Source organism: Macrotis lagotis, chromosome 4 (genome assembly GCF_037893015.1).
Source record: "Macrotis lagotis isolate mMagLag1 chromosome 4, bilby.v1.9.chrom.fasta, whole genome shotgun sequence".
Classification (NCBI taxonomy): Eukaryota; Metazoa; Chordata; class Mammalia; order Peramelemorphia; family Peramelidae; genus Macrotis; species Macrotis lagotis.
Window position 1 is genome coordinate 60,661,087 of NC_133661.1, and position 559,968 is coordinate 61,221,054.

The 559,968-nt window shown below is 41.7% G+C and overlaps 2 protein-coding genes, 1 long non-coding RNA gene and 1 pseudogene across 17 annotated transcripts; 2 read left to right on the forward strand and 2 right to left on the reverse strand.

The window, feature by feature from the left end:
* Positions 1–18,249: 18,249 nt before the first annotated feature.
* Positions 18,250–50,592, reverse strand: LOC141522655 (uncharacterized; annotated as a pseudogene).
* Positions 50,593–50,752: 160 nt separating this feature from the next.
* On the forward strand, positions 50,753–487,306 carry ZMIZ1 (zinc finger MIZ-type containing 1). 14 transcript variants are annotated; one of them, XM_074232937.1, is made up of 26 exons: positions 50,753–50,884; positions 128,446–128,573; positions 168,458–168,565; positions 174,134–174,208; positions 210,383–210,466; positions 293,130–293,240; positions 309,906–310,019; positions 324,578–324,683; positions 419,947–420,091; positions 442,199–442,313; positions 443,575–443,792; positions 447,733–447,931; positions 448,914–449,204; positions 453,970–454,152; positions 455,409–455,486; positions 455,868–456,042; positions 458,350–458,491; positions 461,260–461,470; positions 463,895–464,000; positions 466,065–466,225; positions 468,581–468,648; positions 469,202–469,270; positions 471,872–472,116; positions 474,089–474,255; positions 479,135–479,419; positions 482,359–487,306. In XM_074232937.1, the coding sequence occupies exons 6-26, from the start codon at positions 293,181–293,183 to the stop codon at positions 482,464–482,466; spliced, it is 3,246 nt and encodes a 1,081-aa protein (XP_074089038.1). In that variant the 5' UTR covers positions 50,753–50,884; positions 128,446–128,573; positions 168,458–168,565; positions 174,134–174,208; positions 210,383–210,466; positions 293,130–293,180; the 3' UTR covers positions 482,467–487,306. The 14 variants fall into 14 exon arrangements, with proteins under 14 accessions (XP_074089038.1, XP_074089036.1, XP_074089035.1 ...); XM_074232935.1 differs by lacking the exon at positions 50,753–50,884 and adding an exon at positions 53,477–53,526; XM_074232934.1 differs by lacking the exon at positions 50,753–50,884 and adding an exon at positions 53,481–53,530.
* Positions 468,828–479,223, reverse strand: LOC141520954 (uncharacterized). 2 transcript variants are annotated; one of them, XR_012477810.1, is made up of 4 exons: positions 478,603–479,223; positions 474,333–474,455; positions 472,921–473,167; positions 468,828–469,329 (listed from the first exon to the last, which is right to left on the reverse strand). It is a non-coding gene; the product is annotated as an uncharacterized LOC141520954 (long non-coding RNA). The 2 variants fall into 2 exon arrangements; XR_012477809.1 differs by lacking the exon at positions 468,828–469,329 and adding an exon at positions 472,373–472,730.
* Positions 487,307–517,152: 29,846 nt separating the features above from the next.
* Positions 517,153–528,875, forward strand: PPIF (peptidylprolyl isomerase F). Its single transcript, XM_074232948.1, has 6 exons — positions 517,153–517,350; positions 519,143–519,173; positions 521,449–521,537; positions 524,233–524,329; positions 525,006–525,081; positions 527,275–528,875. Exons 1-6 carry the CDS (start codon positions 517,168–517,170, stop codon positions 527,408–527,410), a joined length of 612 nt encoding a protein of 203 aa, XP_074089049.1. The 5' UTR covers positions 517,153–517,167; the 3' UTR covers positions 527,411–528,875.
* The last annotated feature ends 31,093 nt before the right edge of the window (positions 528,876–559,968 follow it).

The following is a 559,968-nucleotide window of genomic DNA, read 5'->3' on the forward strand; positions in this document are numbered from 1 at the left end:
CAACAGAGGTTGGCTGTCCATTCTGAATATATTTCAGGCCTCTAGCTTCTCATCCCACCATGCCTGAATTCTAATTTCTCTTCCACTTAGACCTAGTCTCTCCATTGCTGTGAGGCCTCTCCATGTGCAGATGACCCTTAATAAATCGACAGGACTCGTTTTGACAATGATATCCACACTCCTGGTTAAAAAAGCCAAAATTTCAATGTCTACTCTATTTTGTTATCTAAGAGCCTTCCAACACTAAGATCCTATGATCTTCTGAGGTCATTTTGTCAAATCTCTCTCCCAAGGCAGGAGGTCCCTCTACAATGCCTTTGACAAAATGCCATCAAACTTCTGCTTCAACCTCTCCAGTGAATGGGAACTCAGTGCTTCAGGAAGAAGTCCAATCAATTATTGGATAGTTCTAAATATTACAAAATTCTTTCTTCTAATCCTATAAATTCAAGTAAAGTGGGAAACTGAAAAGGAAAAAGTTTGTAACAGGATTCAAATGAACTATGTACTAGCAATTATTCTTGCTCTATCTGTCCCTCATTACCAAAAAGTAATGGCAAGATAATAATCCAGCATTACTGGTCTAAACTGAGTTCACTTTGGGACAGTGAAAGAGGCAGATGGCAATTCTTATAACCTGGATAAATACAGAGTGAAAGAAAATATGCCATGATCTCTTTGGAGGGATACAGAGATTGGAACAGTCCCCACTCAAGGATGATGGACATGGCTCCAGCTCAAGGATAATAGGCAAACTTATGAAATGTTCCATATTTTTTTAGAAATATGAGGAATTCAGAGAAAAATAGGGAGGATTTGTAGGAAGCAGTGCAGAATAGGAAGAAAGCAGAACCAAGATAATAATACATTTCATGATTACAATAATATATATAGTCACACCACTAAAAAACAGTCAAACTCTGATGGATTCTAATTAACAAATTCAGTTATGGAAGAATGATGAGGAAATATGCCATATTTCTGTCAGGAGAGAAATAGGACCTGTGATTGTGGAATAAAATAAACACTGTCAGATAATTTTTTTTTTCTTTGTTACAAGGAAGCATTTGATGGGGAGGTCATTTTGGATATGGGGAAAGAATTGTGATTTAAATATAATCAGCAGCTAGTCAACAAGGTTTATTAAATCTTTACATTGAACTAGGCACCATGATAAGCACTCTTAATACAAAGAAAGAAATAAACATTGTCCTTGCCCTCATAAAAATCATATTCTAAATACAAAAGAAAAGAAAGACAGAGAGAGAAAGAGAGAGAGAGAGAGAGAGAGAGAGAGAGAGAGAGAGAGAGAGAGAGAGAAAGGAAGAAAGGAAGGAAGGAAGGGAGGAAGGAAAGAGAAGAAAAAGGAAAGAAAAAAGAAAGAAATACTTAAAAGGCAACATATTTGGTTTGGATTAGATGCAGAGAACTTTCAGACCACAAGATCTCTGAAGCAGAGTGATTTTTTTTTAAACCATCAGTATAGTTGTTTGTGTTGCTGCTTCAACAAAGAACTTTTCTCTGTTAAATGACCTTGACATGGGATTGGCATCGATTATTATCCCTACTTATAAGATTTAGAGTTCAAAGAGCTTCAGAGATCATGGTGTCCAGAGCCTTCATTTTATATGTAATCTGTAATCCAGAACAAAAGCTGCTAAATTTCCACAGCCTGAATTCCAGGCTGGGCTTCTCCATAATCTCTGGGCTTCAGTTTGTGCCAAAGATTCTTTTTGGAATGTCAGGATTCAGATTGTCTTCTGGATATCCATAACAAGAGGAAAACTCCCTCCCTTCCTATGAAAACATGGAGAATAAGCAGCTGCCTCCAAGAAAAAAGGATTTTCAATTAATAGAGGCTGATTCTCCTTCCTGATCTGGCAAGGAGCCAGTGCAAGACAAAGCCAGAGTCAGCTCCATCTCATTGTTGCTCTGTCCTTATAATTTGTATCTCCTTCCATCTTGGTCCAGGACTTTGGCACGGGCCAGGAATGCCTCATTTGTCTCAATATTCAACATGGTTGGGGAACTTCTCCTCCAGGCCTAAGAGGTTTGGTCCTGAAATGTCTTCATTGACCTTTGACTACCAATATACTGCTATTGACTCACATTCCTGTAGCTCCTGGCTTGGTCCATTAACTCTTCCATAATCCACTGCTGCCTTCATCTCTTGCTCTCCCTGATGTCCATTTGCTGGCCTAGAGGGCCTCTCCTAGGAAACCATGTCACATAAAATCACAGGTCTCTAAGGAAGTGATCTACACACATTTTTGATAACCCCCCCTCTGCCTGTTTTTACTGTTCTTTTTTTTTTATAAAACACTAAATCACAGTGTAGCTCAGGCATTAGATCTAGCAGTGAATCATCGTCATCACCACGATAAAAACAGGGCAACAAGTACCCAGGGTCTGATGTGGAGAAGTTAACAGAACAAAATGAGAAAAACAATAAGGACCTTGATGCCTTTTCTCAGATTTTTTTATCTTTTTAGGTTTTTGCAAGGCAAATGGGGTTAAGTGGCTTGCCCAAGGCCACACAGCTAGGTAATTATTAAGTGTCTGAGACCGGATTTGAACCCAGGCACTCCAGACTCCAAGGCCGGTGCTTTATCCACTACGCCACCTAGCCACCCCTTCTCAGATATTTTAAACCAGTAACAAAAAGTCTATGTCAATAGTGCCACAAATACTTAGGATGATGCTTAGGCATACAGCCCCCTACAAGAGGAGAAATTGAGTCCCAGAAGATTCGCCCAATAATCACCCAGGCTAGTAGCAAAACTAGGATGCAAACCCACGTCCTCGAACTCAGTTGCTATTTCCTTGCTATACTACTGACTTTCTAGTGTTCAGTATCATCATCCTTCTATCACAGCCTCACCCTAGAACTTTCCTAACAGCCTGGGCCTCCTCCCCTGTTATATTCCTCCACCATGCCAGTCCCCTTCTCCCACCAGTGAGTTCCCCCCTAATTCTCCATTTTGGAGAGAGCTCCAAGGCTTCATCTCCTCCAAGCTGAACTTCTGACTTCCAATGCCCTATATCCTCACAGGTGCCATCACCCCTTTCCACCCTTGCTTTTTAGTTCCCTTTCCTCTGTTTTCTTCTTTTCTTAGAATACCAGCTCCTTGAGGTCAGGGACTGTCTTTTGTTTTTTTGCTGTTCTTATCACTGAGCAGTGTGATTGGCAGATATTGTCATTGTTGTCATACTTGTTGTTTAGTTGTTTCAGTCATGTCTGATTCTTCATAACCTATTGTGGAATTTTCTTGATAAAGAGATCAGAGTGGTTTATCATTTCCTTCTCCAGCTTACTTTACAGATGAAGAAACTGAGACAAAGAAAGTTAAGTGACTTACCCAGGATCATACAGCTAGTACATCTGAGGCTAGATTTGAATTCATGAAGATAGGACTTCCTGATTTCCCCCTCTTCCTCCCAGTACTCTTATCTACTGCACCATCTAGTTACCCACATTGGAATTGCTTAATAAAAACTGGACATTAAAGCACAAAGGGATTCAATGATTTGCTCACACATAAACATCAGGTCCAGGACAGAATTAGAATTAAGACTTGGATGTCCTGACTAATCCCAGCTTTTTCTCATCATATTGTTTCCAAATCAAAATAATGAAATATGTACTAGCAACTCAAATTGAATGAATACGGTTTAGTACAGTTCTAGTACTGCCATTTTTTTCTGCCAGTTAACGACAGTTGCAGGACTTCAATCAAGTCACTTCCTCCCTCTGAACTTCAAATATAAAGTGGGAATAATATTGACAAAGTACTTCACATTCATCACCTCCCTTGATCCTCATAGAAATTCTGTGAGGTAGGTAATATAAAACCTTACAAAGCAAAAGCCAGAGTAAACCCTTTAATTTGTTGAATTCCAAATGTATCCAAATCCAAATATTGACTTAAAAATATATTTGACGTAGTAAAGTTTAATGAAGTGAATCTACATTTTTTTCTTTGGGAAAAAAATTCATTGAACTGAGATAAAATCAGATCACTCAAATATCCTCCAAATTGACATTCAAGTCTCTGATACCTTGTGAATACAAGGTAAGAAATAAAAGAAAGATGGTGGGAGAAGAAAAAGAACATTCTTATTCACATTTGCAAATGGTTTGATTTCAGTTCAATGATGGGATGGCTATGTGACCATTGGAGTCATTTCCTTTACCCTCAGTTACTTCATCTCTATAATAAGAACATTGGACTGGATGATTATGAAGAGTTCTTGCAGCTTGGATTCAGGACTGGGTTCCCAGGAATCAAGAAGAAGCCTACATAGCTAGAAAGTCACTGAAGCTTAGAATATTAGAAAGGTCTTTACTGTTCATTTCCCTAATCCAACCTCTTTGCTTTATACATGAGGGAACAGATTCTGAAAGGTGAAGACTTATGTCAACTATCTCACTGAGGAGGTATCAGAGAAGTCAGAATTAAAAGAAACTGAGTCTGCAGCTCCACAGCTCTTTCCACAGTGTCACAACTCTCAGACCCAGAGCAAGAAAGATAACCCAATCATCCTCATCAGGTCATTCTTCATTTGTGGAGTGCTTTTCAAAATATTTTCACATCCATTATCTTATGCAGTTCTTAGAATAATCCAGTGAAAGGAAAAGCCAATTATTATCCCTTTGTTGAAAAGACACAGGATACTTTAAGCAAAAGACTGGTTTAATGAAAAGATCCCAACACTGACCAAGAGAAGATTTTGGTTTCAGGGTCTGACTTGACCAAGTGACCCTGAGCAAATCATTTCCTCTCTCTAAGGCTTAGTGTCCCTTTTGTGACTGACAAAATGGGGATAGATACCTTTCAGAAGACACAGATGATCAGAAATTGGAAAGAATCAGAAAGCTGCAGGGCAGCTTGGTGGCGCAGTGCCCTTAGAGCACCAGCCCTGAAGTCAGGATGACCTGAGTTCAAATATTCCTCAGACATTTAATAATGGCCTAGCTGTGTGACTTTGGGCAAGTCACTTAACCCCATTGCCTTAAATAATTTTTAAAAAAAGAAAAGAAAAGAAAAAGAATCAATTGCTGCTATCTAGGCTCCCCACTAACCAAGAGAAAGTGAATTCTTTGTTATCCCATTGAAAACCAAATCACAATTACTGTGATCCTTGCTCCTTCCTGGTGGGTACATGTGCCTAGGTGTGATGAACAGGGAGAGGAAAGAGAGGGATTGACCTAGGGTTGACATATATATTTTTGTAAATTGTTAGGTGGCCAGTTGTTCTCTTCATAGTTGGACTGTTGGACTAGCTGCTTTCTATTGATTTTCCAGGAGACCATTAAGCTATTAAAGGGTGAATAAGGAAGATGACTTCCATCATCATTATGATTATGATGGCGTCTGTTTGGAAAAAACATCTAGGCAGTACAGTGGGAATGGATTCCAAACAAGTTTCATGAGCAGCCCATCATCAAGCTAGCTTCTCAATAATGCTAGCATGCATATTTATTTACACGGCTCTATATATTTGTATGTATGTTTATATACAGGGCAGTTGCTATCCCTTTGCTGAGAAAATATTTATAAATATTATCATTCATAAATAATGTAGTCATATATATTAGAAATATGCAAATGCATATATTTAAAATGCATATATTTAGATGTGTATATAAACATGGACATATATATGCATATATTTATGTGTATGTGCATTTTATATATATTATATGTGTAATATATATATTATATATGTATATATATGTATATATGTATATTATATATATATGTGTGTGTGTATATATATATACATATATATATATATATATATATATATATATGGCAAGCTTTTGAAAGCTCACACTCATCTAGTTACTCAGCAACTAAGTACCATGGTTGAGATTTAAGCCAGTTCTCTTTCCCTCTGCCTCTCTGGAAGTCACAAGCATACATTCAATTCCCATTCAATCAAAATATTCTCAGCCTATAGGCAAGTGTTGGGGGGCAGGGAGGGGGGAGGAGAGGCAGGATTACAAAGATGAAAACAGACACTCTTTTCTCCAAGAAGTTACAACTAAATAGAAGAGATTCAATACATACAAAAATAGTTTTGCAGCTCTGGGATGGTGGGAAAGGAGAGAGGATTTCATTCTTAGAGGCTGCCAGCTTATGCCTCTCCCCTCTCATGTTTCTAATGACTTTTGAGGCCTATCAAAACTTCAAGATACTAAGCATGGCATTCTGTTTTTTTTTAATTGAACAACTATCTTAAAAATAGAAATAGTCATTTACATTGTTGAATGCAGTATTAACTCATTTTGATGACTATAAAAGACACTTTCATCTCAAAAAACAAAAGACAATATGCATGGTTATACATTAATTCCCAGAGAGAGTGGGGAACTTGTTGGTAGTTGAAAGGGGAAATAAAAGAAGGGCCACATATTTATTTCCAGGCCCTGAAAGACTCATCAGGAAAGGCCAATCATAAAGGGTAGGGCACACTGCCGATGCCCTAAGGCAGGGAAGAGGTAGAAGGAATTACCCTGGCACAACTCAATTACCAGTAAGAGTTAGGGACCTTCCACTGAGGCAAAGAGAAAAGGTTTAAAAAAAAAGTTCTCAAATTTTGAGATTAGTTTGAGAGGCTCTTTTGCACCAGAAGACAAAACCAGGAGGCAGTTTAGAAGAATGAAAAATGTGTTAACTAGCCCCAAGGCATGTGGTCTAGGTAATCCCAATCTAAGGAAGCAATAATACCTCTACAATACAGCAGAACTTCAAAGGATAGAAACTAAGAAACTGGATGGCCCCAACTTCATGAATGAGAAGTAAAAACTCAAGCAACATCAGAGGCAGACAAAGAAGTAATAGAGGGTGGAACCTTATTACATTAAAGCTGAGGAGGACAGGGAGTTCTGACAGGGAGTTCTGAAAGCGAGCCAGAGGGATATGGGAGGCAAAGCCAAGAGTCAGCAGAAAGGCACAAGATACTTTCTGGGAGGTGGAACTGTTGGAATTTAGATAGACATAAGGCAGAAAACATTTCTTCATCTTGGAATAGACTTCCAGAGATTGGTTCCTCCTCCCCCTAGTCTAAAAGAGAACACTCATATTGTGTTTGGAGAGATCCTACTGTGTGATTTATTTTGCTATTCTGTCTCAAGTACTTTTTCATTTAATTTATAGTACCAAAGACCTCTCCAGATAGGCGTGGAGATGAAGCTAAGAAATAGAAGAGAAACAGAAAAGGTCCCAGAGAAAAGTTCTGCCTTAATTATGTATATTTAATCATCAGTGTAAAAAAAGTATAATTTTATACTGTATTCTGTTCGGCACAATGTCTCTCTGCCTCCCTAGAGCTGCACACAGAAAAGACTGCAGGATTTCAGAATCAGGGAGTATTTTGGACTAGACTATCTCAATTTATCAATCAATATTTATTAAGTGCTTATCATAAATCTATTATGCCAAACACAAATAGACAAAAGACAAAGAGAGGCAAAAAATAGCCCATACTTTCTATAAGTATTTTTCAGCTACTAAGTATTCCTGAGGTCACAAAATTCATAAGTATGTCTTTTAAAAAATAGCAGAGTAGCAACTTGTCTTAGGACTACTAATGATATATATATATCTAATGGTTTAAAGTTTGTAAGTAATTTATGGAAATTTTCACCTTTGAGTCTCAAAGCAATCCTATCAGGTATTTTCATTATCCCAATTTGACATATGAGGAAACTGAGAGACTTATCCATGGTCGCAGAGTTAGTAAGTATTGGAGGAGGGATAGCAGTCTGACTCTTGCAAGAGAACAAGGGATCTATAATCAGGAAAACCAGAGCTCAAATCTGGCCTCAGACACTAGCTGTCCCTGGGCTAGTCACTTTACCCTGCTTGCTTCAATTTCCTCATCTGTAAAATGAGTTAGAGAAGGAAATGCAAAACTCTTCAATAACTTTGCCAAGAAAACCACAAATAGGATCATAAAGAGTCAGACATGACTAGATTGCTCTTATCCCCTTCTGGCATCTGATTAAGTTCCATTTATACATGGTGATGACCCAGTCTTTGGTAGTAGAGTTTAAGTTCTGGTCAGTCCCACCAGACCTGGAAGGGTTTTGTAAGGGTCTATTATCCTACTTAGCTATATTAAAAGATGCTCATCACCAGAGTATTAGCCTTCAAGTAATAAATTTTTGACAGAAGCTAATGAAGACTAGCTGTGAGAATATAGAATAGTTGAAATCTGTGTTAGAAGAAAGAACATCTATACCAGTGAAATGAAGGTTTTTTGAAGAACTATCATAGTTAATTATGTAGGTTTCTCATCTCTCATACTAGATAGTAAATTCTTGGAAAGCAAAAGTTAGATCTTGTTTCACCTGTGTCCCCAGAGGCTTGAACATACTGAGCACTTAATAAATATTTGTTGAATTGAGTTGAAGGTTTCTTTTCAATTTTACACTGAAGTTTCCATTTCTCTCACATTCTGAAATTGGCACTTCATGCTGGAGTGCCTCTCCTAGCATTGTCCCCCTGCCTCCATTCAGCTTATTCACAGAATCAAATAACTTTAGAGTAAGAAGAAAGAGACCTTAAAAGTCATCAAGACTAGAGTTGTCAAATTCCTACTGCATCCTGAACCACGGTAACATGTAATTGGAAAATGTTTAGCAAGACAAATAAAAATACAAAATGATATAGACGATGTTAATTTGTGTTTCTCTTAAGTTAACATGCAGCCTACAGGAATCTGTTTTTATTCAAATTTGACATCAGACCCATCTGACCCTCCCAGGAAATCATATCCCAGACAAGTGTTCACTCGGCCTTCTGTGGAAGACCTCCTGTGAGAGGTAACTCACCACCTCCAAGGCTGCCCATTCTCCCTCCAATTGTTGGGAAGCTTTTCTTCGTATTACTGAGTGATGATATTAAAGATCTCTAATTTGATTAAGGTGAATTGAGTCTTTGAGAGTTATTGCTGTACAGTTGTGTTTCAGTCTTCCAGACTCCATTGGGGATTTTTCTGGCAGAGATACTAGAGTAGTTTACCATTTCTTTCTCCAACTCATTTTACAGATGAGGAAACTGAAGAAAACATAATTAAGTGACTTGCCTATGTACACATAGGTAATAACTGTCTGAGGTCAGATTTGAAATCAGGAAAAGGAGTCTTCCTAATTCTAGGTCTGGCACTCTATCCACTGTTTCACCTAATAATTTCACCTAATTCAACCTAATGGTTGAAAAATTCCTCACCCAGTGACCAACTTAAAGATATCTCCACAAGTTAGCTAGATGGTTAGTTACTTTGGCTGTACTCCTGCTATCCATCACTAGGTCCATACTCTAAGCTTTTCATTCTTCTGATGTCATCTTAGGAATTCACTGATAAGCAGAATGCTTTCATGTAAAAAAGGTTTTTGGAAGTATCTACTTGGAGAACTGCAGTTGGCTTTCCCCCCAGTTTCAAAAATACCAAATACTCATTCTGGATTGGGCAGAAGATGGAGGATGGAAAAAAGAGAGGTCAATTAGAACTTTTCTTAATTTTCTTTTTATTGAGAAGGGGGAGGTAAAATTTCATACACTACTTCACATAGAGCAGGGTTAGACATTTTTTCAGTATATGAAAGAGGATTAGGATGGAGGTCTGGGTAGACTAGAAAAGTATACTTTACAATGGTGGTATCAAACATAAATCAAAATGGATCCCTATAGTTGCCTATTGATTTAGAAAAACCACAAAATAACACTATCTACATTATGTCTTATTTTTATTTATTTTGTTAAACATTTCTCAATTACATTTTAATCTGTTTAGGTAGCGATGAGTTTGATATCTCTGCATTGGAAGACTGTCAGAGAGAAAGCTCTAGAAAGACTCAAAGTAAAGACAGTATTGTTTCACTGGAACCAAATCATGTAAATAATTCTCTCAAAGTTGATTAGCATCATAAATGATTTCACTTGGTTGCCCAATCTTCCTGATGTTTCTTCCCCTTTTAATCCCATTCCTATTCCCAACTAAATATATAATTTTGAGTAGAGGGAAGGTGACCTACTCAAAGATAAGCATATCATCTCCTCCTAGTCCTAGCCTCAATAATTGTTAAATACAAACAAGTTCCTTCTATGAAGAAATAAATGCCCATGGAACGATTTGGAATCCCTACAATGAACCCTAAAGTCCCTTTCCAAAAGAAGGTCTTTTGTCTCCCTTGAAGCCCTCAGTTGACTTTGATGGTTAGAAATTTCAATCTATACTCTCACCCTTTAGATCATGTCTCTTCTTCCCTTAGATCAAACAAGTTGGGGTCAATTAAAGTTCCTCAAAAAAGTTACTCTGCAATTCTCCAGGAAAATCTGACAAAGTAAAGGAGAACCACAGTTAAAGAACACTGAACACTGGAAAAAGAATTGAGGGCAGAGTCAGAAGAGAAAGCATTAGAGGAAAAAAGAGAAAGGAAAACAGAAGTCAATGGAGAAGTACTTATTAAGCAACTACTGAATTCCAGATGCTGTTTTAGTTACTGGGGAAAAAAATACAGGCATACCTCAGAGATTTTGCAGGTTCAGTTCCAGACCACTGCAATAAAGCAAATATTGCAATAAAGTAAGTCACATGAATTTTTTGGTTTCCCAGTGCATATAAAAATTATGTTTACACTATAGTATAATGTATTAAGTGTGCAATAGTATCATGTCTAAAAAAGAATACACGCCTACATTTAAAAATATTATTTTATATTTTTATTCAAAAATTTATTTTAAAATTTTATTGCTTAAAAAATGCTAACCTTCAGCAAGTTGGGATCTCTCTGCTCTTGGAAGAGTCTTGCCTTGATGCTGATGACTGCTGCCTGATCAGACTGGTGGTTGCTGAAGTTTGGAGTGGCTGAGACAAATTCTTAAGTAAGACAGTAATGAAATTTTCCATATTGATTGATTCTTCCTTTTACTCAAATACTTAGAGGCCATTGTAAGATTATTAACTGGCCTAATTTCAATATTGTTGTGTCTCCAGGAATTGGGAAGCCGGAAGAGAGGTAGAGACTAGAAATAGCCAGTTGGTGGAATAGTCAAAAACATACATTTATCGATTAAGTTCACTGTCATAAAGTGTGGTTTGTGGTGCTCCCAAACAAGTACCATAGTGACATCAAAGATCACTGATCACAGATTACCATAATAGATATCATAGTAATGAAAAAGTTTGAAATATGATGAGAATGATTGAAATGTGACACAGAGAAATAAAATGGGTACATATTGTTGGGAAAATGATGCTGATAGACTTACTCCACGTTGGGTTGCCACAAGTCCTAAAACTTAAATAAAAAAAAGAACCACAACATTTTATCTGCAAAGAGCAAATCAGTGAGGAGTAATAAAATGAGGTATAAAAGTGAAACAACCCCTGACCTCGACTAATAGAACTTATATACTCTATCAGGGCAGACAACATGTATATAAATGTATGTATGTAGGCATGTATGGCATCCCAAAAAAGGTTTATTGTAGCTTTAATAGCTTACATGTGTATGTATAAAATATACACATAACATATAAATATATACATGCACAAATATACATTTAAAATATATCAAATCAACATATGAAATTAAAATAATTGGAGAGAGGGATGCAATAGTAGCAAAAGGGGATAAGGAAACATCTTGTGTAAAAGGTAACATTTACAGGCTTAGTAACCCATAACCTATTATCCCCACTACTGGGAAGGTTGAGGTTAATGGGCCTCCTGAGGTTAGGACATCTGGACTACAGTGAGCTAAGTCAGTCAGCTTTAAAATGGTGCCCACCAAACTGGCCCCCCTTGGAAAAAGAGCAAGCCAAAGCTCCCATTCAGATTGCTGGTATAATTGGCCCATGAGTATCCCCTACATACTTCCAACCCAAGTGACATAGAGACCCAGTCTTTAAATTAAAAAATAATAAAAATTAGAGGAAGGTGACATTTGAGCCAAGCCTTGAAGGCAACTAAGGATTCCAAGAGTCAGAAATGAATGGAAAGTGCTTATGATTCTAGGAATTGGAAACGGCCTGGAATGAGCCTGGAGAAGAAAGCTAAGGGGTCACATGAGGAACATGCCTCTATCACAAGCCACAGGAGCGGTCATTCAGCCTTTGTTGGAGGTAAGAGAGAACCCCCTCCCTCCCAAGAAGGCTCATTAATTTTTGTTAGCTTTAATTGGTAGAATGTTGTTGTGGTGGTGGTTGTTGGTTTTTCCCCTTACTTCAAGTCAAAACCTGCCTCTTTATAACTTATCCCCTCAGCTCCAGCTCTGCCCTGTGGGGCCACGCAGAACAAATCTAATCTCTCTTCCAGGTAACAGCCCTTCAGATGCTTGAAGGCAGCTATTGAATCACTCCTAAGTCTTCACTTCTGTAGAGTAAACATTCTCATTTCCTTCAATAACACAAACAGGATAGATCTCAAGGCTCTTGGCCATCCCCGTTGCCTGAGAGTCTCTGGACACTCTCCCGCTTATCAATGCCCTTCCTGAAATGGAGCACCCCAGAAACGAATACGGCATACTAGATGGAGAAGGCCCGGGGACAAAGGCATCAAGATGTGGCAGAGGGAGCTCAGAGGTGGGCTTGTCTCTCAGGAGGCAGTCAAAGATTGTACTAGCCCAGGTGTCCCTATCAGCCTGCTAATACATACATTGTTTGCAGTCCTCCAAAACACCCAGTTTATTTTTCTTTACAGGTGAAATGCTCTATAGTCATAACCTCCTCATATTGTGTTTGTAAAGTTAGCTTTTTCATTTGTGCTAAATTTTATAATGAATATTATAATGAATAATTTAAAGTTTACAAAATATTTTCCTTACAGCAAACTGTGAAGTGTGTGTTCTATTATTTGTTCTCATTTCAAAGTGGCCCACAGTTATCCAGGTCCATCAGAAAATCCTGAGTTTAAATTTGATTACAAACACATACTATGTAGGCCTGGATCAGTTTTCTCATCTGTAAAATGGAAATAATAATCACACCTATTTCCTAGAGTTGTTCTAAGAATAAAATGAAATTAATTGTAAAGCATTCTGAAAACCTTGAAATTTGCAATAAATGGTAGCCATGGTCATTATTATCAGGCAAGGCTATATAAACAACAATAAATAATAACAGCTGGGGTTCACAAAGTATGATGTGAAGCTCTGAACTTAGAACTTAGGTTCTAATTTAAATTTTTTCATTAACTTGTGTTGTGACTTTGGACAAGTCATTAGCCTCTCTGTTTTCTCTAGTGTAAGTTGACCCCATTGAAATACAGTGCTCCTTTTTTGGTCTGGTGCTGTGTTTTGGTTTGGTTTCAACCATTACCATCTCTTTTTTAATTGCTTATTGAGAGTTTCTACCATGGTCAATTTTCAGGTTGCTTCCTGGAGAAGTCAAATATAACTGTTTCTTAGGCAGAAGTGGAGTCATCTTAGAAATCCTTGACCTCATTCAAGGAATAGCTTGGAGACCATCTCTAAGATGAAATGGTTCATGATAACCCTGCTGTTTGTACTCCTTTTTCATGAAATTATTTTATCTTCTACAATTCTGTATTATTTTTTAGTTTTGTGCATTTAAAAGGATTATTCTGAGAAGGGATCTAAAGGGTCCCTGACATAAAAGAAGGTCTAGGTACAAGAAGGCATAGTTGAAGTTGATGATGTACAGTCTAAATGTCTTGAGAATCAACGATCCAAAGGGTTGAATTCCAAGTGAACAACCTCAAAGCAGCCAGTTAGAAGAAATTTTCGAAGTAATTTAAACCTCAGTTTTAATGCATGTTTTTTTTATTGTATGCCCCCTTCCAGGAGAACCTGCATTCAAAACCTGACCTTCACCAAAATTTTCATTTCACTAGGGCCTCAGTGGATGGGACCAGAGCCAGGACCAGGAAGTTCAGGAAGAGAGTTGGCTAAAGGGATCCCCTATCCCTAGCATCACATCACAATCAGCTTCCTTGTCCTTCTACCCAGTGATGAAGGATGTCTTTCTAAAGAGAACCCCTTGGTCCTGGGGACAGAAGAACAGTACAAACTTCCTATTGGTAAAGGATCTCAGACTACATTTAAATGTCTGCTACTAGTTGGAAATTTTTGTTTTCCTCCTGGAAGGACCCTGACGATAGCAGAGAGCCACCATTATAGAAGACCATTTTTTCCCTAATGACTTAAAGGAAATAGAAGACAGAGATTTGCCACTGAGGTTTGGTGCAGAAGTTCATTTTTCTCCCAATTTACCTTAAAAGTAAAGGACAGGGTTGTTTTGCATGAGAGTTTTGGTGACATGCCTTTGGAATATATTTTCTCTCATTTACCAAAAAGTAACCAGAGGGCCCTTGGAACCTTTACTATCCTCTATAGAATATTCCCTCATCCTGTGGTCCTCCAGAGTCCTGGATGCTATTACTAGAATGATTCCAGAAGGGAAAGCTCTGGGTGAGTATACAATTGCACATTGACTCAGAAAACCCCAAAATACATTCTATTATATTTTTAGTTATGTTGATTGATATTTCCCAGTAATATTTGAATTTGATTTATCTGCACTGGGGAATATTGTGGTCTGTGGGCTGTATGTTTTACACCTGTGATTTAAAACATAACCTTGTACTCAGACAGGTTCATCCCTGGGCAAAAGTATGGAGCAGAAGTTGGCCTCTAGAGTCTCCCACCTCTCCTTTTGCCCTACTCTCTTTGGGTCCTTATTCTCTGTTCTCTCCCTGTCTTCCCCTTTTCCCTTTCCCTTCTCTACACTAAATCCAATTGTAGACTGCCAATCATAATGCAAAGCATTATGGAGGAACCCATTTGAACTATGGCTTAAGCCAGGCTAAACAGATTACTCTGACCTGGGATAATTTCAGTGTAATAAGGGATAGTGTTTCCAACGGTAGAATGTTAGGCAATGTATCAAGAGAATAGAGATATTTTAATAATGGTCTTTTCACCAAGCTCCTGAAATGCAACTTGGAGGCAGAAACTTTATGTGTATTGATCTAGGTGTGGCCCTATTCTAGAGTTCTTCCTAATAGGAGGACCCAAGAAGATTGGGTAGAAGCAGGTGACTATGTATTCCTGTAAAAACCTAAGTCCAATCTGTTTGCTTACACTCAATTTTCAGTTTCAAACTGGGCCCAGAGCTTACTACAGCCATCAAAGTAATTCCAAGCAGCAGGGAGGAAATTTTAAACCAATATAGCCAACCTGGCTTTTCTCTGCCTTCTCACACCTTCCTCAGGGAACTTTCACCACACACAGCAAAAGAATAAAAAAAAGAAAAGTAAATGTCTGAGCTCTGGTCAAAGACCCCATGTCAAATCATATGATGGGCTCCCTTAAAGTAGGGCTCCTGGGGCTGCACTTTGGTAAGGCATAGACAGAAATGGAAAGGGTTGTTTTGCTGGAGACCTCATGAGGATGCAGTTTCCTATTTTGGGATTTTTGAGAAATAACAGGAAAGAAAACTGCCAGAGGTCAAGGGCCATGTTCCCTATTTCCTCTACATCCTTCTAATGGTATTTAGTTCTATATACTGTGAGTGTTTGGGTACATGGTGGTCCTACCCTTTCAACCCAGCTTAAGTTCCCCCTCAACCAGGAAAACATCCTTGACACAAGTCAATGATGGTCTTTCCCTTCTAGCAGGAACCACATCATCCACCAGTGATCTGTGCACTATTTCAGATTGCTTGCTAGGTTGAATAATCCTCCAGAGCAGAGACTGCACCTCCTTTTGCATCTTCTACAGCACCAAACACAGGGCTGGTTAAATGTTTCCCTCATAGGAGAGAATCCTCATTTTACAGATGAGGAAACTGAAGCTCAGAGAGACAAGTGATTGACCTAAAATCACTTGGTAGAGTGGGTTTTCAAATCTATGTCTTTTGATTGACTTTTTTAATTTAAGGTAATGGGGTTGAGTGACTTGCCTAAGGTCACACAACTAGGCAATTATTAAGTGTCTATGGTCAGATTTGAACTCAGGTCCTCCTGACTCCAGGGCCGGTGCTCTATCCACTGTGCTACCTAGTTGCCCCTCAAATCTATGTCTTTTGACTACAAGACCCAGGTTCTTTCATCCATCTTGAGACTGATGGCAAATAGCCAGACAGTTTTCTAAATCCAAATCTCATATATTATTAGCATATTGCACTGAACTTGGAATCAAAGAGATTTGAGTTCAAAATAGGCCATAGACACTTAAGAGCAATGTGACCCTGGGAAAGTCACTGTCTGCCTCTGTTTCCTTATTTGCAAAATGGGAATTATATTGGCACCTAGATGCCAGGGGTGTTGTTGAACTTTGCAAGCCTTTAAACTCTGAATAAAAGCTAGATATTGTTATTATTATCATCATCTGAGGATGACTTTTTCAATATCTACAGCTCTTAAACTTGTACTAAAGAATTCCTCTGGTTCATAGCATGCAGGTGACTCTAGGTTCTTGAAGAAGACACAATCTGTGGTAGATCCTACTGAGATAGGAAAGCTTGATGAGGGGTCTTCCTCATTAGGGACCACACATCTCAGCTGAAAATTCACTGGGATGAGATCAAAGACCCATCATCAATTTGGCAACAAAATCTGGTCACATAAGGAGCGGCTAGGTGGCGTAGTGGATAAAGCACCGGCCTTGGAGTCAGGAGTACCTGGGTTCAAATCCGGACTCAGACACTTAAGAATTACCTAGCTGTGTGGCCTTGGGCAAGCCACTTAACCCCATTTGCCTTGCAAAAAAAAAAAAACTAAAAAAAAAAAATCTGGTCACAGGAATTTTCAAAGACCAAATACTAAGTTATAGAGAAGTCATGATCTGGGATGGTGGAAGGAATGCTCATACCATCCAAAGCATGACATCTTAGGGACAGAGCAGGATTATTGACTCAACAAGTTTTAGTGACTTGACCAGGGTCATACAACAGGAACAGACTTGAATCCAGTTCTTCTGACTCCTACAAATCTAATATCCCTTGCATTCTGTTGAGTTGATTGTTTCAGTGCAGGGATTCCCTGTCAATGAACAAGGGTGAAAGTAATCTCTGGAACTTCTCTTAGCACCAGTGAAAATGTCTCAAATATAAAACACCAAAGGAAAATTGGGACCCCAAATTTGTGGTGGTCTGAGGTACAAAAGCTCCAGTCACCCCCCCCCAAAAAAAAACTTGATCCAGAAAGAATAGTCAGGAAAGAGGCTCTAACCAAGAGACCAGTCAGTTGACTCTGAGGACCAAAGGCTTCCTCTGCTTTGGGGAAGCATGGCACCTCTAATATGACGTTATTACCTTGCTGATTTAAATATGTTTAATTATGTCAGATGCTTACTCCTTAGCAGCAGCCGTCCAGACTGCTGAGAGCTAATGAAAAGCATTGGTAATTGTCCTCACTGGACACACTATTGAAATGTTCACACCTGGTGAAAGCCACTGAGTCTCCCACTCTTAGGAAGGAAGTGAGTACCTTCCCCACTAGTCACTAGTTCTTGTATTACAGGGTACAGAGGATGAAAGATGGGTTGGGGATTGGAGACTTCCATGAAGACCAGAAGGAGTGATTCTTCAGTGTTAATAATCTCAGGGAATTCAATCTAGTCACAAAAGAGAAACTGTTCTTTCCAAAGCATCTTGGAGAATAAACAACAATCACCAAAAAATCTGTTTGAGGGAATCCTGGGTAGGTAAGGAGATAGAACAGGATGTGTTCCATCATCTATCACTTAACCCTTCCTTCACTGGCTAAAAGTAGGGGCAGGGAGAAGAAATAGGTTCAAAACCCAAGAGGCAGAGAATTGGAAATCTGGCCTTCAGACCCCCAGCAAAGTCCAGATCTCTCAACTCTGAAAAGAGTAAATAATTCCAAAGGTACCTGGGACCTCTAGCTGTCCTTGAAATGGAGTTAAACTGTAAAGGTGATTATCATCTATTAGAGAGGATAATGAAATGTAATATTTTTTTATCATCTAAAAGATTTTACTTTATTTCCAAATAGCTCAAATACCAAATGGACTCTAGTGTATTTATCTCCCAGATCTAAGAATTCTGGAGAGAAAAATCAGATCAAACAAAGAAGGTGAATATACCCTATTAAATAAACAGCAGACAAGAATAATGGTCTGATCCAGGCCAAAGCCTAAAGCTCTAAAAACATAGGAGTACTCATGCAAATGGGGAGTAGTCATCACTTTCACAGTTGACGTTTCCTTTAGACATTGCGCTTTCTGGCAGGGAGATCTTGGGGGTTCTAGAGTTATGCCGACTCTGGAACTGATCCAGTGACCTTCTTTTTCTTCTTGCTAGATTTCTTGAGCTTCTTGGGCCTCTTTTTCCTTGTCTTTTCAGTGGACTTTTCTTGTTCCTCACTGTTTTTCCTTTTCTTTGCTTGCTCCTCTTCTGTGATAAAGATTCAGATGATACAGGTTTATGTTCAGAATGTCTCTTCTTTCATTTCTTGCTCAGGTTTTTGAGATCCTTTTCTCTCTCGTGTTCATTTTTCTACTGTTTTTCCTTAATGCTGTCTTATTCAGATACTGACATGGAACATTCCGAAGAGCTATATGGACAATCTTTCTTTTTCTCCTTTTTTCCTGTGTTTTTTTATCTTCATCTTACAAACCTAGAAGGATCAAGCTCGATGAAGAAGAAGATGAAGATCTACCAGACTTCTTTTTTCCCCTTTTCCTTTCTCTCTCTTTTCTTGGATGAACTTTTGCTTCCACCCAACATCTTCTCCTTCTATTCTTCCAGTTCTCATTCATTTTTCTTCAAATTCAGCTAATGACTTGGAGTCTTCATCTTTTCTAGCTGTCCTTTCACTTCTTCCCATGTGAGCCATGGACAAGTCAGATAATCCTGTATTGTTGACCCTCCTAACTGAGCAGTCTCTCCCGATCTGACCATGGCTAGAGGATTCAGATAAGCCACCTGGTTGTCCCTTCCTGCCCCTGGTGTCCGGTGACTGCTCACATTGCTGCTTAGCAGAGAGGACTGAGGGACCACTGGTGGTGAGGAGTGGGCAGCCCTGATGACCACTGGAATTTTTTTATGATGAATTTCTCTTCCCTCTATAGAAGCCTAGGTTTAGAGTCAAACTTGGATATAAATACTGTTTCCACCTTCTACCGGAGTGACTTTGAGAATGTCATTTCCCTTATCTGACCTCACTTATGTTCAAGAAATGGTTGGTCTCCAGATGGCCTTAAAGGTTCCTTACAATTTGAAATACTAGGACTGGGCCCTCTATGCTTGGTATAGCAACTAACTCACATTGTTATTGCTGTTCAGTGATGTCTAACTTTTTGTGACCTCAGTTGGGGTTTGCTTGGCAAAAATGTTGAAGTGCTTCACCTTTTTTGTTACCAAGCTCATTTTACAAATGTGGGAATTGAGGCAAACAAAGTTAAGTGGCTTGCCCAGGGTCATACATCTAGTAAGTGTCTGAGGCCAGATTTGAATTCAGGGAGATGAGACTTCTTGACTTCAGGTCTAGCACTCTATCTGCTGAACTACCTGGCTGCCTGACAATTGGTCTGCTGTGTGATAAGTATAAAAATCAAAGAAACTCAGAGATGAAGAAAACCTCAGAGGTCATTGAATTCAACTCATACCTGAACGGGAATCCCCTCAACCATACTTCCAACAAGTGGCCAAACATCCTTGTTTAAAGACATCTAATGGGGGAACCCATTGCCACTTGAAGCACCCTTTACACTAATAGCTCCAATTGTTAAAAAAAAAAAAGTTCAGACTCCTGCTGAAGGGGGACAAAAACAATTGACTTGACACAGAGACCTTTTATTTTCTAAGCACTTTATATTTGCTATCTCACTTAAACGTCAGAACAACCTCCAACATTTACTGAGCATGTGACCTTGACCAAGTTGCCTAACTTCTGTCAGTCTAAGCTTCCTCAACTACAAAGTGAGAATAATAATAGCTTCTCATGGTTGATGTGAAAATCAAATGAAATAATATTTTTAAAGCATTTAAGCAAAAAAAATTTTCAGAAAAAACTTAAATTAATTGATTAAAAATAAATATTTTTTAAAAGCATTTTAGCATAGTGCTGGTTCATAGTAGGTGCTAAAGAAATGCTTATTTCTTCCTTTTTTCTTTCCTTCCTCCCTCCCTTCTTTTCCTTCCTCCCTCCCTCCCTTCTTCCTTCTTTTCCACTATTTCTTCTTTCTTTCCATTCCTTATTTCTTTCTTTCCTTCTTTCCTCCCTTCTTTTCTATTCTTCTTTCTTTCCTTGCTTCCTTCTTTCCTTCCTCCCTCCCATCCTTCCTCCCTTCTTCCTTCCTTCCTTCCTTTCTTCCTTCTTTTCTTTCTCTCTACCTTCTTTCCTTCCTTCTATTACAGCTAATTTCATTCCCATTTTATGGATGATTCTTGGAGGGGTCCAATGACTTCCCCATTGTGACATATCAGAGAAAAGATTTGAACCTAGGCCTTTCCTGACCCTAAGTATAGCACTTCTTCTTTAATGCATCAATCAATCATCCACATGACAGAACCTCAAATACTTGGAAAAGGACAGCAACTTAACCCCCCTCCATAGTAAGCTTGAAGGGCAAAGATTGAGATAGCACTAGTCTTTGAAGAAACCTTCATAATCATCCCCTCCAAAACTTTTCTCTTTAAAACAAAATTCTATCAGATTTACACAAGTGAGTGTCTGGTCTCATAGTTAAAATTAGAACTAATGTGAAAATTATTCTGTGTCCACAGCTGATCACATGGCCAGTTTGCTCCTTCCCTCTACTATTAGAATTCTAGTCACAAATAGGAGACTCTTCTCTTTTCTGTAGTCTCTCTGAGCTTCCTGGTAGGGAGAGAGGAAAGGAGAATAGGAAAGAGATAATCCACATAGAATAAGGATCATGTCTTATCTAAACACCCCTAGTCTATAGACATATGGACGGCATAAGTAAACAAAAGAGGTCAGCTTTGTGAATGTATATTCTAGAAAATATGAAGAAGATGGTTCAAATATCTCATTTTGTAGCAGGGTTCCTCTTTTATTTGCCCCCCTCTGAGAAAGAAGAAAGTTGAAACCATGTGAAAATTAAAGGAAACTCAACAAATTAATGGTCAGTCAACAAGTCTTTTAAATATCTAGGAAAAAATGTCTAGAAAAATGTGTTAGGTTTCTGGAACTGCAAGAAACCAAAAAGTTCTGCAGTCTTGACTAAAGTCTACCACAGAAGATAACACATACATTTATAATCATATAAAAATAAATAGAAGATGATTTGCTTCAAAAAGACATTGGGAGGAGCAGTTAAATAGTGCAGTGGAGAGAGCATCAGCCCTGGAGTTAGAAGGACCTGAGTTCAAATCCAGCCTTAGGCATTTAATACTTACTTAGCTGTGTGACCCTGGGACCTCCTGTTACCAGGTCCAGCACTCTAACTATTGCACCACCAAGCTGGCAAAAATTACTCTGGTTTTGTTCCAACTTTTATTACTTTATCATCTTAGTAAATATCATTGCTAAAAGCTAAATGAAATTACTCTGATAATCAAGGGTAGGTAGGGCTTGTAAGCAACAGGACTAGAAAATCGGACCCTTGGGCTTACATCCAGAACTGTGAAATTGTCCTTTAGAGACCTAATCAGCCACTGGTAGTGGGAATTGAGGAGTGGCCTTGGAGAGGATGCCATAATCAAGGACTGTAAGGTACCCCCTATACTTGATTTTGTTTTTGGTGGAAGTGAGTATAGGCAGGGCAGAGATGTACAGGTGATACATAATGCAGATTTTGTTACATTATCTTTTCCTCTTCATAGCTTTCCTGTTTCCACTAAGAACCTCACCATCCTTTGGGTCTTTCATGTTCTTGTTACACTTGTTATCCTTGACTTCTCACTCAACTGAAACTGTTCCCAAACTGTTCCCAATGATCCCTTATTTGCCCATGCAATGGCCTTCAATGAGTCCTCACGCTCCTTGACCTCTTTGCAACAGTTAATATTCATCCTGTCCTCCAGAACACTTACTTTCCCCTCTTGGTTGCTGAAAAATCCAAATCTCCCCACTTTTAAAAAAAAAAAAGAACCACCTAGAAACAGAATTTCCTGTCATCTAAAAGTCTTCCAAAGTAAGATTGTCAATGGAATTTTAACATATCTGTTAAAAAGATATTAAAAGCCAACACCTTCTGATATGTTTGTAAGAACAATTGTTAGACATCAGAGAAAATCAAAATTTTCTGGTCCGTTTTAACAAAAACTTTTGTTAGTTGGTAGATGGGATTGAAGAAAGAGTATCAGGATTTAATAAATGTAGCCAAAGTGTAGCTAATGAGGCATTTCTTCCATTTGGTTCTACATATCTTTGTGGGTATATTCTTTTTATCTATGCCAGCTATTAAAACCAAGTCTTGAAATAAACTGAATTAAAAGCAGATCTTTGAAACACTAAATCACAAAATGTTTAACCAGGATTTTAAAAAATAATGAAGACTATTCAATCACATTGGTCTCACTAAAAATATCATTCTAATAATATTTTAGTAAGAGCAAAGGCTTTTTGGTCCATCCATAAATAAAATATTTTCAAAATGTTATTCTATCTCTTAATTTTCATTTTGAGTTTTATAATGTGAATAATTATTAGTGCAGATGTACATATACTAATATAAATATGAAATTATTAAATGTAGGCTATTTTTAAAATAAACTTTATTCCATTAATTGAGAGTTGTGGGATATTGGAATCTGAAGGTGCAATGGAAGTAATTAGTACAGCTTTTCCTTTTTCAGATGGGGAAACTGAGACCCAGAGAGGGAAAGGTAACCCAGGAGATAAAGTTACTTCCAGTTCATAAAGTCATGGATTGTTAGAAGTGGAAGAAAATTTAGAAATTTTATAGTCTAGCTCCTTTATTCTAGAGATAAAGATGCAGAAGTCTAGACTTGCTTGATGACATAGATATACATCCACACATAAATGAATGAACCTCAATTCAAGTTTCAAAGTTACCAATGATCTCTTTAAAAGCAAATCTAATGGCTCCTTCTCTGTCCTGATCCTTCTTCATCTTTCTGAAGTCTTTGACATGGTTAATCATCATTAGTTTCTCCTCTCCTAGTTCCCCTCTTATCCATCTGAAAACCTCCTTAGCCATGAATGTCCCCTAAGACTTTGTTCTGGTTCTCTTCTTTTCATTCTGAGCTATCTCAGTGATCTCATCTGTTCCCATGACTTATCATATCCATGTAATTGATTCCAGGTTCATAAATTCATCCAAGAATTCATTGGTTATACCCCATGCCTAGAATACTCTGTCCCCTTAACTCCACTTGTGTCCTGGCTTTTTTCAAGACTCACCTCCAATCTCACCTTTGGGAGAGGTCTTTCCCAGTCACCCCAACTTTTTCAGAGAACTTCATCTACTCCATATAGTTTATATGCACTTAATTATTTACATATTGTCTCTCCTGTTAGAATGTATGATCCTAGAGAGCAAGGAATTTTTTTTTGCTTTTCCAGTGATTGAGAGTTGTGGAATATTGGAATGTGAAGGTGCAATGGAAATAATTTAGTCCAACTCTTCCTTTTTCAGATGGGGATTCAAATGTTTAATGACTGGCACTATGTGAAAACTTTCCAAGTGAAGAAAAGGACTCTTGGGGTTTGGAGTCAAAAGGTACCCTACATCCTAAGAGATTCCTACATTTGTGCTAGACTGCTTTAGTAATTTAAATTTCAACCTAGTCTCTCCAGGGCCTTTGTGTGCATGCAATGGGGGAACAGACTACCACAATTCCCTTCCCCCCCCCCACCCCGGGTTGGGAGGGACTATTTTATAGCTACTGTTCTTGTTACACTTTCTCAGCAAATGCTCTATAAAAGTTCATTGATATCAAGTGACTAAATTAATATTATGGAGCATATTGAATGGAGGCTCATAAATGACAGTAGGAGAAGTAGGAACCCATTCTGCCAGTGCAGATGGGAGTCAGGGCAGTAAGCCCAGAGAGGGTGCTATATCTGTCTGTTTGGTAGACAACTACCATAGTGTCTATCAGTAGAAGATTCTTATTAAATAATTGCTGCTAGGTAATAATGAATGGGAAAAATACTTTGAAGTGTTCTGTAAGTGGAAAAGAGACTTATGATGTGATGGAGAAGAATCGTGGACTAGTATTCAAGAGAACAGGTTTCTGGTTATATCTGTGTCTCTGCCTTACTAGGTGGCCTTGAATAAGTCATAAATCATCTAGTCTAGTGCTCCATGAGGAAAATAAAGTTCCTTCCAGCTTTGGAAATGAATGAATCTTTGCAAACTCCTTGGAGATAGGGTGCAGGGATTGTCCCTATTTGACAAGATGAGACAATTGAGGTCTAGAAAAATAAAGTGACTTGCATATTGGTTAGAGAGACAAAATGATTCAATATGCACACATAGCGAGCCTTCTGTTGGGACCAATGAGTGTTTAGATGGGAGAAGATATATTCTTTGTCCTCTTACCTCAACAAGAGATATAAGTAGTGACTTCAGAACTATATGAAGACAAAGAAGAGTCCAAGATATAAAATAAGGCAAGATGAGATAGAATAGTGTTATGAAAAGAGTGTTGAGACTTGAAATCAGAAGACCTGGGTTGGAGTCCCAGCTCTTCCATTTACTAGCTAGATGACCTTGACCAAGGCCCTATTACTAAACCTCAATTCCTCATTTGTAAAATGAGGGAGATAGATTAGATCATTTCTAAGACTCCTTCTAGGACTAAATTTCTATGGCACCTGCTTTCTTTCAGCAGTGACATGCTATGAAAGCACTAAAAACAAAAACCTTTTAAACCACCATCCTCTTACCCCTCAAAATACATCAATTTATCTGTCTGGAAATAATAACTCAATTTCAAAATGTAAAAGGCCATCTAATGAAGAGGTTTAACTATCTGATAACACACTGCTTATTTGTTTTGGGTTGGAGGCAGAGAGGAGAGAGTAGCAATGGAAACTAGTTGAGGGAGGGCTAGCATCATTGAACACCAGAACTAAAAGAGATCTTAGAATCATGTTTAAAATGATGGGGTTTTACTAGATGACCTTAGAAACCCTCAAAGATCAAATGACTTGACCAAGATAATATAAAAGATAGTAACAGTTGGAATTTTTTAGATGTTACCAATTCAGCTACTTTCTAGATTAATGTATTAAAAACTTTTATTGACTCATAGAACATTTGAGCCAAATGGATCAGAGCAGAGATTCTTTACTTGCAGATCCACAGACCAGCCCAAAGTGTCTCTGGATAGATTTCAGAGGGTCAGTGAATTTGGATGGAGAAAAAAAATACCTTTATTTTCTTTTTTTGGCTAAACAATGGGGTTAAGTGGCCTGCCCAAGGTCACATAGGTAATTATTAAATGTCTGAGGTCACATTTGAACTCAGACCCTCCCAACTCTAGGGCCAATGCTCCATACACTGGTGCTACCTAACTGCCCCAAAACCTTTATTTTCACTAAACTTAGGTTACCTTTGTAATCCTGTATATTTTCTTTTCTGTGTGTAGAGGGAAGAGAATACCTATTTATATAGCACTAGGGATTGTTCTGATCACTTTGTAATGATCTCATATGAGTCTCACAATAACCCTTCAAGGAAAATGCTGTTATTATCCTCATTTTACAGATGAGGAACTTGAAGCAGAGATTAAGTGACTTTCTTGGGGTCACTTATTAGTAAATGTGTGAGACCAAATTTGAGTTTAGGTCTTCCTGACTCTAGACTCAGCATTCTGTCCACTATACCACCTGACTTCCCAATACTATTTTAAAACATTATCCTGAAAAGGGGACTATAGGCTTCTCTAGATTATTGGAGGGGACAGGAGATGGAGATTTCATGACTTAGTTCATCTCTGATTTTCTAGAGAAGAAACCCAAAAACCCTAGAGATAAAATTATTCCCCCAGTGTCACATAGGTGATAACTGGAAAAGTCAAGAATCAAGTCTAGGTTTTCTGACTCTAGATTCAATGGTCTTCTTACTAATTTTTCTAAATTCCTTTCATTGTATCTCCCCAGATCCCCTACAACCTCATAACTTGGTCTCCCTATTTCTATTCTTTTCATCATTCCAATATCCTTCCAACTCTCAAGTTGCCTCTGTGACTCCTTGTTTTATTGCCTCTAGGAAAAAATATAAACTTCTCAACTCCTTCCATCTTCTGGCCCTCAGAGAGACCTGGCTCCTCCATCCCCAAGTCCAACAAACTAGTTGATCTGGGGGAAAATGAGAAATGAGGGAGACTGTAAAATGGATCTACTCCTTCTGCCTCAAAGACCACCAGAAACCCAAAGTTCCATTAGGGAGAACACACTCAGTCATCTAGCAATAGCTGTATATATACCATACATTCTTAAATGAACCTCCTTGGGTTTTTCTAAGTAGGAGTGCAAGATCTATAGTGGAAAGGACTTTGAATGTAGGGTTGAAGAACCTGGACTCAATTGCCAACTTTGTAAACTTAGTTGTTCAAGTGTCATCAATGAAGAGGTTGGACTGGCTGATCTCTAAGTCTCCTCCTAGCGCTCTATGTTCCTATGATTTCTAGTACATTCAGTCCATTGATGAATGGTTATCAACAATAAAGAAGTCTTGAGTTGGTATTATGTATAGAACACACAGTTTCTGTTTTACCAATTGGTAAACTTACTGTTGGTAATACCTCTCTCAGTCTCAATTTCCATAAGCATCAAATATGAAAACTAGAACTAAGTGATTTCAACACTTTCTTCCAATGCTAAAAATTTCTATGATGGTAATATATCTCTCTAAGACAGAGGATGAAGTCTCTGAACTATATGATCTCATGAGGACAACAGACAGTCCTTGTCGTAATTGTCTATTTGACACTTAGCCAATAAATCGGAGTCAAAGCTAGGAATAGACAATTAATTACCAAACATTTATTAAGTTCCAGGCACCATATTATCAACTCAGGATTCAAAGACAAAAGTGAAACAGTTTCAATCTTCAGGAAACTTTTATTAGAGGGGGTGGGGAATGTTATATGGGGTGTTCAGGGAAGACTAGCATTTCTAAGGGGAGGGGGTCGGTGAAAAGGGTATGAACCTTTTTCAAATCTGCTAATCCACCTATGGTGTCCAGTGCTGCCCACCTCTCACCTGTGACTCCAAGAAGCTGTAGCATGGATAGCAGCCAAACCTTGGTAAAACTGTGTTGTTTGAAAAGTTAAAAGAGGTTGGAGACAACCAGCAGGTTTCACACCTATTGGTGATTTAGTAGGTATCTACATCATACTGTGATACTTCACCCCGTGGAAGATGCAGATAAGAACAATTTGTTCCAACAACCATGAAGGCAGTGGACAAAGGCACTGTGGAGTGCTTAGAGCTTGGTCATACATCAAAGACTTCTAGGTCATCCACCACATCCCGAGCCATCCACAATCATCTTGACTTTTCTCTTGCCACTACACTGCTATGACTGTGGAAGAGAGAATACAGATGATGACTTGATACAATTTTGCCTCATTTAAATCTAGCTCATACTCAAGACAGGAAATCACTCCATGATGTCATTGGTCCTCTTCAAAAAAGGATTAACAACAGCAACAGCAATGACAACAACCAAGAAGAAAGAATATGGTAGAAAGTTTGGAACAATAGAGGAGATCTTATAATAACATAAAATAAGTACCTATGATCCATGGAAAGAGGAATTTTTCAGCATTACATGTGATTTGATGTTAAAAATATTCATTAAAATAAAAAGTAATATAGTAAAATCTCAAGTATAACATTGAAAGCTTAAAAACTATATTAGATAGTAACCACAATAGGTACAATTTTCAAATTTTGAGTAGGTCACAAGTGTAGTCTTGAGTGAGCATATAAACATGCACATATCTGGATATGGATATGGACAGGTGTATATTGCATATACACCTACAATATGCACCTATATATGTCTTTAGTATTATTTACATTTATATTGCTATATACAGGCATGTGAATGTGTATTTATATATATAAAAGTCTTATAGATGTATATGTATATAACAATATATAATGATATCTATATTGTAAGTATATGTATACATATGTATATACATATATACATATATATATATATATATAATATGTATATATAGTATCTACTATAGGTTAGTCTCCATTGGAAATTTTAGTCCTTCCACATAATCCAAAGTATTCAATTCCATGGTATTTAAGTCTTTGCTATATATAACTCATAGGATTTTCTATTACTTTTTATTTGAACATTTTAATATGTTATCATTACATGTGTGAATTGCATATAAGACTAAAGGGATAGAAATCAAGATGGTAGTTGGAAGAGGCTGAACTTGGGCTAGGGCTTGAAGAATTCCAATCAATAAAGCATTCAGGGAAGGGAACTAAGACAGGAGAAACAGCAGGAGTCAAGGTGTAGCTGTGGATTGGTTCAGAGTAGGTCCAGGAAACCAATATCACTCTACCATGTCTGGCATTAGACACTTGAATACACAAATATGTTCCCTACCCTCAAGGGACTTACAGCCTAATTATTTACTCTTCCCTTGCTGAAATCCTCACATTATTTTTGCCTTCAAATAATTTACATTAAAATAAAACACACACATATAAAACTAAACTAGTATCGCCTAAGGCCATTTTTAATTTTTATCTGGAAAAAATAGAAAAGAGGTAACTTTTCATAGAAATATAAAAGTCATCCCAAGAGAAATTGGAATTGGCAAATAGTTTCTTCCTTTCATGCTACCCCCCAGGGACTCCTACATTCACTCTCTCCCATCTCCATCTCCTAAATCTAGTCATAAATTCCATTTTAGTTTCTAGAAATTATATTCCACTACAAAAGGACTAAGTATTTGTTTGCAAAACAGAATAGCATATCTCCACCCCACAGGCTGTCAACCTCACCCCAGAGTTGTTGAACATCAGAGCTGTAAGGTAGTTTATTCTTTTTTAGTCCAATAGTTTTATGGATGAGGAAAATGAGTCTTAAGGAAATGGGATGTCCATTCCAGATTCCACTCCACAGTTCTCAAATTTATACCAAGGCTTCTTAACACAAGAAAAAAAAGGATAGTTCTTGCCCTCAAGGAACTTCCACTCTAATGGAGAAAAATCCATAAAAGGGAGCTGACAGGGAGATAGGGTCAGAGTCCAAAGCAGTTTCTGAAAGGCTTATTTTTCTTGCTTGATTAATTGATCAATTGGAGTCCCAATACCTTGTTAGGATCAAGTTTATTAGGTTCTAAAAAACCATATAAGAGATCCCCTTATTCCCAGGGCAGAGTAAGAGCTCTGGGCTCTTAGGAAGAGAGTTGGGAGTAAAAGGGATGTAAAGAAGAGGGCAGAAATGCAATCCTGGGAACAGTTAGGATAAACTTACCTTAGTTCCCATTCTTGCTAGAGGTGTTCTAGAGTTCTTTTCTCTGTACAGCTTCTGTTCCCATGAAAATTCTCCATTTTAGGATTGCTCAAAGGTGTTCCACCAGGTATTGCTTATCTAAAATAAAAAGGATCTCCAGATCAATAAGCATTTATTGAATACCAACCAACATTAAAATGTAAACTCTTTGGAAATGGGGATTGTATCAAGCTTCGTATTGCAACCTTAGTTCCGAGCTCATAACTGAGAATTGCTTATTTATGGATGGATTAAAATATAGGGCTGTGGGGACACAAAGAAATATAAGACTTGGTCCTTCTAAGAATCTGTTGAATGGAAGGAAGGGAGAAGAGAAGAAAGAGAACAGAATGTAATCACATTCCTTTGAGAGTATGGAAGCAAATCACACCTCAAGGCAGTTTTGAAAGTGAAAATTCCAATGGTTGGTGTTGCCATGATAAAAATTGGTATAACCTGTTCCTAATTTGTCAGCTTCACTCTTTCTAGAACCAAATCCTTGATGTAGCAACAGATTACCTTCCTAAAAGAAAATTTCCCAATATCAGATTGATGAATGATATAATAAAGACGGCAATCATATTATCCTTGAATGTATTTTGATAAAAAATAAAATAAAACAATGTGAACTTTCAAGAGGATGCCCCCCATTTCACCCCAGCTCCTGTTCTCCCTGAGGTGGGAAGTGCAATAAATCTAGGAAGTGATTAAAATCAGAAACTTGAACTGCATAGAAGTAGCAAGGAGGGGGTCAGCTCTGGGTGCCCCAAGACAAACAGAGAAATTTCTTCTTCTCCTCCAAACTATTTGAACAGAAATTCCTCCAATAGGATAATTAAAAAGGCATTAAGAGTCAACTACCTATGGAATGAGGCTGGTTTCCATTCCTGAACTCCAAAATTCCAAGCCACTTCCTGTATTGAAGGGTCTACTTTCCTGGGGTGAGCAGGGAAACAGAAGTTCTGAGCAAATATCTCTCTGCCTCCTGGAAGGGGAAGCAGCAACCTCCTAGGGTCAGTTGAGATTTCTGCCTGAAGTGAGGGATGGAAATCTGCACCAGAAGGCACAGCCCAGAGTACCCAGGACAAAGCCATGCCCTACCCTACAGACCTTCTTTGGAATAGCCATTAGATTACCTTCTCCCCATTCTCCCTTCTCCCCTTGCATATATCTGAAAAAATATATCTCAAGGGTATAAAGGGGAGAGGATGCATCAAATAACAGATGATAACTGGGTAAATAATTCTAAGAAACCTGTTTCACTTGACCTGTGTCAAGTCTAATGGGGGGTAAACGGATGAACCTCTTGATTAGTGGAATTGGCTCAATGCTGAAGGACTTGGCACTTCGGAATAAATAGCATTCCCTTGGTCCCTAGTAACCAAAAGCAGAGAAAGGGGACTGCTCTTTGGATCAAGCAGCATGGAACGACTGAAAACTTCCCATGAGGTAGAGAGAAAGGAACTTCTCTTCCTGGACACCTACAAAAACTGAACAAATATGGTGGCTACAGCATGTTTTTCCCATGCATGCCTGGATGCCTCTTTTCTTTTGTGATTCTTTCCCTAAGTACAAATGACCAACAGTGATCATAGAAGATGGACTTTTGGGAGTGCAGGAGTTCCTGGGTCCCTTAACTGATACCAGCTACATAAAAGAAACCTGGGGCCACTATAATGCCTCTTTGAGGATAATATGACCAAAGAATGAGCCCAAGTTCTAAACTGGTTTTCCAAAAGACTTGGATCTTGAGGGAGCTGTTCAAACAGTACAGATCCAAGGTAAAGGAACAAAGCAAATCAACGTGTCCCACTAAGTGTCTAAAAGTATACCACCTGGTCTGGTCCTTCGCTGTTCAATAAATATTTATTAATTGATTGAGTTGAAATATTCATCTAACCTCTCAGGATATATGATAGGAATTTCAGATTGTTGTTTCATGTGTTAAATTTTTAGTAAAGTTTATGAGTCTTTTAAATTTTAATCATTTATTTTTGAAAAAAGAAAATAACTGTTCTGTACCTGAGTTACACTGTACATTGAGTGCCTTTCTACTCTTTGGAGGAGAATTTCGATGAAGGCACACCTGAGCTTTAAATTATTTTCTCCCAGGCTTCCTGGGAAGAGACTATGAGAGAAAAGGATCTAAACTAACCCTTCCTTTAAAGGAGAGGCTACCCTAGGTCTGAAATCTAGCCTTTTAGGCAAAGGGTTGAGTTAGGTGACTCGGTTGATAGAATAACTGCTCTTAAGTCACTTAATCCTGGTTGCTTCCATTTTCCCATCTTAAAATGAGTTAGAGAAGGAAATGGCAGACCACTTTAGTAATGTTGCCAAGAAAACCCCAAATGGGATCATGGAGAGTCAGACCTGACTAAATAGCAAGGTCAAATGAACCTTTACCACTGGGGACACTCCTTAGAGAGTAGGAAGAATGATCATAGGACCAGAGGATCAACAATGAAGGAATCATAGGGGTAAAGAAATCTAGCCCCCTCTTTTTTTTAACCTCCTGATGCCTAGAGAGATTACGTGCTTTGTCTAGATATCTCACAGCTAGTAAATGCCAGAGCCAGGATTCAAATTCAGAGGAGTATCATTAAAAGTCAGGAGCCTGGCAAATAGAGCCCTCAATCCTGTCTGTGGCTCCTGGGAGACTAGAATCTTTCACAATAACAGGAAGCAGCCCTGAGTCCTCCCTGCCCTGTCTACCCTACCTCTTACACATGCTAGCACACCCACAGGAGGGTGAATGCAGCAGGCAAGGGGAGGGGGGGGCACTAAGAGATTAAATCAGTCTAGCAATCTGATAAAAAAAATCACACCAACTCGAAATGGGGCCATAAACTGCTCCTCCCCATCCCAACCACACCTTTCCACCCTGACTCTTCTCTCTGGATTCCAAAGCACTGTTAATTCCTGCCAGAAATAGCCCTCCACAATCCCAGCAATTCAGGAAAATCTTCCCTGTAGGAAATAGAGAGAAGTAGGACCCATTAAGCATTTTCTTCAGAATAATCCCAGTTCCTTCAAGACTCAAGGCAAAAGGGCCACCAGGTTTCTTTATAGTTCTAAGCAAAGAAAAGGTTTCTCTGCAAAAGCTTTTCAAGATTTTTTTTGCAAAGCAAATGGGGTTAAGTGACTTGCCCAAGGCCACACAGCTAGGTAATTATCAAGTGTTTATTAAGTGTTTATTAAGTGTTTGAGACCTGATTTGAATGTACTCCTGACTCCAGGGCCTGTGCTTTATCCACTGCGCCACCTAGCCACCCCTTGCTTTCCAGGATTTAAGGTTGATTATAAACACAACTAAAACAGTGCAAATAAAAAAAAACAACAGACATAAAATTAAAAAAGAAATGTTGCAAAATTACAAGAAAATTAGTTTGACCTCAGAGAAGATATCTGAGAAGACTATTCCCCTTTTGCTGAGAGAGGAAGGACCCAAGGGTGCCGAACATTCAACAGATTTTTTTAACTCCTTTTTTCTTTAAAAAAAAATTCTTGTTATGGAAGCTAGCTCTCTGTAAGGGACGAGAGAGGAAATTTGGATGATATCAATAAAAATTTATTTTTAAAAATAATTGGGGACTGCTAGGTGGTACAGTGGATAGAACACAGGCCCTAGAGTCAGGAAGACCTGATTTCAAATCCAGCCTCAGACTCTTAATAATTACCTAGCTGTGTGGCCTTGGGCAAGTCACCTAACCCCTTACAAAAACCTAAAAAAAAAAATAATGAATGTTCCTTGTGCATTTTAAATACCATCAGACTTATCAAAATTCTATATATAGAAAATGAAAATATTTGAATACTGGTTCTCCTCCCGGAGTGACTTTTGGTGAATCATTTTCATGTCTCTGTGACTCAGTTTTATCATTTGATTCTAAAATTTAGGCAACATATATTAAGCACCTACAATGGACCAGGCACTAAGTCTTGGGGGTACCAAGACAAAAATCACAACTGTATCTACCCTAAATTAAGGAGACTGATCTAAAGAATTTTAGATTTGAAGACCTGCTACTTAGACTTATTTAGACTTAGTATGGTTGTTTTTTGTCTGCTACCAAAGAAGACCAAAACAACATCACTATATTTGAGACAATACAGTGTGTCCAACTGTGGCTGATCAGACCAATATGATGTCGGAATGCTCTACCACAGATCAGGCACAAATAGTCCATGTGAGCACCTGGGGTGGGCACTCTAAACTTATGGATGTCACTTATGGATGAGCTATTTCCATTCTGCCTTCCTTATAGAGCGCAGCCCTCTCACTGATGAGGGCACACCATGCTGGGCGGTCCTGTGCCAGTGTCTCTCAAATTGTCCAATCAATTCTAGAGTTCTTGAATGAGACTTTCAGGGTATTTAGGTATTGCTTCTTCTAATCCTTGTAAGACGGAAAATAAGCTCTCTCTTTGTAAAATCACCATAAAATCACCATAATAGGTTCCCTTCCACAATCCCACTTTCTTCTCTCCTGCTTGGGATTACTCTCTGAAGCTACCTCTCTTTTCTCCTTTTCCAACTCCTTCTGGAGTAAATCTCTCTACTTCCCAATGGATTTGGTGTCTATAACTTATCCAATAATTCTCATGCAAAGCATCTTGGCCTATAAGTGGGAAAAGGGGAATAAGGACAGTAGGAATGAGAGAGAAATCCCCTCCTTTCCTCCTGCAGGGATTTCATCCACAGACAGCTCCCAGTTTGAAAATCTGAGAACTCTCTAAACTGACTCTTCCTTTGCTGACTACCTTGGTTTGGTTTGGTTTGGTTTTTAATATAGGCCCAAAGGGCATGATTGAGTGTCTCCCACAATCACTAGATATTTCCTGTGTGATGTCAGTTGCCTTCATTCATTGGCTAATAATAATAATAGCTAGCATTTATATGGTACCTATTATGGGCTAGACACTTTAAAATGATTTTCTCATTGCTCTTCACAATAACCTTGGGAGGTAGGTGGTATCATTATCTTGTGGAAACTGGGATAAACAGAGGCTAAGTGACTTGCACACATAGTACATATCTAAGCCCTGATCAGAACTCGGGTCTTCCTGACTCTATATCCACTGTGCCACTCAGTTGCCTACGGGAGTCAAGGTTCTATTATTTCTTTTTTTTTTTTTTAGGTTTTTACAAGGCAAACAGGGTTAAGTGGCTTGCCCAAGGCCACACAGCTAGGTAATTATTAAGTGTCTGAGACCGGATTTGAACCCAGGTACTCCTGACTCCAGGGCCGGTGCTTTATCCACTACACCACCTAGCTGCCCCCTATTATTTCTTAAGTCGATTAACTTCATACAATTTTGTGGGGTTGTTAAAAAAAATTCCTTAATACCTCTTTTCCACCCTGAGATTACATTCTGTGCTTTTTGTGGCTGCATTGGGGATGGGAGAAAATCACATCCCTCTTCCCTTATAATTAGATACCCTCTGATGTCCTTTCCAGTTGTACATCTTGGAGCCTGTGATAAGAGTTTTCCCAAGGTCCCTGTCAGTCTCAATTCTATGACCCCATGAATTTAGCTGTGTCGATTGAGATGTCCATATACATGTGAGTTCCCATCCATCTCTTCTCTCTCAAAGAAGCAAAAAAGGAAATGTCCTCCTGGCTAAACAGAACTTGCTTCTATCCAAGGCACAGACCCAAATGACCAGGCAAGTACTGGGAAGAGCCAGGAAAGAGTCAGGAACTTGGGCCAAGAAAGAGAGTTGAAGGGAGGGGAAGAATTCTCATCCCAATAGCTTACCAGGAAAAAGAGAGAGAGAGAGAGAGAGAGAGAGAGAGAGAGAGAGAGAGAAGCCTGGCAGAACAGGAGGGAGATTAATCCTGACTCCAAGTTCCAAATTCTTTCCTCTAGTGATCCAGCCTGACAAGTACTGATTCCATAGGCTCATGGCATGGGGCAAGCATTGGAACTCATGATGTAATAGCCCATAGTCACAGAAATATTTAGGGAAAGACTTCTAGGACCTATTCTATGTATGTATATATGTATATATGTGTATATATATATATAAATGTATAAAATGTACATTTATATGTGTGTGTATATGGAAAGACAAGTCTCATGGTTTTTCTAGGACCTATTCAAATATATATATGAATATGTATAAATGTTTGTATGTATATGTATAGTATATCTCTGTGTCACCCAGGCATTGTGCCTGTCAGCTTCAGTATAGCAATTAATTAACAGCCCTGATCCAAGAAGAAATTCCAGTGTGGTTGGTGAAAAAACATAACACTAATGAGATAAAACTGTAACCTACAGAGGGTTTATTTTTCAGGCATTTAAAACACACATAGACTATGCAGGAGAATTAAATTTAAATTATGAATTGAGATTTGCCTGAGTACTTTTAAAAGAGACAAGCACAGAAGGGAATGTTCAAACAGAAAGTCATGTCTTGGGTTTTGATGTTTACAACCTAGAAAGGAAGATAGAAAGTGGCTTGTGGCGGATTCTATTTGAAAATACTAATTAGGGTGTCATATTTCCTCCAGAATGGATTTGAAGTTAGAGGACCTGGGTTCAAAACCTGACTCTATTACTTATTACCTGTATAGCCTAATACAAGTCACTTGATGTGGCTCTACTCTATCTTTAATATAGGGAGAGAGGTACCCATTCTTTAAGACTAAGAAAAGGCATTAGTGTAAGATCTCTGAGGTCCTTTCTTGGCTTCCATGGATTATGGACAGCTCACTTAGGTTTAATTGAATTTCAGTGGTTCTTTGTTCTCATACATATGAATGAATGAATGGATGGATAGATGGATGGATGGATGGATGAATGGATGGTGCATGTTGGATGGATGGATGTTGGATGGATGAATAGATGCAGAAAGCACAAGCACTATGAGTTTGGGATACAAATAGAAAAAATAATTGGTGTTCGTGAGGAGTTCACACTCTAATTTAAGGAGACACATAAAATAAAACCCCACTGTTGGTCAGATAGAAACGTTCTCAAGTCCCAAGGGTATAGTGGAAAGGGAATGAATGGTAAGATCCAGGAATCTATAGGTGACACAGCAGTAGGTTATAAGATGGTGCCAGAGGTCTAGAGAGGGTGGAGGCAGTAAACATTGATTAAGCACTTATTGGATCCCAGACACGGTGCTAAGCCCTGAGGCTACAAAGAAAAGCATAAAACATCCTATCTTCAAAGAATTCATAGTCTGGTGAAGAAGAGACAGCATGCAAAAATCTATATACCAACAAACTACATACAAGATAAGTAGAAAATACTTAACAGAGGGGTAGCGCTAGATATAAGAGGAATTGGAAAAGACTTCTTATAGAAAACAGGGTTTTAGTTGGGACTTTAAAGACACCAGGGGGTGGAGATGAGAAAGGCATTAGGGACAGTCAGTGAAAATGTGAGGAATCAGAGATGGTGCATCTTGTTTAAAGACCAACAAGAAAGTCCCCATTACTGGATTGAGGAGTACAGGGGGCAGGGGCAGGGTGTAAGGTGTGAAAACTGGAGAGTGAGAAGGGAGGCAGTTTATTAGAGGGCTTTGAACACTAAATAGAATTTTCTATTTCATCCTGGGGACACTATATGGGACTGGAATGAATCCAGAAAGGGAGTGATGTGGTCAGACCTATGCTTTAGGAAGATCACAAGCAGCTGAGTATGAAGGGACTTGTGCCAGGCAGACCCACCAGCAGTCCATAGCAAAAGTCCAGAAAGGAAGAGAGAAGAGCCTCCACCAGGGTGGTAGTAGTATCACCACAAGCAGTTATCAATGGAAGATAGTAAGGTCTGATGGTCTTCCATCTCTCACTTGAAGGAATACAGATAGTGATTCCCATCTTGTCCAATCTATTTGAGTATTCTAATTGGAATCTGGGCTACCTGGACTGGGGACAAGAAGAAATGAGGAGGAAGCTCTGAAGCTCCCTCTGAAGTAAATCATCTCTGAAGTCATTTCTAGCTTCATAAGCTGATGATTCCAGAACATCTCATGCCTCATTTTCCCCAGCTATTAATAAGGGCACACAGATCGTTTGGATACAGTCCTATGCAGAGACAGTGGAGTGAAAGGGATGATACCTGGGGGGAAGAGAGAGCACTTAATTCAAGATCTAAGCCTAGGATACTAAGACCTCCCTTCCTATTGTGGGGGGAAACTAAGTGAAGGTGTAAAGGCAGAATGATATGGGGTAGTCAGTGAAGAAACCCAAAAGAAAATATAAAATAGTAGAATCTATAAAAGGGAAAAAAGAAAACCAAAAGAATATACATGCACACAATACCCAGCCTGCACCCCACAGGGTTGGTCCATAAGCTAAATCACCCAGCCCTGCTAAACCTCTCAGCCCCTGAGAAGTTCAAGGAGTGAAATTGTTTTTAAAACAACACATCAGTAGAGCCCTTGGCAGAGAAGTAGAGAATGGAACACTTGGGAAATAACTAGATTGAGCAAAAACTTGGCAGGTCAAACCCAGTTAGTCAATCACTGTTCTCCAGCTACAACCATATACACCCTACCTTCACCTCTGGCATCATCACCCCCAACCTCTACCCTCTCGCTTCCCCAACACCCACCTTCTCCCTCCCACCAGCAACCCCCCCAACCTCTGTCCTCTCCCTCCCACTAGCACTACCTCCCAAACCCCACCCTCTCCCTTCTATTAGCACCCCCTCAACTTACACCCTTTTCTCCTCCCTTCCCCACCCCCACTCCAGTATCTGCTGAACAAGCCTTTAATAGAAGTTACCTCAAATGTTCCAGGGATTCTTCCTTCCACCCACCTGGTTGTTTTTGTTTGTCCTTGGTTCTCAAAGAGAACCATCAGGAACATCAGGAAGCGGATGCCATGACTTGCAAATGAATTGGGTTTAAGAGAGGAAGGGCTGTGTAAAGTCTCAAGTCTCACTCTCTCCTTAGGAGCATCTGGGTCCAGTGGCAAGATATAGATCAGGATGACTGGAGATGGAACATCTAGGTGGTGCAATGGATAGAATGCCAGGCCTAGAGTCAGAAAGACTTATCTTTCTGAATTCAGATCTGTCTCAGACACTTACAAACTGTGTAACCCTAGGCAAGTTAGTTAATTCACCAAGACAGAAAAACCTGAAGGCAAGAGAAGATTAGATCTCCAAATAGGGCATGGACTTGGGCAATGTACATGGATGTGGTGTGTGTGTGTGTGTGTCTGAGAGAAGGAAAAGGGGGATTTCTTTTTTGTGGGGGGAGGTAGGTTTTTACAAGGCAAATGGAGTTAAGTGGCTTGCCCAAGGCCACACAGCTAGGTAATTATTAAGTGTCTGAGACTGGATTTGAACCCAAGTACTCCTGACTCCAGGGCCGGTGCTCTGTCCACTGCGCCACCTAGCTGCCCAAAAGGGGGATTTCTAAGGTAAATTGTACAATTGTGTGATTTATGTAGGTCCAGGATGCCCTTAGGATGATAACTTCTTTTAAAGGAGCTATTGAGGTTGGAAGGTAATTTGTGGCATTAAGCTATTGTTGTAATGGAAAAAAAAAATCACTGAATAAAAAAATATAATCAACACCTTGACATCATAACTCATTTTTAATTATTGGTTTGCCTTTCTAGCAGTCCCAAGTTCACTCCCCTTTCAAAAAGAATCCAAGCTACAAGGTGTGGTTCCAGGTTTTTGAAACCTAAGGTCCAAGGCCCTCAAGTTCTGGCCTCATATAATCCGAATCCTATCTTGGAAGCTATCTCCAAAATATTGTAAACTCTGACTAGTTAGACATCATCCCCAGAAATTTATCTCATGTCCACATATATGGATAAAAATGATCCTAACCTTTCATGTACCAATAAAAATGACAATGATTATATCAGATAGAAAAGACCCTCCCAAGTATAAAAGAAACCACAAAATTCTCCCAGAAGCTCCTAAGCCATGAAGAAAACTGGCTCATAAAGGTCCAATAGGAGCTAATAAACAATCAGTCCAGCTCTCCTCCCTCCCTTGAGATTCTTACTTTTCTAGAGGTTCCTAAAGTCCTTATTATTGTCCTGTTACTGTTTTGACATTCTATCAAGACCCCCTCCTTATGTTACAGAGACTCACTGTGACCTTGAACTGTCCTGGAAGGGAAACATAAAAGTTTACTAGAGAGGAGATCCCCTTTCCCACCAGACTGACCCTATTCCAATAGCTCACTCTCACAGGGGAGTTCAAAGTCTACTACTTGAGCTTTGAATGTCTTTAGTCCCAGGCTACCTTCAGCTCCTCCCTACTATGGAAGCTAAGTATTAGATTCTCTTATCTCTCCAAGATACTTACTGATCAGGAAATTCTACTTAACTTGCTTGATGACTGGATTCTCAAAGTTTCTAACTTGGGGTTACCTGAGAAGCTTAGCCCTTATGAGGAAATCCCTCCCTTTCACCTCTAAGAGGCTGGAGTCCAGGAAAGACATTTTCCAGGAACTCCCCTCCCAGGCTACATGAGTAAGTACATTTCTCTCTCTACCATGTTCCTGTACAAGGATGAAGGAGAAAAAAGAAGAAAAAAGTGGGCAGATTATTCAGTTCCCTTTTTTCCTAGGCCAGCAAAAAGTCCATCCACTCAAGAGTCCAAACCATCTAATTTACCTTATTATTCATCTAGTGTAGTGAGGAAACAACATTAAAAACAACAGCAAAAGTGTTTGGTCTGAAATCTGATTCTCATTATTTACTTGGACAAATCATCTCTTTGAAAATCATTCATGAATCAAAGAACTTTTTTTTTTTAGTTTTTGCAAGGCAATGGGATTAAGTGGCTTGCCCAAGGCCACATGGCTAGGTAATTATAAGTGTCTGAGGCTGGATTTGAACTCAGGTACTCCTGACTCCAGGACGGGTGCTCTATCCACTGTGCCACCTAGCCGCCCCACATCAAAGAACTTTAGAAGTGAAAGGGACCTTACTTAGAGATCATAACAGTCATGGAAGACATGTTAGAGTCAAAGTCAGTTTGTATCCCAGTGCCATTCTTTAGCCCTTGTGTGACCAAGCCATCATACCTGTCTAAACATCAGTTTCCTTATCTGTAAAAATGAGCATGACAGCAATTATTGTGGAGATCAAGTGAGATAATGTATGTAAAGTGCTTCCCGAAATCTTATACTGCTTTAACAATGTGAACCTTCTCATTTTAGTGTCTTCCTTTATAAGTATGAATAATTCCCATCTTGCCTCTTTCATAAGGTTGTTGTAAAGCTCCCATGAAACAGCATATGGGAAAATCTTGGGTCAAGTGCTATTACAAATGTTATTCTTACCTATCATTTTAAAGCAAGGGGTTTGAAAGCTCCAAGGAAGTCAGAGTATTTTTGACTGGCTTAAAGAAATTCTTCTCTTTGAAATTTTTTTAATGCCTCTTGCCATTGTCTAAGCCAAACTCTTGCATTCTACCCAAGGAGAAGCAGTGGGGATGAAGAAAGTGATGATGAAGATGAAGAAGCAGATGCTAATGGTACATTTCTATTGCTAGATCAATAAGTGGCAAACACTAGACTGTTGACATGAAGATGGTAATGAAGCAACCCAGAGAATAGTCTGAAGGGATAGTAGCCCAGCAGCACAGAGAATAATCAATGGAAATTCAGATGCAGTAACAAAGGGAGAGAGGACTACGAAGGAGGTCCTCTGGTCCTGTTGTGTCCGAGCATAGTTGTGTGACCTTGGGAAAAATCACTTACTCTCTGCCTCAGTTTCCTCATTTGGAAAATGAAAGGAATAGACTCAATGATCTCTAGGATCTTTTGTAGGTTTATATCTATGATCCAATAATCCTCCTGAGGACCATGAGGTAAGGTTGTAGGTCTGCAGTTGCCTTGGGGCCCAGTGTGGAAAGGGACCCTTCAAGGGAAGAAGAGCATTCTTTACCATATTTCAGTGCCCTAAGGCAAAATTCAGTGTCCCCCATGTTAATCACAACTCCGTCTGTACTATAACCTTTTAAGATTTCCAAAGCACTCTTCCTTCCCAAAGAGCTTGAAAGGGAGTGAAATAGTTGTTCTGAATTCTGCCTTAAAAGACCTAAACTCTTTATTTTATGATCCTAGATGAAGACATTGAAACGGGAGAAGAAAAGAAGAAAAGAAGGAAAAAACCATCCTGCATGATGATTCTCTTACATCTTCCCCTCCTGCCTCCCACCCCTATAAAAGTTGCAGTCAAAGAAAGGGGAAAGGAAATCAGAAATTCCTCAACTAATTCTTGCAATTTCTTTTCATTTTTTTCTCTCTGAAGAGTTGTTTACTTTCTCCTCTAGATGTTCAGTTTATACAACTGCAAATTTCCTTAATTTGTGTTGAGTGCCATGCCACCCAGCAATTTCTGTGGGAACTAGACATTCCAAATAAACCCTTCATTCTTCCCCATCAAAAAACAACATCAACAACAAAAACTAAGTATGAAACTAAACATCTATAAGGATTTTCTACAAATTCAAAAAATATAGAAAGTCTAAACATCACCCTCAGAGACTGGATAGAGTTACCTATGAAAAGAGGATATTATATATTTGGGCAGGAGTGAGTAGTGGTTGGGGATTGAGATGAATTACTGCCCTCCCTTCTCCACCTGAAATGATATTTATATTTGGTAAAAGAGTATTGGGGACTCCAAGGGAACAGCTGTATAATCTTTAGACCCATGAGCCATTTTCCCATGACTAGATCCTTGGAATAAAAGATGAACCTGGAATTTAGAGTTGAATGGAACTTTAGAAATCACTGTGTCCATCTATAGTTAAGAAAACTGAGGCTGGGAAAGGAAGTCAAAGTTATAAAGGAAGACAATGTTAGAATTGGCATTGTACTTCAAATCTTCTCACTCCAAACCCAGTAGCCTCCACACTTCATCACAATGAAATCTCATAGATTAGGGCAAAGGGGAGAAGTGATAGGAAAGCATTACAAAATGATTACTTGAAGGACCAGCTAGGTGGTGGGGTGGATAGAGCACTGGTCCTAGAGTCAGAAGGACCTGAGTTCAAAATGATTACTTGATTAAAAAACTGAAAACTGTGGCAGTTTTTCTTCTGGCTTAGTTTTTAGCTGGTGTCAGTTACAAATTGTTTGCTATAGTTTTTCTCTTCCTTCTTTCTTAGCTTCTTTCCTATTTTTCTTTCCTTCCTCCTTTCTTCCTTTTTTTTTTTGAGGGATGGGTAATAGAGTTTTAGCATCACCAATAGCTGCATTAGGATAAGGAGAGGAAGTGGTGTTCCACCCTTTCCAGATGCTTAGACTTGCCCAGGATATGGTGCAAGATCCCTCCCACTATTCATAATGAAGATTTGATACAGTGACTTGTCATCAAAATCAGAATCAGTCTCAAAGTTGGAAGACCTCAGAAACCAGTCTCACAATCCTGTTCACTAAGTAAGACAACAAGAGTCATTCAGCCTTCGCTTGAGGCAATTCATTCCAATTTTGGATGACTCTAATTGTTGGGGGATTTCCCATGCTTCTTTGTTCCTAGTACAACCCTATGGAGGACTCTTTTCCCTATGACAGGTCTTTAAATATTTGAAGGCAGGTAATATGTTCACCTCAAAATTTTTTTTTCTTCTCCAGGCTAAACATCCTGAAATTCTTCAAAGGTCTTTTTTCATTCTGTTTGTCCTTTTCTGAATACTTGTTTGTTTTTCAATGGCTTTTCTAAAATGTGGTACCCAGGAGTGGACAAAATTCGAAGGCATGTGGTCTGACTAGGTCAGGATGCAGAAAAATTAGTAGCTCTTTATTCCTAGAATATATGTCTTACTTAACGTAACTTATGTTTGCATTCACTTTCTTACTTGCCATATCACATAGCTTGAGCTTGTCGTCCATTAGAATCCCAGCCCTTTCTCAGATGAACCAGTTTGACTGCCAAAACTCCTTCATCTTGTTTTTTATGAAATTGATTTTTGAACTCAGTGTAAGACTTTAAATGTATCCTTGTAAAATCTCATCTTATTAGATTTAGTCCAACTTTCTCACCTCCCAAGATATTTTTGAATACCAACTGTCATGCAGAATATCAACTATCTTCCCTCCCCCAACAAATTTGAGAAATATGCCATTGGTACCTCACTCAAAGCCATTAGTCAACTATCATCCTCCTTTCCCTACTTTTATCATAATCCTCTCTTTTAATTCTCCCAATATTGTATTAAATGGTCTCTCTTTTGTTATGTGGTTTTATCCTTGAAATTTATTGTCAATCTTAGTTCATTTTGAGCATTAGGCTTCCTGATGCTTTGCTTACAGGGCCATGGCACTCCCTTGTGTTCATCTTCACCCTAGCTGGCCTTGCTTCCTATAAGTTGTTTTGAAAAATCTGATTTGGTCAATGAGTTTCCTGTGTATCCACATGGGATACTTGGTGTCTGTCCTTTATTCTTGAAGAGAACTTTGGCATCAGTGAAGTGTTACTATGGCATGCAATTGAATTGGATTTAAGTGAAAGAGGCCTATGCAAAGTCACCAGCCTGACTTTTCACTCTGGAACATTTGGGTTCAGTGGCCAGATATGGATCAGAAAAACTGGAGATGGCCCTGGATGCAGTGGGGAACCTTGGCTTTATTAAGTTAAGGTCTTTAACTGGTCTGAGGTGATGCCCATTCAGTGATTATGTTTAGGTAAGAAATGAAGCAAAGAATGACTCTTTCACCTAGTCAAAAAAAAAATCAGTCTGAAACCAAAACATTGGACACTTAGAGAAGCTGAGAGGGTAGATAGATGGATAGATGGGTGAATAGATGGATAGAGAGAGCGTACATTAAGCATTTACTATATTAAACAAGTACCATGCTATGCACTGGAGATGCAAAAACAAGCAAATAAGACAGCCTCTGGTTTCAAGAAGCTTATATTCTAATAGGAAAAGACAAAGTAGAGAGAGAAGTTGGAAGCAAGGTCAAGGGAACTCTCGAGGAGATGAAGAATCTGGAGAATGAAACTGAGAGGGAAGGAGGCATGATTGGGTTGCCTAATGAAATGGTGGTTCTGATCAGAGACTCACCAGTCAAAAGAGTAACACCCAGGACAGATATGAGAATTCACAGAAAAATGGAAAATCCTTAAGATTAGAAGCTGATCCATTTAGGTATCTGTTTCCCCAGAGACTTATTGAATGATTTCTACTTGGTGTAGGCTGCTGACCTTTGTTTCTAAAACTAAATCTTTATATCTAAAACATCCCTGAGTATTTCAACCTGTCTTTCTTACCTTAAACTTGTTGCTATGAATATCTGATACTCATACAACTTAGACCTTTGTTCAATTTTCCTGCTTCCAGTAGATTTAGCTCCTTAAAACAGGGATTATTTTTCTCTTTGTATGTTCAATGACTAAGCTCAATATCATTTTCATCATCATCATCATCATCATCATTGTCGTGGTTATGATAGTCATCATCATACTTTAAGGTTAACTGACTTGTAGGTTAAACAAACTTTAAGGTTTACAAAACACTTTCTATATAGTGGATCATTTGATCAACAGTTTCATAGAGAATTAATCAAAAAGTTGAAATGAATAGGTAGCTGGTAGCCATCTTGTCCTCTTGCCTCTGGTCTGGTTCTGGTTCTGCCTGATTTGGGCTCTTCTGATCCACTTTAGCACTTAATGGGGTAGTTTGTTTGGTTTTTTCTCCTACCATTCTGAAGTACTTCTCTTTTCATGCCAAATCTACCCAGATCCACTTGAGCTCAGTATTCTTTGGCTGCCTTACCCAAACCCCCATCACTATCCTTGAAAAGGATCCATGATAAACCAACATACAATTATTAAGTGCTTATGGTATGCTGAGTACTGGGGATAAAAAGGCAAAAAATTTAAACAATTCATGTCCTTGAGGAGGATGATTTCCAAAAAACATAGAAAGGCTTCTATGAACTGATGCAGAATAAAGACAACAGAACAAATGTACATAAACAACAAAATAAATTCTCCCAATGATTGAATACAGATATATGTATTATCTATGAGTATTATCTGTTTGCATGTGTATATATAAGCATGTATATGCATATATCCATATATCCACACATGTATATATACACATATATACATACATGTATATACATACACAGTTCTCATCCTGCTCCTTAAATTGATTTCCTTCCTGTAATTGATTGTATGTGTCATGTTTATGTCTGGAATCATAAATGCTAATTTATCCTCCTTGGTTTGCAAAATGCTCAAATTTTTTTTGATATCATTAATTGTAATGTTAGTTTGCACAGAATCACACAGGTAGTAAGTTTCTGAGGTTGGATTTAAACTCAGGTCTTCCTAACTCCAGGCCTAGGGCTCTATCTATTAGTCTCCCTAGTTGGAATAAAGTTATTTTTGGCTGGTCAATGTAAGAAGGGAAATAACAGATAATAATGCTGAAAAAGTAGCTTGAAGTCAGACCAGGATCCATGCTAAGCATTGGGAATACAAAGAGAAAGAAAAACTCAGTTCTTGCCCTCAGGCAGCTCACATTCTACCAGAAGAGACTCAACATGCAAATATCCTTGAACATTCAAAAAATATGCATAATAAATGTAAGGGAATGTTCCAGGGAAGGGGCTGGGATGGAGTGGAGTAGTCTCCTACTAAGGCTTGAAGGAAGTCAGGGAAGCCAGAAGTTGAAAGTGAGAAGAGTATTTCAGGCAGGGGGAAAAATCACTTTCCCCCAAACATGGAGGCTGAAGATGGACTGTCACCGCCAAGGAGAGTTCATGGAGGGAGTGAATTGTAAAAAAGCCTGGTGAAAATAAAGATGGGGGAGTGGGGTATGACAGGTTTTAGATGTTAAACAGAACATTTTCTATTTGATCCTGGCAATAATAAGGAGTTACTGGAATTCACTGAATTGGGGAGAGAGTCTGGGTGAGTAAGACTGGGGTGGGGAGGGGAGGGAATTGAGATGGTCAGATTTGAACTTTTACAAAATTACCATTGGCAGATAAATGGAGAATAAATTTGTGCTGGGGAGATTTAAAAAGTGATGATTGGACAGAAGGAAATAGAAAAGATGCTGCAAAATTCAAAACAATAAAATTTGCCAACAGTCTGGATAGGTGAGGGTAAATTAAAGTGAGGCACTGAGGGCAACATAAGGTGGCAAACCTGACTGAATGAGAGGATGAAGAGCTCCCCTCATCTCTAAAAGCAAAATTGGGATATGAAGTAATCTGGAGGGGAAAATAACCAGTACATGTTGGGTGGGACATCCAGTTCAAGATACCCAGAAGGCAGTTAGTTGGTGACACAGGACCACAACTTAGGGGAGAGATTAATGCTGAATCTATGGGAATCATCTGCATAGAGGTGATAAGTGGTGAATTAATTCATGGGAGCTAGTGAGATCACCAAGCAAGTTAACATGGAAAGAAAAAAGAACCAGACATAATTTTGGGGAATATCCTTGGTTAGAGGGAGTCTCCGTGGATGAAGATCTAATAAAGTAGGTTGAGTTACAAAGCTACGAAAGGCTTTAAATGTTAAACAGAGAAATTTGTATTTTGTTCTAGTGTTATAGAGAGTCACCAGAGTTTATTGAGAAGGGGAATGACAGGGTCAGACCTGTAATTTAGAAAAATCACTTTGGTCATTGAATACAGAATGGATTGGATAGGGGAGAGATTTGAGGAAGCAATGGCAATTAAGGGGCTATTGTAATAGTCCAGCTCAGAGTTGATGAAGACCTGAACGTAAGTCAAGCCTTTATCTGAGGCTTTGATCTTATTATTTCCCTGCCTGGCATATTTGTTCATACTTTTTGCCTCCCTTTATATCCTTTTTGTGCCTTTCCCTGATCTCCATTCCAGTTCAGTGTTGCCTTTGGGAGCCCAGAATTCTGCTACGGGTAAGGCTATCTTTCATATACCTTCCTTCAAGTTTCTTCCCTTCATCCAGAGAAATTGTTGCCTTTTCTACATTTCTATTTTCACACGCTAGTTGGCATCATGTTTACAGCTTCTGTCTTTTTTCTCCTGCATGTGGATCACCATTATTCTTCATTGATCACAGTGATTCTTTGCCTGTCTTTGAGACTCAGATCACATTCAACTGGGTGGGAAAGGGCAGTAGAATAACCCTTTTCTAGATCAATGAGAATTGACTATATTGGGGTACCGGTACCAGGAGGGCTCTGGAAAAGGCAGAGGATTGGCTGCCACTCTTACTATGCCACCATCTATTAGTACTGTGGATTAGATAAATACAAATCCCAATTCTAATTTGTCTGAGTGTCCTACTGACATTGAAAGGAGTTGAACCATTAGAAAAGATTGGCTAGCCTTTCTGATATCCCTTTCAGATTTAGGTATTCTTAATTCAGTATGAAGTCTTTGTTCTTTATTTTCAGAATAGGGGGAGGACAAGGGGGTCTGGGGATTGAATTTTAAGAAGCATAAACAGTCCAAGAAATGCTGCCTGGAAGAGGTGAGCTGCAATAGCCTGTCTAGATTAAAATTCTACTTATTTCGATACATCTAACCTCTCTTCTCCTCTGAACTCAGCCAAATCCAAAGACCAAATCCATCCTCATCACATCCAGAAAGAGCCCTGCTTTCTCTTTAGGGAATCAATCAATCAACTAGAATTTGGTGGCACCAGCCCTAGAGTCAGGAGAACCTGAGTTCAAATCAGACCTCAGACACCTAATAATTACCTAGCTGTGTGACTTTGGGCAAGTCACTTAACCCCATTGCTTTGCAAAAAACAAACAAACAAAAAAGAATTAATTAAGAACCTACTATGTCCAGGAACCATGGAAACTATTGCCTTCCTTGCCATCATTTCCATATTTCGGTCAGAAATATGTTCACACAATTCTTTCCCCTCCTTTTTTCCACAGGAGTTAGGTGGACCCCATTACTTCCTTCCTTCTGAAGCAGTCACTGCCTGGTATGCCCCTGGGAGTCACCCCTTTTGTACAGCTACCTCTTTCCTTGAGATGATAGCTTCTGAGAAAGGGGAAATTAATTGCAAATAAATCTGCTATTAAGGTATGATGCTAATGACATGGAATCTGGGTTCTGGCAGTGAAAGGACCGCCCGGCATCCGTGTCAGCATCAGTTACTTGGAAGGCTGGGCTTATTCAACCCACGTTTTCATAATGGGCACTGAAGGCAGGCTCTGGAGTGGGGTGATTTATGGTGCTGCATTGACTGAACAGAATCTATCTTCTACCTCTGTGGCTGGGGAAAATGAAAGAAGTTTCACAAGCCCAGCTCTTCCAGAGCACAGATGCCTCAAGTCTGAATACAGCTGATAGATTTGGGGTAAGGAAATAGGCTCAGACAGAGGATATCACAAATGTAGACTGTGACACAGGTTAGGGGCCTGGGTGAGGATGTAGTGGAAGGATTAATGTGACTAACCAGCTTCTATTGTGCACAATAGACTTGGGGCACAGGCTGAAAGATTCCAGCTCTGCTGAAAAATACAACTTGATGCCCCAAATAAATTTGATGAGGATTTAAGGGAAGGCTAAAAGAGGCAGTGAATGGTCCCCATACAGAGTGTAGGGATATGAATTAGGATTCCTGTTTATTGTACAATTTGATCTTAAGCAACTCACTTGCAAGGGTGGGGTGAAATGCAACACAGGCAGGTCATTGGAGACTTTGAAACTGTTTTTTTAGGTTTTTTGCAAGGCAAATGGGATTAAGTGGCTTGCCCAAGGCCACACAGCTAGTTCATTATTAAGTGTCTGAGGTCAGATTTGAACTCAGGTACTCCTGACTCCAGGGCCGGTGCTCTATCCATTGTGCCACCTAGCCGCCCCTATTTGAGACTTTGAGACTCAGTTTCCTCAACTGCAAAATGAGTCTACTACTTGTACTATTGAAACTACCCAAGGTTTTTGTGAGGATTAAATGAAAAGTGAGAAAGGGAAAGTGAAGTAGTTTGGAAATTGTAAGACCCTAAAGAAATACTCCCTTGTGTTGCCCTAGAAGAGGAATTATAATAATTGCTAATATTTATGTAGCTTTTACTATATGACAGACACACCATCCATTCTGCTACCCAGCTAGCCTTTGGACTCATCATAGGGAGCTGGAAGAGAGTTCAGAGGTCATTGGTTCCAACTTCCTCATTGTACGGATGAGAAAATTCATTGAATAACTTTCCCAAGGTCACAATCATTTTCCAAAGTGAGATTTGAATTCAAAGCTTCTGTGCCCATAGTCACTACATCATGCTTCATGTCGACACAGTCTGAGGCATTGGCAACGTCCAGGACCTGACTTAAATTTAGAACTGAGAAAATGACTAGGATCTAGACTCCTCTTCTAGTTTTGGAAGTTCTTGTCATGGAATGTCATGTACCTTGAGGTGAGGACAGATGATCCCTTTTTATAAAAGAGGCATTCTGAAAAAGCTCCATGTCAGCTGAATTTCTGTAGGTGTAACCCTGTTTCTCTAACAACATAGACAATTCCAGAAATATTTTGACTTTGTTTCTGATTGATATTCCGTGGGTAATGGCTTCTCTCACTCCCCCCCCCCCCCAGTGTAGGGAGAAGCAAATGTGATCTTAAAAGTAAAGTGCTTTTTAAAAGTAAAAGTGCGATAGAAATGTGAGAATGTGAGGTATTATTATTATTATTATAGCAGGCTTCCTTTTAAAAGGAAATCTTCTGGTGAACATCCTGGGGATATTCAGTAATGCTAATGAGGAAGAACTTGGGCCCTATAACCATTCCCCAGAATAGGAGGGACAATAACCAGCTCCTCCCTACCTTCTGAGATGCAGGACTCACCTCCATCTACTTAAAAAAAAATCATTCTCTGAATGAGAATCCCCAGGCTGCTTCAGTATGGTAAATGGAGCGAATTTATATCAGACTGAGGAATGCTTCTTTCTGCCCTTCCCCACTGCCTCAGTTTCCCCACCTCAAAAGATCACCTATCTCCTGATGAGATACGATATAGTAATGCCTTATATTCTGTACAATAATTTCATCACTTTAGCTTCTACCACATCTCGTGTCGTAGGAAAGCCAGGAATTATTCCTATTAGGCAGGTGACAAACATAGTAAAAGGGGGTGAAGTGGCTCACCCAGGGTCCCGCCCGGCTCTTCGGCAAAGCTGGGACTGGAACCCAGATCTAGCTGACTTCCTGGGCCCAGACTCTTTTCATTGCACCACACCGCCTCCCGATGTTGGCCAGCCTCAATAGCAACCATTGGCCAACGTCCATCTGTTCAGGAATCTAGCATTTTCATGGGACCACGGTAGGGTTAAAGTTTAGGTTACGGTTGCCTTCAGGTTTAATTTCGAGATCCGAACCCATCTGTTCCAAGGATCATTTGGGTTCTTAAGCCACTAGCTCGGATCATCGTCCGGGGCGACACTGGCCAGAAAGAGAGCGAGCGCGGATCTCGGGGCTCATTTGGCTACCTCCGTGGACGTGCGCCCACACCTACTGGCGGTCTGCCACCAGTGAACTTGTGTCTCCAATCTGGAGACCTCCCTCAAGTAGGTGCCCATCATGCCAGCCCCTGGGCAGTTTTCTAAGGGGTTCCACCCTCACCCCCCCCTTTGGACGCCTTCCCGGGGGAGATTCGGCCCCGAGGCGCTTTGGTCCCCGGCGCATTTCTGGGGTCGGGGCTCCCTCCCCCGGGCCCGGATCGCTGCCCCCCCGGGAGGGGCATTGTTCCCCGCCGGGCCTCCTCCCCCTCCTCCGCCCCTCCCCGCCCGCGGTGCCCAGGCCGGCCGGCCGGGGTCTCCGCCTCCTCCCTGCCCGGAGCGGGGCTGCGCCGGGCTCCCCAGGGCCGCGCTCCCGCTCCCTCTCTCCCCAGCTCGTCTTTGTTATTCTGGGCTCCCCTCCTCTCCTTGCCTTCTGACACAGCGGCGGCGGCGGCCGCCCGCAAAACCCGGAACGCGGACTCGGCCTGTCTCACCTGGACCGGGCTCGCCCACAGCCCCCGCCCTGCACGAGCCGCTCCCCCTCCCCGGCCCGGCTTCTCCCCTCCCCCCTCCCGGCCCAGGAGCCGGCTTCGGGACTGGAAAGCGCCGGCTGTGCTGGGCGAAGGGTCTGGCTGGAAATGCCCGAGGGGGGGAGAAACTGGGGGAAGGTGCGCGGTGTGTACGTGTGCAGGGACCGGCGGGGCAAAGTTTGGTGGGGGGGGGGGGGCACGGGGAAGGAACACAGGTGTGCGTGTCCGCAAATGGGGGTGGGGGGGCTCCACTGGCTCCTCCCCACTCTGCCGTCTGGAACGAAGGAGCAAAGCGGGGCTCCCCCCGAGGGCCCCCCCCCACAGCGCCGCCGTGACCCCGGAGTCCGGGAAGCCGCGAGGACGAGATTCGGGGTCCGGCTCGCCCGCGGAGCCTGAGCCCGCCCCCATCCCCAGAGGCTCCGCCCCGTCCCCCTCCCCAGCCCGGGCCGGCTCTGGGGGAGGGCGCTGCCGTCCCCGGGGCCCTCTTCATTGTCCAATCGCGGGAGCCGAGTTGGAAGCGGAATGAATATATTAGTCTTATTAACCACTTATAAAATCGAGATGATTAGCCCCGGGAGGGGCGGAGCCGAGCCCGGCCTAGTGGGGTGTCCCTGAGCGGTGGCTGGGTGGGTGTGTTTGGGGCTCTACCCGCCCAGTCCTCGGGAGCACAAGTTCTCCAGTTCGCGGCCCCGCTACGGTCTCCCCTCCCGCTGCTCCCGCGGAAACATGGGGGGGGGAGGCCGGGGAGGGGGAGACTCCTGGGGGCCCCCCGAACTCTTCACCAATTTTAGGGTACGGGCCACTGAGCCGAGGCAGCAGTCGCTCCCGTCCCTTCCTCTGCGTCTTCTGCTCAGCCCAAGGGGAACGGGGTGGGAAGAAATAGCAGAAAGGGGGGAAATGGGGGGCGGAATTCCCCCAAACTGTTTGCAACGTCTCAGTCCTAGCTCCAGCCTCCCCTAGAACCCCCCCCCCAGACTCCGCACTCCCGGTCTCAGATCCCACCCTCTTTGTCCATTCGGAGCCTGGGGACCGGGGAGGGGGTGCCGCGGGGGGCCCGTGGGGAAGAGGGGACCCCGGCGAGAAGCGAGCTTTGGGCACTCCCTCCCTTCCCTCGCGACGATTCCAAAGGTCGCCACTTCCCATTCTCAGTTTTCCTCCTGGAGGATTCGGGGTCTGTATACAGTCATCTATAAGGCTGTGTGTGTACACACACACACACACACACACACACACACACACACACACACACACACACAGCCCCCCGAGGGGCGGGAGCCGCTAGTATTCCGGGTGCTGCCTATTGGGGGGGGGAGGAAAGGGGAGGGTGGCGTCTGTGTCTTCCGCTTTTTTTAAGTCTTTCTCTATCTCCCACTCCAATCTGCACGATTTTTCTCTTCCTCTCCCCCTAAACTTGCAGAGTTCAAAGAAAAGCAGGTCCGGGGGGTTTGGGGGAGAAGGGCTCTGTGTGTGATTGTGTGTGTGTGTGTGTGTGTGTGTGTGTGTGTGCGCGCGCGCGCGCGCGGGGGGGGGTCCATCAGGGTGTATGTATGTATGTATGTATGTTTTCTTCTTAAGGGGGGGAGAAAAAGAAAAAGAGGGAGGGAAGAGGAGAAGTGGCCTCCCTGGCTGAGGGGGGAGGAGGAGGCGGCGGCGGCGCGCTCCCTTTCCGATAGAAATCTAGGACGGCTTTTGCCGGCAGCCGGCGGGGAGCGGGGCCCTTTGGAAATAGAATAGCCAATGTAATTTGACACTTCAACTTGCTCTGCTCCAGGCTAGTTGATTCACTTACTCACCCACTAACGCCGAGTTCCTTTTCACTGTCTGTGGACATTAAAAAAGGGGGGGGGGGGAGCGAGAGAGCAAAGGAGAGGCGAGCGAGCGAGCGAGCGAGCGGGGAAATAAAGCTCGAATCCAGTCGTAATTCTGATTTCTCTCCCCCCCTTTTTCCCCTCCCGCTCTCCCTCCCCCCTCTCCACCACCCACCGCACGGATCTCCCCCGCCCTCCCCCTCCCCAAAATCCATCGGGGGAGAAAAGGAAAGGAGAAAAAGAGAGCGAGAGAGAGCGAACAGGATTTTGCCCGAGTGTCCTCCTTTCCTGGTTTCTCCTGCCGCCGCCGCCGGTGCCGCCGCCGCCGCCGCCGCCGCCGCCGCTGCGTGCGGCCCCGGCTCCTTGCTAAGCGGTGGGTAAGTTTGTCCGTCCTTCTGCCGGGGCCGGGGCCGGAGGGAGGGAGCCCGGGGGCGGACACAATGGCTCAGGGCCCCCCACTCCCCGAGCCCGACCTCCCCCCCGTTTAGGAGCCGCGCGGCATCGCGGAGGAGGCTGACTCGTGCGAGTCCCCGGAATTGTGATTGTTTTCGTCCGATCGCACGTTGCCTTGTTCCCCTCTCCTAAAAGACTTAGGGCTGGAAACGTGTGGAGCTGGAGGGTCTGTGTTGTGCTGTGAGTCTGGGTGAGTGTGAGTGTGAGTGTGTGTGTGTGTGTGTGTGTGTGTGTGCGCTTTCACTCCCCCGCCTTGCTTAAAGAGCTGGCGACAGAGGTGGGCAGGGGGGTCAGGCAGTTCTGGAGGCTGAAGGGAGCCAGCCTTGGCGTGGAGGCTCGGGGGAGCGGGGAGCCGAAGGGAGCCGGGGTTCCCGGCTGCGCTTCCCGTGGGGCGGCTCTCTATCCAGCCGTGTGGACGGACACCGTGCCTTTCTCCTAGCGTGGCTGTCCGCGCTCCCTCCGGGGGCTGTGGAGGGGCCAAGGGGAGCGCAGGCAGGATCCCGGAGCTGGAGAATGGGGGGAGATCGCCGTAAGCCTTCTTTCCGGTGGGCGTTAAGTTTGTGTGTGAGGGTATGTGTGTGTATGTGTAATTATTGTTGCCACTCACTGTGTTTGTGACTTCTGGAAGGGTCGGCCAGGAAGGGACAGTGTTGCAATGCTGAAGGTTTGTGACTATATGAGTGTGTGTGTGTGTGTGTGTGTGTGTGTGAATTGTTGCTACTTAGTGTATTTGTGGCTTGTGGAAGGGGGTAGGTCAGGGAGATGCACTATTGCAAAGCTAAAGGTGTGAGTATGAGTGTGTGTGTGTGTGTGAGGATATTAATTGTTGCTACTTAGTGTGTTTGTGGTTTGTGGAAGGGGGTAGGTCAGGGAGATGCACTATTGCAAAGCTAAAGGTGTGTAAGTATGAGTGTGTGTGAGGATATTAATTGTTACTATTTAGTGTGTGGTTTGTGGAAGGGGGTAGGTCAGGGAGATGCACTATTGCAAAGCTGAAGGTGTGTGTTTGTGAAGGTGTTAATTGTTGTTGCTACTTAGTGTGTCTGTGGCTTGTGGAAGGGTTGGTCGGCAAGATACAGTGTTGCAACACTGAAGGTGTATGCATGTGTTGTGTTTGTCAGGGCTTAATTATTGTTGCTACTTAAGAGTGTGGCTTGTGGAAGGGTCAGTCGGGAAGATACAATGTTGCCATGCTGAAGGGATGTGTATGTGTATGTGTGTTTGTGAGGGTGCTCATTGTTGTTACTACTTAGTGTATTTGTGGCTTGTGGAAGGGTCAGCCTGCGGATACAGTGGAGCACTGCTGAAAGTGTGTGTGTGGGGGGGGGTTAGTTGTTATTACTTGTGTGGTTGTGACTTGTGGAAGGGTCTGCCGGGAAGATACACTGTTGCAGTGCAGAAAGGCTGTGTGGGTCGGTTTGTGAGGGTGTTAATTATCCTCGCTACTTAGTGTGGTTGTGACTTGTGGAAGGGTCGGCCAGGGCGATACATTGTTGCAATGTTGAAGGTGTGTGTTTGAGTGTGTGTGTGTGTGCGCGCGCGCGCGCGCGCGCGCCGTGACGGGGAGCTGGGAACTCCTTAAAAACAAAAGGAGGTTTAAAGCGGGGCTGGGGGCCGCGGCGGGCCGCCTGCGGGGCTGCCCCAGCCGGGAGAGAAGTCTCGGCGCTGGGGAAGGAGCAGGAGCATATTGCGTGTGTGTGTGTGTGTGTGTGTGTGTGTGTGTGTGTGTGTGTGTGTGTGTCCGGCCAGAAGCTGAAGTGATCTGTCGCCTCCAGTTCCTTTCTCTCGTCTCTGGCTGTCCCTGGTGGGTGGGTGGGCGGCCGAGATTGGAGGGGCTGCGCGGGGGGGGCCTCTCCGAAGGAAGCCGGGGGCGGCCTTTGAGAAGGTTGTTTCGTGTTCCTTGTGTCTGGGGCTGGAGAGGGAACGCTAGAAAGTGGGGTTGCTCTTCCTCCTTCGCCTCCCCCCTCCCCTCCCCAGCTGGAGAAAGGAGCAGGCTCCGCCAGCGCGCTCTCCCCCTCCCCGGTGTACATCTGTCCAGGAAGCCAGGGGAGGGGTAAGGAGGGGGGCTATGATGGAGGGAAAATAAAACCACCGAGAAACAAGCGGCAGAAGAGGGATCCAGGAGAGTGTGTGCGTGCGTGTGTTTGTGTGTGTGTGTGTGTGTGTGTAGGGGGGTGCTAGATGGTGGCATTGTGAAGGCGGGGTGGGGGGGCCGTTTCCCCCCCGGAGCCTAAGCCGCAGCCTCCTAAAGGGGCGAGAGCCTCAACCCCCGGGTGTAAAAGACACTCTAAGAATGTAAACAACCGGAGAAAAGAGTGCGCTCTTAGGGGCCGCGGGCTCCTCTCCGGCCCCCTCCTTCCCTCGGGGAGAGACCCCCGAGAGCTAGAGAGCGCGGGGGCCCGGCCAGTTCGATTTGGGCACCGCGCGCCGGGAGCTTCCAACTTTCCCCTTGCGCCCCCACCCGAGCGCTCCCCAAGTGGATGGCACGAAGCCCCCCGGGAGGGCGCGCCTCGGAGGCGGAGGGGGCCTAAGCCGGCGGGGTGGCCTCAGAGGTCAGACCCGTTGAACCCCGAAGTAGGAATTGAGGGCGGGGAGTGGAGGGGAGAGGAGGGGAGAGCCGGGACAGGGCCCGGGACGCCCGGCTCTGGGGCCGGGAGCAACTTCTCGTGGTGTCCCTCCGGGGAGGCAAGCGCCCTTCGGGCAGCCGGGGACCAACGCTGGGAAGGCTCGCAGTGCCCCAAGAGTGCCTTTTGCGGGAGCGAAGTCTGGGTGCAGGCTGACCTCTCTCTCCTCCCCTCCCCCCCTCCCTCCTTCCCTCCTGCTCCTTCTCTTCCCCCTCCTCCCTCTCCTTCCTCCTCCTCCTCCTCCTCCCCCTCCCCTTTCTTTCCTTTCCTCCGACTGCTTTCGCCATACCCTGTGACGAGAGGGAGGAAGATGTAAGTTGGCAACCTAAACAAATGTTGTCTCAAAGGTTCCTTGAGAGCGAGTTGGAAAGGGGTGGGGGGCAGGGGTGGGGGCGGGGTGGGGGGAGATCGGGCCAGAATGGAAGGACCCCGAGGAGTTCAGATAAGAAAGCCATTTCAGAGACCACCAATCCCTCCCCCCCCTCCCCAACCGTGTGCATCCGAAGGAATGGTGCCTTATAAAATTTAAAAGGGCAGCAGCCCATTAAGGCGATGGCCTGGCGCCGGGCTCCAGGAGCTTCGTTCGAGCTGCCTGCCTTTCACTGCCAAGAGCTTTTTAAGGGATTTTCTTGAGCAACAGTTTCTGTCCTGGCTGCAATCTGGGAACCTGGCCTTGTAAACTGCAGGGTTAAAGGATGCCGGCTCTTCCTCCTCCTCCTCCTCCTCCTCTGGGCGTGGGGAGTCACCCCGGGCTGGAAGGGAGTCCAGAGCAGCCTTCAGAGTTTATTTAAAAAAAAGTTAGTGTTTTAAGGTATAGATCCAATGTCCTGGAGCAGGGAGGAATTCTCAGTTAGTTTTACAGGTCGTGAATGAGAACTTTTGCTCCCCCTTGGAAAGTTCGAAACTTGCCCTAATCCATTCGAAGAAGTGGGGAAAGTTGGGAGGAAGGATCCAAACCTTAGAGCCTTATTAGCCTTTTCTGGATTCTAGGCTGCCTTTTTTTTTTTTTGGCTGGGGAGGAGAAAAGCATTTATTTAACTGATACAGAGAGTAAGATTCACAAGGGCTCCCCCTACCCCACCCCAACCCACTCCCGGGGCTTTTGATTGAGAGAAATTGACTGTGCCATCAATCTCTCCATAGTGAGGCCTGAATCAGGTTTATGAATGCCAGAAGACTTGCACTGACCTTTTTCTCTTTAACTTGAGGATGTTGAAACACCAGCATCAAACAAAAGACACATTGAAATCGAGGTCTGCAACGGAGCACGTGTGACTTTGAGGCTGCTGGAAGGCACTGGAAGATAGGCTTTGCTTCTGACTACTTTGGGCTTCCCCCCACCCCCCCACCCCCGCCCCCAAGGAAGGGCTTCAGCCTTTAACTCGGGAAGTCACAAGGCTTAGAGAAAGTGGTTGCAAGAGCAAATCTCAAAGTTAAGATTCCTGCAATTCAATTGGGCTCAGTGTTGGGAAGACTTCATTCTTTCTCCCCTCCTTTCCTTTTCTCTCTTTCTTCCTCTTCCTTCTTTACTATCTTTCTAATTTCTTTTTCTTTCTTCCCATCCTTCCTTTCTTCCTTCTTTCCTTCCTTTCTTCCTTTTCTCCCATCCTTTTCTTCCTTTCTTTTATCCTTCCTTCTTCCTCCTTCCCTCCTTTTCTTCCTCTCTCTTTCTTCCTTTCTCCCATCCTTCCTTTCTTTCCTTCTTTCCTTCTTTCTTTCTTTCTTTCTTTCTTTCTTTCTTTCTTTCTTTCTTTCTTTCTTTCTTTCTTTCTTTCTTTCTTTCTTTCTTTCTTTCTTTCCTTTTAAAGTGTCCAAACATTTTAAGATAGACTATTGCTGCTGGTGGATACACCTCATTTCAGTGAGAAAAATAATTAAGCAGAGCAAATTCATTCAGATTTAGGCAGAGCCCCTCAAAAGAGAAGTGGTAGTTTGTAAGTTTTTTTTTTTTAAATCAGAGTTTATGGTTTTATTTGTTGTGCCACATATTCCAAAGGGTTCTTCCAGGTGACAAAACCTGAATGCATTTTATTTTTTAAACCAAACACAGCCATGATCTCCAGTAACATCTCCTTCCCATGCCTGGCCCAGGAAAGAAACATTAGGGTGGAGAGATTATGCTCTGTTGACACTGCTGGTGACCCGTGGATCCTTTACTTATTTAGGATAATAACGGGGAAGAAAATCAACACAATTCACAGTTGAGAAGAACTGAAAACTTCAATTTTTCTCCCCAAGGTGGCAGGGAAAAGAATGGAAATTTGAGACACATTATTCTCCCCTCCTATCATGCATGAGATGAATATGCCATTGTAAATCCTAAATCCTTAAGCCTTGGTGACCAGACTGAAAGACAGTGGACATGGCCCCATTTAACAACTTAGTAAAATGTCGGTTCCTGAAGCAACTCAGGGAGGCCACCCGATAAGTTTATCACAGGAAACTCCTTTTAAAAAAGTTCAACAAAAAACAAAACCCTTTTGAGAATTACAAAGATGGGCCTCCCAGAGAGGGACTGTGTCATCTATGTTTCCATTCATAACTTTTAAAAAAATTTTTGTGTAGTCCCTCCCCCTTCCTTCTATCCACTCCCCAGTCTTTATGAGGTTCTCAGGGTTGCAAAGCCACAGCAAAACCTGTGTGTGTTAATTACCACCATGATGCTGCGGCCTTGCCTACTAGGTTTGACCTCTTGGCAAGATGGGTTTGCTTCTGTGTACCTTCTGTTCCTGGTTACCCTTTGTCTGCCAGGGGAAGCCACTGGGAATCTGCCCTTTTCAGCTAGGGGGAAGGGGAAAGACTTAGCATTGGAGTAGTGCTTAATTATCACCATTGACCTATTGTGCATAGGATCCAGAATCTAGTACTCTCCCTCTAGGGGATATCAAAAGGTCTGGGCTCTTCCCTCAGGGGATTTACCATTGAATTGGAGAAGAGAACTTTCATAAGGCTTACAAAATTTTTACAATCCTTTAAGAGAGTTAAGAACCAGGAATTTAGAGCTAGAACAGATCTTGGAGGTGGTAGCTTGCCTAGACTCCTCATTTTACAGGTGAGAAAACTGAGACAGAGAGATTTGCCCAAGTCAATTTAGTAAGTGTAGAGAAGCTAGCATTTGAACCCAGATTAGTCGTTGTTGTTGAGTTGTGTCTGACTCTTTATGTCCCCATTTGGGGTTTTCTTGGGAGAAATACACTATTTCCTTCTCTAGCTCGTTTTTATAGGTGAGGAAATCAAGATGAATAGGGTTGTGATTTGCCCAGGGTTACCTAGCTAGAGTCTGAGGCAGGATTTGAATTCAGGTCTTCATGACTCCAGATCCACCCAGCTGCCCAGGTTGTCTTACTTTCAAATCCATTACTTTTCCCATTATAATCTACTACTGCCCCCAGTGTCAGATGTCAACACATGCCACAGGCTACGGGAAGATGAGATTGAGGCAGGAATCTTGGACTAGGAATCAGGAAACCTAGATCTTAAGGGGTAGGGCCAGTCATTTAACACAGTGAATCTTTTTCTTATCTGTTAAATGAGGCTAATACCACAAAGATTTCACGAGAATCAACTGAAATAATGTTTGCCAATGTTTCACAAGTAGGAAAAGCTATCTTTTTTGGAGTATAGGAGTAGGTCTTTAGGACTGGTCCGTAGCTCAGATGAGTAGCTCAAGAGAAGAGGTTTTTCCAGCTGGCTGCTATGATAAACATGTCCAGAGAGTGTCCCTACGGTGTGAAGGATGTGTAAGGGATCTGGAAGGCCTTCCCCACCCCGACACACCAACATGATACCAAAGGGTCTGCAAGTCACTTCATCTAGCTAGACTAGTTTGAGTCTGCTCCTTGGCAGGAAAGACTGGAGTTTAAAGGTTGGTCTTGTGTCGTGTGTCATGCCCCCCACCCCCACCCCAGCCAGTAGTCAGAGGAAACAGAGTGATGCCACTGATCCATTGTGGAAGCTCCCTTGCCCCCATTTAGGAGGAATTGGACTGTTTCTTACTGCCATAGAGGACCTGTCCCCTCTCTTTGCACTTAAGGTCTTACTTAGGGGATGGTAGCTGGCCTTGGCTCCACTGACTTTCCATAGGACTTTATGATTTCATCTGTGGTTTTAGAAGAGAGGGAGGGAATGCTTTCTCACCCAGCGCTCCCTAGGAGCACAAGAAGGCTAAAATCATCCTTATCCTCAAGGAGTTTAAGAAGGATATTTCTGTGTGTGTATGTCTCTCTCTCTCTCTCTCTCTCTCTCTCTCTCTCTCTCTCCATATATATGTATATATATATATATATATATATATATACAATTCACATCAATATAATATATGCACATTCATATATATATATACTTAATGTATACACATTTAAATCCATATACACATGTATAGATGCATTTACATGTCCATTTTCTTATTGTTTTTCAATTGTGTCTGACTCTTTGTGACTCCATTTGGGGTTTCTTGACAAAGATACTATAATGATTTTTGCCATTTCCTTCTCCAGTTCATTTTCTAGATGAGGAAACTGAGGCAAACAGGGTGAAGTGACTTGTATAGGGTCACACAGCTAGTAAGTATCTGAGACTGGATTTGAGCTCAGAAAGATGAGCCTTCCAGACTCCAGCCTGGCATTCTATATATGCATACATACATACGTATATGTGTTTTATATATATGTAGGAAGTTAAATATATAAAACAACATGAAATATGGTAGTGAGGCAATAGGATGTAATCAAGATAAGACCAGATTTGAGATCTGAGGGCTTGGATTTCAATACCAGCTCTAGAGTTTATTAGCTATGTGTTGTTAAAATGGGGCACTTCCATATTAACTCTCTACTACTCCAGGTTACCACCTTCTCTACAACTTAGGTTAAATGATTTTGTTAGAGGGGAAGATTTGAAACCAGGTCTTTCTGATGTAAAGGCTGACTCTCACTAGTTGTGCAACTATGGACAAATTGCTTTGTGTCAGTGGACCTCGGTTTTCTCATCTGTAAAATGAGGGTGTTGGACTAAATGGTCTCTAAGGAATCTGCTAACTCTAAATCTGACAATCCCATATAAGGGGCAAATGAAGGGTATAGTGTGTGGTTGATGATATTAATGAAGTTGAAGAGGGAGAGGCCCTAGAGGCCAGTGTGGTCAGGGGAGGATGATAGGATCATGAGAGAGGCTTTGGAGAGTAGCTCGGACTTAGCTAAACATCCTGTAGCATGAGGAAGGTTAGGAGAGGAAGGAGGAAAGCAGGGGGCTCGAAGGCTAAGTACCTCTCATGGGTCTCTGGTGGGGGGCATCATATTTTAATGGAACTGAGCTAGCTCTCTCATGGTAGGATTTCAGAGCCCTTCTGTACTACTCAGCTGTGGTCCCCGGCAGCTGCCCATCCTCTTGGTTCTAATAGTCTGCCGAGTTGTCTTGCACTCTAATAAAACTCCCAATTGTGCTTTTCAATTCTTGGGAGCATGAATCTGTGCAAGGGAGTTCTTGTAGTGGTGGGGAAAGAAACAGATATGTTTGTAGCCTATCTCTGGTCCCCTCAGAGAAGAGAAGAAAGTCCATGGAGCCAGACTGGTTGCCACAGTTCAGAAGGGTGCTATAGTGACTCAGTGACTTCTCCTGCTCTCTCATAGCAAACCATCCAAGGGGACAAGAAACTGATCTAAGAAGCCCCCCCCCCCCCCGTTTATTGACATACCTTGTGAAAAACACAGCCCTTTGGGTTCTGGCATTCTCAGGCCCCCTATTGGGTGGGATTCCTCAGAGATCACCCAACTTATTACCTTTTCATTTTATGTTTGAGAAAACTGAGGCCTAATAGGAATCTGTAAGAATATGATGGGATCAGGGTGGGGAGGGGGCAGCCGTACTCAGTTTTTAAATCAGGAAGGACCATTGCTGCTATAACTTGGGAATGTGATTGGACCTGAGGGAAGATCGAGGTTATCTGGGATAATTAGATTTCTTAGATTTCACTACTCCCGAGCTAGTCTGGTGGCCTAACCCTTTTATTCTTTGCCTGGATTTGTAACCATTAAGAGAACTCTGGTGGGTAGGGAAGCCCACCTTCCCTCAGTGGGGATTCAACTCTTGAAGGTAAGGAAGGGTGGGGGAGAGGCTAGAGTCCAGCCAGAATCTAGACCTTTTATTCTGAGCCAGGGGATCCAAAGGTTTGGGGGGTGCCACGACAACATATCTGCATTGCTTGGCCATTTTTCAAAGAGCTTGATGGCTGACTTTCAGGATGTTGTTCCCATATTACTTAGGTAATATGGAACGACCTGCTAAAGGTTGGACTTCTGTTGTTATAGGGCCAAGGATCCTTTTTCGGATCAGTGGGCATATAAGGTGGGGATGTTGGGCAGCCCGGGTGAGCAAGTTTTGGGGGCTGGTTCTATCCTGTTGGGATGCAAAGAGCTGCTCAATTTGATCCTTCTTCATTCGAAGTTGTTTTTACCATGTCATTGCCTCCCTGGCTGCAAGTTTCTGACTTAGTGCTCAACTGTGAGATTGGGGAGATTTTTGCCCTCCTCTAAGGAAAAACCCCAGTTTGGGGTGCCACTGAAGGAGGGGCAGTGTTCGTCCTAAATGTCCTCCAGGAGCCTTGTCTTGAACCCTCTTTCTTAAGGGCCAGTAGCCTTCCTGGGAAAGCCCAGGGTCTGGTGTGGGCAGAGCTGGGAAGTGAAGGGATCTAGATTCCTGGAAATTAGCATGAGAATAGAGGCCCAGACAAGAAGCCTCTTGTGTCTGACTCTGGGTCCTTGGGGTAATGATGTGCCGATCTTACCCTAGCCGGCCTTTCCTGCCTGGGCAGCTATGTGTCTCTGCTTCAGTGGGTAGGGCATCCCAGCTGGGCGGGTCTGGGTTGACTCCAGCTGTCACTGGGAGCCACGAGTACATTAATTGGAGGATCCTTACCTAGGGCAGCCGGCGTGATTTTTTTCCCTCCCTCTATACTTCAGGCCCCAGTTTCATTGCCTTTTGTGTTTTGAGAAGGCTTGTAACATGAGCAGCCTCTATTTCTCCAAGAGGCTTTTGTTTGACCGATTAAAACATTAATTGTGGAAAGACTTGACGAGCACTACTTGGTCCAGACTAGTTCTTAGGAGGCAGGAGGCCACCATCACCTAATGCTTGGCTCACCCCCATCAGGTGAGCCTGATAGTTAAGGGGTTACCAGAATCAGTTTCTAACTATTCAGAGGTGTTTATTTATTAGAATCCCAGCACTACAAAATAAGCAAAGACTGGCTTCAGTTGGCCACTTAGTGGCAAAACAATATAAATAGCTGCTTGTCCCTTGGCTCTTGTTCATTTACTTTCCAAAAAATGTAGTTCTTTCAGGGCATTTCTCCATCTCTCTCTTTTTTTTAAATGATAATATATATATACATATATATATATATATATGTATATATATATATGTTAGGTTTTTGCAAGGTAAATGAGGTTAAGTGGCTTGCCCAAGGCCACACAGCTAGGTAATTATTAATTGTCTGAGACCGAATTTTAACTCCTGACTCCAAGGCCAGTGCTTTATCCACTACGCCACCTAGCCGCCCCTAAATGATAATATATTAGAGATGGAAGAGATTTTAGAGAATATTACTGTAACTCCTTCAGTTTACAGATGGTTATGGAGTTCTTGATTGGTGAATCAGTTTACCTAAAGTATCTAGAGGAGCCATAGTGGATGGAGAGCTGATATCACAGGAAGAAAGACCCGCCTCTTGCATGGATAGGCTGGGTGACCCTGGACATGTTGTACAGCCTCTCTGAAAATCAATTTACTCATCTCTATGATGAGAAATTTGTACTTCATGGCCTCTATGATACCTTCCTGCTCTAAATCTAAGATCTTATTTTCAGAGAGTTAGATTCCAAGCCTGAAACCCCTTCCCCTCCACTATTACTGTTCTGAAACCCCTTCCCATCTACTATTACTGTTCTCTCCAGGACAATACAACAAGAAAGACCACAGCAGAAACCCATCCCATTTGTCTTTGACTACTGAAGGAAAGAATGAAATAAACAAGGAAAATTGTATTAAATCTCTGATTTTCAATGCCAAGGAAGGCTTCCTGACTTAGAAATGACGGCTCAAAGGGTGAACTTTTTAGTAGTGGATCTGGAATCTTGTCTGTGTGAGAAGCTTGCCCTCTTCCAAGAACAAAGACCACTGGAATCATTGCAGAATTCCTATGTGACATTACATTCTCAATGGGGGGGGTGCAGCTTAAAATTATTGCAATAAGGGATTATGTTGCAAATTTTTAGGAAGGTGAAAAAAACTCATAATTGAGATGCAAAGTTTTTGTTTTGTTTTGTTGGGGGGGAGATTTCTTTTTTGACAGACCTCTCCAGAATTGGTGAATTTGACCATGCCCTGCCCTCTTAATTCTTCCCACACAGAATTCTAGAAGTTAAACTTCTTTTTTTTCTTCTTTTTGCAAGAATTGTTTGTCTTTTCTCTTCTTCCAATCAAAACCTCTGTGAGTCTGATTTTTGCCCTTTTTTCTTTTTATGACATGTAAATTTCTTCTGGTTTTAATTTCAGCAAATTCTTGTTAACTAATAAACTGGATGCCACTCCATGTATTTAGGCTTCTCTTGTTATGAAGAGAAGATTCCTTGAAGTACTAGTTGTGTTCATCAAGAAATCCTTTAAATTAGATATGGAAACAAACTCTTACCCTGATGGGCTAACAAAGGGGATGCTTATATCATTAGGTCATCGATTCAGACTTGGAAGGGTCCATCTAATTTTTTTAAGCAAATTTTTATAGTTGAAGAACCTGAAATCAAGAGAGGAGAAAGACTTGTCTAGGGTCACACAACTAATAAGTGATTGTAACAGATTTCCATTTCAGGTCTCTAGAGTCACCACACTTTATTCTGTTGTTGCTGTTGTCCAGTCTTGTCTAACTCTTTGTGACCCCACTTGAGATTTTCTTGGCAGTGATACTAGAGAGGTTTGCTATTTCCTTCTCCAACTTATTTTACAGATGAAGAAACTGAGGCAAACAGGGCTGTGTTGCCAGGGTTACCCAGCTAGCAAGTATCTGAGACTGGATTTGAACTCAGCTCTCCAGAATTGGTACTCTATCCACTTTGCTATCCAGATGCCCTATTTCGTTTTGTACCAGGCTCCAGATGTTACCTTAGAGATATCTGCTTTAAGGTGCTGCCCCTAACGTTTTATGATTCTATTAAAAAAAGAGAGAGATTTTTTAAAAGTTAAATTCAGGACTTGTTTTATATCAGACATTTAATTGTAATGATAATGCCAGGCTGGGAAGGCTAAAAGTACAGTTCTGGTGACAGACTGAGTCTGCTCTCTAAGAACTGGGCTAGTTTTTTTTTTTTTTTTTTTTAGGATTTTGCAAGGCAAATGGGGTTAAGTGGCTTGCCCAAGGCCACACAGCTAGGTAATTATTAAGTGTCTGAGGCCGGATTTGAACCCAGGTACTCCTGACTCCAGGGCAGGTGCTTTATCCACTGTGCCACCTAGCCACCCCCGAACTAGGCTAGTTTTGTAGGAGGTTCCTCACCCTTTGTACAGGTGAGGAAATGGAAGCTGAGATAGGTCCAGATCTGCCTATGGTCTCATACAACCTTGTAGTGGGAAAGTGTTGAATAGAACTTCATTTTCCCAACTCTTTCTTTCCATTCCTCTTTGTACAATCCCCAGGGGCGGGGAAAACAGCAAAACTAACCAATATAATGAAAAAGTCTGACATCCTCTGCCTTTTAAAGCTCCTCATGACCTGTCCCTTCCAATATTTCCAATCTTTATTCCCTTTTATGGACTATACAATCCAGTGATTCCATCCACTTTGCCTTCTCTCTAATGTGACGGCCTGACACCATTCACCTTGCTCTCCCTTCAGTGTGGCAGCCTGGTGCTCCATAAGGACTCCTTACCTTTTAATTGACTGTTGTCCTTCACTGGCATGTTCTCCCTGCTTGACCCCATGTCCTGCCTTCCCTGACCTCCTTTAAGACTAAATTCAACCTCCACCTTCTGCAAGAGGTCTTTCCCAATGACTATGCATTAGAATATATGCTCTTTGAAGCCAGGGACTGTTTGTTTTTCTCTTTATCCTTAATTCTTGGTACAATATGGGATTTGATAAATATTTATTGATTTGCTGACATTCTATGCAATGTTCATGATTTTGGGGGAGGGGAGAGGGACATATTGGGAAATGAAGGTGATATGAAAATGGGAATATCTCAGTTATGAAAAGCGAATGAGAAAACATGGACACTGATATTCAAATCTTGAAGCTTGATATTAACGCCAGTTATTATTCCTAGGAGTTTTTAATAATAAATATAAACTATATGAACATTTTTTAAAAAGCAAGATAACTTGTTAATATCATCCACATAGAGTTGGAAGAAAGCTCTGTTCAACTTCCTTCTTTTACAAATGAGGAACCTGAGACTGAGAGAGGTTCGTGGTGCCTCTCCCAAGGCCACATAGGAATAGTAAGTGGCAGAGCCAGGATTCTTTTTTGTTGTTCTCTGAAGCCGGTAGTCTTCAGACTTCCTGATAGCTAAAAAGACAGGAAACTGACTGACAGATTGTGGAGGGTCTTTCAGGATGAACTGACAGTGACATTGTCCCTTTTGCCCTAAGTGGTGGAAGAATCCTGGGTTAGGCTGGGAGTGCTATTTGAGAAACTTTATAAGCAGCTTCCCCAGAGTAGCTGACATTCCAACCCACCTATCCACACTGGCTTCCCCTAAATGGTAGGCATGGCAAGAATGTGGCCAGGGAGGCAGAAGAGGTATGCATCCTTCAAGTCTTAGCCACAGGAGTTCCCTCAGAAACCTAAGGCTTAGAATCCTCCTCCAACAACGGAAGGAATAACCAGTTTCAAATCACCAGACAATCTATTGGCATAAAGATGTGCATCCCCCTGGGAGAGATTCTCAGCTATAGTGTAAAGTTTTTGTACTAAAAATCAGAAGACTTAGGGCAGGGGGGCCTCTGCCACTGATTTGATGTGGCATTTTTGTGAAAATCTCTTGAGTTCCTTGGGTCCCAGTTTCTTCATCTCTGCAATGAGGAAGAGCAGTCTAGATGAAATTTTTGAGCTGTGTGATTTCCCCTAGTGACTTAAATGTCCCTTAGTGTTTTCTTAGACTAGTAGAATTGAGAACTAGAAGAGATTTAGGAACCATCACTAGACAGAAATGAAAACTGAGGCTCAGAGAGGTGGTCACTTGCCCAGAGAAACATTTGATATATTGGAAAGAACATTCAGCTTGGAGCTGGAGAGTCCCAGATTCAAATCCTCCCTCAGATAGTAGTTAGCTGTGTAATTATGACTTAGTGTCTTTTCAACTTTTAAAATTCTTTATATTTTGGTCTGTATCTGAATTCTCTGTGTAGGAAATTCCTGGAATAAAAGCTTCTTTGCTGCAACTTTTTTCTGTCATAGATCCCCTTTTTCAATCTGGTTAAAACTATGGGCCCCTCTCAAAATAGTGGTTTCTTAGATGCATTAAATAAAATACATAGATTTATTTTTTATGTGCCAAATGTGATGAATTTCTTTTACTCTAATGTAAAATCAAAGCTTCTATAGAAATAAATTTGATCATAAGATCATGAAAAATTTCAAAAGAAACAAATTAAAGTGAAATCTATTTACAAAAATATTAACACAGAAGGGTTAAGAACTCCTGCTACCTGAGGATACTGAGAGGTTAAGTGAATTTTTTTTTGCAAGGTAAATGGGGTTAAGTGGTTTGCCCAAGGCCACACAGGGTTAAGTGAATTTTGAAGGGTTATATAACTAGTTTGTGGAAGACTTGAACCCACGGCTTCCAGATTCCAAGACTGCCTCTCTTTGTCATTGTTTTTGTTTTTGCTTGAGGTCATATAGTCAGAATTGGACCCTGTCTTCAAGTTTCAATTCCAATGCTTTTTCCACTTCTGGGGCACAATGTGTATGGTAGAGTGGTATGTTATAATGGAAAGAAGCCAGGATTAGGAGTGAGTGAGAGGACTAGCCAACACCACAGCTTAGTGTCTGTGTGACCTTGGGTAAGTCACAAACTCTCTGGTCTCACTTTATTTGTCTGTAGAATGAAGGGGTTAAAAAAAACACAAGACTTCTAATATCTCTCCCTTCTTTAAATTTATGGTCTTTTTCCTAACAGGGAGACCTTAATGAATATTCCCATGGTTGTGGGGATGAAGAGAAGGAAATTTGACTGAGAGTAAAAATTTTCTCCCTACCAAAACTTCTTGAAGGGTCTAACTTCATTCAGTCTCAGGGGCTTATAGACCTGTGTTTATTTGCATGATATTTTTCTTTTTTTTTTCTTTTTTGGTAATATGACCACAAATTCGTTTGTGGCTAGGTATACAAGCCATTTGAAAGGCATACTTAGCAGGAGGTTGAATCTTACATCCGGATTCAGGAGACTGGACTTAAATTGTAGGTACTTATAGAAATGGAGAACTGGAAGGGTCCTGAAAGGTCATCTTACTCAACCTTGCTCTTTGATGAAGAAACAAAGCAATGGGACCATCTTTTACCAAACCACCAAAGTAGTCAGACTTTGGAGTTTCTGGCTCTTGTGTTCAGGAAGGATGAACCCTGGATTTTTAAATTCTCTTGATTTGAATGTTCACTTATATCATTTAAAATAAGCTTTTGGTGGTCACTTATGACATGGATGACATTTTGCCCTAACTCTCTGCTGACAATGTTATCAATTTCCCAGGACAATTATTAGTTATTCTTTTTTACCAGTTAACAGGCTTTACACCTCCCCCTTCTTTCTTAACTGGGTTTGGGTTTGGTGTGGCCAACCATAGTTCATCTCTTGAAGTTATTTTCTGCCTCCTATCATAACAGAGGCCTAAATTCCTCTCATTTTCCTCTTGATAAAGGGGAACAAACATGGATAATATGATTTCTAGTTTGGTGCCTTTGCAATATTGCTGCAATTAGATTAGGAAATGATTAAGCATCGCTTGGTCTGCAGTATTGTACATGGGCATTTTCTTTTAACGGAGCTTGTGTGTGTGTGTGTGTGTGTGTGTGTGTGTGTGTGTGTGTGTGTGTTTTCATTCTTGTATGTGTATGTATGTGTGCATATACATTCTACTCCCCTTAGGCTATTCCTGGCTTTGGATTTCCCCTTTCCTTTGTGTTGTTAACTTGAATATAAGGACTTGATATGCTAACCTTCATTGAGCAGATGCTGCAATAATCAGAAAAGCTCACATTCAAATAAATGTTGCCAAAATGTTTTTCTTTAGTTTAGTAATTGATTTGCATATCATCATTCCCATTTTAGAGATGACAAAAGTGAGTCTCAGGGAGGGGAAGGAACTTGTCCATGGTCGTCTAGGAAGAAAATAAGCTAGTTCTTCTGATGTGTGCTCTCTCACTCTTTTTGTCTCTTTTCTCTCTTTCTCTCTCCTCTTTTTTCTCTCTTCTCTCATGCTTTTCTCTCTGACTTTCTCCTCATTCTCTTTTCTTTCTCTCTTCTGTCTCTTGGTCTATGTGTCTCTAGCTTGTCCTTTAAACTAGCTCACAAGTAAACTTCAAGAGTTGAGGGATTTCAGAGGCCGTCTCCAACCAGTACAACAAGAATCCTTTCTTTGACAAGTGATCATCCAACTTTTTCTTGAAGACCTTCATCATCATCATCATCATCATCACATTTATGTAGCAATAGCACTTTATGTGTATCATCTCAGTTGAACCTCACCACAACCTTGTGAAGTAGGAGTTATTATTCTTATTTGACAGATGAGGAAACTGATTCTGTGCTTTGCCCAGAGTCACACAGTTAGAAAATGTCTAAGGCAGATCTGAACTCAGATTCAAGTCCAGAACTCCTCCATACTTTATCACCAACTGCCATTGAGGGTGCCCACCCCACTTCCAGAGGCATGCCCCCTTCTGGAATACAGTACAGCCAATTGATTCCCCAACTTGGGAGTCAGAAGATCCAGAATCAGATTTGACTTCTGATAGCTTCCTACGTTTGTGATCCAGAGCAGGTTCCTTTGTTTTCCTTTGGCCTCAGTTTTCCCTCTGTAACAAGAGAGTTGCCTCAACTTTTAACCTGTGATTCCAAAATCATTGTTGCGAAGTTTTTCCTGCTATCAGGTCTAGGCTTGCCCTTTGAGGCTGCTCCCTGTTCTGCCCTTTGGGGGGAAAGCAGTACAAATTGACCCTTCTTCAATAACCCTCTTCAGTACCTGACTATGACTCTTAATGCCCACTTTCTTAGCACCATATCCTTTTAGGATCATTAGCTTGTTTTTCTTAGTTCCTGATTCAGTCATATTAGTCCCCCTTCACCCCTAGTAACCCTAGCAGAGAAGAAAACATTTGACATGTGATATGTTTACAAAACTTAATTCTTAAAAAACAAAGTCTAGACAAAAGCAAAGAACTGTTTCCAGTTCCCCAGATCCCATACTCCAAGGAATAACACATATTACACAGAATTAAAAGAGTTAAGTAGGTCCTTGGTGACTATAAAAGGGTGTCATTCTAGCAATTAAGATAATATAAGGAGATTGTGTTTTAAATAGCTGGTTCAAATGTGCCTTCAAGAGAACTAGGCTGAAATCTTGGGCAGCTTTTGTCAAAGGAAGGGAGCCTTTGAAGAAGGAAGGAAGGGACTTGACTGACAGCAGCTCAGGATCTAGGGAGAGGGCTCCGGATAGGTGGAGTCCCCTTCCCCCTGTACCTTTGCAGCCAGTGAATTCTCCACTCTGATCTGGTTCCAGCGTTGTCAAGGGGAAGGTCCTTTTTGTCACTGGACAGGAACCATCATCTACTGGCGGTGGAAAATCTAAAATGAGGATGATGAAGGAAATGTGAAACCTTCCTTTGACTTATAATGATAGCCAACATTTACATATGTTATCTCATTTGGTAAGCTCAAAAACCTTGGTGTAAGTAAGTGGTGGGCACTTTTACATTGAGGGGTAAGTAGAGAGCAGGAGCATGGTGGAAGAGTAGTTTCAGACCGTAGGTACTTAGAATCAGAAAGGACTTTAGGGACCATCAAGTCCAACTCACCCCCATTTTTCAGATGGGAAAAGTGAGACCCAGAGGAATCAAGTGATTTTTCAAAGGAGTGAATTCTTTTAAATCAAGAACTCTTTCAATTGAATCCCATTGCTTTCCTAATGATTGATAGATGTAGGACCTCAGACAAACCACTGCCATTTTCTCCTAGGAATGGAATTAGAAGGTTGGACTCACTGACCTCCTCAAGTTGTCATTGCCTTTATCATCTAAGTGACTTGCTGAAACCCTCCAAGGAGTCAGAGTTAGAGTCAGGAAAAGAGTTTGAGGCTTCTGACTCTCAAGTCAGGTACATTTTCTGATGCATCACAATGAAAGCTCCTGTTTTCTTCTATTTATGTTTTAGTTTAGTTTAGGTGTTTTTTTTAAATTCAAAATATAGTCCCCACAAACCTTCTAGAAGTAAACTTGCCAGGTTGTAAGACTAGTTTCAAAGGCCCCACTTTGGGTATTACTCTGTCATTTTCTTTTAGAGGAGAAAACTTAAGGTGTAGTTCATTAGAGGAAAGGATAGACAGGGAAAGTTTGGTCTTGCTAGCACTAAACCTTGTCTTCAGTGGAGGAACAGAGCTTTGGGCAGGCAGGGATTCCAGAGAAACAGAAGGATATGAACGCCCCTCCCCTAAAGGGGTTCTCAAACAAATTGGGGAGAAAGTATAGGCCTTTAAAGTCAAGGCATTTTAGGTGATCCTTTTACAGATGGAGAAACTGAGGCCCCGAGAAATTGAATGACTAACCTTTTCACACAGCAAAACAGTGGCAGATCCAGGATAAGGGTGTGGCTGCCCTTGACTCCTACTTCCCCTTCTTGAAAAGGCAAAGGAACTTCTACAAAGTGGGAATGGACATGAAATAAAAGTATGTCCAGTGTCTGACACAAAGGGGAAGGTACTTTATAAATATTTGTTGTTTGGCTGATTGTTGAGACTGAAGGTAAAGACATAGAGCCAGTGAAGCCCTTAGAAATCATCTAATACTATTTTTACAGGTGGGTAAACTGAGGCCCAAAGGGGCAAAATGATCCCTCCAAGACATTTGCTCTGCTAGTCTGGTCTTTAAGAACTCAGGATCATCTCCACATAAACTGGAAAGCTTTAGTGAAAGGTTTGCCACACAACTAGCCTCTGATTCTATGATTTATCTTGAAATAAAAACCAATGCCAACCAGTCTCCTGTAACAGAGCTGTTTCAGAAGCTCAGCCCTGCCCAACACTAAAGTCCCCGAACTAGATAAAACATTGTTTGTTTTCTGTGGCCTTCAGGATTCCTGATCCAAGAGCCCCAGTTTAGTGGGTGAGGGGTCTTGGCTTCCTTCTGTCCTTGTCCTCAGGCAGCTGGGCTTCTGGGTACAGCAGGGACGCCCACTCTGGCACTTCTCTCCTGGAAGCAGAGGCGGGTTTGGGCACTTGCTTTCTGAGCCCTGTCTGCCTGCTGGCTAGGGAGACAGTTCCCTTGATTTCCTGGTTTGCCCAGCAAAGGCTCACGCACTTTGCCCACTTGCAGGGTGCCCTGTTGGCTCCCTTTGTTTTTTTTTTCAAAGTGTGGGTGTGGAGAGCCTGAGGCACAGTTGGACAAGAGGCTGCTGAGGTACAGAAAGCCAGCCTGGTCTACCCACCATGCTTTCAAAAACTCACTCTCTCTCTCTCTCTCTCTCTCTCTCTCTCTCTCTCTCTCTCTCTCTCTCTCTCCTTTCTTCTCATTCTGATTACAAGGACATCCAACCTTTGCTTCTAGTGTACCATCAAGTCCTTGGCTCTATTTTCAAGCTGATGTTGGTTGGAGAGTTTTACTCTCCAGAACCCATTCCCTTTTTTGACCCATTCTCCCATCTGCACCCCTGCGAGCCACTATTAAGTGGGCAGGGCAGTTTTAAGATCTCTGTTTTATGAATCCAGAGGAAAACTCTGAAAGGGAGTTAAAGAAACTTGCTGCAGGTTCCGCCTTGAGTTAGTGGAAGAGTCAGGAAAATATCAATGCTACAGCTTCTTCTGGGGCTCAAGGTTTGACCCAGGCTCCCTTGCATAGGTTGTCATTTAAAAACACCCATTATTACCCACTGACTCACACTAGACATAACCATAGCTAGGATGGAGATAGAGTGATTTAGAAGGAGCTGGTTACTGTTTAACAAAAATCTCAAAATCTGATGCAGATGGTCAACCTGTTGTGGAAAGAATGTCAATTTAATCTGCAAGAGTCCTGAGTTCAGATCTCAGCTCTGTGTGATCATGGGGATAATTATTTAATCTCCCATTTGCCCAACTGTAAAATGGAGAGTGGTTGGTTTGTGTCCTTCATCAAAGAAGACCAAAATGACATAATTATGTTTGAGACAAATGATAGTGTGTCTGACTGTGGCTGATCAGACCAATATGAGGTCGGGATGCTCTTCATCACGTCCAGGTGAACACTTGGGATGGGTATACTAAACTTATGGGTGTCACATTTCATTTGAGCTATTTCAATTCTGCCCTCCTTGTAGAGTGTGACCCCTCACTGATGAGGGCATGCTATGCTGGGTGGTCCTGTGTCAGTATCTCCCAAACTGTACAATCAATTCTAAAATGGAGATAATAATATTTGGGCTGCCCACCTCACACATATCAAAAACAAAGCACTTTTTAAACATATCCTGAGTACTGTTTTGAGACAAAGTGAACATATAAACAAAACAGAAAGTCTGATAATCTTCCTCCTCTCCCTGATTGTATTTTCTAAATTAACTAGCTTGTGTTAAAGTACTGGAGGATGATAGAAGCAGAAGGGATCTCAGAAATTATCTAATTAAACCCCCTTATTTTGCAGATAAAAAAGGAGATTCAGAGATCTACCTTAAGTCACACAGCTAGCTAGAATTCCAAGGTCTCACTTTTAATTCCATTCTGGGTTTCTGGTTGGTGTACCATTCCATGCATCAAAGGTGGAAAGAGAAGTGAAGTTGCCTTCATAAAGCTCTTTGAATTTTAAAGCCCCATGTCAAGTCCTCTTTTCTTTATTGTTGCTATCCAGAATATTTTCTTTCCTTATATTGCCAGTTGAAGTCAATGATCCAGATGTTTAGGGCTAACGAAAACCACGGAGTGTGTCTTTTCTTCTTGTTTTGGGCAGAACCAGAACAGCTGAACATTAATAATACCCTTGGGAGAGAAGCATTTTGCTCCTCCTGGATGGCAGACTGGTCAGTTCTCTATCTCTCTCTCTCACCCTCACCTAATATCTAACATCATGTTGAAATGCCTGTTCCTAGAATGGATGTAGTTTATCCTGACTGGCTTTCTGGGCTCAGGAGTCCAGAGTCCCTTTTGTGAACATCTCTGCCTTCCTCCAACTACAGCAGAGCAGAGCAAAACTGGGTTGGGAGCAGATGTGCCCTCTAAATGGGAACCTTTTAATTGCACTGATTAATGAGGTTTCTTGGCTCAACTACAGCTCCTAAGGTTCATTGCCTGGATTAGAAAATAACCAAAAAGCCACATGACCCAACAAACTGAATACCAACTGAAAGGGGAACACATGGACTAGGATTTGGTACCCCCCTTTAGCCATCGTGAATAACCTCCCCTCTTTAGCCATCATGAATTACTTACTCCCCTCCAAAAAAGAAAGAAAGAGGAAAAAACCTCAGATACTTCTATTTCTGCTCTAAAGGAAGATTAAAATATGCAGAATAGCTTTGCTGGGAGGAGCCTAGATTTTAATGTTTTGTTTTCAATATAAGCAGGCTGTTGGGGGATGGGGGTAGGGAAGGGGCACAATATTTGGAGGGCTATCACTATTTTATAATATTATATACCTTGTATTTCTATAATGCCTTTTCTCTTCAGTGCATTTTCATGTCCATTATCTTCTTTGATCCTTATAGCATCCCTGGGATGTAGGCTAGAGAGGCATTCTTTCTGGAGAGGCTGTCTTTGACTTTTGACGAATTGCTCCCATGAATGATGATAATCCCTGCACTGGTCAGTCGGTCAAGAAATATTTCTTTAGAGATTTCTATGGGCCAGCTGCTCTATAAAGCACTGAGGTTGCAAAGAAAAGCAAAAGGCAAAACCTGCCTTCAAGGATCATACAGTCTAATGGGAGAGGCAAGATGTAACTAACTAGGTACATGCAAACCAAGGGGGTGAGGGTTGTGTGCAAGATCAGTAGTCATAGGAGCTGAACCAGTAGGAAAAGCCTTTTATTAAAATAGACTAGAAAACCAAGAGGTGGGGGTGAGGTTGCAAGAGCATTCTAGGAAAAAGAGACTGATTTCTCAAGGAGCTAAGCCAACAGGGGGAAGTAGGATATAGGACTGGCACTCTTAAGAATGACTGGGGCAAGGGGCAGCTAGGTGGCGCAGTGGATAAAGCACCAGCCCTGGAGTCAGGAGTACCTGAGTTCAAATCCGAACCAGACACAATAATTACCTAGCTGTGTGGCCTTGGGCAAGCTATTTAACCCCATTGCCTTGCCAAAACCTAAAAAAAAAAAAAAAAAATGACTGGGGCAAGTGAGGGTTTTTTAAGGATGGGAAGATGCAGCATCGAAATAAATTATGGGTCATCCGTGGGTACTCATTCTGTGTGATGCTTTCCATGAATTTCCCATTCAGGAAGACCTTCTTCCAGTTCTTGTCATTAGAGTTTCTACTATTATATTACTTAGATGCTCAGTCTGAGCATCTATCTCTTTTGGTCAACACAACTGACCTATCTCCCTTTTTGACCTGATGTTGTCTTCTTAGTCATTTCTTCTTGATGTAATTTATTTACGATCCCTGTAAGTCTTTCCACGGTCTTTTGGGTCATTGCAAATGCAATTTTTTGGTTACTGGGTGTTCTGTGGTTCATAGTCATGGAGAAAGACTGGGATAATACTCTACTACTCCTAAATGCACGATAAATCTCATCTACATGATTTCCCCTTCAATAATGCATAATTCCAACTCATTGTGCTTTATCAAACGAGGCAATCTTTTAAAAATATTTTGCAAACCTTAAAGCATTATAGAAATGCTAGCTATTGTTACTATTATTACCCATCTTGTGTGACTCTCATCCAAGAATTTGGTACATTTATGTATACAACAAGAAGTTTGTAATATTCTGGAGGCCTTCCTTAATTTCTCTTGAACAATTACAGAATTACAGTTGGGGTACACAGTTATCCATTATCCATCCTTCTTGGTTCATGACAAGTCCATCTCTTTTTTTGTTATACTTTCCTTAGATGATGTTCTTTTAATTTTTTTCTCCTTCACAATCCCTTCTTTGTGCTGTGTTAGTCTGCAGTTCTTTGGAGATTGTCTTCATCTGTGCATCTGCATCACATACCACTTGAAGGAAATTGAGATGAAAAAGGGTGGGATCTTCCTTTCAAGGAGAAGTTCAGGATGATTTTTAAAAATGAAATTTTTCAAAGGCCCATTATCTTTCTCTTATATAATTCTGAACCTCCTACTCAATTTTCTCTATTCTTTTTCAGTGCCTATCCATCAGCATGTATATGTGAATGTCCACATTTACACACATAGTATGTTGTTCAGTCATTTTCATGACCCCCTTTGGAGTTTTCTTGTTAAAGATACTGGAATAGTTTGCCATTTCCTTCTTCAGTGTGTCCCCACTTTCCCAATAAGGAACCTAGGCAAATGGAGGTTAATTGACTTACCCAGGATCGCACAGCTAGTAAGTGTCTGAGGCTGGATTTGAACATAGGTCTTCCTAATTTCAGAAGTAGTACTTTATCCTCTCTGCCCCAAATACACAAATACATATCTAGCTATCTCATCATATCTCTATCTATACATACACACGCCATATACATAAACATATAAAAATAAACACCATATACACATAAACATACCTAAGCATGTGTTTACACACATTCATACATCTATCCCATAGCATATTTATATACTATGTAAATCATAATTGTTATTTGTCCTTCATTCTTGAAGAAGACCATGACAATTGATACCATGACATGCATATAAACTAAATTTGAATGAGGGGGGTTTTGTGCAAAGTCACCAGCCTCACTTTCTCCTCTGGAACTGAGTCCAATGGCCAGATATGGATCAGGATGACTGGAAATGGCTCTGCAATGGAAGACCTTGGCCTTTCATCTTTAACAAATCTCAGTGACTATATTATAGTGTGTGTGTGTGTGTGTGTGTGTGTGTGTGTGTGTGTGTGTGTGTGTGTGTCGCATACTGAGTATAGTTACCATATATAGGACATAGACAGCAGATAGCATATGGTGTGCTGGTGACTTAGCAAAGCACTCCCTCACTTAAATTCAATTCACTTGCTCATGATGACATCACCTCCCTGATGCCATGGTCTTCTTCAAGAATGAAGAATAAGCAACAACGATACGTAGTATATTTGCTATTCATAGTAAGCATAGTATATTTATTCTATACAGAGTACTATATACAATATATAGGAACTTTATATAATATATAGCAACATAATTATGCATGCATATAAGCACAGGTGGGCCAGCTTTATCATCTAGACTATAGGTAGCTTCCATTTCTTGTTTTTGTCTGTTTTGATCCTTAGACCAAGTTCTCTTAAATGATTCTGTTTCTCATTTGGTAAGATTCATTCATTGTCATTTACAAATAGCATTGGGAAGAGAATCTCCCCAAGTAGACTTTGTGCTGAATTTTCTTCCCATGAACAATCCATGACTTTTGGTGGGCATCCATCTCTTACTTTCAACTTTGCTTGACAGTCAGGATTGCACAGAGGATGGTCATTCATGATCTGTTAGACATTTCAAAAATTCTGGGATATTTTTGACTTAGGAAAAAGAAAGACAGTATTAGAGGAGGACCTTTAAGGTGATATTTTACTCTACTGAATCAGATACTGAACAAAAAAGTGTTATTGCCATCTTTTGTTTTTATATTACCTTTATTTCTGAAGCTGTCCCTCCTCCCTCCCCTTCCCAAGAAGCCCTGTGTTGTAACAAAGAATAAGAACCCAGTGCTTTTTGCAAGCAAAAACAAAAAATAAAAAACAAAAAAAAATGCCATGAGAACTGGTATTTTTGACATTTTTCCATCAGTCATGTGATGGCAAAGATGTCATATGCTGTGGAACATCACTTGTGAAAGCCTATTTGTTCCCTTCTAATACCCTCATCAAGGATGCCCTTGATGCATGTGTAGATTATTCTCATAAAAATTTTATAAATATAGGAAAGTAGGCATATGGGTCGATAGTGATTGATGTTCCCTGGGTTGCCTTTTTTTAAAGTTTAAAGTCTGAGGGTTTTTCCAGCCTTTTGTTATCTTTTCCTTCTTTGGTTACTTTGAAATTCATTCCCTTGGTGCTTTAAAAATTATATCTCCAGAATGTATTTGTGTGTGTGTGTGTGTGTGTGTGTGTGTGTGCGCACTTCGTTCAGCTATGTTTCTCATTTTTTGTTTTCTTCCGTATCTTTTACATTTAACTCAATATGAAAGGATATTGGTATTAAAAGGTAGGCTTTTGCACCAGGGAATAGCCTAATATCATTGAAAACAATGTACAATTTTCCAATTGCCACCTATTGAATTTTTGTTCTAGCTCATTATCTGTCTGCAGTGTGTGTCCAGCATATGATGAAGTAGGTTGCCCATTCAACTTATTGTCATAATATTATCATATTGTCATAATATAGGCACTAGATTTTATTCCAGTGTGAATTGTTAAGGCAAATTTTTTTGAGTTACCATTGAGAAGACTTAGTTGGGTTCCATAACTGAATGTGATCATCTGCAAACTGGACTGTCTTGCAAGTCTCATCCTCTAAAGCAATGGTCTCTAGCCTTGTGGAATATAAGGGCCCCATTTTCATATCATATTTTGTAGACCCTCTGAATGATAGTTCTTGTACTATTAGCTTCTATGGATTGATAAAACTATATGATCACAGAAGCCTACTATGAATTTAGTAATGTGTTTAAATGAATTTTGTATTTTATTAATCATAACAGCATCTATGTATATTGGGAAAATAGTAATACATATGTGTGAGACATGATTCAGGGAACAGAAGTTGTGTTTGCTTATTTATTATACTGAGTCATGCTGCATATTTTGATGGAACTAAATTTGGAACTAAGGAAAGACCAAAATGATGATACATAGTGTACATATGTCTTTGTGGATCCCTTACTTTCAGTAATTCCACTGCTTCTTGGATGTCCATAGAGCACAGGTTGAGACTTGGCTTTTTTTTTTTTTTGGTTTGGTTGTTTTAGTTGTGTCTGACTCTTTAGGACCCCATTTGGGTTTTTTTTGGGCAAAGATACTGGAGTGGTTTGCCCTTTCCTTCTCCAGTTCATTTTACAGATGAGAAAACTCTGGCAAACAGGATAAAGTGACTTGCCCAGGGTCCTCCAGCTAGTAAGTGTCTGAAGCTGGAGTTGAACTTAGGTCTTCCTAACTCCAAGCCCGGTTCTCTTTCTACTGCATCACCTTGTTGCTCCAAACAGGTTGAGAACCACTGAATAATAGGGAATTTCACATCTGTTTGGCCTTTTGGAGCACATTCACTATGGCACTGATGAACAGTTTGGGGAGAGTATGTTATTTGATATCAATGCTCAGAAGATCATTAAAGTTGTCTCTTTGCATTTGTCATGAGAACTTGGATCTTAAAATATGTATGTGTGTGTGTGTATTTGACAGCTTGTTTGCTGAGAACCTTTAAAACTATTAGACTTTGCTAAGTCAAATGTTTTTTAGTAAGCAATAAACATAGAGGGATTATGTATTCATAATGTCTTTCAGTCAATTGTATGATCACAAAGGTGTGATTTGCTCTAGAAAATCACTGTAAAAAGTCTGTCTGTCCCTTGTTCATATTTTCATCAAGGATACCCCTTATGCATGGATGGACCGTTACCATAAAGATTTTCTATTGATGAGCACGAGATGAGTTAATTGCTGATGTTCAGTGACTTTTTTTTTAAATTAATATCTTCTCTGGGTTTTTTCTTTTTCTATTGGATTCTGAGATCTCTCAAAAATTCACCCCGTAAGTGTTTTCCAAAGCATTTTACCTCCATGGATTTGTTCCGTATGTATTTGGTCAGAGACAGGAATGCTTCTTGACTTGAATCTTTTTGAGTACCATGGACTATTTATTTACATTATTTGTCAAATATTGAGGTGGTAGAATCCAAATGTAGTAGCTCTGCTATCTCAGCTAGGAGAATAGATGGTCATAGAACTGCTGGGATATCTCTTCCATTTCATACCAATTTGTGGGTGGTCATCCATTGTCATTTATTTGTACTTTTCAGCTAATCTGGCTTAGTTGAGTCTCATGTTAAGCTATCTGGACTTTTGACATTTCCCCCTTCACTACTTTTCTGAGCTCTTTGAGGTGATACTAGTTGGGCTCTTTTGTCATTTCCCCTGTATAATTTTGCAAATAAATATTTACTCTAAATTAGATGCCATATTTTGCCTCTTGGCAAGCAAATCAAATATTTGTTGGATGAGGTGGTTTCTGGGGTCTTGACTTCCTCATTGTGGTGATTGTTTAGATCAATTAAACTTCTCTGTGAAATAATGATAAACTCAGTGTCTTTACTTTAATCCATCTCCACCAGTTTGTCAACATCTTGTTTAAATAGTTTGGGCTGGTGCTATTATAATTGCTTCCAGTGTTGTCTTCTTAACTTTTACCCTTTCTTTTAATATGGTATTGATTTTTGACCTTTGCTCCAACCAGTCCATGATCTAACTACACGCAGACAGCTGATTTAGAAATGATTCCCACAATGGTAACCAGTCATTTCCTGTCTGTTAAGATAGAAACAATTTAATTTTTTGTGATATCATTTGATGCCTGCCACTTCCAGTGCCTTCTGCCTCTCTTATGAATACTTCATTCAACATATACAGGTGTTAAGGTTTCTGAGTATTCTGGCATTCTCTGCATTCAAACATGAACCACATGTTCCAGGATTTGGGGGAATGATTTCCCTGGTCTTCATTTTTTAAGTCACCAACTATCAAAGGTCTGTGTTGACTTCATTTAGCACCCTAAAGTGTTTGGTATCATGAACCTCTTTTGGCTGCTTGATAAACCCCAGATTCCCTTCCCAGAAAAGTGTTTTGAGATATCTAAAATAAAATACAACAAAGTACAAACGAAAGGTGTTATATTAAAATGTACTTATCCAAGTTTTTTTAACAGTATTTTAAAAAACAAATTTCACAGATCCCACTTAAGAGCATTTGATAGAAGATTCTGCATAAAATTCCTTTACCTTGTCCTTGGATATCTATAACAGATGTCCATGCCACAGGCTGAAGTTATCTTTACGGTAGACTGTTCAGGCTCACCAAGAACGTTGCAAGGTGAGATGATGCTTCATTCAAAGATGCTTCCTAAGAACCACGTATGACAGAGTATACTTATGGCTCCTGCTTTTTAGTTATGGTGGGAATTTGGGGAGGGGGGTTAATTCTTCTGATAGGATATCAGCTTTGATCATTGGACAAAGATCTCACAGAATTAAATTAATGTTTGCAGATGTTCTAAAAACTGAGTGTTAGCACCTATTAAATCCCCCCTCCTTACCCCTATCATTTTAGCTGCTTTGTCACTGATATTAAGAAAAAGGAAAGGGGCACACCAGTCTGAAGATCATTTTGCTTGTCTATCTCTTTTGTGTATCACTTTGACCGAGTTATGGATTTTAACTACTCTTCCATCTCACAATGTTGTCTTTCTGCACTTGGCTAGGCTAGTCCATGGGTAAGAGACACACTGCTGGAAATCTCTTCACAAACTTTTCAACTTGTTGGCTTTTTTTTTTTTAGGTTTTTGCAAGGTAATGGGGTTAAGTGGCTTGCCCAAGGCTAGGTAACTATTAAGTGTCTGAGACCAGATTTGAACCCAGGTACTCATGACTCCAAGGCTGATGCTCTATCCACTGCACCACCTAACCACCCCTATTGTTGGTTTTTGTTAAAGGACTTGGTTGCACCCAACAGAACTCCCTTTTCACTTAAGTATACTTTCAAAGATGCAGCTCCACTTCTAAGAAGAATCTTGTAGACCATATGACAGGTATCACCTCCAATCTACAGGTGGAGAAATTGAGATACTCCACAGTACATTAACTTAGCCAGAGTCTCACAGCTAACCAACAGCAGAGTTAGACTAAGGAAATCTTGAGTTCTAGTTTAATGGCTCTTTTTAACAACATTGTCAGTCTAGAGGGATTGTGGAAGAGGAGAAAAATTTAGACACACTAAAATTGTTTGGCTTTTCTTTTTTTCTTGTCTTTTTCTTGAGAAAATGAAGAGAAAAGTAGCTCTTTCCCCATATCTACAGTAGTAAGAAGCAACAGGCAAATCAATTTTTAAAAAAAATTATAATTAACAAATTATAGATCTGTAAAAATATTTTAAAGGAAAACTAGGAATGATTGGGGCTTATCCAATCATTGAAGCTAATGTCAGGAAGGAAACCCCAAAAGTGTTTGATTGGATGAACTATGGTATCAAATCTGATATTCTTACTGATTTAGATCGATTGAAATTTATAAATTCCACCGGATAGGGCATCAAGAAAGGACTGAGTTCAAACCTCATTTCTGACACTTAGTAATTGCATGACCCTAGATAAATCAATAACCTCTCAGAGCCTCAATTTCCTCATCTGGAAAATGAATAATAATGGCATTTCACTCAATGGCTTATTGGGAGATGTTTGTACAAGACTTTCCAGACAGGAAAATGTTATGTGAATTTGAAGTGATGATGATTATTTGAGAAGAGTATTTCCCTCCCCTTCCTGGGTTCTGTAGAACAGCTGGAGCGTTCACTCAGTCTTCCTAGAGCCTATTCCTGACTTTTTCTCTAGCTTAAATGAGACTGTACCAATAATGCAAATGTATTGGCCCTTATTGGTACCCGTCTGATTCTTGTAAACATAAGGATTTTTGTTTTGCTTCCAGACAGGCAGATGTGGAAATAAAATATCTCCAGGCCAATTGGAAGAGAGAGAAGATTGGGGGGGGGGGGGGAGTCTAGAACATGGTGGGGTAGGGTGTGGACCAAGCACTAATGTCTTATTCCAGGACTAAGTCTGGCTTACTCTGGTCTGTTTTTGCCCAGAGACCTGGGTTTAGTTTAACCTCTTTTGATTTTAGACAGTGGGCTGCTGGTAGGATTTTTTTTTCTTTTTTTTAATTGAGGGTGGGGAGTGACCATAGACAGAAAGAAACTTTCCCATCTAAGCTTAGAGCCTAAAACCATACCACCTCTGATCATCCCATCAGATCCCTGAAATGATTGGCCTCTGAACTGGACTTAAAACAGAGTGGTCTGGGTGGGAGGGTTGGGAGTAGCCGCAGGGGGCAGTATTGTGGGTGGTCAGATGGTCCTCTCCTGTCTCTATGTTCATTGTTAGAGGGCCAGGCTTCTCCTGAAGACTGAAACCACAGCGTGCCTGCCATGGTGGTCTTCTCAAAGAGTAACCCTGTTCTTGCTCTTAGCCCTAAGTGCATAGCTATTCGATAAATACTTGTTGAACTGAACAAACATTTACTGAACTCTTAATGTGGGTCCAACGCTGTGTTTGGCCCAGTTAAAGACACTAAAGAAACACCTTTGAAAAGGTCTTGCTGTGGGATTGTGGCATATTAAAAATTAAGGTGTGATGATAGGCCGGAAAGATTCTCACCTCTGAACCCATTCCAGCCCAACTGTGTCTATTCCAGTCATCCTCCTTACTTAAGACCTTTAAAAGGTAGCTTGGTACAGAGAGAGAAAAGAACTAGATTTGGAAATGGAGGAATTCATTCCTGTGTGGCCTTGGCTGAGTCACTTAACCTCTGTGGACCCCAGTCCCCCCATTTTACAAATTAGAAAGTGGGACTGGATAACCTCTAAGAGTTTTCCCTCCTAGAAATCTTAATCTAGTGATGATCTGGCCTATTAGTAGCTTTTTATCCTTAAAGAATGGCCTTGTTTGGACAGCTAGCTGGCTAGTCACCTCCTATCAATCTGCTTTCTCAATCCCTTCCTCCATGTATGTGATACACACACACACACACACACACACACACACACACCCCTTAGAAACTCAATCTCTCCATTTTTTCAGATGGGAAGCTAAAGCACAGTTTAAATGACTTGGTCCAGGGTCACATAGCTAGCTAGTGAATGAGACTGAATTTGAACCCAGGTCTTCCTGACTCCAGGTCCAAGTGCTCTATTCATAATACCTTTTAATGGCCTTTGTGTTTTCACACAAGCACATCCATGATATGGGAGCATATGAATTTGAAGCCTTTGGAGATCTGGAACAAGTTTCTTTAAAGACTTTCTCATTTTAGTGGTCTGCATACAACAGGTTCTTAATGAGTGTTTATTATAATGACTGGAGGAGAAAGAAGTCATGTTGCACAATAGGACCTAGGGTGCAAGCCCAGACTCCTTATCTCTGAAGTACTCGGCTTCCTGGATCTGGGAGGTATGATTCCAGAAATCAATCATTCATCTCCTCTAAGTGTTTGGGCAGGAGGTCCTCCAATACTTGAGACCCTTAGAATCACAATCAACTCCATGGTGTTTCTTTCTTAGAATTGCTGAGAATAGAGGCCATTATTAGACTTACTCATTTTCAAAATTGTGCTCCCTTGTTTCCATTCTCCCATGATGTCTTCCAAGTACCTGTGTGCTATAGTGGCCAGAGAACTGGTCTTAGAACAAGGGAGACATGAGTTCAAATCCTGTGTGATCTGAGGCAAATCTCTTTAACTTTTCAGTATTTCAGGTAATTCAGTTGTTAGAAAGAAGATACCCACATGCATTGGTGAAGGGATTTCCTCTTGTGAATTCCCCTTATAAATGAAACCACTGATCTAACCCTTATCTCTATTCTTCCCCCACTTAGAACCTTTCTGATTTTCATTCTGAGTCTGGATGGTGCAAAACCTGAGCCCAATTCCAATGGAATTAGGAATATTTAACAAATGAAATAAATACACTAGAACATAGATAATGTTCATTTGTAGTTTTCTAAGTCAATAGGCCACAGTCAGGGATCCTTATGTAAAATTTAATTATCTCCCTTTTTGAATTTGAATTTGACCCCCCCCTTCACAGTTGTAGCACTTTTGAGAAGCTTATATTAAATCAGCATAATTAACTACCTTTTATTTGGCCCATTAAAGCACAAATTCACTATATAGTGACACCTTGCCTATTGTGAACACAGCTGAGAATGAGGAAATCAACAATAAAAAAGTCTTTAGACTGCCTGGATATCACAAGGTCCAGGCAGTTAAGCTCTAACATTATTGGTAGGAAAACAGCTCCACCTTCACCCTGACCTCCCAGCCCTTGCTCAGAGCAGGACTACTTTTGTTTTACACATAATGCAAACTTGCCTTTTCATCTGGTTGCCAAATCCATCCTAGTTTATAGGAAGCAGATTGGAAAGAGGAGGAGCTCTAGCTGACGAAATCTTTCATGAACTTTATCTGGAGATTTGGGCTTGTTTTCTGTTGGGCCATTTACTGGGTGAGTGAATTGGGGCCTGTTCTGCCAGTCTGTGGGAGCCTCAGTTTCCTCAAATAAGGAAGTTAGCTGATGCCCATCTCTAATAATCTGTGAGACTCTGAATCCAAGTTATTACAGGCCTATATGTTGGCAACAGCAAAAAATGAGTAGAAGCATGTTAGGAGGCAGAGACTATTAAAAAAACAGGCTTAGCCTAAGGTAGAGAAAAGAAGAAAACAACCATTTATTAAGCTCCTGCTGCATGCTTTACAAAAGTTATTTCATTTGATCATCATTGCAACTGTGGAAAGTAGATACTATTAACTCTATTCTACAATAGAGGAAAATGAGGTTCTGTGCTAGTATTTGAGATCAAATCTGAACTCAGATCTTGATTCTAATCCCAGGTAGCTATTTACTTGCACCATCCCCAGCTATCCCAGGGTACTAGATTTAAATTAGAGAGCTGTGGTTTGGATCCTAGTCTGTTTGTTTATTATATGCGAGTGACCTTAGGTAAGCTACTTCTCTACCCCTCTCAACATCTCCATGCCTCGGTTTTCTCAGGTGTAAAAATGAAGGGGTTGGATTTGATAGTAACTTCCAGTTCCTTTCAGATCCATATCCTACAAACATCATATTCCCAAGTCTGGGGCTGTTTATTGCAGGTGCAAACCTTTCTCCACACCTAAATGGTCTCTGGGGACATTCCTTTATCAGAGCACAGTGCAATAATGACTCATAACTGTGCCCGTGATTCCTCAAGGAAGGGAGAAATTATGTTCTGCCAACCCTGTTTAAGGCGTCAGGGAATTATGAAATCCATTTGAGAAAGATTTCTAGTCAGTTTTTTTTAAAGAAAATTCAAGGACTATATATCTGCATGAAGTCATTTCTAACCCCCCCCCCAATCCTAGTACCTCCCCCACCCCCAAAAGATTACCTTGTAATACTTTTCTATTTACCTGGATGTATGCTTGTGTCTTTGTAACATTAGTATTTGACCCAGTGCTCAGCAGACATTAGGAGCTTAATAAATGCTTGCTGATTGAATGATTAATTTAAAAAAATAACCTAGCATTGGTGAATAAAGAAGTAAATCATTAGCTAACTAACACTCTTAACTGTCTAGAACACCTCATATCCCTGAGAATAGTGTTGGCTTTACTGGACTTCCATGATTTTTTCTTGTTCAAAGTTTCTGTTACAGTGTGTCCGTATATGTATACAAGTTGGTTAAGCATATTTACACCAGCAGACCTTTTCGGTCTTCTTATACCTTACTCAAGCTGCTGTTGGCACAGTGGTTAGAGTATCAGCCCTGGCTCAGACACTTAGTAACTATGAGACCCTGAGCAAGTCACTTGACCCTGATTACCCTCACTTCCAGGGCCATCTCTAGGTGTCTTGATTCATATCTGGCCACTGGATTCAGTGATTCTGGAGGAGAAAGTGAAGCTAGGTGACTTAGTACAGCACTCCTTCATTCAAATCCCATTCATGCGCTTGTCATGACATCGCTTTCTATGATGTCTTGGTCTTCTTCGAAAACAAAGGACAACATCACACTGTATTCACTCCCACATTGGGTTACCCTATCCTAGTCTCCTCTCTGTTCCTCCAAAAGAAATTCCATTTCCAACCGTAGGCATTTTCAGTAATTGCCTTCATATACCTGGAATTCACTTCTCCCCTAATCTTTATTTTCTAATCTCTCTTTCATGGCCTCCCCAGTTTCTTTTAGACTCTCTGAGATGCCTTTCTTGATTCCCCTTTAATGGTAATGCCTTCCCCCCTTTGATTATCTCCAATTTTTCCTGTATGTATCTTACTGGTACATGTCTTTTCCTCCACTAGATTGTATGTTCCTTGAGGGCAGGGACAATCTGTGATCTTTCTTTGAATCCCTAGTGCTTACACAGGGCCTGGCAAACAGTAAACACTTAATAATAAAGACTTATTGATTGACTTAACATATATCTATATATATGCATATAATGCTCTCTACAACAAGTTATGCTAATGAAGAACCTAGAACCAGGCTAGAACCTGGGGATACAACAACAATAATAATACCACCCCATGCTTGTGATTGGGGTTTTCAAAACTCTTTGTTCATTTTGTGAGGTAATACAGACTTCCTTAGGCCCATTTCACAGATAAGCAAACTTAGGTGAACTGATTTTCCTGCAGTCCCATAACTGATAGGTAATCTAAATAGGACTTGAAGTCAGTTCTTGGAAATCCCAAGATCATGGCTTTTGCTTCTAAAAAAATAATAAATAAAAGGAAAAAAATCCCAAGATCCCACCTACCCCCAAACTGTTTGATTCCTTCTCATAAAGGTCAGTCAGGGTCTTGGCATCAGGACTCATTCTTTCTAAATACACTTCATGTTGTCTTCTTTCACTCAACTGAGAGGATGAAGCAATCTCAGTTTTCCTGCTTTCTACTAAAATAGCTCAAAGTTTCCTTTTCTGTAGCTTTCTTATGTGAATATAATAAGAACGATTAAAATTAAAAGCAAATGGGGAAAAACCCTAATGCTCCCCCCCACACACACACATACATATACACAAACACACCACCCCCAGTTGCCACCATTTTGGGGAAATGTTTATACCTGGATTTTATTTTCTCAGACTGTTTGCAGAGCAGCAGCTAGACCATGCTGTCCCCAAACTTTAATGGCCTGGCCCTTTAATACCCCATTCCTTGTGGTTTGGTTGTTCAAAAAGAAAATAATAATTGACGTAATAGGATTGCAACTCCCGGGCTCATGGACTGGTCTAGGGAGGGAATTTAAAGGTCTCTGGGACAAGAGCCTCAAATTCCTTTTGGTCCCCCTCCAAACCTCCCTGGTCTGTTCTGTCTTTTCCATCTTAATCCTTTGGTCTGTTCTCCTGGTTGGAGAACAGGTAGGCATTGGAAGGTTGCCCCAGCCCCCGCCAGTGGGCTGAGTTGTTTTGGAGAAAGCTGCTAGCATCTGAGAACATGTGTGAGTCAGCTATGTGCCCATGTTGGGCTGATTCTGTTTATGCTTCCCTGGAGAATTGGCAGGAGGAAGATGGCATCAACCAAGAGAGCTCACAGGGGGGAATGGGTGCCGGGAGGCTGGGCAGCCTTTGGAAGCTGGCAGCTGCTCCCAGGGGGCAATGGGGTACAGGGGCAGGCAGGACTGGGGAGCTGGATCAGCAGCTCATTAGGCCTTGCTTATGTACTTTACAAGTCCTTGGACAAATGGTGGTTAAGGCTCAGATGGAGAGATAATAATCTAATATGCAGCAGAGGGAAGGCAAGAATCCTGTTGAGTAAACATGGGCGTTCCCAATCTTTGGAGACTCATCCCACACAATATAATTTAAGGAGGGAGTATTACGTTGGTGCTCAACTGGTGTATGAGTTTCAAGATGTCAGTCTGAGGGCTGTTCCTTGGGTCTTCTTGGATGGAAAAGGCTTTTCCCTGCCTCGCCTTGCATTTTGAAAGTGTGCTTTTAAAAATATAAACAAAGGCCAAAGGCAGCAGGGAAGGAGGGCCAGGGCTGCCATTCAGCAGAGCTGCTTGGCTTCTGGCTCAAGAGCAGACTTCTTACTAGGTTTCTTGAGGTCTCAGTTTTCTTCATCTGCCAGGATGGAGCTTTTCCTGCCCCTGTGTGACCTTGGTCAAATAACCTCTCTGGCCCTTAATTTCCTTCTCATTAAATGAGAGGGTGGTACAAGGTAACCTTACAGCCCTAGATTTGTGAGAGGTGATAGGAGGTGGGAGATTTGGGAAGACAGATAGAGAAAGACATAGAGAAAGAGAGTCAGAGAAACAGACTTGGGAAGACAGACACAGAGAAAGAGAGAAAGAACACTTCCTTTGTCTCTTTCCCTACCACAAAGGACTCCAAAGCTACCTTAATTAGGGGAAGCTGGAGGCTGAGGAATCATTTCATTTTGATATTAATGTATAACAGATTTTACAGTTTACCAAGTATTTTATGCAGATCTTATTTGATTCTCACAGCTTGGTGAGGAAGGCTTCTGGGGTAGGACTTATTATTTCTATTTTTCATATCATAGAATCCAGAAGAAAAAGAAACCCCTGCAGGTCAAACATTCCCATTCTCTAATTTTACATATGAGGATACTGAGGCACAGAGACATAGTCAAGGTTACATGGCAGGAACTGGAACCAGAGTCTACTTTTCTTAATTAAGCCTCAATTTCTGTTACCTCATACTCTCAACAATTTAAAAAATAGTAATAAAAGATTTTAAATCATGGAGACCTACTTGTTTGTTCATTCACTTAAGAGAATCACAGGCTAACGGACCTGGAACTGAGATGGAATTCCAGATAGATCTCACCATCTCAACCCACTTGGTTTATAACTGGGGAAACTGAGGCCAAGAGAGTTCAATGTCTTACCCAAGGTCCCAGGTAACAAGAAATAGAAGATGGGATGTAAGCCAAGGAGTGTTTGCCATTTGGGAGAGAGGAGGGCGTGTAAGCTTGTAACCTTTTAGAGTTAACCCCGATTAGCTTTGTTGAACCTGTCTCAGAGAGATGGTTTTCATGGGTATTCTTGCTGTACTGGCAAGCAACAGGTTTTATGTCATTTCTTGTTAAGTTGGGTGGGAGGGCATATAGGAAAGGGGGTGTTGAAAAGGATCTTGAGGGCTTTGACATGAGAGGGAAAGGTAAACAGCTTTCATTTTCATGAAATCTGATTCTAAAACAGAATTCGGCAGAGAGATCCTTTCCAATTTTTCCACAATCATCACTGCCCCCCCCCATACACACCAAAAAAAAAAAAAGAAGTAGTAGAAAGAAGAAGTCTGCTTCCGGCTGACTAGCTGTGGTTTGTTGGTTGGTGGTAGTATGGCAGCATGGGGTGGCAGGAGAAGGGAATGGGGAGGCTCAATTGGGTTGGATGAATGAAGGAGCCAGTTTGGGGAGGTGGGTGGGGAGAAGACAGAGACGTAGAGAGATGGAAGGATTAGGATTCCTGATGGAAACCTCATTAGCATGCTCTGATTTCCTGCTTTGGTGGTGGTGGGGGGGCTGTAAAGTGGGAGCATAGGAAGGAAGGGGAAAAGGGAGTGGGTGGCTTTAGTTGAGAGAGGACTGTTTCGAAGAGCTTGGAAAGGGTGAAGAGAATGCATCCATTGTTGGTAGCAGGGAAGAAAGGGCCCTGTGAGGTCAGAGGGTAGCCAAGAGCCCCCATTTTGTGGGCTGAGGGATTTAGGAGGCAGGGGTTTAACTGGATTATGGTTGGGCAGGAGGGCGTAAAGCACAGGACAGATGATAGAAATTCATTGCAAGCTGGGCAGAGCAGCTGGTCTCTTCCCATTGCCTCTAAATGTTTGGTGAGTGTTGGTTTTTTCTTGGGGTCACAGCTGGATTCTGGGTGAGCCTGGTTCAATGAAAGAAAACCTACCCTTTGACAGGTCAGGTCAGCAAGCAAGGTGAGGACAGAATAAGAAAAGGATTAATTTGAGTATCACATGCTGCATTCTAGAAATACTGGTGATAGTTTATCATAGTTTATTTTTTCAAATAAAATCAGTTCATGTTCTCTTTCTTTTCTTATTAGTTTCCTTTGTTCATTTATATTTTCTTTTTCCTCTTGCCTTGAGTTATAATGAATCTCCATGACAAATCCTGGGGCTAGGAGAAGATGCCAGAAGCCTCTCTGGGTTCTCTTCTAGTTTTTTACATTTGGAGCTCTTCTGTCTCAGAAGGGAGGGACATCTTAGGTTCCATGGGCAGACTAGATGCCAAGGCCTGGACTCCTTCTCTGCTTTACCGCACAAGAGGTGATCCAACCTGAGTGGAGAACTTTGACTGTTGAACCGCATCACTGCTTTCAGGGCCTAGCTGATGGCTGAAGAATGGCCAGCCAGTTCTCTACCTCTGAGCAGTCAACCTCCACATTCCCTATGTAGCCAAAGTATTGGCTCTTTCCTTTGCTCTCTCTGGCCCTGTAAATCTTAGCTATAGAAAAAGGGAAGGGGGGCTGGGAAACTGGGGGAAAGGGGTAAAACAAAACAACTTTTGTTGGTCTCCTTTCAAACTATCATAATAAATCAATTTTACTTGTCATTTTATAAAGCATTAAGATGTCTGTAATAATTTTTACCAGGACCCCCTTCCCCTTTCTCCTCTTCCTACTTCTAGTCCCCTAATTGTTTCCTTTCCTTCTTTACTTTCAGACAACTTTGTATGTAGTTTAGTCAAAAGGAAAGAGTTTCTTTCAGTTTTCCTGAAGCTACTTTCTAAAGGGGATGTAATAGAGAAGGCCTCGGTCTCTTTTAAACTGCTGAGACTTTAAAAGTTAAATAACATGGAGTGTTGGAGTTTGAGTGTTTTTCCTATTGTCATGGGAGTCCTGGAAGGGCTCCCAGCACTGCGGTTAGATTGGCCAACACTCCCAGGGCCTTATGTGTATTCCTACTGGAGAAAGCCATCCAGGTTGGAAACAGTTTCCTCTCCTTGTCTCTAAGAGAAGAATGAAGCAGCCCTCTCCTAACAACAGCTACAGACAGGGTCTTCATGTCTAAAAGAGACGGTGTTGGTGGTGAGCAAATGGTGGTGAAGAGGAACTTGGCTTGGGGAATATCCCTTATTCCTTGGCCTGCCTTCAACATCCTTCGTGGAGACATGGAGGAACTTTGAGGGGGAAAGCTAAGTGTCATTTGGCCCCCAAATATTTACACATGTATGCATGTTTCCATTTACTTAGGACAATTTAAAATCCCAGAAAGAGGCCTTAGGATGCGAGCAGAGTGAAATCATTCCCTAAAATATTTAAATCAATGGATGGAGGCAATGAACACACAAATAAAAGCTAGCAGAATGAAATGCACCATTTCCCATTCCTGCTCCATCTGGATAGGCCCATTAAAAGAACTGTGGCTAGGATTTCATTGTTCCCTCAGATATGATGGGAGAAAATTCATACCTGCCCTGAACTTTATAGGATCAGAGGTTCAGAACAGGGAAGAATCTTAGAAGTTATTGAGTTCAACCCTTTCATTTTACAAATGAAGACACTGAGGCCCAGGGAGTTAGTGCCTGAGATAGGATTCAATCTTAGCTCTTTCTGTCTCTTCAGACAGTACTCTATCCATTAAACTTCATAGGCTGGATAGTCACTTGTTGAGATTGTGGTAGAAGGGATTTTTTTGTTCCATGGTTAGACTAGAAAATTCTGAGGTAAATAATAGTAACAACAGCAACTAACATTTATATGGTGCTTACACGATCAACAGGCAGTTTGCTAAGCTTGATTGATTCTCAAAACAATCTTAGAAGGTAGGAGCAATACTATCTCCATTTTTCAGATGAGAAAACTGTGGCAAGTCACAGAACTAGTAAGTGTCTGAGGCCAGATTTGAACTCTGTTCTGCTGACTCCAGGCCAGATAGTCTATCTGCTCTTTTCCCAGTTCTCCAGTCTCCCAGCTGTCTTAGTGAGTTCAAATATTTCCAGCCTCTTCATTTTCAGGAGAGAGAAGGTGCTGATAGCTGGAGGACCAGAGGAAAGACTTCATGAGGATTTTAAGTCAGGTCATTCTGATTCTAGGTACCATACTTTCTTAGTTTGTACCAGTTTTTGGTTCTAGTTTTGCATAGTGTTACAGGGAAGAACATCTACACCCATTAAATGACAGACCCTTGAAGTATTCAGAAAACATTTGATCCATGACACAAAGGAAAACTTTGATGTTGTCATCTCTCTCTCTCTCTCTCTCTCTCTCTCTCTCTCTCTCTTATTATATTCTTTTTTGTTGTTTTTTTGTTAGATATCTTGTTCTTCCTCCTTTGTACCATTTTGTACATGTAACCTAGGATATGAACAGTGTGAGAATTTGTTTTTCTTGCCTTTCAATATATGATGTATGTGTTAGCAGTGGGTTTTTCTTTAAACTGGGAAGTAGATAAGAGGGAAAGAAAATGAATGCTTTCTAAATGGACTGTGGTTCGATTATATTTCATATTAAATTAAATTAAATTTCATTTAAAAAAAATACCACCCAAGAAAGGGAGGCAGCTGGTGTTCTTTTTGGTACTTCATATGGTATAAGCCAAATTTGCACATGGACTGGCTTTAAGGGAATCTTAGCATCCTGTACTCCCTGAGAGTGAGCTCAGACCCTGGAAGTCATCTATTAGCCTACTTCCAGTCCCCTCAGTATTAAGCACAAATCCCTTCTTTCCACATCCTTGACAAGGTAGTCCTTGAACAGTCCCAGCATGAGGAGCTCTCCAGACCTGTGACCTACTCATGATTCATACTTCTATAGGACTTGATGTATTTTAAATCCCTTTCTATTGAAAAGTGTTATCTGTACTACAAGGGTATCATATGTAGTTTGGTCACTCCAGTGGGCCGCTCCATAACACTCTTGTTCCTCTGAGTTCTCATCTATTACAAAGAAAGGTGACAGGATCTTGGCCAGAGGTCTCAAATACATGCTTTCTCTGTGACATTCACTGAGTGAGATTTAAACCAGATTAAAGAATAACTGTAAAATAATTAATAAAATACATAAAAATACAATTAAACATAGTGTTAATTTGTGCCTTTCGGAATCAGTATTGGGACCAACAGGGATTTTTATGTATACATAAATGGCCGTTATTTTCATTTGAGTTTGACATCACTGTCCTAGCGGATGGCAGGCTAGGCTTGGGAGTTCAGATCTGGGTTTAAATCCAGTCTGTCCCCCCACACTAGCTAAATCGCTAAACCTAGTTTCCTCATCTATAAAATGAGCATAATTGTGGTGCCTATCCTCGGGGGTTTGTGGTGAAGCCATGGCAGATGCCAATTATTAATATTAATAAAGAACATTCATCTATATAGCCAAAAGGAATTAGCCTGGAGTGCTTAGTTTTTTTCCAATAGAGTAGACTTGACACCTGAAAGGCACTTTAGAGATCATTTTAACCATTCTATTCATTTTACAGAGGGGGAAACTGAAACTCACCTAGGGGAAAGTGGCTTGTCTAGCCCATAGCTAGTAAATAGTAGAAATGGGATTTGAACCTAGCTCCTCTGATTGCAAATCTACTACCCTTTCCTAGACGCTAGCAGTTTGCTAATGACAACAATATACCTGTTTAAATGAATCATTTGTGTAAAATGACGGTAATGGGAACCAGTGCTTTCTGATTCATAAACTATAATTTAACCATCAAAGTAAAGATGTGTCTTAAGCATAGTTTGCCATAGCTTCCCGTAGCCCAGAAACCTCTCTAATGCTATATACAGAACTTGAAGAGGCTGCATCTTTTGTTTCTCCAGAATCAGTGGTCATTTTAGGAACTCACCAAGACCTGAGGTTTTCCAAATAGGTCTAGCCTTTCTGAAACAGGAAGGATTGGACTCTTGTTACTTGGTGAAAGGAGGACAAATCCATGCAGGAACACTCAGGGACAAACCAATTAATTTAAATAAGTGCTAATTGTTTGACCTACCAAGGTAATATGGGGAGACAGTGAGATCAGGGCTCACCACTGGGAGGTGAACCCTGAAAAGAAATGGCAACTTAAGCAATTCTAAGGAAAGCTAACTTTGCTTTTACCTCAATTTACCTCAATTTTCCTCATCTTTAAAATGGGGGAGCCGAATCCCTACCTGCTTCAGAAGGACTTAGACATTTTCCTGACTCATAGACTTTTGGGCCCACCAGAAAGGATGCTGAGAAAGTGATGGTGATGCCATTGTTGTTGTCATCACCATCATCGTGCTCCTTATTCTCTGTCTCTTTGCTTGCCAGCTGCTTCTTTGCTGTGTGGTGTCTAGAGGTGGGAGGGATGACGACATCACTTACATTGTGGTCCAAACTTGGTTGCCATGACAGCATCTGAACACCTACTTATAACTTTCAGGATGTGAGCCAGTAGTCTACAGCTCCTTGGTTTATAGTGTCTCTTAGGGCTCATTTTGCATTCATATACTTCCTGTCCAATCCCAGAAGGCTCATTATTATTCTAATCTGTAATAAAGCCTTATCAGATTCCTATTCTCCCCATGTAAACTTTCCTAAACGTATATTAGTTTTGAGTGATGTTCTATGGTTTATTTAGATATTCAAATGCATGTTTTTGCATGGTTGGCAAGGGGATCGTGCCTGGTATTTTTTAACCCTCTTTTTAAATGAATGGTTGATTGCCTAAGATGAGGAACTCTTCCTAGAGCATACTGCCATTGAAGACTCTCTGATCATTCTTTTGACATGACTCCCCAAATGAAATATGTGGCACTGTTGCCATTGTACCTTTTGGTAGAGTGGTAATTCTGTTTTGTCTTCCTTTTGCCCACTTGAAAAGTGATCAGGTTCACTGTGAGAGGCAACATGGTACAGAAGAAAAGATCCCAGATTTGGAGTCAGAGAGTTTAAATCTTGTCTTTGCCATTTAGTAGTGATATGACCTTGGGCCTTGTTCCATTACTCTCTTTAGCCCTCAGTTTCCTCATCTGTAAAATGGATGGGTTGGATGATCTCTTAGATCCCCTCCTGATGTAAATTCATGCTCTTATGTCATTGGAAAAACTATCACAAAAAGTTCCTTCATGATTGAAGTGGCTGTACAGTTAGAGGAGCTCATAGTGGAGGAAAAAATCTTGGAAGATAATGAAGCATCTCTGTATTAGGTGAGGGTAGAACTCAGCCTTCGGATTCTGAGAGGTAGAGGGTGGGATTGCTGTTTCCAACATCAGCACAGCTGTATTGGGAAGATAAAGGAACCAGTTTAGGGTGATTTCTATCAGCTTATGCAAGCCAGGTTTGACCTACAGGAAGAAGCCAATTTGCATTTTGGAAAGCAGCTGAGTCTAAATACCACTCTTAAAAGTTGAGTGGATTCATAAATAAATAGTGTACGTAGGGTATCATTGTATTTTCCCAGTCACACAATGTTGGACTAATATTGACACTTGGTGCTAGGGCTGTGCCCTCATCAAAGCTGCCCTTTTGGCATAAAGGGTCCAATTGAATAAGAGATCTTTATAATTGAAATGCCACACTCCTTGTCCTTGTGGTCTGTCTTCCTGGACCCTAAAGGAGAGCTTGGTTATTCCAGATCTAGCCAGTGACAGGTTTACCTGGTAACCCATTAACCACTGGCGCCCAGAGTTATCAAGGGCTTCTGAGTATGGGTGACTCTTGCTGCTCCCCTGGACACAGAGGCTGTTCATTGACACCTGGCTATTTTCCATTTGCTTCAGAAAGCCACTGGGGATTTTATAACCTTTTTTCTTCAGACTAGAGGATCATCCATGTTGAGAAAAAATAGTTTCCATCCAGGCAAAGAAGGGCTGCTCAAGAAACTTTAGCTGTCTTTGCCTATCTCCCTTCCATGCCTGGAATGTACCCCTCTTCACCTCCATTCTTAGCATGCCTATTTTTCTTCAGAGCTGAGTGGAAATCCCTTGACTGCCCCCGGCCCTCCCCCATTACCCTCAAATTATTTAATTATCAAATGAGGTAGTATTTGTAAAGCATTCTTCAAACCTTAAAGCATTGATTAATTCTATTATTGTTTTGTGTATATTTTTGTGTGTACATACATGTGAATATTTATGTGTGTATATTTATATATATATGTATATATGTATATTTTCTCCCAGAGAAACTCTAAATTCCTTGAGGGCAGGGAATATTTCATTTTTATCTTTGTAACCACAGTACTTTAGACAGTGTCTTGTTGGTTGCTACATAGTAATAATATTTCATGACGCCTCACATTTAGGTAACATTTTGCATCTTTTTCTTATTGCTTCTAATATTACCTCTTTTGGTCTCCATAATAACCCTGTGAAATGTGGTTAGGGCAAATATCTTCCTGTTTCACAGGTGAGACTAAAAGACCAAAGACATTATGACCTAGCCACAGTCACATAGTTATGGAGTGATAGATGGAAGTAGGACTGCAATTCAGGTCCTTGATGGCAAGAGCCATATGTATTCCAATCTATTATACAAGCATTTGGCCATGTATTCCTTTTGCTCATTGGAACTTCTTCCATATGTCTTATCTGTCTTTCCTTAATATGCTTAATAGATCACCTCATGGGAAGTGCCCGACAGGAAAGAACAGCAGCCCTCAGTTTTGCCTACATTGGTTAGTGGGCATTTTGTCTAGATTTTAAGTATTTATTCATCATCTTTCAGGATTCTTAGAATTTTGAATCGTAGTCATAGAATTAGAGAGCTGAGATCTTAGAGATCATTTAGTCCAACCTCCTTCATTTACTAAGATAATATGGTTTGTCTAAACTCTCATGACTAACCAATAGCAAAACCTATACTAGTTCCCAAATATCCTGACTCCTAAGTGGTCCAGTAGTAAAAGAGCTATATTTTGATGAATCCAAAAAGATCCAGATTAAAGTCCTGCATCTTCCGCTTACTGCATGTGTGCTTAGGGCAATTCATTAAAGTCCTCCTGACCTTGGTTTCCATATGACTAAGATGAAAAGTTTGGGTGGTTTCCTTTAAATCTATGATCCTAAGAGGAGAGTCTTTAAGAGAGGCTTTTGGGAAGAGAACTGGACCGAAGTTTGACCCTGAAGGATGGATAAAATTTGAGGGTAGAATTTGGATGGTAGAAAGAGGCTAGGTCAATTTTTGAGGTGTGGTGGTAGGATAAACAGTATTTTCTTGACTCAAAGCTATCCCTAATAGAAAACAAATCTACTTCCCCTCCTGTCTTCCTATATTTATTCCAGTGGTCCCTAAGCAATGTAATCCCCTTTTCCTTTTTACTGTTTTGCTTTCTCCGCCCCCCCCCCCTTTAACTTTGTAGGAAGATTATAGGAAGGTAGAATTTTGTCCCTGGAAGATGAAATCATGACCAGAGTAAAGAGATTATTTCCTTGCCTCAGTTTTCCCAGCTTGCTCAGTCCAGATTCAAGACCAGTAGCTCCATTTTTGCTCATTTAACCCTTCTTTTTACAGTCCTTTAGAATGATTCATTCAAAACTATGAGAAACTTCGAAAGTGTGAGTAATAAGAGCCGCCCCTGCCCACTCCTGCCTACTGGGTTTGTTCCTTGTTCCAAATTTCTATTTGTGCAGCTGGTTCTTGGCATTTGCTAGCCTGATTTCAGCTCTACAACATCTCTTGAATCCGTCACCTTCTCTACGTTCATATTGCTCACTCCTCTGATTCAGGTCCCCATCTTCTTTTGTCTGGACCCTTAAAATAGTATCCTAATTTCTTCCACCTCTGGTCTGTCTCCTCTCTAATATGGCACTCATACACCTGCCAAAATGATGTAAGGACCCTTGATGGGTTGCTATCACCTTTATGACAAACCACAAACTTCTCTTGTTTCTAGCCTCTTTTCTCTAAGAGACTTTTACATTGTTCTCCCGAATGCACTCTATGTCCTAGCTGAATTGCTATTCCTTATATAGGATAATCCTATCTTTCTTAGAATCCCTAACTCTTCTGAAACTCACTCAAGTGCCATTTCCTTTATAAGGTCTTTTCCGATCTCCCTTGTGCTTAGCAGTGGGTGGCACAAAGTAGGTGCTTATTTAATGTTTACTATTGATGGTTTTTAGAGCTTTCTCTTAATAAATTGTACAGGGTGTCCCAAAAGTCTTTAAAGAGTTTTTAACTGCACCAAGACTTTTGGGACACCCTGTTATTAACTTTCTATAAAATATGCATTTCCTTATGTGGGCATTCATTTTAATTTTACATACCAAGGTTTTGTTTTCTTTCTTAGATCATATAAACTTCTGAGGCTTGAGGAGAGGGATTATGTCCTCTCTTTCAATTCTTCGCTATGTCTAGCTCATATCCACTCAGTAAGAGTTTTGTTTGAAAATACCATCCTGTTGGATAGCTCACTTCCTGGTAGACTAGCACCATGATGTTTTTAATCCTTTGTATAGATCCAGAGGTAATGAGAGAGTGACTTTAGAAGTGAGCATATTTCCTCTAAGTGGGTCTGACTATTTCATTTGTAATCTGCAGGAAGGAGAACTAGAAGAGACTCCATGAACCCTCCTCCACCCCATCCAATTCTTGTCTTCCACTCAAGGGCTTTTTAATATCTGACCCCATTGTGATAGATAGAAATCTCTTCTTAAAAGAGGACTTTCTTCAGGGATAGAGACTCCACAGACCCCTTCTGTTAACCATTCCAGTGTTCGATACCCTCTGTCTTAGGGAGTTCTTCATTAGGTATGACTCTGATCTCTGTTTCCATCTCATTTTTCTCTTATTTTCTCCCTTACTATCATAGAGGATGCCTGCACCTCTCTCAAAACGGCATCTCATGTGCTGAAAGACAGTAACCAAGTCGCTTCTTGTCCCTGCCTAGGAAATGGCTCCCATCTTCTTAACCTTTCCATGTTTGCAGCTCTTTCTGTCTTGTGGTTTGACACTCACTTGTCACCTCCACTTTATTGGATTTCATCCTGTGTATTTTTCCCGTCATGGATGGTGGTATTTAAGTTCTGGGTTGTGGTTGTTGCTTTTTCTTTTTTTCCCTAACTCTGACATAGATCTGGTATTATCAGTCAGGGTTGGCATTTGCTAGTTATATTTTCTTGTGTTCTGTCCTCCCACAAAGCATTAGATCCTTGAGAATAAGAAGAAAGTGTGTTGTTTCTCTCATGTCTCTTACGGGTTCTACCAAAAGTCTGGTCCCCATGGGACACACTACATTAGTTTGATTCCCAATTCATTCTATAGTTTCAAAATTGAAATGGGTCATATGAGCATGGGGATCTTGGAGGTTATCTAGTCCAGTCCTTCATTTTACCAATGATAAAATAGAGACCCCGAGAGAGTAATAGTAATAAATAATTATAGCTAGCTTTTATGTAGCATCTTAAGGTTTACAATGTGATTTTCACAACATTCCTGTGATGTATGTTCTGGGTTTAACAGATGGGGAAATTGAGGATGAAAAAGGTTAAATAACTTGCCAAGGTCATAGAACTAATAAGTATTTGAGCCTAGATTTTAACTGAGACTTTCTGCCTTCTAGTCTCATGTGTGGAGAAAAAAGAAACCTGCTCTGGCCTCTCTTTCTCCACAACAGTGGTCTTCAACTGCCCCCTCTCCTGAACTGGGAAAGACATTGCTTATTACCTATAATGGAGTTGCATTATGGGTCATTGTCAAGTTAGATGTTCACCTTGAGACTCTAATGCCAAATGGGTGATCCTTTCTTCCTACTGAAGATAGCTGGGTGTGGGTATGGACCTGCCCTGAATTTCCTGAAAGGTTTGCTTTCCTTCTACCTTCCAAGGGCCAGAGAGCAAATGATGTTATCTCCTCTTCTCCTTCCCTAGCCTTTAAGCCAATGGGGTCTGCATCTTTGCTGGGAGAATAAAAGTATGGGGCAAGGGCTATCTTTCACTGCACAATAGACAAACAGTAAAATGGTCATGGAAGAGTAGTTTGTCCAATAGTATTTAGAGGTTCTCATGTTGCCCTGGAGGAACAGTGGAGAAGAGAGGTTTGCCTGGGTGATGATGGTCCAGAAGGGTCGTCAGGATAACCCTTTAATTTTACTGCCAGGTCTTGGCTTTGTAGCCCATCACCATTTGTTTGTTTGTTTGTTTTGATTACTTTTTTATTATTTATTTTTAGTTATTGCTGTGAACGGTGGGTAGGAAGCTGCCCAAAAAAATGAAATGTGAAGAACTCAGTATAATAATAAAATCAATTGGACTGTTTCCCCAGTAATCCTCGAGACTGATGCATCATTAATGTTGGTAATACAGTGCCTGTCAGATCACAAACTTCTCAATAAATGTGCAGCTGGCAGGCTTTGATAGAAATTGGAGGCAAGCAGAGAATGAGATTTAGGGCTTTGATATATGGGGTGTCAGCCGTGTGATGAAGTTTTTATCAATTTCTGTCACTTCTATCTTTTGTGCTCACTCCATATGTGGTCTTCAAGGCAAATCTCTGTGGGTTGCTGAAATGCTAACTGTTCCTCCTTGCCATCTCCCCCCACCCTAGTTCCCTTCCTCTCCCCAATAATAAAATATCTTTTGAGGAGGATCAGTCCTTCTTAGAGTCAACCCATCTCTATTATATCTGAAAATTTTCCTGTATTAATTTAATGCTCCCTCTCCCTGAATTAGCAAAGCATCAATTATAACATCAAGTAGGAAGTTGGGAGCAAACTGATCTGAGTTTTAGTTCTAACTTTGCAGCTGTCTGATCTTGGGAAAATATTTTTTTCCTTTGAGGTTTAGTTTTTTTCATCTGCAAAATGGGGAGATTGGACTAGACCATTTGGTCAAAAAGATTTTATTACAGGTCTATAAAAGTTCTAGCCACTGCACTGGAGTAAAATTAAACAATTCCTGCTTTTAGGGAGTTTTCATTCCATTGGATTCTGATTTATAAGGTTTGATGGTGGCATTTTTACAGATGAAGAAACTGAGGCACAAAAAGGGACGTCCCGCCTTTGGTTTACATAGCCAGGAAATTGGAGTTGGAATTTGAGCTGAGACCCTTTTTTCTCCTGTCTTTTCCAGATCCCTTTAGAAACTAGTATCTTCCATCATAGACATTATCTTGTTTTAATGTATTTATTTTATGCAAATTTACAGTTTGGCAACTAGGTGGTACAGCAGATAGAGCACTGGACCTGGAGTCAGGAAGATAGATCCAAATTCAAATCCAACCCCAGACACTAGTTGGGCAAGTCACTTAACCTCTGTTTGCCTTACCTGTATAATGAGGATAGCAACAGTCCCTCTCTCCCAGAGTTGTGAAGATCTAATGAAATAATCATTTTAAAGTGCTGAGTTAGCACAGTTCCTGGATGCTTGTTGATGGCTCAGTTTTTTACTATATTGTCAGTAAACCTCAAGGTATTACATTATGGCAGTGGGAAGCTTTGGGGTTGAGGGTCATCCAAGGTCTGGGCTTTGGCTGGAAGCATCTCTTCGGTTCCCTGGAGTCTGGGGCCATTCTTTCTGATAAAGCAGATCATTCTATATCTTTGCAAATGAAGTTGCACGGTCTGAAGCTTGTTAGCTGGTGCTCAGAGCGGCACAGGCTGGAGCCAGGAACTCCAAGGCAGAGCCAACAGACGCAATTTGCTCCCTGAGAAGCAGGCTCTGGCCCCGAGTGCTCCTGGAGATTGATTCCACCAGAGAGGGCAGGAGGAGAGGAGGGGGAAGGAGTGGCCTATGTGGGTCTGTACCCTTCCAGGTGACCCTGAGAGCCCGGGCCACTTTGTCATTGACTCCTGCCTCAGCCCTCCCCAGAGGCTGCCTAACAAATAACTCTCTCCATAAACAAAAGCGGGAGGTCTGCCATGGTGGTGGCAACTCCTGGAACTGTTTGCTTATTATAGTGGTGGTGGCTGCCAGCCAAGCCAGGCTGGAGTTTGTACACCCGAGTTGCTGGGTTTCAGGCCAGGCTGGTGCTGAGATGTAGAGTCCCTGGAGAGGTCTCTCCTCATCTTTGCTCCCAGGCCATAGGAGAAGGTGGGGAAGCCTCCTTTGTCTTTGGCCTTGTATAGGCTAACAGGAGCATTCAGTCTCTCAGATGAGGGGGATGAAGACCGGACTCATATCCTGGGTCCCCGGTCAGATCAGAGCAGACTAGGTAGTCCTGGGAATAGACCCACATGTCCCAAAAAGTTAGCTTTGCTTCTCCTGTTTATACTTCCACTGGTGAGCTTTTGGAAGTTTGCTCTGAATTTGTTATTATTATTATTAATAATAATAACATATGATTCTATATATATATCACATATGATAGCTTAATAATAAGAAGCAATTGATATTTATTTAACATTTTAAAGCTTGCAGTACACTTTTTATGCATTCACAATTGAGGTGGGGATTGCACAATTCTCAATATCACCCTCATTTCACAGATGAGGAAAGAGAGACTCTGAGGTTGAGCTACTTACTCAAGGTCACACAGCTAATAAGTGTTTGGAAGTAGGATTTGTGCCCAATTCTAGGGTCCAGCATGGCATCCACCTCATCATGAAGCTATTGGTTTTTAAATAAAATACATAATTTAAATTTACATAAAATATAATATATTAAACACATTAAAAATACATTTAAATTTTTAAATAAAATACATAACCATCAAATTTATAATATATTTACTAATCCTAATAGATACATAAATATATATTTTAGATACATAAATATCATTACACATTTTAGATAATACAGGATTTATATTTAAAATTTTAATTTCTAAATAAATGAAATTTAAAATAAATATCTTTAAATTTAAAAATAAATAAAAATTCTGGAATTGACATTTATTGTCAATGTTGTAAGGATACTCTGAGCAGAAAGTGAGCCCACCTTGTTGGGCTAAGATTTTCAATAGACCGCTCTTCATATTTTCATACCAGCTTTGGAAATATAGAGACCTAAGCTTTTGATCCTAGCTCAAAGCTTCACCATGTGACCTTGGACAAGACTTGGACAAGTCTCTTTAACTCTCTGGGCCTCAGTTTCTTCATCTTTCAAGTGCCTTTTGATCATGGAATCATAGATTTAGAGATGGAAGGGATTTTAGAGGCAATTGAGTCCAGTTGCCTCATTTTTTACAACTCAGGAAATAGGGGTTCAGCAAGGTTAAGAGACTTGTTCAAGGTCACAGTTTTTAGAGCCTCAGTGAGGGACTTGGTCAAGGTAACAGACTGTCTAATATCCTTCCTGAAGCTAATATTCAAGGAATCTTGACTTTAAGTATTTGAGAGCTTTGCAAAGTGAGCAGTAATATTATTGTATTTCAGGGGACAGTGTCTCTGCCCTTAGAGGATGCTGTCCTTCAGAGAAAACAGTCATAGACATAGTATCGAGGTGGGTTTGGTTTCTGAAATGCTGCTGGGAACAGATCCCTGTGGTGTGTGCAATCACCTATGACTCACTAGCTGGCGAGGAGGCAGAGGCAGGCCAGGAACCCACTGGTCCTTCGGGGGCGTGTTTATTTAACTCTGAGCCTGCAGAGGTACCTGGTAGGTAGCCAGCAGGAGAGGCTTCGGAAGAGGTGGTGGTGACTGTTTGAATGGACCAAAAACATATGAAATTATGTAGCATTGTCTAATCTGCTACCCGAGCTTTGCCTGTTCTGGGTGACAAACTAATATGCCAGTACATTTGACAGCTCTCTTAGTTTTCCCATGTAGTTTTAAGAGAAATGGCTCAAACCATTCCCCGGGGAGTGATGGTTCACAGATAATTGTGAGGAAGGAGAGAAAGGATAGGTGCCTCCCTGGGTTTTGGGGTCTGAGTCTGAGCAAGCTCCTATTTGCCTCCAGTGGGCAGGGCTGCCAGCCAGCCAGGTGACTGGTACCTTCCTTCTCTCGCTCCCTTCTCCACCCCAAGGGACAAGTGTTAAAGTCCAGTTTAGGATTGCTGCTGTGTGTGACTGGCTCCAGAGAGGCAGGTGTGTGGCTCCAGGTGCTCCTGGCAGGAAGAAGGTAGACACCGAGGCCACAGCTGCTGGGAGAGAAAATCCAACTCAGAATTTCTCAGGCCAAGGCCCTTCCTCCTCCACTCCCTCACTGTTACTGCCCCTTGTTCACACTTACAACAGGGTAAGCATCCAGCCCCATCCCCTTTAATTTCCCCAGCACTGGAGCATCTGAGGGGAGACAAAGTGGGGGCTTCATTTGTCTTTGAATGCATTCAAGGACAGAGCATAGTGCTTGGAAATAGTAGATGATATTGTTCATTTGTTTCAGTCATGTCTGACTCTTTGAGACCCCATTTGGGGTTTTCTTGGCATAGATACTACAGTGGTTTGCCATTTCCTTCTCCAGTCCATTTTATAGATGAAGGAACTGAGGCAAACAGAGTTGGGTCACACAGCTAGTAATTGTCTGAAGCTGGATTTGAACTATTGAAGATGAGGCTTCCTGACTATAGACCTGGAATTCTAACCACTGTGTTACCTAGCTCTTATATAATAAGTATTCAGCAATTTGTTGAATGAATGTTTGTTGAATGAATTAATGAATGAAAATAGTGGACAATGCACTGAGCTGTGAGACAGAGGGCCTAATTGAACTCATATTTCTGACTCTCACCAACCATGTGACTATGGAACAAGCTAAGAAACCTGTGGGCCTCAGTTTCTTCATCTGTAAAGTGAAGGAATTGTTATGAAGAACATAAGGATTGTTTGTAAACTTTAGGAGCTTTAAATGTGAATATCCAAGTATCCCCCCCCAATCCATGGTAATACTAACTCCATTTGTCTAGTGTGTGATATTTTTCCAGGTATTTTTTTAATCCATTATTTGAGTCTTAAAACAGTCTTGTGGGAAAGTAGGGGGTGCTTATCTTCACTTGACAGGTAGAGAAATTAAAGCACAGTTTGGTTAAAAGATTTGTCCAGGATCCATCAGAAAAACACAGGCACAGCTGGGTGTTGAATCTGGGTTTTTGGAATAGGTTCTTGTTAGTGATTTTTTTCCATGATTCCATACTATTTGAACACCTCATCCCCCATTCCTATCAATTTGAGGTCAATAATAGTCTTTCCTTTTGTCTTTCCAGTCATCTTGACTTTTTCTTTGTTTGATGCTAATTCCCATGGGACTTCCGAAGCCAGTGAATCTGGTTCATGCCTCATAGTTAAGTCCTTCTACAACTGATCCAACAAGTGGTCACATAGCCTTTAATTTTTTTTTAAATTATTTTCTTTTATTTAAGGCAATGAGGTTAAGAGTGACTTGCCCAAGGTCACACAGCTAGGCAATTATTAAGTGTCTGAGGCCGGAGTTGAAACCACCTAGCTGTTCCCAACATAGCCTTTTCTTAAAGACCTTGGCGGGGGGGGGGGGGGGGGGGGGGGGGAGCGCAGCTAGATGGCACAGTGAATACAGCATTGGCCCTGGAGTCAGGAGTACCTGAGTTCAACTCGGGCCTCAGACACTTAATAATTACCTAGTTGTGTGACGACTACGGGCAAGTCATTTAACCCCACTGCCTTGCCAAAAAAAATAAAATAAAATAAGACCTTAGAGCGATGAAGAACCCATCCCCTCATGAGTCTTTTCTACTTTAGAACAATTTAGTTAGTAGAAAACTTTTCTTTATATTAAACCTAATTTCTCCTTCCTGTACCTTCCATACACTGTTTTTAGTTCTTCCCTCTGGGAACAAGAATTTTTCCCTCCTTCCATTTGACAACCCCTGCAAGACTTGAAGGCCACTCTCACATTCCCCCTAAGTCTTATAACTTCTCCAGGCTAAACATCGCTATTTATTTCAACAGAAGTTCAGATGCCATGATTTTTGAAGTCTTTTATCATCTTGTTTGAAATCTAGTCAACCTTCCCCAGGTTCTTAATGTCTTTCCTAATTTATGAAATTGATTTCTTGAACCCATATTCTAAACTTTACATTTATTTTTGCATTTTTATCACCTATTAACTCAGTATCCTAGTAGGTTAAGATACTGACTCTGCCATCTGTGGTACTGACTAACCCTTCCACCTTTGAATCATCTTTGATAACCATATCATTAATACACTTTATCTTAGGCACCAGTTAAAAAGTTATGCCATAAGCCAAAAACAGATCCCCAAAACCCTCCACTGGAGACCTTCTATTAAGCTCAAACCATAAATGACTTTTTTTTTGCATCCATCTATTCAACCTATTCCAAATTTACCTAAAAGTAGTTATTTTATTTCATATCTTTTCATGTTGTCCACAGAAATAACCTGAGATATTTTGTCAATAGCTTTGCTAATATCCAGATGAACTATATCTACAGCATCCCCCTTGGTCATTTATTAAATCCCTATTATTTCCCAAATATTATACTAAACATTTATCTGCAGCCTCATGACAGTCTGAAAGAGGGAAATGTAGTTAGTCTGGCATGAGTTGTTCCTCATGAAGCCATGCTGGCTCCTTGTGATCGCTGCTTCCTATTCTAGATATCCACTAGGCATCCTTTGAATAGTATGTTCTGGAATTTATCCAAGAATAAAATTTCCCAGATCTAGAGGCTGCAGCCCTCATTCACTCTCTTCCTTCTCTGATAATCAGACTTAAAGGAAATAGGAAAGGGAGAGTGTGTGCACTACTTCCTTTGGATCTATTGTCTGATTTTGGTCAGGGCTAAATGAATTGCTTGACTTGTTTTAAACCTTTGTAGGGGTCTGTGTTTCTGAATGTGAGTGTGAATGCATGTGTGTCGAGGCAGAAATCATGGCTATGGTGATTTGAGCAAAGAGGGAGAGATAGGATTTATGCTCCTCTCCTTTTGGAGGGCTTTTGCCTCTGATGCCCACTCTTCAAGAGAGGTCTGACCCCTGTAGTTGGATTGTTCTTAACTTTAGTTGATGGTGCTAGTTTGTGGAGAGTACAGTCTGGGGCAGGATCTTTCCTCCTTTCTCATCTGAAACAATATGGAATGGCCTAATTTAATTCAAAAAATTTTGATCAAAACCTTCTAAGGAATGGTGGTGTGTGTATATATATATATATATATATATATATATATATATATATATATATACACATATATATATTATATATATATGTTTTCTGTTTTTGGCTGATGCTTGAAGTTGCCTTGGAGTCTCTCTTCTACCCATTCGTCCTCTGTAACTTTATGGAAGAGTGAAAAGGGTTTGGGGAGGAGAGACTGTTGATGGCCTTAAATGGAGCAAAGCATTAGACCTGATGCTTTAAAGATTAGCAGTCTAATAGAAATGTTAGTGGTCCAGCAGAGAGACCTTGAGCTGGCAGGGCAATACAGAATGACCTTGGATGAGGTATGTAAGCTCTGTGGGCTTCATATGTAGCCCTGATAATATTATATCCTATAAACTCCCCAGTTGGAATTTAAAGCCTTCAAATCTGATGCCACCGGAACTCTCCAGACTGATTTCACCTTTCTCCCCTCTCACACATTCAACCTTAGAACCAGACTGCTTCATTTGCAGTTCCCATAATTTACCCTTTCATCTCCAGCCACTGCACCTATGAATGACTGGTCCAGCATGCCCTTCTGTCATTTTTTAGTTTCTTATAATTCTTAATTTACCTCAAGCCAGAGGCTTAATTTGGCTATCACTTCTTGTCCTCTCTCAACACCCGTTAGCTGGTTAGCTGGGAGTGTTCTTCTTTCTCTAATGATATTGGTTTTATTTATTTATTTAGTCTTAGTTTATCTCAATGTCTGACATAGAGTGTCCCCCCTAATAAAATGTTTGTTGAATTTAACCCTTCTCCTTCTCTGGCTTCCAGGATAGCAGACTCTCCATGGGATTTTTGACCCTTTTTTGTGTGTTTTAGACCCCCTTAGGTGGAGTGGTGAATTCTGTTGAGTCCTTCTCCAAATTATGTTTTTAAGTACATAAAATATATGGGCTTTCAAAGGAAACCAGTTAGGTTGAAATAGTTATGAAAGTAGTTTTTTTTCTTAAAAAAATAAATTCCAGGTTAAGAACCCCTATTCTATTGGATCCAAAAGCTTTTAAGGCTGTTGGTAGAGAGAGGCACTATGGCAGTACCAGGTGGTCCTGTATTACTGAATTGGGTATATTAGAGGCTGGCTTGCTTGGGATAGGATAATGCAGGGTAGGGTGGGGAAGAGGGCTGGCTTGGTGAAATGATTTCCCATGATACCACTTCACTCCTTCCTAGAAAACCTCTTCCACAATTTCCCTTTTTGGGGTTTTTTTTTTTTAAAGGCAGTTTCTCTTTTGCTTTTTTGGTAATTAACAGTCAAAGCTCGACCCTTCCTTTGGGTTTTTTCCATGTCTTTTATGAAAGGAATGGTTTTTAAAAACCTCAAAAAACAGATCAGGGCGAGATCTGTTACATAGACCAGCATGTGTCTTGGACCATCCATCCCTATGCTGTACATAAGGAACTTAGATTCTCTCACCTGCAGTTGATCAGACTTTCACCCAATACAGAGCAAGAGGTTTGGAGGGGCAAATTGAGTCTATAGTTAAGCATAAAAATCTCTTTTTTAGGAGGAGGCAGAAATCATAGCTGTGGAGATGTGTAAACACTGTTATTTTTAGCCACATAGAGTGCCGGGGTGAGTCGGTCTGACACTCACTTGGCATAACTCCCCTATTTATATTCTTCTCCAGGAAAAGACAGTTCATTTACCTCGTCCTTGCTTCTTCCATCCCCATGGTTAGTTGGAGGGGATTGGGGCCATTAAGGTCTCCGACTAATTAAGAGATGGAATTAGCTTCTCCGTGTCTTGCATTCCACGTTTGTATTTGGCCTGGTCTGGCAGCAAACAGTGGGGTTTGGGGTGAGAGTGGGGGAAGTGGGCTGAGAGTTTCTATGGGATGGGGAAGCTTAGAGTTAAAACAACACAGAAGGGGAAGGATGTGGTTTTCAGAGATCTGACTTTATGAGTAGTAGAAAAGAAAGATTGGTAGCCTAGAATTTTAGAATTCTTGCTCTGTACTTGGCATGTGTTAGTTTTGTTCTTCCCCAAATGGACATTGAGTCCCCTCTTGAAAGAGTCACTGTGCCCATGGCCCCCCTCATCCTCTCATCCACCATCATTTCACTTTGGGTGTCAGCAATATTTATTTCTCATAGTTCTTCAGTGTAGACATATATGTTATATTCTTGGGGGAGGGGGTGTTAGAGATGGGATGGGGGAGAGACTGTGGCTGCAGAAGGGAGATGATGGCTGGAACTCAATCCATTTGTTTCATATCCAGCCATCCACAAATGTATAGGTCTGGCGTTCTCTACTTCCTTATTTGTGGTTCCTGGTTAATTAATATTTCCCCATACAGGGGAACAAAGATAAAGGGGCTGGAGAAAGCCCAGGTTAAGTAAAAGCTACAGATAATCCCCTACATCTCAATTTTCACTTACCAGGCCTTTTCTCAGGGGGGGTCACTAGTGACAGAATTCAGGTCTTTCCTCTTTCCCACTCTCTGCTAAAGTTATCAGTGAGCACAGAACTGTTTTCATGGTAGTAGGGAGAAGGAAGAAGGAGAAACAAAAAAAGCAAGGCTATTTCATGGGATATTGGACAGAGATCAGAGCTCAGAGAGATCAGAGCTGCTCCCTTTTAAAGGCCGAGCCCAAGGGTGTGGCTTCGAGCTCTACCAGTCATCCCAAAGTTGGATGACTCAGTCGTTCTCAATGTGGAGTTAGTGGGTTCACATAGTCTCAAAGAGACATCATCAGAATCCCCAAATCATGTCAGCAGGGATGTCCTGTACTCTGTATAGAGACATATCTTTGGTATAGGCTTCTTCCTGCCATCTTATCAATGGTGTAACCTGGACCCTCCCCATCACACTCCCTCCAGGAAGCTTACTGTTGGGTTGGCAGAGCATTCAGTCCACGTATACAGTCAAGGTGGGTAATCTAAGACTTTAATTATAGCCCTGAATGATCCTCTTCGGCTGTCTACACTAATCAAATTCACCAAATAATTGCTCAGGTCTCCAGTTCTCTTGGACATCAGTCTGCCATTGTTGAGTGGTCGGACTTTCTTCTTGGCTTGTGCATTCTCAGAGGAAGCCAAATATTCTTTGATTTGGGAATTCCTAATTCCCCAACTTTGAAAATTTAATTGAGCTTAGAAAATTTGTAGTTGGGAGATTATGTTTATGTATGCTTCTCACATAGAATCATCTAGTCCAGGGCTCAATAAACTATAGCCAATGGGTAAAATCTAGCCCTCTACTTGTTTTGGGCCTAGAGAGCTATGAATAATTTTTATATTTTAAAATGAAGTTCAGGGGCAGCTGGGTGGTGCAGTGGATAGAGCACTGGCCCTGGATTCAGGAGGACCCGAGTTCAAATCCAGCCTCAGACACTTAATAATTGTCTACCTGTATGACCTTGGGCACGTCACTTAACCCCATTGCCTTTAAAACATAAAGTTTTATTGCATTTTAAAATGTCAGAACCACTCTAACTGCATTGGCCCTACAAAAACAGTTGACCTTAGTCCAATCAATCCCCTTTTTGGAAGAGCAAACTTTTTTTGGTACTTTCATAAAGGTGTGCCACACACTTTGGATAGATTATCTCATTTGATCTTCACAACAACACTTTGAGGTTTAAGTGTTCTAGTTATTCCCCATTTTACAGATGGGAAAACTTGAATTTTTGTTAGGAAACGACGGTCCTCAAGTGACTTACCCAGCTCAAGCACCAGTAAGCGTCAAAAGATAATATTCTAATCCAAGATTTTCCCAAGTCCATAACCAACTTTCTTTCTATGCTGCTTCCAATACAGAGTATTGGAAATTTAAGCTGGAAGATATCTAAGCCATTATATAGGGCAATCACTTCATTGGTGGTAAACATCAGCTATGGAATTTGAACCCATGTCCTTTTGACTCTTGGTCCAGTGTGGATCTAACCACATCATCTAACCACAGTCTTAGGCATTTCACATATAGTGACAAAAATGAAAAAGCCCACGTCCTCAAAAGCTTCCATTCTATCAACCTATAAACAAAAGGCAAACAAGTTTCCTATTCATTTATGCTCAAATGAAATGAGGGATTTGATGGAGTTTTTGCTGTTGCTGTTTGGGCGGGGGGAGTGATTGAGGCGGTGGATGGAAACCCAGGAGACCTCCAGCATGCTTCCCAAGTCATAATTCAGATTTCGGCAGGAGGCAAGTTCCTCAGGGTACATCCCTGAAGCAGGTTTCAACTGGAATAGTGACACCCAGTGAGCTGTCTGAAAACATATTTTGGAGGTCAAATTTGAAGGTCAAAGTCCCTCTGAGAAACTGCCAACTACTGTTGTTTGCACATTGGAAATCAACCAATAAGCAGTGAGTTTTGTTAACCCAAACTTTTGGTATTGATAGTAAATACTTATTGGGATTTAAAATAGAAAACAGTTTAATGAGCTTTCTGAAATTATCAAGCTGTCAAAGTCAGCCCTGCATTTTATTTCTCAAAGAAGCTATAGGCTCTGTATTTCATGTCAAAATTGATGGGTTTATTTTTTTTAACTGTTTTTGGGTTTCAGAACTGTTGTGGAAAGCAAGAAAAAAAGCAGATGCTGTATCCAATTGCTACCAAACTGTCTTGAAAAGCTATAAATATTTTCTAAAAGACTAGCTCCAAGGGCAGGATATGTTTGTTATCTCTTCACTAAGAAAGTTTATTCTGAAAATTAAGACAAGACAACCTTTTGTGGTGCTATTGTTGAGCTCAGGTAAAGAAATGGCTGTCTCAGGTCAACAGTGGTTTTTCTTCTCTCTTTAGAAAGGGATCCATATACTATTTTGCTGTTCCAAGTTTCACCCCAAGTAGGGTCAGTTTTCCTAAATTTCAAATGATTTTAGTCTCTTAAAAGAGGAAAGGATGGAGGTGGATGGAGGTTCTGGGAAGAAGAACATACCCAATTAGAAATTTTGGTTTGACTTGTCCATGCCAATGAAATCCCCAGCAGAGTAGAGCCAGTGAAATCTTGGTTCCAAACAGTGAGTATCCTCCTGCCTCTGTCCCTCCCCCACCCAAAACCCTCAGTCACAGAGAAAGGAAGGACAGGGGTACCCTATAGTTGTTGAGAATGGCTGTCAAATGTAGACACATGAGTCTGGGACTCACCAGAATCTTAGTTACTAGATAAATAGCCCTGCAAGATATCAACCACTTAACTCCATGATGGAAGACCTTCTGGTAAGACCAGATACAGAACAAACAGGCTCTGTCCCTTTTCTGAACAGTCCTGAGGAGGAGGAGGAGGATATCAGATTGGATTAAAGCAGATCTGTAGGCTCTCCAGTGAGCAGTGATGACTGGCCTAGCCATCTCTCCCAGAGGTTTCTAGAACAAAGAGATGTTACAGGGGTGGAGTGGGCAGAACCAAAGGAGAAACCAAGGATTGGTTGAGGCTTTTTTCTTCTTAGGAGTGTGTAAGGTTCTTTTTTGTTGTTGTTTGTCTTGTTTTTGTTTTTGTTTTTAATTGGGGAATGAGGGCTCTCCCTTCCTTTCCACCAACCTGAATCCTACAGGTTTCCCTAGTTTCAGTATTATTCCTTTGATGCTTTGCCAGGGTGATCTTTTTTCCCCTGCTCTGAACTCTTGCCTCATTTTAGATGGGTCCTGTTGATTTGACCCTGCTCTAGTACGACATTCTTTTCATATAGGAGCTGCTGATCTTGGACATGGACTTTGTGTTGCGCAGGTGTCGCTCAGTTTTGTGTTTCCATTTACATCATATTTTTTATAAGGACTTGTTGTTTCCTTCATTAAGATGTAAACTCTTTGGGACTAAAGATTATTTTGTCTTTTGTGCTTGAATCTCTAGCCACTGACACACACAGTAGGAAATGGTTTGATGAATTGGTTGGTAACATCCCACACATAGTAGGCTTACATTCAGTAAATGTGTATTGATTGATGGCTTGGATTTCTCCAGCTCCCAGGTCTCTGCTGTCTACTTCAATTATAGCACAGGAACCACAGGATTTCATGGGTGGGGAGTTTGATCCTCCAGTGTATTTTAAAATTCCTTTCTCTACGGCCTGGCCTGAGCAGGATTTCATCTTAGACCATTCTGGGATTCCTCTGTCTTCCTTTGTTTGTCCACCCCCCCCCCCCTTCCCAGTTTAATTTCCCTGAAAGGGGGAGAAAGAATATTTGTTTCTTCTACCTCCCTACACTTGTTCTAAGGTGTCCCCCCCATTCACCTCCCTCCCCGCCTCCCCCCACCCCAGCCCTGGAATGGTGGCAGCAGAGTAAGTGGAAGTCTGTTTTCTAGCAGGCCTCTTTGTCAGAGTGCATTTAAATTCTTCAGGAGTTGTGTTTGATGATATTTTGGGTAATTGCCTATTGTTCATCAATCCCTAATCTGTTCTGCGGTGTGTAGCTTTGCTTCCTCTCCCCTTCTGTTGAGGTAAACAGTCTTTCCCCCAGGGGAGTGTATTTCTGCAGTGATTCCCAACCCTGGATGTTTCCACTGGCTGGGTTGGCTGGCCCTCCCTAGCAGCCGGCCTGGGGCAGAACAGACCTGGCCCAGGCTGGCCAGATACATTTAGAAAATCCTGCAGACTTTAGGGAGGGGGATTGGTGCTGGGAGGAAAAGGGAGGGTGGGGGAACCAGCCACAAGGCAGGGATGCTTCCTGCCCCGTTGAACAACTGGAGCAGAGAGGCAGAGGCTTGGAGGAGGACACATTGGTGGTCACATCAAAGGCAGCACATTGGGGGACATTGGGGGAACATTGGACTCGAGTCAGAAGAACCAGATTCAAATCCTAGTTTGGCCAGTTACTGCCTGGGTCACCTTGGGCAAGTCATCCAGTGGACTGATTCTCAGTGTCCTCATCTGTTAAGTGATAGGGTCAGCCTGGATGACCTCTGTGGTCCTTTATGATGCTATGATCATCTGCTTAAGGGTAAGAGAGATAGACCTATTTGCTCTTAACTTCCCTCCATGTGTCCTCCACTAACTCCTTGGTGAGAGAATCTCTACGTTTTCCTTGCTTTAGCTGGGGGGGGGGGGGGGTCCTGACTATGAACTTGAGGAGAGGAGATCTTAAATTGAACAGTTGTAGAAGATAAGAAAACATTAAGGGATACCATTTCTAAAGACTTTGGGTTGGATGATTTGTTCTTTTTGCCTAAGATGTTCATATTTCTCTCTTGAGGGTGATTCTTCTGCCCTTCCCCTTTACTCATTATTCTTTAGAACTTCAGGATATTGAAGCTAAAAGGAATCTTTGTGATAGACTTGATGTCTAGGGGAATCTTAACTCCTTGGGTGCCATTTTTAGGAGATCTGTGAATGTACAAGGAAAAAAAAAATAATATTTTACTAGTTTCTAATTGAAATTTAGCATTACCTTCAATCATGAATGTAAGCATCAAATGCGATTTTGAAGAGTCTGAAGGCTTTGCCCAAGGGACCTGCCTGGACATACACATAAACAGACACACACACACACACACACACACACACACACACACACACACGGAAACCTTGCTCCAGTCTGATCTTCTTATTTAATGGATGGGGAAACTGAGGCCCAGAGTGACTGAATGATTTGTCTACGATGACAGAGATGGGTATTAACTCCTATTAATGTTCAATCCACTGCACCAATTACTCTTATCTGGTCTGGAAAAATGGGGGAAATGCAAGGAGTTGAGGTAAGGGGGTGGGGGGAGAAGGAAAAAAAATTTTGGTGAGTTTCTACATGTTAGAAGCCATTGAGTAAGGTTGGGTCAAGGGAGTTCAGCTGACTGGCTAAGGCATACTGGGGTGGGGGAAATAAATGATACCAGGTTTCTCAGCCTGGGTAACGAGCCCAGCCTGCTTGGTGATTCTCGTATTTTAGTGCAAAATGCCTGTCGACTTTAGGACAGTGATTTAAACGTTTGCGGCAAGCGCCTACTGATTTATTGGGTTGTTTTGGAAGGGCCTGACTACATTAGCGGGCTCCTCAGAGCTGAGGGTTCTGCAGATGGCAAGCCCTGCTTCTCAATATCATTTGTGACTCTGTGTGTGTGTGTGTGTGTGTGTGTGTGTGTGTGTGTGTGTGTGTGTATTTCATTTGAATCAGACTGATGTGTATATATGCCAATACCCAGAGAGTATGTAGCCTATAAGGGCACCTCAGCTCCTGAACCATTTAGAGGGGTAATATTATTCATCGTGATAATATAAATTAATATTTATTGAGCTCCCACAGCAGACTCGTATATGTATAAGCCCTTTTGGTTGCACAGAAAGCATATCCATTTCACGCATGCTAACAAAAGACCCTATGTGGCTAAGAACACACAGAGCCTTCTTGCATGTGAAATTCCTGCATGAGTTTTGTCATGATAATTACCATTTGCAATTCTGCCCTTCTAGATCACAGCTCTTAGTTTATTTTTTATCCCTCTGTGGTCCCCGAGAGGTGATGGTCATGATTATAACTCCCATTTATGTTGATGACACTTGATGGGGTTCAAAAGGATGCCCTCACTCAGATGGAATTCAAGTATAATCTCCATATTTTACAATGGAAGAAACTGAGATTTGGAGAGATGAAATAAATATTCTCTCTCTGCTAGATTTTATACACATATATGTGCATGTGTGTGAAACCTACATAATAACAATATCCTTTTTAATATATCCATGGCTAAAAACCCCTGTAAGCCTTCCTTTTCTTACAATTCTTTTATGATCAGGAAGATTTCTTTTAAAGGGAGACTTGGCCTGTGTTTTCTTAGCATAGGGAGTATTGTTTTTGTGGTCATTCAGTCTTTTCAGTCTTATCTGACTATGACTCTATTTGGGCTTTCCATAACAAAGATATGGAAATGGAATGGTTTGCCATTTCCTTCTCCAGTTTATTTGACAAATGAGGAAACTGAGGCAAACAGGATGAAGTGGCTTGCCTTTGAGGATGAATTTGAATTCATGTCCTCTTGACTCCAAACCTAGCACCCTATCCACTGTACTAAAAGCTTGTGTGTGTGTGTGTGTGTGTGTGTGTGTGTGTGTGTGTGTTAGAGCACAAACTCCTTAAGGGCAAGAGTAATTTTGTTTTGGTGTCCCTAGAGCTTTGCATATGGTAGATGCTTTATGGAAGCTTGTAGAATTGACTTGAATTCCCATCTTACAGAGGAGGAAATAGGGGCTGGCTCAGACATAATGACTGACTTCCCTTTGGTCACTCAGTAAAAATCAGGGCCACTAAGAGAAGCAGAGAGGGGTGGAGATTATTCTTTCTTTATATTTGGGGAAACTGAGGGTATGGGACAGTAAGTATTTTTTGCCATGGTCTCCTCTCTAGCTAGCAGCGGAAACAAGCTGAAATATATAGACCATCAGACTTACTGCTTTATATGGAGAGAGAAGGAGAGAGAGAAGTGGAAGAAATGATAGTTTCCCCCCCCCCTTTTCTTTAAAGGGAAAATTTAAAAAACTTTGTTAACTCACTAGCAGTTTGAAGTCTTCCCTGTTCATCCCTATAGAGCTCTGTCCCACAGGGAGGGAGGACTTATTATTATAATTCAGTTATAGCTCTGGTCACCCAGACTGTGCCCCTACAGTCATTCATTCATTCATTCATTCATTCATTCATTCAATCATTCACTCATTCATTCACTATCTCACTCACTCATTCATTCATTCACAAATATCATAAATATAAAAACCACTTTCCTGGGGTGGAGGGGCAGGTGAGATAGATGCAAAGGACACTGTGATGTAGTGGGGGAAAAAAGAGAATTGAACATGGAGTCAGATGACATGAGTACAAATCTTGACTCTGTCCCTGAATGATCCTTGGCAAATCACTGTACTCTGACTCTTGCATTTCTTAGTTAAACAACAGGAATAATCAAACAGCCCAACCTTCATCACAGGATCTCTTTGAAGGAAATGCTTTACGTCAAAGATGTAGACCAATGTGAGTTGTTACTATAAATAAAACTCAATCTTTGCTATAGAGGAGGAGACCTTTTCTTACTAGGGTCCTCAGATGAACTTTCTGGGGCTGATACAACTTCCTTCCCTCTCTCCCCCAAATTCTATCAGTTCTTAGAAATTATCTGTGAGATCTGGCAGCTTGTCTCCCTGTGCTGTTTATTGATATCCATTGCTATTGACTCAGGGATCAATCTGCCATTTGGACTCTGATGATCCAATCAAGTCAGACCAGTCACCTCTTCCTAGGTACCTTGATCCAGAGAATTGGTCCATCAAGTTGTGAAAAATGTCACTCTCTTTTTCACTCCTCTTTAATAAAGACTCATTAGTGAGTGGTTAGAATTAGGCCAGAGTGAGGGTTCTGACACCTCATTAGAAGAAAACTGAGTTCTGGGCTGATGGGGAGACCTGTTTGCCCTTAACCTATAGATTTTTTCCAATGCCGTTCCATCTTCCCAGGACTCTGTGATAAGGGAATTTGTAGGTTACCATTGAAGATTCGTTTTGCTTAGCAAACCTTGAGTTCTTGGGACATAGTATTAGAGGTATTCCCCTTAATATATCCACTGTAGATATTCTCTGTGAGAAAGAGCCCCTGACTAAAAGGAAAGAGATCTTTGCTACTTTATATTTGAGTGATCTTAAGTATTTTATCTCTTAATGAATATTTTCTTCATCTGTAATAATAATAATAATTTTATATATTTATTCATATTATAATTATTATTACAGCTCACATTTAAGTTTTAAGGGCAGCTAGGTGGATAGAACACTGGGACTAGAATGAAGATCTGAATTCAAATCTGACCTCAGACAGTAAATACTAGCTGTGGGACCCTGTATAAGACACTTAACTCTGTTTGCCTCAGCTTCCTTAACTGTAAAATGAGCTGGAGAAGAATATGGTAAGCCACTCCAGTATCTTTGCCAAGAAAATCCCAAATGGGTCATGAAGAGTCGGAAACAACTGTGCAATAAAAATGGCTTAAAATCTTTAGGCGTTTATAAAGAATAACCCGATAAGAGAGCTAATATAAGCATTAATATCCCCACTTCACAGATGGGAAACTGAATCTCAGAGAGGTTAAATAGACTTGTTGAAAGGCTTATGATAGCAGAACTGGGGACTCTATTCTGGGACCTTCTGTCTTTGACCTGGAAGGTCTGGGGAGGAATATTGCATCGGACTGTAGTCATTAGCAGTGTGACCTTGGGCAAGTCACTTGACCCCTTTGCCAGACTCAATTTCTTCATCTATAAAATAGGGCTGATTAAATGTGATAATATTTGTGCAAAACTTAGCACTGTGTCTGACCCATAATGGGTGTTGAATCATTGCTTGTTTCCTCTCTTTTTCTCATTATATCTGCAAAGAAACAATGTAATAGTTACATGCTAAAATTTCTGAATTACAGTAAAAACCCTAAATATAATTGGAAGGCAGAAAGAAAGGGAATGCTGGTATGGCTACACTATGCAAGGGAAGATTTTATGGAAGTGGTAGATGGTAGAGAGTTAACATTGAATGTTGCCTAGGGTTTGTTTATATTGGATATTAAGGTATTTGTAGGGAGGGGACATTCATTCCAAAAGAAGAAATGGGCATGGGGAAGGGAATCAACTGGAATGGAAGCCCATGACCCATCCTGAAGAGTTCCAAGGGATGAGACTGGAAACATATGAGAGAACAGGAGGATCATTGAGTTAGATTTTAGAGGTCATTGAGTTCAAATCCCTTGTTTTATATGTGAGAAAACTGAAGCAGACAAAGTTAAATGACTTGCTCAGGGTCACACTGGTAGTGCATATCTGAGGTAGAATTTGAACCCAGTTCTTTGTCATTCTCACTCCAGAGCTATATAAAAGAGAGAAGCCAAACTCACAGATGGCTTAAACCCAAAATTTTGGCATCATTAACACTGTGGTCTGAAAATCTAAATGATAATGATTCTTTTGTGGCCAACTTCTTCTGGCCTTTGGCTAGAAATTCCTAATAGCCCCAGAAATATATTCTCATTTATTTTTGGCTGAGAAAAATCTTTTTGATTTTAAATTCGGTCAATAATGACTTTAGTTAGTTATTAGAAAGAACTCATAAATAAGTGTTGGATGTTGGTTTTACTAGAGAATGGGGTATCATTCTGGGTTGGTTTTGAATCTTGCTTCCAACTGCCCATGGTGGTAACACCTACATTTTATCCCAATACTATAAACTCAACATGTTCCAGATAGAACATAGCTTCCTCTCCTCCCAAAACCCTTCTCTTCTCCTCCTGAATATTTTCTATTTTGTCTTCCCAAATTATTCAGACTCACAAGTTGAGTTCATTTTGATCCCTCCCTTTCCTTCACCTCTACTCATCCAAAATATCAGGTAAATAACAAAGATTTTTTAAAAATCTCCATAATATCTCACATTCTAATGTACTGAGCATTCTGATCACATCCTTCTATTCAGAAATCTACCATGGTTCTCCATTTGAGCTTGTTCTTTCATTTGAACTCCTTCGCAAACATGCCCCCCATGTTTTTCCCATCCCAGTCTTTATCCATTGAATTCTGGCCTTCCTTAATAGTCTAACTGATCCCCTGGGGTGATCTCCCAGAGATCTCCTTAGACTTCTCCTTCCTCCTAACTCTAGGTGAAAGTGATATCCCCTCAAATGTCTCAGATGAGCACTTTCCCTAGTCCTCTCCTGTGATTTGTGGATTTCTGCCCCTTCCCCCATTGCCTTGCAAACTCCTTGAGGGCAGGGAATGGGCCATCCATAGCTTTGTATTTCAGACATGGAGACTTCCAGCATCCTCTGACTTAGTGTTTGTGATGGACTGGATGAGTTCTTCAGTAGCTTGTCCAAAAGGAGCTTTGAACTTTTCCTGCAAGACCATTTTTTTAAGGGGAATGTGGTGTGGACAGGGTTTTTTTTTCAATTCCTCCTGACTTAGCCTGTGAAAGAAATTTTTACCAATTATAGAGAATCCTAGAATCTTTAAGCTAGAAGGGAGGAGATCACCAATGAGGCGGCTGAAGCCAATAGATATTAAGTGACTTGCCCAAGGTCACCCATCTAGTTCAGAAGATGAATAGGACTCCCCCCTGCCCCTTTTCCCTTCTCCTCATCTTAAACAGATGTAAGAGGGAGCTTTTCTAAAAAGTCTAGCTTGTCCAATCCTGGATTCAAGTTAAAGTTTATTTAATAATAATAATAATTATTATTATTATTATTATTTTAGAAAACAGGTTTTGATTGTAAACAAACACTCTTCAAAATGTTTTCCTATGACAGCAGCTTTTCCTGGCTAGGGCGCTATCAACATTTGGCACGCCTCCTCTCTGACTCTAGCTTTTTGAAAGGGATTCAAGAATGCAGAGCAGACTGGCTTAGGGAGGAGAGAGGGGCCTTGAACCTCTTTGTTTCCAGCTGCAATGAATGCTCTCTTCCCCTGGGTTGGCTTCCCAGCCTCTATTGGCCTGGCTGGTTGGGGGGAGCCTTCCCCTTTAAAATCCATTGGAAGAGTGGGGGGTGGAGGAGCCTGGAAGAGCCTCAGCCCAGGAGCAGATGGATCAGGTGTCCTGGGGAGAGAGAGTTCAATGGGGCCCTAGGGGCTGAGGGGAAGAGGTGAAGAGAAGCCCAGTTTTGCTTCTTTGTCTATGAAGTCTCTACCCTGGGATTCTGGTGCAAGGTGATAGGGAATTGGTATTTGTGTAAGTTGTGCTGGCACCTGAGGAAAGAGGTTGAAGTTACAAGTTAGCTGGGCTTGTGATAGGCATGGAATATGAGATTCAGCCATGAAGGCTCAGGTTGGTACAGGGACTGAGTTTTCAAGAAAGAGGCAACATAGAATGGGGAGAAATAGTGGTGGCCTAGGACACAATAACAGGAATACAAATAATAATCATTGACATCTATGTCTATATACTTTAAAGGGTGTGGAGTGCTCTGAATACATCATTTAATTGGGGAGAGTCGGAAGTCAGAAATTCCGGTGTACCATTTGACTAGAGGTCAGGAGCCTGGTACTTGGTACTTGGTCTTGGTACTTCCAGGAAGGGGCATTTAGATACCACAGTGGATAGAGCCCTGGCCTTGGAAGCAGGAGGATGGGAGTTTGAATCCAGCCTCAGACACTAGCTGTGTGATCTTGGACAAGTCACCTAACTGTGATTGCCTCACATCCAGGGCCATCTCCAGTCTTTTTGATCCATATCTGGTCATTGTACCCAGGTGCTCTGGAGGAGAAAATGAGACTGGTGACTTAGCACAGCCCCTCCTCACTCAAATCCAATTCATGTGCTTGTCATCAGCCCTGATGTCTTGGTCTTCAAGAATGAAGGATAAACATTATTAATAGTACTTCCAGGAATGATGTGACCCTGGGTAAATCAGGTACCCAATGATTGTACAAGTCAGTTATCCACCAATTCTCAGCTTCCCCCTCTCTCCAATAAAAGAGCTCTGAGATGATTTCTAAGGTCTTTACCAGTATGGGTTGTGTTCTCCTAGCCACAGGGTTTGGTTGCTTGGTAGGCAGGTACCACCTATTCCTGGTTTATTAGACTTGAGCTGGATTTGAGTAATGGACTTTAACCCATACCCTTAAGATGGATCCTTAATCCATCTAACTGGCAATCCCCTCCTAACACCCTCCTCAATTTTCCCTTGGAGCATGAGGCATTTAGGTAATCCATTAAGAAGGACTTCCAATTTGGTTTGTTAGAACCAGAAATGGATAGCTGAATTTGTAATCTGAATGATAGGGAATCGTTAAGAACAGGACATAGGGAACTTCTTATATGGAGAAAGCTGGGGTGGGGAAGATGTGGATCTGGGGGATTTTCTGGTTGGTGAATGGATATGGACTCCAGTAACTCTAGGTTCCCCTCCTAGCCTTTGATTCCTTGCTCCTTCTCTTGATGCTATCTTAATTGCTGGGGGATGAAATCCCACCCCTTTTCCATCCATAGCAAATGAATTCATGCCTGTAGGACCTGGACTCTTTGCACTCTGCTATGTGACATCTGCCCAGGAAAACACCCCAGTGGAAACTGCATGAATGATTGATAAAAGCTGAGGGCTGTTTAATTTTTTTTCCTCCCTGTTTAATGGCTATCAATAATTTAATACAACTTCGTATATTTTTAAGAAATAGCCTTCTTTTGCAGTCTTCAGTTTAGCAGGCTAAATGATTGAATATCTAAACTACATCCTCAAAGAAACATATTCCACACTTCAAAGAAATTGAGGATGCAAGGAAAGGCATTTTTCCACTAAACCAACATCTTGATAGTTTTTCCCCTCCTCCTCCCCCCCCCCCAACTGCTATTTTTGTGGGGGATGGGGAGGGAGGGATGGTTCAGGGAAGTATGTCAAGGAGGGGGTTGCTTGAAGTCAGTTCAGCTCAGAGAAGGTAATTGCTTTTTGGGGGTCTCATAGAGCAGTTGCTGAGCAGCAAAGGAATGGACCTCTGCTGTCAGCTTAGCCCACCCAGAGCCAGTGATGCAAAACATTCCAGGGTGGCACAAGGGAGCCTCAATTACATGCTTGGGAGGGGTGGAGAAGGGCTTTGGGGAGGAGGGGCAGGGTGGTGAGTTGGAGGTACCTGAACATGTTACCCATCTCCAAAGGTTTTTCTTCTTTTTCTCTCTTTATTTTTTTTCCTTTTCCTTATGTTTCTTCTCCTCTTCCCTTCCTTCTTCTCCTCTCCCTCTCCCCTTTCCCCCTTTCCCTTCTTCCTCCCTCTTCCTTCTTCCATTTCTCCCTCTCCTCTCTTCTCCCTCTCCTTCCTTCCTTTTTTCTCCTCCCTTCTCTTTCTTCCTCTCTCTTCTCCTTTTTCCTGCCCTTCTCTCCCCTCTCCATTCTCTTTTCTCCCCCTCCCTTCTCTTTCCTTTTCCCTCTCCCTTCTTTTTCCTCCTTCCATCTCCCCCTTCTCTCTTACTCTTTCCTGCCTCTCCTTTCTCTCTTTCCTTCTCCCTCTCCATTCTTTTCCCTCCTCCCTCCTCTCTTTTTCTTTCCCTCCTTTCCCTTCTCTCTTTCCTTCTCAGATCTCATCAATCCTGGGTAGGTGGGAATCTGCCTTGTTTCTATGCTTTTACTCCCTTTTATTTAATTGTTTGTTTCCTCTGCTCTTTAGTTCCCTCTTGGATGATAGGTAAGGCTCAAGGGTCCTCTGTTGGTGAACCCTGGTGAGAAGTAACAATAACAGGAAACTACTGTGCATTTTGAAGGCCATTTTATTTTTCTTTCAGATTCAGTAGCAATGACTGTTGTTGACCTTGGGGTCTAGCTGAGTGTCCACATTGTGGATACTGTCCTGAAAGGAGAGAGAGGAAGGGAAAAGATACATCACTATTCTTAAGATGCTGTTAGCTTGATTGGGATTTGCAGGATCCCTCATGTGAAAATAATAAAAGAACATTTGCCAAGAATCATAAAAATCAATAGCAAATGAATACTATATTGGGGTCTGAAACTCACCTAGAATGGAATCTGAGAATTTAACCATAGGCTACTAGTATTACTAGGGGACTTAAAAGAAAATCTCAGCTGCAGGCAAAGAGATTGAGGCCCAGAGATGGAAAGATAGCACAATGGTTAGTTGTGGCTGAAAAGTAGGTCTTAAACTTGGGTTTATGGCAGCCTATGTCATTATCATTTGTCAGGCCCCATGTCACTGATGCAGTAACTATGTTTGGGAGGACTTCCTAATCTAGATCTGGGAGGGGGGGCATGGGGTCATGGGCATCCTAGGACCAAGGTCTGCTTTTGGGTGTATGAGTATTAATAGCTCTGGAATCCTGTTCCTTGGTGTTCCTCACACTTGACTCTCCACTCCCCATCTCCATGCCTGTGAATGTTCTGCCTCTTTCCATCTTCCTCTTAGCATCACTAATATATCCTTCATGACTCTGCTCAAGCACCATCTTTTAGATGAGGTCTCTGTTGATCCCTAGCCCATCTCATCCCTGGAGTTAGTGTAGCCAATCCTGATCCCTTTGTCTGTCTTGTTCTTTTTGTATATACCTATACACACATGGGTTTACCTACTCTAGTAAGATTGCCATCTTGAGAGGGTAAGGATGGATTTCACTTCTGCTTTTGTATCCCCCTTCCCAAGAACAATCTTAAGTACACAGTAGATGCCTAATAAATTCTTATTGACTTCACATTTCCCTGGTTCCCTAAGCCCAGGCACCTGAGGACATCTGGCCTCATAAAGCCAAGGACTGCCTCCTCCCCTCTCTGTTCAGCCTTAGCACAGTCAATACATTGAAGGATTTTTAGCAGATCAAATGCATTCATCTGTCTGGCATTACAATTCTTAATTTGCTCCGGCTGGCAGTTTGGTTTGTTTCGGGAGAGACTTTCCATTGTAAGACTGTCAGGCGCCCTTGATATTATATTTTAATAGATAATTAAGAAGGAAGGAGCAGTACACATTTCACTGATGTCGTTGCCCCTGCTGAAAAATGAGTTCTTTCCCCCAACTCCTTTGCTCAAAACATCCTCTTCTTCCTTCCCTAGTCCTGAGTCCTTCCTTCCCTAGACCTAACATTTCTAGTCAATGTTAGGCATGTTGAGAGTATGGCTCAGTGCCTTTGGGGGGGATGAGCATCCCAAAGTTTCATCAGCACATGATGGCTTTGGAGAGTCATCACTGCTCTCCTTTTTCCCTTCCCTTCCTTTACAGGACTCTTCATTGGTTGTTACTTGGCCAAACAGCAGATCTTTGAAGGCAGGATTCCCAGTTCATTCCAGCCCATGGGGTATCCTTCTCCTCTGAATTCTTCTAACACTTTATTTGTAGTCTTCATTGGGCACATCTCTCGACCTAGACTGAAAGCTTCTTAATTAAGGTCTGGGATTTGGTCTTATGTTTCGTATTTCCCCAACAAGACTAACAGAGGATAGGATTTAGTAGACATTTATCTGTAGACCTGATAATCAATTACTTTGAAAAGTGTTTCATGTATGCATTTTAGTATTCCTTCTAATGCTAATTAATTGTATCAACATGGATAAATAACTCTACCTTCTTTGAGTCTGTTTCCTCATCTGCAAAATAGGGGTGGTGATAATTTCAGGATCTACTGCTAAAAGTGTTATGAGTCTCAAATAACGTAATATTTATACGGGGCGTTGCAAACTTTAAAGCAATATACTAATGCCAGTTATTATCTGTTTGGGTTCCTAGACCCAATAAAAAAATGAGCTTGTGAAATAGTACCTTCATATTTATTATCTCCTTTAATTCTCATAACCGATTTATCTATTTCACATCATTGTTATTAAGCTCCCCATTTGACAAAAGAGGAAACTGAGGTAGAGAGAGAGATGAAGTGATTTGCTCATTTGCACATCAGTATTCAAGTCAGTAATAGAAGCTGAGGATTTTGCCTCCATCTATTGCCTTCTCTTATAGAGTAATCCTGTTTATAAGTGTTGAGGTGTTTTTAGGGGACTCTGGGGGGGTATATACACATGTATGTTCTTTTAAAAAAAATCACCTTGTTTTTTCAGTTAACAGGTCTTTATTTTTCCTCCCTCTCCCCAAAAAACAATGAAAAAGGAAGAATCCAAAATCCTTGTGACTGATATGCATAGCCAAGCAAAACAAATTCCTACATTGGTCATGCCCCCAAATGCATGTCTTATTCTACATCTTGAGTCTATCACTTCTCTGTCAGGAGGCAGGTTAGTACACTTCACCATGGAACCTCTGGAATCCTGTTTAGAGTTACTAGAATTCTCATGTCCAAAACTGTTCTTCTTTAAAATGTTGTATTAGATGTTCTAGTTTCATTCTCTTCACTCTGCTTCAGTTCACACAAGTCTTCCCAGGTTTTTCTGAAACCATCCCTTTCATTTTTTTTAAAGCACATTAGTATTCCAATTCATCCATATACTTTTTTTAATTTAACCATTTCCCAACTGATGAGTACCCCCTTAGTTTCTAGTATGTGTTCTTTTGATGTAAGCAAAGAGGGGGAGAGGTAAGCAAGCAGGACAGCCAGGGAGCTGACTTGAAGCAATGATAATGAACTTCTTCTTGGCATGTGAGAATATATATATTTTATTTTGCCTTCTTGGGGATTGCTAGGTGAATTTAGAGTGTTGAAGGGTGGCCATCTTCTCCAGTCATCCCCTGGATAGAGCATGGGATAATGTGACTTAAAGTTAGAAGATGTCATGGACTCTGGGTGGTTACTCTTCATTGTGGTGGCTTCTGGTGTGGTTTTCTAGTTGCTTCTGTTGTATCTTCCCATCCCTCCATCCCTGGTTCTTTCTGTTACTTGGGAAAAAGGGAAAACCACATTGAACCTTTCTCTTAGGTGAGAGGAAAAAAAAGAGTAGTTAAATAGCAGCAACCCAATGACTTGGGAATTATAAGAGTTGGCTTGTTTCTTGCTACAGGTGTGCTCTATTCAAGTACTAGGTGAGTAGGGCAAGTGCCAAGCAGGTACTTGACACCTCTGGCCTAGGCTACCTAAACATTATATGACTTACCCAAGGTCATTCAACCTACAAAATACATAGTTCATTTTAATCAACTGATAAATGTTTATTGACTGACTGTGTGAGAGGCTAGGATTGACCTACAGTCTTGCTGGCTCTGGGATCAGCCCTGTATCATCTCTGCCAGATTACCTCTCAGAATGTCTCTGTGTCTTGCCTCTCTTTACCAAGGATGGATAAGCTCTTGAAGAATGGGAACCATGTTTTAGTCTCCTTTCTGTTCCTCATAGTCTTGCAAGAGGCATTGATTCAGTAAATATATATTGGATGAATGAGGGAGGTAATGCACATTCAGAAAGTGTCCCATTAACCTTTCTAGGTCTTTGTACTATCTCTCCTTAATCATTCATTTGCCTATATCCCACCATCCAGCAATAGAGATGAGGGGATGAAGGCAGAAGGAGAGAGAAAAGCACATAATCTCATTGGGGTCAAGAATGGCTTGAAGAATGCACGTTTCAAGGTCATGTTCTTACATAGACCTATGCCAATCGCAACACAGCCTTCTGCCTAGCATGACCCAAGCACCCAATTCCTTCTTCCCTCCTTGACTATGGAGGTCCTTTTTCACTCACAATTGCCCGGCTCACTTCTCCTGTCCGGCTGTAACTAGATGCAAGCGGGTGTCCAGTGTGGGTACAGACGTGCCCAAGAAGGTGGAGTTATACCAGATTTAGCTATGCCTGGCTGGTCTAGAGGACTCTCGAGCTCATTTGCCTCTTTTCTCTTTCTCCTAGGAATTCCAAGGTTTTTGAACATAACAGACTGTACAGCTCCCTTTCTCCAGCACTTCCTATACCTGTCTCCATTTCTCTCCTGACACAGAAGTTCTAGGAACATATTAATTGGCGGCGGCCTTGGGCAGGTAAGAAGGCACATTTGCCCTCCAACTAATTTCTTAAAGTTCTCTTAAAGAAGCTATGTGCTTTTAAAAAATCTTTTTTTTGGCTTATGATCTATGAATCTATAAAGGACAATTACACCTTAATATCACTTGGGAATTTCAGAACGGTTTTAAGAGATAATATAATAGGGCAACCGGAATGAATCAAAATTCCTGGGTCAATGATAAATAGGGATGTCTTCCCAGGGGAATAAAACAAAAGAATTGAGTTTGTTTTCTTCCAGTTTTTCTTCTTTTGCTCATTTTCTACTCTGGTTTCTTCTATTCCCTATCTCCTCATTGTCCAAAAAACAGCTTCTTCCTGGACCCACTAGAATTATTACTTGGCGGGGTAGGAGTGGGTTGATAAGTGTTGATGAGGAAGAAAGGTGCAGTGTGGGGTTAAGCAATCTGCAGTGGGTGGGACCCATAGAATCTTTAATCAAGTCCTGACCTTTTGGTCACCTGACTCGGGCATCAGGTCTCAACTGGACTGGCCTGCTCAGGCCCCATATTATGGGAAGGCAGGCTTAAATCAGTTAACCACTATGCTGAGTCCTATGGAGGATGTGGAATAAAGAGAAAATGTGATACTTGTCTTCTAATTTAGAAACCTAGAATAATATCCATAAAATGAAAAGTATATGATATAAAGGATGCCAGTTGACGATGATGAGTTAGATCAACTGGATTCTAATCACTGGATTCTAGTCCCAATTTCTCCATCCCTATTTGACCTTGGACTAGCCCACTCCACCTGTGTAGGCCTTGGTTTCCACATCAAATGGGAATAATACTCCCTTCCCTACCTACCTCACATAGTTATTGTGAAGTTTAAGCCCACAAAGGGCAGGGTCTGGATATTTTTTTTTTTACTTTGTATTTCTAGTATGTAGCAAAATACCTCACAAATAGTGAGTATTTAAAAAACACTGAGGGAGTGGGGCGGCTAGGTGGCACAGTGGATAAAGCACCTGCCCTGGAATCAGAAGTACCTGGGTTCAAATCCGGTCTCAGACACTTAATAATTACCTAGCTGTGTGGCCCTGGGCAAGCCCCTTAACCCCATTTGCCTTGCAAAAACCTAAAAAACAAACAAACAAAACACTTAGGGAGTGATTGATCAAAAGCCACAGTGGATTTGAACAACAGGAATAACACACACACACACACACACACACACACACACACCAAGGATGTGTGAGTTTTATCAGCATGGGTAGCCCTCTGGGAATTGGAATTGTAGCTATAATTTAGAGTTATCTGAGGTTTAGGGCTGCCCAGGATCAAACAATTCCGATTTCTTAGAGATTGGATTTACACCCAGGTATCTTCTGATTTTACTGTCACTGCTGTCTCCCTACACATGCAAAAACGTCTCTGAAAACATTAGGTATTAGACAAATATGTGCTCCTGATGGCATTACATTGAGACAATGTCCATTCTGGTTTTGGATAGTTCACAGAAGATTTAATGGATCCCAACCATCCTCCTTTACTGATTTCTTATAAACAAAAATCACTCTTTTCCCATTTATTCTAGTGAGGGTTATTGGATGGAAGGTCCTTGTCTACTTCCACATCCCAAAAGGAACTCTTGTGACCAGAGACTCTTTAGTGGGAGGTGTTACATCAGTCTATACACACATTCAGTTCAGCTGATTCTGATGTGCTCTTGCTACATCCAAGAGGAGAAGATGATTGAATAAAAGACTGAAATCTGAAGCTGATGGGGAAGTCCTTTGGAAAGTAGGGCTGGCGAATATACATTTAGGGGACCAGTCAATGGTTTCTGACTGCTAAAAGAATGAGAATTAGGAAGGTGTTACCAAAGTGTGTGTAAGGTGTTGATAGGGGACAGACCATGATAAATTAGAAAGTAAATCACTGGTCTTTTTCTCTCTGTGGCTCCACATACTCTGTACTATGACACTTTCTTCCTTCCATCCAAAATGGTTCTACAGGAAGACTACTATCTGTTGCTATAGATTTAAGCCATTGTATTCCTTTTTTCAGAAGGAATTAGCACTTTGAACTAGCTTTCTTTAAAAATGTGTGATAAAAATTTCTCTATTCTATTTTTGGGAATTTCTGGTCCTAACCAATAGGTGGGGGAAGATTGGGAGTGGGTAGATATGTGGGGCTTTTGGCCTCTAAGATCATACAGCTTAGATAAATGCCTCACTTTACTTACTGTGCTGTTGCCTGAGGTATCTGAAAACTGGCTCTGGGCTATCACACTGACTCCTTATTTGGGAGAGGGTAAGGGTCTCTTCCTGGAGCATTGTGGGTTGGTTTCCTTCAGAAATGGGGGTTTGGGGGCAAATTCAGAAATCTCACTATGGCACATAAACCTTTAAAGTGGAAAATCACACACACACACACACACACACACACACACACACACACTCACACTCACACTCAGAAACAAAGAATGCTTTCAAGATGAGAAGGGAGTTTTCTGTAGTGTTTGTACCATATCCCATTCTGATGGATTTTCAAGGGAAAGGTGAGACTGCTTCTAGCAAAGATGTTTCAGAGGGTGACATTGTGGTTTGTTAAGTAGTGTCTGTAATAACTTATCTGTCATTGGTAAAGCCTGGGCTGTTTGTATTTCGCTTTTCATACATAAATCAAGTTCACAACACCCAAGACTGGAGCAGCATTTCAACAAGTGATTTGGCTAATGCTGAATCTCTCCCCCAACCCCACCTCCCTTATTGTTTCCCAGAGGCCTCTGTGAAAGATTTTCAGTCTTGAGCTTTCTAATGCAGGAGCATATACAGAGCCCACAAAAGCAGGTCTGAGCTAACCAGTTTTGCTAGGCAGTCCTGGGAAGAAGCCAGGTTATTAGTAACTTACATTTACTAAAAAATGATGGGAAGGGAGAGGGAGACAGTTTTACTGGGAAGCCAGTGGAGAGGTATTGGGTAGACTAGAGAAGGTGGGGGACGGGCATTTTTGGCTTACCAGCACATCCTAGTGGTCAATTGGTTGGGGGGGTTTTGTATGATGGAGTTGCAACCTTCAGAGGGGAAGAAAGAACTTATAAAGACCAAGCACTGAATTGGGGACCTGAAAACTCAGTTTGGAATCTGGGTTTTGTCTCTTTCACCCTTTGAGGATCTTCAGCAAGTTGCTCTATCTCTGTTGTCTCACCTCTAAAATTAAAGGGTGGCTTAAATGGCATGTAAGATCCCTTCCAGGGCTAACACTATTTGATTCTGTAGCCCTGGTTTTATTTGTATCTGTGACTTTGGCCTTGTAACTGGACCCCTCTAGAGCCAAGATACCTTTTTGGACAACAGCAACCACAATAGCATTACTACGGTTTATGAAGTACTTTTCAATAGTCTCTCACTGAACCCTCACTAAAACCCAGTGGGAGAGATGTTATTATTTTCATTCCCATTTTACAGATGAGATAACTGCGGTTCAGTGAGGTGTAGTTCCATGACCCAAGTCACAGATCCAACAAGTATCCAGGGCAGGATTTGAACTCACATCTTCTGAATCCATTCAGGATTCTCCCTGATAGAGATACTACCTCTTAACAGATGGCTTTTCAAAGCTGTACCCCGTAACCACCCAAACAATTTCGGCCTCTCTAAATGTAATTAGGTTGGGGTCACATAAGTTGTACTCAAAACTTTTCCATCTTGGCAAAACCTTTGAGAGTTCTCTCTCTCTGAAGACATAGTCTTCTAGAACTCAGTGTTACTTCTATACTACAATGAGGCATCAAAGGAAGAGTTTAGTAGAGATTGAAATTATTTAGTGGAGAAGAAGTAGATAGAGCTCTGGATTTAGTATCAGAAAGACCCGAGTTCAAATCCTATTTCAGACATTTACTAGCTGTATGTTATTGGGCAAGTCAATTAGCCTCTATCTGACTCAGTTTTTCCTCTTTGAAAAATGTGAAAAATAACATTTACTTTACAGAGTTGTGAAATGAAATATGTATATATATATATATATATATTCATATATACATGTATATTGATATAAAAAGCACTTTGCAAATGGTAATGTGCCATATCAGTGTGAACCATCATCATTATTAGTATTGCTATTGAATTGAACTATTTTTGGAATATTTGACAGAGTTCACTTGTAAATCAATCCAATATTGGTTCCCCTACCCCCCACTTTGAGGGCTCTTTTATAGCTTATTAAATTTCATTTTATTAAATTAGGTTATTTAATTTTTCTTTCCTTTTTTTAGAAATGCTATTTGAGTTATTTTGCTCAAATGTAACAATAAATTAGAAAGTACTTTAATATGGGGCCATATTTCCCCAGGATACAAATAGGTGCCAGGAAAGAGAATGAGGAATCATATGCGTGGCCAGAGTCAGTAAGAAGAGCTTTGTATTGGAGGATCCTGAGGTGTGTTTAAATCCTTTAAACTCTCCGTGCCTCCTAACATCCATCTGCAAAATAGAGATGACCACATATTTAGGTGGCACAGTAGACAGAGTTGGGTCTGGAATCAGGAAGACCTGAATTCAGACTTTGCCTCAGACACTTCCTAGCTGTAGGCAGATCTCAACCCTTTTTGTCTCAGTTTCTTCATTTGTAAAATGAGCTGGAGAAGGATATAGCAAATAGTAAATCAGTCCAGTATCCACCAAGAAAACTCCAAATGGGGTCATGAAGAGTTGGACATGACTTGAAACGTGGACAACAATACCCTGTGCTTGTCTTCCCAGGGTAGGTGGGCCCAGTCATGAAATCCCAGTGCTTCAGACTTCCTGAAAATGATGCTTTATGTAGATTGAGAAGAGTGATGATGTTAATAGCATGCGACCTCTTGGGGACAAAACAAGACAAGAACAAGTCTGTACCATTTTGATCTCCTGTCCAACAAAAATGTGCTTTTATAAAGACACTCAATTGGGTTATATAGTGTATAGCTGCTTTTACCTTCCTCAAAAACCAGAGTTTGTTTCGTATAATATATTCTTACCTCTCTGAGCCGCAGTTTCCTCACTTGTCAAAAAGCAGGTTTGGCTAGATGATCTCTTTAAGTCTCTTCCAGAACCAGTGCATTATGAATCTATGTGCAATAAATTGTATGTAGGTTTTCCTTAACTGAGATTGAAAGTGAGGGCCAGATCAGATGTAGCTTAAACTGGGTTGCTTTATATTTGAGGGGAAATGCTAGAGACAAGTTCCTCCCCTCCCTCCTCCATCCTGTTTTTGCCTTATTCCCCATCCCCCAGCCAGATGAGCTCTGATGTTCTTGCAAAGAATAGAAAACAGTTTTCCTTTCTGAAGGAAGAAAAAAACTTGAAGTTATTCTACAGTGTATCCTGCTGTTAATCCATATAATCCAGTTATTTCCTCCCTATCCCTTTTTCAAAACACCATTCAGATGGTTATTCAAAATCAAATGATAACAAAGAAGCCTTGGAGTCTCTCTTATTATTTTTTTTTTCATTGAAAACTGAAACTCTGACAGGGCCTGCTCCCTTAAGTGTATATGATCAAGGAGGATCTGGGCCAGATGCGACCTGTCTTGGCCTCCCTTCTCTTGTTCTTTACTCCCTAAGCATTGCTTCTTTCCTTCCCATCCCTCTAGAATGGCCTCTAGAGGAACTTGGATTGGGCTGGTGGAGGAGTTACAATTGGTTTGCCTCTTGCCTGCTGGCTTTCTCCATCATTCCCCATGGGAAGCCACCTCTGGGACTTACTAGCCCATTTTGGAAAACCTCCTGGGAACTACAAGAATCATCAGCCAATGAGAAGGAGCTCATATCCAGAATGGAGACCGACTTATTTTTCTATTTATATATCTCCTGCCTTTAGCACAGTACATATTGCTTAATAAATGCTTTTTTTATCCTTTCATCTACTCCAGTCCCTTCATTTAATAGATGAAGAAACTAAGACTTATGAAGGTGAAGATCTTTCTTGAAGTACCATCTTCCCAATAACCCAGTGAGACAGAAAAGGAAGGTCTTGTAAGATATATATGTTTCAGAGATTCAAAAGAGATGAATTGCCTATGCTCACAGCCCACATTCAAATCCAATTTTCCTGATTACTGGTCTAGCATTGGCAAACAAACTATACAGAACGGGTTGGAAATTATCAATGCTAGAATTAAAGAGAGGACTGTAGAACTCCTTTCTATAGAAGGTGGGATTTTAGCTGATACTTGAAAGAAGGCTAAAGGGAAAGATGAAGAGGGAGAATTTAACAGTCTTAGTGGACACCCATTGAAAAGGCTTGAAGTTGGGAGATTGGAGGGTCTTTTCTAGGAACAGCCACTAGACCAATGACATTGGATCAATGACTATGTAGAAGGACTTGGAACAGGAGTGACATAAGGTAGAAGAAGACTAGAAAGGTGAGATTCCCAGATGATAACATCTCAGCACTTAGCCAGTGGGTTGAGAAATGAAATAGCTCCCATCTAAAACAAAGGTTTTCACCTTTTTTGGTTGATATGGATCCTTTTGGCAGTCTGGTGAAGTTTATGGGCTCCTCAGAATAATGTTTTAGAATGTATAAAATAAAATCCATTGGATTCTAAAGGAAACCAATTATATTGAAATATAGTTATTAGAAATATTTTTAAAGAAACATGAACCTCACATTAAAATCCCTACAGTGAGGAGGCTCTATAAAGGTGGTGGTAGGGCTGGTAGTAAAAATGAAACCAATAACTATTTCCCCAATCTTACTCAAGGTTGTCCTCAGATGTCAACAGGTTGTCTGCAGTCATGGCTCCTGTATTAGTATATCTAATGTTCTTTCTATTCTGATTCATAATTATAATCTCTTTACAATTGGGGTATCATCAAAAGCAATGCTATTCTTCCTACTTGTTCTTTTTTTTTTTTTTTGCAAGGCTATGGGGTTAAGTGGCTTGCCCAAGGCCACACAGCTAGGTAATTATTAAGTGCCTGAGGTCAGATTTGAACTCAGGTACTCCTGACTCCAGTGCTGGTGCTGTATCTACTGTGCCACCTAGCCACCTCAAACCCCTTTTTTCTCAAATGGGACTTTAGTGTGATTTTTTTTTATTGAAATTGTTCCCCAGACTAGAAAAGTTTTCCATCTGCTCTTAAGAGTTTTCCATGTTTATGTATCAGATTTGAAGATCAGGTTTCCTCTCCCAATACCTCTCCCATTATTTGTAAGTTTGTAGAGGTTGGCATACATATATTACTCAATTAGTCATGATTGTTAATTGAGTATCAACTGTGTAGCAGGCATGTTGGGGAGACCAGGAGGTGGATGAGCTCTAGCCCTGGAGGAACTTCTAACTGACCTGGGGAAATGGAACACAAATATTCAAAATAAAGCCAATGAAACTAGGCAGTACATGATTAGTGCCCAAGAACAGGCACAGTTGGCAGGCAGCGCTGCCAAGTTTGGAGGTAAACAGTTACTTGGGGCTGTGAGTGGTCAGCGAACTCTTTCCACAGAAGGTGAGGTGTTAGTTGGACCTTCAAAGATGGTTTAGGGGTTTCAATGGGCAGAAAAGAAGCCAGTTTCAGGTTGAGGAATGGAAGGAAACTTAATGGTGGTAAGTGAGACAACAGGTTCAAAGAGCATTGAAGAGATTAATCTGGGGGGAGGGGAACCTCCTTCTCAAGTATCAGATAAGGCTGGAAAGGTTAGGGTGGGGCCAGATTGCTGAGGGCTACCTTGCTGTTTTCAGCTCCTTTTGAAGAAAGTAGTAGGAAGGAAAATTTCTTTTTCACAAATTTCTTGTTCTCATTTCTAAAATATGAGAATGCAATATACCTGTGATTGAAACAACTGAGCTGGGGAGAGATCTACTCCTCCCCCTCACTTCTACTGATCCGGTTAAAAATGCTAAATTTACATTTTTGAAAAATGAACTGTACAAAAAATAAAAGCATGAGAATTGCAGAGATCAAATGACCCTTTGAAGTCACCTCTTCCAACCCCTTCATTTTGCAGAGATGTGTAATAATTCACTCAAAGTCACATAGATGATAGGTTGAAAGGACAGGGATTTGAACTGGGGACTTATTATTCCCAAGACTAGCTTTTTTCCTACTCTATCTCTCTTTACTCTAGGTCAAGATCTAACTACATAAATGGACAAAGCTGGGACTGGAATCCAACTTTCAGGGTCTACAAAGGTCCAACACTTTGATATAGGGTCTTGGGTTTTTTAAAAAAATCAGACTTACTTAGTAGTCCAGAACCAAGGGCAGGAGGTTTGCCCAGTGTCTGAAATAGAGTTAGTGGTATGGGAATATCAGTGTCCAGAGGATAAAGAAGGAAAACATGACCTTTTTGGCAATACATCAGCAATGGAATCCAAGGGCAAAGCAGACAGACTCAGTCTAAGATCAGGGAAGAGTGCAATGAATGGTGTATCTAAGCACGTTTGAGCTCCTATTTCACAATTCAGCTCAGTGGACATGCTGGCATCTTTTTAATCCCACCTTGTAGGACAGAGACCACGACCCAATATTTGGCACATGCTTCAGCTGTGGACAGCTCCCCACTGCTGCTGATTTCCCAGAGCAGGAAACCACTGAGTTGGTGTGGTATATATGGAATGTCAGTAATAGAAACAATTCACATTGATAGCTAATTAAGGCTTACCAAGTATCATCTTCCCACCAACCCAGTCAGATCGTGAGGGCAGGTCACAGGAGACATAGTGCCATTCCATTGATGAGGAAACTAGAGATTCAGTTAGGGATTAGAGATTCAGTTAGTGACTTGCCCAGGGTCACATAGCCTGTATACAAGCCCAATTCTCCTGATTCGACACCTGACACTCTTTCTACTCATTTTAGTCTCTTCAAACCACAATTTTAGAACCATAAATAAATTTTTCCTTAAGGAAAATCACTTTAGGAGATATATATATATATATATATATATATATATATATATATATATATACACATATATATGTGTATATACATATTTATATATATATGAAGAATAGATTGGAGTGTGGAGTGGGGTAAGTCTTGCAGCAAATAGACTAATTAGAAGTCTTTTGAGTAGTCTGGGGGAGAGGGGTTGGGGGCCTGAACTGACATGTTGGCTTTATGAATAGAGAGAAGGGGATGAAGAGGAAGAAAATTGCAAAAAGTAGAAACAAATTTTTTGACAACTGATCAAGGGGCAGCTGGGTGGCACAGTGGATAAAGCACTGGCCCTGGAGTCAGAAGGACCTGAGTTCAAATGCGGCCTCAGACACTTAATAATTACCTAGCTGTGTGGCCTTGGGCAAGCCACTTAATGCCATTGCTTTGCAAAAAAACTAAAAACAAAAACAAAACAAAAACAACTGGTCAGGCATGTAGAGTGAAAGCAAATGAGAGGCCAAGATAATGCAGAAGTTGAAAACTTTTGTGCCTGGAAGGAGGATGTTGCTAGTGATAGAAATATGGGAATTTAGAAGAGGAGGATAGGTCTGGGAAAAAAGACAGAATAAGTTAAGAGAGAAGCATTTGAAGGCAAGAGGAAGAGTGAGCCAGGTCCATTCAATTTGGTTGGCTTCTTCCTTTGCCTAATCATAGCTCTTACATACCCCAGTGGGTCATAATAATTGATTGGTTTTTTAAAAAATTATTAATGAATTGAATATGATTTTAAAATAACCATGGAGGTGTTAGCCCCATAACTTTCTATTAGTGATATACAGACATCTCTCATGTGACTCATCCAGGATAATTTTAGTAAGAGATTTTTTTTTTAACTAAAATTTAATTCTTTGGGGGTTTGTGTTGGGGATTTTTTTGTTGGTTTGTTTTTGGTCAAAGACTGTGATTTCATTATTGTGGGGAAATCCTAAGAGAAAATGTAAATCCCAATGAAGATCATAGATCCAGAGCTGAAAAGGACTCAGAGGTCATATAAAGACAACCCCCCCCATTTTGCAGATAAATAAAATGATGTTAGGCAGATTGCTCCTGACCCAGAGTCACACAGGTGTTGGGATTTGAAGTCAAGTTCTTAGATTCCAGAGTCATTAATCTTTCCACTGCACCATCCTGTCTCCCTAGATCAACAACAGTTTTTTAAGATTTTTAAAGTACTTTTATTGTATTAGAATGAGCAAGGCCTCCTTTGGGGAGGCTTAGCATAAGCTCTTTGTTGAGGAATAGTGAGAAATAAAGGTTAATAGGTAGTTAGTTGTGGATCAGATTAAAGAGGATTATGTAGACCCAAGCTGAGGAACTAGGAATTTATCATGGAATCTCGGGGGAGTTATTGAAAGTTCTGGGGCAAGTGAGTTTACAAACCCACTGGAAGCCTCAATGTTTCCTAAGGATGCTTCTCTAAATAGGTTTCTAGGTACCTTGAATCTTTAGAAATTGGTGCACAAAGTCCTCTGCAAAAGTTGTGCATTGGGTTAGAAGAATGGACCTCTCAGCCCTACAGAAGATAATGTGCTGAGCTGCAAATGGTGTGTGATGGAGATACTATTATCATCCAGGTTAGCCCAAGTGCTAACAGGTCAATGAACTCAGCTCGAGGAGTATGTTCCTAGTGGTTTGAAGGCATGGAGAGCAAGACACATCTTTTTGGTTATGATGGATAGGTCCTGGAACAAACCAGAGGTAAACTTGCCTTCCACTTGGCACTGCACTGGTTGTATAGCATCTGTCCTTATTGCTCCTGGGGAAGTATTCATGTGGAACAAGACCTTCTAGCTTTGCCTCTTACTATCTGTGTAACCCCAGACAAAACAGAAATTCTCTGGGTCTCACTCAAAATTAGGGGGCCATTCCAGATGATCTCAGAAAATTCAGCTTTTAATCCTTAATTCTATAATTTTGATAAGGTAAAGACCAGTTCACAAGGGAGAAAGCCTTGCTCATGTGCTTTATTGCCATGGCCAAAAGGTTGGAATATTTATATTTCTCCAATGAGAGGAACTGGGCATCCTACTGGGCCAAGATGTCTGGGGTAGAAGGGAAGAGACCTTAATAGTTAAATGAATTGGCAGCTAACCCAGACCTTTGGTGAACTTTCAATGGTTGAGGAAATATGGCACTAGTTTTCAAGGTTCATTGAACACCAGAGGCTATGTATGGGCCAAGAAGACCAAAGGGATGACTCTTGTGTACATGTGTGTATCATTCTACTGAAATGGTTTTATTTCTAGACTAAAGCCATTACTACCCTGGGGGTATGGAGTGGTAACAGCTACATGGGAGAAGGATAATCACATCTGGGCATGGCTAGCCAGCTCTTGATTGCCCATGCATAGATTATCTACTTTGTGGTCAACTTAAAATTCCAGCCTGGCTTTCCCCCAAACCACCGAATGCCTCTGGGCTTCTCTTCTGTCACTCTGTGCCTTGCTTGGGGAACCCAGGATCATTTTGATATCACCTGAAGCATAATTAGGAAGGAAAATCTGAAAGGGAAAAAAAATTAAAATAAATTCTAGAGCCAAAAACAAGTGAACAAGATGCTATCTCCAACCTCATCTCCATTAAACTTTATGACCTAGAGCAACCTGCATTGCTTAGATTTACCTTGGGGGCAGGGAATCCTAATTCAGGATTTGTGAATAGATTTGGGGGAGTATTATTATGGGAAGGGATCCCTGGACTGCCAAAAAAAAAAAAAACCTCATGTCACAAAATAGAGAGGAATAAAATATTTAAACTGCAAAAAGACCTTAGAGGTCATCTTATCTAACTTCTCATGGTACATATAGATGAGGGAACTGGGGTGCATTGATTTATTCAGAAGGACAGTATAATATAGTAGAAAGAGAACTGGATTTGGAGTCAGAGGTCCTGGGTTTGAATCCTGTCCTTTGGTTCAGATTCCTCATCTGTAAAACACGAAGGACAGATTCGATGATCTCTGGGGTCTCTTTCATTCTAAGTCAATGCTACTTTCACAATGAAAGTCCATGATGTAACTGGGCTGAGAAAGCAAGTTGACACTGGTCCAGGGCTCTTTGTGCCATTCCATTTAATTTCAATCAACAAAAATAAACACAGTAGCTATAGTATCTCCAGGTGCTGAAGACACAGAGGAAAGCTGAAAGCAGACCCTGCTCCATCAGGACCAAAGGCTTGTTACCAAAGTCATCAGAAGGTTTAGGATAGGAGGATACATTTTTCAGACAAAGTGACTAGGAAACAACAAATCTGTGGATAATAGATAGAGGCCGGATGGCTTTTTTTTTTTTAAATCATTTTCAGTCACTTTCAGTGACCTTGGAAAGAGAAACAGAGAGACAGAGTGACCACTGACCTGAGTGTGTCTACTATGGGTCACCCCAAGGTTGCGGCTTTGATTTGCTTTAATGAGTTCATCTAAAATTACTCACTCATTGGACTTGAGCCTGGTCCTGTATGATTTTTCCTTTCTCTGGGTTTGGTTTTGAAGATGACCAGAAATGACTTGATTTTGATTCTCCCTTGGTCAGTCCCAAGGCCTCAGTTGGCCCTGGGCAGCCCCAGAGGGAGGCAGCGGTGGTGGCGGCAGCTCCCCGCAGCCCTGGCTCCTTTGTTAGCCACGTCTGTCTGTCAGCTGGGGAGCAGTGAAGTCAGGATCCATGCCTGTTAGTCTGCTTCTCAGAGAGGAGGGGAAGGAGGAGCTGGGGGCAGGTGGCAGCAATGCCAAGAATGAGCAGAGCCAAAATAGCACAGTGAAATCGAGAGCTCCTCCGGTACCTGCCGAGGGCAGAGTTTAATAAACAGGGAAGAACAGGAGGAAGCTCTTGGGTGTGTTTTGGAGATAGGTCGTTATCTGGGAAGTCTCCTATCTAGACTGAACGATGCAAAAGGTTTCTAGCAGACCTCAGACCTCTGCCATTGTGCAGGCAGATTAAGATTCATTTGCATTATTCTGCCTATAATAATTGCCTAGCAAGGAGGGCCTGCTACCATTAGCGCAGTCCTGTTTGCCGGTGATAATGCTGTCAGCAATCTGTTCACCAGTGGATTATGGGCGCCATGGAAGAAGGATGCTGAGCAAGAGAGGGCTCAGCCTTGGTGGGAGGGAGAGCAGGAGGAAAGAAAATATTTAGAAAGGGGAAAATGTTTGAAAGCTGACAGATTGATGTTCAGGAAAGACTTGGAATAGGTGTTAAATAGATTCAGATGAATCTGCTGCCTAGAACAATGAAAAACAACTTGATTCCAGCTCATTGTTTTGTCAATTCTTCCTGTAAACATTTATTGATAGCCTACATGTTTGGAACTTGGGTGGGGGGAAGCAGGAGATCTGTAAGACATGGTACATCCCTCCAGGATCCTCTCTTTCAGGATAGCCTCTTGGGATCATTCATCTAGAGCTTAGAAGGCCACCTCATCTATCCTTTCATTTTACAGATGAGGGAACTGGGACCCAGGGAGGTTATAAGATAGAAACACTCAAATTCTCGCATGCATCCTAAGAATCCTCATTCCATGTGAGTCTTCCCTCTAGTGAGGCTGTTTGCAACCCCCACCCATCCACACCCAAAGGGGTCTATCCAACATGCTGAAAGCCTTCCATGATTTCACTGGGAGACCAGTGAAGCATATGAGCTGCCCTTCCTTTCTTCTTTCTACTTAACTAACCCATCCTCTTGTTCCATTATCTGTTTCTTTGAGGCCATTTGGATGGTGTTTCTTTTTTATTGTTCCTTGTTTATACTGGATTGCAGCCTTCTCCCACTTACCATGCACCTCTCCATTACCATCTGAGTAATGGTCATTTTTAATTCTTAGGAGATTGTGATGTTCCATGTGTAGCTATGCAATAAAACTCATAGAATATTGGCATTAAAGAGATGAGACTTTGTAAATCTAATTAGAAGATTGTATATCACATTTGCCATTTGAGTGCTAACTAGAATAAGTACTATGATCACAGAGGAAAGAGGATTCATTGTAGATTTTGGTCCCCAGGAAGGGCTTTACAGAGAAGATGAAACTTTGAGGTGGGCATCATTAAGGATTCAGCTAATATTTATTAAGTTTAAGCTGTATCTATATTATTGAACTGGACCCTAGGGATGATACAAAGAAAGACAAAATCTAGTCCCTTTCTTCCAGTAGCTAACCATTGAGTCCAGAAGCCCAGATGCATACAGAGGATACAGAATAAAATAGAAGCACATCAAGGAGATGTACCAGTAAGTGTTGTGAGGGTCCAGAGGAAAGAAAAAGAATTTCTATATAGGGGAGAGGAGTGGAGAGGAAAAAGAAAGCTTTCTTGGAAAGATGCCATTTTAGCTGGCAGGATGTGTAGGGGTGACTTGAAGTGAAAGTGAGTATCCTCCATTAGGGGAAATTGTATGAGCCAAAGGTACTTGGATGGTAGAGCATGAGAAAATAGGTAAGTCATTCTGTTCAAATATGTGTAGGGGAAAAAGATTACAATGATGGATCACCAAGAATACTTGAAATTCAAAACTTGGAGATCACCTGGTCCAGGAATTGTTAGCTTTTCAGTATCTGTCATAGACTCCTTTGGCAATGTGGGGAAGCCTAGGAATTCTTTCTGAGAATCATGTTTTTTTAAATAATTGAAGGAAGTGCTAAATTTCCCTTGGAAGTTAGTGAAAACAAAGATGTGATTTTTTTTCCATTAGAATTCCTGGGCTCCTGAAAATCTATTCATGAGGTTCCTTAGACCCCAGTTCAAGAAACCCCTGGTGTAATTTGTTCCAAGGTCCTTTTGATTCTCAAGTTTTTCAAGATAATGAAGGTTAGAAAGCTGTTTGATGCAGGAAATGTGGCTGAAGTTCTGTGCTGTGATCTCCCTTTTTCTATATACTATAGACTCTTCAAGCTCATGTAACATGGCTTCTTTTGTATCACCCACAATGCCTCGCATACAACGTGCTACGTAAGTAGCTGTCAAACAAGTGAATGAATGATTAGCCAAGAGGATCAAAATTGGAGTATGTCGTTGCTGTGTGGGTGGATGTACTGTGATCCCTTTGGAGTTCAGCCAGAGAATGACCAGAAGAATATTCCACTCCCTTTTCTTGTTGAAAATTAGCTGAGGAAATAGGAGGTTTACTCAACCAAACCCTTAAGAACTCCGGGATCTTGATGCATTTGTCCATGGCTTAGTCTTGTAGCTGGCTGCCTGCTATTGATTGGCCACCCAGAATTTCATAGGTTGTAGAAAGGGATAGGATACCTGGTGATGATGTGAAATCTATTGATGTGGTTTAGGGGGAAAAAAAGTATAGCTAAGCCCCAAGTCAGTGACTACTAAAAATACTACACCTAGGAACACCTGAACTTTGGCAGGTTATTGTTATGTGACTCTTTCTCTCTAGGTAATTGCCTAAGGATGGAAATCAGAACCTGTCCTGCCCTTCCTTCCCCAAAGACCAGTGGATAGAAATAACTATTTAAAAAAAATTTTTTCCTATAAAAAAAGTACATTACATTGATTTCCTATTGTGTTCCTTCAACACCCTTTCCCAGTGAACCATCTCTTGGAATCACGATTTAAAATTTTTTTAAAAAAATAAGAAATAAAAAAAATAAAAAATAAGAAATAAGTGCCGGTTCATAAAAACCAGTCAACATAATCTAACAGTATATGCAATATTCTATACAGAGAGAGGGAAATGTATTTATATATGCTTTAAAATTCACAAAGCCCTTTATTTCATTTGAACCTTGTAACAACACTATCAGATGCTACTTTTATTAGCATTTTCCCAATTTTACATTTCAGGAAACTGAAGTTGAGATAGAATGAGTGACTTGCTCTGGGTTACTCAGCTAGCCAGTGTTTGAGGCTAGATTTGAATTCAGATCTTCCTGACTAGGCCCAGAACCCTAACCTGACCATGGTTTCTGTGCTTTCCTCTGGGGCCAAACTTGACCATCATAGTTAACCAATATTCAAATCATTGTTTCCCCTGAAATTCCATTTACATAGTTGTGGTCATTGTATATATATTTTTTCCAAATTCAGTAAGTCTTCCCATACTTCTCTGAATTCATTCTATTCATTTTTTCTTATGGCACACAGATCTTCCATTATATTCATGTAGCCCACTTTGTTCAGCTTAATAGGCATCAGCTTTGTTCCTGGGGTGATTTGGGGTTTTTTTGCAGGAGGAGGGGAAAGTTGCATTTTTATTGTTTTTTCTCCTTGTGAGCCATTTCTAAACTTTGGGTAAAATATTTGAAAAGCACGAATGATATTGTTCCCTTTGTTATCAATCCACAGAAACCAGAGCTAGAAATAAACCTCAGAGATGATTTTGTCCACCCTTGTTATTGAAATGACAGGTTAAATAATTTGCCCAAGATCATAAAAGTAATGGGTGGCAGAACCAGGATTCAAGTCCAGGTCCTCAGTCACTCAGATCCAATCATCTTTCTGCTGTATAATGACCTTATCTCCTCCAGAATCAAGGATCTGAGTTTCAACACTCAAGAATTAGACAAGTCTTGCTTAGTTAACTCCTTACCCAATAAAAATCCTTCTTCCTGGTTTAGGTATTTTTGGTATTTTGGTCTTCTCTATTATTTTCGATTTTAAAAATATTGATCAATTTGCCTATTAGGTTCAAAGCACACATATATGCTAGGTGCTCAAAAGTTGTCATTGGTTGGGATACTTGTATTTGATGATCCTGTTATTAGAAAAAACTTTTAATTTCCCCTTGGAATGGTGTTGGTACACCATTTTGTTCCTTGGTTATCGTGGAATATCCCAATTTTGGTGTCCAGATTCTCCTGAGGTAAAGGTGAGGTGGGGCTTCAAAGGGTGGCAGAAGGAGGAAGTTGGAGTGTGAGCTTTTAGACCCAGCTTAAGTACATATTTGTTGAAAGTTCACCTTTCAGTATGTTCTCTAGCCTATCAGCATAGCTCAGGTCCTGTACTTTGTGTACTGGGGATTAAGTAAATACTTCCCCCCCCCCCCTTATATTTGCAAAGGCAGGGAGCTCCTGGTTCTGTTATATTTCTCTGAGACAAAGCTTCCCAGGAATACCTTGCTGGGAGGACAGAGTAAAGTCTTGTGATGAGGGGCCTTTGGGTCAGTAGACAGGGTGTTGGTCTTAGAATCAGGAAGACTCTGGTTCAAATGTTGCCTTAGTCATTTCAAATCCAATCCAGTTCTATTAACATTTTGATCTAGATTCTGTGCTGGAGATATACTTAATAAAATAAACAACAGTTCTTGCCTTCAAGGAGGTAATAATCCAGTATAGGGAGAAAACAGAGCTGTGTGACCTTAGGCAATTCACTTACCTATAGAAGTGTTTGTCCTTTGTTTTCTTTCTTTTTTTTTTTTAATATATTTTTAGGTAATGGCGTTAAATGACTTGCCCAAGTTCACAGCTAGGCAATTATTAAGTATCTGAGGCCAAATATGAACTCAAGTCCTCCTGACTCCAGGGCCAGTACTCTATTCACTGTACTACTTAGCTGCCCCTTTTCCTTTATTTTTGAAGGAGATCACCACATCAGGGAGGTGATGCCATGACAAGCATGTGAATTGGATTTGAGTGAGGGGCTGCTGCACTACATCATCAGGGTCACTTTCTCCTCCAGGAAATCTGGCCAGGTATAAATCAGGATGACTGGAGATGGCCCTGGATGTGGGACAATCAGGGTTAAATGACTTGCCCAAGGTCACACAGCTAATAAGTGGCAATGATTTGAGGCTGGATTCGAACTTGCATCCTGATTCCGATGCCAGTGCCCTATCCACTGTACCACCTAGCTGTCCTAAAATGAGGACCATAGCACATACTTCTTGGTTTTGTTGGAAAGATCAAATAGGATAATGATTGGGACATATTTTGCAAACCTTAAAGCATTCTATACTTATTGGTTCTTCCCAGAATTAGGAAGGAAAGGATGAGGAAAAGGAATATAAAGGAGACAACTTTGGGAAAAAGAATAATGAAAAACTGAGTGAAATGAGGAATCATTTTCTTTCCTTGCTGTGCTCTAGCAGCATTTTTTAATTGGCCAATGTTTACTGATGGCTGCTGACATTTACCTGGTTGGAATTAATGCCTCTTCTCCTTTGAAATAAGATGCTAAAAATAACCCCCAGCCCAGCTTCCTGTAAGCCTATGGCCCCAGCTCTGTCTGAATGACCTTCTGCTTGGGTGCCTGGAAGTTAATTGCTTGGTAAATGCTTGGATACCTTGGAGTTATAGGGAAAGGAAGAGGTTTCCTCAATTCCCAGACCCACAAGCAACTATCAGACTAGTGGGGTGGGAGGGAGTAGTGGCTAGAGACAAGGACTTGTAATGGTCCGATGTCACCATCTTGATCTTTACTCCCCAACCTCCAATGTTGTTCTTAATCTGAAAGCCCAACTCTGGGGCTTGGGGTGGGTTGGAGAGTGGGAAAGTAGATAGCAAAGAAACAGAAGCCACGTTTGACAAGACCTCAGATCCAGAGATCATCTAATCCAATACTGACTCAAAAAGCCCCTCTGCATCATATAAGACCATCTCCATCATCCACCCTTTGCTTGAAGATTCCTAATGATGGAGCAGCCCGTTACCTCCCCACGGTAGCCCGTTCTGCTTTTGTATTGCTTACTCTGATAACTTAAATTGGATTTGTCTTTACATCAAGTTCTTGGAAATTCCATCTATTCCTCCTACTTCTACTAACCAAGATCAAGCAAATGAAATCCATTATCTTGAACCTGGCAGCCCAGATGTATGTCCTGTCATTCTGATTGTAAACTCTCTGAGGGCAGGACCCAATACCTCATTCTCACATCTCCCATACTACTTGGTTCAATCAGTTAGCAAGTGTTTATTATACTATTAGCCAAGCACCTTGAAAGATCTCCAAAATACATGTTTCATGTGACTGAAAAAAAAGAAAGGGGGAGATAAACATCTCAAATCTTTTCTCTCTCTAGTCTAAAGACATTCCAGTTCCTGTCAAGTATCCAGTTAGAAACAGTCAGATGATAAATGCCCTGAAAAAAGAGGCCAAGGGATTTGGATTTAACCTTCTAGTAAGAAGGAGCCACTGAGCTTCCTTAAGCTGTGGAACCATCCATTCAAGTTGAACATTGAGAAAATCAACCAGTATGATGGGAGAGTGTTTGAAAGAAGGCAGACTGATTGGTATGCCATTTAGGGATGGATGATAGGCAAGATATGGCAGCAAGTATTTATTAAGTGCTTACTATATGTGAGTCACGTGATAAGTGCTGATGCAAGAAAACAAAAGAAGGTTCCTTCCCTCAAAGAGCTTACATTCCAGTGAGACAAGACAACACACAAAGGAAGCTAAAAAACGAGGGAGGGAGGGAGGACCCTCAATGGAGGAATGATGTCAAAGTCCAGAAAGTCAGAATCATAGCTAAGAAAGGAATGAAGGATGATCAACCTTTTCAAAATAGAGGCAATGAGAAGAACTCCCTGATGGGAGAAAGGAGATGGCATTTCAGCAGAGAATATCCCAAAGTTCTAAAACCCAAAGTGTTGTGTGTATGTGTGTGTGTGTGTGTGTGTGTGTGTGTGTGCCTAAAAATCCCAGATTTAGAGTTGGAATTTACATAACAGTCCCCCCGTACTCATTTTACAAATGAGAAAATAAGAGGGGTTCTGACTTGCCCAAGGTCACACAAGCAGTAAATGAATAAAATTTAAGCCCAAACCTTTCAGACTCCTAAGCCAGTGCTGTTTCCACTGTATTAGATTTTTAGTGGGATATAAGAGATAAAAGATTAGTGAACGTAAAGCAATTAAATCCTTTTAGGCTATTTGCTTATTTGATTATTTCCTCCTCCCAAATTCCAACTTGTTTTTATAAGGAAAGAACACTGATCTTGAAGTCAAAAGACTTGGGTTCTCTTGCCATTTTTCTTCCTTATGCAAGTTGGGGAAGTCTCTTAAATCCTTCTGAATCTCAGTTTTCTAATATGTAAGATGGGGTTATAGTGCTTGTTCCTCTACAAGTTTTCTGGGAAGAGCACATGAGATAACAGATATAAAAGCAGTTTAGAAATTGTCAAGGGGCAATATGGATGAATAAAAACTGATTAAAAATCCTTTATTTTTAAAATAAATTTAGATATTTACACTATTTCAGATCGTCTCTTTTTAAAATGTCTACTTCTCCTTTTCTGCCCAACACAAAACAAAAGCCAGTTGGGTGTCAGGAACTTCACTGGGAAAGAAGGGAATTCTCAACAGAGCAGGTACTGCTAGCTTTCTGCAGTTAGTTCTCGTCACATGAAGTAGTGACATTTTTCCTTCACTACTTTTGGCCTTAGCATATTGATATCCCAAAGGAGATGTTTCTTCTTATTTACTTCTGATGATTAATGATCAACTGGAGGGTTCTAGGGTAGGGAGTATGTTAAGGGTCCATTCCTTCTGTCCCTCCTGTCTCCAAACCCTGAGCAATCTCAGGGTTTATGTGGACCTGCCCTTACCACAGGTGAACTGCTTGCCTCAAAGATAACATCCTTCCATCTTTGATGGTATGACACCAGAAATGGCAGTCATTATCTTAGGAACACATCACCCTGATTCCTATAGAATCAGATCTGGCTATAAAACAAGACATGTCATTGATGATTCTCAATCATATCAGTTCTCGATTATCCGTGCTAACCTGTCACAGCATAGATAATCAAAGAAAACAGATAATAAAAGACATCCACCCTTGGCCTTGGAATGAACTGATTATTTTGCCAAGCTGAAAATTGAGCTTTCTAATACCATTCAGTGACACCACCCTCCTGGCTGTTCCATAAGCAAGTTGTTCTGTCTCCTGACTCTGCTTTTCCCTACCTGTCCCTCCCCCTGGAGCACCCCTCTCTTCTCTCTGACTATTGATCTGCATGGATTCCTTTAAGTCACCATTAAAATCTCATCTTCTACAAGAACCCTGAATTCCCAAACCCTCTTAATCTAGTGCCAGCCTTTTCCTATTATTTCCTATTTACTTTGTATATAGTTTGTACCTATTCATTTGATTGCTGGCACTCCCTCAGATTGTAAGCTCCTTGAGGACAAGGACTGTTTTTTACCTCTTTTTTTGCATCCCTGGGCCCTTAGGACAGTGCTTTGATATATTGTAAGGAAAACGTTTATTGACTGATTGTTTTCTTTAGGCTAGTCATGCAAATTAATGTGAATACCCTGCCTGTTAGCAATCCATGAAGAAAAGAAGTCTATAAACTGTAACTACAACATCATCCGTAATGATGATGATAATCATAACTAGCTTTATTATTGTCCTTTAAACTTTGCAAAGGGCTTTACATGTTGTTCTGCTTGGTCCTCACTAGAAACCTGCCAGGTAAATATTATCATTATACCCACTGTACAGAAGAGGAACATGAAATTTAGAGACCATGTGATTTGCCCAGTCACATAGCCTGCAAATTCTGAAGCTGTGTAATCATCCCTTGTACAACTCAGATGTGCTAAATGTTGGGCGTACACTGGCCTCAGATTAAAGCCAGGTCCTTGGCTGTTTCCCATATCCCATATCCCATAAAGGATATGTTTCAAAGATTTTTCTGACTTTACCCTGGGACTTTAAGGGCACATTTACTCCATTTTCAGTAATTTAAATATTTTTCCAACTGATACTTTCCTCACTATATTCTCTTTTCATCTAGCCCATTTCTCCTCTTTTGGGTTACTAGGTTAAAGGTGGACTGATTTAGCAGAAACATTGCCAGATTGGCTCATTACTAATATTTTTGGAAATGGTACATTTGGGACCTTGGGTTCTTAGGTGAAATATCAATTTAGGTTGTAAACCAAAGGCACAGGATATAAAGTGAGGTCCCTCAACTCTTAAAAGGTTAGAGGCTTCTCGTAACCCCAAGATTGGAGAAACCTCCTGGGCAAGCAGATGAATGACTATCTCTCACCAACAGGGATGGTTTTTCACTCACATCAAATCTCAGTTGGTCCTTCAAGGCTATAGAAGTGACCAGAAGTGTGTGGAGTCAGCCTTCTCACTACACTGTGTCAACACCCTGAGGTCATCTCACTCTCCCTTGTGTTGTTCCTCTGGACTTGCCCATTCCAAATTCCACTGAACTTTCAAGGCTCAGTTCAAGGCCTCTTTGTTCTCAGAAGCTTTCTCTGACTATTCCAGCTCTTAGTAAGCCTCCTTTTGGCTGACCCTGGACCATATAATCTAATCACATATAGGCTTGTAGTATTCAATTGTCCTAAGCAATTCATCATAGTGTGTAGAGTAGAAGTTTTAGGTTCAGATCCTTCCTTGACACCCTACTAGAAGTGTATTCATAAACTTTTTAATTAATATTTCTAAGTCTTAGTAGCCTACCTGATTATTTCTTGTAGTATCTACATCATTAGTAGTCATGAGGTTCAAATAGAAGAATGTTTGCAAAATAGAATGATTGCTTGGCAGACTTTAAAATGCAATATATAATTATCAGTTATTATTGAGAATGGGGGGCTATGAGGTTATTTTCTCCCCTGCTTCCCCCAAAGATTTGTGTAGCTGACCTGATATAGCAGACCTAAGTCCATGGCAATTCATTTCTCTCTGGAACTCAGTTTTCCAATCTGTAAAATGAGGGTATGTGTTAACTTGATGACCTCTAAGGTCCCTTCCAGTTTTAAACAAATCTCTGTCATGATACTAGAAATTGGCAGTAATTTATTCAAGAAAGGTCACAGTGGACACAGCACCATTCCATCCTTACTGGGGGTGGCGGTGGGTGGGGGGGATAACTTGGTTTTCTTTCCTGCCTCATTGATTTTGGTGGTGGCTGACAAAATCGAAGGGGTCACTAAGGGACAGAATTGAATTAATGTCTCTGCTGGTGACCTCTCCCAGGTCAGCTTCCATTTCCCCTAGGAGACATGTAGCAAGCCAGCAAACAGGCCTTGGATAGAGGCTTCCGGCTGGATAATGCCTGGCTAGGGCTTTTGAATCATCATTAGTGTTCCTTATCAGTTAATATTGATTAAGAGCTGAGGAGACATCAATGCAGCCTCAAGTGCAGATTCCCAGAGGCCTGGGTAAGAAGGAGAAAAGGAGCTAGCACTGGAGGAAAATGGCCTCAGGTTTGAAGAGAACAGGATTGGGATCTTCTCTATGTTTACCTGGAATGGAAATAAATGACCTTTAGGCCACTTCATTTGGAGAGCTACCCAGGCTAGTTAGGCTGGTTTATTCCATCAAGTCTAGAGTTTTCAGCTTCCGCATCAGACTTACTTTAGTTATCAATTGCATTGTACCTGGAGAAGGAAATGGCAAACCACTCCAGTATCTTTGCCAAGAAAACCCCTAATGGGGTCAGAGAGCCAGACACAACTAAAATGGCTGAATAACAATTGCTTTTTACCAATGTCTTATAGTTTCAGATGTGTTTGGAGTTAGAGAATAAGTTAAGAATTTTGCATAAACTGCCCATCTCCCCACTGAGGCTCTCCCTCCTCACCTCTCCCATGTATGTATGTATGTATGTATGTATGTGTATCTATCTATCTATCTAGATATACACATATATCTATCTATGTGTGTATGTATATATGTATTTTGTATTTGTGTTAACCAGGTGGAGCCATGAGAAAATCCATGAACTTGGTGAGAAAGACCTTAATTCAAAATCCTTCCTTAAATATTTATCAGCTTTGGTGACCCTTAAGAAGCCAGAGTTTCCTCATCTATAAAGTAGAAATAATATTAGTATTTATCTTACAGAGCAGTATGAGACTGAAATGACCTGGCCTATGTAAACAATTGGAGCATCTTAAAGTGTTCTAGAAAAGTACATGCTATTTTTGTGTTTTATTTTTGTCTGTTGTTTGTTATTTACTTATATGTCTGATCATCCCTTCCATGAAAGCACCTGGAGATTGTTTGGTTTTTGCTTTTCTTTCACCAGTGGCAACATTACAGGCACTAAACAAATGGTTGTGGCTGCTGTTAGGGTGCTGAGTGGAGGGTGGAAAGAATACAGGGTTAGAAATCAGAAAGCCAGGGTTGGAATCTTGATTCTGTCTCTTAGGACCTGTGTAACCTTGGGCAAATCAATTCCCTTTTCTGGGCCTCAGGTTTCTGCAAGATGAGGTAGTGCAGACAAGATGACCTCTGAGGTCCCTTGTAGATCTTTGATGAGATGCTTTATCTGGAATCTTGGGTGGTGTAATTCAGTAGGTTAGAATTAAGCCAGGCCAAAGAATCTTAAATCCTATCTACCTCATTTGAAAATTCCATAGAGACTTCTATCTCCCACAAGAGGCCTCCTCCCTCCCCCCCAGCATGTAGAACCCAAGCACGTACTACCTAAATCACACACCTTTGAAAGCAGCCACACAGTATCTCTTTCTTCTCATAATAATGCTAATTATCAAACTTTTACCTTTGGACTTCTCTTTGACATTTTTATGGATGAACTTTTAACATACATTTTCATTTCCCTGTGAGGTGAGGGCAGCATGAATTTCTAGATGCTGTTTGTAACCACCTTATGAGAGGTGGATAGCATATTATCCCCATTTTACAGGTGAGGAAACCAGATCTCTGATTTGCCCCCACAGGCACACACACACCAGTGTCCAAAGTGGAGCAGCTGGGATCTGAAATTGGGACTTCTGACTCTGAATCTATATGATGATGATAAGCAGAATATTCCTCTAATCTTGGCACTTCTTCCTAGACCCTGGTGGTGAAGGGGGGAGTTGGTGGTAGTAACCGAGAAAACAATGATATGTTCACGTAGCCATGTCTGGGATGGGAGATTATTGGATTTAGACTGAGGTTTTTAATTTGGAAAACAGGCATCATGCCTGCCCAGCTAGTGAGGAGGGTGGAAATCTCCCGGTGGGCAATGCTGGGGTCTGGAAGTGAGAAGAACAGGCAGCCTAGTGTATGAGTCACGTGAATTAGTGCAGAGCTTCCTGAAGCCAGATGCCAGAAAGGGCATTGATCAGAGCCAGGTGTTGCGAGGAACACCCGATTGGAGATTTTATACTTCAACCTGGAATGAGTCAGTCAACAACACCATTGGCTGCTGTATGCAGAACCATGAGCGAGAAGCTAGGAGCTAAAGAGGAAAAACAGAGGAAGTAGGCAAAAGAGCAAAAACAGAGGGAGGAGGCAAAAGAGTCCACATTCTTAAAATGTCCCTGGCCTGGGTGGGGGGGTTGTAGGGTGCAGGAGAGGCTGTGATTATAACTAGGACCTGATGTGAAGGGTAAGGCACCCTTCACTCCCAAAATACTGGTGTGTGAAAAGGATACAAAGACAAGCCCAATGTAAGGAAATAATGGATCGTATGTGTGTGTGTGTGTGTGTGTGTGTGTGTGTGTGTGTGTGTGTGTGTGTGCTTGCTTGTCTGAATAGGATGGATGCCTTGGGGAGAAGAAAGGGAAAGCTGATAGAGATCTAAATAGTATCTCTAACTCTACTTCACCCTTGCCAATCCATCTTGAACACTATAGAGAACCTCACCTTCCCAAGATGCTTTTCAATATGTCACTACAGAGCTCAAAAGTTTTTTATGCCTGCAGGATTGGGGCCTCATCTAGTAGAAGAGTCCAAGTCCTTCATAGGCTGAATCAACGCCTTTTCCCAGTTTCTTCTCCTGCTACTTTCCTGGTACACAATCAGTCTGATCTCTTCACCCTCTTCCCAATACAGACTAAGTTCAGGTTAGTCAAGTGGATGAATGAGGTGAGGTCCTTTCCAAATCTAAAATTCTGTCATTCTATGATTTTATTTTACTTGTCTCTGCTACAGATCTTGTGACATCATATTTATTCATTAAATGTCTAATGCATACATGACCAAGTTCTGGGACATAGAATATATAGTACATTAACATGCACTGATTGTCTTTGTATTGTTAGCTTCTCTCTATTTTCATGGTCTGTATCCCTAGTCAGACCGTTAGTCCTTCTTTCTTTCTTTCTTTCTTTCTTTCTTTCTTTCTTTCTTTCTTTCTTTCTTTTTTTGTAAGCTATTAGTCCTTAAGGGAAGAGAACATTTTTTTAAGTGGTGTAGAGAAAGAGAGCAATCTAGAGTCAGAGGGCATGGGCTAGATTCTGATTCTGCCATTGACACCACTTTGATATTGGGTAAGTTAATGTAAATGTTCTAGGCCTCGGTTTTCTCATCTGTAAAATGGGGATAATAATATATGTCATTGGGAGAGTCAGAAGGAGATTATATTTATAAGTCACTTTGTAAACCTTAAAGCTCTAGATAAATGCTAGTTATTACTATTATTGTTATTATTATGCGTAATTCATTCCTCATACCTTTCTCCCATATCTCCTACCAGCACCTGACATAAAAGCAACCCCAGTTAAAAGAACTTGCTAGTGGCTAGTGCTCTGACATTGTTTGACTGGGGCAATCATCTGTTCCCTGCTCTATACCTGGGAATGATAATACTACCTACCTTGTCAGACAGAGAGTTTATTTATAAACCTCAAAAGAACTATAGAAATAAGAGTTAAGATCATCACTTGGGTTGATTGACTAATCTGGCACAAAGACATATGTGGACCCCAGCATCTGTGGATTTTGGTTTAAAACATGGCTCAGACTGAAATACCAGGCTCTTTTCCTCCAGCATTGAGTAGTCCCAGCTTCCCTCCTCCCAATAACCTGGCAATGGGGGTTAGGAGTTGGAACCCAGCTTTTATCCTTTCACCAACTTACTGCATTTAAACCCCAATTCATGCCAATGCATCTGCCCACGTTGTTTGGCAGCATGGAAAAATTGGCCCCTTCACGGGTCTCCTGACTAGGAAAGAGGCAGAAACAGAGAGACAAGAGAAACAGTGAGAACATATTGGATCTCCAGGACCCAGCGGCTCAGTTGATCCCCAGAACTATTTCAAAGACAAACCAAACCCCAAGACCAAATAAGATAGCTAGGCCATGGTATGTCCTTTCTCAAATCTATTCTCAGACCCAGTAATTTGCAGTCTCTTCCTTCAACGTCTGCTCTTTCCCCATTCTGACAGCATGTTCCTACCCAGAGGAACTTCCTCAGAGGCATGGGGTCATTGTGTGTGTGTGTGTGTGTGTGTGTGTGTTGCACATATATGTTTGTATATTTTAAAACCATTAAAAAATTACCAGTAGTACAGAGGCAAAAAGCAATGACTTTCATCTCATGTTGAGCTGAGATCTCTAAGTTGGTTTTTTTTTGTTTGTTGGTTTTTTCCTTTCCTTTTCTCCCCACCCCCATGACTTGTCATTAAATTGTGTTATTATATTTAAACAAATCAATTCCATTGCAGAGTTTTTCCTGTCCTAATGATGAGTTTGCAGCTCAAATCTCATTGATTTTTCACAGCCCTGAAAAACAGTTGATGAATAACATAGGGCTGTCTCTGGAGAGAGTCATTTTGAAACAGCTAGAAACCCTCCTTGTTTTCCCCTCTGGGTCCCTCCTAAACCCCCCACTCTCACCCCATCCAAGCCCTACAGCCAGATCTAGACTGTTAGGCTGGAGGGAACCTCAACTTCTGCTCCAGATAAAATAGCATTTCCAGGGAAGGGAAGGAGGACCTGAAGGAGATGGCTTGTTTGAATAATAACAATAGGTCAGATTTTATTGCTTTTGGCCAAAGACCAAAAACCCAGCAAATTGTAGGTAGGTACAGTGTGATCTTCTGAATGTTACAGTTATAGGAGTGGGTTTCTGAGCACTAACATAGTTAATGTTTCAGATCTGGTTTCATGTTCTTACTTGAATGTCCATATAAACAGTAGCGTTGGCTCTAAAAATGACTTTACTTTTTCTAAGACCCAAAATTATATGTGTAGCCTTATAGTATAGTAAGTAACCTATTCTGGATTTCTTTAGATTAGATGAGAGCTGGAACAATACAAAGAAGAATAAAGAAATAAGTACTAGATTTAGAGCAGCTAGGTACTTCAGCGGATAACGTACTGGACTGGGAACCAGAAAGACTCATCTCCATGAATTCAAATCCAGCCTCAGGTACTTACTAGCTTTGTGATCCTGGCTAAGTCACTTCACCAGGTTTACCTCCATTTTCTCATCTATAAAATGAGGCTGATAGAAATGCCCACCTCCCAAGGATTGTTGTGAGGATCAAAAATCAGATAATAATTACAAAGCAGTTAGTACAGGGCCTGGCTCATAGTATACTCTATAGGAACGTTAACTATTATTATAAGCATTATTATTTCTATAGAACTTACTGTGTTAATATTGCTATTGTTAATATTATTATACCACATTGTATTATAAAGAACAATAAATTATATTGCTCACAGGTATACTTTTTTTTCTTTAGGTTTTTGCAAGGCAAATGGGGTTAAGTGGCTTGCCCAAGGCTACACAGCTAGGTAATTATTAAGTGTCTGAGGTCAGATTTGAACTCAGGTACTCCTGACTCCAGGGCCAATGCTTTATCCACTGTGCCACTGCGCCACCTAGCCACCCTAGCACAGGTATACTTTAAAAAAAAATATTGGTTCACAGATGCCAGGTTAAAAACCCCTATTCTAGTCCAGCTTCTTAATAGGAAGGATGAGTAAACTGAGGTCTAGAAAGCAAAATGTCTTACCCATAATGTTCGAGGTTTAGGAACTCCCCCCCCCCAAAGTCCCATAGCTAGCCAATAGCAGATCAGCTATCTTGACAGTCAGTCAAATGGTCTCTATTTCACTGTCATTCCTCTTCTCTCAATATTGTGTTTAAAAAATACTTGTTGAATATGCTTTGGGTAGTGGTTGGGGAAGGGAAGAAAGTTGGAAGAGAGAGAACTTGAGGGTGGCGTGACATGGTAGGAAAAGGAATGGGTTTGGATTAAGACCTGGTTCTCTTCTTGGTTCTGCTAATTACTATTTACTTCCATGAGACCTTGACCAACTTCCTTAACCTCTATAAAATGGGTGGATCCTGACTTCTTCATTTTTTGTCAGTGATTTTGGACAAGTTGCTGTTTTCTCTGGATCTTAATTCCTGAATTTACCAAATTAGAGGAAAGAAGGAAATGGTTGGATTAGATCATTCCTGAAATCCTTTCACATGATTCTATGATCTAGTGACTGAACGTGGGAACAGATCAAGTATCATGGGGCCATTGCTAGCTGGCAAAAGTCTGACCAGAGAACCACAAGGTAGACAAGGTCAGAGTTTAGGGACAAATGGGGTGGCAGGTTAAGTCCAAAAATCCAGGCCTTACGAATGAGAGAGCCAGTGCACAGCTTCTGAATGTAAAATGTTGTAGAGTGAACTTGACACTGAGGTAGGGTTCTGGGTCAGCCAAGGCAGGAACTAATTTTAGGGTGTGGATCTAACTGAGCCATTTAAGGGAGGACAAGAAAGGGAAGGCTGCAATTAAAGAGAGCTCTTCCTTGTAAGAAGGGAGAAAATACTTGGTCCATTTACGCTCCCTATAGGCTCAGATGTCATTTGCCAGTGCAGAGAGCCAGGGCATAGATGATGAAGGCCATGGAACAGCAATAGGTATTTCAGTGACCTCCTCAAGGTCACAGATGGGGTCTGAGCTCTATTAAAGTGTCCTGTGCTTCTTAGGATGAACATTTTAGGTAGACTATGTACATGTTTATTGAACACACAAACGAGAAGACTCACCAACACTTCTGTCATCAACCGGATGATTATTTATTTAAATGATGGCTACTGACTCCCATTAAGAGCCATTAGTACATCAAAACCATTTTTGTTGAGCTTGGCGAAAAAGATAAATTGTGTTTTTGTCTACCCCTTTGTATCCAAGTCAGGTTGTCGGGTTTCTTTATCACCCTTTTAATTCTGAACTTTAGACATTACACCACTGATTCACAAAATAAATAAATAAATAATAACATTCATGTTTAGCAAGCCCAGGACGCTTTCATGCATCCAACACCTTTGTAAAGCAGGGGCACTGTTGCAAGGGGAAGAACTTTGCATATAGGTCTTGATGATCTGGGTTTGAATTTTTCCTCTTTCCACCTTTGCAGCCACTTTCTGAGCCTCTGTTTCTTTATCTGCAAAAAAGGGGTTGGACTAGATAATCCTACTATCAAATTAAAGAATGAGAAGGAAAGGGAATAAGCATTTATTGCGGATAGGACACTAGGCACTGGATTAGATGGCAAGCCTCCTGCTTGTCCCCCAGATGATTTTATCTACTGCAGTGAATCTCAGATTGCTCTCCTATTACAGCCAGAGAGATCATCTCCAACCCTCATTTTACAGCTGAGGAAACTGAGGCCCATTGACCAGGAGTGACTCACAGCTAATTAGTAGCAGAGCTTGATTGAGAATCCCGTGGGTATATACATCATTGACCCTTTGCTGGGGTGTTTATCCTCCACCACTTCCTTTAATGATCAGCTCACACCATACGGGGCTTTCTGGGTCCTTCTCCCGTCTTGGTCTAATCTACTGCAGACCAAGCATGACTGTCATCCTCTTCATTCTGGACATCATGCCTGTTTTAATATAGCCTATTGGTATTTTACAGACAGAGAAACTGAGGTCTGGAGAGGAGGAGAGGAGGAAAGGGAGAAGAAAGAGGGGCTGGGGGGAGGAGAGGGAGGGAAAGTGCTCTATATCCAATGAATACAAATGGTGCACTGAATTGAATGCTTTTGATTGGTTCCAGGAAAACCCATTGGGTACAGTGACATTCAGGGGCAGTTAGCTCCAAAGAAACAATGTTATTGAACAGGTGATTGGCCAAATGACAAAGCAGGGCTTTGTAACCTTGTGTCACAGTTTGTTTTGAATGTTTAAGTGACTTTAGCTCCTTGGGGCAACATTATATGGGCTAGGCCTGTCCGGTCTCCTTAGTCAAGTCCTAAGTCCTGAGGGGAGCAGAGCAAATAATTGATCAAAATCCAGTTGTGTCGGTGAGAAGGCTGGAGGGAATCTTGGCTATGTCTGGGAGGAAGGAAGGGAGAAGGGCTGTCCAGGAGGAGGAAGGGAACTGCTCAGGCCCAGACTCAGCCGAATCCCTGAGCTGCCTCGCTGGCCCAGGAAGCGGCAGATGGATAGTGCCGAAGCCGAACGACTGGGCCTGTCCTGTCCATTCTGTCATAATGGTGGCCTTCCCGCCAAGCCCCATCCCAGAGGGTGGAGGGGGCTGGGAGCTGTTTTGTCTTAAGCAAAAGGAGGAGTTCCAGAGAGTGAGACATCACCGTATGCTCTCCTCCAAGGCTGTAGCTCTGGGTTGTACCCTTTGTTTTCGGCCTTCTTGAGATCTGGCCTCCTGACAGCCCCCACTTGGCCTTCTTCGTTTCCTCTGATTGTGTGCTTAGTGATAAAAGCTTCTGGCGGGTGAATGAGCAGAGGATATCTGAGAGAGAGAGAGAGAGAGAGAGAGAGAGAGAGAGAGAGAGAGAGAGAGAGAGAGAGAGAGAGAGAGAGAACGAGAACAGAGCAAGTCTGGGGTGGGAGGAATGGACTGAATGAAAAGCAGCTTTTTCTCTCCATCTGCTGCAAATTGTGCTCTTCAAAAATTAGGCTTGGCAGCAAGGCCCCCATGCCTTGGCTGGGGGTATAAATTATTGATATGGGGAGGGGGGCACGTTCAGGTCACAAAGGAAAAAGGGCTCCGAAGGCTCTGGCTATACAATAGAAAACTCTCCTGTCCTTTTAGCAGCATAACTCATTGACAAGCAGAAGGACCAGTATGTCCTGGCCTTCTGGCCTGTGCTGTCTTTACTGCAACCCTGCTTCTGTTGGCTGTCTGTTCTGTGTATTCATGTTTATTCCAATCCAGAGGCAGGAACCATCTCTGGGAGAGTCCATGAACACCAAGATGCTTTCAAAGAAATCATGTCATGCTTAAGTTGGTCCAAAAATCAATTTTATTCTTACTGATCATATACTATGAGCCAGGTACCTATGGTAGGGGTGAAGGAGGGACAAAGAGATGTGTGAGTCTGAGCCCAAAGCCTTTGAGGCTGTCTCAGTCTAAAAGAAGCCCGGTGAATTCTGCCATTTGGGGACATTAAGATGTAGTTGGGAAGGCAAGTGTCATGAAATTAATAGATAAAAGTACAATTTATAGTCCTAGTAAATTATGTGATGAGAATGGAGTTGTAGGAAATTACTTTAGAGAGGTCAGACTCAGAACAGCAAAACTTCCTGTGTGTAGCAGAACTGAATTAAAATGTTATTGCAAACAATAGGGCCTGTCCTGTCTAAAATTTATTTTTAACAAAATAGATGATGTGAATTTGTGATTTTCTGAGTCAACATTCAGCTTTCAGGGATTCATTTCTGAGTTTGACCCCATTAATTTAGGGGGGCCTTGGGTCTTGAAGGCAATGATAATAACCACTCATTTTTGTTTTTGTTGTTTATCATTTTCAGTCTTTGCCCTACTCTTTGTGATCACATTTTGAGGTTTTCTTAGCAAAGCGACTGGAGTGATTTGCTATTTCCTTCTCCAGCTCATTTTACAGATGAGACTACATTTGAACTCAGGAAGATGAATCTCTCTTTTTCCAGACCAAGTACTCTATCCACTGTGCCACCTAGCTGCCCTATCCATGTCCTATCTGCTTGCCTTTACCTAGCTCTTTAAGGTTTTATCAGGAATAACCATGCTGTGATATGGGTGGTATAAATATTTTCACCCTTCCCTTTTTTCAAAAAAGAGAAATGGATCTCACAGAGGTTGAATAACATGCCCTGTCAAAGCTAGAACCCAAGCACAATAGAATCACAGATTCAAAAGGGACATTAGAAGCCATCTAATCCCATTCCCTCATTTTTGCAGTTGAGTAAACTGAGGTCCAGAGAGAAGCGACATGGTAGGAGGAGTTAGTTGAAGCATTTGGCTCTGGAGTCAGAGGATCGGGTGTTCAAATCCTACTTTTGTCACTTAGAAGGACCTGTATGACCTCAAAAAAGTCTCCTAATCTCCTTGGACTTCAGTTTCCTAATCTGTAAAATGTGAAGTTTGAATTTAGTGACACTTGTGATTATTTTTTTTTTCAGCATAATGTCTGTGATCCTCTGGAGTCAGTCCTCTTTCTAATTTTAAAGTAGTATTTTTCCCATTGTATTTTTTTCTTTTTTTTTTTTTTAAGGCTTTTGCAAGGCAGTGGGGTTAAGTGGTTTGCCTAAGGCCACACAGCTAGATAATTATTAAGTGTCTGAGACTGAATTTGAACTCAGGTATTTCTGACTCCAGGGCTGGTGCTCTATCCACTGCAACACCTAGCCCCCCCCATTGTATTTTGAATGGATGTGCTGATTCTATTGTTTGACACCCAGTACGTAGGATGGGCTTAATAAATGCTTATTAAATGATTGATTGATCAGTCTTCCTTCTACACTCACTAGCTTGGATTTGGATAGGTGGAGAAGATGGTGTCCTGGGGAGGGATGAGAAGAGAAAGGCTGATGGTAAACATCTCTTTCAAACCCTGGTAGGGAGAGGTGTTCGAGGGTAGGCAAGACCATTGGCTTGGTCTGATGTGTTCATCCAAATGGTCCCATGAGCATGAGCATATCTTAATGTTCCGGACACTTCCTCCGACCCCATGAGTCATTGCATACACCCTCCCAGCTGTCTGAGTCCAAGGGTGAATGTTCTCTATGGCATGAGTTGACTTCATTGGTTTTCTCTCTATATCTTTAACATGATCTGTGTGTGTGTCTGTCTGCATGATTGCCTGTGCCCCTGTGTTTGTGTGTGTGTGTGTGTGTTCGTGTACGTGTGTGTCTGTGTGATACCAAAGGAGCTGGTGATGGCCTCGCTCTCACACTGCATGCCTCTAGTTAGCTGTAGGATACTGGCCTCAGCAGCATGACAGAGATAAAATTAGATAATCGGCTAATCACCAGCAAATTAGCATCACATCTTTACATAGAACAAATATAGTATTTATGTAAAAGTTGTTAGGAGTTTCTCTCTTTTTAATTAGCAGAAATAAATGCAAAATGAATGATAATTAGGCAGCTGATGAATTCAGTAGTACAATTATGCCTACAGCAATGCCCCAGTCCTTAAATGTTGGATGCTCTGCGTAATCAAAGGAGCCTATTTATATAATTTATTTATAAAACAAAGTTACCACTAAAATAGGGGAGAGACACATGTACTTCCAGTATTGGTGCCTCAGCTGTGGCAGAAACCTTCTGAAGATGTAATATGTTTGGTGAGGAGCAAATTTGGGCATTTCTTGATATTTTTTGAGGCGTTGGAAGGGAGACCTAAGTCAATATATTTATCTTTGTGTGAAAGAGAATGATAACTTTTTGAGACTGATCATCACAGTGAGTTCGGAGCAGTAGCTTGAGAGTCCAAAAAGTTAGCAAAGAGAAAATGGAAGTGAGTCAAGATTTCCTGGATTTACCAAGTGTGACAATGAACATCTCCCCCCCCACTTCCTTTTTCCCCTTCTCCATCATTTTGATTCCCCCCCTTCTCTACTTATAATCCTCTTTCCCCTAATTCTCTCTGCCTTTTCCCTTATTCCATCCCTGCTTGCCCTCCCCCTTTTCCCCTTTATCTTCTTTGTTCCTCCTTTCCCTTCTGCTTCCCTTCTTCCTTTTCCTGGATTCTCCCACAAACTGGAGCCAGGAAAGATGAAGAAACCACTGAGCCTGATCTTTGAGGGAAGCTTCCAGAAAAGACCCCATTCAAGGCAGCTGCTGCCAACTTAGCCAAGTTAGGAAGGAAGGCAGAAGCTGACTAGCCTGTGTCTGTCTGTAGTGGTGTAAGGGGGGACGGTCCGACTGGGGGGGGCAGTGTGACAGTCATCAGATTGGGGCTGATTTCAGGCTATTGTCTAAGTGATGGATCTCGTCCTAAAGGGGCAGCTTGAGGCTTTAGAAGAGGTATAATCTAAAACCAGAGAGATGGAACTCTCTTCCTGGAAACAGCTTTTTATGCCACCAATCATGGGCTTTTCCTGGACAAGGCTGTTATTTTCTTTTAGTCAGCTGAGCATCACAGTAGAGAAAAAGCCAAACTAGAGAAAGCTGATAAGTAACTCCACCCCACTGGCCCCTCCCAAGAAAGACCCAAGCAGCAGGTTGAATTTAGACTCAACTTTATCAGGAACAGTGGAATTTTTCTCTGGTATCTCCCTAGCTAGCCCCTAGAATGGAGATTGGATGGCTTAGAGATCCTGCCAGTGTCACTCCAAATTCTCCAAATTCAGTGATCTGTCCTGTGGTCATCTTGCTTTCTCTTCCTATGACCTCTGCCTTTTTTCTTCTGGCATGGAATGGTAGATAGATGATGGGGAGAATCTCTGTGCGTTCATTGGCTGGGCAAATTCCAGAGTATGAAACTCTCAGAACTGGGAAAGGAGGTTTGTGGGCCACTTTAATTAGAATCACTACCTCTAATTTGGAATGTGCCCCAAATCAATCATACCACCAGGGCCCCCATGTCTACCCCTATGTGGAGCATTAGAGAGGAGAAGCTTGAGACTGTCTCTACCCTTTAGGAATCTAAAGTTTACTTGGAATCATAACAGTAATATGCAAAACTAGCTATTACCAGAGGTAGCCTGGCATCAGAGATCCTGGTGACAGGAAGATATGGGTTCAAGGTCAGCCTTTGATACCTACTAATTCTATGATCCTGGACAAGTCATTCATTCAACGCCTCAGTTTCCTTAGACAGTTTTCTAGTAGTTGTACAATTGCACAGGTAATGTGAGTGTCTTCACATCAATGAAATCACAGGCACTGGGAGGGAGACATGGCAGAGGGGCAAATACCAAATTGAGTAGTAAGGATAATCACTGCCTTAGGAGTTCAGAGGAAATTCAAATTAGTATGGCCACCTAGCTGTTCTCTCCCTGCCTCCAGTCTCTCCATTTCCAGTCTGTTTTTCACACAGCCACCAAGTTGATATTTCTAAAACAGACACAACCATATTTCCTCCCCACCATCCCCACCCTCCCCACATACACATACATGTCAAAAATCTTCAAGGACTCCCTAGAATAAAATAAAATTCTCAGCTTGGTATCTGAAACCTACTTCAAACTGTTTCTTATCTATTTTGCCAAATTTATTTATTCTTTCCCTCATTTATGTGCTCTTCAATCCAGTCCAACTGACCTCCCAGCTCCTCCCCTGAACCCCTAGGTTTTCTAGAATGCCCTGCCTCTTCCCCTCTGGTTGGTGGAAGCTCTAGCCCTTTGCAGGGCAAAGTGGAGAGTCACTGGGTCTCCAGCATGAGAACCTTCCCCATCTTACCCAGGACCTTGAACTTAATGGATGCTTAGGAAACGTTGAGTTGCAATCTCATTGAATATCAGGCTAGGTGTCCTGGCGAGGGTAGCTAGCACAAGATGTGGGGCTTCAATAATTGCAAAGATTAGAGGAAGTAGAGCTTCAGTGCTTATCCAAAGTCCTGCTTCTTTCCATGCTTCCTTTTCTCTCACCTCCTTTTTCCCCCCTCTCCTTTCTTCTCCCCGTCTTTCCTGTCTTCCTATTCTCTTTCCCTCCCTTTCTCTCCTCTCTTTCCCTTTCCTTCCCTTTTCTCCTTCCCTTCTTCTCTTCTCTCCTCCCTTTCTTTTATCCTCTCCATCTCTCCTCTGCTGCTCTGTCCAACCCCCTCTCCTTCCCTCCCCCTCTCTGCTTCCCTTCCCTTCTCCCCTTCTTTCTCCCACCTCATTCTCCCTTTCCCTTCTCTTCCCCCTTCTTCCTCTTCTTCCCTCCCCCATCTCCTCCTCATCTCCCCCCCCCTTCCCTTCAGAATTCCTACAACACTCATGTCTGGACTACTCCTTTGTCAGTTTTCCTACACTTGGGCCACACTTCTTCTCTCAAGTATGTGGAGTATTTAAAAACCACACTGTTTGGGACTTCCCAGTGCTGTGACTGGAGCAGTTAAAAGCAGAGTGTTTGTAACTTAGGAGACCTGTATGTGACACCTGATTGATATTGGGGTAGAAGGTTTTTCGAGAAGATAGAGAGGAGCCATGGAGTCCTGGAATCTTGGCCAAATGAAAGGATCTCATGTGTGTTTTGTGTGTGTTGTATGTATATATGTGTGTCTGTGTGTGTGTGTTGGGACATTTATAACTCGCAGCTGTGCGGTCCTGGGCTCAACTGAATGTGGTAAACCGATCTGTCTTAAGGAAGTAGTGTCCCTTGAACCACTCCCCACCCATTTGTCCCTCGACCCCCACACTCTCCTTCACCTCCAGATACCCACATCCTGTTCACAGTACAAGGGAGCACATGGACTGGACCAGGGCTACCCCGGATTCCTTTTAACTGTGAGATCTCAGTTAAAAAAAGATAAGGAGATTGGGGGTTGACTGGGGGGAGCACAGGGATGAAGAGATAGTGAATGGCTTCCCTTCTCCTGCTCTTTTCTGGAGGCTTTGCTGCAGCCACATCAGTATGGGGCCAGTTGAAGACTAGGGGTCTCCCCAGCTGTGTCTGGAAGGGCACTTGCTATGATCACAAGGTCATCCACCTATGACCCGGCTGGAGGCCCAGAGCAGGCCCTGAATCCTAGCTTCTTGGGCTCTGCTTGCGGGCCTCTTGCTTCCTTTCCCCCTCCCCCTCCCCCTCCCCCTGCCTCATCCCCACCCCCTGCCCCTAAATTCACTTGTGGTGTCACCTCCTTTCTATTCACCATCTCACATTCCAGGCCGTGTTTCTGCTCTGGAGAATCATGAAGGCATTCCTGTTCCCCTCCCCCCTTGCCCTTTGCTCCCAACACACACAAAGCTGGGGTCTCTGCCAGCCCACTCCTCCTTTCTCAGGCCCCCTCCTTCACTCCTCCTCCACCCCCATTCCTCTCTCTCTCTCTCTCTCTCTCTCTCTCTCTCTCTGTCTGTCTGTCTGTCTCTCTCTCTCTCTCTCTCTCTCTCTCTCTCTGCCTCCTCCTCCCTCTCCAGCTCTATCAGTGAGCAAATTCCAGTGTCTTAAAGAGCTGACCAGTCTAGGTAGTAGGTTTTAAACAATCAACCCTTACTTTTTGAAATTGCTGTGCCTGTCCCAGACAGCCCACCCCATTCCTTCGGACTTTGGCTGTGAAGTTAGGAAGCCTTTAATTGGTTCAAACAATTGGCTTTTTTTTTTCAGATTTTAGGTGATCCTGGGAATCCCATCCACCCCCCATCCCACCCCTTTAGTTTCTTTGTTGTTGGGGTTTTTTTATGACTCATGCTTTACAAAGCATGAAGAGAGAATTTTTTTCTTTTTGTCCAGGGCTTTTTGGGGGGAGTTGGAGAAAAGAGAGGGGGTTTATGCTTCATCAAAAGTCACCCAAATATCCCCCTTTATTAGACAGGCCTGGTTTTATTAACTAGAGCCTTGTGAATGCTGACTAACAGGCAATAAGTGATGTGTGAGATCCCCAAGGAGCAAGAATTTCACAGTATTTCGATTGAGCCAGACAAGGAGGGTCATTCCTACTCAGCCACCTATCTAAGTGGATGGCCTAGAGAAAGGAAGGAGGAACATGGAGGGGAGGGAGGCTCAAGGTGAGAAGACAAAAGAGAGATGCAGACAACAGATATCCTGGTTGTCTTGCTAATGAGACAGGCCAATTGGGCTCTGGGTAAATTGATTAGTTTCAAGATCTCAGAAGAATCAAATGATAAGAACAATTTTATTTTATCATAATTTTTTTTAGGTTGCCTAGTCCATTGATATGTATATAGGCATCGGTTGAGTGGTGGTAATTGTAGCATCATATTTTCTCAGGGAGAGGACACTGCCATCTCCCAGAGTCCTACCAGCCAAGGGCAGCTGGGGCACTCACTTAGCCTGTGCCAATCAATCAATCACTCGATCAATAAGCATTTATGTGTTAGGCCTTGTCTCTAGTATAATGATGTCATTTTGGTCTTCTTCGCTAATGGAGGATAAGAACCAACCAACCAGCTAGGTACTAAGGATATAGACCCTGTTCTCAGGAAGCTTCCATTCTGATTGGAGGAGGCCACAGTAAGGTACATAGGAATGTTCAAAACTCAGCAGAGGATGAGCCACAGGTACTGTGATGGGGGGGGGGATGGGGGGAGACATCAGGAAAGACCACTTTTGTTCCCTCTTTCATGCTTTTACTTCTTGATTGTCCACTTTTTAGGTCTAGACCATGGCTCTTCTTCCTTGTAACCCCTACAGCTTGAAGGTCATTTGCCTTGACTTGATGCCTCCTGAATTCACTAGGGCCAGCAAAGGTTGGCCAGTTGGAAAGGGGTGGGGGTTAGGTCTTCTTACAGAGAGAGGTAGAGGCCTACCTAAATCCAAGGAGATAAAATGACAATTGTTTGGCCTGCAATCTGGTAACTAATTCATAATGAGGAAAGAATGCCACTGAGGAATGGGGGTGGGTCGGGGGTTAAAGTGCAGCTCTGGAAGTGGCTGCTGGGGCCACGGCTGTGTGAGATAATTCCCAGAAGGCGGATAGGGCGCTACTGAGCAAGATGAGGTACACAGCAAGGGCTTTGTACATGAGGCTAAAAATACCCCGGGACAGCCTCTCCCTTTCACACTGGCTATCCGCTTCACAGGGAGGAGATTACTTTTGGCTTTTTCTCACCCCCTCCCCTTCCCACAACAACAAAAAAAAAAACCCAGTGTAAGCCCCCCCCCCCCCATTCCCCTTCCAAGAAATAGCTCCGTAAACCCAAGAAAAGGGCCAACAACCCTGAGCCAAGGGGCCTGGGGGTGGTAGAGAGCAGACAGACCAGCTCTGATCATTCCTCCTGGTTTGGGACCAGCAGGGAGAGCTTGGGGAATCCAGGAAACTGGAGTCCTTAAGTGGAAAGCCAAGATTAGCTGTGCCCAGGGACAGCAGGGAGTTGAGGGGAGTGACCTCCTGCTGCTCCCTGTCTGCCCGAGCTGAGGAGGGAGGCTACCGGAGCTTGGCCTGGAGTCTGGACCACAGGCCCGCCCGCTTGCTTGCGTGCAGATCCCAGCTTGCCCTTCTGTGCCCGATGCTCCAACCTCCCTCATGGCATGTGTTCCCCCCCCCCTTTCTCCACAGAGAAGGAGGAGACTCAATCGCAGGGTGAGATCGGCGGCTTGCCAATGGTGTCTGGAGAGTGACTCAGAAGACAGGGAGCCCGTTTATAAACACCAAGGCCCTGGAAAGGTAAAAGCACACACACAAGAAACTGGGAGTGGGGAGAGAGACAGACAGACAGACAGACAGACAGACAGAGAAAAGAGTCAGAGACAGAGACACAGAGAGACAGCAAGAGGACCAGCTCCTGCTTGTCTCACTCTAGATATCCCCAAAGCACCAAGATCACTTTGAGCCCCAGAGCACAGATGTATCTGCCTCTTATTATTGACCTGTACATGGATAGGGCTGGTGGGGAGGGGGAGGAGGAAGGAAGGAGGTGCCACCAAGGCAGGGCGCACTGTTGCCAGGCTGGCAGTACCATCATTCACTCTGCCACGGTTTAGGAGGAAGAAAAGTGTTTTTAAATGATCTCCATTGCTTTGTTCAACAAGACCTGAACTGGGTGTTTTCAGGTGGAGGGAGGTGCCTCATCTGTATAAACCAGGAACTAGGTGGGGGAGGTGGCCAGTGCTCCAAGGGAAGGAGCTGGGATGACCAAGTTCATTTCTTTCTTCTCATTCCTTTCCTCTGCTACTAAGTTTCTAACTCTTCTGATTTGTTTTGGGGACTTGGGCCCTTTGGAATCATATTAGTGAAGCCTACAGACCTCTTTCAAAGTAATATTTTTAAATACATAAAATAAACTACAAGGGGCAGCTAGGTGGTATAGTAGATAAAGCACCCGCCCTGGATAAAGCACTGGCCCTGGAGTCAGGAGTACTTGGGTTCAAATTCTGTCTCAGACACTTAATAATTACCTAGCTTTGTGGCCTTGGGCAAGCCACTTAACCCCCTTTGCCTTGCAAAAACCTAAAAAATAAAATAATATAAAATAAACTACAGAGGAAACAAGAAAAACCAATTATATTAAAATAAAGTTATCAAAATTAATTAAAACATGAGCAACAATCGGCCTCAGACTGTTCCAGAACAGACACCTCCATTCTAAGGATCTGGCAGTTTCTCTGTCCCTGTAAAATCTCATTGGGGTTTTCAGATCAGTAATCTTTGGCAGTTTCTGCAATGGCCTAATAACCACTTGTAGCTCCAACTGGTAGAGAGTTCGAATTTCTCGGCAGTTGATTTAGTTTACTTACCCTGGTGCTATTTCTTGGGCATGCATGCTGCATGCTTCACCAGTGTTGCAGAATCTCAGGCTGTCGCATCATTGGGACTAAAGAGAAGTTACCTCCCCAGTGTCTATGCTCCCCCCCCCCCCCCCCAGGGAGATTACCCTGCCAATTTGGACAGCTCTCAGTTTATTCAAAAATCCTTCGCACGCATGCACACTCACACTCTCACACACACACAATTCTTGTTTGATCTTAATAGTGTAATGTATATCATGTGAATATAAACATGATACATATGTGTATATATGTATCATATATATATATGTATCATATATCATGCACATAAAATGAACATTATAGTCCTGTAGTAGATGAACAAAGGAGTGGTGGGCTGAGGCTAGAATCCAGGCCTCCTGACTCCAGCCCCTGGTCCTTCTCACCCTGAATGCTTACCCTGTGAAAACTGTTATCTTTACTGCTCTCCAGAAGCCCACCCCAGTATAATTCTGTCCTCAGGCTGTGTGGGGAAAATGGAGGGGGTGGGAATGAGAAAGAGTACTGGCCCAAAGCTGCTGGATCCTGGACAAGAATTTGGAGACTTTATGTTAGAGAGGGGGAAGGGGTCTACAGAGGAGGTCTCCCACAGAGCATAGTCTCGGGTTTGTTTTCTACTCAATTAAAACCTCTTTTTGGAGACTCTCCTGCTGACCACTCTGCTGGGCTTTGTGGGAGCCATAAGAAAAGGTAAGACAGATTGTTCGGCCCCTGCTCTCAAAGGGCTTACAGTCTGGGGGATATGAGACCCCTGGAAGAGGGTTTTTAGCCTCTTTCCTCTTGGATCCTGAAGACCTCACTAGAAGCCATTGCTCGAAGTTAGAGAAACAAATGACTGGATTGTCAAAAAACAAACCCAAACCCTTCCTCAGAATGAATATTCTCCCAGAGTGCTCAGGGCTGCCTCGAAAGGTCGGGATTTCTCCTTCAGGGAAGAACTGGACTAGGAGGCCTTGGGTTTTCATTCCCTATACCCTCACAAGTTCTGGAGTTCTGATTTTGTGAGAATAATGTATAACTAAGGAATAAATTAGATGGGCGTTGCAGAGTTGGATCGACTAGCCAGGAATCCTTGTGGTGTTATACAGGGGAGTCAGGAAGAACTGGATTCAAGTCTTTCCAAAGTTACTTATTAGCTGTCACTAATCTGTGGCGTGTTGCTTGGTGTGCCTTGTCCCCAAGGTCCCTGCTAGGGCAGATCCATGATTCTGGAATTCTTTGGTCTGAAGCTGGAGTAGGGAAGTGGTGGGAGTCGGAGAGATGGATTTACATCTTTCACAGGGTGTGGGGGGTGAGTTCTGATGAGGTCTTGGCTCCTTCTGGGTGGTCTTCCCCCTGGTCTTACCACATGTGGTTGGTTACTACTCCCGACAGATCCTCTGATTTGGGGGGAAGGAGCCCAGTCTGATGGGGGGAGTTGTGTTTGATTCAGTGTAGGGAGTTTATCCTGGGAGACACTGTTTTGAACTGACCTTGCTTTGCTTGCCCTTTCAAGGGGTGGTATTTTCCCTGAAGGACTCAGCTGCAGCCACCTCTGCTGGTTCTTACACTCCTCCCTCCCCTGACTACCACCTCCTGAGTCCAATAAACCTGCATCAGCTTGGGGCCTGGATTATATGGCTGTTTGTCCAACAGATCTCATGGCCTGTGTTTGGCTTGGCCAGGCCAGAGATGATCATGGTGGGGGGAGGAGTTCTCTCAGCAATAGGAAGAGAGGGAATGGGATGGGAGGGGTAGGGGGACTATGGAATTTGAGAGCCAGAGTGGAGGACAACTCCTTCAAACCTTTGAAATCACAATTTGTATGATTAGGGTAAGAGTTGATGTATATTTTTCCTGGCTTCAAGCTCTCCACAATCTCTACCTCCACCCTGTTTGCACATCCAACCCATTTTTAACAGTGACGGGATTCCTCCAAGCCTTCTCTGTTCTTCAGCTTTCAGCTTTGCTGACTCAGGGTGACCAACAAGGGGATTCTGTCTCATTGCTACACAGATCTTCAACACTGCTTCATGGCCCTGAGATTTTTCATACAACCGGCCATGGGAGGGTTGAGATGTTGATCTTTGTAGAAGTTTGTCCCCTCTCTTCTTAGGGCAACTAACATCTAGCTCTGAGATAATATCTGAGGTTGAGGGTCCTTCCATCTTAGAACTTTTTTTTTTTAGGTTTTTGCAAGGCAATGGGGCTAAGTGGCTTGCCCAAGGCCACACAGCTAGGTAATTATTAAGTGTCTGAGACCAGATTTGAACCCAGGTACTCCTGACTCGAGGGCTGGTGCTCTACCCACTCCCCCACCTAGCTGCCCCTTAAAACTGTCTTAATCTGTCAAAAAGTAAGCACATTGGCTCCTAATTCTGCTTTCCCTTTCTTAATTGATCAGTAGGTACCCATTGACTGCCTCCAGTGGGTCCAGTCCCATGCTAGAGATTGTGAGGATCCTAAAGAAAAGGGGAAGAGGGAGCAGCTAGGTGGTAGCTGTATGACCTTGGGCAAGTCACATAACCCTACTGCCTTGCAAAAAAAAAAGAAAGGGGGAAGAGCTTTCAGCCCATCTAATTTGGAAACGGGATAGTAAGAGACAATGATCTTCATGTGCTCCCTTGCATAGATCTGAGTCGTTACTGTACACATTCAGAACAGAGATCAGCATGGGATGGGGTGGTCATAGAAGATAAGCTTGGCCTCTGGTGAAATGATGTTGGAGTATCCATAGGTATGAGGGCTTCCATTAAGAGGATAGGATTGCCTGGGGGGGAGCACACTTTATCTCTCTGGTTTGATACTCTCAACATCCTTACAAAGCTGACCTATAAGTATGATAGAGATGGGGATAAAGACTGATTTTACCAGTGTAAGGCATTTCCCAAGGAGGGAATTTCCATAAGCAGCCCCCTACCAGATTGATTTCCTTAAATTCTCAGAGGTGGGTGCCACAACTTCTGATCGTACTATAATATATATACATACGTGTATGTGTGTGTATATATATATATATATATATATATATATATATATATATATATATATATATATATATATATAGAGAGAGAGAGAGAGAGAGAGAGAGAGAGAGAGAGAGAGAGAGTGCTGTCTGACTCCAAAGGAAAAGTATAGGAGAAAGAGAGGAATGTTGGAGCTCTTGACATCTCAATTCCCCTGGCTTTTCATTACAAGGAAAAGGTAAAAACCTTTTTGGGTTGTTAAGTAAAAGTCAAAACTGTCTGTCAATTTGGACCAAATGAGATCTTTGGGTTTCTGGGTCAAATCTCTCTCTTTCCTGCTTTTTTCTGTTACTTTCTTTACTAAATGACTCTATTTGCAAATCCATAGAGATGCAGTTGTCCTATTGCTTCTTCTGTTTTCACTGCCTGTGATTAGAGCTGAGCTCTGGGAAGGGCTTCCCAGGTGTCTTTAGTGACTGACCCACTGGGAAAGAGCAAAATCAGCTAATACCATAGGGACAATTTAAAAAAAAAAAAGGCAAAATGCGGTGTTCTTTCTCTATCTCTTTTATTCTTGGGAGAAAATAATCATCGTTATCATGAAGCACGGTTTGGGGGTTTTTATTTTGGGGATGTTTTAGGGTTTTTTTCTTTTGGAGACCTGGACCTTGTCGATTTTGAAACTTGATAATATTTGGCCTTGCATAGTGTAGGGCTGGCCAGATTTCTTGTACTCAATGTATGCTGGATGAAGCAAAGGAGTGACTACTGCTAATAGTAGGAAGAAGACTAGATTATTCCCTGGAAGGCGGCCTACTCCTTCTCCTTTGGTTCCCTCTCATTTTACCTACCATTGGGGCCCCAGGATATGAGATTATGAATGAATGAATGAATGAATGAATGAATGAATGAACTAACTCAGGCTGGGATCTGTAGACCTGTCCTTATGGGACCTCTTAGACAATCAATATCTGTGGGACCCTTTGGATTCCTTTTCCGAATAATATTTTTAAATGCATAGCGTAAGGTATATATTATTACGAAGGAAATACATTATATTGAAATAGCAAAAAAAAATTTTTAATTGAGATTCACTATTGTATCAATCAACTTGTAGATTTGAAGTAGGATGAGCATTCAAAGCGTCAACGATAATGTGATATGAAAATTTCTTGGTGACCAAGTCACATGTATGTTGTTGTTACTGTTTTTGTTGCATGTATATGTATACATGTGAATATGTATATGCATATGTGAATGCATATACACACAGTTTTTGTCGACTGTCTATCACTTTCCCCTCCAATGTCTGATCTGGTGCATCATGAGTCCTTATATCATATCTGGCCCCGATATTGAATGGATACTTATTGCTGAATTGCCATATCTCTTCTTATTAATTGAAGGAATATTAATTGAAATACATTTCAGTTAGAGGTTCATGAAAACAAATACAATTTTTTATATTCCAACCTCAAGTGAAACTCCTTTGATCTAGTCTTACCTCTCATTTTATCCCTAAGGATGCTGAGAAAATATTAAGTGATTTCCTAAGATGGATGGAGAGGTAGCCTACAGTGAAGGAGATACGGTCCTTGGTGAGTTTCAATTCCAACCAACAGAGACCTGCACCCTGGCTTTATCTGGACTTTTCCTATGCATATGCTTGGACTTAGAGAGAGGAGAACTCCCTCAGAGAGCCTTGCTGCCACTGGCTTGACAGACCAGACTCAGGTCGGGTGAGGGGGCAAAGGTGGGAGAGGCAGGTGGCAGTTCTTCTGCCCTTTTTTACCTGGGCTCAGTTCTCCTTGTCTCAGAACTATTGCAATTGACTGTACTGTTTGTTTTTGGTTTGGGGTTTTGAGCATCCCTGCAGGGTGGAGTGAGAAGCCTTTTAGACATTGTGTGACCTCGGAGGGGTGGGTTGGTGCCAGGAAATAAGCTATCCCATGCTGTGGGCAATCTAATTAGATCACTAGGCCTATAATAACAGTAATCCATGGAATTTATACTTAGACTTTTCATAAATGGCTTTCCATCCATTATCTCATTTAAATCCTTAAGTGACCCCTGTGAGCTAGGGAAGGTGAGGGATATTATCCTCTTGTGTTCTTATTAACTGAAAGAAGAAGAAGAAACTGGAGCCCAGAAGTCAAGAGCAGCCAATCTCTGTTCACAGAAGGAACTGGAACCCAGATCTTCTGGCTGTTGGACCAGATCTCTTTCCACTATCCTGGACTGCTTTTCTTCTGCAGCACAAACACATGTGAGCATACACAATGCTCATGCAGATATGCAATACATACAATTATATATGTAACCACAGATAAATGCATCTTTACAAAAATATGTATATAATATGCATGGATATGCAGGTATATGTATGTATATACATGTGACAATGTATGTGTATGTATGAATACACACACAGCCAGTTCTGTCAGTTGTCTGCCACCTTCCCCTCTGATGTCTGACCTGGACAGGTGCATCATATTTTCTTATATCATATCTGTCCCCGATATTGAATTGCCACTTATTAACGAACAGCAATTGCCTCGATCAGGATGGCTGCTAGGAGCCATTGGCAATTGCTGTTATTAAAAACACTAAGTTTCTCATTAGAACAACTCTATTGTAAGTATTGTTTAAATATAGATTACTAATGAAATGCCTCTTCATTGCTTTCCCAGTGAATACTTTGAGTGTAAAGTTAATTTGCAGTGTTATGTAAATTCTGTTTAACTTCAATCAAGTTTTTAATTATGTTTTTACCGCAGTAATTCCCATTTGATTTGTCATCTCCTGTTAGGTATTTAACGTTTTGTAGGCGGGTTTCTCTCTCTCTCTCTCTCTTTTGGTCTTTCTCTCTTTTCAAGTCTCTCCCCATTTCTTTATCCATCTCTTTCTCTTTTAACTTTCATCCTGTAGATCTGTATATATGTCTCTTTTCTTTCCTTCCTTCTCCCTCTTTTCCTTCCCTTTCTCCCTCTTTCCTTCCTTCCTTCTTCTTTTTTCCCCCTCTTTCCTTCCTATCTTTATTTCTTCCTTCCCTTGTTTCTTCCCTTTCTTCTTTTTTTCCTCCTTCCCTTCCTCTCTTCCATCCTCAGTTTCCTCTCTCCTCCTCCACACTTTGCCCCTTCTTTTTCCTGCCCTTGGGACCCCCTCAAAGTGAAGCTCTTAGAGAGAAGACACTTTGAATTTCCTTTCTTTTTCTCCAGGAGAGAGGAAGGACCCAGTAGAAAGGCAGTTCAGTGAAGGAAACCTCCTAGAAGCTGAGCCTCAACCAAAAGAACTGGTTTGTGAGCTCTGGTTGGTGAATGCTCCCTTCTAAGGACTGGAGGGAGTTCTTAGGAAACAGCAATGTATGGTGGAGACCAAAAGGGGCAAAGAGAATTCCTGGAGTTGTGGAGGACACATATGAGAGAAAGTTAGAAGTGGTTAAAGTTGCTGAACTTGGGGTCAAAATACCCAGGGTCAAATCCTAGCTCTGACATTAATTACTTGTAATTAGATGACTTCTCAGGTCCCTTCCAGCTCTAAATCTATGGTCCTAGTAATGACTTGTGGACCTCTCTTTTCTTTTCTTTTCTTTTCTTTTCTTTTCTTTTCTTTTCTTTTTTCTTTTCTCTTTTCTCTCTCTCTTTTTTTTTGAAAGCAATCAGGGCTAAGTGACTTGCCTAGGGTCACACAGTGAAGTTGGATTTGAACTTAAATCCTGATTCCAGGGTCAGTAGTCTATCCATTATAACACCTCTCTCCTTCCTTACCTCCCCCCTTCTTTCTTTAGAACCTTCTTCCTTTTTTTATTGGAAATCTCTGCTCCCATGGTCAAAACAGTGAATGAAAAGGGAACAACATTTGAGTGGGGGTGGGGGTGAGGGTGGAAGAAAAGGAGGAGGGAATATTTTTGGCTTTTGTCAAAATGGTGACCTGCCCAGTTTTGATTCAGTGCCTGTTTGTTACAGCTGGACTATTGTCCTCTGGGTTGGCTTCCTGGGGAGCCTGTCTTCAAGCCAGAGTGAAAGTAGATCCTCATGTGTCAGAAGCACCAAGTAGTAGAACTCTTGTTCAGAAGCCTTGTGTCCTGTCTTTCCCTTCCAGGCCTCTTATCCACCTGGCCAGACCTAGAGGGGAAGGAAAGGGAGAGAGCCTGTCTGTCATTCCCTGTAGGGATTCTTAGAATTGGAGAATTTTAGGGCTAGAAGATCATCTAATCTACTTGTATCATTTTGACAAGTGGGGAAACAGAGAAATGAATTGATTTGCCCAATCTATCTTGCTTAGGTAGACCCAGGGTTTTGGGCTCTGTGGACCAGTGCTTTCTATGATGCCCCTCACTGGCATCAGAGCCTCATAAGCTTGGGGGAGGGGTGGGAGAAAGGGTGGTCTCCCTGCTTTTCTTTGTCTTGCCAATCATTTCACTTAATTCCGTTCTGTCTTCCCTCCCACCACTCTGAATCTGGGTTGAGGAGACCATATGATAGGGTTGAATCCAAGGCTACAGCATGAGACTATTCCACCAAATCCATCTGACTTGCCCATTTCTTCTTCCTTTTTCCATGGGTTAGAATAAGAACCCTATCCTGAACATCAAGAAGCTAAAAATGTGTTAAGTCTGGATCTACCACTCACTCACTTACTGTGTGATCTTTGACTCATCACTTCCATTTTCTGGCTTTCTTTTTTCCTCTTCTGTCAAATGAGAAGAGTGGACTAGATATAGTTAAAGCTCCTTTCTGCTCTGATGTCCTAATACCCCCCCCCCCCCAATTTGATAACTACAAGAATGAGGGAGCAGCTATGTCCAGATGTCTTGGGCATTTCCAGAAGTCATCTGCCTTCCCTCAGAAGGAGGGAAAGAAGAAGAAAACCAATCCCTGGAACCTCTCTCTCTCTCTCTCTCTCTCTCTCTGTGTGTGTGTGTGTGTGTGTATGTGTGTGTGTACTTTTATGTCTCTCTCATATTTATTTTTTCACTTGATTGTCCTCTATGTCCATCTTACTCAGGAAGTGGGAAACAAGTGTTTGGAGAAGACATTTTTCTGGGTGAGGAAGGCAGCCCCTTTCAGTCATCCTTCAAAGCCGCAGAAATCTGATTCCTCCCTGCCATATGACCTCTGTGTGTGTGTGTGTGTGTGTGTGTGTGTGTGTGTGTGTGTTTGAACTGAATGAAACCTTAGCTAATCACATGGGTCTTTTTTCTATTTGTCAAATAAGCAGTTTAGCCCAGTTAGAGTTGGAAAACAGACTTCTTTACTCTGATATGAAAAAAGGAGGACAGTGTGGGAGTAATGAAGAGTAAATGCTGCCTTGGATAGATTTGAGGAACTTGGACAGTTTGGGGGGAGGAGAAGGGGCCTTCAGATAATTGAGATCTGAGCAGGCCGCCATTTTGTCATTTTTCTTACTGGCCAAAAGAGCTTTAATTTCCCCCTCCTTCCCAAACTTTGTGATTAGGAATGAAATCATAAGAAAGTGAGTAGGCTACCCAAGTGAGTGAATTATAATTGAAGAGATTGATACATTTTTAGGGATTATCTTGCCTACCACTCTCAACTTACAGATGGGGAAATTGAGACCCAGAAGGAAGAAACCCAATGTTAACACAGGTCTTGATGGTGATTAGGTAAAAAGTAAATGTGAAGATATGAAAAGGGCTTTAATTTATAGGAAAAGCTTATTGTATTAAATAGGCCATGCTCTTGTGATTCATTCTATTGATACTGAGCTGTTGTTTTCTAAAAAGTCTCTTACCCAAGCCCAAGACAGAATTAAGTGTTCAGTGCTAGACCAATCCCATTCTACCATCTGTGTCCCAGACAGTAAACCCCTGACATCTGAAGACTGGATGGACCTTGCCAAGCAAGGATAAGGGGACATTACAGGTCCCTCCCTATCTCTACAGATATATTATCTTTCCTGTGAAACCTTGTCTAATGCTCTCCTTCCTCAAATATTCCTCAAGCATTCTGTCTGGATTTCTCCATTGTTCCATCATCTCATCCAGGTTTGCGTTATATTTATTTGAGCTCATGTTTTAGCCACTCCAATAAAATATAAGCTTGATGGCAAGCACCAAATATTTTTCCTCTCTATCTCCAGAATGTGGTAGTAATATTCAACAATTTTTTAAAAGTGAATTTTTATATAATGCATTTTATCAGTATTGCCACTTAAAGAGTATTTATATGGAAGTAAATTTTTTTTAAAAAGCCAACTTAGATTTTAAATCCTTTAAAAAATATTTAGCTCAACTCAATCATCTACTTCTAAGCTAAAGGAATCTAAGGCCAAAGAGGGAAAGTTATTCAAACCAAGGTGACATGGATATCCAGATCATTCCCAGAAAGCATCTGCCTTTCTTCAGAAGGAAGGGAGAAAAAAGAAAACCCCAGACCTGGGGTTAGCTTCCCCGCCCCCCCCTCCGGAGTTAGGCTCTGTATTCCCACATGTTTTACAAGTACATATATGTGTAAAATTCTACTTTCTCCAGAGCATGATGGTTTCCCCCCTTCCCAAATTCCCCTTGTAGGTTGACGTGGGATGTCGCAATTTAACATTTCATCATTCTGAAGCTATTTCCTCAGGAGAGGGTTCTTTTCTCTCTACCTAGTATTCAGACATCGAGTCATCTTTGTATTCCCACAAGGCTGAGTAAGAAGAAGGAGTTCGGTAAATTATTTCATTTTGATCTACAATTATTAACTGCCAGGAAGTCCCACGAGAGCTGTGTCTTAGCTAAATTTTTCTGTTTCACCCATTTCCTTTTCTAGCCTCAGTATAGGATGGGAGCTTAATGTGTGCTGTTTTCTTTCCTGTATGACCTTGGGCAGGTCCCTTCCTCTTTCTGAGTTTCAGTTTCCTCATCTGTAAAAGGATGCTTTTCCCTTCCAAATTTAAGTAATGTGAACCTATGAAGTGTGTCATTGTCTTGAGTGTCTAGCTAATATGATCGAGATTGCCTGGTATAAAGAATGGAATGCTGAGCTTAGGAAGACCAAGGTCCAGTGTGTGACTGTGAATAAGTCACTAAAATTTTCTGAGCCTTGGTTTAGTCATCAATGAAATTGGAATAATATCTCTAGCACCTAAGGAACTCATTTTAAAGAGTTGTTGTGAAGCTGAAATGAGATACAGACTTTGCAAACTTTACTGGATGTCTCTACTGGATGTCCTGAAAGTCTTCTAAGAAGACTGTAGAAACCTCATTAAGACTGTATAAATGTTAAAATTATCTGTATTAGGGATAGGGACTGAACACATGGTTTTCTGGATGAGGAAGCTCCTGCTCCTGATGCAGGTCAAATCTTCTTTGCAACTTTGTACTCTAGTTACCTAAAGTGTAGGAGATCCATTAGTCAAATATTTATTAAGCAACTATCGGGCACTGTGCAAAGAGATGGGGGATACAAAAAGAGGCAAATACCTTCCTTGTCCTCAAGGAACTTACAGTCTAATTAGGGAGATAACAATCAAACAAGTTAAAGAAAGGATAAATGGGAAATATAAAGAGAGGGAAGAGAGAGATTAAGTGACCTATTCAGAGTCACACAGGCAGAAGGAATCAAAGGCAAGATTTGGACCTAGGTCTTCAACCACTCTGCCACACTATCTCTTGCCATTGTTGTTATGATGATTCTGGGACACCACACAGACACACACACACACACACACACACACACACACACACACACACACACACACACATATACACATTAGGGTGTATGCTTTGAATAGACAATATGCATCAGAGTTTGAATGCAGGAGGATCTGGGTTCAGATGCCTACTCTTGTGTGACCCTGAGCTAATCACTAAGCTTTAGTTTCCTTTTCTGTAAAAATAGAGATAATAATAACATATACCCCACAGGATTATAGAGAAGATGAAATGAAATAGATTGAAATACTTGGCAAATTTTAAAGCTTTCTCTTAATGGGAGCTGGTATGTAAGCCCAAGCCCATGAAGGTGATATTTTCAATCAATCTCTATTTAACCTGTAGTGTCCCAGGAGTTTGCTGCTGTAAGCCCTTCTTCTATCTGGGTTTGATCCCTTGCTCAACCCCTTTCTTTTCCTCAGGAGGTGCCAAGGAATGCCCTGCCTACATCTTACTTTCACATTCCACCTGTGGCTTCTGACCCGGGAATCTCTTGTCTGTCCTTCCTGCAGAACAAAATCCAGTCTCTCTCCTGGGTTCCTATCCCTGAAGCAGGAACACAAATATTTGAGGTTTTCTAAGAGTTTTTCACTAAGAGACAACAATGATTTGGGGGAAAAAGACTTCCTCCTCACCCCTCTCTCCCTCCTCTTGCATAGAATTTTCTTTTGTTCCTTAGACCCTGGCAACACAAAGCCTCTTGGGGTGAACAGAAGACAGTTGTAAAAATTCATCTGTATTTCAAAGAAGTTAGGCTCAGAACATGGGGTTCTGGAATGTGGAACAGGACAGGGATGGGGGTCACAGGGTAGGAACCTGGGGATGCCTATGAGTATAGGGACAGCCTTAAGATAAGACTTGGAAAGGGTACAGGCTGGTCTGAGATGTCATGGGTGTCTTTGTAAAGAAAGGAAGGAAATCCCCAGGAGAAGCAGCTTAAGGGAGAAGATAAGTTCCCGCAGCCACCATCTAGAAGTAATGTGGTGGATGGCTTAAGTCTGCTTCTTTTATATAACCACCCTATTTTGTTATCAGGTAACAGGTAACTCAATATCAGTATGTAATATATGTTGTTCTCTTGTTTCATTCATGACCAATTTTTCATGACCCCATTTGGGATGTTCTTGGCAAAGATATGGGAGGGTTTAGCATTTCCTTCTCTAGTTCATTTTATGGATGAGGATATTGAGGCAAGCAGGGTTAAGTGACTTGCCCAAGGTCACACAGCTAGTAAGTATTTGAGAATGGTCTCCCTGACTTCAGATCCAGAGCTCTTATCCATTGCACCACCCAACTGGTTGACCCCATGACTGCTAAGCTCAACCAATTCATAACTGAAGATCATCAGCCTTCCCTTTCTGGACTGCATTAGGGATGGAACTGATTCTGGTGTAAATGCTGTCCCTGGCCAGGGAGGCTAGGTTGTCTTGCTCCTCAGTGGAGAAGGTGCTCTCTCATGTGGTATGATTTTGAGGGTTCTTAGAAAAGCCTAATACCCCCAAACCATTCTTTACTCTCCTGCTTACAGATGCCTTCAGTGGGGACAAAGGGATAGTGTAGGAAAAGGATTCAGCTGGCAGTTCAAAGCCCCAGGTTCAAATCCAACTCTGCTCTGTATTTTCTGTGTGACTTAGGATAAATTTCATAGCCTCTCTGGATCTCTTCACATCACTTATCTGTCAAACCCTCTAAGGTACTGAGAGAGGTGATTTAAAGGGTCATTTTCAGCTCTAAATCATGTATAATTGTATATAATCTCATTCCACTGGGAGAAATCTCCCTTGGGAGAAAGCTATTCTCTGTGACCCTGGGCAAGTCATCTCATTTCCTTGAGCCTCAGTTTCCTCATCTAAGAAATGAGAGGATTGGACTGGATGGGGATTTAGATCTTAATTTGGTTTTTTTAGGGGTTTTTTGAAAATGATGATGGAGCTCTTTGCATGCTCCTCCAGATGGAGAGGAGAGGGGAAGAATTGGTGGGTCAGTTGATGAGCATATATCATAGTCCTATGATGAGCTTGAAACTAGGCTGAGAAGTCATTGGATGCTTGCAGGGAGGGTCTTTGCAGAGTGGGAAAAGTTAGGGGAAGCTGGGACCCAAAAGAAAAACCAACTGTTTCCCAGTTCTCTGGGTAGCTGGAACTCATCTGTTCCAAGGCTGATGGAAATATGCAGTTCGGGCCCCCGGAGAAGCCCCTTCTTTTGTCTGCTTCTCTTGAAGTAATAGAAAGGTCAGAAGTCAGAGAGCAGGGTGGGGACAGCAGGCAGAAGCTCGCTTTGCAGACTAATGGGCTCCTTGGCCCTGCTCTCCCAGGTCAAGCAGGGACTTCTCTGCTGTGGTCTCAGGAACCAGATGGAGGTTTCCCCCTCCCACCATCTCAATCCTTGTTTAAAATTTTAGGGCTGTAGGAGAGGTGGCAACTGGAAGACTCTTACAACCCTCTCCCAATTCTCCTTAATTGGCTGGGGTCAGGTCCCACGCTGGGCAGGAAGCCACAAATAGCACATCATAGGCATCAGATTGGAAAAGGGAGGAAAAAATTAACAAGGAAGAGGGAGGTGGGGTGGCTGGGGGAGGGGAGAGGAGCAAGAGCCAAGGACTAGGCTGGGCCAGGGAGTGGACATCCTAGGCCAAGATGAGGCAGAAACCTGATCCGGTCCCGGAATCGTGGAAGAGGCCCAGCAGGTCATCTAGGCTGGCTCAGGCCAGGGCAGGAAGCCCTGCCCAGCTCTCTCCAAAGGCTTTGTCTCACTCCGGTTTAATGTTTCCCAAGGGCCGAAGCTTCCACGACTTCCCATGGGACACAGGGCCAGGAATCTCGCCTGTCTTGGGACAGGAAGTCTGACCTCTGGGTCTTGGCTTGTTTCTCTTCCCCTTTCTTCATAGAACTATGTTCCTCCCTCAGTCCCTTCACCACCACCCCTCATACCCAGATGAACTCTCTCAGTAGCTCAGGACAAAGGCCAGATTGGCGGGGTAAAGAGATAACTATCCAGTAGTGAAAAAATAAAGCAAAGCGAGACTCTGGGGATTCACTGTCCTGGGTTCTAGTGTGAGTGGACCTCAGTTTCTTCATCTGAAAATAGGAATAATTAGACTGATCACACTAGATTATTATCACAGATATGCTAGTGGGTATAGAAAAAGTGTTAAATAAAGTGAGAAATGATTATTCACCAAGCATTTATCAAAATACCAGCTCCAGGTGAAGTGTACCATGCTGATTCAAACAGACTTGAACCAGACCCTACCTTCAAGAAACTTACATTCTACTAGGGGGGTTTAGTTTACACACAAGGAAAGAAAGTAAATAAAAAATTGATTTCTGTTTCTTCCTTCGTCCTCTTGATTAGGCCTTTGGTGGTTTACTTTTCATGGCTCGCTATGTGGCGAACTAAAGTCTCCTGTAGATGAAAGACTGAAGCCGTGCAGTGACCTAGGAGCAGGTACGGGAGATGGAAAAAGCAAGCAAAATACTCTTAGATTCCCCTAGCTTGGGCCCCTCCCTCTTTGGAGAAAGCCTTTCATTTTATTCTGAAATGTCCATTCTGCAATCTGAAGCTTGCCCAGTGACCCAGAAGGAAGTAGGCAAATTCCTATTAGGGAAAATGCCAAAGTGATTTTTCTAAAGTGAAACTCTGACCGTGTCACTCCCTTACTCAATAAATGACAGTGGCTCCTTGTTTTCTCTAGGATTAAATAGGCACCTCTGTTTATCTTTTAAAGGTCTTCACATCCCAGCCCCAACTTTATTATGTTTCTTACAGTTTTGGGAAATCTTGGCTGTCCCATTCATTTTTATATTGACTGACCCTCATGCTTGGAAAGCACACCTACCTCACCTAGACATCTGTTTGCAATCCCTCATTTTTATCAAAAATGTTCTTCAAGTGATACCTTCTATATGAAAACTTTCCCTATTCTGTATTCCACCCACTCCCTAAATTTTTTAGCCTTGAATTTATATGGTAAATATTAATGTGTATGTCTCCTATAATAGAATATAAGCTTCTTGAGGCCAGGAACAATTTTTTTTTTATTTTGGGTCTTTATAGCCCAAACAGGTATCTGGTATATTGGTGTTTAATAAATTATTATTTGTTGATTTATTGATTGATTGCCACGTGAACCCAATAAATGGGCAACATCAGTTTTAGGGTTGGGAAGGGAAAATATGGGGTTCCTTGGCAAAGGCACTTTAGACTTTAGACTTGAATGGCCTTGAGCTGCTTCAGGAACATAAGCCCCAAATTAAGTTTTTGAACCCCATTTTCCCCCTTCTTATATAGCTGACTAAGCACTCCTTACCCACAAGGTATTAACTTCCTCCTTTGTTGAGTCATTGAAGTGATTCTCTAGAATTCAGTCTATTGTTACCTGATTCCCCAAATAGGACTAGAAATAAAAATCTGAGTTCTTTTCCTTTCTCCTCATTTCCTCATCTGAGTAAAGTGGACACCTTATGATTCTGTGGGATTCTAAAACCTGTTTATAGTGAGTGTACGCAGTCCTACAACTAACTACCTTGTTTGAGATGGTGAACTTTCTGAGTCTCTGTTTCTTTAACTGTAAAATGGAGGGATTGGATGAGAAGACCTCAAAGATCTCTTCCATCTCTTTGTCAATGATCCTTAGAGAACCTGTGATCTTGGGGTGATTGGGTAAAGATTACAGAGTGCTATGAAGAGGTTTCTTACATTTTGATTGTTTACTATTAGTCATATGACCTTAGATCAATCTCATCATCTCAACCTTAGTTTTCCATGTCTGTAAAATCAAATGAGGGATTAGTCAAATGAGGTTTTTTCCAGTTTTAGCAGTGAGCCAATGAGAGTGTTTATGTTAGGGGATCCATGACCTTTCTAGCCTGAAGAACCCACTGGTAAGATAATATTTGTAAAGTATTTTCCTAACCTTAAAACATTATGTGCTAGCTTTGTGATGATGATTATAATAATAAGTAGTGGTAGTGGTAGAAGTGGTAGTGTTACATGTCTGCCCAGGGATGTAATCTGTGGGTTTGCATGAAGGGGTCAGGGTCCCCATTCCTTAAGAAATGAATAAGTAGCCAGAAGAGATAAGACACAAGTTGAAAGCTTTCCATTCCTCAATTCTTTGCCGAATATTCCATATGGGTCAAAGGCTACAGGGTGCATTGGAGGATGAAGCCGTCTAGGAGAGTCAAATTTCTCCCCCTTCCCCCATCTTCTTTGGTGGCCCCATGATGTATCTCTCAATCTTCCCAGAGTGCTTTGTTCTTAGGTTTTTGGGAGGGGGTAGGAAGATGGGGGGGGGTAATCTAAGGCACAAGTTGCAGGAACCAGATGGACAGACCCCCCCCCTTCTAACTCTCTACCTGGTTCAACTTCAGTGGCCTCTGTAACTTAACCTCAACAGGGCCCCCAAGGCCACACTGAAGTGCAAGGGGAGGGGTGGAGGTGGTGGTGAGTGATTAGAAGGGAGCTGATTGTCCAAAGGAGCTAAAATATAGCTGAAGAGATGGCCAAAGCTTTTAGCTGGGGGGGGGGTCAGCAGAAGGGATCTCAAACAAGGCACCTTGGGGAGCCAGACACAACAAAGCTTGAATTCTAGCTCTATGGGGTTGTAGGCACAAACTGGGAAGAGCATAGAGTAGACAGAGGGTGTGGGAAAGGAAGCATTTCAGCAGGGAGAAAAAATGGAAAATATTGAGCTTTTAGAGGGTATCTATTGATTCAGTGAGTCTAAAGCAACTCTTGAAAATCCAGAGGTTAGTTAACGTGTGATCCCTACCCTTATGGAGCTTCTAGTCTTATGGGACAGGTGGGTTTAGATTGCTAACTCCACAAAGAGCTGCAATGTAGAATATTCCATCACTAAACCAAAGACCTCCAAGTTTGGGGCGGCTAGGTGGCTCAGTGGATAGAGCACCTAGAGTCAGAAGTACCTGAATTCAAATCCAGTCTCAGACACTTAATAATGACCTAGCTGTATGGCCTTGAGCAAGCCACTTAACTCCATTGCCTTACAAAAAAAAAAAAAACCCTAAAAAAAAAGACCTCCAAATTTCTAATAATGACTCCAGGCCTCTAAACAATATGAGGCAGAGATTATGTCTTATTTCACTTCTGACCCCACCAATTTAGATTCCTCTTCATTCTTAGATGAAGGGGGAAAAAGGACTAAATATTTCTATAGGACTTAGTATGCAGAACCTATTATAGTTTCTTACTAGGGTAAGAACTTTTGTTGTGTTTTTTTTTACAAATATTGTTTCATTTCATCCTCACAATAATCTTGAGAGTTAAGTTGCTATTATAATAGGGAGGGAGGGAGCTAAGAGGAAGGAAGGGAAGGAGAGAGGGAGGGAGGAGAGTTGAACTAAATTCCATTCTTGCCTCATTTTGCAAGGTACCTTCTCCGCTCCCTCAATCCCCAGAACAATATGGGAATCTCTCCTATCCCAGGAAAGCAAGTCCTTAACTATCCTTAACCATTCTTGCTGGTCTGTATGTTGTCCTACCTAACTCCATCATCAGATCAAAGTTTTAGAGGTGGAAGACACCACAGAAGTCATCTAGTCCATCTCTCTCATTTCACAGAATAGGAAATGAGTTCCAGGGATGTTATCTCTTTCCCAGGCAGGACTTGAACTTGGGTCCTCCTTCAACTCTGCGGCATCTTTCTGTGACTCTTCTTAAGCTTGTGTTCTAAACATTTTGGATGGAAGTGCAGGAAGACTAACTGGGTCCACAATAAGTATTTCATCCCTACTGGTAAACTGCAGAAAAATTTGAAATTTGAAGACAGCTAATAGCCTTAAAAAAATGAGTGTTTAGTTAGAACTATGGGAATTATCTTTCCTTAGGCTGTGTATGAGAGGCAGCTATAAAGGAGCACATGTAGAGCCTAGAACCAAGTAGATCTGGTGCAAATCTTGCCTCTGACCCTTGTTAGGAGGAAAGAGGAATAAGCATTTATTAGGCACCAACTAGGTGCAAAATATTTTCCAAAGATAATTTCATTTGATCTCCTTATCAGCTGTGTGACTCTGGGCAAGTCACTTAACTGCTTGGAAACAATGTATGTAATAAGGTGGTTGTGAGAATCAGTTAAGGATATATGTATATGTATGTTTATCTTTATACACACATGGTACATTGCTATAAACATATATAGATGAGTATGTGCATATATGTAGGATGTTTGCTTGTATATATTTATGTATATTTGTAAACCTTAAAGTATTATATAAATATGATCTATTATTAGCATTATTATTATTATTATTATGTTCTCTGCTCCCTCCTATATTCTAAAAATTCCTAGTAACCAGAGGAAAAGTATTTCACTCTTGCACCCTCCTCCTTTTCCCCCATATTATTTTATTAATTTATGACTAATAATAATTAATTGATTTATATTTTATTAATATTAACAATGAATGGTATATCTGTTTTTTGCTAGTTAACTTTTAAAGTTAATGTGCCATTTGGTGGTTGTGAGAAAAGTGTTTATATATTCCACAAAGGAATATATGTGTTAATATTCTGGAGCTTCTTCTAACCAACAGGGAAAGGACCCCAGGGCTGTTCTGCCATAGGGCTAATTCAACATCTCAGTCTGGATGGGGGCAGGCATTGAGTAGAAACCACCAGCAGGCATATCGGGTAGGCTAAGCTTGGGGACGGTGGTTCCTTCTATGGTCTCAATTTGAAGATTCAATTTGTTCTTTTCCTCATTCTTTCAGTAATCATTTCCTAAACAAGAACATCATTCTTTGCAGTTTGATAAATAAATAAATGTCTCTACATGATAAATAAAGTCTCTCTACCCACAAAAGCTTACAATCTAGGAGGGGAGATCATGGAGGCCATCTAGTCCGAACTCCCTCATTTTACAAATGAGGAAACTCAATTTAACAAGGGTCCCATGGGGCATAAGTAGCAGAGCTGGTATTTTAGCTCAGGTCTTTTGAGCTCAGATTTAACCTATAGTACCCACAGATTTTATTTATATATACATTTGTTTATGCACACACACACACACATATATATGGCAAAAATGTGATGTGTAACATGAAAATGGCACACGGAAATAAGAGAGGTGACTTTTCTTCTAACTGGCCAGTTTCTTGGATGAATTGACATTTGAGTTGAGCCTTGAAGGATTTCAGCAGGCAGAGGGAGCTGCCTAAGTAAGACTTGGAGGTAGGAAGTAGACGGATGTTCTAGGAATCCATTTGATTGGAGTTTTAGGTAAATGTATCTGAGTAGTGCAAGATGAAGGAGGATGTGCCCTGGGACTAAATTTCCTCTTCTATAAAGTGGACTAGAGCTGTTTCAATTCCTAAATGGGGGCCAGGTTATGGAAGACCTTGAATGCTGGGCCAAGGAATTTGAAAGGGAGTATTTGGTAGGGAGTAGAAAGCTATTTTTGATTTCTCAGTGATGTGAATGAAGACATGTCTTAGAAAGATGAATCTAGTGATGATGGGCAAGATGAATAAGAAGAAGGAAGAACCCAGAGGCCAAAAAGAGAGCTAGAACCACTTTGGGAATAATCCAGATTTATGATGCTAATTGTCCAATTTGTTAAGTATCTACTACTACATTAGGTTTTAATGGGACTGTGTTATGTTATGAACTTGTTGCTTTTCAGCACATGATATGGAAGACTATGGCCCCTGCCCTTAAGAAGCTTCCACAGTGATTAGGGAGACTAGGTCAGTGGTTCCCCAAATGTTGACCAGGACTCCTAGGAGGACCTGAGACCCTTTCAGAGGGTCTGAGAGAACAGAACTATTTTTCATGATACTCAAATGTTTTAATGTCAAATCTCATAAAAAGTGGTAAATATAACCCACATAAATGAAAGCTTTTTTGTTAGGGGTTGGTGGTGAAGAGGTCTTCAGTGATTTTTAAGAATGTAAAGAGGGTCTTAAGACCAAAAAGTCTGGATTAATTGAGTTCCAGGTTCCCCCTCTAGCTTCACCAAATTGTTCATCTTCACTCTACAGCCACCATGATGGTTTCTAAGACTTGGGCCTAGAATACAGATACTTGGTTGTCCATCAAGTGGGGAGTGGTTGTTATTAGGGGAGGGGGAGCAAGAACCCTCTAGCTTGGAAGAAATAGAACAGAGTTCAGCATTGATGGTGGCATTCTCCTGGCCTCTTCCTCTCTGGGGTTTCCTGCCCTGGCCTGGGTGTGGCCCCAATTGTCCTTCCTCCCTCCCTGGCCTTCCGGTCCTGGGTGGGGAACCTTGGAAGCTTGGAAGGGGGTCCAGGGTGATCAGGGCAGAGGGAGGGGTGGGGCCCTGGATCAGTATCTTGTGTATGTGATGAAAGAGTGACTTTTTTTTCCTTTTAACCTATGAATTCTACTGAACATTTCTAGCCAATCCAGTTGGGAAATTGTAGGAATGAGGGGAGACAAATTGCTGATTATCTTCTCTGTGCTGGGGTGGGAACATTAATTTGGGGGGTTATTTTTAATGTGCAGAATGAAGAGCCCTAAATACTGTTTTGGCTTCATTTAATGGCCATGTTGCCTGTCAAGGCCTTTATTCTATTGTTTGTCTCTGAGGTCTTTGTGGTATTGTGAGTCTTTAAAGATTTAAAAGCTCAGGACCCTGAGTCAGAAGACCCAGTTTCTAAAGGTAGCCTTGCCATTCATTTAACTGTAAAAGTCCCTCCTCCTCGGGTTTCCCTATCACTTCTTAATTTCCTCATCTGCAGGACTGGGGAATTGGAGTCTGTGAGTCCTGAGAGGGTTTCCAGATCCCAAATGATTTAGAGCTTCAAATCTGGTAGATTCTGGGGCAAATTTAAGAAAAAAGAGACTAGTAATCCATGATTTTGCACAAGCCAAACTAAAGCAGAGGGGGCTTCCTGGGGGTAGGGGGAGAGACTCTTGATTGACAGTCCTAGACCAGAGCTACTCTGGATAATCTGGCCTAGGGATTGGCTGGAAGTCCTTTGCCTCCTCTCTGAGACTTGAGGTTAAGGAAGGAAAGGATCAGAGGCCTGAAGAAGGAGAATAGCCTGCCTCTGCCTCTGACCCAAGGTCCTTGGTCTGGAGACAGAGTCCCTTTGAGCTACACCCTAGGGATGACCTTTGGAGCTAAAGAGCAGCTCATCCTGAAGGGGACCGTTAGTAATATTCAGGACTTTGCATTTGCCTAGTAATCCACCTAAGAGGGAACAGCAAAGGCAGGATCATCTGTTTCCTCTGCCCCCTTTGCCATTGACTTGTTGCTTTTCAATACATAATTTCAATACATAATTTAATTTCTCTGGTCTTCTTTTGCCTAATTTTTTTAAAATACAAAGGGGATTGACTGAGGATGGTCACCTCTAGCTCTGAAATTCTTTGATTTTATTCACCCCCTTGTTAGTGTTACAGTGGGATTCTGAGGCCAAATGCTATTTGTGGAAAATACAGTTTTCTTCCTCATGTTGTGGGCACTAGAGAAAGCAGCTAGGCTTTGGTGAACCCGGACAAACAAGGGTGGTGTCCTGCCCAGTGGTGCCCTTGGAAGGGGCGTGGGGGAAGATAAAGATACATGGAAGGGGTGAGGGGTTGTTATTTTTAACCACTCTGGAGACAGATGTAGCATCAGCATTTTCTAATCTGAATTGCATAGTTGCCAGACAGCGGCTCCTATTCTCACTGTCCTCCCCCCACCCCTTCCCCTGAGAGAAGGCCAGCTTTGGTCTTTGTTATTTAGAACTTAAGGGGGAAATAATAAAAAGGTGTATTTGGTCCACCCTTGCCTTATATCCCTTCTCAAACCCTGTCTCTCCCCCCCAAAAAATCAAAACTCAGCTTGGTCTGTCTAGGGCTGGCAGTCCTATCCAATTCTACCCTCTAGGTATGGGCAAGCTGGCAAGTCAGGCTTGGAATGTGATTCCCATTCTTTCCTTAGAGAAGTGACCTAGAATCCCATCTCTAACCCCAGAAAGACCTTTACAATGCCACCCAGGTAAGAAGTCTGTAATTATTAAAGTCAGATGTGGAGAAGGGTGGCTAAGTTAATCATTCATTCCTTCTGCCATTTTCTATACCCCTTTTTTAAGTTGAAATCATTAATTAGGAAATATCTGGGCAAAGAGATCCCTTTCTGGCTTCACTTGACTAACTTCTGTTTAGAAAACTCTATTGTTCTCTGACAGTCAAGACAGTTTTCCTGAGCTGGGGATGAAGAGATTTGGGGAAATGGGGGTGTTGGTGAGAACGAATGGTTTTTGGTTTAGAGAAGAGGTTATTTTTCCCCCCCTTTAATTTTCTTTTTTTATTCTGAACTTTACAATTATCAACAGATATGAGCAAAGTTGCTTTGAGGGCCTTAAAGCATTACATAAATTCTAGTTATTTTACTATTATTATTATTATTATTAGAATTAGAGAAGAGGTTTTTAACATATTTTGTGTGATAGATTCCCTTTGGCAGCCTGGTCAGATCTATTAGACCCTTCCTTAGAATAATGCTTCCAAATGCATTAAATAAGTAGAATAATCAAATACATTGAAAGAATTTTACATATATATATATATATATATATATATATATATATATATATATGTATCTTAAAAATTCATAGGCCCTTTGGAATTCATTGACCCCAAGTTAAAGGTTCCCAATTTGGAGGAAGATTAGTGGTGATTTGGGACATCAGATGAGTGAATAGTGAATGAGTGAATATATAAACTTGCAAACTTTAAAATGCTCTATAAATATTAACTATTATTTTTATTGTTGTTGTTGCTATTAATATCTGCCTTCTTCTCTAGTCCCTTTGCATTTGTCCCTAGGGTGATCCATGTCCGCAAGTATTTCTTAACCACTGACACAAAGGCTAGACACCGGCCTAGGAAATGCCTGCTCTCAAGGAGTTTATCTTCTCTCTAGAGTAGGAAGGAGAACGGTGCAAACTTTACCCAGAGAAATGCCTGGTAGTTAGCTTGAGGACTGAGAGATTGCTAATAATTTCAGAGATTAGCTAAGCCTTGAAGGAAGCTCTAGGCAGACACAAGGAGGGGAGCTAGGGAGTGGTTTGTGCAAATCTCCGAGAAGAAAAACTCCCACACTGGTTAGGGAAGAAAAGGTCAGCTTAGGGAGGGAAGCTAGCTACAAGGCTTTGTTACTCAGATCCCAACCAACCCTCCTTTCCACATGTACTTTTTGTTCTATGAGGTAACCGAGGTCCCTCCCTGTCCCTGCACATACTAGCCCAATGGCACAAAGTCACTCCTTTCTTAGGAGATTGGCAGAGCCACTGGCATAGGCCTGAGGGTTGGCAAGGGACAGGACTAGTGGTCAGCATGTCTGAGTGAGCCCAGAAATAAAGGGACTTTGTGTACCTGGACAGCAACTTGGAAACCACAGGCTACAAGGAGAAGGGAGGGCCCACCTCTCCCCTTTCTCAGTCGGGGTGAGATGGTATAGACCAGGGGGACACACACAATGGGCATTGTATCACCAAAGTGTTTCTTGAGCCCCTCTTCAGTGTGTAGCACTGTGGAGGATCCTGAAGAAATTGAATGTATGGAAATTTAGAACTGCCTTTCTGGCATTACCCAGGCTGGATCCTTTTTATAGATGAGGAAACTGAATTCAGTCCACAAAGATGAGTGACCTGCCCAACATCACAAAGCAAATTAATGGCAGATCAAGACAGGCCTCAGTCCTCTTAAACAGGACTTCTATTGTCACACACACAAATATGCTCTCTGTCTCTGTCTCTCCTTCCTCTCTCTTTCTCTCTGTGTCTCCATATCTCTCTGTCCTTGAGGAGTTTACAGTTTGGATATACATATATACATATTATATATATATATATACAGAGAGAGAGAGAGAGAGAGAGAGAGAACACAATAGCAAGTCCCCTAAATACACAGAGCCACAGCTTGCAAAGCCCTTTCCCCATGGCAACCTGCTGAGGTAGGTGGGGCAAATATTGTGTCCATTTTCTTGATGAGGAAACTGAGATACCAAGCTAAAGGGATTTATGAAGTAGGATTTATCTGAACCAGTACGGTATAGCAGAAAAACTGCTGACTTTGAAGTAAGAGAACTTATTACCTGTGAAACGGTTGTCACTTAACCTCTCTGGGCTTTGTTTTCTCCAAGTGTTAAAGGAGGGTGTTGGCCTCTGATCATCTGAATCCATGTTCTATGATTGCAGACCCTCATTCTTTCCACTGTGTTCTGCTGCCCCCCTTAACCCAGAAATTTGAAAGGGAACTTTGAAGGAGGCACCCATAGGGTAATCCATGAAGTAAAAGGCATAGCTTGTTGAATCTGGCCTCCTTGGGAAAGAAACCACAGGAACAGGACAGGTAATTTTGGAGCGCCTTTCCAGAGCATTCTGTGATCTTTTATCTCTTTGCTCAGCTGGGAGAGGATGACCTGTATTGCCATGGGTGTTAATCACTTACAGAGTCCAAAAGGCACTACCTGGGAGCCCCGCCCTATTTAAGGGCTTCCCTCTGGTCTACCTTTTTTTCTCAGAGATTTCAAATCTGAGCTGGTAAGGAGCCCTGGAATGAGTTGATAAATTGAGAGAGTCTAGCTAAAGACCTCCAAAACTGGAGAGAGGTCCTGGCTATAGTTTGGAGAGACCCGGCCTACCCCCTGGAAAGGGGATAGCCTAGTCTTTTTTTATTTCATTACTTCATTTAAAGAAATAACTAGCATTTAAATTTTTAGGTCTGCAAAGAGCTTTATAAATATAGTCTCCTTTATTCTTCACAATAACCTAGGGAGAGATTCTCATTTCAAAATGATTCCTATTTTAAAGACAAGAACACTAAGGCAGACAGAGGTTACGTGACTCACCAGAGTCATTATTTTCATTAGCTGAGTCTGGATTTGAACTCGTCTTCCCAAATCCAGATCTAGTACTTGAAAGTGTCCAGGGTTGTTCCTCTGGTCATGGATTTAGGATATGAAGGGATCTAGTCCAGGTTTCTCATTTTACTGATTTACTTCTCATTTCTCTGAGACCATTTGAACCCCAGATTCTCTGTTGTCTACCCTTAGACTATGTTCCACATAGGCAGGTGAAACTGGAAATCTCAATTTTCTCTTCCTCAAATCTATCTTTAAACCTGGAGTTTGTTCATTTGTTTTTGTTTTGGGTTCTAATGCGTGTCTATTTAAGGATATATTTAGTGGAAACTCTCTGTGTTAACATCTGTGTATTAGAAATTGTAAGTAATCAGAAAAAAGTATTATGTCTTCAGAAGCTCAGAGTTTGAGTGCTGGGGGGGTAGGGAGAGACAATTTAAAAAATAGAGAGCAATTAAATGCTAAGTTGTTGAGAAGTACTGATCTAAAGAAGGGAAAGGTCAGCGTGGACTGGAGTGATCAGAGAGCACCCCTGGAGGAGGTGAGAGAGCTTAGCCTTGAAGATGAGGTTAAATTTGCAGAGGTGAAAGAGAGGCCTTCCAGAAAGAGAATAACATTCATGAAGGTATGGATTTAAGGAATGAGCAGGGTGTAACTACTGGATAGGGGAGATGTGTTGGTTGGGGGTGGCAGGAACATTTATGTTGAGTAGTTATGAGGAAAATTTGGGATGGTTAGGGTACTAGACTGAGTGTAGACCCACAAGCCAGGAGTCTGAATGTATAGGTTCATAGAATGATATCTAATGACTTCTAAATCAGCACAACCTAACTTCTTTGATGTATAATTTAAGTGTTTTTAAGTTATTGATAAAAGATTTATTCTCCAGTAGATCATGAGCTGTCTATGCCCATTTTTATTACTCCCTTTCCCCTGCCTCTCCTATGCTGGGAAGGGGAACCGCTTTGTAGTTGCTATTTGGAAGGGCTCTATCTCCCCCCCTCCCCCATCTAAATTTCTAGGTCACTTATCACTCATCTTTATATGCTCTATCTTCCCCACTAGAATGGAAGCTCACTGAAGGCAGAAACTATCATTTTTGGCTTTGTAGTCTTAGAGTCTGACATAGTAACTGATACAAATTAGGTGCTCAGGAAATGTTTGTTGATTAATTGACTGGCTGACTGCTGAAATAGTCTTTTAATTGGTCTCCCTACCCCTTCTCTGATTCCTCAGTTGCCAAGTTGATACTCCCAAAACACTGGTCACACCATGCCTTGTTTAAGAAGCTCCAGTGATTTATTGCCTCTAGGTGTTATTGGGTAACAAGGTGGCAGAGGGTTGGCGTGTGAGATCTCAAGTCAGGAAGACTCATTTTTGTGAGTTTGAATATGATCTCAGATATCAGCTTAGGTAGGTGATTCTAAGCAAATCACTTAACCCTGTTGGCCTCAGTTTCTCTATCTGAAAAAATAAACTGGAGCCAGGAAGACTGATCTTCCTGAGGTTCAAATCCAGCCTCAGATACTTACTAGTTTAGTGACCCTGGGCAAATTTTGTTTGCCTCAGTTGGCTCATCTGTAAAATGAGCTGGAGAAGGAAATGACAACCATTCTAGTATCTTCATCAAATGGGATCACCAAGAGTCAGACACAATTGAAATGACTGAACAACAACTTGCCTCCAGCCTACCTTCCCGGGAGTTTCACACATTAATCTCAGCATGTTCTATGGGTAGAAGTGATCAGTTTGTCCTTTCCTTTATGTAATCTTCATCTTCAGCCACCATGCCTGGAATGAATACCCTTCTCTCACCTCCAATTCTAAGACGCCCTGCCCCGCCCCCCCCAAGGCTTCTCTCAAATCCTTCCTCCTCTGCCACCATTAAAAAGCCTGAATAGTTTGGTGTTTTCTTTATACCTCTTGTTTCTCTAGATAGAATGTAAGCCCTTTTAAGGGCAGGGACTATTATCATTTGTCTTTCTCGTTTTACTGATTTACTTCTCATTTTTCTGAGGGCAGAGCCTAGACCATAGTAGATATTTGGTCTGCTTATTGAATTCAGTAGACTCCGGCCTTCCACCGACTTTTCCACATTTATTATATATTCCTATGTTATCTGTTCCCAAGTCATAGAGTATTATTAAGGCCCTTTCAGCATCAGCCAATCCAGTTGCTCCAGAGGGGCAAAGTAACTTTTCCAAAAGCACATGGCATGTTCTTTATTGCTAGCACAAGAACTCATCTCCTGACTTGGTCCATTTTTCTCCTCTCTTTGTCTCTAACTCCTTTAGCTTATATCCCATGAAGATACTTTTGAGTTGTTTTCTTCTAGTTCAGTCCTTATGAATGTTATAGAATATTATAGTCAGTGCATTGTATCTCCTCAAGCTATCCGGTCCATGTTCCCAATCCTCTTTGCTTCAATCACAAACTGTTTGTAGCAGCCCTGTATCATACCCTCTCCTGTATTGATCCCTCACCCAAACTGTCCGGTCTGTCCATGACTCAAGTGCATATCCTAGCCAGCAGCCCTCTCCCTGTGAGCCAGACAGGAATGCCATTGATCTTCCTTGCCGAAGCTTTCTTTTCACAGTCTGCCAGCAAAACCACGCTGTTAGCCCTCGTCAGGGCTAATTAGCTAATAATTTAATGGAATGGAGACAACGGTTTCATTCAATGGTGGAGGAAAGAGTGAAGAACTTGGAGGGAGTCACTAAGCAAACGACACCTTGTAGAGGCATTCTGGGTGGGCTTCCTCTCCCCAGGGCCATGGGAGTTGACCTCAAGGAGCCATACTCTTGTTTGGGGAGCTAATATGGTTGACAGTTCTGTAGGTTTGGGGGTTGTTGTCTTTTTGGGAGTGGCAAATGAGAGACAGATGGAGTTGTTGCCTGGAGTATACCTTACAGTCCCCATGCTGAAAAGCTCCAGACCCTGTAGTGGGAAGCATCCAATAACATGTAAAAAATTACTATGCTGATTATATCATTATATCTGTTCATTAAAGTAGATCCCCTAAGGACTACTACCAGGCTAATTCCACTTATAAGCTTGTTCTGGAAAGTGTTAAACACTTCATACTTATCACTAATTTAGCCTGGCCTTCCACCTAAGTAGTTTAAATTTGGGAGGTGTAACCTCATCAAAGTAACGTTGACTCACTTTGGACCATTAGTCAACCAGTTTAGACTAACCAGTTCAACATTTAAGACACTATGCTAAACCCCAGGGATACAAAGAAAGGTAAAAAACAGTCCCTGTTCTCAAGGAATATGAGAGTTAGGTTTGCTGGTCTCCTGGTAGCTGTTAATATGATAAAAATTTGTGAGAGGATATAACTTGTGTTTCTTGAGGAATTGAAGTTTTGTAAAGACTTTTCTCCCAACAACCTCATGGTTGTTATCTGTTTATCTGACCATGCTGGGATGTCAGTTCCTCCTTTTTCTTATGCCTTATTAAGAGAAAAAGAATCAAGAAGGCTATGTTCAAGTTTGTTGTATCAGGTAAGGTCCTGGTAAGAAAGACTCCCATTTTCTAGGATTCTATAGGCTGAAAAGGCATTATAGAAAGGCAGTGCACTTGGGCCATTGAGGAGAAAAAGGCCCATTGTGTGGAAACAGGACCATATCAGATATCAGAGCATCGGGAGGATGAAGAAGATATTCTATCCAGTAAGTAAGGGGTCTAGGGGCTCGTAGCTATGATCTAGTACCTTTTATTTTCTTCCAAGTTTTGTGATTTCAAGTTTCTCCTTGATTTTTCTCCTGAAATGCCAGTTTAGATCTGGCTATTCCCCCCTCAGGATTATGCCTCTGTTTGTTCTACCTCATTGTTAAGGAGGCAAGATTTCAGAGAGAGCAAGATGGGGCATATGTCTTTTTCCATCCATCCCCCTCAAACTTTCCTATGGAGTAGAGCCAAGGGAGGGAAGGATACCTGAAAGTGTGAAGAAACTTGAGGCTAACATTGGACTGGAGGACTGAAATAAGAATGAGGATGGAAAGCTAAATTGAGGTATAGCCAAGAAATTGGGATGGGGGACCATTTCAGAACCTACCCTAGGAGCATCCAAAGACTGCCTATGCCTAACTGTGAATACCAGTGTTATCTTCCTTGCCCATCCTCCCCCTGTACCCAGTATGTCTGGTAGACTTTCCATGTAGGTGAGACTTTCCATTGCTATGGAAGTGACAAAGCTGTTTGAATGAAAAGCTGATTGATACAAGTCATACTTTGGATTTAGTAGAGTCCATCTAGGAGATTAATGTTGTTCTATCAAGAACCCTGGAGTCAGGAGGACCTGAGTTCAAATTTGACTGCAAGCACTTAATTACCTAGTTGTGTGACTTTGGGCAAGTCACTTAACCCCACTGCCTTGCAAAAACAAAACAAAACAAAACAAAAGGAATCTTTTTAAGGTATCTGAGACCACACTTGGATTTAGGAGCACAAAAAATATTAGAGCTATCATGCTTCTATAAAGATTGATTTTCCTTTTGCTTAAAGGGTTGGGATGATATGATTATTGAATTCCTAACCTTTGGATAATATTGATGGGAAGCCCCAGGTAAAGAGTATTGTATCCATAGGGGAGAACCAAAATGGAATCATAGAGAATATTCTTAGTTATTGCTTTGTTTCCTAGTACTGGACTATGGGATTCATTCCCATTTTTATGGATGAAGAAACTGAGGATCATGAAAGTTTTAAGTATCCTATCCATGGAAATATATCTAATGAACATCAGTCTTATGACTTAAGGTTGTTCAACTCCAAATCCAGTGATCTTTTTGTTAGACCATTCTTTTTTCCACACTGGGGAATGTGAGTAATGTTACCATCCAAAATGGTGCTTGCAAAAACCTAAAAATAAATAAATAATTGGGGTGGCTAGGTGGCACAGTGGATAGAGCACCGGTCCTGGAGTCAGGAGTACCTGAGTTCAAATCCAAAGTGTGAGAACCTTCATCTCCCACCCATAAGTGGGACCACAAGAAGCCAGGATGATCACAGCTCAGAGTCTAGAATAGCCATACTTGAAGAGTAACAAAGGCCTTGCTTCTAAAACTACATCAGACTCGGTGATCCTGGATTAAAGTCACCTAATCTTTCTGAGCTTCGGGTTCCTGATCTGTAAAATGGGTCCAAGGATAATATCTACCCACAGAGTCATTTGTGAATAACAAATGATCTAATTTATGTAAGACTTCCTGAAAATGTTAAAGTTTTATTTAAGTATCAACCATCATTATTGTTGTCGTTGTCTTGGAATAAAGTAACAGCCCGCCGGCCCAGATGTATCCTCCCACCCTTTTTCTAACCTAAACTTTTTTCCCTCTTCCCATCTGAGTTAGGGTGAGTCCCAAACCCATACCCTCACTGAGTCAGAGGGAATTATATTCCAGGAATTCTGGGAGATTTGGGGTTGTGCTGTCAGGACAGACCTGAATAACTATCCTCATAAATATTTGTATTCATTCTTTTAACCAGGCTGTGGAAGAAGTTCCAAGCTAAGAATTCGAGGTTTGTTCTCAGGGTCATTTAAGGAGATAGGCTTGTGTGTCTCCAAAGCAGGAATTTCTCTTTCTCAGATCACTCCAGAAGGGCTGTGGTGTGGTTTGGGGGATCTGCGGATTTAAGGGAAGCCATGTAGAATCAGGAAACTGTTTCTCTGGGGCCACATTTACTGTTGGGCATAAGGGGCCTGCCGTGGCTCCAGGCAGTTTGTTTTCCATCTCAGCCAGAATCCACACTGTTGTATGGTCTCTTCCAGATGCTGCTGGCTGAATGCATGTACCCAGACAGAGACATAAAGACTTCCAAGGGGGGAATTTCCAGGCAAGTAGGCAAAGAGATGTTTGGAAATAGGTGGGTGGTTAGGACAGGGACAACAGCAAAAGTACATGTTTGTGGGACTTGCAAGAATATAATCTGTGGTACCATTATTGTTATTATTATTATTATTACTTTCAGATTGGGAGGTAAGTTAGAGATAGAATGAGATGTAAAAGTCAACTCATCTTTTAGAGAATCAGTGGACCATAAAATGTTAGATAAAACTAGAAGGCACCTTAGAGTGCAACCTTCTTATTATAAGTGAGGTAACTGAAGATCTAGAAAATGGGCTGCTGTTCTCAGTTGGCCTATTTTTCTTACCTTACTTTGAATGGTGGTTCTTAGATCTAGAGGTCCCACAAATTTATCCTATGGGATTTCTTAGATGGCATTTCTTCATAACATGTTTTTTTGGAATCTTCTTTCATCATCATCATCAAGTACTGTCTTTAGGGTTAAAGGGCCTGAGTTTAAATTTTAGTTTTATTCCTTAATATTCAAGTAACCTTGAACAAGTCACTTCATGCTAGGGTTTTCTCTCTTTCAATTATTTCCTTTTTATCTTTTATGTATTTCTCTTTATGTGTCCCTCTATAAGTGTGTATATACATATCACACACACACACACACACACACACACAAAATTTGTTTGCTTGTTGTCTCCTTTATTAGATTGTAAGCTCCTTGAGGGCATGAACTATCTTTTGCCTCTTTTTGTATCCTCAGTGCTTAGCAGAGGATGACCTAAATGACCATCCTCATAAATATTTGTGCTCATTCCTTTAATCAGACGCATTGTATTCACTTAATAAATGTTTATTGAGCTGAAATTCAGTGCTCAGGACCCCCTTTCCTTATCTGTAAAGTAATGAGATTAGACAAAATGACCACCAAGATCCCTTTGGCTCCAAATCTATGATCCCTTCAATGCCAGGCATTTTCCTGCAAGGAATTTGAGACACCTTGTCCCTCAACAGAAATATTCAGTGTCAAGACAGCCTTCTGTCTCCCCAAATGGAAGAAAAGCTCCATTAACAATGTCCACACATGAGCAGTTTCTTAGTTCATTTGGTGGATGCTGTACAGAAATCCCAGGCTGATTTAAAATATTCATACATAATTACTGTTGCCTCGCTATTCAAAGTGCTACAAATCTTGAGCTTTGATGGAGAAATTTCAAGAAAATAGCTGCCAATTACATCTGTTTATAATTAATGCAACATTTTATTCTTATGTAAATGTTTACATAAGAATAAAATTTGCCAGGGGGTTGAGGCTATGCTTCTGTCCATAAGATGCTACCTTTATTTACAGACACAGACCCCTGGATCCCCTGGTTCATGAGAGTAGAGAACAATATCTCCTTAGTATCTGATTACCTGACTTATGTCCCCAGAATGCCCTTTTGGATAGGGAGGAAAGGAAGGAAGGTGAGGGTGGTTGTTCTTTTCAAGGTTGACTGCTTCTCGGCCGCATCCTCCCCACATTCCTCCTAGCTCCATCAAAATATCAGAGGAAATAAGTCAGGAAGAGCTGATGGGGAAAACTGACAAGACTAAGGACAGAATACATTTCAAATCTTGGTTTAGAATGGTCATTATTCTTCTGCTTCTCCTCATTGACTTTTCTTAATTAAGTCAGTTTTCATTGGTCCCATCAATTATGGGTGAATCATTATCATTTTTGTGACTACCATCTTTTTTCCCCACCTCTGCCAGCTCAATACCTTCCACCCTCAACCTTGTCACATCAACCCTATCATAATATCCAGTTGGAGGGACAAACTGTGACCTGTCCAGAGCTGAAGAATATGGATCGAGTTTGAGTTAGAATGAGAAAGAAAGGGGTCTTCCCTTCTCCTCCTCTTCCTCCTCCTCCTCCTCCTCCTCCTCCTCCTCCTCCCAGGCTTATGGTCTCCTAGTTTGAAACCACCTCCCTGAAACCTTGCCCAGCTTGCTGTCTTTGATTTTTTTTTTTTAGTGGCCTGGTGGGGGTGGAATCCCAAGTGTTTGGGAAGGATGTGCTTCGAGGAAAGGTCTCACTTGTAACATTTCTTGGCTAAGCTGCCAAAGAGTCAGGCTGAGGAACTCCCTGATAGAAGAGCTCACTAAAGAGTAACACTAGGGCACTGTCTTTTTCATTGAGAGTAATTGGTTTAATGGAAAGAACACTAATTCTAGTCCTTAATTTGCCATTGACTCAACTGTTCGACCTTGGCCAAGTCTGGGACTTAGAGATAATGTTATCCAATCCCTTCATTTTACAGATGATATAACCAAGGACTCTTTCTACACCGAGATAACACATTTTGTGATAGTTGAGAGGAAATAGCCCTTTTTTTCTCCTGGAACATAGCTTTCTCTTTAGGCTCTGCCCCTGTTAGGGGGTGGAAATGCATTTTTCTGAGTACTCAGATTATCTCTTTCTATGTCATCCCCATCATTTCTGTAGACCAAGATTCTGATGAAGGATACCCAGAGATGTCTTGGAAGGGGTGGGATTGGCCTCCATCATATCTCTAGCCCTTTATTTTTTTTTAAACTGGTTATGGATCTGTCATACAGGAATTTCTCTAAACCCTTCTTTGACCCTTCAGCCTCTACCACCTCTTGGGGCTTAACAAGTTCCAGATGTTTACACCCCATTGTGAAAAGTAAATTTACTTCTTTCAAGCTCAAGGAGGAGTCCTTCTTTCTGACAGCAACAATTGGGTGAACAAGATTGCATTTTCCGTTGGCTCCCTTTCTTGGTTTGATGGAGTTGGATCACAGACTTCTCCCATCTTCATCAGTCCAAATGGAGGGCATGCCTTGTCTTACTGATTCTCAATAAGCCTAGTTCCATAACCTTATCAATCAATGAGATGCTGGTTATGTGATTCGGCAGTAGCTAGTGGTTAGACTCAGGAGTGAATGAAAAAGCATTTTTCTTAAGTTTTAGGCATTGTGCTAAATGTTAGCAATGGTGGTACAAAAACAAGATAGCACTTGATCCTAGGGGGTTTGCATTCAAATGGAGGAGAACAACACATATAGTGGAATGGTAGCCAGGAAGGAATGTTTTGGATGTTGAGTCAGATGGGAATAGCCATTGGATTCCACAGGACATTTGATTGATTTGTCTTTTCCCAAAATGGCAGTGGCAATTTGATTCCTGTTCTCAGAGGAAGACCTGGATTCATATCCCACCTCTGATGTGTAGGGGCTGTGTGACCCTAGATAAGTCACTTAAATTCTCAGTTATCCAAGCAACTGTGCAGCTGATAGTTGCTGATCTACATTAATAGAATATAAGTTCAAAATCATAGACTCAGTTTTATTTTATATGGGTGTGGGTGTGTGTATAGATGGTCCTTAACCTGTGATTGATTTCAGCATTAGGTGTGTGAACTCCCTTAGCCAATGCAAGGCAATAATTTTCCTGTAATTTATAGTTTTAGATGTTTGCCTGGAAGCACCAAGAGATTAAATATTTTGCCCAAGATCACAAAATCAGTAGATGTCAAGAGACAGAGCTTTCCTGATGTTTTAATCATTTCTCTAACCATTATGCTGCACTGTCCCCTGTTTGTGGATGACTGTGGACGGGATGAATGAATAAAGGACCTATTAGCCTAGTGATGCATTATCTCTCTGGACTACCAAGAGCATCCCTATCCCAACTCCAGGAATCTCCATTTGTGGTTATCTTACATTTGGACCACAGAGATATGTTTGACTCAATGCAAAGGAAAGAGTGTGAAGCTGATGGAGCCAGATGGTAGGGTGAGTGGAGGGTGGAGGGTTTTGGTTTTTTTGGTTTGTTTATTTTATTTTGTTTTACATTTTCTTAGGACAGCAGTATAATTCCCATTTAGACAGCCTTGTAATTTTGACAAAGCCCTTTCTTCATAATAATTCTGTGAGGAATATTATTTCCATTTTACATATGAGGAAACTGAGAATTCAAGTGGATTATCAGACTTGCCTGAAGTCACAGAGACAGTCGGTATCAGAAAATGCTTCACTTTTGAGGAAACTGAGTCTCTGCCCCATCCATTGTGCCAAAGGGATGCCTTAAAAGGGATGCCACACAGCAGATTCACTAGAGAAGTAGGCAGAGGGATAGAGATAGACCAGAGTTAAGGGCTTTGAGAAATATGCCTTTCTTCCTTATCACTTTGCCCTTGACTTTGATGAGAACCAGCTCTCCCAAGTTTGTGAAAGTTTGTCTTGAGCTTTTACCATTTTTCTAGGCTATGTTGTCTTCCTACTTCCCTTTGTTTCCCAATCCCATCTTCCTGGGTACCAATCTCCTAAAGGAGAATCAAGCCTTCCTGGACTTAATTATCCTGTCATGTTTTAGAATCAAAGATGGATAGCTGAATGAGACCTTAGAGGTCATCCTACTCTTCATTTTACAGAGGGGGAAACTGAGGCCCGTGGAAGTGACTTGCCTATGATCCCACACAAGTAGTAAGTATCAGATGAGATCACATTACCTCCTAGGGAGATTTTATTTTAGGTGGACCCAGGAAAAGGCAGAAGAATAAATCAAAGATGATCATGGTATTTAGAGATCATCTTTGAGATCATCTAGTCAAATCTTTCTTGCTCAGAGAGGTTATGTAATTTTCCTAAGATCACAGAGGGAGTTCCTGCTTCCTGGGCAGAGTTGGGACTTGAACATTTGCTCTTTCTATGTTGTTACTTGTAGGAGGAGAATTCTGGCACGAGGAAGGTTCATATTGTTGGTCTTTGGGGGTGGGTGGGTGGGTGGAATGTCTTCCTGTATAGTTTCCTTTACCTCCTTCACATTCTGCTATATGTAAAGGCTGTCAGTTCTGATATTTGTATGCAGAAATGAAGAGAATGAGCTTGAGAGCTTCAACTTGATTTTCTGTTGCTGGATTATGCGGGAAGAAGCAGGTTAACAACAGGGCAAGGGCAAATTGTTGACATTTTCTCAAGGAAACAGTTCAAGGAAGGCTGCTAAGCCCTGCCTTTTCATTTCCAGATGCCTTTCCAAAAGCTGTAGTCCATTAATGTCTTCTGCTCTTCTGGGACCGGACAGAGAGAAATTGCTTGGATTTTCCTAAGTAGGGAATGGAAAGAGAGGAGGCAGGTCTTAGTGGAAAAGAGCAAGGAGAGGAAGAGGTTGAGACCTCCCCATCTCTGATTGGTATTGGTTAGTGTATCCTCATCTGTGTTGTCTCCGTCTTTTTGTCGGGGGGGGGGAGTGGGGGGAGTAATGGCATTTCAGATTTATGTTGTACCTTAGACTTTCCCGAACCATTTTCAAATTCCATTTGATTCTCATAATAACCCTATGAGGTGGGCAGGCATGGATCATTAACCTAATTTTACAGATGAGAAAATAAGTTTGGTGAGCCAAAAGTGATTTGTCCAATATCATACACCAAAGGTAGGATCCAGGTCCTTTGACTCCTATCTGGTTCCTGTCCTTTCTGATGAGGTGAGTGGTCACAGGGGATGATCCTGTACTTTCAACCATCCTAAGATCTTTTCTGTAAGGACACACATGAGGAGGAGGAGAAGGAGTGAGCATTTAATGTGGTAGGCACTTCACTGAGTGGTTTACAAATTTAGCTCATGATACTGTGAAATAAATAAAATTCATCTTGAGCCCCCTTTTATTTGCCCATACTGAGGAAAGCCTGGAATTAGGACAAGCCAGAGTTAGGGCAGAAAGATGCAATCATACCTTTCTCAGTTACCACCATCTCTACAAGAGTGATTGGGTACACCAAGGTATCATGCCTGGTGTGGGCAGCCAAGCTACCTCTATCTGGAACAAAGAGGTGACTGTGAGCTTCTTCTTGTCTGCCCACATCTCAACTCCATTTCCTCCTTTCCTTCCCATTTCTGCCAAAATACTGTATGTCCTTCTTTCCTTTGGATGATACTTAAATGGATATGGATTTTTTTTTTTGGTGTGGCTATTCCCTCTTCTGTGTGGATGCATAATGAGCCTCTTGACTGCCATCTTATTCTATACAATTCTCATCTATGCCACCCTATAAATACTCTTCCCAAAGCTCTCCTGACATCTTAGAGACCTTACTTTTGCTATTTTATTTCCTGAGGGATACCAGTGTCACACTTGGTCAGTCAGTCTATTTGCTAAATAAATAAACAGGCCACCTTCTTTTTTTAGTTATATGTATCACTGATGTCTTTTCCACTGCAGCTTAGTGGTAGCTCATCACCCAATGTGCTGCAACCTGCATACTCCCACCATGTGGCTTTTCATTGCCCTATGATTCTCAGCCATATAGTATCACTGGCAGAAAAACCAATGAGTTTTTGAGGTGCAAAGCAGTTTGGAAACTTTAAAAGCATTAAAAAATTTCTCAAATGCATCTCTAATTTCTTGTTTAATTAAAGGTTCAATTTCATTGTCTGTACTTGCCCAAGATTTATATATGTTGACAAACCAACTCTGTGGGCTGTCCATTTGATTGACTATCCTAGTCTGGGAAATCCATGTTTTCATCCACTTTGTTTTTTTAATGTGAATGATTAAGAATCATATAATAATGATAATTATTCTACCTAAACTTAATTCAATCCTAAACTTGTACATTCTGTAAACTATGAAGTATTTTTTCAGGCATTTCCTTAGACTTCCCAATAGTTTCATAAATAGGGAAGGCATTTTTGTCCTCATTTGAAGATTAAAACAAGTTATTAAGTAATGACCAAAATCACAGACACTAAAAAAATCATTGGAGAAATTGGAATTAGAACCCAGGCTTCCTGACTCATATGATGCCCAGATTCAGGAAGAATAAGTTTATGAAGACAATGTGTCATCTCTCTTGATGGGAAGGGTTTCAGAAGAATATTTTTAAAAGAAGATAAGAATAAAAATCCTTTAACCCCTCTGTGTTCTGTCATGATTAAACTTGAGCTAAAATCAGGTGAAAGAGATACCATCTTCCCTGTGAGTAATGAGGGGAGATAACCCCCCCCCATCTATAAATTTGGTGGCAGTTTTTTCCCTCCCCAGTGAATCAAGTCAGGTTAGTTTGACTTGATGAGGTCCAGAGTGAGATGAGGTAGAAAGAGATAGAGGGGGAGAGACATGATGAAGTATAGATGTGTTTACCAAAAATAAATAAATAAATAACTGAAAAGACTACTAAAAATCAAGAAAACTATGCAATGATTGAGTCCTCTGATGGCAGGAATTTTTCCTGGATATCTTTTATCCACCAGGGTCCTAGCATGCTGATGGGTTCCATCAGGACCTGTTGAATGAATGGATTCTTAATGTCTTTTAGGTCACAAAGCAGGAAAAGTCATTCAAACAAAATATGTAATTTAAAAAAAAAATTGGCTGAATTATAGATTGCCCTTAAGAAAGAAAGTTGAATTCTAACAGTGAGAGCTGAAGAGAAGCCTTTTCTAGAGAGTCTGGTAGAAGAGAACCCTGGCTCCAGAGGTGAATGAGACCTCAGATGGGGAAAGTGAGACCTAGGTCACACTGATTAAATCCTGATTCTCCGACTCCAGATCCAGAAAGATTTCCATTGTACCGTGGTACATTTTCATCTTCTGATCTCCTTGTCTACTTGTCTTTGTAAAACTATTCAAGGATCAGAGGTTCTCCCCGAGTCTTAGGCTTTCCTTCTTCTGAGCGTTCTTTCTTGGCTTCTGGTTTAATGTCTGTGGCAGGGTTAATAAGGGTGATGTCCATCTGACCTCTCAGGCTAGCCTGGTCAGTACTTTGCCTTTGCCTCCCGGTTACTAGTATCTTCTTTGCAAACTTTGTTTTTGTACCTCCTCCTGGTACCGTCCCCAAGGTCAAGGGGACAGGGGTAGAAACGTGTCAGCCACACATCCATAAACATGCCTTTGTATTTATATATTTATTATGTTACATTGTAAAATGTCCTGGGTATTTAATGACTCCAGAGCCTGGGGAAATAACTTGGTCCCAGCTGAGGAAATGACAGAGTTCATACAGTGATCAAAACTACTGAGAAAATAAACACCTTCCCTGCCCAGCAGTGGTGGCTGAGGAGGGTCAGCCTAGCTGAGGCTGACTGGCACAGGATTTGCCCCAGGCTCTTGAAGAACTTCAGGCTGCTGCCCTTCAACAAGGATTTGGAAACTTGTCCCCAGCAAAATACTGGACTCCGGGCCTGAAAAAATACAAAAGCCAAGGTGGCTTCCCTCCAGAAGCTTAGACTATAGATAGGGTGAGAGCTTTGGGCAACCTTGTAATATGTTCTTGTCTCTCATACAGTCTCTGGCATCTCCCTCACAATAGGCATACTAAAACTTGGGATTTCTGAGCCAAGTGTCCAGAAGGGTTTCTGGCACTGGCCATCATTCCTTCCAGATCTCTGTGGGATTTTGGATCTAGAGAGCACCTGAGTCACTGAAATGTCTGAACCCCACCTCCTCATCTCCCAGCCTCCCCAGATACAGCTCATCTTCTTGCTAATGGGCGAGTGAAACTAAGGTTGTGTCTCTCTCTTGCTTGGACACACATGCACACACTTTCTCTCCCCCACACACATGCACTCTTGGCTCTTGGCTCGCTCTCTCTCTCTCTCTCTCTCTCTCTCTCACACACACACACACACACACACACACATTCTCTCTCCCTCCCTTTTCTCTCTGTCTTTTCCTCTCTCTCTCTCTCTCTCTCTCACACACACACACACACACATACACATTCTCTCTCCCTCCCTTTTCTCTCTGTCTTTTCCTCTCTCTCTCTCTCTCTCTCTCACACACACACACACACACACACACACACACACATTCTCTCTCCCTCCCTTTTCTCTCTGTATTTTCCTCTCTCTCTCTCTCTCTCTCTCTCTCTCTCTCACACACACACACACACACACACACACACATACACACACATTCTCTCTCCCTCCCTTTTCTCTCTCTGTCTTTTCCTCTCTCTCTCTCTCTCTCTCTCTCTCTCTCTCTCTCTCTCTCTCTCTCTCTCTCTTTCTCTCTCTCACTCATTCTCTCGCACCTGCCCCCCCCCCCCCCCCGCCCTGTTCTCCGTGGGAGCCCGGAAGAAAGTCTCTCTTTTGTTCCCCAGTCAACTGTCCAGATGGCTCCTCAGCTGGGCAGCCAGTTGCCTTGTCTAACCTGAAGCAGCCCTCCTGCTCTTTTGAATTCTCTCCTCCCACACTGGAAACCCTGCTGAGTCTTCCTTACTCTTGGATCCTCGGTGCCACCCGTTCCCCGTGGAGCTCCCCACCACCTGCCACCCTCTGGGGTCCTGACTTTGAGGGCTCAGAATCCCCCAGGGCTGTAGGGCAGGGGAGAGAGCAGCTCCATGAATATGGGAGAGGTTTGAAGACTTCTTGGAGCCCTCAATCTGAGCCCTCCATTTCTCCCCCATTACCTTCTAAGCAGCTGGCAATTGGAAAGTCCCATTTAATCCCAAATCCTCTCCAAGGTTCTCAGACATCGAGTTGCCCAGCTCCCAAAGGGAACATAAACTAAGATGGGTTGGTGAACCAGGTAAAATTTAACAAAACTAAAACAAAACTAACTAAACCTATAGAAGATTTGGTCAACCACTTTTTAATGCTGGCTGCCTAATGAAGCTCCAGGGCTCCTGGGGGGAAATGGCCTTCACTTCCGGCTCTTCCCTCCACCCCACCCCACCCCCACCCCTTTTTACCTGTGAGTAGTGTGAGGCAATGTGATATGATGGGTGGGGGTTCTTCTGAGGACCGAATTAAAGCCGACTTTGACTTGATCAATTTTAAATGTTTGCTATTTATGATAACTGTGCCTTGCCAAAGGTTTTACTCCTGTCCTTGCATTTCCAATATTTGGTATATAGTGGTTACTTAATAAATGCTTTGCCAAAGCTTATTGAATGGCTATGTGTTCAATATTTTCCTTGGGACCTCCACTAGTATGATCTCCAGGGATACTGGCAAATGTTCTGAGGTCTGGCTTAGCCCGGTCTCTGGGAAAGAGGGCTGTGCATGGGCCCAAGAGTTTAGTGGTTATCACTCCCACTTAATCCCTGGAGTTTAGTGAACAGAAGAGACAGAATGGAGAGAGAGAGAGAGAGAGAGAGAGAGAGAGAGAGAGAGAGAGAGAGAGTGCTGAACTTGGAATCTGCAGGCCATCTGACCAGCTTAATATTTCTACTTCCAGGGTTGTTGGGAAGATCAGATGATATAACAAAAAACTGATATATAAATGAGAGTTATCATTATAATAATAATTATTATTATTATTACTTTTAACAGGGTAGTTGTGCAGATCAAATGAGATAGCACGTAATAGGTTTATAAACCATAATGTTATCTATACATTTATATTCATATATGCATACATATATGTGTGTAAGGCTATTATAATGATTCACAGGGTTGTCGATTATCATTAGAAGTAACTGGGCAGTGGGCATTAGTGAAATGATGTCGACCCTCTCTTCTTCTTGCTCTAGGATGATGGAGCTCCTGTGAGTGTCCCAGGACCAGAGCTACCGATTGGCTGCCGTTGGGATACCAGCGATTTGGGAATCACTGAGGTAGGAGGAGGGCAATGCTGTGAACCTTAGCTTTAGTCAGTGGGGGGTTAAAGGGTGCTACTTTAATCCAATCACACCAGCCTCAAGGAAATGCCCCTTCGTAACATGAGAGAGAGAGAGAAAGACAGACAGACAGACAAACAGAAAGAGCACATCAGAATACTCCTTTGAGGGAAATAGCATCACTGTAGTGGGATGTGATGGGCAAAGACCTTGCATGAACCCCTGTTGCCTCTGACTATGTTCCTAACTCTGGGTCCCTGTCATTATAATGTCCCAGACATTAGAATATTTGGCCTCCTCTGCTCCCTTCAGATGTCCACTTAGTTATATTCACTGCACTGAGTTTCAGTGTCAGATTTTAGAAGCAGGTGGCATTTTTCTCACCCCCGCTTCTCTCTCTCTCTCTCTCTCTCTTCAGGTGATCCCTGAGATCCTCTAGGATTGGGTTGGAGGTAGGGAGGAAGAAGAAGAGAGAGAAAAGCAGTGAATGCTCCCAATTAGAACTGGTCCATTTTATTTTTGTCTCTGCTACACTTATGACCTCTGCTAAAGGGGACATAAGATGAGACAGACCAACCAATTAAAAAGGCAAACCCTTGTTTATCATATTTCTGGTCCTGCTGGGGAGAACAGGCAGGCCTGGCTTTGCCTGGCTGAGAGAAATGATAACCTCTCAACTCAAGGCTTGGGGGGGCGGGGGGAACCTCTGTGTACAACTCAGAAATAATGCATACTGGGAGAGAAGCAAAAACAGTCAGCTTCTTGGAAAAACCAGGAATAGTTTGGCCTTTTAAAAAAAATTCAAAATAAAAAGTCAGGAGTACAAGCTGTCTTCCTCATGTTCTTCTTTCCCTTCCTCCATCCTTGAGCTTTGGCCTGTATTTTACCTGACAGGGCCACTGGAGCAAGTGAGTGGAGGATGTCTGCCTGCCTGGCCCTACTCAGTTTGATTGGCCTTCTTTAATTATTTCAGTCACATAGACCCCTCTATTTTCAATGGGTGACTTGGAACCGGTATTCTCCGGAGAGGGAGAATTACCAGCTCTCACAACTGGATTCAGCAGTGATGTGGCCGGATGGTGTGATCAGTCCACCATAAGGCTACAATAACGTCTGCCGAGACAGACACCCCTAACTTAGAGAAATGGGAATCCGCTGTGGTCAATGGGACCCTGGATCCCATAAGTATTGGAAGGTGTTTGGGTAGTAGAGAAACAGGGGATGGAACAGGATGCATTGTGTGGGCAAAGCTCTGAATAATCCAATTGGATGCTTCTCTCTGGGGTATAGATGTGAATACATAAAAGAAGCCTTCGCGCCCACCAATAAATCCAGAAACCTGTATTTTAGGGAGTATGAAATCTCAACTTCTGAGTTCAAACAGTCCTGGTTTATGTCTAGGACTGGTCAGGAGGGAACATGTGTTCTTTTAGGGTTTGTGCTGACACTGGAGCCTGAGCTCTCCAGCTAGGGGCAGATTTTGGGAAGACAAGCCAAGGGGAATTAGGGAACAGGAGAGTGATGTGGTGGATTGGTTCCTGCAGACTTCATAAGGATGTCAGAGGCAGAGCTGGCTCATGTCAGCTTGTCTTCTGTCCTCCTGGTCTTCTTGCTGTTTCCTCCTTCCATATCCTTTCTTTTTTTTTTTCTTCCATATCCTTTCTTTTTTTTTTTCTTCCATATCCTTTCTTTATTTTTTTCTTCCATATCCTTTCCATGAGCCTACCTTCCATAGATACTTGGTGTTCTCCCCTTGGCCCTCTGTCTCTGAGCAGGTAGCTTGGGGATTGGACGAATTTGTTCACACAGAAGTATCAAGGACTTCCTTTGTTGTTTGGGCTTCAGAAGAGAGAGATAAGGGGGGATGAGGGGGGCCCATTTAAAAAGAGGAACTTGGAGAAGGCAGTGAGTGCCTTTTACCTCTTCAGCCTTGGTAGGGAGATAGCCAATTGGAGTGCAATTGAGAATGTAGACAGCTAGCCTGGCAGTGGGAGCCTTGCTGCCTGTGGTGTGTCTGTCTGTGTGTATCTGTGTGTATTGGTGTGGGTCATTCTGTAAGTGGAGGGAGGGCCTGGGGCTGAGAACAATCTCTAGATTTGCACAGTCTATATAAAATTGAAAGCTGGCCCTGCCCCCTGGTGCTTAACTTTGACTGTCACTAAAAATCTTATTTTCTTTCCTGAAATAGAACAGGGTTGGGACTAAGGGAAGGAATCCAGAGAGGAGAATGGAGGCAGGGCTAGTGTTCTTCTGGCTCCATTTCATTTCAATTTGATATGTATTTATTAAGAATTATCCTACTCCTTTGGGGATACCGAGACAAACCCAAAAGGCAATCCCTGCCCTAAAGAAACTTCTATTTTATTAAGGAATGCAATGTATAAAAAAAAATATGAAGTCATTTGAGATAGGTAAAAGTTTGACAACTGGGACATCCTGAAATGTTATGTATGAGAGATATAAAATTGAGCTTTGAAGGAAGCTAAGGAAGCTGAGGGGATGCCCATACAAAATTAGGGAGGTGGGATAGGGAATGTCGAGGCCAGAGAACAGAGAGGAAGCCAGTCGGACAGGAACATCAAGTGAGTGAGAAGGACTAGAATGAAGTAAGTCTGGGAAGGGCCTTAAATAGCAAGTTGATTAGTTGTTATTTTATCCTATAAGTAAAGGGGCAGAGGGATACCATGTTACACCCAAGGCTGTCAAAGAGAAAAGTCTGGGTGTGGTTTGGTCAAATGGTCTTGCCTTTTCAAGATCCCTGGTGGGTCCAGATGCACATACATACATGGACACAGTTGTCTACACATGCACACACATACACAAACACACCCCCTGGTTGCCAGGTATCAAGTGGGGACCTTGCCTTGGCCTGAGGAGAGATCCCACAGGATGGTCCTGTATCCCAGATCTCCAGGATCTGAAGGCTTCAAGCTGGTACTCAGGATAGAGAGAAGGGGGAAATCACTCCGTTTAAATGATCTTTGCAATGCATCTTTGGCATGCATCCCCCTAAGCAGTCTGAAGTAATCTGACTTGATAGCTGTCATCTTGCAAAATAGCATCATACAAACAAAAGATGATCTGTCAAACGAGGTGACGCTGGCAGAGCCCCATTTGAAGTCTTGCTGTCATTTCTTAGCAAGTCAAACTCACTGGGCGGCCCGACTCCTGGGAGCAGCGTGAGATCTGCAGTATTACTACCGAAGTCTTTCTTGGTCCTTGCAAAAACAGAGTCCCCGTCTGCTTTGGCGCCCTGCTGAGGTCCTCTCCCCTTTGGCCACCACTGAGATGGGCTCTCTTTGGGCCCTGTCAGTCTACTGTATCCTAGAATCAGTGATCTAGAGCTGAAAGGGACATCGTGGCCCACTGAGGCCAAACTCTTCGTTTTACAGATGAAGAATTAATGACCTAGGGTCAGAGAAATGAAATGGCTGCTCAGGGTCAGTGAGGTGGTAAGGAACAGGACTAACATTCAGGTTCAGACCACCTCTCCCTCTTTTCCCCTGATTCCACTGAATTTCCAGTGTACCTTTAGTTAGTTAGTCTCCAGATTGTTGCTAGTTCCAGGACCATTCATTTGTACTTGATGGGGCTAAACATTCTGTGGGAGATAAGGGAGAAGCTGGAAATTTTCCACAAACCATAACTCAGAACCTGGACTGGGAGTTAAAAATAGGAAAAATATAGAAAACCCCTGCTAGCACCTGTATGTTGTTGTATGTGTGTTGTGTGTGGGTGTGTGTTCACATATTTACATTTTGTCTCCCCTGGTGGAATTTAAATTCATTAGAGACAGAGGCTTTGCAAAGCATGCTAAGCAGCACCTGCCACATATTAGGCTTTTTAATACTTGTTTTTGGCAAGGCAGTGGGGTTAAGTGACTTGCCCAAGGTCACACAACCAAGTAAGTATTAAATGTTTGATGTGAACTCAGGTCCTCCTGACTCCAGGGTCAGTGCTCTATCCACTGTGCTACCTAGCTGCCCCCTGTTTGTTGACTGATTGATCGAATAATTCTTTCCTCAATCAGTCAACCAAAAATATGTCCCAAATACTTATAATGGATCTGCCCCCTATATAAGGTGCTAAAGGAGATGAGAATTTAGCTAAGAGAGTAGATGACTGATGGGGTGGGGTCATTTGTCACTTTGTGACTCCATTTAGGGGTTTTCTTGGTAAACATGCTGCAGTACTTTTCCATTTCCTTCTCCAACTTATCATACAGATGAGGAAACTGAGGCAAAGCATGGTGAAATGACTTGCCTAGGTCACACAGCCACTAAGTAACTGAGACCAGATTTGAACTCAGGAAGAGACTCCAGACCCAGTACTCTACCCACTGAGCTAACTACCCTAAGAAAATACAACCTGAATTCAAATTCAAGTTTCCTGATCCTTATTTCTAGACTTTTTCTATCATCCCTTGTTTTGCCTATCAAGGATATAAGAAAAAAATTTTCACCCTGTGAAACTTGCAGTCTGGCACCACAATGTCCACACAAGAAACAATCAAAACAATAATGCAAGAGAACATAAAATTAAAGGATCAAAGATCAATAGCCTAGCATTTTCTCCCTGAACATCAGGAAGGACTTCAGAGAAGGAGATGGGAATATTGACTAAAAAGAGGCAAAGAAGAGGTTAGATGGGTCTCCAACTGAACCTTGAAGGTGGGAGAGCTTTTTGGGTCCTGAAACTGTCAGTGACTACCCCAACAGGAGACCTTATTGTTTCTTTAACAATTGCCTTAGAGTGTTTTTACCTCCCTCTTTGGTAATGGGATCTATGAGAAGGAGGGAATATTTCCCCCACCTTCCTTTGGTTGGCTTTGCCTTTAAAATGAACCAAGAACACAGTTTCTCCTGCTCCTGTATCAATTTTGAAGAGTAATAACATAACATGAATGTTGAACATGCTCTTCCATATTTGAAAAGATCTAAATGACTTTTGATGTCTGAGTTTTAAAAGATTCCCATCTTCTCTTTGTCGGCTAGGAAAGGCTTCCCCCAAAGAAGTGGGTTGTGGCTTTTGCAGTATTTTCTTTTGAGGATGGGGGTTGATTTTTTCAAAACAGAATTAGTGGTAACGGGGTAATATGTTTTTTCCTTCTTGCTCAGCTATCTGAAGTATTCATTTTATTGCTCTGAAACATGTTATTGCTGTCTCCTCTGTGAAGTGTTTGGATCTGGGTTGAAAAACCTATCCCAGGGACTAGAAGCAGACCAGATTTCTGCCAAACAGCACAGCATCAGAGAGGGGTGTGTGCAGTGGGACAGTCCTCAGTATTTTTATAGCCTCTGTCATCAGAGTTTGTAATCATTTGATTTATTCAGATATCTCTTAACTAGGGAATCAGGGAGAAGAGTATCTACTTACACTTACCAGCTGGAGAAATGGAGGTCAGAAAGGGTAGGAAGAAGTCTAAATCACATCTGGAAAATTAAACCCAGGAGTTTGTGCCTGAATGCTATGATATAGGAAAGGAGAGCTTCATGTTAGGCAAGATGAGGAAACTGGGAAAAGCAGGGACTTTAAGATCAACTCATTATAGGAACTGAGTGCCTCTAATTTAAATAATCATTATTTGTAATAATAATAACAGCTTATCCCTTTGAAATTCATCAGTCTGTCAGAATTGCCTATCCAATGTCCAGCTGAGAACCATAGAAGGAAGCCCTAAAGGTCTTTGAATGGCCTTGGTCAAGGTCAATGCTAATGCACGAAAATATTTTTACTTTAGTTATGAGAGCATCCATCAGAACTACTTGACTTAAGGAGAGGGCAGGTTACAGGAGTCAGTGGTCAGAAGCAAAACAAACTTTTAAGGAGAGATTGGATTAAAAAAACAGAAAGAAGGGTAAATAGAAGAAAATAGGATGGAGGAAATATACAGTTAGCAATCATAAGTGTGAATGTGAATAGGACAAGTTCACCCATAAATTAGAAGCAGACGGCAGAATGGATTAGAAACCAGAATCCAGCAATATGTTGTGTACAAGAGACACACTTGAAACAGAAAGACACACACAGAGTAAAAATAAAGGACTGGAACAGAATCTATTATGTTTCAGCTGAAGTAAAAAAGGAAGGGGTGACAATCATGATCTCAGACAAATCAAAAGCAAAAATGAGACCTAATTAAAAGAGATAATCTGAAAGCTACATTTTGCTAAAAGGTACCATAGATAATGAAGAAATATTTTTAAATTTTATAGTAAGTTTCTCGATACAGACTTAATTTCTCAAATATATTGGGAACTGAGTCAACTTGGTAAAAAATAAAAGACATTCTCCAATTGATAAATGGTCAAAGAATTTCAGAAGAAAAAAAATCAAAACTATCTACAGTCTTGAAAAAATGCTCTAAGTCACTATTGACTAGAGAAAGGTAAATTAAAACCACTTTGAGGTACCACCTCATGCCTATCAGAAATGACAAATGGTGAAGGGGATGAGGGAAAATAGGTACTACTAAATTGTTGATGGAGTGGTGAACTGGTCCAGCCAATCTGGAGTACAATTTGGAATGACCAAAGGAGTATGAAACTGTATATACCCTTTGATTCAGCAATACCACTGCTAGTCCTGAATTTTAAAAAGATTAAAAAAATTATATGTACAAAAATATTTATAGCAACTCTTTTGGTAGTGACAAAGAATTAAAAATTGAGGGATGCATATTAATTGTGGAATTTCTAAATAAATTATGGCTTATGATTGTGATGGACTCCTACGGTGCTATAAGAAATAATAAAGAGGAGGGGTGGTTTCAGAAAAACAAGGCAAGACCTATTTGACCTGATGCAACGTGAAGTGAGAAGTGGGAAATCACTATACACATTAACAGTAATGTGGTAATGATGATCAACTGTGAAAGACTTGGCTATTCTGATTAATACAATGATCCAAGACAATTCCACAGGATTTGATGAAAAAATGATATCCAGAAACAGAACTGATCAAGTCTAAGGGCAAATTGAATTTTTTTTTTGCTTTTTCTTGTGATATGGCTAATATTTTCCACATATAATTGATATATTATTTGCCTTCTTAAATGGGTGAGGGAGGGGTTAGAGGGAATTAGAAAGTCTGGAACTCAAAATTTGAAAAGAAAAGAAAAGAATGTTTAAATAAATAATAAATCTAAATAAAACCCCACAATTGACTTTCATCTTATCCACACAGTTCCACCAAGGCTGTTGACCTCTTTTTCTGGCCCAAAACTGGGTGAAAGTAGCAGCTGAAAAAGGAGAACAGTGAGAAGGGCAGCCTGGGCTGACAGCCAGGGGAAAGGACAGGAAAAAAAAATTCAGGCACAAAGACTTAAAAACATAAATCTGGAACCATCTAGGGTAGAGACAAATAACCCTGTAGACCTCAGAAGCCCCTGAGGTACCCCCTGAGGGCATCACTGTAGCATACTGTAAGAGATGATCCTAATGATAGCCCCTCATCATTAAGACAGGATTAAATTCTCTTCTGGTTAAGAGGGCAAGAAAGTTTGATATATTTTAGACAGATTTCTATCCCACATAGTTAAAATAAAAATTAAAAGTTGTTAGTTTTGTAAAGGAGTGTATCCTCACGTAGTTGGAAAGCTCAACAATCATAGTAATAATGATGCAATTTACATTTGTATAGGATTTTACAATTTTCTGTGATCTTTTTGGAACCTCATTAGGAGGTAGGCATGCTGGGTATTATTATTATTTCTGTTTGACAGCTAAGGAAACTGAGGCTCAGTATAAGGGCTGGAAAACAGACCCCTGTCTTCTACTTTCCAGCTCAATGTTTTCTTCCTTACTTCAGGGGTATAGTCAGACCAGAATTTTTATTATATTTATTATATTGGGGTCTGTGTTATTAAGACATTTCTACTTTCCTCTAATGCTTTCATCCTGAACTTGCCAGGGATAAAATAGTTATCATGGGATCTGAAAATGGAAAGGACCCTCCACTTGATCTGGTTCAATTTCTTCATTGTTTACAGTTAGGAAACCAAGACTCAACTTTAAGTGGATTCAAGGTCCCATAGTAAGTGGCCAAACTTAGGAACTTGAACCTAGACCTTCTGACTCCATGTCCATCACAGTCTCCAGCCTGTAACTATTCCAGGATCTCTCCTTTCTTCAGGGAAAGTTTGGGCAGACTTTCAGCTCTCTGAAAGCTATGAGTATCCCTGAGCTCAGGATTAAAGCAGAGGCCAAAGTGGAAAACCAGACTTTTGGAAAAGAGTATATTAAAGAATGTATTTTTTAAAAAAATAATATATTAGGGATGGAACACCCTGGACTTCCTGACACCCAGACAGTATATAACAAAGTGGGAATTTTTTTTTAAATTGTTGTTCTTTAGCTCCCATGAGAAATAGAGGAGTCAGAGAGCTATCTGGGTTCAAATCCTGTCCTGGGCATTTTTATGTTTTCATTTGCCAGACACTATGCTCAGCACACAAAGGTGAAAACAGACCCTGACTTCAAGAAGGCTTCATTTTAATGGGGGAAGGAACATGTGAATAAACAGAGTACATAAGAAATTTATTTATGTATATATCTGAGAGGGCATCTCTAGCACCTGGGGGGACCAGCAAGCATCTCCTACAAAGGGGGGGGGGGTCCTTTGAGCTGAGTCTGGAAGGAAGTCAATGAACTACACTGTGGCCATAAGGTAAGTAACTAAACCCCTGTATGTCAAACTACTCTCCAAGACTGAATAAGCTGCAGAAGCAGTAGGTGCTTAATTAATGTTGATTGATGGAAGGATTTCAGATCGATATCTTCAAACAGGTTCCACAGTCCCCTGTATAAATGAAAACCACAGATCTGGATATGTCCTCTCTTATGTGAGAAAGAGAGAAAAAGAGGAAAAAGAGAAGAGAGAAAGAAAAGAGAAAGAGAAGGAAGACAGAGAGGAGAAGAAAAAGGAGGGAGGAAAAAGAAAAAAGAGAGAAAGGGGAAGAAAAAGAGAAGGAGGAGAAAAAAGAGTAGACAGGAAAGACAAAGGAGAAGAGAAAATGAAAGGAAAGAAAAAAGGAGAAAGGAGAAAGGGAAAGGAGAGAGAAGAAAAGAGGGAAGAAAAGGAAGAAGAGAGGGAGAGAGAAGAGAAAATTTTAGTAAAAACCAGTTCAACTCTGATTGTCTTTTCTGAAACTGAAAATTAAGTGGGTAGTCAGGGTCTCCTGACTTGTTATTCTTAGGGTCTTCCTCCCCTCCCAAGACCCCGCCAAGCTTGCCCTCCAGTTCTCCAAGGGATTCCTCAGACTCCAGAAGATGCTCTCCCCTCTTCCCCACATTCCACCCAACTGGAGCCTGGGCCTTGGCCAGGAGTGGGAGTGAGCAGCGGGCTCCTGAAATGCCTCTGGAATCCCTCCTTGGGGCTGGGGAGGAGGAAACCCAGAGCCAGCAGCCCCTGCAGAGTGGCCCACGTGGCCCGGAGGGGAGGGGCCCCCGAGACTGTAACACTACCATCACTGTTGCAGTCGGCTCATTAAGAAGCATTTTATAGGATTGAGGTTACTTGGCACCCTGTCAAAGGGTGAATTGTCTAATCTGTGTTTACTTTGCTGTTCCAAATGCAGAGATTAGAGGTTTTTAAACCCCCCCCCCCCCAAAAAAAAAGATTATACTTTGGGTAGTAGCATTTATTTTTCCTCCCCAGGAAATCAGAATGATGTAGCTGGAGCTGAGGAGCTGAGGAGCATGGGAGGACTCCAGTCTCTGTTTATCTAAGCATTCCTTCTAAGGTGTCATTCACCTGGGATGTGGAGGTTGCAACAAGTCAGACTGTCTTGTGTGCTGTCAGTTGATTACTGAGTCATGGATAGGATGGGATTCTGGGATGTAGATGGTTGGGGACAGGGTTCCTTAGAAGAACTGGAATTAGTGCTCTCATTGTTGGGGAGAAATAGGCTCTCTATCTCTCTCTGTCTCTCCCTCTCCCTCTCCCAGGTGGTTACTGGTTATTTTCAAGAGGGAATGGGAGAAGCCCAAAGTGTTTCTAAAGTCTGCCCCCCCCCATATTCAGAGTTTGCCAAATTCAATAACTCACAGGAAACCTGCTGTTAATTGTGAAATGTAACCTCTGAAATTCTCCTTCACGGTTTCTTCTCTTTTCGGATGTTTTCAAGTTAATACATTCCCTTTCCATAAATTGCCAGTGGCAGAGAATTAGGCAGCCGGTAATTAATCATTCGGGTGGCTTAGAGTTTATTACTTTTAAAAAACTGGTGAGGAGCAGAAAGCGTTGGTTAAAAAAGCAGTTCCAGGCAGATACTGCTAATAGAAACCTCACTGCCCCAGAAATGTAGGTGAGAGAACTAACATCGTTTCTCTTACCTTTCTACTACCTGGTTAGTGAATGTGGCTGTACCATGCACACAGTAGGTTTGTGATAAATGTCAGGTGAATTCAGTTTAATGGAATTAGTGAAGCCCATCCTGGCAATGACCAGAGGACGTGGTGTTTTGTGACTAGCCAGATCCTGTAGATCTATCTTCCTGAGACAGCTGGAAAGGACCTTAGTCTAATCCCCTTCATTTGACCAAAGAGAAAAACTGAGGCATAAGTCTCAGAGTTGGTTAAGTGCCATGTCTAGAATTCAAACTCAAGTCCTACTCTTCCAAGTGTAGGATGGTTCCCAATTATGCCTAGACCTGCACATTATAGATTCGTTATCCCAGAATGCATCAAAAATTTCTCTGGAGTGCTCACCATTTTCAGATTGAATTAAATTCCATATCATAAGAGGCAATGGAGTACAGAGAGTTAGAACCAGAAAGCCTTGGATTCTAGTGCTACCTTAGACCCATGCTTCCATGATCCAAGGGTGCCTTTAAATTTTCATGTTTCAGGCGACCAAAATTGGAAGTCCAAGAAAAGTTTGTGGCATTGTAACCTGGATTAGTAAAGAGCATTGGCTCATTTAGAAGTTCCCTGCCTGCATGAAGTCACAGGTCTAATCTCTATTCCTTTTCCTCTCTCACCTAGCACAGTTCTAGGGAACACAGCATCACTCAATCAAAACTCTTCAGTTCGATATATAATTATTGTGCTATCTGTTTATTTATGAGGGGAATGAAAAGAGCTCTGGACGAGGGTTTAGGGAACCCAGCCCTAGCATCTATGCAATCTTAGGTAAAACTTCACTTCCATGGACCTTAGTTTCTTCATCTATCTAATGGGGGTGGGGTTGAATTACTTGGTGCCTACAATTCCTTCGCCTTTAGTGATTCTGCATCTTTAGAGTTTCAAAGCCGATTTCTTTTTTAATTATCCTATACTTAACAGACTCCAAATAAAAAGACCATTTCCATAGAGCTAGAACAGAAATAGACTCTTGTGTAAGAAACTGTGGGCCTCTATTATATACAACTCACTTTTTCCTTTGGAATGCATCATAAATTCAATTTGGAACTTTGAAAACTGTCCTGCTTATGGAGAACACTTCCTGGTCTTCCCTCTCTTCTCTTGAATGCATTATTTCAAAAAGCAAAGCCCATTTCATATGGTGGTGTAGTTGGTGGAATTCTCATCCCAACCCAAGAGAATGGGGCTCTATTCCTGGCCGGAGTTCTGTCTTTGAGAGGCAGCATGGGGTAGGAGATATAGAGAGCTCTGGCCTTGGGGTCAGGAAGAGAAGGGTATAAGATGTGTGACCTTTTACCTTCTCTGTTTGATTTGGGGGGGGGGCAGAAAGATTGTATTTGTAGTCACTTATAAAGTCTCATCACCTCAAAAATCTCTGTTCTAATGTGAATTGTTTGACATAATATTTTATCTGAGAACTTACTAGATATTTGGATCCTCTTGGTCAATTTAACATAATGAATGAGACCTTCCAACATCTACTCTGTCTTATTAACCTCTTAAAATAGGATGCAGGGCCTCTGCACCTTCTTCATTGAGCCCCCCTGGATGTGAAACACTAAACACACAGTTCATTCAGAGGAAGTGTTGTTTGGTTTTGCTGAACTATTTTTTTTTTTTTGTTATTGTTGTAAGGAGTCACTTGTGTAGGGAAAAAAGAGAGGGCTATCCAGGGTGTCCCAAAAGTCTGAGGGCAGCTTTAAGCTTTTATTGACAAAGAGCTTAAAGCTGCCCACAGACTTTTGGGACATCCCATATTAAGAAATGAAGCTGATTGAAGCCATTAAACTGAAGGGGGAAAAATAGTGAGGTACAAAAGATAATATCTCCCTGAGACTGACCAGGCTTCTGTGCTCAGCACAAATAGATAGCATCACAAGTAGTCAGCCCCATGGCCAACTGCAGAGCCGACATAATGAAGCTGTCTGGTTGGATCTGTCTGTCTGGCTCTCTCTCTCTTTTTGTCTCCCTCCCTCCCTGCCCCCCCCAACTCCTAGCTTACTTGCCCCTCCCCCACCCCTTCCCAATTTCCCTCTCTTGTTTCTCTGCCCTGTGGTTAGCATGTCACTGTCCTGGCATCTCAACCATCCCTGAAGTCTTATCTCTTCGTGCCATCTGGGCAAGCCAAGGATCCAGTTTTGGAGGTGGGGGGGAGTTGTGAATGGTTGAAGGATTTTCAACTGACTAACTTATGTAATGAAACCTTCATCCCAGGCTGAGGGGCTTGTACAAAACCACAGGGGATTATGCTGGAATCCAGGATTTTCAGATCTACCCCCAATCGAACGCAATGACAGCGGAACCCTTATAGTTTCCCCCACACTGTGAGGCAGCAAGTGTGTTGGCTAGCAAGAATAGCATTAGAGTGGAAGAGAGAAAAATGTGGTTTCCCAAGTCTTATGTCACTTGATAGCTATAGGAATGGATCGTTGCCTCAGTTTCCTCATCTGCAAAATTTGCATCACCTATCTGACAGTATCATGATGATCAGATGGGATAATTCATGATAAGGGTATTACAAATTGGAAGGTACTTTACAAATGGGACCTATGATCTTTACTGTTTTTCAAATATTTTATTGGTGTTTTTCTTTTACATTGCTTTTGCTTCCTAATGACTACTCCTCCCTACCCACAGAAAAACACATTCCCCTGTCACAAAGCTCTACAGTTAAGCCAAAACAAATCAGCACATTGACCCAGCTCTGACAGCTTACACCTCAGTCCACAGCTCTGGTCCACCTCCTCTCTGACAAGAGCCAGATGATGATTTGGCATCAGTCTCCAGGAGTTCTAATTGGTCGAAGCATTGATCGGTGTTCTTTTGATATTTATGGCCATTGGGTTGATGGATTTCCTGGCTTTGTTGATTCACTCTGCATCAGTTCTTACAAATCTCCCCAAGGGTCTCTGAATTCTTCCTATTTATCACTTCTTACAAGATTATTATATGCCATTATGATGAGAGATGAAGGTTAATTCAGCCATTCCCTGAAGAGTGTGGACCTCTTTTCCTTCCAGATTCTTGGCTGTAATACTAAACAATGATATAAATATTTACATATGTGGCCCTAACCTCTATTTGTTAACCTTCTCCCGGAGTATAACCAGTAATTCACAGAGCAAATACAGTTCAGTGATTTCTGGTGTTGGCTATTACTGATACCAGTGTCTGAGGTAGAATTTGAACTCAGGTCTTCCTGACTCCAAAGCTGGTTCTTCTATCCATCGCACCACCTAACTGTCCCCTCTTGTCCACTTCATGTAAATAGACCACAGAGATTGGACAAGACAGTCTCTTAGGCCCTTCTGGCTACTTCTGTAAGCTTGTGAAATCTTCTAGGAAGCTGCCCAGAGGCAGCAGAGGATCAACCACCCATTGCAGGCTCATTTGCCAGATTCTAGCTGCCGAGCCCAGAGTTCCCTTGACAAAAGAATGACTAAGAAGGAATAATTACAGACACTGAGTTGGGTTACAGGAGGGCAGAAGGCAAAGAGACTCCTGTTGCAGCTGGGCGCTCTGCATCCTTGACCACATCTCATTACCTTTGATCTCTCTGGTAATTGAATCGCAGTTACACAGGGTGGCATCATTTGTATGGGTATTTTTTTTTGGTAGCTTACAAGCTTTTGTCAACCCCAGAAAGGGAGATACACACACACACACACACACACACACACACACACACAGCTCTGTACTTGAGATGAGGGATGAAGGACTCAGGGAAAGGGTATGGAAAAGCTGGGTTGGCAGCAACAGCCTCTGGATATCGGCAAAACAGAAGCTAAAGCTAAGAGTTTCTGAAGAGCATATCTGGCTATGAAGTAAAGGAGTCTAGTTCGAATCTTAACTTGGAGATTTAGGACAATCTCTAAAGCTCATTCTCCTCATTTATAAAGACTACATCACCCCCGAGCCTCCTTTCCAGCTCCAAATCAATGATCACAAACACGTCCCAGCCTCCTCCTCTTGTTGCCTCTTCGGTTTCTGCTCTCTCCTGGCAAATACAAATTCAAGAGGAAGGACAAAGCATAGTATCGGTCTTTAATTGTCTTCCCTACCTCTGGGTTTGGCATTTCTGAGAGATTTCCATTCCTGGGAGGTGCTGGTAGCAGGCTAATGAGAGAACATTTTACAAAAAGCAATTAGCCGACCAGATGTTGGGCAGAGGGACCAGCCGTAGTTATTCCTTTGACTTGGACAGAAACAATGAACTTGAACCAAGTAAACCAGGAAAAGGGGATGGGACTGTGGGTATGTGTCTCTTTCCCCCCAGCAAAGCAGATCCCAAAAGTCTTAGTACAGTCTCAAGCTTCTGGGACACTGTAGAAGGGATGAATCCCAATATTTGAGAGATTGTTGGGTTGGGAGGGAACAAAATGACTTCAGAAGGGATAGAAGTACTTCAACCAAGAGTATTCAAATCAAAGGAGATAGGTACAATCTAGGAAAGGAAGGCCTCCCCTCCCCCCCCCCCACACACAGCCCAAGTGTTTGATAAACATTTCCATTCATCAGAAAACTGATGAGCTTTTCTGTAGCAGGAGTTCTCAAAAGGTGGATGCTGATACCTGGGCACAACATGAGCTTGTCACTGTTTTTTTTTTTGCTAATGATGACATGAAATCTTTCTTTGATGTTATGTTATTAAAAATGAAAGCAAATTTATAAGGAATTTTCTTTAATATAAATTGTACTTATCCAGAATACAGAGTATTCCAAGTGTATTAGTTGCAAAGTTAAAAGACCTTGCCTTTTACATGTATGTAACACGTCATATCGCAAACTCAGAAACAATGCAGCCAAAATAACTCCCAATTTTTTTTTTAGGTTTTTGCAAGGCAAATGGGGTTAAGTGGCTTGCCCAAAGCCACACAGCTAGGTAATTATTAAGTGTCTGAGACTGGATTTGAACTCAGGTACTCCTGACTCCAGGGCCAGTGCTCTATCCACTGCACCACCTAGCCACCCCATAGCTCCCCATTTTAAAGGGAAATGGAACATGCACAAATCTCCTAAATCTTCCACTGTTACCAATTTAAACATTGAGTGCATCATAGTTCTTCTCCACAAAGAATTCTGTATCATGTGAAAAAAACTAGATTGAGAATTACTGCTGTAAGAAAGGCCCCCATGCTACCAATCCCTGAAGTGAACTGGCACAAAAGAGGTCAAAGGAGTCTAAAGCCCTTGGCACTGATAGGACATTAGTCTGGGAGGAAATGCTGATACTCAATGAACTTTATCCAGATGTTCTCCCCTTTCCCTACCACACCACCCTCCACATCACAGATTTGCAAATATCACTTCTTCAAACAGTGACCAATGTAACTGGCCATACCTGGTCACCTTTTTATATTTCCAGTTTTTATGCCTTGGAATGACAATGTGTCGGTCATTCTAGATCACTGCCTCTACCATCTCAGCAATTCAAGTCAGCACACAATTTTCAAGGCACAGTGTGAGGTCCTGGAGAAAAGATAAGAACAGAAACCAGTCTCTAACCTCAAGGAGCTTTGCAAGGAACCATTGTGGGGTACAATTTAGAATCAGATAAGAGATTTTCTTTTCCTGTAGGGAGAAAGCACCAACAGCTAGAGGAAACAAGAAAAGGTGAGGAAAATGAACATTCCAGACATTCCAAGAGTCAGTTGAGCCAAAGGGCGCCAGGGTGGCAGATGGAATGCCAAGTTGGGGAACAGGAATTACCTTCCCCTAAACTCTCAGGTAGCTAGTTTGACTGAAATGTAGAGTGTGTGAAAGAGAATGATGGGAACTAAATCTGGAAAGGTAGGTGGGAAGGTGATTGGGAAAGTCTTTATGAGTCAAACTACAGATTTGGCCTTTAATCCTAGAAGTAATATGGAGCCACTGACAACCCTTGAACAGGAGAGAACTGTCAGCTCTCTCTTTTTGTTTTTGAGGAAGATTATTTTGGCTACTGGAGGATTGATTAGAGAATGTAAACCAAAGGAGAGGCTATTGAAAAGAAAGGAGTCTGAATTAAGGTAGTTAATTTATGTGAATGGAGCGTGGAAAAAGGATAGAACAGGCAAGGAGCTTTATAAATATTACATCCTGATCTTTGTATATACACAAGAGGTGATTGGACATCAACTTTAGCAAATGATTGGGCATGGGTTGGGGAGGGAATGAAGGAGAGAGAGAAGTCAAGGATAATTCCCAAGAATGATGGTTCCCACAGCAGTCATTTTTTTTTTTATGCTTTTGTCTTTGAGGGTTTTTTTTTTTTTTGAGGTAATTGGGGTTAAATGATTTGTTTCCAGGTAATAAGTTTCTGAGGTCCCATTTGAACTTAGGTCCTCCTGACTCCAGGTTCTAAGTGCTCTATCTACCATACCACCTAGCCTTTCTCATTTGTTTAAATTTACAGTTTCTTTATTAAAATGGCAGCTTAATAATTCCTTTTTTCAATTCCAAAAGAGACCAGGCCTATACAGTAGAACCAAAAACTTTTGACATAATTATACATACACCCTTCAATAATGAAGCTTCAAAGATTGCTATCATTTCTATATAGTTTAAGTAAGTTATAAAATTAAATGTTCATCTTCCAACCCTGCAGTCAGATAGTAGAATTTGGCAAGAAGCACAGCAGGTGGAAGGAAGTCCATAGTTTCATGTAACAAAGCCTAGCTTCATTCATCTCTTCATCTTGGCTATCATCTCTTTGAAGGAGAGAAAGTATAGGGGAGAAATCATTGGCATCTTGGACATATTTCCAGGTGCGACTGCCTTCAGGATTGAGGGGATTCTTCAAGGCCATAAAGGCATGTCACCCCCATCTTAGCCATCCAGAGTCCTCTTAACCCAATCTAAGGATTCTACTATGTGGAAGGCTGGAAGAAGGACCTCTGAACTGAACTACTAACTCCAGTCCCTTCTATATCTGAGCTCTCACTTTAGGGTTTGAGACCCTTCTCTATGATGGAAAGCTCAGAGACCTTGGGATCTTGACAAAGAGATATCTAAGGGGTCTCAGTCAGAGGGGTTTGGGTGTGGATGTGAGTTTGGCTCACAGGAGAACAGGGCTCTCCTTAGATTTCACCATTACATTTTCTTAGTCTTCTTAAAAATAGTTAAGATATCTATAGAAATGTAATATACATACACTTTCTTATTGGATCTTCCCAGCAACCCTGTGAAGTAGGTGCTATTATCTTCATTTTATATATGAGGAAAATGAGGCAGACAGAGGTTAAGTGTCAGGGGCATGTTTCGAATATAGGTCTTCCTGGCTCCAAAAGGGTCTTCACAGTAGTTCCAGATCAGATAGTCAATTAGCAAATGTATTTAATTCATTGAGCAGTAGCTTAAATTTATGTAAACTTTAAGGGGGCTACAGAGCACTTAACATACATTCTCATTTGATCTCCATAACCCATACGGCAAACTTTATCTTCCACATTTTACAGATGGGAAAACTGAAACTCCAGAGAGGTTACCCCATTTTCCCAAACCCACAACATTGGGGCTAAAACCTTCACCTTTTCCAAATCAAATCTACAATTCTCTGTCACCATTAAGGCACTCTACAATATTAATTATTATTACTGTTGTTCCATCCCAAGGTTCTGCTATATCATGCTGCCCTTTTTATCAAACATGTAACTGTCCCGAGGCAACCGGTAGTGCAGTGGAAAGATCCCTGGGCTTGATGTCAGAAAGACCAAAGTTCAAATTCAGTCTTAAAAACTTACTACTAGCTTTCTGACAGTGGGCAAATCATTTAGCCTCTTTAACTCAGTTGCCTCAACTACAAAATGGGGATAAGAACAGAAGGATGGTGGTACTCTTTTTATATTCCCTTTCACATATAATTTTATTTTATACCCACATAATATATCATATATTTATATTATATAAGGATGATCCTTACAGAGTTGGAAGGATTAAATGAGATATGTGCACAGTGTCTGGCCCATAGTGGTGTTTAATAACTGCTTATCCCCTTCCTCTATGTCCTTAAGGAGTGATGTGATTCCTCCCACCAAAAGCTCTTTCCATCATTCTCTATTTTCAAATATTGGCTGATTTAAGCCTTAAGCTCCACTGGGCAGAGCATTAAGGCTGAAAGGGAGCCCCCATCCCCCCCACCTGCCCATAAAAGGGATAGAGGCTGCTGGGGACCAACCTTGGCTTGCCCTACTGGGTCACTGGCGGAGAAAACCAGGTTGAATGGGACCACATGGCACAGATGGTTATGCCCCCCACGTGCATCCCCCAGGCACCCTGCAGACCCCATCTCTGCCCAGACCTTGAAGCTAACAGTATTGGGAGAAACCGGGGCTGGTGGAAGAAGTGAGGCCATTCCTCCTGGCTCCTTTGTGAGCCTTCCCAATTGCCCCCCCTCCCCTTTTTCGTGTTCCTTTTTTTAAAATATCCCCCCACGTCATTCTCCTCCTCCTCCTCCCCCCAGCACCACTTCATAGGGACTCTGGCTGATGCTTATGGGGAGGCAAGAGCAGCAGCTGCTGCCTCTGGCCTGTCATTCTTGCGTCTGGTCACAGGGGACGGGGAGGGAGAAAGACAGTGTGTCTCAGCACTGGCCTACCAGCTGCCGCCCTGATGTCTCATGCGTAAATTTGCAAAATGTAGCTCTGGATTTTGCTTTGCAGTCAAAACGAGGGGCCACTGCTGACAGCGGATTAAAACCTCGTGGGGACTCATGCCGAGCAGACCCCAGTGGAGCATGAGCAGATAGCCCTGCAAAGAAGGAGAAGCCTAAGGGAAAGAGAGGGTCAGTGAAAAAGGGAACACAGAGGAGAGGGCAGCTCAGTGACCCTGGGCAGCTGTGGCTGGCAGTAATCCTCCAGGGAGCATGGCAAGACTCCGAAGGAGCTGCCGCCCCAGTACACTGGCAGAATGTCTCCCTATCTCCGAAAACCTTTCGCTCATTAGCTCAGAAACTCTAAAGCCTATTCTGACCCTCTCCCTTCCTGAGCCTTAGGTCTGACTCATTCAATGCAGCAAGCATTTATTAGAAGTCTATCAGAAACCATTTATTCATCATCTACTTTGCAATAGACATTGAACTTACAGAGATGGTTTAAAGGGAGAGGGTCCTTTTGCTCAAAGATTTTCATTGTTCTAGTGAAGGGAAAGAGCAAAAAAATATAGAAATTTTCATAGGAAATGAATATACAATAGCATTGATGGAGGATATCAATCTTTTCTTCTCTGTGACTTTTATCCTATCTCTCAGGAAGACCTAGGTCTAGGAGGACCCTGGCAAAGTCATTAACCTCTCAGTGGTCTAGGCATCTCTGCAAGACTTGATGTTCTGGTATCTGGAATTTCTTTCTTCACCCAGGAGTGAAGTGGCAAGTCCAACCCTCATGCCTAACCCTAGCTCACCTAGCACCAGAGATGCAAATAACTTAACAACCACTTGGCCAAACTCAACATAAAATTAGGTATCAGTTCTGCCGAACCCACTGAATCCCACCACGACCTAGAAGATATTGCAATCTTTTCTCTCTTCTGATTCTGATTCACTTGTGTCTTCCAGCAGAGGTCTGGGCATCCATCCCATCAGTTCACGCATCTGCACAGTGGCTGTTTGTTTGCTTCCTTCTCTTTTCCCCCACGTTCCCCAACTGTCTACTTTTTGGTGGGTCCTTGCTTCTCTCCATGTCTCTGTCTCTTGTCCCGTCTCCTTCTTTCTCTGATGACTTGATTCTTCTCTGCCCCTCCCCATGCATGCATGGAGCTGCCAAACCATCCCCAAGATACGGCCTGGCCTCTCAGCCAATCCCCCCATGCGAAGGGCGTTACCGCCTTGGCTGGAGCTCAGCAGGACAGATCCTTCCCCCTGCTCTCTGACACCACCAGCCCCATGGCTTGTTTATCCAGCTTGCTCTGCTGCTGCTGCTCCCTCTGAGAAAACATTGCTGCAATACTTCTGGGAGGTGGCTAAGGCATGTCCCTAGATTCCACAGCTCTTGGGAAGCCGCCGGCCATGTGCGCTCTGGTTGGCCGGTGGGGGGTGGGGGTGGATGTCTCCACAGCTGCTGTGTGCCGGAGTGTCTCCAAGATTCTCATCTCTTCCACTGGTCTCCTATCTCCTCCACCCAACCCCCAAAGTATCATGGTGTGTCCCTTAGAGTCATAGAATGGTAGGCTCAGTTCCTATCCCAAACCCTGGACTGAAAATAAACAGAGTCAGTGGGTTAGTTTCCACTGGTTGGAAAGACAAGGACCTGGATGACCCTGAAGTGCCTATATATACTGGATTCAGAAAGGTTGGCAGGTCACAGGTAGAACTCTATCCTGCAGAACAGCCTGGTCCAGTTAAGTCCAGGGGAAATGGTCTGTGTGTGTGTGTGTGTGTGTGTGTGTGTGTATGCGCGTGTACACAAGAATTAGGAAAAGAGGCACAGGGGAGGGGGACTCGAAGGTCTGGAGTTTTCCGCCACATTAATGAAATTACCGCTATAATTAGAAGTGAGATGTTCACGGAGGCTGCATGTGTATATGCATGAATAAATAAATAACAATATCCCTGAGGTGAGTGAGAGCCCTGTGTGTGGTGGTGGTTAGTAATGAACCATGGGGCTACTTGAAAAATGGGTTCAGTCTTTTGTGATGAGAAGAGCTACCGTAAGAAAGAGTATGAACTTTCTTAAACGATTGGCTATCCAGAAGCCTCTTCTGTCTTGTAAAGATATTCCCCTGTGGTACCCCTACTCTAGGTACCCCTAGAATGTTGGAGCAGAATGGAAATCTAGAGGTGCCTTTGGTGGGGCAGGAAACTTGAGAGGTGAAGCCAAAATTTGTCCAAGTGAATTAGTTGGTGGCTGAGCTAGAAAGAGCATTCCCAACTCAGTGTTTTTGTCCCACCGTAGCCTCCCTAATATATGCAAGGTTCTATGTAGGTAGCTCACAAGAACATAAGAGAGCTAACTCTGGAATGCTGTGTCCTTTCTATTTTTATATACACTTTGGCATATGGAGTTTTTCTTTTTCTCCTCTTCTTCCTCTTTTCTCTCTTCCTCCTACTCTTTACACATTTTCTCCCTTTCTTCATCCTCTTCCTTCTCTTGTTCTCCTTTTCCTCCTTTTTTCTGCCTCCTCTTCCTCCTTTTCCTTTCTCCTCTTTCTCTTCCTCCTTCTGCTTTTTTCTCCTCTTCTTCCTCCTTTTCTTCTTTCCTTTGTCCTCATCTTTCTCCTCCTCCTTTCCTTCTACTTTTCCTCTCTCTCTCCCTCCTATTCTTTTCTCCTCATCTTCCTCCTTCTCTTCCTCCTTCTGCTCTTTCTCCTCTTCTTTTCTTCTTCCTCTTCCTTGTCTTTTTCTTCATCTTATTTCTCTTCCTCCTCTTATTCTCTGCCTTTCCCTCTTCTTCCTCCTCAGTCATAGATGACAAGAGTTGAGAAGGCTTAGGGAGTTGGAGTTGCAGCAAGCCTCTCTCCGGACTGCTGGATTTGACAGATGTCTGTTTCTCTTCTGCTTACCCAAATAGGACACAGCAGTTCATGGGCAGAGGATGGGGCTGGGGAGGAGGTCAGAGGTATGCCAGTTTAGGAGCCTGAGGGACAGCATGCTTTCATTTCTGCATGAGTCTTCGATTAAGCTTCTACCCATCTGCCAATAAGGGTTTGGTGACTCGATTGTGACCACAGAGGTAGGAGGGCAGAGCCCTGGGCTCTTGGAGTTAGAAAGAACTCAGTCCAGCCTCCCCTCCCAATGCAGGCATCTCCTCTCCTGTATCCCTGACAGATGATCAGCCAGCCCCTGCTTGAAAATAGCCCTCTTTGGGGGAGGGCCCCCGCCCCCTTTCCAGCTGTGCCCTGTTGGGAGCAGCAGCCGGAGACAAGCCCGCCTGGGATTGGGGAAGTCAATGATGCAGGAGAGGAGTGGGTGGAGGAAGAGAGTTCTTTCTGAACAGATGGGTCAGATGAGCTGCCGAGCTGAGATTTGGGGTTGCCAACAGCACCAGGTGCTGGAGGCTTAGCTTTTTTTCTCAGGGTTCTAGCTTCACTCCACAGGTATTTATTGGCTCAGTACTGGGGGGGGGGGCAGGGAATATAAGAAACAGGAGGGATACTTCCTGGCTTACAGGGGTTTGCAGTCTAGTCAAGAAAACAAGACTGAGGGGAAGGTCAGGAAAAAAGGATATAGGGAGCTCTTGGGTCACTTTTCTTTAGCATCAAAATGGTAAATGCCTAATAAATGATTACTGATTGATTGACCCTACTTTCTGGACCTGAGTAAAATAAGGGGGTTGGATCTAAGATCCCTTCCAACCCTGATATTTGGTGATGCCAAATTGTGTGATTTAAATGTTAAATTGGCCCTCAGAGCTCTGATAGAGGAAGTGGTCAGGGAAGGACTTGTGGGGATGTTGCAGAAGGGGTCGTTAGGAGGAGGATATTCCAGGAAAAGGTGGTGTAAAGACTTAGAGATTGGTCAGGACTGAGAGAATGGTGACCCCAAAGAACCTGGCAGTTCTGTGTTCTAGAATTCTGGATTGGGAGTCAGAAGATCTGTCACTCGCTATGTATGACCTTGGGCAAGTCACTTAATCTCTCTGTTAGCCTTCCTCTGAAAACTGGAAATAACAATACTTGATCCTTTTTTACAGTGACGGGCCCTTTATAAAAACTTTCTAAGGCTACAGAACTGTACATTGTTGCTTTTCTTGTTGTTAATATAATCCACCCTTCCCCCCAAGAAAAAAGAGAGGCAGCTGGATAGAGGTGTCTACATAAATCAGGTAATCTCATTGGTTCCTCTTTCTTATAATCTTGGGGAGAGGAAGGTGATAAAACCAGATGAGCATACTCTGAGGAAGGCCAGACTTGGGTCTTTCAAAGAATATGATTTTCCTTTGTGTGTAAAATCTATTGTTTCTATGAACTTTCATAGTGGAAATGTATATATGCTAGCAACAGTACTAAGTTAATGATAACAATAATATTAACAGTCCACATTTTTATAGCCCTTTACAGTTTGTAAAATGCTTTCTTCTCAACAGCCCTATGAGGTAAGTAGTGTAGGTAATGGCAACAATTATAAAATATTAATAATGATGATGATGATGACAACCAGCTATTATATAGTGCCTTAAGTCTTGCAATGCATTTTTCAAATATTACCTCATTTATCTTCACAATAGCTCTGGGAAGTAGGGGGTTCCTATTATCCCTATTTTACAAATGAGGAAACTAAGGCAGATAAGTATCAAGTGATTTTTTTTTCCTGGAATCACACAGTGGTGTGAGGAAAAATCTGGAAGCAGGTCTTCCAGACTCCAAAACCAGTTTTCTATCGACTGTATCACCTAGTTGTTTGTACCTGTCAGATGAATCTACCGTTGTTCCCATTCTGTATCAAAGGAAATTGCGGCTAGGAGAAGGTGCCGTGACTCTCGAGAACCCGAACCCAAACCTAGGTGTCATAGCGCCCAACCCTGGACTTTTTTTTTAAAGCCATGTTCAACTGCCCTCATATAAGTCCCCTATGCTTCTGCCTGTAGATATATTAGCAGTGTGTGTGTGTGTGTGTGTGTGTGTGTGTGTGTGTGTGTGTAATATTCCTTTTTCTCAATGAAGAGAAAGGGGAGATGATATTTTTAACTAGGAAAACAAGGCTAAGAATGTCTAAGTACGCCACTTCCTCAGATGTTATCTATCACAAAGCCTCTCCTCAGTAACTATCACCTCCAGGCTAAGATAGTAATGTTCCAAAAAGCTTCTGAACTAGATTTATAGAGATCTGAGAGAAAAGCACAGAGGAAACAGAGCAGGTAACTCCCAATGGTTGCATCTAGGATATGGGCACATAGATTGAGGACATTTTCTGATACCGAGATGCTGGTTGGTTTCTCTCACCTGTGGGGAGAAGTCCTCCTTAGAGGGAGCAAGGTTAATTTAAGATGATTCAAGAGCTCCTTTTTAGCAGAATGGCAGGAAATCTGTGATGACCCTATTTCACAGGTAAGGAAGACACATCAAAGGAGGTTTGAGTCTTGACAAACTGGACAAGGAAAACTTTTGCTATGTTGCATCTGCTATGCACAGTCTAACTTCCATAAGAGAGTTTTAGGTCCATATGAAGAAGGCAGCTTATGGCAAGTGCTTGAATGGGTAGTCCATTGAGTTAGTCGACCAGTGTATATGCTCTGAACAAACACTTCAGATGGACGTTATTAGGTTGGATTGGATTTGGAAAATTGTGTTTGTGCTTTATTTGCCATCTTTTGAATACCAGTATTCTCCCAGAGATGCTTTGTGTTTACACATTAGATGCTACATGTCTACAAATTCTGTCAGAAAAATTAAATTTTCAGGTCACTTAAGTAGTGATGAATGAAAAGGGGTGTACATGGTGAGCATGTGTGGGTGAGAGTGTATTGCCAATGATGACTTGCACACTTTTATAGGAGACTCTTGTTGAGGACAGATTCAATCAGAAAAGGACATGGGCTGTTATTATAGGGAAAGTGAGGGATAAAACAACACAGTCCCACGCTGTATCCAGGACATTAAAAGAGTCAGGAGCAGGTCTCTAGTGCTAGAGAGTAAATCAGCACGAACAAGAAGGCCATTGTGAACTACACCCACATTCATAAAATTACCAACCATCAAAGTAAATACAGATAAACCACAAAGAGATGTGGTGTGATTTTTCCCAAGGTCACTTACTAAGTTAGTGGAAAGACAGAGACTTCAATCTAGGTTTTGTAACTCCTGGTTCCATATTCTTTTGAATCCATCACCCTTTCAGGGAAAAAAAAAAAAAAAAAACATTTTCAATAAGAAAAAAAGAAACCTTTCCTGGTTGTGAATAAGCCACCAGAGTAGGCTACTAGGTAAAGCTATAATCTATTTCTGGAGATGGTTGAGAAAAGAATTGGGATTACTCTATGCTCTATTGGGGTCAAACACTTTCCTGTCCAAAGATAGGGGATTAGACCTGATGACTTTTAGCTGTAGGTATATAACCCCCACCAATCAAACAGTGTATTCATAGCTAACAGGTGAGCTTTGAGGACCTGGGAGAAGTTTGTCAGAAATCTGGAAAGAAATCTCTTACAAGAGGTAAGGGATGAACCTTGTGGGAGATGGTCCAGATTCCGACTGACACAGGAGTGAGTGTGTGTGTGTGTGTGTGTGTGTGTGTGTGTGTGTGTGTGATAAAAAATGGCTCACTGTGAAATCAAGTCATTTCTATGCATGGTGGGTGCTGCCAGCCCCCAGTCCATTAGCTTGGGATTAGCTCAGTCGTGCTTATCACAGACCTCCCCTTTCTAGCCCTCCCCTTCCCGTTAGCCTCAGATAAATGTGTGGAATTTAAAGAAATCACATCACAGCCCTGACCTTAGTCTTGGGAACCAAGAATGGGAGTCTGGTTAGGGGTTTGAGATTGGGAGAATATTATAGTCTCCATTGCCCAAACTAACAAGGTGAGAGGGAGGCTCCCATCTTTAGCCCTGTAGAGGGGGAGAGTCTCAGAGCCCCTGTTTTTCCCTTCTTTGGAGTCAGCTATTCCTCTGGGTAGCTCTGGATGACTGGCTTGGGTCAGAACTCAAATCTTATCTAGTTTCCCCACCCCCTCCACCCCACAGACATATTTTAAACATACTTTCGTTCATTTGAAGAGATCATATTGTCAGTTCCCACCTCCAAATATCCTATTCCTTGGGGGGGGGGGGGCGGGGAATACCTGTCCTCTGTCATTGCAGAAGGAAATTTGACAACTGTTTGACTCATTGACTTTTGTAGATCTGGATTGCTGATGATGCCCACAAAGGAGACTAAAGGTACCCCCCATGGTTTTCTTGTGAAATCGAGTACTGGACTAGGGATTCAAAGCTCTGCATTTGACTCCCAGCTCTGCCCACTTGGTTGTATATAACTATGAGCAAAGCAGCCTCTTTAAGATTCAATCCTAACATAAAAATGAAACAAATAATATTTACCCTAGCTACTTCAAAGGATTTTTTCCCCTTAACTGTAAACTATTGTATAAAAGTGATCCATTATTATCATCACCATTCAAGGCAGGCTTTGATGTTTACATCCATCCATTGTAGGGAAGGAGGGTACAAGAAGGAAAAAGTCAGTGCCTTCTAGGAACCTATGGTCAAGTTGGAAGAAAAAAGGTCTATACGTATTCACTAAATATCAGACTGAGAATGATTATGATGTTTCATAAAGTGCAATTAAATATTATCAGACAATTAAAACTCTGGAGGGAGTTATGTAAAGAATCTGAATCTCATTCTCTTCCATCCTGACTGAGCTCAGCTAACATTAGTTTCCATCTGATGGATTTTAACATGAAGTAGGCCTGGCTCCATGATTACTTTGACCATTAGGAAATCATAACATTTTAGTGTGGAAAAGGACTTTATTGGGTGGGAGATTGGATTAGATGGAAGGGCTGTGAGTGGCATGGGAAGATGAAGAACATGGGCCCCTATGCCTTTTGCTCCTCTTTAGCCAGTGGTCTGTTGAAAAGAGATGGTCTACAGAATAAAATTAAATCATAAATGTTCTAGTATTGAAATGCTAATTACATTGCTGATAGATATCAAAATCATATATTTGGACCTCTTATAGGCCTCCTTAGGAGAGCCTCCAATTGAGGTAGTCCAACCTGTTTTCCACAAGTGGTATTTGTAAAATCCAAAACCAGAGGTTCTTAACATTTCAAACAAAATCACCAGATTTCATCTGTTTCTTGTTTCTTCCAAAGTTGGTAAGTAAACAAAAAGCATCTGCCTTGAAATGATCGTAACTGTGGGTGAGTCATTGATGTTTTTGATGTTTTCTAAGCCTCATAAATTTATCATTGTGGAAGCAATTGGGGACCTGCTAGCCAGAAATGCCATTTAGTAATCAGTAAATTTGGATATTATCCATCTAATCTTTTCTTCTCTCTTGTCCTCTTTCTATGCTGCCCTGGCCCTTTCCTTCTTCCTCTCAGAAGATTTCAGTCCTTTGGGGACCTCACTTTCAAGTTGCTTGGCTTTATAAGTGACCCTTTCCTTCCTGGATCTCTTTTTCTTCCTCTAGTCATTCACTTCAAACTGGCTTGGGTTTTCTTTTTCTTCCTCAACCTCTCTCTTTTCATGAGCCTAGATATCCTCAGACACACTGGTCCCTCTGTCTAGGGACTGTCTCTTTTCCATCCATTGCAGAGAGATGAATTCCACCTCATGTAGTCCAAACTGAGTAGTTCCCAGCACCTAATCGACCCATGCCTTGACTAAGACTTTAAACACCCTCTTTTTTAGCATCTAATTGGGAGGAGAACTCTACAGAGTGACTCTATCTGCTCTGATTTGTTGCTCTCTCCAGGTGTCCAAACAAGGTATTTATATTTTTCTAGTATTAATTGTCTCAGAGAAGAGAGAACCCATGGCATAAGGAGAGAACACAGGGAATTTGAGCTTTGCTGCTATGTGACCTTAGATGTGTCATTTCAATTCTAGAATCTTCAGTTTCCTCCCCTATAAAATGAGGGGATCAACAAGAATTTATTAAGTCAAATCATTAAGCATTTCTTAACTGATTAATGTGTGCCAGACAGTGTACCATATGCTTGGGATGCAAATACAAATAGAAAGAAATGCTCTTCCTGTCCTCAAGGATTTTATACTCTTTCTATATATGACAAAATACTATTGAGACCCAGGAGTATATCTTGGAGACAAATGAAGACATAGTTGGCCCTCAGCCTCCTCCTTAAAATGGAGCTTCTGGAAGGAACTAGTCAAAGGGAAAAGAAAGCACTTCTGATAGGAGTAGCAATTCCAAGGGTGGAGTGACAATGTCCTGTGGAGAGTCAGAAGGGCAACCTAAAGGTGAACTGGATCCAGAGCCCTTTTTTTTTTTTGCAAGGCAATGGGGTTAAGTGGCTTGCCCAAGGCCACACCGCTAGCAAGTAAATATCAAAGGTCTAAGGTCAGATTTGAACTCATGTCCTCCTGACTCCAGGACCAGTACTCTAACCACTGCATTGCACCACCTAGCTGCCTTGTAATATGTATTTTAAACAAGTTCATAGACTCCAGATTTAGAACTCTTATATTAGACCTAAGTGGCCACATGGTCCAGAGAGAGAAAATTCTTTGATCCAGATCACACAAGAAATGGTTCTTCTCTCTTTGACTACCATTCTACCCCTTTGCCTACTCTCGCATTTAAGCTTCAGTCAGCTCTCAGCCTGTACGTAGCAGTGCCATGACATGAAATGTTTGGAATTATCTTCAGATGCAGACTATTTGTAGAGACTGACACTTTTTGGCTTTGATAGCCTTTCTGGAGTATACCTGGGCAGAGGACAGGCAATGATCTTGAGCATGTCCTAAGTACTGATTGGTCTCCCAGTAGCCACTATGATTCCTGGCATCCCTCCACCCATCTTTTCCTGACTACTCCTAGAACTGCTAGTACTACTACTACTACTACTACTACTGCTACTACTACTACTACTACTAATAATAATAATAATAATAATAGCATTTATATAACACTTCAAAGTTTGCAAAAGTGGTTTTTTAAATTTTATCTCATTTTATCCTTGGGATATGGGTATTATTATTATTCCCATTTTGTAGACAAGGAAAGTAAAGCTGAGAAAAGTTATAGGAACTTGTCCAGATCACCCCAGTCCAAGGCAGGATTAAGAATTCAGATCTTTTTGATTCCAGGCCTCAATGCTGTATCCATTTTACTACCTAGCTGACCAAATAATGATGCATTCCTCCTATCCTATTTCCTGTCATACTACCCAGTGGGCATACCTGGTTAAACTCACTTTTCCCTTGTATCTGAGCCTCTTTCAGCCTGAGATATGATTGGTTGGCAGAAGAAGGAAGGATTCAGACAAGTAGAGGTAGTGGATTGTCCTCTTATCAGCCACTGTTGACCTGTTCCCTAGAGGCTTGAGTTGTTTCTGGAGGAGTCAGAATAGACTGGAGGAACAACCATTGCCTCCCCTTAGAAACTCATTTTTCCTCTTTGTTACCCAGCAAACTCCCTCCGGCCTCACTTTGTTGCATGCCCCATTTAAAATAATACTGTCTTGTTTTTCTATGTTCAGTCTCTGTGTCGGGAAGTCAGAGGGAATGGTTTTAGAATGATCCTGCTCCTTTATTCTCCTCCCCCATCTTCCTCTCTCCATTAGTAGCAAATCCATTCTTGGCGTTTGTCAGTCTCACCTCATTCCCACTGGATTCCCTCAGCCAGTGGACAGCCCAGATTCGGCTGTCATTGCCCTGTTTCCTTGCTTTCCATGTTGGTTTAGGAGCTTCAGTTGCTTCCCATTAGGGTAAGGGAAATATACCCTTGGTTTCCAATCAAATGACCTGGGATCCAACTCCAGTTGAAACATTTGGTACCAGTATGAGTTTGGGCAAAACATTTACAACCCTGGGCTTCAGTTTCCTCACCTATAAAATAAGGGGATTCACTTAAATAGCCTGTTAAGTCTATTCCCAGTTCTGATCCTAGGATTATTTCTGACAACTCCCCCAAGCATCCCTCCCACTCCTGGGCTTCTTCTGTCTGAGCTCTACCCACTCATTTATATTTCCTGATTTTCCTTCCCATTTTTCTAGACTAGGATGGCCTTTGGGTCTCATTCTTAGATCCCAATGATAGAAGCGCTCTCCCATGGACTCACCCATCCTCATTTCTGACCCCCCACCCTGCTTCATTTCCTCAATTTCAGAAATATTTTGAGCATCTACTTTCTGCTTGCTCTGTGATATGATTTTTTTAACTCCAAAGTTAAAGAACCCAGTGTCCTTGCTCTTAAAGAGCTTGTAATCTAATTAAGGAGACAGGAGTCAGACACATACACACAACAATTGGAGAACTATGATGGAGAAAATAAATCAGATGCAGAATCAAATATGTTCAAAATCCAAATGTATGGCAGAGAGAATTAGTCCCGAGATCAGCACCAACTGGTAAAGGAGGGCTTGATGGGCAGGCAGAATGTTCCAATGAAATAGCATCGACCTGGCAGTAAGGATGTTCAGATCCTGGCTCTTCCATCTTCATTGGATGACCATACATGAGCCAGGTCATTCTTCCCTCAGCCCTTTTAATTTTTTTTTCATCTGTAAAATGAAGATATTAGAGGGGCAGCTAGGTGGCGTAGTGGGTAAAGCACCGGCCCTGGAGTCAGGAGTACCTGGGTTCAAATCCGGTCTCAGACACTTAATAATTACCCAGCTGTGTGGCCTTGGGCAAGCCACTTAACCCCGTTTGCCTTGCAAAAATCTAAAAAAAAAAAAAAAAAGGAAGATATTAGACTAGAGGAGCTCTGAGATCCTTCCAAGCTCTAGGAGTCTTTCTCAGTTCTGTCTCCCCCTCATCATTTTTCTCTTCCCTTCCCCATCTTAAATCAATCAATTCACAAGGAGTTATAAATGCCTTTTGGAGCTAGATTAATGTACCAAGCACAAGGAGAAAAGATGAAACGTTTCCTGACCTAAAGAAGCTTCCTTAGAATCTAGAGGGGTGGGATACTATGTATATGTATGTACAGGACTAGAATAGTTCTTGCTTTTCATTCTTTTCTCCACCCTTCTTTCCTGTCATCTTGGAATTTTTGCTGTTCAGTCTTTTCAGTCGTGTCTGAGTCCTCGTGACCCCTTTTGGGATTTTCTTTGCAAAGATACTTTGCCATTTGTTCTCCATCTCATTTTACAGATGAAGAAACTGAGACAGACAGGGTTAAGTGACTTGCTCAAGAGTCAGACAGCTAGTAAGTGTCAGAGGACAGGTTTGAACTCAGGTCTATCTGACTCCTGACTCAGTGTAGTTTCCACTGCACCACCAGGTTACTCAGCATGAAATATCCCCCCCACACACATCCCCAATCCTCACCATCCTCCTCCCATTAGTGACTTCCCCTGAAGCCTCAGCTTTGTGGAAGGGGGGGGGTAGACATTGGCTGATCTACCTTCATTGTCCTCCAGACCCCAGTCTTTGGAGATAAAAACCATGACCCTTCTATTGCTGTTCTGTCCTGCTTCCCTCAGTCCCTGGGACCTTCTCACCCCGAAACAACCTCCCATCCACTGACCATTTCATGTGTTGTCTTCTCTCATTAGAATGGAAGCTACTGGAAGGCAGGTACTGTCTTGCTGCTTATATTTTTAATCCAGGGCTTGCTATAGTATGTACTAGCAGACAGCAAATAATTAATACATCTCTCCTTCCTTTCCTATTTTTCTCTTCCCTTTCTTTTCCTTTCTCCCTTTCCTTTTATGTTAACCTTTCATTTCTTCTTCCTCCCTCTCCTATATCCTCCTTTCCCCTGTCTCTCCTCTATCTCTTTGTCTCCTTCCTTTTTTCCTCCTCCTTTTTTCTGTCTCTCCTTTTCTATCTTTCTGTTTCTCTCTCCCTCCTTCTTGATTTCTCTCTTCTTTCCTCTCTCTCTCTCTCTCTCTCTCTCTCTCACACACACACACACACACACACACACACACACACACACACACACACACACAAACAAAACTGGTCTGATTCCTGCCTGTTGTGAGTAAGCTCCATGAACTCCTTCCTCCTTGCCAGACTCCTGGGGGAGCCACCACTTCCAGAGCCTGGGGCCTCTGGCTCTTTCTTTACCATCTGCTTCTTGGGTTTCCAAGGTTAGCAGTCGTATCGACCCCTGAGTGTCAGACCCTGGCTGAGAAGAGACAAACTATCACCCCATGCAGACCAAAATGATATTTTCTTATCATACCCTTTTCTGGTTGTGAGGCAAAAAAAAAAAGTCTCAGATTTTTTTTTTTATTCTCTTACCTTACCAAGTCTCTCCTCCCTGCTCTAGATTTTACATTTATATGACACTTTTAATCCAAATGAATCCCAAACTGGGTTTTATTGGTTTTTGTGCATGTGTACACTTGTGTCTATAGTGCACCATTTGTCATTTGGCCCATATTTGTGATACAGGGACTTTCCCAGTATTTGAAGAGGAATGCAATGACCTCAGGGAGGTGGCATGATCAAGTTGGTGTCCTATTAGGGATTCCCTAAGCTCTCTGCCACCAACTGGTTTTACGACTTTGAGTAGGCCATCCAAGCTCTCCCTTTACCATTAAAATGAAGAGATCCTTAGTCCTGGAATAGCTATAAGGAATAATCAACTAATTAATTGTTATGGTTAAGCTTAACCAGTGCTCATCCATCTCATTCTTGCCCTTCTCCGAAGTCAAGCAACTTCCTTGTGTATACCTCCCATTAGGCATTTGAGGATGTTCTACCTTATAGAATCTTTTGTGGTTGTAATGAATGCAGCACATACAATGTTATCACCAGAGGGTAACAAAGGGATCATCCAATTTTATCACCTTTTCATAGAACTGTGAAAATGAGGCTCAGCTTTGTTAAGTTGCCCAAGGAATTATAATGTCTAGTGGTAGTATTAGGACTGGATTGCAAATCTTTTGACTCCTTCCATTATACCAATTTGTCCCTTTTTTCTTCAAATTCCCACTAATTTTGGACAGAATCTGATACTACTTAGGAATCCCAATATCCTTTGTATATGATAGGTATTGAATAATTGCTTATTGAGTAAAGTAGTTGCATCTAAGATGCAGACCTTGCTATTTCAGTTTATGTTCTGATTTTCAACCAGAAAGATATTAGCAATCACCAGGCATTTATTAAGGGCCAACTGTGTATGGACACCATTTTAAGCAATGGGGATATAAAGGCAAAATAACACCTCAAGAAGCTAACATTCTAACAGGGATTCACAAGGTAACATATATAGATATATACAAAACACATAAAAAAGTTTGCACAAAACATACATACAGATTGACCTAGAAAGAGAAGGTATTAATAGCAGAAAGTGGGTAGGATGGGGAATCTTGAGGGAAAACAATGATGCCAGGAAGCAGTGGTGAAAAGGGAGAACATTTCAGGCATAGCCCAGTTTTAGTTTTTAGAGAGTTGGAATCTGGAGTATATATTGCCCGTGGGAAATGTGGTGGTGGTCAGCTGGGTTTTAGCCATACCGGTGTTGAGTCTTTCAGGGAGGAAGCACTCAGCTGGGAAGTGCAATGGTGATCAACCCAAGTGGGCTGAGTGCTTGTGAATGAATGTGATCATGCTCTAACTTTGAAAGATTTAGGTATTATCCATCTTGTTATATTATCTAGGCCCTTGTCCCTCTTGGAACATAGGATTGAGAGTTCAAGCCATTTCTTTTCCCTGAAGTGTCAAATCTTCCATCCTTTGGGGAGCCACTTCATTCCATCTGTCTGTCTTACCAGGGGTTTTCTTATTCTTTCTCAGGTCCTAGTGCACTTTGTTGTTCATCTGTTTGAGTCTCTTTCTTGCTTTCCCATTAGGAACTTAAGGAATTGAACTAGATATCCCACCAGAATTTCTAACTCATAAGCCCACTGGAATGATCTGTGCTTCATGCAATAGCATCATTTTCTCAAGGTGCCATCACCTCTCCCTTGGCATCTTATGGTGGCAGATGGCAGGGATTTGAAAATGAAGCCCATGGCTAGACCTGAGAGGCTTTCTCCTTTCTCTGAAGCAGATTCACTTTGCATAGCTTTCAGCTCCTCCAAGCTCTTTGACCCATTCACCATAATTGATTCTTTTCCCTACTCCTCATAAGAGTAACTGGTGCTAAAGTTGGTGGGGGTCATTCTTCCTGATCCATACAATTTATTATTTTTTTTTAGGTTTTTGAAAGGCAAACAGGGTTAAGTGGCTTGCCCAAGGTCACACAGCTAGGTAATTATTAAATGTCTGAGACCAGATTTGAACCCAGGTACTCCTGACTCCAGGGCCGGTGCTTTATCCACTACGCTACCTAGCCACCCCCATACAATTTATTTCTAGAGGCAACAGGATACGGTAGACAGAACTTGAATCCTGCATGGCTTTATCTATATAAACCTGGGCAAAGAATTTATTAATTTTTTTGTTATCCATATCTCTAAAGGAAGAGGCCTATTGCAGGTCAGAAGGGTCAAGTCTCAAGACTCCCCAGCTGCATTCAGCCAAATTTAAATGTCATTGGGAAATGAAAATACAATACAACATAGATAATGTTAGTTTGTGATTTTCCAAGGTCTCCAAAAATCGCATATTTTCTGAAAACTCTGGTTAATTGAGGCTTGACTAAGCCTGGACAGATGTCTGTGATTTTCCAAGATCGCCAATATGAGATCTATGAGGATCCTTTCCTATTTGAGTTTGACACCACTGGATTAGACTTGGGTCCTTTTCAGATCGGAAATGTATACTTCTAAAATATACTGTCCCTGTTATGGTAAACAGAATAGCTGCAACATTCCCTTCAAAACCTTCGATGAACCCTGATTATTTCCCACTTCTTCACAAAATGGATTAAAATTAAGTTGTCAGAAAACAAAATTCTAACAGGGATTTAGTAAGATAATTTCTATAAATAGAAATAGAGCATGATAGAATGGATAGAAAGCTAGCCTCTATAACAAAAAGATGTGGGTTCAGGTCTTGCCTTTGAGATATCCTGATTGTGAAACCCTAGACCAGACCACTTCATTTAACCCTTTAACCCCATAGGGAACTTGGTAAATTTATAAACTACAGAATTGTTGATCTTTATTCTTCGTGGAGAAATTCCCTATACCAATGAAATCACAGTTCTGGGACTTCTTCACCCCTCAGAAAATAACAACAGCCAACATCCCATAAATAATTTCTAGTCTATGTCCTGGAATCTGCATACATTCCACCCAATCATTTACTTCTCCCCAGGTAAATATAAGGAAATTCTTTGTCCTCCCTTTGTAAAACAAGGGAATTTGACTAGATAGACTTTTAGGGCCCTTTCCAATTCTAACTTTTAGGCCTGTGGATGGATCCCTATGGCATTCCTGTACATAGAACACACAACTGAACACAAGCCACCTTCCCACCCCCTCTCCCTCGCCCGTTAAGCAAGACCTTTTAATGATCAGGGTTTGGATTTAGAGGCCTGAGTCCTAAGGCTCTCATCCTTGTGCTCCCACTAGCTTGCTTTGTGACTTTGGGGGAGTTATTACCCTTCTCAGGGCCTCTGCTGGATTCCACTAAATTCTTTCCCGCTCTCACATTCCATGATCAGATATGCAGGCCTGTTCACCATGCCGAACGTTCAGATTCAGGCACGTACAATCACATTTTAGAAACCTCCTAACAACAGCAGGAGGTTCAGGCCAACCCTCAGCCCAAAAATCACATATTTTCTGAGAGCTCTGGTTAATTGAGGCTTGACTAAGCCTGGACAGATGCCTGTAGGTAGTTAACAAAGGGATCTGGAATCAGTAGTTTTTTACTATAGGGAGCAGAAAGTGGGGCTGAGCTTGACCCTCCCCTGGGTAGAGATTGAAGTATTGGGGGCCATTAAGTTCTGAGAGCAGAATGGAGGAGAGTATGCTATCAGGTCAAAGGACCCCTTTGTGGAGGACCATGTTTGGGGGATGATGGAATTGCCAGGATTTCCTGCCTACTCTTCAGGGTATTTTAGACACCCTAAAGGTGTTATATATAAAGTATCAGGTTCTTCTCCTAGTGTGGTCTTTTAGTTGTGGCAAGGATTAAGATGTGGACTAATCGCCACAGCAACTCAGAAAAGACATGAGCCATTCCAGGTTGAGAGCTGGGAGCCCTCCTCCCTCCTTTGGGTCTTGCTTTTCCAGACCAGCCTTCCTCTAAGTCAACAAATCTACTTCTACCTCCCAGGCTCTCCTGTCTGTGAACCCCTGGTGGGATGGGAAGGACCTGCCTCCCTTCCAGTCTCTTAGTGGAAGTTTCCCAGGAATGCCTCCAAGAAAGGGCAAGAGTCTCAGGAAATGAATAGACACTCACTTGCTCCCTCTCTCACAGTTTCCATGGACCTGGGGTCCATGTGGGCTTTCCATGAAGTTAATAAGCGGAGGGCAAGACTTCTACAGAGCTGTCCTAATGAGACCTCTTGCAAGAAGGCGGGACACCTGGCCCTGGGACAAAGAAGGAATTATTCAGCTCCCACCCCCCATCTGGGATGATGTCAACAGAACCTTGCATGGGCCCCTAGGTCAGACCTGAGCTGCCACTCACCAGGCAAAGACCAAGACAGTTAAGTGGGGGATAGGGTGAGGAAAAGAAGGATAAAAACAATGGGTTTGAAGTCAGGATACCTGTAGGAGTCCCAAAGGATGGAGAGCTCTAAATATTTAACCCCTTTTTAACTAGGCTGGTCTCATAGATCCCAAAATATTTTCCTTACCTAAAATAGATTCTTTTTCACCTCAAGTGGTATTATAAAAAGAGCTTGGAATCAGAAGACTTAGTCTGTCTCTGCAACTTTTTACCTGTGTTACCTTGGATTAATCTTTCTGGATCTAAGTTTCTTCCTCTGTAACATAAAAGAACTGGCCTAAATGAGGATCCTTCCAGCTCTGTAAGCTGTGACCTTTTGCTTCCTCCCAATACTGGCTTGGGACAGATAGACTTTGGTCATGAGCATCAATAGATCTTTAATGAGTATATACTGAGGGTCAGATACTATGCGAGGTGTTACAAGGAATATAAAGATACTAATGACATAATTAATATTCTTAAGGACCTGACAGACATGAAATGTTAACTTGTGATGCAGTGCTTTAAAAATGACTAGAATTCAAGTAGAAAGGGTGTGGAGAGAGCATTCTAGACAGGGAGCCCCAAATCAGGAAGGATTTGGAAGAGGGGGGGAAAAGCATAAAATATTCAGGGAGAAACAGCTAGGACATCCACGGAGCTAGAATGAATAGAGTGTCTGTGTGTGTGCATTTTGTGTGTGTGTGTGTGTGTGTGTGTGCGCACATACACACCGTGCTGGAGAGTGGAAGGAATAAGTTTGAAAAGTTGAGTAGGACTAGGTTATGGAAAACCTTAAATGCCAATTTATGAATGTGAAACTTTATTCTCTAAGAGAGGGGGTGGGGGGAAGGGTCAGACTATCTCATTCCTCAAGAATTCAGGCTACTCAAGGTTTCATTGTACTGATTTCAAAAAGAGAAAGGCAGCTTGTCATTATAGGAAGCCAGACTCGAAGCCAGGAAGACCTGGCTTCAAGTCTAGTATCTGATACGTTCTGGTGATGTTACACTCTAGAACTCTGAGCATACATTGAAGAGACGATGCCAACCTGCATTGATAGAGGGAGTTTCTTCATTCAGGGACTCTCTAGATCAGTAGTGTCAAACCCAAATAGAAATGGATCCTTGCAGGCTGCATATTAATGTAGAAAACTACGAGTGAACATTTATTTGTGCTTTATTGTATTTTAAAATGTATTTTGTTAATTATTTCCTAATTACATTTTAATCTCACTTCAACTGCCCTTGGAACTTTTGCAAGGCTACATGGGGACCCATGAGTTTAATACCTCTTCTCTAGAGCAGTGACACCGCATGACCATGACAAGATGGTAACTGAAGTCCCTTCCGCAAGTTTCACATGTGTGTCACTTGGATGTAATTCTTCCTATATAGGTTCCCTATCTGATTTTTGACACAAAGGAAATAAAGAATTCTTATTGATAATCTTTGGGATTTCTTTCCAGGTAGAGGAGACCTCTGATCCCCTAAAGTTATGTGACTAGTGTATGGCCTCTGCCAAGTCATATCAAGTTCATTGAACACAGACCCAGAATTGCATTGAGAACCAATTTAGCTAAGTTTGGAGAATCTATTGTCTCCCAGGTGACCAGCAAGTGGTGATTTTGTGGCTCTACCACTGGTGACTCAGAAAAACAGTTAACTAAAGTAGAAAAGAGATCACCATCATGTTGGTGAATGGAGCACCTAGATTTTGAAGTACCAAAATCCTATTGTGGTTGTCACTTGGGAACAGACCAATTATAGAAGGTTCATAGAATTCCATTTCCCTTGGGACTTCTGGACTTTTTTCCTGGGTTACCTTAGGAAAAGGAAGAACCTACCTGAATTACATGTAAGAACAGTTTAAAGACCATTTTAATATTTTCCTATCATTCTTTTAACAAGTCCTTCCCATGCACTCCCAGCTTTGTGGAGAAGATAAACGACGCAACAGTTAGAGATACGTACAGCCTTCCACCGAATTAGTCTTTTGTAACGTAAGTAAATTATCTGGTGGCCACTCATGCACAACAGTTTGATAATACAGGTGTTTAAATGGTAATAGCTATTGGGGCTGAGATGGGAGTGGAGCAATAAAGTCTTTAGGGTATTACAACATGAAATTAAACTCTCACTATTACCAAGCAATATTATTTTTCCAAAGTCTGCAACTCCATGGTGAACAAGGGGAAAGAGAATACTACTCCTTCAAGCTGGAGTTTTTATTAGGATTTGGTACACCTGGCTGTTTTCTGGGACTGTAATAGGTCTATTAGATAGTGTTTCAGAGCAGGACCACAGAACTCTTCTGTGGTGAAAGTAATATAGAAGTGCAGGGTGATTTAACAAAGTATATAATGAACATTGCTCTGGAGAGAGAGCACAGATGTGGAAGAGGGAATAAGGCCCTGGTCTCCAAAGAATCACCCAAGAGTGCTAAGAAAGTCTGTTGTGGAGTAGCTAGGTAGCATAGTGGATAGAGCACTGGCCCCAGAGTCAGAAGGACCTGAGTTCAAATTTGACCTCAGACACTTAATACTTACTTAGCTATGTGACTTTGGGCAAGTCACTTAATCCCATTGAGCAAAAAGAAAAAAAAAGTCAGTTTCTCTTTGAGTCCACACTAATGACAAAGAATAATCAACATTGAGATCAATAATCAACATTGAAATCAAAATTATCTTATCTAAGTTCCCTCATCTGACTGAGAATAGAGATTGAGTTCCCAAGGCATTACTTATATTTGGTTAGCTGGTTTAGAAGGATGCTATTTTTTTGAAGGGTCTGTCCATCAAGGAGGGTATGTTTATTTTAAGCTTTCAAGTCTGTGCTTTGCATTTTATCCTTGTTACACGCCCAGCTGGTTGCAGTTTAGGAGGGAAGGGGCTGGTGGGGAGGGTGGGAAGGCTGGAAGGGCGTTACAGAGCTCATAAATGAAAATATGAAGTGATTATTCATTGCACTGTCCTAGCAATGATTCTGTTGACTGACCAAGACAGGGGCCTGGGGTGTGTGTGTGACCCATATCTTGTTGGTTTTCTTCCTCTGCTTGAGTCATTGTGCTGCCACCTTTTAAAGCTCCCAGCTTGTTTTGTCCTGCTATCTGTTCCCTCTGACTGCCTCTGTGGCGTTTCTTCTATAGGCCTGGCCCTCATTACTGAATTAAAGGGGAGGGAAGGAAGGAGGAAGAGCCTCTAACCAACCAAGGGGGAGGTGGCCAGGCAGGTCCCAATGCCGACTTTATTAGTGGTGGCACCCATGCATGGTGTAATCAGCATCTTAGCCCACCACATGGCAGATGCTCTTTTATTAAAGTTTGTAGGCAGTGCACGCTACTGGACTGTGTGTTTGTGTGTGTGTGTGTGTGTGTGTGTTCCTCTGATTTTTTTTTCCTTCTCTCTGTTTCTTTCTTTAACCATCCCTTCACCTCCATCTATCTCTTCTTATGATGGACTTATGTTACCTACTGCTTCTATAAGTCATTTTAACTAGATGGACCATCATGTGGGGTCCTGGCCAGGCTGCTGAAGACACAGAGAGGCTGAGTCTCAAGGTCTGGAATGACAATGAGTCGGGGTTCCCATGCACTGAGGTTGTTTGGATTTCTATTGCTTGCCTGCTGGCCAAGATCATGGCAGAGAAGTGGTTACCTCTTTAGAAGCTGAAGGGCCAGGTTGGAGTGTGTGGGGTTGGGGGCTGGTGAGGGAGGAGGGAGACATATCATGAAAAAACAAACAAATGTACAATTGTGATCCTTTTCAAATTCGCCCTTTGTCTGGAGCTAGAGCTCAGTGAGCATCTAACTACTGAGCCCCTTTGATCTGAGCACAAAAAAGTGAGAAATAGAAGGAGGGGGGGAGTGACTGGAGGGTGAGGGATGAGGCTTGCCAGGGGATGCAGCTGCAGGCCGGGAGCTTTGCTGAGGCTGGAGCCCGGCTCCAGGCCAGAAGCACAAATGAAGATTTGACAGCCACAGACATGACTGTTTTCATCTGCAGAAATGCAGGCAGACCAACCCAGACCTTGACATGCATCTTCCGTCTTCCTTGGACAGTGTTCCCAAGTCATTGGCTAGTTTTAGGGCATTGCAGACTTTTCAAAGCTGCCTTCCTCGAAGGAGACAGCAAGGGAACAGGACCTACTGCAAATCCTCCCATTGGAGGACTAATTAGATACAGCAGGCATTTCACAGACAGACCCTCCCAGGGGACCATGGTCACTGCCATTCTCACTGAGGGGGTGGGCTTTCAATCATCAGGAGACAAATTTCATATTGTAAAACCCAGGATCTCACCTCCATTGCTGCGAGGACTTCATAGAGAATAACTGCTGGAGAAGTAGATTCTCTACCTGGATGGATGACCTTAGGCAAATCATTTCCCTTCACCTCCCTTTCAGGGATCTCTCAAGGCCCTTCCAGTTCCAACATCCCCTGAGTTGAAGCTAGTACAAAACAAACTGTTAGGGAAGGGGGGAAAAGTTGTAAGAAGCTGTCGGTTTATTTTGGGGTTTACACCTGATGAATTGGGCAGAAAGGAGAGGATGAGTGAAGGTTCTGCACACAGTAGGTGCTTACTAAATATTGATTGATTGGTTGTAATGGTTTTCAGCACAACTAAAGAGCATTGTTTGTTTTCTTCCAAAAGGTGGGGCTCTTATCCTCTCCCCAACACAGACTCAGACACCAAATTAACTCAAACATGTCAAATAGAAGGACTAGCTTGACCAAGTGGTAGAGACCTGTAAATTAAAAACACGATGTTTCCTGTTGGAAGGATTGTGCAGCATTGGACTCGGTGTGGCCTTGGAAAGCTGGCTCCCCTCTCAGGAAGTGTTGCTCCCCACAGCTCTGCAAAAACAGTGGAAAAGCTCAATCTTTTCAAGTCACTGTTTCCACTGTAAACAGGAGAAGAGAGTCATTCCCCTGCCCTTGCTTGCCTATGGTCCCTCGTTGTTTTGCCGGGGCTCTCCTTTCTTTTCCCTTCCCTTCCTGTTGTTTCCATCTCTCCAGGAGTGCCCGGCAGGGTTGGAGAAGTGATTTGTTCCTTAACCATAGTGCTGCATATTTGCACACTTCTTAGAGTCCCATCTATGCATTTTATCCTTGATCCCTTCCTATGAGAGATGCAGGGCAGGTGGTCAGATTTATCTCTCCTCCAGAGATCAGCAGGCAGAGACTTGGATTTAACCCTGGTTTCCCCAGCTATTATTAAATAGCCTATTTGGGACTAGAATCCAGGTCTTCTCACTCCCACAGTAGGGTTCTTTCTAATAAAACATCTTCCTATGTTACCTAATGCTTCTACCAGTCATTTTATCTAATGGGTACTTCTGAATGGAGGTTGCTAGACATAGAGGGATTGAGTCTCAAGGCCTTCCTCTTCTCCCTGCAGAAGGAAGAGATTCCAACCAAGAGGTCAAAGAGTAGGACAGGCCTTCTTCCCAACATGGGAGCATTTGGTTAGTGGAAATAATTGATTCTTTCATAGATGTGGAGAGTCCAGTAGAACTTCGTTGGAACTCTGTCTTAGAGAAGGGGGATAGATGGGATAGAGTTTGGGATTTATAGGCAGGAAGACTTCTGTTCAAATCTGAGGTTCATCTGAGGTCCTGAATGCCTTAACCAATCTGAACCTCAGTTTCTTTATCTGTAAATGAGGATAATAACATTTGTCACAGGGTTGTTGCGCAGATCAAATAAGATAATGCATGTAAAATATTCTGCCAACCTTCAAAGATTGATAAATGTGAAATGTTATTACTAATATCATCATCATCATCATCATCTCTGAGGGTCCATTTGGAAGTTTGTGGTCAGATGTTATGTGACAACCAACAGCCTCAATTGCCTGTTATTCCTTCAGTCAAAGAATTTGTTAGGTGGTACCAAACCAGCATCCACAGTCAAACACCATCCCTGGCATAAAGATTTGGCTCTTTTTTTTTCTGATTTTGGTACCCATCACAGTCTGTACCACCCTTTCCCTCCTGAGGCAGGGAATTATACAAGGTCATACTTTGTAGCTTCTTTTCCCCATCCTTCACTAGGTGTCCAGAGATCATGACAATGTCTGCTGTTCCTCCTAGAAATAATCCCTCTTTCCTCCCCAAATCTTCTTTGGTGGGCCTCCGGATGGGTTTCTGGAGGAAGGGTTGAACTCAGTCTCTTTTTCTGGTACATTTTTAAAAATGAATCTAGCTTTTGAATGATTTTCTTCTTCCTTTCCTTCTCTCCCTATAATCTTTCAGCCCAGTCAGCAGAGAATGGCAAGGGCCAGATTGACTGATTTAATAAAGTCAAGGGAGGCTATGGTTTTTAGTAGGTGAGTCTCTTCCTGCCCTTCTTTGTTGACAGAGGGAGAGGTGTGAGGAGGAAGCAGAGAAGAATGATTAAGTGTATATAATAAGCCAGGGTTGCCTTTGAAAAATAAAATGATAATCGTGGACTCCTCTCTTCCCACTTAAACTCCACCAGCCCCTCATCTATTTGCACCTACCCTCTAAGCTCCTTAGCTTTGGGCTGCCCCTCTACATCTCCAGGAAATTAGAGCCCTCATGTCCAAGCTCCTGAAGAAGGGGACTTCATCACTCCCATTCAGGGGCCATAGTGGACAATGGATTTGAGGTCCAATACCGAACCACTGAGTACTCTCTCCTATTTATCTTGGAGTCCAGAGACCAGGGTTCAACTACTGCTTCTGTCACAACCCCAAAGACCCCAAAGAGCATGACCTTAAGCAAGTTGCTTAAACTCTCTGGGTTGTGGTCCCTCAACTATAAAAGGGGGGGGGGTTGGACCAGCTAGCCCTCATCTCACTCTAAATCTGTGATCCTCTATCCACCCTCCACTTCCACTTCTCCCCCCCAACTTTGGCATGGAGTCAAGCTCAGAACTCTGAAGGATGAGTACATTTTTAGTCCCTCCCAACTGCCCCCCCCAATTTGTCTGATGCCATATTTGCTAAACGCCAGTGTAACTTTCTCTCTCTTAGTCACACATCACGCTTTAACTGGTACTACAGAAAAGCTGATTATATTTCCCCAAGCCTTCCTTTCTGGGGGGGGGGGGTGCTGTTAAGCGGGAAGCCTCCTCTCTTTTGCTCTAAAACTCATCTAAATGGAAAACACATTGTCTTCATTATATGCCAGTATTGAATGAACAGGGTTGCCATGGCAACAGCCATCTGAGGCCTTGCTGATTTGGGGGCAGTGAATGGAGGAGACAAACAAAGTCCCTTCAAAACCAGAAGGGAACAATTGCTATTCATTCAAGCCAGGTTTAAGATCAGCAAATGTCTTTAGCAGAGAAATGTAGATAAGAAGGTATCAGACACGGGGCCCCAGAATAAAAAAAAAAAACCCAGAAAATTATCATAATCTTAAAACTTCCCCATGAGGTGGGAGAGCATGAAAGATGATTTCTCCCCCCCTTCTTTCTTTCTCCCTTTTCTTCCCCATCCCCCACCCCAAGCCCCCTCCCCCCCCTTTCTGGAAGGGGAGAAAAAAAGGTAACATTTTAAAAGGGAGCTTAAGGAGACAATCGAGAGTGGTTGTCTGGGCTGTCTGGGGCCACCGGGAGCCACAGAGCTCTGCTGGTCTCGTCTGCCCCCTCTCTCTCACCCCGGCCTAGGCCTCGGAGCGTGTGAAAGAGGCCCTGTGATAACCAGGCCAATTAGAATGGGATTGGAAGGCAGCTGAGAGCCAGAGGGAGGGCAGGAAAGGGGGAGAGGCAGGTGAGGGGAGGCTAATAGGGAGGGTGGGGGGGAATAAGGAGGAAAGAGGGGAGAGGCTGGAGAGGATATGGGAGGCTGCGCTAGGGAGGAAGGTAAGAGAAGGCTAATGAGAAAGGAGGTATAAACTGGCAGGGTAGTGTGGGAAGAAGGTAGAGGCTGGAAGGAGAGGTCGAGGCAGAGAGAATCTAGAGGGTAAGGAGCTGGAGCTGAGGGAGGTGAAAGTGAAGCTGAACTGGGAGGGCAATGAAGGCTGAGGAGGTGTTAAGACAGGAGAAAAGGAGGTTGATGGGATCAAGGAAGATGAAGCCAAAGAGAAGTGGGGAAAAGAAAGAATGAACCAGTCAGTCCTCCAAGGGGTACAAGCCTAAGGGAGGCAGAGAAGTAAGGACGTTCTTGTGGGATGTCCTTTGCAAATATGATGATTGAGCACATCCTTTTTTTTTATTATCTTCTGCTTTACTGAGGTGACCCCAAAGAGGATTCTATCACCGGATCCATGGGTTGGGTTTTAGAATCCCCCAAACCAGAGAGTGCATAAGGAAAGAACCAGGAGTCAAGGTTTGAATCCCAGCTCTGCCACTCCATTTCCTTTTGACTTTGGGCAAGGCCTTTGATCTCTCTGAGTCCCATGAGAGGCAATGGCAGGATGCTGCTACTTTGGGACCTGTGTTTGGACCCTGATTCTGCTCCATAATACTTGTTGTATGTCACTTCGCTTCTTTAAGGACTTGTTTTCTTCATTTGTAAATGAGGTTGGATTTACTGATCCAGGAGAGCTTCACTGTTCTAAATCCCTATCTCATGACCCAGGAAGAGTTGGAGTACCTACTTTGAGATTGTTGGGAGGAAAGTTGTCTCCTATCTTTCCAGCTCTATGTAAGAGGGAGCTACAATTATTGGATGTAAGTTTTGACCAAGAAAAGTGGGTGATGGTGGATTGGAGATATTCTTTAAGCAGGCTCACTCACTGGTGAACTGACTTTGATCAACTGGACTAGAAATTGAATGTTCAGTGAGGGGCGCCTAGGTGGCGCAGTGGATAAAGCACCAGTCCTGGAATCAGGAGTACTTGGGTTCAAATCCGGTCTCAGACACTTAATAATTACCTGGCTGTGTGGCCTTGGGCAAGCCACTTAACCCCATTTGCCTTGCAAAAAAAAAAAAACCTAAAAAAAAAGAAATTGGTTCAGTGAGTGATAGAAGAATTCATTGCTGGGGTTGTGGAACTGGTTCAGAAAGGGCATTGAATGGATGGAGAAAGAGAAGGAGGCAGGGATGGATGGCAAGGAAGAAAGAATTTGTGAGGGTTTCTCTCGAGAGTAAGTGGCAGAAACATTTAGTAAATTGAATAAGGATTCAAGAAGTAATATAGACTTTGTATTGTTGGCATCTGGGATGTGGTTTAGAGACAACTGATTATAGAGAAAGAAGTAACTTCTTCCCTGTGGTCTACTCCTAGTTCCATCCCCAGGCAAAGGAGGCAGGGTGGGCCCCCTCCCACCCCTTTATGATCATTCTTACCTGTTTCTATATGTTAGGGTAAGAATACATTTCTTACTCTGGGTTGTATCCTCTTCCTCTCCTTTCCTCCCCTCCCAGAACTCCTGAGAGAGGGCCTCAGGTACCATACCCCCAGGGATACGGTAATAGGAAGCCTTTGAGAAGGAGGGTCAGGGCCAGGACTTGAAGCCCCAGTGTCCAGACTTATCTAAGGTGAGTCATTTTCCAAGAGGTTATCTCAAGAGAGAAACCAGACTCCCAACTCCACCCCCCCCCCCCCAGCCTCCTCTGGAAAGCCTCTGAGCAAAGAGCAAATATTTTTCCCCCCTTTCCAAATGCTCCTTGGATTTCAGAAGCAAGTGAGGAGGAGGAACGGGGGCAGGACAGGTCTCTGCTTGGTACGGCCTCGATAAATCAGTCCCTGCAATAACATAAAACACTTTCTCTGACATTTGGGGAGCAGGAGACAAGGAGCCTTTGTTAAGGAGATCTCAACTTCCTCACTAATAATAGGAAAATTGTTATCCAGGGAAGCTTGTCTTGAAGATAGAATCTGTCCAATTTTAATTAGTCAGCTCTACCACATTGGTAGGCTCTTATAATTAGTGGTCATCACCACATCAGGTGGGGGCCTTGATGGGGTGAGCAATTCCTGGAGACCAATAGCTATACTTGGAAGGACAGAGGTCTACCAGGACTCAATTCTCCATTCCTGACCAGTTTGAACATAGTGAAAAGGTTTTTTGTTTGTTTATTTGTTTTGGGGGGGGTGTAAGTTTGGAAGCAGAGTAGAAGAAACATCATAGAGTCATGGGTTCAGAGGGGTAAAGGCCCAGCAGTCCTGGTGGCCAATTTTTTTTTGCAAGGCAAATGGGGTTAAGGGGCATGCCCAAGGCCACACAGGTGTCTGAGGCCGGATTTGAACTTAGGTATTCCTGACTCCAGAGCCGGTGCTCCATCCACTGCTCCACCTAGATGCCCACTGGTGGCCAACTTTTACAGCCAATGTGCTCTATCCTGCCCTCTGCCCCCAGGAGAAATCTTATATTGTCTTCTATCGGCCTAGGAAAGAAGGAATGTGGCTGGAGTCTGACAAAGAATGAGGGGTGAGAGAATACAGCTGACCTGACTCTTTGAGAGGTGAATTATCTCAAAACACCTCCTTTGCACAGGCTGTATTCAGCAAAGTAGTGAAATGGCCCCAGTGAAATTCCCCACTTTTTTGTGCCTCTTTCTGATCTTCTTTCTTCCCTATATATTCCCTCCCAGTGTATCCATGTGTTCTAGAAAAGTTCTAAAGGTCTAACTTTAACATTCCTTTCTCAAAAACATTGAATAACTCTCTGTTGTCTTTTTTTTCTTGGCCTTCCATAGCTTGGCTTCACCTTACCATTACAGTTTTTTTTTTTTTCCAAATTGTCCTCTTTAGGGGCAGCTAGGTGATACAGTGGATAGAGCACTGGCCCCGGAGTCAGGAGTGCCTGAGTAATCTGGCCTCAGACACTTAATAATTACCTAGCTGTGTGGCCCTGGGCAAGCCACTTAACCCCACTGCCTTGCAAAAAAAAAAAAAGACAAATTTTCCCCTTTAATATATTGTATATGCCATCTGATGATTCCACCTCACAAGCCATCCTACCCTGCTCACCCACTCCCATGCTTTTTCCTCTAACCTCATCTCTACCTTTTCAGAATCCTCTTATTTGAAAACTCAACTTCAGTGCCACATAGTCCATGAAACTCTCCCAGATCCTTTTATCTGAAAATGTCATATCCCTTACCCTAAACCAAATAAAAGCTTCTTGAGGGCAGGACCTGAGTCATTTTTCTAAATCTTTAGTCCCAATTCCTAGGAATATGCCTTCTACATCTTTTTTTTTTTTTGGTTCCAACCTGTGATTTCATCAGTGTGATGTATCTTTATGGATGGATAGAGCCCATAAAATGTTAGTTACCAAAAGGAGAAATGATATAATAATTTTATATATTTACCTTAACTCAGCATACACTAAATGGAGGGAGTATGATAGTTAATAATAATGATGGATTAAGTGATGGGTAAAGCACAGAACTGAAAACTGAAAAGAGAGCTTCTGTCTGGGTTATTTAAACCAAGGTCACCACTGGCCCCTTTCTTCTAGTGAATAAATAGTACAGGCAAAAGAGTGCTTTCCAATATAACCTCTTTCTGGTTCCTGAACAGTCTTATAGTCTTAGAATCACAAATGAAAACATGAAAGGAACATCTCCTATGTTTTTGTTTTTGTACATAAGCAACCGAGTCAAGGGGAGTGTGGAATGTCAGTGAGTAGGGAGAAGGAAGCTGAAGCAAGACTCTAGATTTTAGTCTTCTTGCACTTGACTCCCCTCCATGCATTCTACAGAGCCAGCTACACCAAAGGGTACAAACCCTCCAGCTCAAGAGCCTAATTATTTACTCATTGTCCCCCAATTAGAATGTAAATTTCTCAAAGACAGGACTGTTTTTGCCAACACTTAGTAGACAGTAGATACTTAATAAATTCTTGTCCATTGACTGCCTTAGTCCAGAGCTTTTTCTATTGTCTCAAACCTGTTCTGGACAGACTTAGCCTCTCCCCCATCCTAAAGGGCAGCTGTGCCACCCACCTCTCTATCTTTCACACACCGATTGCCTTTTTTGTTATGGGTTCTGATACATTTAAGCTCCATGATTCCTGAGTCCTCTATTTTTCCATTCTCCCAGACCTTGAGTAGCGCCCCCCCCCCCGACCTTCCCATACTGAATTCTCTATGGAAACACGGTCACAACCACACACACACACACACACACACACATACACACACATAGAGAGAGCACAAGAGAGCGAGCGAGGGCCTATCTGACATTTCCTGTGGTGAAATTGACAGAGCAGCCACAGGGAATACCAGGTGACAAATAGGCTGGAATGAGGACCCCCAGAAGAGACAGGCACCAGGAGGCCCTACAGACAAACTTTGCAGAATTCACCATTTTTTCCCAATATTGACTGAGACTTCAATGATAAGTCTGTATTTTTTTTTGTCATATTATTTCTGATCCCTAGGTAGACAGAATATTTATAGGATTAAGCTGGGAAAAGTCCAAAATCCATTTCTACCTACCCCTTGGTCATAGACTCCTTTAGGGCAGGGAAACGCATTTCAGATCTTATAGTCCATCATTCAGCCTTCTACCCATCAGATGGAGTCTGAATCAGAAGGGGGAAGACAGGGATTTAAGTCCACAGTTTGTACCAAGGCACTGGGCTGAGAGATTTATAAATATTCTCTCATTTGTTGCTCACAGCAACTCAGGGAGGTAGGTGCTGTTAGCCCCAGTTTTTATAGTTGAACTTTGAAATCAACTAGTCCAAGTCCCTAATTATTACTAATAAGAAACTGAGGGTCAGAGCTCTGTGTTTCAAGGAGATAGGGAGCTATCATATGGAATATGGCATATTCCCTTTTGTCAGTTGATTTTGCTGAACTGGTTTCTTGTGCTAAGGGAGGAATGAAAAATTGAAAGGGAGATGTAGTTGTCCTCCCTCTGGGACAGTGATTTTAGATAAATACATGGATGGATGGATGGATGGATGGATGGATGGATGGATGGATGGATGGATAGAGATGGTCAGAGGAATATAATCAGTATTCCTTCAGAGAATAGAACTAGGATTGTAAGTAGATGTTATTGGAAAGCAAAAGAAAGAACTTAGCAATTAAGTGATTTGCCCAGGATCATATAACTAATGTGTCTAAATCCAGATTTGAACACAGGTTTTCCTGACTCCAAACGTAGCACTCTATTTACTATACCACTCAACTGCCTTCAGTTTTTTATTTTATTTTATGCATTGAAAAGTGTTATTCTGAGAGAGGTCCATAGATTTCACTGGACTGTGCTGAAATAGATTGTGTACACGGTGACTTGTGATGTACCATCTCTTCCCACTGCTTTGGAAAACTAGGTATTCCACGCAGATGTTTTTTTCTTTCTCAATATCTGATTGTCAGCTCTGTCCCAACAGTGGCTCACCTGTCCTGCCTTGGAACTGTGGAACCCTTCTCAGCCAGATTTGACCACAATAGGAATAAGCAGCCTGACAGCCTTCAACTGCTTACCTTCTTTTGCTCCTTTCCCAACTCTCCAACCTCCACCTGCAGCATCCAAGATTTTACAGAAGATGAAAACCCACAGCCTTCCTTGAATCCATTCCCTGCTGCTTCCTGTGACCTCCTCTGACTCTGGTTATTGGTTTATCCTCTCATCCTTCCAGTCACTTCACTCCTCCCTCCCTTCCTCACTCATCGCCACTGCCCGCCAGTTTGCCTGATGATGGGATCCTTTTCTGAAAGCTTGTCATTTTTCCCCAAAGTGAATTATAGGCTTTAAGCCCTGAGGAGAAAGCAGAATGAAAGGAGAGGCCCATGGCTGTCTCTGTAGAGGAAATCCTGGAGTCTTACTCAAGAGTGGCAGCAGGAGAAAGAAACAGAGACAGAGAAAAACAGGACAAAGACAGAGAAACAGAGAGACAGAGACAGACATACATTGAGAACTCTTTTCTTTTGTAAATTAAATTTTAACCTTGAACCCTAGCATAGGACTGAGTTCTACTGATTGAAGGGAACCTGATTGCTATATTCATATATTTGATGGACTGTTATATGAAAGAGGGATTAGAATAGCAGAGAGTGTTAGAACGGGAAGAGACTTTTGAAATCACCTAGTCCAAATCCCTAATTGTTACAGATAAGAAACTGAGGGTCAGAGCTCCATGAGATTGGGAGATATGGTTGTGGAATATGGCATTCCTTGTCATAGTCCCTCAGTCAGTTGGTTTTGCTGGACTGGTTTCTTGGTATGTGTGTGTGTGTGTGTGTGTGTGTGTGTGTGTGTGTGTGTGTGTGATAAGGGAGGAATGAAAAATGAAAGGGAGATGTTAGCCTTCCTCTGGAATAATAAGTTTAGACTATTTGCCATAGTTAAGTGGATGGATGGATGGATGGATGGATGGATGGATGGATGGATGGATGGATGGATAAATAGTTGGATGCATGAATGGATAGATGAATGAGCATAATCTGTGTTCCTTCAGACAGTAGAACTAGAATTGTGAGTAGAAGTTATTGGAGGGTAGATTCTGAGTTTAGAAGGAAGGGTTTAGCAGCTCATTAGATTTATCCAATAGTGGACTGTGCTGTGTTATGAAATGGTCTACTTTCTAATGCTTTAGGCTGGGTGATATCTTGTGAAAGATGCTTCAGAGGGGATTCCATCATTGAGAAAAAGATCAATTTGATACTCTTAGACCTATCAGTGGAGATCAATTGATCCTGAAAGGCAAGAGGAAAACTCCCATGTTCTGTTAAATTCAACAGTCCTATTGTATGTAAAGCTCCATCCTTAATTCAATTCAGTAAATATTAGGTGATACTCTGCCAGGTATGGAGGTATATACTTTAAAAAAAAAGTCTTCTCCAAGCACTCCTTTCATTGGGATTTTTAACATGCCATTAGCCAACTTAAAAATTCTGGAATGATGATGTTGTTATTCAGTCCTTTCAATCATGTCTGACTCTTCATGACCCTGTAGGGTCATGTTGGCAAAGATCCTGAAGAGATTTGCCTTTTCCTTCTCCAGCTCATTTTGTGGTTGACAAAACATATGATGGTTAAGTGACTAGTGTAGGGTCACACAACTAAGAAAGTATCTGAGGCTGGGCTTGAGCTCATTTTTCCCGACTCCTGGTCCTGAGCTCTATTCACCATACCACTTAGCTGTCTCTTCTAGGATGATACTCCAAGGGAAATAAAACTTGTACCCCATACTCTCTCTCTCTCTCTCTCTCTCTCCATCACCCATCACTAGCCCCCTTAGCACTAGCAGATCTCATATGTCAACTCTGTTTGCTCAGATTTGAGGTTGTTTTTATTAGCAGTCCACATTTCTATAGCACTTATAGATTTAAAAATCAGTTAACTTACAATCAAGTACCCTAGGAGGTAAGGTCTATAAATATTTTTATCCCCATATTACAGATGAAGTAACTGAGGCTTCTAGAGATGAAATCATTCATGATCATACAGTTAGTAAATAACACAGATAGAGTGAAATTCTGGAAGGGAATGTAGAGATCATTTTGACCAGGCCCCTTATTTTATAAATAAGGAAACTGAGGGCCAGAGATTAAATGATTTGCCCAAGGTCATTTAGGTAGGAAGTCAAAGAGTCAAAATTTAAACTCACATCTTCTGATACTAGATCTCTTATTCTTTTCCCTCTCCTAGGGACCCTCCTAAACTTTCTAATTCTCCTGGGATACTCCTAACATTCTTTTTACTCTCACATATTTTGTCTGTGTTCTTAGGCTAAGTTAACTTATTGGTGACGGAGAAACACATAGAAATAAGGATTTTAATTTTTTTTCTCACTGAGCTCAACATTCTAAAATTCTCCCCATCTCTCTATAGATTCTCTTTCTTTTTCCTTCCTTTCAAATTTTTCTTCCCTGCCTTAACACAGGCACATGGATGTGACTGTTTTATCTCTCAAATTCTAAATGGGTCCCTGTTGTCAATGCCTCTGAGTGCATTTACAAAGTTTAATGTGGCATTAAAGATATACCACTTTGGTTATAATAATGTAACGCTTTGCAATATTATCTCTTTTGATGCTGATAGCACTTCTATGAGGTAGATGCTATTCTTGTTCCCATTGTCCAGTTAAGGAAACTGAGACTGAGCAACATTAATTGACTTGCCCAGGGTCATGCAGCTTGAAAGTGTTTTTGGTAGGATTTGAACTCTAATTTTATTAGTTTTCTCCTCTCCTAAAGCTGTGATCCTGTGTCGTTGTTGGTGTCAGCAGCTCCCACAGTCAGAACTAAAGGAATCCTCCATTGATTTGATAATCCTAGGTTTATCAGAGGTTGTTTTGGGTGTATTCTTAATGATTTGTATGTTTTCCAGCACCTTTCCCCCAAAGAGTTCAAAACATTTGTTATCTCTTTCATAGGTCTCTGTAATTTGTCATTATAAATGATTATTAAACACTATTAAATGACATCTGACACTTACTTTTCATGGTCTGTAAATTGCTTTCATGTACACTGTTTCATTTCATTATCTCAACAAGTCTAAGAGGCAGGTGGGGCAGTTGTTAACCGTATTTGACAGGTAAAGAAACTGAGGCTCAGATTGATGAAATTATCTAAGATCATGTAGTGATTCAATGGCAGAGCAGAGATGATAAATCAGGTCTTGTGGCCCCTTCTCCGGGATCTCTAATCTTTTTAGCTATTGGGGGGGAGATAGGAAGATCAAAAAATAAAGAGCAGGTTTGCTGCTTGGGGTCATGGTTAATAAAGAAAAGATAACTGTCTAACATCTCCCTGTTGTTTTCTCTCTCAAGGAGATCTTTGAAAGAAAAGCGCCAGACAAAAATGACCAAAAGAGAGTTGATATCTACCTCTCTCCCTTTGATGAATCAGTCTCCATGTCCCGAAAATAAGAATAATAATTCTAATATAACACTTGGGTAAGGTTAACAATGTTCCCGTATGACCTCATTTGATCCTTAGAACATGAAGTAGATGTTATTATTATCCTCATTTTACAGATGACAAAACAGCCTGAGTAAAGTTAAATGATTCATACAGCCAAGTAAGTATTTGAGGCAGAATTTGAACTCAGTCTTTCTAACATCAAGTTTAGCACTGTCTCCCAAAGTTAACAACTTACGTAAGTTCTGGAAGTATTAATAAGTGTAACCACCAAGGCATTCTTAGTGATCTTTAAAAGACCTTGGAAAATGAAAAAGAAGTTCTAGAAAGGATATATATCATCACAATTTTCAAAAAAAGGGAAGAGAATAAACCAAAGATCGCTTTGATTCCTGGCAAAAATTCTAGTTTGTATTATTAAAAGAATAGTTAGTTAACATTTAGGAGAGGGGTCAGTGATCAGAAGAAGACAACATGGCTTTATCAAGAACATACTGTGCCAGACTAACCACATTTCCTCTTTTGACAGGGTTATTAGCCTATAAGATTAGGTGAATGAATTAGAAACATTGCATCTAGATTTGAGGGAAGCAAGTGACAATTTCTTAAGCAGTTGTAGACAACATGGAGAAATACTGGCTGGGTAATTCTAGTTAAATGAATTTGGAATTAGTTGAATGATCATACTCAAAAATATATCACCCTGTAAGTTCTCTTCGAGTTCTGCTCCAGGATTTTTGCTTGGTTAGATTCTAGTTAACATTGTTATCAGCAACAGGTAAAGGTAGAGATAGCATGCTTATTTGTTTAGTTATTAATAATCTAATTATTAGCTTTTCAATAATACAGACACAAAACTGGGAGGAAAGGCTAGCATAAAAGATGACAGAGTCAAGATCCAGAAATATAAAATTTAATGGAAGCAGCCCTTGAGCAAGAATCACCTCTATGGTATATCCAGCAGGGGTCACTTAACCTTAGCTTAAAGACTTCAGCTCCTTCTACCTTGAATAGCTTTAATCACTAAAAGATTTTTCTCCTGTCAGGTTTAAATCTACCTTTTGCAGCTTCCTCCCATTGATTATTCCTAATTCTTCCCTGAGTGCCCAGGAAGAACAAGTCTGACCCTTCCATATCCCAATCCTTAATAACCTTGAAATTAGTTATTATAGTCCCCTACCCAACTCTACTCTTCTCTAAACTAAATATTCCCAGCTCCTTTGGTTGTGTGACACTGCTGACCAGGTGATATCAGAAACAGATAAAACTTGAGCCAGGAATGTGATAAGGGTTACTTTAGGTTTGTTCAAGGAACTTGCATTCTGGGATTCAGAGCAGAAAGGACCTGAGATTTTATCTATTACCAGCTCCCTGACCCCGGTTTTTAGATGAGAAAGGTGAAGCCCAGTGGGGCGACATGACCTGCCCACAGTAAATAACACAGCTGGGATTCCAACCAAGGTTTTCAGACTCCAAATCCATTGTTCTTTTGACTATGCTGTAATGGGTAGGAAGTTGTGGGTCAGAGTTTCTTAACCTTGTTTATGTCATGGCAGTGTGTTGAAACCTATGGACCACGTCTCAAAATAATGCAGTTGTTTTTAATTCCCCACTAAAAGAAATGCTAATTTTTCAGTTACATGTAAAATGCCCCACCACCACCAATTAAGATCATGGATGCACTAAAATGTATCCATGAACTCCTTGCTTTATACTTATGGTTCACTTCATCTTGTATGTAAGCCCACTTTGTGTATAGGACTGTGGTAAGCTTCTGTCAACCAAGCTTAAGTTAACTGCAGGCCTCCTTATCCATCCACTTGAGTCTTGGGGGCCCTGGCAAAGCAAGTCAGCTCTGGGGCCCCTGTTAGAAGAGACAGACAACTAATGCTGGGAGATGTTTCCCTGGGAAATTTCCCAGGGGTAGGAGCTGGCATTTAAGAGCCTTTCTGTTTAACAATGATGCCGCTCATCCAGATGTCAATAATTAAGTAAAGGAGTGTATCGTCTTGATTGCCCAGTGGTGGGTAATCAGTGCAGATCTAAAGATGGCTTTGTAAACAGCAGTTGGTATTCCCAGGTCGGCAAAGGCAGGGGCTGGCAGCCAGCTGAGCAACAAGGGGTGGGCTCAGGCAGGTGAGGAGACCCCTGGGCCCAGCAGCCAACCCTCCAATGCCCATTTTGGCCAGATAGGGGAAGAGAAGGGGAAACAAGGTGGAAGGCCTGTCTGTTATTGGGAATTCATGACATGTCTGCCTGTCCCCAAAGACATGATAAGGAAGATTTGTGTGAGAGATTTGCGACCCTGTTTACTTGCAGTGTGATAAATCAGCTGCACTCCCCTCTGTTAACACAAGGTTGTGGCAAAAACACACACTTGCTATGAAATGCATACATGGATGCATTCCTCTTGCTATATAAACTCTAAGGAGCAATCAGTGTGGGTTGTTGTCGCTCTTGTATTGTTGTTTTTAAATGGTGTTAGGTTAAAAAAAAGTCTATGGTTTTTGTTTCAGATAAACCCAATCTTGACATTTTTACCCGCGTGTGGTCCAGTTTTATTTTTCTCAGTATGGGTTTTGGCAGGAGTTGGTTACAAAATAACCAAGCTGTCTATGCATTTGACTGAGGGACTAGGAAGGACTCCCCCTGCCCCCACCTTGTAGAAAATGTTTTTAAGCTGACGTTTATCAGTGGGAGGTGAGGAGGGGTGGGGAGCAAACCATGGGAATTCAACAGGGACAAAGGGCCATGCACTGTGGTCCTCATGACTACAGTGTAAGTTTGGGAGACTTTGTCCTGAATAAGGAACAAAGGCTATACCATTTAAGTTTTGGCCTAGTAGAACTAGCCACATATTTAATAGGTCAATAAAAGAGGCTCTTTTTGGACAGGAGTTCTCATGTTGGGGTCCATGGTTAGAACTTGAATGAGATAAATATTTTAATAACTTTAATAAAATTATTTCCTTTGAAATCTTGTGTTTTATTATGCATTTAAAACCATAATCCTGAGAAGAGACCCATAAGCTTTACTAGACTTCCAAAAGTATACATCACACACCCACAATTGTCCCTACTTTAGAGATTTTTAAAAATAGGTTCAGTCACCCATTGTCCATTTTTCTAGTATTTGTGAGAGTTAGATTAGGTTCCTGTCTATGCAGAGACAAGATAGCCAAAATGACCTTCTCAGGGTTTTATAAACATATTCTGTATTGCTTGAAACCAAAGCAAAGACAAGGTCCAGATGTACCTGCATCCAAATATTCTTTCTAAATCTGGGCCCGAATTGATTGCTCAAATTCTTATTCCAGATGGCATCATCAGGTTATTCACTGAGAAAGAAAAGGTATGGGGAATAAAAGGAAATGGTAGGACTGGGAGTTAATTAGGTTGAGAATCAGCATGCCTTTCAAGCCTCTTCCTGCTCCCAGTTTATACAGCTATGTTTTAAACAAAGTTAAAAACCTAATCTACCTAATGTTCTCTCTCTCTCTCTCTCTCTCTCTCTCTCTCTCTCTCTCTCTCTCTCTCTCCCCCTCTTGCTCTATCTCCATTCTTCTTTTCTCTTCTTCTCAGTCTCCCTCCATCTTTCCCACTTTCTCTCTATTGTCTCTTTCATTCCCTTTTCCTTTTCTTATTTCCCTCTTTTTTTCTCACTCTCACTTTTGTTATTTGCCATTCCCCTTCCTCTTACTTTATTGTCTTATTGGCAGCAGAACCTAATAAGGATGTGTGCATCCTTTGTGCCCAGAATGACAGAAATCAAATCTGTCCATAGATGATTCAAAATATTTAACTTTGAGAAAATAGACCTTAAAACATGTAAAATGGTTTGGGCTTTGCATTGCGTGAGATGACATGTGGCTGTGCCCCATCAGACTGTAGTGTCATTAGAAATTTAGATAGACTGTTTTCCACATCCGTTGCCCTCTATGAATTTATTCAGCAGGTATCCGATCCAAAATATAAATGGCAGACAGTGGAGAATCTGTAATTTGTCAGAAACGTGGCAGAATTGGGATGCTATTCAGCTGCCCACGAAGGGCTACTCATCTGCCTGTAGCACAAGAGAGGCTGAGCATTTCTCAGAAAAGACTGTGAATTGATGGGTTTGGACTTCACTGGAATTTTTCTACGTTTTTACTTACTCTGTCTGAGGCCCATGGAAACATGGCCCAAACAAAGCATTATAGAACTAAAGCACTGATTTCAAAACTCAAGATTTTAATCGAATTTTTTATGGAGGTTGTCGTTGTCATAGAATTTTGTAGCTGTTAGGAACACGGGAGTTCCGAGATCACGCGGGTTGAGGACAGGAAAGGTTCATATAGGAGGTGATGTTTGAGCTGAACTTTAAAGGAAGCTAGGAATCCTAAGAAGTAGAGGAAAAGTAATGTGTTCTATGCATGGGGTGGGGTGGGGGGGACGACAAAAAGGAAATTGAGACTTAGGAAAGAGAAGTGGCTTATCCAAAGTCATACGGTCAGTGGCAGATCCAGGACCAAACAAACTCCATATCTTTTGATTCCTAGTTCAGTGTCTATATAGTATTTTTTTAAAAAACTTACCCTGTTCTTTTAAATTTTTAATTTTTTTTTTTAATCAGGGGATCCATCAAAGCATTGAGAGAGTATCTTGTCCATCCCATGCCAGCGAACTGATTCCTGTCACAACTTTGGAGACTGACATTCTCTGTTGCCAGGGAAACCAATGTGTTCACTGGAAGGGAAACAATATGTATTGGGGCTGTTAGGATGCCCCTGCATAAAATGATTGTATTCTCCCCCCTCCTGAAATAGTTCAGTTGGAAACAATCTGGTCAATGTGTGAGCAGGGCTGAGATTGTTGAAGAGGAACTTGAGTCCAATTATATTTATTTTTTTCTTCTTTTTTCATTCTTTTCCTTTAATGTTCTTGTGCCAATCAAGGCTATATGTTTCTCTTATTTCTTTCTATTCCACTTGGACTCCAAATATATACTTTTCTCTTTTTCATTGACTAGAGCTGAAAAGAGAAGGACCTTCACATCTTTTGTTTTTGTTACTACAGTTTTATTAAATCCTTAGCAAAATGGATCATTATATGTTTGGAAAATGCAATAGCATGGTCCCTGGGTTAATATACTTGGGTTGGTCAAGTTTTTCATGTCCTTTTATACAGTGATTTGAAATATACTACACAGATTTGCTCAATGAGAAGTTCTCTCCAAAAGCCCCACATTTACCAACTTTGACTTTTAAATGCCATCTCAAGACTATGCCTGTAGTTTAATGTCAGAGCAAAAGGTACAAGTATGGCTTGAAACCCAAATGTTATGGGCATGGAAAACTCTATATAATATTAGAATCTTTTAATATGTTAGTTACTCTTGCTGAACTTTTTTTTTCTCTCTTTTTGTTGTAAGGACTGTTGAACTCTGGAGGAGAGAGTAAGGCTGATGACTTTAAGCAACTCTGCCTCACTTAAACCCTGTTCCTACTTAAATCATGTCATCATTCTTGTGATATCATTGGTCTTCTTCTAGAGTGAAGGATGAACAACAAGGGATGATGGGGAGGCAATAGGAGAGGGTAAAATGGGAAAAGTAGATAACTATAGAAATAAAAGATATAAATAATGTTATTTTAAATGAAAATATGGAAGGTGATAGCATTGGATAGTTATAGCCTCAATAAATGAGGGCTAGGTATTCTTTTCATGGTATAAACTGGTTTGTTTTAAAGAGGAAGGAATGGGAAAATCTCTAGAGGTATAACGATTTGGTGGAAAAAATAAACAAGTTAAAACCTGGGACACTGGGTTTGAAACCTGTGGCTGATAAATATTATTGACCATAAACTTCAGTTTCCTTTTCCGTGAAATTAAAATATTATTTGTACCACCTACTTCTCAGGCTTGTTGTGAGGAAAACATTTTATAAACCTTGAAGTAGTGCAGAGATAAGAACTGTAAAGGTGATGTTGATGATGTGATAAGTAACTTTTTTTGTTCTTACTGATTAGGGTGAGTTTTGTGTGTCCAGGGATAAATAGAGAAAGCCACTTTGTTCTGGTGTTCTGCCCAGTTAATTTTTCACTTAGGAATGACTCTGTTACCTTGAAATTCTTTTCTCTCCCTGCATTTTCACAGGGAGGAGAAATAGGACTGTGTTTCCTACAGTCATCCACAATAAAGTTAAGTTTCCAGTGTGCCTGTGCCCCCAGCCAGCATTCCTCTTGCAGTAATGGATAGCACCATCATGGCTAAGTCTAAACAACTAAATCTTGTAGAAGACCTTGACGTGGAAAGAGTAAATATACTCTGATTAATAATCTCGCGGGGATCCAGTTATAGTTCGCGTTACTGAATTTTCTCAGCCCACAATTTGGCTTTCCGGTTGGTATTTTAGGTACGACTTAGAGCTGAAGGGTGAGCTCCTGAAATACTCTGTCAGGTCTTTAGCTTAGCATTAGGCTTTCACAGTGTAGAGTAAACTAATGAATTACAGCATGATTACACAGCACATAATTAACTTTGTAATTAATATGCAACTGCCACTTAAGCTAAAGCACTGCTTATAAAGATGTACAGCAACACTAAATCACAGGTCAGAAATAGCACTTTGGAATTTTCAAAGGAACGAGCGTAAATGTGGAATCACTTAAAGCAGTAGAGCAAGTTAATTAAAAAGCAGATTAATTGTGAGTGTCCTGGTTAATTTTAAATCCCCTGGTTGCTCCTTCTCCCTTAAGAAGGACCTAGACACAACCTAGCCTAGCTGGCCAACATCTATAAAAGAAGTGCAGGAGTGGTCCGATCTTCTCTCTGGCCCTTATATGTGTCATTTGTCCCACCTCCAAACCTTTGCTTCTGCCTCTAATTCTGACTCTCCTTCACCAATTTCTTCTGCCCTTTCCCCCACCACCCCAATCACACACAGAGTTACAGAATGGCAAAACTATAGCAGGACTTAACATTTAATCCAACTCCTTTTATTGGACAGATCAGGAAACAGGACCAGAAAGAAAGAATTATATAGCTTAGTAAATGATAACTGGAACTGGAATCCAGTTTTCCTGATTCCTGATTCCGTTCTTGCTGTGAAAGAGCTTACGGTCCACTACAGAATACTGTCTCATCTCCACTTATTCAAATTCTCCTCATCCTTCTTGTCTCAGCAAAAAGCTATTTCCCTTTTCAGACTTCCTATACTACTTATTGTAGTCTGCCTCTACCACTCATTCAGCCCTTATTGCACACTGCTTTCTTTGAGTTCTTACCATTTATCTTAGAGACGTCTAAGGGCCGATTTTCAGTGGGTAAGACCTTAGAGATCAGAGACCGCCTCTCCTATTTTCTGTGTCTCCCACGCAAAGCCAAACCATCCACATAATAGATTCTTGTCAACGGAATGAATGACAAAATGATATGACTTGTTCATTTTCCTCTCTTCCTGAAGAAAGAAAAGTAAGAAAAGATCCAAAGCTACAGAATGATAGTGACCCAATCCAGTCCCCTGTTTTCATGCAGGACTTGAACATAGAAAGGAAGGGAATGGCCACTTAAAATAGTACCCACTCTGTATCAGATGCAATGCTGTTTTGAATATTATCTCACTGGACCCTCACAACAGCCTTGGGAGTTAAATGCTGTTATCATTCCCATTTTACAGTTAAGGAAACTGAGGGAAATGAGATTAAGAGGCTTGCCCAGGAGGCCAGAATTTAAATTCAGGAAGATGAGTTCCTGATACCAGGCCTGGCGCACCATCCACAACATCCAACTGCCCTTGTACACTTACCGCCCCCCCCGCAGTGAATTATATGTGTGTGTATATATATATATATATATATTTTTTTTTTTTTGATAACCTAGATTATTACACCATTTCATCTTCATATCCATGTTTGGCGAAATACATTGAGCTGTGTTTTGATTTTCCTTGGTCTCAGTGATTCAAAGAGATACAGGATGAAGGAAATCCTTGGAAAAATAACTTAATATGATATTTTCTGGACCTTTTGCTTCCACCTCCAAACTTATTTACTAGGGTTGCTAACTAAGTGAAATGACCTGATGTGAGAACAATCTCCACATTCTTCCCTTTGCTTCTTTCTAGTCAGGGTGCTAATGAGCAGTGAATTGATCCAAAGAGACCCAGCCAAGAAAGAGGGGCTTAGAGGAAGGAGGGGGAAGTGGAGGAGAAAGATGACAGAGGAGAAAACAGGGAGGGGGTGAGGAAGAAAAATAGAAGGCAAGACCAGAAGGGAGAAATGATGGAAATATAACACTGGAAAGAAGTTTAGAAAACACCATCATTTGATAGGAAGGAAACTGTGGCACAAAGAGGCCAGGCTTCTGGGGAGCCACAGAGTCATGAATTAAACCCAGTTTTCTATCTCCCAGTACAGTTCACAGGGGAGAGATAAACTCAGAGATGGTCATTTATACCAGAGAGTTTCTGAATCCAGAGTATTTCTCAGTTCTAAGGTCATAAGGGAACCTCCTATGCACTCCCCCACCCCCTTGCCCCAATCTCTTCCCATCCTTCCACAAAGCCAACTACAGCATGTGGTATGTTAGATGGCATCATTCCTATTAAAATGATGTTGCTGCATTAAGCTCAGGTTGCCATGTCTGAATAGTTTGTCTTCCTGACAGATCTCATCTTCCCATCTTTGGAAAGGTTTATAGCCTTCCAACTTTGATCTTTTCCTCTCTTCTGTAAATGTCCTAATAGGTCTTTCTCTAGCTTGGTTCTCCCAGTTGGGGCCACCTCTCTGCTCTCATATCTGACAAAAGGGGATGATCATATCCTGTAGGAGGACTTGCTGGTGGGAAAGAGATTAGAAAAATCCATCTGGATTTGGCAGATGTTTGGATGGATCCAGACTGGGGAGTTTGAGATGCCTTTATTAAGTTGATACAGGATATAAGGGAGATTTTGAAAATCTTGGAGCCTGCTTGGATTTCAGTTTCCACCTTTGTTAGAGAAGGCAACAACTCAGTAAGAGAAATTACTACCCATTCGATCCTCATCCCCATCCTAATATCTGTATGTGTCAGTGCTTCGATGTGATCATATTTTGGTCAATCCTGACTCTTTTCTTACCCAAGAACCCAAGACTTTAAATACTAATGTTCTCTTTTCACTTCCACCCCCAACCCAATCCCCCACATCATTCAAAATCTTAAAATTCTGTGATGGTGGGTTTTCAGTAAAGACTTATGTGCCTAGAGGTATAAGACATGGCCTCTGCCTTCATGGTTTAACCAAATAATCAGATCACAGTTAAGTGCTGAATGGTGTGGGTCATTTCAAGCCAATGTTTATTAAGCACCTCACTACCTGGGAAGCACTTACAATAGAGGGGATTAAGACAAAGAAAAGTCTGTCCTCTATGAGGTTACAAGACTAACTATGGGAGGAGAGTACACCTTAATCACAGATATGTAAATACACAATCTTCAGAACAGGGATAATGAAGTAACTACTAAGATGGGGGGTGGGGAGGAGGAGGAGGAGGAAGGAATCCGGAAGAGACTTTTTAGAGGTAGAAATGACTCCTCAGGGACATGGTGACATAATTATGACCCTGAGTTCTTGAAGTCTGTGATTTTAAGCAGAAAATGAATTCTCACTAGTTCTACCAAGCTAGGATAGCTTCAATGACAGACCAGGCAATGGTCTTTGCTTCTGTCAGCTGATGACCATGCAGCTTTGTTGGGAGCTCATTGCCAGAAAGTCGGGTACTAGATAGATGGTAAAACTTCTCTGCTAAAGCAATTTATCAAACCACCTACTGGGGTAAAGGTGAACTGTGATCATCATCCTTGAAGGGACTAACCCATTCCAACCAAATTGCAAACACTCAGAGGTATGGAGAAAAGAAGTCAAACCAGGAAAATGACATGTACACAATGACTACAGTAATATAATTAGAAAGGACTATGGCAACAACAACAAAATCCCTGAACCCCATTTAATTATAATGACTGATCTTGACCCTGAGGGAGAGATAAGATCATGTACTTCCCTCCTTTCTTTGAAGCTACTGGGGAATTTGGGAAGAAGAGATTGAAGGATATATTAGGAGGAGGAGGGGGAAAGAGAGACAGAGAGGAGGGAGAAAGGAAAGGTGAGGAAGGAAGAAAAAGGATTTCAAAGAGCAATAGGCTCATCAAGGTGGAAGGAATCTTAGAGATCATCTAGGCCTCCTTCCTCTTACAAATTAAGAAGTTGAGGCACAGGAAAAGTAAGTTAATTGTTCAGGGTGACACAACTGAAATAAGATCCTAGATCAATTTAACTGATAGTTAGTGTTTGCTTTGTACTAGGGACTATTTGAGGATCTGACTAGCATAACATAAAAGACTAGGAAGATCAGCCTGGATGAATCTGCCTCTGTGTGTTAGAAAATAGTGGAAAGCAGTTTAAGGAGCAAGAAAAGGTCAAATTTTGGGCACCTTTAATGGCAGACAGAGGACTGCTCTCCTCCTAGGGCTATAGCAGGCCACTGAAGATTCTAGATCTGGGCAAAAAAAAAAGTGCCTTTTGGAGATGTCATCTTAAATTGTTCATAATAGTGATTTATAGTCAACATGGAAGCTGTTGTGAAGGTCAGCCAGAATGGTCATTCGGTATACTGCCAATGTCCATTGGTAAGTATACTAGCCCAGCTGGGTGACCAGTAGCGATTGTCAAGGAGCCAGGTTGGAGACAACCTTGGGTGGGCATCTGAAAAGGGAATGACACTTGCTCCTTCCTGACCTTACTGGTTGTTACATTTTGTAAACTGATTATAGACTGAAGTGGACAAAAGTCAGGAACACCTGATTTCATACCTAGCTTCTAACTAGAAGGGCCTTTGTCTACATTCCCTCATCTGTAAAGGGGGGAGGGGGGTGATAATAACTCACCACCACCAGGGGTTGTTAGGAGACTAAAATGAGATCGTATATGTAAAGTGTCTTAAAACAATAAAAAAATTCCATTTTTATGACTATTGTTTCCTAATGGATCATTTCGATAAATCACAGTATGGTGACAAGGAAAGCATCCAGAACTTTAGTGTAAAAAGACCTGCCTTGGAGTCCTACAGGTCAGTTATTCGGTCGATAAACATTCATTAAGCATCTTCTATGTGCCAGGCAATAGAGATACAAAAAAGAGGCAAAAGGCAATTTCTGCCCTCAGGGAAAAATACTCTATTTTTTAGCTGCATCACTATGTAATAAAAAGAAAAGTGACTCTGGAATCCAAGGAAATAGGGTTCAAATCACTTAAGTATATGTGTAACTTCCTCACTAACCTTTCCTTTCAGTTTTCTCATTTGTCCATTAAGATTAGACACAGTTGCCTTCCGGGTCCCTTCCAGCTCTAGTCCCCAGATTTTTGGGATTCCCCCTTAACCTCTGTTTTTTTTTATCTGTAAAGGGAGGACAATATGTCCTGTGCTTCCTAATAATTGATATGCAAAAATTTATAATCCAACATGTCCCCAAAATCTTAGTGCCCTTATAAACTTGATTAGCTTTTAGACATGCAAAGCCTTTCCCATGCTGTATTCATTAGCCTTATTTTACCAATGAAAAAGGTCTTAGGTTAAGTGACTTACCTAAGGTCACACACAACTAATACATGTGAGAAGTGGGATTTGAACTCAGGTCTTTTTTTAAAATTCCAAATGAGGATTAAATAAGATGATGAAGATAAAGTTCTTTGTGACTATAAATCACTTTATAAATGTGAGTTTCATTACTAATTATGGGTATATCTATTCAAAGGGGGAAGGACAGAAGACATAATCTTTTCCATAGAAGGACTTAAAATATATTTGGAAGAGATCAGACTGATGTAGGTGAAACAATTGGCATTCAAAGCCCTGCCCAGCACTTGATCACACACTGCCCTTTATTGTTCTCTAAGAGCCAGAAAGGTTCAGAGGAAGTATTGATCAGTTGTGAGGTCATTCACACATGTGTTAGAACCCACGTATAAATCTTTGTCTCAAGAATAGTTGAAATCTCAAGAGCAGCTCAGAATAAAAAGGAAACCATTCTTGGAGAATAACATAAAATATGGAGGGGTACAGAAAAGGACCTTCCAGCTCTTTTAAGATCCACCCAGAATACCAGAAACTTTTGTCCAGAGGGCCTAAGCCCCAGGATTTGGAGTTTTGTGCTCTTTGGTTTATTCACAAAGAGTGAAATGGTAAATTTGATCTACCGAGTCTATCTGGGTCATAATAACCTAATCCCGTTGGGATGGAGGGAGGGAACTGAGCAAGATGGCGGGGAGAGAAAAGCCAGGAGATGTGAACTCCACATGTCCATCCAGGCTCTCAAGGACAATTGGGAAAATCTGCATTGAAGACTCAGATCTCCCAGAGGCCTGAAGTGTGGGAAGGAGGTTCCCGAAGGAATTGCAACCCCCATCAAGGGCAGCTGAACAAAGCCAGGCCAGACCTGCATCTGCAAGGATGCTAGTTAGCATAAAAAAGGTTATCCTGGATAAGGCTTGGGGAGCCTAGGCGGGCACCAGCTGGTGGCAAAAGAAACACTCCCTGTTTCTATTCATGGCTTTCCCCTTCCCTGCCTTCCCTCCAGCCTCCTGGCACCAAAGCAGCCTAATTAGGCATTTTATAAGGATCCTACCCTTTCCATACATACACCCCCAGGTGCTCTCAACACCAGGGGAGAGAAGGGCTAGTCTGAGGAAGTGATCCCCATATTCCCACAGAGAAATTATCCCAATGAGAAAAGAGATAGAGAGAATACTCAAGAAACTGAGAAATTGGGAGGGGGGGAGATTATATAAGAGGGGAGATATCCAAAGCTAGCCACAGTAAACATTCCATTTTAAGAAAAGCTGTTAGAGAACTTTGACAATGTAGGCCAGGAACCAAACTGAGTCTTAAAATGTATAATTTAGGGTATTGGAAGGCTGGGGGGAGGGAGGCAGGAGATAATCCTCAACTAATAGGAGAAATCCCTGGACTACAGTAACCTGAACTTGCCCAATTTAGAATCTTAGAGTTGTAAGTCACTTTTGAGAAGCAGGATGTAGTAATGCATAGAGAACTGGACTCCAGTCTTGAAGCTGCCATTATTAGAGCTTCTAAGCAACTCACTAAAACTAGGTTGTAGTGGCAAAGTAAGTTTTCTGGCCTTCTCCTTCCCTCTAGAAGTCAATTCAATTCAGTAAATATCTATTAAGCACTGACTAGGTGGTATAAACAATGTAGAATTACAGATCCAGTTTCTATCCCTAGGAAACTTGAGCTATTATCTAGTCCAGTCTTGTCATTTTATATAGAAAGAGTGGCTGACCCAAGGTCAGTTTTGTTGGGGTAAAGTCAGGGTCAGTTTTTGGAAGATGAGTTTTGAGGAAGAGATGAGACACATGGGGAGGAAAAAGAGGCAACAGACTCAGCTAGGAATCTATTGCAATAATCTAAGCTTTTCTTTTTTCAAAACATTGTCTCTATCATTTCTAACCTCTGTGATAGGAAAAATAATACTACTCTCCTGATAGGTAAAAAAAAAAAAAAAACTGAGACTTGGAGACTTGTTATTATGTATTAATTAAGCGCTAACATTTGTGTAATATTTGAAGGTTCGCAAATGTTTATATATGTTACCTCATTTGAATGTGACTTGCCAAGACTGTCCAAGGAGCCCAAGTCTCCTGCTTTTCTAGGCAGAAGCTTCTTAACTAGCATTCAGGGTCTTTGAAAATAAGGATTGATTTTTTTCCTTTTTTTGATCTTCATATCTCCAGCACCTAGGACAGTTCCTGATACATAGTAGGTGCTTTAATGCTTATTTCCCTCTAAGATTATTTTCTATCTACTGTAGTATAACTTGTATGTATGTATGTATACACATAACTATTTGTCTACATGTTATCTTATTAGAATATATAAGTTCCTTGAGGGCAGGGGCTATCTCCCACCCCCACCCCCAGCTAACTTTCTCTTTCCAATTGCTTAGCATAACATTTGGTAGATAGTAGGTGGTTAATAAAGTCTTGCCTGTTTGATTGTACTGTCAATGGTGTTTCATGCTGCTTTCAGATCTTGCTGGGAAGACCTCATATAGAACCTGGTATCAACACAATCTGGCCAGTCAGGTAAACTGGAACTCTTAGTCTGATGAGTTTGTCCTTCATTCTCAAAGAAAACCATGGCATCGGTAGATGATACCGTGACAAGCTTGTGAAGTGGTTTTGAGTGAGGGGCTGTTGTGCTAAGTCACCAACCTCACTGTCTCCTCCAGAACCATCTGAGTCTAATGGCTAGATATCAGGGTTAAGTGATTTGCCCAAGGTCACACAACCAGTAAGTGGCAAGTGCCTGAGGCTAGATTCCAACTCCCATCCTCCTGACTCCAAAGCCAGTACTTTATCTTCTGCTCCACCTAGCTGCCCTTAGCTAGCTCCTAGTCTGGTCAGGGTGTGCATGCCCTTACCTAGTCTCTTCAGCACTGGCACCAGAACACCTCTCATTCCAGATCTTGGCCCTAGAGCAGTATAGATGCTGGTCCCTTGAGGGCCCTGCTAATTGCTTCTCCGACTCCCTCCCCCTCCCCCCTGGCATATTCTCCAAAAGAGGAAAGCAGTCCCCAGTGGCTGCCTGTAGAGGATTGCTCCTGGGAACAATTTGGCAGTTCTCGTAGCAGAGAGGAAAAGATTGCTGTTGAACATATTTGATTGTATTTATAGGCTCCCCACAGGAGAACCAACAGACGTGTGCTTTTTTTTTTCCCCTCTGAGGGTGAATTTTTCTCCACTGGCTGTTTGGGGCCAAGAGAAAGGTTCTCCCCCTTTTGGATATAAAGAACACCGATTGTTCTGGGGAACAGAGGGAGGGTGCCTAAAAAAATACAAAGTACTACAAAGCATAACTACAAAGTACTACCATCTCTCTGTTGATCTTTCTTATTTCTGGGAACTTGAGTCTAAGGAATTATTCCTTGAAATTGCTAAGATTTGGGAATTCTTTTTTTTTTTGAGGCAATGGGATTAAGTAACTTGCCCAGGGTCACACATCTAGTGCCAGAGGTCAAATTTGAACTCAAGATCCTCCAAATGCCAGGGTCCACGCTGTATCCATGACATCACCTAGTGGCCTTCTTTTTTATTATTGTTATTGGCTTTTTGTTTTGATTTTTTTGTTTGGTCTCTATCCATCTTGTCTTTCTTCTTCCTTCCTAGTCAACCAACCATTTCCTCATCTTTCTAGTCCCTAATCAAAGATTTCTTCATATTACAGTGAGAAGAACACATAGTTGGATTTGGGTTCAAATTCTGCTTTTGCCACTTACTATGTGTGTGACCTTAGACAGATCACTGAACAGCTCTGAGACATGGTTTTCCCATCTGAAAAGTTAGTAGGGGGGCAGCTAGGTGGTGCAGTGGATAGAATTGGAGTCAGGAGGACCTGGGTTCAAATATGACCTCAGCCACTTAATAATTGCCTAGCTGTGTGACCTTGGGCAAGTCACTTGACCCCATTAGCCTTAAATAAATAAAATTTTTTAATAGAGAAGTTAGTAAGATAAGTACATGACCCCTGAAGTTCCTTCTGACTGCATATCTATGACTCTAAAGACCTGTTTGGATTCTATTCTTCACCTCTTTCTCCTATTTCATGTTTACTTTGAGGTTCTTTCCCAGACCTCCTTTCTCTTCAGTTTCTTTTCTGAACCTTTCAGTTTGAGTGTTCTGCCCTCATTCTGGATTGTCTTCAGGCATGTTCCCTTTAACTCAAGCAGAGTGGACAGAAAACTGCTTTTAGAGATATGTCCTAAACTTTGCTGTCATTTAGCTTCCCCCTCCCCACCAATATGTTCTCACCAAATCATTCTGGTCATTGTTTTCTCCCCACCATGGTTATTTCCATCCATCTCTGTGCCTCTGACACATAACCTCCATGACCTTAGGTGAGGCTTTCAGAGGTTCCTTTCAACTCTTTATCTGCGATCTTGTGATTCTACTTATGCAATTTGTCCCTACAGGCATGCCTCCACCTCCCCAAATCTTCCCGACTCTCACAAGGGCCAGTCTATCTCCACAAAACCTTTATAGACCTCTGTAACCCTCAGTGGCCTGTCCTACCTCCTTACTTTTCCAGCTTTGATTGATAAACTGCTCATTTGAAACTTCTTACACACTGAATGTTCTTAGGAACCCTTTTTCTTCCATATTTGTAGCTTGTCTCCAGGCCTAGACTAGAAACTCTTGGAGAACAGAGAGAATCTGTCTCATATGTCTCAGACTCTCCCACATATAACCAAGGACTAGGCTCCAGTGATGCTCAAATAAATATTTTCAGACTAATGGATTTTCCGAAGTAGTGTATTTAAGGATTAGTATGTCCTCACCATCTTAATTAAAGATGGTTCCTTTGCTGCAGGACTGATATAAAGTTTACTCATTGACCACGTAGTCTTGGTCTGCAATATAAGATACTCTGAACTAAATTAGGATAGAGACATAGTGCATTAAATGTCTTCCCTCCCCCAAAAACCCCATGGAGTTCTTATCTGTCCTTGAAAACCCAACACAGATGTCACTTCCACTGTGAAGCCTTTCCTGGTATCCCCAAGTCATCTTTGGCCTTCCCTCTCAGACCTCCCTCCACTGCTCAGGTATCTGATATAACTTAACACTACAGTCATTAGTGTTGTGCCCTATTCCCTGACTGGAATGAAAGCTTCACAAGAGACCTGAATTTGTATCTATCCCCTTCTCTATGTTGTTGAGTTATTTCACTTATGTCTGAACCCCGTTTGGGGTTTTCTTGGCAGAGAAAATGGAATAGTTTACCTTCTCCTTCGCCAGCTCATTTTATATATGAGAAAACTGGAGGGCTAAGTGACTTGCCCAGGATCACATAACTTAGAAATGTCTAAGGTTGGATTTGAACTCAGGAAAAATGAGTCTTCCTGATTTCAGACCTAACACTCTATCCACTGTGCCACTTTGTTGCCTTTTCTGTACAAAAGAAAAGGTATTTAATGCATTGTTAAATGAGTGAATAAAATTAAATGCCTTTTTTTCCCATCCCCTTCCCAAATTGTGGCATTTTAAATAAATACCTCTTCTCCCACTCCCCAGATTCTTCATTTTTTGCTGTTCTGTAGAGAAATGCCCAAGGCAAGGTAGTTTATAAGAGAGAGTGCAACCAGACCCTGTCCTTAAATGTCACCTCTTGGCTGATGGGGAGCAGGAGGAAGTTCAAAAGGGGGCTCTTGTGTTCTTGGAGGTCTCAGCAGCCAGACCACCAGGTCATCTCAGCAGAACCTTGGAGAAAATCGCCCCATGTGGGGAGCCACCTTCACTTTGGTAATCAGGTTGCAGATGAGGCTAGTGAGTGAACAATTTCTGTACATGACTGCCCAAGGCTCCCAACGGGAACTGTTCCACATACTAATGCAAGCTGTCACCATGTGCGTGTGAGTGTGTGTTTCTGTCATCAGACCTGCCTCACACACAGTTCATATGTGTGCACATGTATATATGGAGGATATGATTGCATACACAGACATGGACCTGTAGTCATATAGACATACACATTTGCAATGCATATATAAGTATATATATATATGTCTATATATTTATCTGTATATGTATATTCAGGTACTCCAATGACCTCCATATTCCAAGGATAGATAATAGGTAGATTAGATGGATGTTGGGGGAAAGACACAGACATAGAGATATAGAAGGAGAGAGAGCATTGATTACTTACTAGGTAGCAGATGGTGGTCCATGTGTCAGTCATATCAGTACAACCAAATCCAATGGGTCTTGCCTTTGAGGCGCCTATAACAGAAGACCAAAGAAAAAACGGAGATGGGCCGAGGACTAGAGGGGGACTGCACAATGTGGAAATGACTAGTCAGTGGTATGAGGCCTGTTTGGGGGCTGTTTGTTAAGGCAAAAGCTAGCTCATTTATGAGAGTCAAGGTTACCAGGGACAGAGTAGAGTCCAGGTATCTGGTGAGGTCAGAGATATGGTTAATGAGGGGAGAGAACCCAAGTGGAAACAATTCGTGCAGCCCCTTAGTAGTCTAACCATGGAAAGAGGGAATACACACATGAGAAAATTTAACCAACAGGTTAAAAGGAGACCTCATTCTGGATAAATGAATTTATTAGGGCTGTCACCAAAGAAGCAGCAAACCATCTCTTCCCCCCCTCCACCAAATGTCAGATATGTTTCTAGAGTAAGAGGGACTGGCATCATCTTTGGGAAATTTCTAGCCCAATTGAGTGGCGCTATCTTGTTCTGTTACTCTTCTCCCCACTTGGCCAGGGATGCTTTGTCACATGTCTATCTATGCTTGGTGTCCAACTAAGACAAACCACAGTGGCTCCTCACTGCCATATTACCAACCTAGTGACTTCCTTGTGTCAAATACACAAACCTTTACTCCAGCTTTTTTAAATTGCCAAGTACTTTAAAAGTTCCATTTCTTGAGAAGGAAGGTAGAGGCTCAGGTGTAGAGGTACCTGGGTACCTCAGAAGATGATTGGGACTAGGTTTTGCCATAATTTCCATCCTGTTTTGAGATAAGTGAGTTCAACAAGATTGCTCAAAGGCATTCAAATAAGTGATTAAAACCTATGTCATGCCTATTAATGGGGGGGAGGCATCAAAAGAAAGTATGTTGGAGGGTTCATGTCATGACCTTGAGTCTCATGGAGATTCTTTGCTTCACATGGAAGGGACTGAGTAGTAGATTTTTTTTTTCAGTCTGGTCCCATCCACATAGAATAAGCCCCCAATTATTCACAGCTAAATGGCCAGTTCATGACTTCTCCATATTGTTATTTCCTCTCCAGACTTGCCATTCCTTCTACAAAATATTGTGAGAAGGCAGGGGAGGAGGACATATTCATCATAGAATAATTACTATAATTGGAAAAAATCGTAAAGATTATCTGGACCATTTGACAACTAGATGACTCCATGGATAGAATGCTAGACATGAAGTGAGAAAGATTTGACATTTACTAACAGCATGACCCTGGGCAAGTCACTTCCCTTCCATTTAATTCAGTATCCTCAACTGTAAAATGGAGACAATAACAGTACCTACTCTGGAGGATCAAATGAAATACAATTCATAAAACATTTTTCACAGTGGCTTCCTCCCCTTCCTATCATTTTATGGAAGAGGAAACTGAGACCCAGAGAGAGGGATCTGTCTTGCCCAGAGTCATGACTAATACATGGCAAAGTTTGGCAGAGCTGGAATGAAAGCTTGTCTCCTATCTAGTCCTCTCTGCTCCTTGCCTTGTAGACTCCCAGTCTGACTGGCTTCTCGCCTGCAGTAAAAGGGGTAGGAGGTTGGAGACGGTGGGCTAAAGCAAGGATTTGGATTCTCAGTGGGCTGCATTTATTCGTGCTCTCCCTGTCCCCCACAACTGTGGCTAATCGAGAACTCACTGTCAAAGCACGTATGTGTAGGAGCACATAACCACGTATGTGTCTGCCTGCTAAAAACAACCATAGCCTTGGCGTGCTGTGTTCCCTTTTGGTCTGAAAAGTGGGCTTGGGTTGGGGAAGAGAAAGGTCAGTAGTAGGTTGTCATCTTGCTCAACATTTTAGAGGAGATGGAGGGAACAGATCAGGAAGATGAGAAGTCAGGCACAAAACCTCATTCTCGACAAGCAGCCCTATACTGTCAGGATCTGTCCAGAGTGCATTGGGAGGACCTGGTTGATGAGCTATCTCCCAGGCATGATAAACTTTAGAGAAAACTAAGGCTGGGTGATAAGGTAGCAGTGTTCTAGGGGCAATGATGGACCCCTGTGTTATAATACCAGTGAGAATTATTATCCCTATCCCTCTCCATTCAAACAGATGTAAGCTATGGGGTGAGAGGCATCAAAGTAAGACTTTGAGAAAGAACTGGTCTGGAATGTAATGGAGTTCAGAGCCTATAGAGGGAGCTAGAACACCTCTCTATGCCTTTCAGTTGATAAAGACTGGTTGACTTGAACTGCTTGAGCTGACCATTGATGGATCTTCTAGAAGTCCGAAACACTGGAATGCAGTTCATGTCAACAAGTTATCTCCTGAGCGGCTGTTCTGTGCAAAGTGTTGAATTAGGTTCTGAGGAACTTATGCTCCCTTGCTTGCCCTTGGGAAGTTTAAGTGACTTGCCTAAGGGCCACAGAGCCAGTTTGAGTCAGAGACAGGACTTGAACCCAGGTCTTTGAGAACTTCGAGATGTTTACTCTCCCAGACTCCATGCTGCCCCCTTCTAAATAAGCTGATGATATAGACCAATATAAAAGGGTTCTAACCCTCATTTTACAGAAGGAGAAACTGAAGCCCTGGGAAGAAAGCTCTTGCATGGTCACACAGGTAGTGGAGCTAAGGAATTGTACCCAAGTCTTTGTGCTGTTGCCAGAGTGCCATGTTGATCTGCTTAGTTGCATGACGATGCCATCTTGATTGGCATAGTTGTTCAAGAGTGCCATGGTGGTTAACATAGTTGCATGAAGGTGCCATCTTGGTTGGCTTAGATGCATGAGAGTGTCATATTGACCAGCATAGTTAGTCATGCTCTGGGGGAGGTGAATGAATATGAGAGATATTGTGGCTGGCGTGGCAGCTACTTGACCCCATAATTGCATGAGGACACCATATTGGTTGGCACAGTTGCATGAGAGTGTCATATTGCCCAGCATATTTAGTCATACTCTGGGGGAGATGATCCACAGTGTGGCAGTCACTTGACCCACCAGGATGGCTCTATTCTAAAAGGGGCTCAGCTCAAACTGGAGAAGGAAGGACTGGAGTCCTTGGCTCTATCTGTGCCAGCCCAGGAGGTGTGAAGGATGATAGTGAGTGCAGACATAGTTAATCAATAGCCACAAGGTCAGACAGTCAGTGTCAGTTTTACTACTTATTCCCTGTTAGGGGGCAGCAGCAGAGGATTTGTAGGGACTTGTAAAGGCTTAAAGGAAACATCAGGACTCTCTGTGAGATAGGGTTCTGCAGGCAGGAGGTAAGGACCTGGAGGAGGGAGCTGTCCTTTGGTAGGAAAGGGAGGCACCTGCTGGCTTATGACGGAAGTGCAATTTGGTAGCCAGCTGCCTTTTCTCTGTTCCCCCTAAAGACACATCAGAGGATGGAGAAGCATTAGGGGGTATTGGGGAGCAAAAAAGAGCTAAACAGCCTGGAAGCCATGTTTGGATGGGCTTTCAGAGCCAGATGGGGAAAGAAGACTCCAGACCATAGGGAATTTTTGAATATTCTTGAGTAGAGGGGGGAGACTGGTGATGAGCTAGTCAGACTGGCATTTATTTCCTGAGACCTGAAGACCACTGACCATTACCTTTTCTCCTTCTGCTAAAGATGAACTGTTGTAATGATGGGAATAAACTTCTCGGCTTCCACTGTTTCTGCTCTCCCTAGTTATCCCACGGTGCTGTCTGTCTGAGCCTCCTTAATGTAATAATAATGATGAGGATAGTAGAAGTAATAATAATGTACTTCTATATAGTTTACTATGTGCCAGAGACTTCTAAGTGCTTACAGTTATTAGCTCATTTGATCTTCATAGAAATCCTGGGAAGCTGGTGACATTACTATTCTCATTTTATGGATGAGGAAACTGAGGCAAGCAGAATCACACACCTTCTAAGTGTCTTGAGATCAGACCAGAAATGAAATAGAACTGACACTGCTTCATCTAGCTGCCTATACTAGGTTTTTCTCTGGACTAGGGAAAAAAGTAGCTGATCTCTTTTCACCTCCCCCCAATTCTAATACCAGTGCCAAGGATAGTCACCAATCCCTGCCACTTAACTCCAAAATGTCCAGTTCACACCTGCTTTGTCTTCTGAACAATGACTGAAAGAATGTCTTCTGAATGAAAGAAAAGGAGAAAAAGAAACCTTTGCCTCTTTCCTTGAATCCATTGGCACTCATACAAAATAAGGGGAGGGAGAAGGGACAATGGGGAATGCATCAGAGAAACTCAGTAAAGCCAGTTTTGTGTGCGTGTGTCTTTAGTTTGTGGTCCATTCACCATACTTAAAGTCCCAAATCTAGAGTAGCCACCAGTGACTTATTGTATAATGGAAAGAGTTCTGCACCAGTCCTAGGTTCCAACCCTTTCTCAATCAATAAAATATTTATTCAGCACCTGTTATTCAAGGCACTTGGGAGATATAAAGAAATAATAATGGCTTGCATTCATATATTTTATGGTTTACAAAGAACCATACATATGTAAGTGGTTCTCCATTCAGATGTGAACTTTTTACTAATGAAAATGGTTAGAAATAAGGACATTTTTCTCCATCAGTATAGCCCCCAGCTAGTAGGTCTTGTAACTATTGTTACCTCCATTTCCCAGATGAGGAAAGGATTATGAATCAAAAAGTCATGAGTTGTTCAAGGACATACCACCCAGTAAGCAACAAAAATGGCATTTGATCCCAAATCTTACCTCCAAATAATGCCACTATATCATTAACCATCTTAACATGCTACATTTGTATTATAGTTCTTTATAGTTCTCACCCATCACTTGATCCTTAAAATCATCCTGGAGGTAGGATGGTCAAGGTAGGGATTATTATCTCCATTTTAAAGATGGAGCCCAAGGAAGTTAAGGAATGCACTTGAAGTCCCATATCTTGTAAATGGCAGAGGCAAGATTTAAACTGTTTCTCAATCTTCCCTCTGAAACTCCACCCCCCCCCCACCAGCTCTCTTTTTGTATGACTTAGAAAGAGTTCATCATGGTAGCCAAGAGACAAATTTAAATTTGAAAGGAGGAAACAGTTAACTCTTCAGAGCTAGAACAGCTTCCCTCCAGATCTAGTTGGTTCCTTGCTCACTCAAGGCTTTTCAACAAAAGCTGAATGTCGATGTGCCTGAATGTCATAAGGTGGCTGCTTGTTTGGGCACAGGTCGGACCGGTTAGCCTCTTAGCTCACTTCTAATCCTGGGGATTCAGTGACTCGGAGAAAATCAACCCACAAGAGACAAATGATTTCTTTAGTACTTTGTGCTTCCTCTCCTTTGATCATGCTAGAGACAAACACATGAAGAACCTGTTCTATTCCTATGCTGTTGTTAGCTCCTGGAAGAGAGAAAGGGAATACCCTCAGAAAGTCCACAGCCTTGTTAGGGATCTAAAATATATTTTTTAGGAATTAATGGTACTATATAAGAATTAAGCAGTATAGAATAATGGTTGGAGAGCTGGCCTCTAAGGCAGGACCTTTTAAGTCCTTTATGACTTGGGGTGGCTAGGTAGCGTAGTGGATAAAGCACCCGGCCTTGGAGTCAGGAGTACCTGAGTTCAAATCCGGTCTCAGACACTTAATAATTGCCTAGCTGTGTGGCCTTGGGCAAGCCACTTAACCCCATTTGCCTTGCAAAAAAAGCCTAAAAAATAAATAAATAAATAAAGATAATGACTATGTGATCCTGAACAACTCCCTTTACTTCCCAATGTTCTAGCACCTCTTGAAGCTATAAGCTTCAGAAAAGATGCTCACCTGTATCAGTAGAGGACGTTTTCATACATGAGACTTCCCTATACCAGTGGTGTCAAACTCAAACAGAAATGAGGCCACAAAAGCATATATAAGGGTTCTTATGGGTTGTATCTTGTCTTTGAAAGTCACATGTTAATATTATCAATGCTCGATTGCATTTTTATTTAGTTTGTTAAATATTCTTAAATTCATTTTCAATCTGGTTGGGGCAACACTAGAGAGTGTCCGAGCCTGGTGCTCATCGTTGACATCTCTGATCTATACCTATAAAAATCATGGGTCCAGTCCCTTTCCCAATAAGTAGTGTGAATAGTAAAACTGCTTTTAAATGATCATTGTGCGTAGGGCCAGAATAGTCAAAAATGGACCCTTAACTAAACTTTGAGGGATAGGTATTCAAATGAAAAGAGAATAAGTAAGCATCAGCTATGAGAGGAGAGCATCTCAGACAGAATTATTTAGGAAGCCTGGGCAGCTATCCCTCACACTTAAGACACCCTATTGTCATCAGCCCCCCACCCCCACCCCACTCTTCTGAATTTACCCAGCCTCCAATTAAAAAAACTGAAGAGTTTTTCTTGCTTCCTGTCCCAGACAGGGGAAAAGGATAGAAGATAGAGACAAAATGATTCCACTTCAACTCAAAGCACATCCAAGTTCTTCATCCAAAGCCCCTTTTTATTCTTAAAGCATTTGCTACCAATACCATCCATTATTGGTGTTAATGGCTATTATTCACCCCGTTTTTACACCATTAATCTTTCAAGTTTAAAAATGTCACCTTCTTTGCCAATGCCTTTCTAATCAGCCAGACATTTTATCCTTTATAGATTTTTTAAAATAGCCCATTATTTTCTACCTGAAATAGTAATGTTTCTCCTCCCAACCCCACCCCCTTCCACCCTGTCCCTCCTATTATCTCCCAACACCGGAAAGTAAATCTTGACAGCTCTGGCCACCTGCTTCCAGTTTCTCCCACCAGACAAAGTCTCTAGCAGTCAGCTTGTCCATTTCCCCTGCTTTCCAAACAGATTGTGGCTAAGTCCTCATGAGTTGTGTTTCCTATTTTAAAAGACCTACGGGGTGAAAATCTCATTTTGGCTCTCTGTTCTATTTGTAAATTTGCTGCTGGGAGGTTCTTTCCCCATCTGAGCTGAATTCTTCCGTCTGTAGTTCACTCTATCTGAACTGCCATCGCAAGCTGTGTGTTGCTTACAACTAAGATCTTGGCTAAGAGTTAAAATACATTGTGGAATCACAAACTCATAGATTTAAAGCTAGAGTCTGACCTCATTTTATAGATAGGGAAACTGAGTCACAAAATGATGAGCAGCATTTGAATACAGAGGAATTGGTCTCCATGCTCAGGAAACTTGTAGCCTAACAGTGGATACAACACACACACACACACACACACACACACACACACACAAACACAAACACACACAGAGGAAAATTTAACTAACAGAGTACAAAAGGGTAAGACCTTGGGGTGAATGAACACAGGGCTGAGAGAGAAGCAGGCTGGGAGAATAGCAGAAAGAAGTCACAAGTCAGAGGTAGTTAGGGCTGAGAGAATCTTTTAATCAAAGTGTCTTAAGGTCACTTTGACTCTCCCCAGTACACATGCTATCTTTTAGGGTAGCTTTTGTGTGCGTTTATGTCTTATCTCTTCTTAGCTCAATGGGAGCTAAAAATGTTTCCACCCTCTTCACATTTTCCAGGAGCATTTTGTTTGCAGCTCATTGGATGACCAGACTTAAGAGATGGATAGGAATTGGAAAGGATCCAGTTCATTCTTCTCATTTTACAGAGGAAAATGAGAAGGGAAGTGACGTGCCCCAGGAGGCCTGATCATGCTATGAAAAGTATATTGAATTTAGGATTAGGAGACCTAGGTTCAAATCCTGGGCAGCCCATCCTCCTGCAAGTCCTATGAATAATAGTATCTTCCTGGATTAAATAGTCTAGACTGGAGGAATTAAAAAAAGATGGAATAGATAATTTCAGTTACATGAAATTGAAAAGGTTTTTCAGGAAGATAGTTAATAAAGTAAGAACAGAAGGGAAGCTATTGCCTAGGGAGAATCTTCGTATCACCTTTTTTCTGATAAGGATCTGATATCAAGGATATATATCAATAATTTACATAAATATATAAGATCAAACATCTTTCTCCAATAGATTTGTAGTCAAAAGATATGAACATTTTTTAAATGAAGAATTGCAAACTATTAACAACCATATGAAAGAACACTCCAAATCACTAATCATTAAGAGATGCAAATTAAAACTTCTCTGAAGATTCTTGTCACACCCACAAATTGGCAAAAAAAATGACACAATTTGAGAATAGTTGAAGTTAGAGGATTTGGGGGAGGATAGACACTCATAGTGAAAGTTTGTTGGAACTTTGAATTAATCCACCCCTTCTGAAAAGGCAATAGGAAGTATTCAAAGAAAGTGACTAAGATGTACAAACCCTTTGATCCAGAGTTTCTGGGTTAGACATATACTCCAAAGAGCAAAAAAAAAAAAAAAACCAGACAAACAAATAAAAAGTCCCTTCTCTTTCCCAATAAATCAAAATATTTATTGTAATACTATTTGGTATTAATAGTGAGAGTGTGGGGGGGTGGCTAGGTGGTGCAGTGGATAGAGCACCAGCCCTGGAGTCAGGAGTACCTGGGTTCAAATCCAACCTCAGACACTTAATTCTGCCTCAGATACTTAATAATTACCTAGCTGTGTGGCCTTGAGCAAGCCACTTAACACAATTTGCCTTGCAAAAACCTAAAAAAAAAAAATAGTTAAGAGTCCTGAATCAACAGTCAGGAAGACCTGGTTTGAAAGTTAGGAATATGGTTCAAATCAGCCTCAGGCATTGACTAACTGAGTGCCCCTGAGGATAACTCTATTTGCCTAAATTTCCTCATCTATAAAATGGGGATAATAATACCCACCTCACAATTAATATGGGATAATATACTTTGTAATCCTTAAAGTCCTACATAAATATAAGATGTTATAATTATTATTAATGAAGAAATGGAAATAAGGTATTATGCCCATCTAAGGTGAATGACTAAACAAATTGTGTTATATGAATGTAATGGAATATTACTGTTCTGTAAGAAATGATGACTGGTGAAGCATGAGAAGACATGTGAAATAATAGAAAGTGAAGTCAGCAGAACCAGGAAATCGATATATTGATTTAGAAACAGTTGAGCAGAAAGAATAATTGAAATTGTCACGAGATTATGAGTACCAAGCTTGGATGTGGGAAACTGCCCCCTCATTTCTTTGGAGAGGCGGGGGACTACAAGTGAGACACCCTACTAAGACTGGCAAGTTTCTGGGATGTGTTGATTAGTTTTGCTGTATGGTTTCTTTTTCTTTATTATAAGAAAATAATAGTATATTTTCCAGTTTCCCTCTGAGAGGGAGAAGAAGAGGAGATATTTTTGAAATGGAGGTAGTGTAAGAGCACTCTTTTTCCAGTCTAAATCTACAATCCTATATTTGAAACTAGAAAAGAGCAAAGTAGGGATTCCAGCTCATGTAGAATACTTACCATTCAACAACCATCGCTATTTCTCTTTTGCTCCCCTACCATATGACATTATACATATCTGTTCACTTTTCTCATCTCTCCAAGGAAACCATAAGTTTTTTTTTTGTTTTGGGTTTTTTTTTAGTTTTTGCAAGGCAATGGGGTTAAGTGACTTGCCCAAGGCCACACAGCTAGGTAATCATTAAGTGTCTGCTGTCAAATTTGAGCTCAGGTCTTCCTGACTCCAGGGCTGGTGCTCTATCACACTGTGCTCTATCCACTAAGCTGTTTAAGAACAGGGACTTTTGTGTGTGTCTGTGTAGATTTTTTTTTGTTATTTTTATTTTAAGTTTTGTAATACCAAAAAAACTACGTAAAAAGGTCTTAATGTGTGTTAAATTGATTTGAGTGGAATTTATCATTTCTGACTTGAATGCAATAGATTCTGCTCAAATATTTGTTGAGTGATTTGGGAAGCAGAGGAGGAAGGGGGATGATGCTTAAAATGGTTTCTCCGTCATCTGGTCCCCAGGACAGACTGAGGCCCATCACCTGGAGCATCAACAATTTAAAACCAGAAGAGACCTTAAAATTATCTTGTCCAACCCTTTCATTTAACACATGATTAATAATCACTGATGGATGGAGGAATGAATGAGGCTCAGAGAAAGGTTAAGTGGCCATGGCCACATACTTAGTGGCTGAGCCAGAACTTGGCTAGACTTTTTCTGAAGTCTGGAGGGGAGGGGGGTGTCTGAGATGGGAGCATCCTTGGTGAACCAGAGAGTGAGTCTGGCTCTTGGGTCCAGGTTGGGATGGGAAGGCGAGTGAAGCCTGGCTGGTTTGTAAACAGTGACCTCTGCTGGTCCTATGGAGTAAGGCCTGGGTCTTTTGTCTGACTCTGGACAGAAACTCTCCCCTAAAGGAGAGGTGGGAGATGGGAATCCTGGCCTGGGGGACAGAACAGCCTAAGATTAAGGCATTTGTTCCCCCCACCCAGACGTCTAGTACCTTCCCCCTCCAATCCCCCTCCCAGTTCACTTGTATTTAAAAGGAGTAAGCTTCCTAACTCTTAGTGTTGGGGGACTTTGGGGGCTGGAAGGCTTTGTTTGACAGGTCAATACATCTGTTACCCTCCCCCTTAAAACGATAGACTGGAGCCCGGTAAATCTCATGAATATGTAAATAAGTCCACTTTAATTGGAGCCCAGGGCCATAAACACCCCTGGGGAGTGGAGGGGAGAAGGGAAACTGGACTTTGCATTAGAAAAGGGGGAGTTCCCTCGGGGCAGATTTGGTGGGAGAATGGGGATCCACCTCCTCTCTTCCCCTCCTTTACCTCCTGGGCTGAGACCTGTACATTGACCCCAAAGATGGTGCCTGTAAACCACCTCCCACTTCTCAGGCCCACAAACTCCCTTTTCAATCTTAAGTAATGACTCCCTGCTGGGCAGGGAACCTTTTTCTTGGCAATAAGGGAAGAAACCCAAGAAATAAAAAGCATGCAGGCCAGCCTCTCTGGGGCCTTCTAGTCTAGCTAGGTAGATAGGAGTCACATGCATTTCAAACCTTTATCACCTCTCACTTGACTCCTCCAAAGCTTCTAGTCTTTACCCCTCCCTTTTCATCTAATTATCCTTCCTAACCTGAGGCTTTTATCTTTTCACTCCCCCAGTCTGGGAAATAAATGGCTTCCTATATTCTTTAGGATACCATTTAAATTCCTAAGGCTGGGGGTGTTCAAGGACCTTCCACCATCTTGCCATATTGAACTCCTCCAGCCTTCTTCTCTCTTTTCTCTCCTCCCTCTCCATTTCCCCTCATCTTGATCTCATGGATTCCTTTTCTTCCTTCAAGATTCAGTCATAAAGTCTTTCCTGGAAGCCCACCACAGTCAGCCCTTGCTCCCCAGTCTTGCTTACATTCATTTTATATTCTGCTAAAGATGTACAAGTTTTCTTCTTTGCAAGAATATAAATTCTTCAAGGGTAGGGAGGATTGGATGTGTATTAGCATTCCCAGGGTCTACTCCCATCCAGTATGACCCAGAGAAAGAGACAGATGGACAGATTGTGTGTGTGTGTGTGTGTGTGTGTGTGTGTGTGTGTGTGTGTGTGAACTGGGGGAAATGGGGCAGAGTACTCTTTCTTTTCCCTTTTCAAATGAATTTCTGTGAAAGCCTATACAGAAATTCTGACTGGAGTCTGCTCTACCTGTCCAGGTGTCCTTAAGTGACTTGAGGGAATGTCATTGTACTGGAATTACAAAGGTTGAGTTTACAGGATTTCTACAGTAGGGATATTACTATTTGGGGAAATGGAGGGAAATAGCCCTGAGTAATGATTTCTTCTCTTTCTCTTACCATAGGCTGGAAAACGTGAATGGCTTTCAGGTAGAAGGCAAGAGGAGACAATCAGAATGAATTCTATGGACCGGCACATACAGCAGACCAATGACCGGCTGCAGTGCATAAAGCAGGTACTATTCAACATTGGCAGCCAATTGGAAAAGCAGGGGTGAAGGTGGGAGTGACGGGGAAAAAGGAGGGAAGTTGCGGACACAGAGCTCTTTGCTTTTAGGACTATTTAAAACACAGAGTCTCTCACATGTGTGTGGGGTTGGGGGTGGCAGGGGAAGGCCTGGGTCTTTCCTGTCTGGGGGTGTTTAGCCTGAAAGAGCAGATTTCATGGTGGTGATAGGAAGGTTTCCTTATTTGGTGGGAAGGAATTGACTGACTTGGATAGGAACTGTGGCCACATCCCATCATTAAATGTCAGAGATGCCAGCTTGTGGGCAAGACTATCAAGACTATCAAGTATTCTTTTCTCTTGACCAATCACATCGACACAGGATTCCTTTAATAGTAAATCCTTCTGGAACATTTAAAGTGGAATTTGGTTCAACAAAATTTGTTCTAGTAAAAGCTTATAAGAAGACATCAATTACATAAACTGAAGTTCATTTATAACTCTTCTGGGATCATGTAGCTATTCCTCAAGAGGTTATAGGACCTTCTTCCCATTCAAGGATTCTAGATCATCCTCCTCCTGCCCCAGACATTCCTAACCAGGTCTAATCTCCAGGCTGAACTTCCTTTAATCCTTGCTCGTAGGACATGATCCCCAGACCTCTAACTGTCCTGGCCATCCTCTTTTGCACATGCTCCAACTTGTCAATGTCTCTTCTGCCTTTGAACATGGTACCCCAGAGGTAGTCTTCCCATAGTGGACAATCTGGAAGAGGACTGTCATCTCCCATGATATACACCCCATGCATGTTTTACTGCCACTCTCTTTGGCTGCCAAGCCACAACTTCAACTCATTTTTGAGCTTACATTCCCATTAAAATCCCCAGATACCTATTTTTATGCAAACTTTGGTCCAACTTTGCCTCCTGAGTGAGACTCAACTGACTCCATCCTTAGCAAAGATCTTCCCTTCCCTCACCACTTTATTAGACAACTCAGACAGTAATTGGAGGATGTTGTGGAGAGAGGGATGCCTGGAGAAGACTGCCACTGTAGTACATTATCCTTGACTCTGAAGGAGAACATGTGATATCACATCTCATGCCAGGTTTCTCTGGTTCTACCAGCAGGATTTGGACTTGCCTCAGAGCGGGAACACTATACAATAAACCAGCCACATTCTTCCACCCACACCATCTATATATAGGTTGTTGTCTGACTCTATTTTTTTCCTGTTCTTCTGTAGAATTCTTCTCTACCATGTGGCATACCCACAAAGGTAGCTGCATAAGAGATATTCCCTCATCAATGGAATAATTAATCATCAAACAGAAATTGTGTGTTAGCTGTAAACTCTCTGCTTTCCTAGGGTCTCATAGATCAGAATGACTTGCTTGTCAAAGGGACAGCTAGTCTCCTTGAGAATTAGAAGATATAATTCCTTCCCTCCAGAAGCTTTCCCTCTACTTGGGGAGTCTGGTTATGCACATTTAATTAAGGCAGTTTGATAGTCAATCAAATAGCAAACTGTAGGGTTCAAAGTAAAAGTATTGGAAAATTTCAAAGGAGGGAAGATAAGGATGAATTACAGTAGTGATGGAAGGTTGTAGAGTGAACACACACACACACACACACACACACACACACACACACACACAGTAGCGAGGAGTGAGGCAGGAGCCTGGGTTAGAATTTGGTATGCAAAACCCTCTCTAAGGTTTATCCTCTGAGGAATTGAAGCTTCTTAGTGGGAATGACGGATGTGTGTCCTCTGATTATCATCAAGCAAAGGCATTTTGAGATGCTTGCTTGGGGTCTGAGGAACAGGAAATTGAAGAAGACTCTTCACAGATTGAAGCAAACCCAGAACAGCTTCCTGAAACACCAATTATGCCTCTCCTTGTGGCATCTCAACCAGACCCTGCTCTTTGCTGGCTTGCTGGGCGACAGAGAGAGGGGCCCCCTGGCTCACTAAGCTTCCTTCTAAAACAGCCTCCTTTTCCCCTGCCCTTACTGCCCTCCCTTGGCCCCAGAGAAGCAAGATGAGTCCCAGGAGCCCTGCTTCTAAACAAATGACAGTTCATTTTGGATGCTTACACTCCTCTTCTGTTTGTTTTGGCTGAGTCTCCCTGGCCCCCTTTCCTCTACTGCATCTTTTGATGACCAGAGATGGAGCTTCTCTTTGATATCCAACTTTGCTTTTTTGGGACTGGTCTCCAAAGCAAATGGATGGGCATTTGGAAAAGAAAAGAGATGGGATATTTTTTTTCTGGTTCTGAAAAAGAATCTAAGCCCCAGGTTATGGTAGGCTACACAGGAAAGGATTTGGACTTTGAGGTCCTAGAAACTGGATTTAAATCTATTCCATGATACATCCCATCTTCTCATGCTGCCCTGGTCCCTTAGGAGTTATTTTGAGGAGAGATGAATCTATAGAGTAGACTGAATCAAGTTGTTGTCGTTTTCAATTGTGTTCAACCCTTTGTGTCCATTTGAGGTTTTCTTGGCAAAGGCATTGGACTGATTTGACATTTTCTTCTTCAGCTTGTTTTAAGATGAAGTAGCTGAGGCAAACATGGTTAAGGGTCTTGCTTAGGTCACACAGTAGTAAGAGTCTGAGGCTGGATTTGAACTCTAAAAGAAGAGACTTCCTGACTTGGGGTTCAGAGCTCTATCCACTGAGTCACCTAGCTGAGCCTTAAGAGTTGACTCCAGGCATCATAGATTTAAAGCCAGGATCAACTAAGAGTTGAGTATACTATTTTCCATTTCTGGGCCTCAGTTTCTTCATCTGTAAAATAAGGGGGCTGAATCAGATTATTTGATATTCTCTGATTCAAGAATCCCAGTTCATTAAGGCCTCTTCAACATTCCCTCCTTAAAAGATGGAGAGTCCACTCTTCACAGGACGGCTTTTGTTTAGACTTTTAAAGTTGGGAAAGGTTTTCTTTGGTCCCCTAATCCTAGTCCCACATCTTTTAGGGGCTGTTTTCCAAAAGCTATACCCCATGTTGTGATCTTTTCTCAAAAATCTGCTGGTTTAAGTAGAGTTTATCATAATAACAACAGCTGATATTTTTATAGTACAATACGTTTTATATTTTACCTCCCCTAAACATCTCAATAACCCTTGAGAATTATTTCCCTTTTACAGAGAAGGAAACTGAGTCTGAGTCCAAGAGGTTAAAAGAATGCTTCAGATCACAGAGAACATGTGTCCTCAACAGGAACAAGAGAGACTCATTCACACACAGATGCCAGATTCTGATAGAATACTTTGCCCAGGGGCATTTAAATTTGAATCAATCCTCCCACATTTATTGAGCCTGTGGTGGTACCAGGCTTTGTGGCAGGCACCAGTGGGGGACTTGAGGCAGCTCAGGGCATGCTTGCTCTGATTCCTAGGAATCTGGGATTCTGACTCACTCAGATCTGCTGCAATGAGTGTTAATAAAAGAGCTCCATTTTGAAAATATGAGGGGCAGGTGGGAAATTAAAATGAGAAAAGGCTGGGTGATTCTAGGGTAGCCTTCATGTGTCTTTTATTGTTCAGAGCTGGACTGGAGGTTGAGTGTTTCCTCTGAGTACTCTCTCTCCCTTCCTGATGAGGGGTCTTATTAAAAGGATAAGGTGAGCAACAGGAAATAGTCTGTTATCAGGGTCAGGCCCCATTGCCACCCTACAGGCTCTGAGTCTGCAGAGCAGATAAGAGACAAAAGTGGGGAATTCAATTCAGGTTCACTTCATTCTTCCTGGGACCCCTCATTTGTGCAGAGCACTCTTCTGGGAGCCTCTTGGCCAGACAGAACAAACTCTATTTTTTTTTTTTAATTCAACCAAAACATGACTGTGATTTAGGTAACTACTTACTCTGCTCTTTTGAAATATTTGTGATTTCATCATTATGTCTGCCTCCTCTGTTCAGCTTCAAAGCTAAAAGTAATGCAGACAACACTAAAACTGATGAGCACAGAGTGCTTATCCTAAAGTACCCACAGGTTAGCCTCAGATAACCTTGGATTCCTCATCATATGGGACACATTCACAAGGTTCTTATTAAATTTCTTTATTGAACTTATGATTTTTTTTTCTGTGTAGGAAGTTTTCCATGAGGAACTTCTACCAATGCACAAACCTTGTTTTCTCTACTATTTATTTAGAGAGGGCCCCAAGAGGAAAAGTATTTGCCCAGTAGCACAAGACCCATAGCCTTCCGACTCCAAGACCAGCTTGTCTATCCACTATGATCAAAAGTTAAATTTCTATTGCACTTTAAATCTGGCCTAAGTAAGTCCTTCAAGATAGGTAGTATGACTATAAGTATTGCCATTTTACAAATAATGAAACTGAAGGTCAGGGAGATTGTGACTGGTTTTTATCAAAGGAAGCATAAGAAATGCTGACTGGAAGTCCAGTTTTCTTTCAACTGAATTTTCCTATCTGTCCCTAGGGCATCATTCTTTCTGTAATAATATGTCATTCAGGGGTGACTAGGTGGCACAGTCCTGGAGTCAGGAGTATCTGAGTTCAAATCCTACCTCAGACACTTAATAATTACCTAGCTGTGTGACCTTGGGCAAGCCACTTAACCCCATTTGCCTTGCAAAAACCTAAAAAAAAAATATATAGTGTGTGTGTGTGTGTGTGTGTGTGTGTGTGTGTGTGTGTGTGTCATTCCTAGCACCTTAAGTCACTTGGAATTCCTGCTCTTGCCCATTTCTTTCAGGGTGGTTTGATTGCCTAAAGTATATTCACCAGCCATTGGTTAAGGCTAATGTACCCTTTAATGAACTTTAGTTCCTTCCTCTCTTGGTCAAGGCCATGTGATCTAGACCTAGTCTCCAACATTCCCAAGGGGAGTTAGTCATCTTCCCTGGAATTAACTTTTCCTAGGGCTAAGAACAAACAATCTTTTCTTCCTGTTTCTTAACTTTGGGCCCCTGCTAGATGTTCCCACTAAGTTCCTGTTTCCTCTCTAAGAGAAATTTCTAGCTCTTGGTTCATTAGCATAGTAGAAATGATTGACATGGTCTCAACCCAATGACTGCTCATGCCTTCGGACTCCAGTTAGCTGCTCTTCTTACTCCCCCAGGGGTTCTCTTTGATGGTTCATCACTCAGGTGCCCTCCCAGGGAAATGACTTTTTCTGAATCCTATCATTATAGTTTTATAGCATCAAAACTACTTGAAACATACAGTTATAACCGACAGTTTCCACCTTCTGTAAGAAAAGGGTCATTCTGTCACCACCTCCCAGCAGGATTTGCCTTTTACTAGCTCAAAGGCCTTAAGCAAAAGGGATGAAACTCCTGTGTGGCATTTCAGATATCAGTGAGCAGGTAAGGGAGAGATACTGGCGGGGAGGGCAGGCCTTCAGAGACCTGAAAGCAAGCTAAGAAGTCAGCCGCCTGCTCTTCTTACTTGTGAGTCCAACCCTTCAGATGGGAAACTGAGCACACGCAGGGACATTTTATACAATCATAGAATGAGAGTTCAAAAGAACCTTAGAGATCTGATATTTTACAGATAAAGAAAAGGAGACTCAAAGAAATGAACTGACTTGTCCAAGATCACATAGGGAGTATTGAGATTCGCACTCAGATTCTGTGACTTCAAATCCAGTGAGGTTCCACTTGGGCCATGCTTTGTCCCCAAGAAGTTCTCAGACCTGAAATCAGTCCCAACCCAAGAAGCTGAGGTTTCAAATTCCATCCTTGATGACTGTTAGATATATGATCCTGGAAAAATGAGTTAAACTCATTGGACCTTAAAAGATCAATCAGTTACTCACTAAGTATTTATTAATCACCTACTATGTGCCAAAGACAAAAAAAAAAGAAAAACCAAAAACAGCCTTTGCATTTAGAGAGCTTACAGGTTATTTGGAGGAAATGTGCACATTTAGATGTATATACAGTGGACATCAAAGGATCGAGGGAGATTGGAGGTTGGGGAGACACCTCCATAGAAGGGTAAAGTAAAGAATGTCTTACAGACATAGGAGACATCTGTGCAAATAGACAGAGTTGGCAAATGGAGAGTCCATAGATGGGGAACAGCAAGAAGCCTGGTTAGGTTAGGCCTTCATGTGTGTGAAGGCCAGTACCTTCCAATGATTCTAAAAGAGGGTTGTAAAAAATGGTTGGATAGGAACAATTGAAAACTTGGAAGACATTCCAATTTATTGTTCAGTTATTCCAGTTGTGTCTGACTTTGGGGTTTTCTTGGCCAAGATAGAGGAGTGGTTTGCCATTCATTCTTCAGATCATTTTATAGAGGTAGAAACTGAGACAAACAGTTAAGTGATTTACCCAAGGTCACACAGCCCTCAAGCCCAATTTGAAATCAGTATCTCCCTGACTTGGTCTTCACTGCATGACCTGTCTTCTCATCCATGGAGGTGCTCAATGAGAGGCCAAGTAACCATTTGCTAGCTACATTATAAGGAAAAAGAATTCATGCTTTAGGTAGGATTGAACAGGATGACCTGTCTTCCTTTCCAACTCTGCTCTTCCTTAATAGTTAACATTTAACTAGCATTTAATTAGGTCTACAAAAAATTTTATACATATTATTTCATGTGATCCTCACACCAACCCTGGAAGGTTCCCTTGTTAGGGTCCATTATTACCCTCATTTTACAAATGAGGAAACAAAGGTTCAAAAAGCCTCAAGGTGACTTGCTCAAAGTCATACAACTTCAAAGTGTCTTCCTGATTACAAATCCAGTTCTTTTGTTGCTAAAGTCCTATGGGACATGGACCACCATTTTACCAAATCATGGCCTCACTAGTTGGCAACTGCAACCATTTCTGCTTTATTCAGGACTCAACCAGCTAGCTGGTGCTCTATTGGATTAGGGGGCCCCACTCTCTCACAGTTTGATTAAGGAGAGGAAGAAGTCATGGAGTGGATTCCATGGGGGGTAGGGGCCTAGGTGCCCCCTCCCCATCCGCCCTGGTGAGTTGGCCTGGCATTGCTAAATCAATGTAATCACTCGTTTAGCATAGTTAAGCAGTTTGCTCCTCAGAATTACCTTATTTGCATGACTTTCCATTTCAGCAGCAGTTAAACATGGCAAATGAGGCCCTAGCTGTTGGGAGCATGACATGTTTCAAAGGAAAGGGGGAGGGGGCTACATAATGGGGGGAAGGGGCAGGTGCATATGGGGTTCTCTCCCTCTCAGAAATACATGAGTTTTTACAAATTAAAATTCCACCTTAATTTTCCATGGCAGCAAATCAAAATACATAAAGTAGATTTTCAGATGTTTTTGTTTTCATAGCCAGGCTGTCATGTTAGTGTCTTGATATATTCATAAAATAACAGTAACCCGCCGTAATTGCCTTTAATTTCGAACTGCTTATTGTTCCCATCTTTACTTTGTTGTACCTAAGAAGCGTTGTGTGTGATGAGCATCTGTTTTCTATATTTAGTGGGTGTGAGTCTGGGTGTCTTGACTGATTTCCAATTTGGGTAATTGCTTTTTCTCATCCTTTCGTTCCCCTGCTAGTCTTAGGTTGGTTGGTTGGTTGGTTGGTTGGTTGGTTGGTTGGTTGGTTGGTTGGTTTGTAGGTGCCTCCTCCTCTGAAGAAATATTACAAGGAAGAAAAGTGAAGGGTAATAGAAGCAGGGAGATAAGGATCTTCTCCAGAAGCCTTGTGACAATCCCCTTCTAGAACTGCCTAGTCCATTCCAGGTCATTTGATTTTTAGAAAATTGTTTATTAATACCTGCATACAGGGTCCTGGGAATATCAAAGTCTGTAGGATTTTGGACAGGCTCATAAGGAACTTATAGGTTTAATAGAGAGAAAGGATGCTAACTAAATAATTAGAATGCCAAAGTGAGCCAGATAAATTAAAAAAACATCTTTGAACAAAATGTTACAAATAGTTTTAGAGAACTTTCATAGGTCAGAGTGAGAAGTGAGAAAGGCTTTATAGAGGGTTTGGCACTGGAATTGTACTTTAATGGGAAGAGAGGACCTCTCCCAGTCTGGAGGGAAGGAGAAGGCTGGAAGGAAAGGCCCTTCCAGGAATGGATGTTAGCCTATGAAAAAGTTGGGAGGCAGGAGAGGGACCAGAGAAGTCGAGTTGAGTCCTGAAAGGAAGATCAGTTGACAGCCAATCACTGAGATCTTTAATGGCCAGAATTTATCATGGATTTGATAGGCAAGATCAGGGAGCAACTGAAGGTTTTTGATTGGAGTTGAACCTTAGGAAGATGACTTTCATGATATATGATGGGTGGAAACAGGGAGAAAATACTTTGGATTGGGTAGAAGGTGACTGGTTTCCTTTAGCACATTATCTTCCTGAAAGAACCAAATGTGCCATCCAGCACCTGAAGGGGCATAGAGGAAAGAGAACTGGACTCTTTGTCAGGAAGACCCGAGTTCAAGTTTTGCCTCAGACACATATTGGCCATCAGTGCTCCTGTAACTGCAGCTAAGACTATACTTTTCAGAGAAGGTGCCAACCTGTATTGGCAAAGGAAGGTTCCTAAACCAATTGGATATGGATCAGGAGGTAGAATGAGAGGTTCAGTCTGTGTTCTTATTGTGGTAAAGGAAGAAATGATTGGACACAACTCCCATAACATGGATGGGCAACCTTAGTCAGCATTCTTCATTTCCAGATACCCTTGGCTAATAACCTTTGCTTTCTTCCTTAGAGGAGGAAAAGGTAGCCAACACATCCCATAGGAAATCTGCAATCCAACCTGGTCATAAATTCTAACCATAGCTCCCCTGCATCCAGCCCTCTTTCCCACTTCTGGATGAAATCCCTTAGGGGATGAGTCTTCTCTAGTTTTTAGATTGTTGGCTGAATTAGAAACAGTAAAAGGGCTTTTGAATTCTCAACTCCCCTGGCATTACTGCCTCCCGAGATGTCTACTTGGCTTCTATAGAAGAGCCTTTTGCTCTGAGTGGAGTAAAACCCTGAGCATCTTGCTAACATTGTTCTATATACTATTTTCCTGTTATTCATTTTATCTCCAGCCCAGTCACAGTGGGAGCTCAGGAAACAATAACACCACTTTAAACTGCTAAAACACTTCTGACTTTCTAAAATACTTACACAAAGCATCCTATCCTATCCTCAAGATGCCCCTTGTAGTAGACAGAACAAGTGGGATAAATACTTAGCCAGAAGGGGAAATTGAGGCCCAGAGAGAGAAAGCAATTTGTTTGTGATGATGTCTAGGCCATCTGGGCTTTTTTTTTCCTCTATTCCACAGTAATAATGAGGACAGACTGACCTGTGAGGCGCTAGGATCAGGAAAGTCAGTTGCTATAGGATTTCCCATAGGTCTGGTCAGTGGATTGGTTACTCCATTTATCCCAGGAGTCTTCTAAGTTATGTTCAAGAGACAGGTGAATGCCCAGCAAGAAACGTTTGCAAAAAAAAAACAACCAAAAAAAAACGTGGTTTGGGAATCGATGGATAGGGATCACCCAGGATGAATGAGAAGGCTTAGATGGGCTGTGATCTGCAATGATGGGTGGAATCCCAGTACAGGTAGATTTTGAATCCATCTCTAAAAACTTCCATCCAGTCAATGGACCCATCCTGTGTGATTCTAGATCACCATCTTCCATAAATTCTCCTTAGAGGAACTACCCAATGTGCTGAAGGTCTTCGTTCTAACCTAAGTGCAGAGCAGTCAAATCACTGAACCTCTTTGTGCCTCAGTTGCCTTTGAGTGGGTTGAACTCAATGACTTCTAAGGTTCCAGTTTACATTTGTCATCCTTTGAACACTTGGGTTATCTATCTCTTCTGCTCTCTGTCTGACCAGCTGACTTCCCTTTCTATTTAGATATGTCCTTGATGAAGTCTCCTATGCCATTTTTTACCTACAAAGCCTCATTAGTCATATGCTCCAGTAGGCTCACTTCCACCACTGACCTTTTGGGTACCTAGAATTTTGATCCTAAAAAGATGTGGTTTTCCATGACTCATAGCAATAAAGCATCACTGAGAGAACACTGGGGTTAAAGCAGTGAATTTTGAGTCAAAATGTCTTTTGGCATCATTGGCCACAATGACCAGTTACAGATGTGTGATGAGGGTATACCTTATCCCTTTTTTGTACTCTGTTATGCCTTTTCAAGATAGACTGGACCGATTCAATGTGCTGCCCAACCAGATGCATGTCATTGTGGGAAAATTGCACCTTCACTTGGTTCACCAATCTCCCAAGATTGTTGTGAGGATTGAATGAGATAATATTTATAAAATGATTAACACAGTGCCTCACACATCATGTGCATTGTGTAAATACTTATCCTTTCCTTCATTCTTTGGTCACTGTCCCATGGCACATTCCAAATTATTTATACCCTTCTTAAGATATCATACCTAGAATTGTTTAGAGGTGTGGTTTGGCTAGGGCAGATTCTATACACTATCCTCTTCCTGCTCCCTAAACTTTTATGAAGATATGACACACTGATGTCACATTCATATCAAGTTCTCAGACCACCAAAACACCTACTATTTTTTAATACAGGTTCTGGAATTTTATCACCCCAAAAGTTCAACTTTACATTTATACCTATTAAATTTAATCTCTGGGTAGCTAGGTGGCACAATGGATAAAGCACCAGCCCTGGAGTCAGGAGTACCTGGGTTCAAATCCGGTCTCAGACACTTAATAATTACCTAGCTGTGTGGCCTTGGGCAAGCCACTTAACCCCATTTGCCTTGCAAAAATAAAATAAAATAAAAAAAATTTAATCTCCTTAGCTGCAGTCCAGTTCCTTAAATAATATATCAATTCATTGGTCATTGTACAAAGATGTCATATTTAAAGTGCTGACAGTAAAATTGCTTATTGATGACCTAGACAAAAAGTGTTTCTCAGCATCCTCTGCCCCCTTGTTTTCTACTCTATCACTGCCCTCTGCAGAAAAAAGATGGAGATTGAAAACTATTTCTGTTTTTGCACCTGTTTTCATCACTTAATGACCCAACTGCTTCTCTGTACATGACTAGGCTGAGCCTTGAGCATCAGTGTCATGGGACTACCATGATGTTTGACTCTTTTCAGAGTACCCTGCCATCCCAATTTGTTGATGTTATCTTTGAGAATCTAATGCAAGAAATTTCTACTTTGTAGGTTACATAGATTTGTTATGGATAATTAAGTCCAATGTATTAGATGATGTTGTGCATGTATATAGAAAATAGGGGGAGCAGTCTCTCCCCTTTTCTTTTTTTTTTTTTAAGGTTTTTTTTGCAGGCCAATGGGGTTAAGTGGCTTGCCCAAGGCCACACAGCTAGGTAATTATTAAGTGTCTGAGACCGGATTTGAACCCAGGTACTCCTGACTCCAAGGCCGGTGCTTTATCCACTACACCACCTAGCCATCCCTCTCCCCTTTTCTTCAGGCACACAAAATGCCTTATCCTAACTGAAGGTCAGAGTATGATCAGACATATTTCTTCCTTGTTGCAGACACAGTCCTTCACAGGATCATAGAATATTAGAGCTAGAAGGTACCCTAGCATTCATTTAGCCAGGGATTCTTTCCTCATATCATGTACCCTTTTTAGCAATGTCTGATGAAGCCTTGTTATTCTTTTTCAGAAATGCACAAAATAAATGCATAGAATTAAAAAAGAAATCTGTTATATTGAAATGAAGTTATTAAAATCTTTTAGAAAAATCATATGACAGTCATCTATGTAGTAGCAAATCTAATAACTACAATAATTTCAAAGTAGTAAGAAGCATAAATAGTATTTTGTGATATTTGCAGCAACTATAACATGATATGAAAAGTCTTTGATTTCTATTCAAGACAAAGTCACAAGTACTGCTAACACTACTGTGGTTTGTTGCCTACATTTTTAATTAAAGGAAATACTGGATTTCAATTAGAGGTTAATGAAACTAAAGACAAAAATTTTTTTCCCATCCAACTTCACAGACCACCCAAATCTAACCACAGAAGCCTTGGGGGTCTATGACCCTGACTTAGAATATCTGATCCAGGACAATCCCTAACGCCTACCACCCACATTTTGTAGATGAGAGAAAAATGAGAGCCAGAGAGATTTCCTGACTTGCCCAATGGCACACAGCTAGTAAATAACAAAATTGGGATTTGTAAACTGGGTTCCTGAATCTAAATCTAGCCTTCTTTCTCTTCACACAACTGCTTCCCTTCTAGTAATGCCACCTAAGGTCACCCTGACAGATCGACTTAGTCCTCATGATTAAATTGGAATTCCCAGGGAGAGAGAGAGAGAGAGAGAGAGAGAGAGAGAGAGAGAGAGAGAGAGAAAGAGAAAGTGTGTATATGAGAGAAAGAGTATATGTCTGAGAGTAAGAATGTGTGTGAGAAAGGGCATGTCTGTGTCTGAGGTGAAAGTGAAAGAAAGTATGTGTGAGAGTGTGTTTGTGTGTGTGATGTATAAGAGTATGTATGTATGTGTGTGTGATAATGTGTGTGACATAGAGTATATATTTGTGTGTGTGTGTGTTTGTGTGTGTGTGTGAGAGAGAGAGAGAGAGAGAGAGAGAGAGAGAGAGAGAGAGAGAGAGAGAGAGAACACAAGGGCAGAAAAATTGGTTAGCCTGTCTAGGCATTGGACAGTTAAGCTGTGCTCCTGTGCCGGGGCCCACCCTTAGTGTAGGAGGGAAAAACAGGCAAGTCTAGACTTCCCATCTCCTGCCTTTTCAGGGATGTGACCTGAACCAACTTGGAACTGTTTTCTCCCTTCTGCAGGGAACCAGTGGGCAGACCCAAGTCAAAGAGGTTTCAGAGTGCTCATTGTTTTTCCTCCGGGGTAACCCTCTTTCACAAAATATTAGCCTCAGAAGGAAATTCAAACAATGAAATCCAGCCCCCTCACTTTACAGATGAGGAAACAGAGACCCACAGAGGTTGTGACTTGCCTAAGGTTGCCTAGCCAGTTAGTGTTAGAAACAGTCATTAAATCTGATCAGTCCTTGACTTTCCTTGTACCTTGTCAAATCAAGGCTCTTCACTAGGAAGTCCAGAGGGGTGAAAGGTTCAATCAGTTTGATGGACTGAATGATTCTATTTCTTAGAGATCTTCACTAGGCACTTAAAAACCCAAGGACACAAATCTTTTCCTTTACTAAATTCCAAGACACAGCTCTGTACAATCTTAGAATGATGTTGTCCTTGCATCTTTATGTGTGTAAGTGTGTTCCTATGATTAGTGAGACATTTTGAAGACCATCTCTCTTCTCTGTCACATCATTTTAATTCAATGAATACTTACTGTGGTTTCTTTGACCAAAGAAGATATGGTAGGAATTGAGAAAACATAGACCATACTGAGTTAAGAGATTTAAAAATGGTAAATAATAAAGACTATTTTGGGATGACCTGTCATTGGAGTATTTAAGTAGAAGCTGATTGATCAACTCTCAAAGATGACATGGATGGTGTTCCTGCATGGGATGAGATTAGAAAATCTAGATTTCACTTATTAGCTATGTAACACTGCCTCACTGAGCCCCAGTTTCCTCATTTTTAAGATGAGGGGTTTGGTCTCCATCCTCTCCAAAGACTCTGGGTTCTAAGTCTATGATCCTATTATATGATTCTCTGACTTGGTAGTATTTGCAACATACATCCTGGTAGATACAGATGGAGAAGACAAAGCTCCATTATAAAAGTATAACTTTTTTTTCTTCATTATGATAGGTTGTGAAAGTGTGGCACCTAGAATATTCTTGCAGGAAGAACATCTCCTCTAATAAAGTCACCTGGGCAGCAGGTGTTCATTCTTTCCTCTGACAACAGTGTTATAAAGAGATCCCTGATGAGGCTATGGATCTCCCTATATGCATGGAGTGGAGGCCCCTTAGTATCTTCTGCAATTTGCCTCTTTTCCCCAAGCTGAGTTTTGTCTGTTCCTGGCTCCCTCCTGGGCTTCAGAAACCTAACCATCTCCCAGTCTTTAGAAGGGGGGAACAGAGGTCCCAGAAGGGGCCCCATGCAACCTTCATCACTGCCCTGGGGCTTCCCTAGTGCCCCCCCCAGGTGCACAGCTGCAGCTGCCAGGGAACTGGTCTGACCTGTCCCCAAGCCCCAGAGCAGCTGCTGTGGGAGCTGGCACACCCAGACTCACAGCTTCCAGCCCAGAGTGATTTGGCTGGGGTTATGAACTTGACTCTGATTCATGGGTCGGGGAGAGAGACTGCTGCCTGCTGTTTTACCTTGTGCTCTTTGTTCCCTGAGCCACCACCTGACTACTGATTCTTCTAATTTGCTTCCTTTAATATTGAATAAGAACTAAGGCAAGGCAAATGGGTGGAAGACCTAAGGAATCCTGGGGTAAAGAAAGGAAGGACTATGAATACAAATTAGGGGGAAAAATGACTAAAGGAAGAACTTAGGGGGTTTGAGTTTTGAGGGATTTTTTTTTTTTTTGTTACTCGGTGGGATGCTGAAGACATAATGTAGTTCAAGACATGCTGTAGAATTTCAGGAAACAGAATGGATTGATCCTTGTATCTCACTTGTATCTCCCCAACCTAGACACTGTTTAATCCTTGTCTCTGGGTCAAATGCTGTTCTGATTCAGCTCCTGAGAAATCAAACTGAAAAATGAGGCTTGAAGGTTCTCCCTGTGCCCACAGTCACTCTTATTCTTGCATATTTCCACCTATGAAGTACCCACTCTGCTTGGCACTGATGAAGAAAAAAAAGGGCAGAGAAGGCTCCATACCTGTCCTCATGGAGCTTATAATCTAGTAAGGGAATAAGACAGAAATACATAATATGGAAGAGGACAAACAGCCTGGTACAATAGAAATGGTGAAGAGAGAAATCTTTGCTTTTTTTCCATCCTCCTTAGTACCCAACATTTAATCAGTGATGGCCAAGTAGAGAACTATTTATGTGGCACGAATCCTTACTCATATTTAATGAGCTCACAATTTATTTGCACACAAAGACCTCTTGGATGCGCTAAATCCCCAGAGAAACTTAGCTTCCAGATACTGTTCACTGTCTTGTAGCTCTGTGGAGTAGTTTACTCAGAAGCCTAGTCTTGATGGCCAGACCCATCCATTGTCCTGTGGATATGACTCTTCTTGGTCCAAGGACCAAGAAACCTTTGACTAATGGACTCAAAGTAGGAGTATGCTGTGTGACACCTTCTCGCCAGATTCCAGTGACCTAGACTAACCATGGACTGGGGGAGATGAATCATGAGGAGAAAGAAAAAGAGATTCTGATTTCTAATTCTGAGAAATGAGCTGAAGTCATACTGTAACACCAACCTGGAGAACAAACGACCCCCTCTATCCCAGCTAAAATGAGTCCAATACTCCCACGCCAGGGTCCAGGCATTGGTGTCAGTCCCCATATCTCTTTGTTTCCAGTGACCTCACTCTGGATCCAGACTTTGTGAGAAGACAGGGCCAGTGATTCAGAGCCTCTTCTCAATGTGAAATGGGAGCATATCACATCCAACTTTATAGGATCATAGACATAGAGCTGCAGGGGCCCTCAGAAGCTTTCTAGTCCAAACATCTCATTTTATAGATAAAGAAACAGAAGCCTGCAGAAGTTGAATAAGTTGCTTGAGGTCACACAGGTAATAAGCATTTGAAGAGTCAGAGTTCATGGAGGTAATAGCATATTGGATTTTGATACTAGGTACTGGGGATCCTTTAAAGTATTGGGTTCCTCAAAAGCTTACACAAAGGTGAATGTTGAAATCTATCTTTGCAAGTTATTGAAAAAAATAAAATAACACTAAAAAAATCAGTGGATTCTTCTTTTCCCAACTTCTCACATCCATTCTCTAGAAACACCCCACTTGTATTATCCCTCTTCTCCCCAGAGAAGAAGAAAGTATATCAGATGTTAATCTGATATCAAGTGTTAAATAGATTAAAATCAACAAATTATATACAATAGAGAGAAACTCTCTTTGTCCTTGGCTGCCTAGAGAATACCACCAGACTAAGGTGTTTTCTCCATATGCTTGTTTCTTCACTGGTGGCTGCTTGGCTGCCTTGTGGGATGGATTTGCACATAGGCTATTCCCAAGACCCAAGGGAAGATCATGGCAGGTTTCTGCATGTCCTTTGATTAGGGGGAAAAACCTACTCTGCTCCCTGAGCTGATCTGGAACTCCTCACAAACAAAACTGTCAAACAAAAACCAACCAGTTGGGTTAGGTCTTGTCATTTCTCTAGATCCAAGAATGTTGTAGGGCAGAGAGCACTGGGTTAGGAGGCACATCTTCCTTCCAGCCCTAGCTTTGCTTTTTACCCTCAGGTAAGTTATATACTCAGGTAGCTCAGCAGTAAATTGGGGATGATCATTGTCCCTCCCTACTTTCCCTAGGGTGTTATGAGCCTCAAAAGAGATTTTACACTGTAAGTCATAGATCTGGAGCTGGAATGAACCTTAGAGGTCACCTAGTTCAAAGTTTTCATCATATAGATGAAGGAACTGAGATCAAATGACTTGCTGAAAGTCATCCAGGTAAGATGTGGCAAAGTTCATGGCTTGTCACTCCAAGTTCAATGCAACTTTCTGCTCTACAGAGTTTTGGGGTTTTTTTTGAAAAGTATATATAAAAGTATATGCAGGTAGGAGCTTTTACTGTTTTTTCTCTTAGTCTCTTTGCTCTCCCTTACCTCATGCTCAGTTTTTCTCTCTCCTCCCAGCATTTACAGAATCCTGCCAACTTCCACAATGCTGCAACGGAGCTCCTGGACTGGTGTGGTGACCCAAGAGCTTTCCAGAGGCCCTTCGAGCAGAGCCTAATGGGATGCTTGACGGTAAGTTGGATTTTCATGGTTTGGACCATCCCTGTTCATGTTCAGTAGCAGTAAAATCTGTGACCTGGACTCTGCCAAGAGCTAGTGATAAGGAAGAGGCAACTGTGAAAGCTCCCTCCCTCCAAATGATCTTAATCCAGCCTCCTAACCTTACTTCTATCTGAATGCATTGATAAGGAGAGCATTGACTTCCCTTAGATCTTTAGATTATCTATAAGCAAATGTAGCTTCTAGTTCCATGAAGAAAAGAAAGGGGGGCAAAAAAAGGAAGAAAGGCTGAATTCTATTGAGAAGGCAACATGTAGATCGGGAAAAACCTCATGTGAGAAAGGTCTTTGAGCTGAGTTCTTAATGAAACTAGAAGAGTTGAGGCAGCATGAATGTGGCTGCCAGTGTTTGGTGAGCTCTGGATTCAAATTCTGCCTTTGACACCTGACACCTGACTCAATAAATTGCAGAATGACTTCTAATCTCATTGGCAGTTTCTTTACCATCTTGATTGGGGGGGGGGGGTAGGGGTGAAAAATGAGATGTATGCAAATAACCATAATGTAAGTCAGAATTTGATAAATGAGGATCATATGTCCAATGGGCTAGGTAGATTAGAGGGAAGGGAAAGGGTCTTCCTCTAGCTGAGGTCAAGGAAGACTTCATGGAAAAGGTGATTCCCTGATCTCGGCTTTGAAGGAAAAGAAGGATTTTAGGAGGGAGAATCTAGAGATAGACCATCTCAGGTGTGGGAAATGAGATGCAGGAATATATAGAAAAGAGAGGGGACCAGGTAGTGTTAGTAATAAATCATATCTATGTGACACTTAAAGTCTAATTTGACTAGCAAGTATGAGTAGATAGAGGGGACCCTGTAATACAACGATAGCTTCCATTGCTGTACCACTTTTAGTCTTCAAAAAGCAAAAATTCTCATTGTAGTAGTGTGATTGAGTTGTGTCCCACTCTTTGTCACCCCATTTGGGGTTTTCTTGGCAAAGATAATGGAATGGTTTACCATTTCCTTCTCCAGCTTATTTTACAAATGAGGAAACTGAAGTAAACAAGATTAAGCTACTTGCCCAGGAACACACAACTAGTAAATGCTTGAGGCCCGATTTGAACTGAGAAAGATAACTTCAGGCCTGGCATTCTATCCACTGTGCCACCTAAGTGTTCTCAAAATAATCCTCCAAGGAAATCAAGTAAATGTCCTGGTGTATATATATATATATATGTCATGGAACACTATTGTTCTATCAGAAACCAGGAGGGACAGGATTTCAGGGGAGCCTGGAGGGATTTGCATGAACTGATGCTGAGTGAGATGAGCAGAACCAGAAAAACACTGTATACCCTATCAGCAACATGGGGATGATGATCAATCTTGAAGGACTCATTCATTCCATCAGTGTAACAATCAAGAGCAATTTTGGGCTGTCTGCAAAGGAGAGTGCCATCTGTATCCAGATAAGGAGCTGTGGAGTTTGAACAAAGTTCAAGGACTATTCCCTTTAATTTAGGAAAAAACAGATTTCTTGTCTCTTCTTTAAGGATATGATTTCTCTCTCATCACACCCAATTTGGATCAAGGTACAACATGGAAACAAAGTAAAGACTGACAGATTGCTTTCCGTGGTGGTGGGGGGGGAGTAAGATTAGGGGGAAAATTGTAAAACTCAATATCTTTAATAAAAATAAATTTAAAAAAATAATCCTCCAAGGGAGGTGCAATTATCACCTCTCTTTTTGAGAAAGTGTAGGGGGAGAAAGGTTAAGGGATTTGTCCAGGATCTACCAGTTTTGGATTTGAATCCAGATCTGTCTATCCTGTCACCCTGCCCCGTAAGTAAGAAAACATAGGTTTGTGGAGGTTCTGGAGTGACAAGAGAAGAGTTTGTCATTTGAACCTCTTGTCAATCAGGAACTTTGGAAGGTCTTAAAGCAGAAGGGAGAATGATCCCACCTGCCCATCACAAAGGTGGTTTTTAAATTGAGGCTATTAAAAAAATGTTTGGCATCTTTGGGAGACCATTTAGGAGGTTACTGCAGTAGGCCAAAAGAGAGGAAAAGGGGACCTAAAATCAGGCAGTGGCCATCAGAGTGATCATGAATTTGAGGATTATTACTAAAAGAGAATCAATTGCATTTGGCAACTGACTGGATATAGGAGGTTAGGAAGAAGGAAGAGCCAGGGTGACCCCAAGATCACAAGAACAATAACTATAATGATAGCTAGCCTTTGCATAACAATGGTTTGCATTTACAAATATCTCATTTTGTCCTCCTAACAAACCCGAGATGTAGATGCTATTCTTTTCCCCATTTTACTGGTAAGAAAACTGAGGCAAATCTAAGTGACCCAGAGCCTAAGGTCAGTTTCAGACTCCCAGGTTCAGCGTTCAATCCACTGTGCCACAAAGATGTCTAATAGAATAAATAATGATAATGATAATAGTAATTCTATTTGTGCATCATAGATCCCCAAATTAACTATTTTATATCTTCAAGAGAAGAAATAGGACTCGAGAATCAGCAGGGTCGAGGCATCTGTGCCCACGTATTGCCTTTCCCCTGATTTCTAATGGTGTCCCTGGATTATGCCCTCCATCCCTTTCCCCTAATCTTCTTTCCTGGAGAGCAATAATAAGGTAATCTCAAAGGACCCTCCTAAGACCCCTGTCCTGTGACTCTGTATGGAGCTAAGGGTCCCAGCCCTTGATCCTATTGTAACAACCATTCCTTCTTCTCATCCTTTTACAGTCTCTATTATCCCCAAAATGAACTTTCCAAACAAATTCCTCTGAATCCGCATGACTTTGGGGAATAGAAATTAAAAACCACTTAGCCTCTGGTGTCATTAGAGCTTTTGCATCACCCAGAGCTTCTAAGTAACACACACTACTCATAGGATTGATCAGGGACTTCCCCAAAACATCAGAGGCCATATTTTGCAGTTTTGGCTTAGTGTGCTCCAGTTGGGAAAAGGAAATCTGCACTCTTTTTTTCTATTTTCTTTCACTCTTTCAAATCCATATTGCAGGTTAACTAGACTTTCAACAAAATGTGCTTTTTTTTTTTAGGTTTTTGCAAGGCAAATGGGGTTAAGTGGCTTGCCCAAGGCCACATAGCTAGGTCATTATTAAGTGTCTGAGACCGGATTTGAACCCAGGTACTCCTGACTCCAAGGCCGGTGCTTTATCCACTACGCCACCTAGCCGCCCCTAAAATGTGCTTTAAAAAAAAAATTAATCAACCTCAAGACCAGAACTTCCCATCAAACTATTTGATGTCAGATTTCTTTCTGCCATTCCACTTACTCTACTCCTCCATTCCAGAGGACCATTGCTGAAAGAGGGAGGGGAAAGGGAGGGAGAAGGAATACACAATTTTTTTGAGAACTTACTATGTATAAAGAACTCTTCTAATCACTTTACAAATTTCTGTTCATTCATCCTCACAGCTACCCTGTTTGATCAATGCTGTTATGCTCTCCCTTCATGAGTGATCAGAGAGTGACTTACCTAAGGTCACATGACTAGTACCTGAGACTGAATTAAACTCAGATCTCTGACTTTCTAGATCCAGCTCTCTTACCACTAGACCAACCAGCTACCTAGATGGCTGGAAGAAGAATGAGGGTTGGGGCAGAGTGGGGACAAAGAAGGAAGAGTTTCCTTATCATTTCCCAGCTCCTCCCCATATAATCCATTAGAAAGTTTGACATAATAGAATTGCCTTAGGAGTTGTAGTATCCAGGCTTTTGTACAACCTCATCCACTAGCTTACTCTACCTTCAGTGATGTCCCCTCACCTCTCTAGACTAGAATTTTCTGCACTTGGGTTCCTTGGTTGTTCTGCAGGAAGCAATGGGGCTCTCACCAAGCACTGCCTTGGATGACTGTGGGGTCAATAGCATGCTCAGTGTACCCAATTTTATTCAACCTCAACAGGGGTGGGGTATGCCCCACCCACAACCCATGGAAGTTGATTCTGATACTTAATACTTCTTCAACCTCAAAAAAATAATCTTAACCTCTCTTAGACCTCAATTTTCTCCTCTGTCAAATGAAGCAATTAGACAGAGTTGAGTGCTTGAAGACCCTTCCAACTCTAAATCCTTCCCGATCAAGTCAGCAACCTAGAATCCAAGGAGGACTTCATTCTTCCCCGGCAGTCTATATGATTCTTTACTAGAATATCCTCTTCCCCACCAGTCATAATAAACATTCTTGTTCCCTGTCCTCTCTAAAAGGTGATTGAATAGGATTCCTCTGGATCGTCTATTTCAGGACAGGCAATGAGGAAAGCTTGTTGGACATGTCCTCTGTGCCACAGATGTGGGAGGAAGGAACTAGGTGGTCTGGTTGATTTGGTGTCAAGAAAAATCTGAGTTCAGATCCTACTTTAGTCACTTAATAATTGTGTGACCCTGGGTAAGGCATTTGACCTCTGTTTATTTCCATTTATTTAACTATTAATGGAAATAATAAATTGTTATGAATTGTTATGAAGATCAAATGACATCCATGTAAAGCTCTTTGCTAACCTTAAAGCACTATATAAATGCTGTTTTTGTTATTATTAAGTAGGAGAAGCTATGCAGGCAGCAACTCTCTGAATGACTGCGGTTTATGCTGCTGCTACTGGATCCCCCATTCAGAGAATAGATGTCCACTGTGATCCCTTTGTTCCCAGGAAAAATGAAAGCTGAACTTTACTGTGCCCATGTCCCTGCAACTGGAAGCCTTTCACCCCCTCTGTTCCTGAGACTCCCCGCTTACTGGACCCACCCGCCCTGTTAACAAAGACTTAAGCCCCTGGACTTTCTGCCCTTGACATGTGAGGAGCTGCCAGACCCAGTGGAAATCATTCAATCAAAAGACCCTTTGAGTAGGAATGACTCAGTCTGTGACAATGTTCTTACAAGAAAGTCCAATGCTCTTTCCCTTTCTCACTTGAGGAGGCTCTTTTTCAAAGGCTTAGGGTAAGAGAGAGTTATCTTTCAAAGACCTAAGGGAATGACCCTGCTTTCTCAGCCAAACAAATATTTCTTGAAGACCTACTGTGTACTCAACCCATAAGATCTGAAAAGGAGAAGGCATTTCAGCTTCTATCTATGAAGCAATGAGTTGATAACACAAGTTCATTGGCAGTTTAAGGTCATAATAACATGAAGCATAATAACAAATAACTGACTTTCCTATCAGACTTGCAAATCTCTTTAAGGTATAGCATCTCTGATTCTCACAACAACCTCTATGAAATAGGAAATCAGAGATCAGAAAGGAAATGCCACTTGCCCAGAGTTGCACAACTAGGACCTTGAATCAATGAGCAAAGCTTCATTGGACAGAGATAGATAGAGGGGAAAGTGTGAACAAGAATAAAGAAGTAGACAAGTCAAGGCTGTATGTGGTTTATGGAATCATAAACTTAGGACTGGAAAGGATCTGATAGAACACCCAGTCTAATGCCTTCATCTTCCAGAAGAAAGAGCTGAAGCCTGGGGATATTCTTTGAACCCAGATACTATGACTCCAGAACCAATGCTATTTCCATTCATAGAAGAGTGAAAAATCTAGCTGGGCTGGAACAAAGGGACCTAATGGGGAAAGGAAATGGTGGAAGACTTACATAGGTAAGTTAGGACCACACTGTGAAGGATCTTGAATGATGCGTTGAGTTTGGACTTTATTTGATAAGCAATGAAAATTCATTAAAGATTATCAGTCTGAAGGGAAATAACATGATTACTTGCTTTACTGTATGAAGTTTAGTATGGCTGCTATATGAAGAAGGAAGAAACTAGAGACCTTCATTTAAGAGACTATTGTAATAGTCTCCTAAACAAGAGAGCAGCTGGGTGGTAGAGTGGATAGAGCAACAGACCTGAAGTCAAGAAGATCCATCATCTGGAGTTTAACTATGAACTCCTTACTACCTGTGTGACCCTTTTTTGCCTCAATTCCTCATCTATAAAATGAACTGGAGAAGGAAGTGACAAACCATTCATTATCATTGCCACAAAAACCCCAAATGGGACCAGGATGAGTTAGACACCTGAAAAGAACTGAACAGCAACAACAATGTAAGAAACAATTATGGGGGGGGGGGGCAGAAGGAAGGGTCATCCACTGACAGAATGCAAAGGGAGGAAATACAGACAAAGCAAAGGAAAAATCAATAGGAATTTACAACTGGATGATCCCAGTGGAGATTGAGGAAGAATTAACCAAAATTTCAAGCCTGGATGTCAGATAAGAGATGGGCAGTCCCATTAACTGAAATGGAGACATCATGCTTAGAGCTAGTTTGGGATGAGGTAAGGATGGGAGTGATGCTGTTTGGTTTTAGACAAATTGAATTTGAACTCTATTTGAAAATAAAAATGAAATTGAGTGATTGACATAAAAAAACCAGCTGTGGGGTTTGGGTTTTTTTAGGTTCAAAGAATTTAGTGCTCAAGAGGGCTGCAATTATCTAGTCATAGGATCATAGATTTAGGGCTGGAAGGAACCTTACAGGCCTTTTGACCCAACCCTCTTATTGTCCAAATAAGATAACTGAGATCCAAAGAGATGGAATGATTTACCTAAGGTCATCCAAGGCATAAGTGACAAGGGTTTGGATTCAAAACCAGGCCATCAAGACTCCAAATCCCCAAATCTTCCTATTATATATACATAATATATTCTGCTTCCTATCCAATCCCTTCAATATATGAGTTAAAAAAACTAAGCAACTTAGGTTAAGAAATTAAAGACTTGAAAATTGTCACATAGGCAATATTTTTCATAGCAGGATTTGAACTCAAATCTTCTAACTTCAATTCGGTACACTTTCTGTTATATCTACATGCCTCCTTTTCTCTTATTCCTAAGCTTGTCTCCTATCATAATATTCTCTCTAGTCTTTGAACATCAAGCTAGTATACAATGGTTGCATCATTTAGGTATATAATGCTTCCAATGGGAACAGGGGGAAGGGAGGAAGACGTAGAAGAGATTTCCTACAATGTCCACATTGGAAGAACTTAGAGGAGACCCACCAGTTCTTGCCATCATATTTACCACCTGCCCATCCCCATTCACCCTTTTTTCATTAATGGTTGCAAAGACTTCAGCAGAGCCATTGGGAAAGATTGTGGTAGCTAAAATATTTCCACCAAGCTAACCACTCTTCCTTGCTCATCTTCACTTCTTTCCAGCTCACCATAAGGTTCTCATTACATAAACACTCCCTTTGTTCCAGGGAAGACGTCCACCCCAGGCTGTGGCCAGTGTCCCCAGACAAGAAGCTCAGACAGTCAGGAGGCTCCACTGAAAAAGTTTGGAACTTGGTTTGCCACAGGGTGTGAAAACCCCATCATAGTCATCCTTGATTATCCAGTGCTTTGTATTCGGTCATAGAACTCTCCTGGTCATGTATGATTTACAATGTGATTGTCCCATAACAGTTTTCTGAGGGTAGGAATATACATAGCTTTATCCATTATAGGCTAAGTGGATAGAGAGCCAGGACTAGAAGCAGAAAGGTTTATCTTCAGAAGTTTAAATCTGGCCCCAGGCACTTACTGTGTGGCCCTGGGCAAGTCATTTCACCCTAATTCTCAGTTTCCTCAATCTTTAAAATTATCTGGAGAAGTAATTGACTTACCTTTCTAGAATCTTTGCCAAGAAAATCCCAAATGGGGCCACGAACCAGATATAATCAAAACTAACTGTCCAAATGGAAAATATATATCTCAGTAAAATTATGTGACTTGCCTATGGTCATATATCTGAGCATACAGTAGGTGCTTAAGAAATGCTAGTTCCCTTCACTGCCCTTTTATTACACCATATTCTGGTGAAGTGGATAGAATTCTAACCTTGGAGTCAAGTAGTTTCAAATCCTGACTCTGACTCATATTAGAGCAATTAAATTAATGAGAAAGTCTTATTTAACCTCCCTGGGTCTTAGTTTCCTCCTCTGTAAAATGAAGCCGTTGATCTATATGACTTCCCAGGTCCCTTCCTACCTTGAGTCTTTGATCCTATTTTTTTATATTCACACAACCACTCAGTGAGGTAGACAGCAGAGGGATTAGCAATCCTATTTAATAGGTAAGAAAATAAAAGCCCAGAGAGATGGAAAGGATTTGCCCAAGATCGTAGAGCAAGTTGGAACTGGGTCTATAACCTGCATCCCTTGATAATTGAGTATTTGCCCATCACCTGAAGATATGCATTCTAGAACAAGCACTAGATGTAAGCCACATTTAGGTACAGAATCTGACATCATGCATCCTCACCCACACCCAAGGTAAACTTGGAAATGCTCATCCCCTTTTGACTGGGTGATCTTGATTTTTCTGGCACTCAGTTTCCTCATCTGTAAAATGAAAGAATTGGCAATAATGATTCCAGAGAACAGGAAATGAAACATCTCTTCTTCCTTCTTTTGGGCAAGAGATGGGAGAATACTAGAGTGGACAAACGGATGCCTTTTATAATGTCACTATGTCAAATGTTTTTGCTTAACTGATTTTTTAGTTAAGAGGGAAAGATTCACTCCTTAAAGAGCAGAAGGAGGTGAATATCTAGAAGGTAAATTGGATTATAAACCAAAAACTTTAACAAAACTTATTTTAAGGAAAGTAAGGGATTGAACTAGATGACTCAGATTGGACCATTCAGTGATTCCAAACATAGCTCTCAGATTATGCTTCAGAGATTCTGTGGGCATGTTCTCCAGGAAGGCAATGAGGCAGTTTAATATGAAGGAAAGAAGTTTAGATGTAGAATCAGGATTCTTGGGTTTAAATCCTGCCTTGGCCACTTCCTGCCCTGAAAATCTGTAAGAACTATTCCTATACTATCTAGTATCTTGTGATTTTAAACTCTGTGCCTCAGTTTCCTCATCTGTAAAATGAGGAAACTGAAGATGATGGCCTCTTGGGTATCTTCCAGCTTTAACTCTTATCTTATGAGATGCTTACAACCAATCTGTTAGATTAGATAAAAGATATGCCAACAGTCTTCTCACCCTGCCTCCATTCGGTCAATTCTGCCATTTTCCTATTAATAATAACTCTCTGTGAGCATCAGGCTGTCAGAAAGAAGGTTAGGGTTAGGCAGCCACATTACAGAATGCCAGCACATAACCTTTCTAGAGTAAACAGAAGGAGAACTAAAATGCATATTGACTCTGTTCAGGGCTTGAACTGTTTCTTTTGAGTGTTCATTCCAAGTCCCAGCACTGGGTTTGTGTCAGCTGTGCCAGTGAAGGGCAGAGGGAGAAGAGTAGTATTTAATGGACTGGTGAGCTCCCATAGAAATGATGAGGGAGATCCAGCTGAAACGTGAGGCAGGTTGGCCAGAAGAGGGCAATAAAATGCTTCAACCTTATTTAACGTGCCCTTCTTCAGAGGGTCTGGAATCTACAAGCCCTGACCTCCTTCCCTCACCGCAAGTATTTTCTTCTTCCATAATTGATAAGATGGTCTAGGGAGAAGTCTCTGATTTGGCTAAGGCCAGAAGTGTGGGTTTGGGTCTGTCAACCACCATTTATTTTGAAGCTTAACCTATGAGGAAGGGAAGGTGAAAGATGAAAGTTAAGAACAAAACATAAAGTAAAATGTTTAAAAGAAAACTAACATGCTATTGCAGATTAACAGAGGCTAAATTTCTGGGTAGTTTTGAAGTTTGAGGAGAGAGGAACCCAAGGATAGGTGCTCCCCATTCCTTTCCAAGAGACAATGGAAGTGATGGTAGTGATGGTAATGGCTATTCAGTTGTTTTTTCAGTCATGTCTGACTTTTCATGACCCCATTCTCCCTTCTTTCTAGGAAGGAAGATGGTAGAGTAAAAAGAATACTGGGTTTTAAATCAAAGAACCTGGGTCCAAATGCTAGCACTGTGTGACCTTCAGCAAGTTTCCTTTCCCTCACGGGGCATATTTCTAAAACGAAGGGCTTGGTCTCCCTGATCTCTGAGGTGGTCTGCACAGGATCATAAAACCAGCACCAGCCCTCCAAAGTCATCTAGTACAATCCATTTACGTTACAAAGGAAACAGAAATTCAAGATGATTATAACTCACCCAGTGTCTCATAGGTAATAAACATCAGAGGCAAGACCTTAGCTAAGGTCGGGTGTGATTGGAAAAAGAATATGTGTCTGTGTCTGTGTGTGTGTGTGTGTGTGTGTGTGTGTGTGTGTGTGTGTGTGTCAATGTAGGTAACATGCCTTAGCTTACTTCCACCCATGTGTTCATGGCTTTCCATTGCACTTTGGGTCACCCACAGTTTTTCTGAGATTGCAATATTCTGTGACTAACAATTCCACCACTTTACCAAGAGATTCTCCATGTTAAAGAGAGGGTATTTTGCAATAATTTTGTGGGGTGACTTTAGAACTTTATGGTGAATTTAAGGTAAACCTAAGCAAATCCTTCTTCATACACTGGTTAATAAAGCTAACCCTTAGGAGTGACAAAAAAGGAATAGAAATGAATTCAGAAAAGATTTAGAAGCTATGAATGACAGCATGTTCAGAGGAGATGGGATGTATCCGGATTTTAAGGTTCACCAAAGGACAGCTGGGCCTTCCCAGTTCTCCTTCCTGTAGGTGTTAGAATCTGAGATGGGTGGGCCATGGGCTTCCCATTCAGTTTATCCAATCTTTTTGTCCCTTCCTTCTTCATAAGCATCCCACTAATCAGCTCTCAAAAACATTGTCTGACAGTTGAGAGGGAAAGGAGGCAGGCATCAGCAACAGCAGTCTGTAGCTGAGAAGATAAAAGATTTTTTTGTTGATTTTTTTTCTTAAGTAAACCAGAGTGATATGATATTAGTTTATCTGGGGAGACGAAGTAGAGTCAGCAAAGTTGGACAAAGAGAGAAGCTTTTTCTCCTCAGTTCTGCGATTTCTTATGGGTTTGCCATGAAACTGGCTTAGAAGCCTTTACAACTGTAGATCTCTGCCCTATTTTAACCTAGTAAATAAGAATGGAAAAAACATTGCCTTTCACCTTTGTTGTTGTTATTCAGCCTTGTTCAACTCTTTGTGACCCCATTTGGGGTTTTCCTGGCAGAGATACCAGAGTGGTTTGCCATTTCCTTCTCCAACTCATTTTACAGATGAGGAAACTGAGTCAAACTGCATTAAGTGACTTGCCCAGGATTACACAGAAAATAAGTATCTGAGGCTGGATTTAAACTTAGGTTTTCCTAATTCCAGGTCCAGCACACTACCTACTGCACCCTTGAGACTTCTTAGTAGTAAGAGAGGGAAAAATGAGACCCGTATAAGTGAACTGTGGTAGTGGAAGTTTCCTGTGTCATACTGACTTGGAAATGCCTTTTTTGTTTGCACAGGAAAACCTAAGCAAACATTTCACTTTTCACAGCCACAGGAAGGCCCTTTCTTCTCAGTGATTGTGATTTGATCTCATTTGCATTAACTCTGGTGCAAAGAAGAGAGTGCCCCAGTGAGTCTGTACTAGGAATCAGCAGGTTATAGTTGAACCAATCAATCAATCAACAAACATTAAGCACCTACTAAATGGGCCACCAGTAGGGAAGAGATCTGAATTCTAGTTCTGATTTTGTCATTAACTATGACCTTCAGCAAGTTCGATCACCTTTTAGTGCCCCAGGCAATTCTGTTAGACTGGCTACAGAGAAAGTGAAGGATCTGGATTGCTAAAGGGGAGTCCCTCACCTGGTAGTTACCTGTGCTGATTAAATCTTAGGTCTCTTCCAACCAAATAAATATCTAAAATCAGAGGGTTGAATCAGATGGCCTCTAAGACCCCTTCCTTCTACAGCAAAGATTCTATAAATATCGTTCTCCAAGCAACTTTGCAAGTTGCAAAGAAAGTCGAATTTGCATTGGTAAAAGCATTTTCCTCACCTAGGAATTCCCTAAACCGATGAAATCACAGGACCAGTTCACATCCTATTAATAATACTCCCAATAATAACAAATAAAACTAAAACGTGACTTGCTACATCTTTGTGAATCTCCATTTCTAAATCAACTGTAATAACACAGTCTGCTTATAAATTGCATCATTGTCCACAGCAATTCCTTCTCAATAATAGAAATCCCATTTTTGTGCTGTTAATTAGAAAGTCTAGATGCTAGACTGTAGTTCTGAATAATACAATTCACCCAATACTGCTGAATAGTTAACCTATAAGTGTTAAATGTACTGTATCATTCCATGATACAATGGAGCAACTTTGTAATTAGTAACACTTTAAAAGATATCCCTATATTGTAAAGATTAGACACCAAGGGTTTGCAATCCATTATGTGGCTGCCAGTGATGGCTCAGTTGCTCACTGCTACTACCTAATTGTTCTTTGTCACCACTAGTGAGAGTCAATATTGTCCTTTGCTTGCTATAAGAGAAATGGCCAAAAAAGATGGCAGCCACAGGCATTAACCTCTTTTTCTCCCTCCACCTCAAGGAGCTGTTTACTGTTTCTTGACTTATCCAAAGAAAAGGAATTGGAACTATAGTGTGTACCACTTTTCACATGTTTGGTATTCTACATTCACTTCAAGTAATCATACACTCTAAATTGTTTTAGGACATTTCTAATAGAAGAGAGTGTACTTTACAAAAATTAATGCTTTGGGGCAGCTTGGTGGTGCAGTGGATAGAGCACCGGGGCCCTGGAGTCAGGAGTACCTGAGTTCAAATGCAGCCTCAGACACTTAATAATTACCTAGCTGTATGGCCTTGGGCAAGCCACTTAACTCCATTGCCTTTAATAAAAAAAAATTAATGCTTTTATAATGACCCATCATAACCCCAAGAAGTAATATATTCAGAAATGAATGTAATATTTTAAAAGAAGGTATGAATAAAACATTTTAAGAGTTTAGTAAGATTATTTTGGAAGGAACACTAGAGATTCCCCTAAACTAGTGATGGGGCAGCTAAGTGCATCAGTGCATAGAGTCCTAAACCTAGAGTCAGCAATACTCCTCTTCCTGAGTTTAAATTCAGCTTCAGACACTTATTAGCTATGTGACCCTGGACAAGTCACTTACCCCAGTTTATCTCAGTTTCCTCATCTGTAAAATGAACTGGAGAAGGAAGTGACAAACTACTTCAGTCTCCAATATCTTTGCCAAGAAAACCCCAAGAAGATTCAGACAAGGCTGAAAAATGACTGAAAATTGGCAACCAGGTCTTAAAGTGGAGATAATTCTCTGGGCATGGGAGGGTAGCATGATTGCATAGGAGGCAGGGATGGAGTAGAAAGGCACTATCTGGTGTAAATTCAAAGTTGAGAAACAGTGAAAGTGAAATCTTTTTCCAGAATCCCCTAACAGACTTTGCAGGATCACAAGCAACTGACTTTTCTGCCTAACCCAGGGTTAGGGGGTGAAAGATATTTCTCTGCTCTGCCCCTTCCTGGAGAAAACAATCCCTAGATGCTAATCCCTAAATATAAGGGATAGGAATGAGAGGGAAACTAAATTTCAGAAAGTTTTTTTTTTCTACTAATATGTCAGAAGACTCCTTACCCAACTTAATCAGGAGTAAAGTCATGGACCAGTCAAGGGTTCCATTTGCTTTTGTCTTTCATTTCAAAACATTTTTTTTTTGGCTTTTGCAAGGCAATGAGGTTAAGTGATTTACCCAAGATCATACAATTAGATAATTATTAAGTTTCTGAGGCTGGATTTGAACTCCTGACTCCAGGATTGGTGCTCTATATACTGTGCCACCTAGCTGTCATCCTCCCCCGCCCCCTTTTCAAGAAACACTTGAGAAATAGCCTGGCAACCCTTCAGAAAGAAGCATTAGTAAAAAAAAAAAAAATCATTCATTCCCAAGATGAAGCAGCATTTTGTTATAACTGGAAAGAGACAGGAACTTGGGCTTATAATAGTGAAGCAAAGTTGTTTCACCTCAGTTTCCTCATTTGTAAAATGTAGATAATAATTTCTACCCGGTCTGTTTCTCCATCTCTCAACTCTCCTTTGTAGATAGAATCATGGATATGAATCCCAAAAAATTTACACATTTAGTAGACTCTATACACTTAGAAAAGTCTCAGTGTCATGGTTCAGTGAAATAGACACCACTTTCTCTGGATTTGGGGGCTTGAGTTCAAATTCTGCCCCTATGCTGATCTGTGTAACTCTCTTAATGTCACTGGGCCTCAGGTTCCTCAACTGTAAAATGAGAGTGTTGAATTGAATGGCATTTGGGTCCTAAATATGTGGCCCTATGACCTTCAATTTCATTATCTGCAGAATGGAAATAATACTGGCAACGTACTTCAAAAGGTTGGTTTATAAGGAGTGAAAAATGTATGTGTGAAAGTACTAGGAAAACTGCTATGAAAGCAAAGGGTGGTGATGGAGATGAAGGTGATGATGACGATGATGATGACGATGATGATGATATATGAGGGGCAATATGTGGGGAATATATTTGGGGTGTTACAAGTCCTCCCAAATGCTGCTTGCTATGGAAGAAACTCAGGTAGATGCTTTAACTTGATGATTATTTGGAAAATGACATACTATCTCTCTTTCTCTCTCTCCATCTTTTCAGGTTGTTAGTCGAGTGGCAGCCCAACAAGGATTTGACCTGGATCTTGGCTATAGACTGCTGGCCGTATGTGCAGCAAATCGAGACAAATTCACTCCAAAATCAGCTGGTAGGCACAATTGAGTCATCCTTCTTCCCCACACTCTCCTTTGAGGGTCGCTGTGAAGCATGGCCTTCTCCACTGAGGGTCACTGTGAAGCATGGCCTTCTCCAGCAGAGGGACTCTTCCAGCTGGCTTCTTTTTTGCCATTGTTCCGTCTTTGTATCAATAAGATTTGGGGTGGGACTCACCTCAGAGCACTGGATGTTGGTTTATGAGCGATTTCGTTTTTGTTTTCTTTTTCATTGAGAAGAGTGAATGGGAGGGAAAATTATTTATTGTTCACTTTTTAAAAACATTATCAAAATGAGAGGAGAGAGAGACAGAGACAGGGAAGAAGAAAAAGAGACAGACTTGAAGTGAGAAAGAGAACACCTAGGTTCAAATCTCAGTGGAAGCCATTCTGAGCTGTGAAAACCTGAGCACATCCCCTAATTTCCCTTGGCCTCTGTTTCCTCATCTGAAATGTGGAGCAAATCATAGTAGTTCCAGGATACTTGGGAGGATCAAGTGAGACAATGTAGTTAAAGTTCTTGGAAAACCTTGAAGTATTGTTGTGATTGTCAGTGGTCTAACTTGTTATTGCTGATACTAGTTATTATAACTTGTGTCAGCTCCTTCCGACACTAGGTAGAGTTGGGCTGTTGACTTCAGAAACTCCACCAAGAAATAGGCAGATTTCAGAAGGAGAAAATCTGAACTGATTCTACTGGGGTTCCTTTCAGGTTGGACCAGGGCTATGTAATCAAATCTCAAAATATTCATACTTTTCAGCATCTCCTTGAGGTTTCTTTGTCCATAAGGGACCTTGGGAGTCGATCAGAAGCACCTATGCATTAGACCACTGATTCTTGGGCCTCCTACACAGAAACTCAGCTCTTTCCTGAGTCCCCTAACTTTCCTCTTCATCATCTCTTGGTTAGGCTCATCCCTAGCCAACTTGATTTCCTTCTCCTTCCTGCACTAGTATGTGTAAGCTGCCACAGACCCTATGACAAAGGTGGCTCTCATTTATCAACGCTATCATTATTGCAAGTGTTAGTGGTATTTAATTATGATGAATAATATTCAATGTGGTAACTATCACCAATAATGTTTATTAATAATAACAGTGATGACTACTCTTCCCCTTCAACATCAACTGGATGTCTCTATAGTAAATGACCCTCGCCCAGCACGCACTTGGTCTTTTTCTTTACTTGCTATTCTGGAAAAGTTAGGGTTTGCTGTGGATATTAGTCATTCAAAGATGCTTCCTTTGAGTCACTTCTCCTCTCCCTCTTATCATTTCTGCCCACATTCAATGTTATTGAAGCATCCCCCCCAATGTGCCTAGGGTAAGAACGACCTCTCTGCCGGATCCCACTTTTCCTCCCCTTCCTGCTGCCCCCTATCCCCCCATCTTGAATTTCACTTCCATTGTTGAAAATCTTAAGAGTTAGAAGGGATCCCAATACATAAACAGTTCAGAGATACAAAATCTTCATCAGGCCACATGAGAAGTTAGTGGCAAAGTCAGCCCTCAAACTTGGTTTTCCTGATTCCCAAACCAATTTTCTTTCCACTCCACAATATCACCTTTGATTTACCTCAGGATTTTCAAATCTTTTTTTATGTCATACCCTACTTTAGCAATCTGGTTGAGTCTGTGAACACTTGCAGAATGATGTTGTTAAATGTATAAAATAAAATCCACAGGATTATAAGCCAAACCAAAGTTGATGAAAATGAACTTGGAATTGTTTTTTGTTTTTCCCACACAAATTCAGTGCTCTAGGAACCTCTCCAGGGACCTTGTGGGGGTCTATAGACACCAAGTTATAAGTCCATGATTTATCCCTATCTTTGCTAATTATCATTCCATCTTCCTTTTTCCCAGAGGGGCCTTAGATAGGCTCCATAGTTCTCTACAGTATTGCTATTATTATCCATTAGTCTTTCTAACAGGAACCTGATTTTCAAAGTCTCATGATGGTACCTAAGGATTCTTTATCTGCCTTTTTTTTTTAACTTACATTACCTTTTTTTTCTTACTTTTACAACTTTACTCACCAGTATTGCCTGGACCAGCATGCCTACTGTTTAGTTGAAGGGTTCCATTTCATTGTGGAAAATGTAAGCTCTTTGAGGACAAGATCCTTGTCTTTTTTGTTGTATCCCTATCCCTGCCATATAGCTGATGCTTAATAAATCTAGACAGCATTAATTGGAAACAGTCTTAGATGGAAGACATTAAGATGAAGGACGACTGGGAAAGATTTCTTGAAAAAGATGATCTCTCTTCATATCTCTGGGTGACTGTGCCCCTCCTGATACGAGCCTATCAGATTTTCTGTATCTCTATATGTATATCTCTGTCTCTTAATATTTTTTCTGCACCTCCTGTTATGTATTTGTCTTTCCTTGATTTTTTTCTGTGCCTATTGCTTTATCCCTGACATCTCTCTGACTGTATCTCTCAATATTATATGCCTGTTGCTTTCCCCAACTCACTTTCTGTGATTCAGACTTGGCATCTGTCCCCAGGCTCTATGTTTCTCATCTCCTCAACCTCTTTTGCCCTTCTGCATGTGTCATTACCCCTTGGAAGGCTGGGAGTGGGGAGAGGGGAGGGTCTCCAAAGAATGTCATTTCATTTCTGCTGCCTCTCCTTCTCATTCCTGTGACTTGCCAATGCTCCTGCAGGTCTTGCCAAGACCTACAAATCAAATGCTGGCTGATTCAGCTTCTTCAACTCAGAGCTCCCAAAACAAAGGGTTTTTACCTTTTTTTGAGTCTTAGACCCCTTGGATAGTCTGGTAACCAACTCAAGGAGATGTTGCACTTTCATTAGAAGTCAGTGAAAATAAAGAGCATAGGGGGCAGCTAGGTGGTGCAGTGGATAGAGCACTGGCCCTGGAGTCAGGAGTACCTGAGTTCAATTCGGGTCCTCAGACATTAATAATTACCTAGCTATGTGGCCTTGGGCAAGTCACTTAACCCCATTGCCTTGCAAAAAAAAAAGAAAAGAAAGAGCATTTTTTCCTGTCCCAGGTCATTGAGCCCCTGAAATCTCTCCCTGGTCTCAAGGACTCCAGATTAAGAAGCTTGAAGGACAGGAAAGCCTAGAGCTGGTGAAAACTCTTGTTGTCTGCAATGTTTCTACTTTCACAGGGGCCCTGAACTCTGCATAGTGCCCTGGTTCTGGGATCCCTGGCCCACTCCTGGACACACAGTGGCTGCCCAGGTTCCATTTCAGCTTCTCCAGATGTTTTCATTGTTCATGTCTGACCTTCTGACACACTCACCATCACAACCTCTCCATTGGCCCCCCAACTTTCTTTCTGTGTCTTTTTCTGCTTGAGTCCTCCTCTCTGGAATTGTTTCTCTGTCTCTCAGTGTCTGGTACTGGGTCTATATCTGTCTGACTTTCTAGTTCTGTCTGTCTCTGTCTTTTGTCTCTGTTTCTGTGTCTCTGTCTCTGGTAGCTAGTTCTGTGTCTATCTCTGATTTTCTGTCTCTTTCCACCTAACCCTTCTCTTGTCTGTCTCTTTTTCTCTCTCTCATCCCTAACTCATCCAGTTTCTGTCTGTATTTCTCCTTCTATGACTTTGTGTTTTTCTTCATTCTTTCTTGCATTTCCCCATCCGTGTCTTGATCTTTAGATATCTCTCATCCTGTTTCTCTCTCTCTCTCTCTCTCTCTCTCTCTCTCTCTCTCTCTCTCTCTCCTCCGGAGGCCAAACTGGGGTAGGACAGGGGGACCACAGATGAGATCATACAGAGTAAGTGCTTTGTCCACAAAGATGATGGCAGCTACAAAGTCCCTCCTGAGCTTTCTGAGGGGGAAGAAGAATAGGGGCAGGGCTGTGAAGAGGAAAGAAAGGAACCCATGCACCTCAGGAGAGCCACAGAGAGGGAGACACACACACACACACACACACACACACACACACACTCTCTCTCTCTCTCTCTCTCTCTCTCTCTCTCTCTCTCTCTCTCTCTCTCTCTCTCTCTCACACACACACACACACACACACACACACACATTCTGTAACAAACTGACCCAGCCAGGCTGCTCAGTGTCAGCCATCCCCTTTCAGAGATCCAGAAAGGCTTTGTTCTTGGGCAGCCTCTGGTTTTTGCTCAGGTTGACTTTCCCCCCTTCCCCCACTTGTCTTCTTATGATCACCCTTTGACTAGAGGACTCTTCCCGAGGCCATTTGTTCTCTCCCTTCCCCAGAATAACTTCCTCACCCCAGCATTCTTTTCAGAATAACTTCCCAGAAAGATACTCCATCATCACCATGTTCTCTGTAGACCTTTCCTATGTTTTTTTTTTCCTGTTCTTGCAGTTAGGAAGTCCTTCCTGATCCAACTTAAACCCCCTTAGCTTCCCCTCTTCTGGGAAAATATCCGTTCCTTTTGTAATGATCTTTCTGGAACCTGAATGGAAGTGGGGGGAGGGGTCATCTGTTCTCTGAGCTAAAAGATCTCTCTCCACATTTTCTCCAATAAAATGTTTCTTCTTATAGTATTTTAGATCTTAAAACTCTGAATGAAAGAAGTTTTCTGCAGTCTTTCTTTCTGTTTCCAAAGCAAGGCTGATCTCCCAAACCACTGTTTTTCTCTGGGGACTTATAAATTATATGTGTGCTGAGCAACTGTCTGCTGGGCAGTGAGCAAATTAGTCATTTCTGCCTGTGTGAAAAGTTGACCCTTTTGTCAACCTAATGGTTTGTTATTAAACTGCCCTCATTAGGGGACCTCAGCATGGGAAGAGTGGTTTTAAAAACCTTCACATCCCATAAACAAAATTAGCCTTGGGAACAAAAGAATAAGGACAAAGCAAAATCTGTCATTTGATGTCATGATCAACAAACACCTTTCTTTGAGGTTGTTTTTTTGGGGGGTGGGGGAGTTGACTGCCTTCAGGTAATATAGCAACTACAGCTGAATAAGGAAACTATTAGTTTGACTAGAGAACACTCCATTACAGACATAATCATTTAGTCTAGAGGTCACTGGCGCTCTCTCTCTCTCTCTCTCTCTCTCTCTCTCTCTCTCTCTCTCTCTCTCTCTCTCTCTCTTCCCTCCTTCCCCATAGTGAATTGAAAACACAAAATTGTGATAGTCCTGCCCCACCAACTGAGTAGTCTATATTAGTGGAATTAGAGTCTCAGGAAGGACAGTGATTTGTTATTGTGGGAGTTGGGGGTGGGGCGTGGGGACCCAGACTGAGTCTGATTTTGTGCTTCCCTCAGAGCCAACCTTGTCCCAGGAAGCTAAGCCCCTAAATTTAGCTTCATTATAGAATCAATTCTATGGTCTGTGGACTCTGTGGCCGTAGGTGACCAAAGAACATAGAATCTTCATGCTTCAGAGGAATTGGGTATCTTTCTCCCCAGTACTTATGGGAAATTTTAGGATAGGATAATGAGTTGAAGTATATGGGACATGCTTGAGGGAGAGAGCCAGCCATCCAAACTAATACCAGCCTGCCACCCCCCAGTTCAGTGTACCCAAGAAGCAAGTCGTCTGTTCCCCAGTTAATTGCTTCCTGTTCGAGGCATGCTTGCCACATGTCTCTCTGTGTAATGTGAGTCCTTACTATAAACAGTCCTGCTGTCTTTTGCCTTTTTTACCCCTCTTTGCATTTCTGCTCTATGGCTGCTTCTCCCGGCTAAACTGATTTGTTCTTGAACCCCAGACAAGACCATTGACTTTTAACCATTTCCTTTAGGATTTCCAGATACTTCCCTTTCCTTTCATCCCTTGACCCGCCCTCGTCGTCATCATCATCTCTGTTCCCTCTGTCCTTGCCCCATGGTCTGCCCCAAAGACAAGGAGGCTTGGAGACATTCATCATACAAATGATGGTGTTCAGGGGTCACACTCACTGAAGAAGCTGTGTCATTGATGAGAGCCCCTCCGACTGGTCTCTGGGGAGTCATTATAAGAAACAACTCACAACTAGACTACCCTGCTGTTGACACACATAAATTTTAGAGAATTTGTTAACATCCATCAGTTTTCCTTCCCCCCTCCCCCCAACTCAGCAGATCCCATCTGGGCCATTGAAATTCCAGACAGTCCCCAAAATAGTTAGCTTGTACCTTTTCAAGACTTTTTAATCTGAGAGTATCTCCATATTTCACCCTATACATCCTCCTTGAAGGAGAAATTCTGTTCTAAACATTTCAGACTCTTCCTCTAGGGTCTTTCCCCATCATGCTGCTCCTATCTACCTTCATTCCCCTCTCCTCTCTCCTCTCTCCTCTATCTTTTCTCAGAGTACTTATCAGTCACCTATAAATGAATCTGAATCAGTCATTGAGTCAATCAGTCAACAAGCATTTATCAGAGACTCCTCTGGCCTAGAAATATTTGCACTTTAAGCCATTAGGAAAAGAATGGCAGTGCTCTCCTTCAAGGAAGTATCAGGACCAGATGGGCAAGGGATTTCCTTCATTGGCAGAAGAAAAAGGATCCCAGGACCCCCTAAAACTACAACACAAACCCAGCCCTCCCAGGATCACTAGTCTTAGTAATGACACGTCCATGTAAGAGTTCCGGACACCAGCCTATTTGCCATGCAAAGAAGTTGGGTCACATGAACTGTGGGGTACACTGAACAAATTAAGGAGTTCTCCAGCTCATTTACCACCCCCATCTATGAACTCCTCCCAACCTTATGTCTAGAATCCTATGACTAGAAGAACTGGTTTTCAAAATAATGACCCTTAGGCACTGGGAAAACCTTTATCCTAAGAGATTTACTTCTGTTCCCTGGAATGAAGAGTGGGGACATAGTATATTGAGATAACATTTCAAGAGCCAAGAGGGTCTTGTAGTTTAATACTCAGTAAAACAGAGTACCTCTTCCCTGACTACCCCAGTTAACTTTGACTTAGAATTACTGAATTTTAGAATTAGAAGATTCCCCCAACCTAGTGAGACACTGCAACTTCTACTGTGGATGTTTACTTCCTTTGTAACCTTGGGCAACTCACTGTATCTGGCTGGGCCTCAGTTTCCCCATTTGTAAAATGAGAGTTTGGGTTGGATAACCCTAAGCTCTGTATCTATCATCCTATGAACCCAGATAAGTAAAGTCAAACAAGTGGTAACTGATAGAGAGCATTGAGGTTTCCTAATTTCCTTACCAACTCTCTCTCCACTCAGGTCTTTGTTATAATCTTTAGCTGAACCAGCATCCTTTTCCTCTTCACTCCTTCAACCAGGGGGTTTTGAGGGATGAGGGTTCTCTTAGCTTGGAATTAACCATTGGGAGAAAGGATGGATGGGAGAGAGCAGACCTAGTGACAGGCCATTCCCAGATGTGGAGGCAGGTAGGATCCCACAGCTCCTGGGCTATTACAGCCTTAAATTTGAATGTCCTTGGAATTAGGAGAGAATTCCAAGGCAGAGAATGAAGAATATAGACAACTGGGGGGGGGGGGAAGGAAGAGAGAGAGAGAGAGAGAGAGAGAGAGAGAGAGAGAACGAGAACAAATGGAGAATCAGCCACATATAGGAGGAGAGAGATGCAGAAGGAGATGGGGAGCCCACAATATCCTGTGCTGTCTCAGCAGTTTCCTCTGACACAACCCTTTCTGATTCCCCGGTATCCCCAGGGGGCCTGCCGTTTCTTGTTAAGAAATCTGTCATCCATCTCATCTCCCTCTGATCTGGTGAGATTAGCTCCTAGGTAGCTCTCCCACTAAGCTCCAGGTTTTCAGGGAGTTTGCTGAGGAGCCCGATGTGGCAATGATTTGTTTTCTCAGCCTGTCAGCGATGCAAGGAAGAAAGGGAAGAGAGGCACCCAGATCCAAACCAGGAGGGGGAGGATGTGCTGCTGGCATATACTTAATCTCCGCTCATCCATCAGACAATGACGATATACTTAGGTAAGCGTCTAGGGTACAGGAGCACAGGCAGGGACAGAGTGTCTCAAAAAGGACAGGTTTGTCTTCACAACATCTATCATAGCTAACATTTATACAGTGTTTTAGAGTTTGCAAAGTACTCTTCTTCTCCATGATCTCATTTGTCACTCCAAAGACACCATGAGGGAAAAAGCCCGAGCAGGGACTCTGAGCCTTATTTTTCTGATGGGAAAAATTAGGCTCAACAATGTTGGTCACACAGTTAGCCAGAATAAAGTGCTGTGAAGGAGCTGTCCAGTAAGCCTCCATACCTGTAGAAGGAATTATCAGCCTTAAGTAGAAAAGTTTGATAATGGACTACAAATAATAATATAATATATTTATATAATTCTTTTAGGTTTGAAAAGCATTATTTCATTTGATCTTTCATAACAAGGCCATAGTATAGGCACTATTATTATTATTATTATTATTATTATTCCTGTTTTATAAATGAGGATTAAATGATTAGCCCAGACTCCCATGCTAATAATTGTCTGAGGTAGGATTTGAACTCAGGTCAATCCATTGCAAACAGACACATATTAGTCACTCAATCAGCCCAGGAAAAACAGGGGAAATGACAAGTTAAAAAAAAAATCTAGAGTTGCCCAGAGAGGCAGAAAAAGGAAGACAGGGAGACAGGTGATAGGATTCTCATGATAAGAGCCCTGGATATATTAAGTTCCCTATTTTTGAATGGTTGAGACTCAGTCTAATGGAAAGGACTCCAGAATCCTCAGTTCTGGTCTCTTGGGGAAATCCACCTTATCTTTCTTGGCTTCAATATCCTCATATGTCCTCTGGGGATAATAATTCCAACCTATGTGACAAAGATATTGTAAGAGTCATTTTAAGGACTAGATCATAATAGCTGATATTTATAAAATAGTACTTTAAAGTCTACAAAAACTTTTATAGACCAGATGTTTCCTTCTACATGAGACCTTTCAGATCTCACCACCAACAACCCCAGTTGCCAATACATTCCCCTTAAAATTAGCTTGTTTTATTTATATTTTATATAATAGCAATTTATTATATATAGAGAATTTATATGTATTTAATATATATTTCTGTATCTCTATATATGTGTTTATATTTTGACATATTTCTGTATATCTATTTGTTTATATTTTCTATCTATTTATATGGGTTATCTCCCTGTATAGAATGTCAGCTTCTTGAAGGCAGGGACTATTTAATTCCTGTCTTTGTATCTTTAGGACAGTATCTGGCACTTATATAGGCCTTAATAGATACCTGATGATTGATTAATTTCCAAGCATTTGATCCTCACAACCCTATGTCAGAGACACGTTAGGCATCATTAATCATTTTATAAATGAATAAATTGAGGCTCAGAGAAATTATTTGATTTAAGATCAAACATCTAATAAGTGTTGGAGGTGGGATTTGAAACCATGAAGTCCTGATTGTAAGCCTGAAGCATTATTTGTCCCATATCATGAATTCAGGCTGCTTCCAGGAAGAGCTACAACCCCAACCTGGCAATGGGCTTCTAGGTCAGATCATCCCAACTATGCCTGGAAATCAGAAGAATATACCCAATCAATGTGTCACATGGCGGTTTACCATCAAGTTAACTGCCTGCCAAGAGAATGATCATAATAGGAGAAGGCATTCAAAGGAGCAAGACTATTGTCAATTCATTTTTGAGAGTTCTACAGGCTTATTCCCAGGTATCAGATTAAAATTCTACTATTCTTTTGAAGCTCCCCATCTTCCCTGCCTAGAATATGCTTCTCTCCTCAGTTTAGATGTGAAGCATCTAAATGAACTTGAGAATCTTCTCTCCCACACTCCTTCATGGCTTTCTCAATACAAATCACTGGCCACTTGGTCATTGATACTTGATAAGTAGTTCTGAGAATAAAATCATAGTTCACTTGTTCTCTGTATTGAAGGTAGACTGACCAGGCTTGGAGCTGTCTCTGAATTCCAGATGGGTTAGAGATTATATGACATATTCAGTACACAGAGCGGGAAAGATGGAATCTTAGACTTGGCCATCCTCCAAAATTCTTCCTGTTATACCCACTTAAAAGCACTTGCCTTTCAATGCTACTCCCTCTTGCCTAAAGACTACTTACTGTATGTTCTATGTGCAGTTAATTTCCTTGTCAAAAATCCAGACGAAGTCTTCCCAAGATAGCTGTTGAGAAGGTTAAATGACATCACTGACAAGGTTTTAGTTTAGTAAGCTGGCAGTCTTCAAGTCTATGGGGAGGATTGGTGCTTGATGAAAAAGCATGGCCAACTTCTCTGAGCCCAACAAGGAAAGGAACATTCATTCATAGAGAGAAGTGAAAAGCTGTAGCAGAAAGGGTTGAGATGGATCCAAAGCCATCCTGGGAAGCAACCTCTATAAAGATATGGATGAAACAAAGGACTATAGGACCTTGCCATCTCCCCACTGAAAGCTTCCATATTCATTGTCTTTGCCCATCAGAATGTAAGAGGCTGGAGAATTGAGACTGACCCTTTTTTTCCTATCAGCCAGACTTAGCACAATGCTTTGCATGGAGTAAGTCATTAACAAATATTTCATTCATTCACTTATTCAGTCATTCATTCATCTCCCAAAAAAATTTCAGATCAGCATTGGGAAAGTAGTTAAGGCCAAGTTAGTTGCAGCTTCCCTTTTCTGTCTTCATCGAGTCATCCTCACTTGGGATGCAACACTCTTCTGCCAGGTCTCACAGTCATCTTTCTGGCTCCAGAGGTTTCTTTCAAGCAGAATGGTGTCAAAGAGGGAGCCTTAGACTTTTCTGTCTTGTTGAAAGAACTGCATTTTAGTCCCAGCTCAGCCTAGAGGAGACAACCCTCTTCAGGATCAAAACCAACCAATCAATGGTATTTCCAAAGCTTTTATTTTGTGCTCTTGGTAAGGATATACAATAAAAAAAAAAAAAGTGAGATGTTCCCTGCCTTCAAGCAGTTTACAATATTCTAGAGACTAGCACATTTTCAAAGACAAATAAATACAGATTAACTAAATGAACAACAGTAATTGGGCTGGGGGGGGTGGGGCTCTGCCCTAACTACAAGGAAAACTGCAGGAAATCTGTTGAAGGAGGTAAAACTCAAGTCAGGCCTTGAAATTGGAGGGGTAGGGGAAGGAAGAGAAGAAAATGGCCTAAGCAGAAGTTGGGGGGGGGAGTTCAGTGTTGTTTCCTGGGACTAGTATTTAAGCTAGCCTGGCTAGAGAATGTAGAGCAGGTGTCTCCAACCTGTGGTCCAGGGGCCCATTTAAGCCACCTCTAATTTGTTGTGGTGTGGGTTGCATTGTATTCATGAATGAGTATTGAATTATGTATGAGACCCTTGAGGAGTTCGTGTTGTGGCCTGGAGAGCTAAAAGGTTAGACCTCCTAGTAGAGTTGGAGAGTGAATTATATATAATCATTCTTGAAAGATAAGCATCAGATCCTGATTCTACCAAAGAGAAGAGTCGGTATTTTACCCTGAAGGTTCTTCAGCAAAGGAGAGACCTGGTGGGGTGTGTGTGTGTGTGTGTGTGTGTGTGTGTGTGTGTGTGTGTGTGTGTAAAATAAAAGGAATCAATCAACAAGTATTTATTGAATGCTTATAACATACAAGGGCTGTATCTGGGGTACAAAGAAAGGCAAAAACATTGTCCCTGTTTTGAAGAAGCTCATAGTCAAAATGTTTAGATTAAATGGCTTCTAAGATTCCTTTTCTAGGCCTATGGGTAGCCTAAGAAATGTGGCTGGAATGAAGGCTTTCAGAAGTGAATGATGATTTCCAAGAGGGATGGTTATAGATATCACACAGCCTCCAAAGGTGACAAAGTCCTTGGGTCTGAGCTTGCTGCTAGCAGGCACTCCTCCCTGGAATCTCCTCCAGGAAATTCCAAGGGCACTTTCTAATGGGAGGATTCCTGGGGCTGGGCTGTGACTTAAATAAAGTTATCCAGCCAGTAATTGAAGTGGGCATAAGGAAGAGAGAGACAGAGACACTGAGAGATAGAGTGACTAAGTACTTAGCATTCTTCCCTTCTTACTGGTGGATTGGAAGGTGTAAAGTGAAATGGATCTTGGACTTGACTGGGGACTGATTGACTTACTTGGCACAGGAGTTTCTGGAAAGTCAGAACTGAACCTAAAATTTAATGAAAGGAAGAAGTCAGGTTATAGTCGGTGGGTCACTTAAGAGTCAATAAACATTTCATAAATGCGCCAGGAATGAACTCAATCCTAGGGGTGCAAAGAAGAAAAACAAAGACCAATCCCTCCCTGTTCTCCAAGGTCACATTCTAACATGTAAAAACTAGTATACGAAAGATATAAAGGAGAGATAGGTGAAGGTGATCTGCAGTGGGAGGGGTGATTAAAGCCCTCTCCCTGCAGAGTCTAGAAAGACGCTAGGGAAGCTAGTAGACTGTGACAGTGTTCCAGGCATGCCTGGGGTCAGCCAGGACAAAAGCATGGAAAGATGAGAGACAGACCAGTGTTTTCGAGAAGTGGAAGCAGTCCAAGAAGCCCAGAATGAATGCAGGGAAGTAGTAAGGTATAAGAAGAAGAGGGAAGTAGGAAGGGACCAGGTGATGGCAAGCATTTAAATCTGGGATCATAAGCTACAGACTGGAAAGGACCTCTGAGCCTTTCCAGTCTAACCTCTTTCTTTTATGGACAAAGAAACTGAGGAATGTTAAATTAATTATCCAAGTTACCCAGGTAATAAATGACAGTAGCAGAATCAGCATCCAAATCATCAGGATCTAGTTCTAGCACTTTCCTGAATTACAGAATCACAATTCTGAATTATGGAATTTTTTTAAAAAACATTAATACATTAACACATATTTAAATGCATTTGTGATCTAATCATCTATTCCCCATACTGTACAATTTTTGGCTTCTCCACCCAGTGTGCTGTGTCTTGCTCTGGTTCTTAGGAGGACTTGTGCATCCCTCAAGTGTAGATCTGTTACTTCTGCTACATGACCACTCCACCATTTTTTTTTTTGCCTCTTCCATATTTCATTGACATTTAATTGTGCACCCCCTCTCCCCTCCCAAACTGCCATTTCATCCCTGACCCTCTGCTAGACTGCAGCCTACCTAGGTCTACCACCCCATCCCAGCAGCCTTTGCTAGCATCTCTGATTCACAAGATGCCACACATGATCTTTGACCTACAAAGACAGAACCCCAAAGGGACTTCTTTCCATCTTCACTGTTCAGCAATCAACTCCAATTGTTCTTTTAAAACATAGATGCTCTTGGAATTAAAAAACTGTATTCTTGCTGGTTAAAAGTTCAGTTTTCTGGAAAGGATTCCATAGGAATCAATTCTGAGCTTGAATTTTCTATTTTTGTTTTCTTTTATCATGCTTCGATTATTTTGATTGTGTCTGACTCTTTGTGACCTCATTTGGGGATTTCTTGTCCAAGACACTGGAATGGGTTGCCATTGCCTTCTCTGCGTCATTTTGTAGATGAGGACATTGAGGCACAGTTAGGTGACTTGCCCATAACTAGTAAATTGCCATACTCCAGAAGGTGAGTCTTCCTGACTACAGACCCAGGACTCTAACCACGGTGCCAGTTAGCTGCCCTTTCTCCACTTTATATAGACCAAGAAAAAAAAAACTCTCCTCTAGAGGAAGTCCAACCAAACCTGCTTTAAAGAAAAGATAAGAGTCCATCTTAATTAGCATATCAATTGAATGCAAACAGGACTTGAAAACTGTTTGTTCTTTGGAATACTTTAACCTTCACACCTCTTCCACCCCCACTGGTAGTTTGTTTACTTCTTTCTTATTAAGTTTAATTTGCTCCCCCACTTTTGTGGGGGTTGATTGTCAGCCAAAGTCCAGTTAAACCCAGTTCACATCTGAACTGTCATTAATTTGGAAATAAGTGAAATTCCATCCATTTGGATGCCAGGCTGCACTGATAATTGGGAACCCAGAGAACAAGTGGGATGGCTGGTAGGAGGATATCTGCCAGGTGATCTCAGAATGGAAGGGGTGGGACCTAATCTGGGAAGCCTCTGAGAGATCTGAACCCCCAAGATAGGGAAAACTGGAGGAGAGCAGAAAGCTAGATAAAAGATGACTGACTCTTTGAAGAGCAATGCCACTGGGAGGACTTTGGTGGGGAAGGGTTTAAAAAATGAGAGGACAAGTCTAAGAGTTGGGCACTTATTTCTGTGGGAGGAAAATGAAAAGCCCCAAGGGTGCTTTTTTGAGTTGTGGTTTGTTGGGTTCCCCCCACCCCCATCAGAAGTTGACTTTCTATTGTGAATTTTCTTCCTGTTCATTTTCTAATTATAGTTGAGTTTCCCTTGGTTTGGGAGAGAAGAGACCCCCAGGTGATCGCCTGCAGTCTGCTCACTTCCCTCCTTCCTTGCCTCTCTCTGGTACCCCCTGACTCTGGTTTTTCCTTCTCTTCTTCCCTCAGTCAGTCCCTCTTTGGGGCTGCAGCTTTCCCTCTTTCCTTTGTCTCTCTCCCCCAGGATCTTAATTCCCTCTCAGCCAACTTTCCCTCCAAGACAGCTGGTTGGAGTTTGCCTGCCTTTTGTCTCTTGAGAGAAGTCAAGAGCCTAGAGGGAGGAGACTTGACCATTATTGTCCACCCTCCTAAAGCCTAGGAAACTCTTTGGGAGAGACCTAGAGTTTAGAGTAAGCTGTTGAATCACTCAGCTTCCCCAGGAGGGAAAGTGGGCCTGTACTCTGGGAGAGAGTGGTCTGAGGGGACCCTGACCCTTCCTTGACTCCACCCATCCCATCCTCCACTTTTCCTGTGACTTTTATCCTAAATGTGTGTTGAGAGGCTGTCTCTTCTATTCCTCCCCTATTTCAGAGGACCCCGCTGGGATAAGACCCTAGCCTCTTTCTTCAGTATGCACATTTTAAAGAGCTGTTTCTAGAGACCACCCATGACCCTAACTGTACTCACTCCCCTCCTCCAAAGGAAAGAAAACAACTATCTGGGCCATGTGTGGTTCTGGGCTTAGAAGGGAGACCCAGCTTAGCTGGTTTGAGACCCACCCCCTCATTTTACATATCAGGAAGCTAAGAGGCAGAAAGATAGATAGAGCAGAGGGGAACTGGATAGGAATCAGACAAACTAGGTTGCAATCCTGACTGGAATGCCTGGGTGGCCTTGGTCAAGTCTGTTAACTTCTATGGTCTTTGAATCCTCATCTGGAATATGATGTTTGTATGTTTACCGAAAGGATTTTCTTTTTCTTTTTCAATAGGGGAAAGTGAAAGGGAGACAAAATCAATTTTTGTTCATTGAAAAATTAATATATATTATATATACATGCATATATGTGTGTGTATGTATATGATGGGTGTTAACCCAGGGTCTATGAACTTTTTTTTTAAATGTTGATAATTTCACTATAAAATGTTCATTATTATTGTAGCTGTTATTGTTATTTTAATGATGCTATTTTATTTTGGACATTTAAAATTATTCAGAGGAGAGGTACATAGACTTTACCAAACAGCCAGCAGGGACCATAGCACCAAAAAAAAAAATTATATACCCTGTGCTAAAGGCTTGTTGCCTGATTAACATTTGGATTCCTAGATTAATAGATTTAAGAGTTGGGATGCACTTTTAAAATTTTTTTTTAAATTTTATTTATTTAAGGCAATGAGGTTAAGTGACTTTGCCCAAGGTCGTACAATTAGGTGATTATTATGTGTCTGAGGTCATAATTTGAACTCAGGTCCTCCTGACTCCCAGGCCTGTGCTCTCTCTATTCACTGTGCCACCTACCTACCCCTGGGATACACTTTTGAGATCAAGTCTTACCCTCTCACTTTATACGTGAGGAAACTAAGAAGGGGTGGGGGGATATTTATCTAAGAACACCCAGCTTGTCAGTAGTAGAACTAGGATTTGAACCCTGCCCCCAAAGGAATGGGGATGTGTTAGTTCTCTGACATCAGATATGATGTCTAGATATGGGAAAAATCTTCCTCAGAATTGGACCAGATTGAAAAGAAAGTCTTCTGTAGGATTGAGTTTCTTTCCACCTATATATAATATCCCTTGTTTTGCATGACAATCTCTTTGTGTTCTTTCCAAACAAATCAGACACTGGTGCCTTGGAAACCCTTCTGGAAGGTTGTCTTTGCCTCACATAAGGGATTTGGCAAACCTTTAAAGGTGATGTCATCAATTCCATCCCTTGAGAGGCAGATAGAGAGAATTCATAACAATTATAGTTATCTCAAGGGCAACTAGGTGGCAAAGTCGATAGAGAGCCAGGTCTGGAGTCAGAAAGACTCATCTTTCTGAATTCAAAAAATCCACCCTCAGACAGCAGTGTGACTCTGGGCAAATCACTCAACCAGTTTAACTCAGTCCCTTCATCTGTAAAATAAGGTGAAAAAAGGAAATGACAAACCAATATCTTTGCCAAGAAAATCCTAAGTGGTCAGGAAGAGTCATACACAACTGAAAAATGACTGACTAACAACAGCTATCTCAAAACAAAATAGGTGGTCTTGTTAAACAGTAGGTTTCCACTCACTGGGCATTTCCCAACTATAATGTAGTCTCCTTGGGGGTAGGGGGTGGACCTTTCTAAGTTTGCTTCTGAATCTCTGGGAAATGAGAATAAGATTGACTAGAAAAAATAATGTAGTCCCTTCAGAGTCACACAGAGGAGTTTTAAGATTCCTGTCTTAAACAACAGGAAGCCATTTATAGATTTGCTTTGAGCACAGATGTGATATGCCCCCATCTCTCCTCTGTGTTACATACTGTGATCCACAGCATTGTAGGTAGAGTTTGGGCATCAGTGACAATGATGGTAACACCTTGAGTTTATATGACTTGTTTTATACTTTTCACACCCATTATTTCATTTTAGTCTTTGAGCTGGCAAGGACCTTAGAATCCATCCTCTATTTTTATGGATGAATACTCAAAGGGCCCTCTACTCTTCTCTCTCTGCCTCTCTCCCTTGGAGATCTCATCAATTCCCATGAGTCTAATTATCTTTATGGAGATGAATCTGGAATCTATATATCTAGCTCTTAATCTCTCTCTTTCTCCTGAACTTCAGTCCCACGTTGCCAAATGTCTGCTGTGCATCTCCACCTAGAGGTCCTGTCACCACCTCAAACCTGACATGTCTCAAATGGAACCCATCTTTCCCCCAAATTTTCCTGTTTGCCTAATGTCACTATTTCTTTTGAGAATACCCAGGTTTGAAGCCTCAGAATCACTCTTTATTCTTCCTATTCACACACACACACACACACACACACACACACACACACACACCCCTATATCTGCACTAGCCATATCCAATTAGTTACTAAGGCTTATCAATGCTAACTCTATAAAGTGCTCTCAAATCATCTCCTTCCTTCCCCTTACCAGGTTATAAAGCCAAAGAGATCACTGTCTAGGAACATAGACATAGCTCCTGCAAAGTAATGGAACTGTGAAGAATTAGAGAGAAGTATGTTGAAGGAAAGCTGAGAGAGTGTGTGTGGTGATGGAAGGGAGGGAAAGAACCAAGCAGCAAAGAAAATGGGGGTAGAGTGAAGTAGAAAAATGGACTAGCAATAAGAGATTGTATTGTCTTGACTTTTTTCTTGCTAAGGGACTCAGATGACTCAGGAAGAGGCAGTGAGGTTAATGGCTTTGCTCAGCTCTGACTCACTTAAATCCAATTCACTTGCAAGTCAAGACATCACCCTCAGGATGTCATTGGTTCTTCTTGAGAATGAAGGACAAAAATAACAAGAGGGTAGAAAATTCACCATATGGTTGCTGGCCCCTAAGCATGCTACTTTTCTTTGCTTCAAGTCACTTTTGACTTTCGTGGACGAAAAGATCATGTTTAGAGTTTGAAGGGATGCTACAGACTAACCCCTTCAGGAGGCTTGATGTGTTTAAGTGACTTATCCAAGGTCACAAAAGTAAGCATCTTAAGTGGAATTTGAATGAAGATACTCTGACTCAAAAGCCATTAAATCATATCACTGCCTAAGTGGTGGTCGTATCAATTTGGGACTTTCCCCCCAACCTTGGATGGCAGAGACTCGGGCACTACAAATCAAGACCAAAGTGTCCTCTGCTGCCCCCCCTTCTTCCTTGTCTTGGATCTCTGTTATATACTCATCATGGAGTATGTGTTTTCTTTATCTGATTGTAGTTCAAGTTATCCACTGAAAGCCAAAGTACTCTGGACAGGTTTGATCAGCTGCATATTTGGGGATTCCAGCTGAAGAGGCTGTCTCCTTGTTTAATACCTACAAAAGTAAACGGCATGGGGGGGTAGATACGGTCTCTTCTTTGCCACTCTCTTAGCCTTGGTGATCTCACCCTATGGGATTTGTCTCATGGGTTCCATTATCTCTGTAGATGACTGAGCTCTTCACATCTAACCCTTATCTCTCTCCTGAACTTGAGACCTACATTATCATCTGGGTCACTTAGTAAACATTTATTAAGCTTCTACTATATAATTGGTATATATATGCCTTACAAATTATTTTTGAGCTGAAAGTGAAAATAAATCAAGTGTCTCTAGATCCTTTCCTCCCTGTGCTCCATAAATGAGACTAGGTTCTGACAACCTAGGTGGGGGTGGGGAAGGAAGGAGGCAGACCAGAATGAGCAGTCAGGTCACATGAAGGCACTAATGCCCAAGGGAAGGAGGAGGAGGAGGAGGAGGAGGAGGAGGAGGAGGAGAAAGGAGAGTTGGAACACAAGAAGATGCATTTTGCTGACTTAAACATTCTTTCCAAAGGGTTGGTCCTGCAGAGAAAAACTGCTCCTCTGCTCAGGATTGATGAGACCATCAAACTACAAAAAGAAAAACCACACACATACACACAAAACATAAAACCGTCTAGTAGCTCCCCTGATCCTTATTATAAAGCATCGACTCCTATTCTGGCATTCAAGGTCTCAAACAATTTGGCTTCTGTGTACCTCTCAAAATGTACATCTCCCTATCCTAGCCCCATATCTTGGCCATTGCCTACCTTCCATTGTTCCTGCTCTTCCCCCATTCTAGGCTGACCCTTTTCTTTCTCTTTGCCTTTGAAAAATATTCTCACTGTTCCATTAGATGCCAACTAGTATATGAACTGAACCACCAGGTCTTCCTGAGAACACTCTGCCACCTCACTACTTCTAGTCCTAAGGGGAGGAATGGCACAAGAAATGGCATCCAACTCCATCCTAACAATCTATAGATAAGGCTATACCTTAAACCATCTCAGTTATTTCATAATCTAGCAGCCTTTCTCTTCTTACTGCAGAAAGATGATGAAAGATCTATAGGAAATGCTTAGAGTTCAGAATGAGCAGAACACCAAGAGGGTTGTGTTGCTTGTTCATCTTCTATAATCTCAAAAGATCCCCCCCCCCCACAAAAGAGGCTTAGGATGGATATTGTTTGGGCCAGTTCTGACTACTGATGCTGCTACTTAACTGAAATTTTTCCTCACCAGGGTCACAGATAATTTTGAGGTAATGGGGTAAGTAAACAGAGCCTTGACTTCAGAGTCAGAAGATCAGAGAAATCCTGGCTCTGCCACTGATGAAATAAAACCTCAGTTTCCCCATTTGTAAAAACAAGGATTTCGGACTAAATTATCTCTAAAGTTATCTCAAAGGGTCCTTATTCCTAGCTATTAGGTCAACTACAGACCAATCTAAGTTAGTTTTTTGTCCTCAGAACTCAGAGATTCTGATTGGGAAGACAAAGGCAGCAAATCAGAGCAAGCTCTACCAGCTTCTGCCCTCAATATGCTAAGGAAGAGTCCTGGACTGGAGTTAGAAAATTTGAGTTCAGATCCCAGTCACTTTCTCTCTCTGGAGCTCCATTAACTCATTTTGAAAAATGAAAGATTTGGACTCAGGCCTTTCTAGTTCTAAATACTATGTTCTCCTAAGTCAGGCCTGGATTTCTGTCTTACTCATTCAGATTTCTTCTTTCCCCCTCCCCCCATCATCTTCCAGGTGGTGTTTGATTTCCTGGAAGAAAGAAGAATTTTCAGCTAAATGGTTGCTATAACCTTTTTATTTTCATTTTCTTTGTTCCTCCTCTCCCCCAAGGGACTCTCTCCACTCTATCCATCACTGACTTACTTCTGTTGGCTTGGCAATATCCAAGTTGCCAGCTGATAGAAGGAATAACACTGTTCTTCTGAAAGACACTGTGCTGCCTTTGTCTCTCTCTGGCTCCCAGCTCCCTTTCTCTTGGGGAAAGAAAGTGCAGGCAAGCATCACCCCCTTGAAACTTCTGTATTTGTTTATCTTGTTCTTTCTCCTAAACACACGCAGACTAGGAAGTGATAGAATTGCATATATTTCCATTTCCTCTAGGCTCTGTGTGGTCTTCAGCTCAACTCTCAGATGTTGCCCCAGATGTTTAAAATCACTTCCTCCCAATTAAACGTCTGCTGTGAGATGAGGAGGCGAGGGTCCCACATGTGTCTGAAGGGCCAATGTGTGCAGAAACGGTCCTTGTAATAGATAAAATGAAAACTTCTCCCTCCTAATGCGCAGACAGCAAGAAATGGGTCTGTTTCTTGAACTCCATGGGGGAAACTGAGTGGTAGTTTTAAGTACATTTTGAGAAGTCTCATTCTTTTTATTGTTGACTTGGGTTAGATCTGTTCTTTAATGGAATGAAAGGATTTATTGGGTATCCCATTCCCATTGGTGAAGGGGAAGCCATCTCTTCCCATTGGATCTCAAATTGGATTATTTTATCAAGAGAGATTGGGAGAGTCAAGTAGGTTGAAATATCTTGAGTGGGGGGAAAAGGAAATATTTTCCATTAAAATGAAGATTGACTGAGCTCAAGCTAAGTCCTAATCAGTAAGGGTTAAAGAAGGAAAAAAAGAGTAGTTTTACATAAGACCTGAGGAGGGAGAGAAAGCTGAGAATGGAAGAGGGGAGAACTGAGGGATAATGGCCCCCAACAGAGCCTACAGAATGGACTGTGGAATTGCTTTTCAGAAGGTCTCAACCCAGAAAAGTCCTCTGTGTGTGTGTGTGTGTGTGTGTGTGTGTATGTGTGTCTGTGTCTGTGTCTGTGTCTGTGTCTATGTGTGTGTATCTCAAAGTAGTCCCAGAACCCCTTTTTTTCTGGTAACAAAGAACTAGAAATAGAGTAGATGCCCTTTGATTGAGGAAGTGTTGAACAAATTGTGATACATTAATGTTATAGAATATTAATGACCTTAAAATGATAGATATGAATGAATGAATTAAAAAACATTTATTTGCTATGCATTGTACTAATATTTGAAACAAAAATAAGAACCTTCTTTGTCCTCAAGGATCGTACAGTCTAGCAGCACATATAAAGGAATGGCATATTTGAGACCAGAAAATGTAGGGATAGTAAATGGAACCATACAGGAAGAGATTGACACAGCCCTTCCAAGAACAATGACAGAATTAAGTTGATCACAGATCTAGAACTGAGGGGGTAGGGGTCAAAGAGGGATGCCTGCTGGCATAGATGATCAGGGGATAGGAATTAAAATGAAATATTTCTGAGGTCTGTCTGAAATAGTAGGCAAGTGAGACCCTCACCATACAAAACAACAGGGTCCCAGGGCATAGTTCTAGAGAAGAAAAGATTGAAAATCTTTTTAACTTAAACCCTTTGTACCTTAGCCTGCAGCCCCTAGTATCTCTGTCAACCTAAACCCTTAGTTTGACAGAGATACTAGGGGCTGCAGGCTAAGGTAGGTGGAGAGTACCTATTTAGAGGGAAGTAAACCTGAGATTGAATCCTAACTTAGATACTTCCTAATTGTGTGACCACAGGCAGGGTTCCTAACATCAGTCTTCTCATATGTAAACATAAGGAAGTGGAACTCAATGATCTCTCAGACTTTTTTCAACTCTAAACTATGATACTACATTCTTATGATGAGTCAGTCTCAGGAGACACTGATCTATCTACTCCAGAACAGCTCATATCTGACAGACACTAAGCTGGGAACCCGAAATAGAGATATAAAGAAAGAAGCAATCCCTACTTTCAAAGAACTTGCATCTCTCAAAAACAAGGTGCCAAAAGACACTGAGTCTCACTAGCAGCTTGGATGGGAGACCAGATGCTGCAGTCCAGAGGGAGAATTGGATAGAATGCCAGAGCAGGAAGAACCTTTAGAAATGATTGGAATTCAGCCTTGTTTTTCAGTGAAAGAAGCAGAGGGCTAACATAGCCAAGCTCACAAGGCCAGACTTTCTCGTTGATTGGGAGCACTTACCTGGCTTGAGAGATGTTGCATAAGGCAGTAGAAATCTTCTTTTATTCCTTCTCTTCCCTACCTTCACCCTCTGACTTTCCCCAGACAAATGTTTGCTCATCTGTTTGCTCATCTCCAGACCCACTGTCTTCAAAGAGCCTACTGTCTGAGAGGGTTGATGAGGTGTATAACAATAACTCAAGGGAAAAAAGAATTAGAAACATTGAGAGGTAGAAACCCAGAAGCATTTCTAAGTACCTTCAATGCGCCAGATGCCAAAGTACAAAAGGCAGAAATGAAATCACCCTTGTCTCCAATGTTATATATTCTTTCAATATATGCCTTACAGTCCACCTAGGAGCAGGGGTGGGGGCAAAAATGAGCATTGGAGAAAGCTATGTGGAGGAAGGCATTTGAATGGGGCCTTGAATAATGGATAAGATTTCTGTAGAGAGACTTGAGGTTAGAAAGTTTGGGAATTCCAGACAGAGGGACTAATATGAGCAAAGTCAAGGTATTGGATGTATTTAGATAACTACAGGTGCCCTTTGGGGCTAGAGTATATAGGGAAGGAATACAAGTAGTGAGGTTAGAAGAATAGGTTAGGACAAAACCTTGAGTTGAGTCTTTAGGTAATAATAATCACCTAAAGATGATGATCAGAGCTCTCTTTACTGCACTTTCTGATGGTGGCATAGGATCTGGAACTCAGAGAACATGGATTTGAATCCAGGCTCTGTCATGTATTACCTCTCTGACCTGGGGCAAATTATTCAACCCCCTTGGGCCTCAGTTTCCTTATCTGTAAATTGAGGAAGGTTTGAGTTAGATAAGCTCCAAGAACCCTTAAGTTTGTGCTCCAACATCAGTCAACAAATTCTAGATGTTTCTAATCTGTTCCAAGCCATGTCTCATGCTCTTTAAGGAGATAAAAGGAAAGAAGGAACAGATACTGCAGAACTGAAGATGAGAAGACATAAACTCATGTAATAAATGTTGAAATAAGGTGATGATACATAGAAACAGTCTCCAGTAGAGCAAAGTATTCATTCAGTTTTATTTTATACCATTAGCAGATGTGTTCATTGCTATTCCCCCTTCTATCTCCAACCTCTTTACCTTTGAGTAACCTGATTGTTCACATCTGGCATATTCTTTTCCCTCACCTCTTTGGGTCTAGGATCCCCATGGAGTCATCCAAAGCAGTGATGTCAAACTCAAATAAAAATGGGGCCACTACATAGGGATCCATTGGGTTGCATATTGGCATAGAAAATAGCATATTAACATGTTCCAATTTCATTTATTATTATTATTTTTTTAGGTTTTTGCAAGGCAAATGGGGTTAAGTGGCTTGCCCAAGGCCACACAGCTAAGTAATTATTAAGCGTCTGAGGCTGAATTTGAACCCAGGTACTCCTGACTCCAGAGTTGGTGCTTTATCCACTGTGCCACCTAGCCGCCCCCATTTATTATTTTTATTTATTGTTTGCTATTTTATTTGTTATGTTTCTATGTTTTTTCTTCATTTTTAATTTTGTTAAATATTTCTTAATTACATTTTAACCTTTGGGAGTATTGCTGGCTATGTGCTATTGCTACCTCTACTCCAAGGCTCAACTCAGATGACACTTCATATAGCATATAGGTCTCCCTAGTTCTTAGGTTCACAAAAAAAAAAAGAATTACATCTTAGTTATTCTTAACTATGTCTAAAAATGTAACCTCCTTAAGGGCAGAGACCATTTCATGTTTAGACTTTTTATGCTCATCATCTAGCACATTACCTAACTCATTTGCAGTGCTTAATAAAGGCTAAAGAAGGAAAGAGTACTGATCCAGAAGACCTGGGTTCAAATCCTAACAAACACATCCTTGCTGTATTACTCTGCCTCTCAAAGCCCCCCAAAACTCTCTAGAGCTGTAAATTTCAGAGTATTACCTATATGGCTAGGGAAAGTTTTTTCATGAAACTTAACTATACCTGTTGGATGGATGGATGGTACAAAGAGCAGAATGATTCCTTGGTCTCCTTTGATAAAACAGACATTAGCCAGTTCCATCTTTACCCTCTCCTCTCGGCCACCAGCTCTAGTTCCCCGTCTTTCTTTCAAAGTCTAGCCTACAGGATTAGAGCCAAAGCTAAGAATGGTAGGGAAGTCTGGAGAAGAGGCTATGTCAATAGCTAACATTATTGAAGCCCTCCAGATCCTAGTGCCAGGCCTGCTTGGAGGTCCTCATTTCCATATTCATTAGAAATTCTGTATTGGGGGTCGACTAGGTGGCACAGTGGATAGAGCACCGGCCCTGGAGTCAGGAGTACCTGAGTTCAAATTCAGCCTCAGACGCTTAATAATTACCTAGCTGTGTGGCCTTGGGCAAGCCACTTAACCCTATTGCCTTGCAAAAAAAAATCTGTATTGGACTGGAACATCTTGGGCTTGGAAAATTCAGAAAGAAAGCAACCTTTTATTTAGATTTTGTATAAGGAATGGAGCAGAGAATTGAAGGGCAATGGAGTGGCTAATGGATTTCTTCCCTTTGATTTCTCAAGTTTCTTTTGATTGAAAAGACAAATTAGGTTTTGTAGCTAGCTGTCAGAGGGTGTTGGGTACTTTATTATTTCCCTGAAGATTAGAACCTGAAGAAGAAGTCTTGGTGGGATAATTCCAGATGGGCATCTATGGACTTTATTTACATTTGCTCCCTTGATTTTGAAATGTAATTTTTCCCAGTAGCTGTTTGCTTCTATCAAAAAGCCTGTCACCTCCCTATGTCTAGGCTGAAGGGCCTAGTGTTCCTTAGGATTTCATCATCATAGAGACTCATAAGGTGGTGGAGCTGGAGAGCTTTTGGTGGTGGACCCCAAAAGGGCATAATATCATAAATTTAGAGCTAGAAGAAACCTTGGAGTCCATCTGGTTCAACCCTCCAATTTTGGAGATTAACAAACTGAGTCTCAAAGCTTCTAAGTGACCTGTCCAAAACGGGACAGTAGCCCACAGGGTATCCTTCCCACAATAATAGATTGTCTCTGAGTTCTTATAAAAGCAGTCAAGCAGACCTTGGATATTTTGATGCTAGTTAGAATGAAAGAGAAGAGTACAAATACTTTAATAATAATTTAATACCAGTTCTCTACCTCCTCCTCTCTAGTGTGTTGATTTTCTTGAATGTAAAATTGGTATCTGGCCTTGAAAATATCCCTGACCACTTGAGGGGAGTTGGTACAGTTAATTTTGCTGGGTGTGTGTGTGCGCGCGCGTGCACACGCACGTGCCTACTGATAGCTTAGGCAGACATCCTTCTTCACAGCTGAGCAGGTATAGAAATAATTCCTGAAGAAAACCAATACTAATTGCTGCTTTACTGCTTCTTGTCAGATTTACTAAGCATTAGATGTCCAACCCCAATCTTGCCTTGATCCCCAATAAATTGAAATCTAGAGTCTTGGGGAAGGGCCCTAAATCAAAACAGAAGAGCTTGAAAATATTTGTTGAATTAAAAATGAATTTAGTGACTCAGAGCAACTCATTTCTCTTCTTGAAGAAATAATAATAATTGCTAAAATTTGACATAGATTATTGTCTCACAATCCCTCACAATCGGTTTTGAATATATTAACCCCATTTTGCAGAGTAACAAATCAGAGTTCTGAGAACAATTTTTAGGATTATAGATTTGGAATTGGAAACGACCTCATCCAACCCCCTCCTTTTGCAGATGAGAAGAATAAGACCTAAAGAGCTTGCCCAAGGTCACAGAAATAGTAACGATCAAAGCAAGATTTGAACTCAGCTTGCAATGGCCAAATCTTGAATTCTTTACACCATACTAGGTTAAGTGACTTGTCCACGGGCATACAACTAGCCAGTATTAAAAGGCAGGCTTTGAACCCACATCCATTCAGACTCTAAGTCCAGTATTTTCTCCCCAATTCTACACGTGACTGGCATCCCCAGCCCCATCCCTCGGCAGGAATTCATCCATACCATCTTCAAGGGCCTTGTTGGCTCTCTCCCACTAAATATGTCTCCTCCTGCCCTTGCCCAAAGCAGGCGAGCTCTCCAGGGTCTTCTGGAAGCCTTGGGACTCTTGTAGCTCCGACCTAACTGGGATCAGCCAAATAAACAAACTCCTGCCAAGAAGAAGCTAGCCCCGCTGCCTTCTTCTGCCTTTTAAGGGGAGGTTCTCCATGGATGGGAGGGAAGAACCATCCCGGGGATTCTCGGTTCCCATTCTTCTGTTTAGCACGCACAGCTCCCAGTCCCCCTCCGTTGCATGGCCCTTTTGCAGAAGGGTCCTGATGGCCACCCTCTTGAGGGAGAGGCTGGGGCCAAAGGGAGGGAGCCCCGCTCCTTTTGACTGCCCAGAAGCCAGGGGCTGGAGTAGAGCCTTGGCCAGAATGACCGACCTGGCAAAGCCACCCCACCCATCATGAGAGCAAGGAGAGCCCATGGAGAGAGGAGCTGTGTGGCCTGGTTCCCCACCCCAGCCTACCCCACCCCCACCCCGGCTCGCACACCAAGTCACACCGCCCCCCTACTCCCCTTCTTTGCTAGTGGAGAGGTCTGGCCGGAAGCTAGGCGGGGAGGAAGGATAAGGCCAGGGCTCGAAGCAGCCCAGCTCCCTAGCCTAGCCCGCCGCAGGGAGGGCCTGCCGGCCGACCCCCCGGGGGGGAGATTTTCCTATCTGGCTCCTCCAGCCCGCAAGGCCTCCCCCGCCCCTCCCTCCCGGATGGACTTGGTTTGATCCTGCCAAGGTGGGTTCCGCTTGAAAGGTTCCTGGAGCCCCGAGAAAGGAGGCTGGCCCGGGCTGCGCTGCCCGCCGCCTGACGGGGATGCGGGTGCTGCGGTGCCGCCGCCGCCGCCGCCGCTCTGTGATTTACTGCCGCTGCCGCCAGCTCAGGCCCACGGCTGGGAGCAGAGGGAGGAGGGGGACAGAGAGAGACAGAGGGAATGAGAGCAGAGACAGAGACAGACAGACAGACAGACAGACAGACAGACAGAGACAGAGAGAATGAGAGTAGAGAGAGAAGGAAGGAGAAAGCATGAAACAGGAGAGACAGAGAGAGAGGAGAGACAGAGAGAATGAGAGCAGAGAGAGAGAAGGAAGGAGAAAGCGTGAAAGAGGAGAGAGGGAGAGAGAGAGCGAGAGAGAGAGAGAGAGAAGAGAGAGACAGACAGACAGAGACAGAAAGAATGAGAGCAGAGAGAGAGAAGGAAGGAGAAAGCGTGAAAGGAGAGAGAGAGGAGAGACAGAGAGAGACAGAGAGAATGAGAGCAGAGAGAGAGAAGGAAGGAGAAAGCGTGAAAGAGGAGAGAGAAGGAAGGAGAAAGCATGAAAGAGGAGAGAGAGAGAGAGAGAGAGAGAGAGAGGAGACAGAGACAGAGAATGAGAACAGAGATAGAGAAGGAAGGAGAAAGCATGAAAGAGAAGAGAGAGAGACAGAGACAGAGAGAATGAGAACAGAGATAGAGAAGGAAGGAGAAAGCATGAGAGAGAGAGAGACAGAATGAGAGCAGAGAGAGAAGGAAGGAGAAAGCGTGAAAGAGAAGAAAGAGAGGAGAGAAAAGAACAGAGGGAGAAGGAGGGAGAGGAACAGAGAGGGGGAGAGAATGAGAGAACTGAGAGAGGATGAAAGCAAAGAAAAGAGAGAGAATAAGAGAAAGGGAGAGAATGAGAGAGAACAGAGTAGAAGAGAGAGGGAGAGATGAGCAAGGGAGAGGGAACAGAGAGGAGGAGAGGAGGGAGAGGGAACAGAGGGAGAGAGAGGAGGAGGGAAACAATAGGAGTGAGAAAAAGAGGGAGAAGAGAGAGAGAGAGAGAGAGAGAGAGAGAGAGAGAGAGAGAGAGAGAGAGAGAGAGAGAGAGAGAGATGTCCAGACTATTGATCCTTGCATTCTGGGTTCTTCCAGCCCTTGGCAAGCATCCCTCCCCAGATAGCTCTCTCTGCTGCTGATTTTCTCTCCTGCCTTCCCTCTCCTAATCATTTCCCCCAGAGGCTGAGGGTCCTCAGGTCCACTTTGGTCACTTTGGTAGATTAGCCAAGTCCCCTACTGTCCAGGCTTACACCTTATTTGCTGGTTACTTAATGAAATATTTCTTGAATTGAATGAGCTTCTGGAAATGTTTTTGCTTGCTTTCCTTCTTGTTGGGGGTGTTGAGTTTTGGTTTTCCTTTTGATTCCCTCCCACCCTCTGCCTTTTGGGATTGTCTCCTTTGGTGTATTTTAAACTGTTCAACCCAGTTACTGTGGACTATCAAGAGGGATCAAGGGGACAACTCAGTCTGACTTAGGGAATAATTTGAATTGCTTAATATTTTAAAAGAATTTCAGGTTTTCTTGCTTACAGATATATGCAGCAATAGAAAATAGACTAGCAAAAAGTATAGGCTAAAAGATGTCTTCCAAATGGGAAGAATATGAATGACTTGGAATTTATCATCTCAAAGACCCAGCCTCAACTTTCCTGGTCTTAAAACATTTGAAAAGAGTTATTTGCCTTTGTGGGATCCCCCCCCCAACATTGGCCAACTCAGAGCCTAATTGGGTATAGATAAGGATTAGAGGGTAAAATGTTTATCGGAAAGATACTGGAGAATCTGGATTCAAATTCTGGTCCTGCTATTTACTAGCTATGTGAACTCACTTCACTTTCCTGAATCTCACTTCCTCATCTGTACACTGAAGTACCTGTAGAACCTAAGGTCGTCCCTTCCAGTTTTAAACCCAAGCTCCTAAATTACTGGGATCTTATCATGACCCCTGAAGTCTCTTCTGACTCTGATATGATGAGCCAGGGTCATCCATATGAACTATGACAGATCCAACTCAAGGAAGGTTGACTGCAATCCTCAACACAAACTCCATAAGTACTTATTAAATGAATGACTGAAGAATATCCATAATTTTTTGAGATAGACATCTAGGAGAGCCTTGATTTCTTTTTATAACATGACCCCTGGTGCCCTAGTCAAAAAAGAACCCTGGTTTGTTCATGAACCATCAGGATGGTTTAGGCTGATATTTTTAACTTTCTCATTTAGTGTTCTTCAAATTGATGAAATTCCAGCCTTGGGAAAAGAAGAGCATGTTTTTCATTTCTACACACACACACACACACACACACACACACACACACACACACACACGAGAACCAGAGCTCATGACAAGTTGTTTTGCACATTCTTGCACAATAAGAAAAATACATCTTTCTTTATTCATCTGATCTGATACTGGGTGAATAATAATAATAATTGCCACCTCCCCAAAATGTGTAATGAATTGTGGAAGACAGATGAAGGGATCAGTCCAGGTTAGTTGCTGGAAGTTATCAGGCATATTAGATTTGCTATGCCATTGCTAGTTTCCTGGTCCTCACTTCACCTATCCTAGAATGGGAGACATCATCTCTCACAGGAATATCCTGTAGAATATAGGTGACGGGTTATGTGTGTCCCAAAAATCATAACTAGGCATTGATTGTACTATTGTATCATTTCAGATTTCAATTCTTCTAGATAGGAATTATTGCCAAGAAATGCTTACCTGTACAATGTATTATATTAGAAAGTGTTTCCAGGATTTTTTTTTCTAGCCGCAGTAGGAAATGTTTATAGGATCGTAGGTTTTCAGAGAAGTTAACTGAGTCCCAGGGATGTCAAGTGACTTATCCAAAGTCACAAAGGTAGCAAATAGCAAAGGAACCAAAATCCTCATTCTATTTCCTAGGTAATACACTTTCTACATTTTATCCACATTCTATATTGGGCCATTATGGTTAATAGTTTTATGATATAGAGCATACATGGTAAGCTCATCACCAGAGCTAATTTTATGTTATTGCTCTTATTTTTAAATTTTTAATTTTTTTAAATAAACATCACCATCACTTGCCACTGCACCTTATGTCTTCGAGGAAACTTCCCTTTAACACATAAAGTACGATCAGTCAAAACAAATCAACACATGGGCCTTGTTATTTACCTACTTTAAAGGAATGATAATGCAATAAAATACACTGAAATGATACTTAATTTTTAACAATTCATTAGGCACTTGACTTTTGTGGTTTAATTTCTGAATACATGAGATACAACTGAATACATGAAATACATTTACTGTACTTGCTTAATTGGACCCATCGTGTTATCATAAGACCAATGTGATAAAAAAGTCTTCAAATAAAGTATTATAGATTCCTGTAGTTTCCCTAATGTCTCAAATACAATAGGCACTCTGTGAATTATTTTGAATGAGTGAACTCATCATAAAATATGAAAGGACATCTAAGTGCTGAGAAGGTAGTAGGGAAGATTTTTTGGTTGAGATTTTACATCAGTTGGGCTTTGAAGTAATGGGTAGTATTGGTTTGGGAGCAAGCATGCCTTAACACGAGGAGAAGATTTTTTTTTGTCCCTGTCTTTGGCCCGGAGGGGTAGGGAGAGGCAAGAATTGGGAGTGAAATAGGGCTGAATTTCTCTATGTGACACTGTTCTTGTTTAAAATTCAGCAAGTTATGAAGTATGAATTAATCCATTTAACTGGAGTGCCAGTAAGAAAAGCCCACGACGACAACTCTGTTTCAAAATGTCATCATAGATAGTGATATTTCAAGTAGCAATGGGGTGGGATTAGAGGCCTGTTGAAGATTTATGTCAAACAAGGAGTAAGTACATAATTTCTAGATAAGTGATTTGTCTAACATTCTTCCACTCTGAAGGCAAACAGACAGACGGGTAGCTTTGAGGAAGAGACTGAGTTTGAAAAATGAACAGGTCCTGGCGGGGATTTTGGAGGTGTGGAGGAGAGGTGGAGATTGGAGAAGCAAGCCTGGTGGGGAAGGAGGGACATGGAATCAGCTCTCCAGTGGGGGGTTGGAGAGAGTGGGGAGGGAGGTGACCAGAGGGGCAAATAATCCCAGACAGGAGAGAAGTCAAACCTAAGGCTGTCATAAAGAGAAAGGAGTCCTGGAAGGAACTAGCACACTTAAGCACCTAGTTCTACCATTGTCTTTATTTTTTTTATATATATTTTTTCAAGGCAATGGGGTTAAGTGGCTTGCCCAAGGCCACACAGCTAGGTCATTATTAAGTGTCTGAGGTCGGATTTGAACCCAGGTACTCCTGACTCCAGGGCCGGTGCCACCTAGCCCCCCCCCCCCCCATTGACTTTAAGATAGAGAAGTCTGACAGAATGCAGGGGTTCTCCTGAAAATTTTTTAAGTTCTCTCCTTTTCCATCTAGGGCCCCTGGACAAATACCTCCCCCTCTCCTCCCCTTTTCTCCCCTCTCCCCTTTCCCCAAGGCTTGACATTTCTGCAACTCTAAAATGAAAGACTTGAACTGAATCTATAGATCCAGAGCTGGAAGGTACCTTAGAGATCATCTGACCCAACCACATTTTACAGATAAGGAGATTGAAGACTTGGAAGGGGTTTCAGTGAGACTGGGCTATGCAGGATTTGAACTCAAGTCCACATTTCCAGGACGAGTACCTTTTATGCTATATATACCACTTGTAAGATCTCTGCTTTAAGTCAAAGGTTCTAGGACTCTGCAATCCTTGTCAGGGTGCAAGTGCATTATTTTTTTGTTTCTGTCAGAATTCACATCCATTTCCCCAGGATGGTGGTAGAAGGGGCACAGAAGAAATCATAGAGGAAAGAGAGCTCTTGAGGCAGTCCAGTCCAGGCCCCTTATTTTTACAAGTAAGGAAACTGAGGCAAAGGGAGGTTAAATGGTAATGGTTCAGATAATAATGGGTAATATTTATATAGTGCTTCCCATGTGTCAGTCGCTGTGCGGTTTCCAATTATATGTCTTTTGATCTTCAGAGCAAATCTGGAAGGTAGGGGACTGTTTATTATCCCCATTTTACAGAAGTGAAAACCGAGGCAAGGAGAGGTGAAAGGACTTGGCCAGAGTCATGCAGGGAAGGGATAGCTAGGTTCAGGATAGCGTTGGCCATGGGGAGGGAGGAGATAAAGTTGTGTGTGTGTCAGAGAGAGAGAGAGAGAGAGAGAGAGAGAGAGAGAGAGCGAGCGAGCAACAGACATCTGGCCAGTTCTAAGAGTCCCGGGTGAGTTTGCTCCCCAGGAGCCGCTGGGGGCGGAGGGGAGACTGGCGGCTGCCTCCCAGCGGGGCGCAGAGCCGGGCTGGCCCGGGGAAGCCGGGGGCCTCCACGGATGCCTCCACAGGATGGCTGCAGGGGGTGGGCCGGGGGGCCATGCCGCAAGCTTTCAGCCTCCCTCCAGTGTTTTCGCCGGGTCACGTGGGCTGCTGGCTCTGGGTGTCTGGGTCTGTGGTCCACGTGGGCGCGCGGGGCTTGGGGGGCTCGCACACTTCTGTGGTGCAAGCCCGGGGGGGCTAGCGAGGGGGCGGGATGGAGATAGAAGGGAAGGACCCTGCCCCCTTGCCTTTGCAAGTGCCGTTTCAGCCAGCGGCCTTTCTCTGGTGCCTCCCCCTCCCCAGTCTGCCCTTGGGCGCCCACCTCCGACTCCTGCCTTAGCCCCCCTAATCCACCAGGGAGCCTTAGGGCCGGGCTCCGCTCCCCTCAGCACGGCTCCCTGCAGCCACCCCACCCCCCCAGCGTCATTCAGAATGCCCCGCTGCCTGGCCCCTAGCCAGCCTTCTGCCTTGCACCCAGCCAGCCTCCTCTTCCCGGACCCTCTGTAGCTGCTGGGGTTTGATTGTAGCAGTCTCCCCGGGCTCCCCGATCTGAAGACTTCCCAGCCCCTTGGGCTTGCCAGCGGATTTGTTAGACACACTGGAACAAGTGTTGCCTCCGATGAATGGATGGGGAGGGGGAGGGGGCGAGGGCGCCGGCCTTGCAGCCACCTCTGGGGGAGGCTGCAGGCAGGAGCTGGGCTTTGTCCCGAAACCGGCCCAGCCCTCCCTCCCTGCAAGTTGGAAATCCGAGCCTCTTCAAAATTGTTGTCTCTCTGTCTCTGTCTCTGTCTCTCTCCCTCCCTGTCTGTCTCTCTTTTCTCCCTCTCTCTCTCTCTCCTCTTTCTGTCTCTCTCCTTTCTCACCTTTTCCCCCCCTCCCTCTCTTTTCTCCCTCTATCTATCCTCTCTTCTCTCTTATCTTTCTTCTCTCTCCCTCTCTCTTTTCTCCCTCTATCTCTCTCGCCTCTTTCTGTCTCCTCCATCTCTCCTCTGTCTCTCTCCTCTCTCCCTCTCTCTCCTCTTTTTGTCTCTCCTCTCTTATCTTTCTTTCCCTCTCTCTCCTCTCTTATCTTTCTCCTCTCTCCCTCTCTCTCCTCTTTTTGTCTCTCCTCTCTTATCTTTCTCTCCCTCTCTCTCTTATCTTTCTCCTCTTTCTGTCTCTTTCCTCTCAAATATCTCCCCTCTCCCTGTCTTCTCTCTCTCTCTCTCTCTCTCTCTCTCTCTCTCTCTCTGTCTCTCTCTCTGTCTCTCTCTCTCTCTCTCTCTCTCTCTGTAAAGTGGTTGTGTCTGTCTGAAAACGTGTGTGTGGCGTGAGAGTGTGTGAGGGTGGGTGTGTGCGACGCTCGCGTGGTGAGAGAGAGAGAGAGAGAGAGAGAGAGAGAGAGAGAGAGAGAGAAAGAAATGGCTCACTAGAGAGACAGAGAAGCGCCCCATAGCTCTGGCACACCGCCGAGGTGAGATTTTCCTTTCTTTATTTGGAGGGGAGGGTGATCTTCTTCCTCCCCCCTTAAAAAAAAAAAGAAAGAAAAGACAAGAATAAAGAAATGTAAGTCTGGGGTTTTTTTCCCTCCTTAAGAACCCAAGCCTATCCATGCCCTTCCCACCGGGGCATTTAAACTTGCCCTGGTGCTCGCTTCACTGGGGAGCCCTGGATGTGGTGCCCACCAAGCCTGGCACCTCTCTCTCTCTCACCCCCCCTCCCCGTTTCCCCTGTTCAGAGCTGCTCAGGGATGTGTGAAGTTTTCCAGCTTAACCCGATTCCCTTTATTGTCTCTGGAGGATTGTCGCCCGAGCACAAACAGGCTGCTGGCAACCGCGGCAGCGGCCCCATTAGCAGAGCCTCCATCTGTGATTGGTTTTGCCTGGAAACTCGGAGACAAGCGATGAATAATTGATGTGTGTTGTGCAGTAGCTGGACAGGCAGAGAGAAAGGAGAGAGAGAGAGAGAGAGAGAGAGAGAGAGAGAGAGAGAGAGAGAGAGAGAGAGAGAGAGCTCGAACAAGCGTAGGGTGCCCTCTGAGGAAGCAAGAAAGGGGTGCAGGGGCTTCAGACCAGCCTCTGGCTGCCTTGGCTAGACAGGGGCAGGCTGCCCTCCCTTCCAGCCTCCCAGTCTTTGTTCTGCACTAGCTGAATTCTGCCTAGAACCGTTTGTTCCCAGCCATATGTGGCCCTTTCCCCAGCAACAGAAGCCAGAGGGGAGGAGAGGAGGACTAGTATGAATGAAGTGTGACTTGTGGGTAAGTTGAGGGGGAGGGGAGGGAGAAGATGGACAAGGGCTGGAGGTGGGGAAGACTCTGGGGTGCTGGGGATGTGTCCTCCAGCCCCACTGAAGCTCTGTACGGCTGTGAGTGTGAGCATGTGAACGTGTGTGTGTATGTGTGAGACAGTCAGAGATGGTGCATTGTGGGTAGAGCAAGCCCTGTGTTGCATGTTGTCAGATGGAAAGAGCACAGCCCTAGAGACTGAAAAGGCGGACTCCCATAGAAAAGTAGAACATATTTGCATACAGTTACCATGATTGTGCCTCCCTCTACGAGCTGTACAAAGCTAGGCTAATGTTATTCTTTTTCTTGAGACCTCCCTATCTCGGGGGGGGGAAAAAGTGAAGTGTTGACTGTTAAGCAAGCATTTGAAAAGACTTTTTCCTTACCCTTTGATTGGTTTTTTAAAACCTTTACCCGAGACATTCCCAGCACGTCTTGAAACTTTAAGATGCCTGTCCTGTCAAAATGTTGTCTGAATGCTCCCAGAGAAATCATACCTGATGATGTCACCATTTCAGTTAGACCTACTACTGCCAATCCTTGCCATGTGAGCCCAAACAGACTTCTGACAAGTGTTCCCAAGGAAGCTCCTAGCAAAGAGGTCATTTTGGCTTTTGGAGCAGTCTCCAAAGTTGGCAGGAGCTTTTCCTTGGTTCTCTCAGCACTTTGGAGTTTACTTGCCAGTGTTGGAAGTATCTGTTTAAAAGCCTTGAGGGAGTATTTCAAAAGGTTGGACTAAATGGGGAGAAAGGGGACAGTTGTATCAGAAGGGGTGAGGAGAAAAGCTCCTCGAAATGAAATCAAAGCAGGCAACTTAGATGTTTGTTATACACCACAACAGGCATCCAGTGAGGACTGAAATGAGATGAAGGTGAGGCAGATTTGCAAGCTTGCAGCCTCCTGGAAGATGGCCAGGCTGGGAATAAGACAGGAATTAGGACTATGGTCATATCCCTGGATGGACCTTGGCCATAGGAACAAAATCTGTCCTTCTCAGAGGGGCCTCTTAGGAATATCTGGAGAGGATTCTAACAGCAATGTTAGAATCATGAGTGTTCTGTTCTTTTCAGTCTGGCCCAAAGGTCTCCAAAGCAGGAGCAGATGAGTATGACTGTAGGGTCTTGGTGTTGGTGGGAAAACAGGTGGCCATATTTGGCAGTTCTGTCTGGACAATCGGGTTCCTTGGGGGGGGGTCATGTTAGAGAAGACTCAGTGCCAAGATGCCTCTGGCACTGAAGACATCTTTCCTTGGCATCTGACAATAGAAAGTTAAAGCATCTTAAGGGATTGTGTAGTCTTTAGAGCCTGATGTGTTATGGGGACCAAAAATGATGATGAACAGCTGACCCCTTCCCCCAGGGTTTGGAAAGGGGAAATTTTTTACATTCAGGCTAAAAGAGCATGTTGTGTCTGTTCATAATAATCTATCCAGAACACAGCCATCATAAGGGTCTAAGGTACTTCTTTTGGGGTGTCCCATGGCAGGATCTATAGAGTAATCATTGTGTGAGACGTGGTAGATGCTTGTAGTTCTTCTTATGCTGTGGCATAGAGTGGAAGTCTTTTCCTCTCATGTCTTCTCCCTGAAAGGACTGAAGTAAATAGAGATAAAGGGGGAAAGAGTGGAAGTCCTTTCCTCATTCCCTTTGAAAACTTTGTCTTCTCCCTCTACATCTGTCTCAGGAAGGTGACCTGGGACCCAGGGAGTGGTGAGATCTGTTACAGCTGCTTTGTTAGTTCCCCTTTTCATACCATCGGTCTGGGTGACCAGCATAGATTGGGTTAGATGAAAGTTGTAGTCATGGTTATTTTTACTTTGAACTTCCTTAGTGAGAACTAACCAAATGATAAGAATTTGTACTCACTGGTAGTAACTGGAAGCTTAGGGGAAAGAAAAAAAAGTTTTTGACTTTCAAAATACCAACAGCTTGCCTTTGTATAACAGCAATACTTTTCAGATTTTTCATGTCTGCCATCACATTTGATCCTCACCAAAGAGGTTTAGAGTAGGTATTAGTAACTCCCATTTGTTAAATGCAGAAACTGGGGCTCAAAGAGGTTATATAACTTGTCCAAGGTCAGATAGCTAATTAGTGATTCAGATCCTAGCTCTGACAGTCCAATCGTTTTTCCATCAGAGAGAGGGCAGAAGTAGGAAATGTTGCTCTTCTTCTCACCTCAGAAGCAGAAGGGAAGAAAAGACAGTTCATTGAGCTATAAGAGAGGTAAAGGGGGAGGACAGAGTAGAAGTCATTGGGGGGGCCCCTAAGACAGAATCAGGTCTCTCTGTAGAGTACCTTAGTGCCTCCTAGGCAGCAATCAATATGAAACCATCAATTGATCGGGCATGGGGATGGGAGCCAGGGAGCTGGCTCCCAGTTGGGTCCTCGGAATGAGAAGATGTGCTTTGGCTGAGTTAGAGGAAAAAAGCCTTCCTGGATGAGCATGGTGTTTATCTTTAATCAATGACACTTTGGTCCTTAGGGGATTTGCTGGTGCCTGTCTGTGGGGAGATAGCTTCCCTAAGGGTTAGAAGTTACTGAAGAGGGTAATGGTAACTAACTGGTAACTAGCTTCAGGAGCCAAGTCCAAGGAAAGTATGGAATCATTTGAGACTGAGAAAGCTGGAAAGACAGGCAGTGGCCAGCTCATTTAACTGAGAGGAAATGTAGCAGCAAACACCACACTTCCCTCTGGGTCAAGAGTTCTTAACTGTTTTTGTGTCATGGACTGCTCCAGAAGACTGTTGATAGCCCATGGATCCCTTCTCTGAATAATGTTTTTAAAGAGATTACAAAGGATAGCAATTATGTTGAATATAGTAATTGAAAAAAAATTTTTAATCAAGGTAATAGAGCTCAGGTTAGGAACCCCAGCTCTATGGCTAGGTGGTATTTAATCATGCTGTTGGAAGGGATGGCCATTTTTCTGCCCAACTTCTCCCTTCCCTATAATCTTAGACTCAGAGATGGTTCTCTCACGGCACCATTGGAAAGATTTTCTACAGAGACAACAACTCATATGTATGTTGCATGACAACAAGGTAGTTTGTTCTGGCAAGCCTAGAAAATAAGTAGTGAATACATTATTATTCCCATTTTACAGATGAGGAAACTGAGGCTTAAAACAGACAGCTTTTTCAAATTCACAGAGCCAAAACAGTCACTCTTCCCATGCCAACACTGCCCTTTTCTATGTAGCAAGAGCATGCTGACTAAAACCCTCAATGTGACCTCTATTACCTTAGAATTCACAAAGGTCTTCCCCATCTATTATCTAAGCTGAGAATCTTAGCTATTCCCAGAACCCTGAGAGATAGACTGGACCATTAGACCATTTTACCCCCCATTTACCCATTTATGGTTGAACAAACTGAGGCTGAGAGAGAGAGAGATTAAGTACCTTGCTGGAGTTTTCACAGGAAACCAGGGGTAGAGATGGGAGTAAGTAGAAAGTATCATTGCACATTCTTCCATAACACATTATTTCCTGTAGGAGAAGCATTATTACTTTGGAGTTTAAAAATAAACTTTGTTCCCCTTCCCCCATCTTCAGTCCTATACAGTGACCACAGGAAAGAGAAGGATTTGGATGGAATTTTAAGGGGAAAACAACTTTATCTATTTTGTTCATTTTTTCATAAGGTAGCTACCAAGCCACTTTGTAACCCTAAAGTATAATGCATTCATGTTGTTGTGATTGTAAGCTTGAATTCATCTAAGGAGGAGAGGCAGCTCTCTTTCTCCTGGAATTTGCATCTATCTATAGTCAGCCAAAATGGTGACATCCCCATCAACCAGTACCAAAGATTACCTTCTCAAGAAAAGATAGGGGAAGAGGGTGACTAAGCACCAATTCCATGGAAAAAGAAACCAGTGATTTTTAGCAGATGGACCCTTAAATTCAAGATGAGTCAATAGTGTGTTACAGTGACCAGCTATCTTTATAATCTTATCATATTCAGGGATATAGGGGTGACATCACCACCACACTCTGCTCTGGTCAGATTACACTTGAACTGCTACGCTTGGTTTAGGGTACCATACTTTTAGAAAAGACACACAGATAAGCCTGAGTGAATCAGATTCAAAGAAGGACAGCTAGGAGGATGGCCTTGAGATCATGTCAAGAGTTGATTGGTGGAAGAAAGACAGTTTATAGAGAAGATTTAGGACACACGATTCCTATATTCAATAATTTGAAAGGTTTCCATGACTCAGATTTATTAGCCTTGTTCTGCATGGTCCCAAGAGGTTTGAGGAATCTTGAATGGTAGCTAAAAAAGATATTTCCATTGACCAGAAGGGACAGTGTCCTGAAAACAAAAAAACCAGTGGTTCGTCCCTTCCAGAGCCTTCCTAACAAAAAAAATAAATTCCATAATTATCATATATCACACAGAAGACTTTTGTTCAGACATGGGGGAACTAGACTCTATAAAAATCTCTTGCAATTCTGAGTTTCTCATCCCCAGAAGAACTCAAACAGATTGTTAGATGTTTAGGAAAATGGTTGTGCTGGACAAAGATGCTGTCTTGGGAAGCCCTGTTACCTGGCATTCCAAGGAGGAATTTTTTCTTTAAGACTAGCTTTCCCTATCTTGCCCATGGTAATCCCAAAACTAATTGACTAAGAAACTTTTAACCTGTTCCATTGTTGACCTGGGTCAGTTTGCCCATCTCTAGGTAGTGTTTACCATATTGGTGCAACACATAATGTAGATACCTAAATAAGCTTTAAGCCTATTGAAGCTTAGAACTCAAACAATCCATCAGCCTCAGCCTCTCCAACAATAGGGACTATACATATATATATATATATATGTATATATATATATATATATATTTATATATATATATAGACATCCACCACCATGCCTTGGTTGGCATCATCATTGTTTTTTCAATATTTTATTGATGTTTTTCGTCCTAGTAACACAATCATTCACACACACACACACACACACACACACACACACACACACACACCCCTCCATCCTCAGATCCTCAGAATGATCCTTCTTTCCATCATGACAAAGAAAAACAATTTAGGAAACATCCATTATAGCAACTTTGTCTGAGAGTCTGTATGGTATTATACCCAAGTTCCCCACCTCTTTGTTGGGACAAAAGTGTGCTTCATCCCTTCTCCAGAATCTTTACTGGTGTTTTTGATAAAAGTACATATTAGTGATATTTTTACATTGTTGTAGTTATTGTGTATATTGTTTTCTTGGATCCACTCATTTCTCTGGGCATCAGTTCATAAAAATATTTCCATGGGGAATATTATGAAGACAAGTCTTCCCACAAGTTAAACCCAGGACATCTGGAAGAATGACCCAACACTTCATCTGGAAGAGTGACCCAAAACTTCAGGGAATTAAGGAAGGAGGGATGAAGTTAGACCTGATTCAGAAAAGAACATCCTGGCTTAGAAAGGTTAGACCTAAGAAAAAGCTTCCTAACTTAGAAAGGTTAGTGGCAGCAATTCAGAGAGAGATGAAAGAACCTCAGGAGAATTTCAGATTCTTAGAAACTTCTAGCAGAAGAGGGAGATGAGTGTTGGTGAGTGGGAGGTCAAGCTAGCTGGCTCATGGCACTCAAGGTCAATGTTTCCTGTTTTCCTCCCACACAACAGCCAAAAGAAGACGGCAAACTTTCTGGATCCCCACCGACATAGCTCATCCCTGTAGTCCTCATTGTCCTTTTTGTTTTGGGTTTGACATAGATGCCCTTGAACTTAACTGATAAAACCAGCCCAATGAGTCACCCCAACTCCCAGCTCCACTCATCAGTACTGTCAGCTGTGACCAAGATGACAGACGCTTCCTGAGCATGTGGGTAGAGCCAAGACATTGCTCAGCTCCTCCTCTGGGGAGGGTGGTGCTTCCTTGGCAGTAACCCAGGAAACTGGGGTTGGGGGGAGTATGCTGCTCTGTTTCTGCTCAGTTCCTTCTTTGACTGGAGAGCCCTCTGTAAGAAGAAGCCAGAACCTAACCCTAACTGGTACCCCAAACCCCATGGTGATCGACCCTTGGCAGTAGTTGTCTCCCCATTCCATCCATTATTGCTCAACCTGTTCCTAGTTCAGTTAATCTTGAGTTACCATGGCACAGGAAGAAGAACATGAACCTTGACCTCGTAGCATCTTTAACATACTTCACATTCCTAAAATGTTATGGTCTAATCTTGTTTCAGCTGCTAATTTGCTCTGTGAGTGACTTTAGTTCTGTGGACCTCAGTTTTTTTCATCAACAAAATAACTAAATAAACTGGTTAATCTCTTTGGTACAGGGATGTTCTGGAGTCAGCTTCTAAAGGCTCTCCAGCCAGTTGTTAAATTTACATTTCAGAAATCAGGACTTGATTTGTTGTGTTGTTGATTGTCTGAACTCAGGTAAATGATGGAGAAAGTGTTCATATGTTAGATTAAGCATAAAGTGTGGGAGTGAGTGAGTGTGTGTGTATGTGTGTGTGTGTGTGTGTGTGTGTGTGTGTATGTATTTTGATTTGATAAAACATTTACTAACATATCACTGCCTGGGATAGTCAGGGCAGATTTCATGGAGGAGATAGGACTTGAATAAGACTTTTAAAAAATTAGTGCTTTTCAGTTGCGACCAACGCTTCATGACCCCATTTGGGATTTTCTTGGCAAACATACTGGGGTGGCTTGTCATTTCCTTCTCCAGTTCATTTTACAGATGAGGAAACTGAGGCAAGCAGAGTTACATGACTTACCATGGGTCACATAGCTAGTAAGTGCCTAAGGCCAGACTCAGGAAGATGAGTCTTCCCCACTCCAGTCCCAGTGCTCTCTCTGCTTTGCTACTTAGCTGCTCCAAAAATGAGTAGGATTTGGTTAAGTAGAAAACGAGGAAGGCATACAGGTGAGCGGAGGTGAGGTGGGCGATAGCGGAGGAGGAATGGTCGAGGTATGTTCAGGTGACAGTGAGTAAGTAGCTCTGGCCTTATTGTATCAGAGGTTTTCTGTTTGGGAAGAAGCAGGAAAAAGATGAAGTTGGATCAATGGGATGGGACTCATTTGGAGAAGTCGTTGAGTTGCCAGTCTAATTTTGGACTTAAATCATGAGAGCAACTGAGAGCCCCTGAAGGTTGAAGGATTGGAAAAAGGCACATTGTAGGGATCTCATTGTAGAGTTAGGGCAAGAAGCAAGCATGGTGGCACAGTCTGGTCACTCTTCCTTGCCTCACTCTTATTCAGTGGAAAGCCTGTCGCCGCACTCTTGTCCATCTGGGTTTCTTTTTCTGGTTAGATTTGGTGGATTGTTTTTGATGATAGTTATTCCTCCAGAAAGACCAGTCTGTTCTTCCCCAAGTGAAACTCTGGAGACCCTTTTCCTCTCTCCTTTCACTAGTACCTCCCTAAACTCCTGCCACAAGAAGAGTTGAGAGCCCTTCTACAGAGCCCATAACCTTTAATGCATCAGCCATTGTAGTTTGGTCTCAATGGATCAGTTTCAAATCATTGAAATTTTTGAAGATGCTAAGGGAAGAGGCATAAAATTCAGTTCTCACCTCTCTTTCCCCCCCCCTACCCTCACCCAGGTGTTTGTAATGTCATTGGGATTAGACATGTGCATAATATATATTATTAACATATTAATACATGTTATATATAATTATGTATATACATATATACAGATAGACCTATTCTGTTTGAATATATTTGTGTATGTATATGTGTGTCTATATATCTATAGATTGTATTGTATATACACATATATGTATATAGAGAGAGATAGCAATAAAAGTGGCCACAGTTGTGGGAACCAGGCTAAAATATAATTGGGAAGTATTTGACAAACTAAATAAAGATACAATAGAACATGGATAATGTTAATATAGAATTTTAAAATTAATAGGAAGCCAGCATATGCAGTTTAGTGACTCCAATTTCTGTTTGAGCTTGACACTACTGTTGTTGTGGATTTTTGACCCAGAGTCAAGAAAATGATTTTGGATTCAAATCCCACCTTAGGTACTTATCAGATGTCTGATCCTGGGCATGTCACTGAAATTCTCTGTGCTTCTTGGTTTCCTCATCTACAAAATGAGAGGGTTGGACTCAGTCCCTTCCATCCCACAATCTGCTAGAGTGGTTACTTATTTCATGTATATATGACATATGTATGAAGAGATAATTGAAAATGTCAGACACATGCTAGTTGCTTACCTGAGGGGAAAAGTAACACTGGACTGGGATGCTTTGGGGAAGTTTCTTGAAAGAGGCAGTAGACAGAAGAGAGAGAGGATATTCTAGGTCAAGGTTGAAGAAGGAGCCTCGTGGAATGATCTCTGCCTAGCCAGCACTATTCCTCCTTCTCCTCAGGGCTTTGCTTAATTCTCACTGCTCCAGTGAAGCCTTCCCTTCCTGCTTCAGGCCTCTCCCATCTTCTTCCATGGCAAACTCCCAGAGTGCTTCTAATCTGTATCTCATATTTTAGCTGTGCATTTTTAGATAGTCAGCCACTACCTGGATCCCAAAGATATAACTATATATCTATATATCTATATATATCTATATATATATCTATATATATCTATATATATCTATATCTATATCTATATATATATATATATATATATCTCCTGTTTTTTCTAATAGCCAGATGGTAAATACTAAAGAGCAGAGGCCATGGTTTCTTATTCTCTAAAAAACATCCAACACCAGCCTGAAAGCATAGAAGGTCCCCTTTAAAAACTGATAGATTGGTTGATTATTGAATTAGGATCATAGATATGTAACTGGAAAGAACCTCCGAGACCCAGGTTAGTGAAGTGAGTTGTTCAAGGTCACACAGTTAGAAAGCATCAGCAGTATAGTTTCCAACCAGATCCTTGATCTTCTCAAATTACTTTACTTTGGGAGTTGTCTTGATACTCAACAGCCTGGATATCCTTGAATGGCATTACAGATGACAGGGAACTTCAGAAAGCATTTACTCCTATTAGATTTCTACCACATTCAGGGAACTGTAAGGATTTGTTCATTTTCCTTATGAAATTCACAGTCTTCTAGTAGGGAGATATGATCCATATATAAACAACCATAATACAAAAGAATCCATAAAAGGGCATAAGAACCAAGTGTAGTATGAGATCTAAATGGAGAATGAGACTGTTTCTTAGGAGGAGGAATCAGGAAAGGCTTCATTGGCACTCACACTTGGATGGACTCCAGAAAATGCAGCAAGTGACCCCCATCTTCTGCTGTTTGCGTCATCTTCATATCTTTGGGGCTTTTCTTCAGAATATGGCCCTTGAGCGCTGGTGGAGTAGCCCACTTCCCCTTAGAACTCTGAGTTCAGTACAAGGAGTCAAGATCTTCAGAAAAATCCACTCCTCCATGATCTCAAAGCCCACATCCTATGAGGTAAGAGACAATACACTGAGTCGTGGAACTTAGTTTTACAGAATATTATTAGCATTGGAAGAGGATTTAGTTGTTTTCTATAACTCCCATATTTTTAGATAACAAAACAGGAGACCACGAATTGACCAAGATCACATAGTAAGTGAGGGGCAAGGGCATTATCCTCATCATCCTCATCAATCAATCATCTACCATTCATTAAGCATTTAATGAGTGCCAGACACTAAGTTCTGGGAATATAAAGGAAGACAAAAACAATTTATTTCCCTCAGGAAACTCTGATTCTAATGAGATTCCAGGCTTAGAACCCATATCTCTTGATTTCTATTCCAAGTCTCTTTCTACTATTTGAAGCTTGATAAAAAATGCCATTTCCCAGTTTCATCCAGTGAATTTAAGACCCATGGCCCAGAGATTTCTACTGTTTTCTACTTTTTCTTGGATTTTCCGGAAGTTTTGGGGGTTGGGATGTCTTCACCTCCCCCTACTCCTCCTTCTCCACCTTCTCCTTCTCTTCCTTCTCCACCTTTTCCTTCCTTTCCTCCTCTTTTTTCGTGTTCCAACAGTGTTATTTTCTTTAGACTTCTCAGTTGCTCTCTGTTCAACTTTAATGTCTTTTAAGTGAGCAGTCATGTATGTGTACAAAGGTTGTGGGGAGGATTTTGGCAGGACTTGGATGTTTGGCTGACCTAGTAGGTTAGATCAGGTTGGATTCACCTACAGCCTATTGCTTGAGGCAGGTTGCTAAGAGACATGCCTCTTCGTTTGCTTCTGTCCCTTTAACCTTCGAGTAGTCTTAGGCCCATCTTCTTCATTGACTCCTAGGGCCTCATTTTCTACATTTGTCAAATAGCAATAGCAATGGATGCCCCACCTTCCACAGAGTTTTTCTGCAATCAAATGAGATCATAGGATCATAGATTTTGAGCAGGAAACAACCTCAGGGATCACCTAATCCAACTCATTAGATGAGGTAACCCTAGTCAAGTGACTTGTCCAAGGTCATACAGAGAATGAATGCTAGAGCTGGGATTTGAATTATTGACTAGTGACACTCTTTGAAATGTCTTTTATATTACACAAAATGCCTTAATTTACAGATCTGAAAATTCGTTGAAATATTTATTGGGGTTTCTCAAGGGTTGGGTCCAGTCCTGTGATCATTGGCACACAAATTTCAGGTGTTAAAACTATATAGATGATTTCAAAGTTCTCATTCAGCTCTACAATTCTCTGGTTTGGAGTTTATCAGAGTATAGTATGAGTACTGGATCTTTATCTCTCATCATAGTCCAGCTTTATATTTTAGCAATAGTCTAGGACAAAACAAAATATCCCTCAGGCAGTAGAGAGAAAGGGTGGTATTTTGTGTTCTGTTTTTTTTTCCCATTATCTACTCTAACCACTGGATAGATTTTACATCAAGCTACTGTTATGTCCAAGAACTTCAAAGTTGGGGGGGGGGGGAAGTTCTGCATCCCAATTGGAGAAGAAACTAAGACTCTGAGTTTCCTTTCTCCCTTTGTCTTCCAGAGCTGCTGAAAGACCCCAAAGGAATGACTTATAAAAACACACTTCTATTAACTTTGAGTACTCCCAAGTCTTAAAAGAATATTCAAGTGTTTCAAAGACCCAAGTGGTTTTGCTGGTGTGGGTCCTTCCTTTGCTAATAGAGATTGCAATCCCTCCATGGTCTTTAGCTGAGGCCAAAACAAATTCATCATCTGGTGGCTAACCCTCTGGCTCAGAGCCTCTCCAAACTTAGCTAAGTGATCCTTGGATGTCAAACATATGGTCTGTCATAGGGCCTGTCTGGAAATCTATCCAGCTTGGTATGGGACTTGCCAGATCTTGTATTGGCATAGACTTAGAGAATCCCAGGTCTCAACTACAGCATGGTAAAGAGTCAGATGAAGCTTTCTGGGGAGGACAGGACAACTGCAGGGGAAATGGGGTGATCTAGGAACTTAAAGAGTAGGTGCTTGCTTCACCCTTGGGCAATTCACCGCCATCATTTGAGCTCTTTATAATAGTATGTCATTATCTCTCACCAATTCCAGACCCTCTCTTCATCAATAAATCTTTAGCTAGACCCTATCAGAGATCCAAGAAGAACAGAAGACACAACCCCTTCGGAACTGACAGTCCACTTGGGGAGATCATATTAAAATACCACAGAGTGTGCCATTATATGACACAGCCAGTCAAAGGAACCCAGTGAAGGGCTTTAGTAGTCCTTGTGGAAGACTGGAATGGTCAGGAAAGTCTACCATGGTGAAAGAAATAGGCTTAAATTTGACCTTGAAGCATAGGGATAATCTGAATCAAAAAGAAGGATGGGGCACAGCTAGATGACACAGTGGATAGAGCACCAGCCTTGGAGTCAGGAGGATCTGAGTTCAAATCCGACCTCAGACACTTAATAATTACCTAGTTGTGTGGCTTTGGGCAAGTCACTTAACCCCATTGCCGAGAGAGAGACAGAGAGAGAGAGATTGAGGGGGGGTGGCAAATGGAGGGACCAGGGACCATCACAAGATGGGGGCAGGGGTGAGCAAGAGTCAGTGGTGGGGCAGTGAGGAGACAAGCTGGCCCACTAGAGAGGGTACCTGTATTGGGGAATAGTGGGAGATGAGATCAGATCACAAGGGGGTTTAAAATCAGAAAGAAACTTAGAGGTCATCTTATCTATTCGCTCTTTATAAATGAGACTGGAACAAATCTGTGTATGTATGTGGTATGGGTATTCACACATATATGTGCACATTCTCTACTTTCTCTAGTGTCCTTCTATTTAGGTACAAACAATCCTGAGTGACTAGAGAAAATTTGTATAAGGAAGACTGAGAGCCAAGGACTCCTGGGTTCTCCCTTGACTCGAGGCTATTTGCTTACCCAACAGACACTTCTGTGTTTCTCTGTATGTTTAAGGGGAAAAAAAAAAGGCAGGTAACAATCAATGACTAAATCTGGGGAAAATTCCAAAATCCCTCAGGCTTTAAGGAGATGGCGTTGGAGGGGTGGGGCCCAGGAGGCCCAATACTTCAGCTCCTGATGTTGGTCACTAGTAAAGAAGGCTCATGGCTGCCGAGTCGGAGAGTAGTCAGGGAACAGCTGTTGGACAAGATTCATTGACCTGAAGCTGAACAGTCCTCTTGGGAGGGCCTGCTACAGTGCTGAGCTAAGCATTGGCTCACCTACACCCTGGGAAGCCCTGAAGGCCAGCTGTGAGTGTTTGCTTCTCTTTGGAAGCTCTGAGATATGGGGCAGGGGGGGGGGGGGCAGAGCTGTGTACTCTTCCTCCTCATTTGGAAGGAGAGAAGTAGGTAGGGCTGTGTCCTAAGTGTGTATATTGAGGGGGGAGGTATGTACCACCTAATATAGATTGGAACCTCTTGACTAGAAACAGATCTGCATCTTCTTAAACTCTAATGTTTCTATCAAGATCCATCCTGACCTCTTGCCCCATACTTAGAAGAGGAATGCCCCATTGGCCTGTCTTATACTCTAATGGAATTAGGCCTGGAAAATAATCGGACCTGTCAGAGGGACTTATAATCCTATAAGAGCTTTAAATGGGTTTCTTACCTTCTCTGAGAAATACTTTAGATGAGCTCGATAAGTTTCTCTCTTTCCTATCTCACACACACACAGACACACACACACACACACAACACACACACCCCAGCAAGATTGAATTTTCTTTTTGACTGTTTCAGACCTCAATGAGATTATTATTTTGTTTTGCAGTCCTGCCTCACAGCTGTGCAATACATTTGTGTGTGTAGAAAAATATTCGTGTACATGGGTATATGTAGGCACACATTTCTGTTATTCTCCTGGGGATGTTTGCCTGTTCCTTGCAGATGGGGAGGCCTTGTGGAACAAGGGAAAGGATGTTCAATTTAGAATCAGAGATCATGGATTTGAAAGTCAGTTCTGCCACTTCCACTCTGTATGACCTTGGGCAAATCAATTAACCTCTCTGTAAAAATCAGAAAACTGGATCTGATGCCCATAAGATTCCTTTCAGCTCTAAATCAATCCTCTTCTCCTTGATTCTAGTTGTGGGTGACATCTTTTTCTTCTCCTTATTTCCCCTTCTGTTCCTTACCTTCTCCCTCTCTTTCCCTTTCTCCCTCCTTCTCCCCTTCCCCCCCCCCCCCCCCCCCCCCCCCCCCCCCCCCGCCTCCATTGAGTTAACAGTTTCCTTAGAACTATTACCAGGCTTTGGCACTTTTGTTTTATAGGAAGTTCATTAGAAGAATAAATGATCTTTAATAAAAATTTTAAAAAAAGAATAAATGATAACATCAAGAAGGTTTGAGGTGTGTTAGAGGTGATGCAATCAGTATTCAGGGATTCAGAGATAAAAGACTACTATAAGAGAATATAGAGAACAATATATAGAGAATAATGGCATAGACAAGGATAACACCATAAGGAAGGTGACCTTCAAACTAAGCCTTGAAGAATGGATGGGAGTTGGATAGATGAAGAGGATAGGTGAAGATGAGGGAGGACATTCCAAGCAGGAAGAAACAGTTGAACAAATTAAAAGGCATGCTTCTGGTGTCCTGGGGGAATTGAGAGGAGCCTAGAATGCCTAGAGAAGAGGGCTCATATTGAGAAGCACCAAGAGATAATGTTGGCCAAATTGATGAGGGCCTAGTATCCCAAGCTTGAGAGCTACTGAAGGTTTTTTAAGTGGGGGAAATGGCATAGAAAAGGGGGGTTTTCCCTAATAAGACTTCCTTGTAATCTAGAATTCTCTCCTCTTAATCCCTTGCTCTGAGACCTTTGGTGGCTGCCTCTTGCATCAGTGAGTGGGACTTCTAAATGTGATTTGACTTTGCTTCATTCTCCACTTTGATTGAATTTACTTCCTTCACCTCAGTGAGACTACACTCCTTTGTTTCCTTTTATTTCACCAAAACGATGGTGGGTGGTGTGCATATAGGACTAGAAGACAGAACATTCCCAGTGCCATTGGGAAATGAGGGTTGGAGGTGAAGCAGATCAGGCCCAGAGAGTTGGAGGAGGAGGAGGAGGGCCCAAGAGTCTGGGAACAGTATTTTTCTATGGAAATAGTGGGTATAGATCATTGAATTTGGACATACTAAGTGGGGAAAGAAAATCATCTTCAGAGGCTGGGAGAATGAGATGAATAGGCAATGTGACCATATTTGTATATATGTGTGTACAGTGGATAAATATGAGGATATATATACAGATGCAAGGGTTGTGTATGGAAATTGAAACATTTCAGCCAGTCCACAATAAACAGCCCCAGCTGAGTTCTTGTCAGGGGTTGCATCCTTTGCCAAAAGCCTTAGGACCAAAGTAGGAAGAGGGTGTTCAATAATGACTGTGGTCAGTGAGGAGCTTCAAGAGAGACAGGCAAAGTAAGGGCTAGAGCTTGTCTGTGGATTATGAGGACAGCCCCCTCTACTCACCCCCCATTCACACAGATACTTGTCCCTGAAAATTAATTTATCTTGCACTTCTTAGACAGCCAGTCAGCTGGGAAAGAGTATAGGGAAAGGCCCCTGGGGAAACCAGAAGGGCTGCCATTTTAAAATGAAGATGTGTGAATAGTTCAGCTGTGTTTGTGTGTGTGTGTGTGTGTGTGTGTGTGTGTGTGTGTGTTAGGGACAGGAAGGGGTAAGAAGAATGAAATTCTCTTCCATCCACCTGTGGCTAGAGTAGATCTTTTTTGCTTGGGTCTTTTTTATTCCTTGTGCCTTTTCAATGACCCAGTGAGCAATTCCTGGCCAGACAAGGACATTCAGAGCTGAAACTTCCTATGTGGGTTGAGAAAATCCTGGGGGGTCAGGATGGGAAGGATGTGTCTTTACAGCTTTGTGGCTTTGTAGCAGAATGTTGTGAAGAAGAAACATTTGTCATCATGGCTACAGTGTATCCCTGAGATGGAAAGCCTTAAAAAGAAGCTCAGGTGCTCGGAGAAGACTTGGTTGGGAGCAGGCCCTAAGGGTGCTGTTAAATAGGCTCCTACAGTTAGGCACCTGGCTTCTCCTCCCTGTGGTTCACCTAGCCAAATGTTAAAGAGGAGTTTGCTAGGCTGACCGTAGGTATGATCGAGTCTCCTGTTGTGTCCCCTGGAGCATCTTCAAAGGTAGTTTCCATGTACCTGACAGAGGCAGGGACACTCACTCTCCGCAGGACTGATGATTTGGCCAATATGAGGTTTGAAATCATCTCAATTCCCCTCCTCCGGGTTCTTTCTGTTTCTGGTGGTTGGCTTTCCAAAGTACAGAATTCCTAACATCCGCAAAGCCCAAAAGTCCAGAAGGGATTTCTCCCTCAAAGGATTTTCACAATGGTAATTGTTGTTCGTTGCCATGAGCTGGAGATGCTCTCCTTTCGAGCTTTTTGAGTCATCAAACAACTTAAAATTATGCTCAGTAAATAATACTGTTAAGTTGTGGTTTATATTGTTAGAATTTCCTGAATCAATATTCATTACTCCTTGGGAGGCAATATGTGGAAAAGAAGACCTGGACTCTGGCAAGTGATAGTTGTATGACCTAGGTCAAGTCACAACCTTCAGTTTCCTCATCTGTAAAATGGGGGTGATAATACTTGCACTATTCATCCCTTCTTAACTGTACAGGATTATTTTAAAAGGGGAACCATTGAATGGCCAGAATATTGGGTTTACAAGCACACATTTCCAAGTTCTAGATAATAAGCAGTAGTTTTTACCAAGCAGTTTTGTTGAATATGAAAAACAGTCCCCCAGGCCTAGCCACACAATAACTGGTAGGAAGATCAAGCCCCAGGTGAAGCGTCAGTGCAGACTCTGCTCTTGACCTGTTATGTATCCACAACTTTTGAATCTGCTTTCTTCCCTTTAAACAAGAATAGACATAGAATCTTTGTGGGATTTAAGAAAAGCTGAAAAGCCATTGGCCAACCAAAAAACCCAACAACTTATGGAGCATGACTTGGGTAATCAAGTTTGTGCTTGGGTCTGGCTATTGGGAGAGGGGGAGGTTGGCTGGTGTAACAAAGAGAACATACTGCCCTTTTCCCACTGAGGACACAGCCTAATTAAGGGGATGGTAAACCTGCTAGAAAGCATTTAGAGAACCTAGCCATAGCTACAAACCCTGAATATAGCACTGGCAGTTAAGTTTAACAGGTATACTCTAGGCTAGGTTGGAGCTTGCCTTGCCAAGATGATAAATGTAAAAGATTTGACTGGGGAGGGAGGAGAAGAGGAGGTAGTCCAATTAGGTCATAGTATAAATAGTGACATCAAATCCATTTCTCTGTCTTGTCAATCAATCAGGATGCATTTATTAAGTTCCTGCTGTGTGTATGATGTTCTGCTAGGTCCTGGATAACTCAAAACGAAAATGAAACAGATGCTACCCTCCGGAAGAAGGAGGTAACACATGCCTTATTTGTTATAATTTCCATAGGGCCATAGATTAGAGATGTTAGAGATTATCTGGTCCAATGCTCTCATTTTGCAGGTGAGGAAATGGAGACCTAGGAAGTTTGAGACTTACCCTAAAGAACACAAGTTTTAGATTTAGAAGTAGAAATCTAAGTCACTTAAGCTTAAGGTTTTGGAGGGAGAAAAAAAGACCCCCTCCACCCTTCCATATTATACCTCTCAGCTGAAAAACTCAGCCAAGGTGACTGAGGCTGCAACAAAGATGGGAATGACCCTTTGCCTCTAGGGTCAGATGTGGGGACACATCTTGTACTATATGAGGAAAAAGAAGCAGAAATAGAGAAGAGAGACAGGGGCATGGTGTGTGTGTGTGTGTGTGTGTGTGTGTGTGTGTGTGTGTGTGTGTGTGTGTGAGAGAGAGACAGACAGACAGACAGACAGACAGACAAAGAGAGAAACAAAGATTAGAGTCAGAGAAGGGGCTGAGGGGATGAGAGAGAGAGAGAGAGAGAGAGAGAGAGAGAGAGAACATTTGTGGGGGAGAGCTAGTTAACGTGATTTGAATTCAAGACCTGCCTGTAGCATGTTCTGATTGGGTGACCTTAGATAAGTCACAGCTTCTCAGTAGGGTTCTTTTCTTTTTTTTCTTTTTTTGGTTTTTGCAAGGCAGTAGGGTTAAGTGGCTTGCCCAAGGCCACACAGCTAGGTAATTATTAAGTGTCTGAGGCCGAATTTGAACTCAGGTACTCCTGACTCCAGGGCCGGTGCTCTATCCACTGCACCATCTAACTGCCCCCATATTAGGTACTTTTCTTACCAAATTCTGTATCTCATGCTGCAGTTGGATGAATTAGATAAAGAGCTAGATTCCCAACTCGGACTCTTACTAGCTGTGTGCCCCTTACTAGCAGTGTAACCACTACCTGCCTCGTTTCCTTATCTATAAAATGGAGGTAATAAAGGCACCTACCTCATGAGGTTGTTCTGAGGATCAAATGGGATGAATTTTGTAAAATTTTAAGCAGCTACAGAAATAAATAATTCTTATTCTTATTACTATATCAATCCCCAACACATTGTTATCTTGAATAATCACCCTAGAGAGATTTTTTTTTAACTCACTCCCAATCTACCTCACACCCTGGCAATTTTCTCTGTTGGTTTAGGAAATTTAATTTTAGCTAAATTCACATTTTTCACTAACATCATTTTTTAATATTGAGTAAATATATATATATATATATATATATATATATATATATATATATATATATATTTAAGAAACAAAATCCCTGAGGTAGTAGAACTGTGTTTGTGTGTGTGTGTGTCCAAATCAAGTCATAGTTATCTAGAATACCCAGGAGTTCTTTGGAGTCACTTAGCCAGGATATGTTAGAGATGACTCAAACTAGCAAACTCTCCACCATGTCACACTCTGCAAATACATTCTCTCTGTCTTTCTTGCTCACTGCTATATCATACACCCTTGGGAGACAAATCCCACTCTCCATGGATCCCAATAACCTCCTGTTTTAAGGACTTGCTGGGCCACTGGGAGGTTGAATAACTTCCTCAGACCCCTGACCAGTATGTGGCCTACTGGGGCTAAGGCCAGGTCTTTCTGATCTGGAGGCTAGCTTTCTGTCTTTCTTCACAGCAATTTTCAAGACACCCTGTGAATTCAATTAGGAGCCATCTTTCCTTGTAACATTTTATAATCTCTGCTCGGAATTATGCCTCTTTCTTAATATCTTTTGGACCCAGCCATAATGGGCCATTGATGTCACAGTCACATTAGGCTAAGCTACCTAAAATCCATCTTGAGGGTAGTGCAGTTGACAGACCAATAAAATTCAGAGCTGGTGCCCCAGGACAGGGACAGTGTCTCCCTGTGCACCCCAGAGATCCAAGTTGTGCTCAACCCTTTGACAGGGACTCTACTGGAAACTGTCTGGAATTATGACCAGAGGGGGAATGGAGCCAGGGAAGCAGAATGCTTTTGCTGGGGCCTCATTGTCCTTTTGGGAAATGGACTCAGAGCTATTGCTTATTGGCGGAACAATTAGCAACATGAAAGGGATGGACTGGGTGCTTTGGGTTTGAGGGAAAGCTGCTTAATCAAATCTGCATGTCCTTAGTGGACTGGAACAGGAAGGCTGGTGAATTCTCTCACTGTTCTGGGGACTGGAAATATAGCCTAGGGGCAGAACCCTCTTTGGGAGGAGGTTGGCAGATCAGCTGGTAAACCGCAGTTGATGGAGAGAAGGAAGGCTGGATGGGTGGCCCAGGGACTGGTGGCCCCTACTGATGGCTTCCCAGATGATGAATAGACTCAAAGCATGAGACCCATTCTTCAGTTTCTCTTACTAGCTGTGTGATCATGGAAGTCACTTAACCCTGTTTGCCTTACATGCAGGGCCACCTCCAGTTGTCCTCATTCATATCTGGCCCCTGGACCCAGATGGCTCTGGAGGAGAAAGTGAGGCTGGTGACTTAGCACAGTTCCCCCTCAAATCCACTGCATGTACTTGTCCTGGCAACATCTCCCTGATGTCATGGTCTTCTTTGAAAATGAAGGATAGGGGCGGCTAGGTGGCATAGTGGATAAAGCACCGGCCCTGGAGTCAGGAGTACCTGGGTTCAAATTCGGTCTCAGACACTTAATAATTACCTAGCTGTGTGGCCTTGGGCAAGCCACTTAACCCCATTTGCCTTGCAAAAACCTAAAAAAACAAAAAAACAAAGAAAATGAAGGATAGAGGTGGCCAGGTGGCACAGTGGATAGAGCACCGGCCCTGGAGTCTGGAGTACCTGAGTTCAAATCCAGTCTCAGATACATAATTACCTAGCTATGTGGCCTTGGGCAAGCCACTTAACCCCATTTGCCTTGCAAAAACTAAAAACAAACAAACAAAAAAAAGGATAAATATTATTATCACTGCCAACCTTTAGTGTCTTTGCCAGTAATTATCTGTGACTTTTGTCATGTCACTTCCTTTCTCTAAGTGGATCCTTGTAAATGAAGAGATTGGACTCAGACCTGTTTACCCTGGCCCACTCTAAAAATGCTATGATTTTCTCATTCAGCCTCAGACCTCCATATCTAAATCTGGTGGTTTCTAGTTGAATAGCATGAACTGAGTTTTCATAATATAGTTCTTAGGAGAGGAAATTTTCCTGTAGGTTATGGGAACCACATCAGGGAAGGTTTCCTGGAGAAACCAGGCCTTGAAGGGTGGATAGGAATAAAACAGTCAATGAATGGGCTGGAATTCTCCTAGGTGGCAAGAACCAACTAATTATACAACAATGAATGGTGTTTCTATAGGTATCTATAGATAGCCATTCTCTTTTTTTGGGGGGGGCGGTGCAGTTTAGCAATGTTTGAGATGTAAAGGAGGTCATTTACTCAATACTGAAGGTTGAGCCAGTGTAGTGTGATGGAGACTTTGTCCTTGCAATCCCAAACTGGACTACAATCCCCCTGAGAAAGGAAAATTGTCACTTCTCAGGTTTGGGTAGGGTTAGGGTTTCTCCCTGCCAGATGGACAGGTGTACCTGAACTAACAGCTCCCCAAACTCTCTGACTCAAGTTGCCATTTGAGCCATCCCTATGCCATATGTTCCTTTTCTTTTTAAAAATGCAGGTAGATTAGGGGAGAACAGATGTGGGGAGTGGTAGGATGCAAATCCCAAGGAACTGGGAGAGAGCAAGGTCATTGATCCCATTCTGGAAGTGGGACTGAGTTAGGGGATTGGGTGGGGGGTGGAGTGACTCACATTTACAACAGCCTAAGGAGGTAGGCTGTTTCATGGGTCTTAGTAGTCAAAAAATCATCACCTAGTGGCCATGAGACTCTTTGTAGTTAATTTAGGCTGGTCCAAGGACCAGCTGAACCTATCTGGCACAGTAGCCTGCTTGTCTCTGAGACTATTCTTGGTTTCAAAGTTCAGGGTTTATATACCATTCATTCATTGTTGGATAGACAGTTGGTGACATGGTTTAAAAATTAGCCCTGAGATAAATTTCTTCTCAAAAACCTCTTTTATAAAAATCTATTTAAGGCTCTCCAGTATGCTAAGTCCATTTTCACCTCTGTCACCATAAGCTTCACCATCATGAAGTATCAGAGTATGGTGAAGACTTCCAAAATTAAGATTGAGATTGAGTGATTTATCTAGGGTTATATGACAGGTGACTGAACTTTGACTTGAAGGCTAGGGTCTCCCCAAGAATCCAGGTGATACCTTTGTGGTTGTCTCTATCATTCCCTGACTCTCTACATCTCTCCTATCTACTGTCTCCTCTCATTCCACTGTGATCAGCACATATTCTTGGATTTGTTCCTTTTATGGGCTTGATAGATCATAGTCCCCTGAAAGGGACCCTACAGTTAGACCCAAGACCTCATTTTACAGATGAGGAAACTAAGGAAAAATTTGCCCAAGGTCACTCAAGTATTACATAATAGACAACTCAGACTCTAAGTCTTTCCACTCTTGCTAGTTAGATCTTGGACTTTTCAACTAGTAAAAGTAGAGAGTGACTGTTTATTAGTGGGAACGTTGCTAGATCTAGAGCCAGAAGACCCCACTTAAAGTACTTGGGAAAGTCCCTTCCTCTCTCACAGGTTGTGTTTCCTCATTTGTTCCCTATTGTGGTGGGATTAAATGACCTCTGCGCCATCCTTTTCTGAATCATCATGGGGAAGCCCACATAGCTAGTTCCAGTTCATTTCACCTTGGGGACTCCCTTGCTTGTTGTTGCTTGAACAGACCCTCCAGAAAAAAAACAATTATAGTTTCAACCTTGCTCCTAAGGAAGAGTGATTACCACCCACTTATAGATTTCTCTTTACTGGAGATACTATCATGGAGAGAAATGTTGGTTGGAAAACAATCGAAAAGGGGTATTACCCCCAGATTGGTTTAAATCCCAATAAAGGAAGCTGGCATTTTGAGAAAAAAGAGAAAGCTTGTTTGGACCAATGAGAAAGGCCCTAGAAGTTTGTTTAAGAATATAAGAATTAAAAATCTCGTATTTGCATAACATCTCAAGATCTACAAATCTCTTTCCTGTCAGTGACTTTGTGAGACAAATTTAAGGATTATTCAAATGAGGAAACTGAGATTTAAAAGGTTTAGTGACTTGAGCATTGACACTTAGCTAAGAAAGTATTAGGGGTCCAATCTTTTGCCTCCAAAGTTAACTCTTTCCACCACACCATACTGCCTCTACTAGGCATACCCAAAGGAGGCTTGTCTTTTTTTTTTAGGTTTTTGCAAGGCAAATGGGGTTAAGTGGCTTGCCCAAGGCCACACAGCTAGGTAATTATTAAGGGTCTGAGACCAGATTTGAACCCAGGTACTCCTGACTCCAGGGCCAGTGCTTTATCCTCTGCACCACCTAGCCCCCACAAAGGAGGCTTCTCTTGAAAGATTTAGGGGACAGAAGTGGAATGAGCATGGTGTGTTGTAAGGGAAGGGCAAGTTGTAACAAAATTATGAGTGATTTGTCTCTAACATCCCTCTTCTCTGATACGTGTATATGTGTCCATGCACCTAGTGGACACTTCATTAATGCTTGTTGATTTTTAATTTATTATTTTTATTTATGATTAATTAAAGATTTGTAATCATTCTCCCCTTTGATCTTGCCCCTTCCCATTACTTAGATGCCTAGTATTCTTTGCCTACTTTGTGCGCCCCCTCCTGTAAAACGTATAGGGGGAAGGAGTAAATAAATTAATTCATTCCCAGGAAGGTTGCGTTTTGACTGGAGAAAGAGACAAGGAACTGGATTACTAATACTGGCATTTCAGACTTGAATGAAGAAGGAGGGAGTAATGTTATACTACAGAGGGCCTTCTCAGCATCCCTTATATCACTGCACCTTCTAAGTCCTACTGTTTCTCTGGCTGCCAAATTCTAAAGATGGAACTCTAGCCCTTAAGAACATCTTGACCTGCTGGGCCTCTTCCTCCTCAACCACATTTCCCAGCCCATCCTCCTAAACCTAACTTCACAGCTTTTACCCCCACCCACAGTCTATTCATAATTTCGTTTCTGTGGAAGCTTTTGTCTTCCAAGCAGCTAAAACTGCTTAGTTCCGGGTACTGCTCCTTGAGTCCAGTAGTGATGAACCCAGCTGGAGCCTGCCCTGGAGACCCAGACAGAACTGCCTTCTGGGTTCTGGGGCAGCCAATTCCTTGGAACTCCCAGACTGCCAGAGGGGTGGGAAATGGAGAAGGAATCCTGGCCTCTTGAGAAAATGACTGTGCCTAGATCAATCACCTCAAAACCTTGGGTTAATTTCTCTAAGATGAAAAAAGAAGAAAAGGACTTTGAACAGTAGCATACAATTGATGACCATGGGGGTCTTTTTTCTATGCATCTGTGAATTTTAACTTGAAGTTTGGGCTATTTCTATGCCAGTCCTATGTCCTCAGCCCTGAGGATAACTAGATATGAATGTCTAGAACAATGTTGAGACCAGTCATCTCTTGAGGTTGATTGGAAAGCATTCAATTGAATTTATTGACTTTACTAAGAATCTACTCTTTTTTTTCTTTTTTACTGGGAATAGAAAGATAAGAAAATGCAATCCCTGACTTTAAGTAGCTTTCATTCTGCTAAAATAGGTAGTAACTTCTTTTCTAGGATTAGTTAGTGATGGGGTTGGAGATGTGGAAGGATGGAGTAGGGTTATAGTTCCACTTACTGTATAAACTTGGATAAGTCACTTAATTTCTGTGGACCTCAGTTTCCTTATTTGTAAAAAGAGAATGATAATACTTGCTCTTTTCCAAGCAATTTAGGGGACCTGATCACGCTATTCCTCAACATCTGTGACTTTGGTGTTTCTTGTCCCCACCCCATTTCTACACACAAACACACATACATGTAAAGTCCCATGATTTCATATGATGAATTTTATATATACATATGCATGCCTATATAGATGCACACATAAATGTCTGTGTGTGTGTGTGTGTGTGTGTGTGTGTGTGTGTGTGTGTGTGTGTATGATAGGTACTGGCTTTACAAAGACAAAAGTGAAGCAATTCTGGTTCTCAAGGAGCTTGCATTCTGCTGAGAAAGATGTGATAAGTATCTCCTAATGTGATAAGACATCTTCTAATGTCACGTGAAGGGAGAGATTAGACTTTCTCCTAATGTCCTGGAGGGTAGAACCAGGAGCAATTTTGCCTTATTGTTAAGACTGCCCAGCAATTAAATCTATCTCAAAATTGAATGAGCTGCCCAGAGGGACACCTCAGATCTTTAAGCAAAAGTTGGCTAATCACTTGGGTGTGTTGTAAACAAGCTTCTTATCCTGCTGTGGGGTTAGATGGTGTGTTGTCTGGGGTCATCTTCCAACCCTGAGAAGCATAAACAGGTCTATAGTACCTCAAAGAGTTTTCTCAGCTCCTTGAAACTGGGGCTGAGAATGAGATACTCTGGAGGAGAGATACAGAGGTGTGGCTGTTGTTTAGGATCCTTCGGCTTCAACAGTGAAGTAGTGATTAGAGGAGGAGTTGGGGCTACCTGAACTTTAGGGCAAGTCCCTCTCCTTCTGTGACTTCTGTAGACATTTAGAAAAAGTACCTGTCAAAAATGGAAAGGAGGAACTGAAGCTGGCTGCCGACTATGAGCAATAGATGTTTCCTGTCTCAAGATAAATGTAGCAGAGTAACTGAATTGTACATGATGTTATAATTTGTAGGCAAGGTTAGGAAGTACAAAGCCAGGCCCTCTCCCCAGCCAACCTTAGCAGTTGAATCAAATGCCCACTATCTCAGTGTCTTGGCCTTGGTGTAATGGATGATATGTGCTACATTCAATCCTGTTGTCCTTTTGAACCAAAGTTTCTAAATTAGGGCCATCCCTGATGAATTCTCTATCCTTTAATTTGCTTTTCCATGACTGAATTTCTGGCCATGAGGGGAAGGAGAATTGGATTGGGGATGAACATCCTGAAAATTTGGACTTCTTCCTGGTGGGTGAAGGCCACAATTGTTAAAGCCAAGGTCCACCATCCTCTGTGACCCTCTTTCCTGCTATTTTAATGCTAAGGGTCAATATGAAAAAAAAAATCTTACCTGACTGTCACTTTCATCCTTTTTCTGTATGGTAGCCTTCCAACTGAATTGTTAGGAGCTGCCTATGATGATGACGGCATAGTGCCTGCATTTTGGATAAGATGCAAGAAGACAATACCCTGTCTTTTCTACTCTTGGGAAGTTTACTATCACTTGACAAGAGAAAAGACAGGAATCCTGAAAGATTTATGATTTCAGATAAGGCTCAAGAGCTAAGTGGGAGTCATATTTTGAAGGACTTTGAATGCCAGATTGTGTTTGGGCTTAATTCTCTAGCCAGTAGAAAACTAATGCAGGTTTTTCAGGAATGCAGGGTCTTATCTGCTAAAAGATGCTCTAAAAAGGAAATATTGTTCAGGTAATAGATGGGTTAGACTAAATGCCCTCCTAAAATCCCTTCCAGCCTTTAAGTTCTATGATTGGGGGGCATCCAGGTGGCACAGTGGATAAAGCACCGGCCCTGGAGTCAGGAGTACCTGGGTTCAAATCCAGTCTCAGACACTTAATAATTACCTAGCTGTGTGGCCTTGGGCAAGCCACTTAACCCCATTTGCCTTGCAAAAAAAAAAAAAAAACCAAACAACTTAAATCTATGATTGGGAGTTTGATATGTGGGTCATGATCTATTTGGAATATTTTATGGTAGTAGTGTGGGAAAGAGTGGAGTCTCACAAATAGTGGTTAAGATTTCTCCAACAAAAGATCAAAGGGGGGCATGTATGAAAGGAAAAAGACAGAAACAGAAATTCAAAAACAGAGACAGACAGACAGACAGATAGACAAACATAATGGGAGAGGGACTTACAGCAGAGTGTATCTATTGGGGGAATCACAAGAGAAATAGTTGGAGACCCAATATAGGGCCAAAATATGGAAAATGTGAGAAACCAGAGGGAAGTCTTGGATTTGATTCAGTAGGCAAAACTCAGCCATTATAGTTCTTGAGTGTTATGATGAGAGCCAGGTTTTAAGAAGATTTTCCAAATAATTCAAGTATCCAAGAAGGAAAGAAAGAATCTGGGGGTAAACAAGCATGAATGGAGTCATCAGGAATCGCTCATGTTGGGTTCCCATGCTCCAGTTTGCAACTGGACCTTCATGTGCTGCCTTATTTTCCAGTCTGTCTCTCTGGGCATGAGTCACCAAAACCAGAGAGTTATGGCTCGAAGGGGGCCTCAGAGGCCATTTAGTTCACCCCCCTCATTTTACAAATTGAGGTTACAAGGAGGTTAAGTATAAATGAGACAGGCTAGAGTCTTACCCAGGTTCTTTGGCTTCCAAATCCAGTATTTCTCCTCCCACCATGCTGCCTACCTTGTCTCATGTTACTTTTTTTATATACTCTATCAGAAACAGAAAGCAGAAAGTTATTTTTCTATGCAGCCATACGTGGTGATTAAACACTACAGAGACCTAAACAAATGTTCATCTTCTAATTGCTTTCTCTCCTCTCTGGGAAAAACAATCCACTCTGAAATGGGAAGGGACTGCAGAAGACTCCCATGTTCCAACTTTCCCTTCCCACCCCAAACCTCCCTTGATCTCCAACTTGAACTGACCTGGCTTTTCTCCTTATAGCCCTAAAGACACTACATTTTCAGAATATTTGGAAACTGCAGAATTGAGAAAATTAACAGGGTGAAGTGGAAAGAATACTAGACTTGGAATTAATTAGAAGTCCTGAGTTCAAATGACATGGTTGAACATGAGCTGTATTACGAAGGACAAGTTTAAACTTTTTTTTTTTAAATGTGAGTATTGGGCAGCTAGGTGGTGCAGTGGATAGACACCGGCCCTGGAGTCAGGAGTACCTGAGTTCAAATGTGGCCTCAGACACTTAATAATTACCTAGCTGTGTGGCCTTGGGCAAGCCACCACCTTGCAAAACTTAAAAAAAAAAATTGAGTATTATTTGTGCTATTTATCTTTTAAAATAGCACTTTATAAACCTTAAACTATTATCTAAGTGTGAGCTAGTGCTCTCTCTGGGGCTAAATTTGGCTTTGGTTGGTTCTTTCTCAGATTCTCTTTGAGTGAATCTATGGAGAAAAGAACTTCCTAGCTCCATGTCTCTCTCAACCATCCTTTCAAGGTGGGGAAGAAAAAGGCTGGTATATATATTGGAGTGTATTTACATGGCAGACTATGTGGTGTTCTCCTCTGTGAAGGTCTGAGATCTCTACTAAAATAGCATTTTCCTCCTCTCCAGCCTGTTGGATCCTGTCCAACTAACTCATCCATTCATTCACCAAACATTCATGAAGTGCTTGCTGAGTGTCCTGGTAATCTGGAAAGGGAAACAATAGCTCTTGCCTTCTTGGAGCTTACTTTCTATTTGAGAAGGTCTTTGACTCCTGCAAGTTGTACTGATCCCTTTTCTTTTCATCTCTTCAGCCTTATCTTTTGCTGTTTTCCCATAGCTCCATGACTGCTATTTTGGTTTCTCCATGGTATCCTTAAGCTTCCTGGGGGCAGGGAACACTCTTCTCCTTCTCATATATCCTACATAGAACTGAGAACCAGTCAGAGCCCCAAGTACACATCTGGATTGAACCAAATGGAAGTAACAAGGTTATTTCTTGCCCATCCTGCCTAGTATTGAAGGGTAATGTTTATTAAAGTCCCAGGGAGATATGATCACTTTTTAAAAGTTTAAATGAAAAGTCCATAACAGAAAAGACCTCATCTTTCCTTCTAACAATGGGAATATTTGATTCTGATGCCCAAAAAGGGGTTTGACAGAACTTGGAATGTACTGAGGACTATTGAACTGAGGCAGCTGATCTTGGACCCATGGCAGGATTTTATTTTGAGACTACTGATATCTACAAACAGTGGGCCCATTGGAGATCCACACCTGCTCAACTCATTCACTATCTATTCTCAGATTATGATAATCATTGTTGGTAGTATTACTTTAATTAGCTAATTTTTATTAATTATATCATTATTATTTTAATTATTATATTAATTCATTTAACTATTTTAATTAATTATCCACTTAATTATTCATTTAGTTTATTGATTTAAATATCATCCTTGTATTCTCATTTAGTAGAATTCAGCTAGAAATAGTCATAGAAATAGTCACTATCCTGCTATTATTCTTGGATATTTCGTGTTCTGTGAACTGTTCCCCAGGTGGCTAAAATACTATTTTTTTATAGTTGAATGAAAGTACTAAGATGTAGGCTTCTCCTCTACAGGTTTACTGAAAGCATCTCTGGGACAGTCTCCTCAGTAACAGACAGAACAATGGGGGTCATTTGTTACTACCCTTTTTATACATGATCCAATTTCTTAATTGTGTCTCAACATTGTGAAAGCTTTCTTTTTGTTCCACAGATTGAAGATCATGAATATTTGGTATGATCAGTCATTTAAACTTTTGGTTATAACAGATTGCGGCCATGTCTAAGTGATGGTAGACCATGGTTCAGTGGATATACAATACAGTTTATTGATTGAATTCTCAAAAACATTTTAAAGTCTAAATTTACAGTATGGAGGTTTATCTTAGTGCTGTTTTAAAGTAAACCTACAGGTTTTTTTTTTAATTTTTAATTTTTAGGATTTTTTTTTATTTTGTTTGGGGTTTTTTTTTTTTAGGTTTTTGCAAGGCAATGGGGTTAAGTGGCTTGCCCAAGGCCACACAGCTAGGTAATTATTAAGTGTTTGAGGCCAGATTTGAATTCAGGTATTCCTGACTCCAGGGCCAGTGCACTATCCACTACACCACCTAGCTGCCCCCTAAACCTACAGTTTTAAGGTGGAACAAAAAACTTCATTAAGACTTTTTGGAACACCATGTAGATGAATGTACACATCCACTATACTATAAGCCTCCAATATTGGCTTCTGATTCTAGCATCAAGATCCTCCAGTCCAGTTCCAACTCACCTATCCATCCTTATCTCATATGATTTCCTTTCCCCATACTCTGTATGCCAACCAAATTGGATTCTTCTCCTTCCTGCTCCATTCTGCCTTCTGTTTCCTGTGTCTTTACTGCCCTCCCTTTTAGGAATCAAAACCCCACCCTCCCATAGCCATTTGTTTGTCTGTCTCTGTCTTTCTTTCTTTCTTTCTTTCTTTCCTCCTCCTCCTCCTCTTTCTTCTTCTTTTCTTCTCTTCTTCCTCTCCTGTTTATGTTTGTGTCTCTCTCTGTATCTCTGTCTCTATCTCTCTCTTTGATTCAATTGCCACTCCTTTCAAGAAGCCTTTCCTGATCCTTCCAAGTATAAATACTCTCTCCCTCTTCCCATTTCTCATATAATTATGACTTTCTGACCATAATTATTTGCATACTTGACCTTTCCTCATTAGACCATAAACTCTTTGGGAGCAGGACCCCAGTCCTGCCTCTTTGAACCAAAGACAGTTTTAGGTAAATCTCAAATTAATAGTGGAGATAAGGATTGATATAGGAATTCAGAGGAGAGTCATAGATTGATTCATGGAGGAAATGAAGTTTCTTTGGCCAGAGGAGAAAAATAAAAGAAATTCTGGGTGAGGAATGAGCAAAGCAGTAAGGTGGGAATATGTAGAAGATCCTTTGACAGAGAAATAGGGACATTGAAGTGACTTTGTTGGTAAAAAGATTTTGTTTCAGGCCATAATGTGAGTGAGAAAAAACAAAAGGGTAAATTTGGGCCATTTTCCTAAGGGATTAGAATATCAAGCAAAAAACGGAATGGGAATTTTCAGTATCATACCAAAAGAAATTAATTACTTACTTGGTCCCAGCACTATCCTGAGAGAATGAATTCTCAAATCTCAGCATTGGTGAGGGACTGTGAAAATAATTTAGTCCAGTTTCCCTCTGAGTTCAGGAATCCCATCTATATCACTGCAGATGGGTGGTTTAATTTTACCTCTGCTTGAATAACACCGTTGATGGGGAGCTCACTAACATAAACCTGAGAGCTGACGTCTTAAGACAGGCAGTATCAATATGATAAAAAAAAAAACACAACAAATGTAGAACCTATAGGTAGACCCTACTTTGTCATATAGGTGTTCCTGGGAAAGGTTATATGTAAATTGACTTTTTATTAAATGTACCAAGGAGGTGTGGTATTTGAAAGAATCCTGTGGGAAATCATTTGACCTTGGGGGGGAAAAATCATTTTATAATATGAATGATCTTCCTTCTCAAAAAATAAAATCTCACTTACCTATCAAACGATTTGTTTTTTAAAGTCAGATTATTTTATGTCTGGTTTTCCTGAGTGGGACCTACTTGTACTTAATAAAAAACAGGTTAGAGGATTCACTAGGTACTAAAGATAAATGTTGAATATCTCTCAGGGAGAGTAGAGCTCATGTGGGAGTAATGAAACTCAGCCTTGTATTTAAAGCCACTGGTTCAAGTCTATGGATATTTATGGAGCCCTTTACTAAGGCTCCTGAGTGATATAAACAGGGGTATTCTAGAGCCATAGTTCATCAGAGCTGATTGTTAAATTTTCAGTGTGAATATTTGCACTTCAGATATTGGTAAATACTACAAATTAGAGTTTGATTTTATTGGTTTGTTTTAATGATTGTTTAGTCATAAGGAAGGATAGAAGAAAGCTAACAATGCACATTAAACTTTAAAGTGTATCCTATATACATGGTTCTTTTTTCCCCAGAAAGCCAGTTGTTAAAACTTTACCAGTAGACAGTGATGCAAGCATTGATTGATATGATCTTTAAGAATCTATGACTTTGGGGCAGCTAGGTGGCACAGTAGATAGAGCACTGGCCTTGGAGTCAGGAGTACCTGAGTTCAAATCAGGCCTCAGACACTTAATCATTACCTAGCCGTGTGGCTTTGGGCAAGCCACTTAACTCCATTGCCTTGCAAAAAAAAAAATCTAAAAAAAAAAGAATCTATGACTTTGTGAAAAGGCATGGTTGGAAAGGCAAAGCTAACATTCATGGAGCAATAGCTTACCCTTGAAAAAAGCTTATTGAATGAACTGGAACGACATACGGAAATGCAAGGTCAACTGAAATGTAATCATGTACCAAGAATGTGTGGTATATATTTCTGGAAGGTCAGGAAGGAGAGAGATTTGTGCTAGCCAGATGACTCCCTATCCTTACTGTGCTGGCAATATTCTAAGATTGAAGTCCATGTGGCTGCAATTCTAATGGCAGGTATAAACCCATGTGTAGAGTGGAGCAGAATCAATGGATGAGACATTCTTCCATCATTTGGATATATGGTGAAGTACCATAGATGGACATACAAAACTTGGAAGCAATTGGATGGTAGTAACCACCAACAAGAGTATGGGAATAAAGAAGCTCCAGAATAATTTGGAGGGATAAGTGAGAATCTTTTCTTGTTTGTCCATTTTTATGGTGTGGACCGGAGGGGTATCATAGAGTAGCAGTGGTTTGAGTACCTGGAAACACACTTTCTTTTCAGTGCCCCACTTTTACAAAATAGACACTAATCTTCACCCAATGATCAATGTCTATCTCTCCTTTCCTATTCTGGGGAATCTGAGCTAGTCTGAGTCATGCTGACCTGAAAACTCTAAGAATGGACGGAAGCCTAGTTAACTAGCAATACTGGTCTTTCCTCTTGGTCTCTTTTCTTCCTTGTCAGACTTTGCTTTTTCTCTCCCTCAAACTCCATTTTGAACTTTAATACCCTCCCCAGTCCCTCTCAGTAACAATGAACCCATTGGTATTCACATCATGAATTTTGAGTGCAAATAGAAATAAGTGGCTGGCCCTTGGATTTATCTGGTTTTATTTTACAGATGAAGGAAACTGAGTCCCAGAGAATGGGGAGTGATTTACCCCCTGGGTCTATTGACTTTCAGTTCATGACTATTAATTTCTATGTCTTCATGCATATTCTCTGTAACTGGCCACTAACATGGTCATCTGAAGGGATGGGAATTTCTGCTAAAGGAGAAGTTTTAACATGAGAATTTCAGGTGAATATTGTGGTGAGTCTTTTTGCTGGGTCCTGAAATATAAAGCAGGCACTTTTACCTGATGCCTTTAAATGTCTCTACAGCTCAATGAATATACCTTTATAGTAAGAAAACCCACAGCTGTAGCAACCTAGGCATCTGTTTATAAGTTTGCAATGCTTCATGATCATTTCTCTTGCCCTATCACCACAAAGGGCAGGACAGAAATTCAAATTCAGGAGTATTACATCTAATCCCTCTATGAGGAACCATAGACCAAGAGTGGTGAAGAAACCAACCCACCTAGAGTCACATAGTAATTTAGGAGAGACGGGTAGAAGTAGATCACAAACCTCCTCCTTCCCAGGCTCATTCTCTTGACAGATCGGACCCTGGCTCTCTGTGCATCTCAGGTTTCCTGCTCATCCCCAGAGCTAGCATTCTGGTTTGGCTAACTGGCATGGAAAACAACTCTGAAAGTCTCTGCCTCCTGGGTTCAGGAGCCATAGAGACCAAATGCCAGTCAGAGTCCCTGCCTGCTGTCTCCAACACCTGCCAGCTAGCCTGGCATGCATCCCCCTGGCTGGACAACCCATGGGCTAGCAAGGTGCAGATGGAAACAGCAGACACATAGGATGGGTGCAGGAGCAGCATGAGGTCTCCAGCTCCGTCTTGACATGGCCTGCCTCTGCAGATTTTTCTGTAGTTCCTCTCATCAGGGCCTAGGATAGGAGGTAGAAAACATATCTTGGGGGCAGTCACCTATTCTGTCTATGTGGAAAGGTCTAAAGAATCTTTGACCCTTTCTATAAACATGTAAAGAATGTCAGTCTTGGCTGAAGGTTAAGCTAGTGCCTACTCCTTCCCTCTCAGGATCCCAGCTTCCACAGATTCTGACCATAATGATTAAAGCTATAAATCCTGTAAAACAAATGAGTTGAATTGGGGAGAGGGGTTTTTTGGGGGGGGGGATATTTATATAACATTTTGAAGTTTGTTGGTGAGTTATTGAATTTTTTCCACATCACTATCTCTTCCCAAAAGCATATCTCTTCTACCTTCTCCCATTAGAACTCATTTCAAAAAAAGATAATCAAACAAATCAGCATCTTGACTGAAATTAGTGTATAACTCATTCAACACCTGTGGTATACCACCTCTCCCTAAAGGAAGAAGGTATGCTTCAGTTTCAGTTTTCAGAAATCAGAATTGGTCATTGTAATGATCAGAGTTGGGATTTCTTTCAAGTATACTTTCCATCTCTACAGTCATCATGTAGATTGGGGATTTTTTTTTTATTCTTATTTCATTCTATATCAGTCCGTGGAAACATAGATTTTGTATATCTTATCTATTCCCCCAATTTTATTGATGAGGGAACTGAGCCTGAGAGAAGTTCCAACTTGCTCAAAATCATCCTGGTGGTAGAACTGGGATTTGAACTTCAAATTTGGAGCCTTTGGTTCCAAATCCACTTCTCTTTTCATTGAACCATATTACCTTCCAAGTTATTCATAATAGTCTTCATGAGTTTTTCTGAATTCTTCATTTTTATCATTTCTTTTTTCAGTTGCTGTTGTGCAATCAGGTCTGACTCTTCATGACCCTATTTAGGATTTTCTTAGCAAAGATACTGGAGTGACTTGCAATTTCCTTCTCCAGCTCATTTTACAGATGAGAAAACTGAACAAAGTTAAGTGACTTGCCCAGGGTCGCTGAGTGTCTGAGACTAGATTGAACTTAAGAAGATAAGGCTTCCTGACTCCTGGCTTGGCATTCTATATCCATTGTACCACCTACCCGCAGTAATATTCTGTCATATTCATATATCATATTTATGTTCAGCCATTCCTCGGTCTATAGCCACTTACTTTACCTTCAGTTCTTTGTCATCATAAAAAGAAATGTATATGTTCCTTAAATATTTTTGTATTTATACATGTCTCCCTTATTGAATTAGGAGATCATGGACTAGAATAACTCTTCTTCCACATCTTTTTCTCCCCTCTCTACTGCCCCTCGTCACAGATTAGGGGTCTTATATCCACAGAGCCATTATGATAAACTTCTATGAGAGGAGTGGTCACTAATTCTGGCCACAGGCAAACCCAAATGTCCTTATGTGCCTACAGAAAAGGACAAAGAGAAAGACCTTTAGACACAGACAGAGTAGGGGGTTGCCTAGATAATCTGATTCTCTTGTCACCAAAAATGTTTCCTGCCTCCTATCATAGTCCCCGATGGGAGAATGATAGTCACTGACACCATTAGACTCATTTCTTCTAATCTTGAAGAGCTTTTCTGAATTCCCCTCCTAAAACACAGAAACCCTTGAGAGTCAGGGAACACTTAGACTTTATTCACTCAGGTTAGTAAAAATTGCTTGCCATTCCTCTGAGAACAAGACTCTATAGGAATGAACAGACTATCCAGGCCCTGGTGTGGAGAGAGGAGTGCTCATTGAGTCATAAGATTGTTAGGACCTAACAAGAGTTGGGGAGTCAAGGGGACTGGGTAACCCCTCCCCCTTGATCCAGAGAAAGCCGTAGCTTAGAGGATTCTGACCACCTAGGAAGGGCCAGAGCTCAGATGGCAAGGGGGCTTTGGCTAGGAATGCTGCCCACTAACCACTGGGGACTAGTTAAGAAAGGTAACTTCTTACCACTCCCTGTCCAAACCCCAAGGTTTTTCAAGTACTCAGAAAAGTAGCTTGGGAATTTTTCAGTGTCAAGAAGGGTTTGACCTGAGACTTTATCACATTAGAGATTATATGACATCCCACCCTCCCCCCCTTCTTTTTTCCCCCTCTATTGATGGGGAGAATTCATTTAACTAAACTGAACCAGACAGGTTATGAGACCTCTGGAAAAAAAAATAGACTACCCAGGAAAGGAATGGATCCCTTTTAACCTTCTCTCCCCCCCCCCAGCTCTCAAGAAGAGTAGCTGGCAGCAGGTATTTAGCCCAAAGGAACTACTGTCCATGCAGAATATAAAACACTAGCTTAAGAGCCAAAATTCCCTTGGATGGAGGCTGGGGAGCCAGGCTCTTGTGGTGTCTGGCCTGAATAACTCCCCTTGTTCCATGGGGAGGATTTCTGGCTGTCAGACAGGCTCTTAGTCTGGTTAAAAAAATTTTTAAAAAGCCACCCAAAAAGAAGGCATTGGGGAATCAATGATGATGCAGTTGACCTTATTCCACCCCATCACTGGGGTGTGGCTGTTCTCATTCCAAGCATCTATGATATGTCCCTCTCTGCTGCCCTAAGATCTAGAATCTGGGCACAGGAAAGCCAAGGTCAAGAGCTGCCTCCCCTGACAGTCTGTTGGGCATCTTGCTGAAAGCGTTGGCACCAGCTTACATTATCTGTCTGGAAGAAGAGTAATGCTTTCTGGTGCCACCTGGCCCCTGAAAGGGACAGAGGTGGATGAACAGTGCCAATCTTGTATGGGAAAGAACCAATGCTGACTAATATCAGAGTAAAGTGTATAGAGACCCAGGTTGGCAGTCTATCAGTGGAACCTTTAAACACCGTCATTGTTCTGTACCTCAGTTTCCTCATCTGTAAAATGAATGTTCAACTAAATGATCTTAAAAAAATTTGTATTTGATAGCATTTGTTTTTACAGTACTTAACCAGTGTATTCTATCTTCTCTCCCCCAGCCCCCTCCTCCATGCAGTTGATTTCTTAAGGATCCTTCCAGCTTTAAAATTTCTATCATCCTGTGGGTACCAAAATTCCATCATGTTTTCCATTGATAGGAGATATTTACCATACCTGTTGCTCTTCCCCTTAAACCTTTCTTATACTAAACCATCATACCCCAAGTCAGAGGAGAATGCTGTTGAAGTTTTGCAAGGTTTTTATCATTATTGTTTATTTGAGGATTTTTTTAGATTAGTCTCTCTTTATCAGTGCTAATTTATAAGTCATCTGAAGTGCTAAAAAGGTTAAATAATTTGGCCAGGGTCACAATCACTCTGTCAGAGGTAAAATTTGAACCCAGGTCTTCCTGTCTTCAAGGCTTACTCTTTATTCATATTATGAGGTTCAAAGGGCTATTATTCTAAGTGGTCTCCTTTGGTTAGAAATACACAACCTTGGGGGCAGCTAGGTGGCACAGCCCTGGAGTCAGGAGTACCTGAGTTCAAATCCGGCCTCAGACACTTAATAATTACCTAGCCGTGTGGCCTTGGGCAAGCCACTTAACCCCATTGCCTTGCAAAAAAAAACTAAAAAAAAATGCACAACCTTTAGTTATTAAAGATAGGGCAATTTTTTTTAATAATTCTCAGGAAATAGTTAAGATTGATAACCAAAGGGGGAATTTTGAATTGAAGGAGAGAGGTTCCCTTGGTTGGATATTCTTTTTTTTTAATTTTATTTATTTAAGGCAATAGAGTTAAGTGACTTGCCCATGGTCACACAGCTAGGTAATTATTAAGGTCACATTTGAACTCAGGTCCTCCTGACACCAGGGCCAGTGCTGTATCCACTGTAATACCTAGCTGCCCCAAACTATCATTTTCTTCAACTCTAAGGGGTAAGGGAGAAACAGAAACAGAGAAATACAGGGTTGAGAAGAGAAAACAGAGGGAGAGACAAAGACAGAGAATAAGAAGAGAGAGAAAAGAGAAGAAATAGAGAGCAGAGAGTGAGAGAAGAGGACAGGAGAACAGAATGAGAAAGAAAAGAGAGAGAGATCCAACCCGTTTGACAATCTTCTATGAGCCTGTGCTATCCTGTCCAGTTGCCCCAACATTCAGGATGGACAAACCGGTTTGGAAGACAGCCTGGCCCTCCTTCAGGGTTCTGCAAAGTTCAGTTCACAGTTCACACGCCCGATGACTCTTGAGGTGGTGCCAGCTGAAATCCAAAGGAGAGAGGGAAGAGAGCCGAGCCATATATTGCATTGAGCTGTGTGTGGTGTGTGCAAGAGACAGACAGACCTGATCTTGGGTTGATCTCTACCCCCTGTTCTACCCTACAAGAGAGATATCAGCTGTGAGACGGACAGGAACAGGGAATGGCAGGGCCTGCAGACCAAACAGAAGCAGGTAGGGCTTCGGTTTGGGCTGGAAAGATGGATGGGTTGGGGTTAATTCACCCCAAGGGCCCTTGCTTTTAACTGGTAGCCAGCATGGTAGGGAGTAAGACAAAAGATGGGGAAAAGGTAAAACTGGCACAGAGGAAAAAACCAAATGCTTTTGTAGCAGCAGCTAGGACTTCAGGGGCCTGGTGTGTTCATTAAACAAGAGGAGGGATTTAGCCTCCAGGTAAATCTTCCAAGACTCACCTGAAACCCTCAAGGAAGAAACTTCTCAAGCAGGAAGACATTTCCTCCTTTTACATCCTTTGGAATGGTCACAACAGTCCCTGGCTTTTGTAGGCTCTGGTCCTGATTCTACCTCTAAATTGTGTGACTTGGGGAAAGTCACATTCCTCTCTGTGACTCAGTTTCTTCATCTGTAAAAAAAAAAACAACCAGTACTAGATAAATCTAAGGGCTGGTCTCCTATTTCTTACTGGTGCCAGCATACCCCTGGAAATATAGACCCCCCCCCTATTGCTAAAAAAGATCTGGGAGGGCATCAAACTCTATCTGGGGACTAAGTGAGAAAGGAGCCTGGGCAAGACCAAGAGGGAAAAATCTAAGAAGAAAGACAAGTATGACCAGCTTCTCATAGTTCAGCTCTATCCATAGTCAGAAATATTTCCAGGTCAGGGTGACTCAGGCTTCCATGCCAGGGAAAAGGGGAACAGAGGCAGAGACAGGTGGGTAGGAAGGGTACCCGTGACAGTCTTGAAATAAAAGAAACTGGGGACAAGCCATTATTATCATCATTTCACTTTACATTTATAGTAAGAAAGAAAGAACACTTAAGTCCCAACTCTGTCATTTAGTGTTTTGAGGTAAAGTATTTAACTTCCCTTGGCTTCAGTTTCTGCCACTGTAAAATAAAATGAAAAGATTTGAACTCGAAATCCTGTGGTTTTTATGACTTGGGTTTTAGTCCCGGGTCAGCCACTTACAGTGAGACTGTGGGTCTCAGTTTCCTCAGTTATAGTTACGCTACTTTTCTCACAAACATGTTGAGAAAAGTATATTGCAAATAACCACACTGATCTTACTAGACTTGAATCCAACTCTTGAAGGGTTTTTACACTTCTTATCTCACTTCATCCCCAGGACAGCCTAGTTGGGGAACCAGGAAAAGTATTGTTCCTCTCCCCCCCACAGACTCATAGACACATATATAGCCCAGAGAAAGTCATCTGCCCATGGTCTCACAGTGAAGGAATGGGGACCAGAACCCCAGTCTTCTGGCTCATAGTCCAATGCCATTTAACAAGCCATTTAATTACTTTTGATGTCTTAGACTGTCTTTCTGAGCTTCTTTGAGGTCTTTTGTTCTCTGTGTGATTTTTTTTCTCTTGGGAGGATATCTGAGTGTATGAAGGAGACTTGGTTTAGGGATTGGGACTTTGTTCTTTACTGGGTTAAGCCTTTTTCTAGGCCATCATTCATAGTAAAAGTCTGCAGGAAATTCAACTCTTCACTTGGCTTGGACATAGAATAGAGTAATAATTCCTCAAATATTTAAATTATGCCAATGATCACCACAATTTGGATCATTCCCACTGAAGGGTAGATAGAGATGCAAGGATGAGCCAAAGGACTTTGGGTATAAGCTGAACTGAAATGAAATTGCTTCTGATCAGAGTTGGAGGCCAGAAAGGACCCTTTTCTCATAGATTCATAGAATTTCTCACAGAATCTCCCTCTATCACCCACAATTTGCACTGTGGGAAGCAAACCCCACCAACATCTTGGCTGGACTCCTCCACACGTCTCTATTTATTCTTCATTTAAGGATGAGAGCCATGAAAGGAAGCCATATTTTGATGGAAAGCACTTGGTTCTAGAAGATCTAGGTCCAGATGTAGGTTCTGTTCCTCACTCCCTGTGTGACTTCAGGTGATTACATCTCTCTGGGCTCCATTTCTGCATCCATAGAGTGAAGAGTTGGGACTTGATGACCCTAGAAGTTCATCTTAAAATCTGTGACAGTTGCTCATTATCTCCATTACTGGACCAGCCCCCTAAAATTTCTGTAATAAGCTCCTGTTTCTTTTTACAACTACCCTGACATCTCTGTACCTCAATTTACTTATTTATAAAATGAGGCACTTAGATGAGATGACCTTTAATATCTCTTCTGTCTCCAGCTATGTGGTGTTTGCCCCACATTTCCCACATCTTCAAGAGGAGGTATTGGGGCTACATGGCACTATCCAAGGATATCTCTGTGGTTTATCCCCTTTATTTAAACCTGGCCTGAAAGAGCTTTTGCCATTATTAGATTTTTACTTCACAAGGTCCTAATTGTGAGATGGTTGCCCTTCCTCCCCTTCTCAGTTTGAGTTGGCTCTGACTACTCAGCAGTTGCCATCCTTGGGCATTTCTGGAAGAGGGAGAAGACTTCTAGGATGTCTTGGCATCTCACTTATCTCTTCTCTCAAGTCAATCAAGCAAGTTTTTCTTATGTTAGCAGTTGCTTTACATACCTAGAAGACTGGGATTATCCCAACAGATATTTTATAATCTATTCAAAAGGGCAGTTTTTTCCTGGGCTGGGGGGAAGAGAAACAGAGACAAAGTATGGTACCTACTTTGTCAGGAGAAACAGAGACAAAGTATGGTACCTACTTTGTCAGTGAGGTGCATTAGCAGTGTCATTACCCTTCTTTGGAAGTGAGTGGGGATGAATGTGGTCAGTGAATGGAGAGCTAAATAAAAGAGGAAGACTTGACCATGTTTCAGAGCTCAGGTCTCTGCCTTCTCTGGGACCTGCTCTATCATGGGATGGTTTAAACTGAGATTTCTCCAGCTCCCTGCCGGAGAAGGCCAATCCCCTAAAATCCCTTAATGACTGGTCCTCTTGTACAACCAAAAAACAGCCCCTTCTCTCAGGGAGTCTCAAGATAAAATTGAAGCGGAAACTTTTGCCCTCATGCACCAGTGAAAGACATGATCTTGTTCGCTCTGCATTTTCAAAGAGGACCAATGATATCAGAGGGCGATGTCTTGGCTCTGTGTTGATTTAAATGAGGGCATAATCAAGTACTAACTGGACTTCACATTCATTCCACTGGCCCAAGTTCAGGTGTTTTATGTCCCTGGGTGATCCCATTCTTATGATCCTTGGCCAAAACTGGTGCTGACTGAGAAGGAGCTGAGCCTTGATGAGGAGTTGGTCTTATTTTTTTCCCCCTTCATTTTCCTCTGAGGAGATCCTTGTTGCCTAGCATTGCTGGAGAGAAATTGTTCCCAAGTGGAAAAGGGCTCAGCCAACCTGCCCCTTTGGGATTGGGGAGGAAGCAGTCGCTACCTTCTGCTCTGAACAGGTGTATTTCAGCTAAGAGCCCACATTCATGACCTTAAGGACAAGAAATACTCCACAAAGCTTCAATTTGTTCTGGCATAGATTGGTTGAAGGAATTGGGAATGTTTAACCTGGAGAAGAAAACCTTAGGGAAGATAAGATTGCTTTATTTTTAAGTTTCAAATGGCTCTCATGTGGCAGAAAGATCAAACCTGGTCTGTTTTGTGTAGATCTAGGTAAAATGGGTGAGAGTTTTAGAGGCAGACTTTGACTCTTAAAAATGAACAATTCAAGATATTCAAACGTGTACCTGCCTCGGAAGTTGGTTCCCCCTTGATTTGGTCAACCACTGCTAGGTGTGCCAGAGTGGGGATTCTGATACAGATGGCTTCTTACTATGGTTCTTTCCTATGACTGTAGGCTCTTGTCTTTTGGCTTTTTCTTACATCTCCATCATTTACACAGAGCTGGACACAAATATAGACATTTAAGAAATGCTTCTTTATTTGACAATACTTTTTTTGTGGCATGTACTCTTTGGTGACCTGGTGAAACTTAAGGACCCCACCTCAGAATCTTTTAAAATGCATAAAACATTGTACATAGGATCACAAAGAAAATGAATTTCATTAGAATTTAATTAATAGTCTGGCTAGCTAGTTTAATTATCCTATCTATCCACCTAATCTATCCTTCTATCTATCTGTTTAAGACCCTGGGTTAAATTGAATCTATAGATGAAGATAAAGAAACAAACTTCTGAAGCCAGAGAAGTTTATAATGGTTATCCTCTACCACTCCTTTCTCCTCTTTTTCCTTCAGATGACTTCCCTTATTCTATACTCCCAAGATTTCCTATCTTTTGAAGCCCTCCCCTAAACACCCATCTCCCCCAATCATCTGGAAAGGATTTCACCACTGTCATTTACCCAGGAAACTTATTCGCTTGTTCACACTAATGAGTTAAATCTCCCAGGTATTCACCATTTACCTCTAATTGTAGAATAAAAAGGCTTTGTCTCCTGTTAAAGAAATTTCAAGCTTCAGCAAGCGAGGGAGATATTTAAGGGCCAGGGATACCTTCTTCATGGCCCTGAAATCATACTATGGCTAAAGGTGATCTGAAGGTAAAACTACTTTATTTCTTTTAGGATGCCTTGGGGTTCGGGGGGGGGGGGGGAGGTGCACCAGAAGGCATGCCTTTCTACCAAGGTCGCCTCCTTCCATGGTCTGTGGACTGATGCATAGTGTTTCTCTATTACACCTGCAGCTCCTTGGGAAGAAGGGACTGTCTTGATATATCTAAGACTTAGCCCAGTGACTAGTACACAGTAGATCAATAAAGATTTATTGACCTACTGATGACATAGGAAAGGAGAAACAAATAGAGAAAGACAAAGAAAAATAACCTGGTGTAAGCAGAAAGAATATTAGACTGTAAATGCTTAGATGTAGGGCCAGTTCTGCCATTAACTAACTGAAAGACTGTGGGCAAGTCTTCCTCTTTCTGGATTGCGTTTCTTCATCTGTAAAATAGGGTTAATTACTTATCCTGTTATTAATATTCATCCTAATCCCTATTAATTATTAATTCCTACTATTAATGGAAGGCAGTTAGCTGCATTATAGGATGAAAGAGTGGGGGGGGTGTGGTGAAAGTGGTGAAGACATTTTGACTGTGACCTTTATCTTCCAACACTATAATCTTATCACACTCTGTCTTCTCTTCCCCCTTGCTCCATGGCATTTTCTACCTTTTTCTCAAAGATCATTTAACCCCTTTAGGTCTCAAGCTACTTGACTCTCTAATTTAGATTTCTAATTCCCCACCCCATCCCCAAACAGCCACAGCAGTCTTACTGGATGTCCAGTTTATTTCTGCTACTTTGATGACCTGATTTCACCCTGAGACCCTTTCTCACAATGAGGCTTGTAGCCACCCCTACCTTCTCAGTCCTGCCCTTCTGCCTTCACTCTTGGTAGCCCTGTGGCCCAGGAGCCTCTTCCTACATGTCTGTGTGTTTTTCTCTGTTTAATACCATTCATCCGGAGCCTTTTAGTGAGAGAAGCTGCTCTGTGATGCCTAATGCCTATTTGTTTCTATTGCGATGCAACTAACTGGGAATCATTTGATAAATTGTTCTGATTCTGCTTCACATCTGGGCCTTTGGATCTTCCTCTGTAGGCATCGTTTCCCTCACTGCCAGTTCTACCCTGCCATCAAAACTATAGTTTCCCATTCTTTCCAGATTCTAAGATGTTACTGGGCTGATTGCAACCTCATACTGTCTGACACATTCTCTCGCTCACCAGATTAGATTTTCTCCAGCCACAATTGCTTCAGCAGGTTCCTCATTCTTTGTTGACCTTTATTATATATGTTATTTGTTTTCCAATTATATACAATAGTAGTTTCTACCTATCATTTTTTGGCAAGGTTTTGAATTTTACACTTTCCCCCCCCACCCTCCCTTCTCCCCCCCCTACTCCCCACAGAACACAATCTGATCATCTTGACATTGTTTCCATGCTATGCATTGATCCAAACTGAATGTGTTGAGAGAAAAGTTGTTGGCCTTTCTTGAGAAGCTCCCTCTTATAGGATCCCTATTAAATCTGTCTAGTTCCTCTGACATTCTTAATTACAATATTTTAGCATTTGTCTCCACATTTCTGCTCTCAGCCCATCACTTACAGTCTAAACAAGGTCCAGTGTATCTCTGATCTTACCAGCTGAACTTGTTTTACCAAGGTATCTGCCATAAGAATAGAATGAGCCTAGGATTCTGAGTCAGGAGACCTCAGTTGAAGGACTAGCTCTATGACTGGACTCCTCACTTGTAAATAATTGGGGTTGATTAGAAGATGTCTTATTATCCTCAACATAGATGGAGTAAAGAATGTAGGTTGAACCCTAACTCAGTCTCAGACTTCTATTATAGCTCAGATTAATAACACATGCTTCGCCCTGCCCATGAGATAATGATAGTAATCAGTCATATTTATCCACAGACACCTCCCAATGGTACTCTCCACACACAAAAACTCCTTTAGTAAGTGAGGGCAGGAATTGAAATTCCCATTTTGTAGTCAGAGAAACTGAGATTCAAGAGGGAATTGACTTGTCCAAGGTCACTCCTCTGAAGCTAAGGTTTCTGACCACGAGAATTCAGTTTTTCTTAGAATAGTAGAATCCAAAAGTTGGAAGGTTCAACTAGTCCTAACCAAAAATAAAGAATAACTTCTTTCTGTGACATTCCTCATAAGAACCTTTCTTTTGGAAACTTCCAATGATGGTGACTCACTGATCTTCCAAAGTAGCCCATTCAATATCTAGATAGCTTTATTAGTTTGTTATTTTGAGCTGAAATATACCTCACTGTAACTTCCTATTTCTCCTAGTTTTGTCCTGCAAAGCCAAGGATAATAAATCTACTCACTCTCCCACTTCCACATGGAAGTCACAACATTTGTTAAGGGCTGGGAATATAAATATGAAAAAAAAAAAAAGATAGATTGCACCTGCCCTCATGGCAGAAGTTATCGAATGGGAGGAAAACATCACATAAAAAAGAAGTTGAAAAGTGTGTATGGAAGGGAGGATATGATAAAGTCCAAAATCATGCAGTTGGGTAGGAAATGAAGGGCTACCTGGCCCAGGGACCCTTCTTAAAAGGGAAGTTTTGGAAGGAACTCTCCACTGTGCCCTCTAATCAGAGGAGTCCTGAGAGCTAAGATTATTGAGGAGACTGAGCACAGACAGAGCTGATGTAACAACCCATCAGGTATCTAAAGACAGCTATGATGGCAGTCTTCCCCAACTCACCTTCAAGTCGTTAGATTTATTTTCACGTAAATGTCTCTGGTTTCTCCATCCACTCTTCGCATGGCAATTTTGAGTCTCCTCATCCACCATTTTGGTCTCCCTCTCCTTCATAAAGTGTGGTACCCCAGAACTAAGCACCAACATTTCAAGTGTGGTATGAAAGGAGACATCTTTTTTTTCCTTTGGAACCAAACAAGCATGAGACCCTAGTAATGAGGAAGGCCTTCCCCCCAGCTCTGTGCTTGGTACCTTCACAAGAACAACTTGACTAACATCTCTCTCTCTCCTTCTGAATAATATGCTTCTTCCATTAGCTCTTTAAGCTCTCACATCACACTACTGAGTCATATAGAGCTAAAAATTCTCATGTCCCTTTCTCGAGACCCTTTTCTTCTAACATTGTTCTCTTCTGGCTTTCCTTTCATAATAATCTCTCATGAGGATGCTTCAGAGTTGTTCATCACACCTTCACAGGTATTGTTTCATTTAGCCCTCACAACCACACTGTGAAAGAGGTAGGGAGGGTGTTGTTAGCTTCATTTTTCAGATGAAGAAATTGAGCCCTAGGGAGATTAATGTGACTTATTCAGAGCCACCTGATAGGTCAGTAGCAGAGCCAAGACTAAAACTCAAAGATTCCTTTCCTGGGGGGGGGGCTTCCCACTGGGTTATTCTCTTGATGATTTCCCTTCTCCTTCTCATAGTAAGTATATGTTAAAGTTTACAGAAAACCCAGGACTCTGGTGATTCAATTTCAGAATGCTATTTTGAGTAGGAAGAAATCTTCAGGGTGGATAACAAAAAAGGGAGGGGGAATCATATCTTAAAAAGACACCAGAGTTTGGTACCAAAGATGGAGAAGGTCCTTTCCCCCTACTCCACTGCCTAGAATGGCAAACTTTCAGTTCAGTTTGTGGAACTATTTTCTATTTTCTATTTTCCTCCCTATTCTTTCTTCTTTATTAAAAAGGACAACTCTTTAGGAGGAGGGAGAGGAAAACCCTGGGAAATGTAGGTGATAGAAAAACAAAAGATCTCAATAAAAATAAAAGAGGCACCAGAGCCAACGGCAGCCCCCTCCTTCCAGCTGACTCTTGGTACAGTAATGTTCTTTTCATTCTTATACCATGGCTTGGCCATTTCCCTACCAGCCAACACCCTAGCTAACAAGTGCCACTATCAATATTTGGTTCTATATGAGGGTTTTCTCTCTGTCATTGATCTCTTAAGGTTAGATGACTAGTCGTGTGGTGGCTGGGTTGGGATAAACAGCTTAGTGATTTTCTTACATAGTTCAGAATTGTTCCAAGTCTGTTGGAGCCACCATCCTTCCTCATTTCTACACCTCTAGGGCCTCCCAGTGTCCCCAGGTGGCCTTATTTTCTGTTTAAAGGAAGTATGAAGTAATGATGTGAGCTGTTTTTTGCAGCTGCCTGCCTGGGAAGCCGGCAAGGGGCGGGAGGAATGGAGGGTGAGGGGGAAGGGGACCCACCAGGGCTCTTCTTACCAGAGAAACCACAGTTGCAAAGCTATAGGAAATCCCCACCAATGCTTATCTTCCTTCCTTCCTTCCCATCCATCCCATCCTTTTAAAATGTGATTCTATTTCTCCCCAAATTTAAAAAACAGGGAGAACTTGTGACTAGTGATGACTGGTGGGGAAGGTGGGTTGAAAAAAAGATTGGGCTTTTCGTGGTATCTCCTTGCCCCTCTGGCTCCAGATGAATGCAGCTTAGACAGTTCAAGATGGTTCTGGTTTGGGGATCCCCAGCTCCTTTCCTCAGGCTTCAGAAAACTCTGAAGCTAATATCCCCTCTCTTCCCAAGACCTAGTTCCACCTTGACAGAGTCCCCATTCTCCTTACTGGGGCATCAGTAGCTCTTGGGACAGGCTCCCATTTGGTGGGGGCAGGGACAAGAACCCCAACCACAGATAAGTCAGAGGAAAGAGCCTCTCCTCCCCTGTCCGCCCTCCCTCCGGCTGTATTTCCTTCTCTGGGGCCCAGTCTTCTTTTCAGTGGTTGCAATAATATATCAATTAGGGAGCATGGAGGGAGGGGGGGAACCATGGTGGTGGTGGCGGCGGCAGTGGCAGCAGCTGCTGCTAGAAGAATTGATTCTTGCTTCCTGGCACCACGCATTTCTGCCTGCGCAGCAGCACATGACATGGTTTCACATGCTGCCCCCGTAATGCTCTCGTCAGCAGCTTCCAAAGGAAGAGCTAAAGGGAGGAGGAAAGGGAGAGGGGCCACTCTGGGAAGCCCATGGGGCGACTGGGCTTGATGTGTGTGCAAGATGTGCAAGACTATTAGGAGTGCTTGATAGTTACCCATATTTACATGTAAACCTGATGTAGGCTCTGTATTACCAACATATGTAGGTACCTGTGTGATACAGGGGAATGCGTAACCTTGGTTCTGTAACTACAGACACATGCAGGTATCTTCATGATATAGGTGGATGCATAGCATTGGCTCTGTATATACAAGCATATACAGATACGTGTGTGATTAGAAGAATGCATAACCATGAGTGTCACCTTTGATGGAAAGAGTCACAGAATCTGATGTCTTGGGTCCAAACCCAACCCTGGCACTTAAAAGGGGCAGCTCCATTCACTGGAGAAAAGAGCAATGACTTTGGGGTCAGAGAAATCAGGTTCAGATCCGCCCCCATCAGCGACTCACCACCTCTGTGTCCTTGGGCAAGTCAACCTTGCCAGACCTCAATTTCTTCATCTGTAAAATGAGTAGGTTGGACTTGATCTATGATCATTAGGATCTCATGAGCCACTGGCTGGGTCAACTTAGGCAGGCCATTTCCTTTCTTTGAATATCTGTTTCCCCCCTTTGTAAATAAGGCAGTTAGGCTAAATGGTTTACAAGGGTCCTGCTCATTCTAGTATTCTGTGACTTGATGTTTTTCTCTCTATATGAGGTGTCATATGAGTCACGGAGCATATATCTGTCTCCTTTAAAAGTAAAATCAAGTCCCAAATAGCTTTTTGAATCTAAGGTCAAAATTACATGGCCAATGGACATATATTGATCACCTGCCTGGGCCCTTCTCTCCCTACTGCATCCTCTCAAACTGGGATGGAGTGACTGCTACAGGATGGGCATGGACTTCGAGGTTGCAGGAGATAACAGACTTATGAAACCAGAGTTTCTTCTCTGATACTGTGTTGCTCTTAGGAAATTTGATTGAAATTGAAGAGGGAAAGATTTGGGCTCAATAAAAAGGAAATTTTCCTAAGTATTAAAGCTATTCAAAAGTGGAATGGGCTGGTTGTGAGATTGTTCTTACTTGGATCTCTTTAAATTGGGGGGGGGGGACCACTTATTTGGCAATGTAATAGAGGGAATAAGGGCAGGTAGCCTTTAAGTACCCTTCCTGAGTTTTTTTGGTCAGTTTAAACTTCCAGGAACCTTTTGTTTTCTCCAAAGTGTGGACCTTCAGTCCATCCACCCCATCTCTGGTCATTATTTCTCACTGGAAAAGGTGGTTTTTACAAGATGACTTTTCTCAGAAGGCAGAGAATGAAGTGAGAAGATTGACAGGGAACATACAACTCATAGGAGAAAAAAGGAAATGGGCAATTACAAAGAACTGAAATTACTTTGGGGAGGAAAGTAGATTTAGGCAGCATGTGGTTAGTCCAGACTTCCCCTAAAAAATGGAAATAGAGAAGAGGGATTAGTAGTAGGAGTTCAGAAGAACATGCCAAGTTTGATACCCTTTGTTTTAATTTTTTGTTGTTTTTTTTTTGTGAGACATTCAGTGTTAAGTGACTTGGCCAGGGTCACACAGCTAGTAAGTGTCATTTTGTCTGAGGTTGAATTTAAACTGATTTCAGGGCCAGTGCTCTATCCATGGTGCCACCTAGCTGGCCCCAGTACTCTCCATTTTATTTTATTTATTTATTTTTAGAAAGATTTATTTGAGTTTTATAATTTTTCCCCTAATCTTGCTTCCCTCCCCCATCCCCACAGAAGGCAGTCTGTTAGTCTTTACATTGTTTCCATAATATAAATTGATCTAAGTTGAATGTGATGAGAGAGAAATCATATCCTTAAGGAAGAAAAATGAAGTATAAGAGACAGCAAGATTACATATTAAGATAACAGGCTTTTTTAAAAATTAAAGTTAATAGTCTTTGGTTTTTGTTCAAACTTCACAGTTCTTTCTCTGGATACAGATGGGTACTCTCCATCGTAGAAACCCCAGAATTGTGCCTGATTGTTGCACTGATGGAATGAGCAAGTCCCATTAAGGTTGAACATCACCCCCATGTTGCTGTTAGGGTGTACAATGTTTTTCTGGTTCTGCTCATCTCGCTCAGCATCAGTTCATGCAGATCCTTCCAGGCTTCCCTGAACTCTCATCCCTCCTGGTTTCTAATAGAACAATAGTACTCTCCATTTTACAAGACATTGAAGGAATGAACAACAGAAATGATGATTAGAGAAATAGAAAGTGAGAAATTCTTATGCTGTTTCCTGATTTCTTTAGATAAATATTTCTCCTTCTCTTAAGCACAGTCCTATCACTGAAAAGAATACAAGAGAAGCTCCTGAAGAAGCTTAGTCTCTAGTTAGAGAAAATAAACACCTATGAAACATTAAATAATATGAGTTGAAGCTCAGTCCACAAACTAAGGAGTTTAGGAGAGAGAGAGAGAGAGAGAGAGAGAGAGAGAGAGAGAGAGAGAGAGAGAGAGAGAGAGAGATCATATTGAGGACCAGAATAATTAACAGATGCTTTATGGAATAATAACAGCACCAAAAATGAACATTGGCATAGCCCTTTTGAGGTCTGCAGAGTTCTATACCTATTTAAATCATTCAGACCTAAGTACCACAGCTGTTGTTATCCTCATGGGGCTCACAGAGATTAAGTGACTTGCCCAGGATCACAAGCTACTAAGTTTCTGAGCTAGAATTCCAACCCCAGGGCTCTGTGCATTCTATAGATCAAGCTGTCTCCTGCAAAAATGATAAAAACAAATTCCCTTCTCTTGATGGAAGATGAGATTTGAGCTGAGGCTTAAAGGATGGGTAAAAAAAAAAAGTAGGATCACAGCAGGTCAAAGAAGGAACCTTCCACACCCTCGAGCTCAGCTCTCTCATTTCATAGGTAGGAATTGGAGACAGTGTCATTTGACATGAGAAAACTGAGATTGTTACGTGGTTCTTCACAGAGGAATTTCCATGTTACCCAACTAGGTGGTAAGTTTCCTGAGAAGATCCTATCTTCTACTATTGTACATCTACCACTGAACCTATATTTGTTGTTATTTAGTCACAAGTCTGACTCTTTATCACCCTATTTGGGGTTTTCTTGGCAGAGATGATAAAGTGATTTGCCATTTCCTTCTCCAGCTCATTTTATAAATGAAAAAACTGAGACAAACAGTGTTAAATGACCTTCCCAGGGTCACACAGCTGGTAATTGCCCAAGGCTGGATTTGAACTCACAAAAAGGTGGTTTCTTGCTAAGGTATTACTAAATGCTATTATGGATTGCTCCCCTTCTTTGAACCTCAGTTTCCTGATCTACAAAATGAGGGGAGGGAGATGAAAATTGTCTCTAAAACCCCTAACATGTCTAAAAATAGCAACCATCATGTTTTTGTCATTGTTGAATTCCCTCAAGGCTTAGCACAGCGCCTTAGACCCTGAAGGAATCCAGGAGATGTTTGTTTGAGCGTCTAACAATGATTTCTGTAGCTCCCTAGGAAATTCGCCTTCTGTGCGAGGGTTTCCTTCTAGCAAGCTGTCTCCTTATTGCCTGCCCAAGGCTTAGCATTCAGATTGATGGGTAGCCAGGATTCGGTCCCCAGCTAGATGTGGGCTTCTCCTGCCTTAAATATCCCCATTGCAGTGGGATAATAAATGAGTCTGGCAAGCCTCCCACAGAACTGTCTGCCGCAGAGAGGATGCAGTAATCCAATTGGGCTCCCTCTGCCATCCCCCTGGGAGGCTGTCCAATTGATGTTACCTTGCTGCTATCCTTCCTCTCTTCCTCCTCTGCATCCTTAGCTGTAAATATAGTTTCTGCTTATAAATAACAGTTTATTTGGCCCTACTCCTTTAAGAAGCATGGTTCCTAACAAGAGGAGGTGATTGACTAAGGTGATAAGCTGTAACTAATACCTGGGTCTCATAATAGGTAAATAGATTAGTGTGGGGATCTGCTCTATTTTTCTTTCCAGGGAGTGCTTCAGTATGGCTAGCTGCTGGGAGATGCTTACCCCAGCACTTTGGGATCCGCCCAGCTAAATCACCCAGTTCTAAGATTGGATTCATTGACAGGCATGGGTATAAAGCAAATGAAATGCATTAGAAAAATCTATAGGCCCTCATTGATCTCTTCTCTGGCCATTTCCCCCTTCCTAACCAAAAAGAACTATAATGGAACCAGTTCTTTGGATTTTACTATTTCTGTCTGCAGTACCACCATTCACTCATTCTTCAGCATCCACAACCCTAGCCTACATTTTCATCCCTCTTTCTTATCTTTGCATATCCAGTGAATTACAAGGTCCTGTTGATTTTTTTAAAGTATTTTTTTATTGATTTGTTGTTCAGTCATTTCAGTTGTATCTGACTGTGTTGACCCCATTTGGGGTCTTTTGAGGTCATATTGGAACACAGGTTCTTCCTGATTTCAGGTTGGGCACTCTATCCCGGATCCACTCAGCTTCTCATTTTATTGATACCTTTTGTTTTTATATCACATTTGTTTCTGAATATATCCTTTTCAACCTCCAAAATAGGCATCCCTCTTAACAAAATAATTGAAAGAGGGTGATAAAAATTCAGGAAAAATTAATTAACATATATTAAAAGTCTGACATTACATGCTGTGATCCATATCTAAACTTTGCAAAGAATCTATAGGGAGTCTAACTAAGTTAGTCACAATAGTTTTGAAGCACTGTTTTGTTGTTTTTCCATTTATAGAGTGGAATTGTGGAATTCTGTTATAACTGTGTAATTCCACTCTGTTGTAGTCATTACACCGCTTTTCTAATTTTGCTCACTTCAATTTGCAACAGTTCCAATCTCCCCATATGTCTCTGTGTTCATCAGATTTATTTCTCACAACCCACTAATATTCATGTATCACCATTTTGTTTGACCATTCCCCACTCAACGAGCATCTATTTTGTTTCCTCATCTTTCCTATCATAAAAAAAGTGTTTCGCTAATTGCTTTAGTTTATATATGGGGCCTTTCTCTTATAGTCATTGAACCCACCTTTGGAGATGTCTATCATAATGAATTCTCTTGGTAAAGAATATGCATATTTTAGTCCCTTTCTTGGCCTAATTTCACATTTCTTTCTATCATAGCCCAATGCTTAGCCCCACCAACAATATTAATGTGCCCTACTTTCCACAGTCCTTCCAATATTGACTACTCACTTTTTTTTAAGTTTCCTAATTCACTGAGTATGAAGTGAAAATTCAGAATTGTTTTGAATTGCATTTCTTTTAATAATTAGTGATTTGGAGCCTTTGCTCATATAGTTGTTAATAGTTTTTAATTCTTCTTTTGAGAACAATTTGTTCACATTCTTTTTTTTTATTTTTAACTTTTTTTTTATTAAAGATATTATTGGAGTTTTACAATTTTCCCCCAAACTTACTTCCCTCCCCCAACCCCCTCACGGAAAGCAATCTGTCAGTCTTTACTTCATTTCCATGTTGTACATTGATCCAAATTGAGTTTGATGAGAGAGAAATCATATCCTTAATGAAGAGACAAAAAGCCTAAGAGATTTGTTCACATTCTTTAAACATTTGGTTAAATGGTCCTATATCTTATTGTTGGTTGCTATCGATGTTCTTCCCCTGTAGACCTTACAAAGCACTTACCGTAATGTTATATTCTGCACTATGGTCATGTCTCAGCATCCCCTTTTAGACTGTAAGATTCTTGAGTGTATCACCCCCTTTCTAGGTCCCCTGTATATATTTTCTTCCTCCATTTAGAGTCCAAGTTTCTTGAGGGTTGGGGACTGTTTAGTTGGCTTGTAGTGGCACAGTGCCCTATACATACTTTGTACTAGGTCCTTAGGAACTGCTTTCTGTAGCGTATTTATTGTATTTCAATCCTGGAATGACTGAGTTGACCCATGCCATCTTTTATGTAAAGGAGGTCCTCTTTTTCTCAGTCTTCAGAACCCAGCCAGTGTTGGGTTAGATAGAGATGTGGGACAGCCGGAGGACAATAATGTTTTAGGCTTCCCATGATGCACCGGAGAGTATCTTGTGAATATAAACATGAATTTTCCTGAGCCAATCATCAGGCTTTTTGGGTCCGTGACATTACCCTCTTCCCTGAGCTTAGGTTTCTCCCCTAAATAGAAAAAGCTCCCCAGGATTTCCCACAAAGCCCTTGGGGCACAGACCCTCTACTTTCTTCCTCATTTTCTGACCCACTTGGTCTGATACTATCAGGGAGTGGGATTTCTCCCTTTCTTTTGAAGAACAAGAAAATTCATAGTTACCCAGAGCCCCACTGGCCTTTAAAGAGATTAAATGAGATGATGTCAGCAAACCTTAAAGTACAGTTAGTTGTAAAGATATCTGTAGCAATAGCAGTAATGCACACAGGTAGATGAATGAAAACCCCTACATGGGAACCTAGAGACACACAGACTACAAATCTAGATGACCAGATACTGTTTGTTTTTTTTGTCTGGTTTTTTTGCAAGGCACTGGGGTTGACTGACTTGCCCAAGGTCACACTGCTAAGTAATTATTAAGGGTCTAAGTTCAGATTTGAACTCAGGTCCTCCTGATTCCAGGGCCGGTGCTCTATTGACTATGTCACCTAACTGCCCCTGACCAGGCATTGTGTTGGGGGGCTAGGGATTCAAAGACAGAAATGATACAAACTCTCAGGAGCTTACATTCTTTCACAAAATGTGTGTGTTGGTATATGTGTATCTTGTTGTTCAGTCATTTCAGTCATATCTGACACTTCTTGACTCCATTTGGTGTTTTCTTGGCAAAGATACTGGAGTGAATTGCTATTTCTTTCTTCAGCTTATTTTACACATGGGGAAATTAAGGCACACAAGACTTAAGTGACTTGCCCAGGGTTATACAGCTAGAAAGTGTCTGAGGCAGATTTGAACTCATGAGTTTTCCAGTGGTGCAGAGGGCAGCCCATCCAGGATTATTAAGGTGAGCTTTAAAAGCTTCTGTGGCCAAAAAGAAACATCATTTACCTATAGGCATCCTGGTAATGAGCCTCTTTTTGTTTAATGAGGCCGATCCTTGGAGAAGAGATACACAGTTCATCACCAAGCATGTACTTGCTCACATTGTCACGTTGACACACAGACAGACACGCGCTTTTCTCCTTTTGCTTTTTCATCTGCCTTTTTCTTAGATTGTCTCATTTTTCTCCTCTTTCCCTTCTTCCTTCCTTTTCCTCTTTTTCTCCTTTTCCCCCCCTACTCCCTCCCTCTGACTAATACCCCAAATATCCTTCTTGGAGAGAGTTGGGGGGGGAGGCTTGTATTTGTCAGCATTTGTCTCTAAACTTAGGCTAGGGAGGGAGCCTGGGCTGAGAAGGCAGGGAAAGGGATTGTTGTTGGGTCTGCAAGGATCTGACAGTGACTTCTGTTTTCTAATCCTTTATAAATGGAGGAACATGACTGTATGGGTTGCCACTTTTTATCACACACATGTATGTTTTTTTTTTTCCAATGCGGGCTGAATTGAGGACATGGGGTTGTCTTTGTTGCTGATTTTCACTGTAAAAGGACCTCTAACAAGAAAAGGGGGAAGATGGGAGTGACTTAAATTCAACTAGAGTTTCTGGGTTAAGAGGCAGGTAGAAATGCTACTTGAAATTTCAGGTAAGGGCGTCTGAATGCTGTCCCCTGTCAAATTCACTGTAACTTGGGGGTGTTGGAGAGTGTGGTGAAGTGGGAGGGTATGACCATGTCACTTGATGTCCTACCCCATCTTTGTGATGGGGCAGAAAGGGGCACAAACCCCTCTGCAAAAGCCTTATCAGGAGAAGGGGGGGGAGGCAGCTGCCCGCCTTGCCAGCCTTCTCTCTGGGCTGAGAGTAGGGAAAGCCAGCACCATCTGTGGCTCTCCTTTGTGCTCACTTCTTTATCCCTTCCTTCATTATCCTGTGATCCTGTATTTCCCGTGCTCCGAGTTTCAATGAGTTGAGATGCATCCAGGGCCGCCAGCATTTAAAAAAAAAAAAAGAAGGCGGTAACTAAGCATCCCGAGGATGAATAGTGTAATCTGGAAATTCATTTCTAGTTTGTTTTATCTTATTGAATGGCTACAGGATGCGGTGTGCTTCACTATCCAGCTGCTACAGATGTATCCTCTGCTTATATTTAAATAAGTAGAAACGGGTCCAGGAAGCAACCTGCAGTCTTCCAGACAGCTAATCACCCCAGTGCTAAGTGGTCTTCTCTCTTTCTCTTGATCTCTCTTGGGAAGTGATATCTTTAAGAGAAGTGGTGGATGTTACCTGCTTGCCTGTGTAAGGATGCCACACATATGTATATCTGAGATGTGCCTTATTCCATATTATAGGAAAGATGGCCTCAAAGGTTCCATGTCACCATACCAACATGTTATCTCTCTGCCTCCCAGTCACGACCTTTGGCTTTGCCTACCTGATAATGACCTTTCTGTCCCTGGGGGCCAACCACCAAGCTTTTCTTGTACTTCTCTGACCATCTACATTTTAAGTTCATTGGCTCATGGGCATGGTCCTGCTCTCTTTTGGAAAGTATCATATGAGCTGGAAACACACACACTGTCAAACTAGCCCACATGGATTCTTTAAAATTTCCATTTCTTACAGCCCTATAGCAGTCTGGTGAAGCTGATTTAAATTTCATCTTTGAAAATGGCAAATTTCAGTTTGAGGTTACTGAAAATAATGGTAGAATTTTTTTCCTATCCAAGTTCATTGATTCCCCATATCTGTCTCTTAAATACTCTCTGTAGAACCCAGGCTAAACAGCCCTACCTGAAACTCAAAATCAGATGGGTTAGAGTGGGATACACTCAACCTGTTGAAGATGGTGGTATTTTCAGGGAAGCTTTTTCCTTTCTTCTGCACTGATCCTTGGGAGCCTGACCTGGCTTCGGTGGCTAGTTGTCATGCCCCACCACCATGCCGTAGCAATTGTCCTCAGTTGGGGAGAAGCAGAGTGGCAGTTGCTGCAGCCCTGTCATCTATTGTGTGTTAAAGCATTAACTCAGAAAGGGGCAGTAGAAGGAATGTTGGATTTGGGATTAGAAGGCCAAGTCTTAAATGTTGACTTTGTTCTTTATGAGCTCTGTGACCTTGGAGAAGTTCTTTCTCTCCTGGTTTTCTCTATCTGTAAAAGAAAAGTAATGATAATAATGACATATATGTAAGTGTGTATATTTATATCCATCTATATCTACCTATATCTCTAAATACACATATATACACACACACACATACTACATATATATATATATATATATATATATATATATATATATATATATATATATATAATGTATGCAAGGGCTGCTTTAAGGATTGCAAAGCACCTTGTTACAGATACATCTCATTGTATACTTATGAAAATTCCAAGAAATAGGTGCTGTTTTTCCCATTTTATAGATGATAAAGTTAAAAAGAAGAGCTAGAAAGAGATTAAGTGATTTGCCTAGGGTCACAAAGTGTCCAAGACTTGATTTGAACTTGATTTGGACTATATGGAATCTGATCCTTCCACCTTGAACAGTCTATGATCTAATGTTCTCCTCAGAGCTTGAGTACATCTGAAAATGGGATAGGTTGACATGACCCTCTCAGGGACCATGGCTGCATACCCCAGCCACACCCCAGGGTGAAGGTTGACAACTAGAATCTTGGGGTAGACTCCTGATTAAAGCCTATTATGGATGACATCTTAAAAAGTGATGTATCTTATAGGTGAAACAATGACCCCTTCCCAGGATACAGACCATTTGAAAATAGTCTTATTAGGGGCAGCTAGGCAGTGCAGTGGATAGTGCACTGGCCCTGGAATCAGGAGGACCTGAGTTCAAATCTGGCCTCAGACACTTAATAATCACCTAGCTGTGTGACCTTGGGCAAGTCACTTAACCCCACTGCCTTGCAAAACAAAAAAAGAAAGAAAATAGTCTCATTAAAATCTTACTCTGACATACTAAATTCACCTGGATTCTCTACAGTAATTCTGAATAATAATATCCATTAGACATTTAAAAAAAACATTTGGTTTTTTTTTTTTGGGGGGGGGGGGGCTTTGGTAAAGCAATGGGTTTAAGTGACCTGCCCAAGGTCCCAGAATTAGTAAGTAGCAAATGTCTGAGATGGAATTTGAACTTGGTTCCTCCTGACTCCACTGAGCCATCTAGCTGCCCCCATCAGACTTATTGTGTATGAATTCCTTCCACTGATTAATTCACTATCTTACTATTATTATTCATTCATACAGCCCTGTGCTGGAGATATAAAGATTTAAAAAAATTTTTTTAAGAAAGACACAGTTCCTGACCTCTAAGAACCCCCATTGTAAGCAATGAGAGGCTAATGAGTATCTTTCTTTATTAGAAGAGATGGAAAGTGTTACTTAATGATGCTTTTTCATTCTAAGGTTTTTATATTTCTTCACCCAACAATTCTGGCCTGACCCCATCTGTTTAAAAATTTATTGATATCTTTTTTTTTACATCACTACCATTGTGAAGTGTTAGCTAGAAATGCTTTTCTTTTTTTATTCTTATAATTTGATCTTTCTTCACCCAACATTTCTGACCTGACCACGTCTCAGTTAAAAAAAATTGATGATATATATTTCATTTTTACATCATCAACATTTCCCAGTGATTCCCAGGAAAGTCACTTAACCCCTTATAGTCTCAGTTTCTTCATTATGTAAAATAAGGAGATTGAACTGAATGACTTGTAACCTCCCTTTCAGTTCTAGATTTATGATCCTATCAGCTGTGTCTATGATCCCTTTGTTTCCCAGAATGTGATATGTGTGTATGTGTGTATGTATGTGTATATATATATATGTATATATATATATATATATATATACATATATATATATATATGAGAGAGAGAGTGAGAGAAGGGGGCAGGAAATAATTTAGCATAATTAATGAAGCCATACAAAAATGACAGCTATTTAGTGATCCACTCCCATGATCCACCATTTCTGCAAATAAATTGAGAGAGAGAGAGAGAGAGAGAGAGAGAGAGAGAGAGAGAGAGAGAGCTTTTCCTATTTCTTTGGGGGGTAATGGAAGGGAATGGGAAGTCTGGTCCTGACCACATTCTAAAATTTCCCCCTAAATTAAGACTTTCTAATTATCCCTTCTAGAAATATCTCAGCAATTGTGCTACTTTGAGTGAGCTGAGCTTCATCAGGGAAAAACCAAGCTCCCCACCAGCTGGACGCCACTGTTATATGTATTGGAGTCCAGGTACCCAGACCGATGAGCTAATAATAATAACAGCTGACATTTACATGTGCTTTCATGTTCTTTGTGCTATAGGATCTGACAGTTTGCTTTGCTAAATATTACATCCAAGGATGCTCAGAATGGACAGGGTGTCTTCTGACAGCCTTCAAGGTAGAAGGTGTTACTTCAACAGATCTATGATCTTAACTAGACCTTTTCGTCCTCTATGCTTCTAACGTGAGCCCTTCTGTAAAATCCATAGAGCGTCTGACCCAGGGCTTCTTAGCCTGAAAGTCCAGGAAGTTTTTTTTTTTAATATTTTTATAAATATATTTCAATATAAATGATTTCCTTTATAATCCTACATTATTTTATGTATTTAAAAAGTGATATTCTGAGAAGAGATCTGGTGACTTTACCAAACAGCAAGAGCGAGAGGGAATCCCTAAAATAAAAAAAAGGTTTAAGACCCCTTACTTGGAGATTGCCTGGAGGTTAAGTGACTTGCCTAGGGTTATCCAGCTAGGATGTGTCATGAATAGTGAACTCCTGATAGCCAAGGTGTTGAAGACCATCTTCTAGCTCTTTGACTATTTCACAGATGTTAAATCAGCTCTAAGCCTACCTATCAGACGCTCTTTATCATCATTGTGTGACTCGTCAACCTTACTTCTTGGACATGAACTTGTGTTTTGCACCATCTTTGATAGTGTGCTACTTCCCCATGGGTATTGCACGTCTTTCCATTTCCCTTGGGACAGTTGTAATAAGGTCCTGGTCTTCTATAATTCTTGTTTGTAGAGCATCACTGGGAGAACGGGGACTTAGCTTGGGAACAGTGGCAGTGAATACGAGTACTTCACATTCCTCCCCCTGTATACATCTCTATTCATAGCATTTGTTCAAGAAACATGTACTAATTTATATAAAATTGCACTGATAATAATATGAACCACAATTTCATCTCACATACATAGAGTATTCCATACTTTTCAGTGTTTCTGTAGCTCTTTAACTTGATTTTTGTAAAAATGCAGAAAGAAGTTATTAGTATTACTATTATTTATAGCCATACAAAAACAAGCAGGATTTGACCATCATGCTGACCCCTGCATCATCCTGCCCTCTGTTGGAAAAATAGCAAAATTATGTTATTATTTACATTTTTCATATGGGAACATGAGCCCTAAAAAGCTCAAGATTACTTCATATTGAATAGTGGCAGAACCAGGTCACTTTTCTGGTTCCCTGCCCAATACACACTTCTCTGCCATGATTTTGCTATCTTTCCTTCACTGCACAGTATAAGAATGACATGCTTGGTTTCACTTTCTGTTCATTCTCACTCTTTGTGGATAACCACCACGGATTGTAGTCTCTTCAGTTTATCAAATATTAGAGATGGGAGGCCCCCAGGGGTTTTCACTTTAGCTACTCATGTGATCACAAAGAGACTTTATAAACCAGTAAGTTTGAGGAAGGTGAAAATTGTGATGTCCTTTGAGGAGTAGTGGCTGCCTTTACTTCCTCTCAGCTCATAGGTAGTTCTGTTGACATGCTCCTTTGTGACTTATGGGTAAACCATAACCTTGCTGGGAAATTCTTCAAGTACTCTTTTTTTGTTTGTTTTTTAGTTTTTGCAAGGCAATGGGGTTAAGTGGCTTGCCCAAGGTCACACAGCTAGGTAATTATTAAGTGTCTGAGGCCGAATTTGAACTCAAGTACTCCTGACTCCAGGGCCATTGCTCTATCCACTGCACCACCTAGCTGCCCCTTTAAGTACTCCTGATATTATTCTCACTTTTCTTCCTCTCAGATATTCAGTTCATTGACTTTTGTAAAAATGCAAAATAATATTGTTACTATCTCCATCTTACATTTGGAGATTCAGGCATAGAATATATGAATATTTTCATTATCCATGAAAACCATAACCCCTCTACCCTTTCTTAGACAGTTTCTGTAAGTTCCTTAAAAATTCCTCTCCAAAACAAAGTTATTATTTAGTGTTCTTTCCTTTGGTGACAAACCTCTTCATAGTTAGGCTTGTCCTTTTATAACTGGTCTACCATCTGCCCATCACCAGGTCCATAGTAACATCCACTAGAAATTGATATCTGCTGGTGTAGACCCATAGTCACCTTCATGTTATAATAAACCACTCATGCTAGAATGTAAATGGAAGAGTAATCATAATTCAACATCTGTAAAAAGTATTTTCTGAGCATTTAATTATCCTTTTGATCCACTTGTGAGGTAGTTTGAACAATGTGATTTCTCTCTGATGTGGAAAATTAGACCCAAAATGATCAGTTGACTTGGCTAAGGTCACAGAGTGCTCGATTCTAGACTGGAATCCAGGTCTCATAACTTATCTTCACCGTGGGAAAGAGCCCTGTCCCAAAAGACCCATCTCTGTCTGTTTCTTACTTTCACTTCTTAAAATCCACAGCTTCCCTCTAAGCCTAGCCCAGATACTCCCTTTTAGATGAAGCCTTTTGGACCCCCTCCCCCCCACCCCCAGCAACTAGTGTTTTTTTTTTCTGGAAAATTACCTTGTGCATTTGTTGTGTATTCATCTGTGTGCCTACCTGATCGAATGCGAGCCCTATGAGAGCAGGGTCAGTTTAATTTTTGCCTTTGTATTCCTAGTGCCTGCCATTGTGATTTGACACCCAGGAGGTGCTTACTTGCCCAGTGTGATGACTAGATGATCTCTGACTCCAACAGCTCTCACAATCTCTTTATCTAGCCCAGGGTCCTTTTCCACTCCACTGCTTACTACCTAGTGAAGGGAGCACAAGATATGAGTGAAAGTGAATTCTCTTATACTGTCTCACATATCTAGAACATTCTGCTTCCTCATCAGCTCCTGGCTTCCTTCACATCTCAGCTCAAATCCCTGCTGTGGCAAGAAGCCTGCCCAGCTTTCCTTAATATTAATGCTTTTCCTCTGAGATTACCCCCATGATCCGACCTGTAACTTGTTTGCATATTAGACAGTGAGCTGTTTAAGAGCAGGCGTTGGGTGTTAGGGTTTTTCCCCCCCTTTCTTTGTATCATTATGCCTTAGTACTTTGCCTACCATGTATTACGGACTGACTCTAGGAAAGTATATTTACCTGTTGTTTGTCTTTCCTTCTAGCTCTGCTCTCATCCTGGTGTGAAGAGTTGGGTCGGCTGCTTCTTCTGCGTCACCAGAAAAGCCGGCAGAGTGACCCTCCCGGGAAACTCCCCATGCAGCCTCCCCTTAACTCTATGAGCTCCATGAAACCCACGCTGTCACACAGGTGAGTCACTGTGGGGCAGCTAAGGGTTTGGGGTGGGATCTTACTGGCGTAGGAGCAGCCTCAAGCTGCCCAAGACATCAGGGACATGAGTCTCACACTCCTAGAAACTGTCAAAGGCTTTCTGAAAGGGAAGGGCAAGGTCTGTTTCTTCCATTAGATGAGAAGTTTCCTGAGGAGGTAATATAAAAGTGTCCCACCAGACCTGGAGTTCCCAAAGGCCAGGGACTGTGTCTCCCCAAGCATATCTCGTTAAAATGAGCCTGAATTTTTTTCTTCCTAATTCTAAAGAAATCCTGAGCTTGGAAGACTCTGCCCTAAGTCAGAGCAACTGCCCTTCTTTTCCTCTCCCTCCTTCTAGTCTCTACAGGGAAACGCCAACCCCAAAGCTAGGACTAGAGGAACTAAGGAGGTCATCAAGACCATTCTTCTGCCTCTAATTGGGGTTTTATTCAGTTTACCTTTGGAAGAGTGCTATCTGCTCTCTTGTGATAGAGCAGTTATTCGAAAGTTAGCTGGCATGTGAGTCAGTCTGAGTTGGAAAAGCTCAGCCAGAAGATGGGGCCATTGAGCAGCCACCTCAAAGGAAGCAGCCAAGCACATACTTGACTGTTTTGCCCCCTAGATGTTCAGGCTGCTGAGCTCTCTTTAGGACTGACTGCCTTTCCCCATTAATTATCACAGAGGTTTCTCTTTAGAATACACAGTGCTCATCATGTCTGAACTTTCAAATGGCCAATCCTTGAACAACCAAGCCTTTTATATCACCTAGTTTCTCTCCTCTTTTGGGTTGATGACAAAGATGAGCCTCCAGACCAGGACCATCTATTCTCAATTATCTTTGCTAATGGATGGGAGAGTAGCATGAGTAAGCTAAAGCGGCAGATCCTCCAAAAGGAATTTCTAAATACCTTTGGAGCACATGATAAAAGGAGGAATATGTATGTTGGGACCTAGAAATCTAGGACCACAAAGGAACTCAGAGACAATCTGATACAGTCACTTCAATTCACAATTGAGAAAGGAAGGTGAAAAATCATCAAACTTGTATAAATTAAATCGTAGATTTATCTGATCTTCAGAATTAGAAGGGACACTGGTGTTCCAATCTCCTACCCAATCTATGAAATCTTGTGTGGTATATACCTCCTTGAGCATTCCCAGGGCCAGAAAACATATAAGTCACAGAACAGATCCTTCCATATTATATAGCTCTGACTATTAAAACATTTCTAACCCTTCCATCTAGAAGCAGCTGGGTGACCCAGTAGATAGAACAATGGGTCTGAAGTCAGGAAGACTTGAGTTCAAATCTAGCCTCAGACATATACTAACTCTATGACCCTGGGCAAGTCATTTAACTTCTGTTTGCCTCAATTCCTCATTTCTAAAATAGAGATTATTATGGCACCGAGTTCCCAAGGTCACAGTGAAGATCAAAATTGGGTAATATTTATAAAGTATAAATGGCACATAGATATTATATAAATAATTGTTTCCTTCCCCACTAAAGGCCTTCTAAATATCATCCACAGTATTTCATATTATCATTATGAGTCCTTTTCCATCTCTAGAGCTATGACCTTAGTTAACATCATCCTCCAAAACAATAAGGGGGTCAGGGACAGGAAATGCATCTTTGCTTTCCCTGATAGAAAAAACTCCCGAGGAAGAAATCCCCTCTCCCCATGCAGGTTGGCACCCTATCTACGACTTACAGTTTTAGAGTGTTTCCTAGGGTACCATCTTGTTACAAAACTTTCCAAGTCCCACAGGTAGAGGTGGCATTCAAATCCAGTTCTCTTAGGCTCCAAGACTGGCTTTCTATCTGCTACCTCAACACCAAACAAGGCCATACCATCTTCCCTGACTTAGTCTCCACATCTCCAGTTCTTTAAACCATTGGTAAGACATTTTTCAGGCTTTTTTGCCATTATTCCTTTTTAAAATGGTAAACCCGTATTTGAACACAGTCTAGTTAGGAGACCCAATGTGTAGAGTCACAGGCCTGGACTCATCTAACACTTATCTTCTGAATTTAAAATCTGGACTCAGACACTAGCTGTATGACCCTAGGCAAGTCACATAACATCGTTGCTTCAGTTTCCTCTTCTGTAAAATGAGCTGGAGAAGGAAATGGTAAACCACATCAAGAAAACCCCAAACAAGGTCAAAGAAAGTTGGATACACCTGAAAGATAACTTAATAATATTTGAAAACAATGCTTCAGATAGGCACCAACCAGAGCAGAGCTTAGGGGTAGAAGTTGGTACTTCCTGTGGCTAGGACACTATACTTTTGTTATTGAAACCTAAAATTGTATTCATTTTTGGCATAGCCTCATCACACTCATATTGGGGCTCACTGAAACCATGGCCAAATAAAACCTCCATTTTTGTCCTAATGAACTTCAAACTCAATGAAATTCTAATCCTTTTCTGCCCATCCTTTACAAGGTCAATTACTTCCTTTTTTACCTAAATGTGGAACTTAACATTTATTCCTTTCAAATTTCATATTCATATTGCCCTAAAATAATAATCTATGGAGATCATTCTGAATCTTTCTTCCTTCAACCAAGATATTTATTTTCTATCATTTGTGATTTTGATAGACATATTTTCAAAGTCTTCCTTCAAGGTTATTGATAATTACATTAAGTAGAACCGAGTCTTGTGGCACTCCAAGTTTGTCATCCATCTATAATCAAACTCTATCATCCAGTCCACATTTCTCTATCTTGATTTTTAAGATTAGAAAGATCACAGACTTAGAGTTGGAAGGGACCTTCAAGATTAACTAGTCTGTCATCCCTCATTTTACATAGAATGCAGCTGAAGCTTAGAGAGTAGTTAAGTAACTTGCATAAGATCATACAGTCAGTAAATAGTAGAACCCAGCATTTGAATTCAAACCCTCTGTCTTCACTGGCATACCTCTTTTCACCATACCATTCTACCTACTTCCAAAAGGACTGTCAAGTGTTTTGATTACTACCCTCATCACCTACCTTCAATAAGGAAGAGAATAAAAAGTACAGAAACTCACTTTATTTAGGTTTGAGGGCTTCCCTCATAACCTTATGAGATAGGTAAGGAAAGTATTATTGTATCTATTTCACAGAGAGGAAATTAGGGTTGATGGAAGTTAATAGCTTTACCTATATGGTCAGTTAGTTAATAAACAGCAAAGTCCACAAAAGAATCTCTAGGTATGTTAACCTGTTTTTCTATTATGAGACACTTTCTCCCATGGGGGGAAAAGATGATCCTTTTGTAAAGCAAACAATTACCACCAAATTATTTATAATTTTAAGTGAGGGGCAACTAAGTAGCACAGTAGATAGAATGCAGCCCTGGAAACAGGAGGATCTGAGTTCATATCTAGCCTCAGACACTTGATTCTTACTAGCAGTGTAACCTTGGACAAGTCACGAAACCCTATTGCCCCACCAAGAAAAGAAAGAATTTTAAGTAAGAATATTCTTAAACTAAATATCATTTTATAAATATGGTTTTGGGCTAAGACTCTTCCTTCTACTTATGTTTTATTCAAATGAATTTTAAAATTAAACTATATTAATCCTCCTCATTGCCCACAATAGAAATTTACTTTTTCTTTTATACCCATAGAGGATTATTTAAAAATAGTCACTGCCATCAAGGGTCAGAACTTAGTTGGAAAGATTAGACATAAAAAAATAATAAAACAAATAAATAAATTTAAATTAAATTAAAAATGAAAATAGACATTAAAAAACCACATATGACAAGGTAGTATATGATGTGCACCAGATGAGATGGATAGATTATTTATTGATTGGTGGAACTGGAATGGAGAAGGAAAGAGAAAGGAAGCTGAAGTCTTTGAGGAAAGACATCACAGTAGAGTTGGGACTTGAAGTTGTACCTTGAAGATTGTATCAAATTTAGATGATTCCAAAAAGGAGGATGTGCAAGGGAAAGAATGGGGATGGAGGAGTTCTAGGGGAAGGATAAACTCTGGCTGATTTCCTGGATTATGTTGGGCCAATTGGAAGTCAGATGAGGATAATGCTTTGTATTATCAGGCACTTCATAAATATCTAGTGATTTGATTTGAAATATTTAAATGTCCCTAAGGGGCAACTAACTCAAAATTGAGAGTAAACGGTACTGTAAATGTCTGTCTGGTAGGTACTGTAAATGTCTGGTAGGCACAAACCACTAATCATTTATTTCCCTAGAAGCATCCTGAGTTAAGTACAATTCCATTTTATGGATAAGGAAAACTGAGCTTTGTGATCACACCCAGACTTCGTAGACCTTCCCACCCACCTGTCCTCCTTTTTTTTTAAACAGAAGTCTTAGTTGTTCTTATAGTAGAAAAAGTCCTAGTTTGGGGGTGGGGGTGGAGGAGAGGGAATAAATATTTATTAAGTGCCTAATAAATTATTTAAAAATATTATCTCGGGGCAGCTAGGTGGCGTAGTGGATAAAGCACCGGCCCTGGAGTCAGGAATACCTGGGTTCAAATCTGGTCTCAGACACTTAATAATGACCTAGCTGTGTGGCCTTAGGCAAGCCACTTAACCCCATTTGCCTTACAAAAAAAACAAAACTAAAAAAAAATATTATCTCTTGGATGTAAAATCTTGATTTACCTTCTATCTACTGTGTGATGGGTGGAGGGAATTTATTTCACTCACCTGTAAAATGAGGAGTTTCAAATCACCCAACAAAAATTTATTAAACCGATGCAAGGCATTGTCGAACAGGGTGATCTCTAAGGGTCTTCTCACTCTTAATCTATGATACTATTTCTGTTGTTGGTTCCAAGGGCATCCCTTTTCTCCTTTGAGCCACTGGGGTTGGCTTGGTAATTCTGACCAAAAGGTCAGTGACCTTAGATCTTGAAGTCTGACCTAAATAAGTGAAATCTCTCCAGTTTTACAGTGTGCTGTAACCTTTGGTGAGATGGCTAGGAAATGGATAGAACACCAGACCTAAAAATCAAGATTTATCCTCCTGAGTCCAAATCCAGTCTCAGATATTTACTAGCTGTATGACCCTGTCTGTCTCAGTTTTCTCATCTGTAAAATGAGCTAGAGAAGGAAATGACTAAACCAGTCCAGAATCTTTGCTAAAAAAAAAAAACCTGAAATGGAATCAAGGAGAGTTGGACATGACTGAGCAACAATGACTCTTTGCTAGGCCTTTTAGGAAAGCTCTTGGACAAAAGAAGTGAACTTTTGCTCTCAGGGAGTTTAAGGCCAAGACACCAAAGTTTAACTAGAGCCAAGAATGACCTATGTCCTTTCTCTACTGCCTCCACCACCCTCCCTTCCCCAAACCCTCTGGACTGGTTGATCTCTGCTGCTCATCATTCATATTTGCTCTGTGTCCCTATCCTTCAACTCATCTGTGGGATCTAGACATAATGATCATTCACAGAGTGTGGGAGCCCACAGGAATCTTAGAGATCATCCAGTGTGACCTCTCCCCTTGTTTTACATATGAAGAAACTGAACCCCAAGGCAGATTGCTGGTCAGCTTCTCTTTCTTCTATCCAATCAATCAGTCACCTACTGAGTACTTGACCCCAAAGGATTTTAGAGCTGAAAGGACTCTTAATATATGTTTGTTGACTGACTGACTAGCTGAGAAAAACTTGCCAAATCCCTTGGTTTACAGATGAAGAAACTGATGGCATAGGAAGGAAGTGAGAGATGGAAACTTAGGTCTTCTAACTCCAGAATCAAAGATCTTGACAATGCATCCAGGATTCTGAATAAACCAACATGGTGCTGACCTGTTTTGGTCCTGACAGGAAGAGAATGAGCATTTTTCTTTTAAGCCGCTTACTATTTGCCAGGTGCTTTGGTATTACAAAAATTATCTCTTTTGATTCTCACTGCCACCCTGGAAGGTAGATGCTGTCGTCTCCATTTTACAGGTGAGGAAACAGAGGCAAACAGAGATTATGTGACTTGTTCAAAGCTACAGTACAGCTAGTATGTTTCTGAGGCTGGATTTAAACTTAGGAATTCCTGACTCCAGGCCCAGTGCTCTGTGATGTCTTCAGCTGTTGTCTGATGAAGCCAATACATGCCTTCTCAAAATAATGGTTTTAAAAGAATAAATTTTATTGGATTTTAAAGGAAATGATTTCTTCTTAAAGCAAAATATAACTTTTTTCCCATTCACAGGTCAACTAGCCAACACAACTACATCATGAGACCTCACTATGTAGATATCTTGGGTAGGTGAGGGACTAGAGTCATTAAGGGAAAAATCCCATGTCCTTTCCTCAAAAACTTTATGATCTTGGAGAGTCAAGGTATTTTACATTCTCCTGTCCTTTGCCTTTGTTCTCGGTCTGGATCCATTCCACTGATAAAACAAAGTTGTTTCTGATTTGCTCAGCCAGAAGTCATCACATCCCACCACCCCAAAATCACCCTCTTCTATAAGTTCATCTTCACTACTGATCTAAGAGAGACTGTGTACTATAGTAGAAAGACTCGGAGTAAAGAAGGATCTGAGCTCAGATCCTAATTGTGATACTTAACTAGCTATCTCTGAGCCTCAGTAAAGATCCCAATATTAATGATACCCAGAATTCCTACCTATCTCACTAGGTTGTTTCAGAAATCAGATGAGATTATATATACACATACATACATATACATATATATATATAAGTATAAATGTATATGTGTATAGATATGTAAATATATGTGTATACATATAGATACATAAATGGATGTGTAAATATGTGCATATAAAGTTATGATTTTTTTATATAGAATAGACTTTATATTTTATATATAAAATCATATGTGTATGTATATATGAGTGGGTATATCTTTGTAGACCTTAAGTTCTTACTTGAATGTCTACTACTTAGTGCAGTAATAAAGAATGGATACACACACACACATAACACACACACACACAACACAGAAACCATCAGTCTCTAAGGAAATGTTCACACTGATCTGCATACCCCACAGTGTAACACAGGGCTAGGTACATCGGAAGCATTAGATAAATATTTGCCTTAGAAATTGAATGTTGATTACAAAACAACTACAGAAAAATATAAGTTTCTCTAGTGGAAAGACTAAATTCTTAGAATATGCAGCAGCAGGAGCTGCCACTGCATGCCTTAAGAATTCCCAAGAAAGAAATGATCCCTGTGGGCTGAATGAGCACTTAATAAATCTTAAGGGGTTGAACCTTGAAAGCCGGGCAAAACTTGTATGACTTCATATAATGGGTATCGTATCTCTTTTCTTCTCATGGGTGGGGGAGGGTCTGGAGGAAGAGAGAGAATTTGGAACTGGAAATTAAAAATTAAAAAATATAGGCAAAAAAGAGCCTTTTATATTGTTTCATTTCATGTATCTACCTTGTATTGATCACCCAAATGAGAATTCAGAGGAACAGAACGGGTCCACTGGTAGTTATCCCTGCTAACTGATGAGATTAACCTCATGGGTCATTTGAAACAGCAGATCATCCAGAAATGATCCCAAAAATAAATGAAGGAAGAGGAGGTCATTATATGCTGGAAACTTCATGAAGTCTCCGAAATAGCAAGGGGAAAAAAAGTTGGAATGGGGGAGGGGAGAAAATCAACAACAGAATAGTGAGGAGAGCCCATGAGAATGGAATGGAATAGAGGGAATTATTAGTTGAATGACTAACTGGTTGAATTGGGATGGAAATAGTGGAGAAGCTTCCTTGTTAGGCTAAGGAAAATTAGACTTGGTCCATTATGGAGTTGGGGGCAGGGGGAAAGTAGCTGAAGGCTCACATATGTCTGTCAAACTAAATGCCACAAAAAGTGCCAGGCACAACAAGGGAAGAAAAATATTATTAGGAAAAAAAAAGTATCACAGGAGACAGGACCCAAGAAAAGAACCAGCAATTAGTCAACAAGAATTTATTAATAGCTTAGTATCAATCAGGGACTAAAGTTACAAAGGCCAAAATGGCCCCCACCCTCAAGTTGCTCATAATCCCTGGGGCCTTAAATATACATATGCAAATATTCAATCTATGAGTAAATTAAAGATCCTAAGGACAAATATAATTTATCACTGAGACACAAAATAGAAGGCCTGTAGAATAGCATTGCATATTAAGAAAATACAATTATCCCTTCCACATCTAGGGTGTTAAGGATATGCCCCCTCAGTTGGAAAATCCATGTAAAAATTTTTGGCCCTTCATTCCAGGGAGGAAGTCAGAATTATTATGTTATTAAAAGACAAAAAATATTGATATTATATAATACATTTATTTTATGCATTTCTGAGTTTCTAAACTTTTTCTGTGTTATCTCCTGGCTTTTCACAAAACTCCTAAAAATTCTCATTTAATTTCTTATTTCAACCCTAGATATATTGAAACAAAGATGGTCACTATGTAGATGGGTTAACTGTTTCTCCATGTGCCAAATTCAGGAACCAGAGAGGGTGGAAAATATTGTGATCATCACTAGAAGCAGTAGCACAAGCTATCTAATCAACAGAGGATACTACAAACTTAAAAACTAAGTGGAAAGAGAAAATAGAAATGAAATATGAAAAGAGAGATATGATGTAGCAATGGTGGGAATTACTATTCAAGCTTCTGTTGGAATGCTGCCAAAAGCAAAACAGTTGATAAATTTTTGACTTATCTAGCTTGGGAGGATTTATATGAACCGATACAGAGTAAAGTGAGCAGAACCCAGAGAACAGTTTTCTCAATGTCCATAATATTATAAAGAAAAACGATTTAGGAAAGGCTTAAGAAGCCCTATCAAGGCAATGACCAATCATGAATCCATTAGGAATAATGTTATACCCACCCTCCTAAAAGAGATAGAGGTGGTAAACTCAAGGTGTAGAGAGACACATACATTTTTGTACATGGCCCCATATGGGACTTTGCTTGACGATAAATTTTTGGTGCCAAAAAATTATTTTTAATTTACCAAAAGATGGAGGATATGGGAAAATTGGAGTACTCTAGACCTGATTCTAATGAGAGAGAGAGAGAGAGAGAGAGAGAGAGAGAGAGAGAGAGAGAAACTGATTGCTGAAGTAGAAATGATGGGAATCATGGCGAACAAGTGAGATTTTCCATCTTATAATTCATGATAGAGGAGAGGAAAGTTGAGTGTAATTTGACATACAACCTAGATTTTGGAGGAGCTGATTCCAAAAGGTTAAAAGGGAAAATAAAGAGAGTCCTGTGGCCTTAAAAATTTTAAAGAAAAGTTAACCCAAGAGGCATAGGGAAATTCTCAGAAATTAAATTCCAAATTCAAAAAATAGGCAACAGTTTTTATGAGGTGAAAGAAAAGAGGGCAGTGACTAAAGAAACCAATGCGAATATATAAGAAACTCATCAAGCAGCTTAAAATTTTTAAATATGTGTGTATTACATACGTGTGTGGATAATTGAAAAGAGTGTCTAAGTTCTACATCAATAGTGTCAAGAATGCTATACCACAAAATGAACCCAGACTGGTGATCAATGCTAAGGACACTAAGGAGGATTGTTTAGGTAGATTAAGGGCAAGAGAAAGAAAAGGATGAATCCAATTAGGATAAGAAATAGTAGAGAAGGGTTAGTCTTCTATTTCTCCTTAGAAGAATGGTTTCCAGGCTGGGAGAATAGAACTAGAAGGGTAATAGGGAGATGAAACTCAAACTAAGTAAGGAGATGATCAAAGAGGACACTAGCTTTGCCTCATGGACTTCAAGTCACCAGGCCCAATAAAATATACTCCAGAATGATAGAAGGGGAAAAAATGGCAGATTGTTGCTGTGAGCTGTGATCAGTGGTGTTTAAAAAATTATAGAGAATGGGGAAAGTTGTTACCATATCAGAGATAATACCAGGTCAAAAAAAAAAGTGAAGGAAGTAGATTCTATTTGACTTTTAATTTCTAGTTAAAAACAAAACAACCCTAAATATGATTTTTTTGGTTTTTTTGTAAGGCATTGAGGTTAAGCGATTTGTCCAAGTTTACACAGTTAAGTACATGAATAGCATAAAAGGGTGATTTGTGAACAACCAGAAAGGAAAGCAGGTATCATAAAGCAACATAATTCATCAAGAGGCAATGTCACCCTTAACTCATTCCTTTTTTTCCCTTGGCTTAAACTTAATTAAATTTAAACAAAGTATGCAACAAAGTCATTCTTGCTTTCTTTGGATAAAAGATGAAGATACGAGCTTGATGATAACTCTAGTGAAGTAGATTTAGAAGTAGTTAAATGACCAGGCCCAAAGAGCTGAAGTCACTAATGCATCAGTGAAATTGAAGCTTCCAGAAGAGTATCTCTGTGATGTGTGCTTGACCTATCAATGTCATGTACCATTTTCCTTATCAGATCTACCGATGATGCAAAACAAGTAAGCAGAGCTAATTTGTTGGATGACAGAGTCAGGATCCAAAACAGTTTTGACAGGCTAGAATAATGAGTCAAATCTAACTTGGGTTTTAAAAAATCAGCTTCAAAAGTACAAAATGGAAAGTCTTGCTCTCCAAGCATTTAAATGGGGGGGGGGGGGGGAGTCTGAGATTTTTAGTGGGCAGAAAATGCGATATGAATCAATAGTATGACAAAGTAACCAAAAAGATTACTGCAGACTGCTTCAGAAAAGTCTTGTTCAATAAGGGAAGTTGTGATTCCTACTGTGCTCTGTTCAGTCAGACCAAATTTGGATTGTTATATTCAGTTTGGAGCACTGGAAACGATTCAAAAGAGGATCATCAAGATGGTGGAAGGGTCTCAAGATCATACCTTAAGAAGACCTATAAGAGAGAAGGCCTAGGAGGGACATGAGGGACATGATAGCCATCTTCATAAATTCCAGAGGCTTTTAGATAGAATAATTGCATAGACTCAGTATGATGAAAAACATCCTAACTGAGCCATTCTAAGAAAAACAGGCATTCTCTTTCATACATATATGGCTTTTTGTGAATGCTAGTGACAGTATATGTAGATGGGGGGTGGCCAGATGGAACCTTGGAAATCATTGCCCTCATTTTACAAATAAATTTGTAGATTCATAGGATTTGCATTTGAGAAGAAACTTTAACTATCAACTAGTTATCACAGTATGATCTGGGGACCTATATGGTGCCCAAGGTCAAAACAGTTTTCAAAATATTCAGATATTTTAATTTTTAAATATCAATAGCTGTAATTCACCAGAAAAAATTTTTTAAAGCTCTTAGGGAGGAGGTAGTCTTCAGTTATTTTAAAAACTGTATAGGGGCTGTTGTTGATGATACAGGCCAACTCCCTCATGTTATAGAGAGGTTAAGTTACTTGTCAACAAAATAAGTAGCAGAGCTAAAATTTGAATCTAAGGCTTCTGACTTGAAGTTCACTGTTATTTCTATTACACTCTTGTATTCTTTTTTTTTTTGCAAGGCAAATGGGGTTAAGTGGCTTGCCCAAGGCCACACAGCTAGGTAATTATTAAGTGTCTGAGGCTGGATTTGAACCCAGGTACTCCTGACTCCAAGGTCGGTGCTTTATCCACTCCGCCACCTAGCTGCCCCTTATACCCTTGTATTCTTGTTCAGGATACAGGTTATTAATACTCTGTGACCTCTTCTAGCCCTTCAAGTCATTCTTGAAATAATCTTGTTCAAAGTATGGAAGTTTTTATCCTATATTCAGATGAGACACTCAAGTTCCAGAAATACTCAACCCAAAATAAGGCAGTAATGACAGTGGAGGCTAGCTCCTGGTATGGTTGGTGGTCCTTTGCTTATAGCATGTTGATAGATGAATTATGGGATTCCTGGTTTGTCTTTATATATATTGAATTTTTCTGTTACATAAAATTATGTACACTCTATCATCAAAGAAACAGTTCTTAGGCTTTGCTTGTAGGCAATTCTAAGATCTTCTTGTAACTATTTAGGAAGGGTGGGGAAGCTATTGAATTATAATTTCATTGATGTAAGAACTTCCCAGTGAGCAAACTCTATCCACCAATGCAGATCAGCAACTGTTATTCAACTTATAGTCTTAAGAATGTTTCAGGGGCATTCAGAGAGGTTGAGTGATCTGTCCTGGGAACCCAGCCAATATGTATTGAGAAAAGGCTTGAATCCAGGTCTTTCTATCTTTAAGATGCTCAGTGTGCTTTCTCCTTCCTTTCTATCAACTTCCTTTCCCCCTTTTTATCTCTCCCTTCTTTCCCTTCCCCTTTTCTACCACTATTCATCGTCTCCCTATCAGCAAAGCAAATGAAAATTATCAGATATTCACAAATTAGAATAGGTTCCCTACTTTTCCTTAACCCCTCCCCTCTTCCCCCTATAATTTGATTGTTGAAGCATTTTTTATTTTGTTTTTTGCTTAAAGTCCCCAAATTTCCTTGCTATCTGGAAGATTCCATTTTGTCCCATTTTGCTGGGCTAAGAAGACTCCACTTCAGAGTAAAAAAATATAAGGAGTGGAGAATAAGGGACCACTTGAGGCTTTAGAGACCTTTTGATAAATCAAGGGAAATCTCATCATACTAGAGACATGCTAGGTGACCTTGAATAGGTGACTTAAGTTGCCTTAGTTAACACACTGGTGGAATGAGGATGAGGATGCTGCATCACCTACCCTTATTCCTCAAGGATGTCAAAAGAATTAAGGAGACATTTAGGGAAAGTCCAACATTCTGAGCAAATTCTTTCTTTTCTTTCTTTTGCTAATCCAGAAAGTTGAATTTCAGATCAGAGGAATGAGCCTAGGTAATGGAATTAAAAAAAAAAGGATGATTGTTACATTTCAGCCCATGCTTGTATATAAATCAGACCAAATGTCAGCAGAACACTGCTAAGGAAGATTCCTCTAGTATTCTGCACATAGTAGGTATCAATTAAATATTTATTGGCTTGAACAGAATCCTGTAATAGTAATACTCAGTTACAATTTATTCTTTCATAGATGAAGCCTGATTGTCACAGATTGGAATGCTCTTGGTTCGGAGCTATTCTGCCCCTAATTGGCTCTATGCCCTTGACTCACTTAATCTCAATTTAGTCATCTGCAAAAATGGATCCCAGTGACTGAGGAGTGAATAACCTAATAGTGTCCTCTCTTTCTGATGGGCTTATTGTAGGAATAGAGTGAGATAAAGTACCAAAGCACTATACAAATGTAAGAGATTATATTCATTATCCACCCACATTGTTCATATGCAAATAAGGGCTGCTAACTTAATTTTAAAACATTTGAGCTCTGAAATGGGTTAAATAAATCTTGTTTACACTATTAATTTAATTAGTAAATCCTCTCTTCATGGATGGTAAATTTCAGCTTGGAATTATCACACATTCTGAATCAATAGCTTCTACTTTAAGGAGATATTATAGTCTTATCAAATACCTGCCCGGTGTATGAGATGGAAAACAAGAACAACGACCCCCAGATCCCCAAGCCCAAATTTTCCTCTCTTGGGGCTCCGGTGAGCTCTCGCTTTCATAAGCTTGGTCAGTAATTGAGGCCTGTCACTTTTGTAGGCAGTGATACCCATGGTCAAAGGTAAGGAATAATGGCTCTCTCTTCCTCCAGTCCGTAGGAAATAAAGCATCAACTTCAAGAGGGAGCTTCTGAAGATAAATCAATCCCTGCTCCCTCAATTTGAATGATTCCTAAATGCTTGGATTCTTCTCCTTGGTTTTTTTTTTTTCCTTTCCTATTAAAACAGAGACACACAAACAAAAACTCTAATATGCTGTTAGATACTCAAGTTTCTAAGTTTCACCGCAGGGAGAAAAGGAAATAGTCCCCAGTAATTGTGGTGATGGAGAGGTTCTCTAATGGCTCACCGAAATTAAAGAGGGTTGGAGCTTCAACTCCAATCACTGGGCTCAGTGTTTCATTAGTGGTAACAACAAAAGCTCTGCTCAATAGACAGTGTGTTAAGAACCTGTACAGATGTATCAGGGAAATTAATTAGGGCCTGACAATGCTTTTAATGGGAATTGGTTATTTCTCCCAAATAAAGAAGCTATTAGAAGAGGAAAGAATAATATCAGGCCAGCCGGGGGGCTCACCCTTTTTAGTTAGTCTCCCCCCCCTTTTCTCCAGTAGATTCAAATGATCACCTAAGGGAGAAACTCCTACCTTATTAAGTTGGTACAATAACAGCACCTTGCTTTTGACTAGCACCTTAAACAGAATGCTTCTTTTGTTGTTCAGTCATCTCAGATGCTTCAGATCCCTTTGAGGTTTACTAGGCAAAGAAACTGGAGTAGTTTTGCCATTTCCTTCTCCAGTTCAATTTACAGATGTGGACACTGAGGCAAACTGGATTAAGTGACTTGCCCAAGGTCCCTCAGCTAAGAACTGTCCGAGGTCAGATTTAAACTCAGGAAGCTGTATTCTTTTTTTTTTTTAGGTTTTTGCAAGGCAATGAGGTTCAGTGGCTTGCCCAAGGCCACACAGCTAGGTAATTAAGTATCTGAGGTCTGTCTGATTTGAATTCAGGTCCTCCTGACTCCAGGGCCCGTGCTCTATCCACTGTGCCACTTAGCCGCCCCTGAAGCTATATTCTTGACTCCAGGTCTGTACCTTTCCACTTTCCACCTAGTTGTCCTTGAATTCTTCCATATAATTATATTAACTCAACCTTCATTGTGAGGTTAGACATTGAGTTGGGTGCTCAGGAGACTGTGGTCCTCATAACCATCTTTTGAGGTAGGTAAAGGGGGGGCACAAGACGTTCTCATCTAGGTGAGAACCTACCCCTACTCATGTGCAACTCATGATCCCAGGAGACTGGCCTGGAGCATAGAGCGATTAAATGATTGTGAATTTATGGGATGTAAGGCCCCCAAAATTACCTCACTCCAAGGCTGATCTGATATATTAGGCCATATTTTGGTATAATGTTATTGGTTATATCGAAGGTGATTGGGCCATCCATGTGTGTCTGTGATGTGATTTCATGACTGGTATAAACTGGTTTTATGGTTCAGTTATGATGGGGTATTATATGACCGGACTGCTATGGAATTAAGATTAGGTGGTGCTGCTCTATGGAAACATTCTTTGAAGGAGCTCTGACTAGGCCATGATGTGGCAGTAACAGATGCAAATGGATTTTTTCCAGTCATTCTGTTAGCCCAGCTCGAAATCATTTGCTAGTGCTTGAGACCACTATTATCTTTAAGATGCCTTCATGCAAGGTCTGGTTTGCTAAGGAAATTCAAGCTTTGGGGTGCCCCTCAGACTCTGAACCCTCCCAGACTAACTGAATCTGAGTCTCCCAAAGCCTCATTCTCCCCATTCCTCTGATGTCCTCTCCCCATTTACTTCCTTTCCCCTTCCCTGTTCCTCTCTTCTTCCTTCCACATTTCCTTCCGTTCTCTCCTCCTTTTCCGTCATCCCCCTCCTTTCCTTCCTCTTCCCCTCTCCTCCCAGCAAGGTCTAATTCAAAGTTTAGAAAAATAATTTCTCCTTCCCTAGCCATGTGCTCCCCCACCCTTTCTCCTTCTTTCCTAGCCCAGCCCCTCCCCAGCCTAGTCCTTCTTCCCTAGCCTAATCCTCCCCAGCCCTCCTCCCCTTTCCTCCTCCTTCCCCTTTTTCCCTAGCCTCGCCTTCCCCAGCCCAGCCCCTCCCAGCCCTCCTCCCCCCTCTCAGCCCTCCCCTTCCTCCCCCCCATCCTCCCCAGTCCCCTCCTCCCTCTTCCTCCCCCCCCTCCTGCCCTCCTCCCCTTTCCTCCTCCTTCCCCTTTTTCCCCTAGCCTCGCCTTCCCCAGCCCAGCCCCTCCCAGCCCCCCTCTCTGTCCTCCTCAGCCCTCCTCCCCCTCTCTGTCCTCCTCAGTCCTCCTCCCCCAGCCTGATCCTCCCCAGTCCTCCTTCCCTAGCCTAGCCCTGCCAGCCCTTCTTCTTTTCCCAGCCTAGCTCTCCTCCCCCGGCCCGGTCCTCCCCCGGCCCGGTCCTCCCCCGGCCCGGTCCTCCCCCGGCCCGGTCCTCCCCTTCTGCCCCCGGCCCCCGCCCCCTGCAGCCCTCGGACCCAACTGAGAGTAGCTGCCTCTGCTGAATGGTGGGGGCGGGGCGGGTCCGGCCGGGGCTGGTGGTGCGGGCGCCCCCTCCCCAGGCACCTCGCTGCGCGCACACCAGCCCTCCCCGCCGAGCTCCAGCGCGCGCGTGTGCGCCCCCTCCCTCGCTCGCTCCCGCCCCGCCCCTCGCCCCGCCCCCGCCCGGCAGCCCCCTCCCCGGGCTCCCGCCCCAGCGCAGCCCGGGCCCCGCCGGCCCCGCCGGGAACAAAGGCGGAGGGAGGGGAAGGAGGCTCCGGGCTCGCGGGGAACAATGCGCCGCGGGCTCCCCGGGGGCCGCGGCGGGGGCGGCGGGGAGCCGGGGCGTGCGGAGCGGGATCGCCGGGGCCCAGGGAGGCGCCGCCGCTAGGATGCGCGGCCGCCCGGGGCGGCTGGGGGCCCACGCGAGCCCCGGGGGGCGGCCGGAGCCGCGCCAGCCGCCTGCGCCTGCCTCGCCGCCTCCGCCCCGGCCGCGGCGGAGCCGCCTCCCCGGCCGCAGCCGCCGGCCCCCGCGCCCTGGCCGGAGAGCAGGTGGCACGTGAGGCGCCGGCCGGACCCGGAGGCCGCCGAGCGGGGCCCGGCCCCCGCGCCCTGCCGAGAGCCCCGAGCTGGACCCGCGCCTGCAGGCCTCCCGCCCGTGTATGTATGCGTGCATGCTGCCTGCCTTCTTTGTGTGTGCGCGTGTGTGCGTGTGCGCGCGTGTGTGCAGACACGTGGAGAGGGGTGTGCCCGCGGCCCGGCCCCGGAGGCAGCGACTGTCCCTAATGACCACTGGAGAGGAATGGGGGGGGGGCTTGTTTGCCGCCCAGAAACATGAAAGGCAGCACCTGTGGCTTGGGGGGAGCCCTGAGCCCTGCCGCTGTGTGTTCGGCTTCTATTTGTGTAAATAAGCCGCTTCCACAATTCCCCCAAGAGCGGGGCTTCCGAACCGCCTCCTGCCGCCTCCCCCGGGATTGGCTGTTGGAGCAGCTGCCTCCATCCAGCCTCTCCAGGAGTCCCTGACAGCCGTGGGTGCTCCTTAGAGCCGGCCCTGACCCCGCGGGCCCAGGTGTTGCCTGTGCCAGTGGCCGGGAAGCCTGACGGTTTGGAAACGGGCCGTGTATCGGTGCGGTCGAGTTCGTAGGGAGAGAGGGAGAGGGGAGAAGTCAGCCTGCTGCTACTGCAGTTTAGATGCTTAGAGAGCCGGGTGCCTGCCATCTCTTTTCCTAATTGAAAAAAAAAACATCCAAGAAATCTCCCGTCTTTTTTAGGTCCCCTTTCACGTTCATCAATACAGAGTTATATTACAGTCCATGATTTGTCAGAAAAAGATGTTGCAGGACTTTGGATTGCTCTGACTGACTCCCAAGCCCTTTGTCCCCTTCCACCCTCAATTGCTCAGGTTAAAGGGTATCAGTAGCCCAATGGATTCCCAGTTGGTTCCCAATATCCAAAGGGACTTTTCAAGACCAGAAAATGCTCAACAATTGTTCTCAGCATTTTCAGCCTCAGATCCAAAGGATCATAGCCGTGTGCTGCTTTTCTGAAAAAGACCTGAAAGATTATCAGTAGTTTTTAAAAGTATGGTCTGAGGGCCCCAAGACCCTTTCAGGGAATCTACAAGGTCATAACTATTTTCAAGATAGTTTAATGGCTATTTTAATGATTTTAATATTAAATTTCATATTTTAATTTAATATTTTAATGGCTAATACAGGAAATATCCATAAATACAAATCACATAAACAGAAACCTTGGGAAGAAGGGCCCTCAATGAATTTTAAGAGTATAAAGGGGTCCTGAGTTCAAAAAGTTTAAGAACTGTTAGCTGGACCAATCTCTGTTACCTAAAAAGGAAACTGAGTCCCAAAGAAGCAAAAAGATAATCACCCGGTTTCAAAAGTGTTGTTTCCAGAGTTAATTCCAGGTTCCCTTGATTCTTGCTACTCCACCAGGATGCCTATTTCAAGTAGTAAATTTAACAGTGAGAGAGGAGAGAATGTTATGTCTATCCAAAAAAGCAAGGTCCCAGTTGAATATAAGTTGTGAGGGTTGGAGGGGGGAGAACCACAACTTTTGTCTTTTACCAAATACTACCCGATTAATAATGAACAGCAGCTTTTGTCTTCTACCAACTGCTACTCAGTTAATAGTTGAATCCAGTAGTAGGCTTCAGATGTTTCTTTAGCTCTAGAAAGCCAAGTTGGAAAACAGGCATATCCTGGCTGCAGTGACCAGCTTGGCCATAGACTCCTGTCTTGGTGTGCAAATCGATTCTGCCCCGGGCTGCACTGCCCTGAAAAGGATGGGTTCTGGTCAATTTATAGACAGGAAAGTTGAGATCTAGAGAGGAGCCTTGTCCAAGATCAGGTCTATCTAGTCACAGTACATGTGGGGCTTGTATGAGAGATAGGGGTAAGTACACAAAGGCAGGATGTTAAAAGATCCTCAGATTGAGATAGCAGGAAATAGGTCTTGTTTCCTTGGTTTTTGTTATCTATCATGATCTCTCCTGCTTTCCCAGTGCCTTTCTCCTTTCAGATAATCTAGATATTACCTATTCCTCAAATTCCACCTATCCCATGAAGCTTTCTTGAAATCACAGGCATCTCCACCACCCCCCCTCCAAGCTCTTAGCATTTTTATTCAGTGAATACCAACTACTACTAACTCTTAGTATCTTCCCAAGGACAAAAGACCAGCAGTCATATTTTGGAATTTTCAGTAAGATAGGACCCATAAGGGCTAGATTCTCCTTTCATAGTCCCACTGAATCATGCCCTGGTCATCCCTCATCTGTATATGCTTCTTGGAAGGCAGGGAGAGGAGCAACCAACATGATGAAGGGCCCAAAGGTTTATACTATTCAAAAGTAGGTTAAAGGAACTGGGAATGGTAGGCATAGAGAAGAGATGTTGGGGAGGTGTGATAACCTAGCAAGCACTTGAAGGACTGTCAAAAACAAAAAGGAATTGGACTTAATTGGCTAGCCCTGAGAGAGCAGAACTAGGAGCAGGAGATCTGAATTGTAGAGGACCACATTTCCAGTGAGTGTTGGGGAAAACTTACTAGCAATTAGTGGAACTAATGAGCAAATAGGGAAACAATCCATCTCCATTGGTGGTGGGTTCTCCCTTTCTTGATATTTTCAGGCAAATTCAAGAGATGACTTATTGAGGGTACTGCAGGAGGTTTTCCTCTCCAGGTTGGACAAAGGCACCAGGTGCTAACACTGATGTTTGGACCAGGAAGACTGATTTTGTGATTCTTTTTCAAATGAACTAATCCATCAATGAGACACACTGTTTTTCAATAGAATACCTTCTAAAACACTCTCTTACTCAATACATCATTCCCATTAAAATTTTCTGCAAAGGGTGAACTGATCCCTTCTCCTGCTGCACCAGGTCTCAGCAGGGCCCTTCACACTGTAGATGAATTAAAGCAAGGATGGAGATCTATTTGGTATTGATGCTTAGTTTACCTCTCTCCTGGTCCAAAATCTTTTAATCAGACTTGTTGACTTTCAGATGGTCTGATACAAGTTTTCTTCTCTTTTGGGGTTCATTGTGGTGACATCAGTTACCATGTTTCTAATAGGGAAGATTTATAAAGTCATCTTTATTGAAGATTTAGGGACTCTGGTTTCTGTGTACTTAACCCGTCTCCCTGGAGCCTTGGCAGCATAATTTGACATCCTCCTCTTCCTCCATTGCAGGCTATTATTCCTTTCCATATCAAGGTCAAAGACCAAGAATACAAAGCTCTTTAAATCACCATCCCAGCCCTCAAGGATAATCTAGATATATAGACCAAAAAGTTGATTAGCTAAACAAGGCAGGATACAATCAGAGCCAAATGAAAGGTGTAAATAAGATACTATGGTGGACCTCAAAGAGACCTTGAGAATTAAGCAAGGACTTGAAAGAATGCTACTATTTCAGTCATCAGTAAGCATTTATTAAGTGCCTTCTATATTTGTGGGAGGCTCTGGGGATACAATGACAAAACATAGTTTCAAGAAGATTATATTCTATTTTGGGGAAACAACATTTAGTCAAATAGATACAAAGTGATTACAAGGTGATTTCCCTAGAGGGAGATCAGGAAAGAAAGAATGAATGAATGAATGGAAATAGATTCATCAAAAATGTGTTATGAACCAAGGACATACAAACTTGTATTATTTATTGCTGAGAATTTAAATACAAAAACAAATTGAGTCTCTGCCTTCCAAGAGTTTACATTACAGCAGGGATTAGTGGCCAAGGAGGCAGATGATCCTCATAAAGTCATCACAAGATCCTGGGGGCCATTGAAGGAATATATTGAGAAGCCATCCAGGCACAATGGTGGAGTTGATGGGAAGGTTCTTGGTTCCAGCACTGGAGAGAGGGGAGGGGAGGAGATCTTCTTACTAGTAGATGGCTGGGACTTTCCTGAAATGGTGATCTGGACACTTCCCAATAGAACTTGTACTAAACTTTGAAGGAAACTTGGATCCCTAAAAGGAGAGAGACTACTCTAGACTTGAGAGAGTATTTATGTAATGTTGTATGTAATGGACAGCAAGAGAGCCTCTATGTTTGGGTCATAGAATGTGTGAAGGAGAATAATGGATCATGGGGCTAGAAAGGAGGGGAGAGAAGACATTCTAGGTAGAAAAAAAATAAAGCTCAAAATGTTCATGGGCTTTTATAGGGAATAATTTTGAAGATAAGAGATGGAGAGATTGCAAATGACCTTGAATACGTGGTGAAGAGGTTGGATTTGATTCTGAAAGTATCTGGGAACAAATGAAGGTTCTTGGCAAAGGAAAAATGAAATCATACAAAAGAGCATTTAAGGAAGATGAATCTAGCAGCAGTGGTTATCATGAATAAGAAAGGAAAACATTAGGAGCAGAGAAACCTATAGCTTCTGTATGCTAGATGTACAATAATGAGGGCATGATCTGGAAGCAGGGGATGTCAAAGGAAATGGAATTGAGGTTAAAATATTCCCCTTTGACTAGAGGGAAAAAGGTCTTCCTGCCCACCAGTCCCTGGGAAATAGAATCGATCCATAGTAAGAGTTGGACATCATACAGATATTTACTATATGTAAAAATGGGTATATGCTGAAGAATTATGGGAGTAGGGAGGAGCAGATGTGACCAGGGCCTTTGGCTAGCCTAGGAAGGAAGTGGGAGATAAATAGTGGAAACAAAGGTAACAGTCCAGTTATGAAGATTCTTGATTGTCACACCCCAGGATTTGGGCTTCATCCTATAGGCCGGGGGAAGCCCTTGAAAGTTCATGAGCAGAGCATCACCAAGGTGAAAACTTTCAAAAGGATTATTCTCAATTCTTTGACCCTTCCAAGCCTCAGTTTCCTTCATTGTAAAATGTATCAGACTTAGCTTTTTTGATGAATTTTTATGAATATCTTGTTTTTTCTTCACCTGTTATTTCCCACTGTTGACTAGATGATTTCTAAGGACACTTTAAGTCCAATTCTCTATGATTTTATATTTCTCCCACTGTCATTGACACAACAACCACTTGACTGCCAAGCCCCTGGTTTTACATAGTTGGTACCTGTACCAGCTGCTGCTCTTTTGTGTCAATTTAGGCATTGAATCAAGAACCAAACAACTAATTTAAATCACCATTGGAGAAAAATCTTAGGGACTCTGGCTCTCTCTCTGGCACAAGGTTGACATAAAAACCTTTTTCTCCCAATGGCCTCCAGGGAGCCCATATTTTTCAGGGGAGAGAGTCAGAGAGGGAGAATTCAATAGGTTTCAGTATGCTTGCTTAACTCGCCACTACACCCGTCTTTCCCCTTATAGTCTTGGAATTACATCCAGGGGTGAATGATTGAATTCTTCTCTCTTGAAGCAAGGAGTTCCCACCAGCAGCTCATCTCCCTTGCCACATCATGGCAGGGTCTGTGTTGCGCTTTAGGCTTCAGGTCTATGGAGATGGACTCCACTCCCCAGGTGCAGACTCTCTACTTGAGAGTGCGCCCCTGCTATATGATCCCTGCATCCAAGATACCCTGAAGAACTGTCGCCCCGCCATATCTCTGTTTCCTCTTACAGTGATGGGTCGTTCCCCTATGACTCTGTTCCTTGGCAGCAGAACACCAACCAGCCACCAGGATCCCTTTCCGTGGTCACTACTGTTTGGGGAGTGACTAACACGTCCCAGAGCCAGGTAAGAGTTTGACTCTTGTCCCTCCCTTGATTCTTCCTTCACCCTTCACAGTTATGAAAATCCCCCAGTTAATATCCCTACATTCCAAGGGCCATCCTTAGACCATCCGGATGTGATCTAACTTGGAAATACTCTGGTTTAAGTAGATTCAAGTATTCTTTACTTGAATTAGTACTGGGGAAACCTTTTCCCATCATCAGACCCTGCCCCTGTTTGCCTTTCCATCAGGAAGGATTCTAGTTCCAAAGGGAAGGATGATCTTCAGTTATACCATAGATCGAGTCTAGAGCACTTGATGTTGATTTGATATGACAAGAGTGGAGATCTAATAGGTGTTAGCCCCTTACTCCAGATGAAAATCACTTTGTCTCATGAGAAGCCTGGCATCCCATTTGTCACTGGCATATGAAGCACTGGATGGACTAAGGGAATGTGATTTGGAAGACCTTCTTTGACTAATCTGCTCATGGATTGACTGCTGCAAATCAAGTGACTTAAACACTCTTTGAAAGAGCATAGTCTATCCTATTCCACATACTAATCTTTCCACCATCCCTCCTCTCCCTCTCTTCTCTTGATCATTCACTCAGTCTTGATTGAGCACCTACTATCTGCTCATTCTTATGCCAGACACTGTTGAGAAATAGAGAAGTATGTTCACAATAAGATAGAATTAACATGGGAGCATTGGACATACTGTGCAGGGTTAGGCCACCGTCCATAAGGTCCAGGACTCAGTCCTCAATAGCACTTCGATGGCGGGCTCGGTTGTCCTCCTTGACATCACCTACTAGTTTAGAGAAGTTTCACCTTCTCTCGGTAGCCATTTATGGCTCTGTCATTCAGAAATGTGTCTGAACTCTCCAAGAAATACATTTCTGTTTTCTTGAGGATATGAGTTCTAAGTTTATGATCTGCTGTGGATTATATTTGTTCTAAATATACTCCTTACTTGAGTTTCAAAGAAGACCTCTTCCTCCCCATCTTTTGGGATCTGTTGACTGTCACATCCCTAGTTCTACAGGTTTCAAACTTATCTTCTCTCAGCCTTCAGTTATTTAAACTAACAAAGTCCTCATCTTCAGTCTATCCTGACATGGAAACACCTTCTCAATGAGAGAGGGCACAGCATAAGGCACAATCTAAAACTTCTTCCCTCCTTTTCCTCCTCCCCTGGGCCATTCTTCCTTCTTATATTCCCTCATCATGTCTCCTTCTTCCCCCTTTTGGTTACCAGTATGACCATTATTTTTCTTCACAGGTCCTAGGAAACCCCATGGCCAATGCCAACAATCCTATGAATCCTGGCGGAAACCCTATGGCATCTGGAATGACGACCAGCAACCCTGGCATCAACTCCCCCCAGTTTGCTGGACAGCAGCAGCAGTTCTCAGCCAAGGCGGGCTCCACTCAGCCCTACATCCAGCAAGGGATGTATGGGCGGCCCAACTACGCGGGCAGTGGAGGGTTCGGGGGCAGGTGAGAAGAACAGGGGACCCTGAAGGCCAATGGCATAAGCTAGATCTGACATTTGTACTTGGGCTTGGTGACCTTACTGAAGCGGCATGCCAAACAATCATATGCCCATTTTCATTTGGCGTTTGTCACAACAGTAATAACTACCTTCCTTTCCTCGAAAATCATTATTGACCATGAAGTCGAAAGGTCATATGAGTGTTTATCTAGAGAAGACAGTACAACTTGGATGAAGGCATAGATGGGCATATTTATCAAAACTTCAGATGATGTGAATCTTATAGGAATAATTGACCTATTGGGTCACAACAGAATTCAGATCTAAAAGGTCCTTGACAGATTAGAATAATGGGTTGTTTTTCACATAAAGAGATTTTAATAATGTTAAGTTTAAAGCTCTAGAATTGGGCTCAACAAATCACCTTCATAAATACAACATAGGGAGGTATGGACAACACAGTAGTAAAAAAAAAATCAGTTGTTGAGTTCTTTTTTTTTTTAAGTTGATACTTCATGAACCCATTTGGGATTTTCTTGGCAGAAATGCTGAAGTGGTTTGCTATTTTCTTCTCCAGCTCATGTCACAGTTGAGGAAACTGAGGCAAGCAAGGTTACATGACTTGCCTAGAGTCACACAGTTAGGACATGTCTAAGACTGGATTTGAACTCAGGTCTTCCTGAATCCAGGCCCAACACTCTATGCACTGTATTTGGACTGCAGCTAAATTTAAATCAACTATGTGACATGAAGTCTAGAAAGGCTAACAAAATAATTACTTTAATAGAAGCATAGTGTCCACAGCATGGGAGGTTTCAGGCCCTCTGTACTTTGCCCTCGTCAGCCTGTGACTGGAATGTTGTGTCCATTTATGGGCACCATATTTTAGGAAGGACATTGGCCATCTGGAGCAGGTCCAACAGCCAGGATGGTGAAGAGAATGGAGACCATGGTAGATGAGAATTGGTGAAGGAATTGAGAGAAAAAAAAATCTTAGGAATGTAGAGGACATAAGAGTGTTCTTACAGAGATGGCATGGAAGAAGTAGAATTGCCTTTTTTTGGTCCCAGGAGCAATGGACTGAAAGTTGGAAAGGGGAAGATTTTATCTTTCTCTCAGGAATAAGTTCTTATTCAAGCTGTTTAACAATGGAATGGGATACCTCCAGAGATAGTTTTCTATTATTGGGAAGTTGGATGATGATTTATCAGGGATGTTGCCAGAGGTTCAGTACAAGGTGGAAAAGGTGATCTTTTTAATCTCTCCTGACTTTAAAATTCTGTGAGGTGATGGAAATTCTGATGTGATTTCTGATTTGAAGAATTAAGATTTGCTTGTGGGGGAAAAAAATTCCCAAGCTTTCAAAAAGCCTGTGGTTTCAGAGCAGAGAAAGAAATGAAGTAATTGGAAAAGGCACAAACCTATTCAGAGGAAATTTCTCAGGATAGAAGAAGCAAATTTTTTTTCCTGGCCATAATTCCCCTCCTCATGTGACTTTTCTCTATTAGAATGTAAGCTCCTTGAGGGCAGGGACTGTCCTTGCATCTGTATTTGTATCTCTTGAACTTAGTTTAGAGTGGAGCACATTAGTAAGTGTTTCATGAATGGTTGGTTTTGGAGGGGGAGGGAGATTGATTGTTTTGTTTTATTCATTGTTACTATTATTCATTCATCAGTCCTTTGGTGTAGCAGACCTTCAAACCTGTACTGTATCCTAGGTTGTGTCTTGGAGGGGGATGGGGCTGGAGTTCCTAACTTACCCCCACTCATTCTGTGAGTTGTCTAGGCTTTGGAAGTGACACCATCATCTCTCTTGCCACCTTTGGTTGGATGTGCCCCAAGTGGGCTGACCTGCTCTTTGGATCTCCTTGAATTTCTTCAGTCTTCTGAGCCCCTAGAGGCAATCAACCTATTTCTTTGCCTGACTGAGCATAAATTTATTGTTAGAGATATTTAATTCAACCCTTCTATTTACATAGGACTGAAGTTGGAGAGGTTGAATGGGTTTCCCAAGGTTACACAGATAGCAATTAGCATAGCAGACACCTCAGTTCTTGCCTAAGATCAGCAAGGAGGTTCATGGTCAATAATGATTGTTTTTAAAAATATTAAAATTTTATTTACTGATTAATGAACACAAAACTTACTTCTTGGGCCCTTCTCTGACTCCTCCCCCCCCCAACCCAGCATTAACACACACAGACACTCACTCATACACTCACATAACCAGTGGGTAATTCTTCTTATGACCAGTATAGTTTCTGTGACTTCAATACTTCCCTGGAGGATACTTTAGGAAAGGGAGGGAGGGAGGGAAAGGAGGAACCTATGATTTGAACCCCCTCTCACTATCTGTCTTCCAAATCATATGGTTTCTCTTAACATCTCACAGAAGGAGGTAATCCTCATAGGGCCCTGTCTAGAATTTTTTTTTTTTAAGGACAGGGAGTATTACTACCTCTAACTACTAATTAGTATCTACTAATCCTAGATTTTTGATTCCCAAATACACAGCTCCCTGTTCACCTCAGCACATAAAGGAATGTTGGATTTCTTTTATATCAGACAATTGATAGGCTTAAAAAAAATTCCTTAGGACACAGATTATGTATGTATCATTACAAATTTATGGTGTCTAATATAATAATAATAGCAACTTCCATGTATACAGCCCTATACTGTCTCTGATGAACTTTTCCCCACAACCCTGTGAGGAAAGTAGTCCAAGCAATTACTATCCCTATTCTCTAGATAAGGAAACTGGTAGAAGTGAAATGAATTTCTGTGGCTTCACAGCTAGAGCTTCAAATCCAAATATCCCTATTCTGAATCCATGTTCTTTCCAACAGAATCCCATTAGGACTCTAGCTGTGACTGTGCCATTGGTTCCATCTTGTGTCTTGAGTCCTAATTGCAATACACCCATTGTTGAGCATGTCAGGATGTCAAGATCCAGTGATTTTTTTTTTTTTGATCAGGGAACTCTCACTGTGAAAACTCCCTTCATTAAAGGAAATTAAAACCCTCCTATAATTTGTGCTGTCAAATACTTGTCTAAAAATTAGAGAAGTTAAGTGATATGTGTCAACAATCACAAAGGCAGTGTCAGATAAGCTTTGTACCCAGATCTTCCTAATTCAGAGCCCAACTTTATTCACATCACTTCTCAAAAAAAATTTTTTTAAAGGCTAGATATAATTCAATAAATGTATAATAAGGTTCTTTCTTATAGTGTGCTCCAGGAATCACAGGTAGGAAGGAGTTTATAGACTCTTGGGAGCAGAATTTTAGAGCCATTGAGGTCTTTAGAGGCTCTCATACATCTCTCCTTTTACTGCTGAGGAAACTGAGGCCCAGAGATGTCAAGGTATTTGCCCAAGATCACACAAGTGTTATTAAGTTTCAAAGCCAGGAGTCAAATCCTAGTGGCAGCCAAGTGACATAGTGAAGAGAGCAGTGAGCTTAGCATCAGGAAGACCTGAGTTCAAATCCAGACTCAGATACTTCCTGATGGTGTGACTCTGCGTCAGTCACTTAATCTCAGTTTCCTCATCTGTAAAGTGAGGATAATAATAGCTCCTACTGCCCAGGGTTTTTATAGGAATCAAGTAAGACAATATCTATAAAGTGTTTGACAAGATGCTTATCTGTTCCCTCCCTTTCACTTTTTCCTACAAGCCCAGGGCTCAATCCGTTGTAGATATGGGAATTAAGTCTATGCCCACCAGTCTTCTAATACCCCAGAGTATCATTATATCCACCCAGAATGGCTCCCCTCTCTCCTTTGGACCCAAGAGAGTTTAAACAAGTATCCTCACCTCTGAGTCAGTCTTGCCTCAGTCTACCCGGTCTAACTCTGGCTTTGTCCATCAGAGAGTTGGTTTCCAAACAACCTCTTGCCTCTGCCAGTAATATTTAACCCTTTCTGTCTTCTCTCCTTGGCAGTTACCCTGGTGGTCCCAATGCCCCTGCGGGCATGGGGATCCCTCCTCACACCCGGCCACCCGCAGACTTTACTCAGCCAGCGGCAGCGGCAGCAGCAGCTGCAGTAGCAGCAGCAGCAGCCACAGCCACGGCCACAGCCACTGCTACAGTAGCGGCTCTCCAGGAGACCCAGAACAAGGACATGAACCAGTATGGACCGGTAAGGGTCTCTGCCTCCCACCTTTTTGTATCTTCAGTACAGAGACCAGAGGGCATTCCGTAGAGCAGTGGGTGTCTGGGCCAGGTTTATGTGTATCCACGTCACTGGCATCCCCTCCAGGCTTTGTCTTCACCATGTTACAGCATATTTGAGGGTGGAGGTAGCACGCTTTTTCATCCTCACTATGAAATCTAGCCTGTCTCAATTATTCCAGGACTTGGGTGAACAGATCTTTGCTTCTGCTATCCTTCCCTTAATACTTTTAGACCGACCCTGGTTTAATATATGAGAACTGGGGAGAGGGAAGAGACAGATAGTCAAAAGGATGAGGCATGGGACAGACTCTACTCAGGAAAAGTTTGGAAAGGGAAAATTTTTGGCTAAAAGCAGCTTTGCGAATTTTCTGTGCTCTTCTATTGACTGAGGATCAAAAGCAGGCCCAACCTTGGCCCTGAGGACAGGGAACCTCGAACTGTGGCTTAGCTGGCCAACCCATCTTCGTTCTTACCAGTACAATCTGCTCCTGGCCCATCTGTCCATACCTCAGAGCCAGTGGCCTGCCTCCAGCCTCTCATATCCATCACCACTTACCAGCACCCCATTCCCCTCCCTAGACTGCCTTATTCCCTCCCTCCCCTCCACCTTCCCTGCTTGCTTGTCCCAGAGAATGCTGCCTGTGCATGGGGGTGACTAGCCCTTACAACTCTCCATTGCTGGAGTTCTCCTTTGGGGACTTTGGAGAGGATGGGGCTGGGACACCCCAAGCTTGATAGTCCTGTTCTCCCTTTACCCTTGGTAACTCTCTATCTTTCTTTGACCTCAGAGACCTGGGGAAGGGATGGCAACAACTCAGGAAAACTCACCCCATCTCCCACCCCACCTCCCATCCCTTGGCTTCCTTCCCCTTCATCCCTCCCTCACACTTTCAATGCATGTCACATTTTATCCTTTTTTTCTTCTTCTTCTTCTTCTCCCGTTGAAGGTCTGTTCCTCTTTCCAGATGGGTCCGACCCAGGCGTACAACAACCAGTTCATGAACCAGCCCGGGCCCCGAGGGCCTGCCTCCATGGGTGGGACCATGAATCCCACCAACATGCCAGCTGGCATGACACCTACCAATATGAGTGGCCCCCCCATGGGCATGAACCAGCCCCGGCCTCCTGGGATCAACCCCTTCAGTACGCATGGACAGAGAATGCCTCAACAAGCCTATCCAGGTCCCCGACCCCAGTCTCTTCCCATCCAGAGCATAAAGAGACCCTACCCAGGAGAAGTGAGTGATCTGGGAGCAGGAGATGGGAGGGGAAACCACACTTATGGTGGAGGACGTGGGCAGGGTGGAATTGTGCTTGTGTTGGTTGTGTGAAAGGAATGGGAGAAATAACAATAAAAGCCAAGAGACTTGAATTCTAGCCTGGACTGTAAAACTTGTCTAAATAAATCACTTAGCTTTTCTTTACCTGTAACAGGGATGTTAATACTTCATCTCCATAATTTACATCGCTATTAGAAAATCAGATGACCCTAGAGGCTTTGAAAAATACAAACTACTATACAGGATTAAGGGATTGTTCATCAGAAAGAGGAACAATAGTTCCTTGGGAGATAGGATGTGGAGGATGAGTAGAATCATTATCTAAGACTGGTTATCGATCAACAAATTGGCCATTAATCAGGGAGCTAGATGATGCATTGGATAATGTTGGACTTGAAGTCAAAAAGATCTGAGTTCAATTACTGACCATCTGTGTCACCCTGAGTAAATCACTTCACCTCTACCAGTCTCCGTTTCCTTAACTGTAAAATGGTGATGATAAGAATGACACTTAGCTCCAGTGATTGTTGTGAGGATCAAATGGAATATTACACAAAAAGCACTTTGCATATGCTAAAGCAATGTACAAAAGCCAGTTATTAGGACAAATAGCTGATCAAAGAGGGTTATCATTCATAACTTATGGTGACAAATAGGTACCTGTGTATTCACATTAATGTAGAATATGGACAGATAATAGACTCAAACATGAAACCACCTTGTGAAAGGTTTATTGTCTTCTAGTTGGCCCTAAAATAGTGCCACAAAATGGGGGAAGCAGAAGAGACATCAGGTAAGGACAAAGGGAAGCTGTTTCAAAGTTCCTAGGCTTAGAAAGAGGATAATGCCATCGGCTTTTTTAACCTTCCTTTTGATCCTAAGAGCTTAGCATAGTGTCTGGTTCTTAGAAATGCCTTAAGGGGCCATTTGGTGGCACAGTGGATAGAGCACTGGCCCTGGAGTCAGGAGTACCTGAGTTCAAATCCGGCCTCAGACACTTAATAATTACCTAGCTGTGTGGCCTTGGGCAAGTCACTTAACCCCATTGCCTTGCAAAAACCTAAAAAAAAAAGTGCCTTAAAAATGCCACCACTCCCATCGGCACCTTCACCAATTCCAGAAACTTGCTGCCACCCAAGGAGAAGTCATTTGCTTCCTGCGGCCCTCTTTTGTGAGTTGCCTATCTGTTTCCATCTCTAGAGCTCTGTGGGATCTCTTCCCTCCCCCCTGTAGCCACTGTTGTTTGAGCACAGACATTTCTCCTTGCCTGGCTCCTCAGGAACAAACCGGCTGTAAGATCAGGCCGCAGAGGAAAATAGCCGAGTAATGGCGTCTGCTGTAATTAGCTTGATGGGAACTCAGGAGGTGCCACCAAATGACTTCACCACCAGTTTTCAGATGCCAAGCAAAGTGGGGCGGGGGGGGGCCTGGTGGTGACCGATTATTTTTAATAAATTAATCAATGTCTTCATTAAGTGGCACTTCATGGCTATTAAATACTTGATATAGACTGATCATTCTCTGCTTTCCTAAGCCTTCCTAGCTTTGCAGTGCCTCCCCCTAACTCAGAATAATAGCCCCCCCTTTTTGGGGAATTTGTTATCATGATACATAGAGATGATTGGGGCCTTATAGATCATCTAGGTCAAAGCCCCAGTCTCTTCAGACTTCATCCCTAGAGCATCTCCGACCCCTCTATTTGTACATCTCCAATGATGGGGTGCACATTACATACTCTGCTTGTGATTTGTAATAATGGGAAGCTCACTACCTACTCTGGAAGCCTATTCTATTGCTAGAATGCTCTAGTTCTTCAAAAGTTCTTTGTTATATTGAATTCAAATTAGCCTCTCTGTAATTTATTGGACTTAGTTCTGGATCCGTGTGCCCTACATCTCATCTCTAATTTAAACGATCTAATGAATAATAAGTATTTATATAGTGCCTACTGTGTACCAGACACTGTGTGAAAGCTTTTTTGTAAATATCTTATTTGGTCCTTAGAACAACTCTGAGAGGAAAGTGCTATTATAAACTGCATTTTAAAATTGAGGGAACTGAGGCAGACAGAAGTCGAGTGACTTGCATAGTCACCTAGCTAATTAAACATCTGAGGTCTTAACCTGAGGGCTTCCTGACTCCAAGTGCAGCATTCTATCTGGAGATCTCAAAAAATATTTGAAGTCTCATGAGTAGCTTTGCCTCCAGTCACCGCAACTTTTCTTCATAAACCATGGGTTCCAGACCCTTCACTATCCTGTCTCAAAGTGAGATACAGCTGCCTGCTGTGAGGAAGTCAGAGTTGCAGAAATCACCCTGCTCTTTGACCCAGGATTCCTCATTGGACCTGCAAGTGTTATCAACAATAAACAGGCAAAGGAGTGCCCACCCACAAATTTTCAGAACAGCAGCATTTACCATGGGAAAGGATTGGAAGTGAATGAAATGCCCAGCCATAGGGAATGGTTCAGGGAGGAGAGGTCAGGGAACAAAATATAAATGCACTGAAGGCCGGCAAGTGTATGACAGAAAAGTCAGAAGGAGTATTAAGAAACAATCTATCTATCTGCCTGTCTATTCTAGGGGAATAGAAAGCAATGGAGAGAGAAGGAGAGGTTAATTAATTAATATTTGTTTATTATTAATTAGATTTTTATTGTTCATTCATGTAGTTGTGACTAACTCTCCATGATACCATTGATATTTGTCCATGGGGTTTTCTTAGCAAAGATACAGGAATGGTGTACCACTTCCTTTGTCAATGTGTCCTTGTTTCATAGATGAGGAACTGAGGCAAATAAGAGTTAAATGACTTGCCTAGGGTCACACAGCCAATGTCTTGAACTCTGATTTGAACTCAGATCTTTCTGACTGCAGGCCCAGTTCTCTATCCACTGAACCATCTAGCTGCTTCATTAATTATGTTGTTACATTATAACCAATAATACAAACAAAAAATATAATAATTCTTAATAACTAGGGCCATAGAGTGGAGGGGAGAGAGAGAATGAGAAGAAAGAATCCTGGTGGAGTTTTAGAGACAAGCGGTAGCTGAAAAGTTTGGAGTTGAAATTATTCACTCCTGTAATTATTTAATTATTTTTAGATGAGAGCAGATTTATTGTGTGACTTTGGTTGAACTGAGATTCACCATTATGGATGATATATATAACAGATAATATATTGCTTGCATTTTCAGGAGGGGGAGAGATGGGAGTGGGGAAGAGAATTTGAAACATGAAATTTTAAAAGAGACATATTGGGACAGCTAGGTGGCACAGTGGATAGAGTACCGACCCCAGAGTCAGGAGGACCTGGGTTCAAATCCAACATCAGACATTTAATTATTGCCCAGCTGTGTGACCTTGGGCAAGTCACTTAACCCCATTGCCTTGAAAAAATAAAGTTTTTTAGAAAGGATAATTAAAATGAATAAGTCAATAATTTTTAAAAAGGATTCTTTAAAATAAAACAGTTAATTATTTTAAATTTTTTTTAATTCTTTTTTTAGGTCTTTTTTTTTTTGCAAGGCAAATGGGGTTAAGTGGCTTGCCCAAGGCCACACAGCTAGGTAATTATTAAGTGTCTGAGACTGGATTTGAACCCAGGTACTCCTGACTCCGGGGCCGGTGCTTTATCCACTGCGCCACCTAGCTGCCCCAATTATTTTAAATTTAAAGATAGTATTGCATGGTTGACAAAGAACTGAGGAAGACCATGTTCAAGTCTCTTCATAACTCCTACTCTGTGTAATAATAATAACAATAATAATAATATATTTCTAATATAGAACTTTTATGATTTTACACCTCCAATTTAGCCCTCAGTGAGTCATTTAGTCTATTAACCCTGGACCACCCCACCCCTTCACCAAGGAACTTTTTAGAACTCTAAATTGCAAAGCAGGAGTTACTTAAGAGATAGTGTGTTTTCACTGTAGCCAGTGCATATTCCTTGTAACATAAGTAGCTGTATGCAAAAGAGAATAGAATATCCTAGTCTTAAATGTGTCCTTTTGTTTAAAAAACAAAAACACCTTGGCAACTCCCTCCCCCAGCTGTGTGCTGAATGACGTATGGATAGAATGTTCGCTTTGTATCAGTCCTGAGTTGGAATACCTCTTCAGATGCTTCTAGCTCTGTGATTGGGTTGGATCACTTCTCTGAGAAGTTTCCTCATCTATAAAATGGAAATAATCATAATGTTGACTTCACAGGGCTATTGTAAGCATCAAATGGGATGATAGACATAAAATACTTTCTAAAACCATAAAAGCTCTATATTAGAAATACTGATCATCATCATCATCATTATATTGTTGTGGTTGTTATTATTGTTAGACTTTAAAAGGATAAATCGTAGCCATTGTTTTCAACAAATGTAAAATGTAGTGGTTAAGAAAAGACTAAGGTCTGTGAAGCAATTAGAGATCTTCAGTGGTACCGAAAATAGGTAAACACTGTGAGTTCAGAGGAGGGAAAGATTGGTTGAGAAGTCTTCAGAGGGACCATGGGACGGGGGTTCTTCAGGAATAAGCAGAATTGGCCTACTCATTGGAAAGGATAACTCCCAGGAGGAAATTAGCCTAGGTAAAAGGGTGAAGCTGGGAATGAGTTTCTAGGATTCAGGAGGTGGTTCTTCTGTCTTCTTTAGCATGTATAAGATGCCACCAAGCCTTTGACGATCCTTTTTTCCCTCTTTTCCTGTCTCTTTTGGGGAACAGCCCAACTATGGAAACCAGCAATATGGACCAAATAGCCAGTTCCCAACCCAACCTGGTCAGTACCCGACCCCCAATCCTCCAAGACCTATCACCTCTCCCAACTATCCTGGGCAGCGGATGCCAAGCCAGCAGAGCACAGGGCAGTACCCACCCCCAACAGTCAATATGGGGCAGTATTACAAGGTAAGTCTGGCTCTTGACATCCTCCTGGGGACTGGGGACTTTCTATACTTCTCAAACCAACAAGGCTCCTTGTTCTTGCCTGTAGCTAGGTAGGTTTGGCAGATTGGTTATGCCAATTCCCAAGCAGAATCTTGGCCCTCTCTGACATGCTTGAGGTTCTTTGGAGGCTTGCCTAAGGAGCCCGCACTCATTATTATTAGCTCATTCAAATTTCCTGGACAGCCTCTATTCTCTTTCATCTGGGGCAATCAGATGAAATGGCCTTAATGCTTGCATTTTGTGGCTACTATTTGCTCATCTGGGGGGAGGGGGGACTGAAGCAGAGAACCATTTAGTCCATCTTTTCTTGTCTACTCTTTCCTTCTCCTTAAAAAAAAAAAACAAGCAAAAGCCATTTCTAAAAGAAATTTTTGAAGGATGGGTGACCAGAAAGAACATGGGGAAGATTACTCAGGAAAAAAAGCAGCAGCTTCTCTCCATTCTGGATGTGGTGGTATTTGGGGTTTTTTGCAAGGCAATGGGGTTAAGTGACTTGCTCAAGGTCACACAGCTAGTCAGTTATTAAGAGTCTGAGGCCAGATTTGAACTCAGGTACTCCTGACTCAAGGGCCAGTGCTCTGTCCACTGAGCCACCTAGCTGCCCTACTCTTATGTTTGTTAAACAAATGCCACTGTGGGTTAAGATTGTTTTGCTAACTCAGTTCTGTTCCCAACTGTTGACAGGGCAGCAAGAACATCAGAATCCATGTTAATTGGGCCCAAAGAGATTTTGTTACTTTCTGCCCACAACTTTTTAGACAGAGAGAGATACAGAGCCAGTATTTGCCCTCAAGGGGCTTGACTTGGTCTAAGGAGTGTAAAGAGCAAAGGGCTTGATGTTGGAAGAGAGAACTATTTCCAATCCTGGCTCTGACACTTATTAGATAATAAGAACTTGAGAAATCACTTCACCCTCTGAGCCCCAGGTTCCTCTTCTGGCACATAGGGATGATAAAATTCAGAAGGCCCACGCTTCCACAGATCTGCTCTGAGGGAAGCATTTTGGAAACTTGAAGTTGCTCTGCTAAATCTGAAGGGCTCTTTGTGTCTGTCTGTCTCTGTCTCTGTCTCTCTCTCTCTTGCCCTGTCTCATACATTCTTCTCCTTCCTAGAGGTGATACTGGACAGGCGGGTGAATCCAGAGGGGAATAAGGACTTAGCGGCTCATTCCATTTTACAATGTTTATTCAACTTTCTGATTTGTTCTACTTTAACAGCCAGATCAGTTTAATGGACAGAATAACACCTTCTCGGGAGGCAGCTACAGTAACTATAGCCAAGGAAATGTTAATAGGGTAAGTGCTGATTTGGATACACATATATTTGTGTGTGAGCTATCGGTGAAAGGAGTGAGAAGAATATTTATTCTCTGGGACAGAATCTCACGTGAGAAGGATAAGGATGGAATGAAAGTTTTCAAAGTATATAGTAGAAATGGAAAAGATAGTTAATGGGGTGGGGGAAGTGTGGTATGGGGAGGGGGTGGGGTGGGGCTGACTTCCAGCTCTGGAAAGTGCCACCATTTCTTCTGTGGGCTGCTACCCTGACCAGGGCCAGTGAGGAAGGAGCTTTCAAGGGTGAACTTGAGAAGGAGGAGGGGAGACAGACAAGGAGAACAAGCAAGTGTGTCTCCTTGCTACTAGAATAATACACTAATGATTTCTGTTTCTCTTCAGCCTTCCAGGCCCGTACCTGTGGCAAACTACCCTCACTCACCTGTTCCAGGAAATCCCACCCCACCCATGACTCCTGGGAGCAGTATCCCTCCTTACCTGTCTCCCAGCCAGGATGTCAAACCACCATTCCCTCCAGACATTAAGCCAAATATCAGCGCTTTGCCCCCACCTCCAAGTAAGTAGAACAGTGTGGGAGATGGTCTACTCTTGGCTTTCCAACTCCCTGCTTCTGACTCTCATCTGGCCTCTCCCATTTGTTCTTATGCTATGGGATCCCAGCAGACTGCAGAGAAGGGTTCAGAGAAACTAGCTCCAGGTTCTGAGCTGAGTGAAAGTGATGTGAGGGGAGAGCGGGGTGTTTGGAGTTTTGGAGCTAGGTGGTACAGTGGCCATGGGTATTGGGCCTGGAGTCAAAAAGACCCAAGTTCAGATATCAGACACTGACTAGCTCTGTGCCCTTGAGGAGTCATTCAGCCCTGTTTGCCTCAGTTTCCTCATCTGTAAAATGATCTAGAGAAGGAAATGGCAAGCCACTCCAATATCTTTGCCAAGAAAACCTCAAATAAGGTCACAAGTCAGACACCACTGAAACAACTGAATAACAATAATCCTCTCTAGGTAGGTAAAACAAAGAGGGAACCAGATAGGAAAGGGAGTGACAGGATATGAATGTGTTGGATTCTACAGGACTGATGGAGATGGTCCCAAATTTTCTAAGCTGCATGATAGCATCCCTCCTTTGGACCTCCTCTTTTAAAAACTCACCCTCCTAGCCTCTGTTCTGATAATAGCTGGCAACACTCCCATGACTCAAGTTGCACAATTTGGGTCAATGTGTCTCAATATGAGGTTGGTTATAAGCATATGTTATCATGGGTGTAAGGAAGGATTTGGCCCTTCCTTCCAGCTAGATGAACCTGAGAACAAAGAGAGTCAGTTGGCCCCCTGCTGTCTTTGTGTGGTTGATTGATCCTTCTTGGGATCATAGACAAAGTATTTCTCAATGGTGTTCCTCTTTTTTCTCTGCTTACTCATTTCCCCAGCCTTTGCCTGGTCTTGGGGGTGCTTCCTGAGCTTTTGAGTATTATTGGGGCACAGCCCCCCAAACAAGGATCTCAGTGTGTGAAGCTCTGTCTTCCCTCCTGGTCTGTGAATGACCACAAGCATGCCCCCTGTCATAGGGCTGAGGTGGGGGGACCCTGCTGTTTTATGGGGCGGCCTAGACTGTGATCAGGATCTGAATATGGTCAGAGCCCCAGAGTCCTGTTCCAGGTACAGAGGACAGACCTTGGAAGTCTCTCTCCACTCCCCTACTTAGGCTGAGTACTCAAGGCTCTTTTGCCTGGGGGCTCCTGCTTACTGGCTCTGCCTGCTTCTAGTCAGTTCCTGGGCTGCCTTGCCATGCTGCTCACTGAGGTCTGGCTTCACCGGCTCACTCTGGCAGAGCCCCCCCCCCCCCCGCCCATTTTTCCAAGTTGTGCCCGGTGTTCCCCAGGGTGTAGGTTAGGAAACTGCCCTTGCTGCTGTGAGCCATGGCTCCCAGGTGTCCCTGGGGCCACCTCTGGGAGGCTGAAGTTCCTTCACTCTGAGGGCCGCCCCTCTAACCCCATGGAGTGGAGCCTTTCCACTATTTTACAGGTTACCTTAGGCTAGAGAATTGCCTCACTGGATCCCTCTGTGGGTTCTGTCTCTCAAAAATTTAGTTAGAGACCTTATTTTAAAAGTTTTGAGAGAGAGCACCTAAGAGGCTTTTCTCCTGTGGCCATCTTGGCTCCACCCCCCTGTGTGTGGTTGATTTGGACCAAAGAGTAGAAATAAGGCAGAACCCTGACACCTGTTGTTTTCAGCAGGTTTTTATTGCATACTAGCTTCTCCGTGTCCAGTCTTTTGCTAGGCACAATGGGGGGACCTGGGACGTCAAAGATATATTCTCTCCCTTGTAGACTGGCTAAGGAGAAAAGACATTATCAGTCCGTCCATTCACAAGCATTTGGGTGCTTCAAGGTGCCAGGCAAGACTCCCTCCTAAGCCCTGAACACACAAAGGAAAAACAAAAACTATCCAGTCCTTGAGGAAAGTGGATTCACTAGGAAATGGAGACAATAGCCCTCGCCTGAGGAAATCTTAGGTCTTTTAGTGCAGCAGAGACCTTTCCAGCTCTAGGAAAAGGGGAACTCCTTCCATGAGGATTGCTTCCCATCTGTCTTTGTCGGTGCCTGCTATAGTATCTGGCACATAGTAACCCCTTATGTTTGTGGATTGACTGAATTAATATTGGTTCAATTGAGGGAGAAAAAGAATTTTAAGCAGCCAAATACTCGGATTCCTTTTCTACATCTGGGTTGTGTGTGTACAGATGTTATGCAAGCACAAGTGTGGATGTTTGCAGGTATATGCAAGTATCTATATGGATTTATGCAGGTACATAGTGAATCACAGATAAAAGAATGAAAAGTTTGAGCTTCTCCCTTTTCATTTCCAGGCAACCACAATGATGAGCTCCGGCTAACCTTCCCTGTGCGGGATGGAGTGGTATTGGAACCCTTCCGATTGGAGCACAACTTGGCCGTCAGCAACCACGTCTTTCACCTAAGGCCCACTGTCCACCAGACACTGATGTGGAGGTGGGTTCCCAGCCCAAGCCAGTTCTCTCCCAGACATCCCCAGGACACCAAGCCTAATCCATCCCTAGAGCTAGAACAGAAGTGAAATGACAAGCTTTCCCCTAATAATTGGGTTTGGAGGAGGCAGGACAACATGACTTTTTTTCTGGCCATTAAGCTGGACATTATGACTTGGACTATTTAGGATTCTGAATATTCTGATGGGGCGAAATATCTCTTCATCCAGTACATTTCCCAAACCTAGATATCTTGAGGCTGAGCATCATAGTTAATTGAGTCCCTACTGTCTCCTCACTGCACTAGGAAGTGCTTCCCATGCTCTGACCACCTCCTACTGCTAACTATGGTTCCCATGACCTGTCCTAATACCAAATAGGGAACTCCCTGCTAGAGATTTTCATTCTGAGTTAAATAATGAATCTCTATTATCATTATCATCATCATCACTCCCATCAATTTTGCTAAGTCCTAGTCTTGAATTCAGTAAGGAGAAAAGAGAGTAAGGAACTCTTTGGCTACAACTCCTACTGCCACAGACTTCCTCTTCTGAAGAGGGGCTGGCACCATCTGAACCCTTGGGGTGTTTTCAGTCTTATGGGTGAGACTCAGTGGGTGCTCTTCCCACAGCAGTTCAACTGACCATCTTAAGGTCACAAACCTCAACTTGGAAAGGGATTTCTGAGGACATTGAATCCAACCACTACCTTCATTTTTAGCAGTCATCTGATTTCCAGCTCACGTCCCACCAGACAACAGGAGGGTCACCTCCTCCTGGAGTTCCTGGTCTGATATAATCAATGTCTAACACATGAAAATAACATAAGCACTACTTTCTCAGGGGGAAGAGGAAGGTGGGAGAGAGAAATCAGAATCAGAGTTTAAAAATTATTTTGATATGTAACTGGGGAAAAATAAAATACTAAATAATTTTTTTAAAAAAGAAAATAACTAGCACATAAACTCCGATACACATAAACTCATAATGGCTGGGCAGGGCAGTGACGTGACAGTCCCTGTTGAGGGAGAGGTTGTATCAGGACCACAGCCAGGGAGAATTTGTTTGGGAAGACTCCAGGGCCAGAAGGGAGAAGGGCCAGACAGACAGATCAGAGCCTGTAATTAACACCTACCTGAATAGGTTATTACTGCTCTACTGGCATTTCATTATCTCTTGAGTACCCTCAGCTGAGCTTACCTCAGTCTAGGAGGTTATTGGCTGGTTCTTATTAATAAGTAATAACTGCTGGGGATTGTACAAACCCATCCAGTAGATTTATGGAGCTGTACCATAGTGTGAGACTGGTACTTAATATCTCAGCCAAGCATCCTAACACCCCCCAAGTATACCTAAGCACCAGAAGGAGAGGTGACCCCCTGAAGGCACCACCCTCTGCATCATTGTCTGGTGGATGATGGGATGGAAATCATTCATGCCTACTGAAAATGTAAGGGCTAGAATAGATGACTTCTGAAAGCCCCTTCCAACTCTATTTAGGAGTCTTGGTGCTTTGGGTAGTAACTAAGAAACGGTCTTCCTGTGGTTGGTACTCTGTCCTGAGTACTGTTCCCTCTAATATAATATATGATATAATATAAACCTATAATATACATGAATATACACAATGCATGTATGATATATATGCATACATGTATAAACACATGAATTACAATATGTATGTGTGCATGCATGCACACAAACACACCCTTAACTTAATTCAATCCTTCTTTTTCTCTCTCTGTTCCACCCTGTTAGAGAAGGCTACCTTCCCTTCCTAAGTTCTTTAAAATCCCAGGAAGTGACTCCTGCAGATAGTTTTGTGCCTTTTCTCCCTCTAAGAAGGCTTCCACACCAAACCTGGCTACCATCTTCATGAGAAACTAGGTGTCATAATATTTCCATTTTGCAGATCAGCTAACTGGATGGTGGAACAGTTACAGGAACATAATAGAGAGGTTATAACTTGCCTAAAGACTCATGACTGCACTTGAACCCAGGTTTTCCTGACACTTAAATCCATCTCTTTGATGCCTGAATTTCTATTATGGTGATTTGTGCTTGTGCCTTTGGCTAAAGGAAACCAGGAATGGTATTCTTCATGAAAATCATATTAATAATGACAATAATAACAGCACTTATATAGCAACAGTAGTTATTTAAGGCAACAGCTCTGACTGAATCAGAAGATACCATTTGTCCTTCTGTTTCATTTGGGAATCTGAGTTGATGGGAATTAAGAGTATTAGAGGATGATCATTGCTCTAGAATGGTCTTTCACTTTCTTTCCGTTGACTCCAAAGTAGTGTGGAAAAGAGGAAACCATGAGTTTAGGGTTGACAGATGTTGTTTGCATTATGACTGGGAAGGTTGGAATCAGCAAGTGATGTGGTCAGCCCTAGTGAAACACAGTCCAAGTTGGGTGGAATCAATGATCAGGGTTCAGAAGATGTGGTCAGAATTTGGGGAGGAAGCTTGAGATTGAATATGATCAGGGTTAGGGAAAACATAGGCATTTGTGGGGGGATGTGGTCAGAGTGAGGGGTAGGGTATAATTGAGTTGGGGAAACATGATCAGGACTGGGGAAAACATGATTTGAATTGTGGGGAAGGACATGGAAGATGTCTTTGGGGTTGCAAGGGACCCGGTCAGGAATGGAGGATGTAGTGAGGCTTAAAAAGGCAAATCATTTCATTTCTCTTTCATGACCAACTTGACCTTATGAAGCCTCATGCAAGGTCAAGGGACCCATTGTTCCATCTTGCCCTGCAGGTCTGACCTGGAGCTGCAGTTTAAATGCTATCATCATGAAGACAGACAAATGAACACCAATTGGCCAGCCTCAGTCCAGGTCAGTGTCAACGCCACCCCTCTCACCATCGAACGTGGAGACAACAAGACCTCTCACAAACCTCTGCACCTCAAGCATGTCTGTCAGCCAGGAAGAAACACCATTCAGATCACGGTCACAGCATGTTGTTGTGTGAGTATAGAAAAGGGCACCAATCCCACCAGGGAAGGGCATGGACAACATGGGCTGTCACATCTGCTCCTAGACCCAGGAGATTAAGTGACCTTTATGTTATGCTGCTCTTGTTTAGAAAAGAAAGTAGTGTTCACTAAAGCCTGTTATGGCTTCTTCAAGAAGTCATGTCAGACAACCACTTCCTATTTTTTTTATTTTTGTAGCTGAGGAAAAGGGTATATACATATATTTTACTTAGATTTCCAGGTAATATCTGGCAAATATGTTTATTTTCTTTAACTTTTCAAAAATAATCTTATTGTCCTTTAGTTTTGATAGAACCAAAATTTGCCCTTGTCTCCTCAACCCCTTTCCTAGAGAACTATCCCTTATAACAAAACATTTTTAAAAAAATCAAAAGATGAAGGGAACCCAAAAATTCAGCAACACTGATTAACCTATCAAAAATAAATTTTATATGCATTTTGTTGTGATCTTTGAGATGGGAATAAAGTTTAATGACTCTAAGTTTCCCTGAAGCTTTTACATTACCAACATTGTTATTATCAGCAACTATTTAAGCAGATTGTTTTAAGTTGGTTACCTTTATTCATTGATCTGTTGGGCCATTCACTAAATACTCATTGAGTTAATAATAACCACCTCCAACTACTTTATATTTAAGTACTTTTTATATATTTGTTATTAATTTTATATTTAGGCTATAAATACTATTAAAATTGATTATGTCATATATTTGTGTATGTATGTATTTGTCTTCCCAATTAGAATGTAATCTAATATTGAAGAATAATTGATAATCTAATAATTGAATATCAGGGATTGTTTCATTTCCAGTCCTTAACTACAGTTTTCAGTTTTTACCCACAACAATAACCCGAGTAACTTTGCCAGATGTTTCATGGAAATCGAGATAAAATATATCTGTACCCTTTCCCTGATCTGCAAGTCAAGTAGCCCTGTTAAAAAAAAAAAAGTAGAGTTTGTCTGGCATGATTTTCTTAATGAGGCCTTTGATGGTCCCTGGTGATCTCTTGCTTCCTTTTCTAAATATTCACTGACTCCCCTTTAATATGCTCTCGAATTTTGTCAGAATCAAAGTCAAGTTCATAATGGCAGATACTATTCTCTTCCCTTTTTGAAAAAAAGAAACTGAAACGATATCTAGGCTGGTATATCTTATATTTAAGATGTCTATAAATATGTTGTGTCCCCACAGAAGAATGTAAATTTTTTGAATGAGGGCATTCACTTTTATATTCATATCCAAAGTATCCAGCATTCATTAGGTGCTTAATAAACGGTTCTTGATGATTGTTTGATCCCGTATCCCAAACTCCAATCAAACAATCCACTAATGAGTATTTATTCATTAAACACCTATTCTTTGTCAGACTATGTGTTAGGTGGTATAACTTGACCCTCCAAAACAGATCAAGGGATTCTTAGACAAATTTAGACTTGATAATAAGGAAAACCTTCCTAGCAATGAGAACTAAAACAAAATGGAATGAGCTTCCATGGGAGACACTAGCTTCCTCCTCAGCCAAGCAAAGCCTGGCTGCCCATCTCTCAGGTCTTTCAGAGAGGGGATTCTTATTCTTGAAGGGTTTTACCAGAGAGTCTTTGAGAGCCTTCCATTGTGAGGATTCTGTGATTCTCTTTTGATCTTCACAATAACCATTTGAGGGAGGTAATTCAGTGTCCCCATTTTTCAGATGAGAGTGCTGAGATTCCAACCATTCCAAAAGGTTTCACTCTACCTTTCTACAAATGACAGAACCAAGTGGAACTACTCCACTTTTTTAGCAAATGACAGAAGCAAGACAAGACTTCATGTCTTCTGATTCCGAGTTCATTATGAGCCTTCACTGATGGTTCTTTCCTCTTCTGCCTTGGCTTTAGATTCTGTAACTCCTAGAGAAACCCAGTTCTTCTATTTCTTGACCATTTTCCATTTGGTCACTTGAAATTTGTACTATGGGTAGCAAATTAAAACAAGTTCCTGAATTGCCCGATGACCCTCAGTCTTCCTATGTAGACCCTATCCCCAAGAGACAACATGGCATAGTAGTTAGTCCTAGACCTGGAGTCAGGAAAACTTACAGCTAATACTAGTTGTATAACCCAAGATAAGTCACTTAATTTATCTAAACCTCAGCTCCTCAACTGTGAAAAGAGGGTGTTGGATAAGCTGACCCCTCACATCCCTTTCTGTTCAGAATCTATTACCTGGTGGTCCCTGGGGTACCTGTAGTTATGGACGGTGGAACAGTCACAGAAACATAATCCAAACAGCAATGATGATGATTGCCTCTCACATTCCATGTGAAGTGGATAGTACAAGTATTAATTTCCCATTTTACAATTAAAGAATCTGAGTCACCATTGAAATGACTTGTTCTTCCCTTTCCTCTACAGTCACATCTGTTCGTGTTGCAATTAGTCCACCGGCCCTCTGTCCGCTCTGTCCTTCAGGGCTTGCTCAAGAAACGCCTCCTTCCTGCAGAGCACTGCATCACAAAGAGTGAGTCTGCCTGTGGGGGGGGTTTCATTAGTAGAGGAGAGGTGGGAAGGGAAGAAGCCAAGACATGTTTGCTAAGAGTTTAGTGGTCACAGTGGATCCAGTTAAGGCTGCTGAGCTTCAGGCCTAATTAGCCAGTGAAAAAGTCTTTGAGCCTCTGCTGTATACTCAATACTATGTCAGGCATGGGGAAATTGAGGAATCGGGAGACTAAGCAAATGTGGTCTCACAGTCTACCTGGGGAGGACAGGATAACACACGTAAGTCAACCATAGATTGCTAAAGTCTTGTTGGAGACATGGTGGCTATGAATACACAGAAGTCAAAGGAAACAAAGCTGAGGTGGCTGGGCAAGGTGGGCTTCTTGGAGAAGGTAGCTGGGTGAAGGGTGGGCTTCAGCTAGGGAGAGAAGAGGTGGGAGGGGGAGATGAATTACAACTCAGAGGTAGTAATGTACAGCATAGGTCCAGCCTGTCTTGAGCAGAGGGTGAGGGCACCCTTTGCAAAGTTCCCAAGAAGTATAATTAGCCTGAGGGCTCATTCAATAGCCAGTCTCAAGCCATGGCTCCCTGAACTTGACCTCCACAGAAGACCAAAGAAGGAGGATGGGATTTAAAGTTAGGCAGATGAGGGACCTCGGGCAAGTCAACCGGGAACTAGCCTATGGAGCAGGTTCTGAAGGGAGCAAAAGAATCCCCTTCAAGTTCCTAGGGAAGGATTTCTGACAAAGTCTGGTCCAGGACAAGAGAATGGACAAGGATGGGGAATAGCATCATCAGACTTGGAATCCTTGAACAGGCTGTGCCTATTCATACCCATCACCAATGACCCCCTGAGTATATGTGAGCTGAGAAGGGCATGTAAGAAGCCCTCTACAGTTGGGGGGCAAAGTACATGGAATTCCTGGTATCTTCATCTGGGAGGAAATGAAAGGTTGTCTCAGAGTGGGGGAGAGAAGAAGATTCAGACCTATAATTTCAAATGTCATTGGTGTAAGAAATATTGCCCGCACCAGTGCAGCTTATCAGTATATAGTCTTTGAAAAGGACATTCTGGGGCCAGCTCATTCCAACCTTTGGGAGCCTATTATTAAGTTTTCAACAAATGTTATAAATCAAAGTGTGCTTCATTATTTTGTGAATTTCCTGACTTAAGAAAGTGATGGCAAAAATTTTAATTTTGCAGATCTTTTCCCCCACCCTCACCCCCCACCCCCCCCCACCCCCCAGAGAGCTAGTTGTTAACATTTATACATATACTGACTGCTCTTAGAACTTCCTGGAACATTGATATTGGTTAAGAGACTTACTCGGGGTCACACAATTAGTGCATATGTCTGATCCCAATTCTTATCCACTCCATCCACTCTGGCAGATGTTCAGGTAATGTGTTCATTTGGACATGTGACTATGTAAATAATCACTTAGAAACTCCGGTTGCATCTTCTGCCACGATATTTTTTTCTTCTGATGATGGGGTTTCATCTGACAAAGAGAATTTCCCAAGTAGGGGCTGTCCTCAAGTGAGCACAATCAGCAGTGCCTGAGGAGGTGGTCCTTGCTGCATTTGTACAACTAACCCTGTCCCCCCCATTACCACCATCATTGATGAAAGGCCTTCCATTCTCCAGGGTTTTGGGAAAGGACACGGATCACTGCAGCTAGTGCAGCAACACCCTGCAGATAGGGCTGAGACAGCCATGTAGCCAATGTGATAAATGTCTAGGTATTCCTCCCAGGTCTGCCCAAGGCTCGTTTGGCTCGTACTCACATTCGCAGGCATCCATCAGGGCCACTGAGGAGCGGCTCTAAATACTAATGAGGTTGCAGTGTCTCCTAGAAGCCATGTAGCTGAGCAGGGACATGTCTCAAATATTAATGGAAGTATACTGGGGCTTTTGGGGAGAGAGAAGAGCAGTTGATGAGGCGCTGGTAGTCATTAAATCTGCAGGAGAGATAGATGGTATTTGTACGGACCTTTTCTGCAGACAGATTTATTATCCCCTGATGAGGAACAACCAGGGGTGGCTGTTTTCCTAATCCCTGTGTCTGTAACCTCTTGCAATAGTCAAACGGAATTTCAGCAGTGTGGCCGCCTCTTCGGGCAATGCCACCCTCAATGGAGAGGATGGTGTGGAACAGACAGCAATCAAGGTATCTCTGAAATGTCCGATTACATTCCGGCGGATTCAGCTACCAGCAAGAGGCCATGATTGCAAGCACGTGCAGGTCAGTGGGTAGGGACAATACTTCTGCTTCTCAATATAGACCTTTTTTTGTTTTGTTTTGTTTTTTTGTTTTGTTTTGTTTTAGTGGGCTAAGAAGCAATGGGAGTGGCAGGGGGGAAGAGTTGGAAGCAGAAACCCCCCTTATAATTCTAGTGCTGCTAAAGGGATCTCCCTAATCTTTTCGAAAATGCCAAAGCATCCAGTGGCAGGTACATCCTGCTTATTAACATTGCTCCAGCTACTATCCCCTCCATATGTCATTTAGAACCCCCTCACTCTAACATCGTCATGAAGATCCTATCCAGGCAATCACCCCTCCCATTCCTCACCCTGGGGAATCTGCAGCCTACTCCCCAGTCCCAGCCAAGTTGGCGCCTTTGAACTCACTCTCTCCATCCCAGTCAATCAATCACCATTAAGCCAATCACTCAGTCTGCATGTAATTTTCCTGCTTTACTGTTGTAATCATGACTACCCTTGTCAAAATCTTTAGTGAATCTTCATTACTTACTGGTAATCAATCACATATTAAAAGCCCTCTGTTGGGATCTGGGTATAGAAAGACAAAGAAAAGTCTTCACCACCCTTAAAGAGCTTAAAGACCAACCAGGAGAAGCAACATAGACATATAGAGATTGATACCAGAGAGATCCAAAGAGATTTGGAAGGAAAGGCACCAGGGTGGGGGGAATGGGGTGTCTGGGAACAACCAGTGCAGAGACCTGTAGGATTGCCAGAAGACCTCAGAGGAAAACAATTTGGCTAGATCAGTGTGCTTGGAGAGGAATAAGAATAAATGATTCTAGGCTCAGACTGTGAAGAACAGGGTTTTTCTATTTGATCTTAAAAGTAATGGAAAGTGGGGCAACTGGGTAGGGAAGTGAATACAGCACCGGCCCTGGAGTCAAGAGGACCTGAGTTCAAATCCAACCTCAGATATTTGATTTTCACTAGCTGGGTGACCTTGGGCAAGTCACTTAACCCCATAGCCACATACACACACAAAAAAGTAGTAATGGAGACTATTCACATTTGAGTAGAGAAGTGCATCCCCAACTTTAATAGTCAGATCCAGCCCTATTCCTAGGGAATGAACCATTCTCAACTGTCAAGTTTTGCTGAGCATCAGGTTTGCCTTTAAGAAAAGTTTACCAGTATTAGACATTCTTGTACAATACTCTTTTTTTTTTAATTATTTATTTATTTTGAATTTTGCAATTTTCCTCCTAATGTCACCCCGCCCCCCACAAGGCATTCTATTAGTCTTTACATTGGTGTACTTTGATCTAAGTTGAATGTGATGAGAAAGAAATCATATCCTTAAGGAAAAAAAATAAAGTATGAGATAGCAAAATTCCATAATAAGATAATGTTTTTTTTTTTAATTAAAGGTAATAGTCTTTGGTCTTTGTTTAAACTCCACAATTCTTTCTCTGGGTCCAGATGTGATTCTCCATTGCATATACCCCAAAATTGTACCTGATTGTTGCACTGATGGAATGAGCTAGTCCATTAAGGTTGATCATTACCCCCCATGTTGCTGTGAGGGTGTACAATACTCTCTTAAGCAGTCTGGTGATGCTCCATTCAGTGCAGGATTCTGAATTGATTTCTTTGGAGTCACCTTCATTGAGTCACTAAACCCCCCCCTCCCCACCACCATCCCCCAACACACACACACACACACACACACACACACACACACACACACACACACACACACTACCTGTGACTTTGGCTAAGTAATTAGCCTCTTTAGGGCTTGGTAATGTCATCTACAAAATGGCAGAGTTGGACTACGCAAGGCCCTTCCAGTTCCCAAGCCACACTCTTGCCCAGCCCCATGGGTGCCACAGAGAATATAAGTGTGTGGTTCTCTGGGACCTTGAAATTCAGCTGAGGAAAGGACCAGGAAAAGTAACAATCCAATCCAGTCTTAAAAGATCCAACACAAGATTACAGGAATGGTAGAAGCTATAAAAGGTCTTGAATTTATGGTGCGAATCATGATCCCTTAGATTGGGAGGATCAGGAAAGGCTTCAAGGAGGGAAGGGTGGGAAATAAGCTGGGCCTGGAAGAGTATGTGTTTTTATGTCAAGACAGACTAGAGGCAGCAAGTTAAGCCAGAAGGAGATGACAGTGAAGCAGGTAAGAGGAGATAGAATGACTCTGGGACTCGGAATGTTGTAACTAAGGAATAATAGGACTGTGGAGAAGCTTCCCCCAGAGGCCTCAAGGTGTTTTATGGTAAGGAAAAAAGTTGCAAATATTAGGATCCAAGCCTCAAAGAAGCATGGGTTTATTTTGCAGGCTCAATCCCATGTGTTCATTTTGCCATGTACCTTATCTTTTCAGTGCTTCGATTTGGAGTCATACTTGCAGCTGAACTGTGAGAGGGGGACCTGGAGGTGTCCAGTGTGCAAGTGAGTAAGACTGTGTCCCGGGAGCTGAGACCATCCCCAAAGGCTGTCTGTCCCCCTACCTCTGCTACCTGGATAACATACTTGAAACCATCCTTCCTGTCCACTGCCAGCTAAGCTCTGACCTTGTCCTTTAAAGGGCAATAGAGGCTAAGCATTCCCTCCCCAACTGCCTAATCCCGTGACCATTCTAAGAGAGGAATAAAAGAAAGGAGCAAGGCTAGCAAAAGGAGTATGGGGAAGCAAATGGGCTAAGGGTTCAACACATTGAAAGACAGTTCACAAGACACCAAAATGACTTTTTAGGGATCTTGAGGATGGGCCTTATCTAAAGGGCTTTTAAGATAAGGATGGACACACACACACACACACACACCCTCCTCAATTCTCTCTGTTGAGTATGGGATCAATAGCAGGAGAGAAGGTTAGTTAACCCTATGAATAGAAAGAGAAAATGGTTGGTGTTCAAGTTAAAGACACTCAGAAAGATGCACTTAAAAGAAATCAGGGCTTGGTCTCAGAATGAAACAGTGACTTAGCTTCTTTTCTTGTCTAGTAAAACTGCTCTTCTTGAAGGCCTGGAGGTCGACCAGTATATGTGGGGAATCCTGAACGCCATCCAAAAGTAAGTAGTGCCACTGAGCTGAGGAGAGACCCTGTGTGGGGGGCAGTTGGCTTTGGATTCTGAAAATAAAATGTTCAAGACAGTGGATAGCCTCTGATTCCCCAGGTCCTGTCCTTTACTATTTTGTTTAAGTATTAAAAGGACCACATCTGCCTGCCTTATAGTGTCATCTGGGGCCTCAATTTGGTTCAGTTTATTAAGCATTTATTTGACTTTTAGCACTATTTTTAATTTTACTGAGATAGTAATTTTAAAATCATTTTAATTTCCAAAGAGACCTTTATCTCCTGCTCAAGGAACTGTCCCCTCTGATGAAAAATAAAAACAGAAGGGAGGGGTGGGGAGAGGAAGGAAATGGTTCAGCTCAACTAACCAGCTGATCAGTGGAATGCTGATGAATTTGGGGCAATGTCATGGCCTTCCATGTCTGTCCAGAAGGGAGGGGAAGATACCACCCTTTCTCATCTCTTCTCAAAGACCCAGCTTGGTCATTCTGACTACATAGTTTGGTTTGGGTTGTGTGTGGTTTTTCCCTTTGATATTTTCTTTTGATTTATCGTGTGATAGTTATTGTAGCTGTTGTTTTTCAACTTCTGCTTACCTTACTGCATTTTTTTATTACATAAATTAGGCCATCTTTTGCCTCATTTGTTATCTAGCCTTAAATCAGTGATGGGTATTGCCCCAGACAAACTTAAAACTGGGAAAGACCTTAGCTAAAAAAGGCCAATGTCTCCCACTGCATCTGGGTCCATTTCCAGTTGTCCGATCTTTGTCTTGCCATTGGGTCCAGATGTCTCTGGAGAGGGTGAGGATGACTTTGCACAGCCCTCTCTCACTGAAGTCCAATTCACTTGCAAGTCATGACATCAACTGCTGATGACATGACCAACAAAGAATAAACAACTACAGCAATCACATTCATAGGAATGTATTAAATTCCACTTGTTGGGACTCCAAAGACAAAGCAAACAAAAAAGCCTCAGTCCCTACCCTCCAAGAGGTTCCATTCTACTGGATTAAATTAATTTGGGACCTCACTGGATAGAACCTTAAGCAAATATGATGCTGTTGGACTAGGTTACCTCCCAGGTCCCTTCCAGGTCTAAATGACTTCAATGAATAGGGAATGTTGGGCTCCAGATCTTTCTGAAGCAGTGTACTAGAAAGATGAGTATGACCACTGCCATCTGACCTAGACCCTGAGCCAGGAAACAAAGTTCTCCCTTCCTTCCTCTCCCTTCTGTTAACATTTAGAAACTGAGAGTTGACCTGGGAAAGAAGCAAGATGACCAGGTTCTAGGAGAAAAACAGAACCTGCTTCTTTTATATGGGGGTATTGAGACATAATGGGGAGATTACCGAGCTGGAAGGAATCCAAGTTCCAACTGTACCCCTGCTTCAATCTGGGACCATGGGCATGTCTCTGGTACCATTTTACAGCTGAGGAGAATGAGGCCCACATCAACTGTATTCACCCCCTGTGTCTACTCTATTGTCATGTCTGTTTCTATATTAATACCAATTTTCCTGTATATTCTAACTTTCACTCAAGTCCTCATCACATCTCCCTTGGGCTATTACAGGAGCCTTCTACTTAGTCTCCCGGTCTCAAGTCAATCAAACCATCTTCCACTCCATTGCCAAAGTGATTTTCTTAACTCATAGACCCAACCATGTCTCTCCCTTCTCCTCAGTGAACCCCAGTGGCTCCCTATTACCCCCCAGGACCATTGGGCACTACAGGCTCTTCATAAGCTGGCCCCTTGCTCTACTCCTAGACTTTTTACACTTCCCTAACCTCTACACCCACCACAACCCACTGCACTGGTCTAACTACAGTTTCTCAAACATCACGCTCCTCCTGACTTGGCTGGCCCCTCTGACTGGCATACTCTCTGTTCTTGTGTAGTTTCTCCAGTTTCCTTCCACCACCTACAGAAAGGCTTTCCTGTTCCCTGGGCGCACTAATCCCAGCTGCCAGTACCTTCACTTCTGAGATTGCCTTCCATTTACTCTTCATCTGCCTTATCCAGGGCAGCTAGGTGGCGCAGTGAATAGAGCACTGACCTTGGAGCCAGGAGGATGGGAGTTCAAATCCAGCCTCAGATATTTGCTTAGCTGTATGACCTTGGGCAAGTCACTTAACACTGATTGTCTCACATTCAAGGCCATCTCCAGTCATCATGTTCAGTATCTGGCCACTGGACCCACATGGGCTCTGGAGGAGATGGTGAGACTGGTGACTTAGCACAGCCCCCCTCACTGAAGTCCTATTCATGTGTTTATCATGGCATCACCTCCCTGGTGTCATGGTCTTCTTCAAGAAGGAAGGACAAACATTATCTTCTCCCCAAATATGTTGGCTCCCTCATTAGAATGTGAGCTGAAGACAGGGACTGTGTTTTTAACCTTTCTTTATAGCCTCTCAATTTAGTTCAGTGTCTGCCCTTAATAAATACTTATTGATCATTAACCAACTAACTTTGTTTTGAAGAAAAAAATGAAAGAATATATGACCCAAAGCTAAGAGGGGCCCTGTCCCCCTTCCTGCAGAGGATCCCCAAAGATCCTTAAGTCATTTTCCTTTGCCATTTGCAGCTCGGAGTTTGAAGAGGTTACCATTGATCCCACATGTAGCTGGAGGCCAGTCCCCATCAAATCTGATATTCACATCAAGGATGATCCGGATGGCATCCCCTCCAAAAGGTTTAAGACAATGAGCCCCAGCCAGATGATCATGCCTAATGTCATGGAAATGATTGCAGCTCTGGGCCCTGGTCCGTCCCCCTATCCGCTTCCTCCCCCACCCGGGGGCACCAACTCCAATGAATATAACAGCCAAGGTAGGTGAAACCAGGAACACACCTTCCCCGCCTCCCCAACCCCAGTTTGCCAGGAATAGGGTCCAAGGTGGCCCAAAGAATAAGATAGGACTGAATTTAGGACTTTGGTTTTCAGAGATCCCAAAGCACACATCCTTCTTACCCTGCTTCCTGGTGGCATTATACACCACCTGCTGCCATCATCCCAAGGACCTTCATGATATTGGGTACCTTTGGCTTACAGAGGAGGAAAGGACATAATGGTTCACAAGAAGGATGTTGCAAGCTTCATCTTTATCTGGATTATAGTTGGAGCTGCAAGTACATGTTCCATTTACTCCCTTCCCCAGAACATTCCCCACTGATACACCCTAGTCCTTCTTTCCCCAGGTAAACGAATGCCCACGGAAGCAAGGGGGGGAGGGGGGGAGGAGAGAATGCTTCCACATGCTATGTCATCACCATCATGCTTAGTCACAGTCCAGATCCATTCGGAACTGCCATATTGAACACATGGTCACATCCTGTCCTCCAAGTTCAATGGGTCTCATTTTGCAGGTGTCAGAATCCCTGGGTGAGCCGAGAGCTCTACTGCATTTCTTATTTACAGAGCTGGAATGAGGGAGGGATGATATCTTGGGGAAAAAAACAGATACATTATCCTTTCCTTCAGAGGGCTTTGTTTTTTAAAAGAAACAAAACCTGGTTTCCCTAGGGTGTCTGTCCTTGCCATATCCCTCCCTGTGTGTTGTCCCTGCCCTTGACCCTGAGTAAATTTCAGTTGTTCAGATTCAGTGGGCTCATGGCTACAACCTTCAACCATACCTGGTCAGTAGAGAGCCCCACCTAGAGTCAGGGACTATCAATGAGGTGCTGTCTGATGAAAGAGCCTCATCCTTTCCATGGTGGAATACCCATCCATATTTCCACATTCAGGAATTATTTTACTGCTGGGAAAGTGACCCAGTTAAATAAATGAGCTTGAATTTCCAGAGGTCTTCTTGTAGGGAATTTTGAATGCTTCTTACATGTTGTCTTTTCATCCTCTTAGTAAACAGGGGATTGTGATGCCCTGTGGGGCAGAGGGTGGCACAGACAGGGCAGATCACTTGTGGTCAAGTCACACAACACCATGTAGCCCAATTTTATACAACAAGGCAGGATCATAAACAGGACTGGAACAAAGGCCCCATCCTGTTTACTCTTAAAACTACTTTGGGAAGGCATTGAGGTGGAAAGAGCAATGAAGTCATAGAATCATAGAAACTAGATGGGGATTGTGAGCTCAGCAGTGGCAACTCACTCATTTCATAAATAAGGAAACTGAGATCCAGAAAAAGGAGATTTTTTTTTCCCCCTCAAGATAACCCAGCTCTGAGGGAAAACTACAATCTGGAATCCCTGATTCTGTCACAAACTTGGATTAGAAACTTCAATTCTCTGAGCCTCAGTTTTCCCATCTGTAAAATGAGGGAGTTGGACTAGATGCTCTCTAAGCTTTATTCCATTATCACCTTCTGGGATTTTTTTTTTCCTCCCCTGTACTCCCCCTGTTGCTGAGCATCTATACATCTATCCATGTGATTTGATCGTTTACTCATTTGGTTGGTTCAGATGAGTTTCCTTGCCTGCAGAAGGCACCTTTAGGGAAGGTCTGGGCAGCCACCAGTAGTTAAGAAAATCAGGAAAATTCTCTTCCTCCTACTGCTTGCCAGTGAAAAACCCCTTTCGGCCTGTCCACTCCCCACCAGTATGCCTTCACTTTCCTTTCCAGCCAAATAAGCCCAAGGAATTTCAGTATAGGCTTTGTCTCACTATATACAACCTGGGCTGAGCCTGAAGGAGAAGTGGCTCCAGATTCCTCAGTAGAGTTAGAGAGAAGTTTGACTCTCTCAAGTCCCATCCTGTACCTCATGCAGAGGTCCCAATGTCCAAATGCTGTCTATCTGGTGGGTGACCCCCCCCTCCCCTCCCCTTGTTTTCACCCCCTCAGGCAACAGCTACCAAGGCCACGGTAACTTTGACTTCCCCCATGGGAACCCCGGAGGGACGTCCATGAATGACTTCATGCACGGGCCCCCTCAGCTCTCCCACCCCCCGGACATGCCCAGCAACATGGCTGCCCTGGAGAAACCCCTCAGTCACCCCATGCAAGAAACTGTAAGTACCCTCTCACCATCATCCTCCCTTCCCTTCTCTGACCTACCTAACCCCCTCTTCCTATCTAAATCCTTTACCTTCTTCTTGGACTAGATTGGGGAACAGGGGTTTCAGTCTTCTTTGTGGGTATTTTGTTCCTTTCCCAGCAGAGATAGAAGCCAAGTTATAGGAATAGAAGCCAGTGGGCATTGGGCCAAGTTCTGCAAATGTTTTCAAGTGTAGTGTTAGTTAGTGGACAGTGAGTTAGCATCTCTTCCATCTTTATGAATCTACAATTCTACTGAGGTCTCTCCCAGCTCTTGGATTCATTCTGTACGTCTCTTCAAAGACCCACATTCTGTAGGTCTCTTGTCTTATCAAATGCACGGACTCCAACAAATTCACCATACACTGGCTTGAGTAGTGGAAAGGGCATTGGATTTGAAGTCCAAACAACCTGGGTTGAAATGACAGTTCTGCTAGCTACTCTCTGTTTGATCTTGGGCATCATTTCATTTCTTTAGGATTTAGTTTATCTATCTATTAATGGAGAGAGGTGGACTAGAATTTGGATGATTCCAAAAGTCCCCTTCAGCTCATTTGATCCTGATTTATTCAGCCTTCATCCTCTTAGTGTTCAAGTCCCAAATCCAACATTCACTGAAACCAAAATCTAGAACATCTTTCTCAGCCCCCAAACAAACACAAACTACTGTCTTGGAGTTTTAGTCATCATATCATTTTGCAGTTTGTATGGCGGATATCCTTTTCAAAGGATATTTTTTTGAACATTCTTCTATTGCTCAAAGAAGAGATTGTCACTTTTCCAAGGCCATAAAAGACAAGATAGCAGAATTAGGCTAGAATTAGAATTAAGTAATTAGTTAATTAGAATTAGACCAACATCTGGACTTGGCTTTATTGATATCCTTTGCTAATCTCTCTCCCACCTTGAGAATGAGTGAGTCAGAAGAGGTCAAGAAGGCTTTCTGAGATGACACCAGAACCAATACAGGGTGGGGGAATAGGAAAGGGGTGTACACACATTTGTTCATTTCTGAGTCTTCCCTATCTGATTAGACATGGTCCCTCTCTGTACTTCAGCCACCTTTCTGGATCAGCCAGTTTAGTTGGCTGTTAAGAATAACACTTTTTCTCCCCTCCTCTGTTCCTCCAGCAAGGCTCTAAAAAATAGATAGAATCCCAAATACCCAACCACATAAAACCAGACTTGTTGGGACCAAAATTCATGGAAGTGCTGTCCTGTGCCAAATTTTTCCCCGAAGGGGAGGCCAGAGGGCTTTAAATGAAGGAAGAAAGAAGCTAAAAACAATAATAATTTACAACCTACCTTGGGGTAGCAATTTCACACTTTTCACAATGAGGACATTTATAGCCTCATTTGGTCTTAGAGACAAGTTAGATTTAAGGCATTTATTATTGTGACCACTTTATAGAAGAGAAAACAGGTTCAGCAATTTTCAATGACCTAGCTAGACCTGGAGTCAGAACTAAAACCCGGATCCCTATGTGGTGTTCTTTTCCCTGCCTTGTGTAGGAGAGACCATTATGGGCAATAATCTTTGGATGCATGAAGGACTCAGAAAACTGGACTGAACTAGACTATAGCTTTAAAAATAGTGGCCTGTACCACAGCTTGGAAAATTGTTTTCAAGTTTGTTTGGATTCTGTTTGTGTGATACCATGCAATCTGCCTGTATGTTCTGCTTGCCTCCTCCCCTCTGGTTTCCCAACATTAGCATCACTAGTCACCTCTGTACAGGATAGACTTTCTCATAGTCCAGAACACTCAGGACCTCAAGAAAAGTTAAAAGCCAAAAGCGGGGTTTGGTGGAGGAGAACCATGAAGAAAGGGGAAGAGATCTGGTAGCCTAGTTTCTTTGGATGTCTGCTCATTTCTATGATTTGATAAAGGACAGCAGCAGGGGCTCAGGAAATGTGTTCCAAGGAATCTCAAACCTGTTCCACTGTTTTCCCCAAGCCCTGGGGAAGGGAGGAAGGGAGAAGGTAAAGTGTTTAATACTATAATGACTTTGGCCTTGAAATCTGCCAGGAATTCAGGGTAACAGACTTCAAAGTTGTAATTCAGAATCAGTTTTTAAGCAAAGACTGTGATTTTAAAATAAGATGAAATGTGGTACTCTGACCTGTGTGAGAACCTCTGACTATGAGTGCCAACCCAGGGATAGCAAACCCCAGAAAACCAGAAAAAAGGAGGCTAGACTTGTAAAAAGGGATAGGTTAACAAGAAGGTCAAAGGAGGATTGCCCCCAGAAGTCATTCAAGTCATTGGCTAGATACAGACTGAACCTTGACCTCCCAACACATGTAGCTGAGTTTACATGAGGTGAAATATTTGAGGATCTGATGAATAGCTTCTAAAAACTCTCTCTCCCTTTCCTCTTCCTACCTTTCCTAATACTCAGGGATTAACTTTCAGCTGAGTCTGCCTGCGAGCCTTCTCTAGAAAATGGAGCAAGAGAGAAGGGGTGGGTAGAGTTTTGATTGGGAGCATGGACTTGCTTTGCTACAATGGAATGAGAAATTGGCCCATTTTTCAGGACATTTTCTGTCCATGGTAGAGAATAAAACAGAGAGAGAGAGAGAGAGAGAGAGAGAGAGAGAGAGAGAGAGAGAGAGAGATCCAAGTTCTTGAATCAGCTTCTGAAAATATCAGGCATCAAGTCAGCAATTGTCCTTAGAGTCAGAATCATTCAGACTAGTGATAGCAGAGTCCTTGCCCAGTCCACAAGAAATACTGGATTAAATTGGAAAGGCTCCTGGTCCTCCCACACCTTGGTTTGGGCAGGTACTGGAAGCATCAGCAGAACAAAAAACAGGTACATCATTTTCAAGCTAGCCATCTGCTCATTTGAAGAATCTCACTAAATCAGGATTTGGGAGAACTGATTAAAATGCACTAGAATTCATCTACCTTCCATTCTTTACCAGACACCTGCCAGATGCTTTAGGAAGGGTTTTGACTCAGTAAGAACTCAGAAAGTAAGAACTTTCATACAGTTAGAGGGAAAGGTTCCTTATCATCATTACAAGTGCCAGCTAGATCAGAGGTAGGGAGCCTTTTCTCTTCCAAGGGCCATTTGGATATTAATAACATTATTTGCCTGCTATATTTAGTCAATTTGGTCAATTAATTAATCCCTTAAAAACTCCTAAATTTATTAAATTTTGAATCATTCCTATGGTTGCTGTGGCAATGCCAGATCACATTCCCTGCCCCTGAACTAGATGATGATACCAGAGATTCCTGAAAAGAGACTTCATTTCACTGGTCCTCAGTTTCCTCATCTGAAAAATGAGGTGGTTAGCTTAGTTGATTTTGGCCATAAATCCCATGGCCCTATGATTCCCATGGTAGATGAGAGGTTGGAATAACTGATCTTAATTGTCTCTTTCCTTCCAAATCTAAAGTTATGTTAGCTTCTTTGATAGGGAATGTGTTTGGCAAACTATCAGAGGAGGCATCTAGAGCCTTAAGGAGAGAATACACTTTTCCATGACCTCTTCAATAAATTCATTTCTGTGGATGCAGGTAGTTCTGCTCACTATCAATGTTGTCAGTTTATTAAAGCATCTTTCCCCCTAAACTCACCCAGCCTTCTCCATAGGTGGATAGATTAAAACAATAAGATAATATTTTAGTAAGTTAATTAACAGGCATTATTAAGTGGACCAGCCACTTCATTTGGTTCGGTGGGTACAGAGATGAAAATGTAAAATTCCCTGCCCTCTGTAGGCAAGCCACACCTACACGTATAAGTTGTTTTCATAAGCAGCTGTGAGGATCAGGAACGGTTTCCCTTAGAAGGGGCATCGCTTTCTCTATGTTCCATCATTTCAGAAGGAAGTAATGCAGAATGCCCTTCTCCTCATTAGGAATAAATGAAATTTGGCAGCATAAACAACTCTATCTCGGGTCTTGGTGCATCCCTCTTGCTTGGTTCCCTTCTGAGGCATCCTTGCCCCTTTCCAGAGGGTCTCTGCCTTCTCTAACTTTGGGGCAGCAATTAACTATCATCCTGACTCCCATAAAGGCCCCTAGCATAGGTCCTTCAAGTTAACGTTTTTTCTTGGCTCTGGAGCTAGTTTTTGATTGGAGTTCCATTGGCTCCCATGGTTCCTATGGTGGGACCATTCTGAGGAGGAGGGAAGAGGCTTTGCTCTTCCTCAGGTCCCCTCACACCAGTGGGTACCCCAGGGGTGTACTATCCCTCTCCCCAGTGAGACCCCTTAGAAAACACCCAGTGTCAACCAAGGAAGCCATTTCTGGCATTCATGAAGCAGCTGGGTGTCCGGGACCCACCTCTGTCAGATATCAGGGCTTACCTGTGGGGTGCTTTGCTCTCTGTGTCTGTGGGTGCCCCCCCCAGCTCTGTTCTGTGGCTGTGGCTGGGGCCCATCTTTACATGCTTCCCCCCAAACCCCAAAACATTCACATTTTGCTTTTCCATTTCTGACCACGCTCTTGTTCATCGTGATGGTGTCCAGACTGGAGGAGACTGGGGGGGGGGGGGGCTAGGCAAGGGCTGGGGAAGGAGAGGCCGGGTCCCTCGGATTCTCGTGTCTGTGCTTGTCTCTTAAAGTCCTTCATCCCCTTCCTTGTCTCCCCCAGAGACACCCAGTGTGGTCTCCCTCCTTCATGGTGCTGCGGCCCGATCCTTCTTCCCGGTCGGTTGTTTTTGGGGGGCGTCTTTGTTTTTTTTTGGTTTTGTTTTGTTTTCTCTTGACTGAAAAGCATTCAGTGTAAAGGGTGTTTTTGGTTTGTTTTGATTTTGGTTTTCATTTTCTTCAGGCATCTCGTGCACTGTACCTTATCACCTCACTTTTCTTTTTTTCCTGCTTCTCTCCTCCTCCGCAGATCCCACATCCCGGCAGTTCTGATCAGTCCCATACTTCCATACAACAAGGTTTGCACGTACCACACCCCAGCAGCCAGTCAGGGCCACCATTACATCACAGTGGGGCTCCTCCTCCTCCTCCTCCACCTCCTCCTCCTCCTCCTCCTTCCCAGCCGCCCCGGCAACAGCCTCAGGCCGCTCCCAGCAACCATCCACACAGCGACCTGACCTTTAACCCCTCCACAGCCTTAGAGGGTCAGGCCGGAGCACAGGGAGCGTCCGACATGCCGGAACCTTCGCTGGATGTAAGTTTGGGTCGCCAAGGTCATCTGCCTGCGTTTAGGTGTGGCACCTAAGGGTGCCCAAGAGACAGGGCGGGCCTGGGGGGAGGGAGGGCCGAGGGGAGGACCAGGGCAGGGGGTGGAGGAGGAGGCGGCGGGGGTCCGTGGCCTGAGGGGTCCATCTTCCCCCCTTCCCTGGGAGGTGGGAGGGCGAGAGGAGCGGGCTCCGTGGTTGGGTGGGATCGGCGCATCTCTTCTCACATCCTGGCTCCATTTAGAAAAAGGCCGCAGAGGAGTAGCGTTCTCTCTGCTCTCCGTTGGGGGGTCTCCCTCCATTAATAAGCCCTTGTCACCTCTGTCTGCCTGACTCAATGGGCCTCCGGGCCAGCGCCCCTCAGTCTCCAAGGATAGAACTTCAAGCCTCCTGCTTGGTCTGTTCTACCCAAACACACCCCTTCTTAATTCAGTTTCATGGGATCGGGGTGGTTTGGGGTTGGGGTTTTTGGTTTTGTTTTCATTTTTGAGTGTAGAACAAGTTGAAGCATCAGGGGTGTCCCCCTCCCCTGCCCCCTTTTTCTCCTCTTTCCTCTCCCCCCTTTCTCCTCCTGTTGTAGGTTTGTCGGTGTCTGTACTGCTCTGTTTCTTACTGGGGAAGGGGCCAGGGCCAGGAGAACTTTGGGCAACCCTTTGTCTGTCTTGTCCGTGTGTGTGTGTGTGTGTGTGTTTCTCTGGTTTACTGGTCCGTGTCTCATCCATGCCTGCTTTTCAGCCTTTTATGTTGCATATTCCACATGGCCCCATCCGGGGCTCCCTGGGAGTTGGCAGGTGGGAGTGGGATGGCCAAGGGCAGTCTAAGAAGTTTGAAGGCTAAGCCCAGGGAATGACTGGGGACCCCCTCTGGGGAATAGGGCCTGTCCATGGCCCCCTGGACCCACCACTAGCATCTCTCCCCACTGATCCCCGGGAAATGTCAGGGATTCTTTAGAGTGGTTGGGTCCTTAGAGCATCCTTAGGAAGGCACCTCCAGAGAAAGGAGGAACCCCCCCCCACAGTGGAAGTCATGGAAGAAGGGAGGGCTGAATCAAGAAGCATCAAAGAGGGAGACTAGTACAGTCAAAGAAAGTGAGTCCAGAAAAGGGCCCTTTTCTAGAATTTAACATTCCAGACCCAGGGAGTTGGGGCTCAGCTCAGCTGTCCTTCAATAAGGAGAGATCCTAGCTTTATAATAAGTGAGACGGTGGGGACAAAGGTAGCCCTAAAACTGGACGAGGCCTCAGAGGCCATCTAGTCCCACCCTCTCCTTTTACAAATGAGGAAACAGGTCTAGGGTTGCTAAGTGAATTTCCCAAGATCATACAGGTCATGAGTATCAGAGGAGTTGGAAACAGGTCCTCTGACTTGGTGGTTCCCTGCCACCTCCATCCTTTGGATCCACTTAGCATCTTCTATTGGGAAACCTCTTTCCCGTAGAGCAGGGATGTCAAATTCTCAAAGAAACAGGGGTGATTAAATATATAAAGACCCCTCCCCTGCAAGCTACATGTTGACTTAGAAAACCATATTATTAATATTCTCTGATTGTATTTTTTATTTATTTTGTTAAATAATTCCCATTGTCATTTGACTCTGGCTGTGGGCCACAGGTCTGACACTTCTGTCCTATAGTTCTGACAAGTGGGGCGGGGGAGACACTAGAGTTAGAAACTGGGTTGGGGCTGACATGGGTTTTCAACTGGTGCCTTCCAGTCACTTTATCACATACTTACCCCTCTCTCCACCCCCTAAAAACTAATAAATTTCAATTAATAGTGAAAAATCACTCAGTTTTGTAAAATTTTGCCTCTTAGAGAGAGCCTAGTAATGAGATTTTTAGATCTGCTACTAAAAATGCCCCCCACCCCAGATGTGTCTCCTTCCTTCCCTCAAGCCCTGCCCTTTCCAGGGGCACTGCCCTGGCCTCCTGCACTACCACCCCTAGGCTGCTACTGGGAGAAAAGTTTGTCCTTAAGCAAATGTTTCCATAAGGGTGAGCCAGGCTGTGAACATCTCAGGGGGTGCCCTGGGATTCCCCAAAAGCTCTTGACTTGTCAACTGAAACAAGAGTGGAGAAGGAAGATGCACAGGCGCTGTGGATCCCTCTTGAATTTATAGTTAATCCAGACTTAATGCCATACCGAGATGGCAGAGCAGGAATTTGGAGGAGGGTTTGGCAAGGTTTTTATACCTTGACCTCACCTTCCAGGTCAATAGCATCTTGTTAGTCACTTGGTATAGGATAGGTGCAAAAGTCATCCCCCACAAACTCTTACCCTGTGGGGCTTTGAGACCATGGGCACTTGTATGTGTGCTGGCTCCAGATGATGGATGATCATTTGAGCCTGCCCAGAGGTGCTATACATATCAGAATTCCAAAGAGAATTAGGACTTGGGGGCTAGAAATAAAAAACAACAATCTGCACACCCCTCCTAGCCCTCAACAGAAATACTTCTCAGACCCTGAATAATCTCAGACCTTGCAGAGATTTCGTTCAGTGCGTGAGGACCAGGCCATCAAGGAGTGGCTTCAGGCCTCCCCTCCAACCGCATCAGCTCTGTCAACAGGCTGCAGGTTAGATACAGCTCCCAGTCTGTGGGGGGACTAAAAAAGTCCCCAGGAATCCCAGCTCACTCAATGGGATGGGCTGTTTTAGGGGAAGGGTGCAGGCGTGGACCTGATTTCAAATCCCCAATCTACCACCCAACAGTGGTGTGAGTCTTGGGCAAATCCCATGAACTCCCTGGGCCTCTTAAGGGATTGGACTAGGCGGCCTATGAGTTCAAGCTCTTCCTTCTTCAGGGACAGAAATGGCACCATGAGTTGTCCTGTGTCCCTCTGGGGGGCAGCAGGAGGAAGAGACGCCTTCGATGACCAACTGCCAATGCCGGCTGGCCTTGCTCATCCCTTCTCTGTCTTTGTTTTCCAGCTTCTTCCAGAACTTACGAATCCAGATGAGTTACTCTCGTACCTGGACCCTCCTGACCTGCCGAGCAATAGTAATGACGACCTTCTCTCACTTTTTGAGAACAATTGAAGCTCTCAGCTTTTAATCAGTCCCCTTCCCCTTCCCAACACATACACACACGCATGCAAACACATACACACACATACATACACACATACTTCACCCCATGTAGTCCATGTCCTCCCAAGTTCTTCACCCCGGAACTTCTCATTTGGAGGTGGGGTAAGGTCTCTCCCTGCTATCACTTGCTCAGAACCTTTGGCCCTCGGCGGGGAGACTGCAGAAGAGGAAGCGGTACCTAGGCCACATGGGTTTGGGGGCCCTTGGGGCACCTGCTCCTGGCCCTGGCACAGCAAAGCCTAAGCCCAGGGCAGCTGCATTTCTGCCCATGTCCAACACAGTCCTATAAAGAAGAGCCTTGTGATGGAGAAAACCATCCCAGCGCATCTCTGGCTCTCCCTTCCACCCCAATTTCTCCCGTGCTGACCCAGTGTCAGAAAATCTTCTAACCCAGGGGTCTTCCATTTTTGAAACTGAGGATTTTCCCCATCCACCACCTTCCCAGACTGGACACCCAAGCAATCACAGAACCAGAATTATGGAAAGAGATGGATGGAACAGGCACAGTATCCCAGGGAGGGTCACCCCAAGAAGGAGTGAGTCCTGTGGGTGCTGGCCAGAGCTGCCGAAGTCACCACCACCGAAAAAGCACAAACCGTCCAAGAAAGAGGCCAGAACAGCCCATGATTTCTCTCTTCTGCTCCCTGGAGTTGAGGGTTGCCCCTTTTGACACCCCGCCCCCCATAGACCCTGCAAGAGGTCGGTGTACACAGAGGTTCTGAGAGAATGGATGGAGCTGTGGTCCATAGGGATGGGGGTGGGAGAGTTGTTTGTGCTTTGGTATCAGCAGAAGGAGGGAGCCATGGGATTCTCTCTAAGATCATGGACATTAGAGAGAATGGCCACTGGGTCATTTGAATCACAAGAACCCTACAGTTGCCTCAGCCAGGAGTGTGTGAGAAAGCAAAATCAAGGGTGGGGATGTGGGGGGTGAAAATGTGGCAAAGAAGAGGACAGACTTTCCAGGAGGAAGACACAGTAATGTAAACCTTTACTCTTAACTTACTCCTTTAAAAAAAAAATACACAAAAGACAAAAATCAGTTTTCAATCATCTGCAGAAAGGAACATTGGAATCTGAAAGATGAGTGACTTCCTTTTTTGTTTCCTTCCCTCCCAACCTCTTGTCTCCAGGACTGTTACCTGTCGTTGGTCTTCACACACAGCCTCCCCCCCCCCCACCCTCCCAGTCCCTTTTATGGTCCTGCTAAACATCAGGGCTTGCAAAGAGAAGAAAAGTGAGCTTGAGGATGATTTTGGCTTGGTCTTGGGGGGGGTCTGTTGAAAGCCATTGTCATGTGTTGCCCCTACTGTTCTGTCCAGACCATATAGTGGGCTGCCACTCCAGCCCCATGTCCGTCTTGGTGTGCCATGCCCTCCGGGGAGCACTGCCTATAGCTACGATGGAAGACATGCACCCGTGCCAACCTACCCTTTAAGGAATCCCACCTCCACTCTGTCTCATGGACCGTTCTTCGCCATTGGTGGTTTAAAATTAACCTGATGCTCCCTGCCTGTTGTGACATGAAGTGTTTTCTGCCTGTTCATCCACCTGTCTCTTCGAAACCCTCCAGCTTGCCACTTTCCCAGGTCTTCATGCCCTAGCCCCAATTGCTCACATAGCCATTTCAACATGATTTGGGGAGTAAGGGTGTTAGCCTACATTTCTGTTAACAGCCTCTCTAGGCCCAGATGATGCTAGACTTGCTCCTAGGCACTCAAATCTGTAGGTTCTTTGCTTCAAGTTCCTTGCTGTCACCACTGCCCCCCCCAGCTTATCTTTATTTCTCCTTCCTCTCTGAGCACCCCTAACCCCTTGCTGTAGATATTACAGGAAACGGTGGTCATTTTGATTTATTTCCAGTCTCCCATTTTCAGACTACCAGGTTTTCTGTAGAGAATTTGCCATCACACCTTCTTTGTACTGGTTGGTTTGGTTTTTTGCATTTTTCTCAGATGACGAGTTCAGTATGCAAAATCAATTATTTTAAGAATCACTATTGTAAATATCTTTGTGAATATTTTAGTATCGTCTTTGATAATATTCAACATTTTCATGACCCGGTTATATCCTTTGCTGGTGTTTTTAAATACCTTGAATGAAGATTAAAAAAAATGAGTCCTTTTTTAGAAAAAAGTAAAACAAAAAAAATCAAAGGTTCTTTTTATAGACTTAAGGGAATGAAATTTCTTTTTGTTTTAAAGATGTCAGTTCACCCATTTAATCCATTTTCCAAATCCTTTGGCAGTAGAGCAAACAGCAAAATGAGCAGCATGAGGTAAAGTCTGGATTGCATCCAGGGGCATTCCAGATGTTACCATCCCTGGCCTGCCCTGCCATCTTCCACACCCCTTTCCATCCTGACCACACATCCAGACACATACATATGCACACATACTTGGGATAGAATGTGATTTTTGGGGTGGGGTGGGGAGAACAGGCCAGTCCATTGTCTTCTGTATGGGGTGATCTCTGTGGGAAGGTCACCCCCACCAGACAGAATCGAAGGGTACTGGGGCCATCTCTGGGGACCCTTCTGATGTGCCCACAATTGACGAGTTGTCTTCCCGTTTGCAGCAGTTTCCCAGGACAAATCAACTACTACCAGTTTCCCGCTAATGAGTGCACCTCTCCTAGGAAGACAACAGGTTTCCTGGTCTTGTCCAGTGAGTTAGTCTCAATGAAACATTTTCCTCTAGACCAGAGTATCAACTTTCTCAACAGGCTGTGATTGAGAGAAACCAAGAACTTTAGAGGGAGCCTTTCCCATATCACTGTGGGGACAAGGGGGAGAGAACAGGCAGGCAGTGAAAGAGGGTCCAGGCTCTGGCTCTTTTTAAGTTTTTAAGCTTACCCAGAATAAAATGAGCAAAGAGGCCGATGCAAGTGGAAATGATAACTTTGTAAGCAAGGGTGGCTCTTGAATCCCAAGATGGTGCCTACAGTTCACATCTTGGTGGGTAGAGCTTTTGGAGCCATTCATCTCAAAGGTGCCCATCAGAACAGTTGAACCTAAAGGAAACCTGCCCAAGGGGTCTACTGGCATGTTTGTGTCCATGTTGCCAAAGTTAATTATGAGGTGGAATGGGGGGGATGGGAAAGCTCCATGAAAGAAATATGAGCACCCCACCACCACCACCCCCTTTGGGCTTTTTAAAGCTTTATTTGTGTATCAAATTCCCCGTAGATTTTTTTCTCCAGATTAAAATATATATGTAAATATATATTTCCCCCTCCCCCAATGGAAGCCCTAATGAACCCACAGAGATCTACACTTCTGCTCACTGATAGAATTTAGGACTGACCCATCCAGATACCACCGTGTCAGCAGCAGAGACTCAAGGGACACGTCTGTACATATGTAAATGAGAAATAGAGACCTGTTAACAGAGATGCATTCATCTTCCTTGGAATGTGCATTTGATTTTATTTTGCAAAAAAGACAAACAAAAAAAAAAGCTTGGAGCTCCATCTCATGTGGAAAAAAAAATAGATCCTGTCTGTTAGCGTTTGTGAAGTCTCCGCATTGGATTCACACTGTAATATACACTGACCCTGTGTGGAAAGTTTTGCTTTGTTCTGTTTTTATTTTATCTACATGTACTCTTTAGCTTCAATGTGCTAGTCTCTCACCTGTGTATTTTTAGGGTGCTAAGAAAACAATGAAGAAAATAAAGGAGATTTAAAAAGATTGTAACCAAATTCATACTTTGTACAATTTTTGATATCATGATCAGAGGTGAATGACATACCCACACAAAGGCGCGTGCATGCACGCACACCCATGTAAGTACGGTCGGAAGTAACTTCTGCAGAAATGGTCATTGTCTTTGTTTGTACATCGTATGTACAATGCAATCATTTCATACTTTAAACTGGTCAGAAAACTAATTGTGATTTCTAGTCTTGCAAAACTGTATGTAGTTAGATGATGTGACAACCTAATATTTATCTAATAAATATGTATTCAAACAAAACCTGTATATTAGGTGTTCATGTGGTTATTTTGTATTTAAAGAACAAATTATTGGACTATTGCTAGACATTTCTATACTCTGTTGTAACACTGAAGTATCTCATTTGCCCATGTTAATTTTTTTTTTCTAAATAAATTTTCAAAATGAAGGTTTGGTGAATTAACCACTGTTTTGTGAATTTAAGAAGTGGGTATGCAAAAAGAAATCACTAATGTCCCCCTCCCCAGCCAAAAAATTGATTTGGAAGTCTATCTGGGTGGAAATCTAGCTGGGTGAGAAAAGTATTGGAGAGATTCGAGGTGGGGCTGGGGGGGCGTAGCAGTTAAAGATAAGTTTTCTAGTCTGATCTGGTTTCCCAATTAGACAAGCCTATAAATATAACCTTTGTAATGCAGTCACTGGCTTCCTGTGTTGAAATTCTATTTGTGTATAAGAGAGAACAAATTAGAATGTGGTTAGAAGGGTAAGACACAAAATTGTTGGGAGATTGAAAATGTGTAAATGTGAGTGAAAAATACTGATGCAATGCATGTAATAGTCAAAGGTTCAGATGGTATTTTATATTCATTCTCTCAATTTGACCCATCAGGGCCTATGAGGTGGATGGATACATGATTATCCCCATTTTATGACTGGGGAAACTGGACCAAGAGAGGTTAAGTGATTTACCCAATGTCACACTGCAGTGGAGGGGAGGGGACATTACAGGAAGTTACAGAAGAATCAATATGTGTGGGATTGAGAGTGGATTTGCCTTTTTTTTTTAAAGAAATGCGTGAAGGTAGTGAATGCTAAGGAGGCTGGAGAGTAAGACTGGAGAGGGTTTGGGGGTCTGGAAAGGTTCCTTTGTATTTGCAGGGAGGGGGATGGAAAAGACTTTTGAGAGATGATATAGCTAGCGTGTGTATGTGGGGGGGGGGGATTGTGGAGGGGGTGAGCGTATAAGACTGCCTGTCTTGGCATCACCTCCCTGATGTCATGATCTCCAAGAATGAGAACAAAGGACAAAACACCACAGCAGCTCTCTTCTGGAAGAGGACAAGAGGATGTCTGGGGGAGAAGGAGAGAGAAAAGGGTGTGGGTGGTTTCAAAGGGAAAAGTGAAAGAAATAGTGGGTAGTTGTGGGGAGGAACCGAGAAAGTGGGGGAGGAGAAAGGGAGATCTACCTTTGATAGAGAAGGTACAAGTGAAAGAGGAAGTTGGTGAGGGGAGGAAAGAAGGAAAACAGAAATGGGATTGGTCCACAGAGAGAGAAAGAATGTATGTGTGTGTGTTTATGTTATTAGATACACTGGTATTTTCCCTGGAGGCCTAATTTTGTGTAATGAACCCATGGGTATTTTGGTGAAATATCCATTTTAATTTGAGGGTGGGATATTATTTACAATAAAGATGTGTTTGCAATCTAGCTTGAATTTATAGCGGATCCTCGAATATTTGAATCTGACCACAGGTACCTTTGAAAAATCTTACCTGGAAAAGGGGGAAAAATAAAGTAAAATCTCAAGTTGGTTTTAGAGAGGAGCGGGTGGTTGTCAGTAGAACCCTGGGATTGTATTAATAAAAGAAAAAAATAATTACTTGTGCGTTTTTTCCTATTGTTCCTACCTTTAAGCCAACACTGTCTTGAGGTGCCTGTTTCTAGAAGTTAGTAGTTCAAGAGGTGACACCATAGTCCGTCCAGAGGAGAAAGTGGGGCTGGTGACTGTACAGCATCCCCTCACTCAAATCCAATTCACATGCAAGTCATAGCTGACCCTCCCTGATGTCATGGTTTTTAAAGGACATACAACAATATGGAAATATGTATGACATGATTGTGCATATATAATCTATATCAGATTACAGAAATAAATGTTGAAAACCATCTTTGCATAAAATGAGAGAACTAAACAAAAAGAAATGAATTATGAGGAAATAAGTGAAGATTTCAGTAGGTGGGGATAAGTGGAAATTTGTTAACACTTTTCCCTATTTATTATAGTCATACTTCACATTAAAATAGCCTGATTTTTTTTACCTTTCAGCTAAATTTTGAAGGAGTTTGAAGACAAAAATTTTTTATTTCGTCTTAAAGGAAATAAGGAGCCATTGAAGTGATGTTCTTTTTATTTTATTTTATTTTATTTATTTAAAGCAATGGGGTTAAGTGTCTTGCCCAAGGTCACACAACCAGGTAATTATTAAGTGTCTGAGGCTGGATTTGAACTCAGGTCCTCCTGACTCCAGGGTCGGTGCTCTATCCATTGCACCATCTAGCTGCCCCTGAAGTGTCATTCTTAAGCAACATAGTTGTACTTGTGATTTTAGATTATTTTGATAATTATATTAAAGATGAATTGGAAAAGGAAGACTTAAAGGATGGAACTAAGGAGACTGTTGAGATAGATAAGAAGTAATCATGGCCCTGACCTAGGATGGTTGCCATGGGAGTCAATGATAAAAAGGAGACATATGCAAGAGATAATGTGACAGTAAAATTCACAAGACTTGAAAACTAACAATATGAGGGAAAGAAGAAGATGGAGAAAGAAGGTCCATGAATGACTCTGAGATTGTGGATCTGAGGACTAGAATATTGGTGATAGGAAGTTCAAAGGATGGAGATAAGATGGAAGATGATGAGTACCACTTTGGACATTTTAAGTTAGAAAGGCTTCTTTGGTATCTGGGATATTCAGGAGGAGCGATGAAGTCTAGAGCTTAGAAATATAAGTGAGACAACTCTTCTCCCTGATGAGGGCCACCTCCCCCTTTCCTAGTTTCAACCTTTCCAACCACCACTGGGAAAGAACTCATCCCTTTTAGAGGTTCCCACCTTCAGTACTGTGACAATTAAGACCAGTGTTTGCTCCTACACAGTGTGGCTTTGTCTCCTTAATGTTACTTTCCCCCAGCTTTGGACTGGTCCCAGAACTCCTTCACGAGGAGGGCATTCCACACTATGGCATCTTGCTTGAGCCAGAAATTCTGCCTCAGGAGCATCTGTCAGCCCAGGTGTATGAAATGGTCCTCACTCACTTTTACTGTGGTGTCGAAGGAGAAAAGCCACAAACCTAACTAGTCGGAGATGAATCCAAGGTAACTGATATGAGGTCTGCTACACAGACTAACAAAAAGAGAACGGATCTTAGAGACACAAAGTCCTGGGTTCAAGTCCCAGGCTTGAGTCACTTATGGCTGTGGGACTACAGGGAATATTTAACCTCTCAGTGCTCTACACAATTCTCTAAAATATGTTACCAAAAAAGCACTACCCTGAACTGTAGAAGAGGCATTCCTCAGATCTAGAGTCAAAAAGAACCCGAGTTCAAATCCAACCACAGACACTTCCTAGCTCTGTGACAATGGGCAACTCACTAATGCTCTTCAACTGTCAAATGAGGATATTTATAGCACCAAACCCACACTGTGTTGGTTCTGAGGACCAAATAAAGAAATATTTGTAAAACACTTAGCAGAGTGATTGTCCTACTGTAGACAATTTAGAAATAAATACCTATTCCCTTCCCCTTAACTATATTAATGAAACCATAGGTTTGCTTCCTATTCCTGAAGTGGAACAATAAGGACACATATCCATTGAATTCATAATCTTCTGTGAGCATTCCCCACAAGAATATATAACCCTTTCCTCATCGGCCCATCCTCTGTGATTTCTGTCTGTATCCTCCCCAAATTCTTGGTACATGCAGGGATCCTCCCTTCCTTTCTCTTGACATTGTGAGGACACCAATAGATCACAGAGGCGATCCATCGCTCCTCCCTCCTTTCCTCCCTCCCTTCCTCCCTCCCTATCATCCTTTCCTCTTCTTTTTAATTCTGTATTTGTACTCTACTGCAACCTGCCAAGCCTTCCCATGTACTTCGATGTCCATAGGGTGATTCATTTTCATTTCTCTGGAGACTCCATCAGTGTATAAGGACCAGCAGCTACACAATAGCCCTGCCAGAATTTGATATTTATTTGTATGTTTAGATGCATTCATTCATTCACTGGGGAGAAGAAAAAAATATTTAAAAGAAAAGCGACACAACCATTCTCCACCAATACAATGTGTCCCGTGCATGAAGACCTTCTGGTCATTGATGCATGAAGCAGGGATGCCTGCTCACCAGAACTGTGGCACTGTCATACAAGAGAATGCTGCTTTGCATCAAGGTCACATCCACTGGCAGTACTATAGAGGTGAGGAACAAAGAGCTGGCATAATCCACCTGCCAAGGCTTGCTTGGACTTGCTCACCTGAGAATTATAGGCCTTCACCTGCACCTACCCCTTCCCTCAGTAAAGCATAATAAACTTATGGCTTCCTGGCCAGCAGGCATGCCTCCTCCTCCTTCCCCTTCCTGCCCCATTCCAGTTGCATGGCTTGGTGCACTAATGGCTGATCACTTTCCAGATCCTAGTCCATACTCTTTGTCCCTGTGTGGATGGACTTCTACAGGTGGGAGAACTGAATCAGGAACCGGAGCCCACTCAATGTTCAGCTATATTCCTACTCAGCGGGACTGAATCCCTGGCCCCAGGGATTCACCTTCCTTTGGTCAGTCGGCAAGGATTTATAAGCACCCTGTGAGCCAGGCCCTGTAGAGATAAACAGTATAAAAGAATGAAGTAGGGCAGCTAGGTGGCGTAGTGGATAGAGCACAGGCCCTGGAGTCAGGAGTACCTGAGTTCAAATCTGATCTCAGACACTTAAGAATTACTTAGCTGTGTGGCCTTGGGCAAGCCACTTAACCCTATTTGCCTTACAAAAACCTTAAAAAAAAAAAGAATGAAGCAGTCTCTCCTTGTAAAGTGATTATGTTCTAATTCAGGGATTGGGAATCTTTTTTTTTTCCTGCCAAGGGCTATTTGGATATTTATAACATTATTCCCAAACCATACAAAATTATCATCTTAAAAATGAGCCTGCTTTATTCAGTCAAACATTTAATTAATTCACCCTAAAAAGCTCCTAGATTTTTTTTGAATTTTAAATCCCCATTGTGGTTGCTGTGAGTAGCACCAGACAAGGTCCATGGGCTGGACTTCCCCATCCCTGTTCCAATGGAAGAACAACGAGGATATTGAACATTAAGATTCTATGAATATAAAGTGAATAAATGCAAACCTACACAAATTGGTACAAACGTCCATCCAGCAAGCATTTATTAAGAATCTACTAAGTGTCAGAGTAAAGGAGCAAAGCACAATAATCCCTTCTATTGAGGATCTTACATTTGACTGGTTCTGTGGAATTTCAATGATTGGGGGAGGCTCCTAGAGCAAGGTCCAGATGACTGTTTACAGACTTCTCTCCATTCAGCTGCTGTGGTCACCCTCACAGCTACTGACCTCATCTCGGGTTGGAGACCAGCAGAGGCAGTGGTCAGTATGTGAAGGTCTTTATTCCTTCCTTGCTGTTCAGGTACTCAGACTGCCATTCTCCTGTCTTGTGGCCAGGTTAAGCCTGATGCCCAGTCAGAGACAAGAGGTGGCTGTGTCTGTTTCAAGATGAGACCTTAATGTGAGTAAGAATGACTTTTTTTTGCACACTAGAGTTCTGCCCTGGAAAGTTATGCTACTAATTTTATGTGTTTTGAATCAGGAAGACCTGGGTTCAAATCCTAAATTGGTATGGCACAAACATGCATAAAAGGAGTTGAATACTGAGGGATCAGAGATATGAAGAATTGGTTCAAACTGAGAATTCAAGTATAGCTTTTATGAGGAAGTTTTGTTTATTTATTTGTTGTTGTTGTTTGTCCTCCATTCTCAAAGAGAGCCATGACTTCGGGTTGGTGGTTCCATGAAATGCATTTGAACTGGATTTGAGTGAGGGGCTGCTGTGCCGAGTTACCAGCCTTACATTCTTCTCTAGAGCCATCTGGATCTGGTGGCTAGATATGGATCAATTTTGAACAATTTGTGCCAGCTCTGGATGTAGTGGAAGACTTGGCTTTTTTAAACTAAGGTCTTTCCCAGGTCTTAGTTTGACTTAGGTAATGTCCATTCAGTGATTAAAGTTAGGTTAGAAATGGGGCAAAAATGGGTTTTTTTTAACTTAGATAAAAAACAATCAATCTGGGTAGGAAGGTGTTCACTAATGGTGAATGTAACTTATATTTTAGAGAATTGTGTAGAGTACTGAGAGGTTAAATATTCCCTGTAGTCCCACATTAAAAAAAAAAAAAAGAATGAAGAAGTAACTGGTGGTATGTGAATGTAATAGGAAGTTATGATGCTATAAGAAACAATGAATATGAGACCTGAAGAGAGAATGTGAAAATTTATATGATATGATGCAAAGTGAAACAGGAAGAAGCAATACATAATTAGCTACAATAATGTAAATGGATAAAACAACAATAAAGCAATCACAATTGGAGGAGGCCAGATGAGAGTCACAAGCTTGGTCCCAAAGAAGAGAGATAAGAAAGCTGCCCTTCCCTCATCTTTCCAGAGATGGGGGATTGTGGACATGGAATGCCACATATAATAGCTGACTTTTTCAATATCAGTTATTTCTCTTGAAAAATGCTTTCTTCTTTTTTCCCTCTGGCATATGGAGTTATCACTGGGAGGGGAGAGGAAAAGGATACACTAGGGGGAATAGAAAATATGAAAGTTATATATTGTTCAAAGTAAAATAAAAACATTAAGATGGATTTCAAACAGGCAAACAGAAAGGGAAGCATTTCAACAAGATGATGTAGAGGGGTGTGTATGTGGGTGAGTGAGTTTAGAGGGTGCAGGGGATGATATGGAATCAAGAGAGGAAAAGTTAGGGGAGTAAGGAGTAATTCATTTTGCCTTGAGCAGAGACATGGAGTAGAGTGAAATAAAATCTGAAAGATAGATTGGAAGCCTCTTGAGGGCAGGTTGCTTAACTTAGTTCTGTATTCCTAGCCCCTAGCACACAGGTGTTTGTTGGGGCAACTAGGTTGCTCAGTATAGATAGACTTTTGGGTCTGAAATTAGGAAGACTCATCAGATGCTTATTAGTTGTGTGATCCTGGACAAGTCACTCTGTTTGCCTCAGTTTCCTCATTTGTAAAATGAGCTAAAGGAAATGTCAAACCACTCTAGTATCTTTGCCAAGAAAAGCTCAAGCAGGATCATGGAGAGTCTGAAATGACTAGACGGCATTTTTGAACATTCATTTTTGCTTTTATTTCCCCAGTTTCTGGGACACAGTAGGCAAATACTAACTGCTCATTGTTTGGGTTGACTGGTCCAGTTACAATGGGCACTCCCTGAAGATTTTTTTAAGCAGAGTGGAAGGAGTTATCATCAGAACTAAACATCAGGAAGATTCCTCAGACAGACTGATTAGGAGGCAAAGGCAATAGTGTGGGCAGGAAAAAGGTCAGGAAAGCTTAATATAAAGCATATACTCCTAGGGAGGTAACTCATCATTAACACTATAGAATGATGGGTCTTATAGTCAGATCAGCTCACCTGCTGACCAGAGGGCTCCTGATAACTAGCAGAGAGAACACAGAGGGAGGTTCCGGCAAGCCAAACCTCTTCGACTTGTCTAACAAGAACTGGATCTCACTGAGTGAAAGGATTGAGACCCAAACCAATCCCTCTGCTAGTATTTTCCAGTTCTCAAATCTTACCTGAGTTTTGCTGTTATTGTTTCCTCTTAGATAGCTTGGGAGTTGGAAAGGATTTTAGAGGTCATCTAATCTAATCTCATTTACACATGAAGGGACTGAGGAGCTGAAAGAATAAGTGACTTTCCCTAAGATGACATGGTCTCTCATTCCTCTTCTCTCTCTTACTCTTCCATTCCTCCTTCCTCTCTTCCTCTTCCCTTTTTTTACTCTTCCCTTCTTCTTCCTTCTTCTCTTGCCTCCCCATCCTTTCTTCTCTTCTTCCTTTTCTTCCTCCTCTTCCTCTTCTTCCCTCTCCTCTTTCTCCTTTCCTTCTCTTTTTCCTCCCTCTTCTCATCCTTCTCCTCTACCTCCATCCTTCAATTGAGGTAATTTACAGATTACTTCCCTCCATTCACTCACTGTGGTCACAGCTACTGGTCTCATCCAGCACTGAATAACCACTACCATGAGAGGTGTGTCCTCTGTCCTTAGTTGGGTCTCTGCAGATGGGAACCTACTTCAATCACCTACCTGAAAGAAGTTACTTAAAGTCCACTCTTCTATTTCCTCATCTATAAAATAAGGGACTGGACTGGAGGGTCACTCAAGTAGGTTCCTTCCAGTTCTGAATCTGTACTCCCGTGACCCTGGCTCTTGATTCAGCAGAAAATAAAGAAGGTTTGATGACACCTCTTTGATATCTTCCCTCCACCCCACACCTCCATATAATCAGTAGAAAGGAAATCCATGGGGATGACTCAACTGTCACAGGTGTGAATAACCCAGCAGCATTCATTCTTCCTTGAGAATATTCTCCCTGGAGCTCTGAAGGCAGCTGCTATAGGAGACTGACCAGGCAGCTCTACCTTACCTGTCCCAAACACCTCCATGGACTTCTAGTGTTTGAAATTCCTTTACCAGGAAACAAAGTCTTTCATTCCACAGTGAGAAGTTAGGCTTTAAGGGCAAACCACCTTGGGAGAAGGGACACACAGTCCCAGTGAGAGACTAGGAGTTCAATTCAATTCTATTGTTAAAAGCTTAATTAAGTACCAACAATATACAGGAGACCATGTCAGGGGCTGTAGACATCAAGGAGGAGAAGAATTATGTTTATAAGATAAAATATAATGTGATAAATGCCTCGGAAAAATTGATCAAAGTGGACTGAAATATTCAGAGGGAGGGAAGACTCATCTCTTCCTTGAAAGCTCAGAGAAACCATAGAGAAGGTGGCACCCTCGCTGGGCCTTGAAGGAAGAGAAGAATTTGCTTGAGTAGAGATGGCGAATGGGTAGTCTCTTCTAATCATGTTAAATTATATATTCAAATGTATCGGGGAGGGCAAGATAAAGGGGTGATATCTGGAATCAAAGGTCTTGAATTAAGAGGGTTAAAGGACTCAGGGTCAGATATGTGGGCACTTGTTATGTGACGAATATCTGGGGCCAGATACGTCCTGAATCTGACTCATTTGGGTTTTTTTTTTTAAGATTTTTTGCAAGGCAATGGGATTAAGTGGCTTGCCCAAGGCCACACAGCTAGGTAATTATTAAGTGTCTGAGGTTGGATTTGAAGTCAGGTACTCCTGACTCCAGGGCCAGTGCTCTATCCACTGCGCCATCTAGCCACCCCAATCCCACTCATTCTTAACAACCTATTGGACATTTCTATCTGACTATCTCATTGACAATTCAAATTCAATAGGAGAGAAGAGATAAGAAAATATACACCCTTTTCTGAAGAGATGAGGGACAATGGCAGATAAAATCAATGCTATTTTTTGTTATAAGGGAAAACTTATGTTATTGGAGATTGTGGGCTATTTGGAGATGAATGTGACGTAAGAGCAAAAGGCATGAAAGAGCATTTTAAAATATTGCCTAGTTGATACAGATCCTGGTTGGGTTAGGAGACGGATGGGTTGGGAAACAGGAGAGAGTCCAGATACCAGGCTTTTGCTAGACTTTCCTGAAACAGTGATGAAACTGCCCACTGTGTCCACACCCTGAGACAAGGAGGAGTCATCTGCCTATTTCTCTGAAGTAGATAGACCAGTTTGGGCTGGGTGGGTTCTACATCTGGATAGAGGAGACCAAGAATAGTCCAGGAGGGCTTTCAGGGACCTGTAGGGACTAATTCCCTTGACTCAGGGCTGAGTCACCACTCACTATGTCATCCCAAATCTGCCAAAGGCTGTGTTTTCAACTCACCTTCCAACCTTTTTGCTGCAAACCAACTATCTAGTAAATTTGAATTTGAACTTATTATGAACCCTACAGGTGAGCCAACCCTACTCATAGACAGACTGGTGGCCACCTAGGTAGTTTGTCTTTAAGAGTAGTGATCACTGGACAGCTAGGTGGCACAGTGGATAGAGCACTGGCCCTGGAGTCAGGAGTACCTGAGTTCAAATCCGGCCTCAGACACTTAATAATGACCTAGCTGTGTGGCCTTGGGCAAGCCACTTAACCTCATTGCCTTGCAAAAACCTAAAAAGAAAAAAAAGGAGTGATCACTCCCTATCCCAAATCTTAATAGCTTCTCCTCCAATTTGCTTCGGTCACTTCAATCCCCATTTATGATTTGTAATTATTACTATTTGTCCTGAAGAGTTTCTTAGAGACATGGACTTTATTGAATGGGCTTGAGCCATTCAGTTTTCTGGCAGAAGGAGCTCACTCAGTAGCAAGCACATGAACAAAAATGAGTTTCTTCATTTGCAAAAAGTCAGGAATCCTGAGTTCTAGTCTAGCTTTGAAACTAATAAGTCATATGACCATGACATAGCCCTTCCAATCTAAATAAAAAATAAATAAAATAAAGGCTTGAACAACCCTTTTCAAAAGTGCTTTCCAGTTGTAGCATGCTCTGATTCTAAAACCACTGCCCATAATTGAAAAACAGACCCCAGAGAATTTGTATTCTTATTTATTTTATTAAATATTTTCTAATTACATTTGAATCTTTTCCTGGGGGCCTTCAGGAATGCTTAGCTGCAATAAGGCTAGATTTTGTTCTTGGTCTCTTAGAGACAGTGGTCCCCAAGGCTCTCTTCCCTTTCTCCCCCCACCCCCACCCCATGACCACATTCTATTAGGTCTTCTTGGCAAAGATACTGGAATGGTTTGCCATTTCCTTCTCTGGTAGATTAAGGCAAATAAAAGTTAAGTGACTTGTCCAAGGTCACACAGCCAGTATCACAGGCTAGATTTGAAATCAGGTCTTCCCAACTCCAGGTCCAGCACTCTATCAACTGCAAATAGCTATCAGTACCTCATTGATACATCCTTCTCTTGTTTCATATTTTGTTTTTAATTATTTAAGGATTTGTTGTGTTCTCTTACTCTATTATAAAGACCCTGATAGCAGGGGAAAGGTCTTCCTTACTTACCTCTGTGTCTACTCTGTTAAAGAACAGTTTGCTAACTTTAAATTAAATTGAATGGATCCTGCTCTTCCGAGATGTGACCATGCCTCCAGGTATGTCAAGGTGTATAAACAGATTCGGAATGTAAGGAGGTCAGGAAGACATCAGCTGACAAAAAATTCTTCCATCAGAAATGCAGCTGGAAGGGCCAGCTAGAGCACTGAACAGTGATAATTAGAACGTCATCATGCTTCTTTCATGATGAGGTAGCATTCAGTCAACCCCATGAGACATGAGTTCCAGTGACCTTGGGAAGCCATCTTCCTCTTCTGGCTTCCAGACAGAAACTAATGAAGGAAGACTAGTAATTGTCTACATAAGCTCTGGAGGAAAAACAAATAAAAGGAAAAAAACAAAAAAAAAATTATTCTTCCAGAAGCAGGGGAACCTATTCAGAATGGAGTCTTAACTACCTTTGGAGATGTTTCAAATAGAGTCTCTAGAGTAGAAATTTTTAACCTATGGTGCTTGAACTTTTTAGATTTAATGTTTTGAAAATTGTTTTTCATTATATTTGGCTTCTTCCATGGGTTCATCAGACTGACTTATCAAAAGGGGTCTTCCTAGCCATGTGTTACCTGGAACTGGCTACAAAAGTCCACATGTGATCCACCTGAGCCAATGGAAGGACAGTGAGTCCTCTGGAAGTATAGCTATCAGGGCAATTGTCTTGGTGTCAGTGTTCCCCAAGGCTTCTGTCATGGGGTTGGTGACATACAGAACTGTTGTGCAATAAAGATTGTTGAATCTCAGCCAATCTGGGCCAATCTAGATCCCCAGGTGGCTAATTGCCTCCTGTACTCTGAGACTGTTAAGCTAGGTTAGTTGAAGCTCACAGTCCTCTTCTGCTCCACAGGGGGAAAATAATTCTCTCTCTTTTTTTTTTCACTTCATTTTTTTTTTCAATTACATGCAAAGGTAGTTTTCAACATTCATCCATTTGCAAGTTTATAAGTTCCACATTTTTCTACCACCTTCCCTTTCTTCCTCCTCCCCATGGCAGTGAATAGTCTGGTAAAAGTTAATACATGTTCAGTTGTGTTTAACATAAGGGGGAAATGAGGGTGATCCCTAACTCCTGGCTAAATTTCTGGTATCTTCTCCATCTTTTTTCTTTGGGGGGAGGGGACAGTCTGGTTTCCTTGTATATAGGATCACCCATAGCACCTATAGCAATCACCACAAACAACATGATTTTGGACAAATCCCATCCTCTCTCTGGGACCCTACAAATCCCTCTATAAAATAGGCAGAGATAATAATATCTCAGGTGTCTTACTGGGCTGAGGGTGGGGGTGGAGGTGGGGAGGGAATCAGGAATGATGCTGGTCAAATTGATGAGTCCCACAATCAAATTGATCAGAGTGCAGGTGTAGACCTTTCTTGAAAGGGCATCATCACTGGAAGTAGACATTAATTGTAGCCCCTTGCTGAGAGGACACAGGGGATACCTTAGATTGGTTCCCAGTAATTAACCTCTATCATTACATATAAGATCATAGAATTATGGTATTTAGAGCTGGAGGGGAATGATTTAAACAACTAGGTATTTTAAAATTTGCAAAGTATTTTATAAATCTCTCATTTCACCCTCACAACCACCCTAGGAGATAGGTATTATTATTATTAGTATTTGCATTTTGTAGATGAGGAAACTGAGATAGAGAGAGAGAGAGAGGTTAAGAATCTTGCATAGGATCACCTAGTAAGTATCTGAGCTTATATTTGAACCCAGGTCTTCCTGATTCCATATCCAGGTCTGTGCTACCTAGATGGCATCCTGTTAAGTACAAGTAATCTTTCCTGTTTTGTGCCATGAAAATTTTTGGAAGTCTGTTGGAACCTATGAACCCCTTCTCAGAATAACGTTTTTAATTATATAAAATAAAATACATAGGATTACAAAGAAAACAAATTTAATTGATATTATTACCCAGTAATAACAAAAAAATTTAAAAGTGAGTCCCAGAGAGGAATCTATAGCCTACTGAGGTGGTCTCTCCCAGAGCTTGCTTCTCCTCCATGTTCCCTCCCCATTAAACTGAATTCTCTGGTGCACTTAGCTTCTTCCCCCTGGAGTATCTTCTTTTTCCTCTTACCAAGCTTTCACAGATAGGCTAGAACTTCCCAGACAGTTCTGGTGCTATAAGTTAGAATTCAAATGATTCAGGTCCACAAAGATATCTTTTTGGAGTCTCTGACTAGCACAACTATCTCCTTGACCAGGTGAACGCTGCCAGCTAATAGGTGCCTAGGAGAGTAGAGGTAACACAGTGCATTAAACATATTTTCCCCCAATCTAAGTCTGTAATTTTATTGGAGAAGAGGTGAGAAAAATCTCATCATGGAAATCCTCTCCACCAATTTGATTACGGTGTTATTGTCTTGGTCCTCTTCCAGAACAAAGGATGTGCTTAAACATACTACACATATTTCCTTATTAGTCATGCTATGAAAGTCTGCTTTCAGATTCTTATTAACTCTACGACCTGGTGAAATCACCTTACCTTTCTCAGCCTCAATTTAGTTATCTCTTAAATGTGTGTGTGTGAGGGGGGAAGGGGACCTCGATGGTCTCATACAGATCCAAATCTATGATCATGTCTGGTATATCCATTCTCCAACTGATGAACATCCATTTTGGTTCCAGTTTTTTCTTTGAGGGAGTAGGGCATTACTGCTCAGGTTTTGTTTTGGTTTTCTTGTTTTGTTTTGTTTTGTTTTTTTGCAAGGCAATGGAGTTAAGTGACTTGTCCAAGGTCACACAGCTAGGTAATTATTAATATTTGAAGTCACACTTGTACTCAGGTCCTCCTGACTCCAGGTCCAGTACTCTATCCACTATGATACCTAACTGACCCAACTCAGGTTTTTAATAAATATTTTTTACCAAACATTGATATTTCTTCTGGGAGTGGAGATACTTGAGAACAATAGCTCACAAGCAACAAATTCTCTAAGAGCAATAGACCACCTATACAGATGTCCTTGAAAAGAGGGTTTAGCCAGGAAGGATGGGAATTCAGGGAAGCCTGGAGGGATTTGAGTGAACTGATGCTGAGTGAGATGAGCAGAACAAGAAAAACATCCTAACAGCAACACGGGGGTGATGATCAAACTTGATGGACTCGCTCATTCTATCAGTGCAACAATCAGGCACAATTTGGGGCTGTCTGCAATGGAGAATACCATCTGTATCCAGAGAAAGAACAAAGACCAAGGACTATTACCTTTAATTTAGGAAAAAACCCTGAAATCTTGCTATCTTGCTATCTCTTGTACTTTATGTTTCTTCCTTGGGGATATGATTTCTCTCTCATCACATTCAATTTGGATCAATGTATACTATGGAAACAATGTAAAGACTGACAAATTGCCTTCTGTGGGGAGTGTGGGGAAGGGAAGTAAGTAAGATCAGGGGAAAATTGTAAAATTCAAAATAAATAAAATTTTTTTAAAATATTAATAATAATAATAATAATAATAATAATAAAGAAAACACACACACAAAAAGAAAAGAGGGTTTAGAAGGATGTGATATCCATTGTATGCATCCAGATGGGTCAGTAGAATCAGCTTTCCAACTATTGTTTCCAACTTGTCCCTAGGGAGAGCCAACATTACACCAAGCAAAGAAGGCAGAGAGGTTATAAAAGTCTTCACTGCCATGGAACCTGGTCCCTAGCAAAGATGGCTCATTAGCAGAAAATTGCTGAAACCAAGAACTTCAAGTCCTCCTCAACAATGGACCTTGTGTCCCCCTTACCTGGGAGATAAGAAGGGCATGATAGTTAGCCTGGGTTGAACTCCCTCCTTGGATCACTGCCAGGCAAAGGAGGATCCTTTCTATCCATGTGTGAGGAATGCAGGGCATTGTTGGTCTTCACAGGGTGGAGGGATCCCTTTGAAATCCATTACAAAGGGGAATGGCCCAGCCAATCACAAAACTGGGAGAGTTATTCTAACACTGTTCCAGAGATGACAAACCCAAGATTAGAAGAAACTAGCACTCAGTCGGTCAAGAGCGACCTAGAGATCTTGACCTAATGCAATTAAGTAATTGAATATTATCCCCCCCCCGTGATTATTGAGGTTCATCAGCATATCATGCATCCTATGATGGGGGGGGGATCATATTAGGGGCATGTCATGGGATGTAACTCAAACTCTGAGAGCCTGTGAAAATCCAAGAGGGAGGGGAAAGAGTTTCTGAAGACTATGAATTATCTGATGTTCACATCTGATTTCAACTCAGGCTATTATGTCCTGCAGGATTCGTGAATAAAACCTACAATTTTCTCTTACTCTAGCAGATTTTTCTTTCATTCATTTATAACAATTTGGTAGCTCATGTCCAGGATCCACAGAACCCACTTGAGGAAGCCCCAGAAGAGACCAGAGGAAGGAGCGCTCATAGCTTGATTTCAAGCTGGATCCCTGTTTCTTTTCCGGAGTTCCCTCAGGTGGATCTCCGAATGGACCCAATGATGATGAGGTAGGAGGAGGAAAAGAAGAAGAAGATGATGATGATGATGATGAAGTAGGAGGAGGAAGAAGAAGAAAAGGGGGGAGAATATTTCTATAAGCATAGCAGAACCTTAGAGAGCTATATGCAAAAACACAAACCTCTACTAAGCACAATTTGTCTTAAAAAATAATAAACCACATAGAATAAATTCAACATGTTACTTTCAAAAGTATCCTGCTTGTCTTTTCCCCTCTACATTCCTTCTGTGCATTTTAACAGATACTTCCATTATATAATTTTGGTTTTCAATTTTGTTGACACTATCTGTAGCTAGGTGACACCATAACACTTAAAGCACTAAGCCTGGAGTCAGATGACTTGAGTTCAAATTTGATCTCATATACTTCCTGCCTTGGTGACCTTGAACAAGTCACTTTTCCTCTATCTGCCTCAGTTTTCTCAGCTGCAAAATGAGTTAATATTTGTAAAACCTGTTTCCTTCATTCCCTTTTCCTTTCCCAAATAAAAAGAAAAAACACAATCCTTGTGATTTTTTCACACAATAAGAACAGTCACGCAAAAAAATCTACACATTTTCAAAGTCCAAAATATTGTTCATTGCATAGGTTTGAGTTGTTTTCTGCTGTGTCTATCAGTTGTCCACTGGAGCTCTTCCTAGAACACCATGCTGATTCTCATTATATATCTGGGAAACCATGTGGTCTAATGGAAAGGCTATTGGCTCTGGGATCAGAGGCTTTGGATGATGGTCTTAGGGCAACCCCTTAGTCATATAAATCAGTTATTTTACTGAGCCTTAGTTTTCCCATCTGTAAAATGAAAAGTAGTAATACTTACCTGACCTACCTCCCAGTCTTATTTCAAGGAATGCACTTAGAAAGTATTAATTAATTGAACTGGATGAACTATAAGTTCCCTTTTAACTCAGACAGTTAATTGTTATATAAATGTGAGTCACTACAAAGATGATGAGGATGATGTCTGGGGTTGGCAAGTAAGAGAGAGATCTGGAGACAATCTTATTTTGTAGATAAGGATTCTGAGGATTTGCCTAAAATGAGATAGCTAGCAAGTATCTGTGGTAGATTAAACTTGGTCTTCCTGACTCCAAGTCCAGCACTCCATCCATTGGACCACCAAGGAGCAGAACTACCAACTCCCTGTGAAAAAGGAAATAGCTTTCAATACCCCCATTTTAAAGTCCTGTCTCCCCACCCCACCCCCATGCCTACTCTCGCCCCCATCCTGCAAAGTGGTGAGACCAATGTGGACAAAATAGCTCAAGATGTCAGTGTTAAATGTTTATTTTCTTCCTTCCCCTTTCCCTCAAATAGAGGGAAAAAAGAAATCTACATATTTGCAGTGATACTAAAAATAGTTCATCCTGCATCTTAAGACTATTTACCCATGTCTGGAGGTGAGGGGTGTGTGTGTGTGTGTGTGTGTGTGTGTGTGTGTGTGTGTGTGTGTATGAGGGTAACATAAAAGTATTAATAAATGAAATATAGAATTTTGAAATTTATAAAACACTTCATACATATATTATTTCAGCCTTGCAAATACACTGTAAGATGGACATTGTTTGTCCAACTCAGTTCTTCCTGAATCTTGCTCTATCCACTGCACCACATAGTTGCACTCATGAGATGTTTTACTCTCCATTTTACAGATTAGGAAGCTGAGGCTCAGACTGACTTGCCCACTGTCACATATAGATAGAATTCACATATAGATAGAATTTGAATGTGGATCTTCCTGATTCCATGTCTAGTAATCTATGGATTATATCAGGTTGTCACTCAGAAAAATTCTGAAATCTTGCTTTACTTTGTTACTTCCAATAAATCAATCATCAGTTGTCCTGCTCCACATCTGGCCACTGGACCCAGATGGCTCCCAAGGAGACAGTGAGGTTGGTGACTTAGCACAGCCCCACCCCCACTCAAATCCAATCCACATGCCTGTCATGGCATCACCTCCCTGATGTCAAATTCTTCTTCAAGAACAAGGGATAGGGGGCAGCTAGGTGGCATAGTAGATAGAGCACCAGCCCTGAAGACAGGAGGACCTGAGTTCAAATCTGACCTCAAATACTTAATAATTGCCTAGCTATGTGACCTTGGACAAGTCACTTAACCCCATTGCCTTAAATAAATAAAATTTTAAAAAAGAAATTCAAATCAGGTGTCAGATCTAGCTGTGTGACAGGCAAGTTACTTAACCCCCTTGTCTTAAATAAATAAAAAAAATTTTTAAAAAAGAACAAAGGATAAATAACAAATAAATTTATTATGGGCTTAGCAGGTGCTATTGGGTAAAAAAACCTAACAAGCCTTATTTGAAAGGAATTTGTAATATAATGGGAAAGACAATAAGCAGATAGAAGAATAGAGAGGGCATAAATATAAAGTGAATAAATCCAAATGCATAATATATATATATATATATATATATATATATATATATATATATCAGAGGTCCTAGCCAATGGAGCTCCATCCCAGAACATGTATAAAAAAATCTGGGGAGCCTGCTTCTGGAAAGTTATGATATGTTAAATGGAAAGATTCTGCTTCCTAAGTTGGAATTCAAATAAGCATCCTCTAACTGATACCACTCTGCAAATCACACAGTGAAGAGATAGATTGTTGATTGGCTACTGAGCCAGGATCCTGGTGCATTCAAAACCAACCAAAGTCAGTGCCTTTCTCTTCCTTCCTCTCATACCTGATTGTGTTCAAAGAAGGAGGCAAGGCCTTGGTGGGAGATAGCCTTTATCTCTTCACTGGGCCTGGCACCATGTAATTCAAGAAAGAGAGAGAGAGAGAGAGAGAGAGAGAGAGAGAGAGAGAGAGAGAGAGAGAGAGAGAGAGTTGCTTCAGAAGCTATTGTAGCTATTCTTTCTGCTTTTAGGTGAAGGAGTATTTGGATTGTCTATAACCATGTGAACTTCTAAAAATAGGAATGAAAAGGAGGAATGTCAAAAACTATCTTTGCATGTAATTGGAAAAAATATAATAAAAGAAGCAAAGGTTGGTATGCTCATAGGAGTCCATGCTGAATTTTGTGGGAAACTCAACTTTGAGGAGAAAAGTCCCAACCAATCTATTTGGTTCAGCCTAGATAGAAAGCATCCAGAAATGAGTAACAGTTATTCAAGTAGTGGCCAGGCCACATTTGAAAATATATCATCATTATCCCATCAACCTAATGGGACAAATGTTCTTAGCAGTTGTATGAAGTTTGAGTCCACTTTCCCCAAGGACTGCAGTAATGGGGGAGAGTGTGCCCCTTCAGATATTAAAGTGAATGTTTGTATTTCTCTCCTTGCTAGATCATCAGTTAAATTCCCTTTGTAAAAGCTAATTTATGTTAATTGGTTAAATGAAACTGAGACACTAATCATTCATACATATCATTAGGGAGAAGACACTGGGAGCTTGAGACCATAGCACTAGAAAAAGGCTTTCCTGACCTGTCCAGGACATCCCTGTAGCTTTACTCTGGCACCTGACCCCTCAGAGTAGGAATTGAGATAGAGATTCCCCAAGTTTTTATGGGCTACAGTTACAAGAAAAGGAAGAGATATTTATTAAACACTTACTATGTACCAAACATTGTAAGTGCTTTACAAATATCGCATTTGATCCTCCTTGGGAAGATATTATTACCCTCATTTTGTAGTTGAGGAAACTGAAGCAGAAAATGGATAACTAACTTTCCCAGGTAATAGCTGGTAATTGTCTGAGGTCAAATTTGAATTCAGGTTTTTCGAAATGACATCGTACTACCTAATTGCCTTAGTTAGACTGAAGGAAGGACTAAATGAGGAAGAGGGAAGGAAAATACATTCCAGGCATATGGGACAGGTACAGGTGGAATGGGTTGTCCTATGTAAGGAAGGGGGAGAGAGAGAGAGAGAGAGAGAGAGAGAGAGAAGGAGACAGATGGAAAGGAGGGGAGAGGAGGGGAGGGGAGGGGAGAGGAGGGGAGGGGAGAGGAGGGGAGAGGAGAGGAGAGGAGAGGAGAGGAGAGGAGAGGAGAGGAGAGGAGAGGAGAGGAGAGGAGAGGAGAGGAGGGGAGAGGAGAGGAGGGGAGGGGAGGGGAGGGGAGGGGAGAGGAGAGGAGAAGAGAGGAGAGCTTAGGTGGAAAGAACCTTGGCAAACATACCCATTAGGGGAGTACAATACAACTAATGAACCAGCAAAGGACAGTGATAAGGAGGGGATGGACAGGTAGGAGACAAATCTAGAGAGTCATAAAAATACATAGAGGAAAGAGACTGTGGGGGGGGCGGAATACCAAATGCAGCAATTTGAGAAAGTTTAGGACTGGGAAGTCCTAAGAGATCTTGGCAGTCAAGAGATCATTGGAAATTTGGGGCAGCTAGGTGGCGTTGGATAAAGCACCGGCTCTGGAGTCAGGAGTATCTGGGTTCAAATCTGGTCTCAGATACTTAATAATTACCTAGCTGTGTGGCCTTGGGCAAGCCACTTTGCCTTGCAAAAACCTAAAAAAAAAGAGAGAGAGAGAAAGAGATCATTGGGAACTTTCAATAAAGCAGTTTCAGTTGAATAATAGGGTTGGAAGTTCAGCCACAAAAAATTGGAAGTGAGTGAAAAGAGACAGCTTTTTCTAGAGTTTGTCTGAAAATAGGAGAGAGAAAGAATGATAGTAGAGACTACTACTGGTTGACTAGTTAGTTCCTGAGACAAAGACTCTTATTTTTCTGGGTCACTTTTTTTTTGAGCAATCAGGTGTCTGAGGTTGTACATGAACTCAAGTCCTCCTGACTCTAGGGCCGGTGCTCCATCTACTGCCCCTTTGTGGGCTATTTCAATTCAATCAATGAGAAACAAATAAAAATGCAAAGTCCTCTTCTTTTGAATCGGGACTAGTGTCCCTATACTTCCTTCTCTTCTCTCTTATATTCAGTTTTTCCCCACACTACCATGGGGAAGCATCACCATGTCTTCTGGATGAAGGGATTAGAGAAAACTTCATGGAGGACATGGGATCTGGGATTGGTCCAATTCTGATGAGGACCTGATCTTCTCACCTTTCCAAATAAAGAGAATTTTTTTTTTTAAAGAAAGGGATGGGGACAGATTCTGAAACCAAATCCCTTTCTGGCCTACACTTTTATTAGCTCCTATCCAAAGGCTTCTTGAAATCATGGAACAAAATGAAGAGAAACTAAATCTAGTGTGCCGAGGTTAGAAGAATAAAACTTTGGAAACTCAGAGGAAAGACAAATAGTGTAATCTCCACATCATATCTCTGGCAGAACATCAAAGCCCTCACCTAGATGGGGCTCAGCCACAGTCCTTGCCCTTTCCTATCATCTTTAGCTTCTCAGATTTGCCTCTCTCTCTCTCTCTCTCTCTCTCTCTCTCTCTCTCTCTCTCTCTCTCTCTCTCTCTCTCCAAAAACGCTTCTTTAATATGAAAAAATTACTTCTTTATTTATTGGGCTATTTTAAAAGTTTCATTTTAATATATTGTCCTTTTTAAAGTCACCCCCCCCCAAATTACATGTAAAGATAGATTTCAACCTTCATTTTTGTAGTTTTCTCCATCCCTTCCTTCCTTCCTTCCTTCCTTCCTTCCTTCCTTCCTTCCTTCCTTCCTTCCTTCCTTCCTTCCTTCCTTCCTTCCTTCCTTCCCCCTCCTCAGGACTCCAAACAATCTGATATAGGTAATACAAGCTTTGCCTCTCTTGGCTGCTGATCTCAGCCTCTTACTGAACATAAGCTGCATATTTCACAGACTGGCCCCCAGGAAGAGGGAGGAACAACAGGGCAAGAGCAAGTGGGCCCAGAATAGAGAGTCCAAACTCAGGAGTCAAGGGCCCTGAGTTCTAGTTTATCTGTTAAACATGATGGATAGAGAGCATGGAAAGAATTTGATGTAAAGCCTTGTCCTGTGACCTGGGGTGCTAAGAGAGATGACCATCTAGATGCTTTCATTTTATTAAGATTTTCTTTATCTTTGCTGGGGCCTCAATTCCTCTTAAAAATAAATGAATGAATGAATGAAGACAATGAAATGAATTCCAACAGAGCTTCAGTTCTGATTTCTGATAACTTATCTGGCCCTTATGGAAGTATTTCTTACAAACGATCTCTTTCTTTGATCATAACTTTTTGTTTGAATCTAGTTCAGTTAGTCCAAGTAGGAGAAAATAAAGACACCAGATACTTCCATCTCATTCTCTGATTTGGGAAGAGTAACACATAACTGATTTCTTCCTCCTAAAGAATAAAGCAGATTGGCAACCTATTGCACCTGCCCTGGTATAATTGTTAGTATTTGTATCCGTGTAATTGTTACTTTATTAGACTGGAAACTCCAGGAGGGCAGGGACTGTATCATTCTTCAACTTGGTCACCTCCTGCATCGGAAGTAGTAAATACTTAATAAGCATCCATTGGATTGGAAGGTTTGACTATGTGGCATCAACTCTCTCAAAGGATCATTGGATTTTGGATTTTGACCTGGACTTTTTATACATTATGGTCCAAATCCAAACCACTTTGTGGGTAACGCTTGGAGGCCACACTAAAGGAAAAGCATTGTCATAAATGTGTAAAAAGCACTAGAAGCACCTGTCTCCGCCATGCTATTTTCTCTGTCCAAAATGTATTCTTCTCCAGACCCGGCCAAAAGATTTCCCTGAGCCCATGCTTTTATCTCTTGCTTCTTGGAGAACTTACTGTTGTTAGATCCATTCTAAGCACCTTATTTGTTTTTCTGGTAATTCTTGGGTAATCTGGACTTGGCTCAGTTTGGGTAACATGGAGGCATCTTTGAGGGAACTTTGGAATATATCCATAGTGTCTAAAATGGAAACCTCCTTAACCCCACCACATTGGTGGGACCTCCTTTGATTTTCTGCCTTTATTTTTAAAACTGGAAAATCTGCTTGTTCTTTTTGAACTCTCTTTTTTTTTCATATATCCTCTTTTTTCTTTTTTTCTGTCTTTGTTTTTTCTTTCTTTTGCAAGGCAGTAGGGTTAAGTGACTTGCCCAAGGTCACACAGCTGTGTCTGAGGTCACATTTGAACTCATGTCTTCCTGACTCCAGGGTTTAGTTCTGTGTCCTAGCTGCCCCAGTTGCCCCAGTATATCCTCTTTCTACCATCTTTTTGGATGACTCCTCTCTGCTGTGTCTAATGTGGATGCTATGAACTGAACCAGTGAGGTGCAAAGGAATATACTTCCTCTGATTCCTGTTTTTTGCTCTGGTCTTCAAGAAATGTTTTATTTCTGTTTTGTTGTTGTCCCTCATTTTCAGATACCAGAGGTATTCCCACAAGGTTGGCATCTTAGCAGTGGAGATCCTGGAGCCAGGATTGAAGGCAGGCTGTTTTATCTGGGCTGGTCTTACCCCCAAACCCCCTTGAGGGTGCCTCCATGTTTCCTGAATGGATAATAGCCAAACCAACCTGCTTTACAGTTGTTTTGCTGAACTTTTTTTTCCACTTTGAATAGAATTTTGCTTTCTAATACAAATAAAGTCAGTTTTTTACATTCACTTCTCATGAAATTTTGAGTTACAAATTTTCTCCCTTCCTCTTCTCCCCCTTCTTTTTCTTCCGTGGCACAGTGGATTGGAGTCAGGAGGTCCAGAGTTAGAATCTGACCTCAGATACTTGCCACTTACAAGCTGTGTGACCTTGGGCAAGTCACTTAGCCCTGATTGACTCGCATCCAGGACCATCTCCAGTCATCCTGATTCATATCTGGCCACTGGACCCAGATGGCTCTGGAGGAGAAAGTGAGGCTGGTGATGTAGCACAACCCCCCTCACTCAAATTCAATTCACATGCTTGTCATGGCATCACCTCCCTGATTTCATGGTCTCCTTTGTAAATGAAGGACAAACATTAACTCTTTTTTTTTTTTTAGGTTTTTGCAAGTCAATGGGGTTAAATGGTTTGCCCAAGGCCACACAGCTAGGTAATTATTAAGTGTCTGAGCCCGGATTTGACTCTTTTTGGTATATCTGTTTTGTCTAAAATCATTTAAAGTAAGGGACTCTGTCTTCAATTTGGTTCTCCACATCCATCACAGATTCTTATACACAATGGAAGATCAAGAAAGATATGTTTGTGCATTCAGCTAATATTTATTAAGTCATTATGTGCTAAATGCTAGGCAGGGAACCTAGAGAGAAAAAGTTTAGAAAGTAATAGCTAGTATTTATACATCACTTTAAAGCTTAAAAGGTGCTTTTATAAATATTATCTCATCTGATCCTCATAACAATTCTGGGAGATAGGTGGTATTATAAATCCCCCTTTTACAGATGGAGAATCCGAGGCAGACAGCAGTTCAGTGATTTGCCCAGGGTCACCCAGTATCTTAGAACTGATTTGAACTCAGACTTTTCTGATTCTAAGATCTGAAATCTATTTACTACACCACCTCTCAACTTTATAGTTAATGGTTACTACAGATTGGATCTTCCATTTCCACACTGATCTACCTGGATGTCCTGGGATGATGATAGGAGAAGAGAAGAGACTCAAAGTAGTAGAGAAGAATTGTCATTAAATCCCAGAGTTGGAAGACCTGAGTTTGAATCCTGACTCTTGGTACTCACTTCCTTAACTCCATTGGTTAATCACTAAACTCCAGATCTTGGTTTTCTCATCTGTAAAATGGGTAGGCTTGAACTAGACAATCTCCAAGGCCCCACTCACCTCTAACACTTCATAATTTATGCTTTATATTTGAAAGGTTATCACATATATATGAATGTCTTTCCTATACTGAAAGAGAGACTGGATGTGGCCCCTGGGAAGGACCAGGTAAAAGTTTCAAGGAAGTCCATTTAAGCTTGACCTTGGGGAAAATCTTTCCCATCATTAGAACTATCCATTTCAAAGTGGAATAGGCTGACTCTGGATGGGGAATATTTCCCCTTCTTAGAAGTCTTCAGGATGAGATTGGGTGACCAATTGTTGAGTATGTCATGGTAGTCTCTCCTTCTGGTATGGGTTTGGACAAGACGAATGCCTGCAAAAGCCCTTTCTTTCAAATTCAGTGATTCTGAGAAATTTCTAAGAAGAAGATTCAGTCTTGATATAAGAAAATACCTCTAAATGGTACAACTGCCCAGAAGTCAACTGTCTTCAAACAGTGGCTCCATGACTCTAAGGTTCTAGGATGCTGTAGAGGTGATGTTGATTCAATTGTGAATTAATCCAAGATGACTTCTAAGTCCTCTTCCAATTGAGAGTTTAGTTTTCCCTTGGATACTAGAATCACACATTACCTCCTTTGTTCCATCACCTTATGTGGGTGCCCAAGTACCCATCCTCATGTCAGACTCAACAAATTAATTGTGTGTAGAAGGGAGTTCACCCCAAATGCATCAGTGACTATGAACTGGAAAAAGTTTTTTTAAGGTGACAAGTCAACATGATGTACTGGAAATAGCACCTGCTGGGAAGTCAAGAGACCTGGTTTCTAATTATAGATCTGACATAAGAGAGCTGTGTAACTTTGGGTTTGGTATTTTCACCTCTCTGGCCTCACCTTGCTCATCTATAAAAATAAGAAATTTGGATAGTTCAATGATCTCTCAAGTTCCTTCTTGGCCTAAAAAGTCTCTGCTCCAATAAGGAAATAGTTTTACTGCCCTGTCTCACTCCTATCCTGTCTAAGTATTATTAGTTATGTGGTGAGTAAATTATGCTAATAGGTAGGCTAACAAGGTATCTACAAATAGCAGGTGCCACCCAGTCACCACTGACACATTCCTGTCATCCCAGGAAGGCAGAACAAATTTTAATGTTTAACATATTTTTACCATTGAGTAACTGCAGGTGACTTTTCTCTTACGAATATTGCCAGTGACTCTCAAATTTCCTCTTTTCTGATACTCTTAATGAAGATGGAGGGTCATGAAGTCATCATGACAGGACCGAGGTTTAAGTGGAACTTTTCCTCTGGGTGGAGTGGGTGGTTGAATTTCCTTAAACACATAATCCATATCTGAAACACTGTCAACTCTTCAGGAACGTAATTGATAATAACTCTCATTTCTTTAGTACTTAATAGTTATGATGATAATAATTAATAATAGTAGTTCATATTTATATAATGCTTTATATACTTTATCTTATTTGAGCCTTGTAATTGTGAGGCAGTGTAGTACTGAGGAAAGTACACTGGTCCTCTTTAGTCAGAGAACCTGGGTTCAAATCCTCCCTCTCATTATTCTGTTCAGTCATATCTAACCCTTCATTATCCCATTTGGGGTTTTCTTGGCAAAGATACTAGAGTGTTTTGACTTTTCCTTCTCCAGGTCATTTTACAGATGAGGAAACTGAGGCAAACAGGGTTAGGTGACTTGCCCAGGGCCACACAGCTAGTAAGACTAGATTTGAACTCAGGTAGATGAGTCCTCCTGATTCTAAGCCCAGCATTCCATTCACTGTGCCCTACTTCTTCCCTTAATTCTAGTAATTTCCCTCTATTGATTATTTGCAATTTATCCTGTCTATCATTTGTCTAGAGTTGCTTACATGTTTTCCCCATTAGATTGTGAGCTCTTTGAGAATAGGGATGTTCTTTTGCCTTTATATCCCTGGCACCTGACACACATATGCTTAATAAATGTTTATTGATTAACTGGCTACTGGACAATAGTCATCAATATGTGTTCATCGTAGGAAAATTTTTCTTTCTGTTGAACAAAAAGTCTTTCCTATATAACTTTGACCCTCTGGTCCTCATTCTTCTCTCTGGAGTTGCCCCAAACAGTGTAACAGATGTCTTTTCCCATGACGGCCCCGTTTGGAAACAAGGTCTTCTTTTCTCCTTTGTTAAATATTCCCAATTGTTTCAGCCATACTTTCAAAAGATATATTTTCCAGACATTTTAAAAACATGATCTTGGATAAGTCACTCAATCTGCAAAGTGAAGGGAATGTATAGACTAAGCCTTGAGGTCTCCAGATCTCTGATCTAACAAACAAGTCCATGAGGTGGGTGCCATTATCATGACCATTTTACAGATGAGGCCAGCAAAAATGAATCAACATGCTCATGGTCTTATTGCTAACAACTCAGGGCATTTTTCTCTTTTAAGGTCCACAACTCTTCACACTCATTCAGGATGCTTCATGTGACTTTTCCTGTTTGCAAAGCACTTGAACTCCATTATTCTCATTTGATCCTCATGTCCAAAGCTGAGGAAGGTAATGAAAGTATTATTTTGCAGAAGGAAACTGAAGCTCATCCAGGCTAATTAACTTTAGGATCATTCTGCTTAATGAGTAAGAAGCCAGGTTGATATTCAAACTCAGCTCTTCTGTCTCCAGAATTGAGGCTTTTTTCTCTTCTTTCCAGAATGGAAAAGTTTCTGAGAAATGCATCCTATAAAAAAATGGTTGAAGGAACTGAAGTTGTGTGCCATGGTGAAAAGGAGGCCTAGTTTTTTTAAATGGGGGCTGTTGCGGGGAAAAAACATTCATCATCCTGTTCTGGACAGCTCTAGTGGGTTGCTGTATCTAATGAGGACCAATGGGTCAAATTCAGAGGGAAAATATTCTAACAGTTAAGCATAATGATGACCATCTAGACTTTGGATCAATATTTTAGAAAGGCTTCTTGCATCACAGATATCAGCAGCACTAGATATACAATTTATTAAGGCCTATAAACCAAGCAACACGTATTCATTAAGCTCTTTCAATGCTCCATGTTCCATTGTAGATATTTTATACATAGGATTTTACCACATCTTTTCTCAAAAACCATGCATTCTACTGAGGGAATGTGATACAGAGGAATGAGTATACCCTCTGGGGAAATCTTTCCTGCCTTCTCTGCAAGGCGGCTCTTGGACTTCCCCTCTCTCTGTCAATGTGAGAGAGAGCATCTGTTCTCTGTCTCAGAATGTTTGGTTTGCCTTCAGAAGTATAGATGATGGCAAAAAGCCTGGGTTGGAGTACCAGTTCCGCAACTAACTATCTGGGTGATCTTAGACAAATCACTTTGGTCTCAGTTTCCCCACCCTGTAAATTGAGGGACTTGGAAGAAGACGGTCTCTAAGGTCCCAATGATTTTTTAATTTTCCAGGGAGGAGTTCTTTTCTTTTAGAACCTTAAGTTATAGAGGGATAGATATGAGAGGATGGTTTCTCTCTGACATTATCCACAGTCCTATTCCCTTGTGAGGCACTGAGAAAGTTTTGACCCAGAAGTGTTCCTGGGAGGGTACTAGAAAAGGGTGAGAGGATGAAAAATACTCCTGGTGATAAAATTTATATACTTAGCATAAGGAAGAGGGTTGGGAAAAATAAGTGGAGAGTAGAAATCATAGCATTTAGCATTCACTTCACATTGATTTTTATGATTACTAATAAGAATGATTTAAAAGTTCAAGGTTTAAGGTTTATAAAGTGCTTTCTTTATGTCAGTGCTATAAAGTTTATAGTTTAAGTGAGGCATGGGATAGGGAGCCACAGAGCCCCCTGCCACAGCTTCAGGAAGCTACAGTCTAGGGGTAGGATCCCTGTGGTCCATTTAAGAAAATCTGGGACTGTTGGACTCCTAAGAGTCTTGCTCCTTGCCTCATGGATTCATGATGAGCCACAAACTTGGAAAAGGAAGAAAAGAGAGGGGGAACCTAATGGAAAAGAAAGAGAAGTTGAGAGTCTGGAAGTAGGTGATCCCAAGATGGTCAGGAAAGCTAAAGACTGTGGTCCATAAAGTTCTACAGAAGGGTATCCATAAGTCTAGGGGTCCTAGCAGAACCTAAAGACTCCACAGCTGCTTTGGCAAATTTTAGCCTTCCTGGAGAGGTTAGCAGATTTTCTTTCTGATCATTGAGATAGTAAATGATAAAGTTTCTTTACCTCGTCATCTGTTTTCCCTAGTGGGTTTTCTTCTCAATACTTTCGATAACATGGGTAGTAAACTTAGTTGCATATGGGAAGCAGAGAAAGACTATCATTTAATTTTTTCCTTATTATTTACACTGATTTTACATATTAATCAAATGCTTTTGCTATTAGGTTACTATCATGGTTTGGTAATAGCTACTGCTGAACTGGTTGAATGGGAGATCATTGCTTAATTGATTACACAAGACAGCCATACTGAAACCGGGAAAAATATCAAGGTTTCAGATCTGGAGTTCTCTTTGTTATAATGCAAATATCACTTCCATTTTACAGATGTGAAAACTGTGTCTCAAAGGACAGAAACGATTTGTTCATACTCACATGTCTAATAACTACAGGACTTTACTTGGTTCAACTGATTCTAAGCTCAAGACGCTTTTCATTAAATCACACTGTCTTTACTCTGTTCAAATATTTGCACAAGATTTGGGAAATGTGTATACTCTAAATCTCATTTCCCTTTTCTCCTATTCTTCTGACTTTCACCAAACTACCATTGCTGTGCCTTTTTTGATTAATTTAGGCTGCTCTTTCTTCTTGTTTCTGTATTGATTCCTCCATCCATTCATACAACATTGATTTTGTTCCTTATATGTAAGACTGTGAGGGAGCTGGTAAAATGTAAATGGCATAACCTCTGCCCTCATGGATAGGGCTTCACCACATTGGAGGAGGAGGATACTATCATTTTAACTAACAAATAACAGCATCTGAGAGGGACAAAGCAAAGAGCCCTTATTTCCATCTTTCTATCTGTGGTTCTCCACATCCTTGTGCATATTTGTCTCTGATACTCCCCCTGATAGCTATCTGTTCCTGCATTCTCATCTTTAACTTTATTTCTTGACTTAGGAGTCCAAAGTTGAGACCCTTTGGGTGGAAAGGGTAACAAAACTTCTCTTTTAACTCTTACAGTTCAAAGAAGGGGTGAAGGGGTGAGATAGATGGTCCAGTTCCTGGAAGGCCATGTGTTTTCTCAGTTGTAAATCAGGGTAATTTGTTATCACTGTGTGCCAGAGTTCCAGAGTGTTGTCTTTGGAACCTGGAATCAATCGATCAATCATTTGCAATTAAAGTGAATAAATATCAAGTGCCTTCTATGTGCCGGAGAATAAAAAGAAGAAAAAAGAGTCTGCATCTCAAAGAGGGGGAGGAGCAACAACAAAATGGGAGAGAAAATAGGCAAACATATATACACACACATGCATACATATATACATGATCAGACACACATTAACAAGGATGTACACATTACACATGCACATATAGCCATAGATACATACAAAACATACATGTACTATACGCACATACACAAATGTACAGACACATACTATATACAGTACAAAATAAACATACATGCATGTATATGAATGCACACATATATGCATATGTGTATGTGTGTCAGACAGAAAGATGATAGATATAGATAGGTTGATAGATGATAGATAGATATAGATGATAGAAGATAGATGGTATGACTAACTGATAGAGATAGATGGTAGATATAGATAATAGAAAAATGATAGAGATAGATGATAGGTAGATAGATGATAGAGATAGATATAGATGATAGAAAAATAGATGGTAATGGTAGATGATAGAAAGATAGATAATGACAGAAAGATGGATAATGATAGATATCGATGATAGATGACAGAGATAGATGATAGATATTGATAGATGATAGAAAGATGATTGAGATAGACGATAGATGATAGATAGACAGATATAGATGACAGATGATAGATATAGATGACAGATCGATCGATGGATGATGGATAGATAGATCGATCGCTGGCTGGCTGGATGATGGGCGGGCCGGCTCGGGCAGCTGGGCAGCGGAGGGGCCGGGCGCGGGCCTCAGTTTCCCCGCCTGTGACAGGCGCTGCGGGAGGGGCGGCCAGCCCCCAGTTTCTCTGCCAAGCAGCCCCCCCCCCCGGGGGCTGTGCGGAGTCGGGCCGCGGCCACGTTCCGTCAGTGCCCAGTGGGAAGCCCGGGGGGTGGCACAGCGCCGGGAGGGAGCCGGGGGGCGGGACCTCGGACGCCCCGCCCCGCCCCGCCCCGCCCCGCCCGGCCGCGCCTCCCTCCCTGTCCGGGGCGGGGCCTCGAGGGGCGGGGCCTCGAGGGGCTTAAAAGGCGGCGCGCGGAGGCGGCCCCCGCCGTGCGCGCTCCCGTGCCGGCTCCCGCGCGCTTCGCGCCCTCCGCTTCGCGTCCTCCGTGCCCTCCGCAGCCCTCGCCGCGCCATGCTGACCCTGCGCCGCGGCCCCCGCCTGCTGACGCTGGGCCTGGCCCCGGCCCTCGGCCGCCTCCCGGCCGCCCGCAGCAGCGCGGGCGGCCCGGCCCCGGGGCCCGGCGGCGCCCGGAACCCGCTGGTGTACCTGGAGGTGGGCGCCGAGGAGCAGCCGCTGGGCCGCGTGGTGCTGGAGGTGAGCGCGGCCGGGGGGGGGGGCCGGGGGCGCCCCGAGCCCGTGGGGGAGCTGGACCCCGGGGCCGGGGAGCGGGCCGGGGCCTCCGCCAAGGCCGGGCCCGGACCCCTCGGCATCGCGGGCCGAGCCGGCGCACACTCGCGGCCTCAGTTTCCCCGCCTGTAAGCGGGGCGCGGCATCTCCTTCACGGGGTCGTTGCGCCGCCGGCCGGCCCCGAGGAGGGCCGGGGGAGCCCGGCCCAGCACGCGCGGGCTTAGTTGTATTAACTTGTTTAGTTTTTGCAAGGCCATGGGCTTAAGCGGCTTGGCCAAGGTCACCCGGCTAGGTCATTCTGAAGTGTCTGAGGCCGGATTTGAACTCGGGGCCTCCGGACTCCAGGGCTGGAGCTCCATGAGCCGCCTTGCTTTAATTTCTATAATTATTATTGTCCTAATCCTTGCCCTTGAGGAAGCCGGGGGTGAGCTTACTTTTAGATAATAACCGAATACAGGAGCAGCAAGAGGATGGTAAACTTACACTTTAACCGAACTTTACAGCTCATAATTTAACAAGAAAAGAAATTCACATTTTCCTAGGACTTTGTAGCTTATAAAGGATTTTTCTTAGGGCACTTGGAGGCATTGCTATTTCATTATAAATGAAAAAACTGCAAGTCAGAGAATTTTAAGTTACTTGTTCAAGTTCAAACAGCTGGTCAAGGACTGAACCGGTGCCCAAGGACACTATGAAGGAGACTGTGTGTTGTGGCAGAGTGAGTCCCAAAGGAGTGGGCCAGGCGTGGTCTGGCCAGTCAGTGCCCTGGGAGTGGGCTGGGGAGAGGGTGCTCTGCTGCTCAGGCCTGGAAAAATGGGCTAAAGCCCTTCTTCTCCCCTTACGGCCTATTTTCGCTTTCCTTCCCCTCCTATTAAAGACCCTGCCCAGTTAAGAGCTCCCTGCAAACAGCTCTGGTGGCATCCAAAAAGTGGATGCTGTACCGCTTCATACTGTTAAGGGAAATGATGTGACTAGTAGCTCCCAAATTGTGTTTAAACTTTTACCCAAGCTCTTTATAGATTTTTATGCTATTATTATATCCATTTTATAGATGAGGAAAGTGAAGGTCAGAGTGGTTCTAACTTGACCTTGATAACGGCTATCAAGCTATTACTAAGTATCTAAAGAGGTATTCAACCCAGATTTGATCTGTTGGGTTCAGGTAGCAGAGAACCTGAGATGGGGAGTGGGGAGAGCATTTGGATTATTCCAACTCTGGACTAGAATTAGGTCCTTCTTGGCCCCCAGACTAAGCCCTAGCAGTCTTAAATTTCTATGGGGACAAAGCCTTTTTCACCTCAGTGACTGACCTCTTATTAATAATTCCGAGTTTGTAGAATCATAGCCTGACAGAGCTGAAAGGGATCTCAGAAGCCATCTAGGCTAAACCCGCCATTTTACAGATGAAGAAACTGAGGTCCAGAGAATAAATTGGTCTAAAGTCACATAGGTAGAAAGAGTCAGAGCAAGAATTGGAAGTCGGTTCCTGTGACCCAAAATCTGGAGTTTTTCCCATGATACCATGAATCTTATTAGAGATTCAGAGAATACTCTAATCATCTTGTTCAATCCCATCATTTAATAGATGAGGAAACTTGGAACCTAGATTAATTAAAAGACCTATAGAGGGTCATGCCGCTAGTTAGGGAATGAGACTAGAATTCAGATTTCCTCTTGCTAATGATTTCAGATCCATTCTCCTGGATGTGCCCCCAAGCTAACTTTCTTTTCTGTGTTTTTTTCTCTCCCTTCCCTGTAGCTCAAAGCAGATGTGGTGCCAAAGACTGCAGGTGAGTGTGCTGAAAACACTGAGGGCCTCATCCATCCTTCAGAGGGGAGATACTCAACCCTTGCTCTTCCGTTGAGGACCTGGGGGCCTGTACTCCTTGCTGAGCAGGAAGCACGGTTCACTGGAAAGGAAACTAACTGGGAATACAGAAGTTGACTTACCCTTTGTTTGCTCTTCTCTTAGATGAGCAGAGTAGTCTAGGACTTCAAAATGAGGGACATGGCCTAGTTCAGGGCCTCTTCATCTTTTGTGGCGCAGTATTTGATGAAGCTTATGAGACCTTCCTTAGAATAACATTTAAGTGCATAAATCAAAATCCAAAAGATAACAAAAGAAACTGGTAATGTTAAATTACAGTTACCAAAAGAGTAAAGAGTAAAATGTATTTGTAGACCCTAGGTTGAGTTCCTGATCTAGATTGTCTATGAAGCCCCTTTCAGTTTTCTATTCTATGATTCCTGTGATCTCTTAAAGCTTTTACAGTTGTGATATCCCTCATCTGTGCTCTAAATGAGATAATAGATGTGAAGGTACTTTAGACCAGTTTATTTGCTGTAGGCCTTCCAGAACTATGGGAAATTAGAAGTCTTCCTTTTGAGGTTCGTAACACTCCTCTACTGCCTCACCCAGCTGCTTCCAACCTTGGAGAAGAATTAGAGTAGGACCTGTTCAGTGGGCCATGATTTCTTTGTATCTTAGGTGTATGGGGATGATTTTGATTCGAATGTGAGAAATGTCATTCCCTAAAAAATCAACAAATCTCAGTGACTGAATGCTGAATAGCCAATAAATAGTCTGCCTTGGGGACAAGGCTCTCTCCTTGGGAACTCATTTCTTAAAAACTTCTCTTCTTCCCTAATAGAGTGGAAGCTGCTTGCTATCAGGGACTCTCTTGTTTTAGTTTGTCTTCATTCTCAAAGCAGGGTTGTGACATCAAGGACCTGATGCCATGACTTGTGAGTGATTTATATTTAAGTGAGGAAAGGCTGTGCAAAATCACCAGACTCACTCTTTCCTCTAGATCCTTCTGGGTCCGGTGGACAGATATGAATCAAGACGACTGGAAATGACCCTAGATGCAGGGGGGACCTTGGCCTTTTAAAGCTAGGTTTTTAACAGCTCTCAGTTTGGCTGGAACAATGCCCAGTTAGTGATTAAAGTTAAGTGACAGAGACTTTGTATGCCAACATTGGGGCCTGGTCTAGAGTAGTTATGAAATATTTGCTTATTGATTGATTCAGTTGCATCAGACTGGGGAATCCTTTGAGGAAAGGAAGTTAAATTATTGGAGTTGAGCATTTGAAGCTATATGTTAATATTCTGTTAAGTCTTTATTATTTCAGTCCTAGTGAATGGAAAATGTCTCTGTCTTGTGATTCTCTGTGTAACTGAGTCTCTTCATCAGAGGGCAAGCCTCCCAGTATTAATCTTGAAATAGTAGAATTTGAAGAGAATCATACAGGTCATCTAGTGCCAGCCTCTGATTTGGGAAGAAAAACCTGAGACCAAGAGAGTTGACAATACCTGGCCATGGTCATTTGGCTAGCTTTGGGCAAAAATGGGACCCAAGGCTGCTGTTGTTCATCCTGGTTGCTTATGCCAATTTCTTGTCTCCAGTTTGAAGAGTTTGCACTATATGATTGATAAACATCAAGCATGTATTCAGTGCTGACTGTGTCCCAGCTACTGTACTGAGCACTAGATAGACAAAGACAAAAACAAAAATTGTCCCTGCCTTCAGGGAGCTTATGTTCTAATAGGGAAGACACGTCCATAGAGGCTTGTACAAGAGGCAAAATAGTGGGACATTAATGAACATTAATGAAATGATAGCAGAGCTGACTGATGATCTGTATTAAATCCTATAGCCAAGGTTTTCATATTAAACTTTTGGAGTGTCTTGGACATCTGATGAAACCAACAAACAGACCCTGTCTCAGAATATTCAATTAGAATAAAATCAAATATGTGGGATTTCAGAGGAAAACAGTGATAATTGAAAGACAGTTATCGGGTAGCTAGGTGGCATAGTGGATAAAGCACCAGCCCTGGAGTCAGGAGTACCTGGGTTCAAATCCGGTCTCAGACACTTAATAATAATTACCCAGCTGTGTGGCCTTGGGCAAGCCACTTAACCCCATTTGCCTTGCAAAAACCTAAAAAAAAAACCAGTTATCAAAGCAAGTTCGTGGACCCCATGGTCTCTACAAATCACAAGATTAGAAGGGACATTGGAAGGGTAAGTGAAGTAATTCTGATTCTTTCTTTGTCCTTAGAGAATTTCAGAGCCCTCTGCACTGGTGAAAAGGGCTTTGGGTATAAGGGATCCACCTTCCACAGAGTTATTCCATCATTCATGTGTCAGGTAAGTTTGACACTCTCTTTTTCCATTGTGATCTAGGAATCTAGCTTGGCAACTGTCACCTTTCCTCGTAAATGATTGGTGATGGGGGAGGTGGTGCTTTTTAAATCTCTGGGGATTAGTTAAGAGAGAACAACATGAGAAGGTATAGAGTTAAGCTGTGTTGTAGGGGATTCCAGGGAGATATAATAATGGTAAGAGAGGGTAAACCAAGAATTCTCTCAGCTAGAATAGCTCCTCCAACCCTGGGGACAGTGGAGAGCCTTGGCAGAGGTCTTTGACTTTGACTTAGGCAAAAAATTAGACAAACTTTAATCCAGCAAACATTTTTTAAGGACCTACTCAAAGGCTTGAGAAATGCAAAGATAAAATGACAACAATTCCTGCCCTCAAGGAGTTTATATTCTGTTCTGAGTGGAAGGCATACAATGTACACAAAGTATATTGAAAATAATATAATATAATTTTCAGAGGGAAGGATCCTTTACTGGAAGAATGGAGGCAGTGGACCCAAAGTTTTAACCAATCTATGAGGGATGACCAGGAACACAGATAACTATACATACAAACCAAGGGAGCCCCTAAGTCAGTACAGGGAGAGTGTGGAGGGGCTAGTGGTGTAGGTTTTTATTTAATTTTCTCTTCTCCTTTTACCCTACCTCTCTCTAAAAACAGCCCTGCCTACCCCCATTCATGTGGGAAAGCCCCAAATGGCTTTTGTGTGCCATTGTCAGGCAGTCTTCCTTTCCTGCCACACCCTCCAGTTTCTCCAGAATTGCTCCCTGGAAGAGGAGTTGGCAAGAGGGAACAACTCCTGGGCAAGTGGTACTGGTGGTTATTTTGATAACGTGTGATTTCCTATTTTAATATATTTCTTATTGGTGGCAGTATTTCAGCCTGAAGTAATATTAATTCCCTCTATTTTACTTTAGAATTTTCCCCAAACTACTCTATCCCGTGTCCATCCTCCCTATTATCATTTAAGGTTTCTACTTTTAATTTGAACCCCACAAAGATTCTGGGAATGATGCTTGAGAGCAGATTGAAAGAGGGAGTAACTAGTGAACTGGGGCATCTTCACCAGGTCTTAGGACATAGTCCTGCCGTGTGGCTGACAGATGTCCTCCGATTGAGTTGTGGCTTATGGACTGGGGGCACATTTTACTTTGAAGCTACTTGATTCACTTAAGTTCACTTGGATGATTTAGGGTTATGGGCCTCCAGCATGGCTCCAGGTAGCTCAGCCCTACTTAGTTTCTGAGGAAGACAGAAGGAAGCTTTATCAGCTTATGACTGAATCTCCATGCCTCTGAATCATTGGCATCATTTTGTGATATTTCATCAACAATTTGTGGCACACCCAGGCCAAGGAGTTTGCTGACTAACCTGCCCCAGGACCAGCCCACATAGGACAGAGGTTCTCAGTCTTTTTTGGATTATGGACCCCTTTGGTAGTGTCTCCTGAAGCCCCTTAATTTCTCCTCTGAATAAGGTTTTTAAGTGCATAATATAAAATCCATTTGTTTAAAAAGGAAACTAATCATATTGTAAGACAATTCATATATATGTATGTGTTTTAAGTTCACAAATCCCAGACTTAGAACCTGTAACTAAAGGTTTCCTCCCTAAAAAATTTGTAGGGAGCTTGTGGGCTGCTTTGGCAAGAGCAGTGAAATTCTATGAACTCTTATCTGTTTCTCCTTCCTTCCCTCCCTCTTTCTTTCTTTGTCTTTCTCTTCCCTCTTATCTCTCTTCCCCCCACTCTCTCTACCTCCCTCCTCTTTCTTCCCTCTCTGTCTGTCCCTAACTCCTTTCCTCTCTCTCTCTCCCCAGTGCCTCTGCTGTCTCTCTCTCTCCCTCCTTTTCCCTCCCTTCTCTTTGTCTGTCTCCCCTTCTCTGTCTCTTTCCCTCCCTTCTCTCTCTCCCTCTAACTCTGTCTCTTTTTATTATTTGATAGGTAGCAACCTGTTCTGCCCCAGGGTAGAGGAGCAAGTATGTTGAACTTGTTAATTGTCAGGAATATGTGATTTGATGAAGACATGGGGCATGATACAAATTTCCAGATGATGCAAGACCACTTAGCAGTGACGTGTCCCTGGAATCTAACCATGGGGCTCCAGAGCCAGTAAGGCAGAAAACCACAGTGTCCCTGTGCAAGAAAGATAGTGCATGTAGACTGAACCAAATGATGGGAAATTAGGGGCCTCCTCTGGTTGTTTCTTGTAATAAATAAGTGCTTTGGGGAAGATTAGTCACTTCTCTTTTGACTGTGATGTGAAGCAAGCAGCATTACAGATAATACAGTAATAGGGTGAAGGATTTTTAAAGGCTAGTATTCCTTTGGTAATGGTTTTCACACAATAACCTCCTCTTGTTGCTTTGTTCCTCCCTGTCTTTACCAGTTTCCCCATTTGTACGATGAAGCAATTGGACTAAATGTAGGGAGCTTTCTCACGTCCCTTTGGGTTCCAGAGCTCTGATTTTTTGTATGAGTCTCTGAAGAACCGGACTGATCACAAATTCAAGCTTTGTTTTATCTTTGTTCCTTTCCTTTGCATTTGTTGGGAAGCTTCTCTTTTCACATTCCATTTGGGGACACTTTGGGAAAGGGGTAAGCCACCCTTTCTCTTGACAAGATCAGTTCCCCTGCTTGGTCCCTGGCTGAGCCAATAAATGATAATCTGACATTTATCTCCAGGCTGGTGACTTCACCAATCACAATGGCACAGGTGGGAAATCCATCTATGGGAGCCGATTTCCAGATGAAAACTTCATCCTGAAACACACTGGACCTGGTCAGTCTTTTCCTTCTGTTCTTCTTGTGTGGGAGGGAGCTGGGAGACTGTTGTTATGGAGGTTCTCCCTTCAGGGTGGTTTCTCCTTTCCTGATCTCCCTGGCCACTCCCAGCCTGTGGTAACAAATATTTCCCTTGCCTACCTCCTGAGGCATGGCTGATTATGTTTCTCACCCTCAATCATGCTTGTTTTGTTGGTACCAGCTCTTGATTTTCTGCTTGTCATTCTAAGTTGAGCATTTGTTAAGTCATATGCTCTTCTTTCAAAAATAGTTCTGGAAGCAGCTTGGAAAAACCACTTCACTAAACCGTGGGATTTGCTTTTTTTCCATTTCCTAAAGTCAAATCTTAGAACTTCTGGAAGGATCCTTCCTGCAGCCATTTAGTTGGCCTTGGCCCTGGTGTGGATTCTAGTGGATTCTTGCCAGATGATTTTTATTTGACTTCCTATTGCCTTGAGAGCTGTTTATATAGTCCTCACTCTTCATGTCTGTAAGATTCCCTTCCTTCTACCCTGTTAGGAATATGAGTGGCCCATGGGAATTATAGGGGTTTTATGGATTGCTGATGTCGGTGAACTCGTCTTTAAACTCTGGGAGGCCATGATAGGACTTTTTACCATATTTGCCAGAGACCTTACCACGATATCCTAGTTTTCCCCTTGTTCTTATTTCAGGCATCCTGTCCATGGCAAATGCAGGTCCCAACACCAATGGATCCCAATTCTTCATTTGCACAACCAAGACAGACTGGTGAGTCCAGTACTCCTGGGGCAAGGTTGTTTTAGGGATCGATTGCTTCTCATGCTAATAAAGATTAGGAGAATAGGGAACAGGATCAATAGCTTTGGAGTTGAAGAAAACCTCAGAGGCCAACCCTATCATTTTATAGATGAGGTGCCCAAAGCCCAGAGAAGTGAATTGACACAGGATCAGTTCAGGAGTGACATTTCAGTCACACTGAGACACTCAGGCATTGGTGAGACATATTTCTTCTCTTATTGCTGAGGCTAACATTTCTAATATGATATTGAATAGTGGTGGTGAGAATGGGCATCCTTGTTTCACCCCTGATCTTACTGGGAATGCCTCAAGCCTATCCCCATTGCATATAATACTTGTTGATGGTTTCAGATAGATACTGCTTATTATTCTAAGGAACAGTCCATTTATTCTTACACTCATTAGTGTTTTTAGTAGGAATGGGTGCTGTATTTTGTCAAAATCTTTTTCAGCATCTATTGATATAATCATATGACTTCTGATAGGTTTGCTATTGATATAATTAATTATACTGACAGTTTTCCTAATATTGAACCAACCCTGCATTCCTAGGATAAAGTCTACTTGGTCATAATGTATTTTCCTAGTGATAACTTGTTGTATTGTTTTGCTAAGATTTTAGTTAAGATTTTTGCATCTATATTCATCAGGGAGATAGATCTATAATTCTCTTTCTCTGTTTTAACTCTTCCTGGTTTAGGTATCAGCACCATATTGTTGTCATGGAAACAGGGAGAGTTCTGTCTTCACCTATTTTTCCAAAGAGTTTGTATAGAATTGGAACCAGTTGTTCCTTAAATGTTTGATAGAATTCACTTGTGAATCCATCAGGCCCTGTGGAGATTTTTTCTTAGGGAGCTCAGTAATGGCTTGTTGAATTTCTTTTTCTGAGATAGGGTTGTTTAGGTATTTAATCTCTTCTTCACTTAACCATGGCAACTTACAGTTTTGTAAATATTCATCCATTTCATTTGGATTATCAAATTTATTGGCATAGAGTTGGGCAAAATAATTCCAAATTATTACTTTAATTTCCTCCTCATTGGTGGTGAATTCACCTTTTTCATTCATGATACTAGCAATTTTGTTTCTTTTTTAAATCAAATTGACCAGAGGTTTATCGATTTTATTGTTTTTTTTTTATAAAACCAGCTCTTGGTTTTATTTATTAGTTCGATAGTTTTCTTGTTTTCAATTTTATTAATTTCTTCTTTAATTTTTAGAATTTTTAATTTGGTATTTAACTGGGGGGGTTTTAATTTGTTCTTTTTCTAATTTTTTTAATTGCATATTTAGTTCATTGATTTCCTCTTTCTCTAATTTATTCATATAAGCATTTAAAGATATAATATATCCCCGACAGCCTCCTTGAATGTATCCCATAAGTTTTGGTGTGTTGTTTCATTGTCATTATCTAGGATAAAATAATTAATTCTTCCTACAATTTGTTGTTTGATCCACTATATGTTTTGCTTCAGCTGAAATGAAAAAAAAGCAGGGGTAGCAATCTTTATCTCAGACAAAGCAGCTGCAAAAATAGATATTTTTAAAAGAGTTAAGGAAGGAAACTACATCCTCCTGAAAGGTACCATAGACAATACTAAATATGTATATACCCAATAGTATAGCATCCATATACTTAGAGGAGAAGTTGAAGGAGTTACAGGAAGACATAGACAGCAAAACTCTACTAAGTGGGAGACCTCAATCTTCTGCTCTCAGATTTAGATAAATCTAACTAATAATAGATAAATCGAACTAATAAAATGAATAAGAAGGAAGCTAAGGAGGTAAATAGATTGTTAGAAAACCCAGACATGATAGATTTATGGAGGAAACTGAATGGAGATAGAAAGGAATATACTTTTTTTCTGCAGTACATGGCACTTACACAAAAATTTGCCATGTCCTAGGGCATAAAAACCTAATAATTGCATCCACACATTTTTCTCAGATCATAATGGAATAAAAATCATATGCAATATTGGACCAGGGAGATGATATAGATATAGATATATCTGGAAACATATTTCAGTGGCAGTATCTGTGAGGTGGAGTAAATATGGGGATAAGAAGTAAGCAAGGGGAATGTTTGTACACTTCCATTTTAGCCATAATGGAGACTCCCATTCGTTAGCTCTGTTGTCTTGTCTTTTCTCACAGGCTGGATGGAAAGCATGTCGTGTTTGGCCATGTCAAGGAAGGTATGGATGTGTTGAAGAAGATAGAATCCTACGGCTCCAAGAGTGGAAAGACCTCTAAGAAGATTGTTATCACAGATTGTGGCCAGCTAAGCTAACCCCAGTGGTGGACAACTTGGTTTTTGTAGCATGTTTGTTCTCTTCCCCTGCCCTTCCTGCTCTCCCCCTACAGCTGAACACATTAAGGGATTCTTAGTTCAATGTATTGTGTCCAAGGATAACTGTATTTGTGGCAACATCTAATTTTTTTTTCCTTACATCATTGTTTTATTCCTGTCTGTGCAAAGAACCATTTCGAGCATCTGTCCTTGGTCTTTTTCTAAACTAACTCACCAGTATTTCCGTTTAGAACCTGAGCCCATTAGGGTTCTCCTCTGAGCCTTCAGGGCCCCTCTCTTGTTTCTGGCCCTACAGGGATAGGTACATCCAGCCTTGTTTTGGTGTGGATATCCACTGTTAGGGGAAGTGAGCTGGACCCCGTGGAGCCTGTGGGTGCCTGTTTGCTTTAATTGGTAGATGGAGAGGGTGTTGCCTGACCCAATTGGCAAAAGGTGGTCATAATTTTTTTTCCCCAAAATTGATTGGTTGTACTAAATAGAAATGCTTTCTTTTTTCACCCCTTCCGGGTGTGAACAAAATCTGTGAGTCTGTGACAACTGGGTTTTGTCAGCTGTACTGACTGTGGGGACGTCATTTCCTCTCTAGATGAAAGTTTCCTTATGTTTCACCACAGAGAACTCTAATTTCCTTCCCCTTCTCTTACATCCTCTAATTTTTTAGGGTATTGCATTGCAATCTAGCAATGGACAGCTGACAGTGGTCATCTTTTCTCTTGATATTTAAGCCTCTCCTCCCCCTAAGCCATTTTTGCTTCTTTGTAGACTGATCCTGGCTTGGGTTCTAGTCTATCTCTGGATATGTCTGGTAACCCTGTTCCTCAACATGAGGTTCCATCTGCAACATTATTCTTGGATGCCACTTTTGTGGCTGCCTGACATCCTGACCTGGAAAGGAAGAGACTTGATTCTTATGCTACCCCAGCAATCTCTGTAGCCTCTTATTTCAACACTGAAGCAGGTTCAAGCCTTCTTCCTGTTTTAGGATTCCTTTGCTCTCCTCTGGCCTGAATGTGATTTCATGGGGGCCATGGGAGCCTCTCCCAAGCCATGGACTTGAGCCAGGTTCCCTTGTATGTAGGAAACTGTGAAGTCACAAAGCAATTCTACTATTCTTGAAACTTGTTCCAAATAGTAGAAATGGGTTGCTCTAAACAAGTTTAAAGAGTTAAACTGTGAGCTGTAATTGTCCACTGTGAATTTATATGTCTGTGTGGAAAGTCACCAATAATTGAAAACAAATTTTGTGATTTTCTGGTGGGGAGTGGTGCTCCATTGATGCTGGAGAACACAATTGACCTCTGTGTATAGGTAAATAACTTAGTTTCTATTAAATAAAAAAATATGCTGATCCTTTGAAGCCAACTTAGTTTATAAAATATTTGGTTTTTTAAAAAATATGATTGATTTTAAATGCAATAATAAATACTATTTTGTTACAAAAGAAACCTGTCTTGAATGTGTGATCTGTGGGGAGGAGGGAATTATCTATCTACCTCTAAAGGTTGTTTATCCTATAAGGACTCAGAAATGTGGGCTTTGGGACTTGGAACAAGTGGGTTCAAATTTCTCCTTGGGCACTTGACTTCTGCAACCTTGGGCAAAACCCTAAACCATCCTGGGACTCAGTTTCTTCATCTTGAAAATGAGGGAATTAAACCAAAGGAAATGGCTTTCATCTGGAATCTTGTGACCCTAAAAAAAAAAGCATTATTAAGACTTCAAGGAATGAAACAGTTTTGAAGGCAAAGAATCTGATAAAGCCTTAATGAAAGGTAGGAGAAGCTTGTACCTTTAGAAAGGTCTTGATGACAAAGGTTGATTAAGAACTCAAACATTCCTTAATAAAAGGAATGAGTGGGATGTACCCTCCTAAGGAATGACCCTTAAGGCAGTCCAACAAAAGGTGACAATTGTTTAAAGTATACAGTGATTATGATGCTTAGAAGAGTTGGAAAGACTTGGGTTCAAATTTTGCCTCTGATACTATATCTAGCTGGGATTTATCTATGAAAGCTGCAGAGGGTCACTAATAACAATTTTTATGCTAAGGAAATGTAGGTTTGTATTATCAATATTGATATAACTAATAGAATACTTATGAAAACCCTCAACATACATTATTTACTTTAAGTCTTTAAAGATCCATGAATTCAGGGGATGGATTGTTTGCCTCCCAGGCAGACAATGGTCTTTCCATGACTTAGATGGTTTCATGGGGTCCTGGGAGTGATCCAGGTTAGTTTGTTTTACCCTGGAGGGATTCGTGGTTACAAGCCCATCACTTGTTAAAACAAATCACCTTTCCGACTTGGCATGGTACTAGGCTTCCTACCAGCACAGCCCAATGTGCTATTGGAATAGGATTTTAATAACCCATTGGCAAAATCATGCACTTTTTCTTTCCATCATAAGGGCCAGTAGTAGTCAGGTTTTGGGGTCAAAGATTTTTTTTTTTTAAGTTTTTGCAATGCAAAGGGGTTAAGTGGCTTGCCCAAGGCCATACAGCTAGGTAATTATTAAATGTCTGAGGTCAGATTTGAACCCGGGGTACTCCTAACTCCAGGGCTGGTGCTCTATCCACTGTACCGCCTAGCCGTCCCTCAAAGATTTTTTTTTTTATTGAGTGATTATTTGAAGTCATGGATGTTTTTTAATTCTAAATTTGTACTGATTATAGGGTCATGGGTCTAGAACTGGAAAGGACTTAACCCTGATCCAGGGCCATCTCGAGTCATCCTGGTTTCAAATCTGATCACTGGACCCAGACATTTCTAGAGGAGAAAGTGAGACTGGAGACTTTGGCACAACACTCCTCACTCAAATCCAATTCATGTGCTTGTCATGGTATTACCTCCCTGTGATGCCTTGGTCCTCAGAATGAAGGACAAATATCATTTGTCTGACTATTCATTGTCTCCTTCCCTTTACTTTTTGACAAAAAAAGACCAATTCTGTAAAATTCATCAATGCATCAACTAAATCTGATAGTATATACAATACTCCACATGAAGAGTCACAAACCTCTCCAAAGGTTGGGAAGGTATGTTTTCTTTTTATATATTGTACTTTTTCCCAGTATTATATAAAGACAATTTTTAATATTCACTTTAAAAAATTTTGAGGGGCAGCTAGGCAGTGCAGTGGATAGAGCACCAGTCCTGGAGTCAGGGGGACCTGGGTTCAAATCCAACCTCAGACACTTAATAATTACCTAGCCGTGTGGCCTTGGGCAAGTCATTTAACCCCATTTGCCTTGCAAAAAAATTTGAGCTCCAAATTCTCTTCCAAGTTCCTCTCCTCTCCTCCCCACCTGAGATGGCAAGTAATTTGATAATAGTTTATACATGGACATTCTTCTAAATTATATTTCCATATTAGTCATGCTGTGAAAGATAACAGACAAGAAAACCCACAATTTTTTTAAAAGTATATGTTTCTATATTCATTCAGACTCCATCAATTTTTTCTCTGGAAATGGATATTTTATTCTGTTATTATATTATTTTTATAAGACCTTTGGAATTGTCTTGGATATTTGTTTTACTGAGAATAGCTTAAATCATTCACAGTTGAGGATAATTGATGGACTTCAAACCCATCTATGAGTTAGCAATTTTTTTTTTTGGAAACTGCCCATTTTCTTTGACCACTTGCCTGGTAGTTACCCCCTCTAGGCCCTTGAGCAAATAACTTCCCTGGGCCACAGTTTCCTTATCTGTAGATATCCTCTGAGGTCCCTTCCAACTTTGAATCTATTGGAAGTTGGCTTTTAATCTTCTATGTTTGTTTGTTTCCTATGGAGCTTGGAAATCAGATACCTTTTGAAGATATTTGGAGAAAAGGTTTTTTTCACCAACAGATAGCTTTCTTTCCTTATCCTAATTGTGTTAAATTTGCTGGTATGAAATCTTTTTAATTTCACATAATCAAACTTCTTTTTCTGTGGTGATCACCTCTATATTGCATTTGGTTGAGAACTCTCTTCTAGTCATAACTCAGAAAAGCAACTCCCCTGGTTACCTCCTAATTTTTTATGGTGTGATCTTAAATAATCAGGGTTTGTGTCTGTTTTGAATTTATTATGTACATAATGTAAAACATTTGTCTAAACTTAAGTTTTACAAGACTGTTTTTCATTTTTCCTAAAGTTTTTGTCAAAGAGAGAGCTCTTTTCCAAGGAATTTATTTATTTATTTTTTTACAAGACAATGGGGCTAAATGACTTGCCCAAGGTCACGCGGCTAGGTAATTATTAAGTGTCTAAGTCTGGATTTGAACTCCTGTCCTCCTGACTCCAGGGCTGGTGATCTATCCACTATGCCACCTAGCTGTCCAGTAATTTATTTTTTTTAATTTCCTTTTGAGCTTCAAATTCTCTCCTTTTCTCTTCCTCTCTCCTTTGAGAAAACAAGAAAAGCAAAACTGTTACAAACATGTATTATCAAGCAACACAAATCCCTGCATTGACCAAGTACTATATCTATATGGAGATATATATGTATATATAGGTATATAGGTAATATATCCATATAGGGTATGCATGCACATCTACACACACACACATACATCTACACACACACACACACACACACACACGCATATATAAACATATCTAGCCTATCTCAGTCTGCACTCTAAATCTATTGCCTTTCTTTCTGGATGGTTATTTCATCATGCATCCTCTGGTATTATGATTGGTTCTTATTCCTACGTCTTTCAAACATTTTTGTTTTTAAAATATTATTTTAAACATATAAATGGTCTTGTTCTGCACACTTCACGCTTTATCAGTTCATACAAGTCTTCTCCCATTTCTCTGAAACGATTCCCTTTATTATTCTTTCCAGCACAAGAGTAATTTCATCACATTCTTATACATAAGTTGTTTAACCATTTTCCAATCAATGGATATACCTTTAATTTTCAGTTCTTTGCTACCATGAAAAGAGTTGCCATAAATATTTTTGTATTTGTAGGTTCTTTTCCTTTGATCTCTAGTACAAATCTGGTTGAGGTATCACTGGGTCCAAAGGTATGCCTAGTTTAATAGTTTATTTGGGCATATTTATGCTAGAATGACTGAGTCAGCCATGGTTTCACCTCTCCAGAATCTTCCATTTTCCATTTTTTTTTTTGGTCAGTTTTTCTTGTCTGATGGATGTGAGGTGGCACTTCAGAGTTATTTTAATTTTTGTAGAATTGCCCATTCATATTCTTTGTTCATTTATCAAGTGGGGGAATGACTCTTATTCCAATAAACTTGAATCAGTCCCCTATGCATTTTAGAAATTCAACTTATTTTTTTAGGTTTTTTCCCCCCAATTCTTAATTTTTTTCTAATTTTAGCTACATTGGTTTTGTTTGTATAAAAATGTTGAAATTTTTTTTAATCAAAATTCTTCATTTTACTTCCTGTAATCCTCTCTATCTCTTGTTTGACCATGAACTCTTCCTTTGTCCATAAATCTGACAGATGACCTCTTCCTTCTCTAATTTTTTAACTGTAATGTGTGTATATACATATATATGTATATCTCCATGAACATTCATGTGTATCATATGCTTTCTAACAACATTGTGTTATAAAGTTTGATTGACTCATTTTTTTTAGCTAGTTTGTTTCAGTAATGTACTTTTCTATTTCTTTTTTTTTTAGTTTTTTTGCAAGACAATGGAGTTAAGTGACTTGCCCAAGGCCACACAGCTAGGTAATTATTAAGTGTCTGAGGTTGGATTTAAACTCAGGTACTCCTGACTCCAGGGCTGGTGCTCTATCCACTGCGCCACCTAGCTGTCTGTACTTTTCTATTTCTTAGGCAGTTTTTAAAACAATTTTAACAGTTACAAATAATTTTGAAGATTACTTACTGAGAGAATAATTTAAAGTCTGAAAGAGTTATTGCCTCTTAATTTCTATTTCCCCCCATCTTATTTCCTTTGAGAGTCTAGACTTTTTTTCTTCATATTGATTTTGTTATTTTGTCTCTCTTCAAATTATGTATGTCCTTGATAGTTTGATTTGTGTAGTACTAAGTAACTTAATTTAAGGTATTATTATCATGTTTATTATATTGGTGTAACTTAGTCATGATCACTGCATATCCCATCAAATATTTATCCTTTTTGATTTATTTAAAGAGTACTCTATAAATGTATCTATACAAGTCTCAAAAATTGACTTACAGATATTCTATGAATGGGATCATCCCTTTCTCTTATTTCTTCTTGGATTTTATTATTGCTATATAGAAATATCACTGATTTTGTAGGTTTATTTTTTGTATTGATACAGGATTCAAAGATATTAATTTTATTAGTGTGTTTCTTTGCTGATTCTCAGGAGTTTTCTAAGTAAACCATCATTTTAGCAATTAATTTTCTCTTTGCCTATCTTTATTTTTTTTCAAAACAAAAAACATTTATTCAAACACAGTAATTAGGTAAATTTCATGGGGGAAAAAACCTTGACAGGTAAAGTAATGCAGTCTTCCACAGATTCCCATGATGCTTCTTGTGGGGAGACCTTGAGAACTCATCCTGCTGGGGTTAAATGACAGCAGGTAGAACTCCTGTTATCACTCCACTGACTCAGTACTTACTTCTTTCTTATTTTTGCCTGTCTTTATGCCTTTATTTTCTTTCTATTGTCTTATTGCTATCGCAAGTATTTCTAGAACTTTCAAATAGTAGTTAAAGGGAAGAAGTGACAAAGAATGAATTCACTCTTTGTTTTTTCCATGAGTGAATTTTAAAAGAATACGGCAATTATGTAGATATATCATGTAGAATTCTTTTTGGTTGGAGAGGTGGGAAAGTGCTTTTAGAAGGTCAGGTGAATCTATGGAAAAATTATTTGAATTCATTTAAAAGTTTCCGTAGAAGATTATCTTTTCCAATGTTTTATGGTTCAAAGTTCCTCTCCAGTTCTAATCATCTCAATCTAAAGATGAGGAAAATGAAGGCTAGAGAGGACAAATGTCTTGCCCATGTCCAATGGTGATTTAATGGTAGCCAGGACAAGAATCTAAGTCTCTTGATTGTAGAAGAGACATAGAAGATTCATACCTCACCACAATCCTATAGAGTAGTTAGAGGACATATCATTTTCTTTAAAACTAAGTTTTAAAAGGATAAGGACCTATAGCAAATTATAAAGCTAGAACTATGCACTATTTTTGATTACATGGTAAACTGCTAGATCTTTAGCTGCTAGTTTTCTTTTAGTGTTATTTTGAGGATATATTGGATCGAATTGAGTTCATGTTCTGTTTCATAATCTATCAGTGAGTTTATTCTGAAGCCAGCACAGTTATTGAGAGGTCAGTTAATTTACTGGTAGGTCATTTAGGGTCATATCCAAAGATTACATTCACTTTGAGAATTTTCCTTTAATATGGGTGATTTTTTGTGAGGCAGAGAGTTAATGCAGAGTTCATATTTGGGATCATGGATTAGTCATTGATCTCATTTTGAGGTTAACTAGTTCATGGAGAGGTCATTGGTGGTCCTTCTGAATCATTCCATTCACTCTTTTCAGATTGGTGATTTCTGAGGGAGGTCACTGTGTTAATGGAAGGGTCAGTGACTTCACTGACAAGTCATTTAGGGTCAGGTATTTTATTCACTCTGAATGGCATTTTATTGGCATTAGATATTTGAGGAGGCATTGGGGTCACCAAGCTTATATTTAGGGTCCTAGGAAAACCAGTGATTTATATTTAGTTTAATGGGGTCACCCGGGGCTTTCTGAGATCAAACAGGAGGATTTTATTCATTCTGAGATTTTCTTCTGAGGGTGATGATTTACCAGAATGAGGTGATGTTGATTCATATTGGTCCTTAAAGAAATTAGGAGATGCTTAAAGAAATCATCATGGGTTGTGGGGTCAAAAAAATTCTATTCTATATAATTTTTTCAACATAAATTCCAGCCTGGCAAAATCACCCAGACCTTTAACTCTGCCAGCACACAGAATTATCTCATCTTACCCACCCCCACCTTTGGTAAAGGCTTTCAGTACAGTCACAATCATAATTATGCCTGCTTTCTGAGGATCAGTCTAACTAAGGAAGGAGAGGTTCAAGACCACTAGCATGGCCTCTAGGTGATGACTTTTTGGTTGACAACTCATTAAAAAATAAATAACACATTAAAAACCTCAAAAGAACCCTCAGTCCTGTGTGTGTGTGTGTGTGTGTGTGTGTGTGTGTGTGTGTGTGTGTGTGTGTGTGTGTGTGTGTGTGTGTGTGTGTGTGTGTGTGTCTTCCTTTTTTCCTTTTTTCAAGGCAGTGGTGGGAAAGGGGACAAAAAAAGGTCAGATTTTAGATAGTAAAATTAAACTTATGTCAAGAAAATTCAAGGAAAGTACTAATTATGGCTATGGTTAGATTTATGGGATAGTCAGACATGGATGAGTTGTGACTTACATTTTTGGAGAAAGTATCTACATTGATGAGATTAGAAATGGTGTTAGAGAATATTTTAAAAATTAATAAGATTTAATCTCTCTCCCTCCCATTGCCCATAAAAACCTTTGTTTTATGTATATATATATTATAATATAATAACACACATAATCATTATATATATAAAATCCAGCAAAATAAATTCTTTCATTAACCATGTTCAAAAATATGTTTTGTTCAAATTTGAATTCGTCACCTCTCTATTGGGTTGTGATTGTAGCATGCTGCATCATTGGTCCTCTAGAATTGTGGCAGTTCCTTGTATTCTTCAGCCTTGTGAAGGTTTTGAAAACTTTTTGAGATTTTTTTTGGCTTCATGATAATGTTGTTATTCTATAAATTGCTCTTCTTTTTCTTCTTATTTCACTCTGCATAAACTGACCTAAGTCTTCCAGGTTTCTTTGAAATCGTCCCTTATGCCATTTCTTACAGCTCAGTCCCATTCAGGTTCAATCATTCATAACAATTTGTTTAGACACTGGGCACTTTCTTATTTCTAGTTCTTTGCCACCACAAAAAAAATAAAGTTGCTATAAATATTTTTATATATACAGTCCTTTTCCTTAACAATTCTAAGTTCAAGGGTATAACTTTTTAATATTGAATATGAAAGGGTAAATTAGAGTGAATTTTGTATTTTTTGTGAAAAGTATAAAAAAGGTTTTTATATTCTCCTGGATAAAATCCAGTGTCAGATGACATGCAGCAACTGAGTTGTTGCACAATCCCCTTCACTTTCCACGTTCCATAAAAGTTATGTATATTCTTCCTCATTCTCTACATCATAACTCTGCAATGAGATTCATGGCTCAGCATAAGGACTGATATTCCAGAGGCCCTAAACTTGTTGTGAAACCTCTCTGTCTGACTTCCCTCCCACCTCCAAAAGCAAACAGATCATCCACCCAGAACCAGGCAAAGCTGCTCCTGGCAGGGTTGGAAACATAGGCTTCATTGTTACTACCATCCATTGGAGGCTTTGAGCATTTGCTTCAGCCAAGACATTGACTTATCAGACTATAGCTGGATGCCCATGAGCCACAGAGGTCAGAATTTTCTGACTTTCAAATGTGCTTTTATTAAAAAAAATCATTGGAAGTGGAACTTGTGCCCTCTTGTATGCTCTGTTCTTGATGTACAAGTCTGAAATGGAGCTGGTGACATTGGCTGCCTGTCCCAGGTGGGTGGAGATGAGTGGATGGCAGAAATGATCCAGGGAATCAGTGGGAGAGGAAAAGCTGCTACATGAGAAGAGGTTTTTCTTTTTTAAAAAAAAAAGAGGAGGAAGATAAAATAGATTTTTTTTCATTAAAAACAATTTTTTTAAAAAAAAGATGAAGATTCTTGAGTTTGGAGAGACAACAGCTGAGATAGGATTACTGAAGCCCTTGTAGGAGAGTGGGAAAAGAACTGACTTTTGATCTCAGAGAGTTTGGTTCAAGCTTCAAGGAGTGTGGTCATAGACAAGTCACTCAATCACTCAGTGCTCTAGATATGTCATTATGATGATAAATTATAGATAACTGCTGGTCTAAATGGGTGGAGGGAGTTTCCATACTGATGACATCTCTCTCTCTCTCTCCCTCTCGCTCTCTCTTTTGTGTGTGTGTGTGTGTGTGTGTGTGTGTGTGTGTGTGTGTCTGTCTGTCTGTCTATCTGCCTCCTTCTGCACCCTCTGTCTCTCTTTCTCTGCCTCTATCTCTGTCTCTGTCGCTCCCTTTTTCTGTCTATGTCAGTCTTTCTGTCTCTCTCTGTCTGACTCTCTGTCTCCCTCTGACTCTCTCTGTCTGACTCTGACTCTCTCTGACTCTCTGTCTCTGTCTTTCTGTCGCTCTCTCTCCTTTTTTCTATCTCTCTGACAGTCTTTCTGTCAGCCAAGACACTGGCTTATCAGACTATAGATGTCTGTCTCTCTCTGACTCTCTGTCTCTATCTCTTTCTTCCTTTTTGTCTCTGTCTTTCTTTTTGATTCTGTCTCTCTCTGTCTCTCTCACACACAGACACACACAAACAACACACACTAAATTATGACAGAGAAGAAGTGGGTGGTAAGAAGTGAAGAGTGTTGGACAAGAGTCTTGTTTACAGACCCCAGAGTAGTCGAGGTGGGGCACACTTGAAACTCAAGTGGGATGGGTTAGGAAAATATTAAAAGCAAACTCCCACTTCATACAGCAGGTGTTTAAAGGTGCAATGTGGAAGTGATATGGAGGAGAAATCTGGGTTTGGATTCCACCCGCAGAACTTACTACTTGTATAAATGTGGATTAGCCAGTGACTCTCAATTTCCCCTCAATGTAAAAATGGGAGAAGAATGATAACAGTACCAGTGAAGTAATGTTGTAAAGCTTTGGAGAGGCAACATTATGCATAGTGTGGTCTCTCCACACTCTCCAAGTGTGGTCCAAAGACCCAAGCCTTTTTAGGGGTTTTGGGGGGTCAAAACTATTTTCATATTGATACCAAACTATTTTAATTTCTTTTTTTTAGGTTTTTTTGGGCAAGGCAAATGAGGTTAAGTGACTTGCCCAAGGCCACACAGCTAGGTAACTATTAAGTGTCTGAGACCAGATTTGAACCCAGGTACTCCTGACTCCAGGGCTGGTGCCTTATCCACTGTGTCACTTAGCTGCCCCTATTTTAATTTCTAATATACTAAATACTTTAGATATAAAGGTTCCTCTGGGGAAGCTCCTCAACAGTTTTTAATTATGTAAAGGGGTTCTGAGACCAAAAGGTTGTCCTGCAATGGTATAATGGTGAAGAGAACTGGACCCAGATTTTGGAACCAAGAAGACCTAACTTTACATCCTAACCTCTGATTCGTTCTGACTGGATGACCACGGGCCAAATCACCTCAACTCTGTCTGCCTCAGTTTTTACCATTATAAAATGGGGACAAATGAGATATTTATAAAGCTTAGTACAATGTTTAGCATGTAGTTGATCCTTAATAAATGCATATTTTCTTATGCTTCCCTAGATGAATGTCAGTTATTATATCCCCAAAGTCTAAACAGACTGAAAAAATATTTAGATAAATATGTAACAGGGTGAATACACAAACTTCCTCAGCTTCCCCAGCAGATAGCAGCCTCATTGCATGGGAGTTTGCTTTTGGGAAAATTGTAAGCATGAGGAAGGGGCAGTATGTTGGAGAGATGATGCAGCCAGCATGTGGGGTCAGTCTGCACCTGGTTCTGACTGGTTAACCACATGCTCAGGAAGAACCTTTGGGGACTGGCTGCAAAGCCAGGGCTTCAAAAAGGTCTGAGTCAGACCTACTAGATTCTGGCTAAGTTCAGTGACTCTTTTTCTCATAGAGTGCAATAAATCACGAGCTGTCAGATTTTCTGCCCTTGGCTTTACCTGAGAGCTAAATTAAAATGCAATTGGAGGGGCAGCTAGGTGGCGTAGTGGATAAACCACCAGCCCTGGAGTCAGGAGTACCTGGGTTCAAATCTGGTCTCAGACACTTAATAATTACCTAGCTGTGTGGCCTTGGGCAAGCTACTTAACCCCATTTGCCTTGCAAAAAAAAAAACCAACCTAAAAAATGTAATTGGGAAATGTTGAATAAAAAAATGAAAATATAATACAACATAGATAATATTAATTTGTGGTTTTCTAAGTCAGTGTACAGTGGAGGATCTAGTTCTTTATTTGGGCTTGATATTACTATAGTAAGACGCCATTTGGTAAAAGGAAAAAGAGGACTTCCGTTTTTGTCCTTTTCATTTATTCTCCCTCTTGGTCAAAGTTGCTAATGACAGGAAGCCAACAGTCAGAATCCATGTAATGTGTGGTAGGCAGCAATGCCCCAAGGCCTTTGGGATCCCAATCCAGTAGGAGGCTGTCCTATCACATCTGGACATGAACTTGGTGGGATGAGTGTTATGTAGGAAATAAGCTGATAGGAGGTTAATTCCCCTCCCCCTCCAAATCCCCTCACAGACTGGGGTAGAGTAGGAAAAATTACCTGCCAAGGTGTTGGTTTGTTCTTGCAACATCTTGAAGTAGATATTCCTCTATAAAAGCTAATTGATGTTACATAGTTAAATTACACTGGACTATTGATTACAGTCCCTAACAATGGGGGGGTGGGCATACTGACAGGGGTTTAAGCCAAGAGGAAAAATGTCCCTCTGGAATCCTGAGGGGTAACATAGCCAACCTACTCAAGAAACTCCAGTGGCTCCCTGTTGCCTCCAGAAGCAAATACCACATTTCCTCTTTGGCATTGAAAGCCCTTTATAACCTAACCCCCCTCCTATCTTTCTGGTTTTATGCTTTACCCAGAACACAAGTCCTTCAATCCACTCAAGGCCTCTTAGAGGTCATGAACAAGACCCTCCCTTTCTCAGCTTTGGTTGTTACCCCAAACTGGAAAGTTCTCCTTCCTCTGCTTAAGCTTCCTTAAAGTCTCAATTAAAATCCTATCTTCTATAGAAGCCCAGTGCTTTGCCACTTTTTAATTATTTCCTATTTAGCCTGTTTACAGCTTGTTTTGTATAGATTTGCTTGCATGTTGTCTCCCCTCTTAGATTATAAGTTCCTCAAGGGCAGGAATTCTCTTTTGCCTCTTTTTTGCTTTTCCAGCACAGGGTCTGGAGTTTAACAAATGTTTATTTATTGGTTAGTTGGAGAGAGAGTCAGGGTGTAGCCTCTGTACAGGGATCACAAAGCCATAGGGTGCTTGGAGTTAAGAACTTAAAGAACAGCAGCCAGTCCGCCTGGCCCCCTTATCAGAGAGGAGTTGTTTGGCCTTTGTTCTGGAAGAGGTCCATGTCATCAGGAAGGTGATGCCATGACATGCAAGTAAATTGAATTTAAATGGGGCAGGGCCAGTCTCACTTTCTCTTCTGGAGCCATCTGGGTCCAATGGCAAGATATAGGCCAAGAAGGTGCAAGAGTCACTCCAGAGACGGATGAGTTATTTTCATGGTTCTCATGTTCTTACCTCCAATGATTTCTTTCAGGGAAATCAATGCTGTATTTTAAGAGAAACCTAAAAAAGGAAACAGGCCTCCTTCCAGACCAGAGAATCTTCAGTGATTTGCTAATCCCAGTTGGGATTAGCAAGGAACCAGAGGAGGCATGGACCATTCAGGGGTTTGTTACCAGAGTTCAAGTTTGTCCATCAAAATTTGCCTTTTGACAACTTTAGCCCCCCTTGGTCTCCTCAGTGCTGACAAATGGACTTTCAGTACTCTAACTATAATCCAAGCTTCTTAGTGAGACGGGTAACTTTGTGCTAAAATTTCAGTTTTCCCCAGTAATAGTTTTAACCCTCCCTCTACAAAAGAGCAAAACACAGAGCTTTGTACTTAGCTGCCTTCTCCAAAACTTCCTTTTCATTACGTAACCTTACCACAAGAAGTCTTAGAGGAGATGTGCCCTATCTAAACTATGGCACCTGCCCTAAACCCTTGAAACCAATTCAGCTTTCACTGAGGGACTACTCTTAACAAACCTTTAGGAATCATCAATTAACAAGTATTCATCAAAAACTTGGGGCAGCTAGGGAGCACCATGTGCAAAGAGTGACAGGTTTAGAGTCAGGAAGAGTCCTCGTTCCTGAGTTCAAATCCAACCTCATACATTTATTAGCTTGTGACCCTGTGTGACTCAACCCTGTTTGCTTTAGTTTCCTCTTCTGTAAAATGAGCCAGAGAAGATAATGGCAAACCACTCCAGTATCTATGCCAAGAAAACCTCAATGGGGTCACAGATAATTGGACACAACCGAAATAAGTAAAAAACAATGTTAAACATCCATTATGTTTAGATAAGTATTAGGGATTTAAAAACACAATGAAAGTTGCTGCCCTCAAAGAGTGACAATGTAGTTGTTAGGGCAGGAAAAACCTGGGTTCAAATTCCACTTCAAACATTTACTACATATGTGTCCTGGATAAGTCACTTAAACTCACTGTGCCCCAGTTTACTTATCTGAAAAATAAAGAGGTTGGAATCTAAACCTTCTAGCTCTAGAGCTATATCCTATTAACAGGCACATATACAATTATATGCAAAACGAGCATTTATAAAATATCTGTGATGGGTGTAAACAGGAGATCTTTTCAACAGTGAATGATAGACTAGATCATAGATGAATCTCTTGGTTCTACATTTTCTCCTCCTCCTCAAAGTGGGGAAGGGAAGGGCTACATCAAAGCTATATCAGGAAAAATCTGTCTCAGAACCAGGAAGAAATTAACCCCTTGGGAAATATTAAAAGAAGTGACTTTTCTTGTGCTTCCTCTTCCATCCTGTTTCTAGAACATGTGGCAGGTGACACTCCTTTTCTGGCACTTCTTCTCTTACCATTAAAAATGGCACTTGCTCATTCATGTGTGATCAAAAAAGCAGGTACTGCTCCAGGTAAATCTGAGCCTGGGTCTTGGCTCCTTGTTCTTTGGCTTCAGGTTTCTTTACTTGAGTCCAAGTGATTGAGCAGTGATCCTGAGATGGACATTTCTATGTCTGAAATAGGGAATTGGAGAGGTTAGAGTTTCTGGGTTTTTCAGTGGGTACTGGCTGAACTAGGAGAGATTCCCTTACAATGACTATAGCCATTTCTTAGAGGGGAAAGTCCACCATCAGGAGATGGACCTTGAGAGTGCAAGTATGGAACAAAAGCATAAGTAAAATCCTGATTCAGCAGTCTTTCAAAAGGTTTTTCTCTTTTGATGCTTTGAGTATCAACCTCCTGAGAGAGTATAATAATAGTTATAGGTCACATATAGTTAATGTTATAGCTAATAACTAATAGTTATAGGTCACAATTGTTAATGGTTTCTTGTAAGGCTTTATATTTTAAGTACTGTGTGTGCATGTAATAAATAGCTGTCCTATATCTGTTCTACATTATACATTGAATACTTTTCTCCTCCCCTTTTGGGAAGAACTTAAACATAAGCCAATCCTAAATATTACACCCCTGGGCATTCAAGAGTCAGAGAGTTTAAGGAAAAAAAAGAGTCTCTCTCTCTCTCTCTCTCTCTCTCTCTCTCTCTCTCTCTCTGTCTCTCTGTCTCTCTCTCTCTCTCTCCTCATTCTGTGAGCCCAGAGCCAAAAAAAGATGCTTTTCTGAAAGAGGCAAAGTTTGTCTTAGTGTCTTGCAACCTAGCAGCCTAGTTGTTCTAACTTGGTTTACCACCCAATCCAGAGATGTTTTTCTTGCTGCCATTCATGAAGAAGGAAACATGACTTCTTAGAGGTGTAGAGAATTCTGAATGTACAGAACTTGATAAGTTGTTTCCAAAGGCTTTTGTTAAAGATGTAAAGAGAGGACACTTAAAACAAGATAGAAAGTTTTTCTAACAGTGGACATGAAGGGGAACTGGTCCAACAAGTCTCTTTTCTAGTAACCATTAGGGTCTAGGGGGATTGTTCTTCCTCTCCTGGTTTAAGTAGAGATCTCATCTCAATCCCAACAGAATTCATTCTTGTCTATTCTTTGGCATATTCTACTCTACATGACTTCTATGGTTTCTGATAGGTTCATTTGTTTTTTATTTGTGGTGGTCTTTTGTAGGAAGAACATTCAGAAGGGATGCCGCTTCCCTGATCTTGCTTAAAGAGGACTGCCTTGACTTGCGTTGCTTGGCTTAATTCCTTCCCAGCACATGGGCAATACACTCGCCAGGGAGACACTCACTAGCAGATGTGGGGGTCAGATCTCTTTACGGATGTGATATTGTTCCTGAAGTAATGCAGTCTATCCTCCTGTTTCCTGTCTGGCTTGCACCTGTGTCATAAAGTGCATGAATGGAATGAAGAATAAACTTAAACCTCCCTTACTAATATCCCAGAGCAATCTGGGATTAATTTTTAGAGCCTACAAGGACTGAGGAACATGTGAACCGAAGCAGAGCCAGAAGGGACAGAAGGGAGAGATGCTTGTATTTTCACACTGTATTTCTGGGCTACAGAAGACACTATTAACTCCTTTCACATACTTTGTGTCCTTTTTGTCTCTGGATCTCTGTCTTCTGCTGTAGATAGAGTCCTTATCCTTTTGGTTTTTAACCTGAGGGATTGACTTGTTACTGTCATCTGGTCTCTGCTGTTTCCACTAAGAATCTCCTTCCATAGGGGCGGCTAGGTGGCACAGTGGATAGAGCACTGGCCCTGGAGTCAGGAGTACCTGGGTTCAAATCTGGCATCAGACACTGAATAATCACCTAGCTGTGTGGCCCTGGGCAAGCCACTTAACCCCATTTGCCTTGCAAAAGCCAAAAAAAAAATCTCCTTCCATGAGGCCATGAGGCTCAACAGCTGGAAGTACCAGGATCCTTGTTCCTCTTGGTAGTGATGCTTTTCTGTGGCATCCCTGTGTAAGTGTACACTTGGTGGAAATCCCAGGACCTGGGACCACCCACTGTCTCTGGGAGCTTGTAGCCCCTATGACTCTTCTTTACTCCTCCATTTCGAACTTCTTATTCCATAGTCATTAGAATCCCTAGCATCAAAGGATCCAAAGCATGATTTCCAGAGCTAGCATCTTATAATGGGAAGAGGGAATCAAGATCTGCCATTTCAAATCCTCTCTCTGATGCTTGCTTCCTATGTGACCTTAAGGACATTTCTTAACTTCCTGGTCCTCAGTTTCCCCATCTATATAATAGGGCCTCTGAGATCTTTTCTAACTATAGATTCATGATCTTATGATAAGAACCTTCTGGGAATAGCCTTCAGGGCCAAGAAGAGACTCTTCCATGAAACAAGAAGATGAAATCTTTGTGGGGCATCATTCTAGTGTCTGTGGCAACTCCAGCGTATTGGAATTTTTCCCCATGCCCACCCACTTTGGGTCACTGATGTGATCCCAAATGGCAGCATTTACTGGGATGCTCAGCCCTACCATGTGTTTGGCTGTGGAGTCACTGACTATTCAGGAAGGGAAGGACATTTCAAGGTCATGTAGTCCATCTGTGTTTGGACAGGACTATGTCTAATCCCATTGGATAAAATATTGACTTTGGCTCCCTGAGAACCACTTGGAAACCATCTCACAAGTCCAGAGCAGGAAGTCTGAGGTCAAGTTCACATTGCATCTTCTGTTAATTCTCATCTCCCCTGCTCTGGTTCCTAAGGAGCTGTCCAGGGCAATGTGTCTCCTCCTGCCCACTTTTTTTATCTAGTGCAACCCATCCAAGGCATCCTCAGGGTCATGGGATTTCTTATTTCTTAGTGAGGCATAGAGTTGCTATAGGTCCCTTTAGTTCACTTTCCTCCTATTTCCAGCAGGATTTCTTTTAAATTCTGAGATGAAAGGAGGAATCATTGTGATCCTGTACCAAGTGCAGGGGAAGCAATGAAGGGTCAAAACATGGTCCCTGCCCTCAAGAAGTTGATAGTCTAATGGGACAGATAACAGTGACCCTTACATACCTGCTGTCTGCTCTGTCCTTTAAGATACTGAAAAGTAGGGAAACTCATGAGGTGAAAAAAAAAGATCAGACCTCTTTCTTCCTCCAACAGACTTTGACTATACAGACAAATACTCGCTTGCTCTATCCACAGGTCATGTTCAATAGAATACAGGAATGGAACATTTTAGGAAATAATATATATATATATATATATATATATGTATATATATATGATATAAAAGGATATATAATATATTAATATTAACATAATATAAAATAATGTATATGCTTGGCACTAATGTAAAAAAATTCCTCCCGAATATATCCTAGTTCTGAAACACTTTATTACTTTATCAGGGTCAGTGTGGGGTGTTATGGGTAATTAATTATGAAAAATTACAGTTTGAGCTCCCAGTCACAAGTCACAAACCAAATAGCAAAGCTGCTAAGATGGGGAAAATGAGGAAAATTGCAAATAACTGGAAAAAAAAGGATAACATAATCTAAATATCTCCTTATGACAATTTAGACTCCTGGGAAGTAAAACAGGGATTCTAACATCTTCTTGGATATCTCTTCAGTTTCTTTGGGTTAGATTCACCTCCACTCCCATTCTCCCAAAGTGGCAACGTGGGTAAAAATAACCTTGGCTCATAGTCAGAAAGATCAGAGTTCAAATCCTACCTTACCTACATTTATTAGTTGTATGAACTTGGTTAAGTCACTTAAACTTTCAACCTCAGTTTCTTCATATGTAATAACAACTACCTCAGAAAACTGTGAGGATAAAAAGAGGGAATATATGTATAGATCTTTACAAATCTTAGAGTTCCATATAGGGGCCATTGTGGGTACAATAGATAGAGCACCAGGCCTGGATTTAGGAAGATCTGAGTTCAAATGTGGCCTTGGACACTTATAGTTGTGTGAACTTGGGCAAGTCACTTAACCCCATTTGCCTCTGTCCCTCATCTGTAAAATGGGAGAAGGAAATGGCAAATCACTTCAGTTTCTTTGCCAAGAAAGCCCTAAAGACAAAGTCCATAGGGTTACATAAAGTTAGCTACAATGAACAATAAAATGATAGATAAGTGCTAGCTATGTTGAAGATGATGTGAAGATTTTTATTACAATGGAGAGTGCCCCAGTTCCATTTCATGCCATAGTAGTGAATGCTGTATCCAGGCAGGACGTAATAATCCCTTTCTGTCTCCTGCTTTAGGAGTAAGGAGAAGTCTAGGGAAAGGCAGGGATTTGTGAGCCAGGACAAATAGGACCTGACCCGACAGGGCCAGGGCAGGATTTGGTAGAGGATGCTAGGGAATTCCTAACTTTTTTTTTTGTAAGGCAAACAGGGTTAAGTGGCTTGCCCAACGCCACACAGCTAGGTAGTTATTAAGTGTCTGAGACCGGATTTGAACCCATGTACTCCTGACTCCAGGGCCAGTGCTTTATCCACTATGACACCTAGCTGCCCCTGAATTCCTAACTTCTGATGCTCATACATTTTCTTTCTTTCTCTGCTGTCACTCATCATAGTCTGACATTTTGTCTCCAATTATCATTACATTGTTTTCCTCCCCTACTAGACTATCAGCTCAGAACAGGGATGTTGTTGAAATCGTAATTAGTGGTTTTATACCCCGACTCACTTCCTAGTTCCCAGGGAACTCACAATTAGGAAATCAATTGTAAATTCCCCTCCCCTCCTGCTCCTTTTCTTTTCTGCTCCTTTGCTTGTAGTTTCAAACTCAGCACATCTGGTCAGGTTGCTCCACCCCTGGACCCATGAGGTTGCCAACCTGGGCAAAGCAAGGCACATGACTGCACATCTGTCAGCAGATCACACCTGTGGGGGATTGAAATTCTCAGACTATCTTGAAGAGTGGGGATAATTAGGAGGGTGTTTTTTAACAACTGGACTGGAACAAAGAGGGGATAGTGCCAACAAAATGGATAGAATATTGGTTTTAGAGGTATGAAAATCTAAGTTGGAGTTTTCTCTTAGACTTTCATTAGCTATGTGGTCTTTTGTGAATTAGTTATCCTTTCTGTGCCTTAGTTTCCCTATCTATAAAATAAGGGGAATGATCTCGAGTCCCTCTCAATGAGCTTCTGGGTTTACTTCCGTGTTTTGGAGACTACTTAGATCACAGAACTTTCATTGACTAAATATAATCTAGTTCTGTTTGAGTCCATTAGGGAACCCTTCAAATGGATGGTTTTCACGTTGGCAAGGGAAAGAAGGCGGAGTAGAATGGGGTTCAAAGACTAAGTGAGCACTGACACTTGGATTTGTTGGAGAAGGATGGCATGCCTGGTCCAAAACATACACAAAAATCACAGGCCAGAAGGGTCAGGAAAAGGGGCCAGATGGAAACCACAAGCTAAAGCTGAAAAAGTTTTGCCAGATCCAAGGACTGAAGCAAGGCCCTGAGCCCCTGTCATTACAGCAGAGTACCACTAGGGAGCAGCACTCACATACTTCATCAGTTTGATATTGTGGCTGAGGCTAATCAGAGCAGACGTGGACCTACCTGTATTGGTTAGAACAGAGCTGTATAGGCAGGAATAAAAACTGGAATATAGATGAAGGGGGGAAGCTGAAAAGAAGAGGGATGGTGCAAAGAAACAAATGGTTGAACTGTTTGCTATTCTGAGAACAGGGACAGCTAGTTGGGTGATGCAGCGGCTAGAACACTGGGTCTGGAATCAGGAAGACCTGAGTTCAAATTCAGCCTTACTTAACTTCTGGGTGACACTGGGCAAGTCCCTTTATCCTGCTTGCCTCAGTTTCCCCAGCTGTAAAATGAATTAGAGAAGGAAATGGCAAACCACTCCTTTGAAAATCAGAACTACCTGGACTCTATCTTCCTTCATTCTCTTTCTTATTTGTCTTTATGGCTCACTGTCAATCATTGAGGTCTGGAAACGGTCCCCGGGTTGGCAGGTTGAGAATGACCTGTATTTGATAAAGGAGAGGTATTATTACCTTTCCAGTTTTTAATCTTGCAGACTGGTTGAATGAGGCAGAGGTGGTAGCTTTAAGATCAATAAACTGGTAGGTGGGGAAGGGGGTCTGACAGGACAGTATGAAGTAGGAGAAAAATCCTGGAGAGGAGCAAGGAACCCTGGGCTCAAATATTTTTAGCTCTGACAAGGGGTAGCTGAGGGATCCAGGCCCGGGACAAAGAACTGGACTCTAACAGGGAGGGACAATGTCCACAGGAAATGGGGAACACATTTTTTTTAGTTTTTTGCAAGGCAAATGGGGTTAAGTGGCTTGCCCAAGGCCACACAGCTAGGTAATTATTAAGTGGCTGAGACCCAATTTGAACCCAGGGCCAGTGCTTTATCCACTGCACCACCTAGCCACCCCGGGAACACATTTTTAAATCTTCTAGGATGAAATTTTCTGGTCTGTCCAATAAAGGGATCAGATTGTCTCAAAGGAAGGGAATGGACTCAATGATTATTGATGTCCTTTATAGCTCTCAGACCAGCTGAGAAGGTGTTCTGAGGAACAGATGGGTTTGAGATAGAAGTGAAGACGAAAGGGTTGGGGTCAGAGAGTGCCAGTTAAATAGTATCAGTTGATGCAAAGAAGTTAAGAGAATACTCCAGGCTAAGGTTGGAAACTTCCACCAAACCCACATAAAATCCTTGATTCTGTCTTTTATCATCAAATACAGTTTCAGTCCTTGACTAGACTCTGTTGTAAGTGGTTGCATGGAAGCACAGTCTGTCCACTAGCATCATACTGATTTTGTTTCCTTTTGCTTAGAGACTTTATTTCTCTGAATAAATTGATTGGTGCAATAATAAAACTGGCAGGAATTTTTGAGGTTATTGAGTCCAAAATAATTTTTTACATAGGGGAAATAGAGACTGAACAAGGTTAAGTGACTATCCAAAGCTCATGAAGTATCAGAACTGGAATTTAAATGAGTTGATTAATCATTCTTTTAAGTTTAATCTAAGTAAATAGCATCTGATTCTTATCCTGAGTAGTAGTGTTATCAAGTGTCTGAACTACAATGCTAAGTTTGCCACCCCCCTCCACCCATTCCTTGACAGCCCTACATAGCTACAGACATCCTGTGTGGGCTGGCCTCAAAATGCCTGTTAAACTTTACTGCGCATTCTTAAATTTTTTTTTAGGTTTTTTGCAAGGCAAATGGAGCTAAGTGGCTTGCCCAAGGCTACACAACTAGGTAATTATTAAGTGTCTGAGACCAGATTTGAACCCAGGTACTCCTGACTCCAGGGCCAGTGCTTTATCTACTGCGCCACCTAGCTGCCCCACCTAGCTGCCCCCATTCTTAAATTTTAATATTTTATTTTTCCCCAACTATATGGAAAAACAATTTTAGGTGGAGCCAAAATGGTGGGGTGAAGTTAACAAGCTCCTGGAGCCTTTCCCTACCAAAGGTAAATGAAGCCCCTACTCTGACACTCACTCTACAGATCCTACCAAGAAAAAGAGAATATTCAAAGAAGTTTTCAACTGTAGACATCATGGAGGATCTTCATTAAAGGGCTGTCTCTTTGGGGGGGGAAAGGGAAAGAAAAGTCCAGGAGGTGGGAGAGCAGGGAAAGCCAGCAGGAGACTTTTAGCCACAGTGCAATCCAGATCTGACAGCTTAATAATAACAGAGGTCCTGGCAGCTAGATAGCAAGCCAGCAGGGATGATCCCAACCCCAAACAATCTGAACCCTGAAAACACTGGGGTAAAAGACTGGGTTAGGAGCAATCCAATGTTAAGTCAGAACCCTGGACATAAAATGGTGGTGGTGATGGGGTGGTGGTGGGGGAAAACCTCTGCAAAGGCAAGAACTGGACTGCATAGGCAACAAGCCAGGGATCAGACCCCAGCCCAGCAAAATAAAAACTTGGATCTATACTCCATATACCCCAGGAGCAGAACTACAAAAAAAGATGAGCAAAAAAAGCTAAAAGAGAGCTCACTATAGAAAAATACTTCACAGATAAAGATGACAGCAATGCCATGTCTGAAGAAGAAAGCAGCAAAAAATTACTCACAGGAGAAGTATCAAAATAGTCTATAAACTGGACTCAAATACAAAGCTCATTGAAAAAGAATTTAAAAACCAAATAAGAGAAGAAGAAGAAAAATGGATAAAAGAAATGAAAATCGTGCAGGAAAATTGTGAAAAATTGACCAAAGAATTCAACATCTTTAAAAATGAAACACAAAAGGTAATTGAAGAAAACAAAATACTAAAATTTAGAATTGAACAGCTAGAAACCAATGAATCTACAAGACTACAAAATTCCTTCAAACAAAATAAAAAGGCTGAAAAATTGAAGAAAATGTAAAATATCTTCTAGGAGGCAAACGAATGACCTGGAAAACAGGTCCAGGAGAGACAATCTATGAATCATTTGGACCTACCAGAAAGAATGGACCAACAAAAGAACCTAGAAAACATCACACAAGAAATTATAAGGGGATACTGCCCCAATTTACTAGATTCTTTTTTTAAGGTTTTTTGCAAAGCAATGAGGTTAAGTGGCTTGCCCAAGGCTGCACAGCTAAGTAATTATTAAGTGTCTGAGGCCGGATTTGAACTCAGGTACTCCTGACTCCAGGGCCAGTGCTCTATCTACTGTGCCCACCTAGACCCCCCCAATCTACTAGAGCAAGATAACCATTGAAAGAATCCACAGAACCCCTCCAGAAAAAGACCGTAGGATAAAAACTCCAAGGGTTGTAATAACTAGATTCTACAACCCTCAAATAAAAGGGAGAATATTGTAAACAGCAAAAAGAAAACAATTCAAGTACAAAAGGAACACAGATTAACACATGACCTATCAGCCTCAACATTGAAGGATCAGAAGAACTGGAATAACATATTTTGGAGAACTAAGGACTTAGGACAAAATTCAGCATATATTGTCAGGTGAAAAGATGGATGTTCAATGAGATACAGGACTTCCAGAATTTCCTGACACAAAGACCAGAACTGAACAGAGAATTCAATCGCCAAATACACGACTGAAGAGTTACATAAAAAATACAAATGAAAAAGGGGACTGAATAAACAAAACTATTTTAAACAAATGTTAGTCCCTAAAAGGGAAGATATAACAATTCTAACTCATTTGAACTTTACTTCTTTAAGGATAATTAGAGGGTAGAATATAATTGAAGAGAATTAACATAAAGGATATGGTTTAATTGGGTCTTATCTCTCAATTGAAGAGATTCAAGATCACATCTCTATATCTGAGACAAAAAGCTCTGGGAAGAAAAAAGCAGGAGAGTTAATTCTCACTTAAATATCTCATTATACCTTGACTCCTTAAATCACCAGTGCTAAGCACCTTGTCTAATGAGGGCATCATAAACAGGGGGGACCTGAGTCACTGTCTCCATAACTTACAATCATTTGTTATATTCTCAGGTGAGACCTCCAGAGCCTCCCAGTACTTAGAGATCTTTAAGCATCATAAGCTGTGAGGACCTGAGACAATATTTCTATTACTTACAATCATTTGTAAAGTTCTCTGTGAGACCTCCAGAGTCTCCTAGCACTTAAAGGTCTTCACTTAACAAGGTGTTTAGTACCTTGGGTGGGGGAGAGTGGGGGAAAGTGGGAGACACAATAGGCCTTGGTTCACTAAGCAAGGTGTTTAAGTACCTTAGGTGGGAAGGCCGGGTTAAGTGAGAGAGACAATAGACCCTGGACCACTTAACAAGATGTTAAGTACTCTGGGTGGGGAGGGGGAGAGGTAAAGTATGAAAGAAAATAGGTCTTCGGGTAGGGACACAAATAGTTCAAGAAATGATATGGCTTTGTATGATATTTTGATTTCTAAGGAGGATTTTGTGTACTTGAAAGGGGGGGGTAAGGTAAAAAAAGGATTATAATTATAATTTGATGAAATTTGAGTCAATATTGCTTATCAAGCAATCAAGTAAACAATCTGGGATGATATCTTGATAACAACGATAGCTTATTAAGTAATCAAATAACTGAACTATTATTGATGATACCTGATTAATAATATTAGAGCACTAAGGGAAGAGGCCCAAAGATTTATAATTCTAAAGGGAAAGAAGGGAGAATGTGAATACTGACTAAATTCTATTCAATAGATTTAACCCAGTAAGGAAATAAGATACATTCCCACTTGGGGTTAAAAATCTAATTTAGTCTACAGGGGAAGGGGGGGAACTAGGAACAGGGAAATATAAGGGGAGAAGGGTCTGATAAAAGGGAAGGGAAGGTATAAGAGAAAGCAAACTGAAAGTTAAATTCTTAAAAGAAAAATCAAAAGGGAAGGTTAGTAAAATTTTGGTGAGGAGGAATAAGAGAAAAGGAAAGCGATAAATATGAATGGAGAAAGATTACTATGGAGGGAAATACCGAATTAGTCACCTTAACTGTAAATGTAAATGGGATGAACCATCCCATAAAATGGAAACAGATAGTAGAATGAGTTAAAAACCAGAATCCTACAATATGTTGTTTATAAGAAACACATTTTGAAGCAGAGAGATACACACAAGGTAAAAGTAAAAGATTGGAGCAAAATATATTATGCCTCAATAGAAATAAAAAAACCTGGTGTAGCCATCCTAATCTCAGACAAAGCAAAAGCAAAAGCAAAAATCAATCTCATAGAATGGGATAAAGAATGAAATTATATCTTCTTAAAAGGCACCATTGGAAAAGAAGCTATATCATTATTAAACATGTATGTACCTAGTGGTATAGCATCCAGATTCCTAAACTGAGTAAACTACAAGGAGAAATAGACAGCAAACTTTAATAATGGGAGACCTCAATCTCCCTCTCTCAGAACTAGATAGATCCTATTGAATATTGAGGCAAAAATTTTAAATAAAATTTTAGCAATGAGACTACAGCAAGTTATTACAAGGATAATACACCATGATCAGGTTGGATTTATACCAGGCAGGCAGGGATGGTTCAACATTAGGAAAACACAATTAAACATATCAATAGTAAAAGCAACAGAAATCATAGAACTTTCTCAGTAGATGCTGAAAAGGCCTTTGATAACATGCAACATCCATTCCTAATAAAAATACTAGAAAATTTAAGCGTAAATGGAGTTTCCCTTAAAATAATAAATAGTATCTACCTAAAACCATCAATAAATATTATATTTAATGGGAATAAACTCAGAGCATTTCCAATAAATTCAGGGGTGAAACAAGGTTGCCCATTATCACCATTACTATTCAATATAGTATTAGAAATGCTAGCAGTGTCAATAAGAGAAGAAAAAGAAATTGAAGGAATCAGAATTGTCAATGAGAAAGCATAACTTTCACTCTTTGCAGATGATATGATGGTATACCTAGAGAACTGGAGAAAATCATCTAAAAAACTCCTCAAAACAATTAAATTCAGCAAAGTAGCAGGATTTAACATAAACCCACATAAATCATCAGCATGTCTATATATGAACAATAAAGCCCAAGATGATATAGAAAAAGAAATTCCATTTAAAATAACCGTAGACAACATTAAATACCTGGGAATCTGCTTCCCAAGACAAATCCAGAAACTGAATGAACATAAATAAAGTCATATCTAAATAATTAGGAAAATGTCAAATGCTTATGGTTAGGTCAAACTAATGTAATAAAAATGACAATTCTACCCAAATTAAATTACTTATCCAATGCCATACCAATCAAATAACTACTTTACTGAGCTAGGAAAAATAGCAACAAAATTCATCCAGATCAACAAAAAGGGCAAGAATTACAAGGGAACTGATGAAAAAAATGTAAAGGAAGGTGGCCTAGCTCTAAAGATGTTAAAACTATACTATAAAGCAGCAGTCATCAAAACTGCCTGGTACTGGTTAAGAAATAAAGGAACGGGTCAGTGGATCAGGATAGGTACAAAAGAAAATGCAACAAATGACTACAGCAATCTACTGTTTGACAAACCCAAAGACATCAAACTCTGGGATAAGAACTCACTATTTGTCAAAAATTGTTGGGAAAACTGGAAAATAGTAGGATGTGGATCTCACACCCTATATCAAAAATAAGGTCAAAACAGACAGGATTTTAGACATAAAGAGTGATTACCATAGATAAATTAATAGACCAAAATATATTCTATCTATCTGATCTATGGAAAAGGGATAAATTTCTGACCAAACAAGAATTAGAGCAGATTATAAACTGCAAAATGAATGATTTTTGACTATATTGAATTAAAAAGTTTTTGCACTAATAAAATCAATGCTGCCAAAATTAGAAGAAAAGTGGAAAGCTGGGAAACAATCTTCACAACCAGGAGTTCTGATAAAGATCTCATTTCTAAAATATATAGAGAATTGCATCAAATTTATAAAGTCCCAAGTCTTTGCCCAATTGATAAATGATCAAAGGATATGAACAGTTTTCAAATGAAGAAATTAAAGCCATATATAAGCATATGAAAAAATACTCCAAATCACTATTGATTAGAGAAATGCAAATTAAAACAACAATGAGGTATTATCTCATACCTATTAGATTAGCCCAGATGAGAAAAAGGGAAGATGATCAAAGTTGGAGAGATTGTGGGAGGATTGGGACACTGATGCATTGCTGGTGGAGTTGTGAATGAATTCAACCTTTCTGAAGAGCAATATGGAACTCTGCCTAAAGAGCAATAAAACTGTTCATATCCTTTGACCCAGCAATTCTAATTCTAGGACTATATATCCAGAAGAAATTTTTAAAAATGGGAAAAGTCCTATAGGTTCCAAAATATTTATAACAGTTCTTTTTGTAGTAGCAAAGAATTGGAAATTGAGGGGATGTCCATCAACTGGAGAATGGTTAAACAAGTTATGGTACACGAATACTATGGAATATTATTGTTCTATAAGAAACAATAAATGGTCATACTCTAGAGAAGCATGGAATGATTTACGGGATCTGATGCTGAGTGAAGGGAGTAGAGCCAAGAGAACAATTTACACATCAGCATTATGAGATGAACAACCTTGATGGAAGCAGTCCAGAGAGCTAGGATAATCATATTTGACAGATTATGGACTATATTATCCCCAACCAGAGGAAGAAAAGCAAAACAAAACAAATCACAGGAAAAAAAATCCCTACTGAATCTGATGAACACTTTATAAAGATTATCTCTTATGTATCTCTTTCCCTTAGTCTTAATTCCTTTGGCCAAAAATTACTAAATTGTAAATATGCTTAGCAAAATATGTATGAAAAACGCTAACTGACTGTTCCCAACTGAGGGTGGGGGGGTGGGGTGGGAAGGGAGGGTGGAGGGAAACTTTGTAACTTAGAAATAGGCATGTAGAAATGGATGAAAATAAACAGAAAAATTATTTTAACCTTAAAATCTTAAGTTAAGAGTTTTCATCTACCTTCCCCTCCTTTCCTCTACATTGAGAAGACAAGAATTTTGATAGAGATTATACATGTGCAATCTTTCCCATGCAGTCTTTTTTTTTTTTTTTGAGGCAATTGGGCTTAAGTGACTTGCCCAAGTCACACAGCTGGATAATTGTCAGAGGCTGAATTTGATGCTCTATCCACCTAACTGCCCCCATACATCCTTTTTTTTAAAATTTTTTTTGTAAGGCAGTGGGGTTAAGTGGCTAGCCCAAGGCCACATAGCTAGGGCAATTATTAAATGTCTGGGGCCAGATTTGAACTCAGGTATTCCTGTCTCCAGGGTCCATGCTCTATCCACTGCTCCACCTAGTTGCCCCCCCCCCATGCATTCTTGAAGTCCTAGTGAATCACAGAACAGTGTACTATCCATGAAAGTCTCTGTGTGCAGTTTAGTCAAGTGGTGGATTATCCTTGGCAACACAGATTTCCTATGGTTGTCAGCCAGGGCGTACATGAACCTTCCTTTTTCATCCCTTGTCTATTCTTGGGGGGAATGGACACTCATTTTAGATCCCTTCCCCTAAATAAGCATCCTTAGGAAGGGAAATCTGCTAGGAAAATAAGTTGTGTGCAAGTTCATTCCAGAAAGACTTGGATGAACTGATGCAAAGTTAAATGGGCAGAACCAGGAGAATGCTGTACACAGTAACAGCAACATTGTATGAGGAAGAATTGTGAACGGCTTAGTTAAAATCAGCAATACAACGATTCGATTCCAAAGGACTCATGATGTTATCTGCCTTCAGAGAAAGAACTCATATAGTCTGAATATAGACTAAAACAAGCTATTTTTCCTTGCTTTCCCTTCCTTTCCTTCCCTTCCCCCCTTCCTTTCTTTGTCTCTTCCTTCTTCCCTCCCTCCCTCCCTTCCTTCCTTCCTTCCTTCCTTCCTTCCTTCCTTCCTTCCTTCCTTCCTTCCTTCCTTCCTTCCTTCCTTCCTTCCTTCCTTCCTTCCTTCCTTCCTTCCTGACTCTATTGTGACGATTATAAAGCTTTGATTTTAGTTCTTATTTGCTAGAATTCCCAAATGATTTTCCTGCTTGTCAGGGAGGTGTTGTAGCTATTGGATGAAATGGATTTCATTTCTTTGACAAAAGGGTAATTTTCCATATGTTAGTGGGTACTTGGATGTGGAGTTTCAGAGAAAGAAAAGAAGGTCTAGGCTCTTACTGCACTTTGACTGATGATGTGAGTTAAGATTGAAATACCTGAAACAAATGAGAACTATGGGAAGTGGCTCACAAACCTTGAACACTGACATTGCTAGTGCCCTGACATTTTGTGCTAACACTGTCTGCTCAGCTTGATTCTGAAATTTCCCATTCTTGAAGGGATGGCAGACAGAAGGGCAATGATTTGGGAGGCAATAATTGTACAGAGTTTTGAAGAGGGCAGAAAAGGGCCAGATCCCCTGGCAACTCTGGATACTAGATTTATGAGGTGACTGTAACTACAAGGGGATAGCATGGACCTTTGTACCTACATCTGGGACTGTGAGGGAATATAGGGCTATAGTAAAGCTGATTGGAGTTTCAGATCCTGAGTGAAGTCATGCCCAGCCAAGCTTGGGGAGGTGGCAGTGACCAGAGCCTGAAACATCAAGCGGAGCCTGGAGGAAACTAAATTCTTATGACAAAGCAAAGTCATTTAGCCTGGGTTTCTCTTGCCTATTTTTAGGTGAGTGGGACTCCAAATCCAGCCCACATCTTCTCTCATCTTAGTTTGGAGAGTTGCACATTGAGAGATTAAAACCTGTAGTTGTGGGAACAGCTGAAAGAGAGTTAATGCTGACTCTCATCGATGCTTCTGTCTTGGCTGTTTTTATTCCTTTGATTAAACATATATTCTAACTATCAAAACTGTTTGTGGCTGATAGGAGTTTAGGAGACAGTGTGTTGGGTTTGCAGTCAGGAAAACCTGAGTTCAAATCTTTCCTTGGACATTAGCTTTGTGATCATGGGCAAGTCACCTCAGCATTTAGCCTTAGTTTGCTCATCTGTAAAATGGGGCTTATGATACCTTAAAGAGTTATGAAAATAAAATGAGAAAACTTATGTGAAATACTTTGCAAACCTTAAAACACTATCAAATTCTAGCATCATCATCTTAATAGAACACTACTTAAATGTTGTATAATATGAAGAAGAGGAGAAACATAAGATGAAGGGCAGGACAAGGTTGGCATAAAGGGCATAATAAGCCATTAAATTTGACTCAGAAATCTTCACAAGCCTAGATAAATGAGATTGCAATATCATTCACAGAATTGTCTAAAAGAAAAAAAAAAGAATGCATGGGAAGACCTCTCTCTCTCTCTCTCTCTCTCTCTCTCTCTCTGTCTCTCTCTCTCTATCTCTCTCTCTCTGTCTCTTTCTTTCTATTTCTATTTCTCTTCCTCTCTTGGTCTCTGTCTCTGTGTCTCTCCTTAGATTCAGAGCTGAAAGAGCCCTCAGAGGCCACATGGTCCATTTGGCAATGGAAAATCCTGAAGCTTAGAGGAAAGAATGAATAAAAAGGCAATTGGGAGGCAAATGTACAAAGAGCTTTGTACATGCAAAATGTATACAAGTTAGACTGGGAGTAGTGCTGCCTTGAGGAAGACCGGGAAAGATTTCTTCAAGCAAGTGGGAGTTTACCTAAGATTTGAAGGAAGCCCAGGGGCAACTGGTGAAAAGATGAAGAGTCAGAAGATGGAACATCATGATGAGGAACACAAAGAAAGCATGTTTCACTGGATCTCTGAATCCATGGATGGGAGTCATGTATAAGAAATAAAAAGATAGAAGCCAAAGAGAGGATTTTAAGTTTGATCCTGGAGTTAATAAGGAATTGCATGAGTTAGTGAGTGTGTGTGTGTGTGTGTGTGTGTGTGTGTGTGCTTGCGCAGGGGGTGGTTTCATGTCCATATCTTTGCTCTGGGAAGATCACTTTGGCAGCCGAGTAGAGGATGCACTGAGAAGGATAAGAAACTTTGGCTGGAAGACCAATCATCAACTAGTGCAACAGGGAGGATTGTGGATGTTGAGTTGAGAGACCTGAATTCTTCTCCCAGCTCTGCCATCAAGTAAATGCCTGTGAGACCCAGGGCAAGAAACTTCCCTTCTCTGGGAAATGAGGAAGCTGCTCCAGATGACATTTAAGATTTTCTTCCATTTTTGCAGAGGTCGGGGAACTTTGGGTGTGGAATATCATTTACATTATTAGATTTAGATGATGTGTGGTTAGCTTTTCTAACCTACTTTTTAATCTTTCCCTCTTTTTTCTTCTTTATTATAAAGGATGACTCTCTAAATAGGGAAGAAGGGAAAGATACATTTGGAAATAGAAGTGTTGCAAAAAATAAATGAGAGAGGGGTAGCTAGGTGATGTAGTGGATAAAGCACCGGCCCTGGAGTCAGGAGTACCTGGGTTCAAATCTGGCCTTGGGCAAGCCACTTAACCCCATTTTCCTTGCAAAACCTAAAAAGTAAATAAATGAGAGAAATAATTTGCAAAATCCTTCATTTTTAGCTCCTCAGCATCCCTGAGGTGGAAGGCTCCATTGGAATCACCCATCTAGTGCAAGCTGACCCTGACCAGGAATCCTCTCTATCACCTCACTGGATACAGTCATTCCCTGAAGACCACCAGTGAAACTACCAAGACAGCATGTTGTTACAACTCTGAAGGAAATGTTCTCTGTGGTCAGTCCCGGGGAGGACAATCTTTTCTGCTGAGTGAGGAATTCAGATTACTCCTTACCTGGTGACTGGTTCTTGAAATTTTATATAGCCTTGGCCACTGGGTGGCATCACACGACCAGTTTATGCTAAAAAAAGGGGTTTTTTTTTTTTTGTTTTTTTTTTTTTTTGGTTTGTTTTTGTTTTTGTTTTTTTAGTTGCAAAGAAAATTTATATTTCCCCTGGAGAAGTCTGGGAGCCCTTGCCACCATCACTGATACTTCCTCTTCAGTGTCCCAGTAGGTCTGCAGAAATGAGCAGATCTGAGCTGAAGAAAGATGCCCCTCCAGGAGAACAAGGATTTTGGAGTTCTTCCTTAACTAGTCTCCCATAATCCTCAGATGACTATGGGCAAGTCAAAGATTATCAACCAGGTTATGGTCCACAACATTCCTCAGTGCTGGGAGAATTAGATTAAAATGCAATTGGAAAATACCTAATGAAAACAATAAAAATACAATATAGTATAGATAATGACTTTTGGCTTTCATTTACATTTCTTTTTGATTTTGACTGGGCAAGCTACCCCACTTCGT

Bases quoted from the DNA above. Each gene is read 5' to 3' on its own strand.
- ZMIZ1 (XM_074232937.1), top strand. From the start codon at position 293,181: ATGAATTCTATGGACCGGCACATACAGCAGACCAATGACCGGCTGCAG. The intron at 293,241-309,905 runs GTACTATTCAAC...CTCTCCTCCCAG, and splicing joins GGCTGCAGTGCATAAAGCAG to CATTTACAGAATCCTGCCAA. The intron at 468,649-469,201 runs GTGAGTAAGACT...TTTCTTGTCTAG, and splicing joins TGGAGGTGTCCAGTGTGCAA to TAAAACTGCTCTTCTTGAAG.
- PPIF (XM_074232948.1), top strand. From the start codon at position 517,168: ATGCTGACCCTGCGCCGCGGCCCCCGCCTGCTGACGCTGGGCCTGGCC. The intron at 519,174-521,448 runs GTGAGTGTGCTG...CTTTGTCCTTAG, and splicing joins TGTGGTGCCAAAGACTGCAG to AGAATTTCAGAGCCCTCTGC. The intron at 524,330-525,005 runs GTCAGTCTTTTC...TTCTTATTTCAG, and splicing joins CCTGAAACACACTGGACCTG to GCATCCTGTCCATGGCAAAT.